Here is a 499,266-nt window from a genome sequence, read left to right as displayed (position 1 = left end):
CTGGGGGTCAAGGCTGGTACCACTTCCTGTCCCATTTCTTATTTATTTGTTTATTTTTGTTTAGTTTTTGTTTTTAGAGACAGGGTTTCTCTGTGTAGCACTGGCTGTCCTGGAACTAGGTCTTGTAGACCAGGCTGGCCTTGAACTCACAGAGATCTGCCTGCCTCTGCCTCCCAAGTGCTGGGATTGAAAAAGTGTGCCGCCACCACCCGGCCCGTTTCTGCTTTATGATTCACAGAAACATGAGCAATCAGGTGCAGCCAAACGCTCATCACCTTGGAGCCACAGGCTTCAGTGGAGATTAACCCCGTCTCTCTCATATTTCCTGTTGGTATTTTCTTGAAGCAGTGAGCAAAGTACATAATATAGTCGTGTGATCTCCTTAATCCTCAGGTTCCTCATCCTGAGAATGGACATGATAGATCCATCTTTTCACACAATTGTGAAAATCAGCAGAGAATAGTATATAGAAGGGCTAGCCTGCTCTACAGTATAGCCTCAGGTACTGCTAGCATAGGATGATCTGCCTTCAGTGGTGTTTTACAAAAAGGAGGAGGAGAAGAAGAAAAAGGAAGAAGGAGAAGAGTATGAGGAGAAGAAAGAATACTTAAGAAGTGTGTGCCCTGCCCTGTTGCACTGTTTAATCCTCATTTGTTTGGGACTCTTGAACCCAGATGAGGTCATCTCACAAGACCCTGCCTATAGCTCATATATAGAATTCTTAGGTTATTTTCCAGCGTCAGGAGTGGCTGGCCCCCTCTAGGCCCTGCTCTGGAGGCAAAAAACCAGTTTGGAGAGTTGTGCTGTCTGGACGGACACCTTTCTGCAGCTCCTGTGGTTTCGTTCTGGCAGCAGTTAATGACAGTGAGTACCCCAACATGAAAGGGGGGCTGACAGGTCTTCAAGCAGAGGACACGGCTAAATGGCTATGGGATTAAACACCAGCCTCACCACCCAGAGAGTCTACAAGGAAAACACATATGCAACTCAGCAACGATAATCAAAGGGCTCTAAACGGTTTGGTTGTCATGAGCCTGTAAAGGAACTAAAAAGCACCTTCAGGCCCTCAGCTTTACCCCAGCAGGCAGCCTGTCTGTCTACCACAGTATGACAGGCATGTGATGGCCCACAGAGAAGGGTCAAAAGGGGCTCCCCAGTGGGATCCAGTCATCACTGCAGCGGAGGATTCTGGAGACCACATTTCTAACCAAAATCTCATTTCCAGGATGATGTGAGCTTCCTTTTCATTTTTGAAGACAGCAGAGATAACTTCAAGTCTTTATCTGATAGAAACTGTTTGGAAAGCTTCTGGCAGTGGCGTTCTGTAGAGCCTGTGTGTGCTTGGTGAGGATGGGCCACGCTAACATTCCTACATGGTTTCCCTAGCCATATGGGACCTGGCTTTCAAATTCAGGGTAGTCACGGGTGACTTAAACAGCCAACAACTATTTCTCAACTCTGGAAGCCATGAAGTCAAGATCAGGGCTCCTTCTTGGCCCTTGGGCATGCATGTCACAGCAGCTATCAGTGTGAACCCTGAGAAACATCTGGAGATTTCCAGACAACCAATCAGGGAAGACCTCAAAGGACATGGAGGCCTCTCTCCTTTCATCGACCCTGTGTTCCCATAACACAACACTCTGCTCCATAAACAGCATTAGGGCTTGGTTTTGTTCTTTTAGAAGAAGGCACAACGTTCCCTGGCTTAACGGAGTGCTCCATCGCAGGAAAAGAGGAGAGTAAATTTTTTTGAAAGTCCGTATTTCTGCCAGTGATAAGGCTCAGTGGGTAAATTGGCCATGCAAACCTGACGACCCAGCTCAATCCTGGAGGCCACGCAAAGATGTAAGGACAGAACTGACTCCACAAGGCTTCCGTTAATCCCATCGGGTGAGAATAAGATCACTCTGCAATTCTGAGCCAAATCTGAAGCAAGCTTGATTTTTATTGGGATGTACCAGAGACTGCTTCCTAAGTCAAGTTAGAGGAAACAACCCTGAGTATTTCTCAGGGCCATTTTAAGGAGTAAAATCATGAGCAGTTGCAAAGCAGGTTTACAAAAGACAATAGAGCAGTAAGGAAATATAGAAAAACTTCAAAAGAAAATTCAACAGCCATCACCATGTGGTCAAAGTTATCCAGCCTAATGGAACCGGAGTTATTGATGGTTGTGAGCTACCATGGGGGTTCTGGGAAACAAACTCAGGTCCTCTGCAAGAGTAGCAAGCACTCTTAACCACTGAACCATCTCTCTAGTCCCCCACTTCCTAAAATAAAAAAGGTTTTGGTTGTTTTTTAGTCAGGTTTTTTGTTGTTGTTTGTTTGTTTGTTTGTTTGTTTGATATGGGTCAGGCAGTAAAGGATTGCATGAGATGGTGCCTGGACAGTGCTCACCAAGGTTAGTTCACCTCAGCTCCACCCTAGCCCAAGTTATCTCCAGAGGATGGGTTGTGGACCAGCGGGAGGGCACTTGCCTAGTAAGTATGGAGCCCTAGGTTCAGTTCCCAGCACCATAGCGGGATGATGGGGCAGAGGCTTTAGAAAGCAGTTTACCTTGAGATGTCAACAAGCATCTAGCAATTTCTATAATTCATAACTGTTTGATGAAGCAGAGGGAATGACCATAGTGAAATACTCAATACACCTGAAAACCTTCAAAGACAAATGGCTTGGACATGTAGCAGGTTCAGTTCATATCCATTATCCACATCCCTCTCCATTCAGCTCAAACATTGAAAGAAAACATATTTGCTTTTTATATTTCAAGTCAGTGTCACTTTTCCAAACAAGTTAGATGGGGTGAAAACGGTACAGGGGAACATGCAAAGAAAAGAACAGAAGAAACAGTGGGCAGGAATTGGGCGGGAAGATGGCCATCAAGATCACCAAAAAGATCATTAACTTCGAGACTTTATTACCTGCTAAAGTTTCCAAACGACCTCTTGCCGACAAAGCAGTATGTATCAAGGAAGAATGTCTTGTTTAGCATGGCCATTCACAGTCGGCAAGCCTATGTTCAGGTCTAGCCAATGCGCCACAAAGGTATTAGGAGTGGCAGCTCTGCCACCTTCACCCATAGTGCGGTGCTGTTGCCATTTCCAGTAAATTTCCTGAAGGGAAGGAATGCGCGAGACTATGCTGCTCGTGTGTGTGTGTGTGTGTGTGTGTGTGTGTGTGTGTGTGTGTGTGTGTGTGTGTGTGTTTCTTCTCTGGCTAAGGTTTCATTGTTACAGCTTTTTGTGTTTTTAAAATAACCGCACAGATCTCGGACGGTCCTTCTGTGCTTCAGAAGAAACAGATTTCCTCCAGCACGTAAGTTGCAGGTTAGGAACCAATGAAGGTGGAGGAGGAAAACACCCTCCAAACATTAACATACCCCCGTCTCCACTTCACTTAATTCTTTTTCTTAAGATTTGGGACCACAGAAGAACCCAGTTCCATAAAAACCTGGTGGGCGAGGGAGCTGCTAGCCGCGCTCCTCCGGCTCACTGCAGGGCGAAGCTCCGGAGGATGCTTTGGACTCGCCGTCGCTGTTGCAGTCCGGTCTGTGGCGCTCCAGCAGCTCCTGCAGGTGCTTGATGTAGCCGATGGCGGCGCGCAGCGTCTCCACCTTGCTGAGCCGCTGGCCGGCCAGCTCGCGCGGCAGGTGCTGGCGGAGGCGCGCGTAGCCCTCGTTCACGCAGCGCACGCGCTGCCGCTCGCGCTCGTTGCGCTGGCGCAGAAAGGCGGGCTCGCCGACGCCCCCCAGCGACAAGGACGGGCACGGCCGTCTCCGCGCGCTACCCTCGGCGTCCTGGCGCGCGGAGGTCCTGCCCGGCTCCCTCCGGGGCAGCGCGCCCAGCTGCGTCCGCAGCGGAGACGGCAAAACCAGCAGTCCCGCCGGTTTGCGTTTCTCCATCCCTCCGCGGAAAAGCGTGCAGATCACCTGAGAGATGACTGTCTCAGCAGGAAAACGACACTTGAAACTTTCGTGGCCCAGACTCTGGTCCATCCAGACTTCCCGGTTTGTCTTTGGAGAAGTGTCTAGGTCCAGAAGCTACGTACCTGAACACACTTGGGGGAGACTTCGCATGATTTCCGAAGCTCGTTGCTCTCTGCGGGTCTTTATAAAACTTCTGAGCAGAAAGGACACGCTTCATCCACGCTTGTGTCCCCTCCGATCTTAATTCAAAAGTTAACAAAGGGTCCCCATCCTGAATGGACGATCGCACCCCCGAGCAGATTAATCTTTCAAAGCTGCCCAATTGCTGTAATTCACTCCTAGGTCAGCCAGTGTGGCTCTCGGGGAGCCAGGAATTGAGCAGGGCCCTTCCCAGGCAATTGCAGATCGGCTGGCCGGCGGAGAGAAAGTTTACTCTGGCTTTCTCCTTGAAAATCCAAACTTGACTGCCCTTTGTGGCTTCCGGCGTTCAGGTCTGATGGAAAGAGCTTTCAGAGTGTTTGCAAACATACCCCTGCTCTTTCATTTCTGGGGAGGTGGAGAAGAAGCACTCTTCAAAGGGAAGACTGCTCTCTTGCGGTTAGAAGATGTGTCAAGTTAAGGAGGACCTCCGGGGAAGCCCGGGGTTTTCTTCTGCGAAATCAAATCTTTCAAAAACCAAATTAGACACTTTTTGAAGGTAAGAACAAAATCTATATATTTTAGCATCGACTATAAGGATCTGTGATATTGTGTTCTAGCCTATGTTTAACGCGAGGCCCTTTATGTTTTTGTTGCTCTGTAAAAACACATCAAAAGCTCGAACAGTAACACACACTTTTAGCTAGTTATTTCTAAGGGTGCTTACTGTAAACACAGCTTTAGTCCTGCCTCCCAACCTCTTCTAATCCCACTCAGGATATAAGGATACCTTCCCTTAGCACAAAGTATATTCCCCATTGTATTCATCTTTATTTCCTCCCTCGAGGACTGGAAAACAACATTTGAAAAGTAGAGAGCCCCAATTCTGAGGAGAAAGGATATGGCTTTGAAGGCTTGTCTTTTTAACACTGCCCCCCCCACAAATGAATAATTAATCCATCTGTGCTGGTAAAGAGCTTTGAAGATGAAAGTGTCATTAAAAATCCAACTACACTGGTTAATGTCAAAGATTGTTATCACATGGAAAAATCAGATTTCCTGTTCTGCAAACAAACACATTAAAAGCACCTTCTACTTGAAAAGTCCAACTTAAAAACAAGAGATGCAAAAAAACCCCTAAATTTATAATCAGACCTCTGCCTCTTCTCTGGGAGCTGGGGTGTGGCACTAACATGTTTGTTTTTTGTTTTTGTTTTTGTTTTCAGAAGGAGTCTTTTGCTTCCATGTTTACTCTAAAGTTTAGAGTTTAAACGACCAGCCTGAAGCAACTGGAAAAACATTTGCATCAAGCCAAATAAAATAGAAATAATTATTCCGTTTAGGCATAAGTTAGTCACAATTAAAAAGGCGTGGTTCCCTATAGACTTATACTAGCAAACCACTCACCATGGCATCATGAGTTCTTGCGTCAACATTTTTTCATGAATTGAGAAAGCCTTCCTATTAGCAGATATGCCCCCTGCAGGGCGTGTAGACTCCAAGACCACAAGCTACTTTGGGCCCAGTCAAAGATTTTGACCTTCCTGCTAAGAGCGATAAGAAAAAAATGAGATCATTGAAAACAGGGACATGACTGAGATCTGTTTTTCTTTCTCAGGCTGACAGCAAGTAAAAAATCCCTGCAAGCCAAGTGTGGTGGTGCACACCTTAGCCAGTGGTGGTGTGCACCTTACCCCAGCACTGGGGAGACCGAGGCAGGCAGGCCTGTGTGAGTTCCAGGCCAGCCTGGTTTACATAACAAGTAACAAGCCAGCCAGGGCTGTATGGTGAGACCTTGTCTTAAGAAATAAAAAAATACGAAAACACATAAAGCTCGACTAAAAACTGGTGATGTTAAGGATTTGAGGGAGGGGTGGGAACATAAATCACGGAAGTGTTTGGGGGAAGGAATGATTATAGTCAACAGAATATTATCCAGAAATGCTGACAATTTTGTCCCACAGAAATAACAGTATCTCTGTAGGTTTATGTGTGCATACAGATCAATACTGGGCCATAGCATTTGTTGTGAGTTAAAAAAAGAAAACAGGGCGCTGTGCCTGGTGCTGCACACCCATAATCCCAGCTACTTTGTGAAGCTTGGAAGGATGGTTGTTCAAGGCCTGTATAAGGCTACTGTAGGTATGGTTTCAGGGCTGATCATGTGATACTGGATAACCAATCGGTGTGCTTGTCCCTATTTCTCCGGCTACCAGCATCCTCATTGTCTCTAGTTCTCTGTATAGGGTCGAGGTTTCTTGGGCTTTTCCCTGTCCACATTAACATCTCTATTGCTGTTTGTCCGTGTTCAGACCATGTTTAGACAGTTGTGTTGGTGAAACTTATGTATTTAGGAATATGTTTATAATACACATATATGTGTGTAACAACAATTAAAAAAGAGGCCATGAATCTGAAAGAGAACAAGGAACGGTATATGGGAGGGTTTGAAGGGAGGAAAGGGAAGGGGGGAAATGATATAATTATATTATAATCTCAAAAAATATAATTAGAAATTTAAAAATAAAATAAATCTTAAAATGAAAAGAAAGTTCAAGGCCTGCCTGGGCTGCAGAGTGAGTTCAAAGCCAATCTGGGCAGCTTGTGAGACTATGTCTCAAAAGAAAAAGTAAAAAGAGGTCTGTGGTTAGCCATAGGTTTCTCCCAAGGGAGTAGGGATGAGGGGGACACAAGACACAGCCTGAATACTCATCCATAAATAAAAGAGTAATACGTACATAGCTTTATACCATTAAAAATAATGAGTAATATATATATATATATATATGTACTTATAGAAATATAAAAAAAATGTGTTAAGCAAAACCCAAGGTAGAAAATTGCAGACTAGTGTTTGCAATGCGAACAAAACAATTTTACATGATTTGTACATTTACACATGCCTGGATTTGGAACAGGATCTCACTGTATAGCCCAGGCTGGCCTCAAATTCAAGCTCCTCCTGCCACACCCTTTTGAGTGCTGGAGCAACAGGTGTGTGCCACCGTGACAAGTGACATGCGTGTCTTTATGTGTTTGTGCAGACATGGAGAATGAAGCGGAAAGATGTATACCAAATTATTGTCATTGGTTGCTTAGAAAGTATGTCACTGGGCGTAGAAGGGTGATCATTGTCCCTCAGCTATCTCTCTGTTTACTTATTACAAACTGCACACGCCTTATATCTTCAATCTAATGAGTTGTAAAATAACAAAAGGAAGTGTCCAGAACACCCAGATAATACACTCACTCGAGCCAGACCTACAGATTTATTATGAGCCCTCCAGGTTATTGGACCATGTTTCCTTATCAATTCTTTCTCTGAGGACTGTGTTATGGCTGTTCCCTGCGGGCTTGGCATGAGCGGCACCACCATGAAGCACGGAGACCGCCATGACACTAGGAGACCTTGGCCACTGTCGCGGCAGTGAAACACAAAGAGCGTGTATATCACTTGCCACGGGCTGGTAAGGGGGCAAGCAACCCTTCATGAAGAGGGAGAGAGTCCCGGAACACTCCTTTTAGATCCCATTACTGCTGTGAAAACGTAGGCAGGCATGACAGCACACACCTGCAATCACAGCACGTGGGCGGAAGGTACGGGAGGATGAGGAGTTAAAAGCCAGCCTTGGCTCTATAGCAAATGTAAGGCTAGCCTAGGCTACATGGGATCCTGCCTCAAAGAAAAGAGGTAAAAAGCTGCCTTGGGGTCAGACTTTTCTAAGGTACAGTTGCTCACAAGTTGCCCATGTTCCCATAAGTAACACCAATTAACTTACTTATTTTCTAAGTAGGGTTTCTTTGGTCAGTCCACTCCTTCCCCATTTGAAGAGGATAGGTGTTTCTTTTATGTCACCTTAGGAAGCAGGGAGAAATGTGCACAGGATTTATAAACCTGTAACAAGAGCCATCAGATGCTAACTTTACCATCTGTTTGACCTGAAGTTTCTCTCCAACCTAAGAAGTCTCTCCTAAGGCTGGCTAGACAGATTTGCTACAGCACCCAGAACACCTGGAACTGATTTGTGTCTTCAGAATTGGATCTGTTTATCAAAGGGGGAAGGGAGCTCCCTAAAGTCCAACTCAGTAGATTTTAAGGTATTCCTAGGGACGAGGAAAATCTCACCCTCACAGCTCTCTTATCTGCTCAAAATGAGAGAGGGGAAGAGGATTTGGGTGGCTCGTCTTACAAAATAGTTCGTGCCTCATTACAGATTTGGGTTTCCTGGGCTGTGGCTTCTCGGGTATGCCTGTACTTCTGGGGTATACATGTACTTCTGGGGTATACACGTACTTCTGGCCCTGGGCCTAGGATTTGCGTCACGCATCACAAGGGATAAGAAGGATCGATCCATATATTATGATCTCTTGCCAGAATTATACTGGGATAATTAACTCAATCTCAAATTGATCATCTAACATAGCTCTATTCAATTAGCCCATCTCTATATAACTTAAATATTAAGTGTCTGTATCACTAAGTGCTGCATCTACCAAGCACAACTGAACCTCTGGTCCGGTAAGAGTACCAATAACCACATTTGTCATCATTAGATTCACTTAGAAGAAGCTGAAGCCGAGATAGAGGATCATGAATTCCAGTCTGCCCTGGAGTATATAGAGAGACTGTGTTTTAAACCCCAAATCATTTGGGAAGATGTAAGTCGGGAGTGACGACCTGGAGCAGGGCATGGTGCCATCTCAGAGTGTAGTAACAGGCTTGTCTTCTCTACCCATTAAAAAATTAAAAAGCAGGAAAAGGGGTATCTGAAACCTCAGGGAGTCCCCATAGAGCCATCACATTATACTTGGAAATCAGGGTTCCCTCTCGGGGTTCTGAGTTTTGTTAATAGAAGAATTTAAGAATAGAATCAGCCAGAAACTTGAGGATAATTTTTCAGAGTTTAAGAGGAAAACACCAAGGCAGGCCAGCTGTCAATCTCCAGTTTCCTGGTAGAGAGAGAGAGGAGAAAAGGAGCAGAAGTCATGATGGTGCGGCAGGGAGGTCAGCCACATGGTGGCAGGCAGTCTATGCCGTTAGGACAGGAGACTTAGAAAGCAAGGAAACCCAAAACGTTAGTCAGGAAGTTTGAAGCATACTTAAAGATCTAGCCATCATCTGAAAGAAGGAGACAGAGGGAGGAAAGATGAATAGGTCTTTTGTATCAGGCTTCAGAAAGATGGCAAACATCTGAACCTGATGGCTCTGGTGGTAGGGGGATGCACTAAGGTGCTATGGACCGGCTCAAGGGAGCCACTCAGACTGTAAGGGAATCAGGGTGAAGGCACAGGAGAAATCAGAATACGGCGAGGAAAAGTGACACACAGACACTCTCAATGTTTTTGAGACATGCTGTTGCGATTTACTTACTTCAGTGCAGGATTATATATTATTACAAACAAAGAACTTGGCAAAGGCATACATCATCAGATCATAAAATAGAAAAGAACAGCATAAAACAGTTTTACAAAGAGAATCTTTAAAGATGCTTTGGCATGAGTACAAGGACTTTTGCTTCCTTACATTTGTAAAGTTACCCCTTCTTTTTTCTTGTTATTAGAGAGACCATTGTTCTTGAGTTAGCCCACCTTTATCAGCTTGTACCAGGTGGCTGACTTGGGCTCAGCTAAGTGACCTTGTGTGTCTGGGTGAGAAAGAAGAAGAAGGCTACTATCTTCCTGGAAAAACTTTCTGAGACTCATTTTGTACCATTAATCTCAACTCCTTTCCCTTCCCGACTCTCAGGGTCAGATGTTGTAATTAGCCTAGGTTTTCTGGCCATAAGGAAGGCTGCATAGGCCTCCTGTTAAGTTGCACATAAATGCCTAATGCTGTTTTCCTGTAGAAGGCTTCTAAGGTTTTTTTCTGCTAAGATTAACTCCTTTTATTCCACATCATCAAGGAATTGTCCTAATGATGATTTTGGCAATTCCCAGAACTGGCTACTTTTTTTAAGGCTTTAATTAATAGTGGAGCAGAATTCAAAAATGTCCTCAGCAGTCTTGTTTATATCCACAACTGCCTGGAATAGTCTGATCTGTTAGCAATATGTAAGGATCACAAAGAACACACAGACAAGGGAAAAGACACACATATGGCTCCAAGGACAGCCAGGTCGAGTCAGTACTAATGGCGACTCAGGTAGCATTACACCACAACTGGTTGCCAAGGGACCGCCTGGAACACACAGCTCCTAGAAGCACAAATCCCAATCCTTCCGGCAATATTTGCCCATCCAGTCAGCATTTCTGCTACACTGGCGAGACAGCTGTGGATGTAGCACTAAGGGACAGGAATTCTGGAGATAAAAAGCACATTATCTAAGGTGAACCAGCCTTTCTAGGGCTGGTCCTCTAGTCAGGTTCCTTCCCTGACTCATTAGATTAATTCTTAAGAGAGGAGACAAGGACCTGTCTCCACCTAGAGGTAGATTCTGTTCTTTACAGCCCAGTTTGGTGTTCTATCTGGAATCACTGGAGCAACCCAGAGTGTTGTTCAAGACCCCTACTCCCCCCACTTCCCCCTCCACTGCAGTAAAAGATGTACAGAAGCCAGAAGCCAGAGACACATTATACAGCTGCTGCTAGCACAGCCATGTTTCCTAACCTTGGAAGCCAGGTGTGTGTGTGCGTGTGCGTGTGCGTGTGCGTGTGTGTGTGTGTGTGTGTGTGTGTGTGTGTGGTTTTTGAGACAGGATTTCTCGGTATAACAGTTGCCTTGGTTGTTCTGGAACTCGCTCTGTAGACCAGGCTGGCCTGGAACTCACAGAGATCCACTTGCCTCTGCCTCCCGGGTGGAGTGCTGGGATTAAGGGTATGCGCCACCACCGCCCGGCTGGAGCCAGTGGTTTTTAAAATCACCATTCCATAAAAAGAGCTTCCACCAACCTCAGGGGCTCAAGGAGTTTCCACACTCAGGGAGTCCCAAAACTTTACTCTCTGATCCAGTACTAACATCTGCCAGTCAGAATATAATTTGCCCATCAACCCATTGTTTTAATGCAGGTGAGGTTGCCTAATGGTCTGGGGAGTTCATCAGGGTTCAGAAGGACAGAAAGAATAAGGCTAGGTGAAGGTCGGTTGTCATGCAGAGAGGCAAAAGCTTTATTAATCCTGTACCTATACCCTTACACTCTGGTTTAAAGATCATATAGTTTTCAGCAAGATTTAATGAGCCATAATTATTTACTACTATTTATTAGTATTTTATGTTAAAATACATATGAAATGCCACTACAAACAGGGGTTAGAGAGACTGCATAGTGGTTATGCATATAGACTGCTCTTGCACAGGACAATTAGATTCTCAGCACGCATGTCCAGTGGCTCACAACCTCTGTAACTTCAGGTCCTGGGGATCTGATGAACTCTTTCTGGGTAGAACAGACATCTACTTATATGCACATAGCCCCACACAAACAAACACACACAAATATTTTTTTTAGCTTACCCTAGATTTATTTATTCTTATTTTATCAGTATGAGTGTTTTGTTTGCATGAATGTCTGTATGGTGTGCATCCTGCCTGAAGTTCAGAGAGTAAAACAGGCACACTGATCAGCCTTACAGACCAGGCAGCAATAACACACTTTTAATCCCAGTGGTCACACTAGCTTGTCATAGAAACAAGACAGTAGTGGTGCACGCCTTTAATCCCCAAACTAGAGAGGATTATAAAACAGGAGAGACAACTCTCAGACACGGTCTCATTCTGAGATTTCTGGGGGAAGGATCGCCATTTCAGACTGAGGTAGAGGTAAGAGCCAGTGGCTGGGGCTGGAGAGATGGCTCAATGGTTAAGAACACTGGCTGCTTTTCCAGAGGTCCTGAGTTCAATTCCCAGCAACCACATGGTGGCTTACTATCATCTATAGTGGGATTTGATGTCCTCTTCTGGTATAAAGTCGATAGAGCAGTCATATACATCAAATAAATAAGTCTTTTTTTTTTTTTAAATGAAGAGCCAGTGACTGGCTGTTTTACTTTTATGATCTTCAGGTTGAACCCCAGTTTCTTTCACAGAGTTTTTGTTAACCGTGTATCACCTATTAGTTTGCTTGTGTGTGTATGTGTGTGTGTTCATGAGCACACATGCGTGTATATGCACCTATATCATGTCATGCATGTGGCGAACTGAGAACAACTTACAAGTTGATTCTCCCCATCCACCATGAGGGGTCTGGAAAATGAAAATATGTTAATCAGGCTTGGAAGCAAGTGTCATTACCTGCTGAGCCATTATGGTGGCTCTTAAAAAAATAAAAAAAAACACTATGTGGGTGTATGATATGTGTGGGCACATGTACCATGATACACGCGGTGGTTAGAAGACAGCTTTAGAACTGACTCTTTTTCATCTTTAAGTGAGTTCCAGGGATTGAATTCAGGTCATTATGTCTATAAAGAAAGTATCTTTACATGCCGGGCTACAACTTGCTAGAATCCTTCGTGGTCCAGGATTAGCCTAGAACTTATTGTATAAACCAGAATGACCTTGAACTTCTGATCCTCCTGCCTCAGCAGTCCTACGTATCGATATTACTAATGTGCACTACCATGCCCAACTTTTGAATTTTTAACGTACTTTTGCTTATGACAAACTCATCATTATTTTTCCAAGACAGGGCTTCTTTGTGTAGCCCTGGCTGTCCTGGAACTAGCTCTGAAGACGAGGTTGGCCTTGAATTCATAGAGATCTGCTTGCCTCTGCCTCCCAAGTGCTGGAATAAAAAGCATGCACCACCACCGCCCAACTATATCTTCCGCTCTTCTTCCTTCCTCCCTCCCTCCTTCCCTCCCTTCTTCCCTCCCTCTCTCCCTCCCTCCCTCCTTTCCTTCCTTTATCTCTTTCTTCCTTTCTTTCTGTCTGTCCATCCATCATTCTTTTGGGTTTTTTTGAGACAGGGTTTCTCTATGTAGCTCAGCTGTCCTGGAACTCACTATGTAGACCAGGCTGGCCTTGAACTCTCAGATCTGCTTGCCTCTGCCTCTCCACTGCAGAGATTAAAGGCATGCAACATCACTTGGCAAAACTCATCAATCAAACATTATTATTTGATTAATTTTTTATTGATATTTATTGAGCTCTACATTTTTTTCTGCTCCCCTCCCTGCTTCTCCCCTCTCCCCTTCAATCCTACCCCAAGGTCCCCATGCTCCTAGCTCCTAATTTACTCAGGAGATCTTGTCTTTTTCTACTTTCTACTTCCCATGTAGATTAATTAGAGCCATGTAAGTCTCTCTTAGAGTCCACATTGTTGTCTAAGTTCTCTGGGATTGTGGTTTGTAGGCTGACTTTCTTTGCTTTATGTTTAAAAACCACCTATGAGTGGTTTTTTTCTGTGTCTGGGTTATCTCACTCAAAATAATGTTTACTAGCTCCACCCATTTTCCTGCAAAATTCAAGCTGTCGTTTTTTTGTTTTTTTGTTTATTTATTTTTTGCTGTGTAGTACTCCACTGTGTAAATGTACCAATTTTCCTTATCCATTCTTCGGTTGTTTCCAGGTTCTGGCTGTGACAAAGCTGCTATGGACAGAGTTGAGCACATGTCCTTGTGGCACGATTGAGCATCCTTTGGATACATACCCAAATGTGGTATTACTGGGTCTTGAGGAAGGTTGTTTTCTAATTTTCTGAGAAATCGCCACACTGACATCCAAAGGGGTTGTACCAGCTTGCACTCCCACCAGCAATGCAGAAGTGTTCCCTTTTCCCCACAACCTCTCCAGCGTAAGTTGTCTTCAGTGTTTTTGATTTTGGCCATTCTTAAAGGTGTAAGATGGAATCTCAGAGTTGTTTTGATGTGCATTTCTCTGATGACTAAGGATGTTGAATATTTTTTAAGTGTCTTTCTGCCATTTTAGATTCCTCTGTTGAGAGTTCTCTGTTTAGGTCTGTACTCCATTTTTAAAATTGGATTATGTGATCTTTTGGTGTCCAATTTCTTGAGTTCTTTGTATATTTTGGAGATCAGACCTCTGTCTGATGTGGGGTTAGTAAAGATCTTTTCCCATTCTGTAGGCTGTCGTTTTGTCTTGTTGACCGTGTCCTTTGCTTTACAGAAGCTTTTCAGTTTCAGGAGGTCCCATTTATTAATTGTTTTTCTCAGTGTCTGTGCTGCTGGGGTTCTATTTAGAAAGTGGTCTCCTGTGCCAATGTGTTCAAGTGTACTTCCCACTTTCTCTTCTATAAGGTTCAGTGTGGCTGGCTTTATATTGAGGTCTTTAATCCATTTGAACTTGAGTTTTGTGCATGGTGATAGATATGGGTCTATTTTCATTCTTCTTTATGTTGATATCCAGTTATGCCAGCAACATTTGTAAAATATGCTTTTTTTCTATTTAATATTTTTTGCTTCTTTATCAAAGATCAGGTGTTCGAAGGTGTGTGGATTGATATCCAGGTCTTCTATTCGATTCCATTGGTCCTCCTATCTGTTCTTATGCCAATACCAGGCTGTTTTCAGTACTGTAGCTCTGTAGTAAAGTTTGCAGTCAGGGATTGTGATGCCTCAAGAAGTTCTTTTATGGCACAGGATTGCTTTGGCTATCCTGGGTTTTTCGCTTTTCCATATGAAGTTGAGTACCATTCTTTTGAGGTCTTTGAAGAATTTTGCTGGGATTTTGATGGGCATTGTGTTGAATCTGTTATTTGATTAATTTTAATAAGCAGATACAGGCATGAAAACAACATCCTAAATGGCTCCTCTTTGTAGGCAATGTTATCCCTTCACCTATCACTACTCCGACAGCTGCTAGAGCTGTTAGTTTGGCCTTTTCTAGAACTTTACACAGACTTGTAGTCTTTTGTGTTTGATAGTCTTCACTTAGTGTAGAAAGCTTCTTGAGGTCCACCCATATGCTAATAATTTGTTCCTTTTTATCGCTGCCTAGAGGGCTCTCCCCCAGTAATTTAATGTAACTCTCACTGGTTGATGCACATTGAGATGATTATGAGATCATTATTATTAACAAAGTTGCAAAAGATATTTGTGCACATGCCTTTGTACATAAATATATATATGTATGTATGTATGTATACACACACACACACATATTCTGTTGGGCAATTACTTAGTATGATTAGTGAATTTTGTGCGTTAAGAAATTGCCACATATAGACTGGCTCCGAGGGTAAGGCCCTTTGATCCCTGGGACCCACATGAGGGAAAGAGAGAGCCGATTGCTGTAAGTTGTTCTCTAACCTCCACATGGACATTTGCTCCCGTGACAACCAGCACATACTTCCACCCACCCACCCGCATGAATAAACGTGATGTACAAAGTTGGCTACCGAGCAGCTGGTGCAGTTTCAATGAGCATTCTTAGCACTGTACCTGCAATGGGGACGGAAAGGCAGAGAGAAGGAAACCTGCACAAATCCTAGCGCTATCATTTATGACATGGAAGCAGGGAACCTTCACTGTGTGGCCTAAGTTCAAAACGTGCTGCGTGGATCCTTGCGTCTCTAACTTGAGGCTATGCAATTTAGGCCCGAAAAACAGTCTGGAGACCTTGGAGTTCTAGCAATGAATATCAGTTTTGGTCTCCTAGCAACGGCAGGTCGATTACTCGGCGCTCGATTGGATTGAGGTCCACCTGAGCCGCCGCGCTCTGGGCGGAGCGTCTTGAAGCCAGCCTACTTCCGGGGTGGGCGGGACGGACTCTCCGCGGTGCGCACGCGCAGCGACTGGGCGGGGCGACTCTGCAGAACGGAAGGTCGAAGCACAGGCAAGCCGGAAACGCGCCCCGAGTGGCTGAGAAACCGGAAACCACCCCGGGAGGGGGTGTGGCCCTGAGGAGGCGGGCCTGACTGTGCAGGGCGAGGTGGGCGGGAAACGTTAGGGGAGCCGCAAGCGGGGCGTTGGGTCCCGGGCGAGCAGAGGCGCTTGGGCCGAGCTCCGGCTGGATGAAGAGCCTGGCGTGTACGCCGGTGCTCGCCAGCGCGGGCCTCAGGTGGGCGAGGCTGCCGGGCGGGCTAGGTGGCCAGGCCTGGGAAAGGCCGTAGCTGATCACTTTTCTCCCCTTCCAGGTCGGCCAGCCGTGCTGCTGCCAGCGCTTCCGGAAAGACAGCCCCGGGCGCGGCCCAGCATGCCCGGCACTTGGCTCGGAGCACGGCCGCCGGGCCTCGGAGACGTCGGGAGGTCCGGGGAGGCGTGGCCACCAGCGGGATGTGCTAGCACGTGACCCCGGCCCCGGCGCTCTCCTGTCGGACGCCGGTTCCCTGCACTGCCCGCGCAGGTGAGGCGGGCCAGGGATGCCGGGGAGGTAGCGCCGGAGGGGGAGTCTTTTGTTTGTGTGCGGTCGGAATACACGTGTGACAGGCTAATGGGTTGGAGCACTAGAACGTACTACCCACCCCCCCACAAAAAAGTCCAGAGTACCAGTTGGTTCCAGGTGAGAGTGATTATTCAGAGTAGCCACACGTTGTTAGCTGCTTGACACTTTCTTCCTGTCTTTGAATTATTGTAGCGTTTTTGTTGTTTTGAGTCGTCTGTTTTTGTAGTATCATCACCCTTCACCTTTGGGTTTTCGGGGATGCAGCCAGGGATGATGAAGTGCGGAGATTTAAATTATTAATTGTGCAAACTAGGTGAATTAGAAGGTACTGCGCCAAGACAGTATAGAAACAAACCAAAGATGGAGTTGTATTTGGCCGGTATTTTTTTCAGAGTCCTTTAAAAGTCTGTTTAGAATGTGGAAGAGAAAATGCATTGAATGAAATTATTGGAGCTGGTCGATGCGTCTTGCAAAGTGGCCGTACTTTTCCAGAAAGCAGTGTGAGGGCTGCACCTAACAAGTGATTTTTTTTTTTTTTTGGTTAAAAACATAAAAACAGATGATTGGCCGACGGTGGAAGTGAGGAAGATGGAATTCAGTATCTTTAGGCCTTGATTTGATGTGGTACAGGTGGGTAGCGTGGAATTGCCGATTTGAATGGGAAAGCCTTTTGAGGATCACAGTGTGCATTCCCTTTTAATGTTTTTTATCTTTGAATACTTGTTACCTTGGTTTATGGCTGTTGAGGTCATCACATTTTAGAGACTCACAACAAAGCAGAAATGTCCTGAGCCTGATTTGAACTGGTTTGAGAAGGCCTAGGATTTCACACCGGTATTTCTTCTGACATTATGTACTTTAATGTTCAAAGCTTTCAGAATATGAAGTGAAGACACTTAACTCTGCTCTAAAATATTACTGTAATCGGAATGTTGTAGGCTTTATGGTGCTAGCGGTGATTTTGTCTTAGTTTCTGTGGGTTCTAGGGACCTAACTGGAATTGTAGGCCCCTTACATTCAGTGCTTTTATTCACTGAGCCATTTCTCCAGTCCTGGACTGGTTGCAGCTGGGAAAAATTAGGGATGTCTGTTGTAAACCAGCTGAAGCCTAGAAACTTCTCAAGTTAAAGTAGCATGGCTACAAGGAGTTTCCACTCTTGTGCGAGGATCTGTAGTCCTTCAGATAGTGTACCTCATTTACTAGTGCTTCTCACGGTCTTTCTGGGCAGGGTGATGAGTGGGCATTGCTTTCAGGTCTTTCATACTTAGTTGATGTCCAAAAGCTAGTTTTATGATAACCCTATGGATATAGTATAATTCAAGAAACAAGCTTATGTAGGATTTTATACCTCACATTTATTCTGGTCCTAATACAAATAGGACTCTGTAAATGGCAGAAACAGTTTGTAATTTCTTACTAGGCTAAGAGGTTGGGCCTCTTAAATTAGTTCTGAGATCCAAACTCAGCTATACGTCTGACTAGTTATGTAAGTTTAGGTTATTTTTTAAATTGTTAAAATGGAGTTAAAGTGCCAGTCCAGGACTGGAGAAATGGCTCAGTGAATAAAAGCACTGACTGTAAGGGGCCTACAATTCCAGTTAGGTCCTTGGAACCCACATAAAAACCTGTGTGCAGTGGTGTGTATCTGCAGTTCTAGCACTTCTAGGGGACATGGGAAGCCAGCACAGAGAATCACCTTGGAGCTGGCAGATCACTGCAAAGACCCTGTCTCAACAACATGGAAGTTGAGAACTATTTCCAGACTTACATATACATCCTCAGCCCTCTTCATCACACACATACATATATGTTAATTAGAAAAAGAAGATTACAAACTGGATTAGCTAACACTGGTTGCTATGACAATACATGACAAGAAGCGATTTAAGGGAAGATGGTGTATTTTGGCTTATAGTTCAAGGTGACACAGTCCATCATGGTGGGAGGCTAGTCACATTGCAGCCTGTAATCCGGAAGCAAAGAGAAATGCTGGTGGTGGGTTTGCTTTCTCATTTTTATTTAGTACAGGATCATACCCCATTAAATGTGAGTATCCCCCACCACATTCAGTGTGCATCTTACCTTGTCTCTTACCTTGTCTCTTTTTGTTTGTTTGTTTGGTAGTTCTTTGTTTTTGTTTTTGTTTTGTTTTGTTTTTCAAGACAGGGTTTCTCTGTGTGGCTTCTTTGGAGCCTGTCCTGGAACTCGCTCTGTAGACCAGGCTGGCTGGCCTCTAACTCAGCCTCCTGAGTGCTGGGATTAAAGGCATGTGCCACCACTGCCCAATCTGCATCTTACCTTTTCAGTTAAAGCTCTCTGGAAACACCCTCATAGACAATCAGAGCTGTGTGCCCATGTGATTCTAAGTCCACTGTAGTTGACAATGAAGGTTTATCATCATACAACCTTAAAGTATGTGGTTTAGGGGAGGCAGGAGTAAATCACTTAACCCATTGTTTCTTATGTACCGTTGGGTCATAGGAAGAGTGTGTTATAGTGAATACAGAGTAGGGTGGGAGGTCATTAGAGATCTCATTTGAATAGTGTTCTGTCCAGCTTCTGTAAACGATAATATGGTCCCTAAGTCCTGATTAGAAACCAATGTGTATGGGCTGGAGAGATGGCTCAGGGGTTAAGAGCACTGACTACTCTTCCGAGGTCCTGAGTTCAATTCCCAGCAACCACATGGTGGCTCACAACCATCTGCAATGAGATCTGGTGCCCTCTTCTGGTGTACAAGAATACACCCAGGCAAAACACTTGTATACATAATAATTGATTTGATAACAGTCAAGAGTGAGAAAAGAAAAGAAACCAGTATGTATTTGAAAATACTTATCTTTAATTATGTGTGTGTGTGCACGCACGTGTGTGCGCGTGGGTGCCTATGCTGTGTATGTAGGTGCCCTTGGAGGCCTTAGGAGGGTGTGGGAACCCCCATGGAGCTGGAAGCCAGCTGATGTGAATGCTGGGAACTGAACATGGTTACTGCAGACTGAGTTTAAGTCCTCTGGAAGAGCAGCAGGGCTCTTAACCCGTGAGCCGTCTCTCCAGCCCTATATATTTTCCTTTTGAGACAAGCTATTGCTGTGTAGTGTAGACTGGCCTTGAGTTTACGTTCACTACAGGGTAAGCTTGGAACTTCTGACAACCCTTCTGCCTTAACCAACCCTTCTGCCTTAGCCTCCCTAGTTCTATGCCATCCCAGCTAACTAAAACTAATGCCTTTACATAACAACTGGCAGTTAATGGCCTTTTCTCTCGTTATTACTCTTTTAAGATGTGCTCCATGACATTGCAAGAAGGGCTGTACAGAAAAGGTGATTTCTTGGTTCTTCAGCCTTCTGAAAATGATCTGTGTATCAATAGAGTCTGATGTGTTGGAACATCTTTGGCAGTCCTTTACAGGATGATTGATGCCCTTTTATTGTACTGCTTTGTGATTTGAGGCAAATGTTTTATCTTTGATCCTTAATTCCTCATTTGCCTTACTTTGCAGAATTAGTTTTGAAGATTCAAAATTGTTTTAGTAGAGTTCTAGCAAAGCTTGCTTGATGGCCCTCAGTGTGAGGGTATTAAGGCTGTTGGATACTGATGACTGTCAGTGTGTGAGATCCTTAGGCAAGCATGGTGCTCCTTTATGCCATTGACAATCTGAATCAGACCCAGGATTACCTTTTTCTCACAATAAAGAGGGTTAGTAAAACTTCAACTGCTTTAAAATAGAATGCCTAAAAGCAACTTGTTTGAGCAGGTAAGCCAAATGGAAATAGCACCTACCATGAGAAGAAAAGATTGGGTGGTTTAACAAACAAAATAAGCCACTGTAGCCAGATTGTAGATTGTTGACTTGTGTGTTTGGTGCTTGTGTAGGTTTTGGAGCAAGATAGATTAAATTCAAGTCCTGTGTGTGGTATGTGACATTGACCTACATTAGTTAACTCTGAATCACAGTTCCTTCTAGTGGTTTCTGAGTCACATGCATGCAGAGCAGTTGGTCAGGTTCCATTCATTCCCCATCCCTAGATTCTCAGCTCTTTTAACATGAGCTTACTGTTGTGGTGTATGCTTTTTCCTAGGATGAATGACATGAATTTGAGCCCAGTGGGGATGGAGCAGCTGTCTTCATCCTCTGTGAGCAATGCCTTGCCAGTCTCAGGAAGTCACCTGGGTTTGGCTGCCTCTCCCTCTCACAGCGCCATCCCTGCCCCAGGTGAGTGGGAGCCACTGCACTTGAACATTGTGTTTAGTTCAGTTATGAGTGTGGTTCAGGGTACGGCAGAGAAACTAGTGAGCGGCCTCTGCCAAGGGTTTTGTGTAGTTGCACCATCCTAATGGGAGTAGCGTTTTTTTTTCTGATAGTTGTTTTGGGTTACTCTTTCATTCAGAGCTGAAATTGACTTGGCTTTTTTTATCCGGGGCTTCTCATACTCATCTGATTGACACCGACATTGTGCCCATAATTAATAGATGAGGATTAGTTAAATTTTCTCTGAAGTTCTCAGAACATTTAATTGGGTTTGTTTTAAGTTGGAAACTGAGAATCTGTGGGAACATGCAAGGCCTGGCTTTGGGGGAAAGTGGTGAGAGAGATGGAGCTGTGTGGGACTCCCTGTGAGCGTGGGCAGAAACAGGAGAGGAAGCTCATTTTTTCTTCTCCTAGGCCTAAACACATAACTGCCTTTTTTGTTGTTCTATTTGAGAAGTGGTCTTGAACCCAGTCTTTTTTTTTGTAAAGATTTATTTATTCATTATGTGTTCTGCCCACACGCATGCCTGCAGGCCAGAAGAGGGCACCAGATCTCATTACAGATGGTTGTTAGCCACCTTGTGGTTGCTGGAACTTGAACTCAGGACCCTTGGAAGAGAAGCCAGTGCTCTTAACCTCTGAGCTATCTCTCCAGCCCTTTGGACCCCAGTCTTAATATAACCAGGGTGACCTTGCACTCATGATCCTCTGGCTCCACCTCTCAAGTGCTGGGATTACAGGCCTGTACCCATCACACCTGGCTCTGAAACCCTTTGTCTACTTTCTTTCCCTCTCTTATTGAAATGAGAAATGAGTAAACTATTGATTGTTAAGGATATGTAGCCTCATAATGTTGTACTGGACTTATGCTTAGTATTTTAAGTAATGTGTAAAAGATGTTCTAAGTAGTTATTTGTAGAGAATTTTATCCTGAATTAATAAAATGCATCAGCCAAGTCAGATTAACTGAAATTAGCATTTCCTTCCTTAAAGTGTCAACACAAGAGATTTTTAAAAAATTAAAGTTTATTTGTGTGGTGGGTGTGTGTGATTTGTTGGATTCTTATTGAAAACATGGCAGTTTTCTGAAGCAGACCCAGGATCACTGTTGTATATACCACATGTATGCCTGGTGCCCACAGAGACCAGAACAGGGAGTCATATCCCTTGGAATTGAAGTTTCAGATGGTTGTGAATACCATGTGGGTGCTAAAACTCTGAACCTGGGCACTTTATGAGTGTAGCAAATGGGCCCACTTAGCTGCTGGGCCATCTCTCCAGCCCCACAGAATAAACTTATAAAAGCATAATGGTGTATGCTATAACCTTAGCATTTAGGCATATAGTCAGGAAGGAGGAGTTGAAGGTCAGCCTTGGCTTTAAAACTTTAAAAGAACTGTTATCCTGTCTATTTATTTCTTAGGCATTTCTTTAGAAAATAGTCTTATTAAAAAATACTCCCTTTGACCAAAATATGCAAATCAGCACTGAGTTGGTGGGTTTTCATTTAACGCTTAGGCACAAGAAAGATCATTTAAGCATTTCGTACATGGATATAATCAAAGGTGGGTAAAGTTCAGACTGTTTTGATTATAAAGTATAACATGTAGAGAAACGGCTGAAAAGAAACACATATAGATTTAGATCTAACTTTAATGTGGATGGATTCCAAGTATAGACATACCTGGATTTTGTTTGTTACATTTTTAGCCAGGGTCTCACTATGTTGCCCAGCCTTGACTTAAACTCAAAATCTTTCTGCCTCTGCCTTCTTGGTACTGAGATTACAGTAATGCACCACCATGCCAAGCATTGAGTGTTTTAAAAGTGAAATGTATAGTGATTAAAAAGGGAAAATAAAGCTTTAAAAAAGCTATCACTAGTCGGGTGGTGGTGGCACACACCTTTAATCCCAGCACTTGGGAGGCAGAGGCAGGCGGATCTCTGTGAATTCGAGGACAGCCTGGTCTACAGAGCAAGTTCCAGGACAGGCTCCAAAACAACAGAGAAACCCTGTCTCGAAAAACCAAAAAAAAAAAAAAAAAAAAAATTACCTGCAAGAGACCACACCTGTGAACAGTTGTGTTTTCTAATGTTTATTTACCTTAAGGAGTCATTTTTAACTGTTTGTAGTAATGTGTAAGTAGATGCACGTGAGGTTCTGGCCTGGAGCTAGAGTTACAGTGCTGTGGCTGCTGGGAACTGAACTCTGGTCCTGCTTGAGCAGTACATGCTCTTAACCACTAAGCCATCTTTCCAGCCCCTGTTTGTTGTTTTTGTTTTTAAAGTAATTTGTTCTCTGAGTTGTTATTCAAACTAGATTGGTAATTGTTTGGGTGTTTAGGAAAAACAACTGGAGTATCAGTTTAGCACTTTAAAAATGATGTGCACACGTACACACTAATTTGAGGGCCAGGTTTGGTCATGCACACTTGTAATCCCAGCATTCCACTGGGTCATAGGTCAGCCTGGGCTACATAGATCCTTTCTGAGAAGTAATCTGGGGACTGGGACTGTTTGGTTATGGTATAGATACTATCCAGTAGTGTCTTGGGTTACAAAGGGCTACCAGGGAGATTCTTTTGTTTCTCTAAATTCTAAGTTTTGCCAGTGGTTTTTAGGTACTAATCTTTTAATTAAGAAAAAAAAATTTTTTTCCAAGGTCTCCCAGTGGCAATTCCAAACCTGGGTCCCTCTCTGAGCTCTCTGCCTTCTGCCTTGTCTCTGATGCTCCCCATGGGCATTGGAGATCGAGGGGTGATGTGTGGGTTACCCGAAAGAAACTACACCCTACCTCCACCGCCTTACCCTCACCTAGAGAGCAGTTACTTCAGAACTATTCTACCTGGTAAGTTTTATAGTTATTGTGTTGGGGGAAGATAGGGGAATGGGGGGTGGAACCCTTCCACATAGTAAGTTTTATAGTTGTGTCGGGGAAGGTAGGCGTGGTGGATGGAACCATTCTGACCTCAGCTTTTGGAGATTAGGATTAAAATATCTTTTTCTCTGTTGTTACTGGATGGCAGTCTCTGAATTTGTTGATAATTGTATGCTTTGCTTAGAACATGCATATGGTTCAATATGAAAGAAGCAGTTTGATAAAGATAATTCTTTTTCTTTTTCATAGTGTCATTAGTGTAGTTTTAATTTTTTAAAATTGTTTTGTTTTTTTGGTGGGGATTGAACCTAGGGCCTCATGCATGATACAAAGGCATATTACCACTGAGCTACTCCGAAGGCCTCTTTTATTTTGAGATTGGGCAACTGCCTATATAGCAGAGAATAACCTTGTTCCCAGTTCTCTTGCCTTCCACTTTCAAAGTACTATATTACAGGCATGAGGAATTTTTTTTTTTTGTGTTTTTTTGTTTTTTTGTTTTTCAAGATAAGTTTCTCTAGCTTTTGAGGCTGTCCTGGAACCAGGCTTGCCTTGAACTCACGTAGATCCGTCTGCCTTTAAAGGTGTGTGCCACCACCACCTGGCTGGCTATCTACCTACCTTTCTTTCATTTCTTTCCTTTCTTTCCTTCTTTTCCTTTCCTTTTCTTCCTTATTTATTTAATTTTTGTGGGGCAGCTTTTAGCATCTTAGGACCAAAGAATTGCAACCACATAGAGATTAGAGATCTCTATGAGATTTGAGTTTCATAGAGAAACGCAGAATGGTGTATGTACTACTTATATACATATTGATTAAAGAAGTAGCAGGATTTTTAACTCAGTTGTATTCATAAAGAAAATGGTTCCTAGCACTTGAAATTTCTTATATATAATAACAGTGTGATAATATCTCTTCTCTGATATCTCTTCTTTTCTCAGGCATTTTATCTTACTTGGCTGACAGACCGCCTCCTCAGTACATCCACCCCAACTCTATAAATGTTGATGGTAATACAGCATTGTCTATCACCAACAGCCCTTCAGCACTAGATCCTTATCAGGCCAATGGAAATGTTGGATTAGAATTAGGTGTTGTTTCAATAGACTCTCGTTCTGTGAACACACATGGTGCCCAAAGTCTTCATCCTAATGATGGCCATGAAGTGGCATTGGACACAACAATCACTATGGAGAATGTTTCTAGGGTTACCAGCCCAATCTCTACAGATGGAATGGCAGAGGAACTTACAATGGATGGTGTTGCAGGAGACCATTCGCAAATCCCCAATGGCTCCAGAAGCCATGAACCTCTCTCTGTGGATTCTGTGGGCAACAACCTGACAGCAGACACTGTAGGACATGGTGGTGTGATACCCATTCATGGGAGTGGTCTAGAGCTTCCTGTGGTCATGGAGACAGACCACATTGCAAATCGGGTCAATGGGATGTCTGACAGCGCCCTCAGTGACTCCATCCACTCTGTGGCCATGAGCACCAACTCTGTAAGCGTGGCACTCTCTACCTCACACAACCTCGCCTCTCTAGAGTCTGTTTCCCTCCATGAAGTTGGCCTTAGCCTAGAGCCTGTGGCTGTCTCTTCCATCACGCAGGAGGTTGCTATGGGGACAGGTCATGTAGATGTATCCTCAGACAGCTTGGCTTTTGTACCACCTTCACTGCAAATGGAAGACTCCAATTCGAACAAGGAAAACATGGCAACCTTGTTTACAATTTGTGAGTGTGCTTCTCTGTTCTCTTCTAGAAATACTGGTTTTTGTTTTTTAAAATTACATGTGTTTGAGGGTTTTGCCTGCATGCATGTGCATGTACCACCTGCATGCCTAGGGCCTGCAGAAACTAGGACAGTGTTGGGTTCCTTGGAACTGGAGTTAAAGTGTGAGCCATCATGTGGGTTCTGGGAACCAAACCTGGATCCTCTGCTAGCGTAGTGAGTGCTCTTAATTGCTGAGTTCACTCAATACTGGTTTTAGAATGACATTGTTTTGATTAGTGTTTGGTATAGTCTGATGCTAGTTAAGGGAGTATAGAAAGTAATTTCACTTTGGTATTTTTCTTTGCCCTCATATTATCCTTTTATTAATCTGATGCCACTTTTTCAAGTCAGATAATATATATGCAGTTTATTGGTTCTTACATTGATTTCTTGAAGCAAACAGACAATATAGTCATGTCTGTATTTTACCAGTTAGTTGTAGCCCTGTGGTATGAAGGTACCTCCCAAACAGCATTACAGGGGTGAAACTTGACACAAGTAATCTTGGTGATACACGTGCTCTTTTAGCATATGCCAGAAGATAAAAATGCTAGATCACTTTTATAACTTTGGGAAAATGTATATTGCTATGCAGTGGTTTGTCGTAGAGTGTATGAATTACAATAGTTAGGCATGTAAAGGTTCTTTTTAATTGGAGCAACAAAAATTCTGTATAAAAATGGTTGATCTGTTGGTTTCACTTTGTTCTTAAGCCATGAAAGAAACTTTTCACCTGCGCACTGTCTGCTGTGCTCTGCCAGATGCAGGGGGCAGGGTACAGTTACCAAGACAGTACAGACCTTGAGGACTTGTAGCCTGATGGGAAGCGTGGATGTGTTAGCATAGGCCTGAGGACAGGAGAGATGGTCAGACATTGTAGGAAGACAGGCGTTGGCATCTGTATGTGCCTAGAATGAAAAGAATCATACATGGTTCAGATGGCCACAGTGGAAAATAGGGCTGAGGCAACAGTCACCTAGGGAGACAAGTAGGAACAGAACGTACAGGGCAGTTAAGACCCGTAAGGGTTTTAGGAGTAAGGACTGGGATGGGGTTCTATTGCAGTGTGAGCTGTTAGATTTGTTGAAGGCAAATATTGTAAGGAGATAATGCTGAAATTCAATGAAAGGTGATTTTCTGTCTTCACAAAATTAAGATGAAAACAGTAAACCTTTTGTGGAATTGTCATTTAGAGCATGCAGGTAGCATAAGGGGCAGTGTTAGAAAGAAAGCTCTGTCTCCTCCATGAGACACCACATAAACGTTATGCTGGAAGGTGGGGCTGAATCCATTTTAGATGCTGATTCAGTGTGTGAGGTGTTCAGTAGAGATGTTTAATGGCGCTCAGGAGGGATTACCTAGAGGCATGGCCATGGTAGTGGGATGAAACCGTCTGGTAAAGGTACAGAAGAGCTTTTGCATAGAGTAAACAATCGGGTCCAAAATTCAGAAGCCAGTCAGTGAGAAGCCCCTCTGCATTGGTCTTTAAAGTCTATGATTGGGGCTGGAGAGATGGCTCAGAGGTTAAGAGTACTACTGACTGTTCTTCCAGAGGTCCTGAGTTCAATTCCCAGCAACCACATGGTGGCTCACAGCCATCTATAATGATCTGGTGCCCTCTTCTGGCATGCAAGCATACATGGAAGGAATGTTGTATACATAGTAGATAAAAAAATCTTTAAAAAAGATAAAGTCTATGATAAATGTAATTAAGACCCTTCTTACTGGTTAATTTAGTAATTAGCATTTGATACCAAATGGAAATTTAACTTATGTGTACCACGCCCATCTGTGTCTTTCATGCATGCTGTCTACAGGGTGCACTCTCTGTGACCGAGCCTACCCCTCAGACTGCCCTGATCACGGTCCAGTGACTTTTGTTCCTGACACACCAATAGAGAGCAGAGCAAGGCTGTCCCTCCCAAAGCAACTTGTTCTCCGCCCATCCATTGTGGGGACAGAAGTTGGTAAGACTATTCGAAGAGACCACACAATCCCATCAAGTTTTCTTTCCTTATAGGATGGAGTTGTAAGTCTGTGTAATTAGTGATTTGTTGATCTAGAAGTCAGTGATTTAAAATGTATACTGTTAGGGAATAGTTGACTTCTGATCGTGAGAACAGTAAAGCCTATGAAAACTTACATTGACGTCTTCCCTGAGAGTCAGAATTGAACAGAAAGACAAATCCTGGCCTGAGTCTGTGGAGAACTCTGTTCTCAGCTGTTCCATCCACTCACAACTACCATGCCAACATGCTGTGCCAACCCTTTGAAAGTATGAAATTAGGTTTATTATTTTTCAGCCATAGCTCAAGGATGAATCCTGAAAACACTAAACAGCTCAGATAATACATGCAATAAAATATTTCAGGAGCTTAATTTATTTTATATAAATTGCTTTTTTTTTGATAAACTGTTCCCTTGTCTCTTGCTTATTCCAAAATAATATGGAGGGATGTCGGTTTTGTGTGTGTACAGAGGGATTTGATTTTGCTTTTTCTGCATTTCAGTTTAATGTATGTGTGCTCATGTATACTTCGCATGTTTGTGTGAATACAGGTGCACACATACCATGAAACACTTGTGAAGGTCAGAGAACAACTTTTGGTAGTGGAGTCATCAGGCTTTCAGGGCAAGTACTGACTAATCTTTCTGTTCTGTTACTGTAGGCTTGGACCCACAGATCTTAGCTGTCTAGGGTTGCTGACACATCAGAAATTGTTAGCATTAGTGAAATGAGATCTTTGTGCGGGTTGAGCTCCTGCCTCAGTACCCGTATTAGCTGTTCAAGTCATTTTGTGGTTGGTGTCCTTCCATTGATAGGTGTATGGACTGCAGAAACCATTCCTGTGCGGACTTGCTTTGGGCCTCTAATTGGTCAGCAGAGTCACTCCATGGAAGTAGCAGAGTGGACAGACAAGGCAGTTAATCACGTCTGGAAGGTCAGTGTTGAAGGAACTTCTGATTTTTGGCTGCTGCTGTAGCCCACGCTGGCTTCAATCTCTGAGTCCTCCTCTTCAGCTTCCCAGATGTTGGAATTATCCATGTCACTGCCATGCTTGATATTTCGGGTTGTTTTCATTATTTTGTGATAGTTTAAAAAGGGACAAGTCAGTTATGCAAGACTGAGAGTGCATTCACCTGTCCATTATTTATTTTGTATTACATTCTCTTATTTCTGGTGTAAAAGCTTCACAGCAGTGTACTAGCTGCTGAACAAATAGGGGATAAGCTGAGACAGTTTTCATTTTATGGATTATTGTAGTGATTTTGGTCTCTTTAAAAGATTTATCTTTACTTTTTATGTGTGCCTGAATGAATGTGTCCCACTTTGTGCAGTTCCTGTAGAGGCCAGAAGAGGGTGTCAGAGTCTCTGGAACTGGAGTTGTACACACTTTGAGTCTCCATGTGGGAGCTGAGAACTGAAGCCAGAGTCTCTGCTCTTAACCATCAGGCTGTCTTAGTTCTCATTTGAAGCATTTTATGCATTTTGATTTCTTGTGGCTGCTGAAACTATGAAGTTTGTTTATAAAATAAATGTGTTGGGTTTTTGTTTGTTTTTTGGTTTTGGTTTCAGTTTCATTATTTTGAGTCAGAGTTTCTCTGTGTAGTCTTGACTATCTCTGGAACTCACTTCATAGACCACACTGGCCTCAAACTCAGAGATCTCCTGCCTCTGCTTCCTGAGTGCTGGGATTAAAGGCATGCCTGATATAAAAGTTACTTTTAATTAACTAAACATTCCTCTAATATTTGACATAAGGAATATAGTTCTAGAATTAGTTACAATTATTTCTCTAGTTTCCTAGTGGGAACATAAGGTTTTGACATCAATAGCTATATTAGTAACATAGTAATATAGAATCTTAAAGAATGCTGGGTACAAAAGTGAAACAGGGAGGCAGTACATCATAGGGGATTTTAATTTGGATGTCTGACTGGAAAAATGGGTGGGGGTAATCCTCTGCCCTTAGGAGACAGTCATTCCCACTGTACCTACCTGGTAGTGTTGGTAGAGACAGACAGGTAGACTGTATTTTACCTTCTTAGCCAAAAGGCATTCAAGAATGACTTCATTCTGTACTTGGAGCAGCACCTGAAGACCGCTGATGCTCGCTCTTGTGTCTGGAAATGGGAAGAGTGGTGACATGAAATAGAGAGGGCGCTAGCTCATTACTAGCCGAGTAAATGGAAGGCTTCCAGTTCACTTGACGTGTGTGCTTGCCTTCTGTTGGCAGATCTACCACAATGGTGTCCTAGAATTCTGCGTCATTACAACTGATGAAAATGAGTGTAACTGGATGATGTTTGTGCGCAAAGCCAGGTAAGGGGTGTTTAGATAGGGGACTGTACCATTCAGATAGTTTTTCAGTAGAAAAACTTTACACGAAATATGCAGAACACAAGTTACCACGCTTGACATGCTTAAAGCCCAAACCTTTTCAGCATTCATTCTGTTGTAGCTGATTGGGTGACTGTAAAGCAGAGTATGTCTTTTTTAAATAAACATTTTATCCAGCTTCTGGTGCAGTGAAGAATGATACACTCATCCATGAGTTTGCCAGTGAATGCCTCTTCGTATCAGTGATAGTCTTTTTCAGGCTTTTATTGGAGTTAATTTTTGTTAGCTTTCTGTCTTTTTATATTTGGCATAAAGAAAATTGTAAGACTTCATGGGCATTGTGACTCAGGCCTATGTTACCCAGCACCCAATACTTGGGAGCCTGACACAGGAGAATCTCTACAAGTTCTAGGCCAGTTAGCTTGAACACGATTGGGACCCTCAAAATTAACAGGAACACTTCATTTTATTTATCTTTTGTTTGTTTTGAGATAGGCTCTCATTATGTATATCAGGCTGGCCTGGAACTTGGAGCAATCCTGTAAGAAGCCGTCTCTACCTCTTGAGTACAGGGATTACAGGTGTGAATTACCCATGCCTAGGTATCGATTTACTCATTGTGCATCTAGTAACAGTCTGTAGTGTTTCTGACTGTAAAAGATAACCACCTATGTAACCCAGTAAGAATTGTGTTTTTTCACAATCTCTAATAGGGTGGATAGAGAAAGACAGAAATGATAGAATAGCTCTGTCTAAGCTTTTATATTGGGTTCTGCTATGGAGGACTTGACATGTCTAGTGTATTCAGAATTACTGTACTCAAGGGGTACGAGATGTAGTTTAGTGGTAGGATTGATTGCCTAGTTTGTGTAAGGCTTTTGTTTGATGCATAGCACTGAATAAAAAGTACCCTTAAGCCAAGTATGGTGGTGTACACCTGTAGCCCTAGCTGATTGGCAAGCTGAATGAAAAGTTAATTGAGGCCAGGAGTTTACAACCAGCCTGAGCAACATAATGAGATCTGTTCTTTTATACTTGATTGATCTTTTCCATGTGATTATGTAGGAACCGTGAAGAACAAAACTTAGTGGCTTATCCCCATGATGGAAAAATCTATTTCTGTACCTCACAAGACATCCCCCCTGAAAATGAACTGCTATTCTATTATAGCCGGGATTATGCTCAACAGATTGGTAAGATTTGTTACAATGAATCTAGTGTAATACTATAAGTGACCAGTAAGAGAGTTTGCCACTACTTTTATTGTTCATAAATAAAGCTCGGGAGTCATGTATTAGGGAATAAACCTGGTAGATCCACTGAGCGATGGAGCAAGGATCAGCTGGCCATCTTCTCCACCTTCCCAGATTGAAAAGACCTATCAGTCTATCCAAGTCCTTCATTCCTCTCTGTGGCTGTCTATCTTCATCTGGATTGGCCTGAAAACTCTGTGGTTTATTATGGTTGGCTGAATTGGACTCCACCCTCTGAATCAAGGTTTAACTCCACCAGCTGTTTCAGAACAGTACAAACAAATCTCTCATGATAGATTTCACAGTGGTAGCATTATGAAAGCAAGTTGTTAGCTCTTTATGAGTGAGGTGACAGAAATCTGTAGTTCTTCACTAGGTTGTTACTGTTTCAAATAAATAATCTTTTGTGGTAGGACTTTGAATCAGGGCTTGCAAATCCCTGAAATTGCTTTTTTGAACTTCTTGAAAGTTAGCAAAGTCCCTTGGGTTTGATTTAATGTGTTTTTTGCCTCTTTCTACTGTGTTACATTGACAAGTTAAGGCTCTGTGCACTTCAAAATGCAATGATTTCCCCAGGAAAAAGATCTTTTTTTTTTCTTATTCTTTTTTATTGTTATTTATAAATCATTTACTTCTATGCCTGTCTATATGCATTTTTTCTTTCTTAAGCCTGTTTTTTTCCACATAAATTTTTAATTTTTTAAAATTATTTTTATTGAGCTATGTATTTTTCTCTGCTCCCCTCCTTTCCTTCCCTCTCCCCTTCTACCCTCTCCCATGATCCCCATGCTCCTAATTTATTCAGGAGATTTTGTCTTTTTCTACTTCCCATGTAGATTATATCCATGCACATCTCACTTGGGTCCTCTTTGTTGAGGTTCTCTGGCATTGTGAATCGACTGGTTTTTCTTTGCTTTATGTTAAAAAGGCACTTATGAGTGAGTACATATTGTATTTGTCTTTCTGGGTCTGGGTTATCTCACTCGTTATGATGTTTTCTGGATCCATCCATTTGCCCACAAATTTCAAGATACCATTTTTTTTTCTGCTGTGTAGTACTCCATTGTGTAAATGTACCACATCTTCTTTATCCATTCTTCAGCCAAGAGGCATCTAGGTTGTTTCCAGGTTCTGGCTGTGACAAATAATGCTGCTATGAACATAGCTGAGCATATGTCCTTGTAGTATGATTGAGCATCCTTTGGGTATATACCCATAAGTGGTATTGCTGGGTCTTGAGGTAAGCTGTTTCCTAATTTTCTGAGAAATTGCCATACTGATTCCCAAAGTAGCTATACAAGTTTGCGCTCCCACCAGCAATGCAGAAGTGTTCCCTTTACTCTACAACCTCTCCAGCATAAGTTGTCATCAGTGTTTTTGATCATGACCATTCTTACAGGTGTAAGATAGAATCTCACAGTTGTTTTGATTTGCATTTCTCTGATGGCTAAGGGTGTTGAGCATTTCCTTAAGTGTTTTTTCAGCCATTTTAGAGTCATTTGTAGAGAGTTGTTTGTTTAGGTCTGTACCTCATTTTTTCTTTCTTGGATTATTCTTTTCATGACCAGTTTCTTGAGTTCTTTGTATATTTTGGAGATCAGACCTCTGTCTGATGTGGGGTTGGTAAATCTTTTCCCATTCTGTAGACTACCATTTTGTCTTGTTGACCATGTCCTTTGCTTTACAGAAGCTTCAAGTTTTAGGAAGTTCCATTTATTAATTGTTTCTCTCAGTGTCTGTGCTACTGGGATTATATTTAGGAAGTAGTCTCCTGTGCCAATGCATTCAGATGTACTTGCCACCTTCTCTTCTATAAGGTTCAGTGTGGCTGGCTTTATGTTGAAGTCTTTGATATCTATTTGGACTTGAGTTTTGTGCATGGTGATAGATATGGGTCTATTTTCATTATGTTGATATCCAGTTATGCTAGCACCACTTGTTGAATATGCTTTCTGAAAAAGATCTTATTAATTTCATGTTTACCAAGTACTTTTTGTGTGTTCTGGTGTACTACTTTAGATGACAGGAATTTGGCACTGAACAGGGAGTTTTGATTTGATGGGTAGTGGGCAAGTTTAGGCAGAAGGGGAAATTCTTTGATTTCTTTTAATCATCAGTAATTAATGCCAAGAATAATTTTGAAATTAAAGTAACAGGAGATATTGATTTTTTTTTTTTATAGGTGTTCCTGAACACCCAGATGTGCACCTCTGTAACTGTGGCAAGGAGTGCAATTCCTATTCTGAGTTCAAAGCTCATCTGACCAGCCACATCCATAGCCATCTCCCTGGCCAGGGACATAGCAGCAGCCAAGGGCCGAGTCACAGCAAGGAAAGAAAGTGGAAGTGTTCCATGTGCCCCCAGGCTTTTATCTCTCCTTCCAAACTCCACGTTCACTTTATGGGTCATATGGGCATGAAGCCCCACAAGTGTGATTTTTGTAGCAAGGCTTTTAGTGATCCAAGCAACCTGCGAACACACCTCAAAATACATACAGGTAAGCTGTATTGAACCATCGACATGGAGTTTTTATAGCAATTAGAAATTGTAGCCGTAAAGACTTGTCTGAAAAATTATTGGAGGTAAAGTTGTAATACATCATAGAAAGTATCCAGATGACTATAGGTAGGATGTTATTGGGTGGTAAGGCTTGTGAGGTGGGAAACCTAAGGCTACTAAAAGTGTTTCTTCCAGTTACAAAGGCATTTCATTTTAAAGAGTCCTACTGTGTAGCTTGAAGGAGTCTGGAAGAATGTAATTAAGTTGATCCTAGTGCTTCCATTTTAGCAAATGGAGTCCATCAGAGCACCCAAGCTTCCCTTTGTAGTTCTTCCTGCCGTTATTCAGGAGTGCTCAGTAAACACTGCCCAGTTTCCATGTTTAAGCTTCCTTTTTTTAAGCACTGTGTGTAAACCAGTTTCTGCAGCTCTTAAAAAAAATGATTTATTTGTATTTTGTGTTGTGTATGAATATTTTGTCTGCATGTATGTAGTCCCTCAGCTCTTTTCCCCCATGCATACTACAAAATAACCAGTGAGATTTTAACTTTCCTGGTTGACTCGTCTGTTCTACAAATCACTAAAAGGAGTTTATTCTTCAGTCTCCATTAAGACTGGGTGGTTGGAGCAGAGACCATGTGTCCTTCAGAAACAAACACTGTACTTTTTCTTTTCTCCTTCCCTTACTTCTTCCTCCCACCTGCCAACCCTGATCTAGAATTTTTTTTTTTTAAATATACTTGGAAGGGCTTGATTTAACTTTTGCTTTGTGAGATCATACTGTGTTTAAAAAAGAAAAATACAGGGGGCTGAGGAGATGGCTCAGTGGTTAAGAGCACTGGCTGCTCTTCCAGAGGTCCTGAGTTCAATTCCCAGCAACCACATGGTGGCTCACAACCATCTACAATAAGATCTGGTGCCCTCCTGGCGTGCGGGCATACATGGAGGCAGAATGTTGTATACATAATAATTAAATAAATCTTAAAAAAAAACTGTTCAATGGAAACGTTGTCTATAGACCTGTAGACATTTGCTATAGTTTGTAAGTTATCTTTTTGTTGTTGAAGTGAGTCTCATTAGCTATAAGCTAGCCTCATACTTCATTGCTGAGAATGACCTTGTATTTTTCCCTCCCTCCCTCCCTTCCTCCTTTCTTTCTTTCTCTCTCTCCCTTCTTTCTCTCTCTCTCTGTTTTCCCTCCTTCCCTCCCTTCTTTCCCGTCTCTCTCTCTCCTTTTTCCTCTGTGTAATAGCACTGACTGCCCTGGAACTCACTCTGGCCTCAAACTCAGAAATCTGCCTGCCCCTGCCTGCTGAGTGCTGGGATTAAAGTGCACGCCACTGCTTTGATCCAAATGCTGGGCTGTGAGCCATGCTCCACCATACCTGGCTAATGTGCTGTTAGTTGTATCCAGAGCTTTAGGTATGCTAGGTAGGCACTCTGTCAGTGGTTACATTGTTAACCTAGATTCTTATAAATTAGGTAGGCACTAATATTATACTTTTTTTTTCCTTCTTCAAAGTTTGTATCATGTGCCATATGTACTTTTAGATAAGATGTCTATTTACTGGCTTTAATTTAGGTTATAAATGGAATGGCCTAGACTGTTTTTAGGTAGGTAACATAGTGGATGAAGTGCCAAGGCATGGGTCAGTTCTGCTTGATTCTTGCTTGGACTGTTTCTCCAGACATGTCTACTTGTCTGAAAATCTGTAGTTACTTCATTCTCAGTGTGATGTCTTGGGTTAATCTGCAGGTCAGAAGAATTACAGGTGTACTTTGTGTGACAAGTCTTTCACCCAGAAGGCCCACCTAGAGTCCCACATGGTCATCCACACGGGTGAGAAGAATCTCAAGTGTGATTACTGTGACAAGCTGTTTATGCGGAGGCAGGACCTCAAGCAGCATGTGCTCATCCACACACAGTAAGTACCCGGCAGTGAGATGCTCCCTGCCCGTGATGCTGAGTGAGCATCTGGTTCTTGCCCTGTTCAGGCTGTTGCCTCCTGCGTTCCAGGTCGCCAAGCAGTGCTTGGGGTTTCTTCCCTGTTTCTTTTTTTATTTTTATACACTCTTTTTAAAAAATTTTTATTTTTATTTTATGTGCTTTGCTGTTTTGCCTGCATGTATGTCTATGTGAGGATGTCGGGCCCCCTAAAACTGGAGTTACAACAGGGGACAGTGGTGAGCCAACATGTGGGTGCTGGGAATTGAACCTGGGTCCTCTGGAAGAGCAGTCTGGAAGAGTTCTCCAGCCCCCTTTTATACATTGTTTTTATTTAGTTTTTATCCATGTTTTTAAAACATTTCATTTATCAATACGTTTTTATATGACCTCTGATGCTCAGCGTGTGTTAGGAGATAGATACAGAGAGCAAAGACATGGTCTTCAGAGAGCTCTAAGTCTGGGACGTGACTTGCTGATTTGAATGGGAGGTTGAAGACCTTGGAGAAGCAGCACAGCACTTCAGCTGGGTACAGCAGTATACTCCTATAGTCTCGTCCACTCAGGACACTGAGGCAGACAGAGGATTGTGAGTTAGAGGCCAGCCAAAACAACAGGGGTGCTGGGGAGGTGGCTCAGCAGTTATAATCACTGACTGCTCTTGCAGAAAACTTGGATCTTATTCCATGGTTCCACATGCAGGCTCCCAACCACCCATAACTCCAATTCCAGGGGATCCAGCACGCTCTTCTGGCCTCTGTGGGCACCAGGCAGGCAAGTGGTACAGAGATATACATGCAAGGAAAACATTGGCACACATAAAATAAAAATAGATATTAAAAACAAAATAAAGGGCTGGCAATACAGTTAAGTAGTAGAGCAGTTGTTTAGTTTAAGATCAGGGGTCCAATCCCCATTACTGAAGAGGGGTACGTAAGCCAACCCGAGGGATCTGGCCCTCGTAGTTTGAGCTTAGTCAAGGTCAGTTAGAATTAAGAAAATGGGTGGAGTAAGGAAGGAGAATGATTCTAGATGGTATCAAGGTGTGAAATAGCAGAGTCAGTTGCAGACTGTCTGTATGTAAATACTGTATTAATGGAAAGGAACAAACTGTATAGTTATGTAACTTGAGTGAATTTCACAGGTTTCATATTTAGTGAAAGAAATCTATACTGGATGGTCCTGTTTGCATAGTTATTCTAGGAAGGCAAAAGCAGCCAGTTCTAAAAGTTCCTATAAAGGCCTAGTTGAGGGAGAGTGTGTGGCTTGTCGTTTACATAGCAAAGCAGCTGTTCTTGTGTTCCTCTTAGGGAACGTCAGATCAAGTGTCCGAAGTGTGATAAACTGTTCTTGAGAACAAACCACTTGAAGAAGCATCTTAATTCTCACGAAGGAAAACGAGATTATGTCTGTGAGAAGTGTACAAAGGCTTATCTAACCAAGTACCATCTCACTCGGCACCTGAAGACCTGCAAAGGGCCCACCTCGAGTTCCTCGGCACAGGAGGAGGACGACTCTGAAGAAGATGACCTCACAGACTCCGTGAGATCAGACGACTGTAGGATGAGCAGAGCTGTTTACTCGGCAGACGAGCCTCTCCCCACATAAATAGGACACCTGCTCTGGATGACCACGAACCCAACGCACTGCAGTGGTTTCTAATGTGGAATGCTTTCTGGTCCTTCCAACCCACTGTCAAAAGTGGACTGAGTGGGATAGCTAAGGCACTTAGTGAGGAAATCCAAATGGATTCTTTAGGGTGGACTGGAGAACAAGGCATGTGTCTGCCCCATTTTTAAGCAATGGGTGGGGAGGAAAGGGTCAGCTTTTGGTATCTGCTTTTTATTTCTTTAGTAATTTGGGAGATGCATTTATGCCTGAGTCAGCGTGGACTTTTGTCCTTACCAATCAGATTTATCTTATCGTTCTATTTTTTTTTTCCTCCAGTCAATGTGATTTGACCCCAGCCATCCCCACTGTTGCCCACATATTATGCACTATTGTAAGTAAGGTATGCATCTCACAGTGAGAATTGCAGCACAGCAGATCGAGTGTTTGGTGACTGTAATTATATATACATATATGAAAGAAAAGTAACACCTGCCTACCTTCTGGCCACTTGAGAGTTTAAATCCTGCTTCTCCATCTCAGCAGGTGTTTGGGGGAGCAGGTGAGAAGCAGTCATGGGTCAGAGGACAGTGGCTGGTAGAGGAAAAGGCCCAGAAAACCACCTTCAATGGAAGCCAAGGTTAGCCACCTGGTTATGTGTACATGCGCGTCTTTATGGTCTGGCCATGTCTCTGACTTCAGAAAAGCCTTCTGTCATTCAGAGAGTGCCTGGAATTAAGTGTCCAAACAATGTCTGCTGGGTAGTCTCCTGTCATGGACTCACCTGACAAGACTAGTTCTTCAGCCTACAGGAGGAAGAAAGGGAATGATCTTTTATGTAGGTTTACTTTATGAAAACCATTAAAATGTTGCTGACTGAAAGCAACATGTAGTTCCAAATGCATTGGTGGGTTTCAGTTAGGCCTTCCCAGTTTTCTTCCTTGCTAAAGGTCCTCACCAGCTAAGCGTAGAGGATACCAAAGGATTTGGAAGATAGAGAAGGTTATTAGTCACCATGTGGGTCTGTTTTCAGGTCCCTGTGAGCAGGCATAGGGCTTTTGGCAAGAAGCAGAAACATCCTGAAGTTGACAGGATTGATGGAACATGCCTTCCTGCTCAGGGGTACAACCTTGACTTGAGTGGAGGAAGGACTCTGCTGGGAAGGTTTTGCTGCTAAAGTATTTATGGGATGAATGTATTTCATTCAAATCTGTATTCCTTTAGGAAGAATTAAAATCAAAAATTTTTATGAAAATAAGACATTTCTCATAATCTTTTGTAGAGGATGGACTCAAAGGTTAAAAGAGAAGAAAACTTTTAGCTCTGAGATCGTATCCTAATTGTTCCTGTGTAATGGTGCTTAGACAAACTCAACTTCTGGGGTTTCTAGGAAGGTCTACAACTGAAGGCAAGTGCTGTGGGTGGCTAGGAGTGAGTGCTAACACCAAGGCATGAAGTCTTAGTGCTCAAAGTAATTGCTCCCTTTTCTCAGGAGTAAATTCCTTATCGCCCTGCACAGAGATGCTCTTCAAACTAGAGCTATTCAAGCTAAACACCAAAACAACCCAAGGCAAGAGGAAGGGCGGAAGATTCCTGCTGAGGATGTATGGTGTTGTTTCTACCTTTGACCTCTTGGGTTTAAGTGGGACTACCCTGTGACGGATTTGCACTTCTCTGCCTAGTTGTAGGAGGTCTTGTCCACGATTGCTGGGTCAGTGGCCACACCGACAGGATATGGTAAGTGGGGACTGTGGAACCAGAGTTCTCTGAGATTTATTGGAGGATGATAGCTTCGTGTTTTAAATCAAAATATTAAACAGAAAACAAAAGAAAATAGCAAAAACAAAGAAGAAACCATGTAAAGAGCCAGCAGTTTGTTCTCATTCTTCCTACAATGCTTCAAATTCATTAGCATACAGTTAAGGCCTGTTTATGCACAGTATTTTACAGGACCTCCAACACCTGGCTTCATATTCAGGTTGCCTAAGGGCTATGAAGCCTCAGGTGATTCTGAAGCAGGTTGCAGTTGTGTAGGAGTCCTGCATTATGATCATGTTGCTTAGAGTCGCTTTATACAGGGTATAATTTATACAAACCTAGATGGCATAGAACATCATTCAGTGTGGCCTCAGTGTAGTAAAAAATAAACACTTTTTGAGGTGGGAAGCTGTAGTGTAGAATGGCTGGATGGTTTACATTAACAAGTTACTAAGTATTACATACTATGTTACATCAGGAGTGGTTTATACTAGCATCCCACAAAACTGAGCAATGCTTTCTGCTAGAATGTCAGGATAACCAGGTACATTATAACTTGCCTATCAGAGATTTTCCAACTCTATTACAGTCTAAGAGCATTGTTGTTGACTGCATATTGTTTTGCTGTTTTTAACAGACGCGTTAAAGTCTAGGAGCAGGAATGATAAGGTCCTATCAGAAGAGACAAGGAGTAAAGTGTTTGGTAAGCCTGACTTAGTAAAGGATTTTGAGAAAGAACAGGTCTGGAAAAATCGAGTCATATGTGTGAATTACAGGACAGCATCTTTTAGTTTCAAGCTCAGAGCCAAAGCAATTATCTAGAAGGGGAAGTATGTTACACCCTACTACGTGTTAATTTTTTCTTCAGAGTAACAGCTTGTAGGCTCTTACCAAAGCCTGACAGGAGTGAGTGACAGGTAGTTTTTTAAGATAGGACCTAGTTCTACATCCTGCGCTTTCCCCATTATCTGCCACACAGCAGCCATTGTGTGTGAAACACATAACGACCACGCAAATTCTGATGAGGCTTGAGAAATAGCCTAAACACATACTAAAGCATAAGTGAGGTGTATTTTAATGACAAATAGAATGTACTACTGTAGTACTTTAAAATAAGAGAACATCCTATTCACTTCAAGTATTAATAACATAAGACTTTCAAATCGGTTTAGCAAGTGCTGAAGTTTGAAAGGAGAAAGAACTGAGTGGAAAGTTGTCCTGTGAGGCTAAGTGAAATAAAGGGAACAGTGTACAATTCTAAGTCCAGAGTGCTTTATATAAATGCAATTCAAGTTCATTTGAAAAGAAAGGCATATGTTAGGAAGTAGAGGGAGAATTTACTGGAACCAAAACTTATTCAGCATACTCTGACAGTTTGTTGTCTACTAGTAAAATATTTTGATTATAGAAAATTCATATGAACTCCCCTAAAATAGTTTTTAAATATTGGGACAAAGAAAACAGTCCTGAAAAAAAATGTTAAGTTTGTAAACAAAAGCATTTTAACAATAGCACTGTCAAAAAACATGATTAATATTCCTTTAGGAATCCCATTTTAAAAACAAAATGGGCTAAAGAAACTGCGCAGTCAGTAAAATGCTTGCTTTGCAAACACACGAGCCTGAATCTAGTTCTAGAACCTACCATGCGAAGGTGAAGACCAGCTAGAAATTTTCCCGTCTCCCTTCTCCCCAGTGCAACCTGGCTAACACAGCAAGACCCAGTCTCCAGAACTCTTCAGTTACTATACATATAGTATAAACCTACAGTTCTAGGTCAGATGACATATTTAAGGAATCATTCTCTAAAAACTTTTATTTTCAAGAAATGAAAGAATTGTACAATACCCAGCTGAAGGCAGAGGCAGTGGACTGCCAAGGCCGCAGAGGAATGGCAACAGGAACTGAATTTTCCTTCCATCATTGTATGGCTGTAGGTACACATGGAACATTTTTAGGCCAGCTTTTTGAAACTCTGAGTTCATGTAAACATCCCAGGAGATTGTGATTTTTGTCAGGACTCCATTGGTGTCTGGGAGCTCCCACTCCCGCAAGGGCCACTAACACATAAGCCTTTCGCATTGCCAATAACCAGTCTCTCCCGTCTTCCAAATGTTTCATTCACTAAAAAGAACCATGAGATAAGGAGGTAAGGACTACAGTCTTATCAGTAAATTTATATTTAATAGAAAGTGAGAAAGTAGCCAAGTTGTAAGCCTGACCAAATGAGTGAATCTTCATTTTTTTTTTCCTTTCTTTTGAGACAAGGTTTTTCTGTAGCTTTGGAGCCTGTCCTGAAACTAGCCCTTGTAGACCAGGTTGTCCTTAAACTCATACAGATCTACCTCCTGGGATTAAAGGGCATGTGCCACCACTGCCCGGCCCTTAATCATCGTTTTGTACTTTGCCCCAGAGCTTAAATCTGCCTTGGAACAGGGCTCTGGTACAGATTTATATATAATCTCTACACATTTCATGTCTATGAATTCAAATTAGCAACCCGAACAAATCTTAGGATCCTTATCATCTAGGGAGAATTTAGTGGAGACATCCTGTCTACAGGACACAGTAAGTAGTAAGGCAGTGGTGGCATTACACCTGTAATCCCAGCACTCCAGAGACATAGGCAGGCAGACTGTGAGTTGGAAGCCAGCCTGGTCTACAGAGCGAGTTCCAGGCAGCTACACAGAAAAACCCTGTCTCAGAAAAGGGGGGGGGAGGGGGAGAGCACGACGGGACAGTAAGTTAACACTACTTATCTTGTAGAAAGCAGTTGAGAAATGAACACATTCATGCATTGTGGCACCTGGGAAAGGAAGAAAGGCTCTTCCTTGAGACTGCTACATTTCCTTCTAGCTTGTCCATTTTAGGTGTGAACACAGACTCCCCATTTCTGCAGCAAGGACTACAGGATGCACACTGGGCAGGCCTTTCCCATCCATGATATTCCCACCCGTGCTTAGCCCTTACTCTTTACTTTCACAAAGAGCAGGAGCTTGGAGGTTCTCACCTGAAGATACAGTGCTTATGTCCCAAACGCGAAGCCCCTCCTTCTGACCTCCAAAGGCATAGACAAATGGCAAATCAGGACAACGAGAAGAACAAAAGAGAACTCCCTGGGGAGAGAAGAAAAAAGTCAGTGACTTCCCTCCTTCCAGATAGTTCTAACCTCAGCCCCACTAGATAAGCACTGCCATGAAGCTGGGCATGAGTCACCTGCCTAGGTTGCTGTGTACACCCAGAAACTATTCATCTTTTTAAACAACTGTTACCTTAGATCACTGTGAAGTCTTTTTTTCTGAAATGATCCTTTTGCATATGCGCAGGTGCTCTACCACTGAGCGTGTGTGAGGTCAGAGGACAACTTGTACGAGTTGTTTCTTTTTACAGTGCCATCTCTCCAGACCCCCTTAGATTAAGAAACTTTCAGCATTGCTGTTCTTAATACTCGATATTAGAAATATGCATTACTGAAAGTATGAATGAGAAAAATAGGAAATCCTTTCATGTGATAGCATTTGTTATTAGGATAAGTACGAAATCACGTAGTCATTTACACATAAGCTTAAGATCGAATTAAGAAAGTTCACGGCCCGAATGCACGTGGTATTTGACAGCTGTGGTGCTCTTCTGTGCTCTACACGTTGCTCATGTAACTCAGCGCTCACAGTAAGCACCCTGTTCCGCTTTGTGCGCACACGCACACAATCAACCAATAACTCAAGTGCTGAAGTTCTAAAATTTTAAACAGTGGCCACTTCTTATGTCCCTTCCCCCATTCTTGATCCTGTCAAGTGACACTTAAGCTTGTGACCCTGAGGAGTTCAGATAGTAACTGAATTCTTTAAAATACCTAAGTTAGACGAGCAAACAGGTCAGAGCCACAATAAAAGTGTCAGGAGATGCTCACCATTTTCATGTCTCTAGAATGAACGAGACTTGGCCTGTCTCCTAGGATGTCCCAGATCTTCACATATTTGTCTGCTGAAGCAGTCACAAGGCAGCCCTTGATCTGACTGCTCAGCTCAAGACCTGGAAGATAAGATTAGTTCAGGAGCTACTGTCTGAAATTTAGACTTATTTTGTCATAACTTAATGCATTGGAAAGAAACATCACTCTTGCTCACCAGAGATTTCATCGTTGTGTGCATTAAGCGTAAAAATTGGCTTGTCTGAACGCGCATCCAGATTATACACAAAGCCGTCATCTGTACTGGCCTGCAGCATAAAGGATGGGCAAGACCATGTTATATGACAATAAAATTTGGCAGTGGAGAAGTGTGTAAATTATAGTAAATATAGAATTTAGTAGAAATTAAAAACAGACACGAGAACTTTGCACGAGCTACATTTATGAAGGAGAGAGTGGGATTGGGAACTCAGAAGTGCATTCACTGTACTGGGCAGGAGGAATACCTGGGCTGGGCTGGCACAGAGGCTGGCTGAGGGCCTCTGCTGCAGGTGTGAGCTGAGGGGCGCACAGAATGAGAGGCAGAGGAGGAAAGAAGATGGATGTGGGGAGCAAATAAGGAATTTAGAGGAATGGTGTGATCAGATCAAGTCTCAGCACTGCCACAGCAGGGTTCTGACAGAGGAAAATAAGCTCTGAGGCTCAAGAACTGGGGGCAACACCAGCACAGGAAGAGGTGGGATAAGTGAGGCCTAAGATTGGAACTGGCTTCAATTCCCAGCATCCACATGGTAGCGCAGCCATTAACTGTAGCTCTAGGTGATTTGATGCCATCTTCCGGCCTTCACAGGCATTGCATACACATGGTACACACAGGTAAAATACTCATTAAAATGAAATAATATGACAAACCAGAAAAAAATCCTTCAAAATCCTCTATCCAAAAGCTGGATTCAGGGGTGAACATAAGTATGATGCATTAATCTCATGCGCCCCAGGGTGAAATGACTAGGTACCTCTACAATTGGTGTCGTAACAGCACCAATTCTTGTACATATTGTGCCAGTGATTTGCAATGCAGTTCCTCAAGTGGGAGCCTGCAGAGTAGGAGCTGGCTGTAGTGGCATTTCATTTGTATTTTAATAAATAAATAAAGCTTGCCTGGAGATTAGAGAGTGTAACAGCCCCACTGTCAGCCTTACAGACCAGGCAATGGTAACTGACCTGTAATTCCAGAATTTTGGTGGAAGTTAGAAGGGTGTTATTACAGGCTAAGGTGTGGTAGCAGCCAGTAATCTCAGCACTCTGGAGACAGCCAGAATGGATGGAAACTGCGGGTCACCTTAGGCTACATATTCTTTTTTTGGGAGGGGGGGGGTACAGTCTTTGATCTTATGGTGAAAACACATGACCTTCTCAGAAACACTGTTTGAAAGCTTAATTTCTCACAAAGTTGTCCTAAAACTAAAAAGTGTTCTTTTCTTGCTCAATTTCCTAATTAGCTAGACTGGAACATTTTACAGTTTGTACATAAAGAAGCTGTGATACATTGCTATAAGCTCTAAAGAGGCTGAGGCAGAACAATTACTTTGAGGCTAGCCTGGGATACAGTTACACTGTGTCCCAGAGTAGAAGAAGTGAAGGGGGGAGAAAGCCAGTATAGGCTAAACACACTTGGAAATGGCAAGCCTATCTACCGACCAACTTTTCAGGTTTTTTTGATTGGGGTGGTTACAAATTAGGAACACAGTTTTATGTTATACAGCTAAGAATACTTAAAAGCATTTTCATTATTTTCCCATAAACATGATTGCACACTAAATATACTATAAGGCACAGCTTGTTTAAAATGCATGTGTGTATACATTATATTTTCTTAGAAACATGGGCATTTAACATCACTTTGACTTCTGCTTTCACATGTTTTCATGATGGCTACTTTATATCAGGCTTCCTATTATCAAAGAGAAAGCTAGTGAATGAACACATAATACACATGAACTAAGTCTGCAAACTAAAAACAAATAAAACCAGTTTGTTTTTTTTTAAGGGTGACAACAGAACACACGAAATATTAAAGCAAAAAGAGAAGTACACAGTGGGGACCATTGAGGGCAAAGGATACATTAGGAAAAGTAAGGGGCATGGTGGGGAACAAAAAGTCAACCAAAATGAAGCCTAAATGAAAATGCCACAAAGCAGTAGGTGGTAGTGGCACACACCTTTAGTTCCAGCACTCAGGAAGCAGAGACAGGTGGAGCTTGAGCCAGCATGGTGTACGGAGCGAGTTCCAAGACAGCCAAGACTACACAGAGAAACCTTGTCTCAAAAACAACCAAACCATCCAAACTAACTAAAAGGAAATGCCACAAAGAAACCTGTTAACTTGTATGCTAATCAAAAGACAAACACCTCCTGTCTTTTGAGCAGCGTTATTTCTCAGAATGCACTCCTATGGATTGCGACACTAGGACTTTGTTTGACATTAGTGAAATCTTTGGAAAGTCTTTGCTATTGATCATCTCTAGAGTTCCATTACGCATAAGGATTTGAGTAAGAGTATCTTTTGGACTGATTAACTATTGAAAAACACCAGAAATAGGTAGGAGCAGGAGGACCTGCAAGTTCAGGTCCTACCTCAAAATCTTGAAACAGTATTATGATGGTTAATATCTCAAAAGAACTAGTATGTAGTAAAATGGCTAGAAATATAATACGAAGCACACTGGAATAGGTGAAAATTAGCTAAGTCATTCACAAGCTACCTTTTTTTTTGTAGTTAAGCCATTATATTGTTAAGAAACAGTGTTTTTCAATTCTAAGACCCAGAAGCTTCACACTTCTAAACAGAGAAAATGCTTTTCTGAGACTATCTCATAGGAATTAGAAAAAGCAATGTGCATATTCTTACCAAAAAATGACATGGTGAGAAGTGGTTCCAGGTCACTCTCTCGATCTGCCCACTGAACCGCCACAGACGATGGTTCTGGTTTGGATTTCGGCAGTCATACAGAGCCACTGACCTGCACACATTGCAGGCCATGATAGGGTCAATGTATTTTAGTGAAATGGTAACACAGCAACATTGTGAATTCAGAATTCAAACATTTAAAGCCCGTTTTAAGGTTCTAAAGATAAAAAGTTTTTATTGTACTTATGCTGTGTGTGCAGGTGCCCATGTAGTTCAGAAGATATTCAGTCCCTTGGAGCTGGAATTACAGGTGGCTCTAAGCAATCATTTAGAGGTGCTAAGAATAAACGTAGGTTTTCTGTAAGAGGAACAAGTTCTCCTAATGACTAGACCATCTCTCTAGCCCACTAGACTCTTCATTTTCTATTTTGGATTTATTTATGTATATGAATGTTTTGCCTGCATGAATGAATGTGCATCGTGTGTGTGTGTGTGTGTGTGTGTGTGTGTGCGCGCGCGCGCGTGCAGTGCCCATGGAGGCCAGAGGGGCATCAGATTCCCTGGAACTGGAGATAGACATGGCTGTGAGCTACCACGTGGGTGCTGGGAACTCAAAGAGGATCCTTTGAAATAACAAAATGGATCTAGCCATAGCACTTCCCTAGTCAGGTTATTGTTCTTGGGAAACTCAGGGATACGGTCTTACGTTGTGGCATTTCATTTGTATTTTAATAAATAAAGCTTGCCCGAAGATCAGAATAAAAGAGCCCCACTGGTCAGTCTTACAGACCAGGCAGTGGTGACACACACCTTTAATCCCAGAAGCCACACTAGCTGCCACAGAAACCGGGCAGTACATGCCTTTAATCCCAGCACTAGAGAGGACTATAAGACAGGAGGAGATAGCTCTCACAGTCTTATTCTGAGATTCCTGAAGGCAGGGTTGTCATTTCAGACTGAGGTAAAGGTAAGTGTCAGTGGCTGGCTGTTTTCCTTTTCTGGTCTTAAGGGTTGAACCCCAATTTCTGTCTCTGAGTTTTATTAATTGAGCTTTGGTCTTATTTTTCACAAATCACACTGCAGTAGGATCACTGTATCTAGAGTAAACATTAAGAGTGTATGGTTGTTTTCTAGGAGTACTTAGACCCTAAAGAAATAATTGTGAAAAAACAAGAGAGTGTACTCTTATCTACAGAGTTGTTTTTCTTTTTTCTTTTTCTTTTTTTGGTTTTTCGAAGACAGGGTTTCTCTGTAGCTTTAGAGCCTATCCTGGAACTAGCTCTTATAGTCCAGGCTGGCCTTGAACTCACAGAGATCCTCCTGTCTCTGCCTCCCGAGTACTGGGAGTAAAGCTGCACCACCACTGCCCGCCCGAGCTTTACAACCTTTGCCTGACTTTGTCACAAGATGACCCTAGCACACCTGGAGCGCGTTGAATTACTGCCTGCCACAAACAGTACATAATAAGGATTAAAGTTCCAGGACCCTCAGAAAACACAGATAAGATCAGGGGCTTTGGTATGCGAACTTGTGGTAAAACTTTTGTGTAATAATAAATAAGCCTTTGCATGGCTATTTGAGGTTCAGTCCACAGAAACTGTTCCTGTTGCCAGAGAGCCTAAAATTACATTCTGGTGTGACCACCTTTCTTTGACTGACATTCTATGGAAACAAATTCTTGTAAAAGATAAGAAACCAAAGCAAAGACTGCTGACTGGTTTGATTTCTACTAGCCACCCTCCCCTCAGACGCAATCTGCAGAAAGGAGAACACGTGTCCAGGGCTCCTGCAGTTGCCTGTAGTATCTCCAACCATATTCCAATTAGATTAATTTCTCCTGTACCCATGGCTTCTGCCAAGTGATATATGAATGCTCCCCATGGAAGAAGAGCACATCTTCCAGTCCATGTAACATGCATGTTTCACGGCAGGAAAAGTACACTAATTCCAAACCAAACCTCGAAAAGCCTTGGTTTCTCTGCCTTTGGAGAATTGTCTCCGTTTAGCCTAAGCAAGCCACTGTGAGCAGTTACCAGCTGAATCAAGTCTACATGGGCAGAATCTCAAATGGCATTAATAAATGTTTGCTTTAAATCATCAAGTATGGGATTGAGTACATCACAAAAATGGCTAACTCATACATCCTTTAAAAACCAGAGAAGTTGCTAGTAGTTAGATTACTATGACAAAACCACATTTCTTTTGACAGGGAATGAAGGATCAATGGCTGAAAACTAGCAGTAATAATCTAAACATGTAGCTACCTCAGTAGTACAGCTTGACTAAGATGGCTCCTGTCTGGTCTCGTGCAAAGTGCGTAACAGCTCTTTTGAGCTACCCCACCCCCATCCCAGACCAAGTATTAGTTTAAGCATAGTACAAAGTGCTTTCTTACTTATCATATGACCCAGAAATCAGAGTTTGTGCTTCAAATGGATGAAACTGCAGAGTCTGGACCTAAAGGGAAGAAGAATAAGAGAAGAGATCTATCTTTGCCCACTCTGAGTAATAACAGTGCTACTGTGTGCTGAGACAGACTACGTATTCCCCTCTTTGAAATTCCAATACTGTGCAATCTGCTGCAGGGTGTTGTTTTGTTTTTTGGGAAGGGTCTCACTATGTAGGCCTGGCTGGTCTGAAATTTGCTACACCAGACTGGCCTAAAGGCCCTGAACTCAAGAGTTTCACCTGCCTCTTTCAATTGCTCATATTAAAGGTGTAAGCCACCATGCTTAGTCAAGAAATCAGTTACTGGGCTGGAGAGATAGCTCAGAGGTTTGGAGCACTGACTGCTCTTCCAAAGGTCCTGAGTTCAATTCCCAGCAACCACATAGTGGTTCACAACTATCTATAATGAGATCTGGTACCCTCTTCTAGCATGCAAGCATACATGGAAGGAATGTTGTATACATAAATAAGTCTTTTTAAAAAAAAGTTACTAAATACTCAAAAAGGAAAACCATATTCTTAAATAATGGCTAGCACTTACAGGAATACCACAGTGCTCCTCGAACCCTAGTACGCAATACTTGCATCCCTCAGGATAAAGGGGAGAAAAGTAGAATGGATTGGGCAAGTGCACAAGCTTCAACGTCCAACTGTTTTCAGCTCAGTACCCTCAGCAGAGTTTTGTAGTTATACATCCGCTACAACCTTTCTTTACTACTGTGTAACTGACAACCATACCCCTTTACCCCCAGGATCCTCCATGAGCATATCACAGGGCATTAATGTTCCTGGTTTCTGTAACATTAAAGGATTCTATCTGTTACATAGGGCTCTGTGAACCTCAGTGGTTTAACTACTGAAAGCACTTTGTAAATCATAAATCCATGTACAAATGTCCAGATTATGTTAGCCAGTAATCTGCAAGATTGTTTAGAAGCCCTTTATCCACTAAGTCACCATACCTTGTCTGTGTGTGCAGTAAGCCTGGCTGCTGGCTTCCCCACAGACATATCCCAGAGAATTACAGTGCTATCTGCTGATGCACTTCCCAGCACATTTCTGAGAATGGGAAGAAACAAATTAGAGAAATTGTTCTAAAAAACAAAGCAGTAAATATAAGGAATTCACTTATAATCACAGCAGTAAAATATCAGGAATTCAAAAAACAAAACGAAGACTTACATCCTGAAAATTACCAAAGACTATCAAAATAAACGAAAGACTGTCAAAGTGGAAAGACCCTTCTTCATTTGTACTGGAAGACATAATATTGTTGGGTTGGAAATGGCACCTACAGGCTGAGCTACAGGCTGATTAGATTTGGCCATACACAATGACAAGAGTAAACCCACTCTGCTCAAAAGCTTACTTCACTTCAGTAGAAAGTGGCAAGCTGATTCTGAACCTTCTGTGCCTGTACAAGGGACCCATAAAGAAACCTGGGAAGTGCACAGTTTTCAATTTTTAAATGGAAAAGTTAATCAAACAGAAGTAACTTTCAGAAAATACATTTTGTTGTGAACTACTGGATGTGGGTGCTGAGAATCAAATTCAAGTCCCTCTGTAAGCAGTGAGTGCTCTTAACCACTGAGCCACTTCTCAGGCTGGGCAGTGCCACGTCTGTCACCACCCTCTCCCCTCAAGGGTTCTTCTATATAGCCCTGGCTGTTCTGAAACTCAGAGGTCCACCTGCCTCAACCTCCCAAGTGCTGGGATTAAAGGTGTCCATTGCTTTTTTAAGATGTGCTCTCACTATGTTGCCCAGGTTGTCTCAAATTCTGTGTTCATGCAGTATTCCTGTCTCAACTTCCCAGTTAGCTGGAACTATATGCCTGCTGCCCACTTAGCTGTGGCTGTGTTTTTAATCTGCATTTCTCAGTGATTGGTATTTTTCATTTATAAAATTGCCAGGACAATTAAATGTTCAAGTTGGATGAATGATGACCATATTTTCAATTAATGATTCAAAGACAATGGAATATCCTTGTGAAAAAGTTCGAACCCCAATCTCACTCAGCAACCACACACATCAAAACAGACAGCAGACTTAAATATGGGACCTAACAGTAAAAATCTCAGAACAACATGCTAATATAAATTTTGATGCTGGGTTAGGAAACGGTTTCTGGAGTGCAACAGCAAACACATAATAAAAATAAACTGGACACCAGCAACATTAAAATGGTTTTCCAAAGAAAATGAAAAGACGATATGTCCATAGTGCAAATCATTTCTAGTTAAGTATTACTTTAGAATATATTAGAGACTTTTACAGCTCAATTAGAAATTTCCCACCAAGAAGGTATACATAATGGTCATCGAGCACAGAGCCTCAGCATCGCCAATCACTGAGAAATGCACGTAAAGTTCAGCTGAATGGGAAGCTGAGGCAGGAATACTGTTTTTGAGTGCAGGGTTTGAGAGAACTTGGGCAACATAGTGAGACTACACCTTAAAAAAACATGCCAGGTGTAGTGGTGTACGCCTTTAATTCCGGAACTTGGAAGGCAGAGGCAGGTGGATCTCTGAATTTGAGAACAGCCTGGTCTACATAGTTCCAGGACAGCCAGAGCTATATAGTGAGACCCTGTTTTGGAAAAAAAAAAAAAAGAAACAAAAAACATTCCAAATACTTTTGACAAGAAGTGGAATGGTGCTTGCTATGGCTGAGGGGTGAGGGATGCAGGGTTTTGTTATTATAAGGTACAGTTTCAGTCTGGAAGACAGAAGATCTGAAGATGGGTGGGGTGGCAGCTGCACAGCTGTGAATGCACTGAATCACCCAACTCCACAAGGGCTCAAGTGGTGACATTATGCTGCAGATGCTTGACCATAACTTAAGGCGATTACGTGGGTGATGTTCGAAAATGAAACAGTGAAAATACTGTTTGGTAAGAAGCAACAGTACACCCTGTGGCGTCACTGGTACCGCAGTACACATTTCCCAGTTGATGGCAGTGATGGTACATGGCACCCAGGTTTTATTTTGTTTCTTTTTTTGAGACAGGGTTTCTCTGTGTAGTCCTGGCTGTGCTGGAACTCGCTGTGTAGACCAGGCTGGCCTTGAACTCACAGATCTTCCTGCCCCTGCCTCTGGAGTGCTGGGATTAAAGGTGTGTGCCATCACCCCCTGGCTGGTCCCTAGGTTTGTAAAGGGCCCCATGGCAAAGTCTGCTAGGAAATGTGGGGCTGCCACTGAACAGCACAGCTGCTGCCCTGGAGTGGTGCATTCAGCAGGAAAGGGGAACCATGGGCCCAAAGGCCCTAGCACAGGAGGTAGACAGTGTAGCCGAAAACGAGAACAATCTGCATCATATGAACGCCATCTTCTTACCTGACTGTCTTATTCCAGGAGAGGTCAAGGACAGCATCAGTGTGCCCTTCTGCTGAGGAACTCTGTAATAATTATTTTAATTAATTTTTTTGTATTGAATGTCACCCACCACAAACTGCCTTAACTTTATCATGGTAAATATTCTTTTCAGAAAGGAACTATAGCAATTTATGATCTACGTCAACACTGCCTTTCACTTCTTTCCAAACCTACTTTAAAAACTACAAGATATTACAGATTTTTTTGAATACATCACAAAAGCGCTTCAAAACAAGCATTTAGTATAGAGCTACTCCAGGTGAATGCGCATCACCCAACTCATCTGTTCTATATTACATGCCAACACGTTTCATACAACATAAAATACACGGGCTTTCTGAAATTAGAAAAGTACGTTAACTTGTAACTTTCTGTCTTGTTCCACCAAGACTATTTGATTGTAAAAACATATGTTCTTATACCCTCCTCTCTAGTAACTTAACCCAATTTGTCTTTTAAAATCTATTTTTTACCTTCTTCCCTTTCTTCTTCTTCTTCTTTGAAGTCTTACTTCCCAAGGTGAAGACCGGCTCTAGAGAGTCCACTATGTCCAGGTCCCACACCTCGATGACAGGGGTCATGTTTCCCACAGCAATGTAATTTCCTACGGGAAGAAACAACGCACCTTTGACAATAAACCAGCACCACACCTGCCACTCCAGCATGTCACCCTGGGGAGTGGCTTGAGCAGTGAGTCTCAAACCCACTGCGTCATCTTGGAGTCCTGCAGCTCTAGCAGCTCCCACTCCCTACCATCGCTGAGCTGCTTTTGAGAGCTGTATTCTAGCAATAAAGGCTCAATCCTTTGGCCTCAGTTATGAAACTTATTGTAGTTAAGCAACAACTCTTGCCCTGTTCTCCATGGACGGCAGGACAAGGTCACTTGTTGCTCTTGCAGGGACAAGGAACAAGTGAGGCTGAGCCTTGCACATATGATAAAGTCATCACTACCATGTGTTTACTGTTACTGAGAAGCATCAACAGGGCAACTAAGGGTGTGAGGTGTGGCTGGAAAGGCCAGCATGAGAAGCCAGTTACCTGGGACAAGTGTCTCTGGTTTACTTTATCTGCTTTCCTTCTTTCTTTTTTCTTTGTGAGACCAGGTCTCACTTATAGTCTAGGATGGCTCCAGCTCCCACTACCATTCTGTACCAGGCTCATTCGAGTGTTTCCCAAGACTGGTTACATCCCTAAATTCCAGCTGGTAACAAGACACCACTTTACACTGGGTTTTCACGAGATCCAATAATTCCATAATCAAAAAAACCTTTCAGATAGTATCGTTCAGCCCACAGTGTAGCAGCTTATCCAAACCGTGGAGGAACACAGACCCCACGTGATTAAGTGACACTACACTAGTATCACTTCATAAACTATTGTCAACAACTCTGACCCACGCAGAACAAACAATTTTTCCAATTACCAGTAGAAGCATCTGGGCTAGGATCAAAGTTCAGCCATTCTACGCTCAGAGGGTACGCCGACAGGAGGATGTCGTGGTGTACATAGAAAGACTCTTCTTCCTGATTGTAAACTGAAAGGATGGGAAGAGAGACTTCAGAAATCACACCCACCCCACAAGAACTCTCTCCTATTGAAATGAGACAGGTCATGGTGACTACTGCCACAGAAAGTCTGTCTGTCCAGTCTAATACATTCTCACCCGCTTCATTTTCCATCAACATTGCCAGCCAGATAAATGGGTCTATTGTCTACTTCATTACAAAAAACACTCTACAGGGAGGATTGACATTACCTGCTAAAGGTCTAGCTGATTTTACATCCAAAAGAAGAAACAAAAATAACCTTGGAGAAAAATAACTGTATTTAGAAACTTAAATGCCTACCAAAAATTATTTCAGTATTTCAAGAGTTTATGAAAACTAACAGTCTAGACGAACACCCTTTCAACTACAGCGACTCACAGAAGTAGCTCTTTAACTACCACATACGTCACGAGACGCACAGGATGGCGTGACAGGAGTACAGTAGATGAAGTCCTACTTGCCCTTGTCAGACTCTTTACTGAGGTAGAAGTGAGAAAATAGTAATGTTTTACTTATTTAAACTTTCAGATCTGATCATGGGACAGATTCTGGGACTGGAAATGTCACGTCAAGTTCTATCACATTAGCTCCTGCTGAGCAGGCATGGTCCTGAAAAAAACGTTAGCTGTCACCAATGTGCTCAGTGCACAATGTAAATTAAACTGGCAACTCAGATTTCATTTTTTTTTTAAATGGACAGTTTTTGTTTTGTCTTGTTTTGAGACAGAATCTTGGTACTTGGCCAGGCTGGCTTCTAAGTTGCAAGGCTTCTCTTATCTTAGCCTCCCAAATGCTGGATTATAAGCCTGCACCACCACTCCCAACTATAAATTGGTCTTAAAAAGAAAATTAACCTACGTTGTTCTCAGTTAACACATATAAAATATCAGAGTTTAAAAACATCAGAATTAGAACAATATATTATATATGCTGCTGAAAGCCTTATTTTTGAAAAATTTCTAATACTGATAGAACAGAATCATCTGCGGGGTAAAATGGACCTAATTATAGGCTTCCTATAGACTAGTGGTTCTCAATCTGTGGGTTGCAACCCCATTTTTTGGGGGGGGAGAGGGGTGTCAAACAACCCTTTTACAGGAGTCACTGAGACTACTGGAAAACAAAGATATTTACATTATGATTCACAACAGGAGCAAAACTACAGTTATGAAGTAGCAACAAAATACTTTTATAGTTGAGGATCACTATAACATGAGGGACCTTACTAAAGGGGCTGCAGCTTTAGGGAGGTGGAGAACCACTGCTATAGACAGCCTTGAAGGTCCACAGGAGCTACAGAAATCCAATCACATGGTGGAAGAAAAGACCAATTCCTGCAAGTTGTCCTCTGATACAACACACACACGGGGGGTGGGGGGGGGTTGGGTTCAGCAAGTAAAAGCTCTTTGCTGTGTGCCACGAAAGCCTGAGTTCCACAAAGTAAGGAGGGAGTGAAACAAGGGGCTGGGAGTCTCAGCGTTCAGTGTAACATGCTTGCTTAGCATGTTAATGCAAGACCCCTAGGCTTGACACCAAACCCTGGGGAAAAAAAAACAGAACAAAAAACCCCAAACTAAAACACACACAAAAAATGTAACTAATGAAGTCACTAGGATAGGCCAATAAGCACCAAGACTAAAGGTTTTTTTTTTAAAACTGTGACTGTGTCTCAACCGAGCCATCTCCACAATTTCAGTTTCAAGGTGGACAATAGAAGATGGACTGAGATGGACTGAAGGAAGCTCCAGAGGTAGGTGCTCAGAGGAATGACAGAAGAAAGAACAAAGGAAAACACAGGGCAAAGTATCCTACATACTCTGGAGATATCTTTTTCGTATATAAAATATAAACTATTTCACACTAAAAATACCGAAGTCCAGTAAGTTATTAGTGTTAATAAAAAAAAAAAAACCTGCTATAGGGCTGGTGATGGAGCTGCGTGCCTATCTGCTATGAGGTCATGAGTCATTCCCCGCACTGAAAAAAAAAATCTGATTTAAAATTTTCTAAGCAGATTCCTTTAAATCTTTCGTCTGGCTTAGGTGCAGGTATTTTCTGAACTGAAAAAAGTGACCAAGATGGTTTTGGTCAAAAAGAGAACATGGTGGCTGGGGAAGAGATGACTCAGTGGTTAAGGCAGCACTGTTGAGGGCCCAGGTTCAGTTCCCAGCACCCACGTGGTAGCTACAAACCATTTGTAAAGACTCTAGTTCCAGGGTATTGGATGCCCTCTTCTGGCTTCTATGGGCACTGCATACATCTGGTACATAAGTGCAGACACATTCATATGTGTAAAATTAATTTAAGAAAAAAAAAAACTCTGTGTTGAATTAGGAAGAAAACAATGTTCTATAAAGGAAGCTATTACAAACAGCTTTATGAAATGCAGGACAAGGTCACTTAGTGCTCTTGCAGAGGACCCGGGTCTAATTCCCAGCATCCACACAGTTGCTCACAACTGTCTGTAACTCCAGTTCCAGGGATCTAACACCCTCTTCTGGTTCCCTTGGGCACCAACCACGTAGGACCTGGCCTCTAAAGCTGCACAAGTGACCACATGGAAAGCTTTTTAGCAGGGCGGCTCCTTTACTCACCATGCACCTCCAGATTGCACTGCTCCTGTTCAGCACGGCCACAGATGATGAAGTTGTCAGTGGGCTTAATCAAGAAATCTTCATGCTCGTATTGTTCCTAAGTGGGCAGGAAACAGTCACTGGCTTGAGGCAGAAATTCAATAAGGTTTCCTAACACCTAGGACCAATCTGAAAACTAATGTAGCTAAACACTTACTGTATCTTTTAGGGTAACATATGGATCTTGATCATTACTGCCATAGACCGTAAGACCCAGCAGAGATTCACCAAGAGTCTCAGCATCTGTAATAAGAATTTACTCATCAAAAGGGAAAAATTAAAATCATCCTGACAAAACCTCAAGACTGCTAGTTCTGGGCTTGGGTCTATTTTTATCATTAACTGTATCAGATTTGGGAAAAGAAGCTGTACAAATTTCAAAGTCATTTTCTGTGTGACAGCTGGAATGCATTCCTCCCTAACTTTAAGAAGTCACAATCTTCCAATGAAATAATTAACTCAAAAATTTAATCCTTTTAGAAAATATTACAACTCTGTTCCGATTCTCAAGCTTGTTCCATACAATTAAAATTCAAGATGCTACAGGCAACTTTTAGAACTGGAAAGAAAGTGTCCTGGGAATGCTGAAATCAATCAACCAGAAAAGGGTTGTTATGGTTTCACAGCTGGCCAGGATGCTCTGCAGGCAGTGCTCTCAACTTAACACTCACTTCCTTCACATCTGCAAAGGAACCTTTATTCCACCTCTGCAAGGGCAGCAGTGAACAGACCTAGAGTAACTGCCACGGTCCGGACGTGAGATTTCCTTCTCTGAAGGCTCTTCTGTTAGGGAAGGGGGATGCCACTGACAAGCTTCTAGGGAGTGATAATCCTCAGAATTCTGACCTAATCAACGGACTAATCCCTGTTGGACTTAAAATAGGATGGCATCATTTCCAGGTGGTGGAGGGCAGGTAAGGCCAGAATGGAAGGCAAATCAAATCCAAGCTCCTTTGAAAAGAAACAACACCTGACTCCACAGCATCATACAGCACAACACTGTTCACAGTACTGCAATCCTTCGTCTCTTGGTGGGGGATCACAACAGCCCCAGCAACCAAAGACATAAAAGTTTAAAGTAGAGGGCACATTAATATAAAAAGCACCATCTTTGGTATTTGTGTTTTCTCCATTCATAATGAATAGCATGTGTCTACAGATCATCACCCACTCACTAGCAATCCTGAGAACAGACTGGGGCGGTGATTTCAATGGGCCGCAGACAACTTTCAAACTGAGCTGATGAGTCTGAGCTGAGCTGTCAGGTCATTTGTTTCTCCAAAGTTGAGAGTTGTTGATTCTGAGAAACTTCTGACAGGATCCAGAGATGCAGAGTAGTTGGGATTTACACATTACAGAGCTCATTAACTGACTCAGGGCGAGGGTGGGCAAGGTGCATCTATCTCTCGCCCTTGAGATTTCAGGTTAATGTTACCTGGGATCATTCCAGAAGGCCACAACGCACACACACACAGCTCCTGCCAGTTCTTTACACTGCCTATGCTAGACGAGCAGCTCTGTACTGTCCTCAGCTCATTATTTCCTCTCATTATCTCGACTGACAGCGCTGGAGCTGCACAGGACTCCCCTGACACAGGCAGGAAAACAGACGGCCTCTCCAGAGCTCAGATTTACTATTAGGTCACAGAGCTCCCTTCTAAACTAGCTCAGGAAACAAGTCCAATCTGGAGGCAAAGGATCTGACCTGAGCCCAGGGACATAAAACATAAAGCTCTGGGATAGCAGTGGGGTCTAGACCGCTACGAGCAGACACAGTAGTGGAGAGGGACCTCTCACCTGGGTCGTCCTCCTCATCATAATTATCCAAGTCGTACTCGGCCAGTTCATCATCATCTAGGGTGTGGTCATCCTGTGGGTCACCATCCTCCAGGGACTCCCTAGGCCGTGCCTGGGTACGGGTACTCCGAGTGCCATCTTCTGAAGGACTACCTGCCTCCTCTTCCTCACTGCCACCTTCTTCTCTGAGTGAAAACAAAAAGGGAAGTCACCAGGGGGCACCTCCCAACATCAAGCAGGTGACACACCGGACGCAGCAACACTTGAAACTTACTGTAATTTTTCTTTTGCTTCAGCGATGAGACGCTTTACTTCCTCTTTACTTAGTTCTACCTACAAGGGAGCAAACACTTCATTAGAGCATATTTACGGAAATCTATTGTATGATGTTTCACTCTTCTTGCTTTTGGGCGGGGTGCCCACCACCCAGCTCCCAAATAAATCAAACACAGAGGCTTACTCTTAGTTATGAATGCCTGGCCTTAGGTTGGCTTGTTTCTTGCCAACTTTTCTTAAATTAACCTGTTTACCTTTTGCTTCTGGGCTTTTATCTTCCTGTTTCTATATACTTTCGTGACTGGATGGGTGGCTGGCCCCTGATGTCCCCCTCTTCTTGTTCTCTTTCTACTTATACTCTCTGCCTGCTAGGCCCACCTATCCTTGCTCCTGCCTCTTTATTGACCATACGTCTCTTTATTAAGACCATCAGATGTTTTAGACAGGCACTAGTAAGACAGCTTCAGAGTTAAACAAATGCAGGTTAACAAAAGTTACACACCTGAAAATAATATTCCCCAACAGAAATCATTAGAAGCCTTTGAATGAAGTCTTCAGGCAAATGTAAACTATAACTTCAACAGCCATCAAGAAAACCTTGCAGAATATCTATGCCCCTAATATAAAAGCACCCACTCATGTAAAAGAAACATTACTGGAACTCAAAGCATACATCAAACCACACACACTAATAGTAGGAGATTTCAACACTCCACTCTCACCAACGGATAGATCAACTATTGTTAAGAAACTTAACAGAGAAATAAGAGAACTGTCAGATGTAATGAACCAAATGGACCTAACAGACATCTATAGAATATTCCACCCAAACAGAAAAGAATATACCTTCTCAGCATCGCATGGAACCTTCTCAAATTTGATCACATAATTGCTAACAAACATCCATAGATACAAAGAAATTGTAGTAACCACCTGTGTACTATCGGATCACCATGGAATAAAGCTAGAATTCAACAACAATTCTAACCCCAGAAAGCTTACAAACTCATGGAAACTGAACAGTCAACTACTGAACCACCCCTGGATCAAGAAAGAAATAAAGAAAGAAATTAAAGTCTTCCTTGAATTCAATGAAAACAAAGACACATCATACCCAAACCTATGGGACAATATAAAAGCAGTGCTAAGAGGAAAGTTCATAGCACTAAGTGCCCACATAAAGAAAACGGAGAAAGCACACATTAGAGACTTAACAGCACACCTGAAAGCTCTAGAAAAAAAAAAAAAGCAGATTCACCCAGGGGGAGTAGAAGACTGGAAATAATCAAACTGAGAGCTGAAATCAACAAAATAGAAACACAGAAAACAATCCAAAGAATCAATGAAACAAAAAGCTGGTTCCTGGAGAAAAATCAACAAGACTGACAAACCTCTAGTCAAACTAATCAAACGGCAGAAAGAGAACACGCAAATTAACAAGATCAGAAATGAAAAGGGGGACATAACCACAGACACAGAGGAAATTCAGAGAATCATTAGATCTTACTACAAAAGCCTGTATGCCACAAAATTGGAAAATGTGAAAGAAATGGATACTTTTTTAGATAAGTACCATATACCAAAATTAAATCAAGACCAGGTGAACAGTTTAAATAGACCTGTAAGTCGCGAGGAATTAGAAGCTGTCATCAGAAACCTCCCTACCAAAAAAAGCCCTGGACCAGACGGTTTCAATGCAGAATTCTACCAGAACTTCCAAGAGGAGCTAATACCTATACTCCTTAATGTGTTTCACAAAATAGAAACAAAAGAGTCATTGCCAGACTCCTTTTATGAAGCTACAGTCACCCTGATACCAAAACCACACAAAGACTTAACCAAGAAAGAGAATTAGAGATGAATCTCACTCACGAACATCGATGCAAAAATTCTCAATAAAATACTGGCAAACCGAATCCAAGAAAACATCCAAAAAATTATACATTATGATCAAGTAGGTTTCATCCCAGAGAGGCAGGGCTGGTTCAACATACGGAAATCTATCAATGTAATCCAACATAAAAATAAACTGAAGGAAAAAAAGCCATATGATCATTTCATTAGATGCTGAAAAAGCATTTGACAAAATTCAACATCCCTTTATGATAAAGGTCTTGGAGAGATTAGGGATACAAGGTTCATTCCTAAATACAATAAAAGCAATATACAGCAAGCCGACAGCTAACATGGAGAGAAACTCAAAGCCATCCCACTAAAATCAGGAACAAGACAAGGCTGTCCACTCTCTCCATACCTCTTCAAGATAGTGCTTGAAGTTCTAGCAATAGCAATAAGACAGCATAAGGAGATCAAGTAGATTCGAATTGGAAAGGAAGAAGTCAAACTTTTGTTATTTGCAGATGACATGATAGTGTACATAAGCGACCCCAAAAACTCTACCAAAGAACTCCTACAGCTGATAAACACCTTTAGCAATGTGGCAGGATACAAAATCAACTCCAAAAAAATCAGTTGCCTTTCTATACACAAAGAACAAAGAAGCAGAGAGGGAAATCAGAGAATGATCACCTTTCATGAAAGCCACAAATAGTATAAAGTATCTTGGGGTAACTCTAACCAAGGAAGTGAAAGATCTATTTGACAAGAACTTTAAGTCTTTGAAGAAAGAAATTGAAGAGGATACCAGAAAATGGAAGGATCTCCCTTGCTCTTGGATTGGGAGGATCAATATAGTAAAAAATGGCAATTCTACCAAAAGCAATCTATAGATTCAATGCAATCCCCATCAAAATCCCAACAAAATTCTTCACAGACCTTGAGAGAACAATAATCAACTTTATATGGAAAAACAAAAAACTTAGGATAGCCAAAACAATCCTAAACAATAAAAGGACTTCTGGAGGCATTACCATCCCTGACTTCAAACTCTATTACAGAGCTACAGTAATGAAAACAGCTTGGTATTGGCACAAAAACAGGGATGTTGACCAATGGAATCGAATCAAAGACCCAGATATTAATCCACACACCTATGAACACCTCATTTTCGACAAAGGAGCTAAAATTATACAATGGAAGAAAGAAAGCATCTTTAACAAATGGTGCTGGCATAACTGGATGTCAACCTGTAGAAGAATGAAAGTAGATCCATTTCTATCACCATGCACAAAACTCAAGTCCAAATGGATTAAAGACCTCAATATTAATCTGACCACACTGAATCTGACAGAAGAGAAAGTGGAAAGGAGTCTACAAGACATGGGCACAGGAGACCACTTCCTAGGTAGAACCCCAGTAGTACAGACAATAAGAGCAACAATTAATAAATGGGACCTCCTGAAACTGAGAAGCTTCTGTAGAGCAAAGGACACTGTCATTAAGACAAAAAGGCAACCTACTGACTGGAAGAAGATCTTCACCAATCCCACATCAGACAAAGGTCTGATCTCCAAAATATATAAAGAACCCAAGAAACTAGACTTTAAAATGCTAATTAACCCAATTAAAAAATGGGGCACTGAACTGAACAGAGAATTCTCAACAGAAGAAGTTAGAATGGCCAAAAGACACTTAAGGTCATGCTCAACCTCCTTAGTGAACAGGGAAATGCAAATCAAAATAACTCTGAGATACCATCTTACACCTGTCAGAATAGCTAAACTCAAAAACACCAATGATAGCCTATGCTGGAGAGGATGTGGAGTGAGGGGAACACTCATGCATTGTTGGTGGGAATGCAAACTTGTGCAACCACTTTGGAAATCAGTGTGGCGGTTTCTCAGGAAACTGGGAGTCAAACTACCTCAGGACCCAGCAATTCCACTCTTGGGAATATACACAAGAGATGCCCAATCATACTACAAAAGCATTTGTTCAACTATGTTCATAGTAGCACTATTTGTAATTGCCAGAATCTGGAAACAACCTAGGTGCCCCTCAATAGAAGAATGGATAAAGAAGGCATGGTACATATACACTTCAGAGTTCTACTCAGCGGTAAAAAACAATGACATCTTGAATTTTGCATGCAAATGGATAGAAATAGAAAACACTTTACTAAGTGAGGTAACCCAGACCCAAAAAGAGGAATATGGTATGTACTCATAAGTGGATTCTAGCCATAAATAAAGGACATTGAGCCTATAATTCGTGATCCTAGAAAAGCTAAATAAGAAGGTGAACCTAAAGAAAAACATATAGTTATCCTCCTGGATATTGGAAGTTGACAAAATTGCCAAGCAGGGGTTAGGAGCACGGGGGTGGGGGTGAGGTGGGGATAAGGGGAGATGGGGGGAGAGAAGGGAGAAGGGGGGATGGGGAGAGCTTGAGGGAATGGGATGGTTGGGATGAAGGAGGGGTGGATGTGGGAGCAGGGAAGTATATATCTTAATTAAGGGAGCCATTTTAGGGTTGGCAAGAGACTTGACTCTAGAGGGGTTCCCAGGTGTCCAAGGAGATGTCCCCAGCTTGTTCTTTGAGCAGCAGAGGAAAGGGTGCCTAAACTGGCCTTGTCCTATAGCCACACTGATGAATATCTTATATATTACCATAGAACCTTCAACTGGTGATGGATGGAGATAGAGACAGAGACCCACATTGGAGCACTGGACTGAGCTCCCAAGGTTCTAATGAGGAGCAGAAGGAGGGAGAACATGAGCAAGGAAGTCAGGACCGTGAGGGGTGCGTTCACCCACTGAGATGGTGGGACTGATCTAATGGGAGCTCACCAAGGCCAGATGGACTGGGACTGATGGAGCATGTGATTAAACCGGACTCTCTGAATGTGGCTGACCGAGAAGCCAAGGACAATGGCGCTGGGCTTTGATTCTACTGCATGGACAGGCTTCATGGGAGCCTTGTCTGTTTGGATGCTCACTTTCCTGGACCTGGGGGGAGCGGGGAGGACCTTGGACTTCCCATAGTGTAGGGAACCCTGGCTGCTCTTTGGTCTGGAGAAGGAGGGGGAGTGGGGGGAGGGGAGGGGAGGAAGGTGGGAGGAGGTGGAAATTTAATAAAAAAAGAAAAAAAAGAAAAAAAAGAAAAAAAGAAAAAGAAAACCTTGCACATTGGTCAAGGCTCGAAATTTAAGTAGGCAGAGCTTGTTGTATTAATTAATCCTTAGGATTAAGATCTCCTCCCCCAATACTGTTCAGAAGTCACATTCATTCTGCTCTGCCTTCCTCGGCATTCAGATAGGTTGATTTTTGCAAAATGGATCTGTGGTAGCCTATTCTTCCAACTATCTCAACTTCCAAGAATACCTCTCTTGTGTTTTTCACGTAACATTGGTCCTCTGCTTTTTTCCCTACCATCACTGCCAAATGCAAATGGATTCTTCCTGGGAACCAATTACACCCTTCAACTTCCCCCATCTCTAATCTTGAGCTCCAGCTTAATTTTCCCAACTTCCAGTAAGATTTCCCGTTTGGGCATCTTTTGTTCTAACAGTTTAAAACTGAGGCCTTCAAAACCGCCATTCCCTCACCTAAACAACGATTCAGTACCTTTAAAACACCTAACACTACTAAATTAAGCTTATAAAAGTCAACAACGGTTTGGTATTGTTTACTTAAGTATGGTGCTGGCCTTAATGGCAGTGCTCCATGACTGACGGTGAATCAATTGCTGAGTTTCTACTAAAGAGCCTCCAGTTCTTCCGTGGCTCATATCGGTAACTCTGTACTTAGGAAACTGAAGCGGGAGGATTGCCTTAAGTCTGAGGTCACAGTGTGCTACAAAAGCAAAAATCGTGTAATACAAGAACGCTCCCAAGGACACCCTATTTTCGGTGAGACAGATTCAGAAATTAAAGGCTAGGAAACACTGGGGAGGCAGGGAGCTCAGACATTCAAGTTTTTGTTAAACAAACATTAGGCCCTAAACTCCATCCCAGAACTCGCTTGAAAACGAGGCGCGGTGACAAGCACACCCGTAATCTCCGCACTGGAGATTACAGGGACACGTGCATTTCTGGTGCCTGTTGGCCAGCCAGTCTATCTCAATACAAAAAAAAAAAAAGTATTTGTATTCTTTGGGGGTGGAGAATGAGAACTAGGGATTTTTAGGACTCCCCATCAAATACTTCAAAAGATGTATATCCCTTTAACAATGAAAGCCATTTCCTTTTGGACAAATTGAATGAGGTGACTGTTGTACCTAGGCTATAAATATGCATTGACGCCCGCTGTAGGCAAAACACCAAAGAAAACAGTGACTAAACACTGTTCTCTGGTGGAATTTACACCTGTAGGGAATACTTCCATCCCTCAACCGCTGTAAAGTCTAGAGAAAAAAAGACCTTTGCCCTATTTCGCTCAAACATATCCCCGGACCCCGAACGCCGCCTGAGCAGCCGCATCCTTTGCCACAGTCTCCAGCTTTTGATCGACTTCTTTCCTTGTCCTCCTAACGTTCTACCCGAATCACCAGGAATTCCTAACCAGCAAGCACCCCGCCCCCTTCCGGGGCATAAACTCCACGTGCTCGCAAATTCGGGGGTGGGGCCGGGTTTCCGGCTCCGGGCCGAGAAAGGGTGAGGTCCCCGCTTTTCTCGGGACACCGAACCACACCGCAAGCGACTACAAGTCTGGCCGACCCAGACAGAGCGTCCATGCGCGGCTCAGGCCCGGCGCGTGCGTCCCAACGCGAGGCCAACCCCGTGAGGGTTCCCGGGTGCCTCACCTTGTCTGGCGTCTCTTTGGCCACGCCGCGGCGGACCCAGGCCAGGCAGGTCACTTGGCGGCTGCGGTTCATGGTCGTCGGCGACAACGCGTCTCAGGCCGGCGGACCTTATCCGGGAGAGACGACGCCGAGCTCCGCGAAGGGGCGGACGGCACGAAAGCTCGGGCGCCTTCTTGACGTCATTCGCAGGCGTCGTAGGGAAAGGGGCGGGGGATTTGCGGGAAGTGGGCGTGGTCATAAGCAGATGGCTGAAGACGGTGATCTGTGTGGTCCGTGCTCCTGCGAAAGTGTCCTCGTGCACACAAAGGAGAAATTTGGTACTCTAAGCTTCCGCCCTTACGTTTCTTTGCTTTCTAACCCCCTACAGTACGGGGTCAAATCCAGAGCCTCGTGCATGGTACGTAAGTGCTCTACCGCAAACTACATCCTCTTCCTCGCCCCACCACCTGCGGTTTTTAGAGACAGTTTCAAACTATGTAGCCCCAGGCTGAGCTGGAACACTGAATCCTTCTGCCCTAGCCTCCAGAATGCTAGAATTACAGGCATTCGTTGAATCAACTTGCCCAGCACTTTCATTACTGAATGTTACTTTCTCCTAGTAAAACATTTAGTACCTAAACCGGCACCGTGGTGTGTGTCTTTAATTCCTTCACTGGAGAGACTGAGGGTTACTGCTGAATGAAAAACAGAAATAAAAGGAGGACTTGGCTGCTCCTAAAGAGGTTGAGGTTTTTATTATAAATATAAGGGAGAACACAGGTAGAGCCAGACCTCTGGGAGAGTCAAGAGTGAACGTGGCCAGGACAAGAGACTAGCCAAGAAGTAAAAGGCAGAAGGGGGGCCATACAGCCAAAATGTCTGGATTACATAGGGAAGAGCCACCAGGGAAAGAGCAGTCCGGCCCTTGGGCTGGAGAGTTTAGAGTAAGGGTTGAGGTAAAACAGCCAGGAGGACCCTGCCACAGATGGGATTGAGGGAGAAGGGAGGCTAGAGTTTGCTTTGATAGCTAATAAGTACCTTGGCTGTTTGTCCTGGGTTTGAGATCTAACAGTTCTCTGCTGCAGACCAGTCAGGATGGTGAATCAGCTATGAAGCAAGACTTGGCTAAAAATGTCCAAGCCCCTCTGTCTTATTTTTTTTTTATTGTTGTGATGAAACACCATGACCAAAAAAACCTAGGGAGGGGAAAGTTTACTTACTCTTCCATATCACTATCACAGTGGGCATCAAGGCAGGAGCTCAAATAGGGCAGGACCGTCAGAACTGAAGCAGAAGCCATAGAGGAGAGCTACTTACTGGCTAGCACTACATGGCTTGCTCGGTTGACTTTCTTAGAAGAACCCAGGAACACCTGTCCAAGGGTAGGACGACCCACAATTGTCTGAGCCCTTCCACATCAATCACTAATTAGAAAAATGCTCTATAGGCTTGCCTACAGGCTAGTCTTTGGGGTGCCTCCTCCCAGATGGCTCTAGCTTGTTTCAAGTTGACATAGAACTAGCCAGCACACCCTACTCTCCCCAAAACACCACCACCCATAAGTTACCACAGTTACTAATAGTAACACATTTTGTTTTTTAGGTTGAAGATACAATTTTAAGTGTCCCACATAAAATAGCCATCTAATTATGAAAATTTGCTTATGCTAGGCAAGTTCTCAACCATGTACCCCCAACTTCTTAATTTTATTATTGCAAAATATACATAACATAAAATTTATCTCAATCCTTTTGAGTGTGTAACTTATGTCTATAATTACAAATGCAGTAATAATGAACAGGCGAGAAACCCTTCCTGTGTTTAGAATAGCACACATGCATTGACTTCTTTCTTTTTACCGTGCTGGGTTGAAGCCAGGGGCTTGAGCATGCTAGACAAGCACACTATCAAGAACTACACTCTTCACTATGAACTGAGTACTTTATAGAAGCTGCTTCTAAATATCTGGCTAAGGCTGGCTATATGGGTTCATCTGGCATATGGGTGGGTGTGTGCTTGAGTAGTTGATGCTGGGATTCCCTGTGGCAGTTGCCCTATGAGCTGCCGCTCCTGTCTGGTTTGTACCCAACATAGTGCCCAGTGCAAGGCAAGCACTTGATAAATATTTTTAAATTTTGTCAAACGAATGAACAAATTAAAGAATAGAAGGTAAGCTAGCTAGATGGCTATTTTTGGGCCGACATAAACTACCTTCCTTTTCTGAACTCATTTCAGCAGTATGCCATTTCAGCCCAAGTTGTGAATTTGCTTGAAAAATGAAAACCCAACTACAGCTGACATTATTATTTTTTATATATAACAAGAACTGACAAACTGAGCGTAAGCAGCTGTTTCTAAGTTTTGTTCTTAGGCAATGAGCTTATTTAACCCAGAAAACTCTCATTGCCAGAGGCGTGTTGGTAGCACATTGACTCTTTTTGGAGTTAAGGGCCCCTGTGGATTGAACCCAGGCCCATGCCAGCTCCTGTTGTACCCTCTAGCTCAATGCTCTGTGTAATTGGACTGATAAACATTAATAGCTGGCCTTGAATGCTGTTGTGGTGGGTGAATGAAAATGGCCCCCATAGGCTTATAGGGAGTGGCACTATTAAGGGGTGTGACCTTTTGGAGTAGGTGTGGCCTTGCTGGAAGAAGTATGTCACTGGGGGTGGGCTTTGAGATTTTAGATGCTCAAGCCAGGTCCAGTGTTGCTCTCATTTCTTGATGCCTTTGGATGCAGCTATAGATCTCTCAGCTACGTCTCCAGCACCATGTCTGCCCATATGTGGTCATATGTACTTCTTTGTTGAGAATGGACTAAACCTTTGAACTTCTTTTGTTTTTCGAGACTGGGTTTCTCTGTGGCTTTGGAGCCTGTCCTGGAACTAGCTCTTGTAGACCAAGCTGGCCTCGAACTCACAGAGATCTGCCTGCCTCTGCCTCTCGAGTGCTGGGATTAAAGGCATGCGCCACCACCGCCCACTAAGTGTCTTCCTTTATAAGAGTTGCTGTGGTCATGGTGTCTCTTCACAACAGTAAAACCATAACTAAGACATCTAGGAAGGAAGGGATACTGTGATACCATACTTCTTCCTGATTCCACCAGTCTGTTTCTTACCCCTCTAGCTTACCCCACAATTTTAGCTGATAAAAAGTTGAAGGGATAATAATGACTACTAGTTACCAAGTTCTAGAAACTATGAGCAGAGACAAAACCAGATATACGGAAACTCCTGCATGGTGGTTGGTCCCTGCCTGTAATCTCAACATTTGAGGATTGAGGCGGGAAGATTATGGGCTGGTTAGCTTGTGCCACATCATTAGACCCTGTCTAAAAGAAGGAGGGGGGAGAAGGGGGAGGAGGAGGAGGAGGAGGAAGAAGAAGAAGAAGAAAGGGAGGAGGAGGAGGAGGAGGAGGAGGAGGAGGAGGAGGAGGAGGAGGAAGAGGAAGAGGAAGAGGAAGAAGAAGAAGAAGAAGAAGAAGAAGAAGAAGAAGAAGAAGAAGAAGAAGAAGAAGTTGTTGTTGTTTTACTTTCTCTGTCAGGCCCAAAAGGAATGTGGGACAAAAGACTCTCTGTGGTCCTGCTAGCACACCAAAGCACATGCTGGCCTCCGGGATTCCTCAGGGTCACAAAACCTTGTGGCTCTTCTCACCTTGCCCATACCCCACATTTCTCCAGCTCATGAGCTTCCCTCCTCCAGCTTTTTGTTTCTTTATAACGCTGCCATTTCAGCCAAGCTCTCTGATTTGTCTTCATCACTTGCCCCTTACCTCACTCGTGGGTGATGATATTTAGTTTGGCCTGTTATATTCAATTTACTTCTTTCTCAGCTCCAGGTTCTTCCAGAGGCCTCTGATTGGACTCTCCCTCACATCTACCATAAAATCGTTCCTCCTCGACCATACCTCAGAGTGGTCATGTCTTCAGTTCATACATCCGGTGCCGAAACCTAGCTTATTACACTCAGAACCGAACAGAGATTTGTACTTTCACAAGGGCAAACCTGACGAGGGTCTTGCTACCACAGTACTGCCCATACCTAGCAGAGTACCCAACAGAACAAACAGCAATAAGGGCTTATGTCAGAGATGAGTGGTCTGAGAGTCCTACACGGATTAAACATTAGGAAGTTTGCACAGTATCATCGAGTGCAGTGGTTCTCAACCCTCCAGATGCTGTGTTAAAGGGTCATTTTGCTATAGTTATGAATCTTAATATAAATATCTGCATTTTCTGATAACCTCTGTGGAAGGGTCCTTTGCCACCTAAAGGGTCACAACCCACTGGTTGAGAATGACTGATATAACTATTAATGGCAAGATGCCATTCAAGTCCTTTGCTTCTGTCACACAAGTTTCCTGGTAAAGCTGACCTTTTAGTTTGTAAGTGATAGGTAACCCATAACTCCAGTTTTAGTTTGTAAGTGATAGGTAACCCATAACTCCAGTTTTAGTTTGTAAGTGACAGGTAACCCGTAACCCCAGTCCAACAACACAGATGACTTCACACTACCTGCTGTGGCTTCAGGCTTCCAGTATCCTCTCTCCCAGCAGTCCTAGAAGATAAGCACCTGTCTTTATCTTACTCCGGTCTGTGCTGGTTTGTGGATTGGACTGGGATGGGGTGGAGGGAAGTGCGGAGAGGTGCCATCTTCTGATCAGAAAGCCTGTTTTAAAAAAAATTCTAGCCATAATTAACTACCACAGCTGAGAAGAGTGAAGCACAGAAAAATGTCAAGATCTAGCTTCGCTCCTAGGTGTTTTCTGCCACACCTGAGCATCAACTTTGGGAGGGAAGACCGGAATGTGTTGCACAGGGGGAAATGTCACAGGAATAACGAACTCAGTCACATCCTTGCCACCCGGAACCCAACCTCTGGCAGTCACGGAAATGTCAGGAAGAACAAAGACACCGATCATGTGCTTACAAGAAGCATAGAAAGACTGGTTGGGTAAAGATTTGATTTCCCTTTTATGAGGCCACAGGAGAAAGATCTTGACTTTATTTAAGAGGATCTTGAACAGGGTTTCTGGCATTGCAAACACCAATCACCATATACATCAGGTCAAATTGATATCATACATGTATTTCTTTTCTCTATAGTTGTCTTCCCTGTTCTAGCATTCCTAGGGGCTGGCAGAGAGTTGAGGCAAAATAAATATCTGAAGACAAAAGGGAAGTATGACATCCCTGGGCTCTTGATATGGATGAATGAATGGAATGATATAGTCATCACGCAGCTGTGAAATTCACACAGACACTGGGAAGTGTTGACCACACTGATGAAAGGAGAAGAACCACCGGCCCAAACCATCACGGTGCTAGATAAGATAACGTGGTTTTAGATATGCTTCATATTGTGGTAGCTCCCATACCTGTCGTGTGTATTTTCACACTTAGCAAAGATTTAGTGAATGGTTGGGTAAATGAGTAATAAAAGAAACTTCTCAAGCTCCGTGTTACTAGGCAGAGTTAGGCTCTTCACACTGAATGCATACGGGCATGGCTCCACCTAGTGGACACTTTTAAGGTATGCCTGAACTTTGGACATTACCGTACAACCAACACTTGTTTTCTTCTGTGGCTTCTTCATTTGCGTGTTCCTGCTTCACACGCACTGAGGATGGCAGCACAGTCTTGCAAGTGATCTCGAGAGCCAAATGGGCAACCTGAGGAAAGATGCTTGTAGAGAACAGAGGAGAAGAACTGGGATGGATTGCCTAAGACTTGCTAGTGATGGGCAAAAGATATTACAGCTGGTGTCCTGAAATGCATACCTAGTTGAGTGGCCTGGAGCAAGCCATCTCCTGCCTTATTTGGAGAAACAGAGTCTGAAATCAGATACATAGACAATGATGCTCCATTTCATATGTCTAGGGCTACTTCCCACAGTCTGTAGGGACCACCACGTTTACGTTATCGTAGAAGGTACCGGTTTTAGAGCAAGGAAGGAACCCAAGCTTCCACATTAACAAGGGGCAAATCCAAGGTCTGAGCTCTGATCTTCCTGACTTTGATGCCTATGCTGTGGGCAGTACACTGTGCCACATTTTAAAGACTGTAGTCTTTTTGTGTGTGTGTGGGGAGTATATTAAAGGTTTCTTTATTTAGGGGTAGACTTACAGATCAGCAGTCCTCTACATGAGCAGGGAACTGGAACTGAATCCAGCAGCCAAGAAAGACTGTAGTCTTTAAGTGACCAGAAGTATGGCCCTGGAGTTTGATGTGTCTGAGTGGGTCACAGTTCTACCTGCGGGCCCACCCAGCAAAGTTAATCTTGGGCAAATCACTTAATCTCTCTGAGTTTTAGTTTTCCTGTCTGCAAACTGGAATAGCAAAGTGTGGGCATGCAATTTTCTGCACAGCCACATCCTGCCACTTAGAAGATTATCTAGCTGTTCACTATACATATGTATGTGAGTTTCTGTTAACATCCTAGGATCCCCGATCTACTTCCAAATTCAGACCTTTCCCTTGGAAGGTGCGTTGGTCAAAAACAACAACACAAGATAGAGTCATCTGAAGGAAAATAAGGTGATAAAATGTCCCATCAGACTGACCTGTAGGCAAGCCTTTGGGGGCAGTTTTTGATTGGTGATTAAGGTGGAAGGGCTGGTCACTATGCAGGTCTTGGCAGGCAGCCCCCTGTTGTATAAAAAAGCAAACCGAGCCAGCTATGGGGGCAGTGCTTCTCTGTGGTTTCTGTTCTAGTTCTTGCCTTCAGGTCTCTGCCTTGAGTTCCTATCCTGACTTCCTTACATGAAGGACTACACAGCAAAATAAACTCTTACCTCCTTAGGTTTGTTAGTTCGTTTTTTGTTTCAACAGGGTCTCTCTGTAGCTCTGGCTGTCCTGGAAGGCTGACCACAAACTCACAGAGACTCACCTATCTCTGCCTCCCCAGTGCTAGGATTAAAAGCATGTGCCGTCATACCCAGCCTCCCAAATTGTTTCTAGCCCTGGTATTTTATCACATCAGTAGAAGTATAGCTAAGAGACAGGCATGGTGGCTTAAACTAGGAGGTAGAGGCAGCAGATCTCTGAGTTGAAGGCCAGTCTTGACTATAGAGCAAGTTCCAGGACAGTCGGGGCTACACAGAGAGACTCTGTCTCGAAAAACCAAAAAATTTATTAATTAAAACATAATAAGATTTTTGAAAAAAAATTTAAATACCAGCACTTAGGAGGCAGAGGTGGGCAGATGCCTGTGAGTGCGAAACCAGCCTGGTTTACAGAGTGAGTTCCAGACAGTCAGGGCTACAAAGAAGACCTATCTCAAAAAGAAAAAAAAATGCATAAGACAGGCATGAAGTGTAAACAAGCAGGGTCAGTCACCTTGGGATCCCCCACAGTGCCATCTGAGTATGCCTGGTCTTGGCTGTGGAGTGTAGAGACACCTAGCAACTCATTTCCTGAAACTTGTACATGTGCACTTACACACGCATGCACGTACGCACACGCACATACACATACACATGCACACATACACACTCACACACACATACACACACAGACACACACACACACATATATATAATATATATATATATATATATATATAGAGAGAGATAGATAGATAGATATACTGAACTGAATGACTCTAACAAACATGCCATAGACAGGGTGGTTCAAACAAATATTTATTCTTTTGGTTCTAGAAGTCAAGAAATTCTAGACCAAGGCAGCAGCTAACTCGCTGTCTCACTGTCCAGTGAGGGTCTGGGCAGGAAGGGTAGGGTGCGTCCTGAGGCCACCTGCGTTCATAGCTCTAGAGCCAAACACACACCCAAGAGAATTCTCCCTGATGCCGCTGTACCAGGTTAGACGCGACACAGGAGTTTGAGGTGGACAGTCGTAGAATTCAGTCTGTAGCACAAGCCTTTCAGAAATTTCCTTGTCTAGGTATCCACTCCTGTTACAGGAGCCGTTAGGGTCAGAGCCTGGGCCCTGGGATCATTGACTAGCTAGGCTTATGCTAGTGTGTCAGCTGAAGAGGTAAGTGATGGTGAAAGCGAAGACTCATTCAGTGTGGCTACACTGGGAAAAGGGAGAAATAGTGAGGTCCCTCCCTTGACACCAAGGTAAAGACAAGACAGGAAGAACGCAGATCTGTCTTTTCAGTTCTTCCGTTGCTGGAATAAAACACCATGACCGAAAGCGACAGGTAGAGGAAGGAGTTTAGTTGACCTACAGTCTCAGAGGTTCTAGACTATCATGGAGGGAGAATGGTAGCTGGAGCAGGAAGCTGAGAGCTCACATCGTCAAACACAAGCAGGAAGCAGAGTGAAGGGGAAGAGGGAAGAGGCAGTCAAACCCACCATCAGTGACATACTTTTCCCAGCAAGGCTCCACCTTCCACAGGGTTCACACCCTCCTGCTAACAGTGCCAACTGGGACCAGTGTTCAAATACACGAGCCTATGGGGGGCACGTCTTAGTTATACCACTGCGTTAGCTAAGCAGTCTTTGTCAAGGTGAGGTCCCATCCATCCTGACCCCACCATTGCCTCTGCTCCAGTCTCACCTGCAAGGTGTCCTGACAGCCTGTCAGTTCTGTGTGAAGTTCGCCGAGAGACAAGCATCCACCCCTGGCTGGCATCAAGACTTCAGTCTTTTCCTTCCCCAGCACGGGACTCCATGGGATCCATTTCCACATAATCTCTGACAGCCCAGGAAAGGCGCTGGTGTCTCTTTGCACATCTTCACCTCCATTTAGTAACCATCTTCTCCACTGTGGGCACAAGCAAACCTCCTACATGTGTTTGTAGCTTCGTAAAAAGCCTCTCATTTTGTATCGTTTTCCCCAGGAATGGAATGGTTGCAATCTAATGCTTGCTAATTCACAAAGCTGTCATCGAAACAGGTGGCTGGAAAGGGTGATTGCCCATGCAGTGTGTTAAAGCCTTCCTGCAACATCCCCCCTGGGAGAGACAGCAGGGAAAAAGCCATCCAGTGGGAAAGTTAATTTAGCAAACATTCATCAAGGGCTTGAAAAGCACCCCATGCCCTCAGCCAAGGGAGATCACTGGCAATAGAAGAATGCACACAGAACTGTAGGGAGATGCCTCAGAGGACATGGATCTCTTCAATGTCTTAGTCCAAATGAATGCAGAAAGCACTTTAAATATCTTCTCCCCACTTCCCATTTCCATCCCTTCCCCCAGTCCTGGCTGAATATTTGCTGTCTTTGCAGGCACAATTTGAAGTGCTCTCAGAGGAAAAGGAGCAGCTGATAGTGGCCTAGGAAAAGGGTAATGCTGTGCCTCCTAGCCGCCAAAATGCTCAGTGGTTTCTGGACCTCTGACTGCAGGTGGCAGAGGACAACTTCAGGTGCTGTTCACCTTGTATTTGAGGCATCGTCTCTCATTGGCTTAGAATTCAACAAGTAGGCTATTCTAGGGTACCCAGGTCCTCACGCTTGGGCAGGCACTATACTGTCTGAGCGAACTTCCAAGGCCTCAAACTTGTTTTTAGTGTAGTTTCAGCAAGGACAATCGAATGCTGCCCTTGTTGTACTCCTGTGCAAGTAAGAAATCTGCAAGCAAGAACCACCACCGTGTTTCTTGTGTTTGTCAGAGTTCTCTAGAGGAACAGAACTGATAGAATGGATCTATCTATCTATCTATCTACCATCTATCATCTATCTATCTATCTATCTATCTATCTATCTATCTATCTATCTATCATCTATCTACCATCAATCATCTATCTATCTATCTATCTATCTATCTATCTATCTATCTATCTATCATCTATCTATCTATCTATCATCTATCTATCTACCGTCAATCATCTATCTATCTATCTATCTATCTATCTATCTATCTATCTATCTATCTATCTATCATCTATCTATCTACCATCAATCATCTATCTATCTATCTATCTATCTATCTATCTATCTATCTATCTATCTATCTATCTATCTATCTTTCTATCTATCTATCATCTATCTACCATCAGTCATCTATCTATCTATCAATTATCTATCTATCTATATCTATCTATCTATCTACCATCAATCATCTATCTATCTATCTATCTATCTATCTATCTATCTATCTATCTATCTACTATCAATCATCTATCTATCTATCTATCTATCTATCTATCTACTATCATCTATCTATCTATCTATCTATCTATCTATCTATCTATCTATCTACTATCTATCATCTATCTACTATCTATCATCTGTCTATCTATCAATCAATCATATCTATTATCTATCTAATATCTATCATCTATCAATCAATCAATCTATCATCTATCTATCATCTATCTATCTATCTATCTATCTATCTATCTATCTATCTATCTATCTATGAGATTTATTAGAATGACTCACAGGCTGTGGTCCAGCTAGTACAACGATGGCTGTTTACCAAGAGAAGGTCCAAGAATTCAATACTTGTTCAACCTATGAGGCTGGATGTCTCAGATGGCCTTCAGTACACGCCAGAATCCTGAGAAGCAGGCTCTAATGCCAACAAAGGGATGGGCTTGTCAGCGAGTGCAAGAGCAAGCAGGCGAAGAGCAAGCACTTCCTTCTTCCATGTCCTTTATATAGGCTGCCAGCCAAAGGTGTGGCTAATATTAAAGGTGTGTCTTCCCACCTCAAATATCCAGATTAGAAGTGGGTCTTACCACAAATAATTTAATTAAGAAAAACCCCTCAGCCAGGTGGTGGTGGTGCACACCTTTAATCCCAGCACCCGGGAGGCAGAGGCAGGTGGATCTCTGTGAGTTCAAGACCAGTCTGGGCTACAAGAGCTAGTTCTAGGACAGGCTCCAAAGCTACAGAGAAACCCTGTCTTGGAAAAAACAAAACCAAAACCAAAAACAAACCCCTCATAGGTGTGTACCTAACTTTTTGGGTTGTAGTTAATTCCAAATGTTATCAAGTTGACAATGAAGAATAATGATTACATACTCCATCCTCAGAACAGTAGAAGAAAGGCCACCTCCCTTCACGGACTCATCTCATTCTAAAAGCTGTAAAAGTTCTAGAAGTAGGCCAGTATTTGGTGGTTTCCTTTGTTCTAATAAAAGACTAAAAGCCGAACTTCCAAAACCTATATTGTTCTCTGGTCCTGGACTCTGCATGCTGCGATACTGGCCTGCCAGGCAAGATATGCCCACTGGTGTAAAGTGGGATGACTGCCTTTGGGCAACCAGCTACCTTATGATTGGATTTGGGACCTGCTTCCCATAAACCTGGTCAAAAGCCCATGATTAGGAGGTCTCTAAAGTGGAACCTGAGAGGAGAAGGAAAGAAGGAATGAGAAGGAAAGAAAGACAAGGTGAGGAGAAACTCCACAATGTTCAGGTTTTTATTTGGGGGAAAAAAATAAGCCTACGGAGGGAGTCTTTGTTACAATCAGAACCCAGCACCCATGTCATAGGGTTACTTTGCTGTAACCCTTGACCAAAGCAACTTGAAGAGGAAAGGGTTTATTCAATTTATGTTTCCATATCACAGTTCATCATCAAAGAAAGTCAGAGCAAGAACTGAACCAGGGCAGGAACCTGGAGGCAGGAACTGATGCATAAGTCATGGAAGGGTGCTGCTTACTGGCTTGCTCCTCGTGACTTGCTCAACCTGTTTTCTTATAGAACCCAGGACCACAAGACCAGGGTAGCACCATCCATAATGTGTTAGACCCTCCCCCATCAATCACTAATTAAGAAAATGTCCTACAGGCTTGCCTATGGCCCAATACCTCCTCTCTGATGACTCTGGTTTGTGTCAAGTTGACATAAAACTAGCCAGTCAACCCACTTATAAGCCAGGGTAGTTACAGACCACAGGGAAGGGTGGGGAGGGAGGTTGAAAATTTTCCTTTTTGGTCTGTTGTTAGTCATTGTTCAGACTAACCACCAAGGAGTAGTCAGTTCAAGAATGTTATATGGTTGATAAACATGATAAACATCTTTCCTAGTTGGACATTACCTGAGGTTCACAGGACAGGAAATAGTCAAGAATCCAGAGAAGCTGGGCAGTGGTAGTGTATCCTTTAATCTCAACACCTGGCAGGCAGAGGCAGGTGGATCTCTGCGAGTTTAAGGCCAGCCTAGTCTACAGAGTGAGATGCATAGAAGGAAAGAGAGAGAGAGAGAGAGAGAGAGAGAGAGAGAGAGAGAGAGAGAGAGAGAAAGGGAGGGAGGGAGGGAGGAAGGGAAGGAGGGAAGAAAGCAGGAAGACTGAATGAATCTAGAAAAGCAAGTTAACTTACTTCTGGAAGCCAAATTACTATAGTTATTGGAATTGTCAAAAATCAATAAAAATGGAGGAGCTTACAAAATGGCAGAGCTCTGGCTAACAGAGCCTGTTATCATTAGTTTGCTAAATGGTCATGTTGTCAAACTGCCTTCTTACTATTTGTGTTGAAACCCATAGTCCCAGCCTTGCTCAGCTCTGTCACTCTGTCACAAACGTGTCTTTGTGCAGTGGATAGCAGTCAGTACAGATTCGTAACCGGTCAAAGTGCTGAGACTTGGTGGGAGTTGAGGGAGAGAAATAGAGGGTAGATAATATCATGTTTTGTTGTATACATGCATGACATTCTTAAATAATAAATTTGAAAAAGAAAAACTACAAGAGAAAGATAGCATTCTAAATGAAGAGGCAGAACTGAGCAGAAGGTGTGAGTAGTCAGACCAGCTCCATCTGCCATTCAGGTCTGCCACTTACTTTGCGACTTTGCCTTAGTTTCCCTGCCTGGGAAAGTGGAAATGAAATTTTTTTATGCAGAATTTACTACAAGGGTTGAGATGATGCATCTGAAGAGGGAACAAGAAAAGTGCACAGACAGAAAACACACCAGCCCCCACACAAACTGTAGCTCACGAGATTTCAGTGTCAGAAACATCTCTAACACAGCTGACAGAGGCGTGGGAGGCAGGCTGTGCTCCTGTGGCCTCTAAGTTAAAATCTGACAACTGGCTGTCATTCATACAGTGAAATTCCCTTACCGCAGTGATGGCTCTGCGCAGAAGATGCTCCTGAGCTCCAGGGACCGCGGCTGTCAAAAGTGTCATAGATCAACCTGAAACGGAGTAGATACTGTCTCATACTCCACAGGGCAGCGTGAGGTGGGAACGGTGCTTGACTGCCCCTTACTAGAGGCCTTGCAGAGCCAGTGATGCTCTTTGGGGAGTCAATTTACCGGGGAAGTAGGTTTAAGTAATTAGCAATCAGACTAGAGGCTTCCAGACCCAGGGTCTGAGCAATGCACAGCTTCCTTCTTGCCTAGCTTCTGTGAACACAACATTCTGAATTTAGACAGAAATATCCCTCCCACTGGTGCTTTCAAGAAGGCTTGAATCTCCTACTGTCTTGACGCAGTGACATTTCATTCTACGGGCAGGAGGACTGAGGCTGATGAGGGAACTCATTCACTAGACACTGTGCCAAACTCGTTTTATTGCTTTGTTTTGTTTCTCTGTTGAACTTAGTTCAAGGACCACCTAAGAGGGTCTGGGGAGGCAGGTGAGATTGTAGAGCTTTTAGCATGTGCAAAGCATTGGGTTTTTTTCTCAGCACCACATAAACCAGATGTAGCAGTGCACTATTGCAGATCCAGCACTTGGAAAGTGGAGACAGGAGGACCTGAAGCTCAAGGTCATCTTCGGGTATATGGTCAGTTCCAGGCTAGCCTGGTATTCATGGGACCCTGTATTAAAACAAAAGCATAAGAAATGCACAGCAGTTCCCGTGTGCCACCCACACTCTTGTGTTGCACTTTAATCTTAAAAAATCCCTCCCCAGGCACAGCACATACCTATTATCCCGCCCCCTGGGAGGCAGGAGAGTCAGGAGTTCAAGTTCATCCTCAACTATATATTGAGTTTGAGGTCACCCTGGCTATAGTACACCCTAGACCATCAGCTCTCAATGTACGGGTCTGGACTCATTTGGGGGTCGAGCAACCCTTTCACAGGGGTTGCCTAAGACCATTGGAAAACACAGACATTTACATTACAATTCATTAACAGTAGCAAAATTACAGTTACAAAGTAGCGGTGAAAATAATTTTATGGTGTGTGTGGGGGTCACCCAACATGAGGAACTGTATGAAAGTGTTACAGCATCAGGAAGGTTGAAAACCAGCCTGTCTTAAAAGTTAATTAAGTTAATTAACCCTTTGAGTTTGTAGTAAGAGACTGCTTCATGACAGACATAAAGATAGAACATGTATGTTTATGTGGGACTGAGTTAGGGTATAGGTCATGAGACTAGAAAGGGGCCTATAAGAGGAAAGAAGAGGGTTGGGAGGAGGTGATGGAATATAAGAGACATTAAAGTGTAAAGGGATTGCTGGGGGTGGAAGGGTGCAAGGGTGGGGGAGGGGACTGACTAAAATATATACGAGAATGCCATAACAGAACCAGCTACTCAGTATGCTAATTAAAATAATACATAAAAAATGGAAGAACAGAATGCTCTAATTATAAAAAGGAAGGAATAAAGAGACTCTTCCCTAGCTTGATTGATGACTGGAATCCATTTTTTTTCTCCTTTATAAAAAGAAGTCCCATATTTCAGGGACGGAGCTGCTTCTAGCTCCCTTTTCTCCCTCTAGCTGGTGGGGTTTTGTGGCCCATTTCTCTTCCGTCTCTATTAGATAAGTAAGACTAATGAATCCGCCGCTGTCTCACTAACTTGACGAGGACAGATAGATAGGGTGACAGGTTTTAATAGAATGCAGTTCCGGCAAAAAAATGAATGGGTGCCGCGAGGTCATTATACATGCTACATGAGATCTATCAGGGCAGGCATCCATCTTCTGAGGATATGTAAATGAGTCCCTTCAGCAGGGAAGAATGAATAATGCTGTCCTAGGATGGCAAAGACCTCTAACCTCTGTGACCTTGCATGTCTTGAACCCCTGTCAAAGGGTTGGTAAGTGTTTTCTCTAGGATTTTCTGTGAGGGGACATCGTTCCCCTCACTGTGTTCTGTTTTGATTTTTTTCTTTCAATTTTTTGAGACAAAGACTCGTGTAGCTCAGGTGTTGAACTCCTGACTCTCCCGTCTGTGCTGCTCAGGGCTGGGATTACAAGCATGTGTCACCATGCCTGGCGTGTAGCGTCCTGGGGAGGCTTTGCTCCTGGCTGAGTCCACGGCAGAACCGCCCTGATTCCTGGTGCCTCCCTGACTCCTCTCGGCCTGTCTGTCTGACTCTGCTTGCTTCTCCAGAGCCTGTGGCTTTCATCACGTCTTTTATGCTAATGCTCCACCTTCTTTTCTATTTCAAATAACCTTACAGCCTTTTCTTGCCCTGAAATTGCAAATTGCAAATTGCAAAAGCAATTGAAGGAGAAAAGGGTTTCTGTTGATTCACGGTTTGAGGCCTTTGTTCCATGGTGGGGAATTATGGCAGCAGGAAGGTGAGGTAGTTGGCTTTGCTGTATCCAGGGACAGGAAGCAAAGAACAATGAATATGGGTGCTCACAGTCCCCCAACCCCGACCTGTCTCTGTCTCCCTCCCTTGTGAGTGTGTGATAGTGTCTTTTTCTATAGCTCTGATGCTCCTAGTATTCTCCGTAGACCAGGCTGTTTCAATAATAGACCCTGTCACCCACACAAAAAAATGGCATGGATCCAAGTACTGTGGCATATGCCTTTAATCCCAGCACTCAGGAGGCAGAGGCAGGAGAATCTCTGTGAGTTGGAAGCCAGCCTGGTCTACAGAGAATACTAGGACCATCAGAACTATATAAAGAGACACTATTACACATACAAACAAATAAATGACATGAAGAGGGATTGAGGTAGACACGTGACACCAAACTGACCTTCACATGCACACACATGCACATACCCATAGAAACATTCACTCACAGACAAACACACACACACACACACACAAACATATGCTACTCACATACATGCATACTAAGAGAGGAAGAAAGGGAAGAAAAGAGGAAGGGAGGGAGGGAGGGAGGGAGGGAGGGAGGGAGGGAGGGAGGGAGGGAGGGAGGGAGGGAGGGATGGAGGGAGGCAGAGACAGGTCGAGGTTGGTCACTCTGTGTTCCTGGAGGTCGCTCAGCGCTCCTGGGGTTTGCTCTGCTCCAGCAGAGTTTGCCGTCTCAGGCCTGCTCTGGTCTAGGTTGCCAGCTCAGACCTGTTTCTGTAAATGTCCCTGGTCTGAATCTGCTCCTGCAGAGGTCCCTGGCTTGGGGTTGGTCCTGCAAAGGTCTCTGGCTCTGATCTTCTTCCTGGGAGGTCCCAGACTCATGCCCAGACCCGCAGGATTCCTGGCTCAGGTCTACTCCCTCAAAGGTCCCAGTTCATGCCCGGACCTGCAGGGGTCTTTGGCTCTGGCCCACTCACTCACCAGTTGCTCACCTGTACCTGCTCCTGTGGGGTTCACTGACTCATCTCAGGTGTGCTCTGGCCCAGGTCACTGGCTCAGTCCCGCTCCCGTAGAGCTCTCCTCGGGCCTATTCTGGCCTCTAGAAACTCTCTAATAGACATCTCAGATGATTCTAGATCAGGTTTCATTTATAATCATCACAGTTTGTGCCCTTCATCTCTAATACTGCTACCCCCACCCCTGATGCTAAGATACAGCCCTGCTTGGGGGTGCACATAGATGGAACAGCAGAAGGAAATGGGGCCTCACCTCATGCAGAAGAAGTGGAGGTACTGAGTTTCCTGGGTGGGTGGAGTCTGTGCTGCAGTGTAGCTTGTGGCAGGCAAAGGTCGTCCCTGAAGACATGGTTCTGCTAAATTTAGAATGGTCTGTCTTTGTTCCTGCCTTTGTATATTTGGTGGCATCATTGATCAAAATGACCTCATCAGAGCAGTTCATAGTTTGTAATTTGTTCCTAGATGCTCTGCTTTTGATGGTTGTATGATGCCTGTCATGTCTTTGGATAAATCTCATATCTTTCTACATTGGCCAGAGTTGCTTGCTGCTGGAGTCCTTGACTCCTATGGGTGCTAAGCTGAATGTGTAACTCCTGTAGAGACCAGTCCAGGGCACAGAGAACCATCACCTCCCTCATCCTAGAAGCCATGTTTCTATTACTAGAGACCAGAGTTCAATTAGCTTTTTAATCCAACCATATTACAATTGGCTTGTTTTTAAACTCACTAGCTGATGTAGGATTCTCCTCTGAATGCTATGAATGTTTTATTATCCTTGGTTAATAAAGAAGCTACTTTGGCCTATAGCAGGGCAGAATATAGGTAGGAGGGAAAACTAAACTGAATGCAGAAAGAAAGAAGGCAGAGTCAGGCAGACTCCATGTAGCTGCCAAAGGAGAAAGATGGTAAGCCACAGCCTCATGGCAATACATGAATTAAAAGAAATGGGTTTATTTAAGCGAAAGAGCTAGCTAGGAATACGCTGGGGCCATTGGCCAAACAGTGTTGTAACTAATATAATTTTTGTGTGGTTCTTTGGGTCTGGGTGGCTGGGAAATGAAAAAAAAAACAGTCTCTGTTTACAACGGGCCAACTAAAACCCTCACCACTAGGGACAGAGATTCAATGGCTAACTAAAGAAATATTGAGAAAAGTGGATTGTATGTGATTCCTTCCTATCTATGTAGCAGAAAATAGTATTTTTGCTATCCTTCAGACATGATCTTTGAGGGAGAGTCCTTTCAAGTGTTGAAGCTACAGGCGTTCATTCCCTTGACGAGGAACAGAAATAAATGACTGATAACGGAGAAAAGCCATCATCCCAGTCACTAGGTCCCCCAACACCCAGCAGCCATTTAGAACCAGATCTTTCCTTCACCCCTCCTTGTTATTCAAGGCACATTGACACAAACGCAGAAGCGACAGCATCTTTGTTTCTTCCCATCTTCACCCTCCCAAGTGTCCTTCCTACTCCATGGCTTCTGAACTCCAGCAAGTGTAGAAGTTGTCTCCTACCAAGTAAAAATAAATCAAGACCTTCTTCCCTTTCTCTCCTATCCTGAAGGAAAAGGATAATTCAAAGCAACAGAGGTCGGGTGTTTAATGTTGTGGGGACAGCTGGGTGCCCCATGTAGAAAGGACAGTACCTATGAAATTGCAAATCTGTCTTAGAACCAATGTCTGAACAGGGAATGGGAAGGCGGGAGCAGATTATGGGTGACTAACACTTTAGGCTTACCCTGACTGAGAGAGTATCAGAGGGCTTTCTCAGATGTATATCTAAGCGGTCCTCACTGCCTATGACAGAAAGCAAGCTTCCAACAACACTCACACTGAGTCTCTAGAAAGTCCAGGTGACAGGATAAAAGCCATAGGTTGGCCTGGCAGCGGAGATGACCCTCTGACCTCTATACCCTAGGCTTTTGCCTAGGTGTAAAGTATGAAAGCGTAACCTTTGGTCCAGCCGCATCAATGGGGCTGAATCACAGTTCGCATTGTCGTAGGACTCCCAGGTCTTAGATGCATAACTAGACTGGGAAGCCCGACCTACATCGCCAGCTGAACTTTCAGATCGGATAAACGTCTGGTTAGCCTAGGGGGAGGCATCCTGGACCCCAGGGATTTACCACAAACCCGGGATTGTTGGTGGTTTCTTGTGACGCATGCTGCAGTCACTGACCCAAGTCACTGCTTAGGAGACAAAATTGATTTCTAAGAGTGAGGACCAGTCAGCTGCCAGAGGTAAGTAATCTCATCACCATGCTTCCTGAGAACGTAGCTAGAAGTCTCATGGAACTTGCACGCTTGCCTGGCATAGGGAGGTTCTGGGTTTGCTCTCCAGCAGGCCCATGTGAACCCAATGAGCAAGGGATGGAGAGAGAATTCTTTAACACTAAAAAGGAACAAACTATCTATGCTCCGGGGACAAAGTATCTATGCTTGATATGGAGAGAGAATTATTTAACACTAAGAAGGAACAAAGTATCTATGCTCCGGTGTATTTCCTATCATCTCTCCTACTCAAGAGGCTGAGTGCGGTGTGTGTGTGTATGTTTGTGGGGGGAGGGGGTGTCACAAACCCAAACCCAGCCTGGGCTACTTAGTGAGACCTTGTCTCAGAATAAGAAAGTTTAGAAAAGAAAATGAAGCTTTAGCCCAGCGGAGGATCTCTGCCATAATATGAATGAGGTCCTGATTCAAGTCTGGATTCCACAAACAAGAAAGAAGAGGAGAAGGAGGAGGGAGAGAAGGAGGAGGAGGAACACATACTTGGTACTATTGTATGACTCCATTTCTATAACATTCTTGAAATAACGGAGATACAGAAATGCTGATCAGGTGTGTGCTTGTCGGGAATAAAGTGCTTGTCGGGTATGTGGTATGTGGGACTGGCTGATATGAGGAAAATATTTTTTTTCTATCAGAGGTAGCTAAGCCTGCCAAGAGCGAACATCCCATGAATCTTCACCCACCTAGTAAAACTTAAATTTATGCAAAAGGCCCTGAAGCTTTCCCCAGAACTTGTTGGCCTAGAGTGCTGACTTTGACTTCTTTCTACTTTTCTTAATTTCTTTTGTGCCAATTCCTTTAAAACTGGTCAGACTGAATGACTACAGGGGGAAGACAGAATCATCACCTGCTTTAGAATGAAAGCCAAGAGAGCTTCTTGTCCTGGTGTGCTTGCTAGCCTGGTTGGGGTCAGGAAACACCTTTTCTCAAAGAGTCATTGCTTGGCTTATCTATTTTGCTTTGTTTGTGTGCTTCTTAGTGTGACTCTGAGAATATTTGTCTTTAACACTAGAAGGGCAGCAGGAGGCAGATCTCTGTGGTGGTGGTGTGGTGACAGTGGTGGTGTTTGCATGAATCTACACACGATGTCACAGAAGTAAGCACACACTACACCAACGCCAATTTCCAGGTTTTGTATATTAGACCTACCTAATTTCCACCATTGGAGGAAGTTTTGGGAAAGGGACATAGGCTTTTTTGCCATTTCCTACAAATCTACAAATAAAACACCAAGGAAACCAGCAAGTTGAAAACAAGACGCTCACAGTGTGACTGATCTAGTGAGAGCAATCTTCAGACTTAAATATCTGGGGACCTTGTTCTGAGGCTTGTGTTTTGTTTCCTGCTGGGAGCCTGTTTGATAAAGACATCATGCTACCAACGCGTTCCAGAATGTTCTCTCACTCTAAACAGTGCTACCAGGTTTTGAAATATACCAATGTATTAAGGGGAAAGTCCAGACCCACAGAACACCAGCTCTGGTGCACCCCTTTTCAGAGCTGAAAAAGCAAGTCCAGGATATGGAAGAGGCCCTGACCAAGGTCTCTCAAGCAGCTGAAGGCAGAAGCAGGACCAAGGGTGAGCCCTTCGGCCACACCCACCATCCTCTGCTCCTTTCAGCTCTCCCTTCACCCCGGAGGTTTAAAACATTAAAATTCAGAACTTGTCGGAAGGTTGACTCTGAAGAGCCACAGCCAGAGGAGTAGATGAACATCAGGGCATCTTTTTTAATTGCCTATTCACACAGACAGATTGTCTTTTCTTATTCGGATCTAAACTTGGAGATGTGTCCTTCTGCAGGGCACTCATTATCTGACGCCTCATCAGGAGTGGGAGCGAAAGTGCAGTTTGATTGCTGAGTATAGGTTCTATTTTTTTCCTCCTGAGCAGGAAGTTCGAAATCTACTGCGTTATTTTTAAAGAGGGTGAAAAAATTTCATAATAACTTCCTCAGAGGCTTAGTCCAAAGACACATACTGCTGCCCTCAGCTGAGTGGGGAGTACCAGAGATGATGCAGACAGAGCAGAGTCTAAGCCATTTCTCAGTGGAGGGGTTGGGTCGTATAAAAGGCAGCAAGGGGTAGATGGGGCTGGGGCTGCTTCCCTGGTGACAGGGGTCCCAGGTTTTTCTGGGACTGATTTCTACTGGGATTCTTTGGAGGAGCCGTGATTACCTTCCCCTTGTCCACAGAACCATGGTTCTCACTCTTGGCCAGGCGGGCAACTCTGGTGGGGTCAGGGCTCTTTAGAGTCTTTCGTGGAGCCTGGAAGGTTAGCCAAACACTACGGGGAGTCATGGATGTAATCCTCACCTTCTTGAGTGAATTTGGAAGAATGAGTCCCTGGAACATTAATATTCAAAAATGTCCTATTTACAGGGAAGAAAATTAACTTGCTTATGTTGACATACCATTCTTTGTTGACTGACCGTGTAAGGCAATGTGCTGGGAACAAGAATTACAAACAAGATACTTAGTTTTCAGGGAGGGTCCCCACATCCATTAGAATGAGCAGGAAAATTCCGGGAAACTGCAAGGCATCATGGGAATCATGTAGAAAGTTTAGAAACAAAGGGCCAAGACATTAAATATTCTTTTTCTTGTCCAAATTGCCAATTCCTTCTTCCCTCTGCTTAGCCTTAGGAGCTTAGGAATGCCTTCTTTCTGCTGTTAGCAGTGGGGGATCCATAGGGCACATCCCTTCTAACACCATCAGCTAATTGTAGTGGAACCTAACTTTTCTCTTCCACTTTTTTTCTTCTACCTTTCTTCCTCCCTTCCTTCCTGCAGCCCAGGTTGACCTCACAGGTAACCATGGATGGCACCGACTTCCTGATCCTCCTTTCTCCGCCTTCCCTACTGCTAGAATTATAGGTGTGTACCATTTCATCTGGTTTATATGGTGGCCAGGATTTGAACTCGGGGCTTAGTGCTTGTTAGGCAAGCACTCTATGACTGAGTTGCGTCCCCTATGAACAAATTTTCCACAGACGACAATGTAAACTAGACATGTCAACAAGTTGTAGAGTTTCAGGGTTAGTCAGGGGCGGAACCAGGTTGGAAAGGGGAGACTCTAAGTCATCTGTTCCTGGGACGGACCTGGGGATGAACTGTCAGCCTTGCAGGGTCTCTGGAGGATGGGGTCAGAAAGGACATGAAAAGCAGCAGGAGGTATCAGTCATGACTCCTGGTGGGCAGAGAGAGGTGAGTGCTGGATTCTGAAAGCAGACCCTAGGAGTGTTTTTCTTAGACTCTTTGTCCACACATCCCAGGGCAAGTCCTGAATGCAATAAAGGTCTTCTTCGTGGGACTCCCTACCCAAGCTGGAGTGGCATTTCTGCCTGGGCATTTACATGGAAACTCAATGTGCAACCCACAAAGAACCAGAAAGAGGAGCAAGCGGCATCATAGAATCCCAGGTTTATCTCATCTACATGGGAAGTAGAAAAAGACAAGATCTCTTGAGTAAATTGGGAACGAGGCGATCATGGGAGAGGGTAGAAGGGGAGTGGGGGAGGAAGAGAGGGGAGCAGAGAAAAATATATGGCTTAATAAAAACAATAACAGAAAGAATCCCAGGGATTTCCATCCAATTCTACCCTTGCGTGTTTCCCATTTTAGCCAGTGGTTTCCCAATGGGGTGAGGCTTCTGCTTCAGAGGAGAGGAATGATATTCAGGCATAGCACCAAATTACTGTGGGGATGGGCCCAAAAGCCACAACTGAGGCTGAGTTAATCTTGCAGAATTAGGGATGCCCTGCCCCTCAGATATGGAGAGTCCCTGTACAGGCTTTCACGAGTGGTCAAAGCCACTTGTTACACAAAGAATTGGTGGTGGCTACAAAACTCATTTTATTTCGCTAAAAGGAACATGCTGAAGTGCTCATTCATCTAAATCTGTGCAGAGGGGGAGGTGGGCTTCCTGTCCTGATAGGTTATGTTCCTTCTCTCCCGACCACTCTTTCCCAGACTGTGCCAAAGGACCTTCCGAAGCAGGCTGGCCTCTCCTGCTATGGAGAACGCTGTGGTCCGAATGTGGAACGTCCCCCGTGAGAACTATGTCAGCTAGTGGCCTCCAGCTGGTTGTATGGTGTGGGAAAGTTGAACCCGTAAGATGTGGAGCCACACTGGGTCAAGTGGGTAAGTAGAGTGGGCCTTGAGGTTTCATAACCTGGTTCTACTTCCTGTTGGCTCTCTGCTTCCAGACTGCAGATGGAATGTGACTGGATGACTTCCTGTTGCCAAGCCTCCCTCTGTCCCACGATGATGGAATGATCCCTCATACTGAGCTAAGATACACCTCTCCTCCAGCAATTCCTTCCCCCCCCCCCCCAGGGGATTCGTCACAGCCACAAGAAAAGATCGAATACAGTGTGGCTCTGTGGATTATTGAGAGACACAACTCCATGGGGGCCTGACTTGGGCCAGGGCACTTGGTTTGACTTCAGTGATGATGGCACCCAAGAAAGATGGCTCCTTTGACTGATGGAAAGGAAACCTGGAGAATCACTCAGAGGTGCATACAGACCCTTCCAGACCCCTCCCACTGCCATCTCCACATGCTCCCTGTCCTCTATGTTGTCTACTTCTTATTCTCCATGTGTTTTGCAAAGCCACATTCCTACCCCTCAGCTGAAGAAAGATGCCAGGCCTGAGCTAAGGGAGGAGGCGCTCCTGTGTACCACACAGAGGATGCAGACTGTGGGAAATAATTTCTTTTAATGACAGAGAAAGCACACCAAATTGTAACAGAAGCCTGGGTGGGAGTTACCAATGTACAGATCAACACATGGAGGTCCAGGAAGCAGTAGACCTTCACAGAGAAACCAGCTAGGCTAGGGAGCAGCATCCCTAAAGACAAGTGGCCGTGTGTCACCCTGTGTGTGACCTGGTTGTCACCTCAAGCAGCGGTTCCCTTTCTCATTTGATGGTAGGGATGGTTCACGATGACTACATGGAAGAGAGACCTCAAGGACTTGCAAAGGGGTGATGCTGCAGAAGGACTCAGACTGGACACCGTGCACGCCACACCCGTGGAACAAGACTCGACGTGTGTCCTTGACAGGCATTGAGCGAGTAGGACAACAGGTGGAAGATACAAGTTCCTTTAGACTCTAGGGTTTGACGCAACTTCCATAAAGCATGCAAGGAAATAGGTTTATCAACAAAACTTTGCCATCCTAAGGGATTAAAAACCACCCTCCCAGTTTTTAACCATAATGTATCTAGGATTCAAAATAAGAGACGAGAAGCAAAAAGGCCGCAACTCAAGAACTATTTGGAGTATTGTGGCACTTTACCATCTCTTTTGCATATATATATGTATATATATATATACAAACACACACATATATATGTATATATATATTATAGGCAGAGCAAACATAACCCTGTCAATATAAACTTTCATTATAGATAATTGTAGACTGTACACTCTCAGAATGCAGAGAGTGGTGAGCCTATCTATCATACACTTTTCGTCTTTAAAAATAATCTAACATAGTCATACTCTCTGGCTAGTAACAAACTATGAACATCTTCTGAGAATACAGATAAAGCTCTGAGATTAATAGCAAATTCTCTGACGTGCTCCCCCACCCCTATTCAGTATCAGAAATGAACATATTTCTGTAAAAGCATCCCCAGAACCATTCATAACCAGAAAAGAAACAAATATGTTTGTTTCACCAAAAGGGCTTTTAGCAGGAAGTCGGGAAACATTATCTACTTTGGCAAAAGGAAACGAAGCACGGCATGATGCTTTAGAGGTTCGGGTCCATGCAAAGGCATGTTTTGTTATATGGGGGTGTCTCAGTCTCACCCTAAATCCACGGTCAGCATGCAGAGTATTGTCAACTACGGGATTCGAGATAATTAGATAGTTGGCAGTTGGCAGTGCACCTCTTTTGTGTAACCATGATCGAATCACTAAGGCAGGAGTATGTGACCTTGTATAGATAATATCAGCAGGAGTTTGTCGGATGCAAGTTTACATGGCACGGACCTGCAACTTACTGTCTAAAAAAAGAACAAAAGAACCCCTAAACACAACTCAGTTGAAAATGAACCGTTAAGCTTGTAGAAATATATTTGAAACTACGAGACTGCTCTGTGTTTGCTACACACGAACGTTTTTTTAAAAAGTTCCCACCCCTAAAAATTGGCCGTGTGGTTTCCTCATGCTGAGCAACAGCATCTATAACTAGCCATCAGGACTGTTGTCTGAGCAAGTACAGCCTCCAAAGTCATTCGTCTGTCACGTGATGCTCTTCAAGGTCGTGCGGTTGAGTTCTTCGGCAGTCAACCAGGAAGCAGAGGGCCTTTTTAAGCCTTGGTCCATCTGTTAGACTGTGGTCCTCAGCAGAAGGTGTCCATGGCTCCTGGGCACTTTCCATCGGAGGTGGCTTGGCTGCTGCGTCGGCTTGCAGGTTCTGGACGTAGCTACAATCTAACCTGCAGACTCACGGAAGGTTCTTCACTCAGGAGCACACGGAAGCCAAGACCTCTGACTGGAGAGAGGCTGAGGCAGTGGAGGCAGCTCCTTAGCCCAGCAGAAATAGACGCCAGGGACAATTTTTGTGTATGTGTGTTTTGTGGAGCCAGTGCAAGAGGGAACCAGAAATCTTGCTCCGGGGAAGCATTTGCCACACGGAGGCATCTCACACCACGGAACCGCATTTGCCGCATGGAGGTATTTCACACCACGGAACCCTTGGAGGAGGATAGGTGGATGGACTGAATCCTAATGGCCAACGTCCTCTGTAAGTCCTGAAGCACATCCTGGCCCGTCCCTTCGCCGTTCTTGTCATACAGGAGCTGCTTGAATGCTTCATTTTCGATGAGGACCATCATATTTTTAAGAAAGTAGCCTTCGCAGTATGCCGAGAGCTCTGTGACCCCGAGGAACTATGGGGAGAGGAAAGGAAGCAGGTGGTTACCATGATGGAGACCACTCACCCAGGTGCCTCAGCCTGATGCTTCACCAATCCTATCTTCCTATCCCCAGGCTGTGGCTTTGGAACTCCTACTCAAAGACCTGATATTCATTCTTCTACTTCTTGACTTGTGCAAGTTCAGTCGTTTTTTTTTTTTTTTTTTTCTTTTGAGCCCAAGTTTCCCAAGTTTCAGGATGGGTGGGAGAGCCTAGGAGTACTGTCAGGACATGGATGTACATAGAGACTCTATGACCTTCAAGAGATCTCAGCAGTTGAAGCGTCAGTCAGAGCTGGGGTCCTATCCCATAGAGTCACCATACAGGCACCGAATTCTTCAGCCCGGAGACCTCCTAGCACAGAGGTCACTCCTGCCCTGTGAGTCCTGCTCTTGGGTGTCAGAGGGTAAGGCCTCATTCTGTATAGGAAGGGAAACTGAGGCTGAGTGGTCTAGCTCTTGGAGATTGCTTTGTAGGTGAGTGCCACCCCATACAAGTTAGCACAAGTGGAAGGAAATACAACATACTTTTATGTATGGTATCTGTTAATACTAATGGAATGGACACCTATCATTTCCACACAACTATCTACAGGTTCACCTGGGACTGAAACTCTCATCTCTCATCTTCTAGGTGGAGCTTTGTAGATTACAGCCCTCCGGGCTAGATTTGGCTCACAATTTGTTTTACAAATAAAGCTTTGGTAGAACACAGTCATGTTACTTATTTTCTACTTATCTACAATTGTTTCTGCACTAGAGGTAGACTCAAGGAGGGACAAACAAAATAAAACATCAAAACAAACAGCTCCCGGGCCTGAAATAGCCCGCAAAGCTGAAAATAATTATCTGCCCCTTTACAGAACACGTTTGCTGATCCTCTGTTATGTTTTTCAAATGAAGAGACCATGTCTTGCTAATTTCTTTTCCTTTCTAAGATGGAGTCTCATATACCAGGTCGACCTCAAACTTTCTATGGAACTGAGGATTGCCTTGAACTCCTTATCCTCCTGCCTCTGCCTCCAGAGTGCTGGAAGCACAGGTGTGAGCCACTAGGCTTAGAACGCCTTACAAATTTCTTTGTTATGTTTTGATGAGTAAGGTACTAGCAACAAACACGTGGGTCAATCAACACCAGAAAGACTCCTGTGGTTCCCAGACCCTTGTTCTTTCCACCACGATACAAGCCCTGGATTGAGTTTTTTTTATAATAATTGATGAAGCAGTTCGTCTTTGTTTTCAGACACAGAGATAACCTGAGAGGACCGTCAGAAGCTCAGGACTGAGCTGCTGGGATGGCTTCTAGGGAGGAAGAGATGCTAACCCATGTGATGGGCTGGCTTTCTCATCTATCTAAATCCCACAGCTGGGACTCAAGCGCTTCCCTGAAGCACAGAGCTGATGCTGTAGGGGTCTTTGCTAACATCTGGACCTTGGCCATTAGCATCTGAATGCCTGCGATTCCTCTGGGTCAGGGCAAGCTTTCCTGCTTCTCTGCTTCTTACTGCACTACCATCCATCTGAAGCACAAGCAGTCAGAGAGGAATTCCAGCGGCAGGAGAGCATCTGTCGAGGCTGCATTACCTGTAGCTGAGTGAAGTAGTGTACACACCGGGCAGGAGGCAGCTGGCCCTGCCCTTCCCTCATGTAAATATCACAAATGGCCTATGTTGATGTTGGCACTATTCCAGGATGGGATCTTGGAGGTAAAGCTGATGTCTGTCAAAGCAGAGGCCCTAGTCACATGGGTGTACTGTGGGAGAGTCTGCTCCCCAGCCACAGAAGTCCTTGGCCTCCCTGTTGAAACTCGGATGGCATCAGCTGGCGTTATTAAACCATGGTACGAGAAGTTGATGCTACCAGCTAAGGAGCCTTAGGAGACTGTGCCAGGACTTGCCAACATGAAAAGTCACAAAAAATCTACCCATGGAGGTTGGGTTTCTGGGGCAATTCAAATGACCATGGTTAAGAGAGAAAAGGAGGAAGACACTGGCTCTCTTCTTGAACACAGAGGTTCTCTCTGGGTGGTGCCATTGTGCAAGACAACCCATTCAGATGAAGACAAAGAAGACAAATACTGCTTAGCTGGGGTACAGGTAGAGCATGTCAGCCTCAGGGTCAAAGCAAGGATGGAGAGTTCTAATCCACACTCACCAGAACAACTGTGTGTCTGTGTGTGTGTGTGTGTGTGTGTGTGCATGTGTGCATGCATGCATGTGTGTGTATGTGTCCCAGAGACACGAAGGAGAATGGTGTTCTCACTTGTTGTGGTAGTATGTACAAAAAGTGTCTCCCACAGTTTTGTGCATCTGAACATGTGATCCCCAGTTGGTGGCGCTGTTTTAGGTTTAGGTGGTGCAGCATTGCTGGAGGAAGTGTGACGCTGGGGGCGGGCTTTGAGAGTAAAATCTTCACACCAGTTCAAATTCATTTTCTTTGCTTCACGCTTGCTTTTTGAAGCCATGAGCCTTCGGCTTTCTGCTTCTGCCATCACGCCTGCCTCTTGCTGCTATGCCTCCCCACCAGAGTGGACTCTTATCCTGCTGGAACTGAAAGCCCAGATAAGCCCTTTCTTCTATAAGCTGCCTTGGTTGTGGTGTTTTATCACAGCACAGAAAAAAAAATTGACACACACTTGAGCTTGCATGGGAATCAGGAACACCCCACCACCCTCCAGAGTTTCTGAGTTGATAAGTTTGGGTTGTGACCTAAAATACTCCTTGCCGCTGCTGCTGCTTCTGGAGACCACCTTTTGAGACCCACCATTCTCAACTCTTCTATTCAAGACCACTTAATAGCAGAGACATTAACTAGACCCTGATTAGGGAAGCAGAATCGAGACCCCAGTCCAGGCCTGAGGAATCAGTCTGTGATGATTCTTGTGAAAGCAGTGTGAGTAACATTCCTGGGGACACCGTTGCCTGGCTTACTTTCCAGTGTTCATGGAAGAAAGGGAGGACAAGGAGATGTCAGAGCTGAAGCAGAAAAGAAAGGCCTACGGTCTGGGGACGTAAGTCAGCGGTGGAGCGACTGGCTGATGTGTGCCGAAGCCCAGGGTTTAATCCCAAGCCACAGAGTCCCGGAACAGTCTCGGGAGCACAGGCCCGGCTTTGGGGTCAGGGGAGAGGCTTACCTTGGCATGGCTGTAGATGTCCACGCAGTTGTCAGTATTGATGCTTTTCGCACAGATAATCTCACAGTGTCGCTGCAGGGCCTCCAGCTGGAAAAATTTAGCGGCGGACAGAAGCTGGAATCCATAGAAAGAGACTGTTAGTGGTAGAGGTGGTGAAGAGTGATCAGCAAACCATAGGAGTGAGCCACCGTGACAGTTTGAGTGAGGAAGGCCTCCCATAGACCCAGGCATTTGGGCACATTGCCCCCAGTTGGTGGCACTGTCCAGGGGACAATTTAGGAGGTGTGGCTTTGTTGGAGGATGTATGTTGCAGGAAGCAGGCTTTGAGAAAGTAAGGCCTTCTCCTACTCCAGTGGGCTCTTCTCTGCTTTGTGTCTGTGGTTCAAGATGAGAGCCCTGAGCTCTCAGCTGCTGCTTCAGCCACCGGGCTGGCCATCTGCCTCCATCATTTGGCTATCACAAACTCTAATCTCTCTGGAACTGTAAGCCCAAAATAAATCTTTTCTTCTTCAAGTTGCCCCAGTCACAGTGTTTTGACCCAGCAATAGGAGAGCAGCTAATCTACCCCACAGGGTGCCTGACTGAGGGTCAGGAAGCAGAGATGCTGGAGTTTACCAGTAGGCACAAGGTGAAACCAGGGGAGCAGCCTCTAGTTAGGCAAGCTTCCTGTGGGTGGAGGGCAGGGTGGAGTGGATCACAGACACACCTTTCATAGCAGGTCAGCCCAAACATCCCAAATCAGATCCAGCAAGGAGGAGGGGCTAGGACACCCATTAGCAAGGTGAGTACGACTGTGGCTTCCTCCTTCCCTGTGCTCCCTGCATCTCCACTCCAATGTGGCTCCTCACCATACTGGCTCAGGGACCGTCCTTCACCCTGTCTTCTTCTTTATGGGACTTCCTACCCGGATGCTATGGCACTCCCAACTTTCTACGACAGAGTCCAGAAGGTCGGGGTCTTCATCCCATTGGACCATTGCCACACCAGGTCAAAGGTCAGCCCTGGGCCATGGAGGCTCCCACAAGTATACTGAAGGTGGCAGGCTCTGAGGGAGGAAGTTATACTTCCCCCAAGGCGGGGGTAGTGGGATTTATCATGAGCCTTTTTGTGATTTTTTTTTTTTCCTTTTGAGACACAGTCTCACTTTGTATCCCTGACTGGCCTGGAGCCTGCAGTCTGTCTCAGGTGATCATCAGAACCCTCTCAGGTGCTGGAATTACAGGCATGAGCCATCATGGCTGGCTGAGACTTAAATGCGAATCCATTCACCTCCATCCGTATCTTACAAAGAGCTCTGAGGGACGCTGGGCAGGTGAACATGCCCCTGTCCTGTGAAGGCAGCACACTCCGACTCCACAGAATTTGAGACTTGAACTTGTCATATGGGACACACCCCTGTCTGTCCATTCAGCCCCTCTATCACCGTCTCCAGGAAACAAACAAGTAAATGCAGAAAGTAAAATTTAAGATGCTTACAAAAGGCCACACCTGTCCCTATGGTGGAGTATAGGATGGGAGGAGGGGACCAGAGAGTCCAGGGTCTCTGGAGTATCATCGGGGGTGGGGGGTTAAGAAGGGTAAGGACACAGGACAAATTGGGCCCTTAGTGACCACAAGCCCTACAGCACTCACCGTAGCCAAAGGTGACTAAGAATCTTCTAAAAACATATTTATTTTTTATTTTTTATATTTTTATTTTTTGGTTTTTTTCGAGACAGGGTTTCTTTGTAGCTTTGGAGCCTGTCCTGGAACTAGTTCTTGTAGACCAGGTTGGCCTCGAACTCACAGAGATCTGCCAGCCTCTGCCTACCAAATTAAAGGTAAAACATATTTTTAAAACTGTCTCAGATCAAGAATTCCCATTTTACAGAACAGGAAACAAGCTCAGCTAGGTCAAATAAACTGCCAATATGATTGGGCTGAAGGACTTTAGGTACTAAACTGCCTGCTTAAAAAAAAAATATTTAACTAATTAATTAGTTTTAAAAGATGGGGTCTCATCTTGTAGCCCTGGATGGTCTGAAACTCCTATGCAGACCTTGCTGGCCTCCAACTCACAGAGCTTTGCCTGCCTCTGCCCCATGAGTACCCGGATTAAAGGTGTGTGCAACCATGTCCAGTTAGTGCCCATCTTTAATTAGGAAAACGGATCGGAGCTCTGGCTTTGGATGGGGGGATAGAATGGGAAGTCAGGTGCAGTGGGAGCCACAGGCAGGGATGGGAGAAGGTGGTGATGGAGGTGAAGAGCTTCAGGCATGGGCAAGAGATGGCTCCCAGCTCTCAGCTTCTGGGTTCCAGAAGGCACTGTAGGGAGGAGAGCCGTGCCTCTCATGGATGTAATTCTCTTAGCAACCACGAGGGGGAGCAGGTCACCTAGGATACTCCCTGATGGTGCTGTAGAGGGCCAACTGTCCCTGTGTAGGTGGTACCCAGATTCCTCCGTGAACTTGCCCCTCACAAGCCAGGTAAGACTGGTTTCCACCCAGGCCCCCTGGTGCAGACAGTCTCTCAGGGAAGGCTTCCCTGAGAAGATGCTTTGCTTGGGAGGGACACAGGGAGGATCACGGAGCTAGGAGGGCCCTCAATTCTGAAGTCAGACAGAAGGGATGCTGAGGCAGCTAGGAACGCAATGCTCTCCTTACCTCCATGATCTCATTGTTTTTAATGAGAAGTGACTCTGGGCCACCGTAGTAGAGATACTGCATGACCAGCTGGAAGGAAGAGGACACAGTGAGTGACGCCTCAGCCGTACACACTATCACACGGCTCTAGAACATCCCTCTACCTGATGGGGGACGTTCGGATAGGTTTTCCTGATGACACCCTGAAATCACGACCCTATAGTTTCCAGGCTCTGCCTCCATGTCTTTTCACAGGACCAAATCAATCCTGAGCTTGTCTCCTCATGATGGATGATAACCAAGGGTGCCCACCTACCTCTCATCCAGTCAAGCTGTCCAGGTGATACCACCAAGAGAGCCTGAAACAAAACCTCCTGAGGTCCCAGAGAGCCATTCTGCGCAACAAGCTCCTTATAACGACTTGACAAAACTCCAGAGAAAGTCGAGAGGGGCCCAGGGTTTTGATATTCACTGAGAGTTGTGAAGGAGCCACGTAAGGCTCTCCCCTGTTATGTGACTTCCAACGTCGGGATTGTGCCCTGAACTACTACAGAGTTTTGCAAAGGGGTGTCCCCGAATGACTGAAGACCATGGATGTATCTGAACTAGTGTAACTGCACACACACACACACACACACACACACACACACACACATCTGTAGTCTAGTCACTCCCTACATTGGCATCACACCATGGTTTAACCACCACGATAGGATTTTGGAATTTTTTTCAAATGTGTCATGGCATATTCACGTGCACGTCCATTTGCACACACACACACACACACACAGACACAGACACACGAACACAAAATAAATAAAACACCAATTTTGGGAAATGTGTAACACTCTTTAAGAAACTAACAATTAACAGATACTTCTATACCACCCACAGCAAATCCCGATACACCATGGAATTACGTGGAATGTTTGCACAATTCATTAAAGCAGATTCCTAACAGAAACTGTTTTTTGTTTGCTTGTTTTGAGACAGATCTCACTATGTCACAAACAAACTCACTATGTAGACCAGGCTGGCCTCTAACTCTCATTCCCTTGCCTCCACTTCTCCAAGGGGCTTGCCACCATATCTAGCATGGTATCTGTCTTTTATCTCCCCTTGCCTCTATCAGAACCTGGCCATGTCTTCCAGCTCCCTCAGCCTGAATGAGCTCTCTTCTGTAACAGTGGAGTCCGGCCCTCCTTTGGGTCAAGTTCTGTTCACTGTGCTAAGAAACTTGGCTCATCTGAGAGAACAGATGTTTCATCAATTACAGGATTTCTGTGCCTAGCATAGTACCCAGCACAGAGACAGCACAGGACACTTTATGTTATCATTATTACTTGGATTCAGAGCCTCACTGGGTATCTCAGGCTGACAAACTCACGGCAATCCTCCTGGCAAGAGCAATCAGTCTTCCAAGAGTTGGGACTGCAGGCACATGTCACCATGCCTGCCTCCTGTGGCCATATTAGACATCACATGACTCCTGTGTCTGAGTCTCTCTTACATTGGCTTGGTGTCTCTGTGTCCTGCCCACTACAGAGGTGGTGACATTGTCTAGGCCTTGGGAAATAGCACTACGTTGATCCCCTCCACCTCCTACCTTAGAGAGCAGGGCTTCTATGTTTGTGAAATACCGTCAGTCAGCACGGGGCTATGGGCTTCATTAAAACAAATTGATTCCTCTAGCAAGTTTGTTATGTAGGCCAAACCAATAATAAGAAGAAGCACCTCTGTAATGTGCACACCCCCTCCCCCCCGTTTACAAAGTAGTTTTCTATCTGTCACAGACATTGTCTCGTTTATTCAAGGTTGAGCCATGGGCTGAAATTGCTGCATTGGTGGAAGGAGACGCTGGGCTAATGGAACTTAAATCAGGCCATTCCAGGCCCCTTCCAGACTCTGTCAGTGCAAGCATTTTCTCTAAGTGGGTGCAACAAGCCCTTATTAGGCCAAAGGCCCTGCGTACTGAACTGTTTTTCTTGGCGGCTGCCAACCTACATGAGGCAGGGGCTTTTGCAGTCTGAAGGAGGCCTAGCTCCAGGTGTGGCCTCAGTGGGTCTGGCTCCTGCATGCATATGATGTTAAACAGTCTTGAGGGAGGAAACACAGTGCAGTATCAATTACTAAAAATTCTTCTTCAAAAATTCGTACGCCAGAAACATATAAAGTGCGCAGGATTTTGGGAGGCTCCTTGTGGGTCAGATTCAGCCTTCCTCGGCCTATTTCAAGCCACAAATGAGGCTCTTCTTCTTTTATGGGGACTGGGCAGGGACACAGGCAAATCCCCAGGGCCCGATCAATCTTCCCTTCCCATTACAGGAGCTTAAAGCTAATGTGGCCAGCAAACCTTCCCCATCGGAAGCAATTACAGGCCTGGGGATCCCTCTGAGGCCAGTCTTTCCCATGTAGGACTCCGACAAGTCTGCTGGCCAAACATTTACTGAATGCCTGTTCTGAGACAGGCTCTTATTACTGGAGCCTCCCAGTGAGAGCCAGGCTTAGTAGTCATGGGGTACTTCTTGGTGTGTGCGTGTGCATGCGTGTGTGTGTGTGTGTGCATGCGTGTGCATGTGTGTGTGCATGTGCGTGCACATACAGGTGCTCTGTTTCTTGCCTTCAGCTCATGATCCCACTCTAACAGGCCACAAGATTCATAGGGTCAGGTGACTTCAGAGCAGACTCATTTTTCCAAGGATATGAGAAAACAACAGGATTGGGTTTGGTTTAAACCTTGGCTCTCCTACAGGCAGCTGTGGGAACTTGGGCCACAACCTTCCAAAAGCTTGTGACAGGACAGTTGAAAGGATCACAGACACAAGGGCAGTATTAGCTTTCAGGCTTGAACCCTGAGTCCGGGAGCATCAGAAGCCCTTGCCAGAAGTGATACTGCCCATGACTGAAAGCCAGGTGGAGAGGCGGGCCCTAGGGGCTCACATTGAGTGTGTTTTCTGTTTTCATAGTCTGCTAATGTTCCGAAGATGCTATAAGAAAGGGAGTCTGGCTCCACGTTGGCAGTAGAGAAAGGGGAGGCCTCAGTGCGCCCAAGATTGGGACCTGCCTTGAGATTCTGCTTTTACGATTCTGATGTACAGATAGGACATCCAGGGGACACTTTCAAAGCTTCTCCAGGCGATATCTGTGTGGTGGAAGTTGGGGGAACAGGCTTTCCGTTTTGGTATGGTTTCTACCTAGAAAGACTATCTCAGTATTGCGTCCTGGAGGTGAGCCACCAGATGGGCTAGGCACAGATTCTGTTGGTTCCAACATGCCTGGGATAGACACATCATACAAGGTGCTCTTTCCTTTGTCTGGATCCCTCTAGCCTTCTTCTTGAGCCCAAAGCCTCATTCTGAGCCCTGTAGCTTTGGCTTGGCCTTGGTTCTCCGCTCCTAGCCATGCCCCAATGTCCCAGGTCTGAACTATTAGAGTACATGACTCCAAAAAGGACATCCTCTTTGGCAAACACCCCGCATATCCTGTAATTGACGGGAGACTTGGGGATACTCCCTCTAGATGTATAAATCTTTGAGAGAGGGTGTCCCTTACCTTTGGGTCCCCTCCCCCAGTCCAAGCCTGGGGCTAACAGACACTGGGCTCCAATGATTGCTGCGGGGCTTGGGATGGAATGGGAGGGGTGAGGTAAGTGAGTCTGAAAGGCAGGTGCTAACAGCTTAGTCAGGGGTGTCCCAAGGTGCTAGGGACATCTGAGGCCCCAAGGCTACCCCAGAGCTCACCTGGAAGATGGGGTACTTCACGTAGCCGATCTCTATGCAGGTGCTGTCATTTGTTGGCTTGCTGGAGAGGAGGGCCTTGAACCTGAACAACACAGAGAAAGACAGAAAGAATCATCCATAGCCCTATGGCTTGCCCAAATGACTGTTTTTATCATACAAATCTCTGGATTCTGCTCTAAAACACAACTGGATTACAGCTGTTAGTGTCTATTCAAAGCTTTAGACCATGCTTGAAACCCACATCTTCTCCCACACTGGCCACTGGGAAGGAATGGATGCTCTTTAAAAGCCCATCCCTTTCCAGCACCAACCCAGGGTCTCCTCTGCAGGCCTTAGTCTGTTCTGAGAGCTTGCCCTGGGTTCCCTCTTGTCTGGTGCCCAGGGATCATCACCTGCCCTCATTTCTGTTGTCTGAGCTTTGCTCCAGGGAGACAGGCGCTTCTTCTGTCTTTGTGGGACATGAAGCTGCAAGGGCATTTAACCCATCCTTGCTGACTGATCATCTGCCTTGGAGTTTGGATGCAAAGCCTCTGACTGGTAGGGACCTTATTAGTGGGACTGAACTTCAAAAAGCAGGGATAGCAGCTAGGGTTGTAGCTCAGTCATACAGAGGTACCTGGCATTCCTGAGGTCTTGGGTGTAATCCCCAGCACCAAATAAATTGGGCATGATGGTGCATTCTTGTAATTCCAGTACTAGGGACGTGAAGGCAGGAAGGTCAGAAATTCAAGGTCAACCTTGCTACACCTTGAATTCCAGGATATCCTGAATTACATGAGATTTTTGTATCCACAAATAAAAAACGGCAGCAATAGGAACAGTCACAGACAAATTCCAGTCCTAGCAAAGCCGAGGGTCCGTACCTGGGAGAGGCCGTGAACAACAGCACTTTGTGAGCGTAGAAGGGTCTTCCCTCTACCAGGAAGGTCACGTCAGACATTTCTTTATTGTTAAGAAAATGAGGATCTAGAACAGAAAGGGGAACAGTGTGTTAGTGAAGGAAGGGTGAAATTGGGGCCCTCTGGAGAACGCACAGGAGAGGGCCGAAAACCATAGTGACCTCTTCATTCCTCGTAGGTGATACAAGAGTCACACCAGTGACAGCACCCACAGAGGACGGATACATCCCTGCCACCCGGCTCAGCATAGGAGATGCTCAAATTGACCTGTGGCTGAAAGCAGCTCTTGGACTGGCTCAGCGGCACAGTGTGGGTGATAGTACTTGTTGAGCATGTGGGATGACCTGAGTTCTGGTCCCTGGAATCCACTTACAAGCTGGATGTGACCAGGATGGGGTGGTTTACACCTTTAATCCCAGCACTCGGGAGGCAGAGGCAGGAGGATCTCTGTGATTTTGAAGGCCAGCCTGGGTCTACAGAGCGAGTTCCAGAACAGGTTCCAAAGCTAAAAAAAAAGTTGGATGTGGTAGCACCAGTACCTAGAATCCTAGGGCTCCTATGGTGAACTGGGTGGGGGAGTCTGAGAATCCTTGGAAGCCGGCTAGACTGGTGTACACAGCAGCAAACAAGAGACCCTGCCTCAAACAAATGGGAAGTAAGACCTGACCCTGACCACTGCAATTGTGCTATGACCTCCTGCACACCCACGCTCTTACACTCACAAAGAAGGAGAAGGAGGAGAAGAAGCAGCCATATATATACTCCATAGCAGATACAACTCTAGGCAGAGCTTAGGGACTTCAGGGTGTGAAAGGCTAGTCTATAAAGGGAGTTCACCCATCCCTGTGCCTCTGTCTTAGGCTTGGTGTCTTCCTGCCTAGTGGAAGTGGTGTGGAAGGGCAGCCATGCCCTTGGCACTGGACTCCGGGCTGTTCTCTCCCAAAATAAGTGAAAAAGGAAGCAACTCCCATCTCATCTCTTCTAACGAGACAGTGTAGCTAACGCTCGCTTATTGAGTCTAACACAGGACATGGCAGGTTTTGTGCAGGGGGAAACCCGAGACATGCAGACATGACAGTGGCCACGCAAGCCAGGGTTTGAACCAAGGCTTTCCAATTCTATGGCATGACTCACTAAATACAAGATTCCTAGGGTTACCTTTAATGTAGCCATGCAGACCGAAGGTCCTTCTTGATGGCCCTTGGAGTCGGTCCAGAACTTCTGCCTTGCTAGGAATAGTCTCGACTCCCTGCCTCCTGTCCTACGCATCACAAACAAGGTGTTTCTAACTGCCAGGGTCTTGTGGTAGGCCACCTGCAGGCCAGTTGTCTAAAACTGCAGCACTCAGGGCTGGTCTTCCACAGTGCTTCCTTGGGGGAGCAGCACTCATGTTTGAGTTTGAGGAACCACAGCATCTTCACCATCCACACGATTCTCCTGGCCTCAAGCTCTGTGCTGGGTTTGCCTCATCCCTGTGAAGGGTGCTCCAAACCAGGACCAAAGGCAGAAGAGTTTTCTTCCCTACAGTCATCCCCACACTCCTGATCATTTCTTCCTCTTTCCCCTTCATTCTGTTACACCCTTGTTCAGGTTACATCATCATTCTAGACAGTTCTGGAGCTTCTGTGGGTCTCTGCTTTCACTCACCACAGGAGGCATCCCTCCTAACGTCAGATTTCATGCTGATGGGGGCAGGGAGGCACCGTAGGATATATTTGTGTTTCACACCACAGGGCCCTTTCGCTCCATAGTTCACAAAGGAATCTGCATGCACAGGCTATGAACAGCTTGGCAGGGCAAATGTTGATGGCTTGCTGCTTCTGAATTAAATCTCCGGCTCAGGAGGTGCTAAGAGGGGCCTGAGCCCAGATATCCACAGAACAAGGACCAGTCGAAGAGATTGTTTTGGGAGAAGGGCTTAGAACTGTGAGTGACCACATGACAGAAGGGTATGACTGAGCTCTGGAATGGTTGACTCTGTTTCCACCCTCCCTATAAAGCTTGGGACTGGAGAGGAGAGAGGAGGTTTGTTTTTAGGATGTTAGCCCACTGCTGTCTCAGAGCATAGGTCCCCTGAATACAGCACAGTGTAATCATTCAGTTCCTATCTCTGATGACTGGTTTTTGTGGTGACAGGCAGTGTGAGCTCTGATTACAATTCATCTCTCCCATTCTACAAACCTTCCAATAGCTCCCCAGGGCTCCCAGAGAGGCCACACTTCTTTGCTTTAAAAAAAAATTAGTTTTATTACTTCTAGTGGCATGTCTATGTATATGTATGTGAACATGAGAGCAGGTGGCTGCCGGTTCTAACTTCCCTGGTCTACCATTACAGGTAGTTGTGAGCTACTTGATATGGGTCCTGGAACAGAGCCCAAGTTCTCAGGAAGGGCAGTAGTACTCTTAACTGCTGAACCATTTCTCTAGCCCGAGTCCTTTTACCAGACCACTGTGACTGAGTTCCTTCACCTCTCTCTCGTCAAGACCCTTGTCTTCTTAAAAAAATCCTTTATCTTATGCATGCTCCTGTACTAGGTGTACAGGAGCCCAAGGAGGTCAGGAAAGACAACAGGCATGCTGGAACTGGAATTGCAGACAGCCGTGAGTCATCATATGGGTGGTGGGAACGGAACCTGAGTCCTCTGCAAGAGCAGTAAGTGCACTTAGCCATGAAGCCATTTCTCCAGTCTCACCCACCCCTGCCTTCTCTTGGTGCTAAGCTTGGAATTCTGACCCGAAGACCAAGTACCTTTCACTGCTAGTGAGAAAAATTGCACCAAATTCAAGAATTCTCCTCCTTCTCTGGTTATGAGAAGCAGAACTTAGGCTGTGTCCTGGACCCAGCCCTCAAAAATGTTTGTGCTAACAAGGAGCCTCACAAGGCACTCAGGTGGTGTATACTGCTGATTGATACTCGGGGAAGTCACTCTCCATAACTACCACCTTCTCATTTGGTTGACCTTTCCAGTTTGTCGCCCTGACAACCAATGTTTCCTGCAGGGCAGAAACACTTGTGACTTAGGTACAACGCAGATTTGTCACGGGCATGGTCATAAAGGTAACACAGACCCTTCGACACTGCTGCCAAGTTTCCCATCTTAGCAGAAAGCTGTATCATATTTAAATGTCCACGTTACTCATAACAGTGATGAATATACACTGAATCAGCTCCATGAACTCAATCTTTCAACTGATAAAGGCAGAGGAATAGTTTGGCTGCAGGATAGAATTTTCAGATGCTTTCATTTCTCCAGCATTTCATATTCACAGGGAAAGGATAAAGGAAGCAGGGAAGATTCCCAACCCTTGGAGGAAAAGGAATCCTTCATTGTTAATCTTTTATTACTCTCTGGGCAACAAGGAATGTGGGCTTCTGCAAGACCAGGCTCAGGTTTCCAGTCTTAAGACCGCCAGGCATTTCTCTGTCTTTTCAATTCTGCTCTGCCTGTTGTAGCCCTAGAGCTTCTGGCTGAAGCCAGGGTCTGCCTGGGGGAATCTCAGGAGCTGGCCCTACACAGGGAGGAATTATGGCATTGGCCGGGCTGGTCTTCAAGTCCCAGCTCCACCCTGTTTCCAGACTGCAGTCAAAGCACAGGATAGGTCACGCCTGCCGCCTGGGAAGCCCTACTGAGAGGTGGAAGTTGGGTATATGGCTGGAGTCCTGTGCAAGTATTCAAGGATCATATAAAGTGTTCAGCTATCCTCACTGGACTTCAGAGCACCTAACCCCATTGCTCAGGTATGTCCTGCTTTTGGAATTAAAAATATTTATTTTATTTTTAATAAGCTATGTATGTGTGTGTCTGTGGGTGGGTGTCCACAGAGGCCAGAAGTGTTAAAACTCTGTAGATCTACAGTTAATAAGGTTGCAAGCCACTTGACACAGGTGCTAGGAAACGAACCTGGGTCCTCTGGAAGAGCCGAGTTCATTCCTAACCTCCGAGGCATCTCTCTAGCTCTAACCTGCCCTTGTTTTTATGATCACGTGTGTGTTCCCTTCTTATTACGATCACCTAAAGCAGGACTTTCATTACAGATAGTGCTGGCTCCTTGGTGTCCCCTGCCTACTCCTCTGCCGTGGAGATGAGGGACATGATAGACGGGAGAGTAGCTGTTTAATCCTGCCGCTTTGATAAAACACCATGACAAGGGGAACTTAGGGGAGAAAGGGTTTAGTTTAGTTCACAGTTCCTGTCCATCATGGCAGGCAGTCAGTGCAGCAGGAAGCAGAGAGACTGAATCTGCACGGATATTTTCAGTTCTCTTGTTCCTTTTCATACCAGTCTAGGCAATGGTGACCGCCCACATCAATAATCCAATGAAGACAATCTTCACAGACCAACCGAATCTAGACAATTCCTCATTGAGATTCTCTTCCTCGATGTTTGTAATTAGACCGTATCAAGTTGACTATCAAAACCATCACAGCTGGCATAGACAGTGGGCCATCTACCACAATCTCCTGTGCATGGGACATCAGGACTCCTCAGCAGTGCCCAGCGGCAGTGAATGAGGGGAAAGGTCCCACAGGTGAGGCACCACAGCCTCATTCATGTCCTCTGTTGTATTCGCCAAAGAGATTTCCCTCCTACTAAGGGAGATCTCAGCTCTCGGGCTCGATTCCTCCTCTGTCTGCCTCTTGTTTGCACTCTGAAGTCCCCACCCTAGACTTGATACATGTGTGTGCTTCCTTCCCATCCCTATGCTCCATGGCTACAGCCTGAATACACCTGGGCCATCGTGACTCACCTAGGCGTGAGGTCTGCTTCCTCTTGATCTCCGTGAGCTTGGGAATGGGGTAGGGACCATAGCAGTGTGTGAAGATGACGCACAGCTGCTGGCTGATGACTTCATTCTGCAAAGGAAGAAGAGGAGCTGTGCTGTGGGAGGGCCAGGGTGGAACAAGCCAGGCTGTCACGACAGGCACCTAGGCAAGAGGAGCCCGGACATTCAGTTTGCACTGACCTGCTCTATGAGTCCAATGCTGAGTGCTTATGAAATTTATATAAAAACATTTTCCCATTGCACCCTGATCACTTCCTAGCCAAGGGAAAGCAGGGTTTTGTAGCTTCTGAAGAGAAAGCTTTCACCTCCAATCCACCTTCATCCGTATTCTCAAACTCTGGAAGCAGCCAGCAGTCCTGAGCAAGCAGCAGAAAGCCCTTTTGGCCCCATGACTGTGCCCCACAAGGACAGGACGGAAGCTTCTGCTTCAGCTCTGTAATAAGTCGGGTTCTAGGGCTCAGACGTTTGGGAACTGGGAGTCATCAGTTGAATCACTTCTCAATAAAAGTAAAAATAAGGACGGCGGAAGGCAGTTCTGTGCCTCCAAACTCCAGCTGCCCAAGACGCAGGGAGGAAGGAGACTGTGCCGAGCAAGTGACCTTCATCCCAGTGTTTGGTTATTTCCCATCAGTCCTTCCCAGCTGCTGCCCTCCACTAGCAGGTGAGCAGGTGGGGGGTGGGATGGGGTGTGACCCACAGCATCCGGCTTTTTATTGGGCAAGTGGCTAAACCAGGGGCTGGGCAAATCTTTACAACAGCTGTGGTTTGACTAAGTGTCTCCGAGGGCTCATGTGTTAGGGGCGCGGTCCCTTGTTCATGGGCAGATGGTTAAATAAACCTTCATGAGACTCTGCAGGAAATTTGAGGTCCTTGGGTGTGTCTCCGGCAGGGGATTATGGGATGCTGGTCTGCTCAGCCCTTTCTCTCTTTGCTTCCCAGCTGCTCCTACCACATGCTTCTGTCGCTATTTCAGAAGTAATGGACCAGCTGACCACCGACCTCCCAAACTGTGAGCAAACCGAACCCTCCCTCTTTTAAACTGAATATCTCAGGTGTTCTGTTTTAGCAACACCAGGCAGGCTAACACAACAAAGTATCAAAAAAAGAAGGTTAACACATGCTTTGTACCATTTCTCTGAAAATAAAAGACCGAAGAGTTCTTAGAAGAATAGAGTGAGATCATTATTTTTTCTTTATATTTCCCACTAGTGAGTATTGTTGTTTTTTTTTTTAAATGATGGCTTGGGATCATAACGATGCCAGTGATCCAAGATAGTCTAAAAGTTAATCCCCGAGGCAGGACATAGCTCCTCCATGTGTGAAAAGAAAATTTAAACCCTTCTATCAAAGTGGATAGATTGCAGAAGGCAGTGTCACCTGGGACCTGATTAAGAGAGGGGTCATTAGAGCGGAAGGAAGAAGGGATGGTGGCTATTCTCAAGGATGGTATGGATGGTATGGATGAACACAGGGTGGCAGGCACTCCTCCGCCTTGGCAACCACACCAGTGGCTAACAGCCCACCCCTAGTATTCACGGGCGAGCCAAGTGTTTCTCCCCACGAGCAGCATTAGAATTCCCCCGAGAGCCAGTGTGGAGCATAAATCCTTTCCTTTCTTTCATTGTTTCTCAGTTTTGTTTGAGACAGGACCTAGATAGGTAGCTTAAGCTCGTCTCGAACTCAGGATCTTCCTGCTTCACCTTCCCAGGTGCCGGTATTAACAGTCAAATGCTTCCAGACCGGATCCCTGACTTGGAAAAAACAGCCTTTGTTTTCTGGAGCTGGGCAAAGCCTGGGAGCAGCGTGTGCATGAGTGGAGGAAATTACTGGGTAGGTGACAGTCATGGCTCCTTTTAAGGCAGCCCCCCCTGGCCATGACATCAGCAGATGTGGGGTGACCTTCCCATTGGCAGAGGGCTCTATGGTTGCATACCAATGTCTGGTTTCTGTCATTCAAGAAGACAAAATGACATTTCACAGTGAAAGGCACTGCAGGCAAAGCCAAGGGGAAGCTGAGGGAGGGGCAGGGTGACTTCACCATTGAGTATGTGAGGTTTGCAGCAGCCAGGCTGCCTGGATCAGGATCCTGGCTCTTCTGGATCCCCCTCCAAAGGGATCTCAAGTCTATCATTTCAAATGGAGATGTTGATAACACAACCCCCTCCTGCTGGGGGTCCTTGGGAGGAGTAGATGAGTATGGAGGGTCTAGAATGGTCCCTGGCACACAGAATGAGGGTGATCATTATCTTTAAGGCATGTCCTGCCTTAAGTGCCCAGAGCCGTCACTCACAGAAGAGAGGATCTGGGAGAAGTGTGAGGGCCGAATGAAGACCAGAAGAAAGGAAATGGGGGAAAAGACAGCCCTAACCAGGCCTTGATGAATGGATGTCACGAAAGGGGAAGATTGCTCACACACACTTGTCCTGCTCCGGTGTTTTCTCCGAAGTTGATAAATTAAGCAGTTTTAGCGAACGGGTGTTCACACTAAGTTCCATTTTCAAGGTTTTTCACAGAGATGACTTGAGAGCTCCACTATGAGGATTTGAGAATGTCTCTGGTGACTTCTGGATGCTTTTAAGATTTGATCCAAAATTTGCTTAGCGGCTGTTTTTCACTGGCAGTCTGTTGACAGGCAGAAGCTTAGACTGAAGCATTGCTCAGAGGCTTCCTGGGCCAGCTTGTTAGCTGATTTTCCTGCTTCGATTGATATTTTTATTTTTAAAAAAAACTTTTGGTGGTATTGCTAGTTATTGTCCAGTTTGGGGCTTTAGACATACATACCTACCTCATTGGTGCGTCTGAGATCCCTGGTATGGGTACATAGCAGTCAGAATGATTTTTTTTAAATCATTGTAAGTCTTATGACAGTAAGTCTTAAGATAAAGGATAAAAGACTTTTTAAAAAAATTTAAATAATTGTATTTTTCATTCTGTTGATGGGGACATGGAAGAGGCACACATTTTCCTATTCCTCATAACAAGCTGCTATGGTTTAATATATGTTGTCTCTCTGTAATACATGCTACAGTCTGGTTCCCAATCTGATGATAGTGAGGAGAGTCAATAAATGCTAGCACTAAGATAGCAGGATGAAGGGGAAACTACAGAGGGGAGAAAATATATGCAAACCATACAGCTGACAAAGGACCAGTACTTATCATAAATAAGGAAGTCTTAGAAATCAACAACTCAAACAGAACAAACAAATTCAACTAGAATACAAGAAAATGATACAAAGAGAAATTCCAATGGAGAGAATACATGGATGGTGGACCAGTGCATGCTTGGGGAATATTTGACTGCACTCTGTAGCCATGTTAATCTGCCTGTTTCCCTGTGGGCCAGTCTAGGTAATGTTATTCCATACAGGTAAGGGTTTCCACAAAACCGCCTATGGAAGCAAATTAACCCTCTCTCCTCCCTTCTTCCTGGCTGACCATTCTTGTGCCTGCTCCTTCCAGAGTATGGAGCTGCCTGCTTTGTCTCTGGACAGCCTCTCCTGGTCCAGCTGCCAGGGAACGGGTTTTGGTCCACATCTGGCAAAGGCCTTTCCTTCTGCCTGCCTCCCCAATGCGCCTGTTAGGGTTGCTGATGATTTTCATTTTCTTCCACTCAAAGCCCTCTCCCCATAACCCTCCTCCTGTCAGACACTGGGGTGCTTGTAGAAGGCCTCTCTCTCCTGAGCTATGCTCGTTAAATGAGCCACCAGGCGAGATGAAACCTGTGGTATCAGCAGTCAGGAAGGGATGGCTTTTTGGTGGCGTGGGAGCCAGGGGAACTTGGGGTGCTAGGCATGCAGTGTTTTGTGGTCTAGTGATGTCTGTTTGATTTCAGCTAATAGAAATTCACTGGGCTCTGCAGTTACAATCTGGGGAATTTTCTACATATATGTCTTCTAAGTGATATTTGCTTAAACAACAAACAAAACACAAAAGGCAAAATTCTTCCATGGCAGGGGTGGGGGGGAGTTAAAACCAAACAGGCCAGAAAACACTCGGTTATAGACACTGGGAATGGATCCAGCAGTCCCTTTCAGCCAGGTGGTTCTGGGTAATTTCAGTTGAAAGCCTTTTATCCATTTACTTTAAGTTGGAGGGGGACAGGGGAGGAGCTTGCTTTTGAAATGTTCCCAGCAGGGTCCGCTCTTCATGAACTGAGGCCCACTATACTCGGGCTGCACGGCACAGACACCAGTCACAGCCAGCAGGAGCCACAAGGGCTGGCTTGAGGCTGACACCGCCCAGAACAGCTGCTGAGATGAGCTCTGGCCTCAAGGCCTCCAAGACCCTCAGAAAGCAGACAGACTGTGTGGCTGGTGGGCTGACTCCATCATCAGGGAAAGGCAGCTCTCCGAGCCCCTCACTCTCACAGCGAGCAGCCCGTCAGCCTAGCCCAGGACAGGTACCCACACAGTGTGGCTCATAGGCCAGTTTCTCCTGAGGCTTCACAGACTCCTTGTGAATGGACCCAGGAGTTCCACAAAGCCTGCCCTGGGGCAGACTGATTACTCCAGTGTGGTCCCTTAGCTGCTTAGTAGTGGGTGAGCCTGGGTGAGTTAGTACCCATCTCCCTGCCTCCATTACCCCTTGTTTGTTATATGTTAAATGTTTGTAAAATGGAGATAAATATAAGGTTCCTCCAGAAGTGCTTGTGAAGACTGTGAGAGTTAAACCTTGAATAAGCTTAAGTGAGTGACTGGCTTGTAATTAAATTAAATATATATATTATAAATTTTATACATATCATGTATAGGCTTCGAAAAAAATCTTCATGTATGTCTTTAGGCATAATGAAGTTCATTATGAAAGGATTCTACAGACAAACGAGTCTGGGAAACACCTTAATTCCCTTTATGAATTTTAGGGCACTGAAGACAGAAGTGTTCACAAGGCATTGTCACCCTGAGGAGAGCAGATGGCATGGTGACACCGGTATTTGCAGCTGGCTGTGCCTGCCGCTGTCCCAAGCTGGTGTTTACAGAAGATCCTTGGGGAAGCACAGAAGGCCCTGCATCTTCTACGACGCTCTTCAAATCCACTAAGAAAGCTTCTCTGTGTGCTCAGGGAGGAGTGGAAGGGCACTAGGGTTTCCTATCACTTTGCACTCACAACCACTTAGAGGCCTGTATGATTACTGACTCATTTACAGACAGGGAAACTGAGGCAGAACAAGGTTTAAGAAGCTTGACTAGGGCCCCATGGCTAATGAGTGGGAGAGTCAGGAACCCTTGTAATTTGGCTCCAGAGTACATACGCTCAATCACTGTGTTATATGAGCTCAAGCATTTGGGTGATGCAGCGGCTTAGGGTAGGAACTCTGTAGAACCTTTCGGGAGGTTGGTGCTGCCTCGTGCTTCTCATGGTCACAGTGCTGGGGGATTTTCTACAGTGGTCCCTGGCCTTTGGCTGTTGACCTCAATGGGTGTCAGGGAGCCAGTTTTTCAAGGTTGCCCAAAGTCAGTACTTCCCATCCACACACAGGAGGGGGCCGCACACCCCTGGCAGGGCCCAAGTGCCTTTATGATATTCCCAAATCTCTACAGAGCTTTCATGGAAAGATTCTCATAATTCCCCAAGAGCAAGACAGATATTTAGAAAGAGATGTAGAGATGTGGCCTTCCTTTGCTGGGATTGGAGCCCTTGGTAGGGGTCAACCCCACGCAATCAGATGAAGCTCCTCTGACAGGCTGTTCCCAGCGAGGGACCGTCCAGATCTGTGAGTCTCCACCCCCACTCTCCACTGTAACCCCAATAGCCCCCCCCCTGTTTTGTACCTTGCTTGCCTTTAATATTTCAAACATGAGGGGCAGGCCTTGGGTGACGAGCTCCTCTGTGTACTCCTCCTCTTGAATGGTCTTGAACTCCTTGAGCAAACACTGAATGAGAGGCCGGCGGTGCTGCTGGAAGGCGACTCGCAGTGACTCCAGCCACGTGTGCAGAGTCCATGGGACACCTGAAGTGGGAGGGGGGAGGCATCGGGTCAGGTGGTAGGGGAGGGCAGGAGAGAAGAGGGTAGAAAACAACCAAGGAACAGGAATATTTTTATCTGGAAATTGGTCTTTGTCTAGAATATTATCAAGCTATGAATCCGAGGGTCTGGTCTCAGTGAATACAGGCGAGACATGCAGAAGTCGAAACTCTTCTGTGTAATGCATGCGCCTCATACTATTGGAGGGCGCATTCTACAATACCAGTCATTGCGCAGAATCATTCAGTTACTCATTCTTACGTCTCCCTGCCTCTGAGTTCACTGCCTTTCTTCTACTGCGGAGGGGAAAACTCAGGGGAAGAAAGAGTTGATTCAGGAGTAGATGACATAACCACGCTCAGATGAGGGCTGAGAACCATGAGATCAACCATTGAAATCAGTGGGAGGGGACCATTGTCGGTCGTGTGAGACATTTCCACCTGCAGCCCTCATTGTGTCTTCTTCCTTTAACAAGGTCTCCTCAGCGGATGACTGCTGTATTGTGCAGTGACGGGGAGAGGAGGGAGGGAGAGCATGCCTCGCCTGCTTCAGAACGAACAGGTGGATGGTTCCGAGTCCCCGAGCTTAATCATGCAAAACAGATTCTCAGGGCAACAGCATAAATTTCCCATGCATTGAACAGTCCACCTGATAGAGACCCTTTCCAGAGTAGTGATCCAGCAGCTTCTATTTAGTTTTCAGCCTGCCATGGACCCATTTTCATGTCTCACTATTCCCTTTCCTTGCAGGCAAAAGTCACTAGATGGGTACTAGGCTAGCCTGGATCACCAGAAACACCAATGAGACAGCTAGGGCTAGCTCACTGAAGAAAGAAAGGGCCGCTGCTCTTCTGTACAGCTCCTGTTGACTCAGAGGAAAAGTCCTACTGAGGAGGCATTTGTCCTTGCCTCAAGGGTTGCTCTGTGTTAGTAGAGTTGGGTGTTCTATATAGCAAAGCCCTCAAACCCTGGGAACCACCTGGAGTGATTGTTAAATATACAGATTCCAGCCTTTATCCATCCAGACCCTCAACAGCAGAGCCTCTGGGTGCAGGGCCTGGCAATCTGTATTCAGACAAGCTCCCCAGGTGATTTAGGTACCTGGCCCAAGGTCCAGGGATTGGGAACCAGGACAGGATGATCTAAGGGTGGGGCCTCAGGGCAGGCAGAGTATTGCTGTCTGTGGGGACCACGTGGGTATCTTGGCCTGGAAATGTTCTTACAAGTGAAGGAAAAGCTCCCTGGGACCCCTTGACATGTGTGAGTGTGTGTGTGTGTGTGTGTGTGTGTGTGTGTGTGTCCGTGTGTACATGCTGTGTCTAGTGGTGAATGGTGCCCAGACTGACCTATACTCCTGATATCAATTGTCACATCCACGTAGCCATGCTCAGCGCTGTGATACATGGCCTCCCTCAGGGCCCTCAGTTTGGCCTTGCTGTTGCGGCTGGCGCACAAAGGGGGCGGGGCTGTTTCTGGCAGGTCAGTCCCCTCAGCCAGAATCTCCTCCAGGGACAGGATATCGTTCTTCTCCTTCTCTGGCTGAGCGAGCAGCTTGCGGAACACATTCCTGTCAATCATAAACCCAGAGAGGAAGACACTGAGAGATGGAAAGAGCCGTGCTGGGAGCAGGGGCACAGTAGGGGCTAGGAAGCTGCTCACTCAGAACCAGGAACGAGAGGATAATTCCCAGGGGGTGGCTTTATGGATGGCGGGCTTTGGGGATGAAGGAGATGGTGGGGGTACCACTGGCCATGTTTCCCAGAGGACATCTTGAGACTGATTAATGTCCAGAAAGTTCTGGAACTCTGCCCTTTTGAGCATTAGTCTGGTGAATTTGCTCTCTTTTTTTTTTGGTGGGGGGGGGAGAGTGTGTAATAAAACCTGACGGGGCTTCTGGAAGAAACCTAGAAAGGACATGAGCAGACACGAAGAACTCTGTCATCTCTCTGTGAGTTCTCCCATCATGGCAGCTGACATGATGCGCTCTGACCCATTCTGGCCAAGAGTGACATATCTCTGTGATTAAAGCTGGCTGAGAGTGAACAGAACACGGCAGTCTGTAGGCATGCACGGTGCAGGGAACTGGCTCTTGGCAGAAAACCGTAGGTGAGGGCTCTTGTCAGGGCCAGAGCCTGGGCCAGCTCACTTCCACTGGGCCCCACAACCAGAGAGAGAATGGGTCTGGGGGGAGGCCTGGGAATCTGCATTTTTAACAAGCACCACTTGGGACCTGGTGGCCTTGGCCCATCCTAGCCTACCTGTGTCCATGGGCTGCGGCCTGGCTGAAAGAGTTCATGTCACCCTGGGGGGTTGTAGAAATTCCATTCCTGTACATGGTTCCTATCAGGGGGTCCGCACCACGCTCCAACAGCAAACTAACCAGCTCAAAATTCCCTGCAAGCCCAGAGAAGGGGGTTTTGTAAAACAAACAACAAAAAAGAAAACAAAAGCCAGTCACAGGCCCATCCAAGGCCACAGTGGGGGACACCAGGACTGGGGTGGAACTGGTAACTTACCAACAGCGGCTGCGAGCTGCAGGGGAGTTTCTGAGTAGTTCTCCTCGCCATGCTCGACCGAGCCTTCCACCTTGGCCCCAGCATCCAGGAGGAGCTGCAGGGAAGAGTGACCACTGAGACACACGGAGGGCATGATTGTGGGGGTTGGGAGGCGTCAGTGTCCTGGTAGAAACGGGTCAGCTACTAGTGTCCCCCTCCCCCAGGTCAGTGACCTTGTGCACTGGGCTGGAGGCAACTTTACCTCAGTTTTTAAAAGAAGCCTCTGTCTTCTAGAACCCCAGGCTACCCACAGTGTGGTCCATGCAGAAGAACATGTTAGACAGTTTGTTAGAAGGGCTGCCTCTCTGGCCCCAGCCTGGACATACTGAGCTGGTCTGTATTTTAACAGGCTCTCCAGGGCATCCTTAGGTATAGTAAGGGTTCTGGAAGCACTGAGAGAGAAGAAGCATCCAAATGCTGGAAGTCTCCATTGTCGGGTCTGTGCCACAGCCTCAGAGGGCAATTGATGTGGTCCCTTTCAGCAACAGGTGCTCAAGAGGTATGACTGACCCCCAGATCGTGCTTGACTAGCCAGGGGGAGAATCCTTTCCAGAAGACCCTGGGTGACTCTGAGGACAGGTGAGGGTTTAGTTCTCCGGCCAGCAAGATCCAGGGAGGTAGCAAAAGCCACAGAAGCTTTGCCTCTCCTGCCTTCATTCAGTGCATTTGCTGCAATACGTGAGCTTTCTAAAGGAGGCAGAGGCTCTGTCCATACCCGTTCACCGCTCTCGGTGACGGTGGCAGTGTGCTCTTGGCACGTAGCACATAACATGGGGAGAACCCACCATCTTTACTACCTACCTACTGCTACCCGAGGGCGTGTCCCCACGACTGCACCTGACTCAGGGATGCAGCCTCACTATCAGGAGGCTCTGCCTGACTTTCAGTCGTCCCCTTTCCTGAATGAATGACCATCAAGGGGTTCTGTCTGTGCTTTTGAGATGCTATCAACTCCCTTCTTTTTTAGGTTCCCCTCTGCCCCCCAAGGGCTGAGTTTGATGTCCTATAAGCAGAAGTCAGCACCAAGGGTACTACATCACAACCAACCTCCTGAAATGCCACTATGGGTCTGTCATGAGGATGCCCGTAGCCAGGAAACATCAAAGGCTCTTGTGAAATACCAGTGCTGCTGAGCTGTCCCTGCCACTCTGATCTCTGCTGCACAGAATTCAGAAATGCAGGCCACATCAAAGAGGTGTGCTCTCGTTGTATCTGCACTCACTGTGGGCCTGGGGAGGTCCCGGACTTAGATGCCAAGCTCCCTCTTCTGATGAAGTAAAGACCAAGTTAAGACCCAGGCTATTCACTGACAATCAAGTCGACCACGGTGATAAAAAGTGACAATACTCTCAGGATGGCAGATGCAGGCATGTTACCACATTTGGAGCTGTTTCAGAAGATGTGGGGAATGTACCGTAGACTCCCCCAGGAGCCGATTCTCAAGAGTCAATCCTCACACCAGTGCACTTTTCAAACATGCCCTTGTTGATCTGGATGCTTCTTCCCCACTGATTGGAAACCACTGGCATCTACAGAACACTAGGGCCGCACCTAAGGGAAGAGTCCCTCCAGGTACTGCCCCTGGCCAAGTCTCGTGGTCACATTAAGAATGTAAAAGGAGCAAGTTCACAAAATACCAGCTGAAGTCCCACCTCAGAGCAACCGGGAAGAACTCCGTAGGTTGGTCGCTCTGGATGTGAGGCTGCGTGTGGGTACGCAATGCTTTCATATTGGTTAATGCTTGGCCAAATGGATACTTAAGTATAATAATTTCATTATAAAATAAGGATATGCTTCATTGGATTGCAATTAACCAATATGAATCACTCGGGGAGATATGCATGCTGGGAGAGATTTAGATTTGCGTCATGGAGTAATGTCACAGTTAACGGTCAGATGTGGATAGGGAAATACTTAATACCTGAACTACAGGAATATGTCCATGCAACACAGCAAAAGTCAGAGCCGTCCAATGGCGGGTCTCGGGGTGGACGGATGGATATTTATGAGGAGTACTGACAACCTATAAACAAATTGAAGTTATTTTTAAAAAGGTGACCTTCACAATATTTAGGCTTGCAGATTCTAGCCTATCTGTGGTCAGGCACACAGATTAGGAAAGTATCAAAAAGACATCTTGGCAGGTGCCTGGGCAAATGACGGTGACGTCAGGTAGTGACTTCCCCTGTTGGAGGCCCCAAGCAACCTCTCACCAGAATTTGGCGCTGATCCTGCTTGAGTTTCTTAGGGGAAATGCTGATGCAGCCTTCTGGAAGCAGGCCACTGGAGGACTGTGTTTGGGGGTGTTATCAACGGGGGCAGGGAAAAGTTTTTGAGCCTATGCTGTCTGTACCTTCACTTTCCCCCTAAAAAGCATTAGCATCCCTTCGCTCATAGAGTGAAACTTTGGAAACCAGCTTCTCTGCCGGTCTCTTTCCGCTTAAGGAGGGCAGTGGTTCTGAGAGCTACAGGAAGTGAGGCAGCCTGAGACATCACTATCTACATTTAAGATCCTCAAAGGGGCTGGGTGAGGGGTAGGTCTGTTTCACGCTTCCACAATAGAGAAGACAGTCGCTCTTGAGAGAGGATGTCCCTGCCACTCTGCTCACAGGTCACCAGGCTTCTTAGTTGAAAAGGGCCCACATATAACTGGAAATACAGGCACAAAACTTGCCCTGAACATGCCAAGAAGAAAGAATGAGAGACTGGCTTTCAGGATGGAGAAAGGGCCTTGGCTGAGCCAAGCTGGGACGCAGTAGGGAAGCTGATGACTGGAGGCTTGTGATATTAACGCCAGCTCACGGTGATCTGCTCAGCATCCCGGGGCATGTGACCTTGGCCTGAGTATCCTTACAGTAGACAACGGCACTGAGCAAAACCCACGGGAGAGTCTGGAGAGGAGGATTAAAGAGCACCTCTAGCTGAGGACCTTGACGGGGCCTGTGATGCTTAGAGACCCACAACACTATGGGTCCTGTTATTACTTGACCTCTCTATCACTTAAAACTCATTAAGATCCAAAAGGGATTTAGATTCAGAGCTGTGTTTACTGTCTGCTTTCCTCAGATGAACATAAAACTCACCAATATTTTTTTTTTAAGTACAGGGCAACTCTGAAGGGCATCTAATTTTGAAGCAAAAAGGTTTCCCAGAGTTGCTGGTTGATGGCTGCAGCATGCCAATCTCCTTGACATCTGCAGCTGCCAAGTGCTGGCTGAGCAGGCCTTTAGGCAGCAAAGAACAACAACAACAAAAGAGTGAGGATCCATTTATTTGGAATCTTGGGGTGGCTTGGAGCAACTACTATTAACGTAGTCCCAAGTGTGGCTAGGTGCCGCTGCTAGGTGCAGACCACAGCTGGGTACCTCTACCGGGCATCAATTCCTCCCGACAATGTGTGCATAATTCGTCTCATAAGCCACACCACTTCTTGAGCTTCAAAGCAAGTGGTATGTTCAGAACTTGAACCTAAGCCTGTCAGACGCTCAAGCCTTCAGGGAGGGGAGCTTCAGTGCCGGGGAGCACTGCATCACAGCAGCTTTGAGATAATTCAGCCAACAAAGTGAGTCAGTGGGGCTGGGGATGAGGGGAAGACAGAGGATATCAGAAGGAGGAACCTCAGCCCAGGGAACCGGGACAGCTTGTGCCAGGCATCAGGAAAAAGCTGGGACGCAGGAGTTTTCTGTCCCATCCCAAGAGGTGCTCAGTCAACATAAGCCAGAGCTCTCTGTAGCTACAGCTGTTGTTTCAAATGAAGCACACACAAGGGCTGCCACTTGGGGCTTTGGCTGTGACCTCAGTCTGTGACACGGTCTGCCAGGTGATTTCACCATGGCTGCAGTCACTGGAAGGGTTGAGGAGTGTGTGAGGGTGTGAGGTGTGTGAGGGTGGCTGGGAAGGGAAAGTCTGAGCTGGCAGGGCCTGCCTGCAGCCCTCTACACCCTCACCTCCACGTTCAGGTCAGCTCCGGCATCCAGCAGCATCTGCACCATCGCCTCGTCCCCGCGGACGCAGGCGTACATCAAGGGGGTCATGCCCTGCGGTGGTTAAAAACCAGAGACGGAGACATTTATAAGGTGGCCATGGTTGGTCGGCAAACGCGTGGGAGGTCTTATTAGTGCTGCTCAGACTCTGGCAGGACAAAAGAGTAAATGTGGGGACCCTGTGATCCTGTGAGTCACAGCCTTCCACGTTCTGGAAACTGCAGTGGAGGAGTGAAGGGAAGTGACATCACCCTTAGCACCTATCTTTGCTTAAGTTGGAGGATTTTCCCGAATTTCATGGTACAGCAGACCTAAGTGTGTTTTTAAGACAAGTGGCTGATTGTGATGCGGGGAGGGATGGTTCACAAGAACTTTCTGGATTCTGTGACAGCAACCCTAAACCATTTAACTATAATGAATACACTTTCTTTGACAGTTGTATCCTTCCCAGTGTGACAAAGTGTCCTTGTTGCTCTATATGGGCCTTGGGTCAGGCAGATGTCTGTCAAGGGTAACTGGGCATCCTTGAGCCTGTGGCCACCTGCATTGACGTCTGTCCTCACAACACCCTTTACGAGCACAAGGTAACTGAAGCAGGGTGGCCTTCAAGAAAACCTTCCCTGCTCTGCCTCCTTGCTCATCACAAACTGAGCACCACAACCTACAGGAGGGACGGAGCTCTCCGTCAACAGGGTTGTGAAGGCAGCTATTTGGGAAAATGTCGACGCTCCAGCCTTATCTCACATGACATACCAATATAACCTTTAGTTTTACTAGAGATAGCTTGCAAAATTAAAATTATAAGAGATACCAAATTGGTTTTGGGATCCATTTCTAGGCATAAAGCCAATGAAAAATGTCACGCGTGAAAAATTACTCTAGCATTGGTACCGTGCAATTGAAAACATTATAAGCAAAAATTCCAAAGTCAATGACAAACTGAGAAGCACTTGTTACATTACAGGACCTTGTTCCTAATAAAGAAAGAATTCCTCTAAGTAAACAAGAAAACAGTAATAATGCCAATAAAAAGCAAAGAAAAGCAGAAGATTAACAGGAATACATATGTAATCAGCAGGTGCACAAAGACTAGTCAGGTTCCTGGGTGCGGGGAATGAACTCAGGAAAGCCTGATGCATTTGAAGCACTGCTTCCATTTTAAAGAAACATTTCCCCAAGTAAATAGAGATTGGAACAAAGATTTGTCTAAGTATGTCTCGGTCAACATTATTCATAAACACTTTAAATATCTGGCATTGGGAGGATGGTTAATGAGTAAACACTGCAATCATTTTATACAGATACTAAAAGCAACTTACGAAAGAATATTCAATAGCATTACAAGGTATCTGAAATATAAAAAACACTGAGAAAAGATATAATAAATCCCTGCTTTTAAACATAAAAGATACATATGATTGTGTATTAGGGATTTTTGATTTTCAAGAAAGTAATTAGTAGTCATTAAATAGTCCTTTCTACCCTCTTCATGGATCTCTTGCAAAGAGCTGCCTGGGGGAGCACAGGTCCCACCTGTCCCTTGTAACTCTACACTAGGGCGAACAGCTGTCTGTTTTCTCTGTCTGTGACACCACCACCTCCCCAAGGCGCCTCTGCGCCTTGTGGATGCCTCTACTCTGCCACCAGTTTCAGGATCTGCTGGGCACTGCCATATCTGTGATGCCCTAGGGTCCCCAGACTGACTTTGGTGTCTCTTAAACACTCTAAGAGGACGGTGCGGTGAGATCTGTCTTGTATCACTAGCAGACCGGTCGGCAGAGGACTGACTTTAGCAGGCCAGTAAAGAGACCTCAGGGTTGCAGAGTCCTAAGAACAAGCGATGGTCAAGCTAACGATATAATTTCCTTTCCGGAACAGGTCTGTTTTCCACTCCTTTGTTTCAGCTGAGAGCTTCATGTGAGCTTTCCATAAAGAAGGACAAGTGTATTTTTTATAAGACTAAAAAAAATCCAAAACACTAAAAGGAGAAAAAAACGGAGGAGGGGGCATTATTATTATTTTAATATTATTATTAGTGATCAGCAGAGGGAGCCGGTGTCCTGCCAGCTGCTCACGCCCAGTACCAGCACTGAGAAGGTGCGGGTGCGGTGCCAGCGGATTGGTACCTGTTCGCTCATGGTGTTGATTCCGTCGGGCCCCAGCAGAGACACCGCCTGCTTCACCAGGTCGGTCCGTCCACAGTTGAGCATCCGGAAGCCCAAGTCCTGCTTGAACTTGGCTTCGATGGCCACTGCGTCCAGCTTCCGAGAAGCACAAAAGCAGTCGTCCGCCCTGAGGGAGGGAGAGATGGTCACGTGGGTGCTTTTGCCTTTTTTTTTTTTTTTTTTTTTTTTTTTTCCCCTTCCCAGGGTCTGGTCCCTGAGAACAAACTTCCCAGCAAGCTCCACCAAGTTCCTCATTTGCTTTTCTAGCAAATTGACTGTTCTAGGCTCCCAGTTAAAACAACTGCCTCCTGGTGGCTCTTAATCCTCTGTCCTTGCTGTGGCTAGGTCTGGTCCCTTATCTGTGTGCCAGGAGCATTCTCAGCTAAGAACTGTTATGTTATGCACATATTTATGGAGTGTTTATATAGATTAGGTCCTCAGCTAAACATCCTATATGAGCTGATTCACTCAATTCCCACACAAGAGAAGACGGAATTCCTGTGAGGAACTTTAAACCTCTGGGAAACAGGACGAGGAACCCCCACCCTCCACCCCCAGGCCGCGCCATTTGCAAGAGACTGAACCAGAGTAGCCCTTGGGGAGAGCCAGTCTTTGGATCCACTGTGCCACCCTGTCTCCCAAGCATAGCATCTACTGTTTGCTCGTTCATGTGTCTGACCCCTCACACTAGGTTGTAGACTTCTGAACAGGCATTTATTGGCCTGTGTCCATTCCAGTGACAGACAGGAGATATGAAGGCATTAAGAAATGAAGAGTAGGAACACAGGATGGAGTCGCTAAGTTTCAAATAGAACGAGCCAGAGAACTTGCCGGATGAAAGGAGAGATGGCAAGGTGCTTCAGGGAGAAAGGGGGAAGGGAATGGATGGGAGAAGGTGATACAGGCTCCACGTTGAGAGGACATTACTATCGTCTCCCAGTGAACTGACCAGCTATCATTAAATCAAGTTACTAAGCCTTTGCAGAGTGCCCTACACTAGCTAGGTGTCATATCTCACCACCCCTCCTTGGGAAGTCCGGGTGAAGGAAAGGACAGGCACGGGCCATAATTCCATGCATCTAATACAAAATATTGAGGGTTCAGAGACACTATTTCTAGTGAAGTATGTTATGGGACTAAAGACCTCTCTGCACCATACACACTTTATGGAAGCTTTGTCTTCCTCGGAAGTTGACCCCTGAGCTGTGGTTGTAGGTGTGGGGACAGGAGAGGACAGAGGGACCCAGGACTTAGCTTCAAACATGGCATCAGCATCCTAGACTTTGGGGCACAGAATAGGACTATGTCTTGTGGCTTCTTGGTCTAGTGCATGTGGGCTTTGAACTTGGCTAGAGTTGCCAGATCAGGCAAAGCAACAGTGCATGGGGCATCTTTATATCAAAGATGTCCATTGTTTATTGAAGATAGAAATTTAACTGGGTTTCCTCTTTTTTTCTTCTGGAGAAGGGCAGTGCTAAATATGCAGAGAAACTTAGGATCCCCCTCCTTTAGTGTGGTGGTAGGGACTAATGGTTTAGCCAAGGAAGCTTGCTACACCAGAGTAGCAGGGCAAACCCCAGGGCATAGAGCACAGAGGCCTCCAGGGGGCATAAGTGTGGCATCTATGTGTATTTTCCTAAAGTACCAGGATCTCCTCTCTCTCTCTCTCTCTCTCTCTCTCTCTCTGTCTCTCTCTCTCTGTGTGTGTGTGTGTGCGCGCACATGTGTTGTAAGTGTGTGTGTGTGTGTGTTTATGAAAATCTCTAGGAGTTGATTCATTGCATGGACAACCTTTCTTCTGCTAGATGCTAGCCATGCCGGAAGCGGCTGCTTTGGGAAATCACACAGCTCCCATCCTGGGGAAAGAACGTGCAAGCTAGAGGAAGGGCAGGGGTGCCGTGGAAGGCTGATTCTGTGGCACGACTTGGCTGTTGTGCTCTGGAACTCACAGCAGCTGTGGTTACCTGGTCAAGACCTGTGCAAGCCCGGACCTGTCAACATTTCACACGGAGGGAGAAGGGGTTTATGATGACCCACCCATACTAGAGGACTTTCTAGTTAATGGTTTCTGAGGGGTGCAGGAAGACATTTTCTCCAGTGGTGTAGCCACTGGTAATGTGCCCATGCTCCTGCAAACAATGTGAGTAAGACTCACTGGGTTATTAAAAGCAAAAACATGGAAACAGAAGAAGGATTATTTGGAAAGAGAGAGGGGATCAGCAGGAGTGTGGGGGAGACAAAAACAATGATAGAGTGGGGGATACAATCAAAATATATTATATAACTCTATGAAAGATGTCATGATGAAACCCAATATATGTAATTAATACACATAAATAAAAACAGTAAAAAGGCATTCCCATCTGAGGACAGAGATATGAGTGATCACGGTCACATAAAAACCCACCTAGTCATTTCTTCCTGCATGTCTGTCTCTAAATTCCTTCCGATAGCCTCAGTACTTCATGGTGCATTCAGATATGTGGTTCCCCATTTTCCCTGCAAATAAGCTACATTCCATGTGACTGGGCAAGCATTGCCAGTGCCACTGTGTGTCACACCCCATGCCAAGGAGCTCCAGAGGAGGGAGGCAGAGGCTGGGTTCACAGGACTCAAAAGCTTGTGAACAGATAATTCTAAGAACATCACAAGTGTTTACCAGCTCCTGAGGCCCTTGATTTTAATTAGAAATTAGAAAGAGACAAATGGCAGGAAAATTACTGCAGCTAAAATGATGATAATTGTTATTACAGGAAGCTGATGTTTACTAAATGAATACTTAGTGTGACGACCTAAGCTCCTTCTGTGTGTTAACCCACACCATCATCATGGTGAGCCCCAGAGCTAAGGGCTATGTGCAGCCTACTACAATGATGAGGAAATCGAGGCAAAGGAATTACCAGAGCTATAGATGCTAAAGGACAAGCTGGCGAATGTCGGGGTGACCTAAGTGGTGGGGGTCAGAGGGCCCTGAATCAAAATATTATGTTCTGTCCATGTGTTTAACTTCTATTAGAGCAGGACTGTTGGATATCTCTTAGACCTTTAAGTTCAGCGTCTCCAAACGAATTGTAGGAACACCTCTGTCTGCACCCTCTAAATGTGCTTCTGGTTGCCCCGTCTCAGCCACTGATGTTACTGCTCACCCAGGTGCTGAAACTGGAATCTGGCCTCACACCTGAATCCATCCCAACAACTGTTACATTGCATCCAAATCCCAAATTCATCCCCTTTGCTGCCATCACGGCTCTCGATGGGTCCCAGCGCACATCCCTGGGTGGAACAGTGTAGGAGTCTAATGGTCTTCTGATTCCACTCTCCCCACCCTATGTCACCTCTTACACAGAGTCAGAGTGAGTGTGAGTGTAGGCAGGGTCCCTTGGGTCCTTTCTAAAGCCTTCTAGTATTTTAGGGATAAAATTTGACTCTTGGCGCAGAGGTAAGGTCTTTCCTGCCCCAAGGACTGTGCCCCAGTTTCTTTCCTTTGGGAAGTCTTCCTTGGGGCTCTTTGCAGGGGTGGCTCCTCCTTGTTCTTCATGGATAAGCTTGACCATAGCCGAGGAGGCTTCCCGTCAGACCTATATACCTATACAAAGATATACACCTCATATATATGAGGTATATATTGTATATATTGTATAGGTATATATTGTATAGGTGCACACGCTCCTCTCACGGCCAGCTCCCTCCGTCCCCTTGGTGGCATCTTCACAGTTAGTGACTAGTTTTCTTAAATACACACACACACACACACACACACACACACACCAAAAGCAATTAAATTTTATTTGATTAATTAGCTGATCTCTCTCTCTCTCTCTCTCTCTCTCGTGTGTATATGTGTGCACACACAATGCACATGTTGTGGTCAGAGAATAACTTTGGGAGTGAGTTTTCTTCTTCCCTAAATGGGGCCCAGATCCAGTTCATGACATCTGCCTTGGTAGCAAGTTCTTCACCTGCTGAGTCATGTTGCCAGCTCCTAGTTATTTTATTTTTCCTACCAGCACGTCTAAGTCCAGGAACAGGACCATACCCATCTTGTTCACTGCTGTAAGCAAAGCAGAGTTGAATGCAAATAACAAGAGCTGACAGGGGAGACAGGTGTGGGCTACCATGTGTTCTTTGTTTAAACATGGAGACTTAATCTTAACTGACTGCTAAAAATTACACATATGTGTTTATAATGTACAACACGGTACTTAGAAATATGTACACACTGTAGAATGGGCAAATGAAGACAAGGTGTTACCTTACACACTGAGCCTGTCTGTGATGAGAGTGGTTCAGATCTCCCTTTTTTCCTCCTCATGCATGCTGCTGGACAAGCAATCCACCAACTGAACTATGTCTGCCGTCCCAGATCTACCTGCTTAGCAGTTTTCAAGTACGCGACACAAGGTTATAAACTATATTCCCCATGTTTTATAGCAAACCTCCTAAACTTATTTCCTCCAGTCTAATTGACAGTTTGTATCCTTCAACTCACATGTATCTCTCTACCCTTTTCTGCTCACCACGCTCCATTCTCTGCTCTTCAGAGAGCAGCGTTTTCAGGTTCCACATGTAAGGAAGACCACACATTGTTAGTTTTTTTATGCCCAGCTTGTCTCATTTCACGTCATGTCCTCCAGGTCCATCTACGTTGTGATGACAGAATTTCCTTTTGTAAAGCTGACTAGTATTCTGTTGTAAATACATGTGCATGCACGCGCGCACACACACACACCAGTTAGGTTGACTCCACTTAATTATTGTAAATGATGCTTCAACTTGACATGGTGATATGACCTATCCCAGTGACTACTGACTTCCTTTAGGTGTCCATCAATAAGACTGTAGGATTCTATCATGGTTCTACTTTAAAATTTTTTTGAGGAACCTCTGTGTTTCGACAACGGTTGCATTTATACATTCCCATGGACAACGCACATGGATTTCCTTTTCCTTTTGACTATAGCTATTTTACCAGGTGGAATTGCATTTTTGTCATTTTATTGTGATATTTAATTGTCATTTTAATGTGGAACTCTCTAATGAGTAGTGATGGCTGGCATTTAAAAATACACTTACTGTCCATTTGTCTTCTTCTGACAAATGTCCCTTCAGGTCCTTTGCTCATTTTTAGGTTGAGTTATTTCCTTGTTGCTACTGAGTTGAGTTTATTACATACTCTGGCTGATCACACCATATCTGATATGTTGCAGATGTGTTCTGCTCTGTATAAGGATCACATGCTGTGTGTCTTTTATGTTCTATTCAGTCGGCTGTCTCTTTGCTGCTGTCTCCTTTGCTGTGCAGAGACTTTTAAATTTGATGCAATTCCATTTGTCTATTTTGGATTTTTTTTCCTATGTTTTTGGGGATACATCCAAGAATCATTACCGAAACTAATGTCATGGAGTTTTCCCTTTGTGTTTTACATTTTTAGGTCTGGAGTCCATTCTGGGTTGATTTTTGTATACAGTACAAGATAAGGGTCTAGTTCCACTCTTTTGTGTGTGGATATTCAGTTTGCCCAGTACCACATAGTGAAGAGACTATTCTTAGCTTCCCCACTCTAGCCCCCAGGGCCGTTATGAAGCGCACACTGACCTGGAACTTGCAACCCTTCTGAGTCAGTCTCTTGAGTGCTGGGATTACAGACATGCACCACACACCTGGCCCCATTCATTCTTGAGTACAGCCCCAGGAAGCACCTGTTTACCGAGCAGCCCACAGACATATAGAGCAAACAGTGGTTCTGGTGTCTGAGCCAAGTCGAGCAAGCAAACTAAGCAGGTAAAAACTGTTTTCCAACAAAGTGTGAAACATGGCTTCCGTTCAACCCAGAGAATTAAACTCTTCAGCATTTCCCAGGACAGGGCTACAGCTCCATTCCTGGAGAGTCTCTGCAGCAGCTCAGAGCTGCAAACCAACAGGACCCCCTGGGGTCCAAGCAAACAAGTCTTCCTTTCTCTGTGCATAACTTATTTATGCAGAAATAAATTCAGCCTGTCCCCTGGGGCTTCCCCAGGTAGCCAACTTTGTGGTTTTCCCTTTGAGTGGCTTTCAAGGCTGCCGTAAAAATCCCGATCGATTTAAGTAAGAGGTAGGCCACTGAGGTGGTCAATTTCTCGGATTTCTCAAGTGCATAAGTCCTGAGAGACTGGTGCAGTATCGTCCACCACTTCAAACGTGTGGCCTCAGGAAGGTGTTTTCCAGAGACTTCGGACTTCAGGGCCTGAGTGCGGGGAGAGACTGCGCTTCTTATTTTCCTCTGTAAGGAGGGTGTGTGTGGAAGAGGAGCAAATTCATTCTGCTCACCTCACCTCTCAATGCCTTCTGAGTGACAAATGCCAACTGGCAATGTCCAGACACCTTTATGTGTTTATTAGCCTCCACGCCAGCCCGGAAGCACCGAACTTAAACTCCTCTGCTGAGTCTGGTCACTGGGCTCAGGTCCGGCTCTGCTGCTCAGTGGCTATATGATCTCGGGACCAGTGGCTTTACTGTCTTGTGGTCTGGTGTTCTCATCTGTCACATGAGCTTTGTGTAACACTTTCCTTCCAGGATGTTAGCTGTGGGTCAAATGAGGTGGCTCTCGGGAGGTGCTTAGAAGAGCATTGTGCAGAGAACACAGAAAGAAGCACAGGGCTGGGGAACTAGCTCTGCCGGTGGAGTGGTTACCACAAGAGCCTGGGGCTCTGAGTTGGACCTTAGCACTCACATCCAAAGCTTAGCACGGTGGCACACACTGATGCAATTCCTTGAGAGTGGTGTGGAAACAGGAGTACCCCTGGAGCTTCCTAGCCAGTCAACCCTGCTAAACTGATGATCCTCAGTGAGAGGCTGTCTCAGAGAACGGGGAAATGTTCCTGAGGAACAACAGCCGAGGTTGACCTCTGGCTCCCATACACACATGCATGGATGACAACCAGGGGCCTGCCTGGGGGCAGAGATGCCCTATAAGGGAAAGCCACATTTTCCTGCTCACATGGAAAGAACTGGAAGTCTCTAACTGCAGGATGCAGGCTGAGGTGTTTGGCGGAGAATGAGTATGAGGGGATGTAACCAAGTTGTCTAGGACTCCACCAATGGTAATTTGGATTATGGTATGGTTTTCCTAAGTCACTGGTCGACCAGTGTCCTAGATGAGAATGATGAAAATGGCAATCAGTAGAATGTGAAACACTTAGGGACAGCATCCCTGACACACAGCTCATAGTAATAATATTATAGGCATTCATGTATAACACTTGATTTGTGAAGCATTTCACATTTCCTAACTATCTCAGTTCATCTTCAAAGTGACCCTCAAACTGAAGGCCATCACCCTCAGTTTACTGGCCACCTAGGTACCCAGGCTCAGCATCACCTCCCAAGGCTCACACAGCGTGTAAGCATCGGGGATGGTAGTAAGCATGCAGCCTGACACAGCCCACGCTTCCTCATGTTTTGCCACCACAACGGGAGTCCCCAAAGCAGGTTTTAGCATGCCCACATCACAGATGACGAGACAGACTGGAAGGGGGTGGCTGTGGTACCCAAGTCACCTGGCTCCTTGTCGCTCCATTTCAACACAACTGATTTCTCTTTAAAGGTCAGGCTTAAGTAGAGTCCTACTTATTTCCCCTGACACAGCCAATGCTAGAGAGTTCATTGCTACCGAGCACACACTGTGCATTACACGCTGCGCCAGGTAGAGTGCAGGAGCTGCCTTAGCGCCATACCAAAACACTTAAATAAGACCAGGTCAAACATGTATGTAATATTTACATGATTCCAGTAGTTCTTCTAATTTTACACACATACCTCATACATGTGAATGCATATATATGCAAACATAAAATATTCATACACACACACACACACATATATATATATATATTTATTCTCTCTCTCTCTCTCTCTCTCTCACACACACACACACACACACACACACACACACACACAATCTTCTCTTTAATCCTACAAAATTTATCTTTGTTACAGCTCGGGGAGGCTAAGAATTTTGCCCAAAGACACACTGTCAGTGGCAGAGCTGAGATTCTAATCCAAGCAGGCTGGGTCTGGACACTGATTTTGCTACCCGTCTCTACCATCTCTCCATGCTATCAAGGGCCTCCCATGTTTGCTCAGACTCTTACTGCTGGGTACTGGGGTGAGTGTCAAACACCAAGCATGGCCTTTAGGTTGAAGGTTTTCCTACAGTTCCTCCACGGAAGAGTCCCCGTCTCTCAGCCACTTTGTATTTTCTCACTTGCCAGCCAATATTCCCACTCCAGTCACCCATTTCCCGACTGTTTTCCCCCGGATGCATGGCCAGCTTTTAATTCAAATCTTCTCCCCATTTGTCTTGCCTTCCCCCAGATTGTATTCTGGAGACAAGACCCATTGAGCAGATTTTAACTTGCAGAACCCTTGGGATCCAAGAGAGAGCTTTTTGGGCTCAGGAGACTGGAGGACAAGACCATCGAGCTATTTGTATGAACCACAGAGGGAGTCAGGAACAGAAGCCTGTCTTTCTTTGCAGCCGCTTGTGGACACACTTAAGTTTGGGTGGACTAGTGAGTCTCAGCTAGTAGGTGATGCCAGCATCTGGGGATGATCTGGTGGGATCTAGAGACACTTGGTTCACCCATCAGGTAGGTGTTGCTGGCATCCATAGGACAGGGATGCAGCTGCTGTTAAACATCCTTTGACACACAGGAAGGAAGGCTGCCTTCCCCCTAGAACAACAAGGAATTATGCAGCTTCAATTGTTACTGCGGTGCTGAGGCTGGGAAAGCCTGCTGTGGAGCGATGAGGTACTTATACATCACCTCTTCTACATCAAGCACTTCCCATTACGGGATCCCGAGAGTGTGACAATCAAACAGTTTTGGAAATGAATCCTGAAACGGCATATCAGACGACTCGGCCTGACATGCACGTGGCCCACAGCTTCCTCCATAACACACAGTCCCTTAGAAAGCCTTTGTCAAACTCCTTTCCACAGGCTGCAAGTCCTGAAATTGATGACCTTTTCCCTTTGCTTTTGAGTAGCAGAAAGATTAACAATTCAATGGCTCTTTGTGCTGAAGCAAGCCATACCAAGATCTCGGCACATTTCTGAGAATGAGAAAATGGTATTATCACAGCAAATGGAACATGCAACGCTTGCAAAGTTCCTGGGAGAAATCTCGGCCCAGGAATTGCACCCACTTGTAGTTTAGCATTACTGTCAAAGGCACACAAGAGAACTGGCTCATTAGACTGCCTCAGAGAAGGAGAAGCCAGTGTGGGACTCCGTGGCCTCCACTCTGCCCATCCTTTCTGCTGCAGGAGGGATATTAAGGGGCCTGGAAGCCTCCTCTTTGGAATCTGATGTGCAGCTAGCAACAAAATCCACTGTCATTACCTGTCCCAAAGATGGAAATTCTGGGTCTGTTCAAATATGCTTACCAAGATTTATCTCAAAAGCAAGGGCTGCAGACACCCAGGAGGGTGGAAAACATCTTTCTGTATGTATTTGTTGTCATATTATTTTGAGCAGGAAATGATGGAGGAGCATTATAGATCTTCTGCTCTGGCACCATGGTTATTTTTTATAAAGAGCAGAAAATAAGGTCTACCTCCGGGGAAAGCGTGTGGCCTCCAACTAAGGAGCAAGCGCTTAACACGCCTCTTCTGCAGGCACAGTTTGGCGTCCTCCAGAACCCTCCGTGGATTGTTTTAGGACTCAAATTTTCAGCTGGGCACATGGCTCTTCAGATAAAGACTACATTTACCAGGCTCCCTTGCCGGTATGTGAGGCTCTAGCTAACCAATAGGAGGTGATGTGTGTCATTTCTGAGGCTTTCTCTGCTCTCCACTTCCTCCCTTCCCACGGGTTAGATGCAGTCCTGTTGGGTGGAGCTGTTTGAGGAAGACTCTATCCAGGGATTGGTGGAGTCTCAACAGGGGAAGTGCTTGAGTATTGACCTCATGAGCTCCCTGACAGCTGTGGATTGATTATCCCCGGCTAGTTACCTGAGGGAGAATTTCAGACTCCCGCAGTATCCAAGCCAAGGCCTTCTGCCTCTGTTGCAGATAATACACATAAATACTATTAATCCCCACCATAAATGCTTTTCAGATTTCAATCAACTCGGGGCAGTGCACAGGGAGTTCAAAGTAAAGGCAGGTGTTATGCTGGGTACTGGAGATGCAAAGTCAAAATCAGCACCCAACTCCAGCGGATTCCAGAAAGAACTGTGTGTTCTATCACTGTTCTATAGACTCAGTGAGGGAAGTTCTAGATTTACAATCCCCAGTGCACTTTCAGGGGCACCAGCCTCTCAGATGCGTATAAAGGGCCAAGTAGTAAATATTTCAAGGTTTGTGGATCTCTGTTGTAGTTACTTAACGACTGCTGTCACAGCCATAAAAGATGCATGTGGCTCTTTTCCCATACAATTTTATCTACAAAATTAGGGAGCCAGTAGCTGGAATTCGATGATGTCTGCTCTCTTCTAAAAATACTTTATTTAAAAAAAACTAAAAATAATTGAAAATATTTTATTTTTTATTTTCTGGGTATGGGCATTTTGCTTGTACGTTTGTCTGTGTACCACGTGTGCAGTGCCACAGAGGACAGAAGAGGGCATTAGGTATTCAGGAACTGGAGCTACAGACAGCTGTGAGCAGCTCTGTAGGTGCTGGGAATTGAACCTGGATCCTCTAGAAGCACAGCCAGTGCTCTAAACCACTGAGCCATCTCTCCAGCCATGGATGGCCTGCCCTTTGAAATTTATAAAAAAAAATTTAGGATGCTAAAAGCACTGAGAACGTTTTTTCAGATTTACTTATTTTTATCTTATGTACATGTGTGCCTTTCTGGAATACACACACACACACACACACACACACACACACACACACACATATATATATGTATATGCACCACATGTGTGCCTGATGCCCATGGAGGCCAGAGGAGGGCATCAGGTCCTCTGGACCTGGAGTTACAGGGAGCTGTGAGCCACCATCTGAACTGGGAACTGACTGCATCTTCTGAAAGAACAGTATAGTCTTTTAGCGGCTGAGTCATCTCTCTAACCCCTCAGATTTTTTTTCAAATCTGTTTAATTTTCTTTAAGAGAGTGTTCCTCAACTTTCTTGAACCACTTCTTAAATAATGGTTATTAATCTGGGGCTGGCCTTCTGCATGTGAAAAGAGCTGGCTATGTAGATAACTTTTGCTGCTAATTATTTTAGGAACATACAACATAGATGACTATCACAATGACCTACCTGCTCATCATCCAATCAAAAAGGAAAAGCAGTGCATGTCAGGACAAGCAAAGGCCCCCGGAACATCATAGATCCTGCCATCATTGCTCACTTGCTGAGAAGACTCCCCCAGATCTTGCCTCTGTCTAGGATTTATTCTTTGTCTTACTCTTAGGATTTCCTAACATTACATAAGCTCTTTTACATAAAAGTCAGGATTCTGCATAAATCCTTCTTCAACTTGCTTTTTTTTTGCTGTTGTTTTGTACAATATTCATTAAATAACTCATGCAATAACCACATAAGTCTGCTTCATTTATTTCCATTCCTACTTGCCTTTTCATTAAATGAACATACCACAATTTATCCATTTGCCTGGAGACAGACAGCTTGCTTTCTCTCTCTCTCTCTTATTGTTGTAAGTACCGCATCTATGAGCATCCTTGTTTATGTCTCCTTATTTCCACATAGAAACATTTTCCTAGCATATAGATGTAACAGCAGAATTATGTGTTTACAAGTTTACTTGAATGTAGATTCGGAGTCGCTTCCAGTGTTGTCTAAGGGTTCTCCTTACTCTATATCTTCACCCAAATCAGATAGCATAATACCAGACTTTTAAAGAATTGTGTGTGTGTCTGTGTGTGTGTGCGTGCATTTCCTGTCTCCACTTTGTCCTATCTCTAAGTAGGAGTTCTGGGATTACAGATGCGCACTGCCACATCCCACATCCAGCGTTGACATGGGCTCCAGGGACTCAGGTTTTCATGACTGCAAAGTGGGTGGTTGTTTTCATTTTTATTTTTGTCCAGGTGCTTTTCATTCATTTGTTTGTTTTTCATTTGAAAGATACAAAATGCATACCCAACCATTGTTTTGAATTGTATCTCCAGGATAGCTAGTGAGGGTGTGCCCTTCTCATTTTTTTTTTCTCTCTGCTACTTGGAGAACAGTGCTATCTTTGTAAAGAGCTCTAGAATTGACCAAAGCTGAGAAGTGAACTCCTAAAAGAAGTTGAGTCTGGTGGATGAACTTTTTAACAAGAGCTATGGACTGTTAGGAAAAAAAGGCTTTCCCATCATGCCTCTGATTGGAGTTGCCATTCCAGAAGAGGGATTCTAGGAGAGAGAGAGAGAGAGAGAGAGAGAGAGAGAGAGAGAGAGAGAGAGAGAGAGAGAGAGAGACCTTTGGAGTTACACGGACCTGGTTCAAATCCCACAAGGGTTACAGTATCAGGCAAGTTTCACAACTTGGGCTCCCTCTGGTGTGAAGAATCAGGCTACTCACAGAGCATGAGAAATATCGTGACCAGGTCTTCCCTACAAAGGCTATCAATGGCTTTCTTAGAAATCTAAGACAAACTGGAGAGATGTGTCACTTAAAAAGGTGTTTGCCATGCAAACATGGCAACCTGAGTTTGGATCCTCAGCATCCATGGGCTGAGCGGCGAGTGCCTGTAATCCCATCACTGGAAGGTCGAGATTAGCGCGTTCCTGGAGCTTGCTTCCCAACCAGTCTAGGCAAACCAGTGAGCTCCAGGTTCAATGGGAGAATCTCTCGAAAAGCAAGAAGAATGATTGAGAAAGGATACACATTGTCAATGTCCACAAAGCACACATATGTGCGTTGTGCACCCCACACAGGTCCACACAAACATATAGATGACATGCACATACACTTCACATATGAACGGGGGACTGGGAGAGTGAGAGTCGGAGGGAAAGAGAAACGCAAAAGACGATATGAGTTGTGACTTGTACTGAGCTCTCTGCAGGAATCCTCATCATCAGAGAAGAGAAAGATCCTGTATAACCAGAGTTTAGTTTGGGAGGTTTGCCAGCATGTGAGGAAATCTGTGGGGTGTACAGAAATCTAAGAGAGTCAAGAGTGGACCAAAAATTATTAAAAAATAAATAAATTGCTGTTCCCTAAGAAAACTAGACGTCTTCCAACCGCCAGCCTAGATCTGGAGTCCTAGTCTGGAAATGAGCCCCCAATGCCACTTAAGATGTGGTTCTCTTACGCCGCTGTAAGCGCCAAATATGCCCACTCTGCTTTCAACACTTTGGACATTCAGGACACATCCCAAGTGTTGGCAAACTGTCTGCCGCCTGCAGTCTGGCTTCCACCCACACCAGGCTGCTCTAAGTGCCCCTGCAGGGGCCACAAATGGCTTCCCGACTGCCAAGCCCTGGTGGCCCTTTATAGCCAACGTCTCCTATGCCGGTTCCTTTTTGTAAGTCCTTGTAGTTCTCATCCACATGCATTCAGTATACATTTTGTTAGGGTCTCCCCGAACGAAGGCTTCTTTCATCAGAACCTCTCAGCTGACTATGTCTTCTTCCTTCTCTTTCTCCCCCCCCCCCCTCCCTAACTCTCCTTCTCCCACTTCTCCTTGAGACAGGGTCTCAGGCAGCCCAGACGGGAATCGAACTGATTCTTCTATATCTACCTTCTGAGTACGCGACCTTAGGAGTGTACCACACTCAGTTTATAAAGAGCCAGGGATCAGGCCATTGTACATTCGAGGCAAGCAACTCAGGCCACACCCCCAGCCCTTTACCTGACTTCTTACCTGTCTAAAATTGTATGCTTTTGCATTTGGATTAGTTTTGGAAGTCTAGTCTGTTTACTACATATGTTGATATTAATGATATTTTAATAATAATAATAACAACAACACATTTTCCCTTTGTGTCTTTCATTCTTTCAACAAATACTCACTGGGTGCTGACTATATACAGACTGATGACCCGGAAATCTTATTTCTGTCCCAGCCCTAAAACAATAAGAAAGCCAATGTTTTGAGCTGAAAGCCCATGGAGTAACCCTTTTCCTGTAATAATCCATGCCTCTTAGTTATCCTAGCTTCTGCTCTCTCGGAACAAGGTCCAGGCAACCAGAAGCCACATTTTTCTAAACAGAAATTTTTCTACATGTCTCATCCCCTCCTGCTATCTCATTGCAGTGGCTCCATCTGTGGATGCTTGGCTGTTGTGGATCTGGTACCAGATTCCGGCCAGTGCTGGCTTTCACAGTGGCTGTCAAGCAAGTCATCCCTATCTGAGCCTGGGGACAAGCTCAGTTTTAAGAGTGGGATGTTTAAGACACACTAGACCTCATCCTGGGCAACCGATAATTTCTCCAATGGTACGACATCACACCTACTGTGTTCATCATTATCAACATCTTTGTAGCTATAAAGATGAAGAGCTAGAGCTAGTAATTGGCCTAAGGTCACAGAGAGAGAATGGTCAGTCTAGGCTTTGAACCCTGGCAGTGTAGCTGTAAGGCTAAATTCCAACTTGTTCTACCCCGCTTTATCTCTAAAGAGAGGCTGGGTAAGGACTTTGTCCATGGCGACCTTGCTCTGATGGACAGAACTGTAATGACCCTCTCATTAGGATGCATACACAACACTTTCCACAAGAAACCCAGTACCGCCCCTCCCACATCACCCTTGCGCCATCTTTGAGTAAACCACCTCAATTGTACACACGCCCCAAACTAGAAACCCCAGAGCCAATTTTTACACAAAAATGTGGTGAGTGGCATAGACAAAATACCATATTCTATGACATCCAACAACCAAGCTTTCACCCCCACAGTGTTATGTGTAGACTTGCATCACCAGGAATATAGGAGATCCCTGGGGGTAGGACCCAATCCAACAAGCCTGCTGTCTTTGTCAGAAGATGGAAGTGGGGATAGACAGACACACAGACAGTGGCCTGGTGAAGACAGAAGCAGGGACACTGCCCTAACCAAGGGATGTCTGGAACCTGTAGAGGCTGGGGACACAAGGAGGAACCTGTCCTGGTGGCTTTGTTGGAGTATGTGCTGCTAACACCACAGTCTTGGATTTTAGCCTTCATGACTGTGAGACAATAAATGTCTGTTTCAGTGGCTCAGGTGGAGAGAATTTGTCACTATAGTCCCCGGCAAACAGATGCAGTCCCTGTGTATTTCCATCCTGGAAGGTATCTTTGGCTGTTTCTATTGCCGCTTCCCAGAGAAAGTTTGGACATATATAGCAAATACACGTATGCAGATTTCTTACAGGGGTGACATGTTCTGCATAGCTTGAAACTACCCCAGTAGTAATTTTTTAATATTTATTTTTTATTTCACGGGTATGCATGTTTCTCCTGCAGTGTGTATATGTACCATGTGCACAGAGCATCTTTGGAGTTCAGAAGAGGGTGTCAGATCCCCTGGAACTGAAGTTGCAGGTGATGTGAGCCACTATTGTGGGTGCTTGGAACTGAACCCTGATGTGGGATGTCCTTCTGTATATGTGTTGCTTTTATTGGTTAATAAATAAAGCTGCTTTGGTCTATGGCAGGGCAGATTATAGCCAGGCTGGAAGAGCTATATAGAGATTAGGTGGAGTCAAAGAGATGCCATGTGGCTGCCAAAGGAGAAAGACACTGGAAAACCTTACCTATAGATCAGAGCCTCCTGGCGGTACATAGATTAATAGAAATGGGTTAATTTAAGATATTAGAGTTAGTCAGGAATATGCCTAAGCTATTGGCTAAGCAGTGTTATAATTAATATAGCTTCTGTGTGATTATTTGGATCTGGGCGGTGGGGAATGAAAGAACAGTCTCTGTTTACAGAACCCTGTTCCTCAGTGAGAGCAATAAGTAGTCTTAGCTGCTAAGTCATCTCTCTAGGCCAAGAGCCATTATTTTTACTGTGCTAACACATACATGAAATTGATATTCTTTACTGATATCATTTTTTTTAAAGGATCTTGGGTTCCCTTGAAGCTAGAGTTACAAGGAGTTGTAAGTTGCCCGTTGAGTATGTTGGGGATAGACCTCAAGTCCTCTGGAAGAGCAATATGTACTCTTAACCACAGAGCCATCTCTCCAGCTTTAACTGTTTTTAAATGTTGGTTTGAGGCATGTGGTATATCCACACTGTTCTGCAACCATCGTTATTACCATCCACCTCCATCAGAGACTATCCCAAGGCATGAAGATCCCCCTCCAGCCATTCTGTAGCTGCCCAGGGCTATCCTGCAAACTTCTCACGCCTTCACCACACATCTTCAGCAAGTCCTGTCCCTTCCATACCTCCCCCTCCCTATTTCCCATCTTCTGACCAATTGCCTCCTTCATTTTCTGCTTCTGCTTGAGTTCTTGTTGTCAGCTTCTCACCTGGAACACTTTACTCCAAGGTTCAAGACTCCTGCCTGCCTTGACTCATCCTCTATCCTGCCTCTAAATTATAAACCTGATGTTTTCCCTGCTTTAACGTCGGTGACAGCTCACATCACCTATAGGGTAAGTTTTGAGTTCTTTGTCAGGACAATAAAATTCCCTTCGCTGGCATAATTCTCTAATCTTTTTACTTCCTCTCTCCTCCCCTTTCAGACTGGTGCATTCCTGTTTCCTCTTCAGGATACAGATCAAATAGTCCCTGCAGGAAGGAAGATCACAGCAGCTCCCTGGCCTGGGTCTCTCCTGACTGCTCATCTTGGTTTGTGCTAATTATTACTGGATGTCTCAGTTCATCATTTGCCCAGATGAGAGCATAGTAGGACCGTCACAGGGTAGATGCTCTTTAGGTATTTGCTGAATGTCAGGCTGTCTGGCTAGTCTGGCATCCTGAGCAACTTCTTTGCCCTGTCCCTGACTGTGGTAATGGAGGGCAGATGAGCCCCAAAGGCTGTCCCCTAAGACCAGGGAGAGGGCAGCATTCTGTGTCCCAGAAGGCGCTAATGCATTGACATCAGCACTTGGGAGGCAGTGGCTCAATTGGGTCACTAAATCTGATGTCTTCTGTAGGACGTGAAGCAGGGACTGGCCTGCCAACGCTGCACATCCGTGAATATCCAGCTATGAATCTGTAGGAAGACAGATGACAACTTACTCCAGGCAGGGACAGACAAGGACATTCAAGGGGAGAGAGAACAGACTGCCAAGGTGGAAGTAATCCAGGCCCCACAGAGCGAAGGCCCAGGTGTTTGGTCTCTGTTGGTGACTTTTTAAGAAGAAAATAGAAGGCCCGTGGCTGGAATTCAGGGATCCGTAAGGGCGTGACTATGGGTATACAGGTCCCAGATCCATGCTACCCAGCTTCCTCCATGAGCCCCACACCCTAAGAGCTGAATCCCTTTAAAAATGGAGTTTCTTTGGAGTCTCCAGGCCGGTTGTAAACACCTAATCCACATATCTTTCTCACATCAATTTGCCTCGATGCCTAGTTCTACTTTCTTGGTAGTGCTAAGATTGTGTCTGATTTCACCTTGCTCAGAAGTAATTCTGTTTAGTTGCTGCATCTTCCCACTGGTAGGAAATTTCTGATGATCCTGACTCCTGTAAGCCCGGAATAGGATCTGGTACCATCGAGATCCCACACTAGACCTTCTGCGTGTATGGATCCAAGGAGCTGGCCAACCACAACTCAAAGATGTTCCTAAGAGACTACACAGCATACAGATTTTCTACACAGTATGGTATGGGAAGTGTTTGCATACTGAATGAAATGCAAATCAGCTAGAGATGATTTAGCGTATATAGGAGATTATGAACAGGCAGATGTAAACACTATGTCATAGAGGACTTGAGCACCCATAGTGTTTGGTATCTATGGGTGTCCTGAAACTCTCTCCTTCCAGATGCTGAGAAATGACTACTCCATAATTTTCTGAGACCAAGTTTCTTTGGTATGGGCTCTGTAGGTATGAACACACACACCATCCATGAACCTGGACGTCAGCTGTCACTACAAAGCTGCATTTCAGGACCAGTGTTCTTGTGACATAACCTTCACTCTGGAGCCCAGTTTGGCCACCTCAAACAAATCATAAAACATGCCAGCCTTAGAAAGGTCTCTCAGGACTCTTAGGAGGCCTGAGAAGGGTTGAAAGCTACAGGTGTGAACCGTTAGCCTCAGCCCCAGGCCCCTGCCATGGTCAGCAGGCCCCTGCCATGGTCAGCCGGCCCCTGAAGCAATGACCATTCTCATTTTTGCAATGGATGGGGTAGTGAGTTCCCCCAGGCCACTGACAGAAGCAGCAGGCCTAGATGAGAACACACCGTGGGACTTGGTACGCCGGTGCTCTAGAAATACCACGGAGAGCCAAGGTGAGCATGGAAATTACCAGGTCTCCCAAGTCCCAGTTGGACACTTGGTCCTGAGCTTTTCCACTGTCAGACAGCTTAGCCCTCTCCAGGAAGGATTAACTGTTCTCAAGAGGAGTGCATGGTACCCATGGCCCCCAGTCTTCTTGATAGGTGCCGCTTAGAGGATCTGAGCATACCTGGCTGCCTTTGTTTTTGAATTCAGCCTTCACTCTAGAGCCGGAAACCTATCTCATTCAAAGAGGAGGAAAACAGCAGCATTTATCTTTGTATTTTTGAAGGATTTCAAAACCAAGCATCCAGAAAGCACACAAACCCTGCCAAGACGCGTTAACCATTCTTTCATTCCTTTCTGTAGCCCCCCCTCCTCACCTCCCAAAGAACTGGAGGAAGCAAAAAGCCTGGCTCTGCAGGTTAGGCGATCCGCTACTTCATTAAGGAAGAAGAAATAGGCTCCCCTGGGCTCAGAGGCTACAGACACATGGAGTGGTGTGCCTTGAGAATATCTGATCTCTGTGGTAAGGCTGACTGTAGCTGAGAGACAGAAGAAGATTTCTGGCAGTCTTTGACCAAGGTCACTGTGAAGATCAGTGACAAATGAGAATCAGACCTCTTGGACCAGGCTGGTCCTTTCTGACTGGGTTCCATGCCACCTTTCTCCAGCAGCGAGCGACCAGCTGGTACGCAATTACACGTGCTAATGCCACGGACACTTCGGCACCAATGCCACGCTCCTGCATTTGTTAGAACACATGACCCTCGCCCCTTCCTGCTTGTTCTCCTTTAAGACAGGGGAGCCCAGCTTTGACTCAGAACCAGAGGTCCTGAGTCCATCTGACACGTTCTAAGTTGAATGGTTGGCAGGACAGATCAGCCCTCGTCCGCAACGGCTGTGTGTCTTCAGATGCAGTCTGGAACCCTTCCGAGCCCCAACTTTCTTCTCTGTAAAATGGGATAATAATGAGTGTGCTTTGCACAGTTGTTGGGGATGGCTACATACACGCTGCAGAGACAATTAGTATAAGATGCAGCGTAGGTCTCTGGTGTCTTTGCTGGATGTCAGAATGAAAACATTTTTCTCTGATCCTGCTACCTGCATGAGGGAGATGGTAATTCCGGCTTCACAGCATATTAAATGTTGAAATGAGCTGGGATCCTACAGAAAAATAGGGACTCTGTTTCATGTACTGATTTTTCCCTAGGTTTTATAAGTTTCTAGCATTTTGTAAATTTTACTTTCTATCTGTCTGTTCATCTATACATTCTAAAGACTGAATCCAGAGCCTTGTTTATGATAGGCAGGTGCTCACCAATTAGCCACATGCCGGGACATTTAACACTTATTATTTGGGTAAATCAATGGAATCCTATGCAGTCATCCATTAGTACTCATGGGAGATTGAAGCCAGGATCCCCTATAAATAACAAAATCCAAGCTTGGCGGTGGTGGTGCACACCTTTAATCCCAGCACTTGGGAGGCAGAGGCAGATGGATCTCTGCGAGTTCGAGGTCAGCCTGGTCTACAAGAGCTAGTTCCAGGACAGGCTCCAAAGCTACAGAGAAACCCTGTCTTAGAAAACCAAAACCAAAACAGAACAAAACAAAACAAAACAAAAAAACACACAAAAAACCACACAAAAAACTCAAAAACCAAAACCAAAACCAAAAAAACAAGACAAAACAAAAAACCCTAAAAAACAAACAAACAAACAAACAAACCAAAATCCAAAGATGCTGATATCCCTTCTATAAAACAGAACAATATTTGTATAGATCCTGCATATCGTTTATATATACATTACGTTCTCTGTGGATTATTTATAATACCTGCTATAATGTAGATGCTCTATAAAAAGCAATTATGCTCTATTATTTAGGGGAGAGTGACAAAATTGTCTGAACAGGTTTAGTATGAATTCTAATGTGGTCACAAACCAAAGAGATGCCAACATGGACTCTTGGTGTGATTTTCAGAATGACACACGTGGTCATTAGACCTTGCCTTGTGCTGGGTGAAGGGGACAGGGAAGAAGGGCTCCCTGGAGGCTCATATCCAGGCTCTGAAGTTCTGAGAAATAACAGAGTCCCAGAAGAGGGCCATAGCATCCTCTCATAGACTGGGCAAGGTCTAGGTTGGGAGGAGGGGAGGTGGAAATGACATAGCTGTCTTCTGAATTCATGGGTGATGTGCCCCAGGATCCCCTAGAGGGGATCATCGACTACTCATGTCTTGTATATAAAATGACATAGTCTTTACACAAAACCTACACACATCCTCACATATTGTTAGGGTTTCTGTTGCTGGGAAGAGACACCATAGCTGGCTGCAGAACTCCTGGGACTGAGCTCTTACTACAAATGGTGATGCCTGTGGTCTGTGTTTTCTGTTCAGCTCCCGAGTCTTTCACTTAATACCTATGTGATATTGGGAATTACCCAGTCTCAGGTACCTTGATTATCTCCTCTGTTTTTTAAGGCACCTGAATATGTTAAAGGCTACCCAAGATTACTAATCAGTACAGAGGGGTTCCCTCAGTGTTTCAGGGGTTCTGGAGACTTGGGGACACCAACTGGAGTGACTACTGCTTTGTGAACACTGTAGACATGCTTCACATTTATGACCTTGATCTATGTTTACACCAACCTGGGGAGGGGGCTGCTGTTACTGTCTCCATGTTACTCTTGGGCAAATGAAGGTTCAAAGAGGTTAATCAACTAGTGGTGCAATTAATTAGCCATAGCGGAGGCATCTGGGCCCAAGCAATAGGACCCTGGGGCCCAGGTTTGTAACTTCTGAGCTATGGGGGTCTCCTGAGAGCATACCAAGCAAGGTCTGCTTTTTCAGTAAACAATAAGGAAACACCTTACTTTTCTGGTCACCAATGCAGGCTAGAGCTTACGGTAACCAAGAGAGCAGGAGTATCAGAAATTCACAATCTGGGGATGGTGAGCAGAAGTGGTGGGAATGAGTCTGGGAGCCAAAGGCTGGGCTTCTTTGTCTAAAGCCTTTCCTGGCACTTCTTTTGTGCCACAATGGCTGCCTAGGCTACAGGACTGGGATCATGTTAAGCTTAAGAGGTGGCTGAAGGGACTAAGGAAGCAGGTTGCTGGTACAAATATCCTGTGGCTGGGTACAGCCCGCACATACTAGATGCTCACACAGTCTCTCCCTGGACATGCTGCTATTCCAGAGACACGGTATGCAGCATGGCCCCAAAGGCTCAGGTTTTTGACTAAAGAAACCTCAAGGCAGAAACAAACAGTGGCTTGAACTCAGCCCAGAGGCTAGGCTGCTGGAATTTACATCTTGATGGCTGACCAGGTCAGTTACCTCAGACATGCTGCCTCATCTTCCAGTACCTCAGCTTCCTTATCTGTGAAGTGGGCAGAACAGCCGCACGCTTCACAGGGCGTGGGGAGCACTGCATGGGTACTGATCTATACCAAGCACTTAAAGCCGGGGCTCAGCATACGGTTAGCATTGAACACACACTAGCAATTTTGACTCTCATCAACCCCTTTGTGTACTTGGGCTGAGAAGCAGTTCTGCGTCTTCAGGAGCCGAGGTTTATATGACAGATCCTCAATATCCTTGGGGGCCCCTCCCTCCATCCTCATCAAATCCAGTTAGGGCTGAAATCCCTGCCGCTTGGGGTGGAGTACTCCCAAGGGAGAGCAGTTTGACATCAGGAGGTGGGAGAAAATTTGAAAATGATGCTGTCACCCAGAAAACAGTTGAGGGAGTCAGGAAAGTGTGTGTTCACGCGTCATTTGTTTTTTGGGCCGTTTGTATTTGGATCCGGGCAGGATTCATCTGAATGAGCTGGCTGATGTATTTTGCATTGTTTTTGGATAAGAAAACAAAAACCAAACAAGGCCCCTGCAGGAGAGTCCTGGCCAGTTCATGAGTAATTTCCACCTTGCTGGAGGGGAGCCCTGGAGTATAAATCTAAAGCGGTCAAGAAGGCTCATATCATCCTCAAGCTGGAGGGAAGACAGAGAGGGGTGCGCTCCCAGACAGAGATTTTACTCTGCCAAGATTGGTCAGGAAAGTAAGGACGCCAATATTTCACAGAGGGGGATAAGAGGGGGAAAGGAAGAAGAACACACACGGAAGGGTTACCAACAGAGACTAGTCAGAAAGAACAAGACGCTCCGCATCCTGTAATCCACAGGGATCCAAGCAGATCCTTGGAGTTCAGCCGCCATCCCCTTCCTCCCCTCCCCCCTCGCCCCCCCCCCCCCCCCCCCCCGCCAGTTTGCCATTTCAACCAGCAGAGCCTCAAGCAGCAACAGTAACGGTGATACTCCATGCCAGCAAGGGGGCGGGGGAGTGTAGTGCGTGCATGCCTCGGTGGCTGAGATCCACAAGCAAAGCTTGGGACTCTCAGCTCCTTCCTCCAAAGGTATCCCCAGGATCCATTCTCACAGTCCCCGCCCCCAGAGCCCCTGTGCCTCCCACTCGCCCCCCCCGTCGCCCCCCACCCACTCTCCCCCTCCACCTACTTGAGCTGGCGCGGCTCGCAGTCCACGCCCGGCAACAGCAGCCGGGCCGCTTGGCGGACATCGTCGCTGTCCATAGAAAAGCTGCGGCGGTGGCCGGCATGCGCCACCGCCACTCGGATCCACTCCATCAGAGGGGGCAGCACGAGGAAGGGCCTGCGCAGGAGAAGGGAGGCGGGGATGTGTTAGGACTGCCAGGGAATCAGGGCTGCTCAGACCCAGCCGACTCACAGAGACCCTTATCCCACCCCTATCCGGACTTCCACCCCATCCCGTTTCCCTGGAGACCCTGCCTTGAAATTCCTGAGTGGGAGAGCCTTTGGAGACATCCTGACCCTACTGGTGACCCTGGGGCAGACTCTCTAGACTCTCTGGGCCTTGGTTTCCTCATCTGTGAAAGGGAGCTACCAAGGCCACCAAAGGATGCAGTGTTACTCGGCTGTGAGTGCTGTCCCTTCCAGAGATGTGCACGTGGAGATAGATGACTCACTTCAAGCTCTAGCGCAGGGTCTGGGAGCCAGAGGAAGCCAATGGACACCTGGTATTACTTCACACTGTCAGTCCAATCCAAGGCACTCTCCGCCGTCTCCCTTCCCTTCCCTGCCAGGCTTTTTGACATCCTTCTGGCCTCAGTTCTGCGCTACCACTGGGTTACAGACAGGCACAGAGCATCTGCCCAAGTGGGATTGGAGCCCAACACAGTTCACCTTCACAAGGAAGACTGCTGGGGCCCAGGAACATCTAGCAAGGCCGGACTTGGGGGACATTGCACACATCCCCGACACCGTGGGAGCCAATGCGTGCACCCAGTTGTGGCAAGCGTAGCTTTCTGAGTGGATTTGAGCCTGCCTTCCGTTTCATCCAGGGACTACATAGTTGATTTTCACATTTGTATCCTGGAGTGTGGGAAAATACTTGAGTCCCCCTCCAGAATTTAGTTGGGATAGTATGAGACTGGGCCTTGGTAATTTTTTTAAACCTCCCATGTGTTTTTAATTGTGCACCCCAGCTCCCTGGATGGCTTGTTAAAATGCAGAGTGCTGGTCTTGATTTGCTGGATCAGGAGAGGAACCTGGGAAATGGCATTTTCAATCAGTTCCTGCTACTAAGGCTGCTGGCCTAGGAATGTCACTCAGAGAACTGCTCTGAGTCACTGAAGGAGGGATTGAGAATCGCCTGGCTGGGGAGGGGACTAAGAGGCAGGCTCCTTGGCCTGTCCCCAGGGATGATAAGTGCATAGAGCTTATGAGCACAATTTGAGGTATGGGAGAGATGACCCAGCAGGCAAAGTCACTTGCCGCCAAACCTGATGACAAGAGCTTCATCCCGAGGACCCACCCACATGGTGGAATCAGAGGACGCAGTCCTGAAAGTTGTTCTCTGGCCTCTACATGATGCACACCATGGCACTGTGCACCCTCATAAACAAATGCAATTAATTTAAAAAATAAACATAAATTGAATAAGCACTTCCCAGGCTTCACTTTAAGTGGACCATACTTTGAGAATGGCATTATGCGGACCTATAGGATTTCCTGCCTCTTGGCAAGGCCTGGAGGCCACCAGGCAAGATACCTGGGGTGTCAGATGTCAGGAAGCAGGATCCTACAGCCATGGGAATGCAAAAAGGGTTTACAAGGCATCTGCTCCCTCTCACAGTACAGACGTCATGAGCTTCCCATAAGGCTTTGATGCCAGATTTCAGATTTCCTAGAGTCAGACTACTGATAGGATGTTAAAAAATGCAACGGCTCAATCTTTTACTCTCATCTCGGTTAACCATGATCATGACATGTTCTAAATGTTTACTGATGTTAAGGAACCTTCCTGGCCCTGGATCCGAAGGTTTTCACAACTAAGAGTCAGACCTAAGTTGTTTGGTGACACAGTCTCTCTGCTGTTATCCCATAGAATCTCACCGGTCTCTCCTTCTGCTTCCCAGCATGCACTCTGTTACCCAGAATGCACCTGCTACTCCAGGGGCGCTGACTTGGTCTTGGGTCTTTGAAGGCATGTCATGTTCATTTTCTACCACGCAGCTCAGGCCTCTGTGCATAAGGTCCCCATCTCTTCGGAAGTCCACATCCTATTTAACCTTTGCCACAGTTCCGCCCTCCCTAAACACTTGTCCTGATAATTGTGCCCCACACACCACCGCCATGTGGCTCCCACTTGGAAGGACTTTACTCCTCCTGCAGATGCCTCGTTAGCATGTTAATTTCACCCGTGCAGAGACCTGAGCTGTTGAATTCACTGTTCCTATCTCTGCTGCAAAACAGTGCCTAGTAGGCTGGAAGCCCTTAGTGTCTGTTCATGAAGCTGAACTCATGAAACATGAAGACTCACCAATTTCTTACTGACTGATACTAAGAAAATCAAGTTTCTGGTCCTGGGACCTAGAGGTCAGACTCTCAGGGAATTTCTGTCTGCATCCGCCTACTACTTAACCTGTCTCTCTCATTCTCCCCATCTCTCCATCACCTAAACTGAATCAGGCACTCAATAAACACACCGACTTGAAATTGAATTGGATTCCACTGTCTCCAGGGGAAGCGGGGTTTATTTCAATCCCTGTGTCTCAGTCACTGCTGGAAACCAGTCCCAAGTGCTCAGAGAACTCCCCCAGGTTGCTTCTCAGAGGTGAACCCCCTCCCATCTTTGTTCAGTGGTCCCCAAGCCTGGTCCCTCGTGGATGGAGTCTCCATTATAAAGCTATTCTGGTGCAGCTGCCTTTCACGCTGGAGGCTGGAGCATACAGTGTACCTGCTGAATACCAAAGTGAGGCCCTGCCACTTCTAAGTCACTTCTTTACCAAGCCAGCGGACCGGCTCAGAATAAAAATCCTCAGGCCCAGAAGTTCAGCCCTCTTCTGGAATTTTCTATATTCCTGTTCTCTCAACACCACCTTCCTCCCGTCATCCGATGCCAGCAGTTTATAAGCTCATGAATTCTTTGCCAGCAACTCATTTAAAAAACCTTATCTTGTCCACTCAAAGGGGACAAAATGATATTATTTGTGATGCTTTCTTTGAAAGAGATAGTGATGGGAAGGAAATTTAGGGTTTTGAGTCAAGTGGTGTAGAGAATGCTCAGGAAAAATTATGGCATTACTCTCTCTCTCTCTCTCTCTCTCTCTCTCTCTCTCTCTCTCTCTCTGTGTGTGTGTGTGTATGTGAGTATATTTGTGTGTACACGTGGAAGCCAAAGTAAACCACTGGTGGTGCTTCCCAGAGGTCATCTATTCACCTTGGGTTTTTTGTTTTGTTTTTGCTTTTTTGAGGCAAGGTCTGTTATTGGGATCTGGGCCTCTTTCTGATCCAGGTAGGCTAGTATTACAAGTGTGCACCATTATGCCTGGATCTTTGTTTATTATTTTTTTCCTTAAAATCCTTCCCTAGATGGGCTTCTGCAGGCTCAAGCCAGCAGGTCAGCTCAGGAAAGCCATCAGAGCTAAGATCCAGGGAGGAGGACACGCACAGATGTAGCCCCTCTCTGAAGCCACGAAGAGATCTGGTGACAACGTGAAGGCCAGGGAATGAAAGGGACTGTGGTTGGTGATCCAGCAGCACCAAATTCCAGTTCTGGGTCTGTTCAAGAACTCACCTTGTGACTCTGGCTCTGGCCAATGCCATTTTAGCCCTTAGTATGATTTGGAAAGTGGGGTGGGTTCAGGTGAGATGGCTTAATTTGTGGGCTGGCAGCCATCTCTGTAAATGGCCAGATAGAAAGCATGTTGGGCTTCATGGGCCATATGGTCTCTGCTTCAGCTAATTATCTCATTCTAATAATCTCTGCCCCCATAGTGAGACAGCATCTACAAAACCAAATGAATGCAGTTAGCTATTTCAATAAAACTTTATTGATATCTGGTCCTTGTTGGTCAACACTGGTCTGTTTAGTTCTTTCTGATTCTAAAATTCATTGATTCTAATGGAAGCATGAGTTGCCTGGGAACTGAGAAAGGGTTAGATCTATGGTCTGAGGGAGATGTAGAGAAGTCTATTAAGGTATTAGTGACAGGGCCAGGTTGCTTAAAAGATTAGAAGATGGAATTCTCCCATATAGAGTCAAGTTTGGACTTGAGGAACACAGAGCCACACCCACAGTTACCTTTGTGATAAACTCAAGACCTGACATGTGGGTAAACTGTAAATGTCATTGATATGTACAATGACATAATAGGGAACACTCAAAAAGATGGCTGAAAAACACGCCCCAAAGATGTGTACTTCTGAATGACTGGAACTTGATTTCACTATGACAAATGTGTCCTGCACCTGTGGCCAAGCTAAGCGTCTTGAGAAGAAAGAGGTTCCTAAATGATAAGGGCATCCCTCCATGCTTTCAGGAAGGAGGCAAGGAGGCCAGGGCAAGACCTAGGGCATATGAAGAAAAGACAGTGGAATCATGCAAGGAAAGAGACATGAGCCAAGAGAGTTCCAGAGGCTTGAGAAGGGAAGGAGTGCGCGCACCCCCATAGCTTCCAGAGAGACACACTCTGGCATTATCACAGAGGGTCTGAGTTTGGATGTCTGGTCTCCAGAATACTAAGGGTGTAATTCTGAGGGAGTTTTTGCATATGTATGTAGGGGTAGTGTGTGTGTGTGTATGTAGAGAAGTGCAGATACATGTGTATATGTGTGTGTGTGTGTGTGTGTGTGTGTGTGTGTAAATGTGTATGTGAAGTCCCGAGGTTGGCTTCAGGCATCTTCCTTGTTTGCTTCCACTCTATATTTTGAGGCAAGGTCTCTTGTTGAACCTGGAGCTCTCCAGTCCGCTCTAAAAACTCCCTGCCCACCTTCTACACACTAGAATTACAGGCAGATCATCATGCCCACCCAGATATTCTATCTATCTATCTATCTATCTATCTATCTATCTATCTATCTATCTATCTATCTATCTATCTTTCTTTCTTTGAGACAGGGTCTTATAGTTTAGCCCAGGCTGACCTGGAATCTGCTATGTAGACCAGGCTAGTTCCAAACTTGCAGAATTCCCATCTGCCTCTGCCTCTTGAGCACTGGCATTAAAGGCGTGTGCCCCCACATCTGGCTTCCTATCAATTCTCTAAGTAGGTATTCTGGGGAATCTGATCTCTGATCCTGAGAACTATACAGCAAGCCATTTATCTGCTCATTCACCTCTCTAGAGTTCCTTTGTGTTATATGTGGTCTCCACATCCACAGCCATGATTTTAGAGTAGCCACAGGGCACACACAGAGTGTTACTATAAGAAAGGATCTAATGAGATCAGGTATACACCCTGGCATGTGAACTCAGGAACTCACTAGCTGTGGCTATAGTTTTCGTCACCAACATCATCTTCAGCATCCTTCATCTGTCTCTTTGCTGGAGGAAAATGTGTTGCCACAAGGAGCCGCTCAGAGGGCTGCTCCCGCCTTCTCTTCACATGGAAGCAAACGTCTGTGGTTGCTACAGCTCTCTGTTGTTAAGCCTTGTGGCCCTGACTTTTTGTTCTTGCTATTTGCTGAGACGTTCTCAGACTGGAGAGGAGTTTCAGTGTTTGACTATGGTTTAGGAAGCTCGCAGTTCCAGCGATACAGGGAATGGAGAAAAAGCAGCTCACAGGTCACAGATTAGTTTCTATAGCAATCGCCACACGATCTTGCTGTATCTTTGGACACCAGGAAGATGGTAAAAACAAGAGGTAGACTGGTTACTATAGTGACAGGTCCTACCGTGCAAGGTGTGGCTGGCCTGCCAATAGAGTGGTTCCTGTAGGAGAGGGAGGAGTCAAAGAGAATGTCTCCATCTTCTGTTTCTTGAAGAGAGATATGAACATGACTAGGGATTTGCTGACCTGAAGAGCCCAGCTCAGAGAGTCTAGGGTGGGCCCCAGACTCCTCATCTCTAATGGGCTCCCAGGAAGGATGGTTTGACGGTCTGTGGACCACATTTTGAATAAGTAGGGAGCAGCATGATTCAAGTCTGAAGTCAGGGAAAGTGAGTACTGTTCTCATTCAGGGTAATAACATCAAACACAAGAGCTTCTAAGGGGATCTGAGGCCCAGGAGAGAGCTGAAATGGAAGGTGGCAGGCTGATGTATTAGATTGGTTGAGCTTAAGTTTCCAATCTTCCAAGCTTCAAGGGAGCTGGGAAAAGTACATACCTGACACTTTGTGCTTTTATACCAAAGTGTGTGTGAGTGCGTGCCTGTGTGCCTGTCTGTCTGTCTGTCTGCCTCTTGCCAGGATTCTCATTTATCCTTCCAACAATCATCTGAAATCTATCAGTCTTGAGATAGTTATTCTGAACCAAGTACCCATCCTATTGTCTGGGAAGCCTATTGAGGCTATGGCTGTGTGTAGCGTTGGCTTGGGAATAGAAACTCTCAATGACACACTTGTCACGGTGAGTTTCATATGTCAACATGCTGAGGTAATAGTACCAAACATTAGTCTAGAGAGTTCTCTTTAGCCTTTTTGTTGTTGTTGGAATTAACATTTAAATCTATTTATGCTGAGTGAGCCAGTTGCCTTCCATAACATGGAAGGGCCTCACTACTCTTGAGACGAAGGGGTTCTGTCTCTGAACCCTTGGACTTGGCTATATCACCAACTATCTTCAGACTTTCTGTCTGCTGGCCTGTTCTATAGTTAAGTCTTTCCCTGTGAGTATGCACATGTGCGTTCGTGTGCACACACATCTAGGGTATATCAAAGTTTCCAGAGAAACAGAATCAAAAGGACATGTGTATAATTGACAGATTGATGTGTCATCTCTCTATTGATTTGTCAATGAATCTATTACTTCATCCATCCACGTATCAATTTACCTACTGATTTGTCTATCAATCCATCTTTGTCTACCTATCTATTCACCTATTATCTACTTCTACCTATATATCTATCACTTTGTCATTCAGTTTATAAATCAGTCAATCCATCCATCCATCCACCCACCCACCCACCCACCCACCCATCCATCCATCCACTCACCCACCTATCCATCCACCCACCCACCCACCCACCCACCCATCCATCCATCCACCCACCCACCCACCCACCCATCCATCCATCCACTCACCCATCCATCCATCCACCCACCCATCCATCCACCCATCCATCCATCCACCCACCCACCCACCCACCCACCCATCCATCCATCCACCCACCCACCCATCCACCCATCCATGCATGCATCCATCCATCCACTCTTCCACCCTTCCATCTATCAAACTTTTTTATTGAGCTATTGATATTTCCACCCAGCTATCCATCCATTCTCTGTTCATGTTATTGGTTCTATCTCTTGGGGAGACTCTGAGTAGCACACACCAGGAATGAGGTTTAATTGTATGCAGATGCCCTTGTCCTTTTAAATCACTGACCCAAAGTTTCATCCTCATACATGGTTGTCTGAGGCCTGGAGGAAGTGTGGGATGGAAGTTAATGCAGAGGACCACTTTGCAACATCCTAAGTGTGCAGGCACACCACTTGAAGACCATGAGACAAAGGCATCATGGGTGGTGGCAATACTTTCAGGGAAAAGTAGACATTTTGTGCCCAGAGGACAAGAGTGAAAGTCAGCCCCAATTATGGTGATTACATAAATCAGCTGGAATGGAGCAGGAACTAAGGGGCATGAAACAAGGCAATAACTTCTGCTAATGGTACCCCGGGACAGGTGTGGCATACCATAGAACACTTGCTGGCCTTCTCAAGCATTCTGAGAATGGAGACTTGGAAGGCTTAAGAGCTGTAAACAAAGTGCTAAGGTACAAGTGTGTAGGGCAGAGCAAAAACACTACCTGTAGAAGGGTCTCCACCTCGCTCACAAACCACTGTAAGTACTACAACATCCATCTTACCCTCGCCACTCCTGCTGCCCAGGGTTGTGGCTCCATCACTCATGTTTCCTGTCATCTCACAACCCGAGCCTCTTCCTTTGTATTTAAGCACCCCATAGCATTTAAGCACTCAACTTTCTTTCTCTCTCTTTTGGTTTTTTGAGAGAGGGTTTCTCTGTGTAGCCCTGGGTGCCCTCAACTGGCCATGTAGACCAGGCTGGCCTCCGCCTGCCTCTGCCTCCCTTCTACAGAGACCAGTCCCCTGCTTCTTAGTTAACACCCTATCCTGACCTTGTAGGTCTTTTCTGATATCTACCACAGGCTGAGGACTCTGGTCTTGCTAGCAGTAGGATGTCTGACCCACTGTCTCCCACACAGATCTGTGGGAATAAACAAACCAGCATGTGACTCTGTTCTCCGGAGAGATGGCTACACCCTATCCTGACACGTTAGGATGCTAGACCTCTGGGATGAGAACTTGATCACTGCCTATGGGGTAGGGTAATGATGGGGCCTAGAATATAAATGACGCTGAAAAAAACCCACAACTTCAGAAGTGGGGAGCCACCCGCTTTGTGGTAATCTACTGCAGATCCCCTCATGGCACACAAGTGTGCATGCACATAGATACACACACACACACACACACACACACACACACACTCACACATACACTCAGACATGATGGGCAAGGAAAGGGTAGCTTGCCACCCACACTGTGTTCTCTGATATCCTGGCCACTGGGCCTTGGCTTCAGGAAGATGGAATTCTGGTTCCCTTCAGGCAGATGGACAGAGGACAGTCCATAAACACATGAACTGTCATTACGCTGCCATTGACAGTTAGAAAGGAGAGATGATGTAGATTCTTTTCAGCTCTGACTCACAAGAACTCCACTATCGAAACACAGGCTTGGGGAATGAATTCCACAGCCCCTGGTGCTTCTACAGCAAACCTGATGTGTGGAGTCAGAAGCCCACTAGACCAGGCTCTGTTATTAGGTAGCTGTGCGATTGTGAATCTATTCCACCTCTCTGGGTCTCAGTGACTTCACAGGCAGAGTTTAAAGATTGTGGCACCGTCTCTTCTAGCTTAAAATAGTAGCATAATTGTTTTGAAAGAAAGAAAACCAAAAATACTGAGATGAAGAACTCAGAAAGAAAGCCAGTGAGGGTTTTTTTCCAGCAGAAATCTGCTCAACGAAACTCTCTGTGCTTCTGATGCTCACATCTGTGTTGTCCAATATGGCAGACCCTGGCCATGTGTGGCTACCAAGCACATAATATGTGGGTAGTGAGATCCAGAGCTAACATTTTAATTCATTTATGTAGCCATGTATAGGGGATGGCTACCCTATGGACAATGCCAACTCAGGATCTTTTGGGGCCAGGGTGATTTCAGACAGACTGAGGTAAGGAGAAAAGGGTGACAGTCTTTGACTTTGTCTTTTCTTGATCATGAATATTGCTATTACTACAATCATCATCATCACTATCACCACCAACATCAATGTCATTGTCACCACAACCACCATCACCACCACCATCATCTTTATCACCACTATCATCACCATTATCTTCACTACCACTATCACAAACCATCACCATCACCATCACTATCACCACCACCATCAGCATCATCGTCACCACGACCACCATCACCACCACCATCATCTTTATCACCTTCATCTTTACATCACTATCATCACCATTATCTTCACTACCACTATCACAAACCATCATCACCACCATTGTCCTCATCACCATCATTATCATGATCATGAATTGTTAACACTTCCCACTGTTCTTGTTTTTGTTTTTTTCTTGAATGAGCGTTTGCCTGCATATATGTATGTGTACCACATGTATCCCTGGTGCCCACAAACCCAGAAGAAGGCAATGAATCCCCTGGAATTAGAATTAGAAGTGATCGTGAGCTGCCATATGAATGCAGGGAATAAAACCCAGGTTCCCTGTAAGATCAACAAATACTCTTAACCATGGATCCATTTCTCCAGCCCCCATCCTCTGTCTCTTGAGTGCTTCTGATGCTTCAGGCTTGGCATACACCGGCTCAGTGCGCGTGATTTCATTTAATCACAGAAATAGCAGAGGGTGATGATGATTGCTCTCCCTGCTTTGGAAAATGAGTGTGCTGGTGTGAGGTGAGTGAGCCTCTAATGGGCACAGGCAGACACAGCTGTCAGGCAGAGCTGGGGTTTGATTGCAAGAGGACCAGAAATCACAGCCCATGGGTGAGTCATCTTTCTAGTGTTTCTCTAAAGACCAGTGCAAGGCTGAACAGGACGCTGATCACTTGGACTCTGGTTGCTCATCTGGGACATAGGAGGCTGAATCACAGTACCCCCAAGTCTCACTTCAGTAGGTAAAGGTCATGGACCCTATGTCTATACATTATACAGAACCTCAATTTTGTATAATAAATGCTGTCGCTCTTTTATGTCTGTGACTATGACTTAGAGAAACTCTAGATGCTCTGGGCACAGTATGCTTATATCCCTAGACCCATTCCTTGACTGAGTTATGGGATCCAGGCCAACAGGAAGATCTGAGACTAGAAGCCCTGGACTGAATGGCCAAGTTCTGATACCCAATGTGACGAGTTACTTTATACACATAAGAGTATATTTTTCTCTGTGTACGTTTCTCTGCCTGTATGTTTAAATAAGATGGTGAGAAGATAATGTGCATTTCCCCTTATCTGACCAGCAATTGCCTTGCTGGTCAGAAATTTCAAAACTAAAACTTAGAAGAGATTTTTTTCTGGTTGGTCACTTGTCTTCTGTGTTCCAAATGACACACACACACACACACACACACACACACACACACCCTCTCTCTCTCTGTCTCTTTCTACTTCATCCCCTTATGTGTGTATCTCCCCTAATTCCGCGTGTGTGTTTATGTCTGTTTGTTTGTACGTATGACTTTCTGATCCCCATGTGTATGTGGTGTGTGTATGTACGTGTGTGCATGCAGGCATATGTACATACACATGTGTGAAGGCCATTGACCACCTTGGGTCCTGTTCCACAGAGGTTATCTGCCTTGTTCTTTGAGACGGGGTTTCTCATTGACTTGTTGTTCTGCTAGGCCAATGAGCCCAGGAATCTCCTGTTTCTACCTCCCAGGTGTTGGAATTAGGAGTATGTGGCAGCATGCCCTACTTTTGAATGTGGGTTCTGGGGAACTGAACTCAGACCCTCATGTTTGTATGGCAAACATTTTCTGACAGCCATATCTGCAGCCCAACACACCTTTAAACTCTCTCCTTTTCATATTTCTTTCTATAACTAACTCACACTGTGAGTCTAACTCAAGCCCCTTCCAGAACTGGCTTTTAGTCAGAAAGGATGGATGATTGAACAGACATCATCAGGTTCAGATGAACTGAAGCCCTAGCACGAATTGGGTTGATGATAAAAATGAAGACATCCCCGTGTAGAATGAGGAACCTCACTGAAGAGGCAGCTGATGACAGTGAGATAAAGCTTCCCATTAGGAAGAAAAATTAAATGAGGAGTGCAGAGGAAGGAGGGGAAGAGAAGTCCCCCAGGAGGCATCAAAACCCCAGGAGTGGGACGGAAGAAGCAGTGTTGTACCTGAAGGGAACAGTCGTGTGGCCACTGAGTAAATCAATAGATTGCTGAGAAGAAAATGTCCTTGTGGTTTGCTTCTTAGATGACCTGTGGCCCACTGTATGTAGTGCTGGGCGTGGGATGTGGGTGGCAGGACTCAGGAGGCAACATACAACTTCAACCAGGGACTGTTTTTTCAGTGGGACATTGGTTCTGGACAGGAGAGACCTGCATGATTGGCTGGGACTCTAGGGACACCCTGTCCTTATCAAAGTACACAATATACTTGTATATAAAGAGTCCATTATTTATGTGTAATTAATGTGTGCTAATAAAACATAAAAAGTTGTCACAAACTCTCACACATTTAGAATCAGAAAAAAATAATTAACAAAGACACCACCCACAAGACTTGGGTTCTACCATTAAAATGTTTGCCACAAGTTGCAGTACCACAGCCTGCCAAAGGGGGGGCCCTACTCACATAAGCTCTGTGCTCCTTAGTCTAGCTGGCATTTCCCTCTATCTCCTGAAACTACCTTCTCATTATACCTTTTGACTTCTAGCCTCTTGGTCTCATTACATATGCTCTATTCATTGCTGGGATGTGCCATGTTGAACCTTCAACTGCTTAAATCTGAGTCTACAATCTACCTCATGCCCCCACTTTCTAGGCACACCCCATTCTCCCCTTGAATCCTGGAATACTGACCTATTTCTCCTGAGCATGGACATGTGAGGGTGGTTCTTGCTACCTTCCCGCTCTGGTGCTACACACAGGAATTGGGTTTGCACAGGGGTTGAATAGAAATCACTCTTCCTTTTTGGAATAGAAAGGCTGAATCAAGTCAAGGCTTACCACAGTATTACAGGCCTGAATGAAAACCCCACTGCCCAGATCTTTAAGAAGAGCATCTCTAGGGTGAGGTCATCATGCTTATTCATCATTGGTTCTGCTTCTTTCTGCTCCTTTCTGGAATACTTGGGATAGGGGATTTCACAGCCTTAGGTGGTAAATAAATGTTCAGTTAAATTGACAACAGTTCCCAAGTATGTAGGCTGTGGATCCAGACAGCTCTGGGGTTTCATTCTGGGGCTGCAAAATGACTGGGCCAACTGTCAGGCCGCATAGTCAAGAACCTCTGAGTTCTTGCAAATTCAGGAAATGGGCAACTAGGCGTCCTGAGTTTGGTCTGGCACATGGGAGGTGTTCAGTGAGGTATGGCTGCTTCAGGGCATGCAGAGCTATGTCCAGCTATCCTGGGTGAGCCATAAGGAGTAGACGTGTGCATTCCAGGGAGCAGACAATGTGCATTCGGTGCACCTTAGAGAAAAAGGTGCCTCAGTCCTGAAAGATGGGGCCTTGAGTGCTGGAGCTGGGCAAACCCTTGGGTAGGCCACTTGGTTGTACTACAACCTAGAGAGTCACCCCAAGTCTAAGTCCAGCACAATATCCTATTTTAATATATAAGCAGACTCATTTTTTAATACAAAGAATCCTTTATGTTTTTCAATACTGTAAGCTGGTTGACACCCATAGAAATATTACTTATTACTCAATGAAACAGAAGGGCTAATGTATTAATTACTACAGTATATTTGAACCTGAGGGCACAAGGTTTCTTACAGGGTCGGGGTTTCAATGCTGTCAAATTCTCATGCCCTCTTGTCTGATGGAAGGAAGGGCACAGAGATTATTCTACTTGCTTCTACTCAGCTCGACTTAAAGTGGTTGGGCTAGTGATGGACTATTAAAGTCAATTCTGCAGCAGAGTAACTGAGAGCTGGCTCAGTTGTCACTAAACTCTGCTTCTAGTAAGCGTTGATTACGCATGCTAAGGAAATTTGGGTTTTACGACCAAAGGAGGACCTTTCCATGTTTGGGTAAGAATGTATAGCATGTGTCAGCAATGAAAAGAAGCCCATCTCAGTCATCAATGCGTAGGATGATATAGAACACAGTGCTTTGTGGTATTCAGGTATACAGCTGGCCCAGGTATTCAGGTTGGTATAGTTTATATTATAGGCAGGCATGCAAACTCCAGCTAAGGTAGTGGGAGGACAGACTGTGAAGTTCCAGAACTGGGAACTCCATACAGCAAAGAGGAGACTCCTTGGACTATGGATACATCCAACAGGTAATTGGCACGGGAGACAGTTGTTTCCTGGGAAATCCAAAGGTAGATTCAAGGTTGTCCCCAAAATGCCGTAAGTGGAGATGACATTAAAGAAGGTGTCAGTCTGTCATATCAGGTGTGAGCAGGGGTCATGGGGTCACAGGGTGGGGTTGGATAGGGAGGAGCAAACCCTGCTTGTGCTCCAATCTGATAGAGCCATACATGCCACATACATGACCTAGGTAGAAGTCTACATATAAATCACAGTCTGGGAAATAGTGAATGCCAAATATGGACTGCCTTCTGCATGGTAGACCTCTGTTGTGTATATTGTTTGAGTCTACATAAAGAGAGTTTCATGAGCCATCTATTGCCATGGGGCAGGGGACATAGAAAAGACAACAATGACAGGCATGGATAGAAGATGCTAAATACAAAGATTAAACAATCAAGGCTAGATAAATTGAGCCCAAATCCAACAATCTCCAGCTCAGATCCAGCTATGTGAATGTACTAACAGGTGTTGACCCTTTAAAAAATATTTAAAAAATGAGATTATTGGGCACAAAAACAAACCAATCCATTCTTACATTAATTCTAGAAAATGAAGCACTATCTACAGATGTCCTGTATCAGCAAAACCTATTTGCAAACCAAGCATATCAACAATATTTAATTTTCTTCTAGCACAAAGACCAAAGAAGGTTAATTGCAGTTATTTATATGTTCAGAAAACGTTAGGCAAATATATTTATTTTTTAAATGTAAATTGCTCTAGATCTTTACCAAGTCAAAAAAATGAATGAAAATTAAATTTTGAGAGACAAAGAATATGGTAGATAGCTCTCTAGGACATTCTCAAGGTGTGTTTATCAACTGTCCAGAGACACCTCAAGAGAACCATTGCTTGAATCTTTATCATGCTTGCCACAGGAAGTGAATGCTGAGTGCAGACTTCGGGGATTGCTTTGACATTAGCATTTCTATGCAACTCAGAGAAAGCATTTATCCTCTGGCATTGCCATAACTCTATAGCATGTAAAAGAAATGTCTCCAGAAGTTTTAGTTTAAGATTTGCTACTAAATTCAGTTACTTAAGTAAAATGCTTAGTATTAAATTTTAAAAATTATTTTTATTGTCTCAACTTCATACATGTGAAATAAATAACATATTATAAATAGTAGACATATATGTACCTTATTCCTCTTCTATCAAACCCCTCCTTATTCCCAATAATCAAGTAGATCAATTAATTTTTATTACACTTTAAATTTATTATCTTTATTGTGTGTGTATGTGTGAGTGTGCATAGGCATGTGAAGGTCAGTAGACAACTTGTGGGAATTGGTTCTTTACTCCCACCACGTGGGTCCCGGGGACTGAACTCAGGCCACCAGGCTTAGCGGCTAGTGGCCTTACCCAGCGAACCATCTGGTTGGCCCAGAGTACGCTCAGTTTTGACTCAACCTCTGTATTATTTTCAAAATCATTTTTCTTTATGTGGGTCCTAGAAATAAAACTCAGGTTCTCACACGTTATGGAGCACCTCCTCAGTTTAATTTATGTCTGTACTATTACCCCAACCACACTGAGGAGGGGTATTAGGTCTGTATCCTTCAATGCTTCTACGGTAGCATCACCACTGCTCAGGTTGACAATGGTATCTGTTTCCTGCTCGGATATTCCTCCTCCCTATCAACATGAGCAAGGCTTGTCCTGTGTTCTGCTCTAGCTAATAGGGCTGCCAGAAGTCTTTAGATTGGATGAATACATATTTGTTAAATGAATCAGTGAAAGTTCTGTGCAATGGGTTCCTCTAGATCGAGTGTCACTGCCTCCGGGAGGGAGCGGGGAAGGCACATAGGAATCTAGAAACTAAAAAAATTTTATGAAGCCCTAAAAACTCCTGAAGTTACAAGATTTAAAAGGTCAAACCCATCTTTAAAGTTATGAAGTCAGCAACAAATAAATAAATAAGCAGAAAACAAACCACCATCACAATCAACAATGAAAACCTCTCGGGGAAACGAGAGGCCATCTTCAGTGGAGCTGTCTGCAGATTGCAGAATGGGCAAGCAGCTCAGGGAGGCAGCTTCTCGGGGTCACCCATGCTGTGCTGGGCCTTCCTGTTATGTCTTTAGCCACGCACGCTTTGTGAGCAATCTCTCACCCACGCTCTTGTAAGTGACCCCCATAAACTCGCTGGCTCATGCAGTGAGACGTGAGTGTACTTGGCTCTTTGGCCTGTCATGGGGCCCTACCTGGGGTGAATGGATGCCTTGCTCACATCCCAGGAAAAGCCACGCAGCAGAATGTATTAAGCCTACAAGTGTACTCGTTTGAATGCTGGTGGGTTTCCTGTTTTACTCAAGGGAGTATTTCTTGGCTTCTAAAGACTAAGGAGAATGATAAAAATAGCCAGAGATGATTCTTTCTCAGCTGCAACGAGTGAAGAAATTCCATATCCCTAGGACTTCAGGAGAGCTAGACTTGAGAAAAAACTAGGTTAAAAGTCATATCCAGGACCCTGCCAAGGGCCCAGAAAAAATTCCTTTGACTCTTAAGACGTTTGGTCCTGAGAAAGACAGAAGCAAAGTAGAAATAGCAGGCTAGTGTTGGGCCTCTTTTTCTCAAAAGCAAGATGCCCCCGAACCAGCTCAGTCATCAGTGCCGCTGGTGCAGGGGAGCAGCTGGCAAGGGGCACTGGCTGGAAGGCTTTGGAATCATCTCCGAGGCTCTGCAATACCCGGAAGGATGGGATGGAACGGGTTGTAAAGCTGCTGAAGGGATTGATTACAAAGCTTCAGTGTTTTTAGGTAATAAGGGCAGACTAGAGCAGTACCAGCTTCCAAAACTGTTTCCTTGCCCAGTGACACCTAATGTGTTTTAGCTCAGTCCAGCCCATCTTCAGAAGGTCAATCACACAGACATCACTGAGCGTTTAAAGAACCTAAGCTCCTTTGTGCGCCTGACTTGCCCACGTAGGATTACAGCTCCCACTGCCCTCCTGATGGACTCTGCTCCAGCCTCTTTAGCCTCTTGGCTGGTTCTTAACCTTGTCAAGTATGATTCTGCCCCAGGGCCTTTGCATTTCCTGCTATGATTGGCAAGGTCAGTTCTTCTCTATCCCCCTGGGTTGCGGCCTCACTTTCTTTAGGTCCCAGCACAAAGGAAGGGAAACTTTCTGACCATCCTACCTAAAGCAGCTCCTTCCTTGATTCGAATACTTGCTTTATTTCTCTTTCTTTATACATTATAAATTGTTACCTATAACTTTATTCCCCTCCCTCTCTTGTGGTAGGACTCGAAGCCCACGAAGGTGGGTATTTTGCCTGACCCGGTAGCTGCTTATTACTTGTCTACTGAATGGGTGATTGCATAAATAAGCATCTCCTGGGCACCAACTTCTGAACTTGGTGATACTGCGGAGTACTTTTGTACTTGCTAACACTGCAGAGGTTCCAGCCCCCAGAGTGTCTGCTCTAGAAGCCTTATGGACAGGAACATGCAGCGTTCTGAGATGATGAAGTTTGTGCTTTGACATTAGTCACAGCTGAGAGGGTGGCCTGACCCTGTGGGAAGGGAGGGTTTACCACAGGGTATAGGTAGAGGGTATGAAATACGAGAAGGTGGGGGCATCTTAGGGGGATTCTGCAGAGGGGGTAAGAAGTTGGGAGACGTTGAACCTAAGTTAGAAAATACATGAATAGAGAACCATTTGGAACAGTCTCAGTACTGACTGGTTCCCTGTTTATTAACAGTTTCCTTAATAAATGGGGGGAGGGGAATCTGGGGCTGTCTGTTCTACTGTTTAAAGCCTTCAGAGTTTGAACTACTCAGGGGGTTTGGTGCAGCCACTCGGCATTGACTTAAAAACTGCTTCACTGGCAAGAAGTCTGACAGTCATTAATTAAACCTGCGTGATTGTTAGAGCAGGATCTGCAGTTGGTGACAGAGGCATAAGTGGCCACCAATATAGGATGCAGAGAGCTAGGAACACAAGGCAAAACTGCCGAGCACTGTGCCACCTGTTCCTGTCAAGTGCTCAGGGCTTCCGGGGCAGAGCCAGTTCCGCAAAGGGCTTTGGAGGCTTATGAAAATGGTAGCATTCCCAAACTTGTTCTCCATTTCACCACGTACGAGCATCCTTGTCTGTTACACACACACACACACACACACACACACACACACACACACACACACACACACACATCATGGTGCCCAGCTTCTCGGGAGCAGCCACATGAGGGTGGGGTTTCTGTGTCAGGGGCTCAGGGGTGAGTAGAGAAGAGCGCACAGAAGACTGCAGGGCTCCCTCCAACTTTGCGGTTTGAACTTGGCAGTGAGAAGAGGGAAGCCTGGGAAAATTGCTACCTGCTTTTGCTAGCCTCTTCGCCAAAATTCCTGGGCGTGCCAGAGCCTGACTGGCTGAACCCTGACTGAATTTCTCAATCTTTTAAGACCGAGAGGAAGCCTGCCTGGACAAAGTTTAGTACACACAGGAAAAACATGCGTCAGAGCACAAAACCTGAAATCCACAATTACAAAGAAGCGCACACAGCCACCTCATAAATGGAAGTCTCAGCCAGGCACATGCACAATGACCTTCGTGTAAAAACAATGCCAACGCTTGTTTTGTGGTGTCCCAGAGATGTCTTTCCTTCTAGAACAACCAGGGAAGATGGGTGGGGAGCCCTTATTGGAAATTCTAGTTTCAATTTCGGAAACTCACAGTTTTGGCTAGGCGGGTATGTGCGTACGTATGTGCGTGCGTGCGTGAGTGCGTCTATGAAAACACAAAAACAGCCTCAGCTGATCTTGCCAGGGGCTTTGCTGGAAGCCTGGAGGGAGGTTGCTTGTAGAAAAACTACGGAGGACCAAAGTGCTTTGTGACTGTGGGAAGAAAGCTTGCAGGCCTGGAAGTTACCGTTCCCACAAGGCACTGCTTCTTGAAAAAGGAAGTAGGAGGAGCCTGGCTGGGCAAGGCTCTTTTTGGGGAAAGGGCTGGGTTTCTTGGCCAGTTTTTCGCTCACATTGGCCATCTGAGGCCCTGTAAATTATCTTTCAATTGCTCTCCTCCAAACAGACTCCTCTTGTTATATCCACTCTCTCTAAATAGCTGTTTTACTCATGCCATGGTGGGTAGTTTTCAAAGAACAACGATTTGCAAATTGGAAACAATCCCAATGACCAGCGACTGGGGAAACATTAGGCAAATTACAGGACATTCAGAAGATGGACTATTTCACAGCCATTAAAAATGATGTGCATGAATGTTCTGCAGTACCCAGAAATGCTTATGGGACACTATTAAGTGAAATAAAAGGGATATAAAGTTATATTTGCAGTACACATATTTTAAAACTCGCACTATTTGCATTAAAGAACAACAAGAAACAAACAAAACCCAAGAGAAGACGCCCTAAGTACTAATTTTTGGTTACCTCTGGGTACCGCAGTAGTAGATAATTTTAGTTTTTTCTTTTATGCTTTTGTGCATTTCCCAATAGTTAAAAAAAATGAGCTTATATACCTTTTCAGGAAAAAAAAACTGTAAAAATTTGAGTTTATCTCCTTTTTACATTGCAGCTGCAAAACAACACAGCATATGAGGAGAGCAAAATGAAAGGAAGGTTGGATGATTAAAACCATAAAAATCAAGAAACCGAGCCGGGCGGTGGTGGTACACGCCTTTAATCCCAGCACTCGGGAGGCAGAGGCTGGTGGAGGTCTGAGTTTGAGGCCAGCCCGGTCTACAAGAGCTAGTTCCAGGACAGGCCCGAAAACTACAGAGAAACCGGACACGCATAGAGGCTCTGCCATGGAGCCAGCCTGTGAAGGACGCAACACTCAGGAAAACATCTTGTGGGCAGAGGAGCGGATGTGCGGTTCCAGCTAGTCACAGCTGTGCCCTGGCAGTGATCTCCATCCCCATGCCGAAGAGTGGGCATCCGGGGACTGTGGATGCAGCTAGTGTGGCAGTGTTTGCAGGGTGTATGAGGCTGTGGTTTGGTTCTGGGTGCGGGGGCACCTTCGTGTTATCTCAGCACCCTGGAGATGAAAGCAAAAGGAACGGGAGTTCAAGGTTATTCTCTGCTGTTACCCTTAGTGTGAGGCTAACATGGGCTGCACGAGACCATATTTAAAAAAAAAAAATCTGGGGGTGGGGGAGAGGAGAGGAGAAATTTGGCCTGGGGGGCAGGATGGTTCTAGGGTGCTAGGGTCTGAGGATATGTTCTGTAGGCCTCATTGCTCCCAGGCACCCAGTCTCCCCGCTGGACCCCACCATGCTGTGCCAGCTACCAATTCCCACTGCACCAATTCCCACTGCGTAGCATCCGACCTAACTTGCACTTATGTCCGTTTTGAATTTTTGGCTTTTTCCCTGTGTGTTCCAGGATCCAAACACAGGGCACACAAAAAGCTGTCAGTTCCAGGCAAATCAAATCTCCTGCCTTCGAGCCACAGAGGAGAGGGGCTGGGGAGGGGCAGGACGGACAGCCGGCGGCACCAGGCCCCGGGGATGCAGAGAACTGCACTCTGTAGACCATGAACTTGTCACCCGTCTCTGGGTCTCTTGCAGGAAATTGCATCCTGAATGGTTCTTTGCTCTACTTTGGTGTTACGTCCCTCGTTGGCCTAACTCTCTTACCTACTCAGTACCAGGAAGAGAGAGTGATGGGCAGCCCTCAGGCCTGCCTGCAAGGAGTTCGGTGCGGTGGAAGCAGACACAGGCATGGGTGTGTGTGTGTGTGTGTGTGTGTGTGTGTGTGTGTGTGTGTGTGTGTGTGTGTGTGTATCTGCAATGTCAGAGCTACGGGGGTGTGCCAGGAGGGCACGAAGAACTCTGGGATCACTGAGTGTGGGCACTCAGTTTCCCGCCAGTCACTAACCGGACTCTGTGACCTTGGGCAAGCCCTCAAACATTTCACTCTCTGCTTCGTTAGTAAAATCTGAAGACGAGCCCTATCCAAGAGCATGACCCTGAAGTTGAAGCGGGGAAATTCTGACAAAGCCCTGCTTTTCCGGGCCTGGTACAGGCTAGCGCTCCACAGCTGTTTTAGCTTTCCAGTGAAGACTCCAAGGAGAGCAGTGGCTTTCTCAGGCCTTAGAGGCAACTTAGAACCGTGCCTGTGGGTGAGGAGGAGGAGCCTGTGGGCGTGGAGGAGGTGAGGAGGAGGTGCAGACGCCTCCAGGGCTGTGCAGGCTCTGTATCCTGCTCTTGCTCCCTCCCAGCACCAGGGCATCTTCATCTCTAGTCCCACATAAGAGGCAAAAAGACGGAAGTCACATAGGCAGGCTGTAATTTTCCCTATACTTTAATCTCGTGGATGGCATTCTAAATATTGGACTCTCAGCAAGGCCAGGCAGCAGTCTACCACTGTGGCTTCAGTACAGACAGGGCCTCCCAGGTCCAGTGCAAGGCCAGACCCCAACTGTGCTTACTTCAGGATATCCAGGACACACTGTTGGGGTGGAGCGCATGAGGCTCTTTATCAGCTGTTAGGAAAGTATTTGAGGGGCTGGAGAGTATTTGGATCAGCGTTGAACAGAACTGGCTGTTATTCCTGAGGTCCTGAGTTCAATTCCCAGCACTCACATGGTGGCTCGCAGCCATCCGTAATGAGATCTGGCACCCGCTTCTGGCCTCCAGTCATACATGCAGACAGAACACTGCATATATAATAAATAAGTAAACCTTTGAAAAAGAAAAGCATTTGAACATTTTAGTGGTGAAGCAGCTGTGCCTCTGCAAATGGCTGAGGGAGGGTCTCCTGGCTCCAGCCCTAATCCTCACAGGACTGGTCTTTGCTTCCCACCATGAATCTTTAGTTTTTGTTTTTTTTTTTTCTAATGTAGAGCCAGTGGCTCCATCCCTGGATTACCTCCCTGTGTTCACCGTGTAACGACACGATTTGATCCAGCTTCCAAAGTCTGACTCAAGTACCATCTTCATGACCACAGCGTTCTGCAGGTGAGCTATCTGAACCTCCCGTAGGCACACTGCACACTCCCCCCGCCCCGCCCTACCCCCCTTCAGTGGTGCCAAGCAGGAGCCATGTGAGGCCCTTTTGTCCCCTTCTTCAGCTCAGGGACCGACAGACAGCAGCAGAGTGTCACAGTTTGGACTCACAGTTCTGGACCAGGCTGCTGATAGTGAGTCCCTGAGCTGTCATTTTAGGGCCCTGTCACCTTGAGACACTTGCCCCACGTCTCTGCCTCACCTTCTCCATCTGTAAAACTCAGACCCTGCTAATCACACATATCTTGTGGGAATCACGAAGGCTACCTGAATTCATTTGTCAAAAAGGTTAGAGTGCTCGTGCCCCATCTAAGGGATGAAAGACGGCCAGCTTCCAGTGCTCGTGCCCCATCTAAGGGATGCAGGACCGTCAGCTTCCAGTGCTCGTGCCCCATCTAAGGGGTGCAGGACTGTCAGCTTCCAGTGCTTGTGCCCCATTTAAGGGATGCAGGACCGCCAGCTTCCAGTGCTCGTGCCCCATCTAAGAGATAGAGGGTAATCAGCTTCCAGTGCTCGTGCCCCATCTAAGGGAGGCAGGACTGTCAGCTTCCAGTGCTCGTGCCCCATCTAAGAGATAGAGGGTAATCAGCTTCCAGTGCTCGTGCCCCATCTAAGGGAGGCAGGACTGTCAGCTTCCAGTGCTCGTGCCCCATCTAAGGGAGGCAGGACTGTCAGCTTCCAGTGCTTGTGCCCCATTTAAGGGATGCAGGACTGTCAGCTTCCAGTGCTCGTGCCCCATCTAAAGGGTGCAGGACCGCCAGCTTCCAGTGCTCGTGCCCCATCTAAGGGGTGCAGGACCGCCAGCTTCCAGTGCTCGTGCCCCATCTAAAGGGTGCAGGACTGTCAGCTTCCAGTGCTCGTGCCCCATCTAAAGGGTGCAGGACTGTCAGCTTCCAGTGCTCGTGCCCCATCTAAGGGATGCAGGACTGTCAGCTTCCAGTGCTCGTGCCCCATCTAAGGGAGGCAGGACTGTCAGCTTCCAGTGCTTGTGCCCCATTTAAGGGATGCAGGACTGTCAGCTTCCAGTGCTCGTGCCCCATCTAAAGGGTGCAGGACCGCCAGCTTCCAGTGCTCGTGCCCCATCTAAAGGGTGCAGGACCACCAGCTTCCAGCACTGCAAAAGTCATGGCAGACACTGGATGGACACAACTGACTGACTGACTGATGAGTGAATAACCAATCAGAAGCTTCAGAGTAAGTAGATATAATGAAAACATTACACGAGCCGAGACGGCCATGTTCAAGTAGTATTGAGGTGCCACTTTCTGGCAAGGCCCAGTGGGAGAGGTTGGCAGAGGTCTGTCAGCAGGGACAGAGTCAAAGGGAGACAGAGGAATGGGTTTTCATCTACTGAGCATGAGACTGTGACTGATAAAGGTGTTGTCTATGCTTCAAAGTCCTGAAGGGGGTGGGGATTTTAGACATTCCCACTACAACTAATCGGCGAACTTTGGGGCGATAGTTATGCTAACAACTTGCTCATACATAGATCAAGACAGAACACTGTGTTCCGGGAGGATGTGAGGTTACCATGTGACAATTAGAAATCAAATCTCAGAGGCAGACTCTTTACCTTTACAGAAATTTAAGAAACCAACCACGTATCTCTGAGATTTAAAATTTGTAGTCAAGTTAGATGAAGTAAGCCAGCAATCTTTGTACCATCTGCTATTAGCAGTGTTTGTTGAAGCCCCAAGCAGGGAAAATACGAGAAGGAAAAGAAGCATACCGAAGCAAGACTGCTCTGGGCATGGTTTTCAGGCTTCTGACCTCAGGGATCCTTGTCCCCAGGCAGGGCATGTCCCAGGGCATGGCTGGGAGAGGCAGTCTAGGATCTTTCTCATGCCTCCAGCCTTTACGTCCTAGGTTGGTTCCTCACGAGCTGTGTGACCTCTTTAAGGGTAAAATTCTTCCACCAGATAGGAATAGCAAAAGGGGACGATGAATAGGATCGGCTCACACAGCTGTGGGGAAGATGCACTGATGTGCTGCCCTCAGAGGGCCGCTGCATAGTGGGAATTTCTGGAGAACCGGCATGGAGAAACTAATACGACTGTTTCAGGAAGTGATGCTCTAAGCCAGGCCTGGAGGCATAGACTATAAATCCAGCCAGTCAGGAGGATGAGGCAGAAGGCTCACAAGTTCAAGGCTAGCCTTGGGCAACAGAACAAGACACTGTCTCAAAAATTTCTCAAAGTTAAAAGTATAAAGAGGGTTGGGGTGTAGCTCAGTATCAAAGCATTTGCCTAGTATGTGTGAGAACTCAGTTTCAATCTCTGGGTACAGGATTGCCTCCTTCCCACAAATAGAGCTTTATATAATTGAAAGCGATCTGCAGATTTAACACAATACTCATTAAAATTCAAATGGTACTCTGTACAGAAGTAGAAAAAAAATTTAACTCAAGTGAATGCTGATTAACTAAGCAGTCTTGATCAAAGAGAGCAATGCTGTAGGAATCACAACATATCTTCAGATTATACGATAGAGTCACAGTAACAAAAACAGCAAGGTATGGCATAAAACATGCCAGACAAAGGGACAGAGTGAGAGTCTATATTAGGTTGACCTGTGGGGGATTGCCTTAACTAAGTTAATTGATGCTGAAATACCCAGTCCATCCTGGGAGGCACCATTCTTTAGGTAGGGGGTAGGGAACTGTGTAGATAAGAACAGAGAAACCGAGTAGAGCGCAAGCAAGCAAGTGAGTGAGTGAGCATGTGTACATTCACTTCTCTCTGTTCTGGAGTGTAGATGGGATGTAACCAGTTATTCTGAATTCTTGCTACCTTGACATCCCTGCGATGCAGGACTGTAACCTGGAATTGTGGTAAACGAACATAAACTCTTTCCTGATTTGTTTTCTTGTTGAGGTATTTTGTCGCAGCCATGACCACAAAACTAGAACCTTCATTCACAGGGGAAAAGACAGCCTCTTCAACAAAACCAAACACACACACACACACACACACAAAACCATCATCATCATCCAGTTAACAAGTGGGCAAGTGAGCTGAACAGAAAGCTTTCAAAAGAAACACAAATAGATGTGAGTGTATGAAAAATGTTCCATATCCATAGCCATCAAGGATGTGTAAATCGAGACAACAGTGAGAGGCCATCTCACCGCAGTCAGAATGACAGACGTAGAGAAAACAAGCAGCAAATACCTGCTCAGGATGTGGGGCAAGAGGAACTGACATCACTTTTGACAGGTGTGTGAGCTGGAATATCAACGATGGAAATCAGCATGGGGGTTCCTAAAAACTTGAAATCGGGCTTCTGAATAACTCAGCCAAACCACAGACCCAAAGGGCTCTAAGTCAGCACCCTTCAAGCTGTGTCAAATCCACACACCCTGCTGCACTGTTTACAACAGCCCGGAGAAGCAAATGGATGGAGAAAATGTGGTGTTTATACACAGCGGACTTTTGTTCAGCCATAAAGAACAATGAGATTGTGAATTATTTGCAGGAAAGTAGACAGAAGTGCAGGTCAGCATGTTAACAAAATAAGCCAGACTCTAAGACTAATATCATGTTTTCTTGTATATGGGGAAACTAGGCTAAAATAATATACGCGTATAAGACATAAATATAGAAGAGGTCTATTTGGGAAGTGGGACCGCAGGGAGGAAGAACAACAGAGGGTAATGTATGAATATATGATCCACATATATGAAGATATGGTAATAAAACCCATCATTATATATGCTAGTTTAAAAACATTAAAATAAGCTTGGCAGTAAGATGATCCAAGAGGGACCAACGCGCCATTCCAGCAGGGAGCTGGTCCTGACTCTGTGATGATTCCTTTCATGGTGCTGGCGGAAAGAAAGCGATCCCTGGCTACTGTCCTAAAATGCTGCTTGCACTGAGTCTCACAGCAAGGTTTATGATGATGGTGACATTCTAGGTCCCTGCTGTCTGGTCCTGTCACTTCACAAGACCTGGTAGTTCTCTGTGAGGTCTCACCATCTGAAATGAGTGAGCATCTCAGCATCTGAAATGAGACTAGGCTCATGGTGGCAGGGAACTGACTCTTTAGTTTGGGTTGATTCTTTTTCATTTAAATTTAAGCTCCCCCATGGGGAGATATCACTGTTCCAGGCTGGGCAGCTCTCATTTGTGATTCTTTGTGTTTATTCATAGAAGGTCTCCTGGGTTGGAGTTGATGAAGCACTGGTCTTTGCGAGCATGGGGCCCTGAGCTTGATCTCTAGAACCCATTAAAAAAAGCGCCCAGACATGTCGGTGTGTGCTTGTAACCCAGTTCTGGGGAAGCAGAGGCAGGAGGATCCACCCGCTCACCAGTCAGCAAGCCTAGGCTACTTGGTGAAAGACCCTATCCCAAAACAAACAAACAGAGCATCAAAATGAATGAACAAACTGATAAGGTGGCTAGCACATGAGCAATGGTAACTGAAGAATGACAATGGCCTCTGGCTTCTGTACACATTCACACCCACATGCAGACACACACACACACACACACACACACACACGCACACAATACACACACAAAAAATAAGAGTGTTTTCCCCCTTCCTACAAAGTAAAGAGAAGCTGGTGTCAGACCCCATGAGCCTGCTGTGGTGTCCAGGGAGCAGATCCAGAAGAGGACTGGCTTCTGAGGGGAACAAATATACCTGCTGGCAGTCAGGTTACACCTGCACGCTGGGGGAAGGTGCTGTCCTTCAGCCTGAGCCTACCCCTTGGCTTGTCACCTGTGGGCTCAAGCTGTCCCTCTTCCTAGGTAAATTCCCTAAGTAACCCAGCCAAAGCTGTTTAACAAGTCCCGAGGCTGCAGGTGTCAACAGCTCAGATGCTGGTGAAATCCCGTTTGCCTGAATGCTGTCCCCAGGGATGGCCCCTGTCAAATATTGCCTTGCCCCTCCTTTGTGCGGTTCTGCATTAATCTGCCAGCCGTGAGCTGTGTAGAGCCACCTTGGGGAAGCTTCGGGTGATCATTAAATTGGGAACTGTTCTTTGGTGGTGGCTCCAGAGCCATGCATGCTGCAGGGTAAGGAGAATGAAGGTTGCAGCTAGTCCCCACCGGGAAGGACGGTCATTAGGCACCAAAGATCAACTGAGCCCCCACCACTGGGAGATTCAGTCACTACAAAAGCTTATTTCTTGTCTGTATGCAGCTTTACAAAATGGAGGTTTGGGTATAAACTTTGAACAAAACAAAACAAAGAAAAAAATGTTAGTACTTCATTACGGTGCTGTCCAGGCCCCAGCAGCTTCACCTGGGAGCCAGCTGGAAAGAAAATGTGTCGACTCCACCTTCAGGCCTAATGAATTTTATCAAAATCCCATCGTTAGCCTGTTCCGAGCTCATGTGATAGACACCACGACAGCAAGGTGATGGCAGCCATCATTTCCAGTGCAGAGACCTTTAAAGCATTCAGTATACCCACTCACAAAGCCTCATGAACACCCTGAAATCGTCTCTACGGTAGTCCAGGAAACAGAAGCTCAGAGCGGTTAAGTAACTTGCGCACGATCACTCAGCTACCGAGTGTGAAAGTCAGGATCTCAATCTAAGTACTCTACCTTCAGAATTAAAGAAGAACGTCTACAACACATTTCTCTTGTTTAACAGGCATGCCCATGGATCAAAACCTCCCCGTATCTCGTAAATACGCTAGTGATTCTTCATCAGTTTCTTTTTAACGTGCTGAGATACGATGGATGGGCTATGATGTTGGTTAGACTCTGGATAAGGATGGTTTTCTTACTATCAGTTCGATTTGTTTTGTCTGCAGACGCAAATGTGAAGGTCATACGACACTCTGTCCTTGTCTGGCACAGAACAGAGGCTGAGTAAATGACAATAGCTCATGCCAGCCTTCCCTTCTCCTCAGTGGTCCTTTCCTTTTTTTTTTTTTTTTTAAAAAAAAACTTTATTTAACTTTATTTCATGCGCATTGGTATAATGATGTCAGATTCTCTTGAACTGGAGCTACAGACAGCTGTGAGCTGCCATGTGGGGGCTGGGAATTGAACCCGGGTCCTCTGGAGGAGCAGTCAGTGCACTTAACCACTGAGCTATCTCACCAGCCCCTCAGTGGTCCTTTCTGATCTTCACGGATGACAGTGGGTCTCTCCACTTTCCTTCCAGCCTAGGCTGATGCTGTGTCCCCAGAGCCTTTGCAGGCCAGGACCTGCTGCCTCTCTGTCTTGACACATTCTGTACCCAGGATTTGACCATGTACATGTGACCATGGGTCCTGAGCCTACCTTGTTGCATCTGTCAGGTGGGAGGAAGAGGTGACATAGCTCCTGCCTCAGAGTGATCATGTGAGTACTGGGTATACACACAAGGAGTTTAGGAAAGATCCTGCTATGAAGTGTTCTCTGAGATCATTATGCACCTAAGGAGACTAGTATAGATTTCAGGGTGTAGAATAACACCCTTGTGTGTCAATGACTTCATGAGGCACATATGCGAGTTCTGCAGTCACCCAATGGCTGGGGAAGTAGGAGTCATTTCTGGCTGACCATTGAGGAAACAGGTCCAGAAGGTACATAGCATGTGAGCAGTAGAGCCGGTGTGAAGTTGGGGGCTGCCAGAGTGGACACGGAATACATGGTGCCCCAAGGCAGTACTCAGGAGTCTCAGGTGTTAAGGTGTGGCCCTGATTGGTCCTGCAAACATCTTCCTGGTGCTTATGCTATGCTATGCTAGGCTGTGATGAGCTGTGCTGTGCTGTGCTATGCTGTGCTGTGCTGTGTTGTGCTGTGCTGTGTTATGCTGTGCTGTGCTATGCTGTGCTGTGCTGTGCTATGCTGTGCTGTGCTGTGTTATGCTATGCTATGCTGTGCTGTGCTGTGCTGTGCTGTGCTATGCTGTGCTGTGCTGTGTTATGCTGTGCTGTGCTGTGCTGTGCTGTGTTGTGCTGTGCTGTGCTGTGCTGTGCTATGCTGTGCTGTGCTGTGTTGTCCTGTGCTGTGCTGTGCTGTGTTGTCCTGTGCTGTCCTGTGCTGTGCTGTGCTGTGTTGTGCTGTCCTGTGCTGTGCTGTGCTGTGCTATGCTAGGCTAGGCTGTGCACTAAGCTAGGTCCTGGTTACTTAGCACAGACAGGTGGGAGAGAAGGTTTGGTAGAAGAGGTTATGCCCAAGATTAACTTTGAAAGATGAACTAAGGATGGCCCCTAGCTGGTGGCATAGAAGGGAGAGAGTATCCCCAGGGGAGGGAAAGCATGGTCAAAGGAACTGAAGCTCCACCTTGCAAGGTCTCTGTAAATAATGCTGGTGGATCTAAGAGAGTCCTTTGTGGTGATATTTCATTTGTATTTTAATAAATAAAGCTTGCCTGAAGTTCAGAGAGTAAGACAGCCACACTGGTCAGCCTTACAGACCAGGCAGTGGTGACACACACCTTTAATCCCAGTAGCCACACTAGTTTGCCATAGGAAATGGACAGTGCACGCCTTTAATCCCAGCACTAGAGAGAACTATAAGATCGGAGGAGACAGCTCTCAGACACAGTCTCACTCTGAGGGTCAGGATTGCCATTTTGGACTGAGGTAGAGCTGGTGACTGGCTGTTTTATTTCTCTAATCTTCAGGTTGAACCCCAGTTTCTGTCTCTGGGTTTTATTAATTGTACTACAGTGCTCTAGTCCTACTGGGCCTTGGTTGTCCTCAATATGAATGAAGCAAGTGAGTTCCACCTACTCCTGAATACCATTTGATTTTAAATTCCATGTTCAGAGTCAGAGCAGTTCATTAAAAACCTATGCCTCAGGGGTTCATCAACCAACAGGGCCAAATTCAATGACAGGTTCTACTCAGTTCCTACATCACTGTGACATGAAGCAACCTAAACACCTTTGTCTGTAGTCAGTGCTTGCTTGCCACTGGCCATACAGAATTTCTTCCTCATAGCTTTTTGGTGCTCATCATATTCTATTTATAATATGTTCATCTTATGACATGTAAAAAGCCATGAAGATCCCAAAAGATTCTCAGGGTTTAGGGAGAGGTTTTCCAATGTTATTATAAAAATCCATCATCTGTTAATAGAAAGACAGCCTAGTGAATATGAACACACACCAGCAGTTAACTCTAAAGGTTCAAGTTCTCCATTCAGCTATATCCCCTGAGCAAGCTAATTAACTCCAGCCAGGTCTGGAAAGAAAGCCTCATGAACATGTATGCCTTCCCTTCAGAAGAATACAATGGTATTTAAAAATTCAGTCTGAATTTTGTTTAAGTGACAGTTACAATTCACATTAAGGTCAACATTTCTGTATTTTCTAGAAAGGGCTGAACACTACTTTCAGTTTTATGAACGCTCAGATATCCGTCACTAGGAACTGACTCTATCACAGCCCGAAAGCTGCTGTATAAATACTGTGCAAGTGGATGAGTGTGGCTGTGTCCCCATAAAACTTTATTTTCAGAACTAGGCAATGGACCAGATTTGGCCCAAGGAGTAGCATCTGCTAATGTGTGCAACATGTTGACTTGCTGGCTCACTTATGAACTTTAAAACTTATAGACTGATGTTTACTGGGGTTAAAATAATTTTCCCCCTGGCCAGTTAAAGAAAGTTGCAGCCATATTCAATTTACAGTCATGTCACATTATAAAATTTTGCCTCTAACATTGATTACTTAAAATTTGGCGTGCATGTTTTTTTCACTGCAAAGTATTTGAATGGTGGTTGAGATCAGGGCCAGTTTCCAAAAGCTCATTGTAATGGTTATGTTTAGCTGTTAACTTGATGGGATTTGTAGTCACCATAGAGACAAATCTCTGGGCATGTCTGTGAGGGATTATCTAGATTAGGTTAACTGAGGTGGGAAAGCCCACCCTAGCTGTGGGTAGCCCTGTTTCCTGGACTGGGGTTCTAGACTGAATAAAAGAGATAAAGAAACAGTGCTGTGGAATAATGCTCTTGTACACTGTTAAGATTTGTCACTCATATTGGTTTAATAAAATGTTGATTGGCCAGTAGCCAGGCAGGAAGTATAGGACCGGGCAACCAGACAAAGAGAATTCTGGGGAGAGGAAAGGCAGAGAGTCAGTCACCAGCCAGATGCAGAGGAAGCGAGATGAAAATGCCTCACTGAGAAAAGGTACCAAGCAATGTGGTTAAACAGAGACAAGAATTATGGGTTAATTTAAGTTGTAAGAGCTAGTTAATAAAAAGCCTAAGCTAATAGGACAGTTTATAATTAATATAAGCCTCTGTGTTTCTTTGGGGCTGAATGGCTGCAGGACTGGATGGGACAGAAACTTCTATCTACAGAGCTGATTGGGACTGAATGGCTGCAGAACTGGATGGGACAGAAACTTCCATCTACCGAACTGAGCACCAGGCTCCACCCCTCTCTCTGCCTTCTGGTTGTGATATGATGTGACCAGCGGTTACTCTTGCCTTTATGACTTCCTTGCCCTCAAACTGTGAGCCAAAATAAGTCCTTCCTGTCTAAGGTGCTTTTGTCCAGCATATTTGTCATGGCAATAAGACAAACAATCAATTCACCCACCAACCGCTGTGTAGTTACTAGGACTCTTTTGTGTGCCTGTTCATCTGGGTCCACCAACCCTGGGCTGGGCATTTAGGGACCAAAAAATGAGCTTACATAATCCTCTCTTTGAAAAAGAAGGCGGCATCCTTTCTCTGTAAAAAGGTATTATAATCCTTGTTGAGGTTACCGAAGACATCTCTTCTATTTTCTTTTCAACTTTTGAGGCCTCCAGGGTGTGTTCTTGTGTAGAGACAATATTTTGGTTCTCAGCTGTGAGAGTATATGTCCAACATGGTCAAAATTATTGGACTATGAAAATCAAGTATGTGCAAATTATTATTATTTAAAAGACAGTAAAGTAGAAGTATATTGTGGGGACTTTTCTGATTCCCAAGAATCAGAGCTAACATTATCAGGTTTTAGAATTCTCATACTATGTCATGGCTCCCCAAGACAGAAATTCCCCTGCCAAGATTTTGCTGCAAAGTTACAGGCACATGATCTGAAACCACACAGTGTGACAGGTATCATATCTAGCTGGCTAGAGTGATGATAGAGACCTTCTCTTGGTGTGGGAGGTCCTTCTGTCTATGTGTTGTTTTTATTGGTTAATGAGTAAAGAACTGCTTTGAGCCTATGGCAGGGAAGAACAGAACTAGGCAGGGAAAGCTAGGCTGTATGCTGGGAGAAAGAAGGGTGGAGTCAGGGAAACACAATGGATCCGCTGCTGGAGATAGACATGCTGAAACTTTGTTGGTAGGCCACAACCTCATGGTGATATACAGATTAATAGAAATGGGTTAAATTAATATAAGAGTTAACCAATGAGAAGTTAGAGCTAATGGGTCAAGCAGTGATTTAATTAATATAGTTTCTGTATGATTATTTCGGGTCTAAGCTAGCTGGGAGGCAGGGAACCAACAAGAGACCCTTCCCCCAACATTCTCTCTCTTGGGCAATGGTGACAGAAGTCTTCTAGGCATATCTCATGACTAGTAGCAGTGTTTGAAGTCAGGAGTCTGTGTCCCCTCCACTGTTGCAGTCTGGGTGTCACTTGGATACTGCTCTAGGCTGTGAGCCCAGAAGTCTGGCTCTCCGGCTCCAGTGGCCATGAGAAGCCATTGGAGACTCAACTAGATGTTCAGTCTCACAGTTTATCCTAGACCTCATTTGGCTTAGCAGGCCGGTGCCTCAGGTTCCATTCAATAGGAATCTACGGAACCTTCTGCTCTGACACCTGGAGGAACTGCCCAGAGAACACTTAGGTATGGGGACAAAGTCTGTCTGAACATTTATGGGAATTCCTCTGGTTTACAAATCTCTTATCTCCTGGAAGAATCTTAAAGATTAGCCACCAAGGTCCCTTCAAAAGATAGTCAGAGAACCTAGGAAATCCTAAAGCTCCCAGTCCTTGTCAAACATTTCTAGCACTATCAGGCTAGATGTAACTTATCAACATATGGCCATTCTGAGAGAGCCAGAGAGTTAATCCCAGGTGAACTTCTCACTCTGAAGAGGGCAGGGTGTGTGAGGCTTCTGTCCATGCCCAGTCTCTCAAAGGTTTCCTTTTGTTTTAAGCAACCCACTCTGGGCTCAATTTATGCAAGTAAGCATCCTGTGGAATATTTATGTAAAACCTTCTGGATATTTTGCACAAGCCTAGGAAAGCCCCTGCGAGTCTGTTGAAGTAGGAGCCTTGCTCACCCCACAGGTGAAAGCGCATTAAGAAGTGATGGTAGAGATGAACCGTTTGGTAAAGAGAGAATCTAGGAAACCATAACTGGATGATAGTGATCTCTAAGGTTCTGTTATGTCTGTTGTATGAACTCTCTTTCTTCAGATGTAAACTCTCCCGAATGGTAAGGCTGTTTTGTTACACACCATTAGCTTTCCTCCAACACTTGGCAATTGATGACTGAGTGGCAATCATGGTTGTGGCAAAGATTCCCTCCAGAAGGCATTCTGCTACATTTGTAAATTGTGTTTGCTGAAGAGGAGAAAGATATTGCTACCTGAATCAATTTTGTTTCTTCCCCCCCCCCCAGAAAGATTGGGGCAAGAGACCTGTCTGGCCCACCTTCCCAGTCAAACCATTCATTGTTCCTCCCCACAGCACCAGCTAATTAAGGCCACAAAGTGTTCCTATTTGTCTTCTCCTTCTCCTTCTTCTTCTTCTTTTTTCACATCGTGGTAACAAATGAGTGAATTCATCCATGGCCAAAGACATTGAAGAAGAATCACTGATATTTCTAGCAAAGATAATGACTCAGGGGACTTGTCCTCAACGTAAGATGATTCTGTTTTCAAAGGTAGCTCACCCTCACCTCAATAATAAGGTGCTGGAATATAACGCTACTGTTTGTAAAATAAACAGCTTAATTGTAAATCTTACAAAATCCATCTGAACATTAACAAGGGGATGTACCTGCCATGTTTGACAGCCTCTAATAGCTCTAGAAACAGTAATCAAAGTCCTGAGAGGACACGGCCTACAGTGACTTCATGGACAGACGGAGTTTTTTTCAGATCACCACAGACAACAGTGGAACCATTCAGAACGAGGGTAGTAACTGGAGGACTGTGTTCGTGTGACACAGGAAATAGCATCTGTGGTCTACTTCTTAGCATTTCAGTCAAGAAAGACTCTTTGGACTGGCAGTGACAGTATGAGATAAGAAAGAATTCACATTTTAGTCAGTTATTCCCTAGGCTTTCTGCTGGCATGGAGAGAACTGAATCAGTCCTGTTCCTAAGGAGCTAGTGGTCTCCAACACACACACAAATACACATATGTACCACACACATTAACACACATATATGCCACGCACCACACACACATACACAACCCCCCACCCCCATCACATGCACACCATGACCCTAGTCTTACCTCCCATGGTAAGTTCTAGTCCCTAGCTCCCATGGTGAGTTCTTTTTGGAGGTTCTGGTATGAATCTGGGTATGGGGGTTCTGGTATGAAGCTGACTGAAAGAATCTGGTATGAAGCTGACTGACAGAATCTTTTCCCTGAAGTCCCTGCATGAGGGTTTCAGATACTAAACTCAGAAGCATTAAGGGACAGCAAGAGAACTATTCTTGCAGATGGAGCCACTCCTGAGCTTCTGTGAGGACAGTGGTATGAACAATTTAGAGGAAAGAATGCATGATCGTAGCTTTCTATTTTGGTAGCATAGTCATGGGATGGAAGGCTGTTCTTATGTCAGGCTTGCCCTGGGTATCTCAGTTCTGACATCTAACTCACTGCTGGTACCTGTCCCATGAGCAATGTCTTTTCTCATGTTACAGATGACAAAAGGAGATTCGAAGAGGCAAAATCACTTGTTCAAGTTCTCAGAACTGCAGAGCTGGGCTGTGATTCCTAGCTGCTACCCACCTGACTCAGCAAGTGGTAGAATCTCCGGAAGATGAAAGTGATAAGGACTTTTAAAAAAATGTTAACATCTACTTTGGTTTTTAAAAAATTCAACCAAGAAGGAACAGAAAGAATGAGATAAATGGCTTTGAAAAAACTTGGGACATGTAGATCATGTCTTTTTCAAGTGTGTCCTGGAAATTCTGCATTCCTTAGTGGGTCTCTTTAGACTTCCAGCTGCCCCAACCACACTGAATCTAGAAATAGACTCAAGAAGGGAAAATGGTCGCTGATAAACACAGTAGATAATAGAACCACACAATTGTATGGGCAGGATCATGCAACAGCGTGTTATCAGGTCTTGGAAGTTTAAATCTGGTACAGTGAGGGGGGCGGAGCTGGCCACAGGTTATGAAGCCTCATTTGCATGCAGACCATTGAGAAATTAGCTTCAGTAATCTTGGTGAGAGGGGAGGAAGTCCTGAAGCACAGCCAATGCAGCCTGGGCAGAAGGGAACCGAGAAATGAGATGTCACAGATGTAGCATAAGACATGTGCTGTAGAATGCTGTCCTCTGGGTCTGACCTGACTGCTGCTCCATTGAAATGTCAGTGTCTGTGATTACCCTAAGGAGACCTGGAGAAGATTGGGTCATTAACTTTCTAACACGAGTGGAGGATGGCCTCACAAGGCCCTGCTTCTTCCAAGATTAAGAAGATTAAGAGCCAGTTAATAGGGTTGTTTGGAGGAGGGGACCATGAGGGCTACACCCCTCCCCATATGTGTGTGTGTGTGTGTGTGTGTGTGTGTGTGTGTGATGTTTGATTAATCTCACTCTTACACTAAACTAGACGTGTGTGGAATCTTTTCCTGGTCTATTGTTTGGTGCTGTGTCTACATGTGTGACTAGGTGGTTGCTCATCTGTCCAGGAAAAGTCACACCTCAACATGCTGGCCAGTAGAATGCAAGAGCAGGTACAAGAGTCCTAGTTTTCTAAAGCCAATGGAAGCGCCTTCCTTAGAGACTAGACACAGGAAGAGCAGCAGATATGGGGATCTGATGACTTCAATTCTAGGGTGATGTCAGTACTTTCCCGAGGGGCATGTTCAGTGGGCATCTGGAATTAAATCAGTCCACGCTTTCATGCTGTGAGTCTGTGTTGACTTCTCATTGTTCACCTAGCACTTATCTTGACCTTGGCTGTGGAGTGATGGGCCAACCACATGTTTACTTCACCACTGTGAAGCTCACAGGCATTGCACAAGCATGGGACTCTGCATGGGATCCCAGGCTATGACACTGGGCAGAAAAGAACAAGGAATTACAAGTAGAATTAGCTTGAGAGTGTCAGACTGGACAGTGGGAACCTGAGGGGGAAAGCAGGGTGGGATGAAGAGATTCTGGAGCTAGCAGAGTCAGTGTTTGGCCAGGGAGGGAGACGCATCATCTACAGAGAGGCAAAAGCCACAGGTGATGTACGAAGGTAAACAAGGAGTCTCTACACTGTCTAGGCACTGGAAAGCTTGGTACCACTGAGCTGAGCCTCCGAGGACCTATAGTCAAAGACAGCGAGGTACTGGTGTGCCTGGCTAAGAGATTTTGCCCTGGGACCATGGACATTTCTGCACCTCCCTGTGTGAGACTTGTCTGCACATGGGATTTGCCTCGGGGGTGCACCGATTTGGCCTGGAAAGTGAGAAACCTAGGTGACTCCTAACCCATCAGCTTCAGATGACTGGATACCAATAACTTGGGATTCCTAAAACTCAAGAAGATTCCAATTGCCTGGCCAATTTTCATCCTCTTGTTTGAGCAGAACTCTGAGAGGTGGGAGGGTCTTAAGGGAGCCCACCGAGGCCCAAGCTACTGTGGTAGAAACAGCATCCACTGTGTTTTTAAGAACCACTTCAATTCAAGTGACAGAAAGAAAGCCCAAGAAGGGAATCATTCAGCTATGTACGTTTGATGGCCACAATGACAACAGCCAAAGGGGGCGCTAATTGTACCCTTGTGTGTTCTAGGCACTGTTCGACTCACTTAAGTTTCCAACAGCCCTGTGAGGAATTTACTTTTTGTATCCCATTTTAACAGGTGAAGAAACCAAGGTACACATGAAGGCATTTCCCCCAAGGCCTCAGTTTTTAGTCAGAAGTGCCTGAGTTTAAGCCAAGGCAGTATAGCTTAGAGCCTGTTCTGCTAAGTGCGTCTCTGTATGAACGGGGGTCATTTCCACAGTTCCCATTGTATTTAGATCAAGGACTGTGTTAAGGTAGCACCTGGTTCGTGAGCCTCGAGAAAAGACAGATGAGAAGGGAGTGAGGGAGGGGACACGCCCAGGTAGCCTGTTCCTGAAAGCTGTTTCTATTCCCAGACCTCTGAGAGGGTTAAGGTTCCCCCAGAGGATCCTGGGGTTTAAAGGTATGAAGAATCTTGAGAAATTGTGTAATTCAGTTCCCCGGGGTATAGAAGGGAGGCTGAGGTCAGCAGAAATGGAGGGACACAGCCCAGAGCCCCTCACACTCTTTTCTTCCCATAGGATTCCAGGCTGCAGAGACAACTGAGAGGCTTCCCCCAGGACTGCCTAGTATCCACTCCAGACCCTAGAGACTTTCTTCTGGCTGAGCAACTGCTCTGGTCCAACTGGGGCCCCAAGAGATCCATGAAGAAAGATGGAGACATCTAAGGAGGTGAGACCTCCAAACCATATTTTCAAAGACTGCACCTCAGTTCCTGCCTGTCTTGAGATATTCATACACACTACTGTGACCTAGGCCACTTTTACCCTGTACAGGATCAGGCACACGTAAAGCTATTTCCAAAACCCCACCAGGCTTTACAATGTCTCCCTGGGGCATGAAGTTCCCCTCTGGTGTTTTATGGGATAGGAGCAACAATTTCCTCCCATCCTTCCTCTATCACTCCCAAAACTCTCTTCATCTTAGAGGGCAATGCCAATCCATCACAAGGCTGTGGTGAGCCAAGAACTGTCTGTAACTTTGGAAACCAGACAAGACATACCTTTCCACCTGGAGGTTGACCTTGGACGGTTCCACGTTGGGGTTTTCCCATTCCATTTGCGGGCAGTGCATGAAGTAGCAAAGTGTGTACAGGGCCTCCGGCTCCCAGTAGAGCGCCCCCTGCTTGTTGTGCAGGGGCGTGCCATTGCCGTGGTGCTTCGCATTGAGGGGCTGCAGGTGGTGCATCGCCCGGGACACCAGGTCACCTGTGGAGAGAAGCAAGATTTCAGAACCTCACGGCACAGACACCAACCGGAAGATCTTAGCAGAGACTCTGGACCCCGGTTTCCTCAGCTGCTACATCCTGCGACAGTCCCACGTCAAGCAGAAAGGAAAAACATTTGCTGGTCATGGGATGGTCAGGGACTTTGAAGCACAGGCGTTGGTGGAATCTCTTGCAGTCCCGCTCTTCTGGGACTCCAGTTGCTTTCCCTCCGCTCTCACGCAGCCCAGAATGGCCTCAAAGTCACTATGCAGCTGAGGATAGCTTGAACTTCTGATCCTGCCTCCATCTCCTGAGTGCTGGGATTACAGGTATGAGCTACCACACCCAGACTACATGGTGTCCAGGAGGGAGCCCAGGGTTTCTTTGTGCATTCTAGGCTCCCTACCTGTGGGATAATGATCTTGTACGCTGTAAAGATTTGTCACTTGTATTGGTTTAAGAACCTGTTTCCTTGCTGTCCTCTGCTAGTACAATAACTCACCTTTGAGAGGTATATTTTCACTTCTAGTCCATGAGAAGAGTTCCTTTACTCTATCACACGCTTCCTGCTATGTTGCTGGTTCCTCAGCACAAAAATGGAACCAAGTGACCACAGATTGGCAACTCAGAAACTTGCCCAAGGTGTCCTTTCCTTTAGGTTTATTTCTTGGGTATTTTGTCACTGAGGTGTGTGTGCATACATGAATTTATGTTTTATTACATTTGTGCAGGTACCCACAGAGACCAGAGAGCGCTGGATCTCTATAGGGGGCTGTGAATCACCTGGTGTGGGTCGTGGGGGCGGAACTCACGTCCTCTGAGGCATCTCTCTAGCACCTAATATATTTAAAGTCTATTTATGGTGAAGAAATGGAAGTCCAAAAGGTTCCACAGCTTCTTAAAGTTGCATAGCTATAAAACATGTAAGAGGAGAGCTGGGATTTGAATTTAGGACTTTGCACAGAATTCATGCTCTTAGCCACAGTCCTTGAACACAGGCGTTTGTTTTGCCCTTCTCAGGACTAGCAAACCTGAGGAACATGTTGTTCTTTTTTTCTTCTTCCTCAGAGGGATAGCGTACTTTTTATATTAATCTTTGTTTTTAATTACATGTATGTATGTGTGTATGAGTGTGGTTATGTGCATGTGAGTGTGGTATCCGCAGAGGCCAGAAGAGGGAATCAGATCTGCCTGGAACTCCAGTTCCAGGGGATTGTGAGCTACCTGTTGTGGGTGCCGGGACCTGAACTCCACTCTGTAAGAACAATAGGAACTTTTCATTGCTGAGCCATCTCTCCATCCTCAAACAAGACTTCTTTTTTTTCTTTTTCTTTTCTTTTTTTTTTTTTTAGTTTTATTGATGTTTATTGAGCTATACATTTTTTTCTGCTCCCCTCCCTGCTTCTCCCCTCCCCTTCAACCCTCTCCCATGGTCCCATTTTACTCTGGAGAGCTACACAAGACTTCTTAATGAATCCACAACTACACATTCTCATGGGTCACAGGGCAGATCTTCCTGGGGGTGGCCGACTGAGCTCAGCAACCCACCCTTGTCCTGGCCGAGAGAATGGTTCCATCGTTCACGAATGCTGCCGTGCCAAAGCAAGCACAGTCTTCGTGGCTACTTGCTCAATTTTAAACGTACTCATTTTGTCTTATTTAAATACTTCCATGTAATGAGGAAAATTATGCCACTTTCACAAATAGAATATGAACATCACTTGCCATAAATAGAAAGCAAATGATGAGGACAGCTCAAATTTGGGTTCTGCTTTCTTCTTAAATGAATAACAAGTATCAGAAAGGGGGTTGGGACCCATATCAAACTGAGGCTTTCTTAAGTAATTAAGGTAAAAGCAGCTTTAAAAGAACTAGCGTGTGATAAGTATGTTTTAATGCACTTCCCCCTGGTCACTAAAGTCATCTCGTGTACAGCGGAGTGTGTTGCACATCTTTGGAGCCGCTTGTGCAAGATGCGAAACGATTAGTGTTACGTGTCAACTGGGCTGGGCTGTGGACCCGAGTTGCTAGATCAGATATTGTCAAGATATTTCTTTGGGATAGTTTAAGGATCATTTTACTGAGAGAAGGTTCTGAGTACAGAAGCGGAACACCTGTGATGTGGATGGGCCTTGGCTAATTGGTTGAAGACCTGAGGGAAAACTGAGGCTGGAGAGATGGCTCAGCAGTGAAAAGCAGGCACTGCTCTTCCAGCGGACCTGAGAGCAGTTCCCAGCACCCACATCCAGCTGCTATGGCTGCATTAACTCCAGAATATCTGAGGCCCTCTTCTGGTCTCTGTGGTTACCCCACATATGAGACATGGCAGGCAGGCAGGCAGACAGACACACAAGTAAACATAAATTAAAAAAATGAAACCACCTCCCCCCAAAAAAGGAATTCTGCCTCCAGGCTGCTGCATTAACTTTGACTAGAAACCCAGGCTGCTGGGCTGCCTTGAAAGGACTGGTCCTGCAGCCCACACTCATACCAGTCAAATCTTTCACATCTCCATTGTCTCTTCTACTCTTCCTTTGTCTTTTGAAACATAGTATTACTTTGTAGCCTTGAACTCACTGTGTAGTCCAGGCTTGATAGCTTGATAGGACTTACCGGGATCCTCCTGCCTCAGCCTCCCTCCCAAATGCTGAGATTATAGACATGAATTATTCTCTCTCCCTCTCTTTCCCTCCCTCCTCCCTCTCTCCTTCCCTCTTTCCCTCCCTTCCTCCCCACCAACACAATGTCTTTGCTAGTCTCTCCCATCCCATCCTGCATTGTGTGGCCAAACCCAAGCCCCAACGCTTGCTCACTTCCACCATCCTGCTGCCTCTCAGTGATGTACTTTAACTGAACTCAAAACTCAGGAACGCAAACTCTATGATGAGTAGGAACTGTGAGGGTAAACACTTCACCCCCAACCCTCCCCAGGTCTCCAGGGATAGCCAGAAGTAGTTCAGCTTGCCCTCACAGGCACCAATTAGCCATAGCTCTTCTGTGTGCCGTTCAGAGAGGTTCAGTGCAGACCTGGGTTGTAGTGTTGGGGCAGGGACCTGATTGTGCCTGTCAGGGTCCTCTGGTGGCCCTGACCGCAGGTAGGAGCAGCGTCTGGAGCATCTAGTGGTTCGCTATTCAGCCACATCTCTGACTGTCGGCAGCCTCCCACCAAGCCACAGCAAGGCAGGAAGAAGTGGTAGCTCCATGGGACATGTCACATGGCGGAGTCTCAAAAACAACTGGGTGAATCCTGTTAAGAAACTGGGGCACCCAAAGCTGACAGGTCTGAGGGGGTCTTGGCCAGGTGCAGCACAAAGAACTTGGGTTTCCCAGTGACTGACTTAATATTCTCTGTCCTGTGGTCCTCCAAAATAAGTACCAGGGTTGAAGGCATGAGGCTCCATCCCAAAGACTCCAGAAGTGATGGTGCATTTTTTTTGTACGTGCGTGCGTGCGTGCGTGCGTGTGTGTGTGTGTGTGTGTGTGTGTGTAGGACAGACATGGTCCACACTGGATGTCTTCCTCAATCACTCTCCATCTTATTTATTTTTTGAGCCACGTTGTCTCACTGAGCCTGGAGTTCAGTGATTGGACTAGACTGGCTGGCCAGTAAGTACCTGGGATTACAGGTACTTCCCTGGAGCATTTTTTCTCCTTCTAAATGTGGGTTGGGGAATGAAACTCAGGTCTTCATACATGCATGGCAAGTACTTTACTAACTGAACCACCTCCCTGCCCCATCCTGCCTAGATTTTGGCTGTTTTTGTTTTCCAAATAGCTGGAGATGGGCAGAGACACTCAGGTCCTCAGCCTGTCAACCAAGACTCTCAGAGCTGGGAGTGACTCCAAGCGGCATGCAGATCACTGCCTCACTGTTTTTATGGACAGTAGAAGCACCTCCTAGACACTGAGGAGCAGCAAGACACCTCGTATGCCCTTTCTTGCATCTACAGTAAACACTGGTTCAGTGCTGTGGCTGTGACTCTCAGCTGGGTTGGCTTCCATTCCTGGGAGACATTCGGCAAAGTCTGGGGCCATATTTGCTCTTCACACTTATGGAGATGTTACTGATATCTAGTGGGCTGAGGTTAGGGACCCTGCTGAACATCCTGTGCACAGGTCACATGCCACAGCAAAGAGTCTAGTCCCGACGGTCCACGCTGCTGAGATGGGAAACCGAGGCCCAGGTTACAGGGCAAGGTGGGGTCAGATAAGGTTCCCTGTGTTAAGGTAGTATGCTTGTGTCTTTCTCTCTACAGTGGTCCAATTTCCTCCTCCAAAGGCAGCCCGGTTCAACTGGCCAGCCCTCAGTCCGTCTTACAGCAATTTGGCTTTATGCAGCAAATGTATTATCAAATGCTCCAGTCCCCTGAGTCAGTAATCCACTTCTGGGAAGGTGTCCCAGTGTTAGAATTCAAAATGCTGCAGAATCTTCATCCATGAGGATTGGCACCCAGACCTTATTTACAGACTCCCAAATCCAACAAACAAATGTCCAAAAATAATGAGCAAAGAAACTCTAGCACACACACAAGATCAAATAATAAACGTAGGCAGACGTCAAAACTGTTTACACAAAACCGCAATATCGCGAGGAGGAATCTTCATTAAAATGGTAAGCAGAGGAAGTACGAACTTCAAAATTACTTACAGTGTGATCAGGATTATGTTATTAAAAAGTACGCACAAAGTAAATATCAGAAGGAGAAAGAGAGTGTTGACCAAGGATTTTTCTGCCTGGAGGGATTATCGGTGTTCTCCAAATTTCTGCAGTTTCTGAACTTTGATTTCTGGCACCTGGGGGTAGGTATTTCCTTTCCTGTGCTTCCGTCCAGGGTCAGACTAGAATATTCTTTCTCTCAAATGCTCTCAGGAGGGAGGAGCTCATAGGGCCCTGAAGGTTGACACACAGTTGGTGTCTGCTAGGGGGAAGGAGAGAGGTTGTTAGCCTTAATTGTCAATTTGACAAAATATAGAATCAGCCGGGAGAAGGGCCCTCTGGCATGGATTCTGGGATCATCTTGGTTATGTTAGTTGATGGGAGACCTACCCACTGCAGGTGATAGAGGGTCCTAGATTGTGGAAGAGTGAAGGTGAGCTGAGCTAGCAATCAGACATGAATTCATGACTCTTTGCTCTTGACTGTGGATGGAATGTGACTTGCTGCTTCAAGTTCCTGTCACCTTGATGGCCCCACAGCAGACTGTAACCTGCAACTGTGAGCCAATTAAGCCCTTTATTCCTTGTTTCTTATAGGTTTTTTTTTTTGTAATCACAGCAACAGAAAAGAAACTAAAACAGGCATCATGAGAGAGGCACGTGAGAAGATAGTAGGGGATGAATAATATCAAAACATATTATTTACATGTGTGAAGATGTCATAATGAAACCTGTTACATATTAATACATATTAATAAAACGTAAGAAGAAATTCACATGAAACACTTAAGAATGATAAAAATCAAAAGTGCGTGGGAAATAGGGCTCGTGACAGCGATGGCAGAGATGGTGAAATGCTGGCAGGGGTTCCCAGCTGCTCATCACCTTCCCGTGTTCTGGGGGTGGTGCGGGAGAATTGTCTGTATTCTGTCAATCATGTATTTTAATAAAACGCTGATTGGCCAGGCAGGAAGTATAGGTGGGTCAACCAGACAGGAAGTAGAGGCGGGACAATGAGAATAGGATAAGGCTAGGGAGGAGGAAACTCCCTTAGCCATTCCTGTGCAGACCACCGAAGAGGCAACATGTAAGCCGTCACACTGAGAAAGGTACTGAGCCCATGTGGCTAACATAGATAAGGATGGTGGGGTAACATAAGTTATTAGAGCTAATAAGTAGCCAGAGCTAAGGGTCAATCAGTTTATAACCTTATGGAGTCCTGTGTGTGATTTTCTTTGGGCTTGCCTGGCTTTGGGGTACTGGGCAGGACAGAAACCCCAACAAGCCAGCCCTCATGTTACATGGGGGCACTGGGAGGGCTGGTGGGTGGGTGCTCTTAGCCTTGTAGTCTCACTGTCCCCTCATCTTCTGGGGACCACTCGGTCCACCTGGCATTACCAGGTCCCTGTTTTGTTTATTTCTTAACTTGGATGCTTGCCCCCACACCCTCACAGCTACTGGTGGCTGATCAAATGGTGCAGCTTCCAGGGAGCCCTCTCAAATGCCCTGGTCAGAAACTCATTTCCTTGCATACCAGCAACACTCCCTAATAAAGATGCAGCTGCTTAATTTCGTAGTGCTTTACAGTTAACTATTCACACGCATGTTCCCTTGTGGGGCCCCAATAAACTCTATTTATTGCTCTCTTTTGGGGAGCAGTATGGTATGTTCTTTGCCTGCATCTCAGCACCCAATATGCTGCTATTTAGTGGTGATTCTCAAAAAGCTAATTTATTTTTCTGTGAGAAGGGAAAATAATGGCAGAATGGTTGTTACGTATTTTAAGGAAAAAACATATATAAATTACCTAAACTTGACATTCTTGTCTGCAAAATGGAGATAATAACAATATTTATCTCATAGAATTAAATGAAGAAGTACATATACACACTTACAGTACTCAAAAAAGGGTCTGGCACCTTGTTTGTGCTTAATTAGTATTTAGCTCTATTCTTTTTGCACCACCATTATCACTACCAACATTATTGCTAGCATCACCACCACATCATTACCATCACCATTACACATTTCCATCCTCACCAACATCAGCGATATCATTACCATATCGTTTCTGTCATCATCATAGTCTTAGTTACCAACATGATCACCATCGTTACATCATATCCATCATCACCATCATCTCCACCATCACCATTATCATCATCATCTCCATCATCATCATCATCATCATCATCATCATCATCTCCATCATCACCATCATCTTCATCATTACCATCATCTCCATCATCATCTCCATCATCACCATCACCACTATCATATCCACCATCATCTCCATCATCACCATCATCTCCATCATCACCATCATCACCATCATCTCCATCATCACCATCATCACCATCGTTACATCATCTCCATCATCACCATCATCACCATCATCTTCATCATCATCATCACCATCATCACCATTGTTACATCATCTCCATCATCATTATCACCATTGTTACATATTTCCATCATCACCATCATCACCATCATCTCCATCATTTCCATCATCATCTCTCATCATCATCAATATCACATCATTTCTTTCATTACCATGTTCATCACCATCATCTCCATCCTTGCCAACATGATTGTGTCATTTCAATCATCATTGTGTTCACCATCACCATCTCCATTATCACCAACATGATTGCATTACTTCTATCATCACGTGATTTCCCTCATTACTGTCATCTTCATCTCCAGACTAGAGCTCTCGATATATCTCTGAGGAGGGCTGCCCACGTGAGACAAATAGGCATAGAGATTTTCACCCTCACTACCCCTGTGTGAAGCTCTCCACTCCATAAGTGCTACCTGCTGACTTCCCTGTCTGTGACATGAGCACCAAACAAAAATTCACTTTTTTTCACCAGCTTCTCTGAGCTTGGGTAGCTGGAGTTCAGTTCAAGACACCTCTCTGAGAATCCATCCACTGGTAATTGTGTTTCTCAGATGTCAGCCACGGGGGAATCACTGTCATGATGTCTCTTATAACTGTGCACAGCCTGTACAATTTATTTACTTAATATTTTCTCTTTAAATTGCCTCGCTTGTTCATACAAACAAATTTATTTTAAAAGGAAACTTTATATCAGCACCATAAATGGAAAACCAATATTTCCGCATGCTCATGAAATATACATAGTGATTAAAATTAAAAAGGTTCTGTGCATCACCTACAATCATCTTCCATGACAGCCCAGGGGATGCTTCTCAAACCTTCCCAGCTCTAGTTCTTATGTACAGCCCCCTAGAAGCGGAGACTGCTGTGAGCCAGGAATGACTTCCCTGGAAAAAGATCACACATTCCAAATGGGGGCTGCTTCTGCGCAAATCTGTGCTGAGACAGCCCTTTCAATTGGAAAAGAAAGAAGGGAAAGAAGAGAGAAAAGGAGAAGGGAGGGTGTAAGAGGTAAAGAGAGGAGAGGAGGAGAGGAGAGGGAAGGAGAAGAGAGGAGAGGAGGATGGGGAAGGGGGAGAGTAGGACAAGAGGGGAAGGGAGGAGAGGAGGAGAGGGGAAGGGAGGAGAGCGAGGATAGGAGAAGGAAGGAGAAGTGTAGAAGAGGGGGGAGGAGAGAAGAGGAGGATGGGAAAGGGAGAAGAGGAGGTAGAGAGGAAACGGGAGGAGAGAAGAGGGGAAAGGAGGAGAGGGGAAGGGAGGAGGGGGAGGAGACGGGAAGGGAGGAAGGGGAGAGAAGAGAGGAGAGGGGGAGGATGGAGAGAAGAAGAGAGGAGGAAAGGGGAAGGGATGAGAGAGGGAGGATATGGGAATGAGGAGAGGAGGCAGAAAGGGAAAGGGAGGAGAGGAGGAGAGGGGAAGGGAGGAGAAGAGAGGGGAGAGTTTGTGTCAAATTGATAAGAACTAACCAGAACACAAGATTATATAAGTGGTAACACTTGTTGGGCAGAACATACTGCCCTACTGGGGACAGGAGACTTTCCCACAGGAGAAGCAGTCTGAGAGGTGGGCGGGGCCTCACAGGTGCAGTTTGTGTTGAGTTGTCAACCTCCCTTGGGTGACTTTTCAGTAAGTAACTGTCTGCCCTGTAAGTAACTTCAGTAAACTCCATAAGCTAGACTTGGGTGGAACCATTTCTTTGACCTGTCATTGATGTCCTATCTGGGGTGATTACAATGTGTGACTTTTCACAGGAAACAACATAATCCAGCCCCATCATTGCTCAGGGGTGACCACAACTGCCCACAGACTTCAAGTCAGTGTAGGGATGACAAGCTGTCTTGGGATGACACCTCTCTGTTATGTACGTGAGGACCTGTGTACATTCAGCTCAGGGTCCCCCAGTTCTTAAGTTCAATAGAAAACTTGATATTAGTCTGTCTTATTAATCTTTGAGCACCCAACCTACAGCATTTTCTACAGTCTTTGTGTCATGGAGCAGTTCACTTCAGGCTGTTAATTTGTCATTTCAGGGACATTTGCGAGCTGTGGGTGGTATACGAGATGCTCAGAATACAAAGTTCGTTCAGATATGGCAGAGAGGACAAAGAAAGCCGCTCAAATGAAGACCTTCTTCCTACTTTCTGGCTGCACATCCTCGGGCAAGACAGAGATCTTTCCTCACACCCAGCCTTTGTTTATTTGTGAAATGAGAAGACTAATAATACCTGGGTTGTATGCCATGTCCTTTCCACACAGAAGATTCAGAATTGGTGAGTGTTTTTACCTCAAGACTATACATCAGTCAGCATCCCACCCTAGTGACAAAATACCTGAAGGAATCAACTTGGAAGGAGGATGAATTTTGTCTACGGTCTCTTGATTCCGCTGCTCTGGGTCTGTGGCAGCTCATGGAAGGAGCATTAAGCAGAAGAACCATCTTCACCTCACAGCATCCAGGAATCAGTAAGAAAGGCAGTGAAGGTTGGCATCCCAATATTCCTTTCTTTTTAAAAAATATTTATTTACTTACTATATATACAATAGTCTGTCTATATGTATGCCTGCAGGCCAGAAGAGGGCACCAGGCCTCATTACAGATGGTTGTGAGCCACCATGTGGTTGCTGGGAATTGAACTCAGGACCTTTGGAAGAGCAGGCAGTGCTCTTAACCTCTGAGCCATCTCTCCAGCCCCCACCCCCAATATTCCTTTCAAGGACACCTCACCCCCAGTGATCACAGACTAGAAGATAAGCTTTCAATATATGCCACTGGGAAACTTTCAGGATAAAACATGAAGCCCTATAACAGGAGGGATAAAGGCAAGTGTTCTAAGCATCCCAGTGGCTGAGGGAAGTTCAGAGTCTTAATATGATTTACTGAAGAAACAAGCAAAGTGGCATGGGGGAGACACTCAGCCTTCAGGGTCGGTCTCCTCATTAGGGACTTGGCAACTTTCCTGAATGTTGTGTTTCTCCAGTTTAGCTTGGAGCATGTATACTCTCAGAGCAAACTGCAGGTCCTTAGAGCTGGAGAAACATAGCCCTACCTGGTACCTCATCCTTATGGAGGGGGCTCTGGGGATCTGAGCAGTGCCTCTTCAGGTGACTCTGATGGGAACATAGTTCTATGGTGAAGTGTGGCAGGTATTTCTAGCCCTTCAGCTCATAGGTGAGGCTGATGGAGGACATAGTGTTTAAATTCATCTTGTTTCTACCTCCAGATTACAAAGTAGGAATAATCCATCAAAAGTATACCTATAGATTTATCACAGCACCTGTATTATTTCTTGATGCTGAACACAAAGTAACCAACAAAAGCAACTTAAGATAGGAGGTGTTTATTCTGGCTCACAGTTTGAGAGACTAGTCCATCCCTTTTGGGAAGGGATGGTGGCAGGGGCTTGAAGCAGCTGGTTACATTGTAACCATCTCTCTCTTGAAGTAGCTGGTTACATTGTAACCATCACTCTTGAAACAGCTGGTTACACTGTCTACAGGCAGAAGCAGAGAGATGTTTTGGGGCTTGTTTTCTCCTCATGCAGCCCAGGACCCTGGCTCATGGGATAGTGTCATCCACATTCCTTCCTTGGCTAAACCTTTCTAGAAACATACTTGTAGACATGCCCAGAGGTGCGGTCTATGGTGATTCTAAACTCATCAAGTTAACAATTTAGATTAGCGAACATGGCACCCGCTTTCCATAGACATCAGTTGCTGCTGTTATCATTACTAGCTACTAAGAAGGGCTTCTGCTCTCAAATCTTTCATCCATGAGACTGTTTCAAGAGCCGAGGCTCTCACCTCTGCTGCAAAAACAGTGATTTCTACCACCCACCTGGAAAGAACAATCTTTGATATGAATAACAGCTCTCTGTGTCCACAGAGAGAGGAGAGCTCCAGTCTGTGTTGATTCAGACTGCAGAAAAGGCCAGCCTAAATTACAGTCAGAGTCGAAGAGAATCTTATTACCTCCCTTCTATGCCGATTCTTATCAGAGAATTCTGCACACCGACGTCAGGCCCAGCTTAATGAATGCACAAAACACACTCGCAATTAGCAACACCCATTTGTGTGCCAACAATTCACACATGAAAGTCAACATCCAATGACGACGTGTTTAATTTACACAGCAAATTACCCTTAAACACAATTTCTGCAGCATGTTGCTCCCTTGGGCTGTCTGCTTAGGTAACCATGGCTTTGCTTAGCAAACTTTTTCTTTGAACAGGGGCTGGAGGGGGGGGTGTCCTTTAAGGTACTTTGGGAATAACCTTTGTATACGAAAGTGTTAAATGTGTGTAAGAATGTGTGTGTGTGTGTGTGTGTGTGTGTGTGTGTGTGTGTGTGTATTTTTGAAACAGGGTCTTTCACTGAGCCTGAACTACTGATTTGGCTAGGCTGGAAACACTCAGGACCCTCCTGTCTCTATCCCTACTTCCTGTTCCTAGGTATGAGGGTTACAGATGCTTTTTTGTGGGTGCTGGGGATCCAAGCTCAGGTCCTCACACCTGCTTTAGAAGCACTTAGTGACTGAACTATCTCCTGAGCCACAGGACTAACTTTTGACACCGTACAGAACTTTGCATTTGGGGTGTAGAGGTCTCTTCCCAAGCGATGTACACACAGACATGTTCCAACCCTATAGTCAGGTTCTACAGCTGGAAGACCAAGGACATTTCCCAGAATGAGAAGGTCCAGATGTGTGGTATTCTGTCTTCTGGTGATGTTTCCCAAGGGTGTTGCTTGGGGCCTCGGCACATGTCCAAGACACTCTGGGAGTGTGTAAAATGCAACCATCCCTCGACTGCTTGTGGATACCCTCAGAATCTTATTCCATAAATATCACGGCCTCAGAATTATGTGGTCATCAGCCTCACTGCTAGATTCTGCCATAGTGTGTGCTAATAGAAGCACAGAATGTGGGGCTGGAGAGATGACTCTATCAGCAAGAGCACTTCCTGCTCTTTCAGAAGACCTGGGCTTGATTCTCAGCACCCTCATGGTGGATGACAACCATCTGTAACTCCAGTTCCAGAGGATCTGACACACTCTTTTGGCCTCCTTGGGCACTTCACACATGTTGTACATATGAGCATGTAGGCAAAACATTCATGCGCATAAAAAATAAATTTAAAAAATCACAGCATGACTATGTCATAATTTAAATGCAAAAGATTTGGTTTGATTTATAGTCTTGTATGTTATGCATTAAAAAATGTTCTAAGGCAGGGTCTCTAGACTTCACCAGACTGCCAACAGAGCCATGTTACTAAAAACCTTTAGACCAACCACACAACCAGGAGTCAGAAGGTTGTGGGGGTATCTCATAACCAGAAGGTTTAAAGGGATAGAAATCCAATCTCCTCACCCAGAGGTCAGGAAGATAGTTATTTCATGACTGTTACAGCTTGCATAGGAGGTGGTCCTCACTTAAAATGCTCATCTATTGGAGGTTTGACTCCTGGCCAGCAGTGCTATTTTGGAAGGCTCTAGAAACTCCAGGAGGTGAATCCTAAGTGGAGCAAGTAGTCTCTGGAGATGGGTCCTAGAGGGTCTCATGCCCCTGCTTTCTTCCTGTCTTGCTATAGACTTCCTGTTTTCATGGAGGTGGAAAAAGCGCCCTTGGTCACATGCTCCCCCTGCCATGATGATGAGCCTCATTGTCAGCCAAGTAGCACAGAACCAAGTTCCCAGCAGAGGGACCTTCTGAAACTGCGAGCCCAAATAGACCCCCTTCCCTTAAGTTTTTCTGTCAGATGGTTGGTTACAGTAAAAAAAAAAAAAAAAGTAATGAATGGGAGCAGTGACAGCCTCCCCCTCCCCAATGCCTTGCCAGCACAGAGATGTAGAATGTCCCCAAGGGAGGCCATGTCAGGGATTCCTCTGGGAGGAGGTGCAGGGTGGTTCTGCATCCAGAAGCTTCTCACTGCTCAGGATCTGCTGGAATCACTGTATCAATTTCTGCCCAGTTTAGTCATGCAGAAATCAATACTCCAGCTCACCAGGAACTGATAGACAGAGAACTGTTTGTCCTTCAACTGCGTCTTGAGCAAATGCAGCGGTAATTTCCTCTGCTTGGTGTCCTAGTTAGGTTTTCTTGTCAATTTGACACAGGCAAGAAGTCCCATGGAAAGAGAGGATCTCAATGGAGGGATTTCTGGGGCATTCTCAGACCAGATTGGCCAGTGGTCAGGTCTGTGGGGGAACTGTCCTGACTGTTGATTGATTGACATGGGAAGGCCTAGCCCACGGTGGGTGGTGCCATCCCCAGTCAAGTAGCCTTGAGTTACATAAGAAAGCAGGCTGATTATGAGTTGAGGAGCAAACCAGCGAATTACACTCTTCCACTCCCTCCACTTCAGTTCCTGCCTTCAGGCTCCTGCCTGAGTGTGTGCCTGGATTTCCCTCAGTGATTGGGGTGATCCAGAAGTGGAAGCTGAAATAAGCCCTTTACTCCTCCAGACTGCTTTTGGTCAGGAGCATTTTATCACAGAAACGGATAAAAATGGATAGAATTGACCTCTAGGAGAGCATAAGCCTGAATTAGGGGAACACAACCAATTATTCTTCAAACCTGGGACACCCCAACTTTGACTATTCCTCTGCCTGAGTTGTTTTTGCATTGCTACCAGAATGCCTGAAAGAGGAAAGAGAGGAAAGATTTGCTTTGGCTCACAGGGTTCAGTTTTCTGAAACCCTGGGTCCTCTCTTGGGCCTCATGTGCTGGGGCAGAGAATCATGGTGGCAGGAATGTGTGGTAAAGGTTGTTCTTTGCTTCTTTGTGGGTGGGAAATAGAGAGAGGGAGGCATACCGGAAGACACCAGTGTGACATACATATATATCCCCAAGGACACCCCAGTGATTTACTTCCACTAACTTGGCCTCCTACCTTTTGCTACCTGCCAATAATGCTATCATATTATGAATCCTTCAAGGGATGAACCCACTCATTAGGACCAAACCTTCATGATCTCATTGTCTCTGGAAACACCAACACAGTCACACCCAGAAGAGCGCTTCCTAATCTCTTAGACATGTCTTATTTTCTTACACTATTTATTTGTGTATTATATGTGTGTGCATGTTCCAAGGCATGCATGGGGGTGTCAGAGGACAGTTGATGGGGAGGGGTTCCCTTCTTTCACTATGTGGGTCCTGAGAATGGAATTTGGGTCATTAGGCTTAGCAGCAACACCTGAGCCACAGACTCAACCCAATGGTCCTCCCTGGGCATGTTTAAATCTAATCAAGTCAGCTAGCAAACTTGACCTCACATCTTCCCTTATTTCCCTTGTATTTTTGGGTCCCTCTTTCTTTTGTACTCCATCCTTCCCGCAGCCCTATTATGCACCACATATCTGACGTTGTTCTGCCAGTGAACAAATAAAATATTTGTACTGTCAGGAGGAGAAAACAGCTTCCAGCAGGGAGAGAGACAATAAAAAAAATAACGCAGTGAAATGTGGAGTGTGATTAGGAGAGGGGAGGTAGGGGGTTATTATGGGTACTGGCTTTTTAATTGGAGTAATAAAGATGTTCTAAAACGGACTGTGGTTATGGCTGCACAACTTGTTAAATAGACTAGAAATGATTGATTTGTATGCATAGGTAAGTGGCATGTGAATTATGCCTCAATAAGGAGACTATGGAACCATAGATGTATGAAGTATGCTGTAGGATGATAACTGCTGGGCTTGACACTCCAGAGTGATGGGGGATGGAAGTAGCTATGGCTTGATGGACTGGGTGCTTATGTCTTCCCCAGTTCACACATGGAAGCCTCAGCCCTCCTGTGTGAGACTGTGAGGAAGTAGGGGCCTTTTGCAGATTCTAGGATTGGGCAAGTCCAAGAGAGTGGGGCCCTCAGGGTCTTATAGGAAGAGGAAAGAACTCCACCCCCCCAAGTGAGAAAGTACCAACTGCAAGCCAGGCAGAGAGTCCTTACCAGGAACTGAGTTTCTGACCTTGGCTTTCCCAGCCTCAAGGACTGTGAGAAATAAATGATTCTCCCTCTCCCTAATCCCTGCCTCTGTGTAAGCACATGTGTGTGAGGGTATCTCTGCCTCCATGTGGACATATGTGTGTGAGGGTATCTCTACCTCTGTGTATGCACACGTGTGTTAGGGTATTTCTGCCTCTGTGTAAACACATGTGTGTGAGGGTATTCCTGCCTCTGTGTGGACATACATGTGTGAGGATATCCCTGCCTCTGTGTGGACATACATGTGTGAGGGTATCCCTGCCTCCGGGTATTCACATGTATGTGAGGGTATCCCTGCCTCCGGGTATTCACATGTATGTGAGGGTATCCCTGCCTCCGGGTATTCACATGCATGTGAGGGTATCCCTGCCTCTGTGTATTCACATGCATATGAGGGTATCCCTATCTCTGTGTATTTACACATGTGTGAGGGCACCCTTGAAGGCCAGAAGAGGTGATCAAATTCCTGCAGCTGCAGTTACAGGTAGATGTGAGCCTCCCAACATGGGTGCTAGGAACCAAATTAGAATCTTCTGCAAGACCAGCAAGTGTCTGTTGACAAAGGTTTCTGTCCCGCTCAATCCCGTAGCCATTCAGTTCCAAAGAAACACAAAGAGATCTACATTAGTTATGAACTGGTTGGCCTACTAGCTCAGGCTCCTTATTAACTAACACATCTTAAATTAGCCCATAATTCTTGTCTGTGTTAGCCACATGACTGGAACCTTTTATCAGTGAGACTTTCTTATCTTGCTTCCTCTGGGTCAGGGTGATGACTGCAGACTGGGCCTTTCCTCTTCCCAGAATTCTCCTACTCTGGTTGCCCTGCCTATACGTCCTGCCAGGCTCCTGGCCAATCAGTGTTTTATTAAACCAGTACAATGATGAATCTTTACAGGGTACAAGACCATTGTCTCACAGTAAGTGCCCTTAACTGTTACACCATCTCTCCATCCTTAAAGGCATGCCTTTTGAGCCACCCTGTATACTCTACTGTTTTGTTTAAATAGCCTGAAGTAAGATAAGGGGTCCTTAAAGAGTTATTGCTTCATGGTGAGAAAGAAAGACATGGAGAGCTGTTTTGGCTGGGGGAACAGTCAGTGCAAAGGTCCTGAGGGTAGCAGGCCTGACAGCAGTTATGAGGCCTTTGGTTTATCCTGTGGGTCAGAGAGGAACCAGCGGAGTGCTCTGAGCAGAACAGAGAGCTACTCTGACATGCATGCTCAACAGATGCTGTTGTAGACAACAGCAATGGGCACTGTTTAGAAAACATGCATATTGCCTGTAGCAGGCAAGGTGCCAAGCCCTGAGATGGGCATCTGTGCGTTCCCATAACAGAACCATACCCTGTGTCGGCTGAGATTATTTCTTCGATCTAATCAAAAAAGAAATTGAGGCTCAGGGCAGATGAGGAATGGATTTCTCCTGCAGTAATAACAGAGCTGGGAGATTTACCAGGCCTCCTTTCTTAAGAGCCCTCGCCTTTCCATTTTCACAAGTACTGTTTTGCACACACAGCAAGCATGCAATAAAAGTGCACTGGCTAGGCCAGCATGGGCACCTGTGGCATGAAAGACTGGCATGTCACTTTGGATGCAGAAAGGCTAAGCGTCAAGGGCACCGGGCTGATGAGCTGGCATCCACTTACTGAGCTCAGCGATGCTGCCCACGCGTGTGGCCAGCAGGGACTGTTCAATGGTCCTCAGCTCCGACTGGCTGAACATGGGTAGCTCTCCTGGCTTGTTGGGCCGCTGTGGGTCTCGATGCAGGTTCAGGCTCTCTGGTAAGCTCAGCACACCTGTGGTGGGGAGACACAGAGAAGAATAAATTGTTACTTTTCAATTCATCAAAGGAGAGGAACCAAACCCCCAAATGTCAGAAGCTGAGAGGGGAAACCCACGCTCTGGACTTCCAAAGCCTTTTGAGACAGGATAACATACAGATCTCAGACTAGCCCCAAACTTGTTAAATAGCCAAGGATGACCTTGAACACCTAATCCTCTTGCCTCTGTCTCCTGCGTGCTGGGATTACAGGTGTGCACACCCACTTCCAGTTTATTTGGTGCTGGGGATAAAATCCTGGGTTCCACCCATGCTAGGCACACAGAAACCAACTGAGCTGCATCCCCACTCCGGGATCCCTTTTAGACATGGATCTCGAGTTTAACAAACATGTGAGCATTTGTCTGGACACTGCATTTCCAAAGGCCATGAAACAGAATCGTTCCCTGGCCTGGCAATGAATCTATCCACTGAGAGCTGCTTTATTTGAACCCAGAAATCCTCATCCTCTCTCCCAGAGACAGCCAAGCATTTTGGGGTTGGGGACATCCCCTGCTAGTGGTGGCCTCTGAGGACTTCCTTCATCGGTTCAGTAGATGTAACTGTTGTGGACAGGCTGTGATCTATAAGGCAAAGCTTTGGGATTTCTCTGTAGAGATGCATATGGGAGTGGGGTTCAGGGGTGGGGGAAAGCCCCTAGGACTTCTGTACCTGGTACAATGAATGCCTACAGAAGTCCTCAGAATGCAACACTCTTCTCTCCCATTCTGCTCTGTAAACCTTCAGTGATGACCTAAAATATAGCTATCGACTAACCCAGAGGCATTTACCTATCCCTAGCCACTCTGAAAAGACAGTCTGCTGCTGCTTCTTGAATTTCAAGGCTGATTAATTGACTTACTTTGATCAAGGCCATGTTAACAGATGGGATAGAATCAACCCTGAAAAGTGCTTGTGACATTGAACCTTGCTATTTTGAGCTTTGCCTTTATCATGAGCAAAACATACCCTGGCTAGCTGGCTCATCTAAGGAAGGTGACAGAAACATACACGGTGGTACACCCCATCCAAATAGAGAGGGTGGGGGAGAGGAGAAAGAAAGAGGAGAGAGAAGAGAGGAGAGAGAGAGGGAGAAGAGAGAGAGAGAGAGAGAGAGAGAGAGGAGAAGAGATAGAAGAGAGAGAGGAGGAGCAGAGGAGAGGAGAGAGAGAGAGAAGAGAGAGAGAGAGAAGAGAGAGAGAAGAGAGAGAGAGAGAGAGAGAGAGAGAGAGAGGAGAGAGAGAGAGAGGGAAAGGAGAGAGGGAGAGTGAGAAGAGAGGGAGAGAACATCGATGCTCACAAAATAACCTAGGGACAATAAGGCAAGATCGACGCACAGGTGCTGAATGCTGGAAATCAACTGGCAGAGGGAGAGGGAGCAGAGTGTGAAGCCAGTAGCTCAACTTCACTCCTCATCCTGCTCAAATCACAGATCTCAGCAGCCCCACCCATATCCTGCCACTCATTATGCTGGCTGAGACCAGGGAGAAGGCGGCTAGAATAAACATTGTTTTGAATGAATGATAACAGTGGCTAAAGGATACAAATGCCTGTTCGATTTTAATATCCGTATAGTCCGGAAATGATAAATTCTCATTAAAGACTGTTTCCAACTGCCTATTTGTCAAACACTTTGTAGCTCCGAAGAATGCACTCTGTATCACAGCCCAGAGCACAGCAATATGCTTTTTGTGTTTGGCTTTTTGTTTTTCCCTTCTCTTCTGTGCATTATCAACAAGAAAATAAACTGATGGCTGTAGCCCTTCAAGAGCTCTGAGGACCCACTAAGGATCTGGGACAGGCAGTGTGTTTGTGGAACACCACAGCCTGGCAGGCAGGCCAACTCAGCCTCACCAATCACTGGACCTTTCAGTTTTCAGGGAAGACCAGATCTTCAGAGGGATGTCCACTCTGCAAGGGGCCCTTCTGCCTCTCTCACACCCTCCTATTGGAACCATGCAGTGATGTTCTAAGTCCTCTTCTTCCTCCCTCCCTCACATGACCTGTGAAGTGAGAGGCCAGACCAAGCTGCTGTTGCCATGACAATCTTGGGTCTACCCCTCACTGAGGTCCCTGATGTCTCTGTGTCTCTAGCACAGGGACTTCCTCCCTGCTAGAAAAGGTCACTACAAATGATACCAGAAAATCAGGACCCATGCTAGGAACGGAGGTAAGTTTCACGGACTCCTCACTTGCAGGGGGATGGAGGGCAGGATCAGGGGGCATAAACAGTCAAGAGTGATGAGGGACAAGGAAGTATACAATTCCTCAGGTGTTCCTAGGGACTCGATCCCGTGGTTGTCATCCCTGGCTGTGCATTATCCCACATCTGCAGCCCACATGATGCTCCGCAGGGATCCACAGGCACAGGACAAGGAAACTTGAGTCTGGAACCCTGAGCCTCACCCTAGCCTGACACTTACTGTGTGTAAGGACTGGTCACAGAACCTCTCTGGACCTCAATGTCCAGAAGTGGGAAGGTGGGGCCAAGCACTGGCTTCTCCTTTTCCCTGGGGCTTCAGGGGAGGGGGGTGAAATGAGATCTTGTAGGCTATTTTTCATGTGCTAAGCAGAAAGGTCCTCCACACGTGGACCTGAGATAAAATCAGCATACAACACCCTGCCTCGGGGTTTCTTCATATTTCACCGTGCAGATGAACAATGTCCCTTCTTGTCCTTTTGGAGAGTTATGAAATTCAAATGGGGAAATGTCATTTATTCAAAGGGGCTTTAAGAACTAGATGACAGAGATTTATAAAATGTATAATTAACCTATTATGCCAGGATTATATGTTAGGCTTTTCTTTTTGAGAACTCCAATATAGGGTGTCTTAGCTAGGGTTTTATTGCTGTGAAGAGACGCCATGACCATGGCAACTCTTTTTTGTTGTTGTTGTTGTTGTGGTTTTTGAGGCAGGGTTTCTCTGTGTAACAGTTTCTCTGTTTGGCTATTCTGGTACTCACTTTGTAGACCAGGCTGGCCCCGAACTCACTGAGGTCTGCTTGCCTCTGCCTCCCAAGTGCTGGGATTAAAGGTGTGTGTCACCACCACCCAGCAACCATGGCAACTCTTATAAAGGAAAACATTTAATTGGGGCTGTGTTACAGTATAGAGGTTTAGTTAGTTATTGTCATGGGAGGAAGCACTGAGGTGTGCAGGCAGACATGGTGCTGGAGAAGGAGCCAAGAATTCTATATCCAGATAGGACTGGCAGGCAGCAGGAAGAGAAAATGAGAGCCACTGGGCCTGGCTTTGGCTTCTGAAACCTCAAAGTTCAATCCCTGTGACACATTTCCTCCAACTAGGCCAACCAGTTTATAATTAATGTAGACCTCTACGTGATTCTTTGGAACTAAATGGATGTGGGACCTGGTGGGACAGAGAAACCTCTACCAACACACCAGTGCATGTATGCATGCATGCACAGACACACGAACGTACGCACCTCCCCCCACAGCACCTGAGGAATCTCTTGTCTTTGTGAAACTCTCCAGTGGTTGGTGTATTTTTCATTTGGCTGAAGGAGTGCATTCAAATCCTCAAAAAACGGTTGATGGCTCTTAAAAATACTTTCAAGAGCACAGGTAAGCTGGACCTATGGGCCTGAGAGTTAGATGGCTGCCTATGACCCCACCCCCTCCCTAGGGAGGCAAGGGTAAGGGAAATGTGACTGCCACCCCTTGCTACCTGTGACAGGCCAGATGGGAAAGTTGGCCTGGGGCGGGGGGCATGAGAACAGAAGAGCTGGCCTTGCCCCTCATCAAGTGTAACAATCTGGTGCCCTGCACTTCACCTGAGCAAAACAGCAGAGCTGGTCCTGGTGGTGTGAGTGTGGGCGAGCCAGACCTGAGGGTGTGCGAGCAGGAGAGCATCCCCACTCCTTGTTCCCAGCCATATTGGGTGAGCTAGCAGGGGGCCAAGCTGGAGGACTCACCCTGGCGCTGACAACGAGGGAGAGCTGGTGGGCTGACCAATCCAGATACCACCTAGGTCCTGACCCAGGGTTATGAGGTAGCCCAGCCCAACATCCACCCCATCTATGAACTGCTGGAGCATGTGGAAGGGCCGGATCTGCAGACCCAAAGCTGCAGGATCTCCGTGACACAGGGCAACAACAGGATGTCTAGGAAGAGTCCCAGTGAGGGCTCAGTATTGATATTGTAGTAGAAGCCAGAGGCCTTGAACCAGAACCAGGCTAATGACTCATTGCAACGAACCCTTACAAGTGAAGATGGATGGACTAAAGGATACTGTGTGACTCACTGGGCCACACTCCAGCTTCCTCGCAGAGATATTTTTTTCTTGATTTTACTTTTAAATTTTGTTTGGGGGAGAGGCTGTAAGAGCAGAGGACAGAAGCAAGGGGACAGGGAGAGGAGCGGGATGCATGGTGTGATATCCATGTTGAGTCAATAAAAAGTAAAAGAAAAAATAATCGTCCCATTAAGATCCATCCATTTTACTCCTGGGTATTTAACCAAATACTATTTGAAATATATACTGAATTATTGAAAATTAAAAAAAATATGATCAATTCACGTCTGTGAGTGCAGAATTCACACCCATCACGGTTTCTGCTCATGACGGATGCTGAGGTGCAGAAAGGCCAGCAAGACATGGCCCACAGAGCTGAGTTCCCTCTCAGCATGGAGGAACCCTCTCCCACGTCCAGGCAGTTTCCTTGGCTGCAGAGAGCAGCTAACAATGGTTGTTGTGGGCTGACTGTGATGATTTAAACACAATAAGATACTGAGAACCTCTGGCCTCCAGTGTGAGAGCCTCATCAACACTCTGCCCTACCAAGCGTGAAGTTTCATCCGTTTACTCTCTGGATTCAGTCTTGAGGGTTGTCTTTCCAAAGTCTTGTGTGACCGGAGAAAGAGAATCTTTTGGTCAGGTCACTCAGAATGTAAACCAAGCGTTGTTCTACATAGAATCTTGGATACAACATGTCCAGCACCTCATCTGCCATGGGGGCTATAGGCTCTCTCAGCCTGCTTCCATTTTGAGGTCACAGCACAGCCCTATTTTATCGCCTTCCTCTATTTTATCACTAGACATGGGTCAAGGATGTATTTCCTCATGAGGAGAAAACCATGCTAACCATCCCCCATCCTTCAGCCGCGCACCCTCAGGAATGGCACTGATGATGGGTGATGATGGAGGAGGAGGCCAAGCTTATTGAGTACCAACTCGGTTGGACACTGTGCTAAGCACTTTCTATGTTTAGATTAAAATGTATTTGAATTCTCGCAGCTACACTAAATTAGGAAACTCTCCTTCTCCTCTCCTTTTAAGGCACCATGAGGTGACAGTATAGAACTCTCTGGATTCCTACGACCTTTGAACTGTAACAATAACAGTCAACATCCTTTTCATTTTTAGCACCTATGGTAGCTTGATACTCTATGGCTACAGGTTGTCTGTTTTGGTATTTTATGTGAGTTACCAATAGTTATGACGTTGCAACAGAAGAAGCCAGAATCAGGAGATGCATGTACCATGCTGGGGGTGGGGGTGACTCCACAGGCCTGGGGCTCTGGGCACAGGCTTGGACTCTGTCTCATCTGCCTCTGGCTGCCAAGGAGAGTTGACTGTACCAACCCTGATGCCAGCCTGGACTCCATCTTCCACTTTGCCACCTTCGGTGGAGGTTGGTAGGCTCCAACTTGGTTCCTCTAAGCCTGCCCCTCCCTCTGCTGTGTTTGGATAGTCTGCCTCATGGCTGGCGGAGAGGCAGGAATGAGATAATATATAGAGAGACAACCTGGCACAGAGAATGGAGTCAATAAATGTTTGCTAATAAAGTAAGTAAATGAAGTTCTCTGGAGCTAAAGATTTAGGAAAGTCAATAATCCAGTCACTGCCAGCAGGCTCTCTTTTACTGTGAATTTATGAAGAAGAAGAAGAAGAAGAAGAAGAAGAAGAAGAAGAAGAAAAAAGAAATATCAGAACTTTTTTTTTAACCTATGTCACCAGCTTGGAGCTTCTGGACTTTGTTTTGTTTTGTTTTGGTTTTGGTTTTGTTTTTAAGACTTAGCAGCGGAAGAAGATGTCCTGATGAACCCACAGTCTATGAGAAGCAGACTATTTCCCTGCCAGTGTGAACACAGTTCCTAGCTCACATTTTGCCCAGGAATGGATTTCCTTCTCAGAGATCTTTCTTAAAAATGTTGGACCCAGGGCTCTGAAGAATGAAAGTGGAGGAAACCGAAATGAAGAGTCTTTCTAGAAATGTGGGCGTGGTGTAAGGAAGGGCGTGGTGACCTTCTGAAACAAGCACACAGGGCCTCTGAGGCCTCGGGCTCATCTGTGAAGACAGACCTGCACTAGCTGGGATACTGTAGAACCGGCGGAACATGCTTCCCTTGGGGCCCTGTGGAGCAACCCTGAGGCAAGCCCAAGGCTGCCTCAGAGCTCCACAGGCTGCCTAGGGACTTCGTACAAGCTGGGGTTTTAGAATGGGACTCCACAGAGCAGTTGGAAGAGCATGAGTTCCGAGGTCTGGAGGCCAGTTTGGCCCACGACACTGATGCATTTAGTTAGCCTCCCCTTAAGTACAGGCTTCCTTGGGAATACTACAGAATAATGGAGAACATTCTAGCATAACCCTCATGGGGCCACTGGAAGATTAAATGAGTGAAATACAGCTTGCTCTCTATAAATAGCACAATAATGGCAGCTGTTATTGTCATTATAATTGTGGTTGGAGGACAGTCCAGGGGGAAACAAAGGCTCAGAGGCAGGTGCTCTGCATGTGGGGGTAGTGCCTGGAGCCGAGGGTGCAAGCAGACCGCCAGAGGTGGATCTGGAGGACTTTGGTCATTGGCCACATTCTAAACCTTCACCTCCAGGCTGCTATGCTTCTCTGTTCACAGCCCAATTCCTAGAAACTGTGGTCTGACATTGGATTTCTATTGCTTTCTCCCCGCCTCCATCTCTACTTACGTTGGTATAACAAGTTCAAGGCTATTGTTCTGAGCCTGACTCCAGATGCCACACACATGCAGGCTCTGCTTTTGGAGGAGATTTCAGTCCAGACAGCCAGCGAGACATTGAGAAGCTTAGCAGAGACTGCTCCGAGTAGAGACAGAGAGGCAGGACAGGTAGGATGGAGTCACAGGCAGGAAGGGGCCCAAGGTGACCCCCACAAGCTCACAGAGATGGGACTTTCCCCAACTGGGCTTAGTTTACAGTGGCTGCTATGTCGTTCTGAAGACTTTGTATAAGAGGCCAGGTACAGAGACAATGGCATGTCAGTGTGACTCTAACACAGACGACATGATGAGAATTACTAACTGGAGGAGCAAGGAACCAAAGGTTAAAAGCTCAGTTCTGATGTGGGATTCCCCTCTGTATGCTGTGAATATGTCTTATTACCATTGGTTAATAAAGAAGTTGCTTTGACCTATGGCAGGGCAGACTAGAGCTAGGTAGGAGAAACTAACTGAACGCAGGGAGAAAGAAGGCAAGTCAGGCAGATACCGTGTAGGTGCCGAAGGAGAAAGACGCTGGAACCTTAACTGATACTGAACGGCTGCAGGACCAGGCAGGGCAGAAACACTATCTTCACACTCCAGCTGGTGGGATGGTCATGGGCTGCAGGGGTGACCAGGGCAGACTCAGGGCAACACAAATAGAGGTCATAAAACAGCCCAAGCAATAAAGATGCTGAGAGGGTGTTGGGTGTAAGAGAAAAGAAAAGTCTAATTGTAAGGGAAGGTGTAGGTCTGCATTAACATAAGAGGACTGGGGTTGGAAAACATGCCAAGCACACTAGAGATCCATGCTAAGCACACTTCCTTGCCCCCCTCATTTCCCAGGATGCAGAGTCTTATCATGTGAGAATTATGGTAGCAGGTATTTCTTCTCTTTTATTTTCTGCCAGTGAGGACTTTTTGTTATTCCTTTTGATCTCTGGTCCCTTTAAGGGGCAAGCCACGCCCACTCCCAGCAACTTCTGACCTCTCGCCGCCATCTTTCTTCCTTTCTTTTCTCTCTCTTGGTGTGTGCACATGTGTTTTCTGTCTTTCTCTCTCCCTTTTTCTCTGTTTCTGTCTTTCTTTCTCTCCCTCTCCTTCTCTGTCTCCCTTTCTCTCTCTGCCCCCTCCCTTTTTCCTCCATAACCCACTGAATAAATATTTTAATCTCATTCTACATGTCCATGTCTCTGTCTCCTGCCTGCCTGCCATCTGCCTGCCTGCCCACAATCAGCCACTCTCCTAGGATGCGCTCCTGCTGCTCTGTGAGCAGTCCCTGGGGATTTTACAGGGACCCACAGCTGTCTCTGCCGGACTAGCGGTTGCTCTGCGGGCCACTGGGGGGGGGGGGGACACACCAGCATTTTTTTAAGGAATATTACTTTTGTTAGCCACACTTGCAAGACTGTTGGCTCCCCTCCCCACTCCACCTTCTTCTCTCCCAGGGCACTGCTTCTACTGTGCCATCCATGCAATTTCTCTGTTCAGTCCCCAGTGCCAACCATACGGTAGAGGCTTAATTGAAAAGAAAAACACTTTTCCCAGCTTCCCCAATGTCTTCACTGAAGGGACCCCTAGGGCTTAGCAGATCAAGGAAACACTTGGTTTAGGCCCTAACTCCTCTTAAGAGCCTCAGGGAAATGTTGTAAATCTCCTGCTGGGTCTTGAATAGATGTGGAAGTGTTAGGGGGTGGTCAGCTCTTGGAGACATCGCTAGGAGGCGTGGTGAGTCCCTGGAAGTGTTCAGGAAAGCATCTCCCTTGGTCACTGCAAAACAGTGACACTTGAGGGAAAAACTGGCATGGGATGTGTTTAAACTCTCCCATGGGTTGTGACTAACAGGAAAATTCTATGAGTTAGAAATAATCTGATGGAGGAGGGTTATCTGTCTATTGTGTTATTTTCATTGGTCAATAAAGAGACTGCCTTGGCCCATTGATAGGACAGAAAATTAGGTAGGTGGAGAAAACAGAACAGAATGCTGGGAAGAGGGCTATGAGGCAGAAGCCATGGAGCCAGCCACCAGGTCAGACATGCTGAATCTTTTCCGGTAAGCCACCACCTCGTGGTGCTACAGATTATTAGAAATGGGTTAATATCAAGATATGAGAGTTAGTAACTAACTCTCTAGAGATAATGGGCCAGGCAGTGCTTAAATGAATACAATTTGTGTGTTGTTATTTCTGGGACTAAGCTAGCCGTGTGGGAGCTGGGTGAGGTGAAAAGCAGGCCTGCCTGCAGCCCCTCACTACAATAATCTTTGAAATTTCCATTAATTTTGTGGTAATAAATCAGGTAGATTTTTGGACAATCAGGACTGTTTTGTTCTGTCAGGTTGATTGTGCATCTGCCTCAGATATTTACAATCCAAATGTTTACATTCACTCAACCACCCACCCATCCACCCACACACCCATCCACCCACACACCCATCCATCCACCCATCCATCCATCTATATACCCTTTCATCCATCCATTCATCCATCCATCCACCCAGCCATCCATGCATCTACCTGTCTATCCATCCATCCATCCATCCACATAAACAGTCACTTCTAATTAAATAAAAAATTTGAGGATCTACTATGAGCTAAACCACAGAGGCACAGTAGAAACTATAACAAAGTTGCTGCTTTAATGACTTAACATCCATCTATCCTTCTATTCTTTTATCACATCTCCTGTCTTCCTTTCTGTCCTTCCATCTATCAACTCCATACCATGTGCCTGATTGGAGCTACAGTGAAGAGCAAGGCACAGTGATTCCGTCCTTAAGGAACTCAATGAGGTGGCAAGGGTATTCATGCCCATAGGTGCTGCAGGCGCTGCAAAAAGAAGTCTACACATTGTGTGGATGGCATAAATAGGAACTGGATATTCCACTTGAGTGATATGCTTCATGGAGAAAGAGAGTAAAAGTAATATGTGTGTGCATATATATATATTCTTGTTCTTTTAGATGAAGCAGATGGGTTAGGGGGAGGCACAAAGGCAAGAAAACAGATGAATTATGGTGACCATATGAAGGTGGTTATTGCAGGAGCAACAAGTAGAACAGAATTTCAATGGAGTGGGTAGCGATGGACCAAGGAGGAGTCAGAGTGCCTTGTTGAATTTCTATATATCACTGGGGCAAGCGACTTCCCAGAGAGCGAGTTCTGCTGTTTCATTTTATACCTACATGAGGGCAAGGTTTGTGAATGGCATTCTGGCTGGAAAGACTGTGGGAGATCAGACATGTGTCACAGACCAGGCTGCCAGCAAGCTCAGAGCAATGCCCTAGCCATACTGTTCTCTGTCTCTCAGCTGTCTAGGACTCGAATGCTGCCTCTGGGCTCCGTTGGCTCATCAGATGTCTTAAACTTGACCTTGTTGGTTTCTCTAGGCTCTCAACACATATCTTAAGATAGATTTCAAGATATCATCTTCTGTCTTCACCTTCACAGCTCAACCAGCCCCTAGATTTGGCTGAGAGGGACCCCTGCCATGATCCTTGTGCCCTAATGACCTTCATCCTCAGATGAGTTTCCCTTTTCCACCCAAGATGCTGAGATAAAGGGGTCAGCCACAAGTTTGCATCCTTTTCCTTAGATGTCCCTTTACTTTCTTGTTCCCATTGTAGAACTCACTTAAAACACCTAGACTGTTTTCAAAACAAGGACCATAAAGTTGTACGTAGCCATCTGAAAAACCTAAACGGAAAAGTGTAGACACACCCTCTTCTTTCCCTCTGCCTACCCTACTCTCCCAAGTGAGTTTATTACTAGTTTCTGATGTAAGATCTTTCTGTCCGTACTCACCCACCCATCCACTCACTCTTCAACATTTATTAAATCCAGACAAGGTACGAGCTCTCCAGGGGATGGATATATGATGGTTCTTGCCCTCATAGAGCACAGAATCTATCCAGAGGGACTAACATCTGCCAAATGAGCATACAAAACACCATGCAAGTACAATTCTGCAAAATGCCACAAAAAGTTCATGTGTATGTGAACCATGCTTAGCCAATGTGAAAGTTAGAAGGTAGTATCTAACTTAATTTAATTTCATATACTTTTAAGTAAAAGAATGTTACCTGTAGTCATTAGTATCTGTTTCCCTAAATCAGCCTTCCTGTTTCTAAATCAGTCTCCACAGCATTCTTATTTTAAATAGAAAGTCATATTCTCACTGATAGAAAAGTTCTTCACATATTAAGTGTTGTAGGAGGCTGCCTGTTCATTCCCGGCCTTCCAGAGTCCCAAAATAACCACACAGAAACTATATTACTTGCAATACTGTTTGGCCAATAGCTTATGCATATTTCTACCTCATTTTTATCTCTTAAATTAACCCATTTCTTTTATTTTATATTTTACCACAAGGCTCACAGCCTACCAGAAAGGTTCTAACTACAGGCTTGCATCTTTCTCCTCTGGAGGCTCCATGGCATCTCCCCACTCTGCCTTCTTTCTCCCAGCATTCAGTTTAGTTTTCCTGCACCTACCTCTATTCTGCCCTGTGCTGGCCCAAGACAGTTTCTTTATTAACCAATGGTAATCACAGCCTACAGAGGAGAATCCCACATCAATCAAAAAATCCTATCTTTGCTGACATGTGTCCTACACAAGCCCTTCTCACTTTCCCATCTGTCCTTGTAGTGTGTTTATTGTATCCAACCAGGAGTGTTTCCATTCAACTTAACACATTCAGTCTTTTTCTCTATTGGTTTAGGGTTGTGTTTAAAAAGTGCTTTCTCTATAGTGAGATGAATCAGTGGTCAAGACACTTGCCAGGTGAGCAAAAAGGACTGATGTTCAGATTACCAGAATCCATGTAAATGCTGAGTGGGTATGGCGGAGGGAAGGCTTCCAGCCTTGGAAGACAGAGATGGGATTCCAGGAGCAAGCTGGCTAGGGAGACTAGTCACATTAGTGAGCTCTGGTTTTGATGGATGGAGAGACCATGCTTCAAAGAATAAGTGGGAGAGAGTCTGAGGAAGAGTTCCAGCATCAACCTCAGGCCTCTACATGCATGCACAGATGTGTACATATAAACCCTGACACATCCATACACACATGAACATAAGAAAAAGAGGGAGTTTCCCTTAGGCAAGATTACTAAAAGTTAAGCATGCTTCTGATGGTAGTTTTAGTTTTGTTATCAATATTAAAACTGTGACCTATCTAGAAAGAACTGGAAATCATATTTTTAATTTTTCCAAAGTACCCAGTCAAATGTGTCCCTATCTACTGGATAAGCCATCAAGTAACCAATCAACTATGTTGCTGTCTACCGGATAAGCCACCTTTGACCCAGTGATTTACATCCATTCTCTCAACTACTGTATTTCCAGGTACAATTGAGTTCACGTCCATATTTTCTACTTTATCTTATTGATTTCATCTTTTTTTCCAGTATGGGAAATAAACTGCTTCATTATCGAAGCTTCATAAATGCTTTAAAATCAGAAAAGACCAGTCTTGATCTAATCGTTCCTCTTTTAACCTTTCTTTTGAAATGATACTTAGAGCCTATTTTTATCTCATTCTCTCCAATATTAATTTTAATTCTGAATTAGATCTCTGTGTGCCATTCAGAGCGAAGGCCATTGCATGGGAAAAGGAGTCAATGAGGGGACTGTATGCATAAGTCCCTTTAAGACAGTGTTTGAATACACATTATGCTTCCTGAAACACATTTAGCTGCCCCCTTTTGATGTTCCCAACTTTCTGGTTTTACCGTTCCTCATGGGGACTGGCTTCATAAACACACGTGGAATTCATGAATGAGTCCTGGGTGGAATTCTTTGTAGAGAAGAAAGATTAGCGTTAAGGAAAGGTGTTAAAGCCACATTAACACCCTCCTGGGTATTCCTCTCTGTTGCAGAAATTAAAGGGAGATGGAAAAAGAAAACCCGGAGGGTTTCACACCAGTTGCCAGCAGCATTTGATGCCAAGGACAGATACTCACAGATCTGTGTCCTCCCGGGATAGATAGAAACCATTTCCAGGTAAACGCGAGGATCCCGCTAGAGGGGAGGCTGCCGCGCCTGGCTGGCTTCCAGTGGGGGATTTCTATCCAATGGAGCTTCCACACAGGAAGAGGATTATTTATATGTATCATGAAGCCCCTTAGGGTCTGCAAGATCCCGAATCACCCGCAAAAGATTAAATCACATACACCCCAGCTTCAGCGCTAAGTATATTTAATTGTATTCTATGTCCTCAAAGCCTGATTGTTTTTAATTAAACAGCTCGATGATAGATTTATTGCTTATTTGATACGATATAGTAGAGAACTATTCACTGAAACGTTAATAAATGGAAATAGCCTATGGCTGACGACACAGAGTGACAGAAGTGTGTGTGTGTGTGTGTGTGTGCGTGTGTGTGCGTGTGTGTGCGTGTGTGTGCACGAGAGTTGACTGCATCCCTCTGTTAACATAGTACAGATATTAATGGCACATAAAAGCACAAGTCTGCCATTTGAAGCCGCGCATGTGTATACAGATATAAATAACTAATCGGCCTTTCACAATCCATCAAAAATACAAAGATTACTAAATTGGCTTTTAAAAGCATTAGAATCCCATTAGGGCAAATTCAGCTGCTGGCTATAAAGCCAAAAACAAACCACGAGAGGACTCTAAATTCTCGCTTTGTGACTGCTGATAAAAGTTAAAGGTATCACGCTTCTGACCAGGTTATGGGGCCTGCTGGTCGGTGGGTGGGTGGGTGGGGGTGGGGTAAGCACTAACCTTTGCTGGGGAAAAGAGACCCTATTCCACTAGACACATAGAAGGATGCTTCTGGGGGCCATGTCCAGTTGAGGGAGTTATCAAAGCTCAATGTTCCTCGAGGAAGCTCGGATGCAGCTCAGTAGTTCCCAGCTCCCCACACGAGCCAGAGTCGGAGACTGACGTACCGAGATCGCCTGTGCTGTTGCCTCTATATGGTGGCTCCAAAACACATATTTGCCGAACCCCCAAAACCTGTGAGTGGGACCATATTACATGGGCTTGGAGTCCTTTCTCAGCCTGGTGGCAGAACAGCAGAGGGAGACCAGGACACATTGATTGTCCTAGCTTCATTTCTGTTGCTGTCATAAGACACCCCAACAAAAGCAACTTTAAGAAAGAAAGTGTGCCAAGTGGTGGTGGCACATGCCGTTAATTCCAGCACTTGGGAGGCAGAGGCAAATGGATCTCTGTGAGTTGGAGGCCAGCTAGGTCTACAGAGCGAGTTCCAGGACAGGCTTCAAAACTACACAGAGAAACCGTGTCTTGAAAAAACCAAAATAAATAGAAACAGAGGGCGGAGGGAAAAAGAAAGGATGGAAGGAAGGAAGGAAAGAAGGAAGGGTTTATTCAGCTCACAATGCCAGGCTATAGGCCATTATGAAGGGAAGCCAAGGCAGGAACTTGGAGCTGCTGTCACACCCATGGTCTGGAGCAGGAGATGAATGTACGCAAGCTCACAGTATCCAGCCTTCCCTCTGAGGTTACCAGTCTAAGACCTAGAGCCAGGGAAAGGTGCTGCCCTAAATGGTCAGGTCTTTTCACCTCCATTAACACAGTGGAGACAATCCCACACAGACACGCCCACAGGTCAACCTGATCTGGACACTTGCTCTTTGGGACTCTCCTCCCGGTGACTCTAAATTGTCAAGTTGACAATTAAACCATTACACTGATACATAGAGACGGCCTTGTGAGGAGGGGAAAAGGGATTGGAGTGGGTATCTACAGGTCAGCGGGCAGCATAGTTTGCAGGCAGCCGACAAAACTTGGAGAGAAGGAGGGTCCAATCCTAACTGGCAGCCTCCACAGTAACCAATGCTGTGGATGCCTCATCTCAGGCATCCAGCTTCCAGAATACAAGAAAACGCACAACTGTGCTTAGAATCGATTTTGTCTGCAGCAAGAGCTGAGTTCTCTCTGGGTGTTAAACACATCTGACTGCTCTGAGCCAAGAGCCCATGACCTTCCTCTCCCGCTTCAACAACCTTCAGTGGCTCCCTATTGCCTAGAGGATGAGATGGAAACTCTCCACCCAGGGCTCAAAGGCCTCTGTGGCCTCTGCCTGTTCTAGCTGTCCAAACAAATTCCATCCTGCTCACAAGCCCACAAAGCCACTCGTGTCCCTGGATGTCTCTGCTCACATTACTTTTCTTGACTCTAAGCCGTTCCCTCAGTTTTCTCTAGGAAGACATAGCCTACTTTTCTGGGTATAATGCTACATTGTTTCCCTGGGCAAACTGACCCAGACTTCCCCAAGTGCCCCCAATTCTCCATTTTACACAGCAGGATATGTGCAAACGACATCTGGGTAAGGCCAGAAAATTATAGTGCTCATGAAAAATAGGAGTTAAGATCTTTGTGACACGAGCCAGGCACTATTCACGTCGTGAATTATTCTAATCCTCACGTCTTTAAGTAGTTTGCTTGATAGTCATTGTACAGATGATTAAACGGGGGCCCAGAGAGGTTAGGTTTTTTTCCAAAGGTCACACAGATGGGGTTACAGTAGGGGTTGGGAATTAATCCATTTAACGTCAGAGTTTGCACTGCTCAGAGAGAAAGGCAGGGGCTGAACTGGGAAGGACATGGAGGCATTTATGAGATCAGTGAAAAGCCAGAAGCAGAGAAATGGCTTTGGCACAAAGTGCACAGAACCAGGCTGCTGTTAGCAGCACAAGAGAAGATGACAGTCTAGGCCAGGGAAGAGCTGTGGCCAGAGCTTCCCAAAGTTGGGCTTGGGAAGTGGCTGCACCAGAGGCACCTAGGAGTTCTAAAAAAGCCAGAGAGCCTCAGTAGAGTAGAGGCCTGGTGGCACAGTCCTGTCCAGGGAGGTGACTTCTATAGCAGGTGGGGCAGAAGACACCCAGAGTCTTTGGAGACTCACCAAAGCTACACAGCTAACACAGGTCAGGGCTGGTCTTAGACTGACTCTGAATTCCAGATCAGGGGCTCTGAGCTACATAGCTGGAAGTCACAGATAGGTTAGGCTTGAGGGCTAAGAATCATTCCCCTAGAAGCCTGGAGTATTGGACAGGATGGCTGTGGGTGCAGGGAGCACCAGCCAGGTACGCAGGAAGTGAGAGGAGGGTGGCTGGGAGTTGCAGGGGTGTGCACTAATCTGCAGAGGTGCTTATCTTGCCCAGCTCCCAGCCACACTCAGCAGAGGCAGGCCTCAGTGGTGACAGGCTCACAGTGCCCCCGCCCACCCCGCCATATCTGAAGGATGGTTGACCCTAGGGAGCCAGGGGCTGGTTAGAAGAACATGCTTTATCTGAGCTTTGCAAGCAGGTGCTTGCACACATACACACACAGCCCCTGTGCTTCTACACACACAAACAAGTCCAGTTGCCTATGCATTTGCTGTTGGCGTGTGTGCTCAGCTATCTTCCGGTACAAAGCACCATGCCGCAGAGAAAAAATGATCCCCTTCTCTCCCTGAGGGAAGTTTCTCAACAGATGTGATTATGCATCTTCAGAGTTTGTGTCTGTTATTTAGAAGCAGCGAGTCGTGAAATCACAGGCCCCAAAAGCTGGGAAGCCCCAGATATTATTAAGTACGACTACCAGAGTCAGCTGCTGGCATCTCCAAACACCACACATGCCCTGGTGGTCCTTTATCAGAGTTGATGCTTTTTCATTGTGATAAGCAAGATCCAGAGAGGGTAGGGAACTTCTCAAAGGTCACACAGTGTTGGATAATGGAAACTTGCTTCCAGCGGGGGCTGATCTATCAAGCTGAAGGAATCGGAATGTGGGGTTGTGTTCCAATCTCTATGGCCAGTGGAGTAATGGTCTCCAAAGATGTTTACCATTTACTCACCAGAATTGATGGCTATGCAAGCAGGTTTCAAAGTGGCAGGTTCGCCCCTCTCTCAGGTTTCCAAAGGGACCTAGTGCAGTGAACACCTTGCTCTTAGCTCACTGAGGTCCATTTGGGCTTCCTTCCTCCACAGTATGAAAACTATTTCAGGGTCATTCAGCCTGGAGGTCTATGTGGTGGTCGAGGGAGACTCAGCATTCGTGTTAGGCTGAGCCACATGAAAGGATTCTTGGGTGTTGGGTCTGGTGGGACCATCCTTAAGTGGGTATCACTAGCCTTCTTGGAGGTCTGGTCAGCAGTTGCATTGATTTGCACAGCGGGACATGGCCACACAGGGAATCAATACCTTAAGATGTGTACCAGCCACAAATGGGAAAGGTTTTCCCACAGTTCAAGAAGTATGCATATAGGGAACCTCTAGGAGGGGACTGTGGGTTTGGATTATGACATCCCCGTTGTACCTCTGGCCCCTCTGACCCCTGTCAGAGATGACTGTCTCAGGATGGTTGTGCCCAACTCTAGTCATACGAGGACTGTAGTGTACAGCCCACGGGGGTTGTCACCTCCAAAGTCTTCCGGTAGCCTGGCCTGGCAAGCCCAGCTATGACCTCCAGGGCAAGTTCAGGCTAGTCTCTGATTCAAAGCTGTTCTGCTTGCATAGCGTGTAAGTGTGGGAACTTTGGTGTGGTTGTGCCAGTAAAGTAGGATCTGGCTCCCTCACAGGCTGAATGCATAGAGGAAGTAATGGTTGATTCAGAATGAATCATCTCCAATCACACTACGGCACTGAGCCAACTGAGGAAGGCCTGCCCTCTTCCCAGATACCAGAAGAGAGAGGGCTTCATTGGTGAGGACGCCCGGTGACGTGGAGGAGCCTCGGACCACACAGGTCCAGAGAGGCTGGTTGCGTTGGGATCTGGGAGTCCCGGCTGCCCCCTCCAGTCCCTTCTATAATGGGATTGTGACCACCAGCCTATTCCCTGCCTGCAGGTCCCAGATGATTGCTGATAGCATCACTGTGCCTCTGTAGTCACCGAACAGGGGCTGGAGCGGAAAGGCCTGTTTTGTAGGTTCTGAAAGGCCTGCGACACTGCATTCCATGCTCTGAATAAGAATGAGCCCCACAGGTACATTGCCTCTACCCAAGGACATATCCCACCCCACGTTCGTGCAAGTAACACAAATTAAATGTCACACACACACACACACACACACACACACGACTGGAAGTAGTAAGGGGACTTAGGGCAAGAGGATTTGGTAGGAGGAAGAAAGGCATAAGAGAAGATGATGGGAGAAAGACTTTGGTCAAAGAACACTACACACTCACACACATACACATACACACACACACACACACACACACAATATGAAGCTGTAAAGAATAAGCAAATTAATGATTCACAAAACCTAGAGTGATCCTCCTCAAGGCCCTGCTCCTAGAAAGGCTGGGCTTCCCTGAAAGTGTTCAGCAGGAAGGGAAGGTGCTGCCTGGGGACATTTCAAGCTCTGGGAGGTGTCAGGGCAGGAGGTGGGCCTTTGGGCAAAGCCCAGGTCCCTGAGACAGAGCAGGGTGAAGGTGGATTGGCCTTCAGGTGTCTGGAGAACACTGTGATGACTTCTTGATTCCTGGCACCTGACAGCTGGGGCCACCTTGCTTCCTGGACACATCCTGCAAGGTGGTGAGCAACCTTCTGCCCTGGCTTATTTACAAAGCACTCGTACCTTTTGCCAGCCCTGGGTCTGGACAGCTCCCTGCTCCTTGCTCTCTCCTAACAGCAGAGAGCCTGTTCTAGCCCATCTTCTTGTAGGAGTGTGAAGACTGGGGCCTACATTTGTAGGCCTGGATCTGGGCTGCTTGTTGCTCTCTGAGAATCCCACTGCCCTGTTCCAAGTAGGACCCAGAGTTCAATTCTCTTGTCTGAGTCTTTTTCTTAGTGTGGTTCTAGTAAGGCATTCTTTCTCTCTGAATTCCCATGACTGTAGAGCAAGGGGGGGTAACACCTCTCACAGCAGGTGTGTTATGGGGTCTGAGGTATCCTCACAATATAGCAGCTTCTTAAAGCTTCCCAGAGCCCCATGACTATCCGCTGAGATAAATACACGGTGGCCCCCAACTGTCGGGGGGTCAGGAGGGCAGGGGCAAGAAGATCAGGATTTAGAGTCTGGGCTACAGATGGGATTTGAGGTTAGCTGGGGTTACTTGAGATCTTCCCACAAACCCCAACTACATGCTTTTGGTTTGTAGAAGCTTAGATGGCCAAAGACCAAAGAGGACAAAGGTCAGGTGGGCAACACAGAGAGGTCTGTCTGCACCTTTCTGGCTCTAGGCAGATCACATCTGCGTATGCAGAGAACCACCCAGTCTTTATCTTCTAATGGGATCCTGTGTGTGTGTGTGTGTGTGTGTGTGTGTGTGTGTGTGTGTGTGTGTAGCTGTGTCCAGAGCCCCCTTTTAAGATTCTTGCCATGATGGGTTAGGGCCTCTCTCCTCTTAACTACTTGTACCCGCAGGGATCCTATTTCCAAAGGAGATTCCATGCTAAGGCGCTTGGGACTTCAGTATAGGCATTCTGGAAGGGGCACGTTCAAAGTGTCATACTTTAGAAGAGGTAGCAAACCTAAGAGATGCTTGGGCCATTTTCCTTCTGCACAACAGAGCAGCCTGAGGCCGAGACAGTAGCAGTATTTGGGAATGCTCAGTTGATACACACCAGCTCAGATAGCTTGGAAAAAAATGCTATTAGCCAGCCCTGTTAGAGGGCCCATCTTCATGTCCGGGTCTGATCTTGCCCAGAGAGATGCTTTGCCCAAGGAACACCTCCATGGCTCACAACAAAGTGGCTGCTACAGCTTCCCTTGTGGGGACAGTGAAGGGAGAGAGCAAAGGGTCGGCATTGAACAGCCCCTGTATTTCTGGACTTGTTTGCCATGCTCCTCCAAGAGCCCCCAAGGCAGCCTTAGCCCCAGGGGACTCCCAGGACCATAGAGTCCTTTCCTCTGTGGCTTGGCCCTAGGGAGGTTCCAGTCAGCAGTCTAGCCTAAGGTGCTCATGTGTTTCTGGTATGTCTACTGTCACTCTGATCCTAACAGCCACACAAGAAAATATCTCCTGAGCTCAGGTTCCTCTGTGTTTATTAGCATGAGGTGCCTTCACAGTCCTTGGTGCCAGAGGGCACGAGTTTACCTCCAGGGAAGGCAAGTGCTGCCCAGGGGCACAAAGCCAGTAAACAGAGAACACAGCTTGAGGTTTTCCTCCTTTGTCTGTCTCTGCAAAGGGCTAACTTTAACGAGCATGCTACTTTCTTTGGTTGTATTGAGTTTGGCTGGACCTCTGGAGGGAGAAGCCTCCTACAAGCCCTTACCTTCTATATGAAAGAAGGGGCTAGGAGCGAAGGCGGAGAGAAACACAAGCAGGTACCGGAAGCCTGGATGGGAGGGGTCGGGCTTGGCTGGTCGGAGTGTGGCCCTTGCTTTCTGGTGCTAAAAAGGAAAATGTTGGCTTTAGAGCCAGGGAAAGCCACAGGCACACCCTGCTGTGCTCTGTGCCAGCCCAGCGGGGCCTCAGGCAAGAGAGCGGCTGGCATTTCTCCAAGGATCTTTCCCGTATTTGCCGCAGGAGAAGGCAGCTAGTACCTGGCAGAAGCATCTCTCCAATTTTTTTTTCCAGATAGAATAACCGGTCTATGGTCCATAAATTGTCATCATTAGGTGTCAGTGGGCGGAAATGACAGTGATTGTGACAGGGATGAGGGATCTCTCCATATTCTGCATCGAAATTGTCATGAGCTTCAGCGTGGCTTTCTGTCTCCTGAGACATCTGCATTTTCTAGCCCTCCCGTCAAAGTCTGTGCATCTCAGGAGGCCACCCCAGGCATCAGCCTAGTTCCTGCATGACAAGCCAATAGCCTATCAACTGCACTCGGCATATCATACTGCATTATGGGAGGGGCAAGGCTGTGCTTCCTCAACCTTGCGGGGCCAGCCCTTGAGCAAAGAAAATGCCTGGTCGATGTTCACGATGTTCACCGAGAGAAGCGAAAAGAACAGGATGGCTGTTTAGAGGGAGGTGGCTCATGTCTGGCGCCACCCTGCTTTCCGTTTAGGAACATCAGGCCGGGTCTCAGACTTACTGAAGACACCCGAGGTGCTGTGGCACGTGGCTCAGGAGTTAGTCTGACTGATAAAAGAACAAGGAAGTTAGCCTACGAGTGTTCTGGTTCTGCATCTTGGGCTTCAGCTAATTTCCAGGCCACACAGTTGAATGGTTGTGCAGATCTGAGTTCGAATCCCAATTTTAATCCTCGGAAATCCCATGGGCCTATTTATTACCCCAGGCCTTCTCATGACAGCTGTCAGCAGTGATGAATTGTGCTGAGTCAAGCATGGGGTGAACACGCTACAGAGAATGGCTGGGGCGGCCCCACCCCCTTCCTAGGGAATTGCTATTGCTCTTTAGATGGAGAAAGGTCAATTTTCAAATTAACTTTATTTGGTATAGTTCACACCCAACATTATATTCATTGTTCAAAGTGCAGCCCGCGGAGTCTCAGTCAGTGGGCCGTCTGATAACTAATTAAGCCAAGAACTCAATCGAGTCATAGAGTGCATTCATTACTCTTCTCATGGCTGTGACGAGACAAAAAGCCATCAGAGAGGAAGGATTTGTTTGGGCTCATGGTGGAAGAAGAGATACAGCCAGTCTACGGTGGCCAGGACGGCTAGAGTTGACCGATCACATCACATCTACAGAGAGTAAGTAGAGATCTGAGTTCTGGTGCTTAGTTTGCTTCCTCCTTTTTATCCTGTCAGGGACCCCAAGCCATGGATGGAGCCACCCACACAGGGATCCCAGCACATGGGATAGTACCAACCATGCAGGGACCCCAGCCCACAGGATAATACCACCCATGCAGGGACCCCAGCCCATGGAATGGTACTGCCCACACAAGGACCCCAGCCCTCGGGATGCTGCCACCCATGCAAGTGTAGGGGTCCACGGAAGTGGGTCGGCTCCACCTTCGCTGAAGGTCAGAGAGCCTAAGTCCACTCTTGTTCTTCAAAGTTATTGACAAGAGGTCTCACTTAAGGAGTGACTACAAACAAGATGTCCTCACCTAGGGTGTGGTTACTTGGTGTTTTGGATATTAGGATGGTCCATAGAGATGGATCCGCTCCACCTTGACCAAAGATCAGAGAATTCAAGCCTATTCCTGATCCTTCAAGGATATGACAGGAGGTTTGACCCAGGAAGTGGCTGTCTACAGGATGCTTGGTCTAAGGGGTAGTTGCCGCAAGTCCTGCCTAAAACAACAGAATGCTTAACTCAGGATATAGTGGTTTGATGTCTCAAGTATGAAGCAGGTAACTGTTCTGTTTGTCCTCTGTGTCATGTTAAAGCAGTCTTTTTGCCTTCTTCCCCCACCCCTTTTTGGATTGGGATGTATTTCTTTTGTATCTCTGTTCTTCCTACCTAATTTTTCTAACCCACACATCCCTATCCTGGAACGTGAGAACCCCATGGAGGCTGGACCCCGAAAGATGTCGCCACAATGTGTGCCTATGCAATGCAGGGACCCCAGCCCCAGGAATGGTGCCATCACCCACATTCTGGGTGGATCTTCTCTTCTCCGTTATACCTTTCTAGAAACATCTTCAAAGGAGCACCTAGAGGTGTGTTTCCATGGTGACACTAAATCCCATCAAGTTGACATGAAGATGAATGATCACATGATTAGATAGCATTTCCATCATCTCCGAATTTCGAGAGATTGAGACTGTCAGTCAGCAAAGAGGACCAGTGAGGCCTGAGCCTGGCTGTGACTCCCAAACCTAAACGTCTCTTCCTCTTACCCCCTCCCACCCCGGGGCGAATCTTCCTCTACCTCCGAGGACGTGTCTCCCTGAAGCCAGCTTCTGCACCTGAACCCTGCCTTTATTTCCACAATGGCAAGGCTATGCTATTCCTTCCACTTGAGTGCTTCTCCCCATCTCCTGCCACTTGAAACTTGTTAATATTCCTCCTACAGAGTCTCTCTGTCCCTGGCACAGCCACCATGGCAGCCTGATGCCCCTCTCCTGTGCATCGCTCTCTGATGTCAGCATCACTCCCCCATGTCAGCATCGGCTGCTCCAGCAGCTCTGATGCTTTGCGGAGGTTGATCAAGTAGGATTGTCACGAGGGGCACACAGTCCTCTTTGGGACTTGATCCCATTGATCTTTTCCCATCTTGATCCCATTTATCTTGATCCCATTTATCTCGATCCCATTGATAAAAACCTTTTTAGAAGGTAACTCCATGAGATTTTTACTGAAGTTAGAGAGAAAACAGAAATCAACAGGGTGACAATCTGGAGATCTTAGCACTGCCAGAGAGGCAGGAGAGTGCGAAGGGAACCTTGGCAGACAGGGTGGATGTGCCCCAAGGAAGGAACCAGCACCCAGGTCTCTGTTCCATGTATGTCTTTCCTTTTTCTTATTTGAAAAGACATAAAGTGATCCTCCTTCTAGGGTACATGGACTTTGGACACAAAAACAGCACTCTTCCTTTTGCGACAGTTAAGGGGACAATATTAAATATTTTTGGTTTAGTCTGTTAGCTAAGAGTTTGTATGGACAGCCCAGAACCTGGGCTGTATATAAGACAGGAAAGACTAATAATTCACTACATGAGTTGCTGTCAATGTACCTTCCAGTGTCTTTCCCCTTGGGCGTGGAAAGACAGGCTAACTGCTGTTTGCTGTCACGACCTTTCAGCCCAGCCATGCATTCATAACCTGCAGCTCCTTCCTCCCTTCTTCCCCTAATTCCTCCCTTTTCTTCGCCCCCCCCTTCCCCCTTTCTTGAGACAGGTTCTCACTATGTAGCCCTAACTGGCTTGGGACTCACTATGTAAACAGGGCTAGTCCTGAATTCACAGAGACCCACAGACCCACTTTGTCTCAAGGTGTCATCATCTTGCCCTGCCCCACCACACCTCGTGTGTGTGTGTGTGTGTGTGTGTGTGTGTGTATGTGTGTGTGTGTGTGTGTGTGTGTGAGAGAGAGAGAGAGAGAGAGAGAGAGAGAGAAGATGCCATGTAGCTTGGACTTGAATCATATTATACATATGAGAATGACATTGAATTTCTGATTGTCTTGCCTTTACCTTCCTAGTGCTGGGATTCTAGTTGTGAGCCACCATGTCTGATCTATGCAGTGCTGGGGATTGAACTCAGGACCTTACGAAGACTAGGTAAGCACTCTACCAACCGTGCTACGTCCCTGCTCATGGTTAAGACAATGTCTCTACCTGGGTCATTGCATATCCGCTATGAATCAGTAGCAGGAGGTGAGGAGGAAAGTCGTGTGTGGAGCGCCCAACAGAATACTTCTTCCAGCTACAAATGGGTTCACAGAAGCACCTATGGCGAAATAGTGATGACCCAGCCTCCACAGCTAGACTATCTGGGTTCAAACCCCAGCTTGCCTACTTATCAGCTGTGTGACTTTGAAAAGTTTGACCTCTCTGGGCCTTGGTCTGTTCGTCTATAAAATGGTGAGAGAACAGTACGTACCGCTTAGAAGTGCTACGGAAGGTCCATATGTGAGAAACGTTAGAACAGAGGCCAGTACAGAGCCGGCTGTGGGCATCAGTGATGCCATTCAAAGCAGAGAGAGCTCACAGTGCCTTGGCCACCAGCAATGACAAGCAAGGGGCTCAAGAACCCAAACACATACTTTATGTCATCTGTGTACTTCTCCCCAGTCGTCTGTGCTGCCTTTAACACCCACATCTGCCCCCAGCTTGACTTGGAACAAGAAGAATCCCTGGTACTGCCACATGCGGCAGAGAGCAGCTTAGACTGGAAGGATGTGTGACGCTATCTTCCAGGCACGTGTGTGGAACACACACACACACACACACACACGATCTTTCCTAAAAATAATCCTCACTTTAGTTTTGTACAGTTCTGTAAATATTGTTTTATAAGAGAAAAGCTATGCTGCATGTCAAGAGAATTAGAAAAAATAAAAATAAATAAAATGATGATCTCATTTATTGCCCTGCAGGTATAATTCACTCCTGGGCTGGGAGAATAGATGATTTATGGGAAAGACTGGGTGATTTGCTTTGGAAGGTCAAGTGTTCTGCTGTTTTTGTTGCTTAGGTCTTCTGTCTGAAAACACACACAAGCACACACACACACATACACAAACAGACACAGATGCATGTCATGAGAGCACACATTCAAGCAAATACAGACACATGGATATACACACCTGAATATACAATACATATACACATATACACACCTTGTATATGTGTGTGTATACACATATATGGGAATACACACAGATTCACATATGCACCCATACAGACACACACACATGCACACAGAGACACATTCCTGTATGTACACATATGCACATATATATACACAAGCACATATAGACTCACACATACATAAACAGAGAAACACATGCACACATGCAACGCATACACATGCACACTTACATACAGTATACATACACACATGCACACATAGAGTCACGAGAGCTCTGCTCTCACAAAGCCATGGACTGAAAGGCAGGTGGAATACCTGTGCCACCAACACTCACATCTGCTGTCAACCAGGAGACAGAAGGACCAAGGGCAGATGAGTCATACTGATGCAGAGACATGGGAGTGGTAGAGATGGGTTAGACCAGTGACTTTAGGGGTGTGTGTATGTGTGTGTGTGTGTGTGTGTGTGTGTGTGTGTGTGTGTGTGTGTGTCTTCCCATACATGCTCACCTTTGGCTTCTATGGAAGATCAGCAGCCAGAAAACAGGCACCCAGTGCTGCGTTCAGCTCTGTGTAGGACCTTGTTACTCTAATGCAGGTCTCAATCTTAGCAGTGTGGATGATACAAGAAGGGTAATTGTGATCCCTGAAAGGCTGTTCTGTCTATGTCAGGATATATGTTCAGCATCATCCGTGGTCTCCACCCACAAGATCTAATACGATCACCCTTGTTATCAACTGTGACCACCTCAGATGTCTCCAGACATAGTCTCATGTCCCCGGGCGGTTATGCTCCTGGTTAAGAACCACAGTTTTGAAGGATACGGGTGTCCTGGAGGACAGTGCTGACCTCCCAAATGTGGCATGTTCGCTTAGCCTCCAGCCTTCCCTCTTCCTACTTACACCAACCGATCTGCTGGTATTGTTCTTCCCTTCACTGTTGCTTTTGGATACCACATGATGCAGATCTGTGTGCTTCACCAGTTGGTTTGATCCCTGGCACATCCTCGTAGCTTATTGCTGGATCTGCACACCATGCTCCTCTAAGAGGCCTATGTGGTGGGATATCCCCCATGTGTACATGCTTGCACATACAAACATGCGTGTATGTGCATGTACAAACATGCGTGTATGTGCATGTATATGGTGTGCAGAATTCCTCAGGTCTCTGTGACTGGGGCTGTGACCCTCACAGATGAAGGGGCTCCCTCCCCCTTTCAGATTTCCTGACCATTTGGTTGCATCTTTGCCTGCTACAGCAGAGGAAATCTGGAATTAAGAATCGGAACACCTGCCTGAGGTTTGGGCTATGCTGCTTCTCACTCTAGGGCTTTGGACAAATCTCACCCCACTGTCCCATTGGCTTAGAACTTCAAGGATCATTAGGCACTGGCAAACTCAAGGACCTCTTCATGTCTAGTTTCCACCGGCCATTACATCCAACTCCCTGCTGCAGGCTGATCTCCCCAAAGCACAGCATGTCCTTTGCTCAAAAGCATCCCGTGGCTTCAAGAAAAAGGTGTTTGCCTTTGTCATGGAGCATAGTCTACAATCAGGTGCTGTTTTAGCCTTCCACCTCCTTATACCCGAGTGAAAACTAGTGAGTTTTGTGCCTAAACATTTCCGAGGTTTCAACCTTTGTGTCTTTATTCTTGCTCCCTCTGTCTCACGAGCCTTTCTCTGGCCTCACTTCTATCTTCCCCTTTCTAGGTATGCCATCAAGTTCACCTGCTTTGGTGACCCCTGCTGCACCTGGTGTCACCCAAAGCAATGGCGTCTGATCTAGGACCTCCCTTCCATTAGCTGAGAACCAGGGACGTGAGAAAGACTTCCCTGGATCACTTCCCAAGGCCACTCCTTTCTGAATTCCTCCCTGCGTCTCAGCTGAAAATGTGGAGCTGATAAAACTGACAGGCTCAGAGAATTTCCATTTTCATCCCACCCTGCGAGGAATCGAGCCAAAGCACGGGATCTCATGCAGGTAGTGGATGCTGAGTGCTTATCACAGGAAGTGTGCTCAGTACATTTTTCTACTACCATTGCCGTCCGTATTGGGCCCTGGAGAGAAGTTAGGAAAATAGATATTCCCTCAGGGCTAAGGTGAAATAATAAAAGATCAATTAGAGCACACAGACCAACTTCTATTTCCACACTGGCCTCCAGAGGAGGGAATTAGAAATAATAACAGCACACACCTGCTTGGTGCTTAAAACGTACCAGACACATCCTCAGAATTTAATGTACACTGGCTTTAATTCCCAAAGCAGCCCTAAAACATGGAGGTCATTAGTGTTCTGTTCGCTTGGTGGACACTGAGACACACACCTGAAATCACCCAGTAAAGCTGAGACTTGGTCTCTGAGCCCCTTGTCATTGTGATGAAGAGCCCTGTGTCCTTGCAGGCTAAGTGTGTGAAGGCTCCTGGCATGCAGATCCAAGGGAGAAAATGGTAGCAGAGGCTGCAGGGGAGCTGCAAGGTGGCTCTGTGTGAGGCTGTCTGCAACCTCACGTGTTTAGTCTGAGTTCTAGCCAGAGCCACCTGAGGTTGGCTGCCAATTCGCAGGACCAGAGAACATCTGGAGGCCAGATGGGCCCACCATTTTCTGAGGCATGTCAATGGACGGACCACTTTCAAAACCTCTCAGCTCTTAAAGTCTTGAATAATCCTTTCTGGGGAGAAGGGAGGAGGTAGGTAGGGAGAGAGAATCAGAAAGGCCAACTCTGCGCAAGTCTCAGGAGCAAACTTCATTTTCCCTGTGGGAGTAACATTCTGCAGGGGCAGTCCACACAGAGGTCACCATGGTTCAGGACACATTAGGGCTGAGCTGGGTCCGGTGAGGCTCAGAGCCAATTCTGAGGGGTCATGGGCTAAGAAGGTGGGAATTGTTCTCAGTATAGCGAGGAGATGGCTGTAGACTCCAGATGCCTGCTCTGCAGTAGGCAAGATTAGAGAGGTTTTCATAAAGATGGGGGAGGGATGATAGTAGACTATCATTTGAGATCTGAAAAGGCAGAGAGTATCACCAGTTATCCATGGCGATGCTTTCTGTATCTGGATTAAGACTTTTTTATTCACTCATTTGTTTATCAAATTCTACTCAAATGATTCCTCAGCCATTCACTAACCTAATACTGCTAGAAGCAACTGTGTGTGAATGCAAGATGAGGAATGGGAGACACAATGGTATGCGAGACCCCGGTGACTCTGACCTTTGAGGGCCAGCCCACGTGGTCTGGCTTGACGTGACCCTGGCCTTATATCCCCTTCTAACCCCTTTCCATCCAAATAGTCAAAGTTTTTGAAACCAGATAAGATCGTGTCTTCAGAATATAAAGTTTAACCGTGTCTCGTCCCAGCTTCCAAGTAACTGTGTGTACGGTCAACCCCACAGCAATAATCCCTGCACTAGCTTGGTTGGAGTTATGTGTAGACATGTTGGGCAGGACATCTGGGCCCTAACATGTCACTCTCAGCGGTGCCTTGAAGGAATGCCAATGCCATTCTCAGGTATGAGAATGCTCATCTAACAATCCGTGGCCCTGGGAATGACTTTCTTTACTCACACAGGGTGCATTCTGGATTTGAACGTCTTGCCTGCTGCCTTAATTTTCAACTGTTGCTTCCCAAGTCGTGCGCTCCCACGGATCTGCCATTCATGCTTCTGGGAGAAGCATTACAAACAGGAAAGAGAAACCCATATCTGAAATAACTGTCTGTTTCGACTTTTCAAGATTTGTTTTTTTATTTTTAATTTTGCAAATGTGTGTGTGTGTGTGTGTGTGTGCGTTGGAGAACCTGAGAATAAAGTTACATGAGGTTGTGAGCCACCACATAGGTGCTAGAAACTGAACTCGGGTCCTCACAAGAGCAGTATGTGCCCTTAACCACAGAGCCGTCTTCCCTAGCCCGTTGGTGTCTATTTCTCAAAAGCATTTTTTTACTTCCTTAGTGTAGCTAACTTGCAGTCATGTAGCCTTCTAATCAGTTCAGATAGCTTTGCTTTATGGAGAACTCAGAGTTGGACCCTGTTGCTGGTCCATTAGTCTTTCAACAATGGCAAAGGTCAGGCCAGCCTAGGCAAATAGAAAGTATGTTACTGAACCCTGTCATAGCTGGCACCCCTGACATTATGGCCACTGGTGAGCACTTTGGGAATGGCAGCGTGAGTAGGAAAATAGCCAGAACACCTGCAGAATGGGTCACCCTATCCCTTTGATTATGAAAATCCTCTGATGAGTCATCTTTGGTAAGCATCCACAGGTGACATAATCTTCATGAGTTTTGCATAGAGAAGTCTAGTCCCATCCTGCTTCTCTTCAAGCCTTTGTTACCTATTTTCTAATCATTGGCCATCCACACTAACTACTGGCCAACCTACAGATTAGCATATATTCACATTTGACAGTTTCTCTAAGAAGAAATATGAAACAATTTGGAACATTGTTTCAAATTCTGACCAATGAGAAGATAGTGATGCTTTTGAGTATATGTAAGAAAGGCTAAAACAATGTAACTCTTGGCATTGGGGTATTCCAATGTGTTCTTCTGGACCATCAGTAAGAGTGATGTTGTCTTCTGCCAACTGATGGTGAGGAACTCTCCATGGCAACATTGTTGCAGTGGGCAGAGCTCTAGAGCTCAATACTGGCCTATCCTAGCAATCTTTCTAGGCAGGTACTTCTCCACCACGTGGGGTGAGGAGCATCTCAGTGTCAGCTGGAGCCTGCTTTCCTTGCTTGGTGACCACTGGGACAGTAACTCACCCGACTTTCCTTTCCCCAATGCTTTTCCAGAGACTTGGAGCCCAATTTACAGGTTCCCAGAGTAAGCCTTTATGGAGAGGATATAGCATTCATTTAAAAAGTCATACCATGTCTACCTCCTTTTTGGAATTTTCTCTCTTGTTTTTCTTTTATTTCTCTGTCCCTGAGTCCACATTTAGTCATGTAATATATAGACTTTTTATTTTCATAACTGGGGATGGATCCCTGGGTCTTGAACATGCTAGATATGTACTCTACCTTTGAGGAGAATGAACACACACACACACACACAGACACACACACACACAAAACATTAAATCAATAGCATAAAGTCAAACAAAAGTTTTACGTTTGAATCCTCAAAAAAACAAATACCCCAGGTGATCCCAGACATAAGGGGGGGGCATACCTGCAACATTCACATTAAATCACACGCCCAAAACACCACAGGATACATGGAAGCTTCTTCCCAGAACCTGTTGGCAAGAGGGATTAACCCCCTCATCTCAAGCATCAAATGATCAGTAACAACTTTTAGGACTAACACGGCTGATGACACAACACACATCCAGGAAAAAAAAAGTGGCTCTTTGATATTGTCACTCTAGGATGCACTAAGAGGGAGTCAGCCTTTTGTTCCCTTGTTGGCGCAGTGACAGCTGTTCACCTGTTTGCTGACCTGGTACTGGGGACACACACTGCACACAACAGCAGGAGAGAGACCATAGTTGCCCTTGACTTCCCTTTGGTCAGAGGTGAGACATGGAAATGATCTTTCATCTTCTTTAAGGCAGGAGGCCCAGCACCAGAAATTTAAAAATAAATTTCATTATTTATTTTATGCTTATGGGTGTTTTGCCTGCAGGTGTGTCTACGCATCACGTGTGCCTGCTGCCCAGGGAGGCCAGCAGAGGGTGTTAAGATCTTCTGGGACTAGAGTTACAGGGGGTTGTGAGTCACCCTGTGGGAGCTGGGAATCAAATCCAGGTCCTCTGGAAGAGCAGCCAATGCTCTTAACTTTTGAGTCATCCCAGGAGAGCCTGGATTTTAAATCAGGAAGATGGAGCATTTTCAAATGTAGGGAATGGACTCATCTAAATATCCCCGAGAAGTCAGCATATAGCAGGGCCCTTCCTGTGAACACAGACAATGGAAATTTCCTGCAAACAGTGGCTGCCCCATTCACATTGAAAAAGCAGATTCCTTTCTTTTGTGTATGTGGTATGTGTGTGTTTATGAGTGTATGTGCATGCATGTATATAAATGAGTGTGCACACATATTCATGTGTGAATAGAAGCCAGAAGCTGATATCAGATAACTGGCTCAGTTGTCTGCCCTTTTATTTTTGTTGAGACAGCATCTCTCACTTAACCTCGAGCTCATCCATTTAGCCAGACTGGCTGGCTGCTGTCTTCTGGCACTGGGATTATAGATACATGCTGCCACATCCATATATTTTCATGGATGCTGGAGATGTGAACGTAGGTTCTCTGGCTCTTGCAGTAAATACTGTACTTACTGAGCCATGTTCACAGCCCCTCAACTGCTTTCTTTTAGCGGAATCTGACAAACACTTACCGTTACATCTATACAAATACCCTGTTAGCACAAGCAGGCACATAGCGACTAAGAGGCATACTGGTGACTTGCAGACACCAGTAAGCAGGCTGGTATACAGAGAAATGCATGAACACATGCTTCCTGCATTCTCTCCTGCACAGTGTTCTGTGCTCTCAAGGTGGGGGCAGACCCACGGCTCCCTTTATTACACTCATTCTAGGAAGTCTCTAGAACACAGCTCAGGTATCACCTCTACCCTTGCCCCAGTGACCTCTCTACCCTCCCTAATACAGTCTTGTCACACAGCTCTGGTGACTCCTGACTGGAAGGAAGACAGCAGGCATTCGAGTGGTACATGAGAAATTCACAGTGGAAAGAGTGAGTGTTCTCAGAAAAACAGAACCAGAACTATCATGAGATTTTGCTTTGTTTTATTTTTAAGAAGGGACCGGGAACCAGTCTGCATGGTAGGTGTTCTTCACACATTGTCTCAAGGTCTTGGAGGATGAACTGGTAGCTCCATCCTTTTACAGCTGGGAGAACTGAGAGTCTATGAGATTGTGGGGACAAGATGAGGTTCCACCCAGGCCAAGGAAGAGCTGTAACTGAGTCCAGAGCTCCTGGTACCCAAGACTGGAGATGACAGATCCAGTGAGTGGAGGACCTTCAAGGGGCTCATCTTCCAATGTGGCTACTCTAGTCACTTTCTGTGACTTTCGAGGACATTAAAATCTTCAGACCAGAGCTTATTTGGACTGTGGAGGGTGGAGGCTCAGCTAGGCAGCTCCTAGCTGAAGCTGGAAATGTCTTTTTCTCCAGGAATCTCCTTGGGGGTCAGGCAATGACTGATTCGGTTAAGCTGACCCTGGACACTGTTACCCTGCACAACCTAGGGCCAATCAGCCAGCCATGCCCTCTGCCTGTTTGCTCTCTGATCTGCAGGTCCTTGCTTGGTTCCTGTCCCCAGCTCACTGATGGAAGTGGGGGCATGATGCTGCAAAACAAGCCAGCTTGCTCCAAGGGCTGGGGGATGTTTGCATCTTAATCCATCCTGCAAAAGTGTGACCCATCACTCAATCCCTAGCCAAGGAGGAAGAGGAGAACCAGAGCCTCTGATGCTAACACGGCTGGCTTCCTCGAGAGAAGATAAGATCATCTCTCTCTGGCAGTCTCATCCCCTTTGCATTTGGCAACCTTCATCTGGTTAGTTACATGCTTTGCTGTCAAAATGTTTCCTACAGTGGCCAGGGGCACCCAGGGGAGGGTCAGGGAACAAATGAGGACTAAGGAAGGGGCCATGGCCTTTGTGTCAGGAGCCTTGAGTGCAGGTCCTGGCTTCATTCATAGACTACTTTATGTCATGGTTTCCTCATTTTTAAAGTGAATATCTGCACAGACTTGCACTGGAGAGGAAATCAAATAGCCATGTAAAGGCCCTTTGGGGGGTTTAGCTCACATAAGTCCTAAGGTCACCCTGGTTCCTTTGCTCCCAAAGGGTCATGGCATCCAAAGCATCAGGGTCAGCTCTGCAAGCAATGATCTGTGATCTGAGTGGGGAAGAGTAGAAAAGATGGGACACGGGGCTACCAGGCCAGAGGTTGGAGCGGCAGGTGCTGGGCAGTGGAAATGGTTGGCATTCACCCTCAGGTTCTGATTCTGGCTGCTCTGAGCACCCATTGGTCAGCTGTGCTGTGTTCCATATCTTGTGCCCACCACATCCTTTGGTGACTATGACAACTTGATAATCCAGGTCCTGTGATTCCCCCTGACTTTAAAAGTGAGAAAACTAAGACAGGTCAAGATTGGGTCACACTTTTACCCTAAACCATTGCTCTTCTTGGTCATGGACCTAGGGAGCTGCTATCCACTGAAGATCACCAGAGGGAAGTCAAAGCCAGCTTAGTCTGGCTGGAAGGTCTCTGCCGAGTGGAGTTAATGGGTGCATGGCAAATCAGCAAGCTGAATGCAGGGCAAACTAGGGGTTTGTGGAGCAGCAGACTTCGGAGAAAGGTAGAGAGTGAGTAGCAGCCGTGTGGATAAACCTCTTCCTGATGGGGCCCAGAGTGGACTGAGTTCATACATTGGCTCTGCACAACAGTCACATACAGACCTGGATTCATCAAAGTCACTCCAGGGCTCTGAATTATTCTCTTCTAGTCACAGCCTGGAGAGTAAGATTCAACGGAGGAGGTGCAGTGGTGGTTGCTGAAACCCACTTTGGCAATGCACCAGTCACCCTAGGAGGCTGGGGACCAGCATTGTGCTGGAGGCTGATGGCCTCCAGATCCTCCATGGCTGATATAATGTGTTTCCTGTCCTTCAAGAGTCAAGGGCTCCCAAACTTTAGACTTTCAGGATTTTCCCTGCTGCAGTGCCTCATCTCCTTTCCAACATCTGTGTCCAGCCTGCCTTTTCCAGGGCTGAGCTGCTGCAGAAGAGGGCATGTTCTGACCTCTGACCTCTTAATCTCTGGGCAAGCATCCCTGCTTCTCCTGCCTCCACTCTGGGCAGGGACCTGTGGTATGGAGAAGCATTCGCTTACATGGACTGCTACCTAGTTATAAATCTTCCCCACCGTTGCACCTCTGCTACCTTGTTATAAATCTTCCCCACTGTTGCACCCCAGGGTGGGGACACAGAGGTCATGCCCTCATTAGGAAAATGGCAACTCTTAGTGGCAGTGGACAGCAGGGAGCCTTGCAGAGGGTTTAGCTTAGAATCGGTGGCTGACTAACTATGGGCGGAGGTCTCCTCTCTAGCCCACGCTGGATGTCAAGTACAGAGGACTCAGCCACTCATCCCCCGGTGTGTACTCAACACCACAGTGTGCACAGTCGTCAAGACGACTTCTAGAATAATCGCAGCAACACTGGAAATAACCCCGATGGGCGTTCACAGGAGAACAGATAAACCAAAGTGCAGTTTATTCACCAGGGCATAAATCCAGCCAAGATGGAGTTGATTCGACACCAAACAAAGGGAATCAGACCACAAAGACAAGCCCAGGCTGTAGGAACCTCTGTGTCTACCAGTGGGGGTGGGGGAGGTAAGGGGTGGGGGTGGGACCTGTCTGCTTTTCTGAAGCCAGGGCAGAGTGGCGCTGTGGTGGTTACCTAGGGATTAGCTATGCTCTGATTCCTGACCCCAGGGATGCTTGTTAAGTGTTTTGGTTGGCACGAAGGTACTAGGGTCTCTACTTCTGATGGTCACACTTTCTGTGTGTAACCAATCACACCAATTAAAAAGAAGCCCCCCACCCCGATAGGTTTTTGAGTCAAAAAAAGTTACAAAGGATGACCACAGTTGCAGCCTGGGACCCCTGGACCCAGGGGACTTCAGTTACCAGCTTGCCTTTACCTCCCCTGCTCGCTGGGCTTCCCAGACTCTTAGTTCTATCCCTCTCTCTAAAGGAGGCATCAGAGTGGGATGGAGCCTGGCACCTGTGTGATGTCATCTGTGTGATGTCATCTGTGTGATGTCATCTGTGTGATGGTGCCAAGAGAGGTAAAAGCCAAGGTCATACCCCAGGTATTCCCGACTTCCTCAAATGACCCACTCATATCCCTGGAGACAGCTGAACCTCACATGCTAAACCACGCATGCTCCATCTGTCCCATTTTGTCAAGAAGATAGCACCATACACCGACGGCTATCAAAAGATCAACATTCAGAGTCTGCTGGACGTGTGCCACGTGGATGTGACCGTCAAGTCAGAGAGCCAGCAGCGGAACTATCACAAGCCAGGAATCCTCTGACCAACGGCTTTCTCTCCCGTCATCTAGGTCCTGTAGAGGGAACCCCCAGTCCTTCCTGGGCCTGTCTTTGCTTCATTTCTGTTGCTCTGATAAAGCACCCAGACAAAAAAGCAACCCGGGGGAGAAACAATTCTTCGGTTTCCAGTCCCAGGCTGCAGTCCCTCATATGGGAGAAGTCACAATGCAGGGACATAAAACAGCTCATCACCTCCATAGAGCCTATGAGCAGAGAGAACCGAGTGCACACTTGCTTGTACTAAGTCCAGTTTCCTGCTCCTACACAGTTCAGGACACGCTGCCCAGGGAATGGTGCTACCCTTCGTGGGCTGAGTATTCTCACATGGATTAATTTAAGACACAGCCCTCATACCCCAGACATGCCTACAGGCTAATCCCGTGCAAGCAAGCCTTTGTGGTTCTAGGTTGTGTCAAGCTAACCATCACAGTTCCCGACCCCGAGATTCCAGGAAGTGAAAGCAGACTCCTTTTCTGGAAGACAGTTGGGTTTGAACCTAGTCTCCTTGTCCCTGACGCTTTCCAGCTTGCGTGGCTGTGATGGTTATTTCTCTGTGCCTTAGTTTCCTCTGCTGTAAAGTGGGATAATAGTGACTTTAATAGAACTTAAGTGAAAATCCAAAGAGCGAGTTAAAAATAATAATTACATGCAACATAAATTCATACAGTAACTCTGGGTGTAAGGCCCATGTAGTGGCTGTTATCGAACCCCCTGAAAATGTTGCACTGTCTGTGTACTTACTGCCCATCTACCATGCCACTCAACAATTTATTATTGATTACCTGCCTCCTTCATGCCTGGCATGCTCAGTGGGGCACAGCTGTTCCCTCTGACAGCAACAACTGTTCTAAGGTGCCAGGGATACCTCTGAGAATAAGACATTCACACCTCACGGTCCCTCTCCTGTCACCCTTCCCAGTCAGACCAAGATCTCATGTCCCCCAGCTGGCTGGTGAGGCTTCAGGGTCCCAGCTTTCCAGATGGTTTAATGCTTTCTTTCTTGTGCCTCTGCTCTGGGTGGGTTTTCCCTTCATCTCTGGCCAATATCCTGAGGAGCAGAGACAACCTCACCCATCAGTCACCTCAGTCAGCCTCAGCCTGGCACTAGGAGAGGTGCCACCAGGCCAAGGGCAGTTAATCTTGTCTTTAGTTAGCAGTCACAGTGGGTGACGAGGCCCAGGGGTGACCTCACAGATGGCAGCCCGCTCTGTGCTGGATGATAAATTGAGAGCATCCAGGTCTGTGAAAGGCGGTGTCCATGCTGGCTCCTGAAGCTGCACTTCCCACAGCATCCAGTCCAGGCCTTCCTAGGACAAAGGATACCGGCCAGAATGTGGGTGGTACCCCTAGGCTGGCTTACCCAGTCACTCAGATGCTATGGGAGGAAGGAGCTTAGTATTTATAAAGCCCCGCCCAAAGCACCTGAATGAAATGAAAAATGAAATGTTTGCCCTGGCAATGCTGAAGCATGCATGGACAGCCCATATATGGCAAATGGTGGTTCTATTGAACTTGTCCATATTGGGTTTTATGGTTTAAGTTGATGAGGACAACTGACTAGATTCCTTCCTCAAGAGGGCATCAGATCTCATTACAGATGGTTGTGAGCCACCGTGTGGTTGCTGGGAATTGAACTCAGGACCCTTGGAAGAGCAGGCAGTGCTCTTAACCACTGAGCTGTCTCTAGTAATGGTGGTAGCTAGCATATGAAGTTGCTGTCTTTGTAGGGGCTACATAAGACCTGCTCATCAACTTTCTACCCTGGGTGGGAGAAGTCAAGGGTTATGGGGGGATGGGGTGTTACATCGCCCTGTGGTGTAGCCTCATAGTCTGTTTTATCAAGGAAATAAGCCCCTGCCTAATGCATGCAGGCAACTGTAATTAAAAGCAAGGGTTTGGGAGCAGATAGAGACAGAGGAGAGGGAATTGTGAAGGAAAATAATCTGGTGGAAGGGGGGGAAAGAGGATAAGATAGGATAGGGGGCTTTGATCAAAGAACATTATGTATGTGTATGAGATTACAAAAGAGCAAATGAGTGCTCCTGGGTCATGAGAGTGGGAGAGCCAGCCCTGTGTCTCGCCTGTGGCAGCGCTCAGGAGTGCAGGCCCTGCGCCTCACTTGTTGCAGCACTCGGGAGTGCAGGCCCTGTGCCTCGCTTGTTGCAGCTCTCGGGAGTGCAGGCCCTGCGCCTCCCTTGTTGCAGCACTCGCCAGGGCAGTATAGTAGAACACCTATATAAAAAGTGCTGAGCGTGGTCACGCATACACCTGCAATCCCAGTGCTGCATGGCCTTGTAGCCAGGAGGGTTGCTCACTGTAGCTTAGCTGCAGGTTCAGTGAGAGATTCTGTTTCAAAGGGATAATACAGAGAGCGATAGAGCAGGACACCCAATGTCCTCCTCCGGCCTCCAAACATACCCATACATGCCTGCTCTCTGCCTGTCTCTGTCTGTCTCTGTCTCTCTCTCTCTTTCTCATGCATGTGCACTAATCTCTCTCTCTCACGCACGCACGTGCACGCGTGCACACACACATATACACACACACTAAATTGAATAGCATCTTCATATGGATCTTAGGAATCTATCAATCTATTGTAGTCTCATGATAAATATAATTGACCTAACACAGATTGCTTCATAAACTCACAGGAAATCCACCAAGTGCTTGCTGGCACTGTGCCTATTTTAGGGATCAGTAGGTCAACTCCCAGAAAGATATCTCGTCAAATACCAACCAGAGGGCAAATACAGGATCCAAGTCAAGCTGCCTGGTGTGGCATTCAATTGCAAAACCAGAATGGTGAGCCTTCTGAACCCAGTCATCTCAACACCATTCTGCATGTGGAAGTCTGCAGCCTATGGGAAAGACATTTGGTTCCTGTGATCTTTTCATATCCTGGGCCTGTGGTAGAGAATCTGGAGCTGCCTGGGCCTGGGCCAGGGGAAGTCAGGGTGCCATGCAACCTGCTGCCCCACAGGCTTCCCTTCTCAGCAATGGGATGGTTGTCCTTGTTTTCCTGCAGGGTTTTGGTATCTATCTCAGCACTAGTTCTGAATCAGAGGCTGTAGGAGGGAAGACAGTATTAAAGAGATTCTAACATCACCATTTTACAGATGATGATGCTGAGGTGGGGATGCCATGCCACCTGGGTGGACACCAGCCCCCAAGATCAGTCAGCCCTGCTCATTCTGTATTTTAGCCATCCCATCCAGAGATGGGCATGCACAGGCGGGGCTCTAAGCCTTCGTCCCTGGAGGGTGACAGACTAAGCAACTGTAAGGTCTAACTGCTGTAAACTATGGGCTTAAGACACCCCAGGAAACTGCTTGATGTTAAGTACTCTAGAGTGAGAGAGAATGAGGGCCTGTCTCTGCCTTCTTCTCCACATCCTGCTTGCTTTTGCACAACACACACCGTCCTGGGAAGCGAGGGTATTCACGTAGTTAGGGGCTTACCCTTTTTCCATCAGCATGTAAGCCTCACAATGGGAGCCTTCCCTACCCTGCTCCTCCTTCTCTGTCTTGCCTACAACAGCATCCAGCACACAGTAGGTCCTCTGTAAAGACTCATGGAATAACCTTATGGCTCAAGAAACAAGAGCATCCCCCTTCCACAAGAAGAAAAAGCCCCAACTTACAATTCCCACAGTTCCCAGCAGTTGCTCTTTGTGGCCTGTTCTCTCCTGCCTACTCTCCTCCACTTGGATGTTTGATGTGGTATTGTTTGTATTCAAGGTCATCCTCAAAGGCTCTCATCACCAGCCTGCAAATCCCCTGTCCCAGGCCCCCCTCCCTGCCCCGGGGTGTGTTTGGCTCACTGAGGTTCCTGGCTGTTTCATTTCTCCTAGTCAGAAGCCAGCCGTAGCCCCTTTAAACTCTACCTAAGAGGTCACTGGCCAACTTCCCTCTCTCGCCAGCACAAAGGCGAGGTGTGCCCCCCTCCTCCCAGGCCCAGAGTAATAGAAAATAAACACCCAAATGACTGGCCCCACTCCACCTGCACTCCAGCCAAAGGCAAGCTGGGTCTTCAGATCCATCCGACACCCTGCTTGATGCTTGAACACAGTGCCAGCTGGTTTCTTTGCCCCGCCTTCTGAGGGGTGTGTTCCTCCACCTTACTTTTGCTGACCTCAGCAAATGCTGGCAGGCCTGTGTGCTCAACACAAGCCCGGGGATGGGTCTGGTGTCTCTAGTTCACGGAAAGCAGAGAGGAGCTAGCAATGACCAAGGATATGTCGAGTGAAGGCAATGACAGAGGTTGACCCTTGGGTTTATCATAGGCCTGCAAACAGGAAGGGAGCAGGTCACAGCTGGAAGGAGCTGTGGACACATCTGGAGCCCCTGGAGCCAGCCAAGTCTCTGCTTTTTGTTTACCAGTGGGCGGTCAAGCAGCTTCCAGAAGGGAAACCTTAGAGAGAAAACACCCTTCACACACAGAGGAGACAGCAACCTTGATGAACAGCTCCTGGCTTTATGGCACGGGTTCCTCTGTAGCCCAGTGAGTGTGAAGATAAAACTGTGCCTATGTGTGCACACACACATGTGCAAAGCACATGCCGGTGTGTGAATGTATGCCATAGAACTGAGGGATCCCACAGACTCCAGGAGTTCCTTAGGCAGGTCTTGACCTAGCCTCTACTTGGACTCAATATGTAAAATTTAACTCACTGAACAATTATCAAGTGTCCTGGTTAGTGTGCTGAGAACAAGAGGGTGACAGACAGTCCTGGGCTTCCGGAAGCTTCTAGAAGCTGTATCTCAACAGGCTAAACCAGGCCTGCTGCATGCTTACTAGGAACACTGGACTGGAATATGGGCATGACAGCAGCCCTCGGAATGCCACATGCAGTGTGCACGAGACAGTAAAACGAAGGTCTGATTTTAATGTCACCTCAGCCTAGCAAAGAATCTTTCACTCTAAGCAACCAATGTTTTTACTAGCCTCAGCAGTCCTGTAAGGAGACAGCACCGATATAGTGTTCCCAGAGCCCTCAGGCCAGAGGCGCTCCAGAATGAAGGATCTGGGAGATCCTGAGATGACACAGTGGAGGTGCTATGTATTGTATAATGTGTGTGTGCGCACATGCAAGCAAGCACGCATATGTGCATGCATGTGTACTGTGCATGTGTGCATGTGTATATGTGCATGTGTGCACGAGTGTATGCAAGTGTGAATGTATGTATATGAGTGCGGAGGCCAGAGGTTGTTCCTTAGCTGCTATCCATCTTGTATTTTACGAGACACATGTCTTCCCTGTCCTGGATCTTGACAAGTAGGCTAACTGGTTGGCCACTGTGGGATTCCCAGCATTGAGATCGCATCGTCTGGCTGACTTCTATATTGCACTACTCTTGCAGAAGATCCATTATAAAGCACTGGAGGGCTTCACCACCACTTCAAGCAAGAGCCTCAGCAGGATCAGGGACTGCAGAGAGAGAGAGAGAGAGAGAGAGAGAGAGAGAGAGAGAGAGAGAGAGAGAGAGAGAGACTTGTGTTTGGGGAGAGAGAGACTTGTGTTTGGGGAGAGAGAGACTTGTGTTTGGGGATTAGGGCTAGCTACTGAATAAATTTGTGCTGACTGTATGAGAAAAAAAGAATCCTCCGGTTTCCAGAGCTTTCTGGGGTTTGAGTTAAGAGTAGGAGGGCTTTGCTCTGCAGAGCTGGGTGAGTTGTGAGCACAGGGAGTGGATTGGCAGCAGAAGATAGGATGGCTCTGGAACAAGTGCTCAGCATCCAGCCCTGCAAAGGCTCCTCTGTGTGTGTGTTGGGTGGGGGTGCTCTGGAGGCCTCACAGACACAAGGTTAGCAGTTGCTCCCAGCTTGCCCTCCCAGACTTCTTCCTTTTCACAGACCAATGTTTCCACCCTAGGATCCAGTCACACAATTTGAAGTAAACCAGGCCTTTGGCTCCTCTTTGCTTCGTAGCTATTGTTTCTGAAACCTTGAATCCCTTCAAGCTTGCTCACTGATGGGGCAACTCCTATTATCCTTGAAAGGCCCTTTCTCTTGGTGAGGCGTATGAGGATCCTGATATCCCTCTTGGCTTGCTGTTTGATGCGTTAGGAACACCTTCCTGTGAGTCGATGCGTATTAGGACAAAGGGATGCTCACAGTGTAGGCACACAGCCGTTCTCAGCAAAAAGCAGAGCTGCAGGAATGTGCCCACCCTTGTGAGCACTTCTCCCATGCTGACTTTAAGTGGCTTTGGAATCCCCAGCTCTGACTGACTGGCTGTGTGACTCTGGCCACAGGACTTGACCGCTATGTGTTTCGGTTATCTCACGTGTAAAATGGGAATGATCAGAATCGCTCTCTTAGGAAGATTGTGAGATGAGACAGAGCATGTGAGGTGCTGAGCAGGGTAGCCGGTGCATAGTATCCATTACTATCAGTATTCAGCACTATTAGCATCACCACCAGCACCAGGGATGCAGGGCTTGCTGTGCATGCATGAGGGACCCAAGTTCTGTCCCCAGAACCCACACGATAAAGCAAGGGTGCAAGGGTCGGGGGACACACTGTTGTTCCAGCGCTGAAAGGGTGGAGAAAAGTGCATCCCTGGGACTTGTCAGCCGGGCCCGTTACCCTAGCCTACTTGGTGAGTTCCAGAGTTCCAGGCTACTGAGAGATCCTATTGTAAAAAGTAAAGCAGGCAGCTCCTGAGGAACAGTAGTTGAGCTGTCCTCTGGCCTCTGCACTCATACACACAAGCCAATACACAAACACACCTGTACATGCACAGGCACGCACACACACACACACACACACACACACAAGCAAGTGTGACCTTAAACTTTCTGCAGGCAAGAAAGTGCAAAAGCAAGCAAGTTCCTCGGATCAGCGAATCTCCCCCTATCTTCTCTGCTCAAGATATTTCTAAGTGAGAGTTCCTTTGTGTCCCCCAGAGGGGACACCCCAAGCAGGACAGATAGATGTTCCTTCCCATTCAGATCCCTTCTTCCTGGAAATCCCCTTCTTTGTGCACCCAGAATGTGCTACCAGAAAAGCCCCGTCCTACTTCCTTAGATACTTTTAGAGACATTTGCCTTTCTTCCGAAGAGGTTATGCTGGGGGTGGACACTTGATCACACCCAGGATCCTCAGCCCCAGTCCTGGCCTCTTTGATGTCTCTAAGGGTAGGTGTGGATGACTGGTTCACTTTCCTGACCCTAGGCATATCCACACCCCCACACCCCAACTTCCTCGTCTCCGCCCCAAACTGTCTTCTTTCTCAGTGCAGATCTGAAACAGATGTTTCAGGCAGGAGGTATCCGCAGCTACAGGAGTCAGGGGTTTAGATGACAAGGACAGGGGGCATCTGTTACTGTAACATATTCTAAGAACGTGGGTGGCTTCTCAGTCTGATGGCCAGAAGTTAAGGTCACAGTGCTTTCATGGTTGGTGTCCTTATGGGGGCTCCAAGAGAGGGTCTATGCTGGCTCCTCTCCACGACTGATTTTGGGGGGCAAGGATTTCAAGAATTCACTTAGTACCTCTCCCGGTAAGTCCCTAATGTAGAGCAGAAAAGGGCAGTGTATTACACAGAAGCAAACCTGTAGCCTCTACAAGCTGTATTTCTGTTCAGTAGATCAGCAGGGTGATACTGACCTCAGAGAGGGAGTGGATGTTCTCTTCCTGCAGTGGGGGACATCTCAGGGAGAGGTTAGGTTACGCTTTGCATATATAGCTGCCGAAGAGACAGCTGGGCCTAGAACCCTTCTTCCTCAAATATAGGCCTTTCCCATACATATTTCTGCAGTACCTTAAGGACTTCTGGAGTTGTGTGTGGCAAGGCGAGGTTCTACAGGAAGATTGTGGAAATGAAGCGGTGGTCCTAGCAAGAGGCCTTTGGGTCACTGACTGCATCTTGGAAAGGACTAATAGATAAAAATGAGGACATCTCATGGTTGCACTTCTGTCGTGAGATGGATGGTTTTTCTCTGACACTTGTTTTGTTCCTTGCCTTGCCACAGGCCCCAAAATCAACAGGGTCAATCAACCGTGGAACAAAACCTCCAAACCCACGAGCCAAAATCAACTTTGTTTCTCTGTAAGATGACCAATTCAGGTTCTGCTCACTGTCTCCCCAGTCCACCAGGCCAGGGGGGGAAGGGAGACAGGTGGGGGTACAGCCTCAATGACAAGAATGAGAGAGAGAGGAGGAGAATGGAGAGAAATGTTGGCTTTGTGTGAACTTAAATGTGCTATCTGTTTAATTCTCCACAAGTGACTGTTCTAACTTTCAGAACAAGAAATTTTAGAAATATTAAGCAATCTGTCCAAGGTCCACAAAGCTATTAAGGACGGAAGATATTTGAACTACTCTCCTCCTCCCTACACACCTATATTTTTCCTGCTGCCAAAGTCTTGGTCCTCACTTCAGGGCACTGACTACCCTTCCTGCAGGAAATGTTTGAGTCACGAACCCCAGAGTTCACTCAGCCGAGGGGCACGCAGGCAGCTTGGCAAGCAGTGTGCAGCTGGGGCCAGACCTACGGGGCCCTGATGGCACTGCTGATCTTAACAGGGCTGAAGGGCTCATGTTATTGCTATGCCCAGAAGGGCTCGCTCGCTGCTCGCCTCTCTCTCTCTCTCTCTCTCTCTCTCTCTCTCTCTCTCTCTCTCTCTCTCTCTCTCGTGAGCCAGGATGGCTAAGCCCATGGAATCCTTCCTGTTCTAACAAGTTTGAATGTGGCGAATCTGTACCTAGAGACCCCCATCCATGAGTTGATTAAAAGCCATAGATCAGCCTGCCTGTGAATTCCAGTGCCATTATGAATAAGAGCCATCAGGAAAGCTTCCCATGTAACCAATGTCCTCGAAATTGCCATGGCGACAGTTAATAAAACTTCGGAGTCTATCAGTCAGCCGGCTCTGCTGCCAGGCAATAAAATTTGGGATTGCCTTTGAAGCAGTTTGTATTGAAATGGACCAGGAGTTGCCATATCTCAAAGTTCCATGCCCTCGGATTAAAAATAACCATGGCTCCCATCAAAGAGGATCTTGTCAAGGATTATCAGGAGACAGGACTGACAGGGTGGCCACACATGGTCCCAGAGACAGGCTGCCCAGGTTCAAATCCAGGTCCTATCTCCTCCTAGCTCTTTGACTTGAAGGAAGTTACACAACCTTTCTGGGATTTGGTTTCTTCATCTATAAAATGGGGCTAGAGTTCAGTAAGTGCTTCAGCGGGTGGCTACCAGGACCAGATGTGTCAATATAGAAGAGGCTAAGAGAGGGATTGGGACATACAAGTGCATAATCGTTGAGTTAATAAGATTATCTATGCACATAGGCTTCTATCCCTTATATCTCTCATCTGGACTATTTGGTAGTAGCCTTCCATGCTGATCCTCTGAGCTGAGCCTTGTGGTTTCTTTGGCCAAGAGAATGCATTGTGTATGTTGAGCTCCAAACAACTGATCAACTCTACTCTATTCTTGGAGCCCTAGAGGAATCCCCGGTCAGTTTCAGGAAGGGGACGGTGATGGATTCTGACTGTCCTCTCTGAGGATTGTACTGTCTGCAGGCAGCTGGTCTCAAATTTACAGAAGCACCCAGCGGAGAAAGTACAGCTGATTCTGATCTGTGACTGACCTAGAAGATGTGCCCTGAAGGCCAGCTAGGACCAGTAGAGTCATTAGCCGGCCATACATGCTTATTGCTTATATCCATTTGAGTCTAGAGGTGCCTTGTCACAAGGCAATGTTTCACTAACCCGAGATGGACTGAATCCTGAAAACCATCGTACATATGGAGGAGACAGCAGAGAATGCGATGGTACCCATAACTTGGGAGACTTGTTTGGTGGCATTTCATTTGTATTTTTAATAAATAAAGCTTGGCTGAGGATCAGAGAATAAAATAGCCACTCTGACCAGCCTTACAGACCAGGCAGTAATGACACACACCTTTAGTCCCAGTTGCCACAGTAGCTTTCCAAAGAAACCAGGCAGTAGTGGTACACACAACCTTAATCCCAGAACTAGAGAAAATTATAAAATGAGAGAGATAGCTCTCAGTCTCAGTCTCATTCTGAGATTCCTGGAGGCAGGATCACCATTTTGGACTGAGGTAGAGGTCAGAGCCAGTGGCTGGCTGTTTTGCTTTTCTGACCTTCAGGTTGAACCCTGAAGAACCCAATTTCTGTCTCTGAGTTTTTATTAATCGTGCTACAGGCTTGCAAACCTATAGGGAAACAATACCAAACATAATCTCATTAGTCTGGGGAGATAGCTCATCAGTAAAGTGTTGGCCTTACAAGTCCGAGGACCTGAGTTTGATGCCTATATACTTTAGTAAAAAAATGTGCACATGGTGACATCACTTGCAATCCCAGCACTGGGAAGGGAGAGACAGGCAGGTCCCTGGGATTCCCTGGTTGGCCAGTCTAACCTAGTGGGCTAGTGTCAGGTCACTGAGAGACTGTTTAAAAAAAAAGTGATTGGCTCCTGAAGAATAAAAGACAAGGCCATCCTCTGGCTGCATCCATAATAACCCCCCCCACACATACACATACACACACACACACACACACACGCACACATACACACACACACATACACACACACACATACACACACATACACACGCACACACACACATACACATACACACACACATACACACACACATACACACACACATACACACACACACACATACACACACACACACACACACACATACACACACATACACACACGTGCTCTGTCCCAAGTACTCATAGCTATCAAGTGTTCTTAGACAGGGACTGACCTGACCTTGCTAAGCCTCAATTTATTCATCAGTGGAGTGGGGATGGAGAAGACTATGTCACGTGCCCAGTGACCACACAGATCAAGTGCTCAGAGCCCAGCATCCACCACACACCATGGCCTGAGTGACTAGCAGCTGTGGGCAATTGTTATTTTGATAATCCAAACTAACCTGATTAAAAAAAACGGTGCAGATAGGAGCGGAAAGGCAGGGGGAGTAAAAATGTGATCCCTCCTGGGGCCCTAGGGTCCACTGAGTTTGAGGGTTGGAGTGCACAGAGCAAGGAGGAGCCTTCTACATGAGGAACTGCCCCGAAAGGAAAAGACCAGGGATGAATTACAGCTGGAGCCCATTCATGTGATCCGCCAGGTGGCTTCCACCTGTCCCTGCTGGGCATGGAACATCTGGAATCCTTCTTGCTGCTATGGAAAATTCCATACCAGCCTTTGTCTCAGAAACCCTGGATGAACCTCCAATTGCCTGGCAGAGGTCAAAAATCTTACGTAGAAGCAACGCCAGAGTGGGCTATAAACGGAAGCTATGCAGCACCCTGTGCTGACCCCAGTGGCCTGCTGAAGTCACTCTGTATCCCATAATAAATTTAATAAGGGTCTCTCTTTGCCTTGCAAATCAGGTAAACAGGTTACTCGTTTTGGGTGTCTAGGCAGCTGTGAATCTGTAGATACCTTTAGGTCAGATCAACATACACAGGGGCCTACGTTGATTCCCTCGTTAGACAAGATGTGGGTACACATTCATTCAGCAAGCGCTTACAGAGTGTCTACTGTGACCCAGGCATAGGACTCGGTGCTAAGGGTATATATGAGTAACACAAGGTCTTTGTCCTTCCGAAGTCACCTCGTCCCAGCTGAGTTCATGATCTCTCCTTGAGCTTGGAATTTAGGTGTTCTTCTAAGCGGTCGCGTCTTCTAGCGCTCTCTGCCTTGGACTCAGTTTGGGGTTTTGGTGGACGTTTCAATTATTTCTGTTCCTGTCTCTTCTAAAAGCAACAACAAAAACTTCCTTGTTTCACTGGGTGGTTTACACCTTTAATCCCAATACTCGGAAGGCAGAGGCAGGTGGGTCTCTGTGAGTTTGAGGCCAGCTAGTTCCAGGACAGGCTCCAAAGCTACACAAAGAAACCCTGTCTTGAAAAAAAAAACCAGCAACAAAAAAAGCAAAACAACAACAAAAACCTTTCTTATTTCTTTCTCAGGTAAAAAGATACCAGTGGACACGGGGCAGCAGGAGAGGCTAAACTCAAGCTCTGTGCTCCAATCTCTAGACTCATGGCCTGCATTTCAGTCTCAGACTCAAAGTTTGTGCTCCGGTCTCTGCTATCTTGATATGCACCCTGGGACAAATTATTTAATCTCTCAGGGCTTTAATTTCTTTCATCCAAAAATTGTGGCTTACACCTGCAACTCCAAATGATTGCTGGGAAATTTCAATGATTGGATACAGTGGAAAACACTTTTAAAATAAGAGTTTTGTACACTTTAAAAAGCGATTTTGTTTATTTACTTTCTAACTCTTTGAAAGATGGCCATTCACTCAGGATCTCAAAGCCCCTCCTAGCAATCCAGAACTGTTGGTTTCAGAACACTGAAGGGAACAGAGTGTATGATTCCAGACTTTCCTGCATAATGAAGAACATTAAGCTGATTTTGGAAGTCATCTCTCTCCCTCCCTAAACCCTGCCTGGATCTCACATGAGTGGTTACCTGGGATCTCAGAGCTCCCAACCTGCACCCCAAACTGGGGGTATAGAGAGCAAAAGACACCCTGAAAACAGCCAGGACAGCTCTTCCGTATCTGAAATTCAAACAGCTGCTGTTCCCTGTACTGTTTCAGCAATAACCAGGTAGACGGCTTAGGACAGAACTCCAGGTGAAGTAATGGCTTTGTCAACAAGAATTATGGAGCTGTCCAGGGGCCTCTCCTGCTGGGAGGGTGATCAGAGCCTCCAGGTCAGTCTCTTCATTAAGACTTCCAGCAAGTTACGATAAAACTTGGACATTGTGGACTGAGCCAAAGAACTCGAGCTTGAAGCTCTAACCCTGCACCAGGTGGGCCTGCGGATGCCTTTCAACCTCCTCCCAAACATTTATGCAGGGGTTTCATGGGCCGGATATGAAGCTGTACCAAGTAGGGCTCAGGAATTTTCTCTAAGTATGTTCAATGAGTTCTGGAGCAAAGCCGGTGGCACTCAGTTTTACAGGGTCATGGTGGATCTGGCTAGCGTCTGGAATATAGTGGGGAGTCAGGAGGATACTGGCTTCGGGGAGGTTGGAAATATAGCTCAGTTGAGGAGAGTAGTTGCCTTTCACATGCAAGCCTTGGGTTCAATCCTCGGGACTGCGTAAACTGAGCATCAGCACACACCTGCAATCGCAGCATTTCAGAGGTGGAGGTAGGGGGATCTGAAGTTTGATACCATCTTCATTACATTGTGAGATCAAAGCCAGCTTGGGTTATATGAGACCCCCCCTCTTTCTGCCTACACACACACACACACACACACACACACACACACCTTTTTTGTTTCTTCTTGTGTAACATGAATTCTGATTATAGCAACAGATAAAGCATAGCAAGAGTTGTCTAACTTGTTGAGTGCATGCATGCATGAATGAATGAATGAATTAACTGGTTTGTTCTTCTGGTTGCATATTTCCCAGTTGATTTTTCTGATTTTCTTTAGTTTCCTGACTGTTTATTTCTCCCTGGTGGCAGACAATTTGGGATTTGGGGTTATCTCAGCCCTTTGGCTCTGTCTGAGGTCAGAAAATTGCTTCCTCATTCCTCACCATCATTTGCCTAAGTTTCCCCCTTACCCTTAAGAAACAATCTAAAAACACAGATTTGTTTGTTACAGGCTGTTCTGACCAGATGTACCCTATTCCCCATATCTGTTTCATGGGACTATGGCTGCTCTCATGCTGTATTCTGGTATCTTCCCAAATTTCTGTGTTGAACTCCTAGTTCCCCAAATGGTATAAGGAGGTGGGGGCTCTGCAGGGTGCTGAGGTGGTGAGAGCAGAACTCTTATCCAGAGATAAGATGGAGGCTTATGAGAGACTCCCGCGAGATCTTACTCATTACTCTTGGGGAAGTGTAGTGAGAAAGATAGTCCGTGAGACACAAAGGGGGCCCTTCCTAGACAGCGAATCTGCCATAATTTTGGGCTTCTCAGCCCCCAGGACTGCGGTGAATAAATGCCTGCTGCTTCTGAACTGCTCAGTTCGTGGCACCTTCTGACAGAAGCTCAGTCAAACAAAGGCAGGTGCCCTGGGAACTACACACAGCAAGTCTTAAAGAGAAGGTTCTGGGTGGCCAGTGGGAGAGTCTCCCCACCCTTCACTCCTTCCTGGTTGAGGGTCCTCCTGGGCCACTGTAGAGTGTAATTATCTCATGAGATTTAGAGTCCCTTATCACCTACTGGGGAGCCATGACTGTGGGAAGAAAGAAAGAAAACAGAACGGACCCCTCCTTCCTGAAATGCTGGAGCCTGCTGAGGAAAAGGCTTGGACTGTAACAATGTAACATAGTAATGCAGCATAGTAACACCCCACATGCATCCACCAGCCTCACTGCTAACGCTTCCACAAAGAAATGAGAATGCTGGGCTTCCAATAGAAAAAGAGGGAAATCAAATCCATGGTCTTCTCCACTTTTCAAACCCAAGTTAGAATAGAAAATGGTTAGAGCTAAGATGGTTCCATTCTAGCAGGATTGTTATTTCTTTCTTCATGGGAGAAAAATTCTGAAAGGAAACACCCCCTCTCTCCCTCATTTCCCATTTAGCTGTTGGTTCCTGTGTAGCATCTCTGTCCCCTCCATGGTGCCTTAGAAATGCAGAGAGAATGGCACCTCACTGGAGAACAAGAAGTAGAGATACTCGTCAGAATTTAGACCCGGGGTTTCCTCAAAGACTGCTAACATCAAAATTTCTGTATTTTAAGCAAAGGCTCCTGAGATCTGAGGATCTATGTTGCCATCCAGCAGGAAGAGAGGCTGGGTCCTTGTCTCCTCCAGGCTGGTGGAGGATGTGCTAATGAGCTGAGCTTTGACTGACAGGAGCCTCATTTTCCTCATCTGTAAAATGGGAGGATCAAGATGCTCTTGTTAATGACATCTCATTTAATGGAAACCATGGTTAGTGCATCGTGGGTTCAGGCCTCCACTCCATGTAGAGGTCCCTCTTGTTGCTTCCTCTCCGTTTCCTTCTGTTTCTCGCTTCCTTCCTTTCTTCCTTCCATTTGAGAATTACTGTGACACAGCATTTAATTTTCTGGAGCCCTTGAGGGCAGCTGGGACGTGACTCCCAGTGTAGGAGGGCAACACATATTCTCCAAGAGGGTCAAGAAGGCTTCTCTGAGGAAGTAACAGGAGGGGAAAGGTGACCCGCCCTAAAAGGAGCTCAGAGTGCAGAACCTCCCTGGAGCAATAGAATGGGCAAGTGTCCAGAGTAAGTCAAGGTGCTTGAGGACACTGGAGGAGGGAAGTCAGTGTGTGTGCCGTAGGATGACTTAGGGAATGGCTGGAACCTCGAGGGGAAGGGGAGATTAGATACAGCTGTGCAAGCTGGCTGGTGGGCCTCCCTTGCACCCAAATGAGTGCCTATCAAAACCAAGTACACCTCATTTTGATGCACCAACTGTGTTGGGTGCTACCCCTTCACTGCTGAGCTGCAAGAAGTAAAGAGGGTTTCTCAGACAAGGGACTGGGCAAGACTTTTAAGATCCAATAAGGACCAGCTGAGTTTTCAGGCCATCAGATAAGCCCTATGAAGGCAGTTAGATTTTATTTTAGACGCCACAGGAAGCCACTAACGGGCAAACAGCAGGGTATTAATGCCAGTAGATTAACATTTTAAAAAGCCCATTCCTACCAAATTTTAAGAATACACACAAGACCCAACAACAATAATAAAGGAGAGAGGAGGAGATGGGGGTAGGGGGTGATAGATATGTGTGCGGTCCTGATGTGGAGGATTTAACAGGTGTATATCCACAAACCCTTCAACGTAAAGCACATGAGGCCGGCATAAGCCAATCAGACCTCAGGAGAACAATTTAGAAATGAAATAAAAATTCCATTAGGGTTGCTGTGTGAATATGAACCAAGGACAGAGGGGGAGTAAAGCAGGAAAGAGAAGCCATGGTGATGTGTCTGGAGATTCCCCGGTGTAAGGCTAGAGCAGAGATGCTTGGGAAGGGGAGATGCAGGGCTAGTTCTGAGCAGTTCAGTATGCTTCTGTGGTCCCCAAGTCTTGCTCCTCGCTCCCCAGACAGCTTACCAGAGAGCCAGGCGGCCTTGAGAGTCTGTCTGCCAGCCCTCCCCACAAGCAGGAGACTCAGAAGCCAGTGCTAATTGGTCTGAGAGTTTCCTTACACATCCCCAACATTCTCAGAGCTAAGTTCAGAGCAGACCCTGTCAAACGAAGCCCGCCAAGCTTATTGTTAAGCCAAGCATGTTGGGGGAAGGTTAAATTGAGGAAGAAAAACACCAGACTTCTCAAGTGCTGTTACCTGCTAGCTACAGCACCATTAAAGAGGCACAATTATTCTCATTGTACACGCGGTGTCTGTCTTTATGCTCAGACAACAAACAATTTTTTCTTCTAGAGAAAAATGCTAGCCTACTTCCAAAGCTGTTAACAACTGCAATAATAAAATAAAAACCAGTGATGCCTTTTGTTTGCAGAATACAACGCCATTTTGCTAATTGCCTATTATTGACACTAGTGGGGAGCATTTTCTTTAGCACTAGCTAAACAGACAGGCAACACCATTTTTTTTTTTGGACTGGTCCTGTGTGATGGCTTAGCACCCAAAGGCACCTCACCTGGAGCAGCTGCTTTCTGTCAGGAAACATCTGGAGCCCTGGTTACTTATTTACTCTTGCAGTGCTGAGACTGAACCCGGGGCCTTACACATAGTAGGCAATTGCTCTGCCAGTGAGTACATCTATGACTCCCCCCCATTTACATATGTGTGTGTGTGTAGGTGTGGAGGAGCATGTGTGTGCACAGCTGCGTACACTAGTGCACATGGCATACCTGGCTTTTTACATGAATTCTGGGGATCCAAACGCAGGCCATCATATCTGTGCAGAAAATTCTCTTACCGGCTGTGGCATCTTTTTACTTTTTACTTCAAGAACAAGATCTCACTAAATCGCTCAGGCTGTAGCCAGGTAGACCTTAAACTTGTGACCTGCCTGCTTCAACATCCTGAGCAGCAGGGCCTGCAGGCCTGCAACACCATGCCCAGCACACTCTGGTGCTGGAGGCAACTTCCTCCCATCACCAATCATCCTAGAAAGCAGTATGGTGCTGATGTTAAGGCATCTTTGTGTCTCATCAGCAGTGGGAACTTCGGGGATATAAACAGCAGTCACAAAACTCAAGGTGGGAATACGAACCACAAGAGTCATTCATTCATTCAAAAGAGAAAGAGGGAGAGGTTCTCAGAGTGGGATGTCTTTTATCTGCCAGAGGACATTCCCTAAGGAGAGGCCTGTGGCTTGTCAAGCATACCCTAATGTTCCTAATTCTGCAGCACGTGCCCTGGAAAGCGAGCTGGGCTGTGTCCACACTCAGCTTCACTGGAGTTAGATCTCTCATCAGGAGGAATCCATCTTGCAGCTTCTTTTCAGTAGGGTGTGAGGACTACCCACCCCAGGTAAATGGCTGACTTGCAGTCTTCCTTTTAGCTTCTAGAAAAACATCACAGTGCTCTTGGTAGGACAGAATCAGAGGCTCTGGGCTTGGCCACAGTATCTGAGAGCTGAGTTAGGCCTTGCCCAGGGTCTCTGGATTCATCTTCCAGTAGAGAAAATCTTCAGCACAGACCGCAGGGGTCAGAGGGAGCAGATAAAACAGAAGCAGCAGTTCCCGTGGTTTGGACTTAGCAATGGCTATTATTTTAGTCACTTTTCCATTTCTGGGCTAAGATTCCATGGCCAAAGCAGCTTATAGAAGGACAATTAACTGGGGGTTTATTGTTTCAAAGGGTTGAGTCCATGACTAGCATGATGGGAACAAAACAGCAGTCAAACAAGCATGGGGCAGTAGCTGAGAGCTTACATCCTTCTCTGCCACAGGTAGGAAGCTGAAAGAGCTAACTAGGAATGGCATGGGCTTTTGAAATCTCAAATCCCACCTCTACTGCCATATCTGCTCCAACAAGGCCACACCTACAAATCCTTCCTAAACAGTTCCACCAACTGGGGAACAAGCATTCAAATATATGAGCCTATAACACTGTTCTCATTCAAACCACCATACTCATCACTACCTTCATGCTCATGGAGTGGATTGATTGCTAACCTGGAAAAAAAGGACACTGGCATGTTGTGACATATTCATAGCTCAGAGACTGTGAACATTACAAATGCATTTTTCACTGCCTTTATTACCTAGAAGAGACTCCATCCTTGACTTATCACATGACCACATTCATGGTATAAAAAACACAGTCCCAGACTGGACTCTCATCCTGGCTTGTGCTTCTTCGGTGGTCTTAGATTGGGTTTCTTTTAGTATCTGTGCCAAAATGCTTGAAAGGGATATGGTTGTTGGTAAGCGATTTGGGAGCAAGGGAGGGTGGAATGTCTTTTCTGAATTGTTCCTTCTACTATTCCATCTGGCACCCTGGAGAATACTTTGGAAGAACAAGGTTGGGAATGCCCCAGATGCTTTCACCAAGAGGCTGGTTAAACAAGCAATATCAGCACGAAGGAAAAAAATGATTCCCTCTTATATTTGTATCTGCTCATTTATTTGTCAAATATGTCTCTAGCACCCACTATGTATCTAGCACCTTTTAGGGGTGGAGACAGAAGCTGACTAAGGCAGTGTCTATGCCTTTTCACTGCACAGCCGAGGACCCAGATTAACAAGCCAATAAATGAATAGAGACTATTTCTAAATGTAAGTGTCATCAAGGAAGTTGAAACATAGAAGCCACAGAGTGATTGTTGGGGGTTCTCGAGTGTGCTGGGACCCTATCCTTGTGAATGCGCACTGATAGACGTTACTGAACATCTGGATTAGAGCCCGGGTATGGGAACATGTGTGCACAGTGTCACATCATGTGTAAGCAATAAGAGAAATGGCTGATTGTATTTCTATAAAACCACGTAGCACCAAAGAGAAGACAGACACACACGCATCTAAGATCAAGATCTATGAGGTTTGGAGCTGTTTCTGTAATGCTATTCAGTGGATTCATGTTAAATAAGAATAGCACACAGTGCTTCAAAATTAGGACCAGGCCAAGAAGGATGAAGGACAGGTGACCAACAAGGATGATGGGTGGGTTGACCATCAACGTATGACACTGATTATACTCAAAAGGCCAGTTTGCCACTTCCTAAGCTAATTTCTAGGCAGAATGAATCCTGCCTCCAAGTTCCTATTGGGCTACCTGTTCTTTCTCCATTTCCTTCTCTTTAATGTTTTCTGTTGGAGTTGATAGGGTATTTATTTATTTATATACACACACTCACACACACACAAAGAGAGAGAGAGAGAGAGAGAGAGAGAGAGAGAGAGAGAGAGAGGGATTATACACACGCACATGAGAGAGAGAAAGAGAGAGAAGAAGAAGAAGAAGAAGAAGAAGAAGAAGAAGAAGAAGAAGAAGAAGAAGAAAAAGAAGAAAAAGAAAAAGGAGGAGGAGGAGGAGGAGGAAGTTAGCCGTCTGCAACCTAGTGGAAGGCCCTCAGCAGAACCTGGCCATGCTGTTGGCTCTCAGAGACTCTATTTCTAATTTCTGAAACCCCAGGAAATCCATTTCTGTTGTAAGACACCCAGTGTCTGTCGGCCGAGATGTCAGCTTGCTGACATGCTCACCATTGGCCTCATGTCTTTGTAGACGCACTCACCCCACCCTTTGGCTGTCTCCTCATCCCTGTATTTCTAGGGCTCAAATCTTTTCTTAGGATCTGCTTCTTGGGAGACATTCAGCCTAGGACAATGACCTAGCCTGGTTAAGACTGTCATGGGGATTCAGAAGACACTAGCATAGGAAAGTATACTCAGCCCAGAGTGAGAGCTCAGTCAATCAACTTCCGTTCCACAGGCCACACCTTCCACAGTGGTTCCACCTGTTTCTAGAGCCATCTTGTCTATCAAATGCTGCAAAGCCGAGCTGGACCATGCATACCATGAGAGCTGATCTCCCCAACAGCTGTTTGAGTAATTAAAACTTCTAAGTATAGCTCATCTTTTGATTTGGATACATCTATTAGAGACATGAAACACCCCCTTGCCCTGGTATCCCCTTTCCCTCCATGCTCTTTTTGCTTTGAGCAGGTTAACCCGGCTCTACCATAAAGAAGAGGCAACAAACGGGTGTATGTGGTGGTTTGAGTAGAAATGGCCCCATAGACTCATAGATTTGAATGCTTGATCATTAGGGAGTGGAGCTGTGGACTAGGGGGTGTGGCCTTGTTGGAGTAGGTGTGACATTGTTGGAGAAAGTGTGTCACTGGGGGTGGGCTTTGGGCTTTCAGATAACCAAGCCAGGCCCAGTAGTTTTTTTCTCTTCCTGATGCTTGCTGATCTCAGCTGGCTCTCCAGCACCATGTTTGCCTGTGTGCCGCCATGCTTCCTACCATGATGATAATGAACTAAACCTCTGAAACTACAGGCCAAGCCCCAATTAAATGTTTTCCTCATTAAGAGTTGCTGTGGTTATCATGTCTATTAATAGCAATAGAACAGTGACCAAGATGGTACGGCTGTCAATGAGTTGGCTGTGAATGAGGAAGATTTTTCCTAACATAATCTCAGTAGGAACGATCACCCAAAGCATTACTCTCCAATGGAAGTATGCATGAGAACCTCCGCAGGAGCCTGTGGTGAATGTGTGACTGAGTCTCTCTCTACAGGTTCTGATACGAGAATCTAGATAACAGCCAGGTATGGCATTTGAGCACTTTCCTCAAGGGATTCTGATGCAGGGATCTAGAGACAGTATTTATAGTACATATTTTTTGTTTTTTCCCTTACATTGATAGACTATACTGCTGGACCGGAGTCCATCCATCCATCCATCGTTTGAGTTCCCTTGTGGACACCTGTTCTGTCTCTTCAGCTGGGGGCCAGGGAGATGACTCAGCTGGTAAGGACCTGCTGCACAGGCAAAAGGACCTGGGTTTGGATTCCCGCCACCCACCAAAAAGCTGGGCACGAAGTAAGTGTGCTTCTGTTATTTCAACACTGGTTGGGGCGGAAGCAGAAACAGAGAACCTCACAGAGTCCATACCTAGCCAGTGTAGCTGAATTGGTGGGCTCCACATTCAGTGAGAGACCGTGACTCAAAAATTAAGGTGGAGAGTCATAAAAGGTGTGCAATGTCACCATCTAGTTAGTCTACACACACACACACACACACACACACACACACACACGCACGCACGCACGCACGCACACACACACACACACACACACACAGTCAAATGAAGTCTGTTTAGCTGCTAGTCACACCAGGAACCCTTTTAAAAACGTGAGTACTCAGGAAAGACTAAAGAAAAGGCCTCTCCAATGTCAAGGAATCAAGGAGGGAAGTTAATTTTTCCCACAGAGCAGGCAGGCCTGACTCATTGTGAATGCAATGCACTTTACAGTGACTTTTTTTTTGGAGTAGGGTGGGGTAGGGGTGTCTTCCAGCTGCAGAAGTCTCAAGTCTAGAGTGACCTTTGACCTCTAGGACTTTGTATCTTGAGCTTCATCTGGCCAAACCAAGATGACGGACAGGTGGAGGGAGGCCACAAGGCTTAGGTTTGTCTGACTATGCAGACCAAGCTTACACTTTTAAGGCTTTCTGGAAGAAAAAGTCACCCCGTGCGGCGTGGTGCAGTATTTCGGATTACTTTTTTCAAGTACCTGCTGTGGGTCAGAGCTCTCTGGAGTGCCCAGGTGAAGAAGCCAAGCCTGCTTCAGGAAAGAGATAATTCCTGTGTGCTTTGCTACAAAAAGAGAAATCTAATGGAATGAGTCATGGTTTTCAGCACAGAAACAAAGCCCTGGCCTGGGTTTGACAGGATTCATCTTTTACTCACACAGACCCCAGTTAATTCACTAGTGATCCCTGGGCTGGGGGGGGGGGGGCACAAGCACCTTTCCCCCATCTGTGTGTGGATAATGCTCCAGAGAATGAAGTGCCAAGGAGCCTGGGGATGTAGTTCAGTGGTGAGTGCCTGACTTGGTTATGTGAAGCCCTGGGTTCAATCCTCAGTACCACAAAAATTTAAAAATATCAATAAAAGTTAGATTTAGACCAGATGTGGTGTCATGTACCTGTAATTTCAAGAATGCAAGATTCTATTTTAAAACCCACAAAACAAAAAAAATTTACAGCAATAAGCTTTGACTAGGAAGAATTCATTATGATAATAAAGTGTAGATCAAATTAGGAGATTAACATAATACATCTCAATCACAGGAGATTAAAAGAGATAAATGATTACCTCTGTAGACGGCAGTCAGTAATTAATTTTCTTTTTAGGAAGACTTTAAAAGAATCTGCTTTAATATTTGAAAAAATTAAAAGCAGAGGGCATTTTCCTAATGGAATCAGGAACATCCAATGATCAACGTCATACTTAACAATGAAACGCTAATGATATCCCATTCAAGTCACACCCAAGAAAAGAAAAATGGCAAAAGTACCCAATTATCAATTTAAAACATAATTCTGGAAGCTGAGGAAATGATGGACAGATAGATGGATGGATGAGCTTGTGGATGAAAGACAAACACTGGGAAGAGGGCACTGAAGCTGTCCTAATAAGCTGAAGTGGGTCCACTGTGAAATTCTGATTATTAGAACATAAATTGTACAGGACTTGCAAACATAATATAGAAGCAACAAACATCAAAAGCCCTTTCCACTCCTTCCAGTCCAGTAATTGCACATCTACAAATCTGTCTTCAGAAAATAGTCTGAGTTATGTGGACAAGGACTTCACTGAAGGATAGTCAAGGTTATAAAAGAGCAAAGGCAGAAGCAAATTAAATGTCCAAAAAAAGGGGGTGAGCAAATTCATAAGGATTTCTCCAGAATAAGCAGGAATTTAAAACAACGCTTGAACATTACATTTTAAGCATGTAATATTTAGACCAAGAAAATGGCCACGATGTCCTAACAAATGAAAAAGGAATAACACACTATGCATGCTATAATATAATTTTGTAAACTATTGCTATAACCAACTAGTAAAGCAACTAGAAATCAAATGCAAGTGTAGAAAATGTTTATTTTGGTGTTCTGCGGTTCCTCTTTCTTCATACTCATTGGTAAGTAATTAGAAATAAAACTATGATATTTTAAAAAATAAGTTGATGGGGGCTGGAGATGTAGCTAAGCTGGGAAGCTGCTTGCCTGGCATGAATGAAGCTCTCGGGTTAAATCACATCACCATATAAAACTGGGCGTGGTGGCAAAAGCATAGAACTCTAGCACTCAGGAGACAGAAGCAGGAGGATAAGAAGCTCAAGGTCATCCTCAGACACGTAGAGCTTTCAAGACAAACTGATGTTGCATGAGATTCTGTCTCAAAACAAAACAAACAAAAAGTATCAATTGATACAATGTGAAGCTACAGTGTGTACTTTGTGTATTGCTGGGTATATGTCTAGGGTCACTCCTGCAGTTGCCAGCCAATGCCAGAGAGTAAAACCCATGCATGCATGGTGGCTGATAGCCTAACAGCTTTTCTACGTTAGGGGTGGTAACTTGCACTCTGTTTGTCTGTGAAATAAAACCAGAGCCACAGTTTTTCAAACAGATGGCCTTGCATGCATGCTGAGCTTTGGTAAGAACCCAATCCTTTGGTTGAATTGCTCATAAAATTCCAGAATCTGCTTCATCCAGAAGCAGAGAGAATATTAAGAAATATGGTCTTTATGGAGCTGACCTTAAGATTCAACCCTGGCTCCTGAGAGTAAATAGCAGAGCTTCTGAGATCCCAGTGCACAGGGTGAGACAGTTGTGATATCTTGCACAATCCATTTCATATATCCCTCTGAGGAGGAAAGACAGGGATGAACATGAAATCTGAAAAACTGGCATGCGTTGGGAGTGTGGTTGATCAGGTGTCTGGGCTGGTGATAGTGTAGTTTTTCATCCCAAGCTTGGAAGAGGAGACAAAGCAAGTCACTGCTATGCAAACTCTAGGAAGAGTACCGGCCAAGATCAGCTTGGCAGCTGGTTCCAGGCCCTGACACACACACAGACTCTTTCCAGCTTGGGGAAGAACTGACCCAACATCTAAGCAGAACAGAGCAGGAACTTGGTGCCTGCCTGCTGGAACTGAAAAATTCAGTGCTTTCTGTGTTGCAAGCAAGAGAAGGAAGCCCAGACCACTCCCATCCTTGGTTTGCACAGGAAGTTCCCCTAATTTAGGGATGGTCCCTTCCCATCCTGCACTAATGTGTGTGCTGGGAGCTCCTTGGAGAAGCAATATGGCAGTTTTGTGTCTTCCAACCATCCTGTCCCCTATTTTCTCATCTATAAAGAAAGGCAAGAGTGTGCCTGCCTCATACTGTGAACGTTAAACAATACGAAGGGTTTTAGTGACTATTCCCAGGGTCTGCCTCTAATAAAGATTTATCGGTGTTGACTTTGGCTATTTTAATTGGATTTTTACCTCTTCACAGTATTTGATATTTTACATTGGATTCTCCCAAAAGCTGGCCCTCGGGCAGAGATTTGGCTATGTCGGTTGGCAGATGCTGGAACCAGGAGAGGCATGGAATTTATTTTCCCAGAACACTTCAAAAGGAACCAACCCTGCTATCTTCTGAATCATAAGTGGATTTTATTGGGACTTCCCACTTCCATGACAGTGAGAAAACACACCTGTGCCGTTTTAAGCCACTTTTGTGGTTATTTACCACAGTAGCAACGAGGGAAGAGATAAGCAGCTCAGAGGATAGAGACAAAAATGGTTGAAACGGGAAAAAAATGTATGGGAGTGAGCGGCTTTTGTTGGCTTATCAGCAATGGGGACCTAGGGGTAAGACTGTAGCAGTGGGCATGGGAAAAAAGACCAATGAGAATAATTAAGACCGCAGAACCCCCAGGACTTGGCAGAGGTTCAATAGGAAAACAAAGAATAGAATGATGGCAAAGTTTCTGGCTTAAACCATGTTGACAGCTAGGAGAAGGCAAGGATGAATTCCTGGCCCTCTGGTACCAGGGCACGGCCGCCAACCCTCCCCTCCATAATGGCTGCTTCTGCACTAGCTGCTCAGAACAAGGCCAGTGTGAGTGAGTTACCATCAATCAGCCGCCCCAGACTCAGCCACATAAGCAGGAGACCCAGATGGGGAACTGCAAGGGACTACATCTGGATGTAAAGAGGACTCAAAGGAAGAAGGATTTGAACTGCATCAGGAAGAAGTCACCAGTACCCCTTAGTTCTGCCAGCGCTGGCCAGGAGCTTCCTGGAGGTACTTCACTGGAGTCGTCCCCAGCTAGGTTCCCAGACTGCACGCCCAGAAGCTCAAGGCCAATCTGCAGCGGGCTCACAACTCCCCACTACGGGACTCCCTCCGTATGCCCTGCCTCTTCCCTGTCCTCGACACAATGAGGCCAGCAGGCCACTACTTGTCTTTAATCATTCTAAACGGCTTCGAGAAGGGGAAAGGGGGACAAGAGCCTGCTGCGAAGTGCTGATGGTACAAAACGGGAGAGAAGAGTAAATAGAAAGGGAACACCCATGAGATGAGCCAAAAAGAGATGCCAGCATTTATGCAAGTAGGCCAGAGCTGCAGGGGCGGGGAGGCAGAGGAGCTGCACTGGAATGCAAATACCTTCTGCTGCAGCATCTATGGATGCTCAGCTCTCCAGGGAACCTGTAAGGCTGTGATAGACTGTCAGACCCAGCTGTGGGGAGGGCTTCCCCTTCTCCGGAACATGAGGACTAAGGAGGGCTGAAGAAGATGAGGACCCAGGAGGAATGCATACACACGCACACACACACACACACACACACAGACACATATACACACAGACACACACAGACATACACACACAGACACACACACAGACACACACACAGACACACAGACACATACACAGACATACACACACAGACACACACACATACACATACACAGACACACACACACAGACACACACACAGACACACACACACAGACACACGACACACATACAAACAGATACACACACAGACACACACAGACATACACACACACACACACACACACACGAACGGAATAAAGGAACTAAGTGGGTTTTAAGGGACCAGGCTAGAACTTTGGATGACAGGTGGTGGAAATGGGGCCACCGTGGCAAGAGAGGTTCATCCTGCCTGTGTGTTTCAGGAAAGCATCTACAGAAGAGGCAAGGCAAGTCTCTCTTCTGTAATAAACTTGAAAGTCGTGAAACATACAATTAACCTTTAAGCGAATGCTGTGATGGCAATTTAAAAATGCATAACTTTATTCAACCACCACGCCTAGCTCGTTCCCAAACATTCTCATCACCCTAAAAGGAAGCATGTGCTTGGTCAGTCGTTACTCCTCTCGCTTGCTCCAGCTCCCACCCTGACCTTCCTAACTGTGGGACTGCCTGCAGGGTGGGACCAGGCCTGTGACCTGCAGCACCTGCTGCTTTTATTTATCATAAAGCGGAAGCTGGAACATCTTCCTTTGAATGGCTGGGTAGCAGAGGAGATGATTTTTGAGCTGATCTTGAACAATGAACAAGAACATGGAGGCAGGGAGACAAAAGAGAAAGGGCCTAAGGTGATGGAGGAGGAGGAGGAAGATGAGAAGGAGGAGACGCCAGGAAAGGATTAGAGGCTTGAAATCATGGCAGAGTGTGAGCCAGGTGTCCACAGACAAACTTTGGAAGGCAGACAGGGTTGGGGGCTGGGGCTTTGCCAGGGTAAACAGGACCCATGGAAGACAGTAGCTGGCCCGAGGCAACCAAGCATTCATTTTAGAAATGATCTTCTGACTGCTGTGGACCAAAGCAAGGAAGTTTGTGAGGCAGCTACCAAGAGGTGCTGGTCCCAGGAAAGAGCTAGGTGACACAGGCGGAGGACTGGCCACCACAGTATTAACCAAGAAAACCTGACAGGTGTGTCACACTCCCTTTGGAACTGAAGGAGACAGAGACGCAAGAGGCTCCAATGCACCTTGGGAGGACCTGGAGGGATGCATAGCAGCGGGGTGGGGAGAGGTGTCCTGACATTGGGGAGTCAAGCGTTGGGCTTGTGGAGGACTATGTGGTGGATCCGGAGAGATCTGTGAAACTTGCTTCAGCTCCTGACACTTACCTCTTGAACTGTGCTGGGTTTCCGCTATAGATTCAGACCCTGGAGACCTTGGAGACCCAGGTACCCCAAAGAGAAGTTGCTAGTGGCAGTACTAGCGCCAGCCAGCCCCGCCCCCTGCTGATTCCAAGCCCCAGCATGCTCCAGGAAGGTGGCTGACTGCCTTTGAAGCTACTGCTCCCATCGCTAAAGCTATTTGGCCATTCCCCACAAGGAATATGGCCCACAGCATAGCAGTCCTTCCTTCCTGCCACAGCCTTAGTCAGTGTGTGTGTGGGGGGGGGAAGAGTGGAGGCAGAAGGGTGCTGTTCTCCAAATAAACACTTAAAATTCCCAAAGACCCACCGGGGCCGTAACCATCCCTCCATCAGACCTCAGAGACAACAGGATGAAGCAGCCACAGATAAGGTAACCAGGGAGACGTCCCCAGGGTGCAGAGACTGACTATGTATCTATCTTTACCCCACTTCAGAGCCCGCTCCGGCATCTCAAGGTAATGGCATTAACGGATTCCTCCTGGATCACGTGAGCAGGCTTGCAGTACCATTGTGGGGAGAAAGGCGCAAGCTGACAATTTCACGGATAAATTCAAGGCTTTGGGGACCTTCTTAACGGGTGAGAATAAATCCACCCCAGAGGCCAACAAAACCCAGGCAAGACTGAAACTATCCAAAGCAAACAACTCCGGGAGGTGAGGGATGTCATTCACAGCTAGAGATGCATGCCAGGGCTGTTATTTTAATGAAGTGAACCAGGCTTCCTCTTAGAATGCTCTGCCAATGAGCCAGGTCACATTCTCAAGGCCAAGCCAACAAAGCTGCCAAGGATTGGCCTTGAAGTGTATTACACTGTCCCTGAGTGTTTGTCTAAATAATTCACAGAGAGGTAGCTCTCTCTTTAACACAAAACCTGATGTCCACAGCCATTCGGCATTGCTGGCTCCACGTATCCCTGCTGTTGTCACAGCCAGTTCTTCTCTGGTCAATCCCCAACCCCAACCCTCCCGGGGCTATTATAAATCTTCATTCTCCTCCGTACAATGGCTGAATGGGAGAGATATTGTCTTTCTTTCTGCCTTCCCTGGGTTTGTCAAGCAGCTGAGGAACATGTGACTCTCGGCTTTTCAGGTTCATGTTCTTTTGCTTGGCATGGAGGTATGGTGTTTGCAGCTGGATAATGTACGGGGAAGCTTCGAGCAGTGCTATCAGGCGAGCTGTAGCTCTCGTTGCCATGAGGCCTTTTTTAATGTCTCCCGGAAAGCCCGCTCCGTGACACAGAAAAATGAGCAGGCAGGATCCTCATTCATTATAAGAATATTCTCATTATGCCTTGGTTGTAGAGATAGGTTATTTTTGCCTACACAATATCCATTTTCTCTCACTTCTAGTACCGCACACTATGGGGGTGGGAAGCATCTTCTATACCACATTTAATTCCAGATTTATAGCCACATAGCCAGACTTGGTCAATCCCCATCTTCCATTCCCTTGTGCAGAGTGATTGGGTCAGGAACAGTCAGCTGAGGGTTGGGCATATGATTTTGGTGGCTTTATTGACTAAACTACCAAAGAAGAAATAGTCTGTTCTTGCAGTAATTGCCCTTCATGGAAGTCTGGAGATTCTGGAGATTACCCATGAAGAGAGCTACCAAACTATGATGCCACCCCACGAGCACTTATACCTGAAACCAATTGCTATGGAATTCAATTTGACTTGGGTTTCTGCTTTCATAAGCAAAAAATTCTAACACAATCTAGTGTAGAACCCGGTCTCCCAGCTACCTGCAGATTCTCCTGTCTTTGCCTCCTGGGGAGAGCTGGGATTTCAGCTGTGCACCAGTGCATCTGGCTTCTTCCCAGGGCTCTTGGGCTTGAACTCAGGTTGTCAGGTGTGCTAGCAAGCGGTCTTACCTGCTGAGCCACCTGTACGGCCCAGGGATCTTCCTAAAGCTTCATTAAGATCTTGTCACTGTGTTGCACAGAACCATTCCATGGTTTCAGTGCTACTTTGTATAACATGAAGAGGACTTTGGCAGTCAGTGGTTCTGATCTCAGCTGTGGGACCATGTTGACCAGGCCCTTACCTATCACCCTTGTCCTATTGTCCTGGCTCACTGTGGCCTGGCCATGCTAGGTTTTTTTTTTTTTTTTTTTGATCCCCTTATGGCATGGGCAGTCAGTTTAAGCCCCCACTCCACAATTCTTCAGCCTAAAGACCACCCCTCCTTCCATATTTCTCTGGATTCCTCTGCACGAATTTCTCCTCCAGGCTCTCCTTGACTATCTCATCTAAAACATTCTCTCTTGATCACTGCTGGAGCCTAGAAAAGCATCTGACTTGACACAGGGCTTCTTTCTCGAGAGCATGAGTAGGTGTGAATGAGTGGCCTTGGACACAGCCGCCTCTCTGGCCCTCTGTTTTTTCCATCTGCATTACACAAAGTCTAGAGGAGATGCAGTCTCTAAAGAGTAGATTTCCTTACACAGAGAACGAGTAAGCCTCTGGGACGACTTCCTTGCTTCAACCAAGTTGCTGGCTTCAGCTTCATATGTTGGGGTGTGGTCCACAGAACAAGTTTCATGTTACTCTCCAAAGGGGACTCAGTCTTGTGAGTGATTTTTTGCTAGGACTACCAACTCGTGGTGCCCCCCACCTCCAGGCATGTTCCTCTAGCAGAAGAGCTGTGTGGGCTCCTTATCTTTGCCTTAGATGCTAAGTAAGGCTAATCAGATTCCCTTTCTCTTCATTAAAGAGGCTCCCAGGGAGCATTCTTTCCTTCCAGCATTGATCAGCTGGTCAGCACGCGCTCTCCAGGCCTGCCGTCCCAGCAGTGAGGTCTTTGTGCTTTGAGTATTGAAAGGGAAACCCTCCCCACCCCTCAGTTAGCCATAGACCTCTCCTTTTATTTTATTTTCTTTTATTCCATGTGGTTTTGACACATTGGCAAATTTCTCAAAAACCACTGAGGTATAAAGTTAAAACAGAAAGGAAAAATCAATCTATGGATGAGGCTAATTAAAATGCCTCTCCAAAGGACTGTGCAGTTTCCTATCCCACACCTTGGAGGCAAAACCAATCTTGGCAACACTCATAATAATGAGAGATGTGTGTGGGGTGGGAATAAGTGGAGTAAGCCTCAGATGACAGCCTTAGTAAACTTCTCCTAAGGACCAGGGCTCTGGAACTGGATTCTCTCCCACAACAGCTCAGGAGCTTCAAGAAGAGAGGAGAAACATTCAGAATAAAGATGGGAAATTGGATGGTATGGGTCAATGAGAATCCCTTAGAGAGACTTACAAGGAAGGCAGGGAAGAGGCGGTCGTGGGGTGGGAGGTGTCTCTAGCATACTTAAAACCAGTATCTAGAGGGTCTTTTTATCTCTAGGCTACACACACGCTTCTGAAGGCAGCAGGCCCCACAACCCAGACAGTGGCAGGGCTGTGGGTGGATTGTAGTTATTATACCTTTCTAGTCTAATGTGATCCCTCTGGGAGAGTTGCTCACAGGTAAAGACACCAAGAATCCAGAAAGAACAGGATGGACGATGTGGCCGTCTGTAGAAAGACGTCACCTAAGACATACCACCTTTGCAAAATGGGGTCCCCGCAAGAGTGGTTTCAATGGCATAGCTGGGTTTATTCCTCTTCCGCATGTAGGGGAAATTGCTCAGGGCAGTCTTCCCAGCATGCAGATCTGATTGTGTTGCCCTGCTGAGAATGCTCCCATCACTACCTCCCACCTGGGCCCTGTGGTCTTCGTGGCTCTCTGTTTTCCCATATGCCATCCTCCACATTATACTTTACTAATGCCACCCCCATCGAAACTTCTCAGCTCACAATACCGGGCCCTTTCATTTGCTTTTGCTTTTCCCTGTGCCAGGAACAACACCTTCGAGCTTTGTCCTCATCGCAAGAATGCTTTTTCTAAAGCCTCAAGTATAGGTTAGCAAATCTGGCCTCACACTAGCTGTCAGGATGATAACTGATAAAAACTGACATCCAGGGGATACGTCTCATGTGGTCTGACACTTGGCATGTGTGTGCATATTCCTTATCCTAGCCACGATGCCATGTGATGATGCATCATAGTGTTATAATGTCATAGGTGAGAAGTCAAGACACAGGTCCATTCTGCAGTGTGGGTGAAAGGCCAGAAAGAGACTTTAGGCAGAGTTCTTTAGAAGCAGCCTTTAAACAGGGACTGAACGAAGAGAATGTGACCATCGTGGGATTATCCAGGAAGAACCATGCAAGTGGCTAAAACAGCAAGTGCTAAGGTCCACATACTGGAGAAAGAGAAGTCCTCAGGCAAAAGAAGATGCTAGAGAGCTCTGCAGAGGTGGGAGGTCCGGACCACACGCGGCCTCCGAAGGGCTAAGAGAGAGTCTGGATTTTATTCCGAGTGTCATTCTGGTATGGGTGAATCTTACATGAGAAAAGCAGGTGAGTGCTTGGAAGGGTGGGATGCTGGAGAGACCTAAGAACACATTTCACCCGCCCTTACAGGCCCCGGCACACAGCCCCACAGGTCGCAGGCCGCATCACTGGTCCACCTGTATCCTGCTCGGACTTTGCACCTCTGTGACACTGTCCGATCAGCCTTCAGTTTCCTGCCTGAAAGCAAGTGTCCTCAAAGTGTTTTTGTTTCTTAATTAAATTCCAGCAACCTGCTCCTTTTAATTGCATCAAATTATCAGGCCATCTGTTACCTGGGCTTGCAGGGAGGCTGGGAGCCGCTCCTGGGGAGGCTGCTGTACTCTCGTAAGCATCTGAGTCCCGCAGAAGAGGATTCTGGGAAGGGTTTTTAAAGCAGCCCTGCTTTTACTTAAAAGGTTGGAAATCAGCTGGCTGTTTTAAATCAATGCCATCAATCTCTATCTGCACCTCCGTGTCTCAGAGAAGTGGTGAGTCTTGCTCAGAGACATGGGGGGGGGGGAGACTTGGGATCGGGGACAGGTGCTGCTGCCAGCTCTCTATCGGGCCAACTCTCCTCTTGCCGTCTGGTTTCTAGGCTACCACAGGCCACTGCCTCAGCCGCCACAGCTCTGTCCTGAGCATGCCCCTTCTGCTCAGGGCATGGGAAGTGTACCTGTCAATTTCACTTCTGAAAAAGTGAAATTCAGAGGGTTGGGTGGGCCCAATGCAGAAAGAATGCGGGCTTGCGATGACTTCCAGAAGACAGGGACTCGTTTTCTCTGCCCCCACCAGCCTGGGAAAGGTGTCAGGAGATGGGATGCAGAGCTAGAACGGTCTCTGTAGCTTTTCTCTATACATGGAGCCATGGAATAGATCTACAGGGAAAGTGGGTTTGCGGGGCTGTCAGGCACTTCCACCACAGGCAGAGGTGAGCAAGGCTTCTCTCCTCCAACATTCAGAGGAAGTGCTGGGCCCCAGAGAGAGACTGACACTTCCAAATCAACTTTGTTTGTTTGTTTGTTTGCTTTTAAGCCTGCTCCATTTGTGATAGTTTGTTGTCGCAGGCCTGGGACACCAAGACAGATTTCAAGGTCAGTTGGCGCCAAAGGTTCTGTTTGACCTTAAAGGCTGTGCTTTTAGCTGTGGCCCCACACGGGTGAATGGATGCATGCAGGCACAAGGAAACCTCTTCATGGCGTAATTACAGCAATGTCATTTTGGTGTCTGAGTGAGGAAGAGGAAGACACTGGCAGGAAGAAAACCAATTGCTAATTTATTTGCCTTCAAGTGTAAACATAGGCACTTTCTATGCTTCATGTTGCTTCTCCATTAGGAATCCCGAGCTCAGCACAAAGGACAGCAGGGGACAGCAGGCTTTGCTTAGAGAGGCTGTGGGTGAGAACAAGATGGAAATAAACACCTGCCTGCGCCAGGCAAGCAGCTACATCCAGGTGACCTGCAGGTGAGAGGCTTCCAGAAAGAGAAAGAAGTAACATGGGTATAGGATATGATAGGTTTCACAACACAAACTCCCAATGTAGCACCTGTAGATTCAAACTGCTGTTCTTCAAAGGGTTATGGAACCTTGGACATTCTGATGTCTCCTTCCCTCTGCCTAGAAAAGTAAAGGAAGAGCCCAGATAGGTGGATGTCCAGAACCTACAAAAAGAAACAGTTGAGTCCAGATCCTGAGAGGTCCTCATTGAAGGAAAGGAAGAAGTGGATATTGGTATCTTCTATGTATTGGGTATTTATTTATATATGTAGTTCAGGCTGGTCTCAAACATCCTATGCAGGCAAGGATAACCTCGAAATTATGTACTTCCTCTCACCACCTCTGAAATGGTAGGATTACAGATATACATCACTATATACAGTTTATGGGACACTGGGATTGAACCCAGCGCTTCATGTTTACTAAGCAAGCTCTCTATGAACTGAACGTCTCCAGCCTTGGCAATCAAGTCTTGAAATCACATTCTGATACTATATTGACAACAGATAAGAGGCCGGAAGGACTTCCTCCTGCACAGGTATAGTGGCCCTGGTACCCCATCTTTACACTCTTGGCTTTATTATGCCACCCAGGCAAGTGCTTCTGTAGGCTGCCTACCGCGACGGTCTGACCACAGACTTCTCCAGTTTTCGATTGGGCCTGCCTGAATTCTTCCAGAATCTGAAATTTATCCAAGCTCCCATCATTGGCTGGCTGTGAAACAGAGCGGAAAACGCCAGTCTTTTTTTCTTTCCCATTCCACAGTGAGAGGACACCACAACAGACCTCAGATCTACACTGCCAGAGTCTAGGCTTAAAGAGCTGTCACCAGCCTCACGGGGACCAGGGCAGCCTGGCACGATGCGAAGAACCTTGACCTGGGGCCCCAAAAGAGGAGGATTCAAAGTTCAGCGTCATCATTGACAGACAGTTCAGCCTAGATGACTGTGTTGGATGATAACACGGAGCCTTTCTTTCTAGGTCAACACCATTCCTTCCTGCTGGAGGAGGAAGGCCCTGAACAGACAAGCCAGCAAAACATGACTGGGAGCCAAAACAATGCTCCCCAAAACACATGGGTACATATGTGGGCTTATATAAAGCCTAACACAATATCTCTTCTTGAATCTCAAAGTACAAGAAGGAAATTAAATGTAGTCTGACTAATGGCTACTAGACCATCTCTTCAATTTCTAAAATTAAATGTAGGCCTACTAAGCTACTGCTAATTAGACTGTCTCTAATTTCCAAATGGGTATGCACCTGATGATGGTATACTCAAAAAAGCTGGGGGTGGGAGGACTTATAAAAAGTTTAGATGCCTCTCATCAGGTTCTGAGTGAAAGTGGGGATAGGGAGGGTGAGCCTCCCAAGAGCTTTGGGTAGGTTAGGAGCTACATTCTCCATTCATGTGACCCTCACTTGATGTGATATTGATTTCATTGCAAAAGACCACTCAGTCTAAAAAGTATCAGAACTATTACCCAATGCAAAATTATCTTCAATTCATAGGTCAACCTAGCAAAACGTGTTCATGCTCATCTGGGTTCAAAATCCTGTCCACTTCTAAGTTCCATGTGGCTTACCCTCATCTCCTCTCACTGAGACACACTCTGCTTGTAGCTGGTTTTTCTGGCCTTCCCTACCCATACCCTCTTTTCTCTCTTGCATTTCTGATGCCAAAGCAATGATAATTCCCTTTATTTATTTCTTAGAGATTTATAATATACACTGGACACTGAAGCTCTGTGAAGCTGCGTAATAGAGAAAGATCAGTCTGCCTAGCTTTGCCTAGCCCAGTGTCTGGCAACAGGGCTACTTGTTGGCATTCCTTTGGGATCTTTACAGACTGTGTCCAAGGCCTGATCCAGGGAAGGACATGGGCATTTGACCTGGCAGAAAAATTGTCAAAATTTCCCTGAGGAGCCTGGCGTGTAGGCACACTGGGACTCATTGAAAATACTAACATCCAGCTCCCTCCAGCTCACTTGTCTTGCAGAATCTTTTATGTAACACCTATTTAGTCTTCATAGAACCAAACAAGTGGTCTATAGAACACACTTTGGGGAACACTGGACCAAAGCAGTGTTTTGCAAATTGCACCTTATCCTGCGATCATTCAGGGACTTTAAAAAACCATTTCCCAGTTGCAGCCTTAAGGATATACTAGTCTACAACCTGTGGTAAGTTTAGACAGGCTCTCCAGGTGACTTGGGTGATCCTGAGTTAGAGGAGGCATCTATTGACAAAATTGGGGCATTAGGCAGGGATAGTGAAGAGTGTGGGTAACAGGCAAACTCCCTCAGTTCAGAACTTCCTTATCTGGAGGATTCTGATCTTTCCACAGCTGCACCCCACATTGCTGCCCCCATCAAGAGGGCCATGGTGGAAGTGGGTACTAGGTCGGCACCAAGCTTTGGGTCTGACTAGACGCTCAAGGAATGATCCGTGAAGCCCCCACTCAAATCTCCCTGGGTTTCCATGTTCCTGTGTTCCTGTCACACTTCAGGACTTCATGACTTCATGTGACTTCATGAGTGACACTGACATTTGGAGGGCAGTGGTCACTTCCAATCCTTTTCACTGTTCCTTCAGCCTTGCAAGACTGGCATGTCCTTCTTGGATGAATGACATCTAACAGGGACTGTAAAGACCTTGGGCAAGCTACTTGAACGTTCCAGATCTCAGCTCCTCCACCATTGCAAGAATAAAAAGAGGGGTTGTTTACAGAGCTTCAGCCCCATGCCTGGTTCCCCGGGAGCGTGATAAATGTCCCTTGTTGATGAACATGTAAGTAGTACAAGGGCACTCCAGAAACATGGTCCCTTGTACAAAACTCCGGAGTCTCAAATGATGCTCTCTCTTCTCTTGGGATGAGTAGGTGGATGCTGGGGCCCGAGAATCTTTGAAGAGGAGCAGACACTGCCTGCTCAAAGAGATTCACAGGGCTACAGGACATTAGAGAATGCACCCTCAGTCCCTAGAACCAATGGGCTGAACAAGAGTAAAGAGAGATCGTAAATAACACTATCCACTAAACAGCAAGGCTGAAACTCACGCCATGGAACGTGGCTGTTTAGTTTTTCTAGGCTGAGGAAAAACAGGGGAAGCTACTTGGTATACAGCTATACAGCTCTATGGGGCTCCCAGGTTGATGGCTACAGGACTAGACGTGGAAGCTCACAAACTCACAGTCTTTACAAATTGGAACACTAAGTGCTGGGGATGAAGTGAACCCAGCAAGGTGCTGTAACTTGCCAGGTGAGGGCTGTAACAAAAGAGGGAAGGAGACACTAACTTATCAAACACCTACAGATTTTTCTACCTGCTGGAGGTATTTTAGATTGCTAGATGCTATATTGACTGCCTCACCAACATTATGGCACTTAATCCACACAAACAATATTCCCACAAGGCAGACATTACTGTCTATAAGAGGCAACAAGAGAGCTTAAGCAGGCAGCAAGAAAATGAATACAAATTGTATTTCAGTTCATTTAAGTACTAATAACCACATGTTACATGTCTCTTCTCCCTGAGTTTATATAAAAGGTAAACCAATGGACCGCAGAATAGTCTTTGGTAGTACAACTGACCACAAGCTACCCAGGGACTTGTTGACATTGAGGATGATCCTTGCTTCTGCAAGCAGCCCTAGTCAACTCACTGAGTCATCAAAATGGACTTGGGTAGAATCCTTTCTTTGGTCTTTGGTGTCACTCTCTATCTAGGGTAAGTAGATGTTTTTGTCTGTCTCTTCAGGAAAGACATGTGATAACATGTATTTATTTATTCATTGGCATGTATTCTACACAGATGTGGAGGGTCCCAGGTGGATGTGGTTCATGGTCTCTCACACAATGAAAGGGTCTCTAGTTTCTAGAAGAAATGGCTGGAGCAAAAGAAGGGACTCAGCTGGGGCCAGGGCTTCACAGTTGCAAACCTATGCATCTGTGCAAAACCCTGCACATAGAAAAGATCTGAGCTGTCACCATCCTAAGATAACTAACAAATCTGAACAAGAGGCTCCATGGTTTCATGTTGCACTACAGCATACAGATTATACAGACAGCCATGACTGGGACTGTTGGCAGCATCTACCCAGGTCTGCCAGTGTAGTGGGCTTTCTCATGACAGGGCATCTGGATTCCAGATACGAGAGCTTCTGAGAGTAAGAACAAATGTTACAGAAAAAGTGTGTGAGAGAGGAAGAGAAGGAGCAGGAGGGAGAAGCAGAGGGAGAGAAAATCCTTGATGACCAGGAAGGGAGAGAAACCTACAGCCTAGCCCATTCTTACACCAAGAGAAGTCCACTCAAGTCCCTTGTTGAAGGGACCTTTCCAGACTCCTGGTTTCCCCAGCCATGTGTCCTTTGGACATTATGTCCCTTCCCAGAGGTCCTATGCTTTAGGACAGGTGCTTATGAATCCCTCAGAGTAGCTACTCAGACTTTTCTCACTGTTGTATCCCTAGTACACAGCTCAGGACATGTATACCCACACTGTCCAGTTCCCATTTGTCCAACCATGAATGAAGGGAAGGTCAGAGTCCACTGTAGCCAGCTGAACTTGGTCCAATCTGCCTGCTTCTGAGACTCAGCACCCCCACAGCACTGGGACGCAGTGGGTGACATAAAGTCAGTACTGGCTTCCAATGCCAGCTTTGCTCTGGACCAGCTAAATGACCCTGTGCAAGCTCTTTAACCTCCTGGGCACTCATTGTCTTCAACTGTAAAATGGAAATGTGAGATTAATGTCAGAAAAAATAAAATACGTGTGAAAAGCACTCGGAAGAGAGGCAGAAAGTGGTCAGTAAATGTCAGCCATTCTCATCTCTCTGGATCTCCATGCACTCTTCCTTCTTGACTCTACCGCCTCCCCAGAGATGTGCCATCCCTTGTCAGCTATAGTCATAAGAGTCCCCAGTCATGCTGAGCATTTAGACCATTTCTTGACAATATTTAAATCTGCAAATTAGAAATGTCAACACTCTGCCTTGAATGAACTCACCAAGGATGTGACAACAGCCCTCAGGGCTCTGGGTTTTAATAAAAAGAAAGATAACCAACAATATCATTTTTTTTCCAAAAGCACCTGATGTATGCTTTCCAAATTACCATTCTGCATTTCCCTGCTCTCTGTGCACTGGAGTTAAATTACCTCGCTCGGAGAAATCTCTGCTACCAGGAGCCCACCTGACTCCTCACAAAGCCAGTTTTAGCATCACTCAGATTTTATTGTGGAGAGCACAATGCTCGGCAAGAGATAGTTCAGCCTATTTGGTCAGCTTGCCCCAGCTGACAGTTTACTTATCTCATAAGGAGGGAAAAAGGTTTGACAAGGAGTCAGAGTGCAGTCCAATCCCATCCTGCTTCCACCCAGCTTCCATCTTTGTACAGTGTTTTGGGGGAGAAACACCCCATTCTATGTCCCAGGAAATCTGGGTGCAGAAAGAGCGCTATGAAGGAAAAATGTGGGTAGTGACTGGGCTCTTCCCTGGCAGTACGGGGGCGGGGCATACAGGGGACTTCCTTGAGGAAATGCCCAGTCTCTAGGCACTCTGGGGAAACCAGGGAGATCACCTCACATTTCTTCACACTCCTGGCTGCATGACCTGACAGTTCCCTTCATTACAGGGAGCTCTTCCTCAACCCTCTTATCACTTGGGATGTGTCCAAGTGAAGGTTTCTCTGACCACAAGAGGAAGCAGAAGCGCTGACCCAGTCCATGCCTCTCCAGATCGTGCCTGTTCTGGCCCTACACCTCCAGAAGTGAGTCCCCTCACAGATGTTCTCATACAAGTTCCCCAAACAAACATGGGTGTAGCACAAGTTCTAATAAGTCTTAGTAATAAAAGCCTAAAGTCAGATATTGGGGAAAATGCTGAGAGATCAGAGAGATGAAGGAGCAAAACCACAGCCACTTTACCTCTCAATGTCCTAGCCAAAAAGAGACCGAGTTCCTGTCCCCCCTCCCATTACTTCCTCTCTTTGCCCAGTCATATCATTTCCTGTCTGTCTGCACAGACCTCCACACCTCTATGGCTAGCTAGTGGCTAGCTCCACCCTCTGATCTTCAGGCAAGCTTTAGTTGTACAAACAAGATGTCACCACTCATGGGTTGTGAACATCTGAGACCAAGGCTCCTTGAAAACTCAAGCCGTACCGAATCAACACCATCTCCTAAAATATCTGCTGCCTCACCAACCCACACGATCTGATGCCATCGTAGACAGTGTTATTTTAAATCCTTGAGTATTGAGATGGATTTGTTACACAGCAAAAGCTAACAGATATGGGTGAGGGAAAAGAGCTCCACTTTCTGCGTTTAACTCTGAGAAGTGCTCGCCACAATGTTGCCTATCTAAGTCGGCCCTGTGGCTTCTGACAATGTTGCCTATCTAAGTCGGCCCTGTGGCTTCTGACTTAGACATTTCACTGCCTGGAAAAGCGAAATGCAAACACTAAATTTAGCAAATTCTTGTAGGAACTAGCATGCAGTAACACTCTGAATTCCAAGGACAGACAGTCTTACATAGAGGAAATGTTTATCTTAAGATGAGAAAATAAGGGTCTGGAGAGATGGCTCAGCAGTTAAGAGCATTGGTTGCTCTTCCTGAGGACCCAGGTTCAATTCCCAGCAGCCCCATGGCAGCTCATAACTGTCTGGAACTCAAGTTCCAGTGGATCGGACTCCCTCACAAAGACATGCAAGTCAAACACCAATGCATATAAAATTTTTTTTAAATTAAAAAAGATGAGGAAATAAGAGTATGTGTGTTGGTGTGTGTGTGTGTGTGTGTGTGTGTGTGTGTGTGTGTGTGTGTGTGAGAGAGAGAGAGAGAGAGAGAGAGAGAAAGAGAGAGATCTCTGAGAGAGATGCCCAAAGTCTTTGCCAGGCTGGTGAGGCAGAATTAGGATTCAAAGTGCAGGACAAGGGACACCAGAGCCCAAGAACAGTGGGAATAACTGGAAGGACCTGGCTCAGAGCAAAGCATAGAACTCCAGGGGACCAGAGCAGGAGAGAACTGGGAGAAATTAGATTTTATAGCAGAACAGCCTCCAGGGACTCATGGTACTTGGTTTATGCATATATTTTCTCATGCTTTTGTTTAACACCTGGCTTTTCCCAATGCATGGGCGGTATTTTCTGTCTACTTTGACCTTTTATACATCCAGGGCCCTATCCATGCACGGTATGCCATGGGACCTTACTGAATACTACTGAGGGCATGAAAGATGGGACATTGGGGGAAATCTTGGGTTAGCTAGGGCCACTGTGAACCCTGAGCTCCCCTCAGAAACATATCCGGTGACAGCTGGGAATGAGGACCAACTAGACTCAGAGACCTAGAGCCATGGTGATGATTTTCCTAAGGAGGGAACTTGTTAAAGAATGGCTCTGTGAGAAAATCGGGGCGCTTGGGGCAACGGGAAGTCTCCTCTAGATTGGTAGCTAAATGCATTGGCTCTCAGCTGAACTGAACCTCTTCACTCTCAACGCTGATCAGAAGCCTCAGGGAACTCCCTGAAGTCCACTGTGGTGTGACTGTGTCCATCTGAGAAATGAACAGTTGAATGGTGGCTTCCCTGTGGCTTCTGAGCCTATAAGCAGCATCTGCCCCACCCCCAAGCTGGCACTCAGGATGGAGTGGCCACTGTGATGTGGGGACAGGGAATCCTGTGGGTCACCCTAGCCAGGAAAAGGCCACACCACCATCCATCAGAGCTCCCTGGCAGTGAAAAAGCGCCTGTCTTGCCGGGGCGTCCCTGCACCATTAATCAGTGTTCCCCAAACCAGCAGAAAAACTGGGTAAGCATCATTCCTGGAAGCCAGAAGAGGCCCCCGGAGAGTTGAACCCAGCAAGTTATTAATAAAATACTCCATCTTTCAGGGTGCTATGCGAGGCACAGGGGCGGGGGTGGGGGCCGCTTTCCAAGGCATTGAGAGCAGCTCTGTCTGTCCTGAATTGTAAAGAAACAGGATGCGGTGACAGGGAGAGGCTCCAGAGAGGAAGAAGAGCTGTAAAGCCATCTGTCTTAACATACCGCATCTTCACGGACCAGTTCCCCAAACTGTCATTTTCACTGGTCCTTTTCCCCTGCTCAAGAGGTTATGGAAAACTTTCACTGTGGAAACAAGCCCTTTCCAGTAGACGGGACACAGATCATTGGAATAAAATCTGGTTGCTAGCAAATCCACCTTCTGCCTAGATCCCAGACTCTAGGTGTCTCACCAGGCCCCCTTTGATGATGTGCTTGACTTTTTCACCTGTTTGGTTAGCGGTATTTTTTTGTTTGTTTGTTTGAAACGGGATCTTGCTATGTGGCTCTGACCGGCCGTCAGCTCCTGCTCCCTGATCCCCCTGCCTCAGCCTCCAGAGCACTGGGTCTACAGAGCTGTACTGCCTCACCCTGCCGTCTTTGGGTTCTGATGTGGACGGAATGCAGGAAAGGAGGGTGTCTTGCTGCTGCACTAATGTTTCCTTATTAAAATGAGGCACTTCAGAGTGTGTGTTTGTTAGCTTAAGGATCCTCCGCTCTCAGGGATCTGCAAATGGCAGCCCAGACAGGCCACAGCACCCTGCTCCCCTCCTCCCACCATGAAGTCAGCGCCCCAGGGAGCTGGCTTCCTTTCAAACAAGATACCACTACATTGATGGAGAGTTTTTCCAGCCAAGGTGAATGGCATTTGTTACGTGGTGACTATCTGCAGACATGATCTCATCTTGTTCTCTTCTGCTCCAGGGTTGCTCGCGAGGACCTGCAGGCCCACCTGAGGGATGAGCAAAGCAGGGTTTGCAGAAATGGTACAGGAAGTACACCCTGGGTAGAGGCAACTGACAAGAGACACACTTCCCCTGTCCCACTTACGGGATCTGGGAATGGACAAAGCCCAATGCAAGACTGACTTCCATTCTGCGTGTGCTGTGTCAGGGTCTGAGATGTGACAGGCCTTGCTTCATTCACCCCTGACCGGAAGCTAAGGGGTTCCAGGCAGGGCAGTGCTTACATATGTGACATTACAGGTCTTTTGTGAAGGCTATTTACACCATCAGAAGTTGCTGTTGCCATGAGTCCAAGGTCTATGACAATAACCGTAGCCTGCAGGCTGCAAACTGGGATTCAAACCTGCTCTCTCCTCTCTGATGTTTGGCCACATATGATATAGTGCCATACGCAGTAATGTTCTTGGGCTCCAGGATCTCTGTCTCTGTCTCTCTGTCTCTCTGTGTGTGTCTCTGTCTCTATCTCTCTCTATCTCTGTGTTTCTGTCTTCGTCTCTGTATCTCTGTCTCTCTCTCGGTTTCTGTCTTTCTGCCTACCCCATCCCCCCATTCTATTCATTTCTGTTTCTCTCTTCCCCCTAGGAATGAAACCCAGGTATTTGAATATGGTAGGCAGGGAAGCATTCTCTATCTCTCCATGCTAAGCTATGTCCTGAGTATTAGGAACCTGAAGAGGACCAGTTCTGGGTGGGCAGGAGATGGAGAAGTGCAAAGTAAGGCTGGGAGCTCTCAAGGATCCTGAAATGGTTGTTACTACTATGTAAAAAGCAGAGGCCAAGGCTAAAACCACTACACACGTGGGACTTAAGAGAACGGTTCCTTCTGTGCCTTGTTATTTTATTTAGTTAATGATGATGTTCCTTTCTGCATAAAAGGCAGCAGTTCTCAGCCTCTAGGATTCATAAGTGAGAAAACTGTCCCCAGAGAGAGAGAGAGACCAGCATAAGAGCTGACTCCATGCTGTATCAGAATGACGTGGGCCACCAGGACACAGCACCGTCACTTCACCTTTCTAAAAGGGAAAAAAATTCACATCAGGGCAAAATCCAGCTGTGGCCTTTAAAGGGACTACGTTCTGCACTGCGGGAGAGCTCACAAAAGTTCTGCCGGATTTCTGCCTCCTTCTGCAGCAGATTGCCAAAGCCTTGGGTGGGCCCGGCCAGGCATTCCTGGTGTTGAATATCTCCATCTGGCCACTTGGGACGCTGGGGTCTGGGGAGGTGTCTGTTTTCTACAATTACCAAGCATTAATGTAATCACTGAAGTGGGGAGCCAGCTGGAAAGGATGGAGCCTGACATCCCGAAAAGACAGACAGCTAAATAAGTCATAGGCCCACAGACAGCCCGGCTGCCAGGCTTATGTAACTGGCTCCCCCGGCACCCTTTCGGCCAGGCTCTAGAGCAGTCTGGTCTTTTTGTGTGTGTGCTTTTGCTTTGTTTTCTGAGACTTTACCTCTACAACAGGCAGGGAAGAGAGCAGACACGAAAGGGATCCCAGTGCGGGACACGATACAGGTGCTACTTCATTTATCTTCAGGCTCAGAACCAAACCCCAGATTTCTGTGGGAGCCAGAATGCAGCCAGGAGAGATGTTTGGCAATGCATGGCTCTACAAGGCTCTGCATGGCACTGCTTGGCTCTGCTTGTGAGTGTGGGTGTGGTTGTGACTTGTCACATGCTGGGATCAGGCAGAGACCAACCCTCTTGCCTTTTAGAAAGGCAAGTTCAGTTAACACATCTTAATGTGTTTAAGGCCTTGGGGGCCAGGCAGCTTGGGAGGCAGGAAGTCACCAATTCTCTGTGAGTCCACTCCCCTGAAGGCAACAGATCCACACGTAAGAACCAACATAAGGGCTCTGGCTGGCACACAGCCAGCAGTGAACTGGGAAGTGAGCACGCTATTGGACAGTGTTCCAACTGGGTCTGGGGGCCTCTCTGTATACCCCTAAATCTGTAACAGCGTGGCCAGTCACAATGGTGATGCTGGCGAGCATGCACTGTCTCCGAGCTTTGAGCACTTCAGCTGACAGAATGGCCGCACACGACAGGATCAGATCCTATCAGGATTTCCAGATGCTAGACAAGGACTCCCAGGAAGGGAGAGGCTCAGCGACTGGCCACACCCAGATTTCACTGCAGCAGCTCAGGTGAGAACAGAGAGAGGTCAAGACTCAAAGTTTCCCAAACCCACCTGTGGATGGGGTTATCTGGAGCCCTTGTTATAAACAGACCTTCCTGGACCCCTACTCAGACCTGTTCAATCAGAAGTCTCAGTGGATCGGCCTGATAGCCTGACTGGTCAGCCAGTCCTCCCAGGAGCTCTGGCCATGGGTCCTCCTGAGCAACAATTACACATTTAAAGTTACTACAGCTGGAAGGGTGTCCAGCCTTTGGCCATTACGACACATTTATCATCTACAAAGTTTATGCTCAAGAACCATAATCTTGTTCCCCCCAAAGTTCCCCCCACAAATCTCATAGTGAGGTTGGAGATGTTGGGGCAGACCAGCAGTCTCAGCATTTGGGAGAGAGGGGTAGGAGGGGTGATATAAATGCAAGACCAGCCAGGTCTACGCAGAGAATTCCAGGCAATAGATACATAATAAGTTCTAGTTTCAAAAAATCCCCCCCCAAACAAAAATAAAATTTCCATTAAGTAGTTACTGGTTCTTTGTTGGGTGGCATTCAAGACCTTCCTCGTGGCCCACAGGCCTCAGGTTGGACATGCCTGAATTCTAAAGCATCCGTAATAGTGCCAGACGGAGCGGCAGCAGTGAGATATTACAGCTGCTCCTCAACTTATGATATAATTATCTCCAGATAAATTGTATATTGAAGATACTGTATGTCAGAAATGCTTGTAATACACCTGTCCTTCTGGGCTTCATAGTATTCCCTGGCCTTCCTGAGGCGTACTCAAACCCTTAAGGCAGGCTACAGTTGGATGAAACCATCTAATACAAAAAGCCTTGATAATATGGTGTTGAATATGTCATATAACTGAGTGATTACTACCTTGAGAGTAGAAAACAGAATGGATGTGGGGGTATGCTTTGCATCCTCACAAAGGTGAAACTTACCAGGCAGATCCACCCTAAGTTGAAGACCATCTATGGTGATGATAGTTATTTTTTTTTCCAGATGATTCTCTCCACTCTTCGGATCAGTGAGCTAGGCTTAGAATGTGGGGAAGACAGGAACCTTGCATCTTTGGCTTCCTTGAGATCTGTCAGGCCCCTGAGATGGCTCCTCTCTCCTCTCTGAGCTCCAGATGTAAATCTGGCTTTCAGAGTCAGAGTCAGAATAAGGACACATAATAGAGAGGCGAGTTTGGGTGGTAGCATGCTGTACTCCTCTGGCGAAGCTGCTTGGGGTCTTATTTGTACCCATCTCCTCCAATACCTTTGTTCGTGGCCATAATCATCATGGTAGCCTGTTATTTATCTTTGAAAAGAAGTCTGGGAGAAAGTGCACTGCCGTGGCTACTCTGCTATAGACGATTGTGATTTTCTTTAAGGACACTGGTTTACAAAGCCCCCCTACACACACACACACACACACACACACACACACACACACACACACACGAGCCACTTAATTCACCTGGTGCTCCTCCAAAAGGATAGTGAATTGCTGCAGCAGGGGTTCTGTTTTGGGAATGCATGTAGGCACATGACACATGCTAGACACATGACATATGCTAGGCACACGATACATGCTAGACAATGCAAGGCATTTTCCTGGGGTGATCTCAACTCTCACTGCACTAGTGTTAGCCTTCAATCTCTTTCCTCCTACCTTCAGAGGTCTAACTTGTCTAGATCAGACTAAACATATCCCAGGCCTGAGATCTCCAGCTTCAGCAGTACTGATTCCTAGAAGGAAAGAATGAGAAGGTCACACTATGCTACCCCCTGTTAAATGAGGTGTGTGTGGTCCAAATTTAAATCTTTTGTGTAAGATGTAAACAGTCCCCCAGCCTCCCTTGTTGCCCCCACCAACATAGAGGTTTCCTAAATTGCTGTTTGATGTACTGAATTTTAAATGAAGTGATACAAAGCAAGAACGGGGTACCTATGCAACACCCCGGAATACAAGAGTCACGGCAGGAAATGAAGAGCTTCTGGATGCCCGAGGACTTGCAAAAGCGATGTGCGCAGGTCACAGCAATGTGGAATGTAGCTTCATGGATGTCGCAAGCAACCAGTGTTTCAAGTACCAGCTCACCGTAGGCTAGCCTTAGATCCCATAGGGAACTTAGCTTCTACCTCCTCTTTCAATGCGAGGATGCCCACTTGCTCTGGCAATGAGACTTGAGATTCTTCTTAGAGGAACCAACTTGTGCTGTGATGTGTCTGTGTTATCTAATCTCTGGGGGGGGGCAGGCCCGTGGCTATGGCTCAGCTGCTTTGGAAAATGCTTGATTTGTGGTGAGAATGGGCAAGCAACCACACCAGGCTTCGGCAAACAAATTTAGTATTTGCTCTCACACGGTCACCCGAGCAGTGTGGCTGTCTGTGGCCGCTTGATAAGCCAAGCTTTCCTTTCCCAAGGGGTACCCACCCCAAGCCAAGCCCAATGCCAGTACAAATGGTGCATGCAAGGTAGTCAGGCTACATAAAGGCAAGGTCTATAGTGCCCATCAAAACTAAGAAAGATGCAGAGGAGAAGGACCTGGTTAAACCTGCTTGCTGTGGATTCTCACTGCAGCCTAGACTTGTCTTGTGTGTCCCTTCCTATAGTTATGAGTAGCTGTCCCTGCTTAGACAGGGACAACCAGAGCACATACGAAAAGATGTTCATATGTATGTCAATGTAATGTGGACCTAGCCTCTTAAACTGTGGGTTGTGACCCCATAAGGACCGTTCATATAACTGACTGCAAAAGTATCCAAAAACCAGCGAACAGTGAAGCGTTCTTCTTACGACAAGAAGTCAATTCAAAACTCGAAAGCATTATGAATCTGTGATATTTCTGGTCGTCCAACTCAGGTTGTAGCCCCCCGTTTCACTACAGCTTTGTTTGTGAACGTACAGCACACATCCTTAGTGTCTGAGTTACTTTTCTACCACTGTGATGAAACATTGTGACCAAAACCAACGTCGGGAGGAAAGAGTATATTTCAGCTTATGACTTATCGTCTGTCACCCAGGGAAGCCAGGGCAGGAGCGCAAGGCTGGAACCTGGCGACCGGAAATGACGCAGAGGCCGTGGCTCAGGGCTGCTTACCGGCTTGATCCTCACATCCTGTTTTCTTATACCATCCAGGATCATCTTCCCAGAGTGTCACCACCCACACTAGGATGGGCCCACCCACACCGGTCATCAGTCAAGAAAATGCACAAGCTTACTCACAGGCCAACCTAGTGGGCCATTTTCTCAGTAGAGGTTCCTTCTTCCAGAATGACACTGGCCTATGTCAAGCTGACGTAAAGCTAACCAGCACACTTAGCGTTATGTGTGCCACCGTACCATGGAATACCAAGGAATGCAGCCCCAAGCCCCTCAGCTCAGCCAGGGTGGTCCTAAGTTCTGAACTGCTGTTCAGTTTCACGGTACGTACAAAGTTTAGTGTGCTGACAGGAATGGAATGGCTTCCTTATGACAGACAGAGGCATTTACTACCTTGCTACCACAATCCTTTAGCATGGATCAGGTCAGTATACTTCTGGATTGTCTTAGAATGTTTGATTTAAAAAGTCTATCTTTGAGTCACTGACTTAAGTTTCATTAAAAAAAAAACTGTTCTGGTAGATGAAGTTTAGCTGGGGGCTAGGACAGAATTTCCAGCAATTTCTGCGGTTGTCCTGAACACACTCCTGCCACTGTGTACTATGTATTTATGTAACAGTATTCCCAATGCTCATGATTATAAAAATCAAAATGTCAATCAACTGTGAAGATACTGATGATGCTCTATGTCCTATAGTATTAAGTATTCAGTGGAGATTTAATTTAATAAAGAGGCCACATGCATCTCATTAATAAGAAAATTTTCATCTTTAGTAAGTGATAAAATTAAATATATGATAAAGAATTGATTTCAAGCAAATTTCATTATGATTTATTGCTAGTAACTGTTTATATATGTTTGATAGACCTATAGTCCTGGGGTTTTATAAACATTTGGGGGGACAAAAGGGGCTGTGACTGTGAAAAGTTTAAGAAATTATAGTATCAAACAGAGCTACATTAAAAACTAATGTGGAAAAGGTTTGGGCCAAATGACCTTCCTTAAGGACAATATTAAAGCCTTATTTTTGCAGTACACAAAGAGATTAACAACCCATACATGAAAGGACAGCACAAACTTCACCATCATTATTAGGAAATGTTCTTAGAAACTTCACGCTTAAGAAAGCCATAATTGGGGGGAAAAAAAGATCAATTTGAACAAAACAGAATTTAAAATCTTCCCTAGGAAAAAAAAATGCTCCTCAAAGAAAACTCAGCAATAAAAATACACTGGAGAAAGTGTCCATAATATAAGACAGAATTTAAAAGTCCTTTCCCACCTGGATATTCAGAAACACAGAGAAGTACATGGCATGCTGGTGACCCAAGAATGAGAGGGAGAAAATAAGTGTGAGACCCCACCACCTGTTTGGTGAAAATTGAAAAGTCTAGTCATAGTGAAGATGTGTGAGAATGTGGCGGCCCAGACCCCTCAGAGGTGCTGTGTAACACCCGACACGCTCTGGAGTACAGGCTGGCACAAGCCAGGCCAGCTGGCAGATGAGCTCTCTGTGAGTCAGCAGTTCCTCCTCTGGAGTATCTTCCCCTGGAGCACCTGGGGAGACACCAGGATGGATAGCAATGGCAGGGACTGGGGACAGGTAGCAGACCACATCGCCATCAAAATGAGCGAGGAACTCCATGCTTCCTCACGGATGTGCTCGGAAAACCACATGGGGTCAAAAAACTGAGTTTCAGAGTTTGCTGCTAGCATGCAAATGTAACACCTGTATGATTTACGAACATGCGCACACAGAGGGAGCGCAACACAAAGACAGATTGGAAGACCATGCCCCAAATTCAAGATCAAGTCTGCCTCAGGGGAGGAAGGAGAAACCATAGGAGCTGTTACAGGAGGAATTTTGGCTTTAGTGAGAATGTTTGACTTCTTTTATTTGAAAAAAAAAAACCATGCAAATATGAGTAATTATGAATCTGGTGAGAGGTTCTTACATTCTCCGCATTTTTCATTACTGAAAAGGAGCATGAATCCTAAGGATAAAAAATTAGAAATTCATCATATGGGGAAAAAATCATTTTTGTCACTGTTCATCACAGGCCTACTACCCCCCCCTCCTCCCCCAGGCCGGGATGAACAGGGAGCTCCATGGGCACATGCGGCTGAGTTGATGACCCTTCCCAGGCATTGCCTCATTTCTCCTCACGATTACTAAGACAGGCCTCATTGACCCAGGAAGAAAGGGGTGTTTTGAGAAGGTTAAATGATTTCCCGATGCTCCATGGGTAGGAGGCTTTGGACTTGAGCTTAACTCTACATTATAGATAGGTAAGGAGAGTTTGGGACAGACAGGGAAGCAGATGCTAGAAGGACCGTGGAGATGAAGTGTGGGAGACACGGGTGTTATCTGCTTGGATGAACAGCACAGCAACCCTGGGCAAAGAGAAGTATTCTTTCTAAATGACACGCATTTGTCCTATGGATGTGTCAGGGTGAGTTGCTATGGCAATGTGCAGGACTTGCTTCTCTCCACCTTGTAGGTCTTAGGGCGTGAACTAGGTCATCAGACTTGGCAGCCAGCACCTTCACCACTGAGCAAACTGAGCCAGTCCCATTCAATTATTGCCAACTAAACCTCAACTCAAAGGTTGCTGGATCTTTATCTCACTACAGGGGGGTTGAACCTATGACACTGTACACATGAACAATGAGAAAATGACTTATATTTAATATGGAGGAAAGTGAGGGGCAGTGGAAGGAGGTTCCGATAGACAAGGGCTGGGTAAGGCACTTTCTCTGTTGAGGGATGCACCCACCCAGGCTGAAGTCGTGTGTGTGTGTGTGTGTGTGTTGCCAGGGGAACCTGCTGCAGTGAGAAGCTCAGAGGAAGCTTGTCACAGTCAAGTCTGTACCTTCACAATGTCCTCTCCACTGTAGCTGAGGTTACACAGACTCTCTCTGTCCTGGGTCCTAGCACCTCCTCATCCTCCCATCCTGGAGTGCATCACAACCCTCCTGAGCGTTTGTAGTCACCATCCATCCCCACCCACCCAACCCTGGTTCCTGGGTTGCCTTAGGTCAGTCACTTACCCTTTCTGTTCTAGACTTGTTTCTGTACAAAGATGGGGGGGGCGGATCTAGGAATAGCAAACAGGAGAAGGGAGACAACTGGGAATAGAAGGGCCCAGACTGAGGAAAGAGAGGCAGCCATCCCCTCCTGAGGGCAGATGACATTTCTAGAACATCTGGGCAGTGTGTGACTCACTTTGGGGGGCCATGGACCTACACTGAATGGTCCCCAGATGGCTTCTGGAAAGAGGGGAAAACGCCGAGAAAATGTTAGCGTCGAAAACTTGAAACAGCACCACGCAGATTAGATGTCCAATAAACAAGAACAAAACTAGTTGGGGGCTCCAGGCTAGGGGTGCAAGCCATGCAAGCTGAGTGGTGAGATTGGCAGGGCGTGAGGGAATGGGCACGGGTCAAGGCCACAAATATCTTGGACAGCTACGCAGTTAGCACGGATTCTAAATACCAAGCTTCGAAACAGAGGCAGAAGCCCTGGCATGAAAAACATAAACCACATGTACACATGATATGCCTGGGCTCCAATCAAGTATACTACCAGATGTCACCCACTGATAAGGAGGGCACAACAAACACAAAGGTACCTTGGTTAGAGACAGGACTGGACCTGGTATACGCAGGGACGGTGGTGCTCAGGGGTTCATAGAGAGTCAGCAGACAGAGAACAAAAGGAAAAGGTGGGAATAGCCTGGCAAAGAACTCAATTCATTGCTGGGTCACAGGTCACTCCCTGGCTCGCCTCTCTGTGGGAGGCTTCTGTCTTTTATGATACCATAGTGACCACAATGGCTTTAACAGTCCCTCTACCCAAGAGACTGCTCTGCATGGTGTCGCTCTAAAAGGTGCTATGCATTACGTTATTGGATCATATCGTAACCCTATAAGGAAAGGATTGTTGCCTTGAAGAGGAAGCAACTGTGGTACAGAGAGGCTGACACACATGTCTGAGCGCAAGAGCTGGGAACTGAGTTCTAAAGCCAGTGTTACTCACGGTTGCTCTCTACAAGGTGTCACGTTTGAACAGCTCTCCAGCGCTTATAAGAGCTTTTTGGCTTTCCCCATCTGTGCCTGCAGAGGTCTTAATGATATGGTCATCCCTCCCAGGGTGAATGGCATCCATTGGCAGTCTTGGTTGTCGGGAGGAACTAGTAAGCCATAGAGAAGCAAAATTTCCCAAGGGAGGCACTACGTCTAATTCTCAGCTTGGCTCTAGAGCTCTGTCACCCAGGAGACACTGGTTGTCACCGAGAGCCTCAGTTTCCCTTACTGAAAAGCGAAATATGAAGGGCATCACCAAGGACTCATGGGAGTCATGTGGGAGGATGTGGATGTGCTTGCTGCCCCAAGAAACCTTGATTTGGGGAAGGCAGTAAGCCTTCCTATGGAAGTTTTTTTTGTTTGTTTTTTTGTTTTGTTTTATTTTGTTTTGGTTTTTTTTTGGAGCTGTGGCTAAAAGACTGGCTTTAAGTCAGGTGGGTCCAGGTGAGAATCTAGGCCCTGCTAATGAACTCTTAAGACAGTGGATTGACCTCTCTGTGTCTTTCTCAGGTGTAGTATATCCCAACTGAATTCCTCTTCCTCTTCCCCCTCTTCCCCTTGGCTAGCAGAGTCCTGGCTCCATTGAGGAGGTCATGGGGACCAAGAACACCCAGCAGAGACTCACCAGCCAGGCAGAAGATGTTGCAATGAGTGTCCTGGAGGGGGGTGGTGTCCCAGTGCAAGAATGCCTCCAATTGGTGCAGCCCCAGCCCGCAACCCTGGCGCAGAAACACCTGGACTGAGTCAATCCCTGGCATTCTGAGAGATAACAAGCTTGTAGGTCTCTTTCACTGTGTTCTGGGTGCTTTGTGGGCAGCAACAGCCTGACGGATAGAGCAGAGCCAGCGCAGGGATGGAAGCTGCCGTGCTCATCTCGTTACCAGCAACCGAAACAGTTACTCTTGGGTGGGGGTGGGGAGCAGAACGTCACTGTGCACAATTACACCAAGAATAATCAGCATGTGATCCTTGAGGCACATCCCTGCTTGTACCTCAGTTTCCCACTCTGTAAAGCATGATAACAGGGATGTAACGAATCGAGATGCGATAAAGGCTGCAAAATGCCAGGCACATAAGTAGTGACCTAAGGAAGGGCGGAGGTGAGGCTGTACCTGAGTAGCACAGCATTTCAAGGGTTTTGCTAAATTGTTCTTTCTTGCTCAAGAACTTTTTCTTTAAATGCACTCAGATCTTCCTGCAAATTTGTCGAGGCCAATCCCATTAGCGCTGGTCCCATTTTCCTACTTCGAGCCTCTCAAATAAGTCTGTGATCTTTGAAGGACCAAGAAGCCACCCCAGTCACCCCAGGTCAGCAACTCAGGCCCGTTTCTCAGAGAAAGGAAATTAAAAACTTGAACTCTGATTTTTTAACATCGATCTGCTCCAACACGGGGAAAATGTAAACTCGAGATTTTTCCATTAAGGAATGCAGAACACAAAGGCTGAATGCCACCTTCCCCCATCAGATCATTGCTAAATGAATGTAATACCCACAGCAGAAATCGAGCCCCCAAAAGTCACTGTCATTCTGTCCTACAGGAGAAGCAGCAGAACTCATTCTCAAGAACTTACCAAGAGCCAGATACCGCAATCACTGCACCTCGGCTAGCAGAGCCCTGGCTCCATTAAGGAGGTCATGGGGACCAAGAACACCCAGCAGAGAGACTCTAAGCACTACAGATGCCTAGGCTCTGGGATCCTAGGAACAGTGAGAGGAGGAGGAGAAAGGAGAAGAGGTGAAGAACAAGGGAGAGGAGAATGAGACGGGGAGGGGAAGAGGAAGAAAGGTTAGATGTTGATAGGAAGGGAAGAAAAAAGAGGAAGAGACAGGAGGAGAAGGAAAAGACACAAAAATGACAACCAAGAGATATCCTCAAATCATTTGTTCGAACATACCAAGCCCTTGAAGACAACAACATAGCCCCCGAAGCCCCAGCGTTTGTATAAATGCTACACGGAGATAAACAGCAAAAGACAAGAGCTCCCGTGTCAATCCAAGAGAGGAGGGGTAAGTAGAGTAGACTGTCTGAAGGACAGACATCTGTGGCTGTGGCCAGGTAGATTGAGAAGGCCACAAGAAGCGGGTGTTCTTCGCCCAGCAGGTTGCCTGCACGGAATATGTACCCCAAGGCACAAGAAGACAAGCAAGTGGGTGGACTTTGTAGATGGGGTGGCTGCTACTCTTTGCAGAGCCTGGAACACTTGTGACACATCATTTTGGACATGTGGCGATTTGTGTAAGAAATGCTCTCCAAGCTGGTGAGAGCTTGCCTGTATAGCCACCCTGGAATCTTTTAGTACCTAGTCTGGAATAGCTAGCTGTTTAGGAAATACCCTTGACTTATGGACCAGGGACAGACTGCTCACATGAAGAGAGGCAGAAAGGAACAGAGGAGTGTGGGTGCTTGCTGTGGGTTTGGAAGGCAGCTGCCTGCTTCATCTGTACCGTCTCCTTACAATTGCACACTCACTTACCCGTACATTCACTTCTACCTCAGCTTCTTATTCAGGAGGTCAAGACCTCTGTGGCACGCCAAGGATATCCCAATGGCGTTACATAATTTGGAAACCATGTGTGGCAGGTGCAGGGTGTGTCTTCCAGTTCACAGATGGTAGTAATGTAAGTGCAATTGAGGGACATGTGGTTGACTGTCATCAAGGGTCACGGAGCCTGTCTTTCCTCTTGACTGCTGGGGTGGGGCTCCATTAAGCCTCATTAAGGCTTGATGTCTACTGATTCAGCATGCCCTGCCTGGCATGCTAAGATTCCTTGGAAATCTCCCACTTTGGTGTTGCTTGAGGTCCTGGAAGTGTCAATCAGAGCAGCTGAGCTAGGATGATAGCTCCTAGGGACCTGGGCATGCTCTATAGAGGGCATTCAAGGATAAGTGATCACCGCTTGTTCTTGTCACCGGGATGTCCTCTGGCTCAAGCTCTGCTCTATTTCTTTGCATCACCTAGCAATTCTGGGATTTACAACAAGAGCTGACATGGGTGTTAAGTTTCTAGTCCTCGAGGAGGTAAACCCCTCGAGGGCAGCCCCTCTTCACTGTTGGGTCTGTAGCACTTGGGATTTATCTAACCACACTGGAGCATGAACTAAGTGAATAATAAAAACAGTGAATAAATGGCTGCCTTCTAAGAAGGAAGATGATATGTCCAGCTTGATCCAATGACCAGGGTGTTTGTATCACGTTCAGATCAGGGTGGGGCAAGGTGCCACAGTAAGTCCTTCCATGGGAATGGAGAAGAGGAGATAGGCAATAATCAACAGACATGCAGAAGAAAGTTACCAATATGGTGGGTGGAAGCTGAGGCAAAGAGAGTACATACCACAGCCCTGATTTATAGTTATAAAGCCTGATTCCACAGAAGCTCCAAAGTGATTCATATTTAAGATGTGCTCAGAGCCTGCAGTGTCCCTGTGGCAGAGGCTAGGGACTGTCTTATAAGCATCCACCATACTCCAAGGACCTGGATCCTCAGCTGTTGTATGTCTTTCTAGAATATGCTTAGGCTAAGCGAGATTTGCATGAGGTCATGTCCTCCTGGGCAGTGGTATACTGTGACTAGTTGATGTGGCTGCCCCCTTCAAACCAGAGACAATTGTGAGGTGTGTCTCAGCCTCTGAGTTTTAGGGTTAACTATGGGGTTGGCTATGGCTTATGTGGCAAATGTGTCCAAATTCAATTTCTCCCCTCTGTCCGGAGCTATACATCTGAGGAGATACCAGGCCCACACTCCAGCATCCTTCACAGGCACCTTAGTAAGCCTCTTCCAGGAAATATGAATTGAAATGATGCCCAGGGGGTATTGTAAGTCATGAAAATTCAACTAGGGTTTCAGCTGGGCTGTGACATCAGCTCCCATCACCCCAGTTTTCTCTCCACTGAGGGGAACAGGGGAAAGGGGAGCCTTATTCCTTAGCAGAAGTTGTCATCTGCTGGGTGAAGATTCTGTTGGTTCTATGCTGTGGCAACTCCTTCAGCAAATAGCCTTTAAGATTCTAGCCCACTTGGGCGTGGTCTCTTATACTATAAATGCCAAGGTAGAGCTTGCATGCCCTCTGGGCTGCTGGATTCGGTTTCTGTTCCCCGCTCGTGCAGAGGACTGTTGGTCTGTGAGTCTCCCCCTAAATAAAGAACCCTTTATTATACACCATTCTGAGCTAGTGTGGGACTATTTTATAGCATCAATCTACATCTGGCGCCCAACGAGGGGTAATATGGGATTCCCCTCTGTATGATGTGAGTATGTTTTATTACCATTGGTTAATAAAAGAAGATGCTTCAGCCTATAGCCAGGCAGAATATAATCAGGCTGGAAGAGATAGAGAGAGAAAGAAGGCGAAATCAGAGAGATGCCATGCAGACGCAGAAGGAGAAAGACACCTGCTGGAACCTTGCTGGTAGGCCACTACCTCATTGTGATGCACAGATTGATAGAGATGGATTGATTTAAGATGTTAGAGTGGGCTAGAAATACACATAAGCTAATAGACCAAGCAGTGTTGTAATTAATACAGTTTCTATGTGATTATTTTGGGTCTGGACAGCCAGGAAATGAATAAACAGCTGCTGCCAACAGTTTTGGCTGCAGATTTCACCCTTTCTAGTTCCACGATTTTAAGCAAATCTTTTCTGTTCCCTCATTTGTAGATGGGACTCTGACTTCACCGGCTGCTAGAGGCAGTTCTAGAACACAATCTACCCATGGGCCAGGCATGGCAGTTCTCAGCAAGAGCCATTTTGCAAGGTGTCTGAGTGTCTTCTCAACTCCTTTAGGGACTACAACTTGCAGGTCTGCAGTCCAGCCTGTGACACTCCGCTTTTTGTGTTGTGAATGACAGAGGGCTGAGCATTTGAAGCTGTGTCTAAAGGGTTGCCTTCCTGACGCCTCACTTCCCACAGGAAGCTTTCAAAATGAAAGATGCTGTTATTAGCCAAAGTGCCTGAAATTTTCTTATCGCTAATTCAGATCGTCCACGAACACAGCATTTCCATAAATCAGTCAGCGACAATAGAGCTGCCCAAGCCCAGCACAGCAATGACAATAATGAGCGTGCGTATTTATGCAGCGCCTTTGTTCCGCAAAGCGCAGAACAATCGGCAATCATTAACTCATTAATCCTACAGCTATCCCTGAAAAGCAGGCTGGGCTGGAACCTCTCCCTCCCAACAGGCAGGGAAAGAACGTGGGGAGGACTGACCTCTGGTTCTGTGCTGGGCTTCTCTGCTCAAGGGCTTCACAAACAAAACTCACTTGTAACTTGATGATGGAGATACCGGTTGCTATGGCCTGAATGTAATCTTACCCATCCAAAACATGTTGAGATTTGATTGCCAAAGCAGTTATGTTAGGAGATGGGGCTGGTCGAGGGTCTACGTCTCGCAGGTGAAACCCCACGAATGGATTAGAGCCTTTCTTATATAAATTCTTATTCTCATAGGACTGGTTGAGGAACCGTGAGAGTGGACGTTAGAAAGTGAGTGTTACTCCAAACTGTATAAAACAATGTCTTTTCAGAGTGTGCCTTGCCTTGACAGACTCCATTTTACAAGCAGCTTTTGACTCCTTCTTGAGGGTGGTTTTGCACCTATGTGGATATGTACATAGTTCCATCCGTCCAGCACCACCCCGCTGCACGGACTGATGGGAGAAGAAAGGATGCCACCCTATAAACCTATTGGGGTAAACTGGGGCTGTAGCAGCAGATGGGCAGATGGGTCTACCACAATCATAGCAGGAAGTCAGGCCGGAGAGCTCATCAGACACAAGAGACTGAGGAAAACATGTAATGCTCTCTCATCTGCATGCTATGAAGAAGCGTCCATCTGGACATCCATCCACCAGGACCTGGTCCTGTCCTTCCCTTTACCTTACTCCTGCAGCTCAACTCTGACCCCATAGTGGCTTCTTCATATAATTTAGAGGTTCAGTCCGTTTTCTCACCTCCATAGAGACCACTCTACATTTCTACCAGCTTCTTAGCTCTGCAATTTTAGGCCTCTGTGAAGCTCCTTGCTTCTTTAACCCTATGTAGCCCTTCTGTAATTTACATATCAATAAAAGATAGATAGATAGATAGATAGATAGATAGATAGATAGATAGATAGACAGATGATTCTGGACCATAGAGCAAAGAGTAGATTCAGAATCCAAGCCAGGCTGGCTGACTCTGAAGCCCTATACCATGACACTTGCCCAGATGTGGTACTAATAAGTCACTTGCCCAGATGTGGTACTCATAAGTCAACAGAATGCCAGAGGGTAGACCTGAGAATGAAGGACAGGAGGTGCAGGCCAGAGGCCAGCCACATGTGCAAGAGTTAGTAGGGATAGATTTTCTGCCTTCAAAATGGCATCTGCCTCCAGGCTCTGTCTTCAAACCCACTGAAGTCATGGAGAACTTCGTTTGAATAAACTTCAGTGTTCCCATTGACCTGGGTTGGAGAAGATGAGAAAGGCCTTGGCAACAATTAGAACAAAAGTGTGAAAGGCAGGAAGGGCAGGGACAGACAAGTCCACTGTCTTCTCTATCTCAAAGACCCACTCACTCTGCCACAGATGAATCCAGGTAGCAGTTAGCTTCCCCACTTCAGCCCCTTTCCTCTACTTTCCTTCCTTCGCAATTTTGCAATTTTTTTGACACAGAGTCTCTCTACACAAACTTAAAATCTTTCTACCTCAGACTATGATATGTGTGTACCACATATAGCTCAAAGACCTTAAAAGAAATCAAGTCCCATCACTCCCTGGGTTAAAGCCATTCAGTGTCTTCCTGTGTAAACCCCTTTTCCTGATACACAAACCCCCATTCTGGCCCACTTCTCCAAAGCCCCTCCACGTCCCAAGCACACCAATCCTTTTGGGCCCTGCAACTCACTGGGCCTGTCACTTCCATACACCAGCTCGAGGAAGCTCTGGTTCCAGAAAACTTGACATGAATCCTCTTCCTGGTCTTACACTGGCCGATCTGTGCTTGTTAATGTTTTCTTTTGTGTTATATTTTTATTAAAACGTAAGCTCCATGCCTGAGTGCTTTACTCATGTCTTGGTAATGATGCCGTACTCTGCCTGGAGAGCAGTCGGGTCCCTAAATGCAATAACTAACCCCTCAGAATACTTATTACAGGAAACAACCCCATAATTCACAGAAGACAGGCCCTTTCATCCTCCCAACACCCCGAAGGGTTGTTCATTATCATCCCCTGTTTTATAGGTAAGAGAACTGAAGTAGAAGACTTGATACGTTTCTAAGTCACACACTGGTCAGTGACAGAGCAAGGTCACAGATGTCAACTGCTTAGTCCACAATCCGTATCACACCACACCAAGACATTCCCCCTGCCTCTGGACTCAGCCCAAACTCCTTAAAATAAGGGAAAAGCTCACTGTGGTCTAAGCTTTCCATTTTTCCCTTCATTCCTTGATGCATACAATAGGCGCCAACCTTGTGGCGCCTTCTGGAAGCCGCTGTCTTTTGTTAGCCATTTGCTTTAGCTACAACTCTACCTTAACCAGGCGTCCACTCATTTCTCATCTGTTAGGTTCTAGCTCAAACTGCAGGATAAAATCAACCTTCCTCCCTAAGTCGTTTTCATCAGGCATTTTGTCCTAGTAACAAAAAAGGTATCTAGCACACCATTTAATCTATAATTATCTACATGATAAGCTGATACATACGCAATAGCCAACATGCATGTTTTAATACAATAAACATCTGTACAGATGCACAGAGTCCATCGTAAAATATACAAAGATATAAAGTGCTAAGTATAAGAAATTAAAAGGTAGACATACTCTGGAACAATTCTTTAGTCCTCTGGAGTGCCTTCCTGCGCTCTTGTTTTGGAAACCAGATTATCAGGTTGGCTTGATGTAAGAGGGAAAAGGTGCAAACGTGGAAAGAAGAGATCCCAACACTAGATCATTAGTCAGGCACCCAACAGTGATTCATCCAGTGACTCACGCTATGGGCTTCAGCGACACTGGGTAAGTCTGGGTGAAAGAGGTCATTTCCTAATTGTGGGCCTCAGTTTCTCCATCTGTAAACATGGGTGCTGTCTAAGCCTCCAGGGGCTTCCTTGAGCCCAGAGCCCACACAGGTACTGAAGCCTAGGGTCAAGCTCACTCTATCTGAACTCAGCCATAATCCCATGTCCAGAAAAGGCTGTCTCGGTGAGATGTGCAGCCAAGTTCCTCTGTGGTCAAGAGTTTTAAGTACTGGTCTTTTATTGATTAATACTCTGTGTTTCTCTGTCTCTGTCTGTGTGTCTGTCTCTCTGTCTCTTTGTCTATCTGCCTCTCTGTGTGTGTATGTTTATAGAAAGAAAAAACCACAACAAAAAAAAACATCAATTTCATCAAATTATGCAGAGACTGGGGAGTATAATGAAATCCATAAAACACTGCCTGAACTAAGAGCCCTCCACCTTCCATAACTTTTGGTGACAAACCATGAAACAGCAGAGCAGAGACACTGGTTCACAAACACCAGGTCTGTTAAACCAGCACTCAGAGCACAGCTCACACAGAGAATCCAGTCATTCACACTGGACAGAAAGAAAGTGGGAGGCAAAGGCAGGTCCTTTATGTACCCAGGTAAATCTCAGCCTCAAACTGGGCTACCAGGGACCCAAGAAGTCTGTTCTGCTGTATGTTGGAGACGGGGTTGGAGTCCTACTTCCCTTATGAATTGCAGCCTGTGAGGTGCAGGGGTGGCTATGAGGTGCTGGGGTGGCCATGAGGTTCAAGGGTGACCTGGGAGGTATAGGGGTGGCTGTGAGTTGATGGGGTGGCCATCAGCAAGCACATTGCTGAGAAAGATTTTTGAGCTTAGAAATCTGTTTCAGAGCTCTATAACAAGGAGGAGAGCGGGGACCCAAAGCCAGCACTCCCTTGCAACCTGTTAAACCAATCCTATAAGCGCTTGAGCATGCTCCATCTTTGCTGTCTCCACGTCTCCTATTACCCCTGCATGGCCTTTGGGTGCTGAGGCTGCAGTAGCTGGGACAGTCAGTATAACATCTCATCTACCCTTCCTGGAACCCTAAAGAATGACACCACCATCACCCTCATTGTGTGGAAGGGGAAACAGAGGCTCAGGGAGTCTTGGTGACTTAGCCTAGGATCTCTCAACAGGCAGTTGGTACACCTAGGATGCCAGGTTTCGCAGTTCTGGTGTTGATCCACCATGCCACAAAGCCTGCCATTGAGACCACTTCTTGAATTCCGTCTACTATCTTCTCTTACTGTGTACTGTGAGTAGGAGCATCTCTCATTGAAGTGGAAGCCTGTTTTACAGTCTCCCTGGAAGCCTGATGCTTGCCTACAGGGCAGAGCGTGTAGCCAACACCTGTGAGAGAATTGTTTTCTCAAGCAGAAGACCATGCTCATTCCTAAAGATAGAAGGAGCCAGAAAAATTGTAGATTCAGCCATGTTCAGTCATGATGGGAAACCAAAGAGGAACTGGAGAGATTAGCCAGTTTGAGGAGGATGAAAACCTGTCGATGGACTAAGGGCATCAAGGCAGGAGTCATAGAGAGGGAAAGATGACTCCTCTAGCGGGGATGACAGCCCTGATATGATGGCCTATGTGCTATGAGCTCTCCCAGAATCACAACTCCTCCCCTGTAAAACAAGGTTAACAATAGCACCCAACCTGGAGAATGGCTGAGAAGAAGAAACACAATCATAAATTGCTTTAAGCAGAGGGCCCAGCACACAGGAAGCCCTGGGTGAGTAATGGGAGCTGGCAGGAGTGTGATACGGTCAAGCCAAATGAATGCAAAGCAGGGGGACAGGGGATAAATAGGTGAGATCTAAAGAGAGAGCAATAACGTCACCTCTCAGCCAGGGGACATGAGCGTCTTATATCTGCATATGGATCAGGTGGGGGATCAAGGAACAGGCTCCTGCTGAGTCACAAGCATCTTTTTCTGGATGGGAACTATGGCTGAGTCATCTGCCATTCCAGCCCCTGGCGTTGGCTTTGCACAGAGGGAGTGCTCCACTAACAAATGAGAAATTTACAAGTGGCTGGATTCCCTGAAGCCTGTCTGTCAGGATTTTATACTCCTTCCCTTCTCCATTAACTTAGCTTCCCCGTTGACAATTCATCTCTCTTCTTCCAGTGGTTCTTGAACGTCTAATTGTGTACCACAATCCTTCTGGAGGTATTTGAAAGAAGTCTAGGACAGAGCTGTAATTGAAGCAACCGAACTTAAACAGTAAATAATTGAAACATGAAGTATTTATTACACTTGGCCACCTCTCCCTGCCTACGCCAAACGAGGTCTTTCCCTTGCCCTTGTGAGATGTGAGTGAAATCTTAAGAGGTTTATCCCCACCCCTTTTCTTTGTCTTGCTTATTCCCAAACCATCCAATGCTTAAGAGGCATTTGACAAGGAAGATGTGAATGTAGTCCATCAGCATAGGAAATACCTAACCAAGAACATCTCAACTTATAACCATAATAAGAATCGAAACGGAGCCTGCCACCTGAAGGACACCTCCATCTGGCTATCACTTCCAGTGGTTCTTCCCAATCCTTCCACCAGCTGGTCCTACAAGACCAAAGACATTCCTGTGGGGACCTAAGAGAGAGGTCACAAAGTATTCTAGGTTGCCCAAAGATTGGCGGAGAAAATGGAGATTAGCACAGGAGGTGCTCCAATGGGATACATACATGTGCAGACATTCAACAATGCACTGGTGAGTCCTACCTCTGTGGTGGGGATGGAGGGGCAGCAGCACCACATGGAGGGAGAAGCTGGGCTGCGGTGAATTCTCCATGCAGGCCTCAGCCCAGTCTCTAGTGTGCTGTAGAGAGTGGCGACGTCTCCAGCGTTGTCCTGAGTTGGTGACTGCCGTCGGGGTTCTTATTATTTCCCACATCAATGGATCGTGGGTGTAGGCTGCCTAGAGAGGGGTGCTATTGGCTCAAGATCTCTTTAAAAAGGGCAACTTCCAAAGCAAGCTGAACATGAGAGTATACAGCATTTAGCTTAGGAAGGAGCTTCAAGTGACACCTCTGGAGTTAGGACAGCCTGGGAGCTAGCCACCTACTCTTTTACTTGAGTGAATCGCAGACCACAAGCAGAGTTGTTGAGATGTTGGCTTCGTGGTCAGACAGGGCTCACATGGAACAGCTACCCCCTTATGCCTTTAAGCCCCGCATTAACACAAATGATCTGCTACCATATATAATTCATGTCAGATTGGCTGGAACAGTTCATATACCCAATACAAGGATACAATAATCGCTCCACCCATCAAAGGACAAAATGAATTCCTCCAACCCTCCCCAAAGTCAGCTACAAGCTCTACCCTAAGCCCCGGAGCCCAGAATAGAGTATCAATCCCTGCTTGCCAGTGAGTTTGAACTTAGAGTGGAAAGGATCATCAAAGCAAAGATTCACCCCTGGGAACAACTGTTGCTGAGGTTAAGCTGAACAGTGCCCGAGGAAAATCCACCAGGAGATCTGAGCTACAAGCTAAGAAGCCAGCTGTTCACAGCCATCTTCCTCTGTTGCTTTCTCTGGATGTACAAAAGATACTTGGAATCTCGGTGCTGCCAACGGCTGGGTGGAGCCATAGCAGTGACAGAGAAAGACTTCATACGGCTCCTTAGGAAAATCAGAAGAAGAATGAGGTCGCAGAGACGTGTGCAAACCCACAGATATGAAGACCTGACCTTGGTCTTGGCATGGGGAGGGTCCCAGGCCTAGAATAGGAGGTGAGGAGAAAGAACCCAAGCCAGACTTCCAAAGTCAACCTCCACGGGGGCAGGGAGAACCCTGTGGGGATCCAAGAGAGACCACATGCGTGAGCAGCCGGGCCACAGGAATGTAGGCTAGACAATTAGGGCAGCTCAGCAGCCAGGCTATGTCTGCTGCAAAGGTAGGAGGGCTGGAGCAGGTGGAAGATTCATTCTCAACACACAAATTTGTTTATCATGCGCTCAGCTTTGTTCTAGGCCAGTGGGTCTGAACCAGGGATGACTTTGCTCCACTCGTAGAAGACATTTGACAATGTCTAGAGACATTAGTGATCGTTACAGATTGCCAATAACCCAAGAGGAGAGGAGTACCATTATCTAAGAGGTAGAAGTCAAATGTTCCTTGCATTTAGCAGTGCAAGGAGCAGCCCCCATGACAAGAATTATCCAATCCCAAATGTCAGCAGTTCGGGCTTCTAACAGAAATGTACCGACAGACCAGGTCTCATTCCAGGACCCGAGTCAGACAAATGAACAAATAAATGTTTGCAAGTCTACTAATGAGAAGGTACTAAAGAAATAACTAAAAAGAGTGGTGGAGTTATCAGAGACTCAAAGGAGGAGAGACTGGAGGAATGTGATGGGAGAAGACATAGATGCCCCCTGTGTGGGACAGAAACCCTAGGGTGGAGTGCACAAGGCATTCTCAGGTATGACAGGAGGACCAGATGATGGGAACATGTTGAGAGATGACGTCAGAGGGTTACTATGACAACCTGACTGGCTGTATCCATAGTTTAGGCCTCCCCAAAGACACAGGTCATTCCCAATATCCAACTTCTTGGTGCCACACATCTTCTGGAACCAAGCTGAAGAAGATGCCAAGTTAAAGTGCACTTTGGCTCAAGGGAGGCAGCTTCCTGTATTATGAAATTTACATGAGACAAATTGTCCCTGCTTTGTTCTGGTCTGGGGCAGGAAATGAATTTCAATGTGCTGGCATTTTTACCTTGTAACTGCTGGTTGGCTTTCATGCATTTGAGAATAGAATGTCTAAGGACACGTACCATCGAAGAGTCAGAGGCAGGATACACACTGATCCCGACTTCAATCTCCACTCTGTCCTCTTAGCCCCTATTGCAAAGGCAGATATGTCCACTAATCCAAAACAGGGTATGAAGATCATCACGGGGCAGAGTTATGATGAGGCAGAGAGGAATCAAACACAGATTGGAGCAGTAAAAAACTCAAGACATCTACCTAGTAACTTAAGGTAGAAAGCACCAATTGTCTCCAGGTAACAAAGAACCATGAAGTAGACAAGATGATTTCACATAAGGCAGGGCAGCGAACAGCTTCCATTCATATGCCAGTTATGATCAGGAGTGTCCAGGAGTCTGAAGTCCTATCTGAACGTAGTGAAAAGAAGTTCTATGTTCAATTATTTATGTCTGCCATGTAGCAGGCAGATCAAGCATCTCAGCCATCTGAGCTTGAGTGGAGACCAAGAGAAAGGGAATGTGCCTTTAAGAGTGAATTTGTCCTTCTTCGGAAGATGTGGCATGGCTGTACAGATAGTGCTGCGCTGTCACTGTGGAAATGGAGGAGCAACTGAAGCGTCATAAGCTGCCTGGAGTGAACATCTAGTTCCTCCCTCCGTGCTAGGAATCCCAAGAGAGGAAGAGGGACAAGCTGGGTATGGTGACATACACCTGTAATCTCAGAACTCCCAAGGCTGAAGTGAAGGGATCATCAAGGCAAGGCAAGCCTGGGCTACATTAAGATTTCCTGCCTCAGTGGAAGACTGGAAAGCAAAAACTACTCTGTTACTAACCCAGTAACATGAGGCACAGCAGGCATTACTGTTTAAAACCACAGGTAACGGCTTAGAAGCAGATCCAGCTCTAGGCCTGTAGGTCAAAATCCCTGTCCCCGTCCTTCCTCCCTCCCATCCCATTACCTGTTGCCCAGAGCAAACCAGGTAAGAGAGCATTAGAAGCTCACCCTAGACCTGCCTTTACCAGCCAAATCCCTCCTTCCCGGAGTCTTCGGGCCCCTACCTAACCCTAGCCATGGGGTCAGGCAGAGTTCCTATACCTCCTTTGATGGGGGCCCTGATCACACCCATTCTACAGGACAGTTTAAGTGCCCTACTAACAGAATTCACTTGGAGATGGGGTTTAGTCTAGCTGAACACAGCCAAGTTCCAGGATCCTCCTTGTGTCTCTTAGTCAAGCTGGGATTGAGCCAAGAGCAGAGCACAGATCTCAGATCTCTTTCATCCAGAAAAAGATGGGACGGTTTCACTAACATCATAAAGAGCAGGGGAAAGTACAATGATTTGAGGTGCAAGCCACAGTTTAAAATACAGGTGATGGGAAAGGGAGAGGAGGAGGTGTTTCTGGTCAGAATCAGCTGATCATAACCTGAGGGCTGCCATATTGGAAGAGGTATCTGTTTTTCTCGGCCAGTGTGGAGAGTCAAGAACCATGGCAGGGTTCACCTGCTCAGACTGAAGGAGCTCCAAGACTTAGGACAGAAGGTGACAGAAAACCTCCCTAGTCTAGGGATCAAGCACTTATATAATACAATTTGAAAATGATAAAAATCCCTTTTTGAAAGACAGCCAAAGCAATGCTTTGCAGGACCAGCTGTGTGGTCTTTAAAGAATATCATTTCCCAAGAACCAAGGTGAGCAGTCCCAACACACTGCTACTCCAGAGCCTGGCTGCAAGGCCTTCCATAACCCCCACAATTCCTATGACAGAGACCTTACTTCTGCTCTTATTTTTATTGTTTTAGAGAAAGGAGTAAGAAGGAAAGGAGTGCCAAAAAAAACACCAAAACACCCACCAAAACAAAACAAAACAAATACATGTTCCTAAACCCATGTGCAGAAATGGCCAGGCACAAGGAACACAATGATGTGTCCAGTACTTCTCATTGTCTACCATGTGCCAGGCCTTTGTCCCTAAGGCTGGGGAGCAATTTGGTGACTGTGGAAAGGGGCAGGGAAGGAGCGACATGGAGACTTCAAGAGAGCTGAAGGTGGTTCTGGTGGGCAAGCCAACAGCGAGTTTCTGGGAGTCTGTGCAGGACAATACCAGGGTATCCAGGTATAATTGTGTGGAAGTCATGGGTTGTTGGGTATGGACAAGAGGCAATGACATTTGAGGGACTGAGGTCAATAGATCCTCCATTTATACCACGATGAGGACTGGGGAAGTGATGATGAAGGTCCAAGGGAAAACAACACTAGGCAAGAGGTATGCTTTTAAACATTTCCCACCATTTAAATTCTTTCTACAACCTTCCAGAATGCAATTATCAATACTAAGTCCACATAAGCTTTATAAACCAACAATGCTGGGTGCAGAGCAGAGATACTTGCATGAGTCACAAGGGGACAAATAAGAGGTTCTTCGTGTCAGCATGGAGGTCTGTGGTGGCAGGAAACTGGATTTAACCAAGGATGGACAGATACAAAACCCTGCGGTAGTTTACAGTGTGATAGTCACCAGATCTGCTTGCCAGTTGGTTCCAATGATTCCCCTTGTTAGACTCTTACATGTGAAGTTGGGAATGACTCTGTGAACGATTTGAGACCCTTTGGGACAGAAGAGTTCAAAAATCTTTATGCCATTTGCCCTCTTCTGGGCAAAGACTGTGTGGGCAGTTTTTATTTCCCTCTCATCCGTGATGACAGTGGAGGCTCCAACAGCCCACAGCTCTCAAGCATAGACCTTATTAAATCAATGGACAAGCCATGTAACCAAGCAGCAAATCTCCATGGTTTCCAGCTGTTACTGCACATAACTTCACTGACCTTGACTGGTTCAACTATACATTTTTTTTAAGAAATTGATAAGCTAGTTATTTAGCCAATTTCACGGGTAGATCTTAAAAAAATAGAACACAGGTAAAAATAGAACAAGCTTCTCTAGGTAGTATCATTTCTAAAAGTCAACACACATACAGGCAAACACTCAAATGCTATTGTATATTTTAAGAAGATATATACACGCTCAAAGACATGTATTAAAAGCCATGATCGAGTGGAGAGGAGATTACAGACAAAGAGAAAACCACTACAAACTAAAACATGTGAGACTGCATGCTAATGGTGGTGAGGTGACCATGAACTTAGGACGGTGAATAGCTCAATTGTCTGCTGTATCTGAGACACAGAGAAGAAAAGGAAAGAAGAAAAATGTAGGGAGTCTCTCTCCCCATTTTTAAGTCCTTGGTGTGAATCAACCGTGTGCAAGCATCTGGCTTCCTCTTCACCACCAAGTTGTAATTGACCCCAGGAGGTGTTCACAGTGTGGCTTCCAGGTGACCACACCTCCTCAGAATGAAAGGACAGATTATATCCAGAGCAGCTCCTAGGGGTCCCTGCTGCTGCGACCTAAAGGAAGTTGTTTTTCTAGAGAAGACAAGGCAAGGCAGCCTGGAGAGATGGCTTAATGGTTAAAAGCACAGGCTGCTCTTTCAGAAGACCCGGGTTAGACTCCTAGCACCCACGTGGTGCCTCATGCTCATCTGTAATTCTAATTCCAGGAAATCTGACACCACCCTCAGTTTCTGCAGGCACTGCACACACATAGTGCAAAACACATACACACACACATAAAAATGATAATTTTTTTTTTAAAACAATAAGAGGGCACAAGACAGAAGGTAAGCAGAGGGGAGGGCAGAGAACAGGGCTGAATCACTGTGGCAAACTCCAGGGAGGTTGTTCTGGCAGCCTGTGTCCTTGCTGTGAGGGGTCAGCCTGCTCAGATCCCCACCACAGGAGGGAGGGAGGCCCTCGGGGGGGAGTTCTAGGCCACCCTGGTATATTTGCTGTTCTCCTGGAGGGCCTGGCCCCTAGAAGAGCCATCATAGAAATCTGTTCCGCAGCTCCATGACAACAACAAGATGAAAGAGTGTGAGAGACAGGGGAGTTCACCAGCATTGTTTTCATCCCTACATGGAAAGACAGAGTTTAGTTTGGATTCAGTCCCACTGTTCTGGAGAAGGTATAGCTTGCTACATCGGCTCTGTGGAGGCAGGAAGCAGGAATCACTTGACATGGTATCTCAGCATTTCCTCAGTTTATTTAATGAATAAAATAATAATTGAATGAATTACATTTTATTTTAATGGTCTCGATGTCCCCCATCCCTGGCACTGTGTGAGCTTTCTCTCCATGTCTAGCACTGTGTGAGCTTACTCTCCATGTCTAGCTCCATGTGAGCACTCAGTAGAAGCTTATGAATATTTTTACTTATTTGGAACTGTTTACATGCTTTTCCCTCAGCTACAACTCTGAGTACATTTATCTTATTTGAGGCAGCCTTCTTGAATGTAAATAAGGAATTTCAATGATCAAGCATGTGAGCATTTGCACAAAGCTCCTTGATATTCATGATCAAGATTAATCTTCACATCTTGCTCGCTTACTGTGCTCTTTATGTAGATAAGTAAGACAAATTATGACAGCGTACACTTTCAGCTCACAGGTTGGAGAAGCTGAGCTCGAAACCCTGGAGCCAGCAGTCTGTTCCCTGTGTAGTCCCATACTCAGGTTAGGACCATTGCTGCACCACACAGCTTTGGGTAAAAGGCTATTGGGGAACAGGAGGTTTATGGGGTTTCCAAGAGTCATTCAAATAATACTTAATATCTGCAACGAGTTACAATGGTGAGATCTTGGAACCACTGGCTCTAACCAAGGGATGCAACTGAAGGTCTCCATTTCTTAGACTACCAGACATAATACATTAAGTTCGTCCGGTGTTCCTGCCAAGCACACTTCACTTTAATATCAACACCAAGATGCCATCAGCCTAATACAGAATGTGAGGTGTTCCTTAACGTGCCTGGATTGCTTCCCTTCAAAGCCAGGCATCTATGAAAACATAAAAAGGTAAGAGGCTGCCTTGTATTAAATGACTAGAGAACCTTGGAGATCAAATGGGATGTATTGGCTCTTAGATTCTCTAAGAAGAAGTAAAAGTGAGGAAAATTGAATAAAGACCCAAAAGCAACTGACATTAATGAACTGTGTTCACTGTCCTTGGTCCCGTTACTGTTAAATCTTTTGGCTGTAATAAGATTGTAATCTAATTGGTCTTGGAATTAGAGTTGTCCATATTTCTGGACAATACAGTAGGAGTGTTTAGGTGAAGGTAATACAATGTAGGAAAATATTTTAATTTATTTTATGTGTTTGCATGTTTTGCCTGTATGTATGTCTGTATATCATATACACACCTGGTGCCCATGGAGGCCAAAAGAGGGTGATGGATAGTTGTAAGCTGACATGTGGGTGTTAGGAATCTAATTTGGGTCCTCTGGTAGAGCAGCAAGTGCTCTTAACCCCTAAGTCACCTCTCCAGCCCCTGAAATTTAGTTTTAAATTGTGCAGTAGAAGAAAGATGTGGAGAGGTTATAGAAAGTGAGGGAGAGAACATGCAAATGTGGAAAAAAAATGTTCCCAGTGATAAATTAAGGTCAAGGGTAAGGCAAGGCCTTCATCCCTATATACCTGTCATTATGTTCCTTTCCTACTCAAAGGCATAACCAGTAATTCAGATGAAGAGGCTTATTTCCTTTTTGCTCATAAAAATACATATATTTTCTCTTGACAGAGTATTCAATACAGACTATAAAATCATCTATTTCCACCCAACTTTCATTTTCCTAGTAAAACACATTTGCTAAATATCCCAATTAGGGACTGAAGATAAAACCATACTCTACTCTTAAGAGTTGCATTTTTACTCATTTGGTTGCTAGTTAAGGGGAGAAGAGGGTTGGCCACTCCCAGAACAAAGTGGTGCCCTCCTCCTAGCCTGCTCCCCAGCAGGCATGACTAATCAATCATGGCATACATTTTCCCTTAGCCTCAGCCTTTTCTACACCCTTAACTTGTACCCTATAGAGTTGTTCCCTGGTGTTAGGGTTTTCCCTTTTCATTTTCTTAAGACATTAGGCAAAGTGAAGAATGTTCACTTTCATTCCAGGAAACTTATTAGATCCACAGATTTTTTTTTCTTCCTTTTACTTAGGATATTTGAATTCTGAAGGTTCCTGTTTCCCTCTCTTAATTATTCATTCAACAAACTGCCTACTGTATGCAGTTACTCCGGGATGCCAAGTACTGAAAGATATTAGCAAAAAACCTCAAATGCGGACACAGAGCAAGGAATGTCCATCTTACTGGAAAGGGAAGGGGAAGGCTTCAAAGAGGAGCCTTTTCTTTTCTATTCTCAGAAGCTTCCAGAACAGCAAGTAGACTTCTTGAAAGGGGTTCACAGCAGCCATGTTACAAGGGATGTGTGATGTGTTCTCATAATGGGATATTCCTGTCCTGGCTTCCCCAGCTTCCATGGGCACCTGAGTTAGTTGTTACAGGGTCCCAGTGGGCAGCAGTTGTTGGCTGCCAGGCACCAGCTGTGACTGAAGTTGGGCCTTTCTCACTGGGTTGTTTCCACTCCTGCTGCAGAAGGTGAGAGAGACCATGATCTGCTGTGATTCCTACAATGCCAAACTGGGACCACTCAAGGTTGTAAGGTTTCTCTCTCCTAACACCAAAAATTCCAGCTTGTCATAGAAATGGCAGCAAGGGAGGAGATGGTAGTGTAGGGCTGGACAGGGAACACAGAAAACTGGCATTTACAGAGTAGCTGCCTCTCTCCAGGTTGATGGGCATTTCCAACAGCTCATCCAGCCTGCAGAAACCTTGGGAGGCATGGGGTGATGTGTTGTGCTTTTGAGAACAGTAGACAGTGCTCAGCAGGCATGAAATGAGTGTGAAGCATTGTTGATGAAGACTGGTGCCACCAAAATATAATAATGTTCATTTTATGCTTTTCAGAAAACACAAAATCCCCTGTCGCTGGGTTAGGATCAAAGCCTGATACGCTTATGAACTAGGTGAAAGAGAAGAGAAAATAATTTAAAATTTGGCTTCTACTCTTTTTTTTATTGCTATGTTTTCTATGTACAGAATCTTTCCAGACCCTCAGAGCCTCCAGGGAACTGATTGTTTTATTTTACAGACAAACCAACAGAAGCCCCAGAGAATTCTCTCACCCACCATCTCCACACCGGCGGGAACAATCACAACCTAGGGACACTTCATTTTGTATCCAGCTGGGCCAGCATTTCATAACTACTGTGCTATTTTTATCATAACAATCCTTTGACGTGGGCCTGACCATAACCATCTTCACTGCGAAACCGTTGAACCCAAGAAAGGGTCAGATAATTTAGTGCTGCGGTTTGGATATGAAATGTCTCCCAAAGTCTAGTGTTAAAGGTTTGGTCTCCAGCTCACGGCACTAGCGGAGGTGGGGGGCAGCAGACCCTCAAGAGGCCGGCACAGTTGAAGGAAGGGAACTCACTAGGAGTGTTCCCTCGAAGGTCATGCCATGGTCCTGCCTTCCTTCCTCTTTGGCTTCTGGCTGCCAGGAGGTGAGAAGCATTGCTTCATCCTATGACAGAGGCCCAACTCGATGGAGCCAGCCGACTATGGACTGAAATTATGAAATCATGAACCAAAATAAGGCCTTCTTATTTTAAGCCTTTTTTTGTCACAGTGACAGAAATCTGAATAATACACATTCAGCAGGTATTGCTTCTGGGATTCTAAATCAGGTCTATCTGATTCTAAGCCCATGTAAAGGATGGAGAGCTGTCTGTTTCTGCACCATAACCCAACGTCTCGGGTTTTGTTGCTATGATGCAACACCATGACTAAAACAACCTGGGAGGAATGGGTTTATTTGGCTTACACTTCCCTACAAGAACTCCACAGGACAGGAACCTGAAGGCAGGAGCTAATGCAGAGGCCATGGAGGAATGCTGCTTCCTGGCTTGCTCCTCCTGGCTTGCCCAGCTGGCTTTCTTGTAGAACCCAGGACCACCAGCCCAGGGTTGTCCCCAACCACAGAGGGATGGGCCCTCCCCCGTCAATCACTAATTAAGGAAATGCTCTGCAGTCTTATCTAAAGCCTGATCTTATAGAGGTTGTGATGGCTATTTTGGGTTGTCAACTTGATTATATCTGGAATGTACTACAATCTAGATAGAAATGGAGGGCACACTTGTGATCTGGAGCTTGAGGTTGGAAGACACACTGCTATAATCCAGACCATGAGGCTGGAAGGCACCTTTAACCTGAGTCACACCTTCAGTTAGAAGCCTATGTAAAAACAACGGAAGAAGGAAGGGTTTGTTCTTCTCTTGCTTGCCCTCACCTTGTAAGTACATCCTTTCCTACCCTGGCACTGGAGTCTCCTTGTTGGGGATTCCAGCATACACAGAAGACCAGCTGGGACACCCAGCCTCGTGGGACTGAGCAGCTACTGGATTCTTGGACTTCCCATTCACATCTAGCCATTGTTGGATTAGTTGGACAGCAGCAGCCTCTAAGACATTACAATAAAGTCTCCCCTCTCTATATATAGAAATTATAGAATAAGTCTCTCTCTCCCTCTGGAATATTCATTATAGAATGAATCTATCTATCTATCTATCTATCTATCTATCTATCTATCTATCTATCTATCTATCTATCTATTTATCTATATGTTCTGTGACTCTAGAGAACCCTGACCAATACAGAGGCATTTTCTCAATTGAGACTCCCTCCTCTATGATGACTCCAGCTTCTGTCAAGCTGACATAAAACCAGCCAGCACAAATGACCCCCTCGTCCTTTAAAATTCCAACACCTGACAGTTAAAAGTCCCTTTAAAATACCCAGTATCTCTCTAAAAATCTAAAGTGTTTTAAAAATTTCCAGTCTCTCAAATGTGGGCACATGCAGAATCAAAATAAGTTCAATACTTTATTCCAAGAGGGGAGAAATCCAATGTTTGGGATTCACTAATGATCTTCTCTGGGCTCCCCCAAAGGGTCTAGGCTACTTTTTCAGCTTCACCCTCTGCAGCACACACAGTTTGCCTTCCAGGCTCAGGCTGGCTCCACTCCACCACTGCTGCTGTTCTTGGTGGTCATCTTATGGTACCACAATCTCAAAAATGCTGGGGTTTTTTGGAACTGGAACTTCCCACAGGGCAGGAAACCCTGACTGCCCTGGGGGACGAAGAGGGAGGAGGAGGGGGAGTAGGGGGAGTGGGAGGGTGTTGGGAGGGGGGGTGGAAATGGAAACTTTTATAATTTAATAAAATTTACTAAAAAAAAAATGCTGGGGTTTCCTGATTTAACTGGGATGCATTTCCCCAATGGTCTTTCCTGGCCTCTCACAGTGCAAAGCCTCAGCCGCTCTTCCTTGCCCCTTCAATGTCTTTTAAACCAGTACCACTTGGGAACTCTTACAAAGGACCAAGTTTGGCTGCCAACATGAGGTATAACCCTGCCCACCCTTGGAACACAGCTTCTGACTCTGAAGAAACACATCCCAGATTTCACCTCAGTGATAATGGTCTCTCCTTAATTACTGATAATTTCTCAGCTTCAGTTGGCCACCATGGATAGTAAAGCAACAACTTTATTACAGTGATGTTGGTCTCTTCATTAACCACAGCTGATTCTCCAATGCCAGTTAACCAGAACCACAGATTCTTGGTTCAAAATATCAAATAGCCCAACAGAGGCTTGCTTTCCTCTGACCCTTCCCAAATCAGACTTCTATTGTCTACGTTGCTCTCAGCATTATTATCCTATAATCTTCCAAGTTCTCACTTTCACTCACCAAGTTTTGAGCAATCAATAGCTTATCTAGCCCAAAGTTTCAAAGTCCTTCCACAACACATGGTGAGGTCTATCATAGCAATACTCCACTACTCTGGTACCAATTTCTGTCTTAGGGTTATCATTGTTATGATGAAACACTATGACCAAAGGAACATGGGGACAGAAAGCTTTATTTTTGACTTACACTTGCTTGAATCACTGTTCATCATTGGAAGAAGTCAGGACAGGAATTCCAGCAGGGCAGACCTGGAGGCAGGAGCTGATACAGAGGCTGTCTATGAGTTCTGCTTACTGACTTGTTCCTCCTGACTTGCTCAGCTGGCTTTCTGAACCCAGAATCAGCAGTGCAGGGATGGCACCACCCGCAATGGGCCAGGCCCTCCCAAATCAATCACTAGTTAAGAAAATGATCTACGTGCTCACCCAGAGCTTTATCTTATAGCGGCATTTTCTCAGTGGAGGTTCCTTTCTTTCTGATAACTCTAGCTTGTTTCAAGTTGACATAAAACTGGCCAACATAGCCAGCTTGCCCTGACTGGCAGCTGTCAGATCCTCAGGTGAGCTTTGTAGCAAGGAGAATGGTTATATTCTCGCTTTACAAAGGAGAAGCTAAAGTACAGAGGAGTTAGACAACTTGCCAGAGATCACAGAGCTCATAAAGGGTAGAACCAACTATGAATCTCAAGAAAGGAGACCCCAGCACCCTTTAATTCAGCTTGTACTTGTGATGTGTGTTTGTATATGTGTGTGCTCACATGCTTGTGGACACAAGTGTGTACATGTGTGTATGTGTGCATTGTGTATATATGCAGTGTGTGTGCTCACGTGTATGTGGACACAAGTGTGCACATGTGTATGTGTGCATTGTGTATATGTGTATTGTGTGCTCACATGCTTGTGGACACAAGTGTGTGCTTGTGTGTATGTGTGCACTTGTGTATATGTGCATATGTGTGTGCTCATGTGTATGTGCACACAAGTATACGCAAGTATATATGTCTACATTGTGTGTGCTCACGTGTATGTGGACACAGGTGTGCATGTGTGTATGTGTGCATTGTGTATATGCACATGTGTGTGCTCATGTGTATGTGGACAAAGGTGTGCATGTGTGTATGTGCACATTGTGCTTATGTGCATATGTGTGTGCTCATGTGTATGTGCACACAAGTATATGCAAGTATATATGTCTACATTGTGTGTGTGTGTGCTCACGTGTATGTGGACACAGGTGTGCATGTGTGTATGTGTGCATTGTGTATATGCGCATGTGTGTGCTCATGTGTATGTGGACAAAGGTGTGCATGTGTGTATGTGCACATTGTGTTTATGTGCATATGTGTGTGCTCACATGATTGTGGACACAAATGTGTGTGCATGTAGTGGCATTTCATTTGTATTTTAATAAATAAAGCTTGCCTGAAGATCAAAAAAGTAAAACACCCATACTGGCCAGTCTTACAGACCAGGAAGCAATGACACACACCTTTAATCCCAGGAGCTACACTAGCTTGTCATAGAGACCAGGTGGTAGTGGTGCACGCCTTTAATCCCAGAACCAGAGAGGAATATAAGATGGGAGGAGACAGCTCTCAGGCTCAGTCTCATTCTGAGGTTTCCTGGAGGCAGGATCACCATTCTCAGACTGAGGTTGAGGTGAGAGCCAGTCGTTGGCTGCTTTGCTTTTCTGGTCTTCAGTTTGAACCCTAATATGTGTCTCTGAGTTTTTATTAATCATGTTTCATGTGCATGTGTGTGTATGTGTGCATGTGGAGGCCTGAGGTTGATGTGAGTTGTCTTCCCCAACTTTCCACCTGATATATTAAGATATGATCTCTAGAAGAATCCAGGACTTTCCCTCAAGGCTAGCCTGCCTAGACAGCTTCCTCAGGAGATTTCCTATTTCTTCATTCTTAGCATTGGGGTTACAGTTGGCCACCACACCCACTTGTCTGGGTTCTTGAAATCCCAACTCCAGTCCTCAAGTTTGCATGACAAGTGCTGCCAAGCACTCTTTCCAGCCCAGCGGTAGTGTTTTTAATGTCCCTTGTTAAATGTGAACCATCTGGCTTGTACCAGCACCTTCAGAAACCACTGTGATACTGAAAAGCTCCCTCCCAGAGTTCACTGGGGCTTCTTTGGGTGAGAAGGCATTGCTCCTTAGATCAAATCTAAAATGAAGAACAAACTTCCATAAAACATAAAATAGTGTAGCAATACCAGCCCCAACAACAGTAGCTTAAACTAAACCTAGCTTACTATGTGCAAGACACTGTTTAAAGAAACACTCCACATCTAGTGGTAGACAGATTACAGTGCCCCAATATTCTAGTTTTCCCATATTTCTGGACCTTTCCCACTTCAAATTCACCCTAGCTGATGAGATGCAAATGGTGATTTGTGGACTCTGGTTTGTGTTGCTGTCCTGGGAAGCCATGAGGAGCCAGGTCATAATGCTCCATAGTCATGGTATGTGTCTCTATTGTTGGAAGCCATGAGGAGCCAGGTCATAATGCTCCATTCTCTGTCTTCTTGGTTGTAACAAGAAGGGGAAAATGTTGACACAGAGGGGCTATGAAGTCCGAGCTCCCTGATAACCAGGAGCAACTGCTGGGCATCACCCAGCTCTGCAAGGGAAATCATGTGAATTAAAATTCAAGCTCCGTTGTAGGAATGCCCTGATTTGAGGTTTGTCTGTTACTACAGCGTCAGCCGGCTTATCCTGACCAACAGTCACCAGATCCTCATGTCAACTCCATGATGAAAATGTTGCTATTATCACTTCCCAGACAAGACTGGAACAGGGAAGAGCCAACAGCTAGCCAAAGACCACACAGCTCATGAAGGGTAGAGACAACTGTGAACTTCAAGACCAGGACCTCAGAGTCCTTACCCTCATCCCTTACTCCTTACTTCCTCAGCTATGTCTTTTTAACCCATCAGAAATACTAATGCATAAATATCAAGGTCAACACATTTCGTGGTATACTTTACTCGGTGTTTATAGAATAAGAGAATCATAACAACGCATTATTAAAGAAACACCAAAATTGCTTTAAAAGGGGAAAACACAGCTTAGCTTCAGCTTACAAGGTAATTAGAAGTGAAAATGGGTCATAACCGGGGGGACTGTTCTCTAGGTAGTTGCTCGAATGATGGGAAGCCACTTAAACACACTCAGCTGCTCTTTTTTACCCAGGTCCTTAGAGTCGACACTAAAGAACGATAGATAATTAATAGCCAAAAGGGCACTAGTTCCCCTCCCAAAGCTGATGCTTTCTTCCTGATAAAATTGTTTCTAGAGCTAAGTAGATGATGGTTCAAACCTGAGTTCACTCCCCAGACCCTGCATGGTGCAAAAAGTAGCACAGGTTACCGCTGATCACACACACACACACACACACACACACACACACACACACACACACAGTAGCATGAAAGCACCCCCACACCCAAATAAAATTTTCTTTAACTTATTCACTGTTTTCTTCCTGAATCAAAGCAGACCCTTCACGAGTTAATCCAACGTTTGAGGTCAAAATGGAGTCTTTGGAAACTTTCTGTCGTGGGCTTGAAAGTCTCTCTCAGGCCTCTTGTCAGCGTCCTCTGCTGTGTGTGGTCCATCATAATTACCACTTGTGGTAATTGGGGACATTCGGTTCTTTCAAGAGCGATTAATGAGCACTCACAGGAACAGGGCAGGTCTGAAGGTCACAAGGCGAGACCGGTGCTAGTTCAGTCTGGGGACGCAGACATTTTGGCAGGCCTGGCCTATGCTGCCTCTTTCTCTAGAATAAAGGTCTCGAGCCTTGCAGAAGTCAGTGGCACTGAAGGTGAAAGGCAGCCTAGTCACAGCGAAGAGAGAGCGCTCTTTAGAGTGGGGTGCTTGTGTAGAAGGCCAGTTTCTTCTCTTGCTAGCTTGGAGATCAGTGGGCGGGAGACCGGTCTCAAGTCTCAGTTCCTCATAGGAGATGGGATCGGACATAATGTCTACCTGTTATTAGGACAGCCAAAAGATAAGGCACGTGCAAAAAGTCTAGGATAACACTCAGCTCCAAGTAGCTATCATCTTCTAGTTAACACTAAAGAACATGACTCCCCTCTCTAATGTATCCTAATTTGTGAGGTACACCTGCTTCTCTAACACCCCTGACATTTGTTTTTGTGTTATGCGTATGGGTGTTTTACTTGCATGTATGTTTGTATACTACATGTGAGCTCGTTGCCTGTGAAGGCCAGGGAGGGTATCGGATCCCCTGGAACTGGAATTACAGATGATTGTAGGCAATCGTGTGGGTGCTGGGAATCAAACATAGGTCGTCCAGAAACAGCGGCTGTGCTCTTAACCTCCAGTCCTCTTCTCCAACTTTCTCCCTCCTCCCTCGTTTCTTTATATCCCATTTACTCCTTTCCTGGAGAGGTGGGCTGATTCATGCAGTTCCTGAGTTTGGGAGGAAGAGCTAGGCAGGCACAGCGCACCCCTTCCCTTGCATTCTCCTTGGGAGCTTCTCCACAGTCACAGTTTCCAGGCCAAGGGCTGAAGTATATCCTAGCCAGGAGCAGGTACTTACACCAACCAGCTCCTTCAGAGGCTGCAGTGTTAGGAAGAGACTTGTCGTGCACTTAGTGACTGCTGAACAGAAATACTACAGAGTGTGTGGGTCATATAGCAAACACACACACGTCTCCTAGACCTACAGGGTGAAGTCCAAACTCAACATGCCAGCAGGCTTGGAGTCTAGTGAGGTGTTCTTCCCTGTGCAGACAGCTCTTCTCATAGTGCCCCAGGTAGAGCACATGACGAGGTCCTCTTGAGGTCTCTTTCATCAGGGTATCCCATCTCATTCATTTCATGACTTGATGCCTTTTCTAGGCCTCACTTGGAGAAAAATCCAGTGCAGGATTTTGAGTTGGGGGAAGATAAAGAGTCAATGTATTTGACTCTATATGACTCTATAACAGCCACACCCTCCAGACTAGTCCTTACTGGTGATAACAGGATGCACTTCTCTCTCTGCCTGGTACCTCATCTACTTCAGAATCAGTGTAGGGACAGGAACTGCTATGGACCCAGCTCTCTCAGCTCTCGATAGCAGTCACTGAAGTCTTTCTGGAAGGCACTCAGAGGCCCTTTGTGAGCAGGATGGTTGGTTCTTGCTCCATGTTGAGAGATTTAGCCTTGAGATATAATCAACTATATATAAGGTGTTATACTGCAAGGTAATCCACCCTAGAGCTTTCTTCTTATCAATACTAAAAATGTTTCTTATTATCAATCAGAAAAATAATAAAGAATCTACATGTCCAATAGGGAATTGGCCATAAGATTGAACGCCGTGCATCCATGTTTAGTAAAGCCATCAAAGAACGTGATCACACATGATGATGGGGAAAAGGAGATGGAGCACGGTGTGCAGTATGATTCTATTTGGGGAAAGTTTTTAAATGCAGAAAAACACCTGGAAAGGATACCTCAGTTTTTAATCTTTTAAAAAAAATCTTTTGATAATTAGTGGTCATGTATTTTTTTCTTTTATTACCTACATAAACACTCTAAATTTTCTCTCATGTGCAAGCATATCGGAGTAGGGGATGGGGTGTTTTTAACAGCCAGGTGTCTGGCCACCAATGTTGAAAATGCCTTGCCCTGTTGTGGGCCTGCCTCTCGTAGGAAGTAGAATCACTGGGTGAACAGCACCAGGCTCAGACTCTGTGGTGCCCTCCTTAGCTTCACTCCTGTAGAGGCTGACAGTTCAGACTCTGCCCCATCAGTCAGGTGTGGGTTCTTGTGGAGCCTGGGACACTTATGGAGCAGGCTGGGAGGGGAGATGGCAACCAAAGCAGGAGCTTAGGAAGCCTATAACAATATTCTCAACATAGACACTTGATTCTGGGACCTGACTCCACTGCATGGCGTTCAAGGTCTTTATGATCTGGCCTCAGACATGACTTTACCATCGCACATCCCGATACCTTCCTAACTGGCTGGAATGTAGATCAAGAAAACTCTTGTAGCCTTCCAAATATCCATCCCCTGATCCCTGACAACCTCTGACGAGCCGCCTCTTCCCTTTGTCTTCTTCCGCCTTCCACCTCTTCCTGATGGACTCCCGTCCATGCATAAAACCAACTCAGCTGTCACCTCCCCTCTGTATGACTATGGTTGATATTGATTGCAAAGTGGACAGGAAGCCTCTGGCCATGACTGAGAGGGATTATCTGGATCAGCTTAACCAAGGTGAGGTGGGAAGACCAACTCTAAATGTGGGGCGGCACCATCCTGCAGGCTAGGGTCCTAGACTGCATAAAAATAAGAGAAGGCAGCTGAATATGAGTGTCCATCGTTGCTCTCTGCTTCCTGGAACACGTGTGATGTGGTCAACAGTCTCACACCCTTGCTACCATGCCTCCCCCGCAATGGACTTCTCAACATGTAAGTGAAATACCCCTGACCCCCCAAGGAAGTACTACAGCTTGTATTTACCGGCCTACTGGGGCGTGGTCTCTTATACTGTTTAAGGGAAAGCGAACCTTCAAGCACCCCTTGCTCCAACCCCGTTGCTCCTTTGGATAGCCTGATTCAACCAGTCAAGTGGAGGATTCTGGTTTGTGAGTTTACCCCTTAATAAATATCTATTTCTCGATTCTGAGCTAGTGTGGGATTTCTTTTAAGCATTCAACCACCATAACACCCCCCCAACACACACACACACACACACACACACACACACACACACACACACACACACAGTTTTTTAAGTCAGGCCTATAAATCTGCTGACATATGGGGGTACCTGAAAACTGTCATTTGGTGACTCATGGGTGGCATGGAGTGACTCAGGAAGTTGGCAGAGACAAAAACAAAGTCATAAATGACACACACGGGTCAGTCTGGTAGCTGTGCTGCCCATCTTCCCAACCCCCCCCCCTTTTTTTTTAATGGGACATCATAAAGATGCTGCCACCTCTGCACTAGGATTCTGTCTTGGAGCTTGTCCGTCGCCAGTACCTCCACATCTGGAGAGCAGCCGGTTCTCTGAGAATCCAAGGACCTGAGCCTGAAACAGTCTGCATGTGAGCAGTGGGCATCCAGAGACAGAAAGACCTGTGGTCACCCCCCGGTTACCCCCAGATCTAATTAGCCTCATCTCCCATGTACAGACTTAGGTCTTTCCACCCTCAAATGAGAGGTGACTCACGTGTCCCAGGGGCCTCCTCACACTGACCAACAACGATTCCGTCTTGAGCTCCCATACCCAAACATTTGCCACATCTGTCACCTGACCTCGGTGTGAGCTCAGGCAGGGTGTCTGGCTTCTCTACTAGGTCTGAACGTCAATTTCCAGACACTGAAATGGTGGTGTTTCTTGGGAGCAGGAGGTCAGGTCAGCAACGATGGCCCATTCTGGGTCCTTCCGTCTCAGACTATGGCTGCTTATTATCTGCAGAACACAGAAGGGGTGAACAGCAGACTTGGCCTGGAGTCTCATAGCAGCACCTCACATTTTAGAGGGCATCACAACCCTGAATGGATTTTGATACAACAGACTGTTGACTTCACAGCCACTGTTTCTTATTCGGTGGGTCGGCGGTGCTTTAGGTACCAAACTTGGGGAATCAGTAAGTGTGCCTGGGTTCTAAATCCCATCTGAGGTCCGGCTACACTCCCCAAACCTCCACCCTGTTACTTGTCTGCTTGTTCAGTTCACTCCAGATGCCTCCATAAGCCCCAATCAAAGCAGTGTGTCCCTGCCTTAGTACTTGCCATGCATTGTTCCTGCCCAGAAAGCCCTTCTTGACTGTTTGCACAGCTCATTGGCTGACTTCTCTCTCCCACTACTCCAGCTAAAATAAAAGCTTCCATCACTTATAACCTTCACCCCTGGCTTCTGTTCTTCTCTGTAACACGTTATCCTCCCCGCCACCCCACAACATAATCTATATTTTATATTAAGAATTGAACTCACTCCTCTCTTCCCCCAGGAGCATGCAACTTCCACTGAGGGGCAGAGATTTTGTTTGTACTGTTTGCTTGTAGATCTCAGAAAAGTGCTAGATACAATGTATATAATTTAATATTATGTGGGAGGAAAAGAGAGTAAGAAAGAGAGGGAAGGGGGATTGGAGGGTGATGGAGCAAGGAGAAGATGGGAGAGAAGGAAGGAATGCTACAGACTTGGAGTTTTCAATAGAACAAGTTGTAGAGAATCAGCAACCTTGTTGTTCTCCGCAGAAGAGCTTTAGGAGCAGAGATTCATCAGTTCCCATCTTCTTCCCATTGATACCTCGCCGGGTGGGGAATCCATGCTGCCAAACTCATGGGAGATGAATTATGTTTTGAACTCTGAGCTAACACTGGCTGAGGTTTTCACTTTCAACTCAGAGGTCAGATGTCAAGTTCAGTGTTGATGTCCAGAAGACCCAATCAGAATGAAACATTAAAACATCCAGGTGCACAAGCTCTATGCCCGGCACATAGTAGGAGCTCCTTCCGCTCCTCCAGCCGTAGGTCCTTAGTAAATTCTGTAGATTGGGTTCCTGACAGATTTTACTCAGCCGCTATTCTGTGGCTGGACGTCTGTGGCTGCCTCTAGAGGAGAGGGCACCAAGTTTCTAGGTGATACTATCCTTGGGAAAGGATGCAGAAAGTGGGATGCAGGGCTGAATCCCTCTCAGCTAAAAGACTGACTGAGGTCAACATGGCGGAAGGATTGCCATAGGGTGGCAGAGCTTGGAGCAATAGAAACAGTTCTCATGGAGAATGCCATTCCTCACTTTCTCTATAGTGGCTACAGCCATCAGAAACCCTACAATGGGCCAGGGAGAATGCTCGGTTCCTAAAGTGCCTAACATGCAAAGACAAGAACCTAAGTTTGAACCCCAGGACCCATGATAAACAATGAGTATAGTGGTGTGCATTTGCAATCCTAATCCTGGGGAAGTATATACAAATGTAACCCTGGGGCTCACTGGCTAGCCTGCCTAGCCTGCTTGGCGGGGTCTGGGCCAGTAAGAATAGCCTCTATAAGTACACACATACATGCGCCTGCTCACACTTGCACACACTTACACACATACACACATACCCTAAGCATCTCCTCTTCCCCACTCCCTCCTCATCTATCAGTGGGCATGAACAGTGGTCCTTCCTCCTCTCCATCAGTAAAGATAATTATTGCCCACTCATCTTGTTACAAGGTATCCACTCTATGAGAGCCCACTGACCAAGTGCTGTGATACATGGTAATCTAGAGAGGGAACAGACTCATAAGCAGGTCACTGTCCACCACACTGTATCTGCCTCCAGCTGTGGCCCACCTGCCACCAATAGATGTAAATAGGTCTAGCTGATCCATGGACAAACACTTTTACATTGATAGTGCATATTTTAATGTTTGAACCACCAACATGTCTAGTCCATCAGACCCTCTGTGTCATTAGATTTGCGTAGGAAATTTTATGCTGAACAAAAAAAAAGTTAGACAAGTCATTGGTCAAATGACAAAAGGCTTCCGTGAGGCCCCACACAGATGGCAAAGGTCTAGGGCAGACAGGTAGTGGATTTGAATCCTATCCCTGTGGCCCACCAGCATTGTCACTTTAAAGGAGTGATATTGGTTACTCAGCAGCCAAAAAGCAACTATCTGCTGTGAAGGCTCTGCTCTGGGCTGGCGCAAATGCACTATTATTTTTATTATTGCTCCACTGTATCCCCCTGTGCCTTGTAATAGAAAGCTGGAGAAGCGCTTCAGTGGAGGAAGAAAATAGAGTTCTGAGCTCCAAGTTAACCAGCCTGTGGTGAGGAGATGAAAATAGATAACGGGATTGGAAAATGGCTTTGTGCCTGTCAGCCCGAAGAGCGGCTGGGTCCCCTGATGAGAAGGGAGACAGCTGGACAGCGATGCCCAGGCCTCCCAAACACCAGCTGTCCCAGGCAGTCCAGACCCCACCTGCTGCCTTCCATGCATGGCATGTCATTTACAACACAGGAAGTCTAAGCCCATGGGATGCTAGCTCTCAGCGCTGCTGCTCAGGAGAACCTGGAAGAACAGCCTGGCAGCCTGGGGAGGTGTGGGAAAGGTCCTGTAAGCTGGAAGACTCCTGGCTAGTCTGTGATTAACCTGCATGTCAGAGTAGGCACCCCTAGGACGGTGCATGGGGCATCCAGAGCCCCAGTGCTACTCAGCAATCAAATGCAGCACTACACACCAATGCCTTGAGAAAGCCTTCTGCTAGCTAGAACAAGTGAACAGTCAGCCCATGTAGGGTGCCCACTGCAGACCAAACAAACAATTCCTGTTCCTGAATGATTTCCTCACCTCATTGAGTCAGGGGAGGAAATGAGAAGCCTGTGCTCATGCATACAGGCTGCTGGGAAGCCCTGGGCTCCAATTTTTTACTGTTCTGCATTCCCACTGCCTCCTCACTGACACCAAGTTCCTGACTGCCTGTCTTCCTGACATGCCACAAGTCCTGGGGTCAGAGGCAAGGCTCAAAAGAATAAAGTCACTTACATTATTCTCCTGGTTTCCAGAATAGCACAGCCCCAGACTATCACGACCCTTGGTAGGTTGGTGACTGAGGTGCACCCAGGACCCACACTGCCTTTATTGGGCAATCTTACGCAAGTTACAGCCTAGGTAGCCAGTTGAAGAAGACTTACCTATCCTGTCTGCCCACTGCTCTGAAACAAACACCAAACTCCTCCGAGGGGCTTCACAATGAAGCACAAGTATAATATATATATTATATGTAATATATAATATATAATATATAATAATTATATATATTTATATAATATATATTATATATAATATATATATATATATTACTCCCTTCCCAAAACGCCAAGTTCTGCCCAGGCTAGAAGAGGCTACTTCTTAACTAATCATTGCATTAATATTTGAAGTTCATAATTAATGCAGATAGTTACTAAATAAACAAATGAAGACGCAAGGGAATGAAGCAAAGACAAGCCATGATGGGACGCACAAGAGTTCAAATCCTCCTAACTCTGCCTGATTCATCATTCCAGTGAAGAGGGGACCTCCACGACTCCCACAGTCCCACCCACTCACTCACAGGGTGATGGAGAGAGGTACTTGAGGCCAGGTCAATCCTCTATCCACCATGGCCCTCAGAAAGAGGGGTGCACTCCTCAGGGGGACTGTGGGCTAAACACAAGACCACGGCTTCACAGGGACGCAGAATAGTGAATGATCACCCGATACCAGAGAAATGCAGGGATTGTGAAAAGGGAACCAATGTAAGTTTCTACCCTCCAAATCAGCTTCCATTCTACACTTAGTCTACAGAAAGTGAAAATTGTCTGTTTCTGGGTCAACAAATGCCACCCTCTGCTCAGAGAGAGAAGAAAACGATTCATGTTTCCAGATGGATGATAAGATGGAAAAGCAACTCTGGAATGTCTGCTCTGTGACGTGACATCCATCCCATGGTCTGTGCTCCATGACATCCATCCCGTGGTCTGTGCTCTGTGACATGACATCCATCCCATGGTCTGTGCTCTGTGACATGACATCCATCCCGTGGTCTGTGCTCCATGACATCCATCCCATGGTCTATGCTCTGTGACATGACATCCATCCCATGGTCTATGCTCTGTGATGTGACATCCATCCCGTGGTCTGTGCTCTGTGATGTGACATCCATCCCATGGTCTGTGCTCTGTGACATGACATCCATCCATGGTCTGTGCTCTGTGACATGACATCCATCTCATGGTCTATGCTCTGTGATGTGACATCCATCCCGTGGTCTGTGCTCTGTGATGTGACATCCATCTCATGGTCTGTGCTCTGTGACATGACATCCATCCCGTGGTCTGTGCTCTGTGACATGACATCCATCTCATGGTCTGTGCTCTGTGACATGACATCCATCCCGTGGTCTGTGCTCTGTGATATGACATCCATCCCATGGTCTATGCTCTGTGACATGACATCCATCCCATGGTCTGTGCTCCATGACATCCATCCCATGGTCTGTGCTCTGTGACATGACATCCATCCCGTGGTCTGTGCTCTGTGAAATCCATCCCATGGTCTATGCTCTGTGATGTGACATCCATCCCATGGTCACGGTCATAGCAGAAGGAGAAGCCTTGGACAAGCCTGCCAGGCATCAGTCATAGTGAGCCAGGATTTGTCTTAAGATCCCAGATGAAGATGGATGAGACAGATGTGTGTGTCCCAGCTCTGTGTGTACCTGGTCATATCTGTCACCACATAACACTGCCGCTGTGTCCCTCTTAGCCAAGACGCTTTAATACAGCTCCTCATGCTGTGGTGACCCCAGACATAAAATTATTTTGTTGCTACTTCCTAACTGTAATTTATGAATCGTATCGTAAATATCTGATATGTAACCCAAGGGATCGTAACCCACAGGTTGAGAACCACTGCAATGCATGACTTTCTCTGTGTCAGGCATTTCAAAGTATGAGGTAGGGACATTCTGGGAGTAGAACCTGAGAACATTTTACCACTGAGTTGAGCTACAGTCTTTGTCATTTTTTTAAAAAAAAGATGTTTACAGTTAAAAACCAGGATGTAGTTAGAACAGAATGTTGATAAAATGTAATTTTCAGGACACAGAAGTCTTGCTTGTGTGATATTCAAACTTAATCAGCACTGTGTCTTATTGTTTGTCAAGCCTGGTGGACCCATCCCAGGATACCCATTTTACAGTAGAAGAAACAAGGATTCCAAGTCAAATAAATGGTTGAGATTTTGGAATTGAAGCAGTGTAGCATAAGGGCCAGCTTGTTGGGGTATCTGTTCCCACCTGGCACCCTAACAAGTCGGCAAACCCCAAAGAAAATCATACACAGGATTCCATAAGATTATAAACTGATTGGCCCATTAGGTCAGGCTTCTTATTAGTTCTTGTAACTTATATTAATCCATTATCATTATCTATGTTAGCCACACGGCTCAGTACCTTTCTCAGTGTGACAGCTCACATGTTGCCTCTTTGGTGATCGGGCAGGAATGGCGGAAGGAGCTTCCTCCTCCCTAGCCTTCTCCTATTCTCATTGCCCCGCCTCTACTTCCTGTCTGGTTGACCCGCCTATACTTCCTGCCTGGCCAATCAGCGTTTTATTAAAATACATGATTGACAGAATACAGACAATTCTCCCACACCAAAGCAGGAGAGCAAAACTTTGTCCGCCGCCTTGGTTGTGTGTTCTTTACGCAGAGAATGAATTTGAGGAGTCACCATTCCGTTTGGGAAGCCCAGCACACTTCAACGTTAGTGAAATCACTTTCTGAGCCAATTCCCGTGCCACATTCTGCTAGAGAGGGAGCCAGCAGCTGGAGACCAGATTCTTCCTGAGTGAAAATAAGCCTCTCATGGCCAGGAATTCCAGTGTGGGAGGTAGCTACCGTAGCAGGCTGCTCACCCCTGCAGCACTCCACGGCTGACCGTCCACCACCCATGGACACCCTCAGATCAGCTGCAAGCCAATGGTGCTAGATAGTACAACTCACCCCTGCTCTAACCTTAGGAACTTGGGGAACCCATAGCTCCACAAAAGGCAGATTCACAGAGGACCGGCAAGGCAAGGCAGAGGTGAGTCCCAAGCAGGTTACTGCATACTGGTGCCTAAAGTCTTTCCTCCAGCTGTCCCTGCTGCCTGGACTCCACTCTAGATGCCTTCATTTCTGCTAAATGTCACTCTCGAGAGAGAGAGAGAGAGAGAGAGAGAGACCCCCGCCCCAGGCAATGCACTTTAAAACAGCATGCCCAAATTTGGCAGAGTGGCTCTGCCATACTTTCAACTCTTGGGAGGTTATGGCAGGATGATGGATGTGTGTTTTAGGCCATCCTGCCTGGACTACAGAGTGAGATCCTGTCTCAAACATTATAAAATAAAATCAAGAGAAAAACTAAAATAGCATCCTTGTCTTTGCCCCCTTACTCTCTTTGTTGCTGTGACTTCCCTGCCATGGTGGATAAATCCCTTCTAAACTCCTAAACTCAGAACAATATGAAAAGACTAACAAACCAAGCGTATTTCTTCTGGGAGTAAGCCCCCAGGATGCCTCCCCTGGGAATATAGGACCATGTATTTACTGGATTTTACACTGTCTGGGGCCACTGGCTAGCACAATCAAGTCACTTTTGCTTGAACATCGTATTTTCAATGTCCTTGTAAGCACTGTGTCTTCTCGGGGCAATTCCAGACTAAACTCAGTGTGATGTAGGGATTCCAGCCAGTTCCTACACCAGGGAATTCAAGTTCTCAATGAAAGTGCAGAAGCGAGAGTTTCACGGTCCCTCTTGGGTAGGAACTCTGCCCCAACAGCAAGAAGTTATCAAGACTGACCATCATCCAGCTCCCGCAAAAGATTTCTGGACCACAGGTCTTGGGGAACATTTAATGCAAGAGAGAAAGGTTTCAAAATTAGCAAATGAAAGAAGTCAGATGGAAGAGAGGAAGACTGGAACACACACACATACACACACACACCAACAACCAGCAAACATGTAACAGAGCTTGAGAAAACATACTTTTTGCATTACACAAATCATCCCAAAAGTGCACGGTATGTTAATTATCCACAGAAGCTAACTTATGTGACAAAACAAAACCTCATTCTTTATAGAACACTGTGGTTTGGTTTATAGCCCTTCCTCCATCTCTGGCCCACTTCCTGCCTTGGAAATGTATTCTTCATAATAAGCTGTCTGATTCTGCTGGGGTTGGGGGAAGGAGAAAGGAAGGAAAAGAGAAAACAAACTGCCTCGTCCTATAGCTCTACTTGAAATGACATCCCATACTGAAACATTAATTTGTTTCTTGCTAGCCTCCATCCCAGAGCATGAGGTCTCTGACTGCTTTTCTCCCTTCACCACTTAAAATATTGTCTGGCACACAAAAGCATTCAGGATGTAGTCAGTGGAAAGCTGGAGAGCTCCAAAAATATAAATATTCATGTATATGAAATGTGTTCGGGTATGGGTATATACATATCTATGAGTTTACATATAGCTCTGTGTACACATGTAAACACACACACTCATACATACACACCAAATGTGCATATGTAAAACATAAGCCCAATTACAATTAAATATAAGCAATGAAGCACGGGCATGGGCTTTCTGGATAAAACTCTCATGAGGACACATCCCACCCCACCCCACCCCCACCGACCACCACCGCCACAACTCCACATATGCGGTTGCCTCTCTCAGGAATGTGTAAGCCATTCATCTTTCAAAAGTCAGCTCAGCTGCCTATCTCCTAGAACTTTCTATGTCCCTGCCCTACCTGACTCGAGACCCCTTTGCTTGGTCCCTGGTGCTATCATGGTTGAGGTCACTACCTTGCCTTATGACTAACTAAACAACAGCCCTCCTCTGTGTGTGTGTGTGTGTGTGTGTGTGTGTGTGTGTGTCCTTCCAGGTACGTACGCACATGTGTGCACGTGTGTGGATGCCAACGGTGCCTTTCCTCAGGATCCATCTGTCTTGTTTTATGAGAATGTCTCCCACTAACCTGGAACTTGCTCATTCAGCTGGTGCCGCTGGCTGCCTAGTGAGGCATAGGGATCTATCCACCTGTCTCCATTTCCTTGTTGCTGGGTTACGAGTGCATACCACCATTCACAGCATTATTATGTGAGCTCTGGGGACCGAAGTCAGGTCCTCATGCACGGCATGCTCTTTGCCAGCTGAGTCCTTTCCCTAGCCCCTGCATGGCACATCCTGATGTCCTATGTGGCCCATCATTTTCCAAAGAGGCAAAGTCTCCCATGTGCATGCTTTTAGCCAGCATGACTTTGTCATCGCCTTGTCTTCTGGCCAGGGATGAAAGTGACATCTTTGGACTACTACTGTCCACACTACTTTTTGGACAGGACTTTTAGCCACTCCTGACTCTGGGAAGCCAGCCAGCATAGAAGAAGAACCACCACCCCAAGGGAACCCTGCTATGAGAAGCCCAAGACACGTGTAGGATGAGCCACGGAAGACATGATATAATGCAGGTAAGAGTCCAGAAGCACGGAGATGCCAAATATATGAGTACATTGCCATCATGGGAACATACTTATCAGCCCCACCCACCACGTTGGCCCTACCATACCAGGAATGAACTGCCCACCTTGTAGAGCCTTTCCCTAGCTCCTGACACACAAAACTGAGATCAAAGTAAAACAGTTTGTTGGTGTGTGTGTGTGTGTGTGTGTGCGTGTCTGTGTGTGTGTGTGCATATGTGAGTTAACCTTGGGCATCATTCCTTAGGAACTATCTACCTTGTTTCTTTGAGACAGAATCTCTCACTGGCCTGGAGTTTAGCAAGCAGCCTGGCCTGGCTGGCCAGCAAGACTCAGGGTCCCCATCTCTCTGCCTTGGCAGTATTGGGATCACAACAGTGTGCCACCATGCCCATTATTTTTATGTGGGTTCTGGGGATAGAACTCAGGTCCTCGTGCTTGCTTGCTCTACAAGCAAGCGCTTTAGGAGCTGAGCTATCCCTCCAGCTCTCTTGGGGTTGTTTATTGTGTAGCAACTTTTAATTGAAACGTCTCCAATGACAAAGAGTTCCTCTTATTCAGTACTGTATCTCCTACTCTAAAACAGGGCAAGGATCATATAGGACTCCGTAAATTCCAGCACAGAACTAGTTGTAGGAAATTAACACTCCCCAAGGCATAAAGACTGCTTGGGTAAGGAAAGCCCCAATGTCCCAGCTATCAGCTGAAGCGACTCCTTGGCCCCAGTGAAAATGAACATGTTGGAGAGTTACTGTAGAGATTTGCAGAGCACGGAATGCTCCTTTAAATGATAGCATTCTAGAGATCAGACGAAACCCCAGTTACCCCCAGTAAGTTTTAAAGAGATCTGCTGACTGTTACAGCCACTGCAAAGCATTGCATACACACTCCATTTTTGTGCCTGGTTCTGGAGAGTCCTGACACACTTCCTGGGTCCTGAAAGGGCAGGATGGTGGGGGGCTTAGCCACTGGCAGCCGAGGATTCTGCCTCCAGTAAGAGCTGCATTGCTTATTAGTTAAAAAGAATTTAGAGCATTCCAAAGCAAAGGACCAGTCATCTCTGGTTTCTGAGACAGCTGACTGCCAAACGCCCTCTTTGTGCTACCAAAGAAGGCTGTGTCCTGACCTGGGGTGTCTCTCCTCATGGTCCACTGTGCTCCCTTTAGTGGGCTTCTGCCACAAAGTCCTCTAAGTTAAGCCTTTACTTCCGTCTTCCGTGAATTCTGATGGAAACATGCCCCAGGAGCACCCTGTTCATCCCATAATGGAACCCCTGCCTGGCCAGCTCTCCCAGGGTGTCGGGGGCTCAAAGGGCATTGGCCTGGACTCCACTCTCAGCAGTCCCAGGCAAACCCCAAGTCTACTGCTTACTGACGAAGGGATCTCAGGCATGTCACGTAAGCTCCTCAGGAAATGGGTCTGGTGACAGCTTGTAGCATGTGGGATTGGATTACTCTGGGGATCAAACGGGACAGTCTTGTGAAACACTGGGGATATAGTCAGTCTGGAATGAACAGAGCTTCTTGAGATCACAGAGCCCAGGACTGGGTGGCCAGCTCTTCTCTGGTTCATCCTTCATTCTCTGGTTCATCCTTCGTTTTCTTTAGCTCGATGTCCCCTCTCAGGTCACAGCTCATGCGTTGTCCCTTCCCACTCCTGTCCTAAAGCTTACCCTGGCACCTGCTCAACAGCAGCTCAAATTTGGGGGACTACAACATCACTAGATGACTGTTGTTTCTACAACATCACTAGATGACTGTTGTTTCCACAACATCACTAGATGACTGTTTTTTCTTGCTGCTCTCGTTGTAACCCTAGGATTCTCAGCTTTTCTTTAGGGGGAGTTCAGCGCCTCCTCTATTTAGGGAAATCATGGAACAGCTGACCCCAGCTGCAGGAGTGTCCCACCTGCAATCAGATTGCAAAGTGAGTTTTAGAGTCGTATTCAAAGAGTGGACTCCACCCGTGATGTAGGAGGGTCATCTGTCTATGTGTTACTTTCATTGGTTAATAAAGAAACTGCCTTGGCTTTTGATAGGACAGCAGCTTAGATAGGCGGAGTAGACAGAACAGGATGCTGGGAGAAAGAAGCAGGGTCAGAGGGAGCCGCTGCCGTGAAGCTACCAGGTCAGACATGCTGAATCTTTCCCGGTAAGCCACGACCTTGTGGTGACATACAGATTATTAGAAATGGGTTGAATCAATATGTAAGAGTTAGCCAATAAGAGGCTAGAACTAATGGGCCAGGCAGTGTCCGCGCCTTTTGCAACACACCCGCAGACATGCTTCCTTGCTGGTCACTCTTCTTCATCTTGCATAAGATGCATATGTGATTATCGGAGCAGTGACAGTCATCTTAGGACTATGAAGCTACCTTGAAACTGGAAGCCATGTGCTAAGAATGACATGGAGGAAACACAGAAGGAACCTAGGATGTTATAAAATTCATCTCCTAGCCACAGACTATCTATTTGCCTTAGACTATTGTAAGAGAGAAAATCAACTCCCTACCTTGTTTAAGCACCTTGCTTTAGTTTGATGTCTGCCAAATATAATCTAGCATTAGGCTGTCCAGGGCATTTAAATCAAGTATCATTATTGGTCAAGTGTGACACAGTCACCTCTGGAGAGTGCTTTAATTGAAAATGAGCCTGTACTTCAACTGGCGGAATATTGATCGGGAGGCACCCTCAGTGAGAGAGCAGAAAAGACACAGGGTAACTTGAAGATTCTAACCCGACTTTCAAGGGCCCTGTGGCTTCAGAAAGAGTCGGGCATACATGGCTGCAAGTATCAAAGATTTTTCCAACACTGTAAAGCGTGTTTGATACACTCCCAAGGAGCCTTGCGGACAATAAGCAAGATCAGTGGGAGCTCAGAGACGGGAAAGAGATGCAGGCTTGAGTTGGATAATAAGAGTGTGGGAATAGAATTGGTCTAGGTATGCACCTCGAACAGAAGTTTGGAATTAAGGATGCAAGTGTGAGTGGGGTTCTCTGTGGTTGACAAGATCCTCTAAGTCAGGATCTTGGGGTGCCAGGGAGAAGGGTTTGCGCTTAACCCTGCCGTCATTAAGGGATGATTCAGGACATCAGTGGTGATGGACAAGGACCAAGATGGTTAAAGGAAGGGCTCCAGCAAGACGGCTGCTGTGATCCAGAGGTTCCTGGGATGTTCTGAGTAGGAATGGTGATAGGGCTCAGTGACTCTGGACACTGGAAGGTGGGTTAATCCTAGTGGCAGAATGATGGGGTCCTTCTAGCTGAGAGCTTCTCTGGAGGTACTGAGCAAGCCCATGGTATGTTAATTCCTCTTCCCTCCTGTTCTCCTCCTTCAGGTACTCTCCTTGGAAGTCTCATCTTCAGAACTGTCCAGGCAACCCCCATGCCGTGTTCACCTATGTCCCCTGGATACCCAGACTGGCTGAGGGAAGGGGTTCAGCACAGCCTTGCTGTTTCTTTTCAGCAGATTCTAGACTTTCACTAACACCAGACAGTTCTTCAGCAAGCACACTTGGGGGCAGGGTGTGGCTTTGCAGGGACTCACCAGGGAGAAGTTTCTTCTAGTTTTCTGTGATCAAGCACCGACTGAAAGCAGCTAGGGGAGGAAAGGGTTTATTTCAGCGTACAAGTTAAAGTCCATCATTGAGGGAAGCCAGCGCAGGAACTTAAGGCAGGAACCTGGAAGCAGGAACTGAAGCAGAGACCATGGAAGAAGGATGCTTACTGGCTTGCTTCCCTTATACAGCCCAGACCCAACTGCCATGGGATGGTACCACCCACAGTGGGCTGGCTCCTCCCACATCCGTTAGTGATCAAGAAACGCCCCACAGACATACACAAAGGCAATATGATGAGTGCAATTCTTCTGGTGTGGTTTCCTCCTCCTAGATGTGTCAAGGTAAGAAACGAAGCTAATTATTGTTGGGATTAATGAGTCCTGGCCTTCAGCTGCTCTTCCCTCCTAGCACCTTCTAATTAAAGTCACTAGAAGCTGTGCCTAGTTTAGAGGATCAGAGGATGGGATTATCACCTGTTGACCATTGACTGCAGTGTATTTAAGCCTCCATGGTGCTATTAAAGAGGGCTTTTGATACCAGTGATTAAAGGTCTGTGTGTCGGTCTGTCTCTGCGTGAGTATTCTCAACCTCCAGCCCCTCTCCCGAAGCTCGCGAACTGGGGTCTAGCACATAGAGCACAGACCAGGGCTGCGGTGCGCGGCAAACTATGGCAGGACTCAAATCCTGAGAGCGCTCTGGTGAATATTCCACAAGGGTTTTAGCTTTTAGTGGGGTTGAGGTGGGGGTGGGAAAGGGGATTCTGCCGGGTACTTGTCTCTCCTGCTCTCTACAGTGGGAAGTTGACTCTTAGAGCTATTTTAGGGCTCTAGTAGATTATGAAAACAAGAAGTCACCTTGCCCCCTCCCTGTCTCCAGGTGCCTGAGCCCACACATCTTCCAGTTGGGAGGAGGTAGAAAGGGGTTCCTGGTCCTGTTGGGTCCCAATTTCGCACTAGGTTCTGTGGACAGCTACAGAGCACAATGTATGAATGCAGAATGTGAGAATGTTGGCAATTCCTCAGGTGGGGAAGGAAATACTTGAAGGACCCTGTCTCCCACCAGCCTCCGCTGGGCTTCTTGATATTGAAGCAAAAAAACCATTTTGTTCCACAAAGTAACTTGATTCTTGGACCCAGGAAAGGAGCCAGTTACTTCAATGATCATCTCTGGACCGTGTGAACTGCAAAGCCAGAATCAATAACTGCAGTGAAGAGGCCAAACCCTTGGTGTGAAGTTGACAGACATCCATAGTCACTCTGTTACATTTGGAAGAAAATAAGGGCCGCTTAGATTGTGCTCATTTTGCATGAAGTCTAAGGATTCATGACCATGTCAGGAAAATCAGAACCTCCTGTCTAGGAAGAATGTGCTCACGCAGTAAGTAAGCCCCAAAGCCAAACATCACACACAGTTTTTTTTTCCAGTCTTCACTGAGAATACAGTGGGGTGTGTTTGTTGGAGGTGAGGGTCTATGAAGACCTCAAAATATCCTCCATGATTGTATACAAATGTTAGCAAAAAAAACTCAACCTGAACTCAGAGACTACAGCGTGTTAGTCAGGGTTCTCTGGGGAGCAGAACTGGTAGAATGGTATGGAAAAGGGTATTTATTAGATTGGCACACAGGGTATCATATGGCCAGTCCAGCGATGGGTACCTACAAATGGGACGTCCAAGAATCCAGTAGCTGTTCAGTCCACAGGGCTGAAAGTGTCAGCTGGTCTTCAGTATATGCTGGAATCCTGAGGAAGTAGGCTCTAAGGCCTGTGAAGGAACGGACTTGCCCTAAGAGCACAGGCAAGCGGAGAACTTTCTTCATCTGTGTCCTTTATACAGGCCTCCAGCAGAAGGTGTGGCCCCAGACCAAAGATGGATCTTCCCACCTCAAAAAATCTGGATTAAAGATAGATATTCCTACCTCAAAAGACCCAGATTAAAAGTATGTCTTTTAATCCAGATTTAATTAAGAAAAAAAAATCCCTCACAGGTGTAGTCCAGTTGACAACCAAGAATAGCCATCATGTATAGCAAGTCAATTCAGACAATTCAGACACTGCTGCTGAGTTGATACAGTCAGTTATGTATATGTGCTTGCACGCTCATGTGTAAATAGGATCACAGTATACTCACAGAGATGTGCACACACAGGTACAATACATGTACACATACACACGGCACATACCCACATATTTGCAAGTACATGTATTTATGCACACAGAGGAACACAGCACATGTATGCATACACACAGGTACATACACACACACAGGTACACGCACACACAAGGCACAATGTATATGCACACGACTACATACAGTATATACACCAACATCCATAAGCACACACATTTGCACACAAGTGCATGTATGAAAATGCATGCATGTGCAAAGCATGTGCATGTGTCTGTACACAAGGAAAGAGACCATGCACACTCATGAGTACACACTCAGGCTGCCTATTTTCTGGACTCCTGCCGTACTAAACTGCCCATTGTTTCATCCAAATGGAAACACACAGTGTTCTCGATAGCTTCCAGGATGGATACACGGTCAGTCACCTGCTCCACTGACACAGCAAACTCCTTTACTTAAGGAAAACATGGTGCATGGTTGAGAACCACAGCACATTCCATGAACGGGATGCTTAAGAAGTCTAGCATGTGACAGTCTCTTCGTCTTTCATTCGCAAAGTGAAACCAAAGGTAGACGATTGGCACTGATCCAGTTCCGTTTTTCGGTACCTAGTGCAGCGTAGGCCAGTTTAACATGACAGCAGAAAGTATGTTACACACTAGACTCCATGAGCCTCTGCACAGGTGTGCTCCTTCAGGGGGAATCTGATCGGAAAGAGCCCTGGGTTCTCGGGAAAGGCTGTCAATGGGGAGGCACAGGGAGCCTGAGGTGGTGACCCATACTGTCTGCACCAATGGAAAGGCATTAACTCAGTCCTCTGCAGGGCACCACAGACGCTCCAGTATGATCTCGAGGTTACTTCCCTCCAGTCCCCCCTCTTCTTTCAGAGAGCATGCATCAAGGGCTCCCTGACCACCAAGACGTTGCATCTAAGGTCTAAAGCAAACTGTCCTCAGGGTTCCTGGGGAATCCTTCTGCCTCCCACTGTCATAGAAGGAAGAACGAGGCTAGGGCAGATGCCACTGGGGCCACAGAGGTTACAGTGCAGGGTAGGGGACAGAACACCTTCAATATCTAGGACAGCCAAAGGATAGGGCCAACTGTGTGTCCTGAACAGCCTTCAGATGAGGCCCCAGGGCTCTCCTCTACACAGGATGCTCGATCTAGGTCCTCAAAACATCTGAGCCCCAGCAATGTGCAAAGCTGATACTCCAGAGCCCCCCCCCCAAAAAAAACCAGATTTGGGGCTAAATGACACTCAGGTCACTCGACACTTGGTTTCTCACACTCCGCTTGCTCTTGGGTACATCAGAATATGAGGATCTACCCCAGGTGGTTGCTGTGACTACAAATTTCAAAGGCAGAACTTTTGAAAGTCACGTGCATGTAAAGAATTAGGAGGTTAAGACTAAGGATCCAAAGTTATAATCAGAGGATCACTACACATCTCCTCCAGTCTTCCCCAGGCCCTGGGTTCCACCCTGATGGCAAGTGTGCTTGGTACGGGGGTGGGGGGAGAGAAAACAGGCCTGAGTGAGTCCACAGGCATTCTATAAACCAGCTCAGATAAAGTATCAAAATCAATAAGCATCACAGTGCTGTGAGGTCAGAATGGCTACAGCCCTTTTAGTCATAAAACCAGCAGCAATACTGGCAGCAGGGTGTGGTGGCCTGGCTGGAGTAGGTACTGAACCATTCCCCAGATGAAGCATTAGAAGAGCGGTTCTCAAACTGTGGGCCACAACCCCTTCAGGAAGCTGAAACCCCTAAAGTTTACAGGGGTCACCTATCAGGTATCTTGCATATCAGATGCTTACACTATAATTCATAACAGTAGCAAAATTACAGTTATGAAGTAGCCACAAAATAATTTTACAGTTGGTGGGGGAAGGGTCACCACAGCATGAGGAACTTTATAATTCTACATCTCCAGTCTGACTCAGTTGATTGACAGCTCACCTAATGGCTCCCCCTGCCTCCACTTTGTGGAAATGAACTCCTGCTCCAGGGCTATGTCTCACATCAACAGAGCATTTATGAGTGTCGACTATAAGCCAGGCGTGGTGGTGCAGGCCTTTAATCCCAATGCTCGGGAAGCAAAAGCAAGTGGCTGACTCTCCCTGAGTTCAAGGCCACCTTAGTCTACTTAGCAAGTTCGAGGCCAGCTAGAGCTAGACAGTGAAACCCTGTCTCAAGTCACTTCCCCCTAGAAAGAATAGTGACTATGCCACAATGAAGCCTTGCAATGAGCTGCCAATGTGGTTCACAGGGCGTGGTGACAGTGGACTGGATCCAGGCAGAGACAGCTAGAGTGGTTCAGGTTCCCCACGGCGAGCTGCAGAGCTGGCGGGAGCGGGAGAGTCAGGCGGGCGGGTGACCAGGTGGCGGATAAAAGGCTAACAGGACATAGTAAATAGACGTAAGGCTAAACATAAAGGTAAACATTTATTACTTAAAGAAGAGGGAGAGAAAGAAAGGCAGAAATAGAAAAAGAGAGAGAGAGGAAAAAACACGTGTGCACACGCCAGGACAGGGGACAGAAGAAAGGAGTTAAAATGGCGACCAGAGGTCAAAAGTGGCTGGGAGTGGGCGTGGCTTGCCCCTTAAAGGGACCAGACCAAAAGAATAACACCCAGTTCCTCTCACTGTACACCTTTAAGTCAGTCAACAGCCTGTCTGAGTTTCTTAGGCTGTACAGTGAAGAAGTAATGCTGCCCTCCTAGGAGGTGCAGGAGAAATTAAATAAGATGGTGTTGGAATAGCACTCTGCAGAGCCTGGCATGTGACTGGCTTACTGAACAAGATCACAGGATCACAGGTAAGGACAGAGAACAAAACTTTGCTGCTTCTTTTCCCCCAAGGCATGTGCATCATGGAGACACCACCCAGGGCTTTAGGGGGCTGGTATCTACACTTGGTTGGGCAGCATGGACTTTTTGCATCTAAGGTTCAGCATCCTTCTTTACCCAGCACACTCACCAGCTGGTAGTGGTGACGCCAGATAAGTCTGTGAACCCCCCCAGTTCCCAAAGGTCTAGTTTATGAACCCAGGATGATGTTCAGACTTCATATCATAAAGGCATGGGCTGCATGGAGCTTCTCTCAGCTCACAGATCCTGACAGGGTGGCTGATTCTGAACTGGGGTATGGTGTCATCTCCCTCTCGAAAAGTAGGTACAAAGGAACTATGTGTGCTCCTTTCTGCTCTTCAAAGAGAAGCAACCTCTGAAGTGCAGGGTTTTTCCATGGCTGAGAATTCAGAAACAGAGACACAGACTCCAGACAGCCAATCTAGGCCATGGTTAGTGAAGGGCTCTTGGTTTAGCCATTAACCAAGCCCCAAAGACTAAGTTTGTACTCTTCGAAGTGTTGGGGAGATAGCAGTGTGTTAAACAAATCCCTATTTTGTTCAGTATGCATACTATAGCCCCATTTACTCACTAAACAATCATGGCTAAGTGCCTACTGTGTGCCAAATGCTGTCATTGTGAGAGGAAGGTGGCCAGGAGATATTAACAGTTTAGTTAAACTGGTAAGTGCTGTGATACACTTAGGAGTAAACCAAGCACTGACTAAGTGTTTATAAGCAATGGGTTGTTTCACGCTGAAGTGACCACACTGTTGAGGGAAGAGACTGCATCAAGAGGACTTTCCCAAAGCGGTGGAGCTGGCAAAGAACGGTGCCAAGATTGAGCCCAGAGGATCCGACCACAGATTGACAGTGGTCAAACCAACCAGATCAGACAGCTCTGTGGATAAGTAACTTAAGCCCCATGAGTCTCGGTGGCTTCAAGTCCCTGTTTGCTTACATCAGGGTCTGGGAATCATGATGGATCCTGTCTGCTCAACCACAAAACTTCTTAGGATGAAAAGCAAACATCCCCAAGTTTCAGAGCACGCCAGTTTAAAAGACATCCTCCTGGGAGCCACAGATGCTGCTGCTGGCCCTGACAATGACAGCAAGCTTGTTGGCTTGGAAGGTTGAGGAGCGTCTGGCTGGACAGGGATATTTTTGGTTCAGAGATGACTTTGATGAGTTCTGCCTCTGCTCCTTGGAATCAGAAGCACCACCTGGGGTATAAGGATGTGGCGCATAAGGGGGCGCGTTCCTTCTCTTCATGGATGAAAAGCAGAATCCTTAATGACCAGACAGCACCTCCTGCTTTGAAGCATGCATTTGTTTGAAGCTTCCAGCTCAGTTTAGTTTCAACAGTGGGTGTCTTCCTTCTCCCCCCCCCCCACCAAATCTAGAGCTCTATCAAAGGGTTCCAAGCTCAGAATCCACCTCTCTCCTCCCCAAACCCTGGCCCAGTTGCTTCTGGGACCCCTCAGCATCACACTTTGGGGTTCCCAGCTTAGGTATTCAGAGCCTCTGGGATGTTAGAACAGGAAGCCCTTGATAGACTCCAGGCCAATGATTTGAAACTGAGTATCTGACAAAAGCCCTATGCTGATAAAACATGAGAGGAGTCAGCCTGTCAAGGAGTGTGCCAGGTGAGGGCGGGAAGCTTGTTTACCTTCCTCCAACCTGAGGTCCCTAAGGTCCTTTATGGAGCTTGGGGGTGATAAAGCCCATAGATAAAGCATCATGAGTTACATACAGAAGACTCATTCTCTCCTTCCTCTTGGGAAGCCTGGTGAGCATTCTTTGGTTCATGGCAGAGGGTGTGGCTTTGGTAAGCGTCTGCCTCTTCCTCAGGTCTGAAGCAGAGAAGCTCCCGTAAGCACCAAGGCTCACATTCCCACACCTCCACGTCACCTGCCACTATGCGCTTTCTCCAAGAAAGCCCAACCTTATGCTGACAAATCGGGCTTCTCATCAGCCGCTCTTGCTACTCCTCCTCTCTGCCTGCCTCGCTCTAGGAAGAGCTCGACTCCTGCCTTCCTTCCCCCTCACTCCCTCTCACCCTGACCTTGCCCCACTTCATGCCTTTAAAAGACTTCTGTGCCTGGGTTTTCCGTTTGGATTTCCCAGGCACCCCCCTCTCTCCTGAATGCTGTTGCGACTATCAATGCAAACATCTCCATTTGAGTGTCTGAGAAGTCACCCGTATCTAGCCCCAAAATGGTGTCTGCGGAAGACAGCATCAGGGACAGGGCAAGACAGCAAAGGAGGTAGGGCCAGAGCTGCCCATGGGTAGAGACTCCCTGTTCTCCTCAACTTCTTGCTCTTTGGGCTCAGGCACCAGTCTCTGATGGGGCCGCATCCTGGCCACACCCTCCCTAGCAGACTTCTTGAGGGCCTGTGGCACTACCATGACCCCGGAAGGATGCTCACTAGCACTCACTGAAACCCTAGTGCTGTAGCCGCCATCGGCCCTGCTAATTCTCTCCTCCAAGGCACTGCCCCAACCTTACCTCATAATCTTGTCCATGTCAAGCTCACATCTCTCTGGGGACCTCACCTCAGTGGCCATTGCCACAGGTGCAGTTTCCACATGAGCCAACATTTGAGAATATACTAAGCCCACCCTGACCTGCAAGAGGCAAGTCTGCCTTGGTTCAGAACAGGACTTCTCCAGGTTAGCTAACCAAGAGGAAGGGTCAAAAGTCAAAAGAGGGAGTGGCTGGCTCTTCCTGTCTACTTGCAGTGGTTGAGCTTCCTAGAAGTATCAAGGGAAAGAGAAGGGCTGATTCACTCTTGCAGACTCCTTATGTTCCTCACACTCCCTGGGTGGTTCCATGTGCTGGATCAGGGGCAAACAATAAGACACGCCACCCAAAGGAACTCAGTTAATCCATATGACTTCTAGGGTAATCACAGCTCTTGAAAGATTTCAATCCCTTTGTCTGGCAGCCATCCTGACTGGCTCTCAGACATAAATGCGCCAAGAGATGTTCGTTCCACTTCTCTTTCTGCATTCCTGATCGTCACAGCCGTGGCTCGAGCTGGCTCAGCAGACACGTAAGAGATCTCTGCATGCTCCTGCGCCCACATCCACTGTGAGATTGAAGGCGAAAGGCAAGATGCCACAGTGGGGTTTTGCATCCCGGAGGTGACCAGAAGGCAATAGACGATCTCCTTCCCAGGAGGCAATAGATGAGAGGTGGACTAAGAATCTGGGCTCCAGCTCTACCTGGTAGTCTTGGCCAAGGCAATGTCTCACCCTGGGCCTCAGTTTCCCCATTAATAAAGTGTTACCATGTGAACCACATGCTCTCTCGGGATGATGAAAGAGAAAGGCAGGATCTGAGGTTCTTGGGACTTGAGTTCCTATTCTGCCGTTGATGGACTTAGCTCTGGACAAGTGCCCAAAGGTCTTGCATCCTCAAATTCTTTTTGTATCAAATAGGAGGATGCCAGTACCTAACCGGTCTTCCCACATTCATGCCTTCTCTGCACTGTGACCGACATGAACTTTCTACAATACGTATTTAATCACAGACTCCCTCCTAAAGGGATTCCCAAGGTCTGGGTAAAGTATCTGCTACATAAAGACACAAGTTCAGATCCCAGAACCCACAGAAAGATCCAAGTATGGTGCTCTGTAATGCTAACACTGGAGTCAGGGAAGTAGGCTTAGACAGGAGACTCTCTGGAGCCAGTCTAACTGGATCAGTGAGCTCCGGGGTCAGTGAGAAACTCTACCTCAAAATATAAGGCGGAGAGGGGTGGAGGAAGACACTAGACATTGACTTCTGAGCTTCATAAGTAGGTGCACACATGAGCACCTGAACACACATGCACATATATGAAGAGGGACAAGAGAGAGAAAGAGAGAGAGAGAGAGAGAGAGAGAGAGAGAGAGAGCGAGAGAGAGAGAGAGCGCTTTTGGAGGCTCTCCAGGGATCCCAAGAGAGACTTAATTTGGCAGATGCTTAGATGCTTGGTCTAACCATTCCCTGTCTCCCTTCAATCCCTCTTTTCCCATCCCAGCCACACAGTCTCCTCTTCCTTCCTGAAGGCTCCCCTCTGCCACAGGCCTTTTGCATGTGCTATTTACACCTACAGGATACTTTTCCCCTCTCCACCAAACTGGACTTGCTTAAGCCTTACTGATGCTTTGCTTTGTTTACAGAGGCCACCCCCGGCTATGCTCCCAAACATATCAGCTTCAGCAGAGACTCACAACTCGATGAAATCTCTCTGTTGTATCAGGAGCCAAGGTGCAAATTCACACCTGTATTATCAGTTCAGTGAATAAATGTATCACAAACTTGCAAGCCCCAGGAAGGCAGGGACCAGGTTGCCTAATATCTAACACAGCACCTGTGGAAACAGCCATAAGGAACAGAATAAAGTCATCAATTTGTGCATGGCAGGGGTTATGCTCCGCTGATAGGCTCACTGAACAAGAGAAGACAGTCACAGAGAATCTAGATGACTTACCCAGTTTCTCAGTCAGTAAGTGTTGAGCCTGATTGCTCGTACACTATTTAAAAATTTTCACCCAATGAGACAGGGTTCTGGGAGCAAGGAGTCTGGGACTACGTGAGCATTTAAAAATAGTAGACACCCCATTAAGTATTTACTGTGGCACCCAACACTATTCGACTTTTACATAAAGCCACTTGTTCAGTCCTCCCAACAACAGCCTATGATGGGGAACTATCATTATTCTCACGCCACAGGTGTGGGAACTGAGTCTGGAAAGGATTAAGGGACTTGCCCGATGTCACCTGGTTTATAGTGACTAAAGGCAGAATTTGTACCTTTGTCCCCCTAACCCAGTTCTGTGGTTCTTGGGGAAGACAAGGTTCAGCTTCCACCACTGGAGAGTGGATTGAGCTCACTCCATGTGCTGCAGACCTGTGCCTTCAGTTCTGCATGTGAAGTGGTATGAGGTCCTTAATGCAGAGTATGCAAAGAGTATCCTTTAGGGATAGTGAGCGAGCCTCTGCCCCTGGGCCTTGGCTGAGGTTACACTGTGATCTGATCACAGGCTCGGCAGTGACACTCTGAGAAGCCATGGAGAAGGACATTGACTTGGGTTATAGCACTGTCCTGTGCGCCCATATGTGCAGAGAACATCCTTTAGGGATAGTGAACGAGCCTCTGCCCCTGGGCCTTGGCTGAGGTTACACTGTGATCTGATCACAGGCTCGGCAGTGACACTCTGAGAAGCCATGGAGAAGGACATTGACTTGGGTTATAGCACTGTCCTGTGCTCCCATATGTTGGTCATCACGGTAGATACTGGTGCCAAAGGAAGCCATGCCCTGTTGGTTATGCCAAGGGTCTTTCTCTGGGGGCCTCTTAGTGGTCCCTGGGATTCTTATCTCTCCACTGGGTTTTAACAGCTCAAAGCCCAGACTCTGGAGTCCAAATCCCAAACCCCTCACTTATAATATTGGGACAACACACACCAGTGGTTGAACTTGGTGGAGCCTTCATTTGCTCCTCAAGAAAATAGAGATCAGGGACACTCATTTCACAAGATCCATGCGCAGATGAAACGGGGTCACACAGAAGATGTGGAAAGCCTAGGCTAGCACCTGGTCCAGCAAGTGACAGCCCCCTCTGCAAACAAAAGGCAAGAGGTGTCAGAGGAGAAAAGGTTCGATTTTTCCAGAATTTCTTGGTATTCGAGTCCCTGGAACCTTGTATTTTTCCCATGTCTGAGCGCTTCATCACTGTAATCCACACCACTTCCGGCACAGGAAGACACCATCAGTCATAAAGATAAAGACGGCAACTGTTAAATGTGTGTCGTGGAAGAGAGAGCAGAATAAACATCTTGTATTTATGACAACACATTGATCTTCACATACTCAAGGAGGAACAGAGAAACTGATGTGCAAATGCAGCCTGGTCACATGCAAGCCATGCCACCTTAGACAAAGTCACTAAACTTTCTGTCCCTCAGTTTCTCAAACTGCAAAAGAGTGTTGATAATAACATCTACCTACAGGTATTGAAGTGTCTAGATATCTAAAGAGTGTAAAGTTGGGGTTGGGGTCATTAGCTGCTTATCATCTTTGCATCTAGTTAAGACCACGTGTTATGCTGCGCTGTGGTGGTGCGCACCTTTAATCCCAGCACTCGGGAGGCAGAGGCAGGCGGATCTCTGTGAGTTCGAGGCCAGCCTGGTCTACAAGAGCTAGTTCCAGGACAGGCTTCAAAGCTACAGAGAAACCCTTTCTCTAAAAAACAAAACCAAAACAACAACAACAAAAAGACCACATGTCAAAACAGTGATCATTGGGACTGACATGCCCAGAACAGCCCCACAAAAACCTCTCATGTAACAACTCCATCTTTCTTACTCCTCCCACAGCTGGAGTCTACGTGAAAAAGAAAACGAAATTTATTATTGACTTTTGCAGTGCCACAGATCAATGGTTATTGTGTGTGTTTAGGCAAACGCGCTACCACTGAGCTACACTCTCAGTCCAGAAAACAACTGTATTGTGTTCTGTCACTAAGATATCAGGACTTACCTGTTACATCAATTAGTCTTACTCTAACTAACATAGAAATAGTTACCAGAAGGGAGGTGATTAACATACGTGACATGATTAGAAGACAGAACACTGCAGCCCCGTGTTATGTGTGCAGCCGGAAGATGTCTGATTCAGCTGTCATCTGCGGTAATTTAGACATCAGGCCTAAAGCCCAATGAGCTGAAACTCTGTAGAAAGAGGCTGAGGAGATTATGGCGATAGACTCTGACGACGAACTCTGAGTTTAGCAGTGATTAGCTGGGGCACAGGTAATCCAGTTTGCAAGTCAAATCAGAAAAGGAATCGTGGAGAGGTGGAGAAGAAAACAATTTCCCAAACAATGAGAGAAAAGGTTAAGAGGACTTGCAAGTGAAATAAGAACAAGATTAGCACTGTCAACCTCCCCATAAGCTTAATAGCTTCAACGTGCTTGCCATGAATTTGAGAAAGAAAAGGAAATAGCAGGTAAAAAGGCAATGCATGACCTGGCTATAAGATCTGGTCCAGAAAATAACTCTTGAGTGAGGCTGCTAAAACTCTAGATGTCTGCTGGGTGTGGTCTGAGCATCCACCAAGGGCTCATTGTGATTAAATCCTGGATTCCCAAGATGGTACTTCTGAGAAGTGGGACCTAGTTGGTGAACTTCGAGTCACTGTGGAGGTGCCTTTGAAAGGTGGTTGAGTGACTGCTAATTCACCTAAGAAGGATGTTTTAAAACCCAAGTTTAGTTCCACCTCCATCCCTCCCTCTCTACCCTTGACTTAAAAGGTGACCCCACTCCAACAGGAACTCTAATCATTGACAGCTGCAATGGCAATTTCTGTAGAATCCTTGATGGAAGAGAGGCAAATCAGGCACCATGACCTTGACTGTGTTAAATGAACCCTTTTGCTTTGTAAATGTAGTTGCTTCATGCATTTCAGCATGGTGACTCAAAGCTGACAAATACAAAGGCATCGATGACAATCCCTCTAAATTGCACTGGCGTAAATCTCTAAGCTTGGGATTTAAAGGTCTTATTTCTAGAGCAATGAAAATAATCCTTGATACCCAAAAGTTCTGGGGAAAAAAACTATATTACAAAAGATTTAGAGCCTTTAAAGAGGCCATACCTTGCAAGACCCACTTGGAGTGTGGCCAAGAAGAATGAAGGAAAAGGAAAACCTTCACGCTGGATAGAGCTGGGAGTGGGGAGAACAGTGAACCAGCAAATTCTTCCCGGAGGGTAGAATCTAGGCCTAATCTAAAAATGTTAGCCATGGTCATGCACACAGGGCTTAGTTGACAAGCTCTCATGACTACTAAGGACCAGAGCCTCTGCCATGTGTCTCTCACTAGTCCCTGTGCTAAGAGGGAGTTTCACTGTGGGTATCCCACCATGTTGTAATATGCTGTGTTGGTGTAGGAGGTCCTTCTGTATTTGCATTGCTTTCATTGGTTGAATAAAGAGACTGCCTTGGCCTTTTTGATAGGGCAGAAAACTAGGTAGGCAAGGAAGACAGGACTGGATGCTGGGAAGAGGAGCAGAGTAAGGCAGACGCCATGAATCTCCAGCCTGAGATGGACATAGGTTAGAATCTTGCTGGTAAGCCACAGTCACGAGGTAATACACAGATTTAATAGAAATGGGCTAATCAAGATGTGAGAGTTAGCCAATAAGAGGCTAGAGCTAATGGGCCAGGCAGTAATTTAATACAATTTTTGTGTGGTTATTTTGAGGGTTAAGCTAGCCAGGTGGCAGGACACAGCCCGCTCCTCTTACTACACTGTGTGACTGCAGATAGGCTACAGGTCCCTAAATCATGAATAATCCCATTAAAAGTAGTGAATGGGACTGAGACTCATTCAAAGATCTTGAATACCAAGTCAGGAGCAGTGGTCAGAGAGAAAAAAAAAAATGATATGAAGACATATATTTGTGTGTGTGTGTGTGTGTGTGTGTATGTGTGTGTGTGTGTTAACAAGACAGATGTAGCTAGATATGACTACTGATACATGAACAAAGTGACTTGTCCTGTAAATAGCTTTCTTAAGCCCCTTGTTTTGCCAGGCTTCCTCTGTCTGTCGGCTGGATGAATGGAAAGGAGGTGCCACACACCAAAGATAACACAAAGCAAAACTCCTTATCAGCCAGGCCTTGGTACCTAAATGATACTCTTGAGTTCCTCCAGCCCACATTTCAACCAATCAGAGTTTAAGAGAAGAAGAATGACCTTTGACTGAGATTTGGAGATTGTCTTTTATATCAACTGATGTGATTGTAACAATTATAACACATAGAAGTCATTAAAAACAGTGCCAGGCTCATATAAGCATTGCAAATGTAGCTATTATTCCTAAAGTAAACACCTATTTTACAGATACTCCAGAGTCAGATACAGGTGAATGATAATTACACCCATTTTATAGATGAACTTGTTATCTGGTCCAAGGTTGCAGGTAGCAACAGACTTAGACTCAGGAGCCTTCTTCCAACTCAGAGGCCATCAGCACCCCACCTGTGACCTCGGGTCTCCAACTGATCCCTCATTGTCTTAGCAGGCCATCATTATGAAGTTTCAGGAAACACACTTGCAAACACCCCAACATGGAACTGACGTGCCTGCACAGAAAATCAAACAACCCTCTACTGACCCAAATTCTTAGCTTTAATTTACAAAGAGCCATTTAATTAAAAGTGTGCTCTGAGTCCAAAGGCATGGCGCAGTGGGGTTCCGGAGAGTTCTGCCTCCCTGAAGACACCAAGTTCCTCGCGAGACATTTTGTCCAAAAGAGCCATGGCGCAACACGGCGCAACCAGCTCCATTCCAGGAAAATTTAGTGCAGGTTCAGCGTCCACAGGATGACAGAAAAGCAAAGGACCTACAAGCCAATCAACTCACCTCACCTGTGCTGCTGAGGTAAGGGCTCACGTTAATTAATGTTTACAAAGTGACTGGGGATCCCTGAGAGGAAAGAGACTGTGCAGAACCCCAAAGTAGTGTTAGCGGCATCCCGAATAACCTGCTTCTGAAAGGAAGTTGTTATTTGGAAGTGCCTCCTATGAAGCTGGCACCTTCGCAGCCCAGATCATTGGGGCTAATCCTGTAATTGTCCTACATGGTAGGTTTGCACTTCTTTTGGTTTTGTAAATGTGTGTTTCTCTTTTTTTATGTGATCCTCATCACATGGACACACACACACACAATTTATCACAGTAATTTACCAGCTAGAAGACAGAGGAACCAAGACTGGAGACTGGATGTTTCTAAGCAGAAAAATCCTTCCCTGCTTTGGCCAAACTATACTGCCTCTTCCAGCTTTCCCTGAAGAATTTTCTGAATGTATATCAAAATTTCATGCAAGGATCCCTGTGGCTTTTGCAGAGGGCATGCCTTTCCCCACCCCCACTTCAGGGTATCTTACAATACAGAGAAATGCATGAAGCTAAATTTCATGATGGGATGCATGTGGACAAGTAAAGAAAGATAGAAAACTCTATCAACATAAGGGACATTTCTGACACTCAGTAGGTTTCCTGAAGACATCTTTTTTTTTTTTTCAAGGAGTCATGGAGTTACGCTCACAAGCCAGTTCCTGAAGTAGGTATACTGAACTATATGGTCCTGGCCATATAAAGAAATCGGAGACCCAATTAAATTGCAGTGCCCTGCTGTTTCTCTTCACACGGAGTATATAGGGACGTGGATTCAGTGTGGTAGAGAAGGGAGATACCAGATTACCACCACAGCTGCCACCACCATCCTTTAGCCCCTTCCAGGCACCAGACCGACATCCTTGGGGCAAACCATCTCATAAATACAAACTTCATTTTACAACGGAGGGCTGTCTCTGAATTCCAAGAACAAACAATTGAAAAACAACAGCCTTGGAATCCAAACCCCGGGGGTGATGATGGAGTGGGTAGAGATGCTTGCCACCAAGCCTGAGGACCCCAGCTTGATCCCCAGGACCTACATGGTGGAAGGAGTGAACTGACCCTCAGAAGGGTCTTCTGATTTCCACTGTTTTAGACTGAAAACTGCTCCGAACTTCCCATCCCTGTGAAATCTGCATCCTACGTGGCTCCAAAGCGGCTAGTCCCAGGTCGTCGTCCAGTCCCACAAACTGCTCCAAGGCACCTAGTGCCAGATGGTCCCCGCAAAGCCTGGACTACAAGCGAAGGGGCTTCACTCCTATCTCTCTCTCATCCCGGCCTTGGTCAGCATTCCAGCGTTCTTGGAATTTCTCCCCAAAATGATGCCCCACTGTCAACAAGAAGTTGTCCCAGAAAAGATTGTGTTGTTCCTTATCATTTATTATCAACAAGAAGGCTGGGATTTTAGGTCTCAAACCCCCCAAAAATGGCTAACCGAGGGGCCTATTTACATATCCAAGCGGACCTGGCTGCTAGGTTCTCCCAGCATCTCTCAGTCCATACCTGTTACAGGGTATGGCTGGTGTACCCCGCCCTCTACCCTGAATTCTCCAGCCCAGGGGCTGGGCTGCCTTTTCCCCAGAGAGCAGGAAGCAGTCTAAAAAGCCAGGACCCTCATTTCTACCTCCCCAGTCACCCTTTTCTATCTCCTTACCTTTTATAATAAGACAAAAGGGAGAAATGCTGGGGACTCTGGCCGGCAATACCGGTCTGTGAATCTCTACTAAAGGAGTGTACAGTCTTCCCCTTTCCTCCTCGCTCTCCTCACATGGGTCAGCTCAGGAGCCTGTCCCCTTTGGACTATCCCAGATATTTCTGTTCCTGCCTTTGACTATGTTCTCACTCATATCCACCATAAACCTCCACTATACCTAAGAACAGTTATATCTTCCTTTTTATTTCTTGTTTTCATTCACACTGACCTCTGCATGGGCAGCGTGACACACACACACACACACACACACACACACTTAATAATTAAGAATGAAATTCAAGAAGTTCAAAAGGCAGCAGGCTTCTTTGAGGACATCGTTGTACAATATGGTACATCAGCTTGCTCAATTCAACAGACATCAAGTAAGTTCTGACTGTGTATTAGGTTCTCCTTTTGGCTTAGAAGAGGTAAAAAAAAAAACCCACATATTCAGTACTGCCAATTTAGATGTCAGGTCTGAAAGGGGTGTAAATGGGAACAAAAAGAACAGCAAATTGTCTGGGGTTAGTGCTCAACTGTGTGGATAATGAAGTAGAATGGCCTGAAGGCAGGGAACTCACCTGCACCTGAAGTCACATATACACAGTGGTTAAGAGTATGGGCTCTGAAGTAGGCCATCTGCATTCAAACAAGCAATACACTAAAGCTCCATTTGTGCCTCAGTGTCTTGCACTGTGCAAGGGAGATGACAGTAGTATATTTTGTTTATTTGTTTGAGGCAAGGTCTCATGTCACCCAGACTGGCCTCAAACTTTGCTATGCAGCCAAGGATGGTCTTGAACATCTCATTTCTATACCTCCACTTCTGCCAGCTAGTATGCCATGCCTAAGTTGCTTATTCTATGCTAGGGATTGAACTCGGAGCTCCGTGCATGCTAGGTAAGTGGTCTATCAACTGAGCTACATCCCTAACCTGATGGTAGTACTAGAAACGCAGAGGATCAATATGTATGAAATGATCCTGGGAATGTGTTGGCTGTTGTTGCCTTTTACCCAGTGTCTGCTCATCCCCTGGCATTTAAAAACTGTTCAATAAACATTGAAGAACAGATGAATCCACAAACGAATAAGTAAGTGATGTTAGTGAGTCAAAAGAGGGAAAGTCTGTTATGGAAGGTGTGTGGTCCTCAGGAAGGCTTGCAGATCAGACAGGCTGCCACACAAAACAGCCAGAGAAACGGGCTTGATGTTCAGGGTATGTTTTGGATGCCTGAAACATTAATCACTCATTTCTTAGCTCTTCTGTATGCATGCCTGGCCATTTTGAACAAGTCCATGGAGAGATGAAGAGATCAGGATGAAATACCAGTGTGTCTTGGGCCAGAAAAGGCTGAAGGAAGAGCCCTGAGCCCCAGAAGTTAAGATGTGTGGTGTGTTGAAAGTCTGATGGCTTCAAGGCCCAGCCGCCACTCATTCACCCTGCCCAAAACCAACCCTGTGGTTTTCTCTCTCCTTAAATTAGCCTTACTCAAAAAAAGGGATAAACATAAATGCTGCCTTTAAAAGAGGTTAAAGATCCCAAAAGTAAAATCCATTTGGAAAAAGATTGGTTGCTAACGGAGCTGTGAGGAAGCTGGGGGTATATTGTTTATTGAAACCTGCATTCTTCAGACAAGTGGGCTGGGGTCCAGAAAGTCACCCCAATCCCATTTTAGGAGAAGGGCAGACAAGGTGGGACAGGAAGCAAGTGTCTGCAGCCTAGGGCTTCCTCGGGGTGGGAAAGGAGGATGTAAATCCCCCCCCCCAGAAAAGAAAATTGATGGAGAAAAAAAAACCCAAGAGGAAGCAAAGGAGTTGTAGTGCTGAGATAACTCTGGTTAAGGGATGACTGGGGAAGGGGGTGGAGAAGGGGCGCTACAGGGGGAGGAACACTAAGCAAGTCTGTGCTTTCTGAGTGAGGGTAGTCTTCCAAACAAAGAACAATTTAAAACTTGGGGGTTTTCAGGTGGATCCCCGATGCTGAAAAAGCACACAGGAAACCTCACGCTTTGTCACCAGATGTCACCATTCTCAGAGGGACGTCCTGTGTGCTTGCGGCGTGTGCCTGTGTCTGTGCATGTCTGTACCTGTCTGTGTACTCTGGGGAGTATGGCTTAGGGCAACAGAGGAGGAAGGGCTCTGGCAGAGAAGTGGAAGAATCTCCAGGATCAGGTCCCCTCCCCCATGGCGCACAGGCACGCACACACACATACACACACGTGTGCGCTTAGCTCTTTTCTTCCCCTCCCCCACTATGATCACATGCAGGTGAGGAGATCCAGAGAGTTCATCAGAGTAAATTCACAAACGGTTAAAGCTGGAGCTTTATGCCTCGGGAGCCTGCTGGCTCGTTCCTTTGCACACTCACAAGGCACTTGCACACACATGCGCGGGCACACCCACACGCGCACTGTTGGCACCCCAGAAGTCAAGCCAGGCCAGATAACGTCTTTCCTACGGCTTGGAGGAAACAGACAGGCTGCAACATGAATGAAATCTACCCAGAAAGGCTGCTTTTTCCGCTCCGACCTCGCAACCCCGAGCCAAACCGCCTGGAATATGTAGCAAAGTTTGATTTCGTTTTTAGAGTCTCCAGTTACTCTTCTACCATTTCCTGTGGAAAACTGAAGCTTTGAAGTGTCTAGCTCAGACAGGGACCGCCAGCACGAGCCCAGGAAAACAAACGTCCCAGTACCACCTCCTCTGCTGCCAGGACCGAAGGTTCAAACCCACCCAGCGCCCTCCAGTGAGGCACGATGCGGGGGGGGGGGGGGGGCGTGATTTCAGAAAAGGAAAAGGACACTCTTAGCTGATAACCCCTCCCTCTTGCCCGGGTCCTTGGTGGTGCTCCTTCACCCAAGTGATAGATGTAAATCGCCGGCCAGAGTGGGGAAATTGGAATTCATGGCCTTGTCTCGGGTCTTCCCACCTCCTCCCAGCTCTGGGTTCCGGGACCCAGAAACTGCTCTGAAAAACTTGGAGCTATGCAGTGTCGCCGGTCCACCACCACCACACATATACACCTCCTTGGGCATTTTTAGGCCCACCCAGCTCTACCTCTACCCTTCCACCTTCGCCACATCCAGCTAGCCATGCCTTCCCAGCGCACCTACAGCGACCCCAGAAGGCCTGGGGCAAGGGAGAGAACTGCAAGGCAGAGAAAGCAGAGAAGTGAACGCACCTCCTCCAGATCTAAGACAAATTCGAATGTGGCACTGGAATGTGGCACCTTGAAAATCTAACCAGGGTTCTAGAAGAGATTTATCAAGCCTGACCCAAATAAAATAACATATTAAATTATGTGTAAAAATAAAAAGGGTGGTGGATTTTGCTCGCGTGAGGCGGGAGGCAGCCATCTCCTGGCCCTGCACAGGGGGGCGGAACCCTGTGTGCTCTGTGACTTTTACTACCAGTGTAAACTACGCGGAGCCCAAGCTCAGGAATGAACCTGCGGGTTTCTAGCTGTCTCCAGTCTGGCTACCACCTCAAAGACTGCGGACAGCGCGAGTGGCCAGAGAGACGCGGTGGGGGTGGGGGGGCACGAGACAAACTTAAACCCAGAGTTGATTGAGTTGGATAAGGGAAAGGGGGCATCGGTACAGCCACTTACCGCTGGCGTTCTTCCCACAGATGAGGTGCTGGTAGGGCTGCAGCAGCCCCCAGATTTCCGAGTCGTTGTTGACCGTGTGCTCCAGGGTCTCCACGGTGAATCTGGGCGCTTCATGAAGCGTATGGTGGTGGTGGTGATGGTTTGCGGCGGCGACCGCCGCGGCGGGTGCTGTGGCTGTGGCCGGCGGGACTACGGCCGCCGCCGTGGCTGGCGGGGCGCAACAGCTACTGCCCCCGCTGGCGCTGCTGGCTGCGCTGCAAGGGCCACCGCTCGCCGCTCCCCCTCCAGGCGTCTCGCGCTCCTTATCCGCGACAGGGGCAGCACCCGGGCCTGAGCCGGGGCCTGGGCCAGAACCTGAGCTGGAGCCAGTGCAGGGGCCGCTACAGCTACGGGGTAGTCCGGAGGCCAACACCCGCGTGTAGATGTCCCGGAAGAGGCTCTCCATACAGGCCGTCAGGTAGATGGCCGCATGCTCGTGGATGCGCAGCGCCACGCGGCTGTCCACCATCCAGCGGTACACGCGGCCCACGGAGAAGGTGAGGCCGCAGCGCGCCGACTTGCCACGGCCTAAGCGGTCGCCGCCTGCGCTGCTCATGTTGTAGAGGGACAGCGCGGCCAGCGCGGCAGCAGTGCAGTGCGCCGCCAGGCCCCAGGACAGCACAATCTCCATGGCGCTCTGGATCTCATACTTGGTACACTTGGCGAAGCGCAGGCTCAGGCGCTGCGCCTCTTTGGCGATGCGCACCAGAGCCCGGCTTACCAGCATCGAGAACTTGGCCAGTGCGTCCTTGGGCAGACTGCCGGGGGCCGCTGGGCCTGCCCGGGGATCCCGCGAGCGCAGGAGCAGCAACTCCAGTTCCTGGAGGGTCCAGGGGACCTCGTCGAGGTCCGGCAGCAGCCGCGAGCAGTGCTGGCCGGCGCAGTCCAGCCCCTCGGAGTCTTCCACCAGGGCAGTGTTGACGGTGTCAAAGCTGTTGTGCCGGCTGTGCATGGAGTCAGCTAGAGGCGGCCAGCAGCTCCCGCCATACGGGGACGCCGGGTGAGTGTCAGAACAGCACAGAGACAAGTTGGAGGAGCGCACAGAGTCCGCCGCACCACCATAACCCGAGTCAAGCGTTAGATCCTCCAGCGTTCGCACCACCGGCTTCTTACCTCTCCTGGCCATCGCTGCGCCACTTCATGCTGCGGCCGACGGGGAGACGAGGGGAAGGAAAGGGAAGGCACTGTGGGCACCGGGGACCACAGGGACGACAGCACGACTTCTCGTCGCCTTGGCTCACTTTCCCACCTGGCGTTGCCAGCAAGTGCCACTACTTTCGCCTGCCTCCCAGAGCCGTCACCTCTGAAAAATACACGACAGAGACTGAAGTCGTCTTCTGGAGTCGGGGCCAGAGCTGGGGCGCACTGAGCCGCAAGCCAGGCCGGGAGGAAAGCTCCTGCCAGGACTCGCGCCTTTCATCCAAAATAAAAGTGTCTGGCCCGCTCCTCCCTGGGACTGAACGGACGCAGAAGCCTCTGAGTGCTGACCACGGTGTCGCTAGAACCGAGATCGCCCCAGACACCGCCGCCGCAGCTCGGCTGGCAACGGGCTCCCCGCTCTGGGATCCGGGCCGCAGCTCCCTGAGCTCCCGCCCCGCACTAAAACGCCGTAGCCAAGCGGCTGCAAAACCCTGCTGAACCCCAGCAAACCTTGGCAGCCAGAGGGCGGGCGTATGCAAAGCAGGGCGGTGTAAGAGCCAATGGAATCAGAGGATGCTAATTACCTTTTTAAAAAAATTCCTCTTCTCCACGCGGCACCGCCCCTCGGACACGCCCCCCCTCCCCAGGCCTTGACCAGGGCTGCAGCTCGGAGGGAGCGGCGGCCTGTGAAACCAGGACCTCTGAAAGCAGGGAGAAGGAAATGTGGAAGCCGCCATCCTGCGATCGCCGCTCCCCCAGTTCCCGCTGCTGAGAGTCGTCTGTTATTCTCGGCGGTTCACAAAGTGTTTGCCTGAGGATCATTTTCTGTTTTGGCACATTAAATTTCGTTCTGCCTCCCACCATCCCATTCAAGAAGCATGTTTCTTCTCCCTCTTCAGAGCCCCTAATTCATGCGGGTGTCTTGTCTTGGCATGGACTTGCTTCAGCGTGAAGGGAAATAAACCAGGAAAGCAGAGGAAGTAGACTGATGGATGCCACTAGGAAGCGAATCTACAGTCATAAACCACCTGTCACAGGGACGCACTAGATTTTTGTTAGGTCAGGCAGGAACATGCACACACTATTTAAAGTCCCAGGGTTTGCACCCAGCACGGTGGTTCCCGGCCACTTTGGGGTTCTAGCGGACAATCTTTTAGATAGCTCAGCTTTAAATAGGGCAAATTCGAGCAGAATAATATTTTTTTCAGCTAAAGAAAGATAAAATATATAGACATGCAAGTCTGCAACATTTCTGTGTCTAACGGTATTGCCTTTGTTAGTTGTGTGACCCCCACCTACTCTAGGAGAAACCGTGCCTTATCCATCCAAGGACCCACAGCTCCTACCCAATCCCGCTTCTATAAGAAACCTGCCCAGATCTCCCAAAACTATCTTGGGCGTTTCCACCACCCCACCCTCTTGGATATCTTCAAAGTTCTGGGCCCTGATTACACTGGGTGTCTACCATCTATTTATTTGCCTGGATTCCACACTGGACTAGGAAATTGTGGTGAATGTGATGAGTTGATGAGGGACTGGCGGTTTTGATTGTTCAACAACGGCCAACAGGGATGTGAGAAGACACTCAGCATCACTGATCATCAGAGAAACTACAAATCAAAACCCCGAAGAGCTGCCAGCTCATGCCTGTTAGGACTGCAATTATCAAAAAGTCAAAAGATTGCAAACACTAGCAAAGGTGTGGAGAAAAAGGAATCTTGTGCTCTATTGGTGGGAAGGGAAATTGATATCGTCATTATGGGAAAAAAAATGCTAAAGATTCCCTCCCCCCAAAAATATACAAATTTGAAGTACTATATGATCCAGTAACCCCACATCTGGATACTCATCCAAAGGGATAAAATCACTGTCTACTGACACCCCCATGTTCACTGACACATAATTTGCAAGGGCCAAGACCTAGAACATTGCTCAGATTCCAAAAAAGGAGGAAATCTTGCCATTACGACCAATGACTAACCCGAAAGGCATCATTATGCTAAGGGAAATATCTCACTTATGTATGACTCTGAAAAGAACCACACTCACAGTAATAGACAGCAGAGTGTGTGACAGCTACCGTGTGCTGAGGGGGGAGGAGAAGAGGGATTTGTTCGTCATACAGGTTTACAGGGATGGGTTACTGAGTTCTACAGCTCTAGAGACCTTGGGTACAGCATGGCATCTATAGGGGATGATGATGCATAAGGGAAGCTTTCTGTAAGTGTTCTTATCAGGCAGGGGAAAAGGTCACAGGTATGAGTTGAGAGATATGTTAATTATCTTGATTATGGTGATCACTTACATCGCATGTGTTAAACACCACACAGTACACCTTAAATGCCTATAATTTTTATTTGTCATTCATATCTCGGTGAAGATGAGGGTGAGAGAGTGGGGTACTTGCGGATTACCTGCTATTTATCCCACATACCCCATGATGTCATGTAGTTTCCATCCTAATACATATCCAAGTCAGCTTGGCCCTCTCCTGCTCTCTACAAACTATGTAATCTGAGAGTCTTCCAAAAGTCCAGTCCAGTCCCATTTTGGCATACAAAACAAAAAACAGCAAAAAGAAATATCACATCAAAAAATGTGGAGTCTCTCTCTCTCTCTCTCTCTCTCTCTCTCTCTCTCTCTGTCTCTCTGTGTGTGTGTGTGTGTGTGTGTGTGAGTGAGTGTGAGTGTGTCTGTCTGTCTGTCTGTCTGTCTCTCTTCTCTCCCTCTCTTTTTTTCCTTTTGGTCTTGCAGGTACCTAAAATTCACCCTGATTAGCTGGTTTCCAGGAATCCCACGCCACTGTCAAACTCTCTTTTCCCTTTTGTAATATCATATGCTTCGTATAAGATTTAATGACCTGATCCCCAATTCTTCTCTGGCCTCCTGAAATATCAGACTATACACACAGCAGTGTGTGTGTGTGGGGGGGTGTCACCCTCTCACATACAAATATTGCATTGCTTGGCTCTATCCTTCTTGCCATCTAAGGAAGAGCATGCTGCCTCTTTTATTCCCTGCAATGACTTTGCGGATGCTGGTCCCTTTATGCGAATGCCCATACCCCTGTTTCCCTGCCTGGAAAACACCTCTCTTCCCAATCTCTAGGATTTGGCTCCACTTGTGAGTGTGCAAAGTTTTTCTTTGTGTTTTTGTTTTTTTCCTGATGCTGCCCACTTTCCATCCAATCAGAAGAAGGAATCTCCATTCACGGTTCAGAACTTGTTCTAGAGCCATTTTCATTTCTCTGCATGACTTCCTGGTCATCTTGTCTACTTCAAGTCCATGTGCCAAGGACACTTGGGTGACGAGTGCCCAGGACAGCACAGAACAAAGACCTGAGGAAGCCTTGTGCATGTGGAAGAATCTCGCCACAAAGCAATGTACCTCACACTGACTCTTTTTGTTCTGTGGTATGAGATCAACCTGGTACTGGCTGTCTTTGCCACTTTTCCAGCCGTGGGTCCCAAGCTCAGACATTCTGTCCATTTTTACCTGTTTTCTTATCTCTGAAATGCCCAATCAACCTACCTTATAGAATTGGGCAGCTGAAATAAGGTTCCACATATTATAATAACCCTGAACATATTTGTGGTGGTTTGATTAGGTATGGCCCCATAGACTCATGTGTTAGGATGCTTGACCCATAGGGAGCAGCACTATTAGGAGGTGTGGCCTTGTTGGAGGAAGTGTGACATTGTGGAGGCAGGTGTAGTTGTTATTATTGTTTTTGTTTTTCTCTTTGTTCTCTGGGGGCCTGCCACCCAGCTCCAAAATGAACACACAGAGACTTTTTCTTACTTATGCACACCTGACCTTAGTTTGGCTTGCTTCTAGCTAGCTTTTCTTAAATTATCCTATCTACCTTTTGCCTCTGGGTTTTTTACCTTTTTCTATTTCTGTATGTCTTTTTTTTCTTTCCTTCTTATTCCATGTTTGACTGTTTGGCTGGGTGGCTGGTCCCTAGCATCCTCTTCTCCTCTTTTTCTTGCTCCTTCTTCTCCTTTTCTTCTTCTAATCATTCTGTCTGATAGCCCTGCCTATTTCTCTCTCCTGCCTTGCTATAGGCTGCTCAGCTCTTTGCTAGACCAATCAGGTGTTTTAGGTAGGCAAAGTAACACAACTCCACAAAATTAAACAAAGGCAATATAACACACATCTTTGCGTTATTAAAAAATATGCTGTGGACAGCACAAATGAATGCAGCACATCTTCAACTAATATTTCACATTTTCCCTTTTCTGTAAAATAAAAATGAAAGGTTTTAACTTTACATAGTAAAGTTGCATGCAATAAGAACAATCATCAAGTAAGGATTACATTCACAATGTCCAGTCTGTTTGTGTCTGACAAATTTAGAGAAAAAGTTCCATTATCTATCATATCTTAGTGAGTCCAAAGTTTAATACCTAAATTACTTTGTATCATAACTAGGGAAAACTGCAACTCAAATTAGTCTTTAACCCCACCAAAGAACCAAGAAGGGTGTGATATTGCCTAGCAACAAAGACTGGCTGCCCTGAGAGTCACCCAAAGTTCCTTTGCAATGTAGGGGCATCCATCTTCAGCCTATAGGCCTAGAATATCTGTCAGATTTTTCAGTGAAGCAGGAAATTTAAAGGACTGTCTCACTCTTTAAATGCCATGTTTTATAGGTCTTTGAAATATTTGAAGATTATTTATCTATCTAAAATATATCTCTGTATGATGTTGGAAACATACCTAACATGTCTACCAATTTGATTATTATAGATGACTAACTACTGACCTGTGCTTCTTGATTATTCTAAATAGTTTATAATAATAGCTTTCCAAAACTATAATTTTACCTTACATTTTAAAGTAAATTACATAGGCACAATACCTCAAACATGAGTAGGAATGTATATGTATATTAGCTTTTTGTTCCTATGGCTGTTCAAGGGCTCACTGTCTGGCAGAAACTCTTAAAGCAGCCATATTCTCTTTTTCTTTTTCCCCAGTCTTCTCGGGCCCTAAGGATATTTGAGTACCATGTTGGACACCAAAATGTAGGATTTGTTTGTTTGTTTGTTTGTTTGTTTTACTGTTTGCTCCTTGGGGCCCCGCCATCCAGCTCCCAAATAAATACACACAGTGTTAGCATGGCTTGCTTCTTGCCAGCTTTTCTTAGCTTAAATTATCCCATCTGCCTTTTGCCTCTGGGCTTTTATCTTTATTCTACATACCTTTTATTTGGTTGTGTAGCTGCGTGACTGGTCCCTGGAGTTCTCCTCCTTCTCTCAATCTTCAATCCTTGATCCTTTCCTCTTAGATTTCTCCTCATCTTTATTTCTCTGCCTGCCAGTCCCATCTATTCTTTCTCCTGCTGTGGTATTGGCTGTTCAGCTCTTTATTAAAACAATCAGATGTTTCATGCAGGCAAACAACACAGTTCCACAGTTAAACAAATGCAACATAAAAGAATGCAGCACATCTTTGCATCATTAAACAAATACTCCATAGCATAAATGGATGAAACACATTTTCAGCTGATATTCCACAACAGGCAGACTTTGAAGTCTAATATATGCTCAACCCATGCCCAGTGTGGCAGTTTTTTTCCTGCTGCCAGTGGGTAAAGATGTAGACCTCTCCTTTCCTCCGTGTCTGCCTGAATTCTACCATTGCAGCATGAATGATATTGGGGTTCAACCTGAACACCAGAAAAGCAAAGCAGCCAGTCACTGGCTCTTACCCACTGACTCTTACCTCTACCTCAGTCCCAAAACAGTGATCCTGCCTCCAGGAGTTGTCAGAATGAGACTGACTGAGAGCTGTCTTCTCCCATCTTATATTCCTCTCTCGTGCTGGGATTAAAGGTGTGTACCCTTACTGCCGGGTTTCTATGGCATACTAGTGTGGCTGCTAGAGTTAAAAGTGTGTGTCACCACTGCCTGGTCTGAGAGGCTGGCCAGTGGAGCTCTTTTACTCTCTCATCTTCAGGCAAGCTTTATTTATTCAAATACAAGTGAAATATCACTATATACCGTGCTTCTCCCCATAACAATAACGGACTAAATCTCTGAAACTGTAAGCCAGCTTCAATTAAATGTTTTTTTTTTTAATAAGAGTTGTGGTTATGTCTCTTCACAGCAATAGAAACCCTAACTAAGATAATATATTCTACACTTGCCTATTTTTTTGCACAAAGCATTTACGACTTATAGAGTCAAAAGAAAGGAAAACAAACATTACTTATAAGATAAAGCTATCCCAGCTTGAAGGCCTTGCCATATCCAGCAGAAATGCTTTCTTCTCCTCTGAAGCTTCAGATGTACATTTGCGTCTCCTTTCCCTACCAGAGACCACGCTCCTTAAGAGCTGGGAGCTTGCATCTCACGTGGGGTCCATATTAATGGCCATATTTCTTAGCACTGGGGATAAATGACAGCCTATCTCCAAATTTTTGACACAGGTAAAATCCTTTGATGATAACATTAAATGATCAAGAGTTGCTGACTGCTAACCCTGCCAAGAATAAGCACATCAGCAGAGTGATAAAGGTCCCATGGGAATAGAAAATTCAACCTGCAAAAGGAGGAGCAGGGGAGGAGGGGGTAATGAGGAGAAGAAGGGGAAGAAACAAAAGCATTCAAAATTGTACTTGGCAGAGATAACCAACACTAATGATCTGAGCTGCCTTCTGACTTTTAAATTTTCTCCCTGCTGTTTTTTTCTGGGAGGTGCATGCATCTGTCCATGAATGTGAATGTATTCACACAGTTGGGATTTGTTCTCATTACTTTTCTCTTGTCATATAATAAAACGCTATGGCCAAGGCAACTTATAAAAAAGTTTATTTGGACTTACGGTTCCAGAGTGTTTGAGTCCATGGTGGTGGAGCCAAGGCAGCAGGCAGCTGGAGCGGAAAGTGAGCGCTCACATCTTAACCAGGGGCCCAAGGGGAGAGGAAACTTAAGATGGCTCAAGTCTTTAAGCGTTCAAAGGCCTCCTCCAGTGAGAACTCTCGTCAGGCTCCCCAGATCATGCCACCAAATGGGAACCAAGTTCAGATACCTGGGCCTGTGAGGACATTCTCATGTAATGCCCCCACATCATAATCGCCACAGGATTATTCTGTAAATTATTTTGCATTCTGACGTTTTCCTCAAATATTTCTTCAAACCTTAGAGCGCAATCATTTCTCCCATGGTATTAACTCATCCTAACTATTTTACTTTTGTGGCTATAAAATATTCTATTGAATAAAAATTTAAAACACTGACGAAACATTGAAGAAGACACCAGAGGATGCAAAGACCTCCTGTGTCCAGGGGTGAGAGGCCAAAAGCTGTTTACAGATCCAGTGTCATCCTCATCAAAATACCAATGACATCCTTCATATGGAAACAAACAATTCGGTCAATAAATGGGATCATGAAGTGACGAAAACTGACAGTTCTCAAAATATGAATACAATGGTCAAGGAACACATGAAAACATGTTCAGCCTCATTAGCCATCAGAGAAATGCAGACGAGAATTACATTGGGATTCCATCTCATCCTAGTCAGAAAGTCAGTCATTAGGAAAACAAAATCAAATATGGGCACAGATATAGGTAAAGGCTCACCCTGTTACACAGCTTGTGATAATGGGAAACATCAGTGTCTGGAAACAAGTGTGGCGTTCCTCATAACTAAAAATAGATCTGCCACATGACTTCCAGGACTCTGGGTCAGTCTCTCACAGAAACGCTTGCACATCGTTGTCTGTTGTACCACTATGTAGAAGAACAAGATATGGAACCAAGCTAGATGTTCAACAGCAGAGGAACGAGTAAAGAGAAAGTGACATGTATGTAAGAAGAATAAAACTACCTTGTTTGCAAAAAAGTGACATATATGTAATAAGAATAAAGCTACATTGTTTGCAGAAAATTGCATAAAACTGGAGATGATAATTTAAAATGAATTAAGCTAGTTTCAGACAAGTATCATATGATTTCTCTCATATACATCTCCTCGAATCCCCACAGATACATAAGATTGTGTCTCTACATCTGACATGAAAATAGCAGTCGAACCATCAAGAAGAACAATGGGAACTAACAGGAATGCAAGGGAAGAGAACATAGAAGGAGATAGAAAAGGGAAAGGTTCAATGTATGTTGTATACAGGTACGAAAATGGCTAGACATTGTACACTGAATATACACGAAAAGTTAGGAATCCCATTGCTTGCTCGTACTTTGACATATTGTTTTCCAATTTAGTTGTTTCTGCTCATTTACTCTTGTGTGTGAGTAATTTTGAGATGGGCCTCTTAGAACCTAAAGAAGGCTTCAAAACTTCTCTATATCTGTTAGCTTTTAAAAGATGAAAATATATAATACATCAAAGGGTAAAAATAAGCAAATATATGGTAATATATAATGTACTAAAGGTTAAAATAGGCAAAAGCCATGATTCTATATAACTGGAGTTATTTGACCTATTGGATGCCAAAAATTGAGAAAAGTTTTGTACCAGTTACTCCTCTCTTGTTGAGATGAAGTCATTGACAATAGCAACTGAAGAAAGGAAGGATTCCCTTTGCACCTTGAGGGTGAATTTCCTCATCTGGATGGAGGAATCATACGGTAAGAGCATTTGGCCACATTGCATCCAGAGTCAGGAAGCAAGAAAGACAGACAGTAGCTGAGTCGGTGTTCACGTCATTGTCTCCTTTGCCTCAGCTTGGGCCCCGAGTTCGTGAGCCATCCTGGGTCTTCTCACCTCACTTAACCCAGCGGGGAAACTTCCCCACAGATGTGTTTGGAGGGTTGTCTCCTAGGTGACTCTAGAATCTGTTGAGTTGTCACAAGCATCACAAGTGCCTAGCTAGCTTTGTGCACCGACACAGTTTTGAGGTTCTCTTGGGGAAGGGTGGTTTGCTAGTATGTATCAAATGCTCATCCTTTGTGACTTTGCAAAAAATTATTACCCAGGTGTTCCTTGCATATTTTTTCAAAAGCAACATAAGATGCCTTAAATAATTTTTTTTTAAAAGATAGGATTTGGGGAAGCAACTGATGCCTTTTAGTAAAGAAAATGGAAAGGATTTCAGCCTACTCTCATGAGGGAATATTCAGCAGCTTCAAAGAGTAACAATGATTGCTTTTAGTTCCACAGCCTGTCTTGTCGGTGCGCAAAGAAATGTTTTAAGTGTAAGCTTTCGGGTGCGTGTGTTCACAAAGTGTGACCTCATGCACTCACACGTGATCTTACTTGCAGAAAAAATGCTTTATGGAAAACTAATAAATGCATGACTAAGAGCTTTCTTTTTTGCATTTTATATATATTTATTTATGTATATAAAACGACTAAGAGCTTTCTTGAAAGGATGAAAACACTAGCTATGATCAGATTCTTGAGATTTGTAGTGGTTTTTAATTACATTTTTTTCTCTCCCCCAACTACTCCCAAGAGTTTTGCATTTTTTTTTTTAATTCTAGTCAGGCATAGTGTTGCATACCGTTAGACCTAGCAGTCAGGCTGAGACAGACAGATCTCTAAAAGTTCAAAGCCAGCTTGGTCTATTAATGAGTTCCAGGATGTCCAGGGCTATGTAGAGAGACCCTGTCTCAAAACAAAACAAAACAAAAAAACACCCTGAACTTTTTACATTAAGCAGGTACTGATTTTTACCAAAGTCATAAAACTTTCCCATAGGAAATAAAATTATTTTCTGCCGGAGATTCCGAACCCTTTAAGTCAATCCAAGGACTAAGGACTTCACCCATCAGCAGTTTATAAACAGAAAAGTGTATTGACTATCCCAGCAACCACCATTCCAAGCAGCCTTATTCACTGTGTCTCATCTCATCTCTCCCAGCATCCACCAGGCAATGCCTGGCTCTGCTCCTCACTCAAGCAGCCTCAAGCAAATTCCTCAGCCTCACTGTGTCTTCCTTCTACATCATTACTTGAAGCCAAAAACTTCAAAAGCTCAGCGGCAAGGTTTAAAAGTCGGGATCAGGACTCTTCAGGGAGGACTCTCAGGTAGGAGGCTGCAGCTGTTGCTCTCAGAAGTCAGTCTGAGGTTGGGAGACCAGGTTCTAAGCTCCACCCACCTCTGTTTTCTGCGACGGCCTCGCGTTGGCTAGCCCATCTCCGTCTCTGGAGGACTGGGGAGTCTGAGAAAGGAAGTGTCACGTGAATCGGGTAGGCAAGGCAGAATAGTGGAAGAGCCCGGAAAGAGCTGTGAGCACAGGAAGGTAAGCCATTCATAGGTAAATACGGCACTGCAAGCCGCGACTATTATGGGGACTCGCACTGCAACACCACACATTTTGAGAGGCGAAGCTTCACTGGTAGTTCCCCATCATTCCCGCTGTCTTTTCTCTGGTAGCACAGTTTATCACCTCCCGCACACAGTCCCCAGGAGTACCTCACTGAACCTCATTTTTTCCCAGATTCTACTCTGCTGGAAGGATAATTCTTCTAAAACAAGTTTTACCAGTATCAGAAAGGAATAGTGCTAGTCTCTCTGTCCAACTTCATCTTCCCTCCTGTTCAGCCACCAGGCTCCTCAGTCCCTAAAACACATTATAGCTTCTTAAGCATAGGGAACGTCTTTACCAACACGGCCCCCTTCGTATTAAATGTTAGTACGTTAAAAAAAAAAAATGTGCCTGTTGACCTCTCTCCCACATTTTTCTAACCACACTTCTCTTCTGCCCTACGGAACTGGCTCCCCCATTTGCATTCCTTTTTTGAAGCCTTGAACACGCACGCACCTCCGAGGCAGGACTTAGCAGTAATTGCTAGCTATAAGCAATAGCAGCAGCACCAGCTGCTGGGGTTGCCTTTTGCCTTTTCCTCTGCGTGCTTATAAATGTTAGACTCAAGGTCACAAAGACCCAGGTCTAAATACCGGCAGTGTGATATTTTCAGTTGTACGTCTAACCTACAAATTTGTACTAAACTAAATTTATATGCCCATCTATTTCTTTTGTAATTCAGGAGGTTGAATTTAGGACCTTGTGCTTGCTGGTTAGGCATGCGTTGAGTAATACCCCCAACCAACCCATGTGTTAATTTTTTTTTTTTTTCTGCTGGGAAGATCATAATGACAGCCATTCTGATAGGATTGGGGATATGAGATGATGCATGGAAGAATTTAGGAAAATACCAAGTGCACAGAAAAGCGTCAACAAAAGCTACTGTGGTGATTGAATGAGCCCTTAAGAGCTCCGTGTGTTTCAATACCCGGTTCCCAGCACTGTTTGGGGAGGCTATGGAACCTTTAAGCAATAGGACCTTGCTGGAGAAAGGGTGCCAGTTGGTGAGATCTGAGGGTTTATAGCCTCAGGTCACCTTCTCTCCCCCCCTCCCCCCCACTGCTGTGTGCAGTTGAAATAAGATCAGCTGTGTTTCTGCTTCTGCCCCATGCCACGTTTTCCAGGCCATGATGACACGAACAGTGAGCCGAAAACTCCCGTCCGTTGCTTTTGGCCATGACATGCTGTCACAGCGACGGAAAAAAAAAAAATATTTTAGCCAGTATCACCACACTGAATACACTGATCTAGCCTCTAACTTTTCATTAAATCGTATCATATTTCCCACCCTTAAATGTTTTCGTATATTTTCTTGCTTTTTTTTTAATTTTGATTTCATTCAGACAGAAAGTTGATAAACACTCTATTCACATATCACCCACAATCACGATACTGTTTTCTCTCTCCCACAGGTGTGTGTGTGTGTGTGTGTGTGTGTGTGTGTGTGTGTATGCATGAGCTAGTGGAGACCAGAGGTCAGTGTAATCTTCCTCAAGTACTACTATTTTTTTTTTTTTTTTTTTTTGTGAGACAGGATTTCTCACTGAATCTAGAACTCACCAATTGGCTAGACTGGGTGACCCATGAGCTCTATGGACCTACCTGTCTCTGCCTCCCACCACATCATTACTGGAATTAGGAGTGTGTGCCATTGTGCCTGGCTTTTCTATGGGTGTTGGGGATCTGAATGCAAGTCTACATGCTTGTGAATGTAGTGGTGATATCTTGTTTATACTCTAACAAATAAAGCTTGCCTGAAGATCAGAGAGCGGAGCTAGCCACTAGTTAACCATAGAGGTCTGGAGGTCTATACAGACAGACAGGAAGTGATATGGCTGGGTGGACAGAGGACTATAAGGCAGGAGGAGACAGGAGTTCAGCCCTTTTTCAGTCGAGGAGTTAGCAAGGTAAGAGTTGGTTGTGGCTAGCTCTGCCCCCTGATTTCAGGCAAGCTTTATTTGTTAGAGTACAAACAAGATATCACCAAATTTCCCATTTTTTGTCTAAAATAAAAAGGAGGTTTTTATTCTTTATTGTCATGAACTATAGATAGAATTTCAACAGACAAGCCTTTCTCTGTCACATACATTGTAGATAATTCTCTATGGCTTGGTATTTTTCTCACTTTAATTTAGTTGCTTACTTTTATGTGTGTGTGTGTGTATATATATATATACCTACATATATATGTAGAGAAAGAAATGCAGATACATATACACATAATATATGCAAAATATATTTATCTTATTTATATTTATATACATATAAAATATTTAATAATTTTTATATTTATATAATTTGCTTGTGGTTGTTTGAGTAAACATTAATGTATATAAAATATATAAATATTGACATATTTATATATTTACATATATAAATTATATGTGTTATATATAAGATATATAACAGTTATGTTATATATATGTGGGTTTTATTATGCTTACAGGATGTGATCCAACTAGTCTAACAGTGTCTGTCTGCCAATGGAAAGTCCACAAATCCAGTAGCTATTCAGTCTACAAGGCTGGATGTCTCAGCTGGTCTTAAGTACACACTAGAATCCTGAAGAAGTAGGCTCTAATGCCAGTGAAGGAATGGGCGTTGCCAGTGAGAGCAAGGGCAAGCAGGCAAGAGCAAAAGCTTCCTTCTTCCATGTGACCCAGATTAAAGCCAGGTCTTCCTGTTTCAAAGGATTTAATTAAGAAAAATCCCTCACAGGTAAACCCAGCCTCTTGGGTTTTAGTTAATTCCAGATGTAATCTAGTTGACAACCAAGGACAGCCATCACAGAGAAGTTGGTCCACCTACGATTTTATTACATTTGGGAACATCATGTGGATTTCTCAGAAGCAACACTCCAGTTATAAAATAGGGATGCCGATTCAACCTGCTTCATAAGCGAGGTAGACACCCCTACCCCCACACACCTGCCCTGCTTTGTATCAGAAGAACGAGACTCTTGAGCCACGCTAGGGCAGAAAGACAAAAGCCGTTTCCCTAGCTTGCTCTCTCAAGCTGGCTATTATGGGGAGGGCAGTGGTAGTTGAGGATAAAGCACACCAAAATTTTGTTTTGACTTGAAAGACCTTTTTCAGAGCTTTGTTTATTCCAAGCACCCTTTAAACATTTTAAACACTGTTCAATGAAGTGCTTCAGGCACCATTTCAATACCGATTATGTTTCCTGCCCTTGAGAACAGTGCCTTGCTTCAATAGGCATTACCGGCTCTGCAAAGCTGGGATGTTAACGCTCACCAACCCCATTCTTCCTCTCCTTTGCTCTTGCCTAAATATTGTAGCTGAAACCATTATTCACAAAAAGAAGCAATTAGCATGCCTCTAAATACACTTCAGGACAAGCACAGCAGTTCCACAACCCGAGGCTTCACTCTGGTGCTCGGAGAGCCTGCCCACATGGTAGAGGATCAGCCAGTGCTTGCTAAATAAATCAGCATGAGTGTGCAGGGGGCAAAAAAATAAAAGAGGAACAACAGCTATTAATTCCATACTGAACAAAGGGGCAGGGCTTGCTATGGAACTTTATACAGACACCAAAGTCTTTAGGAAAACTTCAACTTTGATCATTGCTTGTTGAACTTATAGAGAACTTCCCAATGTGTGTTCCACAGAATGTTAGGAAAGATTAAAGTTTGTGTGCCATCGAATATGCTTCCCCACTTTTAGAGATTCATGACAAGCATTTGCACACGAAAGCCCTGTTTAGCGGATGGTGAAATGGCTCTGGGGGCAAATGCACTTGCTGCCCAGCCTGATGACTGAGTTCAGGCCCCAAGATCCACATGGTAAAAGAAGAAAACTGACTCCCACACTTTGTTCCGTGACCTCCACATACACACTGCGGCAAGCAATTGTGCACACACACACAGAGACAGACAGACAGACAGACAGACAGACACACACACACACACACACACACACACACACGTCTGTCTGTCTATCTGCATGTGGGTTTGTACTGTAGTGCTTGAGGAGGCCAGAAGAGGACATCAGACCCCCGGGAGCTGGAATTACAGGTGGTTATGAGAAACCCTACATGGGTACTGAGAGTTGAACTCAAGTGCTCTGAATGGTGGCTCTAAACCACTGAGACAACTCTCCAATGCCCCCCCCAAATTAAGTTCTACTCTGATCACTTATATGTCCTAGGGGCCTCTTGGCACACTCGTGCCTATTTATTGAATAAACAAAACAACTAAGTTAACTATTGCTGTATAAAGTATTGTTCCAAAATGGGGAGCTTTCAAACAGCAAACATTTATTATCTCACATCTAAGCATAGCTCAGACGGGACCTCTACTTCAGAATTCCATAGACTTCAAGAGGGTTGACTGAGCTGTAGATTCTCCAAATCTCATTTCAGGAGATCAACTTGAGAGAGTATTTGGATGTGTCTGGGCTGGAAGCTTTGGTTTCTTGTCATAGGGACCGTTCCCAAGCAGATAACAAGTTTCCCTTGTAGCAAAAAACAAAACAAAACAGATATGTTTAAGTGTCTGACAGCACCCCTTAAAGAGGTCAGCGGTCAGCCCTTTTAGATGAGTTTGGGTATGTTTGGGGTGTGGACAGGTCAACCCTTTTAGAATAAAATACTTTGACATAGGCCTGCTGTTGACAGCAGTATAGATGTCAAGTGGAGACTAAACCTTTTGTTCGTTTTCAAGAACAGCCTTGGCTGTCCTGGAACTTGATTTGCAGACTTGGCGGGCCTTGAATTCCCAGAAATAACTTTTCTCTGCTCCCTAGTGTAAGGATTAAAGGTGTGTGCCACTACACCCAGCATAGACAGCAAGGAGAAAGGAAGAGGAAGAATTTGGCCACCTGGTGGATTAGCGTGTACACGCTTTCTCGTTCTTGTTGACGAATCACTGGGAATGGCCTTTATGTGGTTCATGGAACAGCTACACCGAGACTCTGAATTTTGAATGAGTGACATGAAAGGCAGATCCAGCGAGCAAAAATTCAGGGTGGAGGTGGAATGGCAGGTTTGTAGACACCAGAAAAGATCACACTCTTCTCTTGGAGTGCTGAGTAGAATTCAATTCCCAGCACCCTAGGAGTCAGGTGGTATGTCCAGTTAGTGAAGTGGAAGGAAGACAAAGTATGCATGGCACCAGAGACTTTAAGACCTCGTGTGCATAAAGCCTGCTGCCGTTTTGCTTCCAGCTTCTGGGATTATGGCGCATCAAACTGCTTTGGAGTTTAGGGCCTTTAGCAACTCTGAGGACAGGAGAGATGATGGAAGACACAAGGAAAGTGAAAAACAGTATCATCTAAGACATTGCAATGCAGGGGCTGTTTGCTACTCCAGAATAACCGAGCCGATACAGTTGTCCTGGAGTAGAGCCTGTGTGCACAGGAGTGTGTAGGCCGTGGAAGCAGCTCCTCAGCCATGGCTGTGGTTGTGCTTCTGCTGGGTCACCTCTCTTGGTTCCTGTATTACAAAGGTGGCTGTAACACTATCCTGCCAGGAGGTCCCTTTCTTGCTCAAGTCACATAAGATAAAATTCTTTTGCTTACAACCCCCAAAAATCCTAATATTAATTCTGTTTCATCCAACGGGAATCTATTGATCCCAGTATGCTCATTACTCTCCTAACCACAGGAGGTGAAGTCATGTTTAATATCGGAACTCAATAATGAATAAGAAATACTCCTAATCTCAAGTAATTTGCAATCTCATTAAACAAATGATATGCATACAAATGAAGTTTGTACTGAAAATTAAAAACACACAACAGTGAAGGCATATGTGTGTTCTTCGCCTAGCAGCCTTCAGAAGAAAAAGAACATGAAGATGAAAGCAGGAGGTATGTATTTTGATTTCTTTGTGCTTCTTTTCACTCACCAAAATCAAAAGCTCAGTTTGAATGACACTTTCTCAGCACAGTGATATGTATCAGTGTAGTGAGGGGCTGCGGGCGGGCCTGCTTTCCGTCCTGCATGGCTCCCGCACGGCTAGCTTAGCCCCAGAAATAACAACACACAAATTGTACTCATTTAAACACTGCCTGGCCCATTATCTCTAGAGAGTCAGTTACTGGCTAACTCTCACATCTTGATTAACCCATTTCTAATAATCTGTGTAGCACCACGAGGTGGTGGCTTACCGGGAAAGATTCAGCATGTCTGACCGGGTGGCTGGCTCCATGGCATCTGCCTCATTGCCCTCTTCCCAGCATTCTGTTCTGTTTACTCCACCTACCTAATTTTCTGTCCTATCAGAGGGCCAAGTCAGTCTCTTTACTAACCAATGAAAATAACACATAACAGAAGGCCCGCCTACATCATATCAGTGTCTGAAACACAGCAAGCACTAAGTATTACTTTGTTGAATAACTAAATGCATGAATGTGATCAAGGACAAGTAGGCTTTAGAGTCAGTGGCCAAGAGTTCAAGTCTTGGTCTGATTTTTAGCTCCTTGAAGTTTCTGTAATTCTGCCAGTGGATGCTTACAAATTCCTTGCTACAGCAAGGCCACCATTCATAGTTTCTCAGGAAGGACCAGGGAGCTGGACAGATGTGTGGCTGAGCTACAGGAAGTGTGCAACCAACAGAACATAGAGTCGCCTGGTGTGTACTAGTTCCCCAGAATCCACTTTATCTTACCTATCACTTCCGATAGAAACCATTGCCGGGCAGGTCCCATCAGCTGCATACATTGCTAGCCGTTGAGACTCAAGCTGAGGCACCAGAACCTTGAGAAAAGTGAAGCCCAGGAGACTGAATTTATGTCACAGAGGAAGTCTAGGCTGGCCATTGCTGACATCTAGCAGTTCTTTTGTTTGCACTTTTCCATAATACTGAATTTCCACAATCCTGAGAGCTTCCCAAGTCCCACTTCTATACTCTTGCTGAGAATAAAATCCGAGGCTGATGCTGTGGCTGATGCTGTAAGTCAACTGCCCAGGGTCCATTTTTTTTTTTTCTCTACTGAGAGATTTTGAGTTTCTTAAGAGTGAAACAGCATGCTACCATAAGATCTCTTTCCTAATGTCTCCTGGGCCTGGGTAGCCATGTTACTCAGTTCTGGCTAAAGGTACTTGAGCAGAGGATGGGGGCCATGAGCAGAGTTGTTCTCAGATACAGCCTTCTTTTAGGAGACCTTAGAACACAATAGGAAGGCCAAAGGTGAAGTGAACCTCACATACTTGCAGGGACTCCCTGGGGAGAAAGAAAAACATCTTTGGAAAGCTAGAAACTGGTGGCATTGGGAAGCCACTGCATCTGTCCCAATAAGCCACTGTTGTCCGACCTTTCGGCTGCACAGGAAATTCTAAACATTTGATGTAATATTGGTCCAATCGGCATTTACTCAGACTCTCCTACGGGCAAGACTCTATCCCCCACGGTCAGGATATGGCTGAGAACAACAAAAGACAAGTACATTACTTTGGGGGTAGAAGAACAAAAATAAGATAGCAGATGCCTGTTGTGTTGATGAAAAGGAGAAGCATAAGCCCTGGGGGATGGGGAGGGTGGAAGTCAAAGGGAGTGGGGTGCAATTTAAATGGATGTATCAGGAGCACCTCTGGCGAGAGGAGAGGAAGGGAGGGTGCCATGAGAGGAAGACCAGCCAGTGTCTAGGCCAGGCAGGAGGGTGTGTAAAGAGGTAGGGGATGAGGAACGGTCTCCTGTGATGTAGCAAAAGAGGGAAGGGTGAGGCAGGGTCTGAAAGACAACACCAGGGAGTGGGGAAGAGAGGACCATGTGAGGCAGGGGTCAGAAGGCTTCTCTAAGAAGATAATTAATAGTTATCTGGCACGAGACGTGATCTGGGCAGCTACAGCTAGAGATAGCTAGAGAGGAGACCTAGGTCATAGATGTACAAATGAGTATGGCCATGTGCCCGGACTTTATTTTCAAAGTAGGTTGGCAGACAGGGCAACCTTGGCTAAAGGGCCATAGTCTGCAGATCTGCTAAGGTTTAGATATTGAGCCCCGGTGTGTCAGTATTGAAAGGTGGTGTGGACCCTTTAGGAAGCTCAGTGCAAGGTGATTGATTCACGGAGGACACCACCCTCAGGAAATGAATATAGTTCTGGTGGGGATGGGCTAGCACTCTTAAGAGCAAGCCTGGTCCTCCCTGGTTCCTCTGGTTTCTTGTCTTGCCACACTATCCTTGGGCACACAGTTTTTACCGTGACGCCATGCGCTACAGCCAGAAAGGCCCTCACCAGAACCAGCGCCACACTGTTTAGGTTTTCAGTTTGAGGTGAATAACCTCTTTTCCTCAAGATATCCTGAACGGGTATATTTGTCATGTCAACAGAAAATGGACTAAGACAAATGTCTTTTAGATCAGTATAAAGGCTTTGGCATTCTCTAGAAATCATTGGCTAGCTTTGGCTAGAAGTCATTGGCTAGTCTTCATTGGGAAGACTTTGAGCATAGCGACATGGTAGGAATTGCATCTTAACGGGATCACTTTGGACATATATATATATATATATATATATATCCAAATATGTATCCAATATATATGAAATATATATGCACAATATATATGAAAGAGAATAGGAAACAAAGACTAGGGAGTGGGGCAGCAGTGAAAAAACAACAGAGGAGAAAGTGAAGAAAGCTACTGTAAGACCCAAGGTCACACCACACAAAATATTCCGTTGGCTTCCAACTGCTGAAAGGCTAGGACATCGCAACTCAAATGATTTATTCAACCCACGACAGCTCATGCATAGTTAATGCTAACTACCTCCCTTTCAATCCAAAAGAATCCAGAGTATTTAGCAACCCGATTTACTGAGCATGAAAAACAAAGATAGTATCTAATTGAAACAGTGTGTATGTGTGTGTGTGGGGGGAGGTTGTTAAATAGGCAACCTGCAATTGATTAAATTGGAACTGATACAGGACACCAAGATCCATCCACACACAGAGCAGCCCAGCCCCAAATGCAAGTGAATAGCCGGAAGAATAAAACCTGGATGGGGCCAATATTTGGCTTCATAACTGGGCAAATTCATCATCAGTGCTGGTATTTGGACAATGGTGGTGGAGTCCATTTTCTCCATTCTACGTCAAAGATTACAGGGATCTTGGGGTCAACAAAGAGCCTTTATAGAGAGCAGCCATATCTGCTACAGGGTTAACCCTGTAGATGGGTGATGCTTCAAGGCTGTCTGCTGCAGAACTTGGTTGAGGAGTGAGATGAGACGGTATGATTGACAGATCCCATGGTCCCCTTCCCATCGCCATCCACCACTGTGCCCAGTAGAGGGCACAGATCTTCCTGGTCTGAAGAGAGAGGCCCTCCAGGTGGGTGGAGCTTGAACCTGATCCAGATTGAATCATTATTCATTATGCTAATCATGAAGTTCCCATTCCTCTGGGTTCACATTGTGTCCAGGAGGAAGAGTCTCTCAGGGGCTGTTCTGCGGGGAGTGTAACAGTTCTGGAGATGGATACAGCCCCTCTGGTCTGCTCTGAAACCCATCACTGTTACATTACTGTTGGTCCAAAATTATCTCAGGGCCTGTACCTTGAGGCCTATAGGATAGAAAAAAGCCTGGCTCAAGTTTGAGTAAGGATGAGAAAACAAAATCTAGGCAGACACCCCTCCAGCCAGAGGGAGGGTTTGGCTGCCTCTCATTGGCTGGAGGAACTCTTACATCACACCATGTCACTTAACCAATAGAAGCTGATGCTCACAGTAATAAACTGAGTTCCTGCTTTGACTCGGTTCCTTATTGTGTCTGATTGCCCTGCATTGTGGGGCTGCAGAATGGGTGGATAGCGCTCTCACCTTTCCCTGGGGAGAAAGGGGGCTCAGGAAGCCTAGCATGTCACCTGGTCTACTTCTAGGCCGCCGCTGAGCATGACAGAAAGCCTAACGATTCCAAGAACACTGGGAGCAAACAAATAGTTGAGTAAGAGAATTCATTTGCTTCTGGAAAGCATTGGTGAGATACTAGAGACGATAAGCCTTCAGCTTTGGTCATGTGGTCCATCCACATTCCTGGAGAGAAAACAGTATTAATTCTCATCAAAACCACTCTGGGCTGTCCAGGCTGGGAACCCAACAGAAAACAACAGTGAGAACCTTACTAGGGACCAAGTGCTAAAGCTTCTCAGCCCACGTGAAACACTTTGGCCTGACCTGACATAATATTTTAAGGCCAAAATTGGTCTCTCTATGACTGTCAACTAATAATAGCCCACGACAGGTACTGACCACACTTCTATGGCACACCCTGCTCCAGATCGCCACGGAGACTTTTATTTCATCAGCAAATGGGTGCTAGGTTGGTCGGGATGATCATCCTGGATGAGGAAACTGAGGCTCAGAAAAGTCGAGTAAATCGATAACCATACACAGCTATGAAATTTTGAAGCCAGAATAAAAATCCCACTATTTTGAATCTGAAGCCAGCTTTTTATTCGGCATCATTTTCTGTGATGATATTTTATTTGTGCTTTAGCAAATAAAGCTTGCCTGAAGATCAGAGTGGGGAGCTAACCACACTAGTTGGCCTTAGATGTCGGGCAGTGGTGGCTCAGATCTTTAATCCCAGCACTAGGGAGGTGGAGAGAGAGGAATACGTGGCGGGAGGAAACAGGTGCTCATTGCATTCAGTCTGAGGATTCGCAGGGACAGGCCCGCCCCTTTGGTCTGAGGATGCAGTAGAGGTAAGAACTAGAAGCGGACTGCTCTGCTTCTCCGATCTTTCGGCATTCACCCCCATATCTGACTCTGGGGGTTTTATCATTAGACCAATTAGAATTCACACGACAATTTCCCCCTTCTTCAAGACTTTTGCAATTCCCCATTTAAAAAAATAAATAAATAAAAGGACAGGTAACATTGGAAGCTCTGCAAACAAACGCCTTTGTTGAAACTACTCTGCTACTGGAGCACAAAGCAGAAAAACATCCGGTTGGCGGAGGGCGTGGCTCGGTCGCGAGAGTCCCGGCCCAGTCCCGAGACCCGGCCCAGCGTATACAAAGCATGGAGTCTGATCTCCAGCGACAGTCAAATCAGGCACGATAGTACACCACTTTATCCCTGGCACTGGGGAGCTGGATATGGGGGTAAGAAGGTTAAGGTCATCTTCAACTGTACTGTAAGTCTGAGGATGTCCTGAGATTCCTGAAACCCCCCTCTCAAAACAGAACCAAACCAACCACATAAAATGAAATAGAACAGGAAGTGAGTCTGACTGGGCCTGTGGGCCATGGTTGGCTGGCCTTCCATGGTGACATCGCTCCTTTGCTTCTTATCGGCACCTCCCCATAAGCTGTATCACATCTGCTACAACAGCACCCACCCGCTTAAGATGCAGAATCTAGGGGACCCCCATTTCTTGGCGACAGCAATGAAGGACCACCTACAGGAAGTCTACTGAAGCATTGTCTCCATCAGTTCGCTTCACTTTGACAGGGTCCTTCTCATTCCCGGATAGAACCCTAGCCGTGGGCTGCACAGTATTGTCTGTATCTGCTTGTAGGTGGAGCCATGCGTAGTGACGGTGTCGTACAGATCTGCACACGTACGTATGAGTTATGTTTAACCTTGTCAACTCCATCAAACCCAGACGCACAAACGCACATGTCTGTGAGGGGAGTTTTAGAGACAATTAACTCATGAGTGTTTGTTTTTTAACTTACTGTTTTAACTATTGAAGGGTTTAAATTGCGGATAGATTATCAGGAAGTGGCAGTTCTGTGGAAGTAGGGCGTGTTCCCGAAGGGAATTCCTTGGCCTTCACCCTTTCTTTGGTGACTCCTCTTTGCTTCCTGGTTCCCACACCGTGAGCACCTCTGCTCCCCTCCACCTCCCTCTGTGAGATTTCGGCTTTACCACAGGCCTTAAAGCAATGGAGGCGGCTAACCCCGGACTGAGATGCTTGGTGCTGTAGACCACAATCTTTCACATCTTAAACTCTCTCTCGGGCATTTGTAACAGCAATGACAAAGGTAACAGGCCTGCGCTGAAATCTTCATAAGGACATGATCTCATCAACATGTCAGTCTCCTGTTCTCCCCCAGGTCGGGTGGCACCGAAGGGAGTGTATTTCATATGGTTATATGGGAGCGTGAGCATAAGAAGATGTCTAAATGAGGTTCTGTGTGGCACTCATGGATTCCCAGTCAGCTGGTGGTGGCTAAGCTGTTGCTCGCTGCCTTAGAGGAAAAGGAAGAGGAGGACAGCAAAAGGTACAGAATCAGACTGGGGCGGTGAGCTTCCGCAGTAAAGGAAAGCGAATACGCCAAGTCCTGAGAAAGGACGTTTGGCCAGTGTGGCTGGAGCACAGGGAGAGATGGGGAGGGGTTCAAGCTGAGCTTGGAGTTGTTGTCTGTGACCTGACAGGGATGGCTTTGCAGTGATTTTACTCTGGATGCCACTAACCTTTGAAAGTATTGCTTTCTTTAAAAAGAAAAAAGAAAATATTACTGGTGTGTTTGTGTGTGTGTGTGTGTGTGTGTGTGTGTGTGTGTGTGTGTGTATGCCACAGTGTACATGTGGAAGGCAGAGAACAATTCTGGGTAGTCATTTCTTTTCATCTACTGTAGATTCCAAGGCTCCAGCTCGGGTCTTCAAGCTTGCTTGGTAAGTGATTTTAGTGAGCGAGCCATCTCCTCCACCCCCAATGCATTGCTTTCTAATTGCGTTTTAATGCAGCAGTAAATTGGTAGAAATGGGAAAGTTTCCATTTGGTTGTTTCCTTAGAGTGAGAGCAACCGCAGTCTTGGATCTCACCCTTCTCCCGCTCCACACCCTTTGCTGCAGGGCTTCCCCATTTCTGTCAGTACAAAGGTGCCCTAGAATCTGGGCGTGGTATGGAATTTGCTTTAACCGAAGGCCCATCAGGAATAGAGTGCAAACGGACACTCGATGAAACATTTGCTTGCTTCTCATTTCACGTCACCTCCAAAGTCTCTCCCGCCTCGTTAGAAGAAAGGCACCCACCAGAATGAAGAGTAAGCCGTCTCATTTAAGGCCATCCTGGCTCGGCCAATAGCCAATGATGTCATCTGTGAGCCAGCCTGGCCAGATCAGCAGAGCCTACCAGCTGAAGTCCAGCTGACCACAGCCATGTGAGTGAGCCCAGCTCAGTCCAGAGTGGCTGAACCAGGCAAACTGGTGAGCTAAATATTTATGGTGATATGTCATTGGGGTTTCGTGGTCGGTTATTAGACAGCTTTGTAGTAGCAATGAAGATAACTGATTCATGTCTTAAGCTCAAACTGTTCAAGTCTAAGGTCTTCTAACGTCAAAATTAAAGAGCCCAGATAGCATTTGAGATGCCTTAGTCTCTTTAGCACGGACTTTGGATACCTAGAGACTTGAAGGCTGATCTGTTCTTTATCGTCTATGCTAGTATTCTGGGTCTTAGATAGGGTTACGATTGCTATGGCAAAATACTGTGACCAAAAGCAACTGGGGCGGAAGGGGTTTACGTCACTCACAGTTCCATACAGCAGTTCATATAACATATAACAGTTAACACATAACATATATAACATATAACAGTTCCATATAACAGTTCATCATCAAAAGCAGTGAGGGCAGGAACTCACACAGGGCAGGAACCTGGAGGCAGGAGCTGATGCAGAGACCACGGAGGAATGCTGCTTCCTGGCTCAATCCCATAGCTTGCTCAGCCTGCTTTCTTATAGAACCCAGTACCACCAGCACAGGGGCAGCACTATCAATTTCTAATTAAGAAAATGCCCTGCGGGCTGGCCTATGTCCAATCTTATGGAGGCATTTTCTTAATGAAGTTCCCTTCTCTCAAGTGACTTTTAGTTTGTGTCAAGTTGACATAAAGTTAGCCAGCACAATTTGTGTGTGATACGTGTCTGCTACTTATTATCTACGTCAATACTTTGTGTGGTGTGTGTGTGTGTGTATGTGTGCACATACCCTTATATATGCATGCATATAGAGGTCATGGTCTATATCAGGTGCCTTGTTTGTCACTCTCCACCTTATCTTTTGAGATACACTCACTCATGTGTAGTTCTCAACTTGCTTAGACTGTGAGGTCACCAAGCTGAGGCCACCAAGCTTCATGGATCTGCCTGTCTCTGCAGTTACAGCTGATCACTGCTATGCCCAGTTTTTTACATGGGTGCAGGGAAGAACACTCAGGTCTCTATATTTAGGCAGCAAATATTTCACCAATTGAGCCACCTCTCCAGGCCCCGTATGTCAATACTTACGTAAGCTATGTCCTCTCTGAACCCCAGTTCCTTGATTCACAGAACACACTTAAGGATCCAGTCTACCCAGCAGGGCTTGTAGGGAGTATCAGTCGGGAAACACTTTGCCGATGTTAAACATTCCCTGCAATGTGTACTGATAACCATCGGCCTTTGCATGCACAGAGAACACAGCACAACAGCAAGGGAAATTAAACCATCTCCTAACCGTGCACCTTAGAAGACAGATACAAGAACAAGCATAGGGCCTTGCATGGAGGTTGCATTCCTGCTGGAAAGCTTCATCTGTCACAGAGGACGGTCTCTTACCTGGAACATAATGGGTTGGTTGTAAACCATTTTTCAGGAGCTCGATTGAAAAGGAAAGCCAGAAGCTAAGAAACTGCCTGGCTAGTATCATCTGTGGGCCAGAGGGCATCATCCATCCGGTACAAAGAAGCATTGCTCAGGAAGGGTCCTAATTGTCAGACAGAGCCCCCAGGCTGGCCATGCTGATTCATGATAGTCAGGTGGGGTAATTGCTCCTCTTGTTTCCCTGGGAAGCTGTGCCTGGGCTCCCTCCCTTGGCTCACAAAGCCCACCTCTACACTGCATCCTCAGAATACAAAGGTACCCGGCTCTTCTTTTCCCTCTGCCATCACTTCTCCCTTGTCCTCCACTCTCAGCTCAGGAGCATTGGCCTCCACATTGCTTCCTGGCTCTCCAGTAATCTCAGTCCCATAGATACCTTTCAGTTTAAAAGAAAACCTGACAACCAGGTCAACTTTTAACAACGGGGCTCCAAGTCAGCAAACTCTGGGGTGGAGAGGGTTGTTATGCTCTGTTTGTGAGGAAATGTGGCCTAACTGACTTCCTGGATATAACAGACAAACATGGGAGAGCCCAGAAAACCAAAGTACCCTGTAGTGCAGCTAATGCTGGCTGCAGGCTGGTTTGGGAGGTACCTGTGGCTTTGCTATGCTGAGTCTCCTGGTTCCCAACATCAGAACATCATTAGCAAGGAGCACAGAAGAGTTTTTGGGAGATGGTAGCCTCTGCTGGTCTGTATTTTGGAGTAGCTGTTATGCTTTCTTCCATGAGCATCTATGTCTGAGGCTCCTCTCATTTTTTTCCTCAGCCTCTGCATCAGTCATTGTGATGATCTCCTGACAGCTCTCAGGGAACTGCACACCACACACCCCGGTCTAGGTGTCCCCTCCTCCCAAGCTCTATGTGGTCTTGGCAACCTGCAAGGCCCTGCCTTGGGGAACTGAAGGTAGGGAACGCAAGACCCAACTTCCATCACTGAAACTTCAGCTTATCCTTTGGTGCCACTGTTTGCATATGTGTGTTCGTGTGTGTGTGTGTGTGTGTGTGTGTGTGTGTGTGTGTGTGTGTGTATTCATCATGATGTTAGGCATCTTTTCAATCACTCTTTACCTTAGTGTGTGTTTGTGTGTGTGTGCACATGTTTTATATATATGTATGTGGGTACCATGTTTTTATGTGTGTATTTTTCGCATGTGTATGCATTGGTTTGTGGAGGTGAGTGGTTCATGGGTATCTTCCTTTATCATGTTCCACTTTGATTTGTTGTTGTTTCGTAGATGGGTCCCTCACTGAACTCCGAACTCACTGATTGACTATTGCGGTAAGCACCAAGGATCGTTCTGTCTCCATTTTTCCCAGAGTCACAGGTGTACACCACGGAACCCATCTTTTACGTGGGTGCTGGGGATCCATACTTTAGGTCCTCAAGTCTGAGCATCAGGCACTATCCCCATTGGCCCCAGAGCTCATCCATTCTGCTGGACTGGCTAGCTAACAAGCCTCCGAAGGATACTCCTGCCTCCTCCTCTCCAGTGCTGGGATTGCAGGTGAGAACCACCAAGCCTGGCTTTCATGTAGGCACTGGGGATGAAAACACAGATCTTCATGCTTTCACAACACACACTTTGCTGCCTGTGCCATCTCTTCAGTCCTCTTTAGCACCCTCCTTACAGGGCTCACTCACAATCTCTAGCTGTGACTATGCACTGAACTGTAGTCGGACTTTTCTTTGGGAAGCCATCTCACAAATAATGACACAAAGACTTACTAATTATGAAAGCTCAGCCTATAGCTTAGGCTTATTCCTAACTAGCTCTTACAACTTAAATTAACCCATTTATGTTAACCTGCGTTCTATCATGTGGCATCACCTCTCTTCCATCTTGCACCTACTGTTTTCTCTCTGTGTCTCCTGGCTTCTCCTGTGTGCCTAGATTCCTCCTCTTCGTCCTCTCTCTCCCCAGAAATCCTTCCTATACCTCCTGTCCAGCTATTGACCATTCAGCTTTTTGTTATTCCAATCACAGACATATATCTTCACACAGCATACAAATATCCCACGGCACTGAGAACCTATACTAGAGGTTTTCATGGGCTTGTGAGATGAGCACATCACTAATTAGGGCAAGTTAATATCTGTGACAAGACAAGCCCAGGGGGTTTAACCCAATGAGCATTTGTTTCTTATTCAAGTCGCGAGTCTAAGGGATCTGGGGAGGGGAGGGGAGCTTTGTTCCATGCAGCCACTCAGGACTCGGGATCTACCAACATCCTCTAGGATCCCAGGATTCCTGACTGCAGGTGACAAATGAGGAAAGAGAAGAAAATCACCCACGGAAGACCTTTATCAACCAGGACTGACCCATACATCACTAATACATGTGACATGCCCACTCCTATTTGCATGTAGAGAATTCTTGTTGGCACAGCCCCATAGGACTTTGCTTGAAAAGGTTCTTAACTCTTGAGTCTTTTAACTTCTCTTAAAGTGGCCACCACTGCCTGTAAGAGAGGAAAAGGTGGGAGCTGCAGTGCAGACCACACCTGTCCATCAAGGTCCTCATGGCAGTCTTGGATTAGAGCTGTGCCTCTTCAAGCCCACAGTTAATCGCATTGTCCTTCTGTGGTGCTTCCCCCACCCCTGGATTGACATGGTGTAGAGTTTCATGCTTCCAGAATTTCTGATGCCTTACTATAGACTCTGCACATCATAAATGCCTATTTGCGTATTTTGACTGTTAAGCCGGTGTTTTACACGGTCCACACAACCGTGACATTAAGGGGAGGGAGTTTGGGGTGTAGTTACCATGGAGAGAAAACCTTGGCATTACATTTTCCCCTCTCTTCCAACCCAGTTCCACACAGTAGACTTGGCTAGTGCTCCTGGTACATCCTTTCCCAGACTCTGGCTTCTTGTGGATTCTTCTTTCTCACACTTTCTCACAAGATTGTCTCTAAAATTAATCACTGGTTTTACATCTTCTTACCTCCCCCAGACTGAAAACTTCATAGCCAAGCAGAATTCACAGTTTCCTTTTTAAATCTATCTGTCTGTCTGTCTGTCTATCATCCATCAATCCATCATCTAGCTTAGCTGTGAATGCACACATGTGCAGATATATGTACCTGTGAATGAACACAGAGAGAAAGGCCAGAAAGATGACATTAAGTGTCCATTCTGTGTATCTCTTTTCACCTGTTCTTTTGAGATAGTATCTCTATCTGAATTTGGGACTAGTACGTTCTCAGCTGAACTGGAATTCAGATACCCACACTGATCCTCCTGTCTCTGCTTCCCTTCAGATCTGGGGTTATAGGTTTGTGGGGTGCCCAGTTTATTATGTGGGTGCTGGAATTCAAAACTCCGATCTACGCAATCATGTAACCAATGCTCTTAACCTCTGAGCCATCCCTACACCTACAGAGCTCATGCATTCCTTAGTCATTGTGTATCAGCCAGTTAATGCTGCGTGATAAACCATCTTTAAAGTCAGTAATTTACACTAACAATTGTGTAGTCTCGCTAGCGTGTCCACAGGCTCTAGACTGATCTAGAATGTGTGCAAGCATCACAACATATCTATAATCTACATAACTTAAATATCATTGCTAATTTAACTTCACTGAATCTAACTCCAAGCTGACAGTTTTTCTTATTCTTCAGAGACCTGCTGGCATGTTGTTTTTATGGCCATGAAAAAAGCACAAAGAGAACAGAAGACAAGCTTCTCGAAGTCTAGTCTTGAAACTGATGCACGGTCTCCCTCTGTCCGTGTCTATTGCTAGAGTAAGCCACCTAGCCAAGCCCCGTCTCCAGGGATTGATAAGGCAAGCTCTGCTCCTCATAGGAGCAACCGGAAAACCCCACATGTCGAGTGAAGACACAAATATGACTGAACATTTTCGAGCAATGCTGCAGTGTGTCACATGGCCGCGTCTCCCTCAGCAGTGAGCAGATCGCTCTGCACATCACAGCTGTAAATTAGTGTCATTTGAATGAATGTATAGGATGTGCTCGGTTAATTAACCTCTCTGGGCTGCAAGAGAGAAAAATCACTAGTTGGTAAGGCTGGGCTAATGGAGCAGGGTGATATGTGAAGAGATTGATTTGTGTTTGTTCTTCCCTTTCCTTTTCCGGGGAAGCTGGGTGGAGCTTGTGTGCAGCCTCCACAGGGAAGAACAGAAGCATCTAACTTCCTGGAGATGCTCCCAGATTTTATTCATGTCTCAGTAAGGGAAAAGGAAGCATGTCACCTGACAGAGCAGAGGATACACACATGCATACACACTCTACATAAACACCACATATGCATCACACACACGATATCACACACATGTGCACATACATTCATACCACACACCACAAATACCACACATACCACACATACACCCACACCCATACCACAAATACCACATACGTGACAAATTCTATACATACACACACATCATACACACATATCACACACACATGCCACACACATTTACACCACATGTCACCTACCACACACAACACATATACCACAAATAACACACACTACACATACACCCACACCACAAATAACACACAAACAACAAATACCACACATACACACACACAGCAAATACCACACACACACAGCACAAGTAATACACACCCACCACAAAACACACACACACACCAAAAATACCACAGACACACCACAAATACCACACACACACCCCACCACCACCACCACCACCATCACATACATACATGTCACCTTGTTCTTGTTCTGACAACATGAAAAGGCTTCAGCAAAGATGATTTCATTGCATGAGGCAGAAAGATGCTGCACCCTTCTGGAAAGAATTCTGAGGCCTGTGATTGGACCCAGGAGAGACAGTTCTGGACATGAAGGACCACTTCCAGCTCAGATAATGAAGACAGTGACCATTCTAACTAAGTGACCTCCCCAGATCCTGGGACCTTAGGGGCATGTGGGAGTCTTCAATAAGGTTCGAAATTAAATTTCTCACATTTCAGTGGAAATCAGAGTATGGTGTCATAATTGCACTGATTTAAAGGAAAAATTAAATCAGTGAATAGTCATTCACATCCATTAAACTGTACCAAAGTATAGGCTGGGAATTTTCAAGCTGAGGGTTTTTTAATATAAAAATAGTATTTAAATAGGCCAAGGACATTTGTTACCATTGGTATATGAAATTTTATAAATGCAAAGCCTTGTGCATTGCACCACGGGAGAGCTTTTCATAATAAGACAGAAGCCCTTTCCCTCCATCTTCCAGGCATTGAGGGCTCTTTGTAAAACCCATGCAATCTCAGATTGTGAAGTTGAATTAGAAATAATGTTTAAATTATGCAGGTTCCCAGCTGTGCTGTGATGTTTGCACACTTTCTAGGAAATGACTAATTATAATTAGTGCTTAAATACAAAAGAGGTGCTGTCATTAAGAGAGAAGAGTACGGGCTATTTTCTCCCTCTCACGCTGGAGCTGCCGGCGGAAGGGCAGGAAGGAAACGGATGCTGGTACCCACACTCCAGGTGAGAAGATGGATTTAGATGTCCGTGGGTCATGGGAGGACACCAGACACGGAACAGGTCCCAGCATTAAACATCTGATGTCGGATAGTCACCGGCAGGAACGCAGTGGGGAGGAGGAGCTCCAACTGAGCCATCCCCAGAGCTGGGCTTCTCAGGTCAGTCTCTCATTGCCTGTGGGAGGTCATTTAGCTTCTCCCATGGCTTGGTTTTCTGATTTACAAAGCAGAGCCAACCGTGACGGTGCAGAACATCAAGTTTTCTCATATTCTTTCCAAAACAATAGCCACCTCTGTTTTAAAAAATTTCACACATATATATAATGTATCTTGTTTTTATTTTTCCCTAATTCCCTCCCTTCCACTTCCCCCTTCCCAGCCTCATGTATTCTCTCTCTCTCTCTCTCTCTCTCTCTCTCTCTCTCTCTCTCTCTCTCTCTTTTTTAAAAGTAAACCACTAAGTTCAATTAATGCAACCTAAGCTGGTGTGTGTGTGTGTGTGGGGGTGTCATTCACTGAGACCCAATGGCAAATTTTCCCTCTCCACAGAAAAATGACTCGTCCCTCAGCTGCCATTAACTCCTCACTAGTAGGCCACTGGAGGGGGGGGTCCCACCCCTCCTCTGTGCTGAAACTTGTAATTCTCTTGATCTTGTGGAGGTCTTGTGTGGGTAGCCCCAGGTACTGTGGATTCATCTGTGTAACAGCCAGATCCTGTCCAGAGACAGTAGTCCTCCCCATCTCTGGTTCTTGCATTCTTTTGCTCCCCCTGTTCCATTGCGTCCCCTGAACCCTGAAAAGGGTGGGGTGGAGTAGTAATAGAGATATGCTATCTACCGGTGAGAACTCTGGGTTGCTTATTCGTAGCCACCATTTTTTGGACGCTTGTGAGGTTCCAGTCCTTGGGCTGGACCCTGTGATCTGGAAGGTTCTGTAGAAAAACAAAACCTTTCCATCAATACTCTTCTGGCTTCGGTGGCCGTTTTTAGCACGTGACTGGCCACTTTCAACAAACAGCCTTTCGTCATGAGAGACAAGACCAAGGTCTTGTCCACGGCTAACTGCCACACCCTCAGTGGCTCTCATTCTGTCTGGACATTACAGACATTATTAGAAAGACATTCGGGGAAGGGAAGAGAGATGCGCTGACTTGTATTGAAAGTCCGTGATTTAAATGCATTAATGTTGCCTCATCTGCATCATAAACTCTTTGAGGACGGGAAGATCCTGACATTTCTTCTGGCATTTACTAAGGTGCCCAGCAATTCTGAGCATGTAATTACTCCTGTGTTCCCATGAATAATTATAGGGCCCCTCCTATGAATAAGGTACAAGGCCATCACACTGAACAGTGAACTGTCTCTTGGGACTGACATGGGGAAAGACAACCAGATTGTTAATGAAGCATCAACCCAGTCAGTATTCAAGCACAGTGAAAAGGGGGAAAATAGGGAAAATTCCAATAGTCAATTGCTCCCCCCACCAGCACCACCTCTTCATTCTCAGAATCCTGGGTTAACTTGGAGGCCATAGACCCACTTCTTAGTGATTTCCATAATGTACTTGAATCGGATTAACTGTTCTGACCCCTCCTGTTCCCTCCTTACCAGTGATCAGGCTGGATGGTCATGTGACTCAGTCTACAGGGATCTTCCAGTGGTCTTCTGGGAATAATTTTCCTCCCTGTTAAAACAGAAAACTACTTAAGAGAGGAAGAAGTCCACTTGCCTTGTCCTTACTGCTTGGATATGCTCCTGTGACAATATGATATTGACTGTTGTGACAGCCGTCTGTGACATTAAGGAAACACATTGTTGACACCCTGGTGTTGGGCTGTATGTATCTGAACTGGTCAGTGTCCATTGGAATCTAAAGAATAACTCCCTTGCTTTTCTCTTTGGTTTTGTTTGGTTTGATTTTAATTTGCTTTTGTTTTTCAACACAGGGTCTTACTGTGTAGCTCTGACTTTTCTAGAACTATGTATACGAGGCTGGCCTCCAACTCAGAGAGATCCACCTGCCTCTGCCTTCTGAGAGCAGGGATTAACGGTGTGTGCCGCCAAACCCAGCTTCCTCTGTGTCTTAAACAGCTGAGAAGACAGAAAATGAGAAGGTGAGGGGCAAGCTATCATCATGGATGTACCTGTGGTCTCAGTGCCCAAGCTCCACTTTAGGCAGCGTTAGCACAAGTTACAGACAATGTTTTGAATAACAAATTGCTGCATGTGACACTCAGCCTCCAGAAAATCTCACAAGTTTCCCAAACAGGTGAGCTGTCCTTCCTCCTCCTCAGGATGGCATGAGTAAAGGGAAGCAAAGAGACCACAACTGATGGACGGAAGTATCAAGAAAAAACCTGGGCACTCCCTCTCACCAGCCACGACATGACTGAGCTACATGCCCCTCATGGTACTAACCTCAGCATTGCCTTCAAAACTCTTGTTACATGAGGCTCAGAAATCCCTAATATGAAAGCTACCTTCAGTCAGGCATGCTGTTCACTGTGACCAAAATGGCCTCACTGGTTTAAGCTTCTGAGAAGAAGAGCAAAGGATGCTGGGAGGAACCGTGCCAAAGGGAACTTATTCTGGCTTGGCGAGGGATGGAAAGGGAAGCGTCTATAAATTCATGTCACTTTACCTGACCCGAAAGGATAGGAGAGAAAGGCTTCACAGACAAAGGAAACAGCATGGGAGAAGATCTGGCGGCATCAAAGGCAGGCCAGTGTGGCTGAAGCAAGCTCTGTGGGAGAACTCATGAGATGAAACGCTGAGGTGAGGCAGGTGTTGGATATTACCTTTATAGATGGGGTGGAGCAGTGGGGTTCTCAGGGAACAAGCAAGGATATGGGGTTTTGCAAACAAGAATGTTCATTAATGTCGCAAAAATAATAAAAACCCAGAGATAGATATTGGGGTTCAGCCTGAAGATCAGAAAAGCAGCCAAGCCACTAGAGACGTCTTACCTCTAAGAAATCCTCAGAATGAAAGAGAATGAGTTCCTGTCTCATCCTGCCTTATATTCCTCCCCAGTACTGGGATTAAAGGTGTGACTTGGGCAGTATGTGGAGCCACTGGCAGTGGGACCAGAATATAACCCTAATGCATAAACTGACTTTGTGGAGCCAACTCTCTATGGAGGAATAAGGGTTAGGAGGCTTGGTCCTGCCTCACCGAGGTGATGGGACAGACTTACAGATTTAATTGACTTCCCAGGAAAGACCTTATCCTCTCTGAGGAGCAGATGGGCTGTGGGGTGGGCGGAAGGTGGTGGGAGCAGGGGGAGAGAGGAGGGAGGGGGAACTGGGATTGGTATGTAAGTAAATAATGTTATAGTAGGGTTGATATGCTTACTTAAGCAGAGAAAAATGTAAAACAATGTGTATAAGCACATATGAAAATATGCAACATAATAAAGATGAGGAGACAACCAAAGCTTTGCTCTATTTTCCAGCTGGCTTAAAACATGTGGTCGCCCTGCCCCATCATCTTGTGTGCTGTGATTCCAGGTGTGTGCCCACCACACCTGGCAGCCCAATTCCTTCGAGTCTGTGGTGTAGCTGTACATCAGGGCACAGGTCTATTGTAGGCCAAATACCACTCTTCTCATGACCAGGACACAAAGGAGAGAGGGGAACCAGGGCTCCTTCGGTCCCTGCAGTGATATGATCACAATGACTTAGAGATCTCTCACGGGTTGTGCCTCTTAATATGTATGCTACCCACCAATAACACATCCCGAGGAGAGGAATTATCCACCATATGACCTTCGGGAGATGCTTAAGATTCAAACTTCCATTACCAAATGAGGGTCAGAAAAGGTTGTCATTTAAGTTTATTTAAGTAAAATATTCTCAGTGTTTCAAAACCCTTCTTCCAACATGCTGATGCTAGTCTGTCAACAAGTCGCACTGGCTTAAGATCATAGGGACTTATTCTTCTCTTACAACCAAATTGAGTCTGGTGTGAGGATCACACAATGCTACCCAGAGCCTTGAATCTTCCTGGCTGTCTGCTAGGAGCATTCATAAACATATGACTTGTCTTCATAGTCCCAGTCTAGCTACTATACCTCTAAATCGTCAATGTCTACCCTCCCCAACCAGGAAGAAGTGATACCTTTATCAGAAAGAGAAAAACTCTTCACAGTGACAGCCAAAATGGTTTGCGTCCAAATATACCTACAGGAACTCCAAGGATTAATGTTTTTTTTTTTTTCCTGGACATAATACCGCCCTGAAGAAAGTCTGAGATCTGTGATCTTTAATAAGGAAAACAGAGTGGTGTTTGTAGGGGGCCACCAGTGTTTGCTCTGCTTTTGGCCTTAACTTGGCAGCTAGATTCGCCAAGCCCAGTAGGACCTCACCCCATGTAGCCTATCAAACTCTTAGTTAGAGATAAGAAAATTAAATTTATCAATTCAGCTATTGAAGCTATCAATTGGATCTATCAATTCAATTACTAACTCAACAATTTATCAAGTAATAAGATGAGGAGCAGGGTAAAGGAATAAGACGTGATTTCTGCATTAAGAACGCTAAAGCTAATGGAAAAGAAAGATAAAAGTGAATTACTGTAAAATACGTGTTCATAGAGCCAGAGGATTATGGCCTAGGAAGTGACAGTGACTGTCTAGACAGATAGGTCACAGAGAGCTTCACAGCACAAGGGACTTCTGGTCTTGGGTCTTTACAAGTGAGTAAATATTTTAGTTATCATAGGCTATGCTATACTGTGGTAACGAGCAATCCCTAAATCTAAAGGTATTAACACAAACGCTTCATTTCATATAAAGTAGAATATACACATCTGGTTTGGAGGCATTCTTTGGTGCCTCTCTGTCTTTTGGTGACTCCGAAGACCCAGGATCTGCCAGCCACTATCCCTCCTGTCCCTTGAGATGCCAGCATCTTCTCCAGATGCTTTGAGCACTTCTGTGTTGACCACTGCACTGTGTGACTTGGAGTGTATGGAGGATCAGGAACCCTAAACTGAACAACATCACCTGTAAATGTCCCACTCTGTTTCTGCTTGCATTGCGTAGGACCAATCACGTGATCCAACATTAATCAGCGGATGCAGGGAAACAGGAGCCCCCACTGGGGAACAATTCCGCAGTATTTAAGTGTTACACTGATTTCATTCAGTTAGCTAGCCATCTCTGCATGGCTATGAGGTAAAGAAAAGAGATAAAATGTCTGAGGAAGAGGAAGGTGCTCCTGAAAAATCCTGAAAATACAGTTTATCGAAGCCACAAAGTGTATAACACCGTGATTAGGTTTCAGGTTTTGATAAAGGTGGGAACAGGGCCTAAAGAAGGGACTGGAGAAAGTAGAAAAGATGGATTGGGAAGGTCCTTGAAGGAACTTGAATTTACCCTTATTTTATAGGCAGTAGGATGATAAGAGACATTTTTTATGTGAGAAAAACTTGAATGGATAGAGGAGGACAAAGTAGAGAAAGTAGACACTGCAAAGGAAGCCCATTTGAGAGACAGAAGCAAAATTCTGAGACAGGTGTGATGGAAGCCTGCCATAGGGCAATAGAGAAACTGGGGGCAGACTTTGAGAAATATGGAGGCACATTTTTTTTTCACGCAGCAAGCTTGGGGTAGGGACAGGAAAGTGGACAATGGTACAGTGTATACCATTCAAATAGAATTCTGTCCTTCATACCTTATTTCCTACTATGGTGACCTACAGGTACAACTACAGGAAATCTACTTCACATGGCAAGAGTAACTGTCTACACACCGAGAGGTTTTGTGCATTGCCTGGTAGTTGATGTCAGAGAGGGACAGTAATTGAGGAACAGGGAATGTGGAAAGAAGGAGAAGTGTGGAAAGAGCAGAACTAGGAAAGTATTTAAGTCAAAGAAATGACAACAGAAACAACCTGCCAGAGCGCCCCCTCAGGCAGCAAGCTGCAGTGCACTCTTGCAGTAGTGTTCTTTTTGTGTGTGTGTTGTATTTTTATACATATTTATTTTTTAACTTCACTTTACATTCCAACCCCAGTTCTCCCTCCCACCCCTCCTCCTGCCTCCCCTTGCCTTCCCCCCAGTCCACTCTCATCCACTCCTTCCAACAGGTAAGGCCTCCCATGGGGAGTCAACAAAGCTGGGTCCATTAAATTGAGGCAGGAGCAGACCCCTCCCCTCATTAAGCATTAAAGCTGATCTTGGCATCCTACCATAGGGAATGGGCTCCAACAAGCTAGTTCATGTAACAGGGATAGATCCTGGTCCTACTGCTAGGGGCCCCTCAGATAGACCAAGCTACACAACTGTCTCCCACATGCAGAGGGCCTAGTTTGGTCCCATAGAAGCTCCACAGCTGTTGGTCTAGAGTTCATGAGTTCCTAAAAACTTGGTTCAGCTGTCTCTGTAGATTTCCCCATCATCCGTCATGATCTTGACCTCCCTTGCTCACATATTCCCTCTTCCCTATCTTCAACTGGATTCCCGGAGCTTGACTTGGTGCTTGGTCTCTGCATCGGATCCCATCAATGACTGGATGAAGGCTCTATGATGATATCTCTTAAAGGTCAAGTTTCAACCCCTCATGGTTCAGTTTTAGGTTTCAGGGATCCTGAAGACTCAGAGAGTTGCTTAAAGTGGATGCATACCTCCCTCAACCTCCACTCTAGGCCTGTCCGAACTAAGTCTGTGCTGCAGTGTGAACCAGGAGTTAAATAAGTCACTGGTGTCATGTTACCCTGGGCCTGCCATATCCACGTCCCTTGATTTACTTTTACTTATGTGACCGTGTGTGTTTGGACAAGTGCCAGAGAGGCGAGGAGAAGAAGGGGTTAGAGCTGGAGTTACAGGGCGTTGGGAGCTGCCTGGCATGGGAGTGAAGAACGGAACTCATAGCTTCTGTCTGAGCAGCACGTGCTCTAAACTGCTGAGCCATCTCTCCAGCCCTAATTTGTCTTTAATAAAAAACCTGTTCAAAGGTTATTCATATTAAAACAGCCATATCTACTTTTCAATGTAAAATCACATTAGTCATTTTAGACTGTACGATCGTTATCACCAAACAGCAAATAAGCCAGATGAGTCTTGAGTACGGCATGCTTAATCATTTTTATAAACTGAAAACAAGAGTTATTAATGTTACTGAATAGATACATAGAACTTAAAGATTGCATGTGTGCTAATTATGTCACATTTATTCAGTAGTTGCTTTTCTCATTGCTGTGACAAAATGCCAAATAGAAGTAACAAAATATCAAATAGAAGTAACAAAATACCAAATAGAAGTAACAAAATATCAAATAGAAGGTGGGACAGGTTCATTGAGGCTTGTCATTGGCAGAGAGGGCATGGCAGAGAACCTCACAGTAGAGAGGGCACAGCAGAGTTTGTAACTTTACATAGATGCTATATCACACATCTTGACAGACCAGGAAACACAACTTGTACCCAAACCAGAAGGAGGTATAAACTTCAAGGTCCACCCTTGGAGGCCCATTTCTGCCATCTAGGCCTCACACTGAAAGGTTTTATAACCTCCCAAATAGAACTCCAACTAACGTTACTCATCCCTAAGCACCCTATGGACAAGAGAACACACAGACCCATGCCAAAATAAAAGTCTGGTCATCCTTGGTCTTCTACCAGACGTTAGTCATTTGTACACCACACATTTATGCTGATTCCACATTTGCACTGGCTTCTTTTTTTTTTTTAATTTAACCATGATGAAGGTGTTTTTGTAAAGGGTGGGCAGAACATAACTTTAGTCCACAGTTTACCCTTTAGTCTTTACTTGCAAGTGCTCATTGCCGGAGTCGTTGGTCAGACTCAAGGCCTCTGGTTTCTGCTACACCGCTGATAATGGACTCTCCCTGAGGGTTCTCTTGCATATCCTGTTGAAGCCCTGTGTCATGGAGACCCTGATGTTTTGGATCTGTAGATTTGCTCCAACAGTTCATAGATTTGGTGGGTGTTGAGGTGGACCAGCTCATAGCCCTGGTTCTGGGCCTGCCTTGTAGCTGGGCTGGTCAGCTCACCAGCTTTCCCTCATTGGCACTACGAATCGGATTCTCCAGCACTTCCTTGGCTAACTCACACAATTCAGCCTAAGCAAAGAGCAGGGCCAGTTGTTCTGCTCTCGGGCCCTCAGATCCAGGTTCAGGCCCGGGCACCCACAGAGGCCTCGGTGGCGGCTGGACCCACAGACACCACCTCAGACACCGGCCTTCACAGGGTTATGGACCCAGATATGGCCCTAGGCAGCAGCCCATGCCCAGACGTCTCCATTATCCCAGGTGGCAGCACTGGCCACTTGAATCAGCATGGCCCCGGATGTGGCATAATCCTCTGACACTGACAAGGTCTGAGGTGGCCACCCAGACCCTGGTCGTGCACATGGCCCTCAGTGACAACATGAACCCTGAAAGTCAACTCAGACCCTGGCTGCCGTAGGGCCATGGATCCAGACATGGCTCTCTGCAATAGCCCTAGCCCGGCTGACAATATAGCCCCACGTGACTGTGCAGGCTACTCAGATCAGGATGTCCCTGGTGACAGCATGTTTCTTGGACGCCCTCATGGCCACAGGATTCTTCCCACACCCCGGGTATCTATGTGGCCCTTGGTGGCAACGTGAGCCACAGATATTAACACAAGAGCCCTTGGCTGCTCTAGTGCCCCCGGATCAAGACGTAGCCCTTGGTCATAGCCCAGGTTCAGACATCTCCCTGGACTCAGGTGGCTACTTGGCCAATCACATGAGCCCATTCCTTAGTACCCATATCTCTCCATATCCCCTCTCTCCCCAGCCCACAAATCGTTCTGCCTCTCCCTCTCTTGCATCTCCCCGCCCTGGGCTTTCTCACCACAATGGTGCCAGGGCTCTTGGTTTAGGTAGGTGGCACCACCTACCTCAGTCACGAGGGATGGCGTGGAGCTGTGGAAGGGTTGTCTTTCCTTTCTCTGGTACCTGGGAGACCTCAGGCAGTACTTGGTATGATGGTACCTGATCCCCGCAGACCCAAGAGTCTGGGTGCAGATTCAGGCCCGGTGGGGCTGGCAACGACTCCGTTCATTGCGATGCCCCCCAGACTCAAAAAAAAAAAGTCTGGGGTGGAGCAGCGATTCAGGCCTGGGTGTGGCCGGCGGCTCCTAGTCAATCATGATGCCCCACAGACTCAAAAGCCTGGGGTTGGGGAGCGATTCAGGCCCATGTGGAGCCAGCAGTTCCTAGTTAATCGTGATGCCCCACAGACCCTAATGTCTAGGGCAGGGGGCGGAGAGGGGCCATCTGGGTCCTCCGCCAAGCAACTTTATTCTTCAAGTTAAGTCTTAGAAACATACTGTAGGGCCAATATGTATCTAGTTTTCAAAAGATTCTGGCATCCAGTGTCAAATTCTCTTCCATAGACTGATTTTCCGTAATGCTCCCTTCCCCTTGTCATTTTTCAATACAAGACGTTAAAAGAAATGATTTCCTGTGGCTAAATGACTCTGGGATTCAGGAACTTTCATGAGCTACTCCCAACTTTTTTTTTTTTTAAGTATGTGTTTCCTACAGACACTGGAAGCATTCTGTCCTTACGGACAGTGTTAGCGTCTTCTCTGGGTGTTTGTTTACGTTTGTTCCTGTAGGCTCTGGAACTGAGCTCAGGTGTTTCTCTTCTAGCAAAGTTGACTCACAGTACGATCTCGTTTCTTTCCAGATTCCTGTTGAACTCACAGCTTTCTCACAGATTCACCTGGGCTAATTATGTTTACCTAGCTAGACTGAGACACCTTGAGCAAATGCCAAGATTACTATACTGAACTCTAATATCCTAGAAAGGGAAGTGAGTCTCCCAGCCTGCTACCATGACTTCAGTATGATTAAGCATATCTGATTAATACCATTTCCTCTCCTGAAGAGCTTTCTAGCCAGCTAGATTAAAGGGGAAAGGAAGAAAACTAATGCCTGTGTGGGAATTTTTAGTTAATTCCAGGCATTCTGCTAAACTCTTCATGAATACAATTTGAGCTCATTTTGCTACAGCACTAGAAGGCCTTGTCACAGTGAGCAAACTGATGCCCTCAGAAGTTCAGTGACTCGTCCATAACTCAACAGCAGAACTGGAATTTGAACCTAGGAAGTACGGCTCTGCAAGTACCAGCCACCCACTGTGTTCTGCTAACCACCTTGGTTATTAATGTAGTACCATCGGCCTTCATAACAATCCTAGGAGCCAGGAAATCCTTTCCAAGCTACAGATGAGAAATCTGAGAACAGGAACTATTTATGTGAGTAATAACAGAAAGCAAGCAGTGGTGTTAGAACCCAAACCGGGAATAGTTGATTCAAATTCTGTTATAATCTTAGTGTATATGTAGGAATTTGCCAAGATACCTTGTAAAAAATTGATTCTGAGGCATCAGACAGAGATGTATGATCTCCATTAGGTGAACAAATGACCATGCTCAAAGAATATTGATTAGTTGACTGTCATCTTCATACAGAAGTCAATTTCTAAGGCAGTGACCCTAGACTGTAGTGGAAGCCCATCCTGACTATAGCAGCCTAGATCATCTATCTCCACTCTGTATCTCTGTGGGTTTCCTTTGATCTATGTGTGTCTCGGAGGGTTCAATCTGGATATCCAAGACTGGGTGTTAGGGGTCTTTATCTGTCCCACCTGCCAGCTCCCAAATAACCCCATGGAGACTTCTTATTAATTATGAAAGCTCAGCTGATTACTTAGGCTTGTTCCTAACTAGCTCTTGTAACTTAAATGAATCCATTTCTGTTACTTGATATTCTGCTTTGTGAGTTCATTATCTTTACTCTGTATTGTTCATGTTGCTTTCCTGATTTCTCCATGTCTGGCTGGTGACTCTGCCCTTCTTCTTCCCAGTGTCCTCTCTGCCCTGAACATCCTGCCTGACTGCCGGCCATTCAGCATTTTATGAAACCAACCCAAGTGACACATCTTCACAGTGTACAAAAAGATTATTCCACAACAACTGGGCTTAGAAGGTGGACTCCCATGTTGTATTTCTCAGTGTCTGGTGAAGGCCAGGGATGTGAGATGCTGTCAGAACATAGCTACTGTGCATGTCTCAGGCTCATTCACTAATATGAACAGTGTTGGCTGCAAAGAGACTACCGGAGTCAAAGTCAGTAAGGACCTCTGTTGATAGAATTCTCTGTAGATTCTATGTAGATTCGTGTAATCCCAATGTTAACAGATATTCAAGGGCTTTATTTTCCCATAATATTCTGTAACAGCATCTGACTATTCCAGAAGGGAATAAAACAATAAGAATTGTAAATGCCACAGACCTATCAAAGTACCTGAAATTTTAAACACGGATATAAAGTGGCATTCTATTTGTTCCACAGTAGTGTAAAATGAAAGAGAAAAAAAAAACTTCACAGAGTAGAAAGTAGAGGCCATGTGACCATGTCTTAAAGAGTCCTGCCTCCCCAGAGTCATCACCAGACTCTTCTCTGCTGCAGACAGACGGCATTTGTCAACAAAGGGATGAGCTGTAGACATTTGCAGGCATTGACAGGGAATCATGTTTACTAAGGTTCAGGGTTTCTTTCAATCTCAACATTCTAGCATTCTAGAAAGGGAGGAAGGCTAGTTTCAAGGACGTGCTAGAATAAAAGTAGGTAAATGGCTCAGCAGTAGAGAGCACTTCCTGCTCTTCCAGAGGTCCTGAGTTCAAGTCTCAGCAACCACATGGTGGCTCACAACCATCTGTAATGAGGTCTGGCGCCCTCTAGAGGAAGAGACCTGGTCAGTCGTCCTCATCCACTTAGACCATGAAATCCAATGTGGACAAGTTCAACAGAACCACCATATACCGACTGCTGCCCATGCATGCTGCAGCATTGCCAGAGCATAAATTTCATTTTTTTTCATTGCAGATGAAGATATGCCTGTAAAGGGTCCTTCATGTCAACACCTGCTCAGATGCCATCTGGCACTGCTGCTTACCAAAAAGGAGAGCTCACCCCAGGCGCAGCTTGCTCCCTGCTGTTACAGACTGTCAGGTTTTCCTTGAGTTTCCACGCTAACAACGCCTACTGTGAGGGGGCAGATGGCTATGCTGTTTTAGCCTGAAGAAACAATAAGATTGAGAGTGGCCTTCTATGAAAGAGGGGTATCTGGATGATAAGAGCAGTGAAAACATCTCTCAAAAGTTCCATACAATACCCTATCTCAAAATTCCCCCACGGGGAACTCTCCGCCCTTTTCTCATGAGCAGTGAGTGCACACGTGTGGCATTTCTGTGTCTTTCCCCCATTCTATCAGAGTCTTTCCAATCTAACTCAGATTCTATTTAGTTGCAACTTTTGGAACCAGAGCCTTTTGCGTGGAAGCAGCCAGTAAGTGGTGGAAATGTGTTGAGTAGATACTCCTTCCCAATGTCTTCATGTTTCTATGTGGAAGAACTACCATTAGACCAACACTTTCATTCTTTCTCCTTGGAGAAGTGATTTTTTTTTGGGTCAATAAACATAAAACGAGGGCTGGCAGGGCTGGCAGGGCTGGCAGGGCTGGCAGGGCTGGCAGGGCTGGCAGGGCTGGCAGGGCTGGCAGGGCTGGCGTACTCCACCACTTCACCAGCACTCCCCAGCCAGATGCCCAGGAAGCATTATCAATAGCTCTTAGTGGTTTCATCCCAGTAGGAGGGGCCTGCATTTGGAGACTTAAGATCAGTGCTGGAAGACCTTAGGAAGCAATCGCAAGGATCTAAGCTGCTCTTATTGTTTTAACATTAGGAAAGCTCACAGTTTTATCTCTGACTGCCAGATTCCTTGGGATTTCCCTCAATTAATTAGGTGTTCAGGCAGGGAGCAGGGGTATCAGTTATTAATGCTCTCAATCCCCACTGTAGAATTCTCTCGCATGCTGACAAGACCATCTTGATTTAGCTCCCTCATTTCTCTAGCCTTTCCCCACACTATTTCCTGCCCTCCTTTTCAGTCTCCCAAGAACATAGAGCGTGTGTCATTTCTGTCCCTGGGTTATTTCATGCATTTATGCCCTTGTTTATATTATCCCTTCTGCTTGCACACAATCCACCTCAACCCCTACCCCACTCTGCTGTTTAACCTCCTGATGCTCCATTTGAAGGAATGCCCCATCCAGGAAGCCCTCCTTGATTATTACCTTCCTGCATACAGTAAAGTTTGAAATGAACACACCACACATTCTTTTACAATATCTCAGTCACCACTGGACTGTGAGTTTCCTGAAAGGGACCTATGCTCTTTTCTGAACCCTTTGGGAGCTTTCATAGTCAACATACACATTCAATTTGCGTCAAATCAATCAATAAATCAGTGAATAGGGGTGATTCTCAGTCCTGAAACCAAGCTCAGTCAGGGATGGCATTTGAGCTAAACCAGCTGAGCAGGCTAAGGTTACAGCCGGAGAGAGATGGCCAAACTTTAAGCCCATAGAGCATTGACAAAAGGAGAGAAGTAAAAACAGGCAGACAGGAGGAGGAAGGTAAGATGGGAGGAAGTGAAAGGGTCTGTCCAGGACAAGAAATATAGAATGGGGTCTATGAGGAGCAAATGACACCTACTGTGAAGGGTGTGCCTAGAGCAGGCCTGTGGTTTGAATGTGTGTCCCCAAGTACACATACTGGGAACACAATCCCCCAAATTATATGTCAATAGTTTTGGAGAGTAGGTACCTTGGCAGTGTGTAGAAGTACATGAGTTCATATACTCGAGGCTTTCGGGACAGCATTAGCTTTATTGTAAGAGAGAGAGTACTGCTGTGTCGTTGTGTGTGGTACTGCCCACCATGTTAGGATATAACTAGCATTCCCATTAGATTCCCAGGCAGGGCTGACACCATTGTCCTTAGACTTCCCAAGCAGGGCAATGGTGAGTCAAACAAGTATCTGTCCTTCAAAGATGATTTAGTGCCAGGCATTTTGTAACAGCAACAGAAAACAGACCCAAACAGGAGGAAACAGAGGTGAACTGTGGGAGTGAGGAGAAGCTGTGAAGCCTGGCCCCATCTTTGTCACTAAAAACTAAAACCCATCGGGTGATGGTGGTGCACACCTTTAATCCCAGCACTCAAGAGGCAGAGGCAGGTGAATTTCTGTAAGTTCAAGGCCAGCATGGACTACAAGAGCTGGTTCCAGGACAGGCTTCAAAGCTACAGAGAAACCCTGTCTCAAAAAACCAATAACTAACTAAATAAATAAATAAATAAATAAAACCTTGAACAATCTTGGGCTAGTCTCTTTTTTTCCTGGGAGGGAGTTTTCTCATCTACCACCTCGAACAGCCCCTCTGTAGTCTAAATATTAGATGTGTCTCTAATTCCCATTCTATAACGTGCGGGAGACTCTTTCCTGAATGCAAGTGCACATGAGTTTCATAATGTTATTACACAAACTTCACATATAAATCCAAATTTGTAATGCTATAATATCAAATGTCCGGGTTAGTGTATTTATCCAGTCAAAGGCACTTCTTGTATTTTTGTATTCAGCTCTTATGAAATCAATGAGATTAAGCTCAACTCTTCCTGAGATTCTTTCCAGATCTGAACTGCTCAGTGGGCTGTTATTTTCTCTGCTCCTTGAGCATTTAGTCTCCCTCTCCCGGTGCTTGACAACAGGCAATCTCTGTTCTTAACGAGTTTATGGTCTAAGAAGACTAACACCTTTAAGCTGTTGAGAGAAATAACCCAAGCCATTGTTTACTTAGTCTTAGTGCTTTATTGTTTGTTATGCACTCTAAGGAGGAATTGAAGAGGACCAGAGAAGATTCCCTAAGGGACATGGACTGCTTAAAGGGGACAGGACATAGGTAGAAATAGCCATTGAGGAATGAGTGGGTGGGTGCCATAGGAGACTCTTAATGAGAAATATAGCCCAAGATGAGGAAAGGGATGAAAGAAATAGTATAATTATATTATAATCGCAAAAATAAAGTAAAAATGTTTAAAATGTTTTAAAGTTAACAAAAAAAATATCTAAAGTAAAAATGTTAAAAATGTTTTAAAGTTAACAAAAAAAATATCTAAAGGTAATCACGGTTGTAAATAGGCTTATCAGAAGCCCAGTCTACCAGAGTAAAGGGCAGAGAAAGAAAAGGAGGTTGCTTTTGTTTGTTTCTGTTTGTAGTGGTGCATTCAGGCTGTCTGCCCTCCCGAAGTCCATCTCTCTGAGAGCCATTCTCAAGCGTAGCTGAAGAGGTTGGCCCACGGCCATGTCTATACCCTGTGAGCAGTCTCACATTGTGAGCACATTAATGGACCAGCAGTGGGCACCAAACCAGTTTGGTGGATTCACTTCCCCTACCAGAAATATAGCTTTGGTAACAGGAGGCTCCACAGGACGGCTGCGCAGGAAGGTCTCCAGGGGGAGATAGTGAGAGGCGGAAAGTCGCTGAGGAGAGCAGAGGCCAGTGTGCAGAGAGCAGTTGGGACACTAAGAGTCTGTGACTCCTGGGAGATGGAACGTGTACTTGGATTCCAGCAAGCCAGTTCCTGCTCCCTCTCTCCTGAGGACTCTGTCTAGCATTTCCTGTTCTTCCATTTCAGCTTAATGAGTGTTAAGTGCCTTCTTCCTGTTCTGAGCAATAATAACAACTTGCCTAGGATAGTCTACTAAGACATTTTCCTTTTCTTTAGCAATTCTTATTTTTAAAATTTATTTTTATTTTATGTAGGTGAGCATGCTGTGTATGCATGTGTAAAACATTAGTACAGTGTCCATGGAGGCTAGAAGGAGTTAGATCCCCTGGAACTGGAGTTACAGAAGGTTGTGAGCCAACATGTAAGTGCTGGGAATTGAACTTGAGTCCTCTGGAAGAGCAAACAGTGCTCTTAACTTGCTGAGCCATCTCTCTGACGCCTACACACAAACATTTTTCTTTGAGAACCTCACAATAATTCATTGCAATAGATATTATTTCTCCATTATTAACTCTATAGCAAAGCTTAGAGAGAGACAACATGGCCTGTTCCAGGAGCCAGCTAGCTGTTCTCCAGCTGATACTCAAACCAAGAGTTCTCAGACCTTACAGGTCATGTGAAACCTTACGAAGAACCTTTGTCAAGGTCAAAATCATCAGCAGATCCCAAGAACAGGTCCCTGTAATCTGGAGAAGATACTCTGAGCTCCGAGCAACATTCCTGGACTGACTTAACATCTAGTTATTTTGAGTTTCCCTTGGGGAGGGGCGAGTCTAAAAGGTTCACTGAAAATATACAAGTTGACTGTTGTGTGAGGCGAGCGAAACTAGAGACAAGAACGGGATCTGACGTGATGACTGAACCAAGGAAACAGTGTTTATGGAAGAATCAGGTCCTGGTGTTGAAGCAGAACCAGGTGAGAACAATCCCTGCTGTCTTCACGTGGTCGTTGCTGGCCCCCAGGGTTCCCCCTTGGAGGGAAGGATTTTTAAACTGGAACTGTTCCTTCCAGAAGAATACCCAACAGTCGCACCTAAAGTGTGTTTAATGATGCAAGACAAGTCAGAAAGAATATGTTCTGATATTTTGAAAGGTAAGTGTTGTCACCCTGTGCTATACGAACATGTCCTTTCTGCCTTGAATTGTTCGTGTTCAGAGTGCACGCACTGTATTCTTCCCTTCCGCTAACATTACCAGATTATGTGGGAGGGGAGTTCAACAGTTCTCATGCTTTATGATATCATACTGGGCCTGTTGCCTTCATAGATAGGTGACCCCCAGCACTGTAGATCTGCACAGTTCTGCTATCAATCCAGGCTTTGATAAGTGCTCCTAGTCCAGATGATCCATCAGCAAGCGATGTAGCTGAGCAGCGGAAGACTGACAAAGTTCAAACCATAGAAACAGTGAGAACCCGGAAGAAGCTTTAAGTCATGATTGTTATTGAAGTTGATCAGATCGTCAAAAGTCCACCACCTCTTTTGGTCTGCTATGAGTTGTTTGTATTTAAAGGACATGGTTTTAGAAACACTCAGAATAAAAGCCCAGGCATCTTCATCTTTGGTGATTACACACACATTGACAAATCTGTCTTGTCCTGATTCAGTATTGTCCAGACTGGGCAGAGGTATCATTGGAGCTGCTATGAAATGTTTAAAAGTAGTGGCTCTTGGCTTATTTGTTTCCCATCATGGTTCAAGTACAAAATACTGTGAAGAAAGGTAATTTTCAGGGATGTTTTTATTTTATGTTTTAGAGTGAAGATAATTTTATTTTAATACTATGGTCTTCTCTCCTTCCATTTTAACCGGCTGTAGCTGCAGTGGTTAAACCAGCTCACTAAATCTTTAGAATGAGCTCTCTAACCTAATCTAACTTCAGATACTGTAGATGGTCAAGCTTGATTGTCTGACCAAAAATGGAAACATTAAATAAATGCCAAAGCCCTTGCTAGTAACATTGTAACTTCACCGTCTAGTGCCGATTCACACCTTCACAAAAAAAGGTCAAATAAAACTTAACAATTTCATGGCTTATCAGGAAACTACCATAAATTCATGTTTTCACAAAAAGAATTGCTATTCTAAAAACCAAACTTTGAACATCAGAATTTGTAAGAAGTTGATAGAGTGAAGAGGTGTGGGAGGTCCTTCTGTCTATATGTTGCTTCTATTGGTTTATGAATAAAGAACTGCTTTGAGCCTATGGCAGGGAAGAACAGAACTAAGCGGAAAAACTAGGCTGTATGCTGGGAGAAAGAAGGGCAGAATCAGAGGGAAGCCATGTAGCTCCCGGAGACAGATGCTGGGAATTTTACCTGGTAAGCTACAGTCACATGGTGATATACATATTAATAGAAATGGGTTAAATTAATATGTAAGAGTTAGCCAATAAGAAGCTAGAGCTAATAGGCTCAGTGATTTAAATAATTTGGTTTCTGTGTGATTATTTTTGGTCTAAACTAATCTGGCGGCCGGGAAGAACAACCACCCTCCTCCAACAGTGAAGAAGGGAAAAGTGGCCCAGTTGGTAGTAGTAGTTGACCTAGTAGCAGGCTGCTGGGTTCCCTGCTCAACTCTACTCAAGCCACACCTCTGTGACTCCAGCTTCAGGGAAGTGAGGGGCCAGGAGTTCAAGGTCAGCTGCAGTCACTAAATAGCTAATTCCGGGTGAGCCTCCTATACAGGAGACCCTGACTCAGAAAACTAGAGAAAATAAATCAGAGATTGTATTTGTTAATCTTATTGAACCAAATTCAAAGAAAGATTTCTTCAGAGAAGGTCTAAATTCTAGGAATTTAAGAGGAAACATGCCTAAATTCATGGAAATTTTCCAAACTAAAGTAATTAATGCTTCAAATAAATTTGAAAGTGGGTATGTGCATGACACTTAGGAGGCTAAATGCAGAGGATTGTGGGTTTGAGACCACCAAAGATTATGATCAATACCTTGTCTGGACAAGCAGTCATATTCTCCACCCCCAAATTTTCTCTTTCAAAGTCAGCTAAATAATTCATTGACCCCAAGCAATATCCATTGACTAATTGCCATGCTTCCTGCTTTATTTCAAAGACTCCACATGCAATTTCCATTCTTGTCACTCGACCATTATGGCCCTTCAAATCCCTGTTACCTGAACTTCTTTGACATAATATGTGTGGAAATTCATTTTCCTCTCCCTGTCCATTTGGAAACATCCATTTTTCCGTCAGGGTTCAGCTAAATGTGCGTCCTTTAGGATACATTTCCTCGCTTGTCCATGACGTTACCCCATGAAGATTAGTTGTACTTTCCACTCGGGCCCCAGGAGACCAGACCTTACATCTCATCACACACTGGGGATGTCCCCTTGTTCTTTAGCCTCACGCTTCTCTGCTCCCCACACCGCTCTCTTCCTCTATAGCGATCCCTCTTTTCCCGTCTCTCCCTTAATAGGAAAGTAATTGCTGAGATGATGAACTTGAGCTACCGATTATGCTACAGTTCATTGAAAAGAGAGGTTGCTATAGACACGACTGCGTGCTACAGCTGCATCATTCTGCAGAAGACGGGGACCTTCCTAGCCTGCCCTGGTCACCCAACGGGTCTTGACTCTAAGCTGGGCCACCTTTCTCCTTCATTCCTCTTCTGTGCTGTTCATAAAGTAGGATAGCATATAGCTATGGGTACAGAGACGTGACGACCTCGATTGGCTGGCTCTGCCATCCTCCCATCCTACCATAATTACAAGTACCTGCTAGGCCAAGGTTGTGTTGTGTATGCTGTTCTATCTTTGAAGGAAGAGAAACAGAAGAGACCTATTTGGGCTCCCAGATCAGTTATAGTCTGGTGGTCTGGATGCTTGTTAGAGAAGTCCTAGTTTAGGTGAGTCGTAGTGAGATGATGGAGCCTGACCATAAGGGCAGTGGACTCATGTTCTCTGCTTAAGTTGGTTTCCTTGATATACATACTAGGATTTAGGATTTTGAAGTTATCAACTCATCGAGCCTCCATTGCCATCTCCAGCATTCTTCTTGGTGAAATATTGGAGCCCAGTGATTTTTCCAGCCCTGGATGTGTGCAAGAATCACCTTCCCCACGGGAAGTTCAGACGATGCTGTCTATAATAACGGGTGGCTGCTTGTCGGCCTCTGCAAAGGAGTGCTTAGCACATTCCCGCTCTGCCTGGAGACATGAGTTCTGCAACCAAGCAGGCAAAAACAGCTTCAGGAATTAGTGGAACGAAACAGAGTTCAGAGTGACCTTGAATTACATTCACGTCTGTGCACTTGTCAGAGAGAGGGGTACACCAAGAGCTCTGCTTTTGACACCTTTGGAATGATTGTGAAGTTCCAAAGAGCTCCCCAGGAAGCTATTGTCCACACTTACTGCATTCAGCTTCTGGGAGCCTGGGATCCCCTGAGACCTTGGCACAGGGTCCTCTGAAGCTTTCAGATCTGTCATCCTGAGCGCTCTCTCTGTGTGTGTGTGTCTGTGTGTGTGTGTGTGTGTGTGTGTGTGTGTGAGAGAGAGAGAGAGAGAGAGAGAGAGAGAGAGAGAGAGAGAGAGACGTGTTCTGGGGGTAGGGCAGACTTCACTCTTTTCATGCTCTTGTTCTAAACACATGTGCTGTGCCTTTAAACACAGTGCCAGCTCTATGCTCCTGCGGCAAGAGTCTACAGCATCTGGTAGCATCTCAAGCAACCGTGGAGTCTCTTGTTACTCAGATTATTTACTGAGGCCTACTAGGCATTAGACTCTGGGATAAAGTAATCAGCAAAACAAGTCTCATTTCTCACATCTCACATCTATACAGGACATGTGTTCACTGAGCAGAATTTTGCTATTTTACCTAAAAATCTCTCTTTGCCTCTGTCTCTATTTCCCTATTTCTGTATCTCTAACACTGCAAATACACGATTAGCTTCACGTGTGTGCATGTGTGTTCTTATATCTTTGCCTTTGTGCATGTGTGCATGCATGTGTACATGTGTGTGCATCTGTATGTATGTGCACACAAGCCAGTGCACTTGCCCATGTGTACACTTGTGAAGGTTGGAGACTTATGTGAGGTGTTTTTCTCTATCATTCTCTATCATTTTTATTTTTGTTATTATAGAGGCCCTCACTACAAGCCCTGACTGGCCTGGAACTCCCTACATAGAGCACACTGCCAGGCTGTCTTCAGAGTTACAGTTACCTGGTTGCCTCTGCCTCCTAAGTTCTGGGATTAAAGGCATAAGCCATCATGCCAAGCCCATTTTTTAAAGACCAAGTTCTTTCACTGAACCTGGAGGTCACTGCTTTGGCTTGCCTGACTAGTTTGTAGCCCCTGGGATCTGCCTGTCTCTGGGTTCCCGGTACTACAGTTACAGACACACCCTGGCTTTTACATGGGTGCTGGAAATCTGAACCCAGGTCCACATGCTTGCACAGAAAGCTCTTAGATTCTCCCTCTGAGCTCTTGCTGAAGCCCCATAGTTGACTTTAAAAAAAAACAAAATCGATTTTTCTTTTGAAATTTGCAAAAATCTCTGCCCTTTGTTTATTCTCTATGAGCAATGGTTCTCAACCTGTGTGCTATGACCCCTTTGTGGGTTGAACGCTACCTTCACAGGGGTCACCTAAGATAAATGGAAAACACAGATATTTGCATTATGATTCATAACAGTAGCAAATTGCAGTTATAAAGTAGCAGCAAAAGTAATTTTATGGTTGCAGGTCCCCACCATGCGAGGAACTGTGTGGAAGGACCGCAGTGTTAGGAAGGTTGATTACCACTGTCTGAGAGGATGCTGTCTTCCCTCCTCTGCCCGTTCCCGTCTGCCTACAGCAAGGCATCCCAGAATTTGCAGTCATGTCCTTCCAGTGTTTACATCACCTCTTCTACATGAGACCTTTCCTATCTGTGACTCAAATGTCCCCAGGATTGCAATGTGGACGTGGGCCACACTGTTAGTTGATGTGTCCCTGGCCCTATGAGAGGCCACAGGGCGGCTGTTCTGAGGACATCTAGGAGCTTTCTCTGCGGGTTGTCATACCCATGGGGTTGTGTGAGGCCTCCTGCAGGGAGGTGGCATGAGGAGAGAGGTGGGTGAATTATATGCTGGGGACTGGACCTGCTTCTCTCCGGGTGGTCATTTTCCTGCCCTGAAAGGCAGAGCTCTGAATTTAAAGCTGGCTTTCCAGGGCATTACATTTTTATAGCCAGAGAAACACAGTTGTCAGAATAGGTGACTACAACGAATTTTCAGTTTACAGCTTCTGAGCCTGATTTATCACGTTTAAGAGTTTGTATAAATGGTGTTTGGGTCTCTGTTTGGATTCTTATTCTAGGTCCTACAGCTGCTAAGGCTCTTCAAAGGAAGTGAGCACCATGAGAACCGACCTAGGCTGCCTGGTTTCCGGTGCTTTCCTTCACCAGTTCCCTGTGATAGTGACGGTGATAGGACAGTTGTGTGTGTGTGTGTGTGTGTGTGTGTGTGTGTGTGTGTGTATACGCGCGTGCGTGTGTATGTGTAGCATGTGCGTAGCATGTGCACGTATCTGTATCGGTGTGCATACCTGTGTGTATGTACAGGACCAGAGTAGGATATTGAGCCTTCTGGTCTACCACTCTCCTCCTTTTTCCTAGGATACAGGGTTTCCCATTGAACCTGATGTGAGACTGGCTTCCAGCAAGCCCTAGCTATCCTCCTAGCTTCACCCCTCACAGCACCGGAGCTACAGACACGTGCAATCATGCCTCCCCTTTTAACATGAATTCTGGGGTTCCAAATTCATATCTCCATGCTTGTACAGAAGATGCTCTTACCCACTGGGCCCTCTCTCCAGACCCCAAATAAAACTCTTACTGATATATAGTGTGGATATATAAAAGTCTCACTGAAGGATAGCACATATACTCAAAGTATGCAAGCACAGATGCACACATCCATGTACTAACTGGTTGAAATGTGACATAGAAATAAGCATTCGTATTCATCTGTTGTCTGCACCTGTGACAGAATCTCACCTGTGACTTGGTGAGCTACCGAAGAGAAGAAAATTGTGTGTCTTAGTTCCGAGACTGGAAATTCAAGGTGCTGCCACCTGGTGAGAGCCTTCTCACTTCATTGTAACAGGATGGATGTTTACAAATGTGTGAGAGGGGGAGAAGAAAGATGAGGACAGCGAATGCCTTTATTGTTTTAATTGTGTGTGAGAGAGAGAGACTACAGGTTTGTGCATGTGAGTGCAGTGCCTGTAGAGGCCAGAAGAGGGAGACAGATGACCTGGGACTTGAATTATAAGAGGTTGTGAGCCTCCTGACATGGGTGTTGAGAACTGAACTTAGGTCTTCTGCAAGAGCTGTATGTGCCTTTAACCAACTGGATCATCTCCCCAGCCCCTGAACCTACCTTTATAGCAACTGAATCTCTGTCTGTCTGTCTGTCTGTCTGTCTGTCTGTCTCTCTCTCTCTATTTATATATATATATATATATATTATATGTATATATATGTATGTATACACACACACACACACACACACACACACACACATATATATATATATATATATATATATATATATATATATAAAACACACAAACACACACACACCCTTTCAAACCCCTTCCCCTGTAGCCCACAAGTTAGGCGTGTCTGTTTTCATAAACGTTCCATTCTGAAAGCCTTCAGATTTTTGATTATTTGGGAGTATATTGCTTAATTTTCAAATACTTTGAGATGTCCTACTTCATCATTGTTATTTATTTCTAGCTGATTTCCTCTGTGACAGAGAGCATGGTTCTCCATGCCCATCCTTTGAAACTGGTTGGGACTACACTTGGGAAGAGTTTTCACCCTGGTTGTTGGGTCTGATGTTCTATATATATTAACTAGGCCACTTTATAACCATGCTGACTTTTCTAACTTTGTTCTATTGGTGACTGAGAAAGTAATGTTAAAATCCCAAGCCATGCTTATGGATTTGTCTGTTCTATTTGATTCTGTTGCTACCTCTTGCATTTGAGGTGTTTGTGAACAACTCATACAAACCTGCATATTTATAATGTATTGTGGACAGACCTTTTATCATTATCATCAAAAGGAAAAGTACTTCCTTTTGTTGCCAGTTTTTCTGTGTGTATGTATGTGTGTGTGTGCATGTGCATGTGTGTGTGTTTGATGTATGTGTATCTTTGTGTGTACATGTGCCTGTGAAAGCCAGAGAGCAAGGCTGGATTTCCGCCTCCACCAATTTCTACTTTATTTGGGGGACAGGGTCTCTCATTGAACTTAGAGCTCCTCAATTCGTCTGGGCTGGCAGGTCAATGAGTTCAGGGTACCCAAAAGCATGAAAATATCCTTATGTAACAGTGTTATGTAGAATGGTTGTGTACAATGAAAAGTTTAAAGCTATATTGTTGTTTTAATGAAGATCATAGTAAGAGAATTGCATCATATTCAAGACAGAAATCACATTTTTACTGCTTTGTAGATTCTATTGATATAGATACATAAAATAGTGTGTATATGGGTCATAGAAGGAGAAGTGTGATTGGGAATAGTGGGGAGAGGAGAAAAGGGAAAGTGGGGGTGGGCCTGATCAAAGTACATGATATACTTGTATAAAAATGTCCTTTGAGGTAGGAAATAGACAAGAGTCCCAGGTAACCTCGGGTGCATGGGGGGGTGGGAGGGTCGATGGAGGGGGAGAGGGCTAGAGAGAAGGGAGTAGGGGAGGAACGGGGAAAGCTTGGTGGCCGGGGATGGGGGGGGGGGGAGGTAGGATGAATATGGGATCAGGGAACAATATATTTCAACTAAGGGAGCCATTTTAGGGTTTACAGGAGACTTGATTATATATGGGATCCCAGGTCCAAGGAGAAATCCCCCAGATTGCTCTCTGGACAGAGGAGAGGGTGCCTGAATCGGCCGTGGCCCATGACCATACTGATGTATATTTTGCTTATCACCATAGATCCTTCGTCTGGCGAAGGACGGCTATGCAGTCGGAGGCCCACATTGGAGCACCGGATTGAGCCCCCCGAGGTCCGGAGGGGGAGCGGAAGGAGGAGGAACATGAAAGACGAAATCAGTACTGCGAGGGATGCTATCACCCACTGATATAAGGGAACGGATCTGATGAGAGTTTACCAGGGCCAGTCGGACTGGGACTGAACGAGGACGTGATCTAGCCAGATTCTCGGAATTTGGCCGGATTCTCTGACTGTGGCTGGCCCGGGGTCTTTCTGAAAAGCCATTGACTATGACACTGGGACCTGTTTCCTCTGCATATGCTGGATTTTGGGGATCCAGTCTGTTTGGACGCTCGCCTTCCTGGACCTGGAGGGAGGGGGAGGGGAGCTGGAGCTTCCCACAGGGCAGGAAACCCTGACTGCCCTGGGGGACGGAGGGGAAGGAGGGGGGGGAGTGGGGGGAGTGGGAGGGTGTTGGGAGGGGGGGCAGAAATGGAAACTTTTATAATTTAATAAAATTTACTAAAAAAAAAAATGTCCTCTGAAAGCCTTCATTATGGCCAGGTGGTTGTGGCACACACTTTTAATCCTAGTCTTGGGAGGCAGAGGCTGGTGGATCTCTATGAATTCGAGGCCAGCTTTGTCTATATATATAGAGAATTCCAGGATGGCCAGGGCTACACAGAGAAACCCTGTGTTGAGAAAAGCAAAACAAAACAAAACAATCATTATTTACAATGACTATTTGCCAATAAAGGTCTAAAATATACTGTTATCTTGAATACTCAATACAGATATTTATGTCTTCCATTTAGTTTTATTCCTTTCTATGTCTCCAAATTGTATCATTACCTTCTGCCTAACGAGCCTTATCTACTTACATATATTATGAATGAATTTATTTTTAACAGGAGTGTCCCCGTGATAATGAATGCATTGTTTTCATTGATGATATTTTCATTTTAAAAGTAGTCGACAGTGTAACAATCAGGGAGTAACAGTTGCCTTTCCTTGTCTTCCAGAGCGCTGCTCTTGTCTTCCTTTTAGAGGCCATCTAACCAACTATTGATACTTCCTTATGTGTTTTACTCTCTGGTTGCTTTTAAGAGGAAACGCTGATCTTAGATTTTAAGTAATCCTTCCTGTGATTGCCTATGTGACATTTTCTTCCTAATCATCCCCCTTGCGGTTCACAAAGCTGGTGGTACAACATCTTTTATCGGTTTGGGGGGATCAGCACTGTTTCTTCTCACATTCCTTTATCTGTCTTGTCCTTCTGGGAATCTGTTTGCTCAGTCTTTCTCGTTCCCCGCATCTCTCATAGCTTCTTTCCTTCATTTTTCATTTTTTAATGTCTTCATACTCCACTTTAGATGTTTTCTCCTGACAAATTCTTCAACTCATTAACCCCCCCTTCAGCTATTTCTAATCTGATAATAACTCTACACATTGAAAACAAACAAATTCCAGCTGTCTTAAATTCTAGAATCTTCACTTGATGGCTTAAAATTTTGTGTGTGTGTGTGTGTGTATGTGTGTAAGTGTTGTATGTACATGTGTGTATGTGTGTGGGGTGTTTGTACTTGTGCGTGTGAGTGTAGGGTGTGTATGTGCATGCTCATACATGTGAAGGGTGTCAGGAGTCCCACTCTAGCATGCTCTGTCTTATTCCTTTGACAAAAGATTTCTCAGTCAACCTGGAGCTAGACTATCCGTTGTTCTCCTGCCTCTGTGCCCTGCAGTGCCCTATAGGGGTCACAGATGTGTGAAATTACGCTTAGCTCTCTACATGTGTGCTGGGATCTGAACTCAAGTCTTTGTGCTTATAAGGCAAACACTCTTACCCACCGAGCCCTTTTTCCAGCCGTATTTGCTCATTTTTGCAAAAGTTTCTTCTTCTAAGCTAAAGAATTGTCATGAGCATACTTATGACGATTATTTTAAGTCTGTATTGACCTTAATACCTTAATTACCTGTTGGTGTCTTCATATGGTCTGTGTTTCCTTTTCTCAGGGATTTTGGACGTTTTGTCCTCTCCCCAGGTGCGTCTGGTAACTGTGGGTGGATGATCGGCTGTATGCAAAGTTCTGGACAGCGCTGTCTTCCTCCAGAGATTACATAACCAGGCAAAGGCAAACTAACTTGTTAAATCAGAGATGGACTGGACCGAAAATCAGACTTCAGTCTTTATGAAGACAAACGGACTCCTAGCTAAGCCATATTTCTGAACATTATTTTTGAGATAGATTCTTACAGCGCAGCTCAAACTAGCTCCCACAGCAAGGGGAAAACACTGCAGCAAGGGGAAAACCCTCAGGTGGATCCCTACTGCTCTTCCTGATCCCTGCAACCTCGTGAGTCTACCGGAAGTAGTCTTCAGGATTTTTATCTGATCATCTTTTCAGTTTTCTAGGATCCTAAAGGATGCTTACCTGCCAGGACATGCTTTGGGGTAAAGGGAGGTCAGCTTCCTTAGTCCCTGCTCCCTTAGTTCTGAGATCTTGGGCTCAGAAGCCTTCGCGGGCTCTAAAGTATTATTGCGTCCAGCTTTTCCAGTTGTCTGAAACTGGGTAGCTACTGCACAAATACTGGATGGCTAGCATTTGTAAAGGACGTGAATCTTTAAATGCTTGTCTAAATAATCTACATAAAACTACCCACTTAAATAGTATAATGATCCCAAAGTCTAAATTTTCTTATTTTCTATCCTTTACGTGGAAGATAAACGGTAACTGGAGAGGCAAGTGGTTTACTCAAGATCATACCGTCTATGCAATATGTCAAGCATTTAAAGCAAGCAAACTGAATTTAATGTGGTCTTACTTCTCTGGGGTTCATTTGGTACCCATGAGGTGTAACTTCTGCCTCATATTAAGCAAATAAACGTTTTACGTGAGTGATTTCCTGTCACTTCCAGTCAAGTAATTTCTAATCCAGCTTCTTGCACAAGCGACCCTTTCTACCAAAATTCGTCAGTATTAACATTCCTCTCCCTGATGGATTTGTATTATTGCCACAGCTTCTCATTTCTTATCATCTTCACCCTCTCACTTCCCTTCCCTTGTTTCTAACAAGAGAACTCGTGCGGTGATGTCCTCCTGCCCACTGTGCCAGCAAACCTCAGCAGGAGAAGCACCAGAGACAGGAAGGCTAAGAGTAGGCAGCCACGTGGAAGAATAAAGTCCTCCACCAAGGTTAAAATTTCTCCAGATTTGTGTTCTGAGCCCCAAAGCACAGCATGAGCCAGAGGTAATTGAGCATCTGCTGAGAGGCGCCAGCCCCCCCCCCAACTCATTAACCTGCCCCCCTCAGCTGTGAAAAGGACCCATGCATGAGGAGGCAGACTTTTTCACACATCGTACCATAAAAATCTCCTCCTGGATCCCAGATCCAAAAAAGGGTTAGAATACCCAAGTGAAAAAGTCTCTATAGATCCCCAGAGCTTTTTATTTTTACCTTCATAAAATTTAGCCAGCCATTTATTTTTTACACTATTACTGACTGAGACATGGTACCCGTGGTGGGGTTTGGGTTTCCATCCTGGCTCACGTCAAGGACAAGATGAGGAAAGGGCATGCCTGGGAGCCTTTGACGGTGGTGGAGGCACTTCCTCTTGTCAGGATGGAATGAAGAAGAGGATACCGAATGCTCATCTTCTCCATGCTCTCTGTCACTCAGAGAGAACCCCCTTCGCCTGTGGAAAGAGAACAGAGATGACAAAGGACTTGTCAAGGATAGCAGAAGGAACTTGGGCTGCCTGTCTCAGAGGATTCTAACCTTCTCAACCACTAACGTGGATAACAACGGGAAGGAGAACAGATCATTTCATTGACTAGTAGACACAACATGATTTAAATAAATAAGCTATATGAAAGCATGCATTTTTATCAAATTCTACAGAAAATGTGATTCTAAAGGTTATGTAATTTAATTTGCCCAGTTACTCTGTAAATAGGAAAACCAAGACTCTAACATGTTTGTCTTCTTTTCAAATTTCTACCCCACCTCCCAGCTTCTGCCCATTGTCTTGCCTGTTCGGTAGTACGTATTTTATAGTGAGGCCATATCTGCACTATGAGAGAAAATTATTCTTTGTAAAGGATAAAAAAAATATCAAGCTACTAGAAGTTATTTAATACCATATTGGACGGAAGCTTCCTAGCTCCTCGAATGGATAGCTAAGTCTGTGAGTCAAATTTACTGATATCCCAAACATCTAAAGAGAGAGAAAGCCACGTATTCACCCAGGGCATCGTCACAGAAAACAGGCGTACCCTAAAACAGGGAGGGACTGTGTGGTCTGCCTGCTGTACTGGGTAAGGGAAAACCCTGTACCCCAACAGTACAGAGCTAGGGGACCCCTCTTAACACAGCAGTAAAACTTTGGGTCACAAAACCAACTTCTATTCTTAAAAGTTATGGAACACTTCAGAAAGATTTTTGATTTAGGTGATATGTCTGTGGATATATATTTACATTATATATAAAACATATATATATACATATACATGTAAATTCACGGTATTAGCAACTAACATTAGAGGAGTCAGTCACATGATTTAGCAGACGTAGAAACTTACCACCAAGCTTGACGACCTGAGTTCTGTCCCCAGACCCCACATGACAGAAGAAGAAAACTGATAATGCAAGCTGCCCTCTGACCTCCATATACATGCTGTGACACACACACACACGCACCTACACACATGCACACAGGCATATTCTTTAAAAGAAATTAAACTTAGAACTTTAAAATATTCACTTACTAACATTTTTAAAAGAAACAGAAATAAATCTGTTTTCTGTTGACCTAAGATTTTATGGAAAAAAATACACATTTTCAAAAATTAAAAAAAAACAAAACGGAGTGGCACTTCTTTTACTAGACAACGTAGCCCAGTAGCGAATAGCTCCTTGTGCCTCTCTCTACTTTCAGACTATCGCACTGTGTTCCTTGGAGGAAGATAGAATGCTCTGACTCACTAGAAGAGAGAGTCTCTCGGTGACTTTTTCCAGGCTGTGGAAATTCTTCTTCGATATTTACACGAAAACTTGACAAATGTGATAGCAAACATGAAAGATTCTCTATAATGTGGAACCCGAGAGCATCATTTGCCATTATTCCTTCTTACATGAAAATCCTTTGGACCGTCTCACGTGCAGAATAAATCTTTTACCCGTTTTCTTGTGACATCCTGTGTTGATCTGTCTTTTGGAAGTATCAGTCCACTTGCATTGGTCTTCAGATCGACGTAGTCCATCATCCCAGCCCCAAATGGCATGTGTTGTCACCACCCACAGCATCACTAGAAAGGGGTTGGAGAACGTGAGTCTCGCGAATAAAAGCTTCAGATGAGGGTTTTTATAAAATTCCAGTGTCTGCTTGAAAACTAAGTTTGATTGTTGGCAACAGAAGCATCAGGGTTTCCACTGTGCCTTGGAAGTGGCAGGTCCTTTTATACAGTGTCAAGAAAACAGATGGCATGTGCCCCAGTGAGTGTAGCCGTGTTTTGCGTGCCCACTGCAAGTGGGAATGGTACTCTGTGCAAGCACCGGCTCCCCAGCTTAGGGCTCCGATGGAGACTCGTTCCTTTCTTAAGACAGGCATCTTCAGTGTGCCCTAAGAGTGCGGCAATACAGCATCCAAGAATTCATTCTTCCAGGGTATGGGAGTATCTACAATTCCCATCCATGCTGGGCTACCATTGTGTTTCTAGAACGGGGTACTAGCGCCCTCTCTGGACACTTGTGAAAATGCAGAGTCTCTACGTGAGGCCTGAGCTACTCTCAGGAGACATGGAATCCTGGGGTACCACGCATGTGGGAAGCATCGGGCTGTAAATTTGGGCACTGAACATACCTGGCTGAAGAGAAGGAGAAAAGAGAATCTCTGGAGATTGGCCCTCTTAAATTGAGGGGGGGGTATCTTTATAGCTTGTCCACAACTCAGTGTACCTAGGGGCAGATCTGATTCCAGGCATGTACTAAGGGTCTAGTATCCCATAATACTAGGGAAAGGAAGGGCTGTGAACTCTATGTGTGTGTGTGTGTGTGTGTGTGTGTGTGTGTGTGTGTGCGTGCGTGTGTGTGTGTGTAACAAAATGACCATAGACTGGCTATCTTGTAAACAACAGAAATGTAGGCTGAAGACTAAGTACGGGAGGTTCTGGTGAGACTCGGCTTCCTGGTTCACAGACGGCCATCTCACTAAGGGCAAGGCCTCTTTTATATAAGAGCATGAATTCCATTCATGATAACCTACTAAAGGCGCCACTCCCAATACAGTCCCGTTAAGGGTTAATGGGTTCTGTTATGAATCTGAGGAAAGACACAAATGTCACCACCGCCTCTTCCTGATTCTCCAGAACCCCAAAAAAGAGTCAGAAGGAAGCGAGTTCCGTGTGTCCTGTATTCCCTCCTCCTACATCCTCCCTGCAGCACCCAGGTTCCGGGAAGGAGGAACACGGGCTTGGAGTTCGTTTGTCTGAGTCGGGGCAGTAGGGACGTCAGCTGTGGACTTTGAGAGCCGCAGCTTTACATTGGACTGAACTAGAGCCTACCTGCCTGTTGTGTCAAGAAAATTACTGACTCTAGTGGGAAATTGTGATCTAGTGGGAGAGGAAGATTTAATACTGTGTGACCAGAGGCAGCAAATATAATCAATAAAACTGCTTTGATTTTATTCGCCCTCACCCAAGCCGGAACTTTCTAGCCAGACAGTTTTAAGCAAATAGACTTGCTGGGAAGACACAGCAGCCAAGTTTCCTTTAAATCATCTCTCTAAAGCTCTCAGAAATTGTGTGCTCTCTCCGCTCACCATTGGCTGGAGGAGCTCCGTGGAGCAATGGAGCGAGCACCAGGTGGAAGGAAATAAGCGCGTCTCTCTACCCCGGGCGCTTCCTCCCACGATCATCTCACCTGGTGTCTCTGGGCGGCTGATCACATTGCTGTTTTTGTCCCCAGGCCACATGGTGGACGTGTAATTCAGGGTCGATCAACTTTGATATCCTGTTTCGACTTCCTTGTCTCAAATGACTGGTGCAATGGGGGAACATGTGAGGATCAGAACCCTTCTGAGGGACTCTGGCTGCCGGGAAGATCCATCTTTAGCGGCCATAAAGCCCATGGAAGGATGAAGGGCAGAGGAAAAAAATCAACAGAGCCAGAGACAGAATGAAGGGAAAGCCAAAGAATAAGTGAGGGGGGATATTAATTTTCATCCTGGGTCCTCCTGGTTCTAGCTCAGACTGATCCATTCCTCAAACGTTAACATTTAGAGTCTGGATATTGAGAGTCGCCCAAAGGTTCACACACAAAAGTTTGATACTGGGAGGTGCTATGGACCTGTTACAGGTAGAGGTAATTTAAAATCAGCATGATTTTCTTCTAAATCATAGGAATGAAATCCTTGGCTTGAGGCATAGCTCAGCGCTACAGCGTGTGCTTAGCATCATAAGGCTGAGCTCAATTCCAGTGTGTTCCTCCCCTAAACAGAACAAACAAGGAGGCTAGGCCTGGTGGGAGGCTCCTGGATTATTGCTGAAATGCCCTCAAAGGGGCTTCCCTAGCTTCTCACCATCTGCACCCTCATCTCAACAGGGCCCTAAAGTTTGGGGCTTGAGCTTCCAGGACTGTGAGCTAAATAAACCTCTTTGCTTCATAAGTAAACTGTCTCAGGTATCTTGTTATAGTCACAGAAAACTGACTAATGCAGGCCCATTGCTCTATTTTTTACTAACCTAGGCAGGCTTGGGGTTTTTAATCTTTTATGGTTGAAAGCAGTCTAAATGCACTGGATTCTAGGTTCAGCTATTTCAATTCCTAACATGTGAGCAGTCGGCTGATTAAACATTAGCTATTCATTCTATTTGTTTATTCACTTTCTCACCCAGCAAATATTTACTGAGCATATATTAAGTGGTCCTAGATACTGAATCTGGCACCAGGGAGGAACAATGAAACTATTTTATCTCTGTCTTTAAGGAACTCACACAGCCTTTGGGAGATGAAAATAATCACAAAATCAATGGAAATATTTGTTTCAAAATGCAAGGGAAGTGTAGAGAAAGCACATAAATATCAGTCTGTCTGGCGGCATTAGGCAGTGTTGGGAGCTTTGAGGCTCCCTGCCAGAGGGACAAGGGCATTTGAGGCCGAGAAGAGCATCTGCAAAGAAGGTGGCCGAGGAGGGACCAGAGAGGGAGGGACCAGATTGGAGGGGCCAGAGGGGAAGAGGCTAGAGGGGGAGTGGTTAGAAGGGAAGGCTTGGGGGGGGGAGAAAACACGGGGGAGGGGGAGGGACAGAGGTGAGGGGTTAGAGGGGGCGGGACCAGAGGGGCGTGTTGGGGGAGGAGCCAGAGGGGAGTGTTGGGGAGGAGCCGCTGGGGAGGGGCCAGAGGGAGAAGGTGCTAATGGGGTACAGGAGATAGGAACTGTAGACCGGAGGGTGGGCAGGGGCAGGTCATGAGCCATGCCAGGTAGAGGAGTTTGACTTGACCGAGGCAGACCCGACAGCCATCGACAGACGTTCACTAGGAGAGCTGGAGAGTGAAACTGAGGTGGGAAACCCGAACAAGCACAATTCCGTGTAACTGGAACACACGCTAGAAGATGAAGCAGCGGAAGAAGGCTCAGGACGGGAGCTGTGGCACAGATGTACTAATGGCTCTGGGTGCCGGGGCAAGATGGGAATGTGAATTATTCCATGTGTTTATAAAGAGAACGGTTTTTAAATTTCTGAGATGTGTCACTTTTTGCAAGCCGCGATTCCTTAAAGAATTTCAGAACTGTGTTCACAGGAAAGCTAACGTTTGTTGGATGCTTACCGTATCTCGGTCGCTCTTCTAGAAGCTTTTCTTGGTTTTAATCACACCAAAGCTGTCATTTGTACTAGTATCCCTACTTCGTGGTTAAGTAGCGCAGAGATGCTAAGTAACTTATCCAAGCCACACAGTAAGCAACTGGCTCAGAACTGAAACCGAGGCTGTCTGACTAAAGCTCAGTGGACTGACCCTACCTCCCTTCCCCTTATCCAGGGAACATGAGCCTACAGTTAGAAGAGGTCCCACCTCTTACCAACCAGAACCAATTCACTAAGGCTCAAAGCCTCACACAAGCTGAGAGGTGTGAATGCCTATTGCATGGTAAACTCACTGTGTGGGTTCAGGATTCACACCATAGACTGTGGTTCCCTTCAATCCATATCACCTCAGTGTGCAAGGGGCCAGCCTTAGGCTCCAATCCAGTGCTTATGATGGAAGTCCCTAAATATCATTGGAAAGTGTTTTTCCTTTTTTTGTGTTGTGTGTCGTGTGTGTGCATGCATGTGTGCATGTGTGTGCATTTATGAACCTGAATGTGTAGAATAAAGGCCAGCATCCAGTGTCCTTCTTCAGAAGTTGTCTCTGGGACAGGGTCTTGCCCTGGTACCCAGGGCCTTTTAAGTATTCTATTGTGGCTGCCCAGTGAGCTCCGGGATCTGCCTGTCTCACCACAGCACCATACCCAGATGCTACACCCAGGTGCTAGGGATCAGACTCAGTGGTCACGTGAGTTAGTCGATTAAGAAAGTACCAGCTTGTCCTGTGAGGACTTTATGGACCTGGTCATCTCTCTAGTCCAAACGGTTACTTCTTAATAGGTTCTTCATGAAATGCTAATGGTACAGATATTTTGTTCATATATTGGCACACTATGTGTCTGCCCATGCTTTACAGAGAAAAATGTAAGTGTCTTAGCTCTTTTTCTACTTTCCCTTGGTTGAGACCAGGACACCGGCCCCATGGAACACACTCCCTGCTCTTAGCCATCTCCCTTCAGAGTTGCCTCCAAATCACATGACCACTTATATCTGTGGGTCCCAAAGGCCCCCAGTGATTGAAATGCATACCCCAAACCCCTTCTACATGCTAACAGCGCTTCTGAGCATGTCACACACATTATCTCAGTTGGCACCATAATTAGAAGATGTTGAATAAGTAATTAGCGTTTTCAGGTATTTATATAAATGACATCAATAGTTGTATGATGCTGGTTTGTCTTGATGAAAGCGGAGGCTCTTTGATGTCAACATTTCCAAGGTCTCACCACAAAAAAGTGGCAGAGCCACACTTCCTTAGGCACGGCTCTTTGACTCTCTCCCTCCAACAGAGAAACTTTCACAGATGCCAGACTCTGCCAGCTGGCAGGGGAGTTCACGGGAGACTGCACGTCCAAAAGCTGAGACCTCTGGCCCCGTCCCAGGAGTCGACAGGAAGCAGCATTTACCAGCTGCCCTGGAAGATGCTAACGTTGCCTGGGTGGCCCTGTCATCTATTCTCGGGGGTCTCTTGTACCTTCCCCTTGCTGTGAGCATTACCCGCGAGACTTAGCTTGTAGACTTCTGGGAGTGAAGCCTTTGAGATGCAGTGATGCTGCCTTCTGCCACACCCAAAGCATTACAGAGATGTCCTGTGGACCACGGCAAGGCTATAGTGGCATGATTCATGCCAAGCCTGAGAGAACCTTATACACCACGAGTGGGTATATACACTAGTTCAGCCACCATGGAAATCACTATGGGGTCTTCTCAAAAAGCTAAAAGTAGTTCTACCTCATGACCAAGCTCTGCCTATCCGGGTACATCCCTGAAGACTTCAAGTCAACACATTACAGAGATGTGCACTTCGTTGCAGCTCTGTTCTCAACAGTCAACCAACCTACGTGTCCAACAGTAGAGGAATGGATAAAGAAAACGTGGTATAGGGACACAATGGAAGATTTCCAGTCATAAAGAATGACCAGGCTATGTTGTTTGTAGGAAAAGGGGTAATAGAGGGATAGCAGACATGCTGAAGATGATGGAGCATGTCCACAGATAGCAGGCATGCTGGAGAAATATTATTGGAGAAATATCCTGTGAAGTCTGTCCATGAGTTTAAAGCAAAAACCAGCAGGAAGTTGTGTGGTTTTTATTTTTGTCTCCAGTCACATTCAGCTGCAGGTTGGGCCAGCACAGGCAGCCTTGCATTTAATCAGGGCTTCATGATGCCAAGAGAGGAAGACAAAGCTGGAGAGGATGGGGGGCAGAGAGGATTCATGAGGCCATAATTACCCTGGGCTGCAGAGATGGGCACGGCAGGACGGAGAGACTGCAGGTCCCAGTGGAGACAGAGGATTGTTTCCAGAGAAAGATCTCAGTAATAAAGATTAGAGGTGGGATGGGGGTGTAGGACACAGCCACAGGAGAGTGACAGGAAAGGAAAAAGTCACTGGAGAGAGGAGTCCAAAGCGTTGAATCACAAGCATGTCGGCAGGGTAAGGGACCATTTTCAAAACTGACATATCCAGTGTATCTTCAATTCAGAGATTGTCAATATCAACACTGCAATAGGGGAAGGGAGGAGGAACATATAAATATGCTAAGAAGGAGGTTATTCGTGGGTTTTTTTTATGAGTGAAGTCATTTATTCAAAGTATCAAGAGGTGAGTGAGTGAGTCTTCCATGTCACCCCGTGTAGTGCCTGTGCTTGCCAGAGGCACACTCACGGGCAGAGATCCTTAAGTCCTCTTCCCTACAGGTCAGTTGGCTGACCCACTGTGTTTCTCCCAGGATGCTGCCTCTGCTCTGAGACAGCGCTGTGCCACGTAAGCAAGCTCGCAAAGGTCACTGAGATTGTCTCTTTGCTAATGTGTACACAGGCCCTGACATTTCTTGGGTCTGGTGGTAGATTGCTTGATGCACCGCATATTGGAGGAGCTTTGTAGGGGGCAGAAACAACGCAGTACTTCAAGCCAGAATCTCCATGTCGTGGCTACGTGGTCAAGCCAGAATCTCGGCTATGTGATGGATCATGGAGAGAGGTCAGTTTTCCTCGCCAACCGTTCATTCACTTTTACATAAAACAGGAATGATAATGTCCGCCTGAGTTGTGCAAATCTAAAAATAAAACAAGAGCAAATGTTTAATCCAAGTCGTGATCATGGCAAAGGCATTGCCCCCTTCCTTGCTGGGCACTGTTCTATGTGTTGTGCAAACAATAACTCATTTTTATTTCATCCATGCAGCAGATCTGTGTGGTAGGTTGTAATAGTTCCCAGGTCTTAGATGAAGAAACTGACCCAGTGGGGTTAAGCATGTTGTCCCAAATCAGATTGCTGATAGTAGATTTCAGCTCCCTAGTCTAGTTCTGGGGCCCTTACTTTTGATCACTGTAGGCTACGTTTCTATTTATATGGTAAAACACCATGACCAAAAGCAACTTAGAAAAGAAAGAGATTTTATTTTATTTTTTTTTTTGGCCTGGCTTCAGAGAGGTAGAGTTTGTCAGGAGCAGGAAGCAAGGGGCTCAGAGATCACGTCTCAACCACACACGGGAAGCAGAGTGAGGACAGGGAAGCTGATCAAGCCAGTCAAAACTCCAGCATGGATGGGGAGGGCTCACATTCTTCTTTGCCATGCTTCGGTGGAGGACCCCACACCCATTCACAAGTAGGAAGCACTAATTTGACTTGATGAATTATTTGACAGAAATAAAAGAGGAAGAGAAATGGTAAGGAGTGTTGTGTTGGTCTGGGAGTAGCTAGAGAGGGGAAATCGATGAATATGATCATATTTAATTGTATACATGTGCAGAATTCTCAAAGATGGTTTATGTAAAATAGGAATCTAAGCAAGTCTTCAATCTATTTTCTTCCTTCATCCAGCCTATTGTCTTTCTTGTGCTGACTGGAGTATATCGTTGAATCATGTTGTCCTGTATGTTCATGACATCAGCTCCTTGGATTCTTATCTCTGCTCAGGTATCAGCCCTTCAAGGAGGGCTTGCTGTGCCTAAGGCCCACACAGGCATGCATGTGCACACTCACACACAGTATTCACTCTCTGCCATGTAATTGTCTGCACAAACTCATTACTTTAAGTTTGTATGTATTATTTCTGCTTCTCTCTCTAGACTACCAGCTGCAGGAGGGCATGTATGTGACATTTCCTCTTCATGGGGATAAACCAGTTCTGAGCCTGAGAAAATTCTCCACACGTCTTTGCTGAATGGATGCTGGATAAGCTAGCTGTGACTGCTTCTGGGCCCAGCACCACTCAGCGTTAGCTACTCATCTCTCATGGCTTCATTTAATCTCCACAAGTAGCCTAAGAGAGATGTCTGTGTGTGACAGACTTAAGAGGCATTCCGTAGTTTGAATGAGAATGGGTTCCAGAGGCTCATATATTTGAATGCTTGGTCCCCAGTTGGTGGAACTATTTGGGAAAGATTAGGAGGTGTGTCGTTGTGGGCAGTCTTTAAGGTTTCCAAAGCCCATGGCATTCCCAGTTAGCTCTCTCTGCCTTGCTTGCTCTGCCTCCTGCTCGTGGATCAGATGTGAGCTCTCAGAAACTTCCCCAGCACCACGCCTTCATGTCTGCAGTCACTCCCCACCACGATGGTCATGGACTCTAGCCCTCTGGAACTGTGAGCCATAAACTGAACGCTTCCTTTTATAAGTTGCCTTGGCCGTGGGGTTTTGTCACAGCATAAAAAAGTAACTAAGATGGGGCAGAGCAGGTAAGTGCCATCCTTGAGGTCACACGGCAGATAACTGGAGAAGGCAGGCTTCAGATCTCAAAACTGGCAAAGCCTGAAGCCTTGACCACCATGCACTTGTGGTAATAAAAGACTTCTGTCATTCCTTGCCAGAACTTTTCCTCTCGCATCCAGCCCAGCTGCTTTCGCTGGCACCCGGACAGGCTGCCTCCAAAGTTCACTAGGGAATATTCTGGAAGAAACTCAATTCTCTCTTTGGAAAAGAGCCCTAGATGGGCTGGAGGCAGGAGGTCCTGAGAGACTCGTTCTGGTTCATCCTCGTCAGCTGGAGTCACCACAAGGCCGTGATTGATGCTGAGAAGAAGCTACCAGGTGTAAGGGAGGCTGAGCCAAAGTCTTAACAGGCCCTTCAACCTTCACAGCCTGCCCCTGCTGGTCCCTCATTTTCAGCAGGGACCAGAATATTTGGGCTCCCCAGAAGAAGCCAAATGGTTTCCCCATCCCTTGCCTCAACATTCTGCTCCCCTGCCTGGCATGCCCTTCCTGCACCCTTGTCTTCACAGGCTCCTGCTCATCCTTCAAGACACAGATCAAGGTCCTTCTTCCATGAAGCTCTCTGATTTCTCCTAGCAGAATGTTCTGCTCGTCTCTGCCTCTTCCCTTGGTGCTAGATTTCAAGACATGAAGAGAATGGATGCAAAGCCAGGAAAATTAGATTCACCTGCCCCTCATTCATGCAAGCAACTTGAACATACCAAGCCATAATTTTTTCCTCTAAAATGGGGACAATAGTTCTGATACCAGTCACAAATGAGATAGCCTGCATAAAATGCCAGGCCTTGTGAAGTTTCAGAGAGAAGGTTAAAGACTCTATCAGAGCCATTTGCTATTTTGAATTAAGATTCTGCGGTTCCGGTCAGCTGAGGCTGAATCAGAATCAGCCATAATTAACAAGAGACTGGCAACGCTGAAGGGAAACTTTTGTTTGACTGGGACAATAGATTCTGGTTATCTGGAGCTGAAAAGTTAGCAACAATGAAGAAGAGACCAGCATCCCTGAGGCAGAGTCTTCTGGGATGTGCTCTCATGAGAGTCAGCACACAGAATCTGTTTCAGAGGCAGCCGAAGCTGGCAGCCAAACTTGGTAGGGTAAGAGCCATCTAGGTGATACTGGTGCATTACGGAGAGCAGGAGACCCCAGCAGTTTTGGAGATGTCAGTGCCATGGGATGGCAGCTAAGCACAGCAGCAGCAATGGAGTGAAGCCAGCCTGAGCCTAGAAGACAGGCTGTATGAGCTGCCAAGCGTGGGGCCGAAGAAGAGACCCAAGTCCTTCGGAGGGGTCCAGAAGATTGTGAGTGGGTCCCAGACATTGAGCATTGAGTTGGAGTTTAGTTTTGCTTTGATTTGAGTCTGGCTGTGCTCTGACTTCTTCTTCTTAAAGTAAGGATGGATTTAATTTAATTTTGATTATTTAGGAGCCCGTTAGTTGAGAGACTGAACAACCTTTGACAGAGATTTTAGGTTTTGAAAGAGGCTGCTGTTTTGTTTTTCAAGACAGAGTTTTACTGTGGCGCTGTCCTGGATCTCACTTTGTAGACCAGGCTGGCCTCAGACTCACAGAGATCCGCCTGCCTCTGCCTCCCAAGTGCTGTTATTAAAGGCATATGCCTCCACTGCCCAGCGAGACTTTGAGTTTTAAAAAGACTGAATGTTAAAGTATTTGAATGTCTGAAGACTATGGAACTTTTTAAGTCTGTAAAATATTTTATATTATGCTATTGATGTTACTGTGTCAACTTGGGGATGAACAAGAAAGGAAAAGTTGTGGCTTATCGGTGATATGTTTGTGTGCCAAGTTGATAAGAGATCAATTGTGCTGGCTGGTTTTATGCCAGTGTGACACAAGCTAAAGTCATCCAAGAGGAGGGAACCTCAGCTGAGAAAATGCCTCCCTGAGATGAGGCTATAGGCAAGCCTGTGGGACACTCCCTGAATTACTGATTGATGGGGGAGGGCCCAGCCCATTGTGGGAGGCTCCATCTCTGGGCTGGTGGTCCTGGGTTCTATTAGAAAGCAGGTAGGGCAAGCCATGAGGAGCAAGCCAGTAAGCAACACCCTCTGTGGCCTCTGCATCAGCTCCTGCCTCCAGGTTCCTGCCTGGCGTAAGTTCCTGTCCTCACTGCTTCGGTTGAGAAATAAACCCTTCCCTCCCCAGTTGTTTTTAGTCATAGTGTCTCTTCACAGCAATACTAACCCGAGCTAAGACACCATCCTTCTCTTTTGGCTCTCTTCCTTACAAGTGGTTAGTGCCCTGGCTGCCTTGGGGGATCTTCCTGCTACCCTCTGCTCCAGTTTCTCCTCCTCATCTCCTTCCCTTCATTCTTCCTTGTATCTACTTTAATTTGTAAAGAAGTTCCACTTCCAGCCAAAGTCCTTTCCGGAAAATGTCCTATAAGAAATATTCTGTATTAACATTAGAGCCTTCAAAAAAATCTCTTATTACCAAAGTAATACATGCTCATTATAAAAAAATGGGAAAGGCAGAAATATTTATAAATAATTTTGCCATCTCGAGAAAGCCACAGCTAACATGTATCTTAGTCAGTGTGCTACTGATGTACCATGACCACAGCAACTCTTATAAAGGAAAGCATTTAACTGTGGCTGGCTTAGAGTTTAGTCCATTATTGTCGTATGGGGGGTGGAGGCTTGGAGGCACACAGGCAGACATAGTGATGAAAAGGTAGCTGAGAGTTCGGCATCCAGACCCACAGGCAGCAGGAAGAGAGAGTGATACTGGACCTGGCTTGAACTTTTGGAACCTCAAAGTCCACCCCCAGCAACACAGATCCTCTGACAAGGCCACATCTCCTCATAGTCTCAGTTCCTGGAGACCAAGCATTCAAATCTATGAGGCTATGCAGGCCAATCCTATTCAAACTATCACAATGAGTTTGCATAGTTCCTTCTAGACTACTGTATGTGATTTTGAATACATAGGCACATCATTAATGCAGCATCACCTGGGAAAAAGACACACAACATACACAACTCCTTATTTAGAGCCTGTGGCTCCCAACGGCACGCCCCTCACCTCTTTCCCCAAGACAGCTATTACTAAAAAGTGAGACCCAAGGAAGTCACAAAGCTTGTGTGCATCCATGGGTTTGCAGTCCTGTCTCTTGGATCACAATCAAGTCTTCTTTTCACTGGTCTGAAACAAAAAATAGGTCTGCCCAGGAGCAGAGAGAGAGTCTGGAGGAGTGTGTCTAATTTAACGTAGACCTAGAGTTCTCATGTTTATATTTTAACCCAAAACCCAAAGACAGTAAATCTTGAAACACTTTCATGCAGAGGTTTGAAACGGTGTCCACTAAGAGAGCGAGAGACGCTCTCTCTTGCCCAGATCCAGGACTCTCACACTTGCTGATCCTCATTTAGTCAGGGTTTTGGGTTGCATAACTTACTCCTATTTCATGAAAAAAAAAAAAAAAAACCTGTCTCCCAGGACATCAGACATCACAGCGGTTCCCCCTCCCCCATAGAGGTTAGAGAACCAAATTTAGTAACCACATAAGCAAGAGCAACCAAACCTGGGGTGATTGCTATAAACTGACTTCAGGCTTGCCAGTCATCAGAATAGCAGGTGGCAATGGATTATCCCCTTAGCTCAAAAGCAGCCCTAACCAAACTGCACCTCACTGGCAGTCCAGCAGGAAGATGGTGTTGTCAGGTCTCTTCTGTGGTAATGTCACATGCAAAACTAGTCTGCAAAGCCAACAACAAACCTCACACTGACATTAGGCTCAGCTTGGTTGGACTCAGCCGATCTTAGCTGGGGTCTGGGTAAGCTTTGATTCTTCCCGCTGCCTTTATTCTAGGAGTCAGGTTGAAGGGTCAGGGGCGATATGAAGCAAACTACTCATGGTGAAGGGAGAGACTCAAAGGGCCTGCTGGACGTTCATTCACCATGCCTCTTGACGCCCTTTCTCAATAGGCCCGGAGATGCCGCCCCCTACAGTCTATAGCTTGAAAAGGGCCCTATAGCCTTTTCCAGGTCAATGGGTCCAGATGTAGACTGTACCATTGTCCCAGAACACTACAGAATCCCATGGCCAAGGCGGGAATCTAGTGTGGAAAAACGGGAAGAGTGGAGATCGTTGCGCTGCCTACCGCGGGCGCATGACTGCCAACAGGCACAGCCTTTTCAGTTCCCACCAGCAATGACGGTCACAGAAGCTGTGGAACCTCTGATTCCACAGCCTCCTACAGATGGAGGGACTGCCACTATCTCCAGAGTGGATTCTTTTGTGATTCACTAGTTACTGTCTGCTATGCAGATCCATCCCATTGCCCTAGATACTGAGGAGGCTAGAAAAGCAAGTTCCTGACTTCTAGGAAGGGTGGGAATAGCAGTCATCCATTGAGAGGCAGTAGCTTCCGTAAGTGGGGGATTTCTCCAACGCGGAAAGGATGGTCAAGAGAGAAGAGCAAATGTGGACACGGCGGGGCCATGGTACATATGAACTCATGGAACTGTGGCTGTGCTCCTAACATCTGCATACTATTAATCAGGCAAAAGGACATCATGGGTGGGGGAGGGCTCAAGATGTCCCACCTCTAGCTGAGGCACCACTGGTAGTTAATGGCTTCTGGGGAAAAGAGTTTTCTTTGGATGAGGCCTCTGTAGGCCGCCTGTGTTCCGGGATTAGGGTTCTACACTCACTCAGTCGATTTCAAAAGACCACGTGAAATTGGAGTATATCATAGTGGGGGAGTCACGGGAGGAACTAGAGAGAGGAGAGTGGGGGTAGATTTGATCAAAACACATATTTGATTCTGACGCTCTCCAACAGTAGAAAGCAAAAAGAGTAAGTGTGTATTGCAGTAATCCTCACACAGCCCTCAGAGACGGAAAACTCAGCCCTCTGCCTGCACATCCTGTAACTGTCTGCTCTCTTTCTCCTCCCAGTCTTCACCACTTCCGCCCAAGATCTAATCTCACCCTACTCTACGATGCCACAAAGACTCTGGGTGCTTCTACGACACCCCTTGAACTTTGACTGGGCTTAGGAACAACTAACCACATATGGAAAATAATTATATTTCCCAGCTGCCCTTGAAGGCAGGATGGCTTTGTACCCAAGTTCTGACCGATGACCATGAGTGAGAAGGATGTGTGAACAAGAGTTAGATGATATCTTTCAAGAAAGTCACATTGTCCTGCACTTTCTATTTTTCCAGCTCCGTAGACTGGATTGTAGACCTTGAGTTGATATCGGACATGGAACAGGAGGATGGTAAAGAGGAAGGAGAAAGGAGCCAAGTCCCTGGTGACCTCAGAAGTGGATCTGTCTCTCTCGCTGGACTGACTTACACACGAAAGAGAAATGAAATGAATTCCTGCCCCCTATTAAATAACAATAATAGTAAAATAATAATAATAATAAATAAAAAAGAAAAATAATCAACCAGTGGTCATCAGAATTTTAAAAGTGCAAAAGGAGGGTGTGGTCCAACAAATATCACAATCCTTTTCAATTTGCAAGACAATTCTAAAACACACATCTTGGTTCTGTTCAGTATAAGGACCCTAACCTGCCTCGTTAACCAAAGAGATGGGTTCCAGGTAGCCAACTCACCACACCCAAACACGGTCAGGACAGGGGTGGCTATGTAACTTTGGCGAGTTAATCAGCATGTCATTGGAATTGGTACTAGAAGATTCTAGCTAATTGTGCGTTGGATTCTTGGGGAAAAAAAAGACTTTCTATTTCTGAATAATTGCTGGCCACTATGGCAAAGCCTTGTCCTCACCCCATCCTCTTGAACACTGCCCTTAGCGTGAGGCACAAGCTCAGTCTCATCAGCATGGACACCTTCCCCTTCCTCTCTTTTTGATCTGAAAGCTGGAAAATTTCTGCATTGGGTGCTAAAATCTGATACAGCTTTGTGGGGGGTAAAATGATAGACTAATAGTTTTGTTTTGCTTTGTGGCAATTATTTCTTACCTACTGCCAGGGTCAGTCTGGGCACCAAGAACTCAAGGCAGAATGCTGCCTGCTGCCTGCTGCTTGGGCCTCCTTCTCTGTATTTATTCTCTGAAATCACAATGGAGATATATCCTCATCGCTGGGGGTTTTAAGCGCTGGGCTGCTCAGCACAGTGAACAGCTCTTTGCATTATTGATAGAGCCAGAGAATCGGAAAGGTCAACGCAGAGAACCTGCCTTTCAAGTCTTGTTCAAGCACAGTCTTGCACCCCTTGCCGGGTTGTGAAAGCTTAGAGTCTGTGTGGAGTTCAATGTGCATGCGTGCATGCACTTGTGTGCACGTGTGTGGAGTCTAGGGGTCAATCTTCAGCGTCACATTCTATTTTTTTTTTTTTGCCTACTACTCAACGCGGATCTACGGTGGACGGTGGGAGACTGTGTGTGGGTCGTTCTGCAGGCGACCGGGCGGCGCTGACTGACGGTCACCGAACTACATGCGGGGCCGGGCCGGGAATCGAACTCAGGTTCTCGGGCGGAGCGGTCGGGCTCCAGCTCAGCATCACATTCTTTAGAAGTCATCACCTTTGGTTTGGTAGACAGCCTCATTGGCCTGGGGCTCCCTAAGTAAGAGAGGAGTGACTGGAAGAGTGAATGAGCCCGAGGGATAGCTCTGTCTCCGGTGCTGAGATTTCAAATATGAGCCATCACTCCTTAATGAGAGAATCCATGGAAGTCTCTTTATTAAGGGAAGAAATGGAAATAACACATTCACGAACACAGAATGAGGTACCGCTGCCTCTTCGCCCACCCGGGAAGGATGGGGAAAGCTCTGGACCAGATCACCAGGCCGAGCGTCAGGAAACCTTCCGTGTCCAAGAGAGAGGCGGACCTTGGGACTTAGTTCTTATCCTTCAAGTACCCGTGGGGATGTTTGCTGGGGATCTCAGACAAGTCCTCACACGGAGACAGCAAGCACTTGAGTCGATTGTCTCCCCGGCTGAAACTTAGGGTTCCACAAGACTCCTCTTCGGCTTGCTCTGGGTTTTACATTGGTCCCTTAGAATGCTCCCAGGAAAAAAATTCAGCAGACTTAGCAGGTCAGCTCACTCTGGGTAAAATGAAGATGGATGGGCTGCAGTATTCCACATTTAACAATCTGGAAATGAAACTGCAAGCAGTAAGTGAAAGCCATAGAATGCCTTCTGAGGTCACAATGCCCAGAGACGGCCTTGAACCCAGTGACTTCAGGGCCACGGTGGAGGGAGGAGCCTGAAACTGAGAAACATCAAAGGGAGGATTCATTTGATTCCTGGGTTGGGGAGCAGGAGTGAGCCACTTAGAGATGCAACATGGCTCTCCAGACAGCATCCCCCCGAAGCTGGTGCCTTCTTCAAGCATCCCCACTGGAAGATCTCACTCTAGTATTGCTTACAGTGGCAACACCATATTGGAAGGCTGTGGCCAAATCACCCCAGAGTGGAGGACGAGCAAAGGTAAGTTCCATGGCTGGATCCCTGAAAGGCAGAACTACCCAGGACTGGTTCCATCAGACTAAACACAGCAACCAAGATTGTTAAAAAAAAATTCCTGAAGATCAGCTAGCCCCTGAATTTGCACCTCTAACTCATAAAACAGAGTGGATGTGTGACTAAAAGGGTTAAGTACTATCTTGGTAACAGCAGTGATCTCTATTGTAAACAAAAATCCCAGTGCTCTGAACCAAAAGTCATCCCCCATCAATATCCCTGTTAAATGTTTTTCAGGACTAGAGGGATCTTTATTGCTTCTTATTTTGTGTCTGAGATTAATCTGATGTTGCATTTCTCACACCTGGCTCTAGGGAACAATGGTAATTTTCCTCTTTATAAAGCTTCCTCTTGCCCACCTCATCCCACCCCCGGGCAGCTATTTTACATTTTAACTGTCTTCTGTATAGAATGGTGCTCCTTGGACTGTTATGAATGGCTTTTTATAAAAAGCGACTTCAGTTACTCTAGAGACAGTGGAGAAGCACCGGAGCCCACGAAGTTACATTCATCGCAGGGGTCTGGCTCTCAGTGTTTCATAGACATGACCACAAACCCTGCATTTAATCACCTCGTTTGTCTGTGTCTGTGCATTAGACAGTAAAGCTTTCTAATCACCAATAAATCACATGTGCAGGACCAGGTAGAAGTGAACCACATATAGATTGTTCATTTATGAGTTCCCATGGAGAGGAACTTCATAACGAAACGGCTTAGAAAGAGGGCTAGGAGGAGTCGGATCTTCAGATCTCCAGCGTCAGCCTTCTCCAGAGAGCCGAGAGGGGGTTGAAGCCTGTCTTACCTGGGCTCAGCACATACCGACTCAAAAACAGATACATACAAGTTTGTGTCCATCTCCACTGCCTGCTCAGTCTGTGACACTCCAAGTTACTTAGTCTCCTTGTGTGTGTGTGTGTGTATGCATGATAACAGCATTCACGCAATGGAATTGTCACACGCCTAAATGGGATAGCGACATTAATTTTAACAGCCCCCTCTTTCACAGGGAGACAGCAAACACTCGAGGTCTTTCTATCCAAAGGGATTCATTTCAGAAAATGAGCGCTAGAGTTGATGATCGTGGTGAGAAACCAGAGGGCCCAGAAGGCAGCTGGGAGATTAGAGATGGCAGGAAGCGGCTAAGGATGGAGGGACAGTAGGAGGCTGTCTTACGGGAGATAAAATCACATCCAGATCTGTGAGCTAGACACACTGAGGAATGCCCCAGGATGCAGAGAAAGGGAATAAAGACAGCCTGGCCGGTCTCCAAATTCCGTTTTCTCATCTTGCACCAGTGCCTTCGATGGCTGAAACTTCCTGGGAGTTAGAGGATGTAGCTCCCCAAATTACAGAACGGACAAAGGGAAAGTCAAGGGCAGATACAAGTGTGTGTAGGAAGTCAACCTGGAAATCCTGACATTTATGGAGACTTGTTATGAGCAGGCTCTGGGCTCAGTGCTTTACACGAATTAATTCACTTGAATCTCTATGGAATACACAATGAATGTTAGATCTGGTATTGAAGTAATTAGCATAAAACTTAAAGAAAATAATAGCATTCAGGGGCATCCTTCACACTGAGATAAACAGAAGGGGAAAACTGTGCCTAATTCATCTTTCGGTGCCCAGCACGTGCGTGGTATCCTGCCTGTGGTGGTCATTCCGTCCACATTTGTTAAGCTAAATAAAATCAACAGCAATGAAGTCAATGGAGTGAGGCTAAGTGGAGCGCTCTCCCAGCTTGCTAGTGACTGCCAAGGATCCCTCGTAAACCATCCCTGCCTGGCTGTCTCTCAGAGAGAGAGAGGTTGGGACTTTCGGAATCCTGCGCTGTCATCTCCATGCCCCCCGAGAGCTCTGAAGCCTACCCTGGGAAGACCGTATCATCTGACCACAGAGGGATAAAGACGTCTCAGGAGCCTTAGGTGCCTAGAGTTGAGCCCAGGCATCAGACTGTGCGCACATGTAGCCCAGGTACAGCCTGAGAACAGTCACATGAACAACTCAGAGTCAAACTGTCAGCTGAGCCAGAAACCAACTGGACTGAGAAACCAGGTGCGAATATGGCCTTTCCAAGATGCCACGTTTGGATGTAATTTGTTCTTCAGCAGCAATTATTGTAGAAATGTGTGTGTGTTCTATAAAACATAAGCAAAAAATTAAAAACAGACAAAAACTCCAATAAAATATTAATAGTGAGTCCTTTAATAACCCGTCTGTGGTTTGATAGTGAGTCTCTCTAATAACTTTTCTGTGGATTTTTTCCCTTCTCCTTATGTATAAAGTTTTAGAATCATCAGGTTTTTCCTTGAAAATTGAAAAACACCCAACATTGTATGTTGGAAAACACTCAACAGTGGCTTTGGGAGCATCTAGACTTCTTCAAGAAGCTCCAGGCTTGCTATCATGGCTCCTTAATGATCCAAACACAAAAGTGATTATAGCTGAATCCTTAGTGTGAAGACTCCTCTTGCCCCATACAAGGTGCTGAGCTCCTACGCACACATGTATGAGAGCATTCTTGTCCATCTTTCCATGAACTAAATCTCTTCATGCCAGATAATTTATCCCATTGAAAGCCAAGCCGTCTTCAGGACCCACTGACAGCAAGACTATCTTTCTAACAAACTTAACAGTGCCTCCCTGGAGCTGCCAGTCTCCACAGAGGTCTTCACAGAGTACCTGCTATGGGTCAAGCATTGTTTTAGACCCTAGATACAATAAAGAAGAAGAAACAAATCCTTATTTCCCAGAAATGTAGAGAGTAATGGGCAAAATGTACAATTTTGAAAGCAAAACTTACATGATTGTTGCAAATCAAGGGATGGCCCAGCAGGCCATGCAATAGAATTCCTCAATAAAACAGTACTGAGAAATGGGAGGATTTGGTCATGGCGTGGCACCCTCATATGGATTCCTGCCTCTCTCAGGGGAAGGTTAGCTCCCTTGATGCCCCCTTTCCCTCTCAGCCTCTACTAGGAGTTGGAGCATCACACAGCCTTCATCTGATGCAGCTGCCTGATGTTAACTTCCTGAACTTCATAATCATAATGCCCAAATAAAGCTCCTTTCTTTATAAAGTATGGAGCATCAAATGTTATGGCTTATTAGATTACATGCAGATGTAAAGATGAAAAATCAAAGAGAACCCAAGGTTGTTTTAAACAAACAAACAAAAAAAACCAAGAAACTTTACATCAGCAATATTTGTGGATGACTGCCTACGACAGTTGGCTCACGTAAGAGAGAGTCAGGTATGTGCCCAAATCATTTTAGTAGTAGGGCTTACTATATCAAACACACAGTAGTTAGGCAGAAAATTAAAATATACACTCGTGAGAACTCGAAGAGGGACCAGTCAGGGTTCCTCCAGGGGAAGCCTCATTATGAACACTGAATGAGTAGGACTGGCAGACAAAGATCTTCCCAGATAGTGGAGTCAGCCTGCATGAGGAGGAAGAGGAAAACACAGAGTCTGGGGTGTTACTAGGGGTCAACAGGCAAGACAGGGCATGGAAGAGAATGAAAAGAGAAAAACCCACAGGGGGCAAGCTCAATCAAGGAGGGCGTTGGTCATTGAGAGGAGACAGGGTCTCCTCATGAACACAGAAAGGGCCACCAGTGAGGGTTAAGTCGAGAAGCTGCCAGGAGCTCACCCTGGCAGCCTCTGCGTGGAGAGAGAGTGAAGACTGTCAGACTAGAAGGCAGTGTGCCAAATGTAATCATCGTAGTCATTGGGAAAATGCTGGGCTGGAGCCAACAGGAGAGGCGAGGAAGGCACTAGAGAGAAGCGAGCTATGCTATTGAAACAGGAAACCAGAGAGACAGACCTTGATGACTGATTAGAGGCTGGGGTGACTGGGTACAGGTGATTCTGCGTTCCTGATGTGAGTGATGAAGTAGAAAACTGGGAAGGATGGATTCCTGGGCATACTCAGTTCGACCTGCCGTAAGGCTAGCCTGTGCTAGCTCTGCATATAGTTAGATGCGGAAGTCTGGAGCTCAAAGGCAAGGTTTGAGACCAGAAATAAAGACACACTTGTATCATTCTGTTCTCGAGGGCTCTGCAACTCAAATCTGATCTGCTTCTGGCATCCTTAAATATTGGAGGATAAGTGTACTACTCAGCTCCACCCCGCTGAACAGCTCGAGGCCAGTCACCCTTGCTTCTTCCCATCGCTGCCTACTTGGGTCTCAGAATTCCCACTGCTCATGGTGTGGCCTGGTGGCATCACCTGGAGTCTGGGAGCATGCAGACCAGTCCCCTCACCTCCAGAACGACTGGAACCCCTCAGTGAGTCTTCAAAACACTAGTTTAAAGTAGACTGGTGTGCACTAACATGGTTCTGACAGGTATTAGCCATGCATGGGAAGGCTACTTTTTAAAATTAATTAGTTATTTCCCAACCAGCCCAATCATAGTTTTTCCTCCCTCCTCACCTTCCAACCCCTCATCTCAACCTCCCCTATCCCTGCCTCTAAATCTACTCCTCCTCCTTTCTCTTCAGAAAAGGGCAGGCCTCCCATGTATATCAGCCAGCCACGGCATAGCAAGCTGTAGTAAGAGCAGGCACCTCCTCTTCTGTTAAGGCTGGATGAGGGAACCCAGAGGGGAAGTTCAGCAACTCCTGTGGAAGAACGGGATTGGGGGAAAGGATTGTGGGAGCCAGAGGGGTCAAGGACGCCACAAGAAAACCCACAAAACCAACTAACCTGGGTTCATAGGGACTCACAGGAGCTGGGCAGGTTCTTCTTAACCTCTCTGTGCCTTCATTTCTTTCTCTAGGTTTCTCTATAATGTTAGGAGTTACCTCATAAACTGTCATCAAGACTTAGATAAAATTAAACAATTCATATAGTTGCTGCTTCATATAGTTAGGCCCTAGTGTGAGTTTATTATTGACTCCACTCCAGATCCTTGACTGTAGTGATGAGCATCTTGTGAATCATATCCAATTGGTCCACACTCCTTTGAAAGCCAAACTCTCAGAGCTGAGCACCTCCACCAAGCGTAGTCTTGCCAGCCCTGAGTTGACTGGATGGCTCATTCTCAATGCCTGTTGTGACCGTTAGTCTTGGCTGTCACTCTCCATTGCTGTGGATAAATATCTGTATGAGGTTTATTTTGGCCTTTTGTTCCAGAGGCTTCAGTTCATGGTCAGAGGGCTCTGTTGCTGTCCTACCTGTGGCAATGCAGGAAGATCACGGTAGAAAGGCACAACAGAGGAAAACTGATTCTCTTTTGGTAGCCAGGAAGTAGAAAGAGATAGGGGGGTAAGGACAAGATACACCTTTCGTGGCCATTGTCCTCGTGACCTAATTCCTCCATCTAGGCCCTACCTCCTAGCTTCCACACCCCCCAATAGCGTCATCAAGCTAAGAATTCATCTATATTTTTAATCCGTTCTTTAGGTGGAAGCCTTCGTGTTCCCAGAATTTCTCAGTGGTGCTACCAGTCTTCAATACAAGAGACTTTGGGGTGATTCTTCATATCAAAACCATAACAATGCCCCCTTTGCTAACCTGCTGCCTTCAGGTACCTTGGAATAGAATTGATGTCATATAATGACGATGGATTGACCTAGAGCCAAAATATCCACAGGAAGCTGAAGAAGACTAGTACTGAGCGAATGTGTATTGTTGGCATGAGTCCAGCAATGTCACAGGAAATTAGGAAAGCTTTCTCTATATAGATCAGGCTTAGAAGTGACGGAGCCTTCCTCTGTTCTGAGTGTGAGTGTTGATAGCGTGAGTGTTTACACACGATTAACCAGTATGTACAAAAGCTAGCAACTGAAGTTTCCTCCTTCTGGGTGTCTACAGTCTGAGACTGTAGACAGTTGGCCTACAGAGACATCCTGCTGAAACTGACTGATTCATCCATCCCTCTGTGATACATACATAACAGACTCGATAAGGGTCTAGGTTGGCGGGATAGTTGGTGCCCTCCATCAGAGCAAGCACAGCCCACCTGGTCCCAGATGCCCTTCATGTTTATCTGTGTGCCTGTCCTTTCTTTAGAACTTCGCCATCCCATGAGGTTTCCAGATCCAAGTCACATGGGAGGTGGTAGGATACCTGTATTTGACCTGTCCCTACAATCAGCAGCTGGGTGGTATACACAAAAATACTGAAATTTTCTAGGCCTGTAGTTTCATCTGTTGTTTATAAGGTGATGGGACTAGTGTCTTCCTTAGAAGCTGCTTTGCTTTGGTTTGGTTTGGAAATGACACGTCCCAAGGACGGTGTGCTGAGGTTGTAGAGCCTCTAAAACCCAAAGGTCTAGGCCCAGGGGAAGAGGAATCGGTGATAGAGAGCTTGCTCGACATGATCAAGGGCTTGGGTTTGATCCCAACACCAGAGAGGAGGGAAGGTATATTTTCATGCATGTGATGGGGTAGACCAGTAGTTCCAGCAGTCAGGAAACAAAGATAGGATGACCCCACTACAAGGTCAGCCTGGGCTCGATGATGAGATGAGGTCTAGGAAGGGTAATTAGGTCATAGAGTTCTACCATCATGAATGGATTGATATTGGTCTTAAGAGTTTAGGTTGGGTCTAATAGACCTAGATTCATTCCCAAGAGAGCAGGTTGTTAGAAACAGAATGATCAATCTCTCCAGTCTCCTGCTTCCTTCCTCAATGCCTCTATAGATACATTTTTTTTTCTCTTTCTACTTCTTCACTGGGTTGCAACGTAGCAAAGGGGACATTGCCAGGATGCTAGTGTCGTGGTGTTCCAGGGACCAAATAAACCTCTTTATAAATTACTCGGCCTCGGGCATTTTCTTAGAATAATAGAAAGCACGCTAATAGATATGGTTATTGCAAAGTTGAAATAACTTGAAGCATGAAGGAAAAGATCCAGAGCATTTAAAGGAGTCATTGCCCAGGGCTATCAGTACAATCTCACTATAAAGCAGTTCACAAATTCATGGCATTGGGGGGGGTCAGAAAAATTACATTGTAGGTACTAGAGAGATATAGGCTCATCACCAGCTCAGCAAGCAGGCCTCTTGGAACACACCTGTATCTTTTCTCTTATACCTCAGGCTTTGGGAGTTGTCCACAGTGTGCACTGTTCAACCCAGCAATATATATATATATGCCCAGCAGTATATAGCAGATCTATCTTTCTTGTTTAGAGCATCAGAACCTGACTGGCTTGGGGAAAGTCATAGAGGGAACTTAGGGTTCACTGGATGAATCTTGGGGTCTTTGGGTTTGACTTTGAACTCGTAATTGAGTCTGCAATTATGAAAAATATGTAATTCATTTCAGTGAGGAATAATTTTGATTGTTTTTTCAGTTTCCTGGTTGCCTTTAATTTTTATGAAATTATTTGCTAGCAGAGATTTCCCCAGGAATATGATGAGGAGTGTTATGGCTTTCCAATTCTTCTGTGAACCAGTGACAAAGCAATGATCATATCTCTGGCCTGGGGGTGGCCCAAGATACAATAAAGCATGGATTCCAGGAATCTATGCGGAGTTGGTGCTGCTAGAGAGTCCAGAGGAAGAGTAGAATGAGGAGGAAATTTAAAAATAACAACAATAGACCCACACATCACTTGTTATATTAAGACATTGACATTTGGAGGTCACGTGTTACTTCAGTATAAGACAGCTCTCATACCTAGTGCACCTGATACATAGCAACCCTGAAAGTAGCTATCACAATTGTTCTAATCAGTGTCCTCGAGTGGGTTGCACATCAGGTAAACTTCAAGCAAAATTTAAGGGAAAAATATGTTAAAGAATGAATCTCTCTACTGTTTGCCTAAACAGAAGGCTAAGTAAGTTTTTAAAAAATTACAGTGTTTATTTTAGAAGCCAACAAGGACAAAGAAACTGGCCTGCAATAATTAGATAAGGTTTGGCTTTATATTAAACCCAGATTTACTGAGACCTTAGTTTTTGTTCTATCTAAAGTAAAAAGAAATTTAATTCGTGTGTGTCTTGTCATATAACCTAGACCTTGAGTTCTTGGGAAGAATATTGAATTGAATATTTAAGCAATTATAGCAACCAGAGTCTCCCAGAGTGTTACCTGCTTTCATTACATTTCAATCTTGAAGACAGATGTCTTCTATTTTGGCTTTTCATTAAAAGGGGGAAAAAAAGAAAAAAAAGCACAGTGAATGTCTATAAGATAAACGAACATTTCGTCCTTTCTTACTAAAGGTATTTTCTCTTCTCTTTGAGCCCTTGTCTGCTGTCCAAGTCACTAGGGGCCAAAGAGGTCTGTGTGGTAAGGCTGAGGAAGACTGCGGTGGAATAAGGTGTGACAGGGATCACCAGGTGCTACCAGGAGGAATGGGATGAGAGTGGTCAGAGCCAGTGCCTCAAATCAGGGACACCAGGAGCTGGGCCCAGCTTCCCCTTAACGCCACTGAAGGAGAAGGACATTCTCCTTAATACAGATGGGATTTCGAGGTTTGAATTGATCAACTGATGGGATAAACTGAGACTCTTCTGGGAGGGTGGAGACTCCAGGGTGAGAGAACAGGGTGAAAGACTCCAGGTGTGGGAGCACAGGTGTGGAATCCTCATATTCAGAGACGGAAGCAGGAAGATTGCAAATTCCAGGTCACTTTGAGCTACATAGCACATGCCCTCCACTCCTACCCCCCTCCCGCCAAAAAAAAGAAAGGCAGGGGCTATAATTCAGTGGAGCACTTGCCTCCATTTCATGGGGCTCTGGTTCAGTCCCCAGCACAGGAGGCAGAGAAAATAGAAGGTGTTTGGAGAATTCTTTCCTTGGGGAGACATAAGCAATGTCCACTCACTCTTTAGACTATCCCAAGGACGAACCAAATTACGATTCCCGCACAGATCAACCTGGGGAGCTGATTGGTTTACTGGGATTGCTTACAGAATGTGGGTGACCCCAAAGCAGCTGCCCTGGAATGACCCTCCCTCGTGTGAACCACCTTTTCCCCATGGGTCCATAAATAGGTTTAATTAACCTTCCCCAGCCAGCCCTTATACATCCTCTTCACCTCCACCTCCCTTGCCGTAGAGGCAAGAAGGACAGAATCGTGTACAAATGGCTAAGAGGAGGAACTGGACTCTTGGGGGAGGGCCCAGCGACACTCCTGGCCACCTCCTCTGGTGAGGGAATGCCAAGACAATCCTGCAAGCCGATTGGTCTGAGAAAGATGGTGGCCGTTTCCTTGGAGGAACGAGTTCTACAACAGGAGGGTAGCCACAAAATCACTTTTAATAAATGTAAATATTAATCTACAGGCATATTCAGTGAAAGTGCATAACTGTTTTACACAAATTTCAACGAGGGGGAAAAACCATGGACACTGTGGCTCCTTTCTTGCCAGACACTGGAAGAGCTTTCTTGACTTTGGCGTTTCTAGGTTTCAAGTGGGCACCAGGCTCACACTGAGGGCTCGACACTGTACCGACTGCTGAGTTTCTTGTCCAGTGGGTCTGAGGAGGAGCTTAGAACCTGCTTCTCTAGAAGGTTCTCTGGTGAGTCTGATGCTGCGGATTCAGGGATCACTCTTTGAGAGTCCCTGCGTTAATTCATCCAAGTCCGGTGTTCAGCTCGCCCCAGCTGACACTAAACTCTGGCGGGTGGACTCGTGCCTGACACAGTTGCAGCGATTTGCAAAGTCACCGCAGCCACCATCTTACCATCGTTGTACCCCTGCCGACATTCGCACCAGCAGTCCCTACAGGTCAGGCGTAAACAGAGCCTTTCCTACAGCTAGCTTCATTGAACCGCAAGTCCTTTTTCCGTTTCTGCAGGTGATGGAGCCGAAACTTCATGAAGTTCAGGAACTTGTTAAAAGGAACAGAGGTGGCACAGCCTGGCCTCACTAGGCTGGCTGTATCAAGAGGATGGTTTCTAAGTTACTGCTAACAATGCTCTTTTAAAGGGGGATGGGCAGTTTGGGGATTACAAAGGCCCAGAACGGATTTATTAAAAACTACATCGTTTTTGTTTAATTTTGGTGTCGGTGGTGCTTGAACCATCTTAGACGCTGGGACATTTCTAGCCAGAGTTCCACAGTTCTGCCACTACCACCACTGCACTCTGATACTTCTTCCCTTCTCAGAGCCCAGAGATTTCTTTTCAGTTCCTATCACAGAGGTTAGCGCTTCAGCCTTCTGGTCATTTCTTTAATGCGCACCTCCCCCACTCCACAGCTGAGGGAAGGGGCCAGAGAGGGGTGCTTGCTCAAGCATCTAATTAAATTGAATTTTGCTAAACAAAACTTCATCTCCTCCAGAGAGAAATCATATCACTGTTTGTGAGCAGAAGCAGCTGTCAGCAATTATGTTTTAAATAGTAGGGTTTATTCTATTTGATATGCACAGTGTATAAAAATGCCTGTAAGGAAAAGCAAGTCCAGTGACGAACTCGAACATGAACAGGTCCATTTTGAGCAGTCTTTATTCCACCCCGAGGAGTGTTTCCATGATCTTCCTTCGTTCTGGCTCTGCGCTTGGCCCATTTGCTGTTCCCACCGCACACATGGACGGTGGCCTCAACAGTCTTCTCAAACTCCCAACCCAAACCTTTTAAAAGAACAGATGAGGCCACGAGTCCCAATGGTCAGCTGTCAATGCGCCTCCTAAAGCTTCTTCACGGCAGCCTGCAACCTGGGTGTCACGCTAGACAAAAATCACCTTTTTTTCACATTGATTTTGAAGTATGTGTGTGTGCTCGTGTGTGCTTGTGCGCACGAGGTATCTTCAGAGGCAAAGTTAGACTAAGATGTTTTTGTTATAACAACTTTGAGGTGAAAAACCCAAGAAGACAATCTAAAGTTTTAGAAGGACACATAGCTGAATGCAGAGCTCTTTAAGGCCAGGAAACAAGAACAAAGCAGCCCAATTATTACTGGCTGATGTACTCTCCTTTCTAGGTTTGGTTGATGACCAAAAGTGATGATTAATTCCCTATATCCATTTCTGTCCCCAATCTCCTGACATAAGAAACTATTAACGAAGGGATATGTACCCTAAAGATTTAAAGTAGAGCTGACTGATTCTTTTTCAAGTTTTTTTTTTTAAAGTTTAGGTTTGTGATTCCTTTAGGATTCTTTATAAGATTACCTTTCAAGATAGGTAATAAAGTAATTGGCCCTTTCTTTGTAACTGCAAAATGCAACCTGCCAGTAAAAGACCTGACAAGAATACCTTGCTTGCCGCATAGTTAATCTATAACAATTTGCTCGGGTATGAATGCATGTGGGTTCTTTCTTGGGATAATTTGTTTTTCGCTTGTAATACATAAAATGTTTAATCATGTAAGGGAGATGAAAAACATGTTTTTACCTATAATCTTTGACTTGAAAATGGAATGCAACCGTTTGACTCTTGTGTAGCCTGGAAGATTCTGTTGGGGTATGGAAGCTGTAAAACAACATGAGAGAGAGAGAGAGAGAGAGAGAGAGAGAGAGAGAGAGAGAGAGAGAGAATAAAGAAGAGAAAGGATAAAGAAGGAAACCATCAAGAGAGCTTGAGAGTGCCTTTTCCCCTAACCGCCCTCAGGTAGAAAATTGTAGCTCTGCAGTGGACTCCTGTCCAAGCCCTGTGCTGCTGGGGCCTGGCCCCCCAGAGAGCAGGACTTTTCATTGCCTTCCATCTGCAGGGGAGGAGCCAAGGTAGGTGGAACATTTGCAGTCATGAGATAGGGTAAAACAAGACAGCCACGTTCAACTCCCACTGAACCTCAATTCTTCTATCTGGAGACTCAGAAAACATTGGCTAGCCCCACATTTCTATGTGAAGAACGACGTTGCTTTAGTTGCTTTAGGGAGCAGAGAGAGGAAATAAAAAGGATGGCTTGTAGAGCGTGAGAGACTATCTCTCCATCATACATGAAGAAGCCACCAAATAGTGGTCCGCTCCTGGTGGCTGAACACTGAGTGTGGTGGTTTGACTGAGAATGGTCCGCATAGGCTCATAGATTTGAATACTCAAACCTCACTTGGTAGAATTGTTTGGGAAGGATTAGCGTGTGACCTCCTTGAAGAAGGTGTGTCACTGGGGGCCAACTTTTTTTTTAAGATTTATTTATTTATTATGTATACAGTATTTTTCCTTATTTCTGTCTGCATATGTGCCTACAGGCCAGAAGAGGGCACCAGATCTTTTTATAGATGGTTGTGAGCAAACATGTGGTTGCTGGGAATTGAAGTCAGGACCTTTGAAAGAGCAGGTAGTGCTCTTAATCGCTGAGCCACCTCTCCAGCCCATTGGGGACCAACTTTGAGGTTTCAGAAGAATCAGGCCATCCATCCCCAGTCTCTCACTCCGCCCCTACTTGCTGATCAAATGTAAGCTCTCGGTTACTGCTCGGGCACCATTCCTGCCTGCACACTGCTGTGCCCTGGGGACTCTAACCCTCTGAAGCTGAAACGCAAAAGAAACCATTGCTTTTATAAGTTACACTGGGTCATGGTGTCTTATCATAGCAATAGGAGTATAGCCAAGATACCAAATCATTAACAAATCTGAGAGTCAGAAACGGTGGAAATATTCCCAGGGAGAAAGCTGGAGTTTGTTGACTATTCCCCAGAGACTGCTTTTTTTTTTTTTTGTCATTTAAGTAATAGAACCTCACACCTATCCTTCCTCCAAATGTGTCAAATGTCAATTAGGCACACAATCACCTAGCCAGAGTCAAAATTTTCCAGAGTCCTTTGCAGTTCTTGCCAAATGTGAACCAGGGGGCCCGTGCAGCACAGTAAGCAACACCAGTGCATGCAAGCTCAAACTGCCCATCCTTAACTCTTCCCTGCTATAGTATGACAGGTATGGCTGGCGATTCTGGCTGCAGACTTCCAGTTCTGTGACTGCTTTAGTTAGGGTTTCTATTGCTGTGAAGTGTTGGGACCATTTGGAGTCCTGGCCTCCAGCTGCTCTTCCCTGCTAGAGATCTTTACTTTCCTTCTGATTTGAGTTACTGAAAGCTGAGTCAAAGTTGTTTACCAGCTCTGCTTCACGAGCACGTATTGCCTTGGCCTTGAGGATCAGAGGATAAGGTTTTCACCTGTTGGCCCACTTAACTGTTGGGTATATAAGCCTCTGTGGTGCTATTGAATGAAGGGCTTCTTACCAGTAACTAGAGGTCCGTGTCTCTGTCTCTCTGTCTCTGTGTGAGTCTTTGTGTGTTTCAACCTCCAGCCCCTTGCTCGAAGCTCGCGAACTGTATGGCACATGGTAGCACATAGAGCGCAGACAGGTGTGGTGCACTGCAGTGAAGAGACACCATGACCATGGCAACTCTTATAAAGGGAAATTTTAATTGGGACTGGATCATAGTTCCAGAGGTTTAGTCCATTATCCTCATGGCAGGAAGCAAGGCAGCCTGCAGGCTGACATGGTGCTGGAGAGGCAGCTGAGAGTTCTACATCTTGACCAGCAGGCAACAGGAAATGAACCCTGTCCCACGCTGAGCATAGCTTGAACAGGAGACCTCAAGGCCCGCCCCCACAGTGACACACTTCCTCTAACAATGCCACACTGACTCCAACAAGGCCACACTTCCTAAGAGTGCCACTCCATTCACGGGGGTCACCCCTATTCAAGCCACCATAGTGGTCTTAAGTGGACCAGCTACCTGTGTCTGTTTCGCCTTTACAGTTTGAATACAGAACGTTTCCAGTGGGTTTATTGGTTAGATAATTGGTCTCTAGCTGGCAGCACTGGAATCCTGGCAACATTAGGAGGTGGAGCCTAGCTTTGAGAAGGTCACCAGGAGCTTGACTTTGAAGGTTGTGTCTGGTCCCCAGTCTCCTCCACCTTGTCCTATCACCCATGAGGAGAAGAGCCTCTCTGCATGCCCCCACTGCTGTGATGTCACCCCGAGCACATGGTGGCAAACAAACTACTAGAACTATGGGCAAAGCAAGTGTTTCTTCTCATGAGCTGCTCTGTCGGGTATTATATCACAACAACACCACAAAGTCCGACTAATACATTTCCCATCTATAACATACCATCCTATTTTGAATTTTTGTGATAATAGATGCCAAGTAGCAAAGCTCTGAAGGGCCCAGTAGATGGTAGCTAGGGTTATTGTTCGAAAGGACCGTGATAGGGACAGTGCGAGGACTCATGTGGTAGGATTCAGAGGAAAAGAGACATGTTTACTATTTTTGTGTGGTGGCCCATAGCTCTTAGCTTTAGAGTTGTCAGTGGTCCCAAATGCCATCTGAACTGGAGGTGGGGGTGGGGGAGCAGTTAGCAAAATGACTCAACGCCCAAAGGAGACAAGGAAAAGGAACTACGTTAAAGTAAATCAGTGACTTTTGCAGAGCTGGGATCAGGAGACATTTCTTTCTGCTTCTGGAGCAGAGAGGAATCACACTCGATAGACTCTATAAATCGTGTGGCTGACCAGGTCTCTCTCCATGCCGTGACTTCTGGGAATCCCCAAGCAGGTTTGCAGTTCTGTAACACAGAACAGTGGTTAGCAGGATCGAGTCTTCTGGGCTTGTGTTCCTTCTGTTCTCATATCTATATCCTGGATTGCTTTTCCTTTCTTCTTTCTTCTAATTTATGTTGCCTTACGACATTTTATGAGTTCCTTTAAGGCTCTTAAATATTTTCTCGGAACAAAGAATGATGAATGGATAAATGAATGAAAAATAACAGTAAAGTCAGTAGAAAAACAGTAGAAACAGTAGAAAATATTTTAGAAGCCATTTGATTCAGTTCAGGTAATTTTTTTCCTACAATATTCTTAAGGGAGAATCAATCTAATTGTCTAATCTTAAGATTTACAGTGATTAGAAACTCCTTTCTAATAAAGTAGTTAATTATAGATATTACTAGGATATAGAGAGAGCAATTTGCTTTCCTATGGAAAGTAATATTAGTTATAGCAAGAGGATATATTTTAATAAGTAAGAAATATGAGATAGGAGGCCAGGGAGGTGGCTTCAGTTGGTAAAGTGCTTGCCTTGGTGTCACACGAATAATAAAAACTCAGAGACAGATATTGGGGTTCAACCTGAAGATCAGAAAAGCAAAACAGTCAATCACTAGAGAGACCTTTTACCTCTACATATCTTCAGAACAAAGGGTTGAGATCCTATCTCCACTAATCCCCAGGCTCCAAACTCCACTGAGTTCCTATCTCTGCCCCCTTTATATTCCTCTCTGCCCAGCCATATCATTCCTGTCTCCACCTCCATAGTGTTCTGATTAAAGGTGTGGGATCCCAAGTGCTGGGATCACCTTTGTGTGAGCTCTGTTTCTCTTTTAGACAGATTCAATCTCGGGTAACCCAGGGTGGCCTTGAACTCACAGAGATCCCTCTGTCTCTGTCTCCTGAGTCCTGGGATTGAAGGTGTGTGCCACCACTCCCTGGCCTGTATGATTGACTCATATGGCTGCTTTGCCCTCTGATCTTCAGGCAAGCTTTATTTATGATAACACAAATAATATACCACTATACCTTATTGCCATAAGGGCATAATGACTTCAATTCCAAGATCCTGTATAAAAAATAAATGAATGAATAAATAAATAAATAAACAAACGAAAACCCATAGGTCTGGGTGTGGTCAGACATGTTTTTAGCCCAGCAGGAGGGAGATGGAGGCAGGTGGCTCTCTGGGAGCTCCAGGATAGCCTGCTCTACATAGCAAGATCCAGACCAGCCAGGGCTACATAGAGAGACCTTGTCTACAAACAAAACAAAACAAAGAAACAGAAATCTTCAAGCATGATGGTGCTCTTGGAGAAGCAGAGACTAGTGAGAGAATCCTTGGGTCTTGCCAGCTAGCCAGCCTAGCCTGCTTGGTGAGTTCCAGACCAGTGAGAGCTCTGCCTAAGTCCTCCAACACATACACAAAGAGGGAAGGCTCCTGAGCAATAACATCCAAGGTTGTTCCATGGCCTACACACATACACACACACACGAGAAAAGCAACAGACGGAGGAGGCAGAGGACCAATAAGAGAAAACTATGGGTTTCTTGGCAAGAAATGAGTAAAAACAGAGTAAAATGCCAAATATATATATATATATATATATATATATATATATATATATATATATATATACACGCTGGGCAGTGGTGGTGCACACCTTTAATCCCAGCACTCGGGAGGCAGAGACAGGTAGATACTCCCACAACACTGCCCATACTCAATTCGGGGCTTCTCTTGTTCTGCATCATAAGTAAAAAATGCAGTGCCCATCAAGAAACGGAAAAGATCTCCCGCAAAACGTGAGGGGATGTTTGCAAACTTTGCACCTGGTAGGGGTCTTGCATTAGAACGTACAGGGGGCTGCGTAACATAATAAGAAAAGGATGAAGAGCCCAATTTAGAAATGATCAAAGGCTCTGAATAGACGTTTCTCTAAAGTAGAACGGCCAATAAGCATACAAAAAGATGCTCGATATCGTTAGCCACCAGAGAGATGCAAATCAAACCCAAATGCGGTACCAGTTCATGCCACCACTACATCTACAGCAAAGAGGGCTCACGTGCAGAACAGCCGTAACCCCCCCACACACTGTGGAGACACCAGGAAATGCTGCAGCCACGTGGGAAAACAGCCTGTGCATTCCTCCAAAGGTGGAACATCTGACCGGATCATTCCACCTCTGGCTGAAATGAAAATAGGTCTCCGAAGCCACTTGTGTTCTGGTGGTTCTAGCAGAAAGTTGTTCATAATAATAAAAATAATTCAACTCCTTTCAGCGGGCACGTGTGTAAAATGAGGTTTACTCACACTGCAGGACTAATTTCAACAGTCAAGAGAGGTCCTGAGGCATATTTCAGTGTGGATGGAGAAAGATTTGAACGAAGCTATATGTAAGAAGATGATCAAAAAGACTAGTTAACATCTGTCTGTAGACTCTGTATGCAATATACAGAACAGGCAAATACAGAGAGACAGGAATTCGGAGGGTGGTTGTCTAGAGCTTGGGCTGGGGATAGCGTGGACACAACTGAGGGGAACAGAGAGTAACTGCTGATGGATGCAGAGTTTCAAAAAAAAAAAAAACCCAAAATCGATTGTAGGGATAGCTGCACAATTTTGTGACTGCTAAATCACATTAAATTCTGTATTTTAATTAGTTGAGTTGTATAGTAAATGACTATGTATCAGAGTGATCCTTTTAAAAGAAGGGGCAAGTGTATCAATAAATCCATAATTGATATTTAAATACATAGTTACTCTATCGTCAACTTGACCCCACTTAGAGAAAAGGGAACTTCAAGTAAGTAACTGTTTCAGTCAAACTGGCCCATGGCCATATCTCTGAGAAATTATTTTGGGAGATGACTGATGTGGGAGGGCCCCGCTCTCTGTAGGCAGCACTGTCTGTAGGCAGGCGGTCCTGGCGAGCCAGAGTCAGGAAGCAGCATTCCGCCACAGTTTCTGCTTCAGGTCCCTCCCTGGAGTTCCTGCCCTGACTTCCCTCAATGATGGACTGTGATGTGGAAGTGTCAGCTGAAGCAAAACCTCTCCTCTATAGGCTGTTTTGGCCACTGTGTTCAGCACAGCGACAGAAAAGCCAGGTAGAACTTTAGCAAAGAAGAGAAGCTACGAGATTCTCCCAGAGGATATGAGTATGAGTTCCCCAACACTTCGGGGACTTGTCTGGAGCAGCCACCACCCACTGCAGACTCTGCAGCTCTCCTGGATAGCGCTGGGATGGACACCAAGTCCCTCTCACTGCTGCTTGCCCATATCTGGTCATTCTTGATGCCAGCATTTCCACAAAATTTCCCCAAGATCTTCTGAACTGGATATCAAGAAGGCTCTGTGATCAGCTGATCCTAGGGAGTCATCTGATTGGCTAATGCTAGGTTACAGGCTTGCACCTATGCTGCAAAGAAAGTTTAAGAAATAAGTTCTGCCTTCTGCAGTGGAGAGTAAGAGCAAACCTCTGATAATAGTAGATTTCTTCACTTCCCCTCCCTGGTTTCCAATGGGCAAAGTGAAACTGGATTTTCTTATACTGCTTTGAAGGTTGTAGATTCAACTTCTGTTCTCTGCATGGGTGCATACGCAGAAGACCTGCCTGTAAGTTCAGACAGTGTGTGCACATCTTATGCGCACATCTCCTTCTCTATCCGCACCACTAGTTCGATTTTACCTGCTTGACTTTGGTTGTCAGTGCATTTCCCCATGGACATCGTCCAACGCACCAAGTCCCCCTTAACACGCACACTCCAGGGCAGCGACTGTTGCACATTTCAGATTACAGCCCTTGTTTTCTCTTTATCCCCATTGACATCTGACTCGTCACTGTAACAAGTGTTTTGGAGCACTCTTCCCCAGTGTGGGCTCTCTGAGCCAATTTTGACCTTTAAGCTGTTTATTTTCGGTCTTCAATAAGAGCAGAAAATGAGTCTTTTAGCACCCTTTTCAATTACTGCGATATCCAAACGTATGATTTTATACTTCACACAATATCAGTCCAGGATGGATTGGAGATTTAAAACTGCCCAGTCACCAGGGGTTGTTTGAGGAGTACAGCCTGAATGACCCTCATGGCTCTCTTGTTGTTCCAATCTCTTGACATAACAAGTAGTAATATTATCTTCCCAGCTACCGAATGTCCCGTTATCTGATTATGGACGTATTCCTTGACAACCACAATCCTATGCCTTTAACAATGGAGTCTTACGCTTTTGCTCAAAACCCGCCATTCTGCCTCCCAGCTTCCAGTCACCTGACATAGTATCATGGTGCTAAAAAGAATTGGCAGACTTTAAAATAAACAAACAAGAACCCCCATGAATTATAAAATATCCCCTTTTCTCTTTCCCATACATAAAATCAAGAAGGGTATATGCAACCAAATCAGTAATTATTTCTTGGTGGTAGGAAAATGTATAGAAGTTACATGCATCTGCAAACCTGAATTTTCTATAGGCTGTTTCGCGTTATAGAGACAGAAACAAACACGTGTCCTCACTTTCTGACATCATGGACTGTCTATGTATTTCCTTCCTATGTCCTGGCTCCCTGTGGGGAAACGCTCAACTTCACACATCACCCCTGGAAACCCTCCAGGACAGTCTGGGCACTGTCTTGACACTCAGTTATCAAATCCACATCAGAGCTGACGTGAAAACACACAGACGTCATTTAGACTCATGACTTGTCCCTCTCCCAACTTCTTGCAAAAGTCTGCACTTCTTTTTTTTTTTAATTAAGAAATTATCCTATCCCTGACATTGGTTTTCTGGAATGCCACCACCGACATTTCTCACTTTGATGGCAAGATATTAAATTCTGAGTTCTTTGTATATAAGCAAGGATCTCTGAGGCTTACCCATCTTAAATGTGAGGACCGTGACAACTATTTTGGTTGGTAACCAGTTGTTAAGGCCAAGCAGTGAGACAATATAGAATTTCTATAGAAAAACAATTTACATCCAGGTGCTTTAAATATGTATCTCATCTCTCCTTAGTCTTCCATAAGAACCTTAAAGTCGTCATAACTAGGGAAATCTAAACCCATACTATAAGCCTTTTTGTTCTACAAATCTTAATGTATTTATTTAATGCTATTATTCAGTACTAAAAAAATGCATTGGAAAATTCTCATTGTTGTAAACTGAAGATGGAAGCATGAAATCGTATAATCTTTCTGGAAATTAAAGTATCAAAAGTTTTAAAAACATAAAAATAAGCATAACTTTTAGGGAAATAAAGAAAAAGAAGCAAATTCTCCTCCCTCCCAATAAGATGAAACTGAAAAATATAATTTAAAATGATTATTTCACAGTTCTGGAAATTGATCAGAGGCAAACAACCAATTGAAAAGTGTATATTCAAGAAAAGCAACTGTTGAATTTGGGTTAGAGCAGGAGTCTGTGGTGTCTCACCCAGCACAGATCTCTTCTCATCACCCAGAGGAAGGCACAGCAGTGCTATCGGCCTGCGGCAAAGCTATCCAGTCATAGCGTTATTCTGATGAGGACTTGATTTGGAGTAGAGGAAGGAATGACTGCGCCCAGCACTGTTGACAGGAAGAGCATCAGTGTGTGCAGGAAACGTTCACAGTTATGCTCTGGGGAGCATCGCTGAGTGGGGCGATGAGAGACTAGCCAGCAATTAACCAAGGGAGCCTGAGAAAATGAGAAACTCACCTACATTAGAAACACTCTTCATTTACCCCTGGCTAACTAGGAGTCTAAACAAGTCTGTAGATCTAAGAATTTCTATCAACCCCAACTAACATAAGCACAAAGAGACTCTCACTTAGAAATGTAGTTGTTTGACTATTGAAAGCATCAAACAAAAATAAGCATCTTAAAAGTAAAAAAACAAAACAAAACAAAACAAAACAAAAAACCCCAAACAACCACAAAATACCTGCCACATAGAAAATACCACCACCATAGGAAAATGTAGAATGATTAAGACAGGAGCCAGCATTCTGTCAGACACATTACGGGTTGAGATGCCATGCAAGGGCACGTTCAAAGTGCCAAAAGAAACCATGATGGAGGACTTCTATGTGTAAGAAAGCAGTCCTTCAGAAGTGGAGCCCAAATATCATCACCTGCAGGTCAGCAATGCATAAACACTGCTAGGAAACTTGCTGAAAATCCTAAAGAAAGCTCTTTGGGCCAAACATAATGCTACATGATAATTTGATTGTACACAAAGAGATAAACATGACAAATAGGGGCAAATACAAAAAGTTTAATAAACTTTCCATCTCTCACTGGTCCTCAGTTCCTTCGAAAAGTTTAGATTATGTAATTCAGCTATGACAGTACTGTGTTATTTGGTTCTAAGAAGGATAAAATATGTAATAGAGGCAGTATGTAGGATGGTGACTAGGATGGAGACACGGACGAGGGAAGCCAGCACATTTTACCCAAACTCAGGAGATAAGTTAAGGCACACATTTTAATTCTTAAAGCAATCCAGTCAGGAGACAAGTAAAAGTGTCAGCTATAGAGAAAACCATCCAGGGGCTGGAGAGATGGCTCAGCAGTTAGGAACAGCAGCGGCTCTTGCGGACGACCTGGCTTCCATCTAATGCACCCACATGGAGGTTCTCTAGAGACGGTAACTCCAGTTCCAGCGGTTCTGGTACCTGTGGGCCCTGCACACGTGCTGTTCACAGACGTACATATAGGCAAAGCACCCAGACACATAAAAATTTAAAAAAATAAAAATTAAAGAAGTCAAGAAACTAAAAGATATATAAAGTTGCAAATTGTGACCCATTTGAGAGATATAAATCAAAGCCACTGTGAGAAATATTCACACCCACTAGGGCAGGTGTGATTTTTATTAACTGAAAACACATTTTTACAGACAGAGAGAGGAGTTGGAGTCCATGCACGTTGCTGGTGAGACTGTGAAAGAGTGCAGCTGCGTGGGAAACAGCTTGCTGTCCCTTCAAAAAGTTTAACATCCATAATAGAGCCTCAAAAAATGTATCTGCGCCCAAATGCTTCACAAGACAAAATTTGCAAGAACCAAAAGCTGGCCGTGAGCCAAAAGTCCATCAATGGAAGGCAAAAAATGAAAATGCAGCAGATATGCACAAAGGCGCGCCATGCAGCCGAACAGAGGGACGTCGTCTGGAGACCCGCACCCCTGTGTGGAGGAGCCTCAAAGTCGTGATCTGAGAAGCTCGAAAAATGGCTCAGCCTGCGGACCCAAGTCTGATAACTGGAAGGAGAGAACCAGGTCCAGAAAGTTGTCCTCTGTCTCTACACACATGCTGTGGTGCTTACCCCCACCCCACAATAATAATAATAATAATAATAATAATAATAATAATAATAATAATAATAAAAAATACTCGCTTTCAAAATGCTAAGTGAAAGAAAACAGACACAAGAGCCATATATTGCTAAACGCTAGACATCTGGCAGGTAAGCACAAAAGTGCTTAGAACGTCACTCGGGGACAAGGAACGTTAAGGGGAAGTAGGAAGGGACTCCTTAATAAACGTGACGCTTTCCCTTCATCTTTATGCTTTGGAAGTCTACACACACAACGCCTGCACAAGACTAAAGTATCAGATGCTTCCAAATTATACAGTTTAAAATGGCTAATTGTGTGTCGTGTAGATTCTTTTTAATTTCAAAAATTCAAAACGTGAGCTGGAGAGAAAGCTCAACCGTTAAAGACTACAGTTCACGACCAAAACTTCATTTTACATGTTGAGGATTCACCGAATCTACCAAAATATTTAAACTATGAGAGCTGACATATAGTGTTGGCAAGGTGGCAGGGAAAAAAATTAACAAATAAAAATCAATTGTACTTCTGTATACTGGTAGCAGTTTCAAAATGAGATTAGGAAAACAACTTCTGTCACAATAGCGTTAAGGAGGATGATGAAGAGGTCAGCTGTATACAGAAAGAAAACATCTTAAAATTGTACGTCTGATAAAAGACACGTACAAAACATGCAAAGAACCCTTGCAATTCCTAAAATCCAACTTACAATGGCAAAAATAATCAAAGAAACAATTATTCCAAAAGAAGGTATACAGCTGGCTGAGAGCTCTCTGAAATGCTGCCTGGTACCCGTCATCATTACGAACGTGCAAACCCATCAGGCTTAGCTGCAGAGCGGTGGAAGACGGGAGAGATGCGCACAGGGGTGGTCAGAGTCGCAGAAACCCTGACACAGGTGTCCTCTGGCTGCGGCGTGAGGAGAACGTTCATTCAGGGGGACATCCCTTCTTGCTCATATTTTAATAGTATTATAGATCTAATCATGAGCTCTTAGCGACACTCTGCTTGCCGTAGCTTGCTGCTGTGTGTCTCATTTTAAATTGAGCATTAAGGGAATTAAGTATTTTAATTCTAGTTCTGCCAGGACTTCTATCCTGGGGGCCTGTTGCCATTTTTAGCTTCCGTGAAATTTTTGTTACTAAGGAAGACAGAATTGCAGGGTTTATTTTTTCCCCCTAGCAGATCTAGTTGGTATAGTGTATTCTTCATTATCAAAATACCCATCCTGGGTGGGGGCTTTGAGCTGGTGGATGGTGGCCAGCCACAATGCATGGAAAACGTGGCACGCTCTATGTGATCTCAGTTACCTAGGCTGGAACAGTGTCTATACCCAACCTAGACATTGTCTGGCTGAACTGCTTTGAGTGTGGATAATTTTGTTCTTTGTTGTGTGTGCTTTTGTTTCCTATTGTGTACTCATTCACTTTTTTTCTTTAAAGAGATTCTTTTAAAAACCTTAAAGGAAAAGAAAATGCAAAGTGAAACCATAATTATAGAGGCATTTCAACTGTATTTTAATAAATAAAGACTGCCTGAAGATTTGCGAGTAAACAGTCCCACTGGTCAGCCTTACAGAACAGATTATGGCTACACACACCTTTAATCTCAGTAGCCACAATGACATGCACCTTTAATCCCAGTAGCCTCACTAGTTGCCATAGAAACTGGGTGGCGCACACCTTTAATACCAACCCTAGAGAGGAATATAAGACAGGGGAAGACAGCTCTGAGGCACAGTCTCCTTCTGAGATTCCAGGAGGCAGGATCGCCATTTTCAGACTGAGGTCGAGGTAAGAGCCAATGACTGGCTGTTTTGCTTTTCAGATCTTCAGGTTGAACCCCAATTTCTGACCCTGAGTTTTTATTAATCGTGTTTCACGTATGATCATTGGCAAGGATGTGGAGAAACTGGCACCTCACTAATGACTCGTAGGAATGATAAGGCTACGATGTGACCTCACGTGTGGCCAGCGGGAAGGACCACGATATGGAGAAACTGAAGCCCCACGCGTGGCTGGTGGAGACGCAATGTGAAGCCACTTTAGAAAAGAGTATGTAGTTTCATTTAAAGTTAAAAATAATCTTTCTGTACAGTTCCATCCTTCAGTGTTTAGCCAAGGGAAGAGACACCCATACACATTCACACAAACGCACACAGTGGCTGTGCTCACAGTGACAAGGAGCAGAAACAGCCCACATGTCTGTCAGCTGGTCCAGAGATATATATCCATGCAAATGCACACAGTGGCTGTGCTCACAGTGACAACGAGCAGACATGACCCACATGTTCATCAACTTGTACAGAGTGTGGCACACTCACGCCATCAGATACAACTTAATCGTTTACTAATTACTTTCCATCACTGTGACCGAAATACCTGGTAGAAACAACCAAAAATTTGCTTGCCAGTCCATCATGGTGGGGAAGGCAGAGTGGGGTTCATAGTAGCAAGAGTATATGACAGAGGTTCCTCACATCACAGAGGACCAGGGCTGGAACAAAGGACCAAGCTATAACCTTCAAAAGCCTACCCCCAGTGACCCTTTTCTGCCAGCCAGGCCCCCACCAAAGATTTACAGCCTCCCCAAAATAGCACTAGAGCTGGAGAGAAAGTGTCTCACACATGAGCCTGGAGGACACCGCGGATTCAAACCGTAAGACACAGATAAAAGAAATTGACTCACATAGAGCTACTGGAGGAACAAATTTGAAAACATTCTAAAAGATTGCAGCCAAGGGGCAAAAGTCTACATTTTGGATGAAATTTCCAGGAAAGATAAATCTATGGAGCTGATCAGCGGTTGCCTGCTGCTGGGAATCAAAAGGCAGCTGAAAATTTGAATGAAAGAAATTGGGGGGAGAGCATTCTAAAAATAAACACAGTGATGACTTCATAACTATAAACTTGGCTTATTAAAAAAACAATGAATTGTGCCCTTTGGGAGAATTCTGTGGTATGTGAATTATATATCAATTAAGCTAGTAAAAATTGTGTGTTTTGAAATCTGTAATTCCAGTTCAATGTATTTTTATAGTCATAACCACTGGTATGATCCAAGTTTCTGCCCTGAAAATGTTTATTATTGTTTTATGAACAAATAGTAAATGGTTTGAAGTCAGATGCCTTAACATTGTGTGATAAATAAACAAAATGTAGATCTTTAGATATAAACACTATAAACAAATACTACACAATACTACATATTCTGAATGCTATAGAGTAACAGTGAAAGGTGTTCAAGAAGTCTTATTAAACAAACATGGTAAGATTATATTAAATAATATGAAGGATGAGTCAATGTGTCTGGAGAAGTGCACATCAAAACCACACCCGAATGATAGCTCTGCTTCTTTTACCTTTGCTTACTTGCCTCTTAGAATTTTTCTAAAATATAGATATTTATGAGAAAAAGAAAATGCAACTGATACAGTTCTGTGGAGAAGGTCTGGGGTCTCCAAGCCAGAAGAAAGAAGGATTTCTTTCCTTAGGTCTCCAGATTTTTCACTTCAGTAAACAAATTTGACCACCAAATGCTCAGTTTAAAAGGCACACAGCAGCAGGCTGCTCTAGACACAGGGTCACTAACGTCTCGTGATCAAAAATCTTTACAGTATCTCATGATAACTCATTATTATAACGCACACCTGTTATCAAACTCATACAAACAACATTGGCACTCTGTGCTCGACAGTTTCTTTGTTCTTGCAGTCACCCCATGGACAACAGGAGCACACATACAGAAAAAATAATGACTATGTATTTGTGTGCGCTGTTGTCCATGTGACAATATTGATATGTTAGTAATGAGCATCTGCTCCTTGTTACATGCCACATAGTATATAATGTGATTAATGTATATAACTGCATATATACATGTATTCTTCATTTAGTTTTCACAGAAAACTCTAAGGTTCTTAGCCCTATTGTATGGTCTGGAAAAAAAAAACAGCATCATAGTTTAAGGGATTAACCAAGTTACACCGTTATCTTCATTAGACACTGGGAATTAAGAACTGAGCCTTGGGAAAGCTGAGGAATGGCAAAATCCCACAGTAAAGAGCCAAGTGTCAACCTTAGGTGAGAACAGCTCACACTCTGGTATCCTGAGTCCTCAACATTGTCCCAGCGCTGACTTCCTTCAGAAGCAGTGAAATTAATACGTGTTGGCACAGATGGATCTATCTCTGTGCTGGGGGCCAGTGACCAGCGCTGAAAGTGGTAGCTGCCCCCTAGCTGTTTGTCCAGAGGCGCTTGGCCTATTTTCTCTCTCCCCCATGGAGCTTTTAAAGAGATGATTTTCTTCCTTCTGAGTTATGCCTTAATTTGGATTTGAGCAAGTTTGAGCCATGATGCTTTGCTCATGTAAGGGGTTTAATATACAGTGTTCGAGTCAATTGTTGCTGGATTTACAGGTTAAACTGCAATGTCAAATATAAAACCAGGAAGGCAGAGGGTCTGTTTTGGGAGTCCTAATGCCCTAAACATTGAAATCCAGGTCTGCGGAGGACTCAGCATCTTTTACCGCCTTTGTGTGTGTGGGGTGTGTGTGTGTGTGTGTGAGAGAGAGAGAGAGAGAGAGAGAGAGAGAGAGAGAGAGAGACCAGGAGAAGCAACAAAAGGCAGTAGTTACTGATGAGTTCAGGGTTGGTTTCCACAGCTGCCAAACTCGGCAACAGCAGCACCTGCTTTCCACTTGGCTGACGGCTGTGACACACTGTCTCCTGGCTATGACAGGGGCATCGTGCTCCGGAGCTCATGGTGGCTGTGGCTGCCTGCCGAAGGTCAAGCCATCAACTTAGCAGCTTGCAGAGGAGAGGGGCTCACAGGCCCCACCCCTAGCTGAGGAGTTGTTGGCAATTGAGCTTTGGGAGAAAGTCAGTTCTGGTGACAGCCCTACATGCACATGCACCCAGTGGGTTATCTTTATCAAAGAGGACATGAAACTGGGAAAGAGACACAGTGGTAAGAAGTGTGGGAAGAGTTGGAATGGGCGGAGTCGAGGGTGATTATCAAAGTCCATTGTATACATGTATGTAATTATCAAAGACTAAATTAAAACTACCTGTAAGAAATAATGCCTGCTTCATTGAGTGATTTCTGGGTACTCAACCTTCATGCTTTCTATACAAGATCTTGTAGAATCCTCTTTCTAAACAAGGTTTCTGAAAAAGTTTCCATATGTACCCCTTGTACAGATAAGCATGTCGAGGCTTACAGACCCAGTAATGACGTATTCAGAATTCAAAATCAGAACCATTGGGCTCTTAAATTGAGCCATGTTCCACCGTAGACTCTGTCTGCTAGAGTTCATACGCTGTCTGTGAACTGCGGTTGATATCTCTTTAGAAAGTCACCTCCATCAACCATGCCTGTTCTTGAGATATTGCCAAAGACCTCTGAGATAGTGAACAGTATAGTAGATATGGAGGTCTAGCCTATGGCTGCAGCACTCGGGAGGCTGAGACCAAGGAATCGTGAGTTTCAGGACAGTCTGAGCTACACAGACTGTGTCAAACATGGAGGGAGGGAGGGAGGGAGAGAAGGAGGGAGGGAGAGAAGAAGGGAGGGAGAGAAGGAGGGAGGGAGGGAGAAAGGGAGGACAAAATACCGTTTTATACCATGCCAATTATAACTGAAGTTTCCAAGCATGGTGGAAACACCTACTCAGTGAAGCTGGACATTGACTGTCTGGTAAAATTGAGATTACAGATATTTAAAACCCATGAATTCATTCCACTCAGAGTTCTAGGTGGTGTTGTATGATGTTTTATTCTTTTGGCTTTTTGAGGGTCCCTCCACCCAGCTCCCAGATAAATCCCACATGCAGGCTTATTCTTCGTTACGGATGCCTGGCCTTAGGTTGGCTTGTTTCTTGTCAGCTTTTCTTAAATTATCCCGACTACCTTTTGCCTCTGGGTTTTTTCATTTTCTTACTTCTGTATACCTTACTTTCACTCTTTCTCTGTGGCTGGTTGAGTGGCTGACCCCTGATGGCCTCCTACCTTTGTTCTCTTGTTGCTCCTCCCAGATTTCTCCTTCTAGTTATCCTCTCTGTCCGCCAGCCCCGCCTACCCTTACTCCTGCCTCGCTATTGGTCGTTCATCTCGTAATAGGACCATCAGGTGTTTTAGACAGGCACACAGCTTCACAGAGTTAAACAAATGTAGCGTAAACAAAAGTCACACACCTAAAAATAGTATTCCCCAACAAGGTGGTGGTGGGGACGAGGTACTAGACCTTCTACTAAGTCCTGGGTGCCTGGATTCAGTCCTGATCTCAAGGGGGTTAGTTACCTCATAACATGTGGGGTCATAGGAGACTGTCTCACACACCTCACGTCTTACAGGGATAGCAGGCAGTGTTAATGTCTTTATCCTCTGAGCTGCCATAGGTACTGGCCAATCAGAGTGAGCAGCTCCTAGCTGCAAACTATGGCATGACTGAGGTGCTGTTCATGAAGATTAGCTCCAAAGCTCCTACCAGAAGGGTGTACAACAGTTCCTGCTCTTCGTGGGAATACTCTCCTTTGACACTGGTTTTTATTGAATCATTATATTTAAAAAAAAAGATTTGCTTCTTATAGAACAAAATGTTCATTGTAAAATAAGCCACTCCCTACAGAATGCATAAAGTTAAAACCAGCCCTCTGTCTCCTAGTTCCACTCAAAGGTGACTACCACAAACAATGTTGCCCTTCCAGATTTGTCAGCTTACACAATGTGATTGTACTGTATCTGAACTTAAAGTTTGAAACATCTGCTGGCCATCTACAGACTCGTGGTGACTGACATCAGCCAGCTCTTGTCAACTGCCCCATATACTCAAGCTACTGGAGAGTTTTGCTGAGAGCGGTGCTGGCTCCCCCTTGGCCCCAAGTTGGATTCATCTTGTTGGGTTGGGCATGTGGTTTCCACCTATAATTGTCTCTCTATTTCTTTGCTTTGTACAATCTACAGAATTGATAAGAAAATCCAACAACAGAGTTCTGCTCATATACCCCCTCTCACTGGGCTCATTTAACAATGAATATTTAATTTTGAAATACACAAGTCTTAAAAATAACAAAACAGTGATTACTGAAAAACTGATATCAAAGCATATTGGCTAGATGGGCAGGTGTTGCTCCCCCTTACTCCTCTGCTGAACTATAAAATCCCTGGGGGCCTCAACCTGTAAAGCTAAGGGTTGTGTGTGGTTTGATACTCCTTAAGCTTGTACTCAGATTTTAAAGTCTTAGGAGCCACGGGGGTGTGGCTTGCCCTGGGAAACCGCCTTCTTCTGTAGACAGTGCTCAGCAGCTTGTGAAAGTCCTTATTTCCAAGACACAGTGCAGAAGCCAGAGGCGGCTATTCTGAAAAGTCGATCGAGACCGCAGCAAACTGATTAAATTATCCAGGCTTTGGCTTTGAAAGGCAGGACCCAGCCAGGTCAATCAGTGTGAAGATATTCGCAGCAAAGCCAAAGAGAGGCCCAGCGAGGAGGTGTTTTCCGGGTCTCCAGCAAGAGCTGCTTTCTTGCCCTGTAGGAATTTGATCTTGAAAAAAAACAAAATCAAACGCCAGGGTTATAACTGTGTCTCCGGCTTCCGCCAAGGTCAGCTGAAAGTAACTAACTTCTAAAGGTGACTTAATTGGTTGGCCAGGCAATTATTTTGCGTGGGGATTTTTGTTTAACCAGCCTTATGAGATTTTTTTTTCCTTGAGATTAAATTTAAGGCTGCCTTGAGACGCGAGTCCTCATTTATCCCTCCTCAAAGGAAAACCTCCAAAAGCAAGGAACATCCCGAAGCTGAATAGCAGACAAATGTGCTTCAATTATTTGATGGAAATACAACGCAGGAATAATCTAATTTCCCCTCTCCATGGCAAAGAATGTAGTAACTGATATTCTTTCTCAAGGGCACATTCTCAGGACGTTGTGAGGATTCCTCTTCCCTGTTCGTACCACGTGTCACCACTGCAAATATTGCAGTGTGCGGCTCTGATTGACTTCCAAGGAAAAGAGACACAGAAATACTCCTAGGAACGGGGGAGATGACGGAAAGGTGTGCTGGGAAAAATAAAGCCTAGACTTCTGTGACCTCGAAAGATGGAGAGATTTCTCCACAGCAGGGAGCAGCTCTGCAGCAGGCGCTGGTTGCCTGTCCTCACAGTGACCTCAGGTCTGGAGCTTGCTGCCTGAGACAGTGTCAGGTTCCACGTGCTCAGGGCTCAGTCCCCAAGACTGTCCCCACATCAGCCCCATCCTCAAGTCGTGGCCTCTTTAGCTTCCGAATGATCAGCTGTGAATTGAGGCTCAATCAGCATGCCTGGTAGAAGAGCTCACAGAACTCAAGGAAATATTGTAGCTACATTTACTTGTTCAAAAGAAATGATATCATTAAAGGCAGGCATCCGGATGAGGGGCTCTGTAGGGTGAGATCTGCAAGAGCCCCAAGTGCTTGAATTTGTGTTTCTGCAGAGCTGGAGAGCTGGCACTGCCACCCTCTTGGCATATAGCTGGGTCCTTGCCTTCCAGCAAGCCTCCTCATCCTCAACTGTCTAGGAGCTCCCGAGCCCTGTACTTCAGGACACACTACAACACATCCATGACCGAAACATGGGAAATTGAACCATGAAAGGATAGCCTCCAAGGCAGATAAACCCAGCGATGAACCGAGCAAGAACCTTCTGGATCCTTCTTGCTTTCTCTGTGCGGCACAAAGCAGGACCCCTCCTGTTATGGGGAACTAGTCATTAGAGGTCTTTTATTTTTTTAATTGTTTGATTAATTAAATTCATAGACAATTTCTCTTGTACAAACTACATAGTATCCACTTTTACTCTGCACCTTCCTATCACCCTGTCAGTACTCCTCCTACCCACAAATCTCTCCCACGTGTTTGACTCTTTTGTTTTGTGACTCACTGAGATGAACCACAGCTGTAACATGAGGGGGCCGGCTTGTTGGGGTATTTGTCCCGCACAGTACCCCACAGCCGGCAAATCCCAAAGAGAAATCACACAAAGTCTACATTAGGTTATAAACTGACTGGCCCATTAGGTCAGGCTTCTTATTAGTCCTTGTAACTTATATTAATCCATTATCATTATCTATGTTAGCCATAATGGCTCAGTACCTTTTCCAGCTGGGCAAGCTACCTACTGCCTCTTCGGTGGTCTGCGCAGGAGTGGCTGAGGAACCTTCCTGCTTTCCAGAATTTTCCTGTTCTCATTGCATCACCTCTACTCCCTGTCTGGTTTTCCTGCCTATACTGCCTGCCTGGCCAATCAGCGGTTTATTAAAATATGATTGACAGAATACAGACAATTCTCCCGCACCACACAGCTGTCTGTGTAACTACGGCTCTAGAGCTATCCGTCGGAGCCTGTTGGAATCAGGCAACTGAGACAGTGGCTCCCATTTCACTGAGGCTATCTTTGTCCAATAGTTCAGAGGTAAGACATCATGAGACCCTCCCCTTTCTTGGTGATAGGGATGATTGTATGTGGGCTTAGTGCATGTGACTAAAGTCATTGTGAGTTACTAATTGGAATAGTTAGATCAAGTCTAAAGAAGACAATCTCAGGGTGTCCTTAAATGAAGTTCACCTCCTTTGAGACAAGGACTCTCATTGGCCTGGAGAGCACCAGTTATGCTAGACTGGTTGGCTAGCAGTCCCCTGCCTCTCCCTTTCCAGCACAGGAATTACAAGCACGTACCACTTGCCCAGCATTTTTATGTGGGTTCTCATGCTTGCTAGACAAGCACTGTACCAGCTGAACTGTACACTCAACCTCAGAGAGTTTCCGCATCGTTAGCTCGTCTTCAAGAACAGCAAGAGAGATGGAGAGTATTTTAGTTTCTGCGATTGATCTTGGGGGACAAGAAATTCTGGCTTCTATATCCTGGTTTGGGGAGAAAAAGAAACAGGGGGAAGAAAAGTGGGTCACAGAATGACACTGCTTCCCGAAGCCTGCTTCTGAGACCCACCCTCTCCACCCCAATGGCTCTGTCCGTTTAAGGAATTCAAGAGGTGGTGGGAGTACTGAGCCTGGAACCATGAATGACAAGGAAAAGCATCATGTCACAACAGAAAAATCCATGGCATAAACCCACCAAAATAGCTGGAGTTAGGTGGGGCCGCCAGAACAGAAGGTGGCTGAGCATCATTTGGCAAAAACAAGGATTCTGGAAGCAGACTGACTGCTGACTTCAAATTATCACAGACCAGATGCATGACTTTGGGCAAGGACTTCTTCACCTCTGCATGCTGATTTTCTCAGTCTGCAAACCAGGGGCCCATAACCATTCCCACTTCATGGAACTGCTGCATGTACCACATGAACTAACAAAGGTAGAATGTATGTAGGGCAGCACCTGGCATGCAGCCAGGCTCAAAGACAGGTTGGTATCCAGTCTGTATGCAATATATTTATTTATAATACTACATACTCAGATTTGAATGAGACCTTCACACTCACTGCAATGGCTATTAAACTAATCAATTTTCCCCAGCAAAACTGGATACCTATATATCCCTCCATCATCTATCTATCCATCTATCACCTATTAATCCCTCATTTATTTATCTTCTTTATCTAGCTACTCACTCATCTCTTTATTCATCCATCTATAATCTGTCTGTTGTCTATGGACAAATACAAAGGACAGAGGAAAAATTTAATAAACATAGTTAAGAGAAGTGGAGCAATGGAATAGACATCACTGATATGGATATCAAAGGAATATTGGGAGCACCTATTCTGACAAGAGCAAACCCGGTCAACCATCATTTCTCCACATGAACAAGGGGAAGCCAAGATTTTAAAGATGCAGGAATGTTGTAGAGGTCAGAAACTTCCCTGTCTTAGGTCTTAATGTTTTGAGAACAGTGAGAACAATAAACAGAGCTTCCTGGGCAGATACAAGATCACAAGGGACGCTGCCCCAACCTCCACCCTCCTCAGTTGGTTCCTGCAGCATTTGTGGCCCTCAAAAGTTCATGTATTATAAACATAACCCCCAATTCATGCATTAACGACATCTGAAGATAGGGCATTTAGGAGATAATTAGGGTTATATGAAGCCGTGAGGATGAACCCCACAATGGCATTAGTAGCTTTATCAGAAGAGGGGCTAGAACTGGAACACTTGGTCTTCTCAGCATGAGACATCTTCTCCTACTACAATGTAGAAAGAAAGCCCTTACCAGACACCAGCACCGTGCTCTTGGTCTTTCCAAACTCTAAAACTGTGAGCTTGTGTTCTTTGTAAGTTACTCATCTGTTACATTTTGTTACAGAAACAGGAAAAGGATTTATAATCAGACAGACGAAGGAAGCAGGCTTGCCGCTCACATAAACAGCTGCTATTCACTGTGTGATGGGACCTTCTCAGCATTTGGGCATCGTCTCAGATCTGTCTGACTAACCTTACAAAAGAGGTGTGCAGGTTGGAGAGATGGATCGGCAGTTAGGAACACTGGCTGCTCTTCCAGAAGACCTTGGTTCAGTTCCCAGAATTCGCACGGCAGCTCACAACTGTCCCAGGGGATCTAAGGACCTCTTCTGACTTCTGCAGAAAAGCAACAACAGCACTGGTGTCAGCGTTCCCATCTATTTCCTGTGAAAGTCCGAGTCCTGCAGGATGAAAAAGCCAAGCTGGGCTGCGTGGATGAGAGGAAACAGAATTATCTTTTGCTATATTGATAAGGAATTTCATCTCTTAAGTTCATGGGAGGTGATTCTTGAAGTTCTCTGCTCATCATGGTCTCTATCATGGCTCTACCTTGAAAGACCTTGTGACCCTGGGGGCCTCAAAACGTGATGCTTTGCTGTTCTGAAGTTTTACATGAGACACACCACAATTTGCAGAACATCATTCCAGGAAAATATAAATAACAACAATAAAGCATTGCTTTGCAGATAAGAGTGCCCCAGTCACCTGTATCCTGACACCTACCTGACCCAGTCAGAATCAGGACACTGTCAGCCTTCACCCTCACTCTGGCAACAATCACAGACTTGAAGGATCTAATGATAAGCAGAACAGTAACAAGAAGAAGGAGAAGGAGGATGAGGAGAAAGAAGGAGGAGGAGGAGGGGGAGGAAAAAGAGAAGAAGGAGAAGAAGAAGAAGAAGAAGAAGAAGAAGAGGAGGAGGAGGAGGAGGAGGAGGAGGAGGAGGAGGAGAAGGAGAAGAAGAAGAAGAAGAAGAAGAAGAAGAAGAAGAAGAAGAAGAAGAAGAAGAAGAAGAAGAAGAAGAAGAAGAAGAAGAAGAAGGCCTAAGCACTGTCTGACTGAAACCTGAAATTTCTAAGTGTTTCATATTCTCACAAAAGTCTATGGATTAGAATCTGTCACATCATTTAGTTTTATAGGTAAAGGAACCAAGGTAGAAATTAATATCATACCAAAGAAAATATCAAGGTCTGTGATTCCCACCTAGGTGGTCCAAACCCCAATTCTGTGTTCTTCTCCCTATGTATCATCCCCTGAAGGGTTGTAACAAAGGGATCCCCAACCTGTAAGCACACAAGGACCATGGAACAACTCCAGGATGCGTGGGAACCTCTATATCAGGCAAACAGAATCCACAAACAAACATAATGCCTGAGACATAGCCATACAAATATCAAATGTGTGTAGATACTGCTGTGAAAATAGAAATATGAAACACTGAACACAATACCATTTTCACTTATCCTGTCTCCATTACAAATTCTGGGGAGAAGCCCAAGCTCTTGGTGATGTATCTATTACAGCCTCCTTTCCCCTTATTTTGAGACACTGATAGATTTGCTTCTCTATAATATTTTAGGGAAACATAAATCAAAAGAGTAAATGAGTATAAATTCTAAACAAAGGCAATTTAAGTTTTTCTTGAAGCATAGCACAGAGGTTAACGCACACCACACGCCATAAGTGAATTGAAGGACGAATTTCATAAATTGAAATTACTATACAGTTGGCATCGAGATCCAGAAACAGAAGACCATTCGCCTCCTAAAGGCCCCTCATACGTTCTGCAATCTTTCACCCACAGGGCAGCCATTTGTAGTGGGCACAAGAGTGTCCTCAGAATGACATGTTCATGCCCTAACCCTTGGTATCTGTGAGTGAACGCAACCTTGTTTGGAACTAGGATGTGGTCTTTTCAGTTCAATCAAATGACCACAAGGTCGTATTGGATACAGGTAGACTCTAACCCAATATCTGATAGCCTCGTAAAAACGGGAAAGAAAGACAGCACAGAGGGATTCACTCGTCCCACCTCACTCCACGAAGACCCAGAGAGACATATAGATGTGATCTTGCGTTGACAGAAGCAGAGTTTGGGGTAATGCATCTACCCAGGAAGAGACGTCAAAGACTGCAGGCAGTCACCAGAAAGCGAGAGAGGCAAGAGAGTGCACTCCCCTAGAGTCCTGAGGGGCTCAAAGCCCTGAAGACACCTTGATGGCAAATGGGCTTCGAGCTTCCAAGTCTGTGAGAGAATAAACATCTATCGTTTGAAGTAACCCAACCTGTGGTAATGTGGTAAGGCACCCACAGAGACCTAATACAGTTATTCTGCCTTCGAACCCTGTAAAACTGGGGTTTCGCCTGTGTTTTACTTTGTATGACTGGAATCATACAGAGCACAGCGCTCAGTGTTTCTCCTCTCCCCCTGCGGCGTTGTTTGTATTCACTCACCTTTTTGTGTATAGTTATAAATCTTTCATTCCTTTGCTCTCAGCATTAGGTCTAAACAAAGAGGCTCTTGGTGGGAGAACCGCCAACATCATGGGGAGTTTACAACCCACCCTTCCACAAAGGCAGGAACCTTGGTGTGGTGGTTTGAATAGGAATGGCCACATAGGCTCACATATTTGAATACTTGGTCGTTATTCAAATAACGACCTACTTATTCAAATAAGTAGAGAGTGGTGCTACTTGGTCAGGATTGGGAAGTGTGGCTTTGTTGGAGTAGGTGTGGCTTTACTGGAGAAAGTGTGCGACTGGGAGTGAGCTTTGGGGTTTCAAACATGCTTTTGTTTACAAGGAAGTTCTGGTTTTAGAATGTAGATGGGATCCCAGGCAGAGTTTTAAATGTCTTGCCTAGTGAAGTTTGACACCAGCATTTTCAAATGTAGAGTTTACAGCCCACGACTGACAATGATGACTACATTAGAAAGAAAGCCTTCCCTGTTCAGTAAACAGCCAGCAAGCATTCCCAGGTTTTTCCTTTTAATGAAGCCTGCCCCTTCCACGGATATGCCTCAGTTGCTCACTGTTGGTGCTGCTGGTGGTAGGATGTTCCTTACTGTTTTGGAAACACTCTCTGTGTTTGGATCTGTTCAATTGGGTTTTATTGAGAGGTTTGTAAAGTGAGACTTCCATTATCATTACTGTTTAAAGAGCAAATTCCTAACAAGGAGGCCTTTGATGAGCGTCCATTACCAGGTGGTGTTCTTAATCCTGGAACTACATAGATGGGTCCCGGTGGTGTTCAAGGTGCGGTCGGTAACACAAGCACACAGCCACCCATGAGAAACCTTGCATATTTGCATATCAGATTATATACTAATGTATATGATGCATGATATAATATATGCATATATATATGATGTATAGCATCCAATATATAATGTGCATGTAATAAAACACAGAAGAGGGCAGCACTGTAAAGTGATTAAAGTCCATCAGTGAATAAGTGAGCAGAATTTGGCATATTTAAATAATACTGTGTAGTGATATTTCAAATAAATATTTTATTTTAATAAATAAAGACTATAGTTTATATATATAATAATGAAAATAAAGGTATTTTAATAAATAAAGACTGTCTGAAGATATGAGAGCAAAATAGCCCCACTGGTCAGCCTGACAGACCAGGTAATGGTAACACACACCTTTAATCCCAGTAGCCACACTAATTGCCATAGAAACCAGGCGGCGCAAGCCTTTAATCACGGTGGTGCACACCTTTAATCCCAGCCCTAGGGAGGATTACAAAACGGGAGTAAACAGTTCTCAACACACAAGCTCCTTCTGAGATTCCAGGAGGCAGGATCACCATTTCAGGCTGAGGTCAAGGTAAGAGCCAGTGGCTGGCTATTCTGCTTTTCAGATCTTCAGGTTGAACCCCAATTTCTGACTGACGCTGAGTTTTTATTAATCGTTCTTCAATACTGTTGTGCCATAAATGGAATGAAGTACCTATATTTTCTACATATTGTAGGTGAGCCAATCCTGAAAACATCAATGCTAACTGGAAAAAAACAATCATAAAAGATCATCCAAAATGTGGTTCTATTTACATGAAAGTCTAGAACAAGGGAATCTATAGAAAGAAATTGCTTGATGCTTAGGTTAGCGCTAATGGGAGATCTGACATCATGGGAGGCCAGTAGTCAAGGACACAGGGTTTCCTTTTAAGGTAAAAAAAAAATGCTTTAAAATGTGTCATGCTGGTGGTTGCATATATTCACGAGTGCATTCAAATTCACTGAATTGGGCATAATAAGTAGGCAAATTGTGTAATGTGTGCCTTATATTACAATAAAGCTACTCTATCTCGGTTTTGATTTACAGTAGGCTGTTTGTTTGGTTGGTTGGTTCGTTGGTTCGTTGGTTTTTGTCTGACCTTGAACCCACAGAACTCTGTCTGCCTCTGCCTGCCAAGTGCTGGTACTAAAAGCGTGAGCCTCCACTCCCAGCTCTCAAGCTTTTTATTTTAATCCATATAAATAGAAGCTTTTTTCTTTCCCTTCCTTCTTGTTCTGTGCCACGCTGTCTTGGGAAATCTCACTAGGAGACAACGGAATGGACCCCTGACTTCCACTACCACATTCGGGCATCACCAGAGGCTGAACATCCTGCCACATAACTGACCTGATGCCTGAGAACTCTTAACACTAGCTCTAGCAATGACGCCAAGGAATGTGGTCAAGGGCTGGAGAGGCGGCTCAGAAGTTAAGAGCACTGACTGCTCTTCCGGGGTCCTGAGTTCAATTCCCAGCAACTGCATGATGACTCACACCCATCTATAATGAGATCTGATGCCCAGAACACTGTATATATAATAAATAAATAAGTCTAAAAAAAAAAAAAAGAAATGTGGTCAAGCCAGTGTGGGCACACTCTTTGTAGGCGTGTCAGCCAGCACACTCGCTTCCCTGATAAAACCAACTCTATGATGTGTGCCCTAGGTCCCAAGAAAAGGTGATTTCTTAATATTTACTCAGTAGAAATAAGAATTAGAGGGCATGGAGGAGACAGAAGGAGGTAGACCATGAGGGCCAGAGCACAGTCGGGTGAAACAGATAGGTCCTGGCGTTCCATGACACACAGAGGTGACACTGACTCACAGTAACCTATTACTTATTTTATATTTACGAGGAACTAGAGGTAAAGAGTTCAAAGGATCCAAACATAAAGAAACAGTGAGGGGGGAATGCGAACTGCTCAGACTTGATGAATGCATGCTGTGCACACTTGAATACATACCATATATGTTCACCTTCAAACGTCGTTCAGTTGTGTAGAAAAGTAAGTGAAGGCATGTGAGCATCGAGGGCTAAGGAGTAGAATGTGCACCACAGCGCTGTGCCTAACAGCCCCAAACTAGGAGCAATCCATCAGGGATAGGATGGGCAGACAAGTTATAAGTCACACGGCGAAGCTCTATTCAGCGGCGAGAAAGAATGAAACAATCCCACACGCAATGAAATCGCGAATTTCATGAAAACACCTCAAGCAATAGAAGCCAGACACAAAGGAACACATCCTGTGTAATTCCATGTAGATGCTAATGCCACATAGATGAAGAAAGCTAATGTTTAGCCCTGTTGCTAGAACACAAGCTTGCGGTTGCCACCCAGGATGTGGGTGGGGCAACCAGAGGTGTTTCTGACTGACAGATAATAACCATTTCTGTGGCCTGAGTTCACTGAATGTTACATTTCGAGTTTTTAAAATTTTTACACGCATCTTAATAGTCTTTCTAGAATGCATAAAGCGGGAAATACAGATAAACAGAGTTAAGAGAGATCTGCCAGAGTCCTCTGTCTCACTTCAAGGTGTTGCCTCCAGGGCCCAGCTCAGTTCCCACGGTGGTAGCAGGCTGTAGGGCCCTCTGAGGGTCACTGGTCTCACCCTCTCCTTTACCCCTAGCTGGACCGCCCAAGGAAGTCAGTCTTCGTAGGTCTCCATTTCCATCATCCTCTTTCTCACTTTCTCACCCCGCCATTCCCCACCCCCGATGTTCCAGGAAAGCTTATCAGAATGATTTCAGCATCATCCTGTCACGTACAGAGCCATCCTCCCCTCCCTGGGAAACACGGAGGGATAAGACCAGTTCCTGGCAAATCTTAAGCCAAGAGCGTATTTCCCAACGTACACTTCCAGGCAACTGCTTCATCACTGCCCACTCCACCCTGCTGTTAGGAGCTCCCCTCAGAACTATGGGTGCTGAGTGTCTCCTTTTCTGAGGGAGGCTTCTCTCAGCAGCCCTGGTGGGTGGGTGCAGCTGAGGAGGGCTTGTGCTTCACAGCTTTCAGGGCTGAGAACTTGGAATGTGCCCTCTCATCTCATTCAACCTACAGGACAATCTTGAGTAGCAATTAGGACAGTCTCATTCTCCAGGTGAGTCAGCAAATGATTTTCCAGGAAGACTTATTCCTGTAAGGAAACTTCACTGGGGCTGAGGAAATGGCTCAGTGGGTAACGTTCTTGCAGCGAAAGCACAAAGACTTTCACATCCTCGGCAACTGTAGGAGGAGGGGGCTGCTTGTTTGTCCCAGCCGCCCGGAACAGAAATAACCACACAGAAACTATATTCATTAAAACGCTTCTTGGCCCATTAAATCTAGTTTCTTATTGACTAACTCTTATATTAATTTAACCCGTTTCTATTAGTCTGTGTATAGCCATATGGGAGTGGCTTACTGGCAAAGATTCGGCATGCCTAACTCTGGTGGCTCCATGGTGTCTCGCTCTGACTCTGCCTCCTTTCTCCCAGCATTCCATTCAGTTTTCCCCGCCTACCCAAGTTCTGCCCTATCAACAGGCCAAGGCAGTTTCTTTATTCATTTATGGTAATCACAGCACACAGAGGGGACTCCCACATCAAGCAACCACATAAAGAACTGGAGAGGTGGTGCATGCCTTTAATCCTAGCGCTGAGTAGCACAGACAAGCTGGACTGGGTGCTTCTAGCTAGTCACTCTAGCCAATCAGTGAGCTTCATAGTCAATGAAAGACCGCCACCCCCCCCCCCAAAAAAATGCAGTACAGAACGATGGAGGAGGATCCCTGATATCATCCTCTAGCCCCCACAGGTTCATCCTCCTGCATGTGTGCCTGCAGACATGCATGCATACGTCACATATGAAGAGAGAGGGAGGGAGGGAGGGAGCAGGGAGCGGGGAAACAAACTCGACAGGGCATTCTATCCTTCCTTTTGGCCCTAAGTGAATTAGTGACATCTTGGAAGGAGTCTCAGAAAATGTGGAGAGGCGAGGTAACTTCACCCGAGGGACTTAAGGAACAGAGGGTGGAGAGAGTAGTAGCTGGTGAACCCCCCGCAGGGCAGCTAGGACTTAGACCAGCAGAGAAGCAGCGAATCTATGTCTGCATCAAGGCAGAGAGGTGGAAACACCAGGCAGGGTTAGGAAGTCCAGAGCTTAAGGGTGGTTTTTAAAAGGCTCCGTATGCCCTGATGGTCACAGTTTAATGCGTCAACTTAACTGGATTGTGAAGTGCCCAGTTTGGGACCAAAGATTATTTTGTGCTTTTCTGTGGGTGAAAAAAAAAATCATTGAAGATCATCGTGGGTGACATAAACATTTTAAACGACAGACTGAGTAGAAAACGTGACGCTCGTGTGTGCGGGTAAGAGGGGATTCTTCTTTTACATTGATTCTGGGGCTCAAACTTAAAACCTCATGCTTGCACAGACTGAGCATCTCCCCAGTCCTAGTGACTGTGTTGTCTATCCCAGCAAAGCACCCATCCCGCAGCAGCCCAGGGAAGACATAACTTGTGTGACTCTCTGTGTTCTATCTAGTTCATTCTATGCTTGCTGCTCTTCCCCTCTAGATTAGAAGCTCTCTGAGGCAGGAGACTACCTGTCTGTGATCCAGCCACCCAGCTATCACAGGGCTCCAAGCTTCACAGATCAGGCACTTCTGGAGATCTGCTCTTCTAAAGCAGGCTGTTACTGCTGTCTGTGCACCTGCAAAACCCTCCATCAGTCTTTGATTTGCACTAAGCATCTCCACTTAAACACCCATTACTGCATACATTATGAAGAAGGAACACACACATTAAGCAAGAGAATGACCACATGGGGGAAGATTTGACCCTCGTTCAACTCAGGGGATAATTTTCCATCTGCAGCATTAAGCAACCTGCTATTTGTGCCACGATGATTCTTCCGAATACAGAATCAAACCCACTTGTAACATGATTGGGTTCTTTTTAAAGTGCCGCTTTGCCATCTCTCGAGACCACATCTCCCAGCTAGCATCTCGGGATAGCCTGCTTCGGAAAGCCGCATCTTGGGTGGGATGCAATACCTGTGGCGAGGAGCACTCTTCTGGAACAATCAGGTGAGAGAAGACGCTTTGTTTCAGAACCAAGGGCCCACAAGACAATGCAGCTGTCAAACACGTTTGCACCCATGAGAGAGTTAAACAGCCGAGCTTACGCTGTTCCATTATGGAGAGAAGTAGAGGGTGGAAAGAGAGGAGAGAAAGAAAACTAGTGTTACTTAGATCATTTCCTACAGGAAGCTCTAAGCATGCTGCATTCTCGGCTTACACCACAGCCCACCTGGAACCTGGCTTGGAGTCAGAGGTCAAGCCGCAGGTACGTAGGTGAAGGAGGCTCTGGCTTCATCTACACACTCGTTCATTATACACAAAGCTCTGGAGAATTTGTATTCTCTCTGATTCTGGGAAAATCAAATTTAGAAACAGAACAGAGAGAAGATTTTCTAGAGTCTAATGACTCCCATTATAAGCCAAAAGCAAAATCTTAGCTCAGGGCGGCAGCCTAATGAAGTCGGTCATTAGCAACAAGGAAATACCATTCCCTCAGCCCTTGCTCTGGTGAACCACGAAGATTGGCTGGGAGATTACAGATTGCGGTTTTATCCTGCTCCCCTGATCTGTCGTAGAGCGAGAGCTGGGTATTGTCATCAGTTACCTGAGGAAGCCAAAGGTGGATAAACTGAAGAGAATTCCTGGATCTTGAAGGCAAAAGGGCATGTATTCAAATAAGGATCTGCTGAAGGGGCAGGGTCTTTCCTCCAAGAGAAGTGTAGGCAGCATTTCACAAAGGAAAAAAAAAATCACTACCATCACCACCACATTCCACATCCATACAAGGGGATATTAATTGGCGTTTGGTGGAATCTGGGGTTGCAGAATTGTTCACAGAGATTTGCTTTGCAAATTCTGCAACTGGAATACCTCTTGGCCAGGAGACACTCAGATATCCAGACATGGCACTTCACAGGGTACATACAATTGTTACCCTTCCTTGTCCCCTACTGAGGTTCCAGACCAGTCCTTGCTCTCCGGGGACACCTCCGCTCAGTCACTGCTCTGCAAACCTTGAGACTCAGCATCTTTCAAAGTGCCCATGAGATCATAGAAATACACTCTGAGGGTCTGTGGGGGACATTTCCGGATGAACAGTCGGAAGGCCAACTTGCCATGAATGCGGTGGCACCATCTTGTAAACTGGGGGTCTGGATGGGAAAACAGGACCTGCCGGTACGGGTGCTTCCTCTCGCGGCTCCTGGAGGCTCCGGGGAAGCAGTAAATACTGATTCTCCTCGCCTTTCCTGCGCGATGTTCCGCTTCGCTGTGGCCTAGAAATGTTGGAGCAGGCTTACCATGGGCTGAAATCGTGAACCAAAATGAGTCTTTTGTCTTTTGGACACTTTCTCAGGCAATCATTCAGCCTATAGCCGTTAGGGCACGGCCCATTAGGGTGTGGTCTGAGGTAAGAAAGCGTAGATGAAAACAAGCCAGCTCTCTAGCTCTCTTGGTTGGTGGTCGGAGTTCGGTTCACAGCTTCCAGCGCCTGCAGGGGACCTTGGCTCTCTACCCTTACTGTGAGTTTTGTTTCCCCCATAAATAAATAAATGTTATCCTTTATTCCAGGCTCTTGTGAACTTCCTTAATTACTCCTGCATCAACTGCCCAACTTTTCTCCCAGTCGCTGGGAGACATTTTGAGGATTGGGTAGTTAGGAGTGAACAAAAGATTCTTCCGTCCCTTCCTCCTCCCTGATCCTATAGCTAATTCAAAAATTCTTAGATTCATGAGGCCAGAAATCGGGGGTAGAAAGCAACTCCACACCCTAGTAGCTGCCAGCCTCACTCCTGTCCGTGTATATTGTGTCTGCTGAGCATGGGTGTCCATCATCCTTCTCATGGATACTGCTTCCGGAGAAGGCTCAGACACATCACAGACCGTCTCAACAGTACACAGACAGGGCCTGCCGCATCCATCTATCCTCTAGGGCCCCAAGCTCTTATACACATTCCTTATAGTTCTCCCTGGTCTGAAGTGACCACTCCTACCTCCCATGACCCAAAGGTCTTCCCTCCATCAATTTCTCCCAGGGACTCTTTAGAAGCCTTGAATTGAAGCCAAGCATGAGATGGCTCATCCCTGTCATTCCAGCTCTGGGGAAGCTGCAATGAGGAGGACCCCCACTGGTTCAAGGCCAGGCTGAGATAGGTGATGAGTTCCAAAAAAGTCTGGTCCACAGAAATAAGATGGTGGCCTGGCGGCAGTGGCGCACACCTTTAATCCCAGCACTCGGGAGGCAGAGACAGCTGGATCTCTGTGAGTTCGAGGCCAGCAGGGTCTACAAGAGCTATTTACAGGGCAGGCTCCAAAGCTACAGAAAAATCTGTCTTGAAGAAAAAAAGAAAGAAAGAAAAGAAAAAAATAAGATGATAAGAAGGGGAGAGGAGAGGAGGGGTGAGCGAGGAAGTGAAAACTGAAGGAGAAATGGAAGTCTAAACTCAGCTTTATCCCCTGCAAGGAGAGTTGGGCAAGCATATGTCGTTTGTGGCCTTTTCTTTCTTAATAACTTACTGATTATGGAATATCAGCAAACTGTGAGGTTTGGCCCATGTTCTTGGGAGCTTTTCAACGGGCTTCAAGATAAGTGCACTGCTGAGCGGCCGGCACTGTGGATTTAAATCAGATAACACACACCGAAGAGGCTTTCCCTCCCAGGGCTCTTCCACCAAACTCCTTGTGCACCTGGAGGTCCGGAACCCTGGAGAGCTGCTCTGGTTCTCGTGAGCACAGTCAGGGCCCCTGTACCCTCAGTCGGTCCAGGACATAACTGTAAGTTACCTGTTGTGGGAGGCTGCAGTTCCCAGGGCCAAGTCAGCACTTTGCTGAAGGAAATTTTAGACTTAGGGTTCTGTATAGAAAGAAAACAATGACTATTGATTTCTACTCCCTGAGAAAGACTCTAAACAAACCCTTGCTCCACTGATATTTTATTAAAAGCCCTCTGCAGCTTCTGAAAGCCCCTCTTCACAACCTTCCCCGGAAGCCCTGCCCCTTCCCTTCCTGCCACTCAAACACAGCAGGACCAGCTCCCCTACTTCCAACCCTGGGAAGTGTCAGGTTCTCAGACCCCTCAGAAAGCTCGCATCCTGCTCTCTATCCCTCCCTGGCATCCAATTCAGATCGTCTTTTCTGTTGTGATGTTTTATACATTGTATCACCTTGACCAGGCACTGTATTCTCTGCTTCAAGACTCAGACTGTTTTCCTTTCTCCCTCTCCTCTATCCTCGCTTTGATAATTATTATTGTTACTATGTGTGTGGAGGGGGGGTATGTATGTAGGGGGCACACATATGTTTAAGGGTGCACATTCACATAAATATGGAAACCAAAGACAACCTCAGATGTCCTCAGATGTCATTCCTCAGCACTGCCCACCTTTCTTTCTTTCTTTCTTTCTTTCTTTCTTTCTTTCTTTCTTTCTTTCTTTCTTTCTTTCTTTCTTTCTTTCTTTCGAGATAAGATCACATACGAGCCTGACACCAAGTAGGCTCGGCTGGCGGGCCAGTGAGTCCTGGTGGCCTATCTCCTATCTATCTCCTCTGCTGTCCTAAAACTGGGTGGGATTAAGCCTATGTGCCAAAGCATTTGGCTTTTTTTATGTGGGTTCTAAGGATCAAACTCAGGACCTTGAGTACTTCCCCAACTAAGCCACTCCTGCAGCCTGTTCCTATTCTGACAATTAGTTCTTCCCCACGACATGCTATGTATCAGTACCAAATAAACCAAGTGTCCACGCCTGCTGTCTTCATAAACTCCACAACCACCTTCTAATAACATGACGGTCATTACCACTCCATAGAAGAATGGGAATTTCCCAAGGCTGAGGCTACAGCCTAGGGTCACAAAACTGATCTTGACCCAGCGTACCTGACTTCCGTACCTTCAGTTCCCAAGTGTGGTCCTCGGTGAGCTTCAAGAGCGGAAAATGGAAGGCAAAGAAATCTTCCTTTGTAGACCAGCAAACACCCCAGGAAAGGCCCAAGCCAGGGCACAGAGAGGTCTAAACACAAGGACTCCTGATCTCTGAGCCTGCCCTCCTCTTCCCACGTCCGGGTGCTCCACTTCACGACAAAAATACCCCCTTTGAAAGCTTAGTCTCTTTGTGCTTCTCTACGGCAGAACAAACCACCCTTTAGCAAAAACACCAAAATAGTAATTTTCTGTAGAGTGGATAATCACCCAGTCCGGCAAACTGAAGCAGCATGCGGTGGTTAGAGTGAGGACACAGGAAAAACCCTCTTGTTTTGTTTATCTTTGTATATGGAAGAAATGCATGTGTGCCTGTGTGCACGTGCCATGTGTGCCTGCTCCCAGGTCAACTGTCTTGTCAATCAGTCCTTGCCACCCCCCACACTGCCGCTCTGAACACTATTCACAGGTGAGAGCGAAGCCAAAAGTTTTTCTTTTAAAAAAAAATGCATATCCAGGAACTTCTGAGCAGTGTGGCATTGACAAGGCACGAAGGAGGTTGATGGGGATTAATGGGGAAGAGAAAGAAATGGTTGAGGCCACACTCTGCCTCGGCCGCCTCGCCCAGACTTCTGCAGTTTTTATAGAGATCAGTATAGTCAACTGCTGACTACTTAACACCTTGGCAGACTGGTCCATGGTGGAGATGCAAAAGCAAATCTTGATCTCGAGTTTCAAAGGCTCCGAGGGACGGGCTAAATGGAGATGTCGGAATGAACATTCTGAGACAGGGAAGACTCAAAGAAAGCAAAAAAAGCCCCTGAGCACCAAAGAGAACTTCCTGCCGATAGTATTGCACACACAAGAATGACAAACTGCCAGGCAGTGAGGTCCGCTCCACCCCACCAGCTCCATTACCAGCCTCGCTGCACCGGGTATTAGTTTCTGAGTCTGAAAAGGAATGACGTTCATGTCTGTTTCCTGAAGTTGCTAACAGGATTTTAAAAAGCACTGCACATGAATGACCCGCAGCAGATTCCAAAGCGCTTGGTAAAATGGAGTAAAAGAAAACGGGATAACACGGAGTGAGGTGGGTGTTGCTGTTGCTCTTTGCTTAGGGTTGGTTTCTCTCTTTTGTCTTCACTTGGCTTGGCTAACCTTGAATCACTAGATGGACCAGACTGGCTACAAACTCATAATCAGTGCTCCCCCACCCCAGGCTTCCAAGTACTGGGATTATAGGTATACACCACCAAATCTGGCTCAAACCGGATGTTTAGGGTTCATTTTTAAAGAATAAAGATCTCCCTGAGGATCTGAAACACCAATGAGATAGAGGAAGTCTGTCCAGGCAGAGGCAACAGGAAGACTTTTCAAGGCGGGAAGAAAAAGACCATGGGTGTGGCTGGCCTGGAGAGGAAGGGAGTAGCAGTAGCACATTAAAGAGGGTCTGAAGAAATGGGGCAGTGGCTAAGAAAATCTGCTGTTCTTGCAGAGGACCGGGGTTCAGTTCCCAGCACCAACCATGTGCAACTCGCCACCACCCGAATCTCCAATTCCAGGGGATCCAACACCCTCTTCTGGGCTCCGTGGGCACCAGGATACACGCAATACACACACATACGTGCGGGAACTTACCCATACACATTTCAGAGACTAAAAAATAAATTTTAAAAGAAGAAAGAAACCATGAAAGAGGTTGCGTTTTGTTTTAAGTGTGATGAGAAGCGTGGTTTTTTAGTGTGATCAGCTGGCCGCATGTGTCACCGGGTGACGAAAGTCATTAGTATACTAGAAAGGAAAACAACGAAACAAATTACAAGGCTGGCTCATAGAGCCAACGCCAGAAACGATAGTGATTTGTCCAGACGGAGCAGGAAGACAGTGAGCCTGGTCTCTTTGAGCTCGGCCCTGTGGGCATGGCTCACGTGGTACTCATTTACTCCCCCATTGCTGACAGAAATCAGGCGGCAAGAAAAAAAGCGTTTTGAGTTTTTGTTTTCTCTGAGTTCCTTTTTTCACTGTTCTGGCACAATTTCTAACATAATGTCTGATATATAGCTATCAATCAATCCGTATTTGCATATTGATTATGTATTTGCTTAATGAATAATATACTCTATATGGGATGTGAGGAAAAGCACCACGTCAAAGTGAGTCCTGAGATTGGCTTTGCTCTGGCCACATAACGGTATCTCGGCTCATTATCATGGGTCAGCTTTTCTGCTATGCTCTCGGCCAGATAAATGTATCGATTACACACATGCACACACATTCTCACACATACACAGATTCTCTCACACACACAGTCATACACATGCACACACTCTCTCACACACACTGATACACACACATGTTCACACACGCACACTCTAATATGCACACTCATACACACACACTCGTAAAAACACACACGCACACTCATACACACACATACACACACACACACTGGAGTCACAGGACATAATCTGGGCAAGAAACTCATCAATTACAATCCCATGTCCTCAAATGAGTATAAATAGCCACGCTCCTTTTGACCTATGAACAAGGCAAATGAAGGGTCAGAAGGCTGAATGACTTACCTAACACCCCCCCCCACTCAAGCCTAATGCGAACAATGCATGCATTTATTTTCATCTACTGTGTGCTGGACACACTGCAAAGTACATTGAAATTCCCAGTTTCCCACAGAAGTAGGAACTATCAGTATTGTCATTTTACAGATGACAAAGATAGGGCACTACCAGGGCACCCAGGCAGGAAATGATAGAGGCAGGGCTGAAACCCAGATTTAGTTTGATGTTAAGACCACATCCCTGTACCACTTCCAAGAGACACATTGTATCCAAGCCACCAATCCTGGCCTCTTGCAGGAACTCTTTCCCTGGGGAGATACAAAAAAAAAAAAAACAAACAAACAATCAAACCCCTTCTTACAGGGCCTCAGTAAAAAACCAATGCACAACTCCACTAACGTCCAGCTTCGGGAACCAATGAGTTTACTGGGCTTACTTGCAGAACAAGGGTGAGTGAGTGAAACATGATCTCTATGAGCACAGATGACCCCAAAGCAACCCACTGTGCATAACTGCAAATCTAGAGTCCCCACTTCAGTTAAGCTTCTGCAGTTTATGTAGCCTAGCACCTCCTGAGACCAGAAGTGTTGTAATTTGGTGGGGGGTGGGGGGGAGCGCATTAGAGAAAAACACCATGTGACAAAGCTCAGGTGGGGGGGGGGGTTATTGGGAGAAAGTGAATGGGGAAAAGTGAGAAGTGGGGAGGGGAAACCAGCCTCTGGGGACAGGTTTGGCAGAAGAGAAGGGAGGAAAGAGAGGGGGGGGGAGAGAGAGAGAGAGAGAAGCAGACAGAGACAGAGAGAAAGATGGGGAGATAGAAGGTGGTGGGCAGGGCCCCTTCACAAGGGAATGGAAGGTACTGAATGTACACAGGAGGTGCTCTAATGGCTACAACTGAGGCTGTAAACCCCAACGTCAGTCCAGTACAGGTGCCTGAATACTAACAAGAAGGCTACATGAAATTAAGGAAGAATGATACACGGCTAGATGAGAGGCGCAGGAGAGAGGGACTGAGATCGGGTGAGCATCCAGTGACCCTTCCTACCTCCTTCTTCTACGTCAGCTGCTAACAGGCCGCATCCTGAGGTCCTGCAGCAAGAGGTCATGGGTACTCGGAGAAACGCTTGGAGGACATGCTACACAGCCAGCAAACAGGAGCAGCGCAGGGTCTACCATTAAGTGGCTTCAGAGGGTTCCTCTCTAACCTCGCCATCCCATAGGGCCTGGCTTTGGTTGGGCCGAGGAATCAATCTGTCGCTGTTCCCCGTACCTGACTTTAATCTCCCCTACAGATAGGTCATCTTTAATGAAATGTGCACAGGTCAGCTTGTGCACGTGATAACGCGTTTTAGGAGGAACTGCAAGGACCTGAGGAATTGATTTCCAGTCTCTGGTCAAAAGAAAAAAAATCAAAAGTCATTATATTTCATTTATGTTCAGATTAGTATGAATGGCCCAGAAGTGGATAGGTCGTTGCTTATTTTGATTATCTTTTCAATATTTCCATGATTTTTAATGACATATTGATCAAGACTGTTATTCAGTCTCTAGTGTTTGTTTATGAAATGTTTTGTGTGTAGCCAGCAGCTAACACTGAGACAACAGCTCAGAAAGGCACCGCATCAGCCCAAGAGAAGTCAAAGCTCCGAGCACCATATACTGCATTAAAATTTCACATGTTAGATGTTTTCTCTCTTCCCTTGATTCTTACAGAAATGTATTTTTTATTGAAATTAATGTTCAAAGCATTAGATGCTTAAGAAATAACACTACTGGATACCAGAACATGAAAAAAGAGTCACAAAACCAAATATTTCACATCAAATATAAAAATGTGTCTGTGTGTTCATGTGTGTGTGTGTGTAAATGTGTATATAAAATCAGGAAGAGTAGCCATAATAGAATTTAATCAATTTTCATTTCTGTGAGTTTGGTTTGACTATCGGCCTACAGTAGAGACCAATGGACAATAATGACTTCTGCCAAGAATAACTTGCATATAGAAAAACAGCCATCTTCTAACCTGGAGGACTCAAAAAGCTGGGTGTTCCTTGACTTACAAGTCATGGTGACAGAGGTACCATGCTGTTTTATTGAGGAGATATAATAGACCAAGAAAGTGGAAAGCTCCTCATACCTAACTTCTGAAATGTGGATGCCAAGTACTTCTCTATGTGTGTCAAGTGCAGTAACTCAGTCCTCAGGGCAACATTGGGAAGCAACTAGTGTTATTGTTGGCACTTAGTGAATGGGATAAAGGGGAATATGAAATTGAGTAAGACAAACAATTCAAATGAAGAATGAGCACACATTTAAATAAAAGCAATTTAGCGTCAACATCCAGATTCTTGACCACGGTGCTAGGATGTCTTTAAATTATCACAGCAGAGCAATAAAGAGACATTATTTTAAGTTTGTAGCATGTGCTAGGCCTTAGGGTTAAGCTACCTTATCATTTTATTTAATTTTATATCATCTTCTAAGAATCCAACCCAGTTAGTTTGGTGTCCTACTTTTATAGGTGAGAAGCTTGAAGGTTTAAGTAGCTTGGATTTGTCTTCAACGTCTCTACTTTCTCTTCCCCATCTAAGAAGCAGAAGCAGAAGGAATGCCTGAGAACACAGACTCTTGGGACTGGAAGCTAAGCTCACCCTGGACGTGATGCTTAACATCGTCTCCATTCTCTCTAACTAGACTTGGGCTGTTCTTATTAGACCCTTTGTTCTGAGTAGAAAAGTCAAATTCTATATTAAGAAAGAAAACCTCTCCTCATTTTCAAGAAGTTGAAGTCAAACAATACAAACCCATTTATTTGAAGGGATCCATGGGAAATAGTTTTAAAAGACTATGAGAATTCAGTTTCCTCCAAAGATATTTATTTTCTAATGCATAAAAACATTAAGGAGTAAAAAACAGCAGGATGTTTGATGATCTATATAGCAGAAAAAAAAGATTAGTGTGGGGGGCGGTCTGATCCCTGGGAAGAGTTTCTCAACCTGTGGGTTGCAGCCCCCCTTGACAAACCTCTCTCCCAAACCTATAACAAATCTTACAATCTATGACATTGGCAAAATTACAGTTATAAAGTCGCAGCAAAAATGACTTTATGGTTGGAGTCATCACAACATGAGAAAATGTATTAAAAGGTCGCAACACTAGGAAGGTGGAGAAAACTGATTTCCAGGGTTTTTATAAGCAGACCTGGAAATGGCATATGTCATGTCTGCCCACAGATTGGTCAGGTGCCGGTCACATGATATGATGTGATTTCAAAGGAGGCTGTGACCAAGAAGGAAAAAACAATCAGGCTTTGAAAAAAATGTTTCCTTGGTCACCAGTGATTTCCCTAATTCTACTGCCTTATTTCCACTTAATCTTGAGGAGACAACTGTGTGAGAGATTGATACACACGAACTCTTTCCCTAGCACCTAACAGTCTTCTCAGTAACTGCAGGGAAGGCAATAACTATCCGAGTAAATGAATAAACTAACTTCACAAGCTCAGACACGGCAAGTATTTCACTCAGTCTGGGACATGGAAACAGGAAAATGAATTTCCCTGGCTCTGGATCCCCCATGATTTCCATTTTGCCCCACATATTTTGAAAAACATTGTATTATGGAATACTTCCTAGAACATTAAGACATGGACATTTCTAGACCATCAATGGTTTGTCTTGGCTTTAACAGTTTTGGACATGTGGTCTTTAATAAATCCCTTAACCTTAGTGGACCCCAGCTTCTTCATCTAGAAAGGGTGGTGGGAAGACACCATACAGAGACCATTCAGGGGCCCATCCTGCAGCCTTATCACTTCCTGACTAATAGAACCCCGTTTTACTTTCTGACTAATAGAACCCCAACTGATTGTAGGCTGTGATGTGCTCACCACCAGGGGACGTCTATGATCATTTAAGGCAAAAGGTGGCAGTCCTTCCCTTCCTCATACTTCTCATTTTGGAAGCGGTGGTCCTCTTTGCTGAAAGAGAACAAGGTTTTTATTTTGGATTCTCTCTACTTCATCCTATATCAAATGCTGAACTGTTAGGCTATACTGCTCAGAGTCCTTGCAGGAGATACTGGCAATATACCAAAGACACAGCTTGGACAGATAGAAGGAGCCAGGGTCCTCACTAATGTTGCTGAGCCCTTGAAATAACCCTCAGCCAAGCTATTTCCATTCTTCACACTGCATGAAAAAAGTACAGTATTATGTTTAAGCCATTTGACTAAGCACACGTTCCTTGCTGTCAAGAATATTCCAAACTGAAACAAAATGGATGTGTTTGAGAGGCCTTTCCACTCCAAAACTGTCTCAAATAACACTTCAAACAGGGGTGGGAGCAGTTCTTCTTGAATATATAAAGGACAGGAGAATTTTAATGTGGGGAGAAACAATTGAAGAGGCTAAATCCAGAGACATCAACCAGGTGACAAGCATATCGTAAGAGCTTAAATGCAAATTGGAATGTCCACAGAAACAGGAAATTGGGCCAGGTCCCTGTGGAGAAGGGAAGAGAGCTAGCGATTCAAGTCTCGGGGACACCATTGAACACCAGTGTGCATCTTCACCATAAAAAGTGATTATAAAGTATGTCTTTTGAAATCACACTCATTTGAAGTAAGTGCTGAATTGTGATCAGTAAGAGAGGTAGTTCTAAAGCCAGGCTTTAAATCCGTCCCTTAGGATCTAAATTTTAAGAGCTTGAGGTTAGTTATTTTGTGGCTGCCATCTTTTTAGAAGACACAGCCCATGGTTCAACGACGAGAGCAAATTGGAAGGCAAATAAGACTAGAGGGTAAACGAATTGGCGATCGCAAAGGGAAGCAGCATCTTAACCACTTCTTTACTGCGCTGATAAGACGTCATGACCAAGGCAACTTAGAGATGAAGGAGTTTATGGGGGCTTATAGTGTAGAGGGTGAGTCTATGACCATCACGCCAGGGAACGTGGCTGCAGGCAAGCAAGCAGACAGAGCCCTGGAGCCGATAGCTGAGCGCTTACACCCTTATTCTCAAGCAGGAGACAGAGAGAGCTAGCTCGGAATGATGTGGGCTCCTGAAACCTCAAAACCCGCCTCGAGTAACACAATCCTCCAATGAGACCACACCTCCTGATCCTTTTCTGCTGGGGACCAACTATGCTAATAGATGAGCCTATGGGACCACTATCATTCAAACCACTACAGGTCCCAAGCATGGAAGGGAAATATGCTCAAAGTATGTTATATAAGAGCATGAAAGTGTCTGGAGAGATGGCTCAGGGTTTAAGAGTGTGTGTTGTTCTTGTGGAAGACTCAAATTTAGGTCCCCAAGTCAAGTGGTTCGCGACTGCCTATAAATCCAGCTCCAGGGGATCTGACGCCCTCTTCTGGGTTCCCTGAGTACTGCACTTGCATAACCCACTCAGAGACACACATTTATACAATTAAAACTAAAGTCAATCTTAAATGTTCTTCTGAAACTCAATACCATCTGTAGTGAATATATACCAATTAAAAAAATCAAAGTTATCATTCTATATCTGGGCATTAACACTTTCTTTTGTAAAACATCCGTGAGCACTGTCTGCCATTTTATAAGCTACCTCACAAATATCAGGTTAATCTGACTTTATATACATGTATATTAAGTAACTCTACCCTGTTTGGAGTAGTAACCTGAAAAAAATGGCAGGCAGAAGTAGACAATAAATAAGCAAAACATTCTTGCTTAAGTCTTTGAGAAGGGACTCAGAGACTTCAAGTCTCACTAAAAAAAAAAAAAAAAAGTTAAAAGTTAGTTTAGGGTTATAATAAATGACAAGTGTTTACTAAATATTCACTATGTTCCACACATTGCGTACTCTTGGTCTCGTGTGGTGCACAAACTCAGAGTCTTCATTTTTACCTATTTTACAAGTACACAAAAAAAAAATGAAAGATTAAGGTCAGTCCCTTCACCCTTCACCAAAGTCATTCCTTCTAGAGAGCAGCGCTCATGCCTTGTTCTGTCTGGTTAAAAAAATATATCCATTATTTACCACTGTTCTCTGCTGCCTCTCGGGAGCAAGAAGAAGGGGAGGGTGAGAGGGACGGATGGGTTCGGGAAGAGCGGATGTGAGAAGAAAGTCGTGTCTTAGAGAGGCGTGATCAAAGCACAGCTACCGGAAAAGGCTGGAGGTAGAACACACTCTTCCTTGGAGGGTGAAGGCAGTTTGAGAAGAGGGATGACTAACACAAAACTCGGAGAGAAATAGACAGAACCAAAACACAGACTTCTAGTATAATTGGGGTGGAAGGAGACACTAGAACATCTGGATCGCTCTGGACACACGGAAAATCTCAAAACAAGTTTTAATTCCTACACTGATTCCTCATAATTCAACTTTTTTTTTTCTAACTGATGGAACGCTCATTCTGTGAAAAGCAAAACATTTGATGAGTTCTCCACTTGCCTTGTTCGCAATTTCTTCTTGTAGAAGATCCTGGGAGCAGCGGAGAGGCCGTGTGACTAGGGGACGGTGCTATGAAATCAGAGATTCAAAGGGTAAGCACAAGAAGAGGAGATGCAAGACACATAATCAAAACTGAGCAAGCAGTCCTGTAGTAACAATCCCTGAGAGGCTAAAGCCCCAAATCTTGGAGGCTCTGATAGAAATATTACTGGGAACAATAAAGAAGGATTCTTGCTGGGATGGTAGTTCATACCTGTAATCCTAGCACTCCAGAGGTAGAGGCGGGAGGATCATGAGTTTGAGAAACTGTCTCAAACAGAAAGGATCACCTGATTGGAACTGAAAACATAATGCTAATAGATTAATAAAATAAATCCAATAAATGGAAACAAATGGCAAAATAAAATGAAAAGGGTTTGTTTGTTTGTCTGTTTGTTCGTTTTTTAAAAGAAACTAAGAGCAGTGATGTGAATGAGATTTAGAGGGACCACAGGGAAGGTATAGAAAGTCTGGAACTGCATGAACCTCCCCTGGGTAGAAATGAGCAAACATATAGTCATCCTAGATAAAGCACCAAAGAATGATTTGAGATGATGAATTTGTCAGGTTTACTTACAGCATGGGTGAGGAATTACTTACAGGAGTGTGGGTTCTCCAAAAGTGCCACCCCACACAGATGAGGCCTTCCAGATAGACACCTGTCATGACAGAAGCCCCCTTCAGTTAACTTCCCACCTCCCCTATAACCTCTCAAGATCATGTGCAGCTGGAGTAGAACGGCATATATCTGGGAGGGGGACTCGGGAAGAACCGGATGAGAGAGTCTGGTGACACTCCCCATCTCCTCTCTCTGTGGGGGGAGCCTTAGCAGATCTGATTGGCTGAAGGTCTCCTGTGGACCGTCACACTGCTCCGATGATAAAGATGGAGCTGGAGAGATGCTCGGTGGTTAGGAACACTCGCTGCTCTTGCAGGGGACCTGGGTTCCATTTTCAGCATCCACATCAGGGCAGATTCCAGATTCAGGGAGTATGACAGCCTCTTCTGGTACAGGCACTTGGCACGGGGTACACATACACACACGTAGGTACTCGAATAGATACATAAGATAAAATATTTTTAAAGGTTATAATGGCTATGCTATGCATAGAGGACAGAGTTCTGTAAAACCACAGGCATGAAGGGAACTGGGAAGAGACAACTTATCAGAACCTGGAAGGGGAGAGAGCCAGCATGTAAGCTGAAGATCACTGGTCACAGCGAATGTAAAACTGCCTTTGCAAGAATGGAGCCCAGCACATGTGCCTCTGACCTCCCTCCCTTGGTTCCTAGCCAAATCCTCTACTGATCCTGACCGGAATCCCTGGGGCTAGCAGCCCTTATGTGTGGGAGAGATGAGGAAGCTTTCTTGAACAGAGAACTCATGGTGAGCATGGACATTGGGGATCCCCAGAAGACAGCTGGCAACTGCTTCCACTATTCCATGCTTCTAAACTTCCCACAAGCCGTGGGCACACTTCTTGGAAACACAGATGCTCCTGGAGCATTTCACGACTCTCAACACCTGCTTCCTTCAGACTAACAGAAAGTCTTACGCCTGGGCCAATGTTGGTGCTCCAGCTCTTAACCAATTCTGCAAATGGCTGTGGTAAAAAGATCTCTTTTTCTACACTGCAATAGTGGAACCAATTTGGTGGGCCTCCCCCGGTTCTGTGGGACAGGAAACAGCCTATTTCCGATTACTTTAAGGCCTACAGCAGAGGCACCGATACCAGGCATTAATGTTTTGCTGTTTAACTTTGATTCTGGGAAGCAGCTCCCCAGGAAGGGGCTATATATTTTAGGCTTCGCTTCTCTTATGTCAGAGTCAGGTGTCAGGTGACTTAAGGGATGAGAAGAAGCAGTGATGTGGGGCCCCACAAATTGAGGCTCTCATACCATGTGACCTCACACCCACACTCCCTTCCATACCTACAAACTAGGTAAGGTATGTGCAAAGATGGTGTTGTCATACATAAAAGACCCAAGTTGCTAAAGAACCGCTTTGATAAAAGCCACTCAGAAATATTCACACTTTGGAAGCGATGAGCGTGTTTTTATTTAGTGAAGAGTGGCTAGCTCTTTGTTACAGCAGTTAGCCTATCCCAGCCCGCAGAAGGCCTTTCCTCTGCACTTACTTCTGACAGTTCTCCTTGTCCCCCAAGGAGTTATTGCAACTGGAATAAAAGACCAGCGGTTGCTCGGCCATCCTGTATGTGAAGCTTTCTCGCTAACAGCTCTGTTGTTTGAGGACATCCAGCTTGTTTTCTTCTGGTTAGCTGCAATTTGAGGCAATTTGGTAACAGGAGAAGAAATGCGGTATTTGGAGAAATTCAGTCCAAGTTTTACCACTTATGCTGCCTGACCTTGAGCAGATCCCATCTTCTCCGTCAAACACGGATATTAATAATGCCTCCCTGTCAGGTTGGTGGAAGGATCAAATGAGATAAAGGACATGAAAACATTTTGTTCACCAGAAAGCCTTGGATAAAATTAGTTCCCGTCTCTGTTCAAAGGGTGTGGGGCACATGTGTCTTGTGAGGGCCTCTCTGGGCAGGGTGTTGTCATGTTAATCCCAGTCCCTCATTTTCTCTCATGATCAACCCTCTCTCTCTCTCTCTCCCTCCCTCCCTCCCTCCCACTCTCTCTCTCTCTTTTCCCCTCTCTCTCTCTTTCAACTCTCACCTCAAGGAAAGAAATTCTCTTTATTGGCTGGGATTTTTTGCAATGTGCATTTTTCACAGCACAAATAATTTTTAGAAAGGTGGGTCAAAAGTAAGTTAATAAATGGAAAATTTTTATTCATCTTAAGGCTGTGTTTTACAGCAAATCTCGTTATAGGCTCCTGGATGTGGGTTCATATTGAAATTGTTAAATTTATCATATCCAGATACATACAGAAAGCCCCATAGCCAAATGCTCCGGGGTTTTAACTTTTCAGAAAAGATGTAACTTCTGCCATTTTAAGTTGCCTTCATATTTATCAGTAAGGTCTTCTTAATTGCTATTTTTTACATTTCAGATATAAATGGGAGATCTAGTTCAATTCCCTTGTTTCATAAATGACAGAGGAGCCCAGGCATAGTCCATGACCTAGTTTAAATATCACCTTCCCCAGTGGACTTCCCAAGTTTTCTCTCCTTGTATGCTAAAGAGATGCCCTTCCTCTGTTTCAGAACTTGGTGACAGAACCAGACTCTGAACTACTTATGGGAGACCATCCTCCCTGCATCCCAGGGCCTCTACCCAACAAGTAAATCCCAGAACCTTCTTGCCCAAAACTGTGCCACTCGACCACCTCTGTCTGCAAGGAAGACTGAGGAAGACACTACAGTTGTTCCTTGGTAGCTGTGGGGACAGATTCAGGTCCCCTTCAGATAACAAAATCTACAGCTGCCTAAGGACAGCGTATAAAATAGCATAGCAGATGCATCGATCCTATGAACGTGCCCTGTGTGTTTTATATATTCTCTAGGCAACTTTTAAATCCTGAAATTTGAAATGAAATGTATGCCCTGGCAATGCTGAAGCATACATGGGCAGCCTGCATATGGCAGTTCTGTTGAACTGCTCCATACTGGGTTTCATGGTCTAACTTGATGAGGATGACTAACCAGGTCTCTTCCTCTAGAAGGCGCCAGATCTCATTACAGATGGTTGTGAGCCACCATGTGGTTGTTGGGACTTGAACTCAGGACCTTTGGGAGAGCAGGCAGTGCTCTTAACCGCTGAGCCATTTCTCCAGCCCCCACTTTTAAATACAATATAAATGCTACGCAAACAGCGTTATATGGCGACACCTTGAGAACAGAGACAAAACCTGATACGTGCCCACAACCGTGTGGCTAGAACTTGAACAAGATGTGAGGGAATTGTTCAAGCAAGTGATGCAGGAGACAGAAATGCAAGGCACGTTCCTTAGTGTGTGGATTCAGGATACAGTTCAGTGTGTGACAAGCCCAAATCTTGTGTTTTGGAACTTTCTAGAATTCTTTTCTGGGTCTTTTTAACTGCGTCCGATTTAACCTGCTGGGATGGGAGCCATGAATATGGCAAACCGACGGCACTTAGCTGACCACATTGCTCTGGAAACAAAGTCGGGGCTCTACAAGCAGAGACTGGACCGTGGGTGTTTGGCTACTCGGTGCCTGCTGCAGCTTAGGACATCATAAAAATATCTGTAGACTGGAAAGCTAAGATTCCCAGGGTTATAGCACAAAGACTCGGGTTTGGGTGTGCAGAATTCCAGCCTGTTACCTGTCCTCCTTCCTACCTCTTCCTCTGTGTCGAGCACCCAGTGACATGAGCACCTGATTCTGCTTCCTCACAGCCTCCATCCTCTCTCTGTGGTATCTGAACTTCCCTCAAAGATGCACAATAATCCTGTTGAGGATTTTCTCTCCATTCCCACGGTATTTACTCAAATACCTTCATAATAGGAGGATGACATTGATAGGAGTCTAATAAATATAAATCTTGGAGAGTTGCAGGGATTTCCTAGGTTTTTTTTTCTCTTCCCTCACTTCTGGACTTACATTTACCATGGCAGGTAACTGTATCTCACCCAACACTACAGAGTTATTAATAACTCACCCTGCTGAATAAATCAGAGACCCTGAAAAACTGCGGAGTAAGCGTTTGCCGTGCACACGTGGGATTTGCCGAGTTCCCACATCTGAAGGTCTAATATTAGGATTCACACGCTGCGCCTGGCTCTGCCGGAGGAGAAAGCGTTTCCCATCTTCTCGACTTTGAAAATAGGGTATAGTTTGCATGCAAACAAGTCTGTGTGAGTATAGTGGTTTTAAATAAATCACCAGGAAACGAGGCTTCAGTAAGCAGTGAGAAACACATTTCCAGAACAAATTTCAGATGCAAGGGCAACAAATAAATAAATAAATGTCTAAGGATTTGCCTGTAGTCAGGGATGAAAAGCCAGAAGACTGCTTTTCAGGTTGGGTTACCCTTGTAACACTAGCAGTGTGACACGGTGGGGCTCCATCCCCCTTCCTCACTCACAGTTCCTTATTTGGATTCTGTGTGTCTTCCTTGTGTGCTGCTACCCAGAATGCTAATTTGTGGTGTTATATTATGGTCAGATTCTACAAAGAGCCTGGTAATATTTTGCCAGTGCTTAAAGCTGATTGTTTAATTTTTAATTGGCATAAAAATATGATTATCTGGGCACCTCAGTGGGGGTTTCTTGGAATTTAGACTTGTGATCATTGGGGACATATTCATTCGTGTTCTGTTTTTGCAGTTGTGCCTTGTGTTTTGAAACAGGATCTTACGATAGTCCAGACTGACCTCAACCTCACTGCATCTCTTCCACCTCTGCTCCCAAGGGCTAGGGCTGTAGATATGCCCCACCATGCTGGCTTGAATCTTGTTGTACTTAATGTTTTATCGTAAGCAATAGTCTGCATTTGCGGAAGATCTTCATAATTATGATTCTGGTGGTGCCGGGTTATCCCGTTTAGGTGATAGATGACAAACCTAGACTCAACCTTCCCTTCCTCTCACTCTTGACTTCCGGTTCTTCAAGCACACCTTGGGAGCTCCCTCTTCAGACTATATCCGGAGCCCAACATCTCACCCCTCCTCCTAGTTACTATTCACGTTATTAGGACCAAATATCTGACAGAAGCAACCGAGGGGTTTGCCGTGGCTCACAGTTCAAGGGTACAGACTGCCCCAGCAGAGCAGCTGGTCACAGCGTGTGTGTAGCCCAGAAGCAGAGAGCAGCGGACGCTGGTGCTCGGCTCTTTCTCCTTTGTCTCCAGCCCCGGCCCCCAGCACATGGAGCAGGTTCCCTCTACCCTACCACAGTCTGTTGCCTAGATTATGCTCCTGCTGCTCCTAAGGGCATCCTCATTTCCTGGCCATGCTGGTGTGGATTTCATATTGCACTGGGAGTCGTCCTTCCAAAACAGTAAGTCACAGTCCGCTCCTTCTCTTGTGGAGCGCCCATCCCAGGCCGGGCAGCTTTCCATGAGAGAAGAGTCGCCATCTTTGCTACGACCTGCAGGCCCGGCAGCTTTCCATGAGAGAAGAGTCGCCATCTTTGCTACGACCTGCAAATCGGCAGGGCCTGGTCTCTCTTTTTCTCTGATCCCATCCTCAACCACTCCATACCAGCTGTGCTGGTCCCCCTGCTGTTCCTGCTGTCGTCACTCACACTCCCCAGCCACTGCCCCTCTGCTCCGGTCCATCTCCCATGGTTCCAGACAGTTGTCCTTATTTTTAGATCTTTGGTCACATGTCACTTTATCAGAGAGCTCTCCTCTGACGACTCTATCTAAAACTGCAACTCTCTTGGCGTTCTCTATGCCTCTTAAGGTTTGCTTTTCAGCACCTGAAGTATTATTTCGCCACTATTGCCACCAACACGGAAAACTCACAAGGATGGGGGCGTTGCTCATTGCTACAGTGCCCGTGCCCGGAAACAGTCAGTACATGCTAGCTCGGTGAGTTAATTATACCATTTGATGAACGCAGGATGTCAGGTCTCGTGGTAGAACACTCAGGAGAGGATGTCTGGAGATGAAGCAAGACAGGTGAAGGGCTTCTGTCATAAGGACCCCCGTGTGCCGCGTTAGAACTTTGAACCTCATCAGCACCGCATCAGAAACCAAAGAAAAGCTTTCGTCAAGGAGATGACAAATCATATTTGCATTTAAAAAGTAAAGCCTACTGCCAACGGGGAAAATATTTTTTATATGAAAGCGCTAGAAGCAGTGAGAAGGTTATTATACACATCCATAAGAGACAAAACTTACAAATAGGATTAGCCAGCTTGGCGCCATAGTGCTCACCGGTAGAGCATATGCTGAGTTGTTATGAAGCCCTGAGTTCAATCCTCAGTGTGTGCATACGCACGGGTGTGCACACGCGCAGGCACACACACACACACACACACACACACAGAGAGAGAGAGAGACAAGACTCGCACATACTCACTCACACATCTACACAATTGAATTACCGTGTGATCTAGACATTATGCTCCTGAGTGTACAACCAAAAGAATCATAAACAGGCTCTGCAGGAGGGCATTCACACGGACACTCTAAACTGGTGAAAAACCTATGGCTGGGGAGGTACTAGGTGCTAGTGGGGAAATTAGAGCTGTTGTTTCAGTAAATGGGCATGATATTCCTGCCAAGTTGCCTTCTAATTGTCCACCACAGACTAGTGCTGGCGTCAGCTTTGGTGATCAATGGTGACAATAGAGAATCAACTATAGAGAATAAACTATTATTGAATGCCTAGCCATTAATGGGATATCTGCAATGCCTCTTCCATGTCTGAGGGAACATGACTGAAAGAAGGTCAAAACGAATGTAAAAGTCAAGAGAAAGCAGGGCCGCAGAGTGGATGGGGTGCTGACTTCACAGCATGGCATGGCTGTTGCGGTCTTGAACTCACAGAAGCTGGGATTACCTACACAATGTCTGCAGAAGGATGGTCCTCTTTACACTCTTTCATGAGAGGGGAAGGGGCTCATGAGGTCCCGCCTCTACCTGATGGTGTTTACAGAGATGAGGGTTGATGGGAGAGGGAGAGATGTTTCTTCGGTGGTGTACCCCGTTGAGGTGCCCATGCTTCTAGGAACAGTCGTTATGAAAGGCACTGGGACCAAAGCAACAACAAACGACCAACAAAAAAATAGCCATGAGAGCAGAGAAGAAAAAGAAAGGATGTAGGGTGGGGGGTTGAGTACACCAGAGACACATTGCTTGTATGATGAATTTTTTAAAATAAAATCATTGTAGATGGGGATGTGGAGAGATATTCTCATATCTGTGTTATAGCAGCAGCACTTGTGATGACCAAAAGGTAGGCACAAGCCATGTGTCTGTCAGTGGGTGGGTGTGCAAACCAAAGGGAGCATGCATGAACATAAAGAGGGATGTAATTCAGCCTTAAGAACCAAGGGAATGTTGACAAGTGAGATAAAACTACAGGATCACACATCTTAAACAATGTCACTGTCACTTACGTGGACACCTAGAAAAGTCAAGTCCAGAGAGACAGCAAGCAGAACGCCGGTGAGCAGGGGCTGGAGGGAAGTGGGGAGTGGAGAGCTCTTGCCTAATGGTTATGGAGTTGGAGCTTTGCAACATGGCTGTCAGTTCTGTGCCTACATGCTGCTAAGAGTTGCACAGGATGTGATTGTATACCATTCAGTATTGAACATGTATATGATGCTGGACTTAACAAGATTTCATACTGTGTATAGTTTACCACCCCTTTAAAAAAAAAATGTTCACAAGAAAGTCAAAGCCAAGCAAAACTGCATAATGGAAGAGAACACGGAATGGAGACAGATTCAAGACCCAGGAAGAGAACCAGAACCAGCAAGACTGTGAGATGCACTGGTTGTGGGGACGAAGAAGAAGAAGAAGAGGAAGAAGAAGGAGGAGGAGGAGGAGGAGGAGGAGGAGGAGGAGGAGGAAGAAGAAGAAGAAGAAGAAGAAGAAGAAGAAGAAGAAGAAGAAGAAGAAGAAGAAGAAGAAGAAGAAGAAGAAGAAGAAGATCGGAGGAAGTAGAGAAGAGGTCTGGAGAGCACCACAGCTAAAATCTGAAGAAGGACACAGGGAAGAGGGAGTTAAAACAGCTGGGAGCCACAGGAACAAAATGATTCTAAGAGGGAAGGAACAAACACTGGTGTCAAAAACTATAGCATGGTCAAGAAAACCTCTAGACTCTGGGAAGGTAGACGAGGAGACCTTTATAGGAGCAACTTGGAAAGTGTGATGGATTTTAAAACCAAATGCAGTGAAACTACCAAGAAGAAGTCGATGTCCAGCCATGAACGGGAATTTGAGAAGAAAATTGCAATATGAATATGCATACCATATAATATCCTATAATGCAGACCTTCGATCTTGAAGAAGAAGAAAAAAAACCTAATCAACCAGGGACACCATTTAATTTTGGTTACGACTAAGTGCCAAGTGACATGGGATACAGCCACCTACTCATCCCTGAATAAACAAACAGCATAGCTGGCTTAGGAGAAGTTACATCCATGGGCTGGGGTTGTGGTTTAGTGGTATATTCCTTGCCTGGCACGCCTGAGGGCTTGGGTTCAGCCCTAGATAGAGAGACAGAAACAGAAAGAGAGACAAAGAGAGACAGGGGTGGGGGAGGAAGAAAAATCTAACTGGTGTGATAGTTTTCACTGTTTCTTCCTTTCCTCAAAAATCAATAAGAGAAGTCCGGCTTATTCTGGGAAACCTCTTTGGCTTCTAGGGATATAAGTACAAATCTTTAGGTGCTTGGGTTTTCTTCCTTTCCAGAAAGACAATGTCAGAGCTAGATCCCTGGGAGCCAGATGAGGCCAGGGGAACTACATTGAGACTCCAGCTATTTACCTACGATGACAAAGCAGAAATTTACCCAGCTCCCAGGTGCTGCGGTAAAGATCCAGTGCCTTCTTTGAAATGGTGACCCGCAGGATTCCTTTTGTTGTGATTTTTGTTTTAGTTTTTGTTAAGACAGGCTCTCCTTACATAGCCGAGGCTGGCCTTGAACTTACTGTGTGACTGAGGATGATCTTCCCACCTCCACCTCCCTGGTGCTGGGATTGCAGGTTTGTGCCACCACACCAAGCTCTGACCTCTCACAAAAGACAAACCCCTACTAGGTTGTCGTTAGAGCGCCATCATTTGGCGTATAAAGAGGTGTGCCACCTTAAACACCTGATTTTGAATTATGATTCTGTTCAGCTCTGGCCTTCTCAAGAGCAACCACAAAGCTGCTGCAGTATCAACGGCATGGCAAAGTCAACTGCTGGAGAAATAGCTTTACTGGGTGGCTGGTGGCTAAAATTCCAGGGGTAGTGGCCTAAGATTGACTGTCTGGTCACAGTCATTTTAAACATCAAATGTCCTTGAGAGTTACCCCTGGGGGCTAAAAAATTCTTCCTGGGGTCCATCTGGGTTGTGTTCTAAGTAAGGAAACAGCATAATATAGATGAACTTTGGGAGGGGAGGAAGGGTCGTGGAGAAAGGGCATCTCCCGATAGAACCCAGGTTCCAGCACCAAGACCAGTGGAGGGGCCATACTCACCCAGTTCATTATTTGCCTTAGGGTTGCCCCACATGAAGGGCCAATGCTTAAATAACGGCCTGCAGAACCCTCCAAGCAAATCAACGCACACTTCACTTACAGGATTTCATTTAATCCTTATAATACAGCTGTGCACTTAGGTGGCCTCGGCCTCGTCCCCAGGAGGGAAATCTAAGGCACAGAGGTTAGGTAAACAAGAGACGTGAAATTGAAACCAGAGCTAACTAATGATAGTTTTAATAATGAGTCGGCCTATCGCATGCGCCAAGCATTTAACATGTATTATGTTTAACAACTTCCTGAGGTAAGGACCGCTCACATCCCCATTTTATTGAAGGAGAAACTGAAAAGGTTAATGGATTTGCCTGCCCGCAGATGCCTTGCGGTACCTGGAACATGGACTCTCACATTTGCTTCACTTCAGATCTGAGAAAGAGTGAGGGGAGACATTTTTAAAACTTTTTTTAAAACCCTTCACCTTTTTGGAGTGTGCATGTGTGTGTGCATGCATGCACATGTGTGTGTATGTGTGTGTGTGTGTGTTACAAGTGCGTGAGTGTGTTGGCACTGATAAACAGAAAGAGGCCAGAAGAAGAGGATGCTGCCTGTCTCCCTCTGTCACTCTCTGCCTTACCCTTTTAAGATGGGGGTCTCTTCCCAAACCAGACGCTTGCTGTTTAGAGCACCTGGCTGGCCAGGGAACTCCCAGGGGTCTGCCTGTCTCTGCAAGCCAATGTAGGGTTTCAAGTGTGAGCAGTCATGTCCGGCTTCTTAAGCAGGTTTTGGAGGTTTGACCTCAGGTCCTCATGCTTGCTCACTGTCTCAATTAGGGCTTCTTTTCTGTGAAAAGGCACCACGATCACGATATCTCTGATAGGGAAACCATTTAATTGAGGAAAACTCTTATAAGGAACAGCTCACAGTTTCAGGGCCTCAGTTCATTATCATCACGGCGTGAACGTGGTGGTGCACAGGTAGACACGGTACTGGATACATCTTGGTTTGCAGGCAACAGGAAATCGGCTGAGACACTGGGCAGTATCCTGAGCATAGAAAATGTCAGAGCCCGCGCCCCCCACAATGACACACTTTCTCCAATAAGGAAATACCACTCCAAAAAAGCCACACCTCGTAATAGCGCCACTCCCTCTGAGATTATGGGGGCCAATGACATTCAAACTACCAGACACGGCAAACACTCTTACCCACTGAGCCAGCTTCCCAGTCCCTACATCTTACTCTTCAACCCACCAGAAAACTAAAAACCGAAGAACATCATGCTGTGTGTCTTGAATTTCCAAAGCTTTATTCCTGTTAAAAGCAAACAGTACCCTAATGCCACTCTTTGGACATGAAGGTGCCCGAAAGACGGTGCCTCTCATTAGTCTCTATTTTACAAACTGCAAAACAAAGAGTCACATGACTTTCCCAAATACGACTAAGGGGTCAAAATCATGGCCCTTTGACAAAGGCGGGCCCTCAGCTTGATTCCAGATGAGGAGGGGTGGAGCGTTGCTGCAGAATCCAGACTGGGGACTTCAAAACTTCTAAGGTGAAATTTTGCCTTCCCTCCTCCCTTCCCACCTTTGAAACAAAGGTTCATTTTTCACTCCTGAGGAACTCAGCCTTTGCAGAAGGTAGCCTGGAAACAGGTGTGCTTTAAACACCGCGGAGCTGGGGCCGGAGCTGGGGCCGGAGCTGGGGCCGGAGCTGGGGCCGGAGCTGGGGTCGGAGCTGGGGTCGGAGCTGGGGCCGGAGCTGGGGCCGGAGCTGGGGCCGGAGCTGGGGTCGGAGCTGGGGCCGGAGCTGCCTGCACAGGAAAGCGGAGCCATGGATCATACTGACATCTGAGCAACACCTTGGAAGAAGGAGAAAGGGAAAGGCCTGTGTTTCCTCTGTCAGCCGCTACTCTCTGGCTTCAGGGCATGTTCACTTTCTCCTGCAGCAAAGTCACTGGGGGGAAGGAATGAAGGACGCTCAAGGAAACCGAGACTGAGGCTGAAATGGCAGGCATCCTGGCACATCAGGACAGGCTCCACGAGACAGCCCTCGGTGTCTCTTTTCCTGCTCTGTCAAGCTGAGGGCTCTAAAAAGGACAGTGCTTTGGAAGCGTTTGCCCCACCTTCTTAAGCCAGTCCCAATAAATCAACTTTAATTGCACGTGTAGGTCAGCGCTTGTTTTTGCTTGTCTTCAAGCTCTCTGATAACGTTTAAAATAAAATTAAAACCACAGCGAGAAGCCATTTTCTACTTTCCAAACACTAAGAGGTTTTCTAGTAGTAATCACTTAAAATTCATGGAATGAGATCCTCCAAGTCAGCGGGCAGAAATAAAGAGTGGCACGCGCGGCTCGTCAAGGGCCTTAAAATATGCAAATTACCTGATCCACTGATTTTCTTGAAAATTTAGCCTAAGAAATGAGTAGGAAGATAAACCATGATTGATGGGAAAGAATATCATAGCAATCTGATGAAATCTATGTTTGAAGTCTATCCTGAACCAGTTCCACCTACACTCACCCCTGCACAAATTTTACACACACACACACACACACACACACACACACACGGCATCTTCTTACCCATCATAGTCCCCTGGCCACCACGGAAAGGAGAAGTCTGGAGTTCTGACCCAAGTGGACCCAAGCCAGACTTTTCAGACACCCTTTGCCAATCAGTGTTTACTAGGACAGAGATGAATAGCTATTTTTCAAGTTGGGTTTCTCAAATGCCTGGGAAATGGTGCAGACAGAGACATCACACATCTTCTACACAGGACTGGCTACGTAAATTGTGGATGCCTACAAGGAACTGCAGGGCTGTGGCAACGGCAGCTGCAGCAGCAAACACACTGGATAGAACGTCCTGCTAAGATCACATCTTCCCTGGATCCGCCATGTTCTCTCTCATTTTCTAATCAAACTCCTTTAAAAAAAAAAAAAAAGACTAAACTCGCCATCCCTCTCTCATTTTTTTCTAGAATTTAGCAAAGTTGATCTTTTCAAAGCCACTAGGGACTTTTTAGCTGCCTGGTCTGTTGGCCTAGACCTTGTGTGCAGCATTTGACACAGGCCTCCATGCTGCTGGAATTCTTCTGTTTCCTCGTCTTCCACCTCACCCCATTCACCGTTTCTGAGCCTTCTCAAATCCTGGTTCCCTGCCATCCTCCCTACTTAGAGATATTGCAGTGCTCCAGAGCTCAGTCCTTTGACTTGTGAGCCTTTCTTCTCACGCTCCCTAGTAATGGCGACACATCACGATGGTTTTCAATATTTCCAGCTGAAATGTTGTGTGGGGTTTTCCCCTGACTCCCACACCAAGCTACCAACTCTGTTTCTTCGTTTGGCCAATAGGCACCTCAAGACCATCTGAGTGTCTTAATTCCCCCTATGTCCCAATACTTATCCTAAAATGCACTCTTTCTCCATTTTTCCAGCCTAATCAAACAGCTAATGATTCACTTTGTTGCTCAAGTTCATATCTAAATAGCAGCTACCCCTGCATGATAGGAAGACAGTCTTCTGGTTTTCCTGTCACACTAAACAGGCAGCCTTGATCAGAATGAGGCATCGAGCCGATCACAGAAGGGAGAGAATTCAGGAAGAGTAAGCACAGACTGTGAATTTAAGGCAATGTGTGCAATATACCAAGACCTTGTCAATAAACAAGACAAGGTAGAATACAGGCGTGGAAACAGGACACTGTAGAGTGTTTGGGCCCTGATGACCAAAGGCAATGCTGCCAAGGGCAGCTGCGGTTTGACCAAATGCAGGTGCAGGTGCATGTGCACATGTTGGCATGATGAGCATAGTGCCTGACACCATCACGTGTTCTTCACCAGACCACGCGGTACCCTCTGGGATGAAGGCCGGATGAGAATGACATCAGGTGTAGCTCAAACGCCCCTCTCTTTATGATGCTCCTAAGAAAGCATGGAGTATTTCTAGGGCTCGGGAGAGGGGCAGAGGACTTGGCCCCCTGATTCTTTCCAGCCCAGGCAAAGTAAGTACCTGACAGAATGGCAGCCGGATGTCTTCCACACAGTTACAGCAGTGGCTGGAAGCAGTCAGCAAGCATGAATTCTTGGAATTCTCGACCAGGGTAATGTTCAACTGGGTAACCTGCCTTCAGGGCCCGGAGTTTTGGGGGTTTATCTTAATTAAGTTTTCCATTTTTATAATAAAACACCACTATCGAAAGCAACCGGGGAAGGAAAAAGTTTGTCCCAGCTTACACTTCCACATGAAAGTCCATCATCCAAGAAAGCTGAGGCAGGAACTGAACAGAGGCCATGGAGGACTGTGCTTTCCTTGCTCGCCATGGCTTGCTGGACCTGCTTCCTTTATTCAGCCCGGGGCCATCAGCCTAGGGATGGCTCCACCCACAGTAAGTTGGGCCCTCCCACATCAATCACTAACAAAGAAAATTCTCTATAGATTTGTCCACAGGACAATCTGACGGAGCACTTTCTCAGCTGAGGTTTCCTCTTCTCAGATGACCCTAGCTTGGGTCAGTTTGGCAAAAAACTAACCAGAACGGTTTCTATCTGCCTCAAACTGTCTGCGGGCAAGACTCATGACTGAACTGCGCATTAGTCAGAGGTTTTCACGATAAGGAACTCTCAGTGTGGGGTGGGAGTCAAAGGGCAAGCAAGCTAAAGAATTAGCTCACTCAACTGCAAAGGCGTGGCAATTCCACAGTCGTCTGGGATTGGGCCAAAAGGCTGAGGAAGGCGTGACCATCCATTCACATGAAGCTCATTGGCCAACAGAATCCTTCCTTGTTCTGGGAACTCAATCTTTGCTGGATGGACCGTCGTGTGCATTTCCTACAAATATAGATTTGAACGCAAGAAAAAGAACAAGACTCTTTAAATAAAAACACGAAGTGTATGCTTGCGTGAGGAGAGAAGAAGAGCGGAGAGGAGGGGTCAGGAGACGGGAAAGAATGACAGTAGAAAAATAGTCCTCCTCTTAGAAGCTTCGCCGGGGTTGCTTTTAATATTTGCTTATCTAGTTTATTTTTTATGCATGCATATGTATGCCTGAGTACATGTATGTGCACCATGTGCATTCAGGAGCCCTCAGAGGTCAAAGGGCATCTGATCCCTCAAACTGGAGTTGCAAGCATTTGTGAGCAGCCGTGTGAGTGCTGGGAACCGGATCCAGCTCTTCCAGGAAGCGGTCTGTGGTTTTGCCCACTGAGTCATCTCTCCAGTCCCCTCCCTCTGTGCTTTGCCCAAGTCACCAGGGTAACTTGAGTCCTTTGCTCCTGAATTCTTCATGCTTGCTGTCATCTATTATTTGACCCTTACTGTCTGTCTTTCTGTCTGACCTCTGAGACCAAATTTGATTAGGTTTATAATAAATGTTTATAGGAAAAGACCAAAACGTTCCTCCTTGTGGACGAGCAGATTGCCTCTGTGTTCATTTCTCAAACTTAGCCTGTCATTCTGTGTTTATAAAATCATAAATTCTAGGGCAGGATGGCATCTGGATGTTCGTCAGCTCCACCTGTCTGGCTGCTGGGAAATCAAGGCCCAAAGAGGTTGAGCAGAAATGAGCCTCAGCCCCAGCTCATCTTTTAACACCACTTTCTCTGAAGCATCATGGGAAGAAAGCATAGGAGGATCCCAGGCAGGATATCTATCGAATCCCCTCCCACAGACAGAGAGGGATACACCTCTCTCCACACCCTGCTCATTCGTTACTGTGGGATTTAATGGCTCAACTTGGTTGGTGTTAAACAAAATGGCTCACGTGGCTGAGTTGGCCCTGGTGAGGGATCAGCAAAAAAGAGGCTGGAGCGTCTTTGATAATCATCAGGAGCTATCCCTGAAGGGTTAGGACGGTTCTGATGACTGGATAAGTCACAGCAGGAAATTGAAATGAGTGGTGTGGAGGGCAACGGCAGGTACATTAAGGGGAAGTAAACAGTCCTGTCTACCTTAGAGAAATCACTGCATCCAAGCAGAGAGGATCGCGCACGCTGTCCAGGGAAATAAGGAGGGAACAAGGAAAAAGAGAAACGTAGATATGAGATACATAAATCAAAATGATCAAGTGGTGATAGAGGAGGTGCAGAATTAAAAGGAAGGCAGAGAGTGATAGCGGAAGATAAAACTGAATGGAGACGCAGATCGCAAGAACAAGAAAAAATTCAGAAATATATTTACCTCTCGATGGTTCCTTGGCTTGGTGATTTATTCGTAGCGTCTTTTTCATGCCAGGTTAGACTGACATGACCACAAAGCACAGAGCTCCTGTCTTTTCTCCTTGCCAGCCAATGCCCAGAGGATGCGTATGGGATAATAAGAAATGATCAAGAGACAACATTCATTGTAGTCATCGCTGTCAATAAATCATAAAAAACTTATGCCTGGCAGTGGTGGTGCACGCCTTTCATCCCATTACCTGGGAGGCAGAGGGAGGTGAGTCTCTGTGAGTTTGAGGACAGCCTGGTCTACGGAGTAAGTTTCAGGACAGCCAGGGCTACACAGAGAAATCCTGTCCCAAATTAATTAATTAATTAATTAGAACAAACTTGTTCATTGATTCCAGACACTGACTAAGCATTTAATATGTACCAGGCACTGTAAGATATAGCACTGGACAGAATTGTTGCAGCCCCTACCCTAACAAGGGGACAGTGTGATATACTACACAGCCGCCTCAAAGGAATTTGGGGTATCAGCCACGTTACAACTTGGGTGTCCCACAAGACTCAGCCGCATTTAGCAGAAAGCCTAAATAAAAGAGACTCAAACAAATAGAGGCTGTTTTTTTCTCATGTAATAAATTCAAGCAAATACTGATACACTTTTCATACATGAAAAACTATGAATGTAGATAGTCTATAAAAGCTGCAACTCCTCAAAATCACACAAAGACCCAGCATGAATCTGTTGATCTAGACAGGCAGTGTGGCCCAGGGCTCCATGCAGGGATGTCCACCCCAGGTTGCCTGAATTGGCATTTGTTTAAAAGCTCTTATCAAATATTCTTCTTGAATCTTGGCCCTGCTATGCATTAGCTGCCTGACATTGAGAAAGGAGCTCAATGTCTCTCCAGTTCTTCAATTTCTTATCAGTGAAGTGGATGGAAATAGCAGGGCCTCTCGCCTAAGTCCCTCGTGAGAATTAATTTACGCGAACTGCCAGAACAGTACAGTGGGCATGGAAGAGTCACTGAAGGGCTGCCATTGGTGTCCTGCCAGCTTTAATGTGTTGGGTTTTTATCCTCATTCTTGGCCTCTCAAGACCTGTGTCAAGGAGGATACCCAGCTTCAGGCACCATGAGATGCTCAAGACAAGAATGAGAGGAAGTAATGTGACTGCATGTTAAAGACTGTCTCTAGCTTCGTACCAGGAGTTGGTTGTGGAAACTCCAAGACACGGGGCCTAGTGGAAGGTTTTAGATCATTGAGGATACTCTTGAAGATTATGAGGCCCTACCCCTTTCTCTTCTGCTTCCTGGCCACCAAGTAAGCAGTTTGGCTCTGCCATGGGCTCCTACTGTGAAGTGTTGCCTTATCAGAGGACCAAAGAGCAGAAGGACCCATTGGTCATAAACTTCAACCTTCAAGACAGTGAGTCAATTTGGACTTTTTTAGTCTATAACCATCTCAGGTGTTTGTTACAGTGATGGAGCCTTAACCACTACCGTAGCTGAATACAGTTAACCACTACAGTAACTAAATACAGTTAACCACTACTGTAGCTGAATGCAGTTAACCACTACAGTAACTAAATACAGTTAACCACTATCGTAGCTGAATACAGTTAACCACTACAGTAGCTGAATACAGTTAAACACTACAGTAGCTGAATACAGTTAACCATTACCGTAGCTAAATACAGTTAACCACTACAATAACTGAATACAGTTAACCACTATCGTAGCTGAATATAGTTAACCACTACCGTAGCTGAATACAGTTAACCACTACCGTAGCTGAATACAGTTAACCACTACATTAGCTGAATACATTAACCGCTACTGTAGCTGAATACAGTTAACCACTACAGTAGCTGAATACAGTTAACCGCTACCGTAGCTGAATACAATGCTATTATGTTGCCATCCTTAACTACAGCTCAACTTCTCAGTGGTACCCGAGTTATCAGCAGCCCTAACCAACCACAACAGGCAGTTTTCTTGTGCCCCGACTCTCTCCTGAGCTTTCTCTTTGGCTGGTTGTCTCTGCTCCATTCTACCCAGCTGTTCCATCCCTAAGGGCCTGAAATGATTTTGGATAAGATTAAATTGATTGACTTTGAGGAAAGCAGGTTGTTCTTCATAATGTACACCTCTCCACCCCCACAATATGTTTCTCCCATGCATCTGCCGAGAAACTCTAAGAACACAAACCAAGAAGGTGCTGAAGCAAGTTCAGGCAGCTATAGAAACTGCATTTCCACTTGGACCATGGGATCCATAAGACCCAACACTGCTTAACAGATCACTAGCTAATGGGTGGTGATGTCTGAAGGCTTTAGCAGGTCCCCTAGAGGTCAGTGGTCTTACCTGCACTTATGATATCCTGCATATCAATATTTACACTACAATTCTTAACAGTAGCAAAGGTAAGGTTCTGAAGTAGCAATGAAATAATTTTAAGGTTGGGGGGTCACCACAACAGGAGGAACTGTATTAAGTGGTCACAGAATTAAGAAGGTTGAGAATCACTGCTATAGGTGAACACACACACACACACACACACACACACACACACACACACCTATTGGTCCTGTTTCTGGAAGACCCTCCCTGATCTAGGTGGGCACATTCACACACACACACATACACACGCACACACACACACACACACATACCTATTGGTCCTGTTTCTGGAAGACCCTCCCTGATCTAGGTGGGCACATTCACACACACACACACACACACACACACACACACACACACACACACACACATTTATTGATACTGTTTCTGAAGGACCCTCCCTGATCTAGGTGGGCACATTTACACACACACACACACACACACACACACACCTATTGGTCCTGTTTCTGGAGGAACCTCCCTGATCTAGAACACTTCTGTGATCCTTTTCTCTTCATGTCCTAATCTGGTTTTGCTTTTGATCACTCTGATAAACACGACGACCCAAAGCAACTTACGGAGAAAAGGGTTTTTATTTCATCATCTACTTTCCAGTCCATCGTTGAGAGCGACTAAGGCAGGAACTCAGAACTGGGAACACCAGCTTGTTTTCCACTGCCTCCTCAGCCTGCTTTTTCATACAGCCCAGGATTCCTGCCCGGGGGTGGCCATCCTATGGTGATCGTGGCTCGGGATGATGTCCCACAGATAAGTCCATAGGCCGATTTAATGAAGGTAACTCCCCAACTGAAGTTCCTTCTTCCCAGATGACTCGGGTTAGTGAAAAGTTGGCAAAAGGTAGCCGCCAGATCTGGTGACTGCAAGCATCCCTCGACTTGTGGTTGTACCGTCCCTGGTTCTTCACCTTCACAGCGTTCCACCTCCCCTCCTGTCTTTATCAGGGCGCTTGTCACTGGATTTGGGAGCCATCCGTTGATCCAGAGTCACCTCATTTTGAAATTCTTATCTGTGTCTGCAAAGAAGCTTTTTGAAAACTAAGTTCACATTTATAGCTTCTAGGGATTAGAATGCAGGCCTATCTTTTTAGGCCACCATTCAATCCGTCGCATCTCCTCACAGCCCATTCTCCTTACTGAGGGGGGGAGAATTTCATCTACTAAGTCACTCGGTGGCACTCCTATGCACCTTAAAAAGTTGCAGTGGAGCAATGGACTTCCTTTGTGTATTGGTCAGGACTCTTTAGAGTCATAGAGTCTATGGAATGAATTGATTTCTCTCTCTCTCTCTCTCTCTCTCTCTCTCTCTCTCTCTCTCCATATATAAGCATAGATATATATACACATATGTATGTGTATGTACATATATATAATAAATAAATAAATAAATAAAAATAATAAATCACACACACACACACACACTTATGGGATTTATTGGAATGACTTACAGGCTGCAGTCCAGCTAATCCAACAGTGGCTAACTATGAACAGAAAGTCCAAGAATCCAGTAACTGCTCAGTCCCACGAGACTGGATGTCTCAGCATCTTCTGTATATTCTGGAATCCTGAAGAAGTAGGCTGCTCCAACGCCAGGGAAGGAACAAATGTGCTAGCAAGGTAAGGGCAAGCAGGCAGAGAAAGTGTGGCCCAGATGAGAGCCGTGCCATCCCCGCTTTCCCGCGCCTCAAGATCCAGATCAAAGGTGCGTGTTTTCCTAGCTCGAAGGTCCAGGCTAGAAGTGGATTTGCCCACTTCAAACCAGGCAGGAGATCTCTCACGGGTGTTCTCTCCACTTCTGCACTGTAGTTCAGACGTAGTCGAGTTGACAACCAATCACGGCCGCCACACTTTGTATTTCAAAACAAAGTCACCCTGCACACTTCCCTGACCACACACACACACACACACACACACACACACACACACACCCGCCTTCCCGAACTCCCACCACACAGGTCTGGCGCTCCTCCTGGAAGCCCAGCACACATATTTCCCCTTGCCCAGGCTCACCTTCCTGTGACTCCACATTGTCATTCACGTCGTGGCTCAAGCCTCACCTCCTGAGCAATGGCTGTCCCAGTGCACTCAGCCTCACTGTAATATTTCTCAGGTTCCCTACCTCTGTCTAGATTATGCATTTGTTTATTGGTTTACTTCCATCATCCAGGATTATAAAAATTTCATCTTTTCCACTGTGCTATTTCTCATTGCCTAGCCACAGCAGAAGCATGAAAAATCTTCATCTGTAACAGAAGGCACTTTGAAATAAGGAGCTAGACTCTAAGATGGATTTGTTCCTGTAGCTGTTTTCTGGAGGCTGGAGTCCAGAGCAGAAATCAAACAGCATTAGATAGCCAAATTTTTAAGCTCAAGGAACTTTCCAGAAGCTTCTAGACATTGGGATCATTGACACCCAGGCAGGGATTTCTGAAAGGGCCCAGAGCTGGCACACAGACCTCATCTGGAACTCACCACAGCTTACATTAGATACATAGCTATGAGAAGCAAGGAGGGAAGATATTATGTCAGCAAGGTCAGTGTTTCTGGTAGGAGAACAGTTCTTCCTGGACGCCAGGAAATCCTTTTGTAACATTAAGTGACGTGGACTGAACAGTGCCCTCCAAAGCCCCAACTCCTAGTGCAGTGGAAATGGAGATGGGGCGTTTAGGAGATAATTGAGCCAGGTGGTGGTGGTGGTGGACGCCTTTAATCCCAGCACTCGGGAGGTAGTGGCAGGTGGATCTCGATGAGTTCGAGGCCAGCCTGGTCTACAGAGCGAGTTCCAGGACAGGCTCCAAAGCTACAGACAAACTTTGTCTTGGGAAAGAGAAAAAAAAAATAATTGAGCTTAAAAGATGCCATGAAGACAGGCTCCTATTGACTGGATTCATATCCTTTAAAGAAGACGGAGATCCAAATGGCTGAGGAAGGTAGCATTCTTTAATCTAGAAGGTGGCCCTCCTGGACCCCCAAACATGCAGTCACATTAACCTCAATCTTCCAACTTCCAGAGCTGGAAAACTTAAATATCCGCTATTTAAACGGCCCTAACTATGGCATTTGGCTATGTTATCCCAATGAGAAGAGCAGCCCCTTCTCTAATAACTTGACTTTTTATCTCTAATATCTGTTGGTCTTGCTATCAAGGCAAGCATAATGTGGAGAGGCCTCTTGGAGAATGTTCTAGAAACCTAGAAATGGCACACCACCAAAGAATGGGTGCTTGGTGGGTGCAGCCTTAGATTTCAAGGTCTTTGGTTTTAATGCTGTTTGCCTGGCTAGAATGAGAGGCAAGCATCTTGGTGGACCAGCAGGAGGACAAAAATTCCCCTAGTACACTATGACTTGACCTGGAAAAAGGTAGGGCAAGCCTCCACTCACCCCTGTCTTCTGTGACCTTCAGGTGAGACACAACACTTTAGATAATTCTGAGGTTTCGAGCAATACCAGCATAAATAGGTGAGCAGCTTAAATAGCAACATAGATAAGCAAAGCGGAGAGCCTAGGGGCCAACTAAAGGAATGTTAACCAGGGGGAGCAGTCATCAGGGATGAAAGATAAGAGTGACCACACAAAAAGACATGCATATCACACGCAAGGAGACTATCACTACCATTAAATAGAATCAGGCTGAACAGAAGAAAAGAGACCAGGAGTCCACTCTGTTCTCACTGTGAGCAGTCTCAGAACAAGCCTTGGGCCCAGCCTTCCTCACTCTGCTCAGGATCCCAGGGAGGAAGGATAGGTGGTCTCAGGATCATCTCTGGTCCTCCACTCCAACCTCGCTAGGGCTGCGGAGGGTCTTCTGTGTGGAAACACAGAGCTCTCAATCAAGTTTGGCAATAGGATCATGGGAATGAACGGATCCATGTAGACTCTAGAACAGGACTATCTCTAGGTACCAGAAAGTTATTAAATCACCCAATAAATCACTGAGGGAGCCCTTGGGTGGGGGATATGACATAGCATAGTTAGAAGTGGCAAATAAGAAAAATAAAAGTTCAGAATGGCGTTACACTGAAAAGGACTGGGATCCTGGGAAGAGCTAAGTCCTTCCACATTATCATAAATTTGAGCTTCAAAACAGGACTGTGGAGTTTCTGTATGGCAAAGGATGCCATCATTGGGACAAAGAGGCAAGCTTCAGAATGGGAAAAGACTCACACTCAGGTCACCCCAAATGCCATTTTCTACTGTGGAAGTAGCTTCATGAGACTGTATGTTACAGAACACGGAAAGTCATAAATCAAGGAACTTAACGGACGTGGTGGTGGAGACCACAGAGGGAGGTTACAGCAGAGCAAGGAAATGTCTACAAAGACCTTCGATGCTACTCGATGGCGTGATTAGCTTTAGGTTGGTGGCATCTAGAGGTCTGTTAGTATTCCTGGGGATTTAGCCTCTCGTCACAAAGGACATTAGATCACACACACAGGTGGACAAGAAATGGTTATTTAGAGGTGTAAGGTAAGCCATGATAATCTCGGCCCTGGACCTGCAACGTTCC

At 45.7% G+C, this 499,266-nt stretch overlaps 4 protein-coding genes and 2 long non-coding RNA genes across 9 annotated transcripts; 3 read left to right on the top strand and 3 right to left on the bottom strand.

Moving 5' to 3' along the window:
• Window positions 1–1,913: 1,913 nt before the first annotated feature.
• On the bottom strand, window positions 1,914–4,524 carry Ascl4 (achaete-scute family bHLH transcription factor 4). Its single transcript, XM_085683353.2, has one exon. It carries the CDS (start codon window positions 3,989–3,991, stop codon window positions 3,467–3,469), a length of 525 nt encoding a protein of 174 aa, XP_085539479.2. The 5' UTR covers window positions 3,992–4,524; the 3' UTR covers window positions 1,914–3,466.
• An 11,362-nt stretch (window positions 4,525–15,886) lies between these two features.
• Window positions 15,887–38,147, top strand: Prdm4 (PR/SET domain 4). 2 transcript variants are annotated; one of them, XM_048418899.3, is made up of 13 exons: window positions 15,887–16,016; window positions 16,093–16,301; window positions 16,900–16,970; window positions 20,421–20,554; window positions 23,253–23,438; window positions 24,409–25,203; window positions 27,061–27,210; window positions 28,067–28,185; window positions 29,482–29,567; window positions 30,651–30,778; window positions 33,021–33,335; window positions 35,093–35,261; window positions 36,592–38,147. In XM_048418899.3, the coding sequence occupies exons 3-13, from the start codon at window positions 16,960–16,962 to the stop codon at window positions 36,887–36,889; spliced, it is 2,391 nt and encodes a 796-aa protein (XP_048274856.3). In that variant the 5' UTR covers window positions 15,887–16,016; window positions 16,093–16,301; window positions 16,900–16,959; the 3' UTR covers window positions 36,890–38,147. The 2 variants fall into 2 exon arrangements, with proteins under 2 accessions (XP_048274856.3, XP_048274857.3); XM_048418900.3 differs by lacking the exon at window positions 16,900–16,970.
• A 2,288-nt stretch (window positions 38,148–40,435) lies between these two features.
• Pwp1 (PWP1 homolog, endonuclein) lies at window positions 40,436–64,359 on the bottom strand. The gene is made up of 15 exons (XM_048418901.3): window positions 64,184–64,359; window positions 57,540–57,598; window positions 57,266–57,450; window positions 55,626–55,711; window positions 55,430–55,526; window positions 52,712–52,822; window positions 51,762–51,892; window positions 51,250–51,311; window positions 48,878–48,974; window positions 47,863–47,924; window positions 45,468–45,579; window positions 42,774–42,864; window positions 42,557–42,678; window positions 41,657–41,762; window positions 40,436–40,770 (listed from the first exon to the last, which is right to left on the bottom strand). The coding sequence occupies exons 1-15, from the start codon at window positions 64,253–64,255 to the stop codon at window positions 40,661–40,663; spliced, it is 1,503 nt and encodes a 500-aa protein (XP_048274858.2). The 5' UTR covers window positions 64,256–64,359; the 3' UTR covers window positions 40,436–40,660.
• A 23,169-nt stretch (window positions 64,360–87,528) lies between these two features.
• On the bottom strand, window positions 87,529–346,131 carry Abtb3 (ankyrin repeat and BTB domain containing 3). 2 transcript variants are annotated; one of them, XM_087902157.1, is made up of 17 exons: window positions 344,967–346,131; window positions 196,767–196,916; window positions 179,870–180,074; window positions 142,445–142,597; window positions 119,567–119,732; window positions 117,405–117,494; window positions 115,379–115,480; window positions 113,419–113,512; window positions 113,161–113,296; window positions 112,249–112,469; window positions 110,710–110,888; window positions 104,901–105,006; window positions 100,116–100,218; window positions 99,253–99,334; window positions 95,534–95,602; window positions 92,892–93,005; window positions 87,529–89,734 (listed from the first exon to the last, which is right to left on the bottom strand). In XM_087902157.1, the coding sequence occupies exons 1-17, from the start codon at window positions 346,129–346,131 to the stop codon at window positions 89,525–89,527; spliced, it is 3,345 nt and encodes a 1,114-aa protein (XP_087758283.1). In that variant the 3' UTR covers window positions 87,529–89,524. The 2 variants fall into 2 exon arrangements, with proteins under 2 accessions (XP_087758283.1, XP_087758284.1); XM_087902158.1 differs by lacking the exon at window positions 115,379–115,480.
• LOC148117797 (uncharacterized) lies at window positions 103,557–112,725 on the top strand. Its single transcript, XR_015736786.1, has 5 exons — window positions 103,557–103,890; window positions 104,435–105,597; window positions 105,876–105,945; window positions 106,645–106,766; window positions 109,800–112,725. It is a non-coding gene; the product is annotated as an uncharacterized LOC148117797 (long non-coding RNA).
• Window positions 346,132–368,048: 21,917 nt separating the features above from the next.
• Window positions 368,049–379,703, top strand: LOC146889732 (uncharacterized). 2 transcript variants are annotated; one of them, XR_014999679.2, is made up of 6 exons: window positions 368,049–368,618; window positions 368,976–369,012; window positions 369,340–369,546; window positions 371,746–371,883; window positions 372,215–372,484; window positions 374,602–375,945. It is a non-coding gene; the product is annotated as an uncharacterized LOC146889732 (long non-coding RNA). The 2 variants fall into 2 exon arrangements; XR_015736734.1 differs by lacking the exons at window positions 368,049–368,618; window positions 368,976–369,012 and adding an exon at window positions 378,404–379,703 and having other exon boundaries at window positions 369,025–369,546; window positions 374,602–378,309.
• Window positions 379,704–499,266: the final 119,563 nt, after the last annotated feature.

The sequence above is a fragment of the Myodes glareolus genome, chromosome 26, assembly GCF_982192425.1.
Source record: "Myodes glareolus chromosome 26, mMyoGla1.1, whole genome shotgun sequence".
NCBI classification, from domain to species: Eukaryota; Metazoa; Chordata; class Mammalia; order Rodentia; family Cricetidae; genus Myodes; species Myodes glareolus.
Note: the sequence above shows the minus strand (reverse complement) of the source record. Positions and strands in the feature narration are given on the sequence as shown.

Bases quoted from the DNA above. Each gene is read 5' to 3' on its own strand.
- Pwp1 (XM_048418901.3), bottom strand. From the start codon at position 64,255: ATGAACCGCAGCCGCCAAGTGACCTGCCTGGCCTGGGTCCGCCGCGGC. The intron at 57,451-57,539 runs GTAAGTTTCAAG...GTTTTCACTCAG, and splicing joins GAAGCAAAAGAAAAATTACA to AGAAGAAGGTGGCAGTGAGG. The intron at 48,975-51,249 runs GTAAGAAGATGG...TCCCATTCTCAG, and splicing joins TCCTGGAATAAGACAGTCAG to AAATGTGCTGGGAAGTGCAT.
- Prdm4 (XM_048418899.3), top strand. The intron at 20,555-23,252 runs GTGAGTGGGAGC...TTTTTTTCCAAG, and splicing joins CAGCGCCATCCCTGCCCCAG to GTCTCCCAGTGGCAATTCCA. The intron at 28,186-29,481 runs GTCAGTGTTGAA...TTCTGTTGGCAG, and splicing joins CAGTTAATCACGTCTGGAAG to ATCTACCACAATGGTGTCCT.
- Abtb3 (XM_087902157.1), bottom strand. From the start codon at position 346,131: ATGGCCAGGAGAGGTAAGAAGCCGGTGGTGCGAACGCTGGAGGATCTA. The intron at 119,733-142,444 runs GTAGGTGGAGGG...TCCCTCCCTCAG, and splicing joins TGCGAGCCGCGCCAGCTCAA to GGCGGACGACTGCTTTTGTG. The intron at 95,603-99,252 runs GTGAGCTCTGGG...TCTTCCTTCCAG, and splicing joins TGAAGTACCCCATCTTCCAG to CTGGTCATGCAGTATCTCTA.
- Ascl4 (XM_085683353.2), bottom strand. From the start codon at position 3,991: ATGGACCAGAGTCTGGGCCACGAAAGTTTCAAGTGTCGTTTTCCTGCT.